The sequence below is a fragment of the Bos taurus genome, chromosome 10 (assembly GCF_002263795.3).
Source record: "Bos taurus isolate L1 Dominette 01449 registration number 42190680 breed Hereford chromosome 10, ARS-UCD2.0, whole genome shotgun sequence".
Taxonomy (NCBI): domain Eukaryota; kingdom Metazoa; phylum Chordata; class Mammalia; order Artiodactyla; family Bovidae; genus Bos; species Bos taurus.
The window spans coordinates 56554410-57131125 of NC_037337.1; the positions used below are offsets into that span (position 1 = coordinate 56554410).

Below are 576716 nucleotides of genomic sequence, written 5' to 3' on the forward strand. Positions count from 1 at the left end.
TCCTGACCTAACTCTTGACTCCCTCCAGTCCTGGAAGAACACCTCGACGCCCGAGGACCGGCCTGTTCCAGCCACCACCGCTCGTGAGATGGAGGGAGTGGCTGGACCACACAGCGCCTGTGGCTAGAGGTAGCCAGAGTTCCGGCTGGAGTCGGGGGAGGGGAGAGGGACGAGGGGCAGGAGGAGAGGGCGTGGTTTCGGGGGAGGGCGTGGTTTCGGGTGGGGAGAGGTGTCAGGTTTGAGGGTGTGGCTGCTCCTGAAAGACCGCCCCTGTGTCCTGCTACCCCTCTGTCAAGCTGCGGGACCGCTGCAGCTTCGCGGCACCCAGTCTAGGTTAAAGCAGCCGCCCCGGGCTCGGCTCGGGCTCCTCTGTCCCAGGCTGTGGCCCCGGACGGCCCCGGACTCGTGCTGCCCTTGGCTTCCCGCTCTCAAGTCGAGGGTTTGGATACCGAGGGGCGAGGAAGGAAGGTGAGCGCGTGTGGCAGTAGTTATAATCTCTTTTTCTGCTCCAAGTTCTTGCACGTGGAAAACTCCCTTTTCTACTCTCTCGTCTTGATGTCGCATCCGTAGTGACCGAAGACAGGCACCTGTCAAATCGGTCCTTTCGAGTTGTGGTAGCGGGGGCTGGATGGCTTGGTGTAGGTGAGGTCTTGAGAGAGTCTCTTGGGACTCGGAAATCGGACGTCTCCGGGACTGGAGTTCTTGAATTCATTAAGCTGAGTCGAGTAGCTGGGGAAAAGATCCGGTGGACGCCGGCAGGAGAGGGTGTGACATCTTGGGACCTGTCGGGGCAGGGAATCTGGTGAAAACTTTCCTTGATGTGCACCCGCGGCTGCGCCAGCAATAAAGGTTGCGGACACAACACTATTATAATTTGTAAAGTTGAACGAGGGACAGGAAAATCCAGGGAGTGATGTCTGCATTGACGAAAAATCTGGCCAAGGTGAAGTACTAGCAGTACTGCCTTGCGGACAGGTGCTTCCCTAACCCCCTCCTCATCCATTAGAACGTTTTTGTGTTCATTTCGAAAACTGTTAGGAAGACGCAATCAGAAGGTTGCTGTGACACAACGTTAACTTTCTGTTCCTCCCCCTTGTAGTTTTATGCTAAAGGAGTTCAAGGTCATCTTTGAAAACTAGGTCACTTGTTTTGAATAGTTTTATCTGAAGAAAGGATTTGGAAACGTTGTCTCTTCCATCCCCTTTCCTACCCTCACCCCCACTTCTCCCGCCCCCCAGCAAACAGTGGGTTTAGTTTTCTCTCTCCTGAATTCTCAGCTTTTAAAGATCAGGGAAGAAGAAAACAGCTTCTTTTGGCATGCAATTATTTGTGGTTAATCCGGTCTTGTGACTTTTGTTCCTTACCTCTCCTTTAGCTCCTTCAATATTACTGTGTACCCATAGTGTTTTCTGTAAAGAATGCAAAGGGTAAGAGGAGAAAGGGAAACTTTGTCCATGAAAAGCTCTAGTAAACATGATTATTATTTTTTAAACCACAAAAATTGGGGCTATATTGAGTTCTAATATCCTCACCACTTTGGGGGAAGATATTTGTAAATTATAATTATTTTATCAATAAAATATCAACAAAGTATAAGCCTCTCTCTGTGTGTGATATCTTGCATTAACAGGTCTATCCAATAAAGTGAATGCTTTAGAAATCTAAGGTTCTAGTTTATAGAGGCCAACTGGAATAGAAGTATATATAAGTTATTAAATAACTGTGCAATCTTGAGAATAGTGGTATTAGGAATATTTCAAAGTTTAAAGATTGCTTCATTCAAATATATCTGTGACTTGACAATTATTTTTTCTGTTATTTAATAGTGGTACAATATGCAGCATCTCTTACTAAGAATTCTGTCAGACATTTCTCTGGAAGCTCTGCTCTGAATGTATAGTTATTTTTCCCCTAGTCTAACAGTTTTAGATTAAATTATGTTCTGAGTTAGAGGCAAGGCAATGAGGTAGGGATAAAGACTGAAAGAATATGTGTAAGTTCTCTTACCAGACCGTCTCTGAACACCTGGCAAGTCCCCCAGCTTTACTCTGGGGTACCAACAAGTCCTTTGCTGCTGCTGCTGCTGCTGCTGCTGCTGCTGCTGCTAAGTCGCTTCAGTCGTGTCCGACTCTGTGCGACCCCATAGATGGCAGCCCATGAGGCTCCCCCGTCCCTGGGATTCTCCAGGCAAGAACACTGGAGTGGGTTGCCATTGCCTTCTCCAATGCAGGAAAGTGAAAAGTGAAAGTGAAGTCACTGAGTCTTGTCCGACTCTTAGTGACCCCATGGACTGCGGCCCACCAGTCTCCTCCATCCATGGTATTTTCCAGGCAAGAGTACTGGAGTGGGGTGCCATTGCCTTCTCCGAACAAGCCCTTTAACTTACTTTAGTTCATTTTTGTCTTCAAAGTAAGGAAACTGTATTGATCATAAAGGACATTTGGATCTTTTTGAATTATTCTATAAAAGGCACTGTCTCATTTCTAGAGCTTCTAGAGCTAGATATTGCTGTTCTAGACCAACATCTCATCTAGAGTTTGCTCTCATTTCCAAAGGGCTTCCTAACATGTTGGGCAGTGCCCCTGCCCCACCTAAGCAATGCAGTGCAGTGGCTAAGGGTGTGAGTTTTAGAGACTCCTGAATCTATCTTGGTTTTCTAGCCCTTCCTTTTTTTTGCTTTTAACAAAATGAAATTTCATCTGGAAAAAGTAAAATCCTATGTATGAGTGTATAAAAACTAAGCAAGTACAGGATGAGGGAATTGTCATTAATTGAATCATTCAATCTCTTGGTGAATTGACTGTGTTTCCTCCTAGTGAAGGGTGAGTTCAGGGCCCAGAAAGCTGATAAGATTTTAGGTTGCTTAAATAGTAATTACAGACAAGTTCATAGCCAAAGATATCTTTCTACATCTCCCTTTCTCTCCTTGTGCAGACCTCAGAGTTAACATTCAAGCTGACTTGTCTGGGGGAAGAAAAAGAGGTGGCTTTTAAAGCTATACCACATTCACTCATAATGAATACATTAATGTTTTGACATCCCCCTCAACATTTTTTTTACTTTTTGTTATATATAAAACTACCTGCAAGCAAAATGCAAAGGAAAAAGAGCAGTTTGCTGCCCTTCAAACATTCATGGTAGGGTTCAGGTAACTGAGAGAGGAAGAATTAGAGCAGAGCAATCAGAGCTCCCTAAAAGTAGAAAAGGAAGTGCTGGGAGTTGAGGAGTGCAATGTATCACCCAGTAGAGGCTCAAAGGAGTTACAATTTAGTTGCAGTTTTGAAGGCTCCATTTTTATAGGAGTTTGCCAGGAGGAAATGCTGAGGAAGAGCATTCCAGGCCAAAGGAAACTTTTGTGTGAGGGTCTCATAGGGTGAGAAAACATGACAAATACAAATCTTCACACATATTGTTTCATCCTTTACTGGCTACAGGATGTTGGCAAATTATTTTGCTTCTATGAGCTTTGGTTTCCTCAGATGTAAAATGAGTGTTGTATATTATTTTACATTGTTGTTCTTTAGTCACTAAGTCATGTCTGACTATTTTGTAACCCCCATGGACTGAAGCCCACCAGGGTCCTCTGTCGATGGGATTTCCCAGGCAAGAATATTAGAGTGGGTTGCCATTTCCTTTTCCAGGGTACCTTCCCAACCCAGGGATCAAACCCATGTCCCCTGCATTAGCAGGCAGATTCTTTACCACTGAGCCAAAAGGGAAGTCCATTATTTTACATTATTAGGTCCTTATTTGATTTTCAAGTCTCTTCCATAAGAGTGTGTACATCACAACTTTGTTGGAAGACTTAGTTGCCTAGAAAACACAAGACTATATGATGCACAGGTGACAATCAACTAATTTGGTTCCCTTCACTCATCTTAGTCTCTTGATGAGAGAAAAATACAACAGAAATCCAGCCTTGAGTATCGATGGGATTTCATGTTTTCAAGTATATCATAAAAAGCAGACCAGTCTTATTGTTCGGAATGACGTATGAAGTTTTTTATAGTTTCACCTCTATTATCCCTATTTCCCAACCACTAAATGTTTACTTTGAACATCCACCTGTTTTAAGACCTGGCTCTGTTAGAGGAGTTCCACCACACCAAGAATTCTTTGATGGACAAAGGTTAGCATTCCTGTGTTTACATGATAGGATCTCAGACTATTTTAGGCCCTGCTTCCTGCTCCAGTTCTTGTTTTCATTCTGAGCAGTTGAAGTGAGTCTTAGAAAAACATTTTTAGGGGATGGGATCTGGATAATGTGTTAGTTCTTTTGGAATACCAAAATGCAACTTGAACATTTTAGGAGGAATTTGTTAAAGGACTGTACCCTCTTATGATTTTTCTCTGGTAGCATTAGCTCTTAAAATTCTTGGAAATGTGGAAGACTTTGCCTCAAAATTCTAACTTAATCATCTTGAATTATTCCTTCTTGCAAACAATGTATGTATTTTCTCAATGATTGAATACTTAGAGTTTTCCTGTTAAGGCCCTTTCCCCACATGGATTTCCAAGGAAAGACCTCAGGTAGTTTTTTTTACAAAGTCCTACAGAACAGGGAATATTTCTTTCTCTGTGTCATTTAGATGGCAGTAGATAGAAAAAGACTTTTAACTACTTTAAACTATAGTCACTGCAGAGAAAAATAGTAGGTTAGGGACCAGATGAGGACTTTTGGCTGTGGAAGGCCCAAATTAGGCCGGCTAGGTCTTGATGTTCTCAGGTGGTCATGCAGATCAGGCCCCAAACAAGAATTTTTGAGGGATTTATTCTTTTTGGTCTTTTATTCAGTGAATATTTTTTAATTTTATTAATAATTTGTATATTCCATTAATTGTGTGGTACAGGGGCAATGATGAGATTGATTTAAGTTCCTTTGCCTCAAATGTGCTTAAGAATATCTTTGGAGAACTGGTTAAAATTTAGATTTCCAGCCTCAAGTTCAGATTCTCTCAGCCTCAAGTGGTGACCAGAGTCAGGCACATACTAGGTACTTTGATAAATGTTTTTGTTAAGTGAATTAACTGCCACTTTAAAAATCATTGTTAAAAGAGAATTCATTTCCTCTAATACATTTACATAATTTTCTCCTTTTTTTAAATGTGAAAAACTCCATACTTGTCCTATGTTTCCGTGTTAGAAAGAAAATGTATTCAATTGCAACCATTATTTAGGAATTGAAAATAAAAAGAATTTTCAATAACATTATAACTGTTTTTAATTAAGAGAAACAGTGACTGTGATTCTTAATATCCCATAATGCTGCGTGGGCACAGACATTTATTTCGCTCTTCCTGAGGCACTAGCAGGTGAGAATTAGAAGCATTTTCTTCATGTGTATTTTTATTTCCTATTGAGCAAACTATACAAACAGGAAGAGCTTATTTTTTATTATTATTATTATTATTATTTCAGTGATAACACAGAGATAAACTAAGTCAGAGCAACTCTCTTGAATAGCTAATGTCTGCCGCCCGGAGAAAGAGAAAATTATTTTCTGCCCTCCATGTTGATGCGTATAGAACATGTGTTCTGAGTAGCTGCTATTTTCACTGACTCTTTTTCCAGTTGAAGTGCAACATAAACTATTTTAATTAATATTGTGTCACCAAAAGGGATTGAAATAGCCAATTGAATTCTACCAAGATAGAGTCTTTTGATGAAAACATATCTTTATTGATTGTGGGTGAAGAAAATCATTCTTAAAATGAAATCCAGAGAAAAATCATATCCCTCAGAGAAAATTTCTGAGTGGCAGGCCAAGATTAACATCATAAAATTGAATTTGTGCTGCAAGCCTTTGATGTAATCAGCAGCTGGGAGATGGTGTTGCCCTTGCTGTGCTCCCTCTGATTGTGGTGAATTATTGTGTGGAATGAAATAAGTGTTTCTTGTGTCCCTCCTCCAAGAAATACAAACAAGGTATTACTAGGTAGTTTCTTGCTAGTTAAAATGGGTTGGATCGATTCCAGGCCTCTCAGGCGTTCATATTCCTGTGAACTATGGGTGTTGGGCATTTATTTATGCCCAAGGGACAGAATTTCTTGATATCACCTGACAGTCTTTGGTCAGTAGAAACCCAACAGAGAAATGACAAGAGGGATCCTCCTTGCCAGGGACATATTTTTTTTAAATAAGCAGAAGCCAGGATATGTTAGAAAGTGCTATATTTGCCTGGTTTCTATTGACCTGTAGTCAGCCAACCCCTTCCCCGTCTCCCTCAGCCACCTCTTGTGACATCCACTGCCCTGAAATCATTGCAGTGTAGAAATCTCACTTTGTACTAGCAATTTTGTTCCATGACACCAGTGTTACACTAGACTTTTCGCTGTCATTTTTGTATTGAGTCCTGATGCCTAGAAAACACTCTTGTCCATGCATGCCCCTTTCACACATGTAATGGATAGCTTTTGTAGATTAAGTAGAGACAATCTATTTGCACATTTACCCTCAGATTAAAGAGTGACGTGGCACCTTAATCACCCCTGTGGTTGGACCTAAGTTGTTTTTGATCTGTTTAGTGTTTAAGTGGTGGGCTGACTTACCTGTAAACAAGGCAGTGGTGTCATCATTGGGTACGCTTACTCTCAAGTATTTTGAGAAGTGGGATTGTGCTGAGGACTTTCCCGTGCACTGTCTCATTTAATCTACACACTCACCATCAGTCGGTAAATAAGTCTAACTCCCTTGGCTAGGATTATATCCCTAGATCTGTCTGACTTCAAGGATCATCCCACTTTTCAAATGCTTGAGAGTAAGAGTTCCCGATGATGACACCACTACCTTGTTTGCAGATGAGTCAGTCCTAGAAAGGGTAATTAAGGCAAGAGGTGGGAGTGTGATCTGGCTGGAGGAGCCAGGACAGGGGAAAATGGTGAAAAGAGGTGAGGTAGGAGAATATAAAAAGAGAGGTAGGATTTGTCTGCTTCTGACAGAAAATCCACAAAGGTGAGAAGAATAGTTTCAAATGACTCACTTTTGTGTCTTGAATTAATGCTGAAATGAGCTGGAAGTCCCAGAAAATATCTTTTTAAAGAACCGACTACTCCAGTAATGCTAAGATTCCTTTGGATTATGACCCTCAAGTGCTGACCCTCCTCTACCACTCTCTATAAACCACTATGGTGTTCTCTCTCTATAAGCCTCTGGATATATCTGTTTTGGCTACGCTTCTGCTAGGATTCTGGAATGTCAGAAAAGTGAAAGTTGCTCAGTCCTGTAGACTCTTTGTGACCCCATGGACTGTAGCCTGCCAGGTTTCGGTATCCATGGAATTCTCCAGGCAAGAATACTGGAGTGGGTATTCTTGGGCTTCCCTTGTGGCTCAGCTGGTAAAGAATCTGCCTGCAATGTGGGAGACCTGGGTTTGATCCCTGGGTTGGGAAGGTCCCCTGGAGGAGGGAAAGGCCACTCACTCCAGTATTCTGGCCTAGAGAATCCCATGGACTGTATAGGCCATGGGGTTGCAAAGAGTCGGACACAACTGAGAGACTTTCACTTTTATAGATACCTGTTGAATTAATAAATGAATATATTCTTTCTTCAAGGAACCTGTAATGTGCGTAGAAAGGAGATGTATTACACAAAAGAAGTAGAGAACAGAATTTGGTATATGACCAATTGTGTGATTCAGACTAAAATTTAAGTATATATCTCCAGAATCGATCTACACATTATTAAGATTTATGTTCTTACTAGAAAGAAACCAAATGTGTCAGATAGTATATCAGTTTGCTAGGGCTGCTGCAACAAGCAGTACAAACTAAGTACCTTAAGTGGCAGAACTGCATCATCTTACAGTTCCAGAGGTTCGGAGTCTGAAACCGAGGTGTCAGCAGGGTTGTTCCTTCTGTGGACTGTGAGCGAGAATCTGCGCCATGCCTCTCTTCTAGCTTCTGGTGGTTTGCTGACAATCTTTGGCATTCCTTCTCTTATAGGAATGTCACCCCATCTCTGATTTCATCTTCACGTGTCTCTCTCCTGGGTGCATCTTTCTCCAAATTTCCCTGTTTTATAAGGATGCCAGTCATATTGGATTTGGGATCCAACCTAATCCAGTATGACCTCATCATCACTTAATTAATCATATCTGCAATGATCCTATTCCAAGTAATGTCACATTCTGAGGTTTGGGGTGAGTTTGGCTTAATTCCTAATACATGGAAAGAGGGTAGATTTTCTTCTACTTTGCCGGTTTGGTACCATTAAAGTTTTATTTTAGTCTCCTCTGCTTAATTCACTTAATAGATGAGATCTATTGTAAATTATGAATAATAAAATGAAGGATTATAAATGAGTTATTTGTTTTGCTGTTTACTTAACAGGATTTATACACAGATATTGAGATTTAAAAAGCCTTCTGATAAGAGTGGCTAACATTTATTGAATGTTCACTATCTAATGATTTTCATGGATTTTCCCACTTAACTTTCACATCTATTAGATAGATATTACTAGATAGATACTAGATATTATTATTTATAGATTAGATATTAGATAGATATTATTATTTATTAGATAGATATTATTATTTATCTACATTTTATTGATGGGACTCCAATACACAGTTGTAAAGTAACCCCCCCAGGCCATGTAGTAGTAGAGTTGGCATTGGAATCCAAGCTCACTGAACTCTGGGGCCTCACCACTGAGTACATGCTGTCTCCTTAATCTTATTACAGCCAGGTAAGGTAGACAACATTATCATTTTATGGTTGAGGAAAATAAAGCTTAAAATAACTAGAGACTTCCCTGGGTCACAAAACCAGCATGTGTATAATATTGATAAGTATATAATATTTGGGATTTGAGTTTAGATATTAACCTCCATGGGGAAATCCTTTCTACCTTAGATTTCAAGTTCCACTTGTGTTTCCTCTGCAAACATTCTTGCATTTACCTTACAAGGCACTCATGACATGGTTGGTGACACAGGACGTCCTTGTCTCCTCAGATACTTGTGACTCCTTGAGGTTTGTAGATTCTTGTCTACATTCCTAGAATCTTGCATAGTCTCTAACACACAATAGACAATAAGTATTTTTAAACCAAATGCATGTAAGTACGGAGAAGGCAATGGCAACCCACTCCGGTACTCTTGCCCAGCAAATCCCATGGATGGAGGAGCCTGGTAGGCTGCAGTCCATGGGGTCGCTAAGAGTCAGGCACAACTGAGCGACTTCACTTTTACTTTTCACTTTCATGCATTGGAGAAGGAAATGGCAGCCCACTCCAGTGTTCTTGCCTGGAGAATCCCAGGGACAGAGGAGCCTAGTGGGCTGCCGTCTATGGGGTCGCACAGAGTCAAACACGACTGAAGTGACTTAGCAGCAGCATATAAGTAAAGGCAAAGGAGCCAAAGAAAAGGGAGACCACCTGAAAATAAGAAATAAGGGTTAATAGAAGGAGTAACTGAAGTGACAGAAGATGAAATTTGGGGTAATGATAAAGATGTGATCATAGGAGATTACTACGACTATCTTAGAGAAATAAGCTAAACATGAGGAAAAGATATGGTTTGTTGAAGTGATGAGAGGAAGCTCTTTTCTTATTGGAAGGTGGGATCATCAACTAAGAGTATTGGCGTGTAACGAGTTACCTGGGTTGCAATGAGATTTATGAGTGGGCAGAGGAAGAGATTTCACTTGGGACTCGATTAGAGACATGTTTCTCAGTGTAAGTTTACGTAGTACACAGTAAACATTGATGTTAATAGACAAGTATTTATTTTAATGTACATTTCAAAAAAAAATCTAAGCAGCATGTCAAATCCCATCATGTTATATAGTTATTAATGATTAAGATAATTTTAAAGGAGATAGTTATATAACAATTTATCCTTAAGTAAGTTAATTTAGTACTTAAAAATAAGTGAATTAAAGAAATAGGTAATTTTAGATTACACTTGGATATGGGAAAGAAAAATATGGCTCAAGATTGGAAAGAGGTTTTCAGAGTTTATACACATACTTAGTTAAAGCTAATCATAAAATGTGTACTTGGATGTGCTCAGTCATGTCCGACTCTTTGCAACTTCATAGACTATATAGCCTGCCAGGTTCCTTTGTCCATGGGATTTTCCAGGCAAGAATACTGGAGTGTATTGTCATTTCCTTCTCTGGGAGATCTTTCTGACCCAGGGATCTAAACCTGCGTTTCCTGCATTGGCAGGCAGGTTCTTTACCACTGAGCCACCTGGGAAGCCCTAATCATAAAATGACGCGGTTGTAAATACTTCAAGGTTAGGGATTGTGTTTTTCTGTTTTTTGGTTTTTTTTTTTTTTTTTGTATTCTCTACAGATCAATCCACCACCTTAAATACATTTGCTTCTCATACATTTGGTTCTCATTAAATATTTTTTTGAATTTATTAAAGAGTAGACTAGAACAGTGATCGGAGAAGGCAATGGCACCCAACTCCAGTACTTTTGCCTGGAAAATCCCTTGGACGGAGGAGCCTGGTGGGCTGCAGTTCATGGGGTCGTGAAGAGTCAGACACGACTGAGTGACTTCACTTTCACTTTTCACTTTCATGCATTGGAGAAGGAAATGGCAACCCACTCCAGTGTTCTTGCCTGGAGAATCCCAGGGACGGGAAGCCTGGTTGGCTGCCATCTATGGGGTCGCACAGAGTCGCACACAACTGCAGCGACGCAGCAGCAGCAGAACAGTGATACTTTCTGCTCATGTTAGATACCTCTTTGTTGCTGTTCAGTCACCAAGTTGTGTCTGACTCTTGGCGTCCCCACTGACTGTAGCACACCAGTCTCCTCTATCCTCTGAAATCTCCTGGAGTATGCTCATATTCATGCCCATTGAGTTGGTGATGATATTTAACCATCTCATCCTCTGCTGCTCCCTTTTCCTCATGCTCTCAATCTTTTGGCGCTTCAGCTTTAGCATCAGTCCTTCCAATGAATATTCAGGGTTGATTTCCTTTAGGGTTGACTAGTTTAATCTCCTTGTTGTCCAAGGGATTCTCAAGAGTCTTATCCAGCACCACAATTCAAAAGCATAGAAATCTCTAGGTTAAAACAAAACAATAATTTGGACTGTAAATATTCAGAGTTAAATGTGGCATAAATTAAAAAGAAAAAAAAAATCCACTTTAAGTCTAAAGATAAGGTTTTGCACAAGCGGATTTGAGTTTCATGAAGTTCTTCACTGACTGAATATAAATAAAAGTAAAGGAGCTCTATTTCCTTATGGAGAGAAAATCATAATTCTAAAAGATACATACATCCCAATGTTCATAGCAGCATTATTTACAGTAACCAGGACTGTGCTAAATCGCTTTAGTCACGTCCAACTCTTTGAGACCCAATGACTGTAGCTCACCAGGCTGCTTTGTCCATGGGGATTCTCCAGGCAAGAATACTAGAGTGGGTTGCCATACCAAGGGGATCTTCCCCACCCAGGGATCAAACCTGCATCTCTTATGTCTCCTGCATTGGCAGGTGGGTTCTTTACCACTAGTGACACCACATGGAGACAATTTAAATGCCCATCGACAGGTGAATGGATAAAGAAGGTGTGGTACATTCACACAATGGACTATTATTCAGCCATTAGAAAGAATGAAATAAACATAGATGGGGACCTAGAGATTATCATACTAAGTGATAATATCAGACAGAAAAGGACAAATATATGATATCAGTTACACGTGGAATCTAATACAGATGGACTTATTTACAAAACAGAAACAGACTCACAGACATAGATATCAAATTCATGGTTATCAAATGGGAAAGATGGGGGTAAATTAGGCATTTGGGAATAACGCATGCATACTACTATATATAAAATAAATAATCAACAAGGACCTACTGTATAGCACAGGAAAGTATTAATATACTCAATATTTTGTAATAACCTATACAGGAAAATAATCTGAAAAGCATATATACATATATTCTTTTATATATGTATATAGGTGTGTGTATATATATATAAAATCAGATTGCATGGTGCATATGCTCAGTTGTGTGCATATGCTCTTTGCACCCCCATGGACTGTAGCCTGCCAGGCTCCTTTGTTCATGGAATTTTTCAGGCAAGAATACTGGAATATTGGAGTGGGTTGCCATTTCCTGTTCTAGGGGATCTTTCTGACGCAGGGCTAGAACCCACATCTCTTGCATCTCCTGCATTGGAAGGTTGATTCTTTATCATTGTACCACCTGGGGAGTCCCATACTCAGATTATATATATATACGTATATATATATATATATATATATATATATATGTAAATTCAGTTATACACACATACACACACAAATGAATCACTTGCTGTTGCTGTACATCTGAAACTAACACAACATTGTAATTCAACTATACTTCAATAAAAAAATAAATTAGAAAAGAAGTGAAGGAACCACCTTGAAATAAATGAGTTATCTTTCTCCTATTTCTGTTTTTCTGGCCAAACACATCTCTTGGACACTGACTGCAAATGGACATGCTGGCATTTAATTGGGCTGTTTTGAATCTGTTGCTCTGTAGTTTAATAAGCAAGGAGGTGAAGTTTGAAGATAATACTTTGTAATCTTTGACTCACAAGATTGGCAGAATTGCAAGCTGTGATGAAAACCTCATCCGTTTAGTGGTAGGGATGTGATTTCTTGGCTGTTTGGTTTTATGTTTGTTCCGAATCATGGGTATGTGAAGTGCAGAGATTATTTTGCATGTCTGTCTAACTCATTCCTTGATCTCTGGGTTATTTTACCATTGAGTTTATCTATTAAGTTATTCTCTACCTAAAACACATTACTTTCTAGAGTTTCTTAAGTAGCAGTTAATCAGTCAATAATAACATTTGGTGGCAGGGGGCTGGGAGGGCTTGGCTTTGATGATTGGTTAGGGGTTAATTCTGAAATTGTTGTGCTCCACTGGTAAACCAGGTGGATTTTTATGTGTTATTCAAATACACCTTGGGCAGCTTTTGACTTTGAAGAAACATTTTTTTTTTGCCTTTTCTAAGGAATGACCTGATTACAATCTGTTGATAAAATAAGATCTTTTGTTTTGGGAGCATCTGCAAACAGAAATGTTTGGGGGCATAGGCTTCTGCTGAGACCACCTGTGCATGAACCTTAGTCCTGAGGTACTTTGCTTCATTTCCCAGGGTTAAAATAGTTCTAATGCTGGCCTCACGGTATTGCTGAAGCCTGGCTTGGAGAATTTTGAGCCTTACTTTACTAGCGTGTGAAATGAGTGCAAGTTTCTACCGCACAATTGCACTCATCTCACACGCTAGTAAAGTAAGTCTCAAAATTCTCCAAGCCAGGCTTCAGCAATACGTGAACTGTGAACTTCCTGATGTACAAGCTGGTTTTAGAAAAGGCAGAGGAACCAGAGATCAACCTGCCAGCATCCACTGGATCATGGAAAAAGCAAGAGAGTTCCAGAAAAACATCTATTTCTGCTTTATTGACTATGTCAAAGCCTTTGACTATGTGGATCACAATAAACTGTGGAAAATTCTGAAAGAGATGGGAATACCAGACCACCTGACCTGCCTCTTGAGAAATCTGTATGCAGGTCAGGAAGCAACAGTTAGAACTGGACATGGAACAACAGACTGGTTCCAAATAAGAAAAGGAGTATGTCAAGGCTGTACATTGTCACCCTGTTTATTTAACTTATATGCAGAGTACATCATGAGAAACGCTGGACTGGAAGAAACACAAGCTGGAATCAAGATTGCTGGGAGAAATATCAATAACCTCAGATATGCAGATGACACCACCATTATGGCAGAAAGTGAAGAGGAACTCAAAAGCCTCTTGATGAAAGTGAAAGTGGAGAGTGAAAAAGTTGGCTTAAAACTCAACATTCAGAAAACGAAGATCATGGCATCCAGTCCCATCACTTCATGGCAAATAGATGGGGAAACAGTGGAAACAGCGTCAGACTTTATTTTTCTGGGCTCCAAAATCACTGCAGATGGTGATTGCAGCCATGAAATTAAAAGACGCTTACTCCTTGGAAGGAAAGTTATGACCAACCTAGATAGCATATTCAAAAGCAGAGACATTACTTTGCCAACAAAGGTTCATCTAGTCAAGGCTATGGTTTTTCCTGTGGTCATGTATGGATGTGAGAGTTGGACTGTGAAGAAGGCTGAGCGCCGAAGAATTGATGTTTTTGAAGTGTGGTGTTGGAGAAGACTCTTGAGAGTCCCTTGGACTGCAAGGAGATCCAACCAGTCCATTCTGAAGGAGATGAGCCCTGGGATTTCTTTGGAAGGAATGATGCTAAAGCTGAAACTCCAGTATTTTGGCCACCTCATGCGAAGAGTTGACTCATTGGAAAAGACTCTGATGCTGGGCGGGATTGGGGGCAAGAGGAGAAGGGGACGACAGAGGATGAGATGGCTGGATGGCATCACTGACTCGATGGACGTGAGTCTGAGTGAACTCCGGGAGTTGGTGATGGACAGGGAGGCCTGGCGTGCTGCAATTATTCTGGGGTCACAAAGAGTCGGACACGAGTGAATGACTGAACTGAACCGAACTGAATGCTGGCCTCCCCATACCCTGGGTACTTTTCTGTTTAGCTTACATCTATTCCTTGTTGCTTCATAAAGCCCCACTCTATCTTCTCTTAGTTTATTGCCACTGACTCCCTATCTGTAAGACATCCACCAAGCTATTTTATTATCTCCAGTCTGTTTTTTTTCAACTTCATTAAGGTATGGTTTATATACAATAAGCTATACTCATTTAAAGTACCACCTGATGAATTTTAACACCCCAAGCTTTTCTAACTTAGACTGAAAACTTGGTAACGAAACTTCGTCTGGGCTCAAGATGACCAAGTTATCTTCTTTGAAGGAAAGCAACATGGGGTAATTTATCTGTGGCCCTCAGAGTACCTGAGTATAGTTTTGAAGAAAGTTAAGTAGAGTTCTTTTTTGCTTAAGAGATGGGATTCAGGGACTTTCCTGGTGATCCAGTGGTAAAAATTTGCCTTCCGATGCAGGGGGTGAGGGCTGGATGCCTGGTCAGGCAGCTAAGATCCCACATGCCTCTTTGCCAAAAAACCCAACACATAAAACAGAAGCAATATTGTGACAAATTCAAATAAAGACTTTAAAAATGGTCCACATCAAAAAAAATCTTAAAAAAAAAAAGAAATGAGATGGATTCAGAGGCCACATAATTGTAAGAGGCAGAGTAAGATGCAGACCCAGATCTGTTCTATCCCAAACTCGTGTTATTAACTGCTACACTCTTCTTACTTTCCTCCTAGTCAAGGAGTTTGAGGTTCGTCTTTATCTGTGAGGCTGGCGAGACAGAGACTCAGTGTCAGGGTGTGTCCCCGAAGAGCGCTATTTATGATGAGGTAAACAGTTCTAGTGTCCAGTAGACACCAGCCACAAAACCACATTTGCATCATATTTATTATTCTGCTTGCCTCAGATCAGACATGTCAGAGAGATAAAAGCAACTTGTTACAAGGAAGAAGGCGAAGGTGAGGAGAGGATGGGGGCTGTAATGGCATGTTGTCTTCTCTTGTGCTTGCCTGGTATCATAATCATGGAGAAAGGACTAAGGAGCATGTTTTTTTTTTTTTTTCCCTTCTTTTAACATGTATTTATTTGGCTGCACCAGGACTTAGTTGTGGCATGTGGGATCTTCGACCTAAGGCCAGATTTCAAAAACAATTGAGGCCACGTTGGCGCCTGAATGCATAAGAGGTTTCATTGTCATTATTTTACTTGACTTATTGCTTTCATTTTTTTTTAAAGAACTACAAACATAAATCATTTTGCTTAGCTGGTCACTAAGACACTTTGGTGGGGAAGGTTGGGTTGTTTTCATCATGGTGTGCAGGAGGAGAATTCTAGAAGGAGTGTTAAGAGACCAGGTTATAGGTCTCGCTCAGTTACTTTCTGGTTGGGTTACTTTGACCAAAAAAACAAGTTCTCCAAACCTTCATTCTCTTGTCTGTAGGACAAGAGAGGGGGATGATAGCTATCTTCAAGGCTCCCTTTTGGCTGTAACTTAGGGTTGCCAGTGGCCTAAAATGCCTACAGGATACCCAGTTCAATTTGGATTTTGGATAAATAGTAATTTTTATAAGCATGTCCTGTACAATAACCAACTTTTTTATTACGAGCATATCTCAAAAGTTATGTAGTATAGGACATACCTACACTAAAAAAGTTATTTGTTATTTATCTGAAATTCAAATTTAACTGGACATCTTGTATGTTTATTTGCTAAACCAGAGAACCCTAATCTTACCTGAAGTTGTTGATTAAAGTATCATCACAGATTTTAGAGGTAATGATAGCCAACTGTACATTTTCATGGCCAAAGGCTCTGGTATATATTCATATGAGTTTTGAAAAAAGAAATTGTAGTTACAGTATTGTAGAAGAAAGAAAGGCATCACTAGAAAGTGGTGGTCACATTCTTTGCCCACAGTATAAAATCACAGTGATTCTTTTCTCATTCATTCATTCAGTAAATATTCACTGAGTCTAATTTTGGACAAATAATTATAAACATTTTCTGTATAGAATCTCCTCTTTTCACATCAATTATCCAAGGTAATTATTTTTTCCATTGTGTAGTTGAGAAAACTGAGCTCAAAGAATATTTGCTAGCTGTTAATGGAGGAAAAAAGATTTTTATAACTCCTATTATATTTCTTGCCTCTTTCACAGTAAAGTACATTTTTAATTTAATGGAGATGGTGGTGTGCTGGATAGACCCTAATTATCAATCTAGAATCGGAAACCCTATATATTCCCATACATTTGAGTGGAACACAAATAGGGAAACTGGAGGAATTACTTTCCCCAGAACAAAAGTACTCCAGGAACAAGAAGACTCTCGTTCTAGGAAAATCACATCACATTTCCTTCAATTCCTCATCAGCAATATAGGAGTTTAATGCCTCATTCTTAAAGTTTCTTCTAGGTTCCAGTGAACTCCTCTTCCTCCCTTTTCAAGGTTGACTACAGTCACATAAGAAATGTTTATTAAATGTTACCTAATGTGGCATGCATGTGCTAGGGACTAGGGTTCAAACAATGAAAAGACACCCATCCTTTACCAGCTATAATTAACAGCTTTGTAGATGTTGTCTCACTTGTTAAGAGGGGCAGATATTAAGAGTCTCTCTGGCGTTGGCAGGTGATCAGGAAGTTGTTAGAACAGGTAGCCCTTTGCTATTTCTACTTCAGTTCAGTTCAGTTCAGTCGCTCAGTCGTGTCCGACTCTTTGTGACCCCATGAATCACAGCACGCCAGGTCTCCCTGTCTATCACCAACTCCCGGAATTTACCCAAACTCATGTCTATCGAGTCGGTGATGCCATCCAACTATCTCATCCTCTGTCATCCCCTTCTCCTCCTGCCCCCAATCCCTCACAGCATTAGGGTCTTTTCCAATGAGTCAACTCTTCGCAAGAGGTGGCCAAAGTATTGGAGTTTCAGCTTCAGCATCAGTCCTTCCAATGAACACCCAGGACCGATCTCCTTTAGGATGGACTGGTTGGATCTCCTTGCAGTCCAAAGGACTCTCAAGGGTCTTCTCCAACAATACACTTCAAAAGCATCAATTCTTCGGCGCTCAGCTTTCTTCACAGTCCAACTCTCACATCCATACATGACCACTGGAAAAACCATAGCCTTGACTAGACGGACTTTTGTTGGCAAAGTAATGTCTCTGCTTTTTAATATGCTTTCTAGGTTGGTCATAACCTTCCTTCCAAGGAGTGTCTTTTCATTTCATGGCTGCAATCACCATCTGCAGTGATTTTGGAGCCCCAAAAATAAAGTCTGACACTGTTTCCACTGTTTCCCCATCTATTTGTCATGAAGTGATGGGACCAGATGCCATGATCTTATATATCATTTAGAAAAATTTCCTTTTAAAATGGGACAATTTGGGAGCTCCCATGTGCCCATGATGAGCGTTTGTGCAACAGTTAGTGACTGTCAGCATGACTGCATCATCAGAAGATTCATTTCTTAGCTTTCAGTATGGGTTGCCTAATTCTGTAATGGTTTGGACCTTCTACAGCTTTATTTACATTCCTAGACAAGTTTCACTTAATTCAATGTTTGCCATGCCTTTCACGTCAAAGCATAGAAAATGATCATCTTTGTACACACACTGGCTTGAGAGTTTCAATTTCTCTCACCCTTTGTGTCAAGTTATTCACAGCCTAAATGTGTGCCAAGGCATACAGTTGGAAAACTCCTGTTTATTTACCGAATATGGGGCTTTCTTGATGGCTCAGTGGTAAAGAATCTGCCTACAATGCAACAGACGCAAAAGACTAGTTCAATCCCTGGATCAGGAAGATCCCCTGGAGGAGAAAATGGCAACCCACCCCAGTATCCTTGCCTGAAAAAAAAAAAAAATGCATGGACAGAGGAGCCTGGAGGGCTACAATCCAAAGGGTCACAAAGAGATGGACTCTACTGAGTGACTAAGCTCACATAGTTAACAATTGGGTGTGTATAGGAAGCACGGATCTCTGTTGAAATTCTGTGTCAGTGAAAATGACAACAGAAAGTATTCTGCCTATTCACTATAAGAAGCTGTTCCTTCAATCTGTAAAGGGCATTTATTTGATAAAGATTCCTTTATGGAAAATTAAGCTATCACTTAGAACTTTAAAGTTCATTATTAAAAATGAGAAATCATAATCATTTTATCCAATATAGCTTTTTCTAGAAAGGAAAAATATTCACAAATTTCATGGAATTTGAATGACTAAAAACCATTTGGAAGTAACAGCCAGAAACCTCTCTTATTTAGAAAAACAAAATGTGGAAATTATCTTAAAAAAATGAACATTTGATTTTATTAACCATAAGAAGAAAGTGTTAGTTGTTTAGTTTTATCTGACTCTTTGCAACCCCATGGACTATAGCCCACAAGGGTCCTCTGTCCATGGGATTTCCCAGGCAAGAATACTGGAGTGGGTTGTCATTCCCTTCTCCAGGGGAACTTCCTGACCCAGGGATCAAACCAGGGTCTCTTGAACTGCAGGCAGATTCCTTACCGTCTGAGCCACCAGGGGAGACCAATAAAAGGTAAAAAATCCAAGCAGTATGTCACAAATGCAATTTTGGTCTTGTTTGATATGTACCTAAATTTCAGTGCATAATATTGAAATAATGTCTAAATTTAATACTATGTTTTTCATTCTTAGGTATAAATTGAGTTTGTATATATATATAATCAAATTGTATCAAAGCCAGCTTTATAATACTTTAATAATTACTAGATCTAAACTAATTTTTTCCTTAAAATTATTTTTCATTATATTATTAAAAATAATAAAATAATATATATGTATATGAAAGGCATTTTTAGATACTATTATTGTAGAAAGGGATAAAAATCAAAAGGATGGGAAAGCTGATGAAATACCAGCTGTTCTTTGTAGGTTATAGCTCACTCTTATTTACATAGCACTAACACATGGTATTCTTTTTTTTTTTTTATTTAACACATGGTATTCTTGCCTGGAAAATCCCAGGGACAGAGGAGCCTGGTGGGCTGCCATCTGTGGGGTCGCACAGAGTCAGACATGACTGATGTGACTTAGCAGCAGCAGCAGCAACACATGTCCAGAGCATTGTTGATATGACATGATATGATATTACCTAGTAGTAAAGCCACTCTGGGAAACTTGGTGGGATATATAAAAGAAAGCAAAAATGTTAGTCTCTCAGTCATGTCCAATTCTTTGCAACCCCATGGACTGTAGCCCGCCTGGCTCCTCTGTCCATAGAATTCTCCAGGTAAGAATACTGGAGTGGGTTACCATTCCTTTCTCCAGGGGATGTTCCCCACCCAGGGACTGAACCTGGGTCTCCTGCAATGCAGACAGATTCTTTACTGTCTGAGCCACCAAGGAAAATCATATATATATGTATAAAGAATGTTCAGACTACTGCACAATTACACTCATCTCACATGCTAGCAAAGTAATGCTCAAAATTCTCCAAGCAAGGCTTCAACAGTACCTGAACCGAGAACTTCCAGATGTTCAAGCTGGATTTAGAAAAGGCAGAGAAAACAGAGATCAAATGCCAACATCTGTTGGACCATAAAAAAAGCAAGAGAGTTCCAGAAAAACATCTACTTCTGCTTTATTGACTATGCCAAGGCCTTTGACTGTGTGGATCACAACAAACCATGAAAAAATTTTCAAGACATGGGAATATCAGATCACCTGACCTCCTTCCTGAGAAATTTGTATGCAGGTCAAGAAGCAACAGTTAAAACCTGACATGGAACAACAGACTGGTTCCAAATAGGAAAAGAGGTACGTCAAGGCTGTATTTTGACACCCTGCTTATTTAACTTATAATGCAGAGTACATCATGCAAAATGCTGGACTGGATGAAACACAAGCTGGAATCAAGATTGCAGGGAGAAAATATCAATAACTTCAGATACGCAGATGACACCACCCTTAGGACAGAAAGTGAAGAGGAACTAAAGACCTCTTGATGAAAGTGAAAAAGTTGGCTTAAAACTCAACAATCAAAAAGCGAAGATCATGGCATCCGGTCACAGCACTTCATCGCGAATACATGGGGTAAACAATGGAATCAGTGACAGACTTTATTTTCTTGGGCTCCAAAATCACTGTAGATGATGACTGCAGCCATGAAATTAAAAGATGCTTGCTTCTTGGAAGAAAAGCTATGACCAACCTAGACAACATAGTAAAAAGCAGAGACATTTCTTTGCCAACACAGGTCTATCTAGTCAAAGCTATGGTTTTTCCAGTAGTCACGTATGGATGATAGAGTTGGACCATAAATAAAGGTGAGCGCCGAAGAATGGCTGCTTTTGAACTGTAGTGTTGGAAGACTCTTGAGAGTCCCTTGGACTGCAAGGAGATCAAAGCAGTCAATCCTAAAGGAAATCAGTCCTGAATATTCATTGGAAGGACTGATGTTGAAGCTGAAGCTCCAATACTCTGGCCACCTGATGTGAAGAACTGACTCATTAGAAAGGACCCTGATATTGGGAAAGACTGAAGGCAGGAGGAGAAGGGGATGACAGAGGATGAGATGGTTGGATGGCATCACTGACTTGATGGACATGATTTTGAGCAAGGTCCAGGTGTTGGTGATGGAAAGGGAAGTGTGGAATGCTGCAGTCCATGGAGTCCCAAAGACTCGGACACAACTGAGTGATGGAACTGAACAGATATATACATATATATATATATATATATATATATATATATATATAATATATGTATATTACTATATTAGATCAGATCAGATCAGTCGCTCAGTAGTGTCCGACTCTTTGCGACCCCATGAATCACAGCACACCAGGCCTCCCTGTCCATCACCAACTCCTGGAGTTCACTCAGACTCACGTCCATCGAGTCAGTGATGCCATCCAGTCATCTCATCCTCTGTCGTCCCCTTCTCCTCTTGCCCCCAATCCCTCCCAGCATTAGAGTCTTTTCCAATGAGTCAACTCTTCACATGAGGTGCCCAAAGTACTGGAGTTTCAGCTTTAGCATCATTCCTTCCAAAGAAATCCCAGGGCTCATCTCCTTCAGAATGGACTGGTTGGATCTCCTTGCAGTCCAGGGAACTCTCAGGAGTCTTCTCCAACACCACAATTCAAAAGCATCAATTCTTCGGCGCTCAGCCTTCTTCACAGTCCAACTCTCACATCCATACATGACCACAGGAAAAACCATAGCCTTGACTAGATGAACCTTTGTTGACAAAGTAATGTCTCTGCTTTTCAATATGCTATCTAGGTTGGTCGTAACTTTCCTTCCAAGGAGTAAGCGTCTTTTAATTTCATGGCTGCAATCACCATCGGCAGTGATTTTGGAGCCCAGAAAAATAAAGTCTGACACTGTTTCCACTGTTTCTCCATCTATTTCCCATGAAGTGATGGGACTGGATGCCATGATCTTCGTTTTCTGAATGTTGAGCTTTAAGCCAACTTTTTCACTCTCCACTTTCACTTTCATCAAGAGGCTTTTGAGTTCCTCTTCACTTTCTGCCATAAGGGTAGTGTCATCTGCATATCTGAAGTTATTGATATTTCTCCCGGCAATCTTGATTCCAGCTTGTGTTTCTTCCAGTCCAGCGTTTCTCATGATGGACTCTGCATATAAGTTAAATAAACAGGGTGACAATATACAGCCTTGACGTACTCCTTTTCCTATTTGGAACCAGTCTGTTGTTCCATGTCCAGTTCTAACTGTTGCTTCCTGACCTGCATACAGATTTCTCAAGAGGCAGGTCAGGTGGTCTGGTATTCCCATGTCTTTCAGAATTTTCCACAGTTTCTTGTGATCCACACGGTCAAAGGCTTTGGCATAGTCAATAAAGCAGAAATAGATGTTTTTCTGGAACTCTCTTGCTTGAGTAATTTATTTTACAAGAGTTTTCTACCTGTGGTCTGTGAGCTTCTTGAAGACCAGTTATCTCATTCTGAGACGTGATTGTGGTATTTTGGTAGGCTGCAGTCAAAAATTTGTGTGGAAATTATCTGAAAGTTGTTTAAGTGTAAAGTTTATATGTATGCATGTGTTTATATGATAATTTTGATAGCTATACTTATATAATAAAGTATTAATTGTATTCCTCATATAAGTAACAAAATACACTATCATAATCTAAAACATTGTTCTATTACCATGACTAGATCCAAATGAGGGAAATTTATTTAAACTTTTATAATATAATCTGTAATTTTATCCCAGTCTGTATAAATGTTTGTTTTTTTAAAATCCCAGCCAGTGGAAGTGTCTATTTTAAACTGTTTTTAATTAAACCACATTTAGAGATCATTCAAGGGCCTGTAAACATCTATCCACAGTCTTGTTTCAGAGATTCCAAAATATCATTCAGTCATTCAAATTTGGGATACAATAATTATACATTGAGGGCTGTGATAGAGCTTTGTAATCCCTTTCCAAAGATTTTACAACTTGTCTAGACATATAATTATTTGAAACAGGACAGTATACTTCAGTCAAGGGCATGACTTTCTTCTCCACATCACAGACTTTTCCTCTAACTTTGAGATTCTACAATGGGCTATTTTTTTTTTTCTTCCTTTGAAGCTTATTTTTGATCAGAGATTTCTAGAGAATTGTACAGGGTCTCAGAAAACATAAATTTACTCTCTTTCCTATTGATAGCAAGGCACCAAGTTTCTGGGGCTATTTTTATAATTTTGCCACAAAAGAAAAAGAGGGAAAAGTATAAAAAAAAGTGACTTCTGAGATTTGCAACCTTTTAATCTGTTACTTATTCTCACTGTACAATTTGCTTAGTGTCTTGGAATCTCAGAATTAGAACTGATTCTGAGTTATCTAAATCACAGTTCTCATTGTTAGTTTTCTTATAAGTGAGTGCTATCCGATTAATGATCCCCAAAACTACTTCTTTTCTGAAATTCTAGATTATAGGAGTTTATAATATGAGTATTATATACAAGGTATAATGGTAGCATGTGTGCAATGGCACCCCACTCCAGTACTCTTGCCTGGCAAATTCCATGGACGGAGGAGCCTGGTAGGCTGCAGTCCATGGGGTCGCTAAGAGTCAGGCACGACTAAGCGACTTCACTTTCACTTTTCACGTTCATGCATTGGAGGAGGAAATGGCAACCCACTCCAGAATTCTTGCCTGGAGAATCCCAGGGACGGGGGAGCCTGGTGGGCTGCCGTCTATGGGGTCACACAGAGTCGGACACGACTGAAGCGACTTAGCAGCAGCAGCAGCAGTGCTCAGTTCTACTCTTTGTGACCCTATGGACAGTAGCCTGCCAGGCTCCTTGGTCCATGGAATTTTCTAGGCAAGAATACTGGAGCAGATTGTCATTTCCTCCTCCAGGGGGTCTTCCTGTCCTAGAGACTGAATCCCCAGTCTCTTGTGCCTCCTGCATTGGCAGGTGGAGTCTTTACCACTGCACCACCAAGGAAGCTCCATAATGATAGCATAGTGTGTGTATTTATACCTGTATAGTTTTATTTGCAGCCCTGGATTTATTCCTCATAAGAATACTGAGATGTAGGCAATGTAGGTGATACTATCCTCATTTTACTACATGTAACCTTTATAATCTGGAAATAAAGGTAATAAATACGAGGTCTGTTTTCACTACATTTAGCAATCTAGATGGTTCAGGATGAACTATGGTTGAGATCTGATTTCTCGTGGCTTTAGCCTTTGTGGTTTTTGTTTTCTAATTTGGATGTATTAAGAATCTTATGACTTATTAAGGATTTTAATACATGAAATGCTTTGACTTATTTGATTTTCTAAACTCCAGGTGCCTTGTATTTTGTTAGGTGCTTACATTTGTAAAGATTTTGCTTTACTAGATGTGAGTTTTAGACTCTAATGTATACTTCCATTCACTTCTTCATTTAGTCTGGAATAATTACTCTGCCTGTCTTAAACCATTTTCTGGACACTGAGAATACAGCAATGGACAAATAAACAGAAGTCTCTGCCTTGGAAGGATTTAAAATCTAGTGAATTTTAAAGGAATTTTATTGGAATAAGAATAAAACACAAGTATGATGGTGGAACAATTTAAAATATGGGTAACCATTGTCTAGAAGTACAGGAGCTAAAGGAAATAAAAATAATAGTAACTTACTGAATACCACACTGTGCTCTACATTATAAGCCTGCTGTCATTTCACCCTCACAGTACCCTGATCTAGGTATCATTATTATTCTCAGATTACAGATGAGAAAACTGCAGCTCAGAGGGATTAAGTGACTCACATTTAATTCTAACCTAACTTGAATTTCATACCCTTAAGCAGTTCTCTCCCCTTTGGAATACAGAATTCATAAATAAAGAAAATAATTTATTCAACTGGTATTTACTATTTTCCTATAATCAAGGCCCTGTGCTTCAGACCTGTAGGGAATATGATAATGATTAAGAAATGATTCCTATCTTTCATAAAGAATCAAAGCACCAAAATCAGTGTGGTTAAAAAATATCTGTCAAGAACCTACTATGGGCCAGGCGCCACACTTAGCAAAGACTGGGTCTCGGACCTTGGGGGATTTGTATCACTTCATTAGGGAGACATCAATGCAAAGCAGATAATTTTAAGAGAGATTTAAAAAAAAAATAGGGTAATATAAAGTGGCCAATTATTGGGTAGAGAGTGTCACAGTGATTCAAGTCAGAGAAGATCATTTTCCAGAGTAATAGGGATATAAATAACTCACCAAAGAAATTATTTATCTTCAGTAGAATTTTAGCTAATCATTACAAATATATTAATTCCCTGGCAGATGTTCTCCAAACTTGTTTCTGCTACATTTCTTCTTAAGCCATCTAGACAAATTTCCTTGACTACAGGGTCCTAGGTAAAGTTCAAAGTGTGAAAGACAAGTCCTTGTGCAGGAAGCAAGTGCACACTACTTGTAAACAAAAATGCCCAGTTTCCTCTGGAGCAGTGTGACCACGAGCACTCCCTTTCTACTACTTCTTGCTTCTGAGAAGCACACATTAATCAAGCCAAAAATGGAGTTCAAATGCAAATGGTTTTTGAATGGTGATTTTTGTTGTAATGTTGTTGTTGTTGAGTCAGTCATGTCTGACTCTCTGCAACCCCATAGACTGCAGCATGCCAGGCTTCCCTGTCTTTCACCATCTCCTGGAGCATTTGAGTCAGTGATGCCATCCAACCGTCTTGTCCTCTGTTACCCCCCTCTCCTCCTGCCTTCAATCTTTCCTAGCATTAAGGTCTTTTCTAATGAGTCAGCTCTTTTCAACAGGTGGCCAAAATATCGGAGCTTCAGTTTCAGCATCAGCCCTTCCAACGACTATTCAGGACTGATTTCCTTTGGGATTTACTGCTTTGATCTCCTTGCAGTCCAAGGGACTCTTAAGAGTCTTCTCCAACACGCAAGTTCAAAAGCATCAATGCTTAAAAAAAAAAAGTTATAATACTAGAAGGACTAATACAAAGTTAGGAGTAGTGTTTATAGCAGCAGAATGTTAAAATCCATGTGGGCCCTTCTCATTACCATCTTTATCATCTTCACCTGTATCACATTTATCCGGTATCTCTGGAAATGAGATATTCCCCAAAATTGAATTTTCCTGATAAATGAAACTTACTATTTAACTGTATCCTTAGAACTTGGTAAAACTGCTACTACTTTCTGCTTCTGACTTCTTAAGCAGAGTGCGTTTGACATCTCATCATCTTTTATTTACCCATAATAAGCAGTGATTGTTCTGGGCTGGAATACCTTGGAGCCATCAGGAGTGATGGAGATTGGGGGCCGACTTAATTTTACACTAAGTTCCCTAAGACTGCCAGGTTTTGCAGCTCTCATAGCAGAGTGTTGTGGGAGGTTGGGGGTTTTCTTTTTCTTTGCTCTGATTCCCTATTTTCCTTGGAAATTATTATCTTCTTACTTTCTTAGCCTCTAACTCCCTTCCTCTTCATCTGTGAAGCCATTTGGTCCTCTACTTTTGTTTGTTGGAAGATATTTTATTACTAATTCAAATTCATTACTGGTTATTAATCTGTTCCTTTTGTCTTTTTCTTTCAGATTCAGTCTGGGGAGATTATTCATTTCTAGGAATTTATCCTATCCTTCTAGGTTGTCCTTTTTATTGTCATATAACTGTTTGCAGTGGTCTCTTAGGATCCTCTGTATTTCTTCAGGGTAACATCTCCCTTTTCATTGCTGATTATATTTATCTGGGCCCTCTCTTTTCTTGATGAGTCTGACTATATGTTTATCAATTTTGCCTTTTCAAAGAACTAGCTCTTAATTTGACTGATCTTTTCTATGGTTTTTAAGTCTCTGTTTCATTTATTTCTGCTCTGATCTGTATGATTTCTTTCCTTAACTAACTTTGGATTATTTGTTCTTTTCCTAGTTCCTTGAGGTGTAAGATTAGATTGAGATTTTTCTTATTTCCTGAAGTAGACTTGTCTTGCTATAAACTTATCTCTTAGAACTGCTTTTGCTGTGTTCCATAGGTTTGGAAAGTTGTGTTTGAAAGGTATTTTTTTATAATTGTACTTTAACCCTGTAACTAACACATGGAGATAGTGATTTAATTAAAATTGTCATTTAGGAAAATATCAAATACAGAAACCGTTCAAGTAAAAATTACTATTAAAAGTTGTGTAGGTGGAACATGAATATTACAGCAATTTTAACAGCCATACAAGAAGCTTTGAAGAATAGGATACGGTGTTCTTACAGAAAATATTTGCTTTTTAATAGTGAAGTTTAGATATTTGTTACTTAGATGAGGTGACATTTCTGGGGAGAGAGGGTCTGCAAAGTTGTCTTCAAATTCCAATGTCTAGACAACTCTATTCTTCTTGAGAGGCCTAGAGGGGCTCTGGAGCAGTCCAGGTCACCCACAGTCAGAGCTGGGGTGGATAGGCTAATTTCAATGTCTGATTACATTCTTCTCTATTTGATGGGAAAGCACCCTTCTTCATAGCTCTGAGAGAATGCATTGTTCAAGTCTATGTTATCAAACACATTTGTGAGATGACTTCCCCAATGGTTCAGCTGTAAAAGAATCCACCTATAATGCAGGAGACACAGGTGCAATGAAGGTGACACGGGCTTGATCCCTGAGTTGGGAAGTCTTCTGGAGAAGGAAATGTTAACCCATTCCAGTATTCTTGCCACAGAAATCCCATGGATAAAGGAACTTCATGGACTACAGCCCATGGGGTTGCAAGTGAGTCAGACATGACTGAGTGAAACAACACAACAACACATTTTCCAAAATTAATGAATGATAACTGTGCACACTTTTTACCATTTCTGTGTGTCCAGGATTCCTTCACCATGAGGTCCTCCCTGCAGGCTGTGGCACTCTGGGGAAAGAAGGCCCCTCCACACAGCATCACTGCCATCATGATCACCGATGACCAGCAAATGATTGTCACGGGAAGTCAAGAGGGTCAACTCTGTCTCTGGAATCTCTCATCTGAACTAAAGGTTAGTGAAACCAATTAATATTGAGGCAGATAGATTTATAAGATAAACATAGCTTGCTGCTTATACCAGCAATGACAGTGGAAGTTTTGCATGATTGTTAAAAAGGTACTTACCAAAGTAATACATGGGTTTTACTTCTGAATTTGGAAAAATGAAGTATTATATGGTGGGTCGAGATCATATTGGAAATTATATTATGAATATTGCTAATCCTAGCTACCAGTTAAGTGTTATCATCCTTTAAGCTATGCTGAGTTTTACTATTTTATATCCTGAATTATATGTTTAAGTAACTGAACTACAGACATGTAAGTATAATTCTACAAATTATGGCTCATTAATCCAAACAAACGGCACCCTTGAAAATTACTATTAACTAAATGAGTAATATCTTAATTATCTGGGTGTTTCTGTCAGTTTGGCCTTTTTGCTATTCTTTTAGTCTCTGCTTGCTGGTGTTTTTACAGGTCACATTGGAAAGCTCTAAATCCAATTTACTATTGTTGTCGTCCTATTTCAGAACCTGACCTCACCTAGGATTTGGCCCATTGATTAGCAATTAATTGTCCCTGTCCCAACTCATAAACATTTAACATATTGGAATAGATATTTGCTTAGCTCTAGTAGCCTCTAGACCCAATTTGCACACTTAAACTAATGATGTACTTAAAGTATACTGCCCTCATTAAGAGGCCTTTTAAAGATCAAAGACTATTTTTAGCCTTTAAAGTTTGTCACTTTAAAACCTAAATTAACAATTAATTGTAATTCTATTTTATAGTGTAATTAATTAACATCTCCCATCACTGAGCAGTTACACTATAGGACTGCCAAGAACTGCAAGCAGACCAGCTCAGCTCAATGTTTATGAACATTCCTGAAAGAAGGACTGGGCATTATTACAGCAGCTGGACTTTGAAATTGGCCCTTGCATTTATTATCTCTTACAACTTAAACTCACAATCCTAAATGACTTACACTATTCTTGCTACTCTTATTAATGTTGAAGTGTAGGGTTTCCTGGCTGAAGTAGTAGTTTTTATAATATGTTGGTTGCTATAAGTTTAAGAGATTTGGAATCCTAGCATCTGTATCTTTTGACATATGTTTCTGGAATTTACTCACCGTGCATTTACTGGGTGTCTATTGTAACTTAGGCAGTATGATAGGTACCTAAGTTTAAACATGAATGAAAATGCCTGGTGGTGGCTGCCTATCAGGTTGCAGTGTCATAGGGCAAGGGCATAGCTAGTAACTGCCACTGCAGTTATGTTATAATACAGGGTGCTCTTTGTGGGGATCAGTCTATACTTCATCTTCAGTGGGAATAATTATTTCATGCTCTTCTTAGGAGCAAGTCTTCTGCCTGGGTTAGAGCAATAGGAAGGGAGATGCTATTGGCATCTAGTGGGCAGGGGCCAGGGTGCTGTAAGCGTTCCATTGTGTAATAACAGCCCCTTCACAACAAAGATATTATTCCACTCAAAATGCTAATAGTTGCTCATTTTGAGACATTCATGGTTAGAAATATGGGGTGGGAATGGAAATCAAATTGGTAGGGGTGGAAGAAACAAGGAGAATCACTGAGCAAACAAGAAGAAAATTGGATCAGCTTTATGTTTTGGAAATTCACTGTGAGGATATTGTGAAAATTTAGTTACATGAATAAGATATTGATTAGTATGACTGTGAGATTTTCCACATGAGAGCTTTCCTTAAAATTTTCTATGGCTAATCATAGGACCAGAAGGAAAGAGCATCTTCTCTTACTTTTCCCTTGAATCTTGCCCCTACAGGACAAAGGGTAACTTGTTCAGTCACTCAGTCGTGTCCAACTCTTTGCGACCCCATGAACTGCAGCACGCCAGCCTCCCTGTCCATCACCAACTCCCAGAGTCCACCCAAACCCATGTGCATCGAGTCAGTGATGCCATCCAGCCATCTCATCCTCTGTCGTCCCCTTCTCCTCCTGCCCCCAATCCCTCACAGCATCAGGGTCAATGAGTCAATTCTTTGCATGAGGTGGCCAAAGTACTGGAGTTTCAGCTTCAGCATCAGTCCTTCCAAAGAACACCCAGGACTGATCTCTTTTAGAATGGACTGGTTGGACCTCCTTGCAGTCCAAAGAACTCTCAAGAGTCTTCTCCAACACCACACTTCAAAAGCATCAATTCTTTGGTGCTCAGCTTTCTTCACAGTCCAACTTTCACATCCATATATGACCACAGGAAAAACCATAGCCTTGACTAGACAGACCTTTGTTGGCAAAGTAATATCTCTGCTTTTGAATATGCTATCTAGGTTGGTCATAACTTTCCTTCCAAGGAGTAAGTGTCTTTTATTTCATGGCTGCAATCACCATCTGCAGTGATTTTAGAGCCACAAAAAATAAAGTCTGACACTGTTTCCACTGTTTCTCCATCTATTTCCCATGAAGTGATGGGACCAGATGCCATGATCTTAATTTTCTGAATGTTGAGCTTTAAGCCAACTTTTTCACTCTCTACTTTCACTTTCATCAAGAGGCTTTTTAGTTTCCCTTCACTTTCTGCCATAATGGTGGTGTCATCTGCATATCTGAGGTTATTGATATTTCTTCCGGCAATCTTGATTCCAGCTTATGCTTCCTCCAGCCTAGCATTTCTCATGATGTACTCTGCATATAAGTTAAATAAGCAGGGTGACAATATACAGCCTTGACGTACTCCTTTTCCTATTTGGAACCAGTCTATTGTTCCATGTCCAGTTCTAAATGTTGCTTCCTGACTTGGATACAGGTTTCTCAAGAGGCAGGTCAGGTGGTCTGGTATTCCCATCTCTTTCAGAATTTTCCACAGTTTATTGTGATCCACACAGTCAAAGGCTTTGGCATAGTCAATAAAGCAGAAATAGATGTTTTTCTGGAACTCTCTTGCTTTTTCGATGATCCAGCGGATGTTGGCAATTTGATCTGTGGTTCCTCTGCCTTTTCTAAAACCAGCTTGAACATCTGGAAGTTCACAGTTCACATATTGCTGAAGCCTGGCTTGGAGAATTTTGAGCTTTACTTTACTAGCATGTGAGATGAGTGCAACCGTGCAGTGGTTTGAGCATTCTTTGGCATTGCCTTACTTTGGGATTGGAATGAAAACTGACCTTTTCCAGTCCTGTGGCCACTGCTGAGTTTTCTAAATTTGCTGGCATATTGAGTGCAGCACTTTCACAGCACCATCTTTCAGGATTTAAAATAGCTCAACTGGAATTCCATCACCTCCACTAGCTTTGTTCGTAGTGAGGCTTTCTAAGGCACACTCGACTTCACATTCCAGGATGTCTGGCTCTAAGTGAGTGATCACACCATCGTGATTATCTGGGTGGTGAAGATCTTTTTTGTACAGTTCTTCCGTGTATTCTTGCCACCTCTTCTTAATATCTTCTGCTTATGTTAGGTCCTTTATCGAGCCCATCTTTGCATGAAACGTTCCCTTGGTATCTCTAATTTTTTTGAAGAGATCTCTTGTCTTTCCCATTCTTTTGTTTTCCTCTATTTCTTTGTATTGATCGCTGAGGAAGGCTCTCTTTTCTCTCCTTGCTGTTCTTCGGAACTCTGCATTCAAACGGGTATATCTTTCCTTTTCTCCTTTGCTTTTGTCTTCTCTTCTTTTCACAGCTATTTGTAAGCCCTCCTCAGACAGCCATTTTGCCTTTTTGCATTTTTTTTCCATGGAGATGGTCTTGATCCCTATCTCCTGTACAGTGTCACGAACCTCCATCCATAGTTCATCAGGCACTCTGTCTCTCAGATCTAGTCCCTTAAATCTATTTCTCACTGCCACTGTATAATCATAAGGGATTTGATTTAGGTCATACCTGAATGGTCTAGTGGTTTTCCCTATTCCTTCAATTCAAGTCTGAATTTGCCAATAAGGGGTTCATGATCTGAGTCACAGTCAGGTCCTGGTCTTGTTTTTCTGACTGTATAGAGCTTCTCCATCTTTGGCTGCAAAGAATATAATCAATCTGACTTTGGTGTTGACCATCTGGTGATGTCCATGTGTAGAGTCTTTTCTTGTGCTGTTGGAAGAGGGTGTTTTCTATGACCAGTGCGTTCTCTTGGTAAAACTCTATTAGCCTTTGCCCTGCTTCATTCTGTACTCCAAGGCCAAATTTGCCTGTTACTCCAGGTGTTTCTTGACTTCCTACTTTGGCATTCCAGTCCTGTATAATGAAAAGGACATCTTTTTTGGGTGTTAGTTCTAGGTCTTGTAGGTCTTCATAGAACTGTCCAACTTCAGCTTCTTCAGCATAACTGGTTGGGGCATAGGCTTGGATCACCGTGATATTGAATGGTTTGCCTTGGAAACGAACAGAGATCATTCTATTGTTTTTGAGATTGCATCCAAGTACTGCATTTCAAACTCTTGTTGACCATGATGGCTACTCCATTTCTTCTAAGGGATTCCTGCCCACAGTAGTAGATATAATGGTCATCTGAGTTAAATTCACCCATTCCAGTCCATTTTAGTTCGCTGATTCCCAGAATGTCGACGTTCACTCTTGCCATCTCCTGTTTGACCACTTCCAATTTGCCTTGATTCATGGACCTAACATTCCAGATTCCTATGCAATATTGCTCTTTACAGCACCGGACCTTGCTTCTGTCACCAGTCACATCCACAACTGCGTGTTGCTTTGCTTTGGCTCCATCCCTTCATTCTTTCTGGAGTTATTTCTCCACTGATCTCCTGTAGCATTATGGGCACCTACTGACCTGGGGAGTTCCTCTTTCAGTATCCTATCATTTTGCCTTTTCATACTGTTCATGGGGTTCTCAAGGCAAGAATACTGAAGTGGTTTGCCATTCCCTTCTCCAGTGGACCACATTCTGTCATACTTCTCCACCATGACCCAACTGTTTTGGGTGACCCCACACGGCATTGCTTAGTTTCATTGAGTTAGACAAGTCCATGTGATCAGACTGGCTAGTTTTCTGTGATTATGGTTTCAGTGTGTCTGCCCTCTCACAACACCTACCATCTTACTCGGGTTTCTCGTCCCTTGGACGTGGGGTATCTCTTCACGACTGGTCTAGCAAAGCACAGCCGCTGCTCCTTACCTTGGACGATGTCGCCCCTCCTGACCTTGAACTTGGAGTAGCTCCTCTCGGCCCTCCTGCGCCCACAGCCACCACTCCTTGGATGTGGGGGTACTGGTCTGGCCATCATCTAGGCTTCATGATGGATACAAAACCAAAAAACAAATGAAAAATGTGTATAACATAGTTCCTTTATCTAGAAGTTTATTATCCTGGGGATTTTGATATGCCATATATCAGTTTTCCTGAAACTTATATAAAGGAAAAACAAAGAGCATTTCCTAATTAAAATTATGAATAATTTTATAATGTCATATTATATTCCTCAACTAAAAAGTTTACAGGTATTTAAAAGTTTACTCTCATCAGAAGGAAACACAACGATGACAAAATGAATAGCAATGTTGAGTAGAGACAAAGAATGAATATCTTGGTCAAATCCTAGGTCTGGTATTTACCAACTCTGTGGTGTTGGGCAACTGACTTTTTCTACTCTTTGAGCCTTAATTTCTTCAACTGTGAGATCGGGATTAAACCCTGTTGATGGCTGCACAAGTGCCTGGAATATGGTATATGCTCATCATGTTGTGTATTCTTTTCCCTTTCTTATTTGTGCCATTAGAAGTACCTGAGTTGGGAGTGAGGGAGACCAACACTTCGAAGAATGGGAGCGCAAGAATAGAAGTAAAGGTCCCTAGATTTCATCATGACAATTGACTCTGTGTGACTGTAAAATTATATTTTTGTTATTCTTCACACAGCATGTGTGATAAAATGAGTAGGTTATAGTGAATTGTCACAGTGTATTCAACTACACATGAAGATTTAGTAGCAGAATGAGGACTTCTTATAAAGGGCAGTGGTGTTGTGTCCTGATATTTTGTCCATAGTGGTTTTTCTCTTGAGGAGGAGTATCCTTGATTTGCCCTGAATCTTGCTTATTTTGGCCTGTAATGTAGAGGAAAGGGGTTAAATTCATAGAGGTGTGCATTCCCAAATGTGATGATGGGGAAACACAGCATGCTGTTTTCTGAGATGCAACCAGTATTCCCAGGAAGAAGATCGAGAACTTGGATTGGAAGCGATTATAACCAACTACAAAATGCTCTCTATAGCACTAGAAATTTATTCTGATAACAGATCTTTTAAAGAAGTATTTCTGATTAGTATAGAAATAAGATGAAAGCAGAGAATTATGTTATGAAATAATTTGTTCTTCTGATATGTTGTGTTACGGGGGATAGACTTCTTTCACATATGAGATAATGGAAGAATTAGTCTTTGGTGTCATTTTAAAAATTCACATATAGGAGGAAAAAAATGGCATTTTAAATAATAGCTTAGTTAAAATTTTATTTCTAAAGTCGAAAGTTCATTTTCATTATTTCTGAGGCAGGACTTCAAGTAAAGCATTGTAATGGTTACAGGAAAGGTAATATTTTCTCTGCATTATTTTGTAAACCCATTCCTGAATTCTGAAATCTGTGCATAAATCTGCTACTATCCGTTGAGGTACATTTTGTGCATAATAAACATCAACACTGATTTATTTGTATTCAAAACCTAGATCTTGTAAAACAGGTCTGGCCATCATCTAGGCTTCATGATGGATACAAAACCAAAAAAACAAATGAAAAGTGTATATAACATAGTTCCTTTATCTAGAAGTTTATTATCCTGGGGATTTTGATATTTTTCCTGAAACTTATGTAAAACAGAAACAAAGACCATTTCCTAATTAGAATTATGAGTAATTTTATAATGTCATATTATATTCTTCAACTAAAAAGTTTACCACTATTTAAAAGTTTACTGTCATCATTTTCAGATTTCTGCCAAAGAACTTCTTTTTGGTCACTCAGCTTCAGTGATGTGTTTGGCAAGAGCGAGAGACTTCTCTAAACAGCCCTTTGTAGTTAGTGCTGCTGAAAACGGGTAAGTAAGATATGTGAGACTGTGTACCCCTCTCCATTCTGTGTCCATTACAAAAGCACTCTAATGGGATACAGAAATCTAGAGCTGAAGGAAACTTTAGTGATTAACATGTTCCTTTTACATATAAGAAAAGTCAGATCTTGAATGGTTGATTAAGACTTGTGTGACAGTCCCCAGGAAAGTAATCAATATTATAACTCCCAATCGTTGAACATCCCAACGTGCTTATCAGACCTTGTGGCAGCTTCACTATGTAAAGGATGCTGGAAAATGCTGCTTAGTATAGAATTCAAAATGGAAAAGTCTGAGCACTTGTCTTTTTTTTCATGCAGTAACTCCCTTTGAGCTATTAAGCAAACCCATGCAAGCTTTCATAGTTTTGTAAAATAATTCAGCAGTTACAATCTTTATGTTGTACACTTGCTTGATATTATTTTAAAACAAACAGAGGAGAGGACTCACTTGTTAGTGGGGGTGTGGAAGTGAGAAGGAGAAGGAACATAGTGATTGGGTGCAGTTTCATGGAGGGAGGTTTATTCAAATGAAATAAGACTTAGCTGTAGGAAAAAGCCCTACTTATGGAAGAGCTACTATGAACTTCTGTGCCGAAGAGATATTTGGCAAAGTATACTCCAGAATGCAGAATCCATTCAGCATGAGTTAGTGAACGAGGGATTAGGTTGCTGGTTGAAAGAAGAGAATTCCCTCCTTTTAAAATTTTAACCCAAGGAGAAATTCTATGGCTTTGAATTCTGAGGCACAAAAGAACAGTGAGGAATCAAGTGTTTAATTTTAGAAATGGAATAGTTTAACAAAAAGGCTAGTGGTACAGACAGCAAAGAGATACCTGTGTTCTCATAGATTATAGCAAAGCCATAACTGTTATTCTTAGAGAGACGGGACTTTGAATAAGGCTCAAATGAAATGCCTTAGTACATTCTTTTTAAACAATCACCTTCCTTTTGTACACTAGGGCTGCCACACAAGCTGAGATATTTATTCCCGATCTAGAGAATTTGGGGATGGTGAATTTTTCTGACACTACTTGCAGAACTGAGAAAGTTAATAGCTGAGTGAGAAACATCTGAAAACTACCTGTGTTCCACCTTGAAGTTTTTGTCCATGGTAGCCTAGCTTCAGGAAAGAAACTAGGGGTTAATGGACGTATTCTTGATAATAGATGAATTCAGCTGTGTAAGTCCTGTAACCATGATTGCTAAAGAACTAGAGAATCTGGTTGGTCTTCATTTTCTAAGATGATTTGAATTTTCTAGAACTCTGTTTCTTTGGGGTCTGACACCCTACATCTACGAGATTCTTCTAAAGCAATTTATACTTTAGCCATTGCATATTTAGCAAATCCTAATTCAGTTTACTTAAACTTATTAAAATTGCTAGGCTGGACCAATCATTCTCCAAATAACAATGTTTTTTGTTTTGTTTTTTTTTTAGCTTTTAAAAGTTCCAGGAAGTGACTGTGGGCTTAGCATTTCTGCCTCCAAAATGATCAGATTCATGCTGATCATGACTACTTCCCGACTTAGTTTGTTTGTTTTTTTTCACTTAGTATTATTTCATCTGTAGACATAAATCCTAATATTCAGGAATCCCATTGAATTTTATGATAAATAAATTCTAAGATATAGGAAGTAAATACCTGGACCCTGATGTTGAAATGGTGGAATGCCAAAGAAAAAGAGATCCTGAAGTACACAGTGAGAAAAAGCAGATTACTTATAAAGGAATGTTAATTAAACGGAGAGCTAACTTCTTAACAATAAAATGAGAACTAGATAGCAGTGAAATATCTTCAAAAAGTGGAGAGGAAATATGTATCAACTTGAAATTATATCTCTAGCAAAAACACCTTCAAAAAATTAGGGCAAAATAGTAACACTTAAGACAAATACTGAGAGTGTTCACTGCCAACAGACCCTCTATAAGTAATGAAAATCTAAATTATATTTTTCAGTAAGAACAATGATTTCAGAAGGAAGCTCTGATGGAACAAAGAATACTGAACAAAACTCAGCAAAGTTTTAGAAAATTTAAATAAACACAGATTACATTACAATAATGTTCATATGTACCTCCCATCCATCTCCCCCATATATACACAAAATCCTAATCAACAACTGTATATAATAAATATAATGATCAGACTCCATATGCTCTGGTGTTACAAAGGTGGGTAAAGATATTGATTAACCTTAGACTTTAAACTAGATATACATGCTGACATTTCCAGGGTAGCTGCTAAAAGAACAAACAAAAAAAAATAAAAATGAAAAAAGATAGAATATATAACTTCCAATTTAAAAAAAGAAAAAAATGTTCTTTAATCCTAAGACAACAACAATAAATGAGACAAAGAGCACAGCATAAGATAATTGAAATAAATCTGAATAAACCAGTAACTCAATTAAGTAAAGGGACGAAGCCCATCAGTAAAATTGTAAAACAATTTAAAAGACAAAAACAGCATATGGATATATAAAAGTTAAAAAGAAATGGATTGAAAGAGATTTATCAGGGAAATACTGCTGAAAATGTTAATATAGCTATATCAGCATATTATATTTGTAAATATATTTAGTTAATAAAACCTTAAGACAAAAAGGCTTTACATTGATAGAGTTATTACTTATTAATAAAACTTCCAACCATCAGCAAGAGATGATACTAGAGAGACAGGCATGCAGACAGTCTTCTAAGATAGTGTTCATCAAATCTGAGCCTTTCTCAGGACCACTTATGGATTTCTGAGCCCCATTCTCAGAGGTACAGATTCAGTAGATCTGGACTGAGGTTCAAGAACTTGCATCTCTAATATGTTCCTGGACGGTGCTAATGCTGCTATTTCAGAGGAATATATTTGGAATGGTGGGTACCCCATATCTGGGGCTGTGAGAGAAAGTGTGAGGTCAAGAATGACTTGGAAAACTCACTGGTGATGATATTCATTAAGAATGAAAACACAGGAGGGAAGATAGTAGGCCTCATTCTAAAAACAAGGGGTGTGAAGTCCTGCAAGTCATCCAGGTAGAAACATGCAATTGCTAGTTGCCTGTGGAAATCTAGAGTCCAGTGAAGAGACCTTGGCTTCCAATGTCATGTTGATGGTACTTGAAACCATGGGAATAGATAACTTATCTAGAGAGAGTATGAAATATGAGAATATAAGAAAGCCTAAGACACAAATCAAAGGAAAACCAACATTGAAGAAGTGGGCATAAGAAAATAGGAGCCTGAGAATGCCAAAGAAAACCCAAAAGTATTATTGAAAACAAAAGTGAATTTGAAGAATATAATGGATTTTTAATTCAAGATTGCAAACCAAGCATTCATATTTATCTCCTTTCCCTCTAGATGCTTCATTAAAATGTGAGCAACGATAACAGCGTTGTAAGCACACAAATATGAACATAGGAATAGAGCCAAGAGAAACCAGTGTATTTTTGAGACACAGAAAGTGAATGAAAGAGTAGTGACTGATTTATGTATTCATTGAGTGAATTTTTTTTCACTTTCATGCATTGGAGAAGGAAACGGCAACCCACTCCAGTGTTCTTGCCTGGAGAATCCCAGGGACGGGAGAGCCTGATGGGCTGGCGTATGGGGTCGCACAGAGTTGGACACAACTGACGTGACTTAGCAGCAGCAGCAGCAGCAGCAGGTGGGGATGTGGAGTTGAATAAGAAAAAAAGGCCCTTTGCAAAGGAATTTTTAGTGGGAATTTAATAATATTCTAATTATGTGTGTTATAGATTTTTTTCCAGTGTGTTTTTCGTTTCACTGAAATTTAAAAATTTTTGTAAATTGTTAAACTACATTTTTACAGTCGAAGGTGATTTAATCTATGTATAAAGTTTGGGAGCAGTATTTGAAAACAAAAAGAATGTCCATTCTAATAGTTAATTTTCATGTCTTATTAGATATGTAACTGAGCAGTTCCAGCTCAGTGCCAATGCTACTTTCGATGTACAATAAATTGGCTTTTCTTTCTTTAATAGAATTGATTGGCAAAGGGTTAATTTTTACTATAAGATGTTTTTGTATTTTTTTTCCAATTTAAGGTAGACTATAACATGATAAGCAAACAAACAGGGAAAGCATTAGAATCCAAGAGAGTTTAGAAACATTAGTATCACTGAGAGAGCTTTTATTGATATCCAGGCTTCAACCTTGGAAACTGTGATTTTATTAGCCTGGATTGATGTCTGTGTTGGGTCTCAGACATCAGTATTTTTAAAAAGCTCCCTGATAATTCCAATGTAGAGTCAGAATTTAGAGCCACTGGTTTACAGTTAGAGTTATCTAGAAACAAGTTAACTGACCAAAAACTTTGCAAAACCCTGCATGCCAGGACTCCAACACAGAGCCACGAGATTACAATCTCTGAGGAAACTTTAAAAAAATATTCACAGGTGATGCTTGATGAATAGCTAGAGTTGAGAACCACACTGATGAACTTAAATTATTTTGTAGAGCTAAAATTTTATATTGATGGCTGCTTAAGGTTCCATTTCTTTATATATATATATATATATATATATATATATGTAAAACTTTTGAGATATGATTTCAGTTTCTACCTTTTCCCCAGTCTTATTTTTCACACACACACATATACTCACTTTCCCCCTGTTTTATTGAGGTGCATGCCTTTCCAGGTTACCTCAAATTATTTCTGGCCTACAGTTTGATATAAACAAAGAGAAATAAAACCACTACATATATCTAGTTCTATATCTAGGATATGACTTTTCACCTTCAACGCTAATGACATTTTGGGCCACTGAAGAATTCTTTGTCGTGTCTGAGCATTGTAGCACATTTCGCAGCATCCCTAGCCTTCCCCACTAGATGCCAGTATCGTGTTCCTAGTTGTGACAACCAAAAATGTCTCTAAACATTGTCAAATGTCCTTTGTGGGGCAGAATCAGCTCAGGTTGAGAACCATTGATTTCAAGATTGATTCTCAGTGTTTGGCCAGAAAAAAACTCAAAGTCTGCAAACACCAAATGCATACAGCACTTACTGTTTTTGGTCCATATCATTTGCTTCTTAATAGCAGCTCTCCATTTAAGCCAATAAAGCTTTCACCTTTCTTCCATGGAAAATTTTGCTTATGTGTTGAAAGTGTTGAAACTGAAGAATATTACCAAACAACTCTGAAATAGCCGTTCTGGTTTTTGTGAACTGAAATCATACAGATTTAAACTGCTTTACACTGGATGTATTTGTAACTGGATTTCAAAACCGTATCTGTATCTTCATAACATATATGTAATCAAGGCAGAGTTTTCGAAAAAATGAGAATTTTCTTACTATTTAGTGACAAGGGTGATTTCAGGATTTCAGAAGAGAAGGAATTAAGCGTATCAATGACAGACCAAATGTGGCCTCTTGGTGGCACTGTTTATTTTTACAAAAATATACCTGAGCTCCAGAGATGCAACACGATGTATTATGCTTTTCAGAATATGTAGTTTTAAGCTCAGTAAAATAAAGCATTTTCAATACTTTGCAGTTTCCATAGAAAGACTGCCGTCCTGTCACTCTCCCAGGCTGGTTAGCGGCATCCCCACAATTGGTTGGAGGTCAGGTTGGCACTCAAATATGGCTTGTAGGCTGGTGGCAGGGTGTAATTACCAAACAAAAAGACACAGATACAGTATGTCATCCCTGCTAATGACCACAACATTTTCTTGCCTAGTAATCTGTAGCGAAAAGCCACATAAACGATCAGGCTGCATTTAAGTGCAGCACTAAAGAAAAACTTGGTGGCACAAAAATTATTCCAGCCAATTGAGTGGAAATGACAGAGAATAATGCAAAGTTATCTCTGCTAGGGAGATGTGTGTTTGGAATGTCACCAATGGACAGTGCGTGGAGAAGGCCATACTTCCTTACAGACACACTGCAATCTGTGTAAGTATGATCATTTCCTTCAGAATATCTCCAGATTCTACAATGCCTTCAGATCATTTGCTTAGCACGCGTTTAAAGACTTTAGAGGGATTCTTTTCTTGAATTTTTATTTTGTCATTAGAAGTGTCAGTTATCTTCTGTTATTTTGGCATTTTTCTTTCCCCAGAGTAACTACTTAACCATTTTTTCTTAATATTTCTTATATTTCTGTATCTTTCTAACATAGACACATTTGAAAGACAATTTCCTTATTTTTCCTTAGTTACATTTACAAAACATATACTCACAATGACACACACAAAAATTGTTTCCATTTTATCAACAGGCAGTTTTATAAAGCAAAGTTTTTTCCCTTGTTTCCAATTTAAGCCTCTTTTGGGTGCATAGGTTCTGAATTTCTTATTTATGAAATAATAATCACTTTATAATCACTTCCCAGTATTGAAAAGAGGTTTGGACTTTTGGTAGATGGACCCCAAACATATACTTAAAGTAGCTGCATGATTCCAATGGTACTGACACTGTTTTTTACATTGTACACATTGCTTTTAGCATTGATGACTTGCAGTGGATCACTTATGAACTCCTTTCTGGGATCAAAATTTTTGCATTGTGATTGTCAAGGGTAGATTATAAATTTTGATATAAGCCATTCTTAAAATTTATTTGGCACAAGAATTCCTCAAAAGTTCTTCATTTTTATTTCTTCTTAACACATAACAGTATTGCTAGGATGGGAAACCTGTTTTTGTTGTTTAGTTCCACACAGCATTCCAGAATTAATATAATTATGAGCTTTCCATGATTTGGACTAAACTTGCTTCTTCTTAAAAGACCCCTCCTCCTTCTCCAGAAAAAATGATGAAATATAAGCAAGATAAAGTGCAAAATTAACCCTTCAGAAGTATACAATCATTGAACTAAAATAAATTTTGGTTGCTATTCAGCCTAATACCTTAATTGATAGATGATAAAATTAAAATTAACAGAAGTCTTCACCACATCCAAAATTCTGTTAATTGCAGGTGATAATTAAACTTTTGTTTTGAATTCCATTTGCATAGTATTACCACTGCTCAGCCCGGATGACAGAAGGCTGGCTTCTGTGTTGTGGAGAATATCAAGATGTTCTTATAATTGATGCCAAAAGCTTGGTTATTATTCACACCTTCGTGTCATCTCAGTCTCCTGATTGGATCAACTGCATATGCATTGTTCACTCCATGACAATTCAAGGTAATAGTTAGGTATTCTCTAACACTAGGGACAGCGTTTGAAAATATCACCTTCGAATTATTTGTTAAATTATTGGGCAAGAGTTCAGAATGTGTGTTTGTGTTTATCTAAGCCAGATCAAGAGAAACTGAGAACACCCATCCCAGTGGTTCAAATCACTGGAAAGTCAGCAAGAGGTCAAGATGAAGTGGGGAGAGGAGACACAGTGTTGCCATGCCCCAGTTCTGCTTGATACATTCTAAGAGTGACAAGCAGAGGTTTGTTGTGGATTAACCGGACTCTTGGACTTGCTGTGCTGAATTCCTCTAGATAAGAAGAGAATTCAGTTCCTGTAAGGAGGGAAGGCTAGCTCCTTACTTATTTCCAAAACAGGAAGGTGTAATCCGTATTGCCGCCGTGGTGGTTTGCAACATGGATCGGCTTTCAGTGGTGCTCTCCTTTTACATGGAATGACTTTGAAATTTTAAGACAAATTTAGAATGTGACCTAAAATGGTTATTCTTTTATTTTTTAAAAAAAATTTAGTATTTTCTACATATGTAGCCTTGGATAATCCTTAAATGACTATGAAATGATCTTCAGGGCAACCGGTTATAACAGTGATCAGTTTACATGTGGTGTTTGTTGTTTTTACAGAAGATTCTCTCTTGGCCGTATCAGTAGCTGGTGAGCTCAAAGTATGGGATCTTTCTTCATCTATCAACAGCATTCAGGTTGGCTTGTGAATTTATCCTTTATTCTTCCAATTCAAGCATATGTATTGAAATTTTTAAAATTAGAAGTACTTCTGTGTACTTTTCCCTATCTCTTTTCCAAGCTGTGGGCATTGGTAACAATTGGATGGTATCTCTCCTAACCTTTTTTCCATATGTATACACACGTTTTTATCTACACACACATGCACGCATGCACACACACATACACATACACACACGTTGATTTTAATTGAAAAAATCCATCATAGAGGAATATTTCTCTGTCCCTTGCAACAGAAGACTCCCTTTCTTCTGGCTGTGTGTGAGCAGTGGCAGTGGCAGGGCGGTTACTACGAATGACTGAGGGTAACATAGACTGCGAGTCCAGTCTGTTCACCTGCTCTCTGGCATCAGGCTACAAGTTGAGGTGATGAACGAAACAGCAGTCACAGTATTTGTGCTCCTGACAGAATTCTTTCAGCTGCCTCATGCTCTGGGCTATCCTTCAGAATTTCTTAGCTGGGAAATTCCATAGCATGGGAATTGTGTTGGTATCCTGAGACCAACACATACCCAGCAGTATCAGAAACATTAAGAACATAGTATTCTAAGTATTCTGTGCTGATCACCTTTTGTCTTTTCAAAATATTTTGTTCTTCTACTTTAGCAATTAAGATACTTCAAAAGTTTTTAACAAATTGTTTTTACTTTTCATGGTTTTATCTTTCTGCTACATCTAAAAGTCAATGTTATTCATATCTTTACATTTTCAGTATCCTACAGTATATTCCCCAAAAGCATGTTTATTGAATTATTGTATATAATGAATGCTTGAATTCAACTGGGTTTCCTCTTTACGGTTTCCTTTGCAAAGTAGCTTCTTAGTTCAGAAAACTCAAAAGAAAAATTGGCTGCTTTTTTATAATAATAGTGTGATCTACTTCAGGTGTACAGGGGAGGAGCCTTTTCATGCAGTTTGATATAAATTACCTACAACTAGTACTAATGTAATTTTATTCCTTTTGAAGGAAAAGCAAGATGTTTATGAAAAGGAATCCAAATTTCTTGATTCCCTGAACTGCCGAGCAATACGATTTTGCACATATACAGAGAGACTTCTACTGGTGGTATTTTCTAAATGTTGGAAGGTATTATTAAATAACATAATAAACACAAATGCAATTTGATTTTTATCTTGTTTAGTGGAAAAATTAGAAGAATATATTTTAAATATGATACAAACATTTTACAATATTGTTATGACAGCAGTGAATTACTTGTCTTTTATGACCAACTTTTATCAGTTTTCCTTCCCCAAATTGGGTCATTTTGCTTTCCGGGATATTGTATATATAAAGTACATCTTAATTTTATGAATAACAAAATATTATAATAATGAGCATTTATCTCAGATTAAAGAATGATGCCTACACTTTAGTATTAAAAAGAAAGCTAATATTTTCTGTACATACATTGGTCTGACTTTTAGATCTTTTTTCTTTTCCTGCTTTGTCATTAAATTTGTTTTTAGGGATTCCTTTCTTGTGACTATATTCACCAACATCTCCAAGAGGAAATGAAAGCTAAGTTACTATCATTTGACAGCATCCTCTTTTTCTCTGATATTTCATATACTTGGCTCAGTTAACAAAACTACATTGTCTTACTTAAAGGCCTATAATATATTTCTGAAGTAAAATGTAAAGTACATGGCCTAACATGTACTTTAGGATTTCTACTGTATTAACTTTTTTGTGTGTAATAAATTTTTCAAATGTTCATGTTTGACTATCCATATGGAAAAAATGAAATTATATAGGAAATTTGGGATGTTTTGGTCTCTGTGCTTAATGATTTTGGTCTCTGTACTTATGAAGCACTTTCTGGAAGGTTTCTGTCAGATAGATAGTTTATCCACTGAAACCTACCTAGGGTAAATGTGAAAAAATAAGCACTAATGAAGTATTATCTTGGTCTATGAATGCATTGTGGCCTGTTACTAATATTTAATTGGTTGTTGTTTTAACACTGTCATCTAAATAGTCTTGATAAGCATACTTTATCTTTCTCCTTGGTAGATTAGATTAGAAGCTTTTGTTAACAAGCATCATTCATTCTGTATTTTAGGTTTATGATTATTGTGATTTTTCCCTTCTTTGGACTGAAGTTAGTGGGAGTGGGCAGTTCTTTGCTGGTGGAGAAGTGCTTGCTGCTCACAGAATCATCATCTGGACAGAAGATGGTCACAGTTATATCTATCAGCTGCTGAACAGGTGGGCTCAGATGGAAACGGCATACAAAACATTCAGGTAGAAAATGAACTTTGGGAGGTTTATTATGGAAAAATCCCCGCATGCTGCCCATGATCAAAAACCAGAACAAAACAACTTTGGCACTAGAAGATTTACTCTGGGCTTGGTAGGCTTTAGCCTTTGTATAAAACAGCAGGGGATGAAGGAATGAGATTAACCATGTATAACTTGTACAGCTGGTGCTGGGTTTTCAAAAAGTCACTTGTAATTATTAACCCAACAATTTCTAACTAGAGTTTAGAAAACTGAATGGTACCATCCGGCTTTTGAAAGTGGGAGGGGAAAATACTGAATAAAGAACCCCAAAGTTCTAAACTTTGCTTTTTATATTTTGCTATGCAGTGGGCTTTCAAAAAGCATATACCCTGCTGATGGAACACTGCTTAAAGAGACCATTTATCCTCATTTACTGTGCTCTACTTCTGTGCAGGAAAATAAGGTAATGCAAGAAGAGAGTGACTGCATCAAAGCTGTTTCAGATAAGTGTTACTTTGTCTGTAACAGAGTCTGGCTTGAAAAAATTGAATTGAAGCATCACATTAAGTTGTTAATGAGAAAATTAAATCTAACTGTTAATGGTTACTGAAATCTTTGCCTTTAAGAAATCTATTTTTAAGTCTGATTAACTAAACAATACATACTTATTATAGAAAAATGATAAATGTTAAAAAAGGGAGAAATTAAAAGTTCTAATTTTATCACTATAAATATTCACTATAAGTTTTTTATTTTATGTATTTACTTATTTTAATTGGAAAATGTTCAAATATTTGAAAGGCTATAAGAATAGTACATAATCACATACCCTTTACCTAGATTCAATAGTCATCAACATTTGCCATATTTATTTCTTCTCTCTCTCATTCTCTTTCTTTCTCTTGCTGTCTGCATATATACACACACACACACGCGCGCGCACACGCACACACACACACGTTTTCCACTAACCCTTTTGATAGATATTTTGATACAAAGTTATTAACATTTTGAAGCATCTACTTTAATTTTTAAATTTTATCAAATGGCTCATATCCTGATTTTTTTTTTTTACTTAACTGTATATTGAGATCATTCTTACATGCATTTAGCTATTCTTCTGTATAAAGTTTCTTGTTAAATAAAATTATGGTTCTTGGCAAAGAGTTGAGGATGTAATTGTGAGCTTTTACTCGACTAAATTATATCTTTGACACTCTATGAAGCCTGAAAATTTAAGCAGCTATTTTACTTTAGTAGTGTCAATGAAAGTTGTTTTTTTTTAACCTACTGGATTTCAGTTCAGTTCAGTCACACAGTCGTGTCTCACTCTTTGCGACCCCATGGACTGTAGCATGCCAGGCCTCCCTGTCCATCACCAACTCCTGGAGTATACTCAAATTCATGTCCATTGAGTTGGTGATGCCATCCAACTATCTCATCCTCTGTCGTCCCCTTCTCCTCCTGCCCTCTATCTTTCCCAGCATCAGGGTCTTTTCAAATGAGTCAGCTCCTTGCATCAAATGGCCAAACTATTGGAGTTTCAGCTTCAGCATCAGGTCTTCCAATGAATATTCAGGACTAATTTCCTTTAAGATGGACTGGTTGGATCTCTTTGCAGTCCAAGGGACTCTCAAGAGTCTTCTCCAACACCACAGTTCAAAAGCATCAATTCTTTGGCACTCAGCCTTCTTTATGGTCCAACTCTCACATCCATACATGACTACTGGAAAAACCATAGCCTTGACTAGATGGACCTTTGTTGGTAAAGTGATATCTCTGCTTTTTAATATGCTGTCTAGGTTTGTCATAACTTTTCTTCCAAGGACCAAGTGTCTTTTAATTTCATGGCTGCAGTCACCATCTGCAGTGATTTTGGAGCCCCCAAAAATATTCCTACTGGATTTAGTCATCAGTTAATTCTCCAAAAGGTATTTCATGGAGAATGGAGGAGTTCTGAATTATTGATGTGTCAGCCAAGGAAGTATGTTACTTTTTACAGTGTCGGTTTGCTTAAGCAGGCAGCATAGTTGTTGCAAATCCTATAGTTCAGTATTATCTCTTTAACATACCTGTGAGGTTTTATTGCAAAAACTTAATTAAGTAGTGTCAACTGAAAATTAAAACTCCAAGTGCCATTAGGGCACAGGCAAACTTTAGAGTTATGGTGTGGAGCCCTGTTTCTAAAGGAATTTGTGGGTTGCAGTAGAGCTTTGTTTTGCTGTTGATCACAAAAGCAGTATTATGGCTTGCTTAAAAAGGCATTTTAAGTTATTTTTTAAAAAGGGCTTTCCCATTCTTCCTTTTTAGTTCCTGAATGCATTTTTACATAGCACTAGGCTATGCTAAGTCACTTCAGTCGTATCCGACTCTGTGTGACCCCATAGACAGCAGCCCACCAGGCTCCCCTGTCCCTGAGATTCTCTAGGCAAGAACACTGGAGTGGGTTGCCATTTCCTTCTTCAGTGCATGAAAGTGAAAAGTGAAAGTGAAGTTGCTCAGTTGTGTCCGACTCTTAGCGACCCCATGGACTGCAGCCTACCAGGCTCCTCCATCCATGGGATTTTCCAGGCAAGAGTACTGGAGTGATGTGCCATTGCCTTCTCCGTTACATAGCACACTTTGCCCTAAAAGCTAGATATGAGAAATGTCCTTTAAGAGCTTCTGCTCTACTGCAGGTATCAATGCTATGCATAACTATGAAGAAAAATAAAAACAATTACAAATTAACTTTAAAAAATACTAATTTTAGAGGAAGCTGCCTTTCTTTATGTCTCAAAAGGTGAAGACACAGATTTGTGAGTCTTCTATTGATATATAATTTTTATTTAGACAACCACAGCTATTTCAATATCTTACAAGTACTTGTTTCAGTATCTTACAAGTACCTGAAAGCTAATGAAAATGAATAGAATAATCTGAAACTAAAAGAAGCTGGTCTACTTAGACTGTTAATTGCCCTTTATCTAGCCACGAAACTAAATTCAGTTTCTCCCTATTCAAAACATCACCAATATTCACTAAATATAAGACTTCTTAGTGCCTCCTACAATTACAAGGTAATAAGGCATTTTTGTGGTGTAGGGAGCTGAGGTTAATGGATACAATGGAATTATGCTCTATAAACATGTTTTTTGGAGTGATGCCATAGAATTGAATCTGCTTGTTTGACAATAGCATGTTCTCATGGGACACCAGGGGCTTATCTGCTGATGGAGTTGTAGTAGCAAGAATAAGGACTCATCTTTTATTCCAACAGCTTTATGAGAGCCTCCCTAGCTTCAAATCATAGCTGATGATCATAGAAGACTATAGCAGGGATCCTGACTGCTGAGATGAGGAACTGGGCTTTCCAAGGTCTTAGCTGTGGAGTAAGACTGCAGTGTTGAGGTGGAAGTAGATAGGATAGAAACAGCCTGAAGATTGCAGATAAGGAATTTGGGAGCATGAACTAAGAGTAATGACAATGACAATGATGATAGGTAACTTTTTTTTTTTTTTTTTTTGAGTCTTTATTATTGTTAAACACACATGGTCTTATGTACATGCATTTCCACCATGACCCCATTTTGAAACTGATGCTCAGAGAGGTTAATTCACAAGATTTGAACCTAGGCAATTTGGTTCCAGAGTCTGGGAATGGACTTTGGAGTGAATTTCTCATTTATTCTGAGAATGGATATTAAGAATAAAAGGTTTCTATTTATTGTGCATGTGTTCTAAGTCGCTTCAATTGTGTCCAACTCTTTGCGATGCTATGGACTGTAGCCCACTAGGCTCCTCTGTCTGTGGGATTCTCCAGGCAAGAATTCTGGAGTAGGTTGCCATACCCTCCTCCATGGGAACTTCCTGACCCAGGGATCAAACCTGTGTCTCTTCTGACTCCTGCATTGGCAGAAGGGTTCTTTACCACTAGCACCACCATTCTAAGTACTTACTGTTATCAACTCATTAATCCTGACAGTATTCTATGTAGTAGGTGCTTTTATTTATTAGCCTTCTTTCACAGTTAGGGGAAAAAGAGATACAGGAAGGTTAAGTAAATTGTCTAAATGAAGTAATTGGCTCTTGTAATAGAGTTTGCTGCTGCTGCTGCTAAGTCACTTCAGTCGTGTCCGACTCTGTGTGACCCCACAGACGGCAGCCCACCAGGCTCCCCCGTCCCTGGGATTCTCCAGGCAAGAACACTGGAGTGGGTTGCCATTTCCTTCTCCAATGCGTGAAAGCGAAAAGTGAAAGTAAGTGGCTCAGTCGTGTTGGACTCTGTGTGACCCCATAGACGGCAGCCCACCAGGCTCCCCCGTCCCTGGGATTCTCCAGGCAAAAACCCTGGAGTGGGTTGCCATTTCCTTCTCCAGTGCATGAAAGTGAAAAGTGAAAGTGAAGTCGCTCAGTCGTGTCCAACCCTCAGGGATCCCATGGACTGCAGCCCACCAGGCTCCTCCATCCATGGGATTTTCCAGGCAGGAGTACTGGATTGGGGTGCCATTGCCTTCTCCGGTAATAGAGTTTAGTATGAGCTAAAACCAGGATTTGAATCCAGGTATTTATCCCAAGAGAATTCACTGTTAATGACTATTTTATTACCTCTTGGAGGATAGGCACTTCTTGTGATGAGAATCACATGGTAAGCGGCTCTGAGGGAGTTTTCAGCTGAACTCAAGAGGTAACTACTAGAAAGGAGGAGATTTGAGGCATCAAGGAGTGGGTATGAGCAAGTGAGCAGCAGCAGTACAGAAGTGAGGGTATCGGGGATAAGAGCGGTCTGGGGAGAATGGGCTAGTGGGGCAGCACATTTTGCTTTGAGGGGATATGCCACCACCAATTTGAGTAACTGCTCAGCCTCTCTGCAGCTTCATTTTCATATCAAAATCATGAGAAAATTGAGCTAGTCAATTTTAAGGTTCCCAAAGGTTGAGAGAGTTTGAGAGGCCAATAATCAAACTGTACCAACACCATTTCTAACACAAAATTGATGGCCTTGAGAAGTATAAGACTCCAAAGTGCCTTCTGAATCTTAAAAAAAAAAAGATTTAGGGAACTTACTTCATTGAAACTGTTTTTCTTCAATGCTCTTATTTCTTGAGACTTTAGAGGATTACATATCTTGGTCTTGAATTACTTTTTTTATTCTCTTCCCATCTTAGTTTCTTTATCTCTATAAGAGAAATAATAATGTTTATTTACTCTGTAGCTTTGCTGTAAGGATTAAATGTAGTGATATTTTGGCCCTTAATATTCTCTAGAAATACATTATAGAATTTTTTCACTGAAATATCTGAGCCTTCAAACATGTGTTTTCTGACAAGAAACTATCACTTTCTTAGACTTTTTTATTTCTAGCACCAGCACTTGGCTTTCTTTTCAGGGTGCCTTTTATTTGTACATGAAAAGAGGGTTTTGTTTTCATTTTTCTAATCACTTAATCATTTTGACCCGTTGTGCATAATCTCTACATACATGTCTGCTCAAGGAACATCTACACTGCAGTGAGGTACTGGGAAGATTCGAGGCCCATTCACTAGTGAAAGCATATTTGATGCCCAATATTCATTCTGTGTCTCAACAAAATTATCTTCATACACATAAATATATAATATATATATTTATGTAAATTATAGCATGTATTTATACTAATATCATAGTATATATTATATATATGTATATACATACATACATATATATATATATATATATATATAAGTTATGGATTCATTTTCTTTGGGGCCAGTTGGGGCCTAATTTGAAATCAAATATGTTATATATGAAAAATAGTCAACAAAAATTAGAAAGCACATTAATACCACAAAATTACCATACAAATATTAGTTGTTGCTATTTTAAGTGACAGTTGGAACTGAAGGAGCAGAAAGAAATCAACCTCCTCAGTGCACAGTAGACCACTGTCATTATCACATGGGCTTTTGAGTCGTAATTACTAGACTGAAAAGCCCACTGCTATCGATACCACCTTAGATAAATTAACCTCTTCCGTCTTTGATTATTCATCTGTAAAATGAGGATAGTAATAGTACCAACTTCACAGGATTATTTAACTTGAATACATGCAAAGCCCCTAACAGTATGTGTAATATTCACACAGAACATGTTCAATAAATGTTAGCTATTCTTATTAATGCTCTGAAATCTAGCTGATGACTTTGCTTCTTATTTTATAAAAATGTTTTTTGTTTTGTCTTGAGTAAGAGACTATTTTCCTAAATTTACTTGAAACTTTGAAACAGTGGGAATAAATGGAAATAATTTAGTTCATCCATGAAGCCTTATTCTTTCATTTAAAAGCAGTGGCTGCCATTATATAGACCTTTTTTTGAAAGATTTTTTTTTTTACATAACTGTTCACTTTTTTAGTTGGACCAGAGCCTTCCTTTTGTTATGGGCTACATAAATGAAAGGAAAGAACCTTTTTATAAGATACTTTTCTCTGGAGAAGTCTCTGGAAGAATTACTTTGTGGCACATCCCTGATGTTCCTGTGTCCAAGTTTGATGGTTCTCCTAGAGGTAAGACAAATTCTATTTCTAATCACCTGTCTTTTAAGAAATACTTTACAATTAATCTGGTGCTTTTTTTTTCAAGTTAAGTAATAGGAGGCTACAAACAAGAAGACGTTCTCATGCACCACTATGCATTAGATACTAACATAAATATAGGCATAAACATGATGCTTAGAGATCTTATTCAGTAGTGTGGCCACTGTAATTCAAATTAACACCAGCTTACTGTGAGTGATGTTTTATTGAATTGAAATGAATGTTGACAATATGAATACAGGGTAGACTGATAGATCACATTCGTATTTTTGAATTTGTCATTTCCATATCCTGTATTCCTTTTCAACTAATTTCTTTATTCGAAAGAGTTTCTCAGTTCTTTTTCAGTTACTTAAGTCTAAAAATGAATCCACTAATACACATCTATTCTTCTGAGGCTCCTTAAGGGAGAGAGAACCAATAAAAAAGCATTTGGAGCGAAAACAATGCATAGCAGGAGAACTTTCTGCCTATAGCACACTATTAGGATGGCAAAAGAGCCTCTGTGTGCCCCAAGGTATGGTGCCTTGATAATATTTTCTATATCTGTGATGAATTTATAAACCAAATTTTTTCCTTTTGTGTGTTTTCTTCTTAGAGATACCAATAACTACCACTTGGACCCTTCAAGATAATTTTGATAAGCATTCTACCACATCACAAACTATTAGTGACTACTTCTCTGGGTTTAAAGATGAGAATGAAACTGTGGTTGTCACTTCATCAGAGTATGTTCCAAGTCTTGATAAACTAATATGTGGCTGTGAAGATGGGACAATTTTCATTACACAGGCTTTGAATGCTGCCAAAGCAGGACTTCTAGAAGGCGGTTCTTTACTAAAAGGTCTTGAATTTTATTTGACCCTATTTATTTAATTTACCTAAGCTTCAACTAATAAGCTGTACTAAGAAGATTGCTGAAGCTTAAAAAATTGTAGGCATTTGCTAGTAAATTTGTGCATGTTTTAATTCTAAAGTAAAACACATAAAGGTTTTTTAAAAAGTCAAATAGAAGACTATATGATGAGAAATAAATTTCTCTCCTTATTTGATCTTCCAGGAAGATCACCAAAGACAAGTGCTAATAAGTTTCTTTATACCCTTTCTAAAATTTCCTATGCATATATAGGCATATTACAAGATAGCGGTATACATTCTTTTAGTTGTATTATAAAAATGAAACCACAGTCTACATATTTTACTAAAATATTCTTAAATCTTAATAAAATATTTTGGAGCACATTCTTTATGACTTCATTTTAAATGATTAATAATAATTGAATTTTAATTTGAAAAATCTTCTATGATGTGTGTTTAAGATTTTTTCTAGCCTTTGGCTACTATAGACAATGCAAAATTAACTCTCTTTGCACATATATGTGGGTATATATGTAGAATTATTTTCCAGTAGAATTACTAGATCAACCTTTTTGTATATTTTTAAATTTTTAAATATTTGATATGTATTTTTATGCATTTTATGTATATTTTTAAATATTTGAAAATATATCTTAAAATGTTTTCCAAACATTTTATGTTGGAAACATATAATATACACATGTGATATACACATCAATATACATGTGTATCCACTAACACATATATATATATAAAAATGCCTTTTTCCTCAAACCTTAGCCAAACTTCTATTCAACTTTTTAACATTTGCCAGTCAGGAAAAAGTGGTATCTTCCTATTTTCATTTTTCATTTTTGTGTCAATGAAATATAAATATGTTTTTATATACCTTTGTGCATTACAACAGCAGAAATCTATTAAGTAAAGACCATTATTCAGAAAGTTGTCTTATGTAAAAGAATGAAATATAGAGGTGACTGAGATTTGGCGTTGTGTAGATAAATTTGTTTGAGGAGGGCATGGCAACCCACTCCAATATTCTTGCCTGGAGTATCCCCGAGGACAGAGAAGCCTGGCGGGCTTCCATGGGGTCACAAAAGAGTCAGATAGAACTTAGCGACTAAACAACAATGACAACAGTGTTCTTATTGCTCTGTGTCTCAATGGCTGATGCTAAAAGTTAGTAAAAAAGCTTAAGACCTTAGCATATTTTATCTCGGCTGATTTATCTTATCCAGAAAAAAAGCAGACGCCTACATTAGACTGGTAGCATTTGAATTAATATTCATCTCGGTTTGTTAGTGGATATAGAATACAGAGGTGTCTGATGGAATAGAAGAAGTAATAATGATTCTTTGGGACCCAGTGTAAATAAAAAGAGATTGTGGTCTGTGGTCCTCTCTAATTTTTTTGAGTTTAGCCAATAATGAAGGAAGAAGAAGGGTGGAAACTATCAGGAAGTTTGTGTTCTACTATAGCTATGGTATGAAATACCCAGGTTTTCATACCCAGGTTTTCCTACCAAGTGCCAATGCTAAGAAATTATGTACATTATTTTATTTCACATAGTTGTCTTGTGTGAAGTAAGGGCTATTTTGTCGTACTGTTTCAGATGCAGTACCTGTGGCTTAGAGGGAAAAAGCAAGTTGTCCATGGTGACATATCTAGTAACCGACAGACCCAGAAAAATAAAACCAGATTTGTTTAATAGCAAAGCTATGCTCTTAAACATTATGCTGTGTTTCTTCACACTCGCATTCAAGTCACTTAACCCTTCTGAGCCTCAGATGCCTTATCAGTAAAATGAAGTGGTAGAACTAGGTAATCTGTAATATCTTCTGAAGCAAAAATACTTCTGTGAAACTTTGGTTTTCTTTTATACTAGATGTGATTGTGTTGTTTTAAAGGACAGCAGAAATGTTCTGAGATTACTTTTGTAGACACAGAAGGTATGAACTGTCACTCTTTTATGACAGAGTTTGCTATTTCTTGGCACTGGAACTGGTAACTTGCTCACATCCTTGAAGAACTAGTAGACTTTGAACACCCAGCTTCAGTACTCTATCAAAAGCATGACCTAGCTTGTAGTGAGGCACTTGCCTTTTGAAATAATCCAAGGGTTGTTCTCGTCAGGTGGCCGAAGTATTGGAGCTTCCGCTTCAGCATCAGTCCTTCCAATGAATATTCAGGTTTGATTTCCTTTAGGATTAACTGGTTGATCTCCTAGCTATCCAAAGGACTCTCAAAAGTCTTCTCCAGGACCACAGTTCAAAAACATCAATTCTTCAGCCTTCTTTATGGTCCAATGGAAAAGACCCTGATGCTGGGAAGGATTGAGGGCAGGCGGAGAAGGAAGCGACGAAGGATGAGATGGTTAGATAGCATCATGACTCAATGGATGTGAGTTTGGGCAAACTCTGGGAAATGGTGAAGAACAGGGAAGCCTCGTGTGCTGCAGTCCATGGGGCTGCAAAGAGTAGGACACAACTTAGCAATTAAACAACAACAAAGGGTTGTTTATTAATTTTCTTAGTCAACTGCCTACTTCTAATTATGTGCAGTTTTCTTACACTAAAAATTTATAAAAGAAAATCTCAGGACTATTTCTTGAACAAAAGTAACTTTCTTTTATTATTTGGTGTTTGGTTGTTTTCCAGGTTCCCTTCCTCAGAAAGTTCTCAAAGGTCATCACCACAGTGTTACTTCCCTGCTTTACCCACATGGTCTCTCTTCAAAATTAGACCAAAGTTGGCTGGTATCTGGGGACCAAGACTCATGGGTCATCTTGTGGAATATCTTTACTGAAGAAATTTTGCATAAATTCTTTTTGCAAGCTGGCCTGGTAACAAGTCTTTTGATGTCCCCAGAGAATTTCAAAGTAAGTTAAGATGAAGAGTGAAACGTAACACATAAACTTAAGTTATATAACATTGCAGAACATTTAAAAGCTCTAAGGAAAAATATCTCGTAGTTCCACGGAAAAGAAAAAATACCCATAATACAACTGGGTGATTTTTATGAATTTCTTTTCTTATTTGTTATGAATTCTATTATTTTTACAGCTTATACAGATAATGCGGCTATAAAGCAAAAGTCTCGTCAATTCTTGCCTTTACAAAAGTCAGTTAACTCTCTTTAACTTACACTTACTTACCCTTTTTCCCCTAGTTCTACATCTTAATTTTTAATGAAATTATCTTTTCTTTTTAAATAAAAAGTAATGGACACTGAGGGCTTCCCAGATGGTGCTAGTGGTAAAGAACCCACCACCCAGTGCAGGAATATGAGAGACTCAGGTTCCATCTATGAGTTGGGAACATTCCCAGGAGGAAGGCATGGCAACCCTCTCCAGTATTTTTGCCTGAAGGATCCCATGGACAGAGGAACCTGGTGTGTTACAGTCTATAGGGTCACAAAGAGTCAGACACAACTGAAGCGACTTAGCATGCATGCACTCAATGGACAATCAATGGAAAAATAAATATATAGGAATTGTAAATTAAAATTAACTTTTGCCTTTAACAATTTAATAATAAAAATGATCATTACATTTTCTTTTTCTTAAATAGATTTTTATTTGCTCTTTTGTTTATTTAACAAATATTTTCAACATTTATCTTTGTCAAATTTATGAGCGTCTACCTTATGCTGAGGAAAGGAAATATTTTCAGATATAATCTTCTTATGCAATGTCAGCTTAAATTCAGCCTTCATAAAGCTGATATCTTTGATAAAATATGAACAAACATGTTTTGAGTTCTTTGAGTTTATGTTAATTGACTGACTTGCAAAAATTATTTCTCCACAATAATATTATGAAAAATCAGCTCCAAAGTAAAACCAGAGATAACTCGCACTATATTTTTGTAGTAAGAAAAAAATAAAGCAGTATTTCAGGAACAGAAATGATTAAACAAAATAGTAAAACAAAGTTAAGTAAGCCCTACAACCCCTTCCCCCCCCCCCCCAAAAAAAAAACAACTGTCTGGTGGTTTGAGATACCTTGATATGTCTTTTATTCCTGAAGTTCTTCCTTTTTTAAAAAAATATATATTTTCCTTTAGACTCCAGGATAGTAGTCCAAATCAGTTTCAAGAGCTCCAAAGATCAGGACACATTCAAAGCCAAATAAAAGGGGAGTTTATTGAAAGGACATAAAAGGCAATCCTTAGGCATCCAAGACAAAATACTACAGAACCAACAAGGACCTCCTGTAAAGCGTATGGAACTCTGCTCAATGTTATGTGGCAGTCTGGATGGGAGGGGAGTTTGGGGGAGAAACCGCTCCTCCTCCTGGGCGCATGCTCAGTCGTGTCCGACTCTTTATGACCTCATGGACTGTAGCTCGCTAGGCTTCTCCGTCCATGGGGATTCTCCAGGCAAGAATACTGGAGTGCGTTGCCATGTCCTCCTCCATAATCGGCTATACTCCAATACAGAATAAAAAGTTTAAAAACAAAAACACTACAGCAGAATCTGCAGTGGAACTTGAACTCAAATTCAGAAACAAAGGTTACTCTTAGAATCCCCTGCCCCAGTATGGTCTGCTTTTCTGTGATTACTCCTTTATCTTGCCGCTTCCTATGACTTCTTTTAGCTTTACAACTTCAAATGACTAGAAAAGAGAATTCACTTGGCCTAGTAGGGGTCTACTGTTTACTCGAGCCATAGAATCTGTGTTCACATGTTATTTTCTTGTGTTATATGTGTGTGTGAATTTCCTGAAGTACATTGGGCTGTCTGTTCTAGAAGCTGTGGGTTGGGCAGGTTCTCCACGAGGTAATAGTTGGGCAACAGTGCCATCTGCCCCATTCTACAAGTCCAGCCTCCCCGTATATCACCTGTCATTTTTGATTTCCCCCCTCCTCAGAATTTCTGCAGGCTCCTTTAAAAAGGAGAGGAGAAATTTATTATTAGGAAAAATAACACATCCCCCAGTGCTCCACTGAGAGAGGTCAGTGATTTGTACTGGCAGATTCTCAAAGGGATGTCAACTGATGCTTTTAACATAGCAGCCAGAAGTCTGGCCAGGTGCCTTAGGGAAAGTAGGAGCATCCGTATCGCAAAATGGTTAGAAAAGATAAAAAGAGAGCGCAGACAAAATGCCCACTCCTCCTCCTTCGCACACTCCAGCCATCCCCACTGTGGGCTGATCAGTGCATGGCCCTCGTGGTGAGGCACAGAGCTGCCCTGTAAACTTCTGGGTGAGCCTCGGCAGCACCCAGCAAGAATGGTGTTTGTCCTAAACTATGCTCAAGGTAACCACATGCTGATGTTTTTAAAAGTATCTTAAGAATTTTTGTCCTGTGACACTATTTTTGGTCCTCGTGAAGCTGTACGTTCAGCTGGAACTATCTAATGCTTACCTCTTTTAGATTGTGTCTACACTGAGTTTCCTGTTTGGATTAGAATTTGTATAGTTCTGGGAACAGCACCAAATCACATTTTGAGCCTGTAAGTGGAAAATACCAGCTCATGATACCCTTGGGCCTAAGCTTGTGTCTACAAATAGCTTCTTTTTGTGGCAACAAATTAGTTCTGGGGTTTATTTTATTCTGCATTATTTCCGACGTCTGCCTCACTGCCTGAATCTGCTGAGTGATGGTCAAGTCCTTCATTTATCTTATGAGTAGATCTGGCCTGGAATTCTCCTCTTGCCGTGTGTCTTTTGACCTTCCTGATATGTCTTTGGATTTAAAATCTACTTGGTGTGCAAAGCCCCTCTGTGCAGTGTTATGTGGAGAGGTGCTATAGAAAGCAGATCCGTCATTTGGTAAATGGGGTTTTAACAGAAACTCATGTTACTAAGGGGGAAATCAGGTTTAATTTTAAAGAAAGCATTTGACTATTTACTTACAAAGAATCCTGGATTTTCTTTTTTCCACAGCTACGAAGTTATCAGGTAATCTGCTGTGTGTGCAGTGACCACTCTGTGGCTCTTCTTCACCTGGAGGGGCGGAGGTGCCTCCTGAGTGCCCGCAAGCACCTTTTCCCTGTGAGGATGATAAAGTGGCATCCCGTTGAGAATTTTCTGGTTGTTGGATGTGCAGATGACTCTGTTTACATCTGGGAAATTGAAACAGGTATATTGAAATTACACCTTTTTTTATCCTTTACGTATGTATGCATCAAAGCATTTGGCTGGGTGGAAAGTTCCAGAAAATATATGCGAATCCCTCACTTCCTTTTACCTTTGGTTGAGCTACACTTAAAGGCTTCGTTTGCAGGCATGTATGGAAAATAAACACCATGGCCCGAGTCAGACCCTGACCCACTGGTGATTAGCTGACGGAGCAGTGCACAGGACTGAGCCGGATATTTCTGGAAGCTATAAATAAATACATAAGTTATCTACTTTAATTATTAACAAGAGGGAAATTTAGTGTCCTACTATTAGTCTCAAATTATCATTGAATTCTGCCTTCTTCAGCATACTCACCATCTCAGCAACATTTTGAGCTAATTGATGATCAGTAATAATGGAATATAATTAATTACAAAACTCCAAAAAGTTGAGTCAGGGAAACTGAAAACTGAGTGGTTCAATTGAACTTTTGATGTCATAGCATAGAGAATATATAGTTTTAAGTTTTAAGTTTTTTTTTTAAAAAGTTTTACTCTATAACTCTTAAGTTGAGAGCAACACATTTCAGGCAAATGCTGGGAACAAATCAAATACGGTGAAGTAATTAATGAATGTGAGTCAAGGGAGTGCACTGGAGAGTACATTTCACTGAAACCATTGCATGATTCGTATTGATTAATCCGTGGTGGTTTTATGTTGGGTGTTATTAACAGACTGGATAGTTTATAATGTTATGGTTTAGAGCCATACTTCACCAAAATAATTGCTATTTTCTTTATATTTGACGTTCATGTGTTAATGATGATGACACACAGAGGATGCTACATAATATCACCTTACATTTGTCCTGCTTTGCAGCTTTGATGGGCTTTCATGCTCGTTTCCCATTAGACTATCACAATTTCTAGGGTAGATAGAAGAGGTATTTTTCCTCACTGTATCCATGAGGAATCTATAGGTCTGATTTGTAAATGTGTGAGATTACACACTAGCAAGTGGTGAGCCAGTATGAGGCTCCCCATTGTTCTTTGCACATATTCACAGAACTAGAAGAGCTTTAGAATTCTTAGGTAATCTATCAACTAAGTGGTGTTTGAGTATAATGGATAAAATGGGTTCTAATGCCTGGGCTTGCCTCCAGGACCTGCTAATGAAGAACTTATTACCTTGGACAAATAACTGGGCTTCACTGCATGTCAATTTCCTCATCTATGAAATGGGAGTAATAGTACTTATCTTCCCTTACATTAACGAATACCTAAAATGCTTGTAAACAGTGCCAAGTCTTAAGTAAGAGTTAACTATTTTAAATATTATCAAAAAAATGTTGCAAAATCTTGACTTTTGCTTGTGAAATCTGAATCTGTAAAACATATACCCTGACAAACATGTGCAACTACATTGTTTTTTAATGGTTACAATAGTATTTATTTAATTTTTTTATATTGGAGTATAGTTGATATAATAATGTGTTAGTTTCAGGTGTATAACAAAGTGGTTAAGTTGTATATATACATGCATCCATTCTTTTTCAAATTCTTTTCCCAATTAGGTTGTTACAGAATAATGAGCAGAGTTTCCTGTCCTATACAGTAGGTCCCTGTTGGTTATCCATTTTTTAAAAAGTACAACTGCATTGTTTTTAATTTTGAAATTTTAAATACTTGCTAATCAAACATATTTTCTCTTAGAAAACAGAGTCTAGGAAGAATTTTTAAAAATCTGCGTATTCATAAGTGTTTATGGTTCCATTGCCCCACCAGGATACCTTTCAAGCTATGCAACTTTTTATTTATTTCTTTTTGATGGGACAGGCAGTAACGAAGGGAATAAAACCCACTAGTAGTTCTTGAAACCATATTTATTCCAACATTGTATTTTAATATTTCTTTTTATGCTCCCCAAATATATAATCAAATGTAGAACAGTTGAAGAATAGAGAGAAACATAAAAAATGGAATCCTATCCCACTCCCTAAAGATAGCTGCTCCTAATATTTTGATCTACTTTCTATCAGACATCTTTCTATGTCAATAAACAGATGTCTGTATTGTATTTCAGTCATGGCCCTGGCCAGAAACTGAATTCAACCCAGGTGGGTAAAATGAAGAGACTGTAATGAAAGGACTCTGTAGAGGGATGTGGATAGGGATTAGGGAACAGACAAGGAATGGACATTGAGGCCGTTACCTGGACACTCGCAGTATCAGGAAGCTCTTACCATCTCTAGGGCTGAAGTGAATGATGAGAAAATAGTAGTACTGGAACTCAATTCAAGCTGAAGCCAAAGAGGCGTGATTACTCCCTGGGGTCATAGAGCTGCCTGGGTTTTGCTGGTGGCACTGGTGGTAAAGAACTGCCAGACAGTGCAGGAGATGTAAGAGATGCAGGTTCGATCTTTGGATTGGGAAGATTCCCTGCAGAAGGGGATGCCAACCCCCTCCAGTGTTCTTCCCTGGAGAAACCCATGGACAGAGGAGCCTGGCAGGCTACAGTCCATAGGGTTGCAAAGAGTCAGACATGACTGAAGTGACCTAGCTCGCATGCATAGCACTCCCACCAGAAATTCAGTACTGAAACAAAGAGAGCTGGAGGAAATTCTCTTCTCTTTCCTTTTGCAGTCACCTGCATTAGTTTAATCCAACTGAAAGTCAGACAGGAAGGGCAGTTTTAGAAATCGGCCAAGGGCACAGAGCAAGACACAGAAGGGTATCGGAAGGATGGAGTGGGTTGACAAATGAACAATAATTGACATAGTGCCCATTATGGATATGCCATACTTTAACTCAGGAATCTCCTACAGTTGGTTATTTATATTTTTTTTCCTATAAAAAAGCTTGTTTTAAAATGGCCATATAAACTGATATGTGCACATTTAGTGCTCGATTAACTTATAGGATATTTGTTCCAAATGAAATTATGAGGCTATTTATCTCTTGCTAATCTGCAGTAATAGTTTATGAACTACCATAACTCATCTTAAGCTTATAACTCGTGAAAATTTGTCACCTATAATTATATCAGTGCCTTTATATTTGTGATGTGACTTTTTACTTTTTCAAAGCCTCCTCGGGTTGATAATCTTATTTGAGCCCCACAACACTCTGGAGACAGCTGACAGCTGAATTCCTTACCACACTCATTCCTTATGAATAAGTCTATGCTGTTCCTTTTAGTGTGTGTCTGGTATTGGCTTTGTTTTGAGCTGCCTCTAACCTCAGCAATTCCAATTTTGTTGAGAATTTAATGAACTACTTTTTCTTTCTCACACTGCATTTCATCTAGCTAATATACTTCCAATATGTTTATTCTACTTGATACTTATATTATCCTTTTCCTGTAAAGGTAGGAAAATCCAGGATCAGGAAGACTTTCCATTTACAGTTTCATAAAGTTAGGGGAGAAAAGTACCAGCTAGGACCAAAACAGTTAGGCTGAAAAATGGTCTATGAGGGTCTAGAATATGCTTGTTCACTGACAGGCCTAGCACATGAATGAATGGATGAACCAACCTAAGTGTTCTTGGACTTCAATAGATTGAGTACAAATGAGTTCATCTTACCATTGGCCAGTTGTGGTGGCTCTTAGATCCTGGCTGCCCAACTGTAGATAGATCCTTAGCTTTCTCCTCCAAGTCTTCCCTAGGGGTTTTGAAATTCACAGCACATGCCTCACTTCCTTTTGTAGAAGTCTGTATATTTTCTACACCAGCCAACTTTTCTTATTTTTATCCTTTTAGTTGTGCAAAAACTTCATTCTATGTGTGAACAGACCTATTCTCTGCTCCATTTCTCAAGCACTCTGCCTCCTCTGAATACATGGAGAAGGAATAAATTGACACTCAGGCATTTATCAGATCTTTCAGCACTAGAGCAACTCCAGAGAGCCCTAGAAAGAAAAATAGGAGGTGTCAGTGGGATACGGATTTGGGGGAAAGATACCTAGAAATAAAAGGCAAAGGAAAGGGAGTAAAACCAAAAGTAATTAATTCTCAACTGCACCACAAGCCCAGGGGTGGGGTATAGATTAGGCCCTGTGTCACCTTACTCCAGTTGTGGAGGACAGGATATGAGACTAGTTCTTCACAGATACTTTATAACAATCTATTCTCACTTTATTCATGAGATGTATTTATTCACTGATTTATTCTCTCTGGTAGAATGCACAGGCATATTCTAGAGCCATGTACCACCCATGCCTATCTTATCTTGAAATCGTCAGAGGTATATCTTTTCAGTGACAGGTGGCATAGTCAGATATGTAACAGGGAAAAGTGTGGGATCATAGGTGGGCATGCTTGTCTCATGGGAGAAGCAAACAATCAGAGCAGAGTATTTATGCAGCAGTGGGGGCCCTTGTCTTCTGGATAAAAGTACAGCGCTGCCAGGTTGGGAGTGATGAGGGCATCCAGTTTTGCTTATTGATCTGCCGGATGTCCCATGATGTTTAGGCCTGATTAGGAAGGGAAAAAATTGGAGATGTCATTTTGATTAATATTTGAGCTCTCACATTGTGTTTGGCACTGACAACTCTGGGCAGTTTTGTCACTCTCATTGCTATGAGATACAATAGGGATAATGTAATACTGATTTTTTTTCTCCCTAAAATACACACCAGAAATAAATCTCAGCTGCAAGTTCATTTTTCTTTTAAGAATTGAATTTACATTAATTCTGAGGACTTTTCTGTTTATAGCAATGGATTTACATAATAGAAAACTTGTGTAATGAATTTGTGTTATTAAATGTAAATATTATGATTATTATCGAAGGTCTTCTGTTAAGCTTATGGCCTGTGTTAAGAAATATGCTATATTAAACAACTGAATGTTTTTGTGTGTGGGAAAGATAAAGTCATATTTGCTTGAAAGTAAAACATTTATTGATAAGATAGGTCAAGAAAACTTTATCTGTAAAGGGTTGGGCAGTTAATATTCTAAGCTTTCTGATTCATATGGTCTCTGTTGCAGCTACTGAGCTCTGCTGTCATATGTAGCACAGAGGCCATTGATAATACATAAAGAAGTGGGGGGGACTGTGTTCCAATAAACCTTTATTTACAAAAGTAGATGACAGGCTGAATTTGCCTTACAGTGGCAGTTTGGAGAAATGTCTGTTTATGTCCTTTGCCACTTGGTGGGATTTTGTTTGCTTTCTTTCTGTTTTTCCATATTTCTGATTTATTTGTAATGACAAGGGTTGCTTGTGTAATAATGAATGAAAGAATCAGGATAAAGGCTGGATGTGGCTGCACAGAGGCCTCTTTGGAACCCTTTGAAGGCAAAGCCACTAGTTCTTTTAAAGATCATTATTTTCACAACTCATTCTGAAGCAGTTTATAATTTTAATTCATCATATTTCACCAACTCTGTATGGTTAAACCCATTTTGCTAAGGAGGAAATGGAACACAGAGAACTTTTGAGTCTGAAGCTCCCCAGGCTGAGTGTTGGGCACTTGAGCTGTGGTGTGTTTGTCTTTTGTTCTCGTGTGTTCTTCACTGTACTGTACAGCAGAAGCACCTTCTGCAGATGGAGGTCAGCTTTCTGAGGCTGTCAAGCAGAGGATTAGATAAGAAAAACTCAGAAGAAAAGAAGTGGCTACCAGGAAACCCACCAATGATCTCCTGAAGGAGAGGAATTCTGGCTATCTTTCAGTGCCTGGCTCTCAATTTACACACGGTTCTAACAGCCCTGGTCATCTGATTTCTCAGATGACAGATTAGAAATAGCAAATTGCAAGTGGGGAGACTGTTAGTGGCAGGAACTCTGATAGCAGAAGCGATAGCTGACAGGAGGGCAGGAGAAGCACACGTAGGAGTCACTGCTCAGGGCAGTCTTTCTTGTGCTGCTGGGAAGACGGTCATCCAAAAAAAAAAAAATATATATGCTGAAATCATTTCCCTTGTTCAGGAAGCTCTTAGATATGCTTGCACAGTTTATGGGCAACTGCCAGTCCCCTCCTGTGACTCCTGCTGGGAGCTAGGCTTTCTCTTTCCCAGGCACTGGCTTCAGGAAGAATATCTAAAGGTATTATATCCAAGGTGGATTCCAAACCTGAGGACATCTCAAGAACAGTTTGGGGCCTGGGGTTCAAGACCAGTGAGTGGGTAGAGCTGAGAGTCCCTGTGAATCTGTTTTTGTTAGTTTCTTCTTATGTCTTCTCAGTAATGTGAGCTGTGTGACCTTGAGCAGGAAGCTTTACTCTGGCAGCATGGCCTGAGGATCCAGCCTCTAGTTATGACTTGGTTTCTGTGGGAAAACACACTTTGAGTTTTAAAACCGTCTTATAAACAGACAATGGGAACAAAGCCTATGAATATGAAATTAAGGAAGTAAGGAAGAAGACAATGCATTTCAGAGTTATTTTTACCACAGGTGTTAAATTTCCTCTCTCTTAATTTCTTAGTGAAATTAGTAGCAGCTAGCTATAAAAGTATCCATCTACTATGATGCCATATAAATGATACATTTGTTCTTCCGTGGTTTCAAAGTACAAGAAGAAAAGAAAATTTTTAAACTAAAACTCTTAAGAAAGATAAGATGAGGTTTGTCAAGTAATAGTTAATAGGACATATTTTTAGAAAACAACCAATGTTTAATCTACTATAGATCTGAGTTTGCTTTAGTTGTTTTGGATGAGGCTAGATAGATATATGTAAAACACAGTTTCCCAGATATAGGTAGTCATATTTTCCCTAACACAATAGAATCATGTGTCTAAATTCCTACTTTGCCACTCCAGAATATCACACAAGGTCACTACCTGGAGAAATAATTTTCCAGTCCAAAAGTTTTAGTTGGTTTTCTTCTTTTGTAGTATATAGTATATTTAGTTGACGTTAGCTGCTAAGTCGTGTCCAAATCTTTTGCTACCCCATGGACTATAGCCCACCAGCCTCTTCTGTCCATGGAGTTTCCCAGGCAAGAAATACTGAAGTGGGTTGCCATTTCTGTCTCCAGGGGATCTTCCCAACCCAAGGATCAAACCTGTGTCTCCAGTACTGGCAGGTGGATTCTTTACCACTGAGCTACCAGGGGAACCCTACTATATTTAGTATATAGTATATAAAATAAAGCTTTCCTTGTGGCTCGGCTGGTAAAGAATCTGCCTGCAATGTGGGAGACCTGGGTTTGATCCTAAAAATTTACAATTTCACTAGTTACCAACTATAGCATTCTGAGGGGCAGTGTTGCTTGGTTTTCTCATCAAGGTCACCCCTTTGTAGATAAGAGGTAAAGTTATGTTGTGCCAACTGCCTTGTCAGCACAACCAGGGTATGACTTTCATTATTTGCATTTTAAGGGTAGGTTTTGGGTATGCAGCATCTGGCAGGCAGTAGTCTCTCCGATATGTCATTTTCTCAGAGCCACATTATTTTGTTGTGCTATATTACAGATGGAACCCTCTTGGGATGATTGTTTTTGGAAAAGAAAAATAGGATACGTTAAAGTACAGGGTGGGCTTTTTTCCTATATCACCTTTTCCAAGCCCTTTTCTTCTTTATTACAACAATTACTGATGTTATTACTCAACATGTATTTTTAGTTTCCTGCCTATTTTGGGGGGAATCTTTATTTCTTCCTTCTTGGTTCTATTTACCACAGCTACACTATAATTTGAGATTTTGATTCAGGTAGTATTGTGTGCAAGAGTGTGCAATTTCTTATGTACATGCTTGTGCATATGGACTTTGTCAGGACTTTAGCTACTAAATAGTTGCACATTTGTCAAAATTCAACATCTTGAGTAGAAATTAGTGTCTATGAGGCCTGAGATTCGTACTGCTTAGTTTGAATCTTGTTCTACTCTTTCCAATTCTTATTATCCCAATCAACTTTTAACTCCTCAAAAACTTACCATCTCTTAATGGTAGTTAACACTGAATAAACATTAAGTATTACTTATGATAAATCCTTCATGTATTACTGTACTATTTTATACAGAAAGTTTCTCTGTTTCTCCCTCTTTATCTTACTATCACCACTCTAGTTTAGCTCAACAGTTATATCTTATTCTGATGACGGGCATACCACTCTGAAGGGATACTAGAATTTTCACACATGGTCTTCCAATAAAATCATGAAAAGTTCATCCCTTTGAAACAATTTGAAAAAATACAGGACAACATACAGGCACATAGTTTATGGATTACACTAAAGGCTTGAAAGTGCTACAAGTATTCTAAGCTGTTAACTGAAGGCAGGGTAAAGGCAAGTTAGTGTAGAGGAGAGTTTTGCTATTTGTTCTCATAGCAAATATAATTTTGTATCTAAAATTTAAGGGTTAACATATGCCCTCTTCAATAGCCTAAAACACCCAAAAGGACAAGAACTGTGTCTGTCAGTGTTCACTGTTCTGTTCTAGGAACAGCATAGCACTTGACACATGGGACAAAATTAGCAAATATCTGTCGAGTTTTATTAAAATGTTTAAAAATATTTTGCTTCTGTATACAATATGCTGTGGGCTTCCTAAGTGGCTCAGTACTAAAGAATCTGCCTGCCAAGCAGGAGATCTGAGTTTGATCCCTGGGTCAGGAAGGTTCTCTGGAGAAAGAAATGGCAACCCACTCCAATATTTCTTTCCTGGCAAATCCCATGGACAGAGGAGCCTGGCAGACTATAGTCCATGGGGTCGCAAAGAGCTGGACACAACTTAGAGACTAAACAACAGCAGCATCAACATGCTGCTAAACAGCCAATGGATCCCTGAATAAAAAGTGCCTGAAGGTATTATAAGCACTTTTATTTTCAGAGAGAAAGTTAAAAAGATACCTAGAGATAAATGAAAATGAAAACATGATGATCCAGAAACCTATGGGATGCAGCAAAAGCAGCTGTAAGAGGGAAGTACAGCCTTACAAGTTTACCTCAGCAAAGAAAAAACCTCACATGAATAACCTAAACTCACACCAGGATGAGGTAGAGACAGAGGAGCAACAGCTCAGAGTTAGTAGAAGGCAAGAAATCGTAAAGATCAGAGAAAATATAAAATAGGGACTAAAAAAAATAGAAAAGATAAGTGAAACTAAAAGCTGGTTCTTTGAAATGATAAACCACCAATATTCATAGCAGCATTATTTACAACTGCCAAGCAACCTAAGTGTCCATTAACAGATAAATGGAGAAATAAGAGGTGGTATATATATACAAAATGGAATACTACTTGGCCATAAAAAGAATGGAATTTTGCCATTTGCAACAACATTGATAGAATTAGGGGCTTCCCTAATGGCTCAGTGATAAAGACTCCACCTGCCAATGCAGGAGACACAGATTTGATCTCTAGTTTGGGAAGATCCCATGGAGAAGGAAATGGCAACCCACCCCAGTATCCTTGCCTGAAAAATCCCATGGACAGGGGAGCCTGGTGGGCTGCAGTCCATGTGGTTGCAAAGAGCTGGACACAACTTAGTGACTGAGCAGGTAGGCATGGATCAACTTAGAGGATATTGTACCAAGTGAAATAATTTAGAGAAAGAGAAATATTGTATGGTTATTCCACACATGTGGAATCTAAAAGAAACAGACTCATAGCTATACTGAACAAACTAGTAGTTACCAGTGGGGAGAGAGAAGGATGGAGGGGCAACATAGGGATTGAGAATTATGAGATACAAACTATTATGTATAAAATAAGCTAATGGATTTATTGCTCAACACAGGGCCTATAGCCAATATTTTATAATAACGATATAAATGAAGTATAATCTTTAAATATTGTGAGTTACTATACTGTACACCTGTAACTTATATATTGATAATATTGTATATCAACTATACCTCAGTAAAAAGGCAAAAAAAAAATCTATGGCTAGTAAAAAAGAATTCTGAAGAAATTTGGATAAGATAGATTTTAAAACTCTTATGGGAAAAATTTTAAAGTGTAGCTTCTTTAAGCATTATTTTTCCATATGACTCATTATTCACTCCTAATGTATCAAACTAACGTTACTGCCTTATATTTAGAGACAGAAAATTCTGCCACTTTTAGTTTGTGCACTTTCTGGCAAATCACAAATTGATCAGTCTTAGTTTCCTCATGGTAATGATGATAATACAATGTTGTAGAAGAGATGGGATAAGTTAATGTATGTAAGAATACTGGCTTTATTTTTATTAATTAACCACTCATGTATGTGCATATTGCACATACATATATTTGTATATTACATATATATCTATATATCTATTCCTGTCACTTTATCTACACACACCACACACACACATATATACACACATACCACATGGTTGCATTAATAAAAAAGTAACTGGAGCAACAAAAGAAAAGTAAATTGGAACTCATAAAAATTAAAAACTTTTGTCCGTCTAAGGACATTATGAAGTATGTGAAAAGATAGCCTACAGAATGGTAAAACTTATTTGCAAATCATATATCTCATAAATGTTTAATATCCAGAATGTATAAAGAATTTTTACAATACAACAAAAAGATAAAAGATCAAGTTTTAAAAGGACAAAGACTTGAATAGGTATTCCTTCAAATAAGATATGCAAATTGTGAAAAAGCACATGGAAAGATTACCAATATGTTAGCCATCAGGGAAATGGAAATCAAAATCACAATGAAATATCACACTACATTCACATTTATAATCAAAAAATGAAAAATAACAAATCTGCCAAGGGTACAGAGACATAGGAAACTTCATTGCCTTTATTGTTTCCCTTATTACTTGCTATCTTTCAAGGTTTTAAGTAAAGAAAACACTTGCAATAATCAATTTTAGCTTATTCCTGCAGTCTGATTACATTTTGGATCAAGTGCAGGCTGGATATGTTAGTTCCAAATCTGCATTTAATGTTCTCAGGGGCTATTCTATAGCAAGAGAGAGGAACACATCAGGAATGTTGCTCTGTGGCTCTTCCTTAACTTGGCCCCTTTGGCAAGCATTTTATATGAATGCTTGGAACATTAGTGGGTTTCACAGCTGCCAAGTTTGGTGAAATAAACCCAAAGGAGCCATCTGCCCCTCCCCATGCTGCCTTCTTTCAATTCCCTAACAACTTCTCAGTAGCCAGCTGCCACGGAAACGATTGGAAAAACAAGACTCAGTGGACTGTAATGATTGTTATTCTCTGGGAAAGTAGGTTCTCTGATTTGGCTGAGAGATAAAGGATATTGAATGCACTTGATTCATCTGGGGCATCAATAATATCCAACTTCTACCATTAACTTACTTGTTAGGATTTGATAGGAAAGGTCTTTTGTGTTTCCAGGGTTGAATCTGGTGAAAACAAATCTAAAGGTCAAGTCCTTGTCTTCGGTGGTGGGCAGGAAATTTGACTATGGGAATGCTGTCAGATTTTATCTTGTGTGATATAAAAAATGTTGGCTGCTAATCTCAGCCTTTTCAAAAGTATTGGACTTTTGGTCTATCATTTTTTCCCTTTCACATTCAACTGCAGGTAGATTCCATCCACTCTAGGCCAAAGAGTCAGAGAAATAGGAACGCCACTGAGGAACCCAGGGTGTCATCTTACGGTTTGTCCTTTGAGGGGATAGCAAACTGTTTCACTAACTTCAGTTAAAGGAATTGTACTGTATGCTGATAGATCAACATTGAGAACCAGGAAAAGAACTGGAGTAAGAAGGCTTGACAAGACAATTTACTTTTCATTCATGATTTGCACTGAATTTGGTTATCATACTTTCCTTACTTCCAGAAGTGTCAACTGTAAGTCTAGTTAGGATTAACACATTGTACATGTTTCTTATTTTATGTCATTTATCTTTAAAACACAGTCTACGTTTGGTCTGTTAATGAGACTATCCCTCATCAATGATTTTACAAAGCAAGTTGTGCTTTTCTTAATACTGAGTTTAAAAGAATCTTTAATACATCATAATCTAATAATATATAAATAAACAGCAAAACTGGGAGTTTGGAATCAGATGACTTAGTTTATCTGCACAGATACAAGGAAAGGTCAAATGTATGATCCAATATCCAATACTATAGAAAACTGAGCACCCTACCAACTTATATGAGAAAATATCTTTTTCACTAGTTCTGGCCTCCTGTGTGTGGGTTCAGTAGCTCAGTCCTATTCAACTCTTTGCAGCCCTTTAGACTGTAGCCTGCCAGGCTCTTTTGTCGAATCTTATTTTACATTTCCAGAATACTGGAGCGGATTGCCCATTTCCTACTCCAGGGGATCTTCCTGACCTAGGGATCAAGCCCTTATCACTTGTGTCTCCTGCAGTACCACCTGGGAAGTCCCTCTGGCCTACTTGCTATCAATTATTTTGAATAGAGGTCTCCATTCTTCTAGTCACAATTTAAAATCTAAAAGCTCTGAAAACAAAATTTTTATTTTTTTAATTAGTTTGTGGTAAGGCAACAAAATCAAACCTTAATTAACAAGTTATTTATTTCACAAAGTGCAAGTATTCTTTTTTTTTTGTAGATACATGGCATGTTTTATTACTGTCTGCTCTTCCATACTCTGCTATAGCTGTTATACAATATACATTTGTTCATTAGCTTCTCTCTGCAAAATCTGAAAAATTCTGAGTTCTAAAACACTATGGTCTAAACATTTTGAATAAGGAATTGTATTATCTCTTTCTGTCATTCTCCCCAAAGCAATTGATGCATGCTTGCATGCAAAGTCGCTTCAGTTGTGTCCGACTCTTTGCAACACTATGGACTGTAGCCTGCCAGGATCCTCTGTCCATGTGATTCTCTAGGCAAGAATACTGGAGTGGGTTGCCATGCTCTCCTCCGGGAGATTTTCCTAACCCAGGGATCGAACCCACATTTCTTACATCTGTCAGCATAGGCAGGCAGGTTCTTTACCACGAGCGCCACAAAGTAATTGATGTTTTCCACAAAATGCCATGTGTTTTGTTGCCTCCCATTTATTTAACACATTTTAATCTGGCTCTGCCTCCACTATTTTAATGTAACTTTTCTTGACGTTACCTCGATGATGGCAGGTACTTGTCTGCAGTCACTGCCATTTGAGTCCTTCTCTTTTCTCTCTCCATCCTCAGCCTCACATTAATCTGCCTTCTCTTGATGGCCAAGAGCCCCTTTTTCCCAGCTATTTCTGTATGCTCTCTCTCTCTATTGTTTCCTGGACCTGTTCTCAGTGTCCTTCTCTTTTTGTTTGCATTTTCCTTGGGCAATCTCACCAATGCAGATGCTTTTTTGTGTATGGTGAGATATACATAACATAAATTTTACCATTTGAATTATTCTGAAGTACATTTACATTGTTGTACAGCCATCATCGCCATCTTGGGAACATTTTCATCTTCCCCAAATGAAACCCATAAAAAATAAGTCCTCATTCTCCCCTCCCCGCAGCCCTTGGCAAACACCTTTGTACTTTCTGTCACTATGAATTTGAATTTGACTACTTTAGGTACCTTATATACGTGGATTCGGCACAGTATTCGTCCTTTTATGACTGGCTTACTTCACTTAGCATAATGCCCCCAAGATTCATCCGTGTTGTAGCATGTATCAGAATATCCTCTTTTTAAGGCTGAATAATGCTTCCTTAATGTTTTCTAATTCAGAACTGGGTAGGACAAAGGTTGATGCCAGAAAGCTTATCTATATTCTGTGAGATTCCTTCCACTGTATAAGGTGTATCCAACTACATACAAATCACCTAGAGGAAGTGGCAGCAGATTATAAATTATAGAAACAGTGATGCTGGTGAGAAGAATAGGATAAAATGCTCTGGCTAAAGAATAAGGAAAAGGAAATGGTTCTATAGAGTTAAGAACCCACCGAAAAACACTATTAACTTATCTCAGTAATTCCAAAGGGCATTACTGCTTCTTAACCTCAAGACTGTCAACAGTGTCTAGTGATGAACTTGGATCATCTGAAAGATAAGCTACATTCTGCATTTATTTTGTAAGTCTCCAGTAAATCATGGAATTATGTAGTATACTTCAGAAGTAGAAAAATATTTAAAAACAAGATACTTTAAGGCCAGATGGATTGGAATCTTCATCATCTCTTACATGACCTGTTGAAGACTTTCCTGACTACCTCACCAGTCAAACACTTTCTTCAATTGTCTTCTCCTTATTTAGTTTAAACTTAGCCCCGAAGATGCCATTCCTCATGGTCTGTGGTGGAAATGTAACACCACTCCTCGGCATTCTTCTTGCCTTTCCTAGCTTTTAGTCAAAATACCTTCCCTAACCACTTCCTCAACCACAGGACACACAAATACCCTGAAACTTATCCTTTTTCAACCTCAGTTTTGTGTACCTTCCTGCATTAAGAATTAAATAAGATGTGTATTAAGTGCTAAGCAAAGCTGAAAATATACTCAATTAATGATAGCTAATGGCAATTTTAATGAAGATGATAAGGAGAAAAAATATATTTTATGTATAGTTCCTTCTGAAATAATTGAGAGCTTTAAAAGGCATTGTTTTAAAAGATTTTTTAAAAATATGAACCATTTAAAAAGTCTTATTGAATTTGTTACAATATTGCTTCTGTTTTATGTTTTGGTTTTTGGGCCATGAGGCATATGGGATCCCAGCTCCCTGACCAAGGTTCAAACCCTCACACCCTGCCCTGGATGGCAAAGCCCCAAACACTGAACCGTCAGGAAAGTCCCAGGCAATTTTTGAGGTGTATATTAAAGCTCAATCTCAGCTATTTAGTGAATCTCTTCATGGTTCCTAATACTCAGAGAATGAGGGTAGAAGGGAGTTATTAAAAAGTATGAAATGTCTAGCCAGGCTTCATGGTTGTTTTTATGACTTTACACAATTATGTATTTAGTTATTTATTTTGCTTAAGAAGCAGACTTCCACTTGTAAGATAGTGGAAACAACAACAACAAAATCTGAAATCTAAATCTGTCTGAAGTAAAAGTACGGCCACAAGTACTACTTGCATTAGTTCCCTGCTGCCGCGTAAGAGGTCACCGTGGATTCAGCAACTTGAAACAACACCCATTCATTAACTCACAGTTCTGTAAGTCCAGGTTCAACCAGGTTCTCTGCTTAGGCTTGAGGTTGCATTAGTTCCCTGCTGCCGTGTAAGAGATCACCGTAGATTTAGCAACTTGAAACAACACCCATTCACTAACTCTCAGTTCTCTAAGTCCAGGTGAGCTCAACCAGGTTCTCTGCTTAGACTTGAATTCAAGGTTCAGCCAACTGGACTGTGAACTGGAGGCTTTTAGGAAGAATTCCATTCTATGCTCATTCAGTCCTGGGCAAATTTTAGTTCTTTGTGGTTACAGGTCTGAGGTTGTTTGCTAGCTGTAGGTGCTGTTACTCCTCCAGGCCACTCCCTGATTCTTCTTCCTGGTTTCCTCTATCTTCAAAGTCATCACTGGATGCTTGGGGCTGGTGCACTGGGACGACCCAGAGGGATGGTATGAGGAGGGAGGAGGGAGGAGGGTTCAGGATGGGGAACACATGTATACCTGTGGTGGATTCATTTTGATATTTGGCAAAACTAATACAATTTGTAAAGTTTAAAAATAAAATTAAATTAAAAAAAAAAACAACACTAGCAGGTCATAGATATACTTCAAAGCCTTTAGATATAAATTTGACTAATTAGAATAATATTCTAGCTAGAAGAAAAATTCTAAAGAATTCTAAAGTTTGAAAGTTGCATCTACCGTATTTTCTTAAACTATGCCTCAGATTCAGTGTACAACCAGTTGTTTTTTATATGTTTTGTATTTGCTACAGCAAAATTGCTGCAATAAATGTCTTTAATATACACTCTTAGAGAAAAAAAAAATCTTGTAATGACTTATAATGGAAAAGAATCTTAAAAAAAAAAAAAATCACTTTGCTGTACACCTGAAACTAAAACACTGTAAATCAATTGTATTCCAAAAACATTTTTTAAAATAAACAGAAAAGTTATCTAAAAAATAAAGTCAGATGGTTCTAGTAAATGAGAATTAATATAACCTCTAGCCCAAATTTTCCCTAAATCTCCTACATACCTATAGGCTTCTCAGACATCCTATGGTACAGACACCATACAGAGAACTAAAGCCAGAGGGAATGGAAACTCATTTCTTGCAAATGTGTTTGGCCAAAGAGAACATGACAAAAAAAAATTACTCTAAGTTGTGCAACTGCCATCCTACAAATATTTTGTTTGTGTGTTTTTGCTGAGCATTGAAGATGGCTTCTTGTTTATTGGTCTTCTCAGGCACACCACATGGGGCCAGCCTTAAAGTTTTAATGGCATAATTTTGAAATATAGAGATGGAGGATCATGCTCCTAGTAAAATAAGAGCAAAACTTTAAAAAAAAAATGACACTTTGCTTCCTTCTTATGCTTTTAAATCTCTCTGATGTACCCCTCTCCTATCAGCTGGAGAAAAATTGCTATTCGGCCTGGCCCACTTGAATAATCTCCCTATTTTAAGGTCTGCAAATTAGAAACTTTAATTATATATGCAGTGTTACTTTTTGCCATGTAACAACATAATCACTGAAGTGCTGTAATTGTATTCACAAGGGAAAGATTCACTTAAGGATGAGGTTATTGGGGATTATTCGTAGAATTCTACCTGTCATATTGGTGTTCAGTTAGGATAGTGTTTGGAATGGAAGAACGAAGAGATAGGAGAAGCTTTTTGTGTAGCTGGGTACAAAAACATGATATGAAATTGTATAAGTGGAGGCACGGTGTGCCGGAACTATAGTGAAGGTACACTGAGAATTGGTGCTGACATGCCTGTTGGAGGTTTGGTCACCCAGTCTTTGCCTGAAGGAAACCATTGCCATATACCAGGGAGAAATTGATTGCAATTAAAAAGTTTCTGTCCTCCCATGACCATCATGTCCCTCAAACAAAAAAGTGACTTTCCCTGTGACTCCACCCTCACCCAACCAACATCTTATTCAAGAGACTATTTCCTGATTTTTCCTTATCCAATACTCTATTTTTCCCTGCAAAATTCCAGATCAACTCAGTAAGATATTTACCTAACTAAATTAATTGACAACAGAAGTGAATAAATGATAGAGTCAAATCTCTAGGAATATTGTATCCTCTAAGTAAAATAATCTTCAACCAAGAAAATGAGGGAAAAAAGACTATTTTTGAAATATTTTAAAAGTAAAAAAATAAGCATACCTTGTATAAAAGAATAAAAAATACAGGTTGAATGACATTTTGCAATACTTATAAGCAGTACAATTTTAATGTTTTGTATATAACAGGTAATTTTAAACGTAAATATATTCTTTGTATCATTATATAGAAATACTTTTCCATAAATATTCACTTCTTAAATTGGTTTTAAAATTATATGAAGTCTTAGAATGAGGTTAAAAATTAAAATTTAGTCATAGTAGTTTCCATGATGTTAGCACATGTTTAAAAAGGAGGAATATTTGATAAGTAAATACATTTTCCAAAAAACTCTACCTTCAAATTTGTTTAAAATTAGTGTATTGTTTGTAATCCTTATATATGTCAGCAACTTCAAACCTCAATGTATTTTTATTCTTTTTTTCTTTCACCCTACCCCCACTGTCACCCCTTTATTCTGTTTTTCTAGAGGTCAACGGTCAGAATTAGATGTGAGGGTTGAGGTGACCCAGCTGATAAATCCCAGTGTTGCTCTGAATGTGCTAGAGGCAGTGGCAGAGCTGGGGTTAAGGTCGTGGTGGTCAGAGACTTTGTGAAAATGTATTCTATATACCCTTAAGGTATAGAAGGTTGATGTGAAGCCAATCATGAGTTTATCATATTAAGACTTCTGTATAGAATAAAATGAGTCACATCCTTGGCAATCTATTTTACAGCTGAATTTATTCATATACATCTAGGAGTGGAGGTGCATGCCTTTATGCCTAATTTAATGTTTTCAGATCCATTTCCTATCCTCACCCTTCCCTTATTTTCTAGTTAGCTAAGTTTGATACCTCCTGGGTCCCCTATCTCTGGTCAGAACCCCCATCAGTTATACATTTTCTGGAGTAAGATGCAGTAACTGTGAAATGGTTTTGTTAGGAAGAGGGCACCAGGTCGATCTCCATGCACTTCTGTGAACAAAGCAATGAACTTCACGTGTAACTGAAGATAAATGGTAAATCTCACAACAGACCCAGTGGTCAAATGCCTTGATACGTGGAATTTGATTATAGCTGTCAATAAGCTGTTTTGTTGAAACCTGATTTTATTAATTTGACTACTAAATGTGGTAGTGAGGCCATTATTCCAGCCTGTTCTCTTCTGGAGACAGTCAATTTGAAGTATAACTGCCCTCTTAATTACTGCCTGATATTGTGATGTAGTCAGTTAGAAAATGCCTACCTGATGTAGAAAAAGGACCTAAGTCTATAATGTGTCCACTCACATGTTCTCACTATTAAGCTTTAGTCATATAAGTATAATTTATATCAATTGCTAATCACAAGATAGGAATTATTTACCAAATTCTGATTTTTCACAATTCCACAATAAGCACAATATTTAATTGATAAAATTTTTGATTAAACAAATTGTTTAAAATTTGTTGGTTTACAATATATGTGATATTAGTGTGCTGGGAAGATTTTATGTTTCTGTAATAATGCTATTTTTATACTGTTCTTCTGAGGCAAAACACCATAAGTTATAATAAATTATCTACTATCTCAATTTTATTTACAAAATTTTGAGTAAGCAAAATATTTACGTAAAATGTGGTTAAAAACTAACCCATCTGAGTATTGTTTTTGAATCTTAATTTACTCACTGTTTGCAAATGTATTCATCACGTAACTATGTTTTGTTTTGTAACCATTTCTGACGGTTTTGAGATTATAGGTATTGGTTTTCTTATAGACTTAGCTGACCTAGTTGTTAAATTGTAGAACAAAGTTTATCTGGCTTGGGTTTTTAAATATGTAATTTAAAGCTATTCATTAATTGGTAGCAGGCTATGATAATTTTGTTGATTTTAGAAAACACATATTAGTGGGAGTTGAAAAATGTTTAAATAGAAGATAACAAATATTTAAAATATGGGAAGATTATAAGAGAAATAAAATCAAGGGAGCAATCTCTGCTTCTTTGGAAGGGAATCAAAGTGTAGAATATTACTTCTCCTTCCTTTTCTTTATGTAGATATTCAACTCTATGATATATAAGGGATATTTTATCATCTGAATGTATTCTCTTTATCCTCTGCCATGTTCTGTCACTATTGAAGGCAGCATCCTTCCTGGTACACGTCTTGATTTAAAATAGATTGATACTTCAGAATCAGATTTCATTACAGGCATATTATAAAGGTATTATTTGCCCTATTTAAAAACAGAACTAAACAAAAAAACTATAATGCCCTATAAATATTGACAATCCCAATGCGCTTAAAATATGACTGTATTCTTACAACATACTGATTTACAACAATTTCTGAATTTTCTTTCTTTCCTTTCCTCTTTGTGTGTAGAAAACTGCTAAAGGTTTTATACTGGTCTCTTGACAAATCTTATTCCATACTCTCTTGAAGATGAAAATGACATTATTTCATTGGGATTTAATCCTCACTCATCTGCTGATAATGCTTAAGCCTTTGTCTCTCTGCTCTGATCACTATCTGGAACTGCATATGTTAACTCTGCATGTCTGCTTGAATGGAAGCAGAAACAACTCTGCTGCATTATCCAGGCCATTTAGGCAGCAAGCAATGGGCTACTCCACAGGTCAAGTTAAAATATGCCATTCAGAGACTCACTTGTGTTTCCAGTTGCAGATTCTTGGAATCAGGAAAGACTTGGCCACATTGCTGAGACCTGGTTCAGGCAGCAGGCATGTAAATGCTGCTTTTCCCAGTGTTAGTTCCTCCTGGACTCCAGGGTTGATGTTTACAAAGGGGTATAATTTGGTGTTTTTTTTCTGTCACACTGAGACCATGGCATGCTCTGATGCTTTCATAGCCACCTCCTTCCACTGCTACAAAAAAAAACAGTAAAATTTGGTTTATTCATTCACTGAGCAAGCACATGTTGAACTCTGCTTTCCAAAAAGAATTTAGCACTTGGTAGGGAGAAAACCCTGAATTTAACTAGCAAATAAAATATACCAATTACAAATGTGTTAAGATCTACAAAATAAAGAAGCTGAGATAGAAAAAACAATGCATCAGAGGAGAATTTACTTTAGAAGAGCCTCTCTGAAGAAGTGAGGCTTTAAGCTACTACTTAAGGAGAAAGATGGAGCTAGCTGGAAAGAATTTATTTTCAAAGATCTCCCACCCCACATTGGCAATCATAAATTCATTCTCTTGTCTTTGAGTCTGTTGGGGGGAGGGATAGTTAGCAGTTTGGGATAGACCCATACACACTGCTATATTTAAAGTGGATAACCAGCAAGATCCTCTTTTATCTTATAGCACATGGAACTCTAGTCAATGCTATGTGGCAGCCTGGATGGGAGGGGAGTTTGGAGAATGGATGCATGTACATGTATGGCTGAGTCCTTTTGCTGTTCACCTGAAACTATCACAATGTTTTTAATTGGCTATACCACAATACAAAATAAAAAGTTTAAAAACAAAGAACTGTTTTTTAAACAAACAAAAAAAAGATCTAATTTGTAAACAAGGAGAGGATGACATGGGAGGAAGCTGGGGCAAGAATATGACTTGTGGGTCAAGGAGTTTGGATTTAATCCCAAGTGTAGCCACCGTGAAAAATCATTAGCCACATTACTGATGTCATATAATCCACTAAGAAGTATTTATCCAGCCTTTAATTTAGGCCAGACTCCAGCCTGGTTTACTGAGGAGGATTAAAAAGTAAGGCAAATGTATAATCCTACTCTGATTTTGATTATAATCTACCCTGAGAGGCAAGGAGGAGTTTTGAGTTTCAGGTAGGAGGCAGAGGAGACCACACTGCTCTTATGCCTAGTGAGCTCAGGCCTGGAGTCAGGCAGATCCTAGAGCCACAGAGCTGAATAGGTTTGTTAAATTACTCGCAAGGGGCTGGGTAAGAACCCGCGGACATCAGAGGAAGACTGTCAGATAGCGCAGCACCCACTGTGTGCCAGAACCCACCCTAAGACGTTCTACATATCTACTCAATCTAATTCCCTGTGAGGTAAGAATGATTAAGATCCCCATTGCACAGATGAGGAAAGTGAGGCACGGAAATGTAAAATGACTCGCCCAAGACCACACAACACGAAAGGGTAAAACCAGGATTCAAGTGAATGGCAGGCTGGTGCTGAGTCTGCTCTTATTGATCATGCAGTGATGTCTCAGGACTGTAAGCTTTGGCAGATAGAGAGGACATCAGCTAGACACACAGTTTCAAAAGGGGCCACAGAGAAAGTTTTGGTGTAAAATGTAATTAGTGATGTTTCACATTTAGTGAAACTGTAATTAAAGATGTTGTGCAGTGTTTTCATTAAGTGATGAAAGCAGGCTATACATGTGGAAATATTGTCAATATGGACCTAGGCTCTGCAAAGAGGCTCGGCTGTTTCTTATGTTTCTGTGCACTGGCTTCTTCTTTTTTTTTCAAAATTTTATTTTATTTTTTAACTTTACAATATTGTATTGGTTTTGCCATATATCAACAAAAATCCGCCTCAGGTATACACATGTTCCCCATCCTGAACCCTCCTTCCTCCTCCCTCCCCATACCATCCCTCTGGGTCGTCCCAGTGCACCAGCCCCAAGCATCCAGTATCATGCATCGAACCTGGACTGGTGACTCATTTCATATATGATATTATACGTTTCAATGCCATTCTCCCAAATCATCCCACCTTCTCCCTCTCGCACAGAGTCCAAAAAACTGTTCTATACATCATTGTCTCTTTTGCTGTCTCGTATACAGGGTTATTGTTACCATCTTTCTAAATTCCATATATATGCGTTAGTATACTGTATTGGTGTTTTTCTTTCTGGCTTACTTCACTCTGTATAATAGGCTCCAGTTTCATCTACCTCATTAGAACTGATTCAAATGTATTCTTTTTAATGGCTGAGTAATACTCCATTGTGTATATGTACCACAGCTTTCTTATCCATTCATCTGCTGATGGACATCTAGGTTGCTTCCATGTCCTGGCTATTATAAACAATGCTGCGATGAACATTGGGGTACACGTGTCTCTTTCCCTTCTGGTTTCCTCAGTGTGTATGCCCAGCAGTGGGGTTGCTGGGTCATAAGGCAGTTCTATTTCCAGTTTTTTAAGGAATCTCCACACTGTTCTCCATAGTGGCTGTACTAGTTTGCACCCACCAACAGTGTAAGAGGGCTCCCTTTTCTCCACACCCTCTCCAGCATTTATAGCTTGTAGACTTTTGGATCGCAGCCATTCTGACTGGCGTGAAATGGTACCTCATAGTGGTTTTGATTTGCATTTCTCTGATAATGAGTGATGTTGAGCATCTTTTCATGTGTTTGTTAGCCATCTGTATGTCTTCTTTGGAGAAATGTCTATTTAGTTCTTTGGCCCATTTTTTGATAGGGTCATTTATTTTTCTGGAATTGAGCTGTAGGAGTTGCTTGTATATTTTTGAGATTAGTTGTTTGCCAGTTGCTTCATTTGCTATTATTTTCTCCCATTCTGAAGGCTGTCTTTTCACCTTGCTTATAGTTTCCTTTGTTGGTGCACTGGCTTCTTGATGAATACGTAATTTTGGATCAGTGATAACTGCCTGGAATACTGGCCAGGACCATCTTTTCTTCATTTTTTGTTAGCATGTTAATTGTTCTAAGCTCTCTTGTGATTGTTTCCATTCTCTAATGTACTGTTGTATAGTTAGGGTTAAAACAAATTGTATAAAAACTCATTAAAAACTAAGCAATAGGGAAAAAACGTAAGATATTTATGAAAGGTATTCTATACAATGAATATTTTATCAGGGGTAGATTTTATGGTATTTTTTACACATCTACTTTGAAGGAAGAAATGGTATTGTGACTTTCAATAATATTTAACTCACATGTGTTCCTACATCATATTCAGATGGACCCAAATGAAGAGTCAGTTCAGTTCAGTTCAGTTCAGTCGCTCAGTTGTGTCTGACTCTTTGTGACCCCATGAATCGCAGCACGCCAGGCCTCCCTGTCCATCACCAACTCCTGGAGTTCACTCAGACTCACGTCCATTGAGTCAGTGATGCCATCCAGCCATCTCATCCTCTGTCGTCCCCTTCTCCTCCTGCCCCCAATCCCTCCCAGCATCAGAGTCTTTTCCAATAAGTCAGCTCTTCGCATGAGGTGGCCAAAGTACTGGAGTTTCAGCTTTAGCATCGTTCCTTCCAATGAAATCCCAGGGCTGATCTCCTTCAGAATGGACTGGTTGGATCTCCTTGCAGGCCAATGGACTCTCAAGAGTCTTCTCCAACACCACAGTTCAAAAGCATCAATTCTTTGGTGCTCAGCCTTCTTCACAGTCCAATTCTCACATCCATACATGACCACTGGAAAAACCATAACCTTGACTAGACGGATCTTCATTGGCAAAGTAATGTCTCTGCTTTTGAATATGCTATCTAGGTTGGTCATAACTTTTCTTCCAAGGAGTAAGTGTTTTTTAATTCCATGGCTACAGTCACCATCTGCAGTGATTTTGGAGCCCCCAAAAATAAAGTCTGACACTCTTTCCCCATCTATTTCCCATGAAGTGATGGGACCAGATGCCATGATTAGGTGTGAGTTAAATCATATTCTTGAGGTAGTACAGTGCAAAAGGAAAAAGTCCTAATTATCATTGAGTTCACTTTGGAGAAGGCAATGGCTACCCACTCTAGTAGTCTTGCCTAGAGAATTTCATGGACAGAGGAGCCTGATGGGTCAAAGAGTTGGACACAACTCAGAAACTAACCCTTTCACTTTTTTTTTTTTCACTTTGAAAAAGAAAGGTTCCTCTGAAATTGGAAGTTGAATTAAGCAGTTTCATAAGCCTTCAGTTTCTGATACTTCAGGCAGTAGTGACTATTCTGTTCTTGCCAGAGGCAGCTTATTAGAGTTGAACAGCCATCCTGTGTTCATAGGAGGGAGCCATGCCCTCCCTCCTATACTTTAACAATTTAAGTGTATCCCTGAAGTTATGTAAATCCCATAATTTCAGGAATAAATTGAAAGGAACATTCTGCATCAGAAGTGATTTATCCATGATATACTGCTGTTATTGTTCAGTCACTAAGTCGTGTCCGACTCTTTGAGATCTGACTGTACCGGGTCAGACTTCCCTGTCCTCCATTATCCTCTGGAGTTTGCTCATATTCATGTCTATTGAGTTGGTGATGCTATCTAACCATCTCATTCTCTGTTGCCCTCTTCTCCTTTTGCCTTCAGTCTTTTCCAGAATCAGGGTCTTTTCCAATGAATCAACTCTTGGCCTCAGGTGCCCAAAGTATCGGAGCTTCAGCTTCAGCATCAGTCCTTCCAATGAATATTCAGGCTTGATTTCCTTTAAGATTGCTGGTTTGATCTCCTTGAAGTCCAAGGGACTCTCAAGAGTCTTCTCCAACACCACAGTTCAAAAGCATCAATTCTTCAGTGCTCAGATTTCTTTATGATCCAGCTCTCACATCTGTATATGACTGCTGTAAAAATCATAGCTTTGACTTTGACTATACACACCTTTTTGGGAAAAAATGATGTCTCTGTTTTGTAATACACTGTCTAGGTTTGTCATAGCTTTCCTTCCAAGGAGCAAGCATCTTTTTATTTCATGGCTGCAGTCAGCATCCACAGTGATTTTGGAGCCCAAGAAAATAAAATCTGTCACTGCTTCCACTTTTTCCCCTTCTATCTGCCATGAAGTGATGAGGCCAGATGCCCTGATCTTAGTTTTTAAAGCTGAGTTTCAAGCCAGCTTTTTTCACTCTCCTCTTTCGCCATCATGATACATTAATCAAGATGTAATCAGGAGAGAGAAATGACATAGTAATTTGAACAGAGAACATGTAACATAAAACATTAGTAACCACCATAAAGAATTTCAGTGGGAGGAACAGGTTAATAAGAACTAAAGAAAACTCTAAAGAATATACGAAAAGTAGATTTAAGGAGCCGTCATTACTCTGCAGATGAGACAGCTGCCCAAGGAAACACTTGCCCCATCCCCAAGGCTATGATCCTGACTTTGCTGGAGGAGGTCACAGCTGAGGTCACTGGATGGTAGAGGAGCTGCCGTGGTGTGGTGTAACTTGCCAGAAATATGCCCACTTTTAGACTAGGGAAAGCAGTTCACAGGCAGATGCCTCGCTGGAGGCACTCTGTTATAAAACCAGGCAGAGACTGTGCCAAGTGAAGCTGCTATCTACTGGCTCACATGCACTGCAGGAGCCTGGTTCTGGGGAAGAAGCCACCCAGGCTGCCCCCAATCAGAGAAGAAAAACCCTTTCTTCTACTAGGTCCTTACAGCACCCTTTTATCTACAAAGGTTAACACTGCACCAGCTATTAAAGGAAAAATATTTTAAAAACCCATATCCATTTTCAGAGCAGACAATAAAGTATGAATTTAGAACGAAGAGTCAAATTGGTAACTGGAATACATGGGAATCCTTGTCTTTCCACTGTCAGGATTTTGATGAAAGTTATTGTTCTGAACTTATTAGAAAATCAGCTTATAATTTTCAGAATGCAGTTTATGGGTTCTGATATATTAAGGTCTTTAATCCATTTTGAGTTTATTTTTGTGTATGGTGTTAAGTAGTATTCTAATTTCATTCTTTAATGTGTAGCTGTCCAGTTTTCCCAGCACTGCTTACTGAAGAGACTCTTTTTCCCGTTCCTTTGTCATAGATTAATTGACTATACGTGCATGGGTATACTTCGGATTCTCTATTATGCTCCACTGATCTATGTTTCTGTTTTTTGTGCCAGGAACATACAGTTTTGGTTACTGTAGTTTTATACTATAGCCTGAATTTAGGGGGGCATGATTCCTCCTGCTCTGTTCTTCTTTCTCAAGATTGTTTTGACTATGTTTATATTCTTCTGTATTTCCATGCAAATTTTAAGATTATTTGTTCTAGTTCTGTGAAAAATGTCATTCATATTTTGATAGGGATTACATTGAATCTGTAGATTGCCTTGAGGAGTATAGTCATTTTAACAATATTCTTTCAATCCAAGAAAAAGGTATATGTTTCTATTTAGATCATCTTCAATTATTTTTTATCAGTGTCTTACAGTTTTATAAATATAGATCTTTTACCTCTTGAGGTAGGTTTATTCCTAAGTATCTTATTCTTTTTGATATGATGATAAATGAGATTGTTTCCTTTATTTCTCTTTCTGGCAGTTCATTGTTACTGTATAGAAATGCAACAGATTTCTGTATATTAATTTTGTATCCTGCAAGTTTATTGAATTCATTGATGAGCTCTTGTAGTTTTCTGGCAGCATTTTTAGAATTTTTTATGTATACTATCTCATCATTTGTAAACAGTGACAGTTTCTTTCTTTCTTTCCTTAGGATTTCTATTTTTTTCCTCTTATGCTATGCCTAGGACTCTGACATAAATCATAGCAATACTGATTTTGGATCTGTCTCCTAAAGCAAGGAAAATAAAAGCAAAAATAAACAAATGCAACCTAATTAAACTTAACATCTTTTACAGCAAAGGAGACCATAAACAGACAAAAAGACAACTTACTGAATGGGAGAAAATATTTGCAAATAATATGACTGAAAAGGGGTTAACAGCCAACATATATAAACAGCTCATAAAGTCAACATTAAAAAATAGGTTAAAAAAATAGTCAAAGAACAGAGTAGACATTTTCCCAAAGACATGTAGATGGCCATACACATGAAAAGATTTTTCAACACTGCTAATCATCAGGGAAATGCAAATCAAAACCACAGTGAGATATAGCCTCACACTTGTCAGAATGCCTGTCATCAAAAAAGACCACAAGTAACAAATGTTGGCAAGGATCTGGAGAAAAGGGAACATTTATGAACTGATGCTGGAAATGTAAATTGATGCAGTGACTGTAGAAAATGGTGTGAAGTTTCTTAAAAAGCTAAATATAGAACTACCATGCATGAGTGCTCAGTCACTTCAGTCATGTCTGCCTCTTTGCAACCCCATGGCCTGCAGCCTGCCAGGCTCCTCTGTCCATGGGTTTCTCCAGGCAAGAACACTGGAATGGGTAGCCATTTCCTTCTCCAATGCATGAAAGTGAAAGTGAAGTCGCTCAGTCATGTCCGATTCTTCGCAACCCCATGGACTGCAGCCTACCAGGCTCCTCTGTCCATGGGATTTTCCAGGCAAGAGTCCTGGAGTGGGGTGCCATTGCCTTCTCCACAGAACTACCATATGACCCAACAATTCCACTCCTGGGCATATATCTGAGAAAAACAAAATCACTAATTTGAAAAGATACATGCTCCTCGATGTCTATAACAGCTTTATTAACTGTCAGTATACGGAAGCAACCTAAATGTCCATCAACAGATGAAAGGATAAAGAAAATGTGGCATATACATACAATAGAATACTACTCCAGCCATAAAAAAGAGTGAAATTTTACCATTTGCAACAACATGGATGGACTTGGAGGGTACTATGCTAGGTGAAATAAGTCAGACAGAGAAAAACAAATACTGCATGATATCACTTAGGTAGAATCTAAAAAACACAACGAACTAGTAAATATAATAAAAAAGAAGCAAACTCACAGATACAGAGAACAAACTAGTGGTTACCACTGGGGACAGGTTAGGAGAAAGAGGCAATATAGGTGTAGGGGATTAAGAGGTACAAACTATTAGGTATAAAATAAGTTACAAGTATATATTGTACAACCCAGGGAACATATCAATATTTTATAATAACTATAAATTGAGTATAATCTTGAAAAAATGGTGAATCACTATATTGTACACCTGTAACTTATAAAATATCATATACCAACTGTACTTCAATTAAAAAGGAAAAAGAGAGAGTAGATATGCCTTAAAGAATGTCATTATAATTAAGCAAATACATTTTTTACAGCCATTTGAGAATTAAAAGACAATTTGTCTCTGGTAACTTTCGAAGAAATCAACTCACTCTAACCACTCTCCTGACCACATTTGTGCTTCTGACTACATCTTTGAAACAAAATAATCTAATCGTCCTGCATGCTAAGTCCCTTCAGTCATGTCCGACTCTGTGTGACCCTATGAACTGTAACCTGCCATGCTCCTCTGTCCGTGGGATTCTCCTGGCAGGAATACTGGAGTGGGTTGGCAGACCCTTCTCCAGGTGATCTTCCCCACCCAGGGATCAAACCTGCGTCTCTTACATTACATCTCCTGCATTGGCAGGTGGGTTCTTTACCACTAGCGCCACCTGGGAAGCTCCTAATCATCTTGTATATTTAATAATTAGTCCAAGTGGGAACTACTGCTCACAAAATTAATTGCTCCATATTTGTTAGAGTGGAAGGTTTTTAGTTTGGAGTGGAAAGAACTTATGTGTTACTTTACATATTATAACAAGTTAATTTTCAGTTGTTCCTTGCCTCCGCACTACCATTAGATTCTCCGTAACTCCAGGGGGAGTAGGCTTGAGTCACTCTTTTTTACTCCGTATTATAGTTTGAGTAGTCACAGAAAACTTAGGAGAAAAAAATATCCATGGTGACATCATATTCATGGAGACTCCTCCACAAAGATAGTGCATTTTAGATGTTTCAGCTACAAGTTCTGGAATGCAGTTATTTTTAGAAAGTAATAATAGCTGTAGTAATAACTGTTATCTTTGGTTTGAGAAACTCTTCTTATTGTCATCCTTAACAGAAAAGATTTTCTTGGTGTTGCTGCCTGCTTTACTTGAAGGTGTATCTATCTTGATGGAAAAGGAAAGTTTAGAGAAATAACATTTGTAAGATTTATATGTTAAAGACATTAATTTATTAATGAAGAAATGTTGTAATGAAAAGATATCACGGTTAAAAGACCAGAGACTAAATTTCTGCCTAATATTTTAACATAATAGCTATTAATGATTCAGAATCCAAAGCACTAACTCAAGGTAGTTTATTGCTAAAAGGAAAGATATCGGAAGAGAGAAAGAGAAATGAGTAAGGTGTGAATAGTCATAATCTTCAACTCCACCTATGTATTCTAAAGACATAGGGGTATAGAAGCATTATTTCTATTTTCTTATTTTAATTACTTTAAATTTATTTTTTCTTAATACTATCAGTAAGAATGATCTTTTTCCTTCTTACCAAATATTATTGTATGACTGCTTCTTTCTTCATTGGTAGGAAAGGAATAATAATTAAAATTTTGTGTTTAGAGTCTATGTAAAGTTAATTTTCCTTCACCAGTTTACTTAATAGGATATAGAGTACATATTTAATATAGTATGAGTAATAAAATGAACTCATAACTGATATGAGACAGTCGTCATGATTAATTGATATTTATCGAGATTTCACTGAGTGTTATGACAATGTATTTTATAAAAAACACTGTGAATTCTTTTCTGACACTTTTGTTCACTTTATACTTGTTTCTTTTAACTTTAAACTCCACTTGTCAATACCTTGAAATTCTGAAACTATAAGAATGGCAGAGAAAAGGGCAAAATAATTTTTTTTCTATCCTAATAGAATAAGAAATAAAAGCCAAAATGTATAACAGCAACAGTATCAGCAATACCACCACTGGCCAGAAAACCCTAGCGAGGCCTGAACTGCTGAAGATGAAGGCATCAGGCATCTGCGTTCTTATTCCCCCTATTCACTTAAATGCTGTATTACCAAAAGAAATATTTTAAGGTTGGGAACCCAAGAAAAGCATTGTGAATTCTCTGTTGTTTGTGAGTTGGAACGCTAGGGGACAGCACTAAAATATTCCATGGTTGTTTGGTATTGATCACTTGCATACTGTATAATAAGTAGGAGATTTTACTGTTAATGACTATTGAATGCTCTGTTGATTTCAGTGGACGAAAGAGCACAAAGAGGAATATGAGTATCTCAAGTCTATAATTTTAGCCTTTATAAAACGATGGTTTGATAATTTAGAGGAAGCTCCAGGCTGTCCTTTGGTTGCAAGGAGATAGTAAGGCATGATAACTGAAAGAATTGTGATTTTTCTGTTAAGAGTGGTTTCGTCTTTTCACTCTTTGGGGGTAAATATTTTGCATAAATTTTTATTTCTAATCTTGTTTTTCAGGCACTTTGGAAAGACATGAAACGGGAGAAAGAGCGAAGATTATTCTTAACTGTTGTGATGATTCACAGCTTCCAAAGCCTGAATCTATACTTCCAGTGGCCTCAGAGACACATAAGCACAAAAGTGTAGAACAAAGGTCCTCCAGCTTGTCCCAGTTTGGGCCAATACCTTGCCCTGGTCTGCAGGTGGAGTCTTCATGTAAGGTAAGTTCAAATCAAGCTGCTGCTCACAGTAAACATTACCAACCCCAAGTAAGAAGTAATGTGCTTTCATCAGCACATTAAAAATCAGCACAAAGATAACAACTCAGAGATGATTGTATCTACCAGACATGCCTTCCAAGCAGTCTTGGGTAGATTGGGATAAGTTTTTGAGTGATTATTATTTTTAAATGAGTATAGGTGATGGAAGGGGGGCCTGGCATGCTGCGACTCATGGGGTCACAAAGAGTCAGACACGACTGAGCGACTGATCTTATTTGATCTGATAGCATTCTTTTTTTGATGAAAACATGTTCTGGCTTATCAATATTGAGCCAATTTTATATGAATTCTTGAATTCTAGATGGTTTTTAATGAAAGAGGGGCAGAAACCTATATTTTGTGGTCTGGTTCCTTTTTTTTTCCCACACAACTCCATCATTGTTTGTGGAGTTTGAGTTTCACACAAACTCCATCATTGTGTAATAAATAAGGCTTAGAATTCTGACATGCTAATGATCCTAGAGATGCTAAGTGTATCAAAAGAAATCAAACAATGATCTAATTTTTCTGATGCCTTTTTGTTTTTATTTGTGATAAGCAAATTAAGAAGAGGTCAAATACCTAAGTGGAAAAAAATATAAATATAAATATATATATATATATATATATATATGTAGTGAGAGGATGTGTCCTCTTTAACAAACACGGCTGCTAAACTGTGCCTCAAAGCTGCAGGGGTGGGGGTGGAGGCACCAGCATCTGAGCATCACCTTTTTAGGTTTGAAGACTAGGTTTAGATTTTATCAGTGAGGTCAGTGTTTGTCAGTCTTTTGAGAACTGAATCACACTAACCAAACACCCAAGAAGTGAATACGTAAACTAGAATGACAGTTATTTAATTTACAATGATAAATATGATTGCAGTTCATTGCTCAGCACAGTCTCACTGTAGCAAAGCTACATAGCGTAGGGGAGAAAGGGGAAGTGGAATTTTAACAGAGGATTCCTTGATGGGCTTCAAGTCAGAGCCCTGAGCTCTGAAAAGCTAATGCAATGGTTGCTGTCACCCCATCACGGTACTTTCTCTATTGGTCAAGGCTGGTATACATTGAAAATTTTCTAAATTTTGATTTCCCTCTTTAAGACTCCACTCCATTTAGGCCACCTACTTCTATGCTTTCTCCTGCAGGTGTTAAAACCAGCGATTTGGGCTGCAGCTTTTTTTTTTTTTTTTCATTTCTTTTTTCTTGAGTATAATTGTTTTCAGATTTTCCAAATCTGTTTTTCATGTTCTTATTTAAAGAAATCATGGGGTTTTTGTTTGCTTTGTGGCCCTGTGTAGAAAGTGGGACCTTATTTCCCTGACCAGAGATCCAGCCTGTGCCCCCTGCAGTGGAAGCTCAGAGCCTTAACCACTAGACTCCCAAGGAATTCCCAAGGAGTCATGTTTTATATGGACAATTATATCAATATACTAATATTTTTAACATTCATAATAACTGAAATTGAAAGTGATAGGGTCTTAGTCTCTCCTAAGTGGGAGATTGAACCACACTTCTATTACGTATTTTAAGACGGAGGTAATCAAAGCCCAGTGAGTAAGACCATCAGACTGCCATGTATTCCATCTTAATGTGACTTGTTGCTTTTTGTTCACAATAGAATCTGTATCTTATAGTGGAAATTATATGCCAGAACAGTAGATGGGAACTTGGATATGTCTCTTGACTCATGCATGCCAGGTGCCTAGGATCTGCAGGAGCACATCTCATTTATCAAGTGCCTATTTTACTAATTCAATTCCCAGAAGGTAAACTGATTGCTATTTCATTCAGTTTCTTGGAGGACTTCAGAGCTACCTTTTAGGTGGTGATAACAGTATATATTTCTTTATGTAATTTTGTTTCTGTCTTTTGACTCCAAAAAGTAATAAAATCCTAGGGTCTTGTTTTCCTACTCTTAGGTTGACTCCAACTTTATTTCCTAGCTGCTACCCTTTACCTGGATGACTAAAATCCCCAATTTTTACTCTGAACAGAGCTGGAGAATTGAATTAGACAGGACTATCACCTCCTTTGTTCTATATGCTATACTTTTATTATTGAGCTTACTGTTAAATAGAGCTATTTTTATTTGTGCTTCTTATAAGTTATAGCTTCTCCAATTATGTACTTCATATCTTCATCTCATCCTCTTAGATTTAAGCCTTTAAGACTGTTTTATCTTAATTTTTTTTGGGGGGGGCGCTGCATCAGTCTTAGTTGCGGCATGCAGGATCTTCAGTTATAGCATGCGAACTCTCAGTTGCAGCAAATGGGATCTAGTTCCCTGACCAGAGATCGAATTCCCCTACTTTGAGAGTGTGGAGTCTTAGCCACAGGGCCACAAGGGAAGTCTCTATCTTAATCTTTTATTGATAAATTTGATAAGCATAAAATTTCAAGAATGCTTATAAATTCCCCATCCTCCTTTTTGTTAATATAATAAAATGTTTTATTAGTTTTCAAAAGAAAAAAAGTCAGATTTAAAGATAGGAATTAAATCACACTCATTTCAGAGCTGGGGAAAAAGACAATAAGTCTGAAATTTAGAAATACGTAGGGTAACTCTGTGTTTCAGAATTTTTTGATATAGACTTCAGTGAGAAACAACTGAAATATTTTCAAATGGTACCATGAATTGTTTAAATGGAAGAACAACATGTAATATTTGACATTTATTAGGATTCTGTATTCGCTTTTCCTTCTTGCATTTGAAGAGTGCATATAGATTTAGGGAAAGGTTTTAAAGAGAACAACAAATACAATAAAACATTTTAAAAATGGGTCCAATTTGACATGCTAGAGGAGTCGATTATGTGCAGCTAGATAAAGAAAAATCTTTGCGGGTAGGAGAGGGCCAGAGTCTTAAAGGATTTAAAGGAATACAATATCATATTAGTGATGGGGAACTGCTTTTCTCAGATTCAGCTGAGGATAAAATAAGATAGAAACTGTTTAAATTGCAGTAGGAGGAATTTAGCTTTAAGGTAGAAAATAAACAACCTTACTAAAATCATCTCTACATGGCAGAACTCTTTGTTACCTCATCAGATTTTAATGAGGGAAGTCCTTTTTTGTCTATTAGTTGGTTGGTTGGTTTAAAATTTTTTTTTTCTGTACTTCTTGTCTGTAAAATGAGTGAAAAAATAATCAGGATTTTTGAACTGCCACAATTTAGACTGATTGTAATGTCCTGGAAATGTCTTTAAAAAAAAACCAAAAAACTGATTTTCTGTAGAACGGGTCCCCAAAAGCTCCAACTCGTTGCTTACTTAAAGTTACAAGGTTTACTATGGCAGTCATTAACCATATATAGCTATTGAGCATTTGAAATTTGGCTAGCACCATTTGTTAAAATGATATTTTGGATATGTAGGCTTAAATAAAATATGTTAATTAAAATCAATTTCACCTGTTTCCTTTTTTTTTTTTCAATATGGCTACTAGGCATTTTAAAATTACACATGTAGTTTGCATTTTATTTATGTTGAAATATTTAGGGACAAATGTTGAACTAGACCAGGAATAAGCAAACTTGTTTGTAAAGGACCAGATGGTAAATATTTTAGGCCTTATAGGCCATATTTTTGCTATTTGAATGATTTAACTCAGTTCTTGCAGCAGAGAAGCCACCATAGACAATTCTTAAACAAATCAATGTGGCTGTGTTTAGATAAAACTTTATTTACAAAAACAGGCAGTGGACCGGATTTGATACTCACTCTCCATTATTTGCCAATTTCTGATCTAGTCAGCCCTCTCTAGACTTGGAAATCATGAGGTACTTGGAGGAGTACTGGCAAAACAGCAATACCTACCATCTCCTTAGATATCTAAATTTTTAATGAAGCAACTTATCCCAGCTTCTTCTCCACTATGAGAAATATAATCCAAAAGACCTTGTATCACTCTGTTCCCTGATGGCATTAATGGAATTCATATGTTTGAAAATCTGCCCTTTGTAGAAAACAAATGTGTGCATTATACTTTCTAATCCAAGTGAGATTTTTTAAAATAAAATTTTCTTTAAATAATGCATTTCAATATGCATCATTATCTAAATATATAAAATTGGTTATAAATAATCCATTTATAAATATTCCAATTAAGCTTTTGAGAAATATGTTTGGATTTTTTTAATCTTTAGTTGACTTTAGAGTGATGCCTGTTTGGTGACATTTGCTGAAAAATCTTATTAGAGCTTTATCTTGCTACCTCCTGTAAAACACAGATGGTGTACTGGTAGGCCCCCAGTAGAGAACTGGATCCCAGTACTACTTATTATTTTAATAGAATGGAACATTTGTTCTTCTACATTTTATGACACAGAAACATAATCAAAATGGAACTGGAGTTGTTTCTTGATGGTGGAATTTGAAATTTTCTCCTGAAAATTTATGTGTATCAATATGAAATAATAATTCATTGTGGCAATATTACATGTTGCAGGTTAATTCTGTTTTCACTAAACTATCTATAATATACTATCAAAATTGTTATTATAAAAAAGAAAAAAATATTTATTTGAAAATAAGTGTGTTATATAAGTATAAATCCTCAGTATAGAATGATAATCTTCTCATTTTGATTAGTAATTTTTAGTATATTCTTTTTAATATAATAAGCAGCATATGGCTATTTTTTTCTAATGTAGATAATATTTTGCATCAATTTTATATAATTTTAAAAGGAAACAGATTTTTATTACTGTACATATAAGCCCTGCATGAAAACATAGGAATTTATCTATAAACATTGAATTAAGATTTTTGTTTTGAAGAGTTTGGTTTAGTGAATCCCAACTTAAAACTTAATGCCTAAATGATATCACCATTCCTGGTGAGATAGAATAAAGAAAAACAATAGAGGAGAAATATAGGCCATTTGCTTTTTGAACACATGTGAGGTGATGCAAGTCTTTAACAGAGTATAGCCATTTCTCATAAGCATTTTATATAATAATTTTAACTATCAAGTCAAAAAATGTCTGTAACGTGATTTTTTGTAGTTGTTTTATGAAGGATATCTCCTTTCTCACTTTGTGGCATGAGTTTAAGCACTTTTGATAGAAAGTTCCCTCAATATTGAGGAAAACTCTGAAAAGCATATCACAGCTTTGTTCCAAAACTAATTCAGGAGGTCTCAGAGTCTCTATGAAAAGTCGGAGCGGCACTATTAAAACGAGTCCAGCTGTCTGCCTCGCATGCAGAAGCAGCCCTGGATTTCCTCACAGGACTTCAAAGCCTTGCTTGTATCTAAACATTTGTTGGCCATGTAAATCAAGGCACAAAAGGAAAATGCTGCTGTTTCACGGTGCGCGGCTGGTCTGAGTCCGGCATTGTGCTGCACGTGCCGGTGCGGAGTGCCAGGAACAGAAGGGCACTGTTCTGACTGTGTGACAAATGTAGTTAACACCAGATCCATATTAATGTTGTCAAGTTCCCTTGATGTATTTAAACAGATTTTAATTATTTTCAGCGTCCAAAGGCCTGAAATATATAGCCTAATAGTTCTTCAAAGAAAGCTTACTTAATGTGTGAATGTAAAACCTCTCATAAAAATGAAACTTTTATATTAGCCATAGTCATTGACATAGGTTATTCATCAAGTCAGCAATTTGTGTGGCAAAGTGCCATTTGAATAGTGTATTGTTAGGCTACTTATGGTCCACTTGACAAGGGCTCTTGCTGTAAATAGTGCAATTTGACTCCAGCTGTTAAAGAGTGGCTTTGACAGCAGCCAAATAGAATGGAGATGCCTTACTGCACTGCCGAAAAATCAATATTGGGTTCTTGTTCATGGTAACCTGTTCTTTTCTCTTCTGTAGATTTATAAACGACTATCAAGGGTTTATAAGTGGAAGTTTAAATATTATTTTAAATGCAATTCTCTTTGAGTTTCAAATTAAGGTGTGATAAATGGTTACAAGTACAGAGTTTTAGGATATTATTTCCACCCTCTGGTTCATGTTTAGTCACAATTACAGTTAAGTTGAATTTGGATTCTCCAGCTACAGTAGAAAAGAATTAGTGTAAAACATGGGCTCAAAATTGTGTGCCTATTGTATATTGCCAGTGCAATTATTTCTTCTTTTTTATTTTCTTATCAATTTATCTTTGGTATCCTCCCATCTTCTCTGTGTGTGTACCTTTTTGTATAGATGGCAGGGTTCTTTGTGGCTGTGCCCATAGCAACACCCACAGATGTTGACAGCAGTAATGTCCCCTGTGTTGTTGAAGATTTCCCTAAAGCAGAGTCTTGCTGGTTTTGAAGATTTTTCTAGCGGTTTTCAGCAATACAGGGTTGCTATGATACCTGACTGGCAGTAATAGATATTGAATCTGTTAATTACAGTAACCACACACAAGGACTTTTTTCATTCGGTTTTTCTGCTGTTGCTAGCTGTTATATTTAAGATACAGAAGAGGAAGTGAAATTATATACTCAAGATGAGAATAAATTTCAAGAGTTTACTTTGAATCCTGATATTTAGTTTTAAAAATGTCCTGGTATAAAAACCCTTCAGCTGACTGATGCAGATATAGTTTACTTAAATTGAAAATATAATTTATTTAGATAATTACTAGTTTTGACTGAATTTGATTTTGAACTTTTATTGTTTACTTGAGATGTCATTAAGTTTTCATCGAAGGTGTGCTAAGCAGGATTTGAAAAAGCTATCATTTTTAACATGAAAAAAGCTGGTATAATGAATACTTTTTCAATTGCCTCTTTCAGTGAAAGCTGTTAAAATAGTTGTCTTCCTATTACTAACCAGCTCTGCATTTATTCAATTTGTGACTGAGATAGCAACTGAAAATTCATAAAGCTGATAATATAATTGTGTACTAAGACCTTTAAGGCTGATTCAAGGTCAATGTTACTGTTTTTGTAATTGCTGATAGGCAGTTCTCATTTCTTCCAGAGGAAGGGTTGGTTCTGCTTTGATTTTACAAATTGTTATCTCTTCTGTTAATTCTAAAGTAAACCTTTTCACTAAATAAATGTTTATGTTATTCTTTAGTACTAGATTTAGCCTAGATATACCTCAGTAGCTTTTCCCACACCTCATAATATTAATCAACCCTGTTAGAAACATGGAAATCTAGGATTATAACTTTCTTCTTGAATTAAATATTCCAATTTTAGTCATCATTTAACTTGTGGGTGAGGATTCTAGCTTAGAAACTTGAATAAAAGTTAAACATAGCAGGCATTTTTATTTTGCATTTGGATTAATCTAGGGACAGAGTAGCATAATTTAGTAAAGCATGTCTTTAAATTTGTCTCCATTATCATCAGTAGTTTTATGGACATATTTTAGGAAGTATGAATTATGTAATAATATACATACCATATTACATACCCATAACCATTTAGAGACCTTTTGTTTCTCTCTCATTTCTTCTGTTCTTTCCTACTTTTCTTTCTTCAGTTGCAATTGAAAAACAAAACCCTGTGGCTTTCCAAAGTTGTTAAGGCCAGCTTCTTGTAGGATCTAAAGATAGACCTAGTCAACTTACTGCAAGAGGCCTGAATCTCCTGGGATGAAAAGTCACTTTAATGGATTTGGATGTTCTGTTATTGAGCATATTTGCTGGTTAAAATGTGATGGTAAATGTTACCCCTTTACAGAAGCTTGGTAACCAAGTCACTGTCTGACATCAGGAATATTCTCTGTTTATATTCCATTTTTGATGATACCTTGAAGGGTTAAAAAAATGAAGTTTGTAGAAATTCAGATTTTGAGTTAACTAAAAGGGTTAATGGCTTATAACAAGAAAGAAAACAAAGATAATAAAAACTTTCTTTTTGAAAGTTGTGATCATATCGCTTACTGACTGAGAGTACCAACTGGACCCATTTAAAGGAATCCCAACAGGGGCACTACTTCTGTACCAATGACTTATATCGAAACTGGCCCTTAAGAGAGCAACAAATGCAAAAATGTAACATGAAGCAATTTTCATAAAATTTTCATAAAATAAAAGCATCTATTCTCACAGAATATTTCCCCTAAGTTGCTAAAAAAAATGTATTAAGACTAGCTTTATTCATTTGACCTTAAAGCCTGAAATTATTAAAAAATATATCCAGCTAATATTCTCATCCATTTTTCTGAACTGGGTTTTGATAGTGACATCCTGAACGTACAACTAGTTCTCTGTATCTTCATATGGTATTCATGGCAATAAATACAAATAATGACATAAATTATGTTATTTGTAATTTTTTACATATTATGAAGTTCATAATACTCTGGAAATAGTCGTTTTATCATAAGTCGAAATATCCTGCCCAAGCTTTCAGTCCATGTACGATTATCCCTACCAGATATTTTTTAAAGGGTCATAAGAGGCTGCTTGGTAACAAGGCCTTTCTTATACACATGTTTAACTTCATGCACATCCAAATAAAACTAAAATTTTATTACTATTTTTTTGTTTTCACCTAATATCTGGGACATGATAGTTTTTATTTTATTTTTTATAACAATTGTTTCAGTTCAGTTCAGTCACTCAGTCATGTCCGACTCTCTGCGATCCCATGAGTCGCAGCACGTCAGGCCTCCCTGTCCATCACCAACTCCCAGAGTCCACCCAAACCCATGTCCATTGAGTCGGTGATGCCATCCAACCATCTCATCCTCTGTCGTCCCCTTCTCCTCCTGCCCTCAATCTTTCCCGGCATCAGGGTCTTTTCAAATGAGTCAGCTCTTCGCATCAGGTGGCCAAAGTATTGGAGTTTCAGCTTCAACGTCAGTCCTTCCAATGAACATCCAGGACTGATCTCCTTTAGAATGGACTGGTTGGATCTCCCTGCAGTTTAAGGGACTCTCAAGAGTCTTCTCCAACACCACAGTTCAAAAGCATCAATTCTTTGGCGCTCAGCTTTCTTTATAGTCCAACTCTCACATCCATACATGACCACTGGAAAAACCATAGCCTTGACTAGACGGACCTTTGTTGACAAAGTAATGTCTCTGCTTTTGAATATGCTATCTAGGTTGGTCATAACTTTCCTTCCAAGGAGTAAGCATCTTTTTTAATTTCATGGCTTCAATCACCATTGGCAGTGATTTTGGAGCCCAGAAAAATAAAGTCAGCCACTGTTTCCACTGTTTCCCCATCTATTTCCCATGAAGTGATGGGACCCGATGCCATGATCTTAGTTTTGTTTATTGGAATATAATTGCTTTACAGTGTTACATGTTTATGCCAGAAATCTGTGTGACATTGGCTTCTTTGTTCAGGGTCTTACATGACTAAAATTCAGATGTAATTACTACAATTACAAGATGCAATTACTACATCATCTGAGGCTGAGGTCCTCTTGCAAGCTTATTCAGGTTATTGTCAGAAATTAGTTCTTTGTGGTTATAGGACCGGGGTCCCTGTTTTCTTATTGGCTGTCAACCTGGGAGGGGGCACACATTCCTTGCCATATAGTCCTTTTCATCTTCAGGACAGCAATGGAAAACTTTTTATGAATGGAATTCATTTAGTACTCTTAAGTCTCTGATTTCTCCCTCAGCCACCATCTATAAAAATGTCTCTGCTTTCAAAAACTCAGTGTGATTAACTACGATAACTAAGACAATTTTCTTATCTTAAGGTCAGCTGATTTGGAACCTTAGTTATATCAGCACAGTTCCTTCATGGCAGTACCTCGATTACCATTTGGTTGAGTAAATGGAAGAAGATATGCTTCAGTATGGTCTAAGAATATTGAGGGCAATCTTACAATTTTACCTATAGATGGAATCATTCTAACTCAGAGTGACTGCTGAATCACTTCTCTCTTCTTCTAGTTCTAGAACATTCCACATCTGATTAAGTTGCTAGCGGTCCTGATTAGCTGTACTGGTACTAATCATTTCTGAAATTTGAATCAAACTCTTGTTTCTCTTTTGGACCTCTTCACCCTGTCTGTTCCTTCAGGGAGTTTCACATGCTGGACACCTGGATGAGCAATCAACACTGGAAAATATCTCCTTGAAAATTTCAGGATGTTCATAAAATTAAAATTGCTAATTATTACTATTCTTTTTTTTGTTTGTTCATTAAATAGTTGTGTTTAATGAAGTAAAATCCAAACTCAGTAACAAGAACACATAATCAAGGAAATGAAGATCCTAATGCTGGCAAAGGGGACACAGCAACAAAAGTCTAGGAAAAGAAACCAGAACAGAAAAAATACCTTTTTTGTTCAATATAAAAATATTTTGATTCAAGTTAAAAATATTTTGATTCAATTTAAAAATTTCCCACTTTTCATATACAATTTTTTTATTTGTGAGTATGTAGATGTGTATTTTAAATTCTAAACTATTGGCAACTTTCTAGCTATGTTGTATTGATGTTGAACTTAATTCCATTACAGTCAGAGAACATACGATTTTGATTGCATTCTTGGAAACTTACTGATATTTGCTCTTTTCTTAGCAAATGTCAGTTTTCTTCTTAAGTTTCTTGAAAAGATTTTGTAATGGGTAGTCTTTGGGTATAAGACTCAATATATTCAGTTAATCAAAATTTTGTTTAAAATACAGATTTATATTCTTGTCGACTTTTTTGGGTCTGTTTGTTCTTTCAGTGAGAAAAGTGAAAAATTCCCATATTGGTTTTTTTTTTTAAATTTTATTTTATTTTTAAACTTTACAATATTGTATTGGTTTTGCCAAATATCGAAATGAATCTGCCACAGGTATACACGTGTTCCTAGCTCCTAAATTGGAGACAATATCTACTCTTAATATACTTTCTAAGTTTTAAATTTGACTTTGATACTTATCTTGGGCTGGAGATTGCACATATTCTTCAGCTGAATGATTTCCCAATCTGTCAGATACACAATACAGTTTATGAACTGATCTTTGGTCATTCCACCAGCATGACCTTAGATGGGAAGAAAATGGCCTCAGAAGTGGACTTTCCATTATTATTCATCTGACTTGCAATCATCCTTGGAATAAAACCCAAAATTGTAAAGAAAAAGATATTGAAAAACATCAACTATAGATCTAGGACCATAACCTAGATATTTAATCTCTAGCTACTTGGTTTCATTAAAGTAACTCATATTCCCCTACTACTTATCATCTGGCAGAATATTTTCCCTCTGATTCTTTACCTTTAAGTCTAAGCTTCAATGTCACTTTCTCATAAAATAAGTAGCATCCCACTTCCCGTTATTCTCTGTCTCAACATCCTTTTTATTTCATTTTTTATCTTCCTCACTTTCCCAACAGTATAATCTCAAAGGGGACAGTGATCCACCCCTTCTTCACCCTGCATATTTACTTTGTCAGTCGATTGCTTGAAGTCCAAATTGGGTTTTTACCTGTGACTTGATCTTACAGAGGGAAGTGACCTAGTTAAAAAAAGAAAAAAATAGTGATATCAAAGAGGTTGTTGAAATACAACTTCTACCCCACCATTATTTAGACACAAGTTTTCGATCAATTCAGAAGTTTGAAAGGCATACTGGTATTGAGACCAGTCCAAATCAATTCAAAACTTTATAAGAAAAAATGTGTTAAAACTGGTGATGAAATTTAGGATATTTAGCATACTAGGGAGGAACGGTCCACTGTAAGTAAGATAGGTAAACTGATATAGACTCAGAAAAGGAAGATTAAAAGGCATTGTGGTTTCTTGCACTAGAAAAGTTTCTATTATTGCCTTAAATTCAGACTCCTTTTTCTTGTAACAAAGTTATCTAAAATAAGCACTCAAAAATAGCCTGAGGATTGTACTGTATATCATGAGCCCTCTGCTTCCCTCAAATAATTACTAAGCCCTCCCCTTGATACAAAACCCCCGAAGCCAGCAACAATCTAATCAACAGATTTGTAATAACTTTTAGAAATGTAAGTGTAATAAATATGAAGAGGCCTGATTTATGTTTCATTTCCCAGATGCAAAGTCTCTGGCACAATCCTCCATCCCTCAAGTGGCAAATATCACTTCCTACTTTCATAGATCATTTGAAATGTGCTGAACCTCTCATCAGAGGTTGGTGAAGAGAGGGCTGATTCTACCCATGATGTGTATGACAGTAAATGCTTTGAGTAACTCCTTACTGTGGGAATGTAGGGTAGCATGCTGTGTTAAAGCTCCTGGAGATGCCAACCCTCATGGAATTTGCTCTTCTTTCTTGTAAGATTTTTTCTTCCTCCAGGGAGAAGATGTCTTGGTAATGGCAGGAAGGCCAGTGCCCCTCCACGTGGCTGTCCTGCTAATTCCACTCTGCATGTATCTCTCCCTGCCTAATCCCACTTACAGAGATGCTCTTCTCTCCACCTTGTTAAATCCTACCCATACTACAATATATGCATGCTATTAAACATGCATTGGCTAATTAAACACTTGTAAGTTAATTATGGATCGCCTAGCTATTTTACAAGCATACATAGAACTCATCTTCTCAACTAGATCTTGTGCACGTGTGCTAAGTCACTTCATCATGTCTGATTCTTTGTGAACCAATGGACTATAGCTCCCCAGGCTCCTCTGTCCATGGGGTTCTCCGGGAAAGAACACTGGAGTGGGTTGCCATACTTTCCTCCAGGGGATCTTTCTGACCTGGGGTTTGAACCTGCGTCTCCTGCGGCTCTTGCATTGCAAGTGGATTCTTTACTGCTGAGCTACCAGGGAATATCCAACTAGATCTTAAGCTACTTGAAAGAAAAGCCATGTCTGTATGGTATGTAAGTTTTATAGTGTGAAATGCAGAACAGAGTCCTTTTTGTTCATTCAGCAAATATACAATGAACACCTACTATGTGCCAGACACTCTTCTTTTTAAATTTTTTTTAATTTTATAGTTCTGTGGGTTTGGACAAATTTATCTGTCATCACAGTCACAATATAGACCCCTTCCATCACACTCAGAATTTCCCCCATGGCTCTTCAGAGTCCACTCCTTCTCCTTGTCAGACATTCTTCTTGATACTAGAGATTTCAACTTTGTTGAAATACTAGACATATTTCTAGTAGGAGTTAGACTATAATTTTTAAAAGAAGAACAAGGATGTTAGATAGTGATGAAGGCTTTGTGGAGAATTAACATCAGACAGTGTGATAGACAGTGCTTGGGGATTTATTCCAGGCTGAGTGATTAGGGAAGGTCACAGGAGGAAGTAGCATTTATATTGCATTTATATTGTCTGAATGGCAAGATGGGGCCAGCCATGTGGCTAGCAGAGGGGACAGTTTTCTAGGCAAAGCAAACAGCTATTGCAAAAGATCTAATTAGGAATGAGCTTGATGTCGGAAATGAAGTCAAGAAAACAAGTGTGACTGGAGAGGTGGATCAGAGAATTAGAAGTTAGTGTTAGAGAGTAAGGTAGGGGCAGACGCTGTTGGATGCTCTAATCCAAAGTACAGAGTTTGAGTTTCTGCTGGATGTGGTAATCCCAAGTACAGAGTTTGAGTTCTACTTTAGTAAGTGGGGGGGGGGGGAGCGGTTTCATGGCTTATCTTCAAAGGAATGATGTAGTCGGATTTATGTTTTGAAAAGATCACTTTGGTTGCTATGTGGATAAATGGATTAGAGGAAAGGGAGTGTCAGAAAGAAGATGCTACTGCATAGCTGCTACAAGAAAACTGTTAGTTGGTGCTGAGTTTTTTAACATCAAATTAATAAAAGCTGTGATGCAATACACATGCTTTAACAGACCTACATCCCAAAGTACTACTAGAACCCTATAATGGTGAGACCCATACTGTTCACAGAACGAACATAGAAAGTCATGCTGGTTCTAAATCTTGATGCATGAGTCAGATTTTACTGGGGGAAACAGTAAGTCCAAAGGCTCAGAATACAAAGATGAATGGTGAGTAGGGGAATGATGGGAAGTTGATATACTTGGAGACTGAGTATATAGGGGAACAGTAGAAGTTGAGTGTCTTATAGCCTTTTGGGGAAATAAGAAGGCTTTGTACCTGACGCTGGACTTCTGAGAGCAACTTATATTTGTAGTGGAAAATCACAGAGGTGGCATAAGAACATCCAATGCAATCTTAATAAAGGGTCCTTTCTTAGAATATAACTTACCTGAATCAAAGAGACTTAACACCTTAAATTTGGAAAGACCCTGATGCTGGGAGGGATTGGGGGCAGGAAGAGAAGGGGATGACAGAGGATGAGATGGCTGGACGGCGTCCCCAACTTGATGGACATGATTTGAGAGAACTCCGGGAGTTGGTGATGGACAGGGAGGCCTGGCGTGCTGTGATTCATGGGGTCGCAAAGAGTCAGAGGCATGACTGAGAGACTGAACTGAACTGAACTGAACACCTTAAATTGCCTGTTTTATCTTTATATTGTGGTTTTGTCTAAAAAAAATTTTGTATACACTTAAAATTCTTGTTCATTTAGAATAGGCCAGGAATTGTCAGACATTTTCTGTCAAGGTTCAGATATAAGTATTTTTAGCTTTATGAGCCATATAGTCTCTATTACAACTACTCAACTTTGTCTTTGTAATACCAAAACGTCCACTGGCAATACATAAAAAAGTGGGCATTTGTATGGTTTAGTGATATTTTATTCATAAAAATGGCAATATTTGGTCTTCTGGCCATTGTTTTCTAACCTCTGCAGTAGGGAATGGAGAAGGCAATGACACCCCACTCCAGTACTCTTGCCTGGAAAATCCCATGGACGGAGGAGCTGGTAGGCTGCAGTCCATGGGGTTGCGAGGAGTCAGACACGACTGAGCGACTTCACTTTCACGCATTGGAAAAGGAAACGGCAACCCACTCCAGTGTTCTTGCCTGGAGAATCCCAGGGATGGCGGAGCCTGGTAGGCTGCCGTCTATGGGGTCGCACAGAGTCGGACACGACTGAAGCAAATTAGCAGCAGCAGCAGCAGTAGGGAATACTGTGATTAGATTCTATTATTCAGTTCAGTTCAGTTCAGTCGCTTATTCTATTATAATCGAGTGTAATAAGCCACAAGAAGTGGAAGCTTTCCACTGGAAAGTATTGTTTTTGGTAATCATTAACAGATAATCTTGTAATCTCTTCTCTTCACTAAAATTTATAACTGTTTGCACTCAATTTTGGAGCTCTGATTTGTGAAGTCTATTTTGGCTTTTTGGACATTTTTGTCTTATTTCTCCAACTTCTTACTTCTTGAAGGTAGTCTCCAAACTTGATTTGTCAATTATCAGCTATATGGTAATTTATTGTGTGTAGTTAATTGAAATAATGCATGTCCTTGCTTAGGCATTTCATTAACTTTACATTTTACACTATGTGAGGGTATTCTGTACGTATTGGTTTCAATTTAATAGGTATGCCTTAAAATGAATTGACTTAAATATTTGGTGGCCATACAGAGACATATATCCAAAATACTTGTTTGGCTGATTATTCTTTATATAAATATATATAAGAATCATTCCAGAGAAAAGAACATTTTTTCCCCCTTTTATCTATTTAGTGGTAAACCCATTCTAAGTTATTTTCAGCTGACATCCTTTCTGACCTTTGGGGCAATTATAAGCTTATTAATATGATGCTTGGAAAGCATCAGTATGATACCACTGATTTAAAAGTCATAGGTGGGAACCAAAAGTGTTTGGAGTAAGTCAAATTAGTATATCTACAGCCTATCTCTTTAGTTAGTTTTCATCTCTTAGGCGTATGACTGAAGAGTAATTTAGCAACATATGCTTGTTATCTTAGTTGATAATTATATATAGAAAGAGATTTAAAGATTGAAGGAAACAGTTACTATTCAAAGAGAGCGTAAGAGACTTTATCTTCTGTGCTATGTATAAAATAGCTTTTAAATGAAATTACTTTGAGTTTGATGTTACTACTTTTCTTCTATTAGTTTCATTGAATTGTTTATAGGATGTTGAGTAGACTACATATGAAAAGCAAAAGCAATATAGTAAATTCTGCTTTTATAAAGGTAAGGATGGTTTTCAAATGTCTCGTGTTTTTCTTACTCATTAAAAAAAATCTCAAAATGTATATCAATATCTTTAGTTTCATCTGTAATTCAGAATTTGGGGTCTGAGTTAACATTTCATATTCTGCATTATTATGATTTTTACAATAGTGAAACATTTCTTTTCCTGAGATCTAGCCAAATTTATCCGCATTCTGATGGCATCCTTACCATTGCCTTGTACCAAGATAAGATACTCTTTTCTATAGATTCTCTAATATTTATGAAACCCTACATTTAAGAGGAATATTTTGGCTTCAGTAGAAACTCAGATAAGTTTATCAGCAAAATCTCTTAATTATTCCTACATTTAAAAATGTATATACTTAGCTTGGGCTCTTCTAGAAAAATATCATAGATGCTGTGGCTTGTAAACAACAGGAATTTATTTCCCATTGTTTTAGAGGCTGGTGAGATTAAGGTACTCCCAAACTGGACTGGTAAAGGCCCTCTTCCTGGTTGCATATGGCTGTCTTTTCATTGAACTCTCATATGGCAGAGATGGCAATGGCACCCCACTCCAGTACTCTTGCCTGGAAAATCCCATGGATGGAGGAGCCTGGTAGGCTGCAGTCCATGGGGTCACTAGGAGTCGGACATGACTGAGCGACTTCACTTTCACTTTTCACTTTCATGCATTGGAGAAGGAAATGGCAACCCACTCCAGTGTTCTTGCCTGGAGAATCCCAGGGACAGCGGAGCCTGGTGGGCTGCGGTCTCTGGGGTCGCACAGAGTCAGACATGACTGAAGCAACTTAGCAGCAGCAGTAGCAGCATGGTGGAAAGAAAGCAAGCTAGATCTTTGAACTCTTCTTATAATCTCATAACCTCATCATCTCCCAAACCTCATCGTGTCCCATAGTCCCCATTTACATCTCCAAAGTCCCAAAGTCCTCATCTCCAAATACCATCATATGGAGATTACAATTTCAACCTATGGGTTGGGGTTGGGGGTGGGGTCCTGACACACTTTCAGTCCACAGCATTTGGTTATATGAATTATTTTCCACAATTCCTATTTGTCCACCCTTCAACTTGCCATTTTTTCCTTAACTCTCTCGGAGCTTTTGCCCCTAGTTGATTTCTGTCACATGGGTATTTCATTGCCTAGAAAGAAGATTGTATTGTACATTGGTTCTCAGAATTATTTATAAAACCCTAAATCTTTAAAGCTGCTATTGATTTTGTCTCTTTTTAGAAACTGAGACACATCTCTGGTTGTGGTTCTTTTTTGTTGCTACTGCTGCTGCTGCTAAGTCGCTTCAGTCGTGTCTGACTCTGTGCGACCCCATAGACGGCAGCCCACCATGCTTCCCCGTCCCTCTCTGGGATTCTCTAGGCAAGAACACTGAAGTGGGTTGCCATTTCCTTCTCCAATGCATGAAAGTGAAAAGTGAAAGTGAAGTCACTCAGTCGTGTCCAACTCTCAGCGACCCCATGGACCGCAGCCCACCAGGATCCTCCATCCATGGGATTTTCCAGGCAAAAGTACTGGAGTGGGAGAAGGATGCATTTGCCCCTAAACTTTGTTTCTAGTATCTTAGCCAATTCCCAGTCCTAGATGCCCTGGAATATTCCTTCTAACCCGTTGGTAATTTTGTTTACTTTCTTCTTTCCTTTTCTCTATCTCTCCTCTCACTAAACTACTTAATTCTCCAAAAGTGGTGTGTGGTTTATTTAACTCTAACTCATTTATGTCTCTTGTTTTGCTCTTGCCCACAAGCAAATCTGTTTGCCTTACAGAAATTAAGTGGATTGCTGAGAGACTATTTTGGATACACCATATAAGATTCTAGTAGCATAAATCTTATAAGAACAAAATATAGAAATAAAAAGTTTTGAAAAATTGAGTAGTATTCTTATAATTGAGACTTTGGTTAGTTTTTCTTTGTTTACTACAAATCAGAACTTTTCAAGAATCAGAACTAAATAAATTGAACCTGCAGGTTTAAAAAAAAGGTATCTTTTTTAAAGTCATTTAAAAAATAGACAGTTATAATTGTGATTTGTAGAACAACAGTCATATTTCAAGAGTAATAAGAAATATAGATTAAAAAAAAATAAAAAGCATACTTGTTGTCATATTCCTTAGAGACCAGGTGACTTTACAGCCAGGATCACTGTGACAATCCTGGTATATGCCTATTGTTCCAATGTAATAATTAACAGTGCACTATTTCACTCTCAAAAGTTGCCTGGTTTGAACAATAAATTATATGGTCACTTTACTTAAAGGAGACTAGCCTTTAGTTCACGGGAATAAAAAATACATCTTCTTTAGGTTAAAATTTTCAAAATATTCAAATAACCATGATGATATACTAACATAAACAAGTTAATAAAATATAAAACTGATGCTTAATCATTTTCCTTTTAAATCCAGATATGTAAAACTATGTAAAAATATTATACTCTGCTAGTAGGTGAATAATATAGTTTAAGAGAAAATTTAAGTCTAAGAGCAATTAAAATCTTTACTTTTACTTTATTCAACACTTAAAATCTTATTTTTTAGTATATGTTATAACTTTCTTTTGCATCATTAATTTTTTTAAAAAAAGCAATATTATTAATGAACAGTAATGAAAAGTAAACCCTGCATTTTTAAATGGTCTGTTATAGTAATCATGTAACCAAGTAAGCCTCAGCCATGCTTTACAAAATTCTATTCCTCATGCTAAAAAACAAAACCTACAATTAAAAAAGAAGCAAGCATGTCAATTAGCCAGAGTTAGAGTATGTTCTTTAAAACTGGAGATTTTGTTGGATATACTAACAATATTTTACACTCATAAACCAGTCTGAAGCCTGAAACACAATTTCATTTATCTTTATATTCTGAGCTTTATAGTGTCACAGAAAGTGTCCATCTGTTCAGCTCAGATTGCTTCAAATAGTGAGTGGTCAGAAAGACTTAGATGATAAAGGTCAAAGGAGCCTCTTGACCCTGTGATACTTGCCAAAGCAATTGGAGCATCGGGACTGATATACCGTTAGATACAGTTTGCTAAAGTAGGCTCTTCTTTAATTGGTAATGATAGCAAGAATACACAGTAAAGTCATTGCTGAAAGAAAACAAAAAGTATCCAATATAGTAATTTATTACCAGTCAGTGGGTTTCCTGCACCAGGTTGTTTTACCCCTGCAGTGGTGAGAGAAAGCAAAAAGGTACTCTAACACTTAGCTGAAAATGGATGCCCTGCTGATACCCAGGATGTGTGGTGGCCCCATGATTGCCCGTGCCATTAGCTTGGTAATGTCATCTCTATTGTAAACTCAGCTCCCCATGTTCTTACTGTGCCTCAGCTGCAGATTGAAGCTTTCTCCTTTGTTTTCTATTTGTGCTGCCAATCATGCTGCTCTCTACCGACCCTTTGGAGGGAGACTGTTTTTACTACTAACTATCTCCAGCAACCTAGAGCTCAATGGATCTGAAAATGAATGGCTGGCACTTTCGTTTACACATTGTTTGATTTATGCGTTATTGTGCTATTTGTTCATTCCTATTGTTCCACCAATGGTTTTCCTATCTTTGTAAGATATATATTTTTTGTAACTAGTATATCCCTACCTGTTTGTAGTTTTCTATGAAATTAAGTCATTTGTTAAAAATGTTGAAATGTGTTTGGTACAATATGAGCAAAGTCTTTGTAGATCTTTTTCATTTAGTCAATCAATAAAAAAATCCTTTTAAAAATAGTTATTGGTTTCTGTCAATGAAGGAAAAATTCCCATGGAGAAGTATAAATGAGCTCTTTTCAACATCAGGGTTTTTATCCGGAAAAATATCTTAAGATCAACATTAGAGCACTGAAAAAGGATAGATTAAAGAACAGATTTTGCTTATTGCAAGCACAGAGATGGTAAAATTAGTTTTCCTTCATATTTCTAATTGTATATGGGAGATGCAGATTGCATTTTTTAAAATTTTTGCCTGTGTTTGCTTTAAAATAGCACAAACTTTATAGACTGAGTAAAAATCAGTAAGCATATGGATTCTCTTACCTTCCTCAAATACTGGAGTTTCTTCAAGGTATGCTTCATTTTGTAACTGACAGATACCCCATTTTCCTCAAATCATAATAGAAATTCATTCCTGAAATAATTATACAGAAAGCAGTATTAGCATTTACAATTAAACACAAAACACAAACCTGATTTTATTTTTATAACTAAGGATCTGGGTAGTGTATTAATATTAAAAGCCTGTTACTGGGTGTGGTTTTAATGGATAAAGTAGTCCTTCATACATTTGGTTTTATAGATAAAATTAAATGACATGTTATTATAATTGTCTGTGGAAATGTTTTTTTTTTTTAATTAAAATCTAAACATTTTAGGTTCAGTTATGGAAATTGGTAAATTGTTGAAAAGGGTAAATTTTTCTTTTTCTGCACACGGACACATGTTTCAGCTTTTAATTTTATAAACATTATCAAGGATTATTCTAGACCAAAACTAGATATGTGAGGAGCTAGAAAGCTCCAGAGCAGATACAGCCTCTACTCCACCAGTGCTTTTATTTTGACCAGGTTTTCAGCCCTATATTTGATTACTGCAAAGGCAGTTTGGTTGGAAGCACGTCCCAAGCCAGCTCCCATCTATTTTAGAAACCACAGCACTCTGTGCTTCAAAACATCTATGGAGTTTATTATGCTTTCAAGGACAAATAGAGAAAGGCATTTCAGAAAGAGAAAAAATGTTCCTAGTAACGCATTTCTGCACTGCAAGGGATTGTTTGACTTGCAGAGTAAAAGCCTTCTACTCAATAAATTTGAGTTATTATTACAATTAATTAATTGGTTAATTAATCTGTTTCTGGTATAGAGACCAGGCAACTCATTATACCCCGTGTCATAAATATGCATAAACCAAAGAATCCGTAAGTCAATAAATATCTGCCTTGGCTCTTAGTCTATTTTTTAGACTGAATAATTCTAAAGTGAAAATTATGTGAAAGTGTTTTAGCACTGAATAAATGCTAATTTACTGTTACATTTATTAGCTATTCTTTCACTTTTTTCTCTAACTGTATTTTCTTAGAAACATCCAAAGGGCAAGGTGGCAGGCAGAAGAGGAGCTCACTCATCAGGCATGTGTGTCTTGTTAGGAAAATGACTGGTGTCTTAGGAAAGAGTGAACCAATGTGGGACTCCCCATCGACTAATGGAAACCTATAGTTTAAGAAAGGTAGCACAGTTCCCAGAATAAGCTGACTTTCAATGGTAAGCAGCCTTCAGAGACAAGAATGTAGATAGGTAAAATAGCATTTAAGTTGTGCTTTCCATGAAATTTTTATGTGGTTATGTGTATTAAATCAGTTAAAGGAGATGGCATGCCTTGATGTATTTGAGGGGGAAAATGTAAAAGCATTTTCTTTTCCTGGATATCATGTCAGTAATATATACAGTAACTTGACTTTTCAGGTATGGTGTATGTTGTAATTTAAGGCTTTTCAAAATACAATGTAGCAGTATTGGTTTTCACGTATCACTAATGGATCCAGGGTGAATTTTAGGAAATGAGTGCTTGACAGTACAGAGAGGACCCTGACATTTATGAATAGTAAAGAAACTTCTCTCATTCTTCAAACCACAGCCCTGTGTTAGCATCTATTATAATGATACTTTTCATGTATTTCTTTCTAGACTTAAAATAAAGACATGTAAGCTTGTATGAATGTGTATAAATTTCTTTGTCACACAGAAATGAGATAATTTTCTAGATTCTCATTCCACAAGTTGTTTTTGTTAAGTCAAAACTATTTGGTGGACATTCTTCTGTATCAGTATATACACATCTACCCTGATTAGATTTTTTAAAGTTTCCAATAAATACTATTTTAGTTTTCTCTTTCAGAAAACCTTCATGGGGAAAACTCTTTGGGACTATATGTTAATATGCAATCATTACTGGGTTCACTATTATTTTGTGTACTTGAAATTAATGTATAGATCAAATTTAAATGACAAGGATCATTTAAAAGAGAGGTGATTATTCACATAAGTTGACTTAGGAAAATCATTCTAATTTATCCAATATTTAAAAATCTATGGATCAAATTATTTTTAAATAAAAAAGCAATAATAATGCTAATTTAATTTTCAATAATCTACCATCCCTACTATTATTCAGCTTTTTTTCCTGGCAGTTTTAGCAAATGCCAAATCATAAAAAGAAATTTAAATGGATTAGAATAGAAAAAATTACTTTTATTCAAATATAGTAATAGTGAATATGCTATATTTGAAAAAATGAATAGAACAGAAACCTAATAAAACACAAAATAAAATTAAGCATAGCAGTGCCCAAAATAAAACTTATATTCTAACACAAAAAACACTAGTTGGAAAATAAAATGAATATAAAAATTTTCATTCACAATAGCAATAAACAATAGAAAATAAATAGGGATAAATTTAATAATAAATATGCAAGACCCATATGAAAACACATTCCAAAAATTACTAAAAGACATGAAAAATATCTTTATTTAGTAACATAATATAATCCCAGATGGAAAGCACCGTATTTTAAAGATTTCAGTAGTTGCAAATCTGTACGTTTAATAAAAATAACTCGCAAAATCTCGCTGGTGGGTTTTTGGGAACTTCGTGATTTAATTACAAAATTCATCTGGAAAAATAAACATATAAAATGAGCTAAAGAAAGTTAAAAAAAATAAAGAAGACTCTTTTTTCTCAAATAGTAAACAGTATCATCTATCTATACATCTATCTGTAGTTTAACATTAGAGTAGTTCAAGAACAGACAAACAGGTAAATGGAAAAGAAAAAAGGGTTCGGGAATGAGGATTATATAAATCATAATTTACTCTTTGTAAAATATGGCACTTTAAAATCATAGAGGAAATTTAATAAGTTTTTTTTGTATAATTGAGAGTAATTTCTGGGAAAAATATAAAATTATATCCTACTCTCTACCTTTAACAAAAATAAACTTCAAATGAATAAAAGTTTTAAACATAGGAAGCTAGGTTACTAGAAGGAAATATATTTTTAGTAATTGTGAAGGGTCTAAGAGTGGGAAAATTCCCAAAAGATATGTGAAATAATTACAGTTTTACTATTTAAATATTAAAAACCATATTTCAAAAACTCCAAAGAGCTATACATTTAAAGTCTAATGATACTTGAAAAAAATGTGTAATATATTCAACAGAGGATTAATATCATTACATACAAAGGAGCTCATACCAGTTGATAAGGAAAAGATAAAGAGTAAAATAGGAAATGGGGCAAATATTGACACTTAAATCACAGAAAAATGTACAAATAGCCATTAAACTTTTCTCACTAAAGACATAAATGTATATTTTTATATTCAGATTAGCAATTTCTACAAAAAGTGATGAACTCTTTAATTATGACAAAATAATTTATACATACTCATTTTCTGTTGAAGTATGTTTTGAAACAACCTTGCTGGAGCACTGTCTGACAATTTAATCAACATTTTAAAGGCATATATTTTTTCACCTTGAAATACTATTTCAAAGAATTTTTATAAGAAGAACCTAAAAAGTGTTCCATGATTTTAGACACAGTTATATTCAGAGAAGGCATAAAAAACGGTGATTTTCATTTGTAACCTATGGAGAAATGACTTAGGGAACAATTTGTCCTTTTTCAAAGACCCCGAATTCTGCATCAGTAAGATTTTTTGGAGTCAGAGTTCAAAGTCAGGGCAATGACATCCAAGTACGCCAGGACCCAAGAGTGGGGGCACCCTAACTGAACTCTGGGTGGACAGGAACCCACACACTGGAAGCAACCTGTTAGGAAGCAGGTTGACTCTTGACTGACCCTGTAATTAGGTGCTTAAATGGGAGAATGTTGTGAGGCACTTATTTTTCACTTAGGCGACAGTTTCTTAAATGAATTCTTCGGGTCACAAAGAGGTTAGAGATGGGCTTTCGGAAATGTGCAGGACTAACACCTGAGAGCTGAATCCCAAGTTACCAGAAACAAAGGCATACCTAATTATTTTTTTAAATGTGCTGGTTTTTATTTTGTTAATTTTCAAAAAGACCTGGAATAACATATTAATCATTATGTTTTGGTTACTAGAGGGAAAATATCTTGAAATAAGTATATACATGACTCAACTGACCTGGCCCAGTGAAGTCTTCTGTAAAAGATCTCATGTTTTATGAGCACTTAAAATTTTTTTTAACTTTTTATTTTGTATTGGGATATAGCTGATTAACAATGTTGTAACAGTTTCAGGTGAATAGTGTAGGGACTTAGCCATACATATACATGTATCCATTCTCCCTCCAAACTCCCCTCCCATCCTGACTGCCACATAACATGGAGCAGAGTTCCATGTGCTATAAGTAGGCCTTTGTTGTAGGTCTTTGTTGGTTATCCATTTTAAATATAGCAATGTGTACATGTCCATTCCAAACTCCCTAACTATCCCTTCCCCACCATGAACTCTTAACAGAACAAATTCCTGGTGGTATCATGCACCGAGGTGAGGGACACTTAGTCTTTTAGAGATTGGAGTGGGTAAAAATAATGGTACTTATACATATGATGATGACAAAAGGTAAATGCTGAAAAAGAAATAAAAATGTAATAAAAGAAATCCAAAAAAAGGCAAGATTACAACTGGAAGAATTAGAAAAGATTTATGTAGGAAAATCTCTTGGAAAAATGAGATTTCAAAAGCAATAGAATTTCTGTAGATGAGTGTTAGGACATTCTCAGCATGAGATGAGACACAAAAGCAGAGGGAAAATATAAATAAAAGGGGAAGGCTATTTACTTACAGCAGAAGAATCAGGCAGCCAAGCACAGCCTGGATGCATGAGACTGCGAGGTACATGATTCAAGGACCACAGGTCTTGCTCACCACTGAGTCTTCCACATATGGCACAGCACCTGGCATGGAGTAGTTGCTTAGTAAACATCTGATAGTTGAATAAATGAACGAATCATTAATAAAATGTGAAAAGGGAACATGGTATAAAAAACATTAAAGAGAGGACTTCAGAAGGAAAGCATAATAACCAGATTCAAGCCTGGTTTATTGGGAGAATGTTGGTCCCAGAATTGTCAAGAAATGGAGTCCTTAGTGAGGAGGCCAGGACTGCAGCAGCCATGGTTTCATATGCCTGTTTTAGAGCACAAATCAGACCTTGCTGTTACTTGAAAGCTAAAAATAATTCTGACTTTTCAGTATGTTTCACTATAACTTGGTGAAACATGTGTACCAAAGAAAAAATGTGATTCAGTTCAGTTCAGTTCAGTCGCTCAGTCTTGTCTGACTCTTTGCGACCCCATGAATCGCAGCACGCCAGGCCTCCCTGTCCATCACGAACTCCCGAAGTTCACTCAGACTCACGTCCATTGAGTCAGTGATGCCATCCAGCCATCTCATCCTTTGGCGTCCCCTTCTCTTCCTGCCCCCAATCCCTCCCAACATCAGAGTCTTTTCCAATGAGTCAACTCTTCGCATGAGGTGGCCAAAGGACTGGAGTTTCAGCTTTAGCATCATTCCTTCCAAAGAAATCCCAGGGCTCATCTCCTTCAGAATGGACTGGTTGGATCTCCTTGCAGTCCAAGGGACTCTCAAGAGTCTTCTCCAACACCACAGTTTAAAAGCATCAATTCTTTGGTGCTCAGCCTTCTTCACAGTCCAACTCTCACATCCATACATGACCACTGGAAAAACCATAGCCTTGACTAGACGAAACTTGGTTGGTAAAGTAATGTCTCTGCTTTTGAATTTGCTATCTAGGTTGGTCATAACTTTCCTTCCAAGGAGAAAGCGTCTTTTAATTTCATGGCTGCAGTCACCATCTGCAGTGATTTTGGAGCCCCCTAAAATAAAGTCTGATGCTGTTTCCACTGTTTGCCCATCTATTTCCCATGAAGTGATGGGACCGGATGCCATGATCTTCGTTTTCTGAATGTTGAGCTTTAAACCAACTTTTTCACTCTCCACTTTCACTTTCATCAAGAGGCTTTTGAGTTCCTCTTCACTTTCTGCCATAAGGGTGGTGTCATCTGCATATCTGAGGTTACTGATATTTCTCCCGGATATCCTGATTCCAGCTTGTGTTTCTTTTAGACCAGCGTTTCTCATGATGTACTCTGCATATAAGTTAAATAAGCAGGGTGACAATATACAGCCTTGACGTACTCCTTTTCCTATTTGGAACCAGTCTGTTGTTCCATGTCCAGTTCTAACTGTTGCTTCCTGACCTGCATACAGATTTCTCAAGAGGCAGGTCAGGTGGTCTGGTAGTCCCATCTCTTTCAGAATTTTCCACAGTTTATTGTGATCCACACGGTCAAAGGCTTTGGCATAGTCAATAAAGCAGAAATAGATGCTTTTCTGGAACTCTCTTGCTTTTTCCATGATCCAGCAGATGTTGGCAATTTGATCTCTGGTTCCTCTCCCTTTTCTAAAACCAGCTTGAACATCAGGAAGTTCACGGTTCATGTATTGCTGAAGCCTGGCTTGGAGAATTTTGAGCATTACTTTACTAGCATGTGAGATGAGTGCAATTGTGTGGTAGTTGAGCATTCCTTGGCATTGCCTTTCTTGGGGATTGGAATGAAAACTGACCTTTTCCAGTCTTGTGGCCTCTGCTGAGTTTTCCAAATTGGCTGACATTTTGAGTGCAGCACTTTCACAGCATTATCTTTCAGGATTTGGACTAGCTCCACTGGAATTCCATCACCTCCACTAGCTTTGTTCATAGTGATGCTTTCTAGGGCCCACTTGACTTCACATTCCAGGATGTCTGGCTCTATCTAGGTCAGTGATCATACCATCATGATTATCTGGGTCGTGAAGAATTTTTTGTACAGTTCTTCTGTGTATTCTTGCCACCTCTTCTTAATATCTTCTGCTTCTGTTAGGTCCATATCATTTCTTTTTTTTTTGTTTTGTTAGGTCCATATCATTTCTGTCCTTTATCGAGCCCATCTTTGCATGAAATGTTCCCTTGGTATCTCTAATTTTGAAGAGATCTCTAGTCTTTCCCATTCTGTTGTTTTCCTCTATTTCTTTGCATTGATCGCTGAGGAAGGCTTTCTTATCTCTCCTTGCTATTCTTTGGAAGTCTGCATTCAGATGCTTATATCTTTCCTTTTCTCCTTTGCTTTCTGCTTCTCTTCTTTTCACAGCTATTTGTAAGCCCTCCTCAGACAGCCATTTTACTTTTTTGCATTTCTTTTCCATGGGGATGGTCTTGATCCCTGTCTCTTGTACAATGTCATGAACCTCCATCCATAGTTCATCAGGCACTCTATCTATCAGATCTAGGCCCTTAAATTTATTTCTCACTTCCACTGTATAATCATAAGGGATTTGATTTAGGTCATAGCTGAATGGTCTAGTGACTTTCCCTACTTTCTTCAATTTAATTCTGAGTTTGGTAATAAGGAGTTCATGATCTGAGCCACAGTCAGCTCCCGGTCTTGTTTTTGTTGACTGTATAGAGCTTCTCCATCTTCAGCTGCAAAGAATATGATCAATCTGATTTTGGTGTTGACCATCTGGTGATGTCCATGTATAGAGTCTTCTCTTGTGTTGTTGGAAGAGGGTGTTTGTTATGACTAGTGCATTTTCTTGGCAAAACTCTATTAGTCTTTGCCCTGCTTCATTCCATATTCCAAGGCCAAATTTGCCTGTTACTCCAGGTGTTTCTTGACTTCCTACTTTTGCATTTCAGTCCCCTATAATGAAAAGGACGTCTTTTTTGGGTGTTAGTTCTAAAAGGTCTTGTAGGTCTTTATAGGACTGTTCAACTTCAGCTTCTTCAGCGTTACTGGTTGGGGCATAGACTTGGATTACTGTGATATTGAATGGTTTGCCTTGGAAACGAACAGAGATCATCCTGACATTTTTGAGATTGCACCCAATTACTGCATTTCGGACACTTTTATTGACCATGATGGCTACTCCATTTCTTCTGAGGGATTCCTACCCACAGTAATAGTTATAATGGTCATCTGAGTTAAATTCACCCATTCCAGTCCATTTTAGTTTGCTGATTCCTAGAATGTCGACATTCATTCTTGCCATCTCTTGTTAGGAAGAAGTATAAAATCCTTGGGTTTCCCTGGTGGCTCAGCAGTAAAGAATCTGCCTGCCAATGTAGAAGACCTGGGTTTGATCCATGAGTCAGGAACATCTCCTGGAGAGGGGAATGGCAACCCAGTCCAGTATTCTTGCCTGAGAATTCCATGGATAGAGGAGCCTGGCAGGCTACAGTCCATGGGGTCATAAAATAGTTGGACAAGACTTAGCAACAACATAAAATCCTTGTTACAAACCTAGACGGATATTTTATCTATTTAAGTTGTTGTTCAGTTGCTAAGTTGTGTCCAACTCTTTGTGACCTTATGGACTGCAGGCTCCCCTGTCCTTCTCTATCTCCCAGAGTTTGCTCAGATTTATATCCATTGAGTCAGTGATGCTATCTAATCATCACATCCTCTGCCATCCACTCCTCCTATTGCCTTCACTCTTTCCCTAGCATCAAGGTCTTTTCCAATGAGCTGGTCTTCAGATCAGGTGGCCAAAGTATTGAAACTTCAGTTTCACCATCAGTACTTCCAGTAAATATTCAGGGTTGATTTCCTTTAGGATTAACTGATCTGGTCTTATTGCAGTCCAAGGGACTCGCAAGAGTCTTCTCCAGCACCACAGTTCGAAAGCATCTTCGGTGCTTAACTTTCTTTATGATCCAACTCTCACATCCAAGAGGTTGGGGCTTCCCTGATAGCTCAGTTGGTAAAGAATCCACCCGCAATGCAGGAGATCCCGGTTTGATTCCTGGGTTAGGAAGATCCACTGGAGAAGAGTTAGGCTACCCACTCCAGTGTTCTTGGGCTTTCCTTGTGGCTCAGCTGGTAAAGAATCTGCCTGCAATGCAGAAGACCTGGGTTTGATCCCTGGAATGGGATGATCCCTCGGAGAAGGGAAAGGCTACCCACTCCAGTATTCTGGCCTGGAGAATTCCATGGACTGTGTAGTCCATGGGGTCACAGAGTCAGGCACCACAGAGTGAGTTTCATTTTCACTCACATCTGAACATGACTACCATTGCTTTGACTATATGGACTTTTGTCGGCAAAGCGATGTCTCTGCTTTTAATATGCTGTCTAGCTTTGCCGTAGCTTTCCTTTCAAGGAGCAAGCGTTTTTTAATTTCATGGCTGCAGTCACCATCTGCAGTGATTTTGGAGCCCAAGGAAGTAAAATCTGTCACTGCTTCCACTTTTCCCCCTTCTATTTGCCTTAAAGTGATGAGACCAGATGCCGTAATCTTAGTTCTTTGAATGTGGAGTTTTAAACTAGCATTTTCACCCTGGTCAAGAGGCTCTTTAGTTCCTCTTCACTTTCTGCTATTATGTAGAAGAATCGCAGAAAGCAGAACAAAAGAGGAGGATTAGTCAAGTTACAAAAGAAAGGGAGAAAAAGGCTTGACTGGGAGTCTCTGCATGCCAACCTAGTGGAGTTGGACTTAATTGTACCAGCGTATTGGAACTTGTGAGAATTACTTTTTTTATAGTAATATGTTCAAAGCACAATTTTTTCTAAACCTAGATTATTCTGATAGTGCTGTGCAGGATGAGTTTGAGTTAGGCAACTAGTAAAGATGTTCTATGAAAGGCAATATGAAAATAAAGGTCCCTAGACTCAAATGGTGAATAGGTGGAAGGAAAGAAATGTTATGTAGATCCATCTCAGATGTACATGTTACATCTGAGATTTTAATTTCTCTTCAACTACAAGATCATTTATCCCGTATAAAGCCAATATGGATGCAGCAAAATAAAAGAATGTAATATTGATACATACTACAACATGAGTGAATCTCAAGAGCATCAAGCTCAAGTGAAAGAAGCCAGATGCAAAAGTCCACATACTGAATGATTTCATTTCTATAAAATATCTAGAAAAGGAAACTGTTGTTGACAGAAAGTGTATTAATGGTCGCCTGGGAGAGTGGATAGGAATGGGAGTGGCAGCAAATGGTCACAAAGGAGGTGATGAAAATGATTTAAAACTGAGTTGTATTGATGACTGCACAACTCTAAATTTACTAAAACCTCTGAATTGAACACTTATGGCAGATGAATTTTATGGTATTGCATACAAATGGCACTTCAATAAAGGTATTAAGAAAAAAAATCAAAAGTGATTGTTAAAGCATGAGCTTGAAGTTAAAATCATTTGGGTCTGAGTCTTGGCTCTACCAGTTGTTACCTGTATTCATTTTGGACGAAAACACAAATCCACTTCTCAATAGCTTCATCTGTCAGAGGTTACAAAAACCTGTGCCATTACTGTCTTTTAAGGGTTTATGACTAAGTTTATCTTAAATTTAGTCCTGGGCATAATAAGCTCACATGGTAGACTCTAAATTTATAATTATCAAATGAAGAATATTATACTGTTCACTTAAAATTATTTGATCTCAAAGATGCATTTTTTATAAAATGTATAATCTTATTGATAATGTTTGTGATTTGTAAGTTATAGAAAATGTGGTAACAGATCCAATTATGAGAATCTATTCCTTCAGTTTTAATTTTATGTTTTAAAGTTTCAGTGTAGTTAGTTTGGACATTCAGTTTAAATGTATATCTTTTAATTAAAGATGATCTTGCATTTGCTATTATAATCACTTACATTGTAACTAATTGTGTTTTGGTATGGTAGATCAGGTTATGATTGAATTTTACAAACATTTTCAACTTAATTTCTATAACTCCATGTGGATGGTGAAATGATTTAATTGAGATGTTGACATAGAAAATTTTCACCTTTATTGACAACAAGTGTGATTAGAAGTTGAATGATATACCACTTTGCTCAAGGCTTTAATAAGTTTTATACAGACTAAGTAATAGTAGAGTATAACTTAAAGCCAGGCCACATCAGTGGATGCATTGAAGCACTACAAGAAAAACAAGCAAGCAGCCCAAATATAAGGATGAATTACATTCCCAAAGTTTATAAATTGGTTTGCTCAAAGATTTGATTGCATTTTCCTGGAGAAACATTGAAAACAAGGACTTTAAAGCTACTTGGTTTCCAGGCCAGCTCTCTAAAGCTCCTTTAGCTCATGGTGTTAAAGATGTATATTATTAATAGTAGCATTTCAAGTTCTACCAAGTTGAGCTTTTTAGTGATTTTGTAAGACAATGTATTTCAAATTCTTACCCAAAGAAAACTGGAATTCCAATGCTTTCCTATATGCATGAATGTAGGGTTATAGACGGTTAGGTAAAATGGTTCCTCAGTTCAATTCAGTCGCCCAGTTGTGTCCAACTCTTTGCGACCCCATGAATCGCAGCACACCAGGCCTCCCTGTCCATCACCAACTCCTGGAGTTCACTGAGACTCACGTCCATCGAGTCAGTGATGCCATCCAACCATCTCATCCTCTGTCGTCCCCTTCTCCTCCTGCCCCCAATCCCTCCAAGCATCAGCGTCTTTTCCAATGAGTCAGCTCTTTGCATGAGGTGGCCAAAGTACTGGAGTTTCAGCTTTAGCATCATTCCTTCCAAAGAAATCCCAGGGCTGATCTCCTTCAGAATGGACTGGTTGGATCTCCTTGCAGTCCAAGGGACTCTCAGGAGTCTTCTCCAACACCACAGTTCAAAACCATCAATTCTTCGATGCTCAGCTTTCTGGGCACTATTAAATTATCGTTTTCATAAATGAGGGGTCTACCTAGGTTTGCTGTGTAAGGTGAATTTCTCTGAGTTGAAATACACTCTTATGATTTATTTCACAGGCTGTTCCCATACTTATTCATGATAGTTTTCTAATATGTCTCTCCTGTATTTTAAATACAATTATTGCATTTTCTTAATATTTCTAACAAATTCTTTCTCATTTATTCATTTTATTTTACTTCCTTCCTTTCATATTTCTTTGTTCATTTTTGTGAATACTATTCTCTGATTTTTTTTTCAGTCCATTCTAAAGTATTGATTTCATCTGGAGTAAATATATGCATTGGTGCTTATTTTTTAGCTGTCTTTCTATTAGATTTCCAGTGTTTTAGAATTTTGGTTTATAGCCTCATTTCTAGAGGACTTTTATTCTCTTGTTTTTTTTTTTTTTTTTTAGTGTATTTTATTTTCCTCTCTCTCTCTCTCTGTATATATATGGAGCTAATATTCCCTATTAGTTTTACTGTTGTCTCTATCTACCTTTTGCAAGGTTCTCAGTCCAGAATGAAGTCTGAACTATTCTGATCAGATCAGATCAGATCAGTCGCTCAGTCGTGTCCGACTTTTTGTGACCCCATAGAAAGCAAGCTTGTGCCTTGGCTTATTTACAAGTTAAAATTGTTCTAGGCTAGGTATCTTCCATTGATGTTAAACTCAGGGGCTGAACTCTGAAGCCCTGCAATCTGCTTAAAGATCTGTTGCTTAAAAGGCCTGTAACTTTACCTCCACTGAGCACTTTGTCTTTCTGTCCCATTTTGATCCTCAAAGATGTTTATTTTGTTTTTGAGCTTGTCTAAACCTTTTAGAATTTCTTTTATAAAAATATGTCATTATTGATATCTATTTGGAAGAAATAACTCTGTCCAAAGTCTAAACTTTGCCATCTTGACTAGGTGTCAACTTATCCAAAACCTCTAGGATTTGTTAGTTTGTCACAAAACGAAAGTAGCTATCTGAAATTTTTAGTAGCAAAGAGGTAGGCAACTAGTAGCTTCTTTTGTATCCATTCATCATATTCTCTGCTTTTGTGGCATGAGTTTTAGGTCATAAATTCATCTACATTTTAGATTTATTTCTCAGAAAATTTGCTATTTCAAGAAATTATGTTACCTTTACTGTAAAATTTATCACATTGGTTAATCATGTAATTTCTCAGTGATAGTGTTCAATGCACAGATACCACATTTTCCCCCATCATCTGTACCATCCTTATTTGAAAAAACTTCCATTATCACAAATCTTTTGATGTGGACATTTTCCCTTGAGTATAGATACATTTTCTAGAATTCTTAATATATTTCATCCCAGAATTAACTAGAAATGCATCAACTGGGATTTCTCTCTTTTGTTTATTTAAATAGGAAAAATTCAGAAACTTACAGAGTAACCAGAGTGTAGAATCCTTGTATATTTTTATGAGTTTTTTTTTTTTTCCCTGATCTGCTACATGCCTTCATCCATACCTAGTTATCCAGGAGTTGTTAGAGTGACTCATCATTATAGGGTCTTTCAGATGTCATGGAGGAAGAAAACTTTCCCTTACCCTTCTAGATTCTTCTGGCTGGCCTATGAATTAAATTGACATGAGCCAGATTAATGGGAGAAAGTAAAAATTAATTTTGTAATTACAGGAATCCCAGACATGAGAGGGTCAGAGACAGGAAAGGAAAATGAGGTACATATGCCATCCTGAGTTAAGGAGGAGGATAGGAGTCTGGAGCTTTCAAGGACAAGAAGGTCATTCACAGGATGATAAGAAGAGCACATGAGTGGTAATTAGATGTTTGCCCTGCCATAGAGATGGGGCCCACTTAGATAAAATCTATCTCTGGTAATAACTTTTTTTCTGGGAAAATCCCCAATTTAAATTCTTCTAGTTAAGAGAGAGAAAAAGGTTTCTCTTGAACCCTCAGGGTCTGGATAACCTTTACCTCAAAATAATCCTCCCACAAAAGTGATACATTTTGCAGATGCTCATTCTGAACCCTTATGCTGTGCTGTGTTTAGTCGCTCAGTCCTGTCCCACTCTTTGGGACCCCATGGACCATAGCCAGCCAGGCTCCTCTGTCCATGGGATTCTCCAGGCAAGAATATTGTAGTGAGCTGCCATACCCTCCTCCAGGGGATCTCCCTGACTCAGGGATCAAACCCAGGTTTCATGCATTGCTGCTGCTGCTGCTGCTGCTGCTGAGTCACTTCAGTCGTGTCCGACTCTGTGTGACCCCATAGACGGCAGCCCACCAGGCACCCCCGTCTTTGGGATTCTCCAGGCAAGAACACTGGAGTAGGTTGCCATTTACTTCTCCAATGCATGAAAGTGAAAAATGAAAGTGAAGTTGCTTAATTGTGTCCGACTCAGAGACCCCATGGACTGCAGCCTACCAGGCTCCTCCATCCATGGGATTTTCCAGGCAAGAGGCGGATTCTTTATTTCTGAGCCACCAGGGAAGCCCAACAATACAAATTACTAAAGTTTCTTTTCTTATGGAATCTATTTTACATGCACAGTTCCTCATTTTTTACAAAACTTATAAAATTGTGAAATGAAAATGATAAGCCTAGGAAAGAATTGAAGAAAAAAAAAGGATAAGCAAATACCATAGTTCCTGTGATTGGAATGCATAAAGTAGAATGTAGCTTACCAGTGATCAGGCAGACTGTAGAGCATGGGTTGATCTGCTGAGTTAGCTGTTAACAGGAGTAAAAACAGAGTTTTAACTAAAAAAAAAGTAAAATTATTAAAATGTGATTTATATTATATTTAATATGTTTAGATTATAATTGTATTCTATACCAATTCTTTAAATTTATGTTATGATTACAATTATATACTAATTATTTAACTAATTATATAACTAATTATTTAAAATTTGTTTTGTGTATTTTTAAATAAATTGCATGTTAAATAATATGTTACCTTTTACTTCATGTTTGAATTTCACATTGAATAATAGTTATTTTAAAAAGTGTTTAAAAGATAATCAGGTGATTATCTTTTACTATCAGTAGATAGCAAGACTATCTACTATGTGATTTTGAGACTTTTTTCTAATAAGAATGTATATTAAGACTTCGGTCTCACTATTCAACTCAAAACAAATGAAAATCATAAGAATTTTAGACAGAAAATAAAATACAATGGTTATGCTAAGGCAAAAAAAAAAAAAAAAAGATAATCAGGTGTTTGACAGGCCTATCTTAGTTACAAGATTTGTCATTTGAAGCATCTAAATTAGTTTTGTCTTCTTCAGTTCTTAACTGGTCTTTGCTAGATTTTTATTAGTTAATGACACTGGGTCTGACTCAGTTCTGATATCCCTGTCTGGATTTAGTATAATACTCCATTTTAAATAATATTTGCTATTTACTTTACAATCGGATTGTATTATTTGATAATCAGTCAGAGCCTGACTAAAGGATATTAGAAATGGAGAAGTGTTTGGGTTCTAATTTTCTAAGTGATCAGCTCATCGGTAAATATTTTCATATAATGATGATTTCCTTATACATTTCAATGAATATGGTGTTTCATAAAAGGAATGTTTAGCTAATCTGGACCCTTTGTATATCTTAGAAATAATAAATAAGACTATTTCATTTTTTAAAAAATTAAGTTGATAATATCATCTGAAGAAAAAAACAGAAAAAAAAGACAAGAATCCTGACTTGGCTATTTACCAAACAGGTAACTTTGAACAAGTCACTTTACTTCTCTGTCCCTCATTTTCCTTTGTTTAAGGGGAAGGGGTCAGATTAGATCATTTCTAAATTCTTCTTGCTCTAATGAAACTAAGTATTTAAAATATGTTTTCTCACTTAGTATTTAAATATTTGTATTCAGTATTATTGTGCAAAAGCATAAGAGTGAGCATTTGAACATGATTTTAAGCATCAGTTTTACCAAATATATTTCTAGTTGTTATAGGTTGGGCAGGTCAGATTCTTTTATAACAAACTCAGTGGGGGATCCAATATGTTTTCAGGAAAAAGTTTTATCAGAACATGTTGTTAGTGCATTTCTACCTTCAAAGACAGGGTGTAAAAACAACCTTCTTTAACAGTTTTGTCTTTCTGACTCAGACAGAAAAGGAAAAGGCACAAGCTGAACACAGTAGGATGAAGAAAAAAATAAATGGACTTTTATTAATAAAGATGTTAGATTTATACCTTCACAACTATTACATTTCTTTTCCTTCCAAACTTTTGGGTTTCTTCTTTTTCTTTCTTTTTATTTTTGTTTTCTTTTTTCTATGTACACTGGGTTGTTAAGGGTTTGAATTTTGTGCTGTTGACTTCAGTTTTACTTGTCATTTATTCTGAGTTCTTACTGCTTGTAGAAGAATAATTTTTGCCCACTGGCCATCTGGGATTCTACTTGCAGACTTTCTGACTCAGTAGCTTTTCCCCAAATCTGTGTACTTCAGACAAAGAGCTCAGCTCTCTATGCCTCTTTCTTCTCCCCACCTGCTGTTCAGAGCATTCACATGTAGATGTACCACCACCATTCCACTCCCCTGCTTCACAAAGTTCAGAGGTTGGAATGGACCATTGTCCTCGAGTGCCACCCTCTTGCTGTCCTGATTGCAAACCACACCTCCTGTCTTGCCTCAACCTGAACTTCAGAGAGTAAGACTAAATGTGGTGTGATCTTGGGGAAAATACCAGCACCTTCTTATGCTTGCAAAGCCTGGACAGCACAGTTTGAGAAATTACTGCCAAGCAATCAGAGAGCATTCTATAAATAACATGTGAACTAATAACTTAAAATTTGTATTTAGCCCTCACCTTGCAGTGACTTAGACTGAATGAAATACTTCTGTATTTGATTACTTGTTCTAGACTTTTTATTATAACAAGATGGGTAAATGTTTCTAAACACTCCTGTTGTAATGATGTTTACATATGCTTTATCATTCTAAATATTTATATTTTTATACAACATCATTCAGTCATGATTTACTGTTACTGTAGGTTACTGTTAATAGAATTCTTGTCTGAGGAATATATTTTATATAGGTAACATATAAATATAAAGAAGTTTAAGAAATACCGTTACCTTTACTACACATTACTAAATATTGTATATGCCCAATTTATGATATATTAAAGCTCAGGAATTACTGTTATAGGTATTCATTGTCATTCTATGTTACTCATGCCCCCCAAATTGGTAAATATTATTTTTTAAGTCCTTTGGTGACATGACTTTAAAAATATACTATTTCTTTGAAGATTTTAAAATGTTAAAACAATGATGACAAGCTAGAATTATAATATTTAATCATTTTAGTACATTCAGATATAGCAATGGTTTATATATCGTCCAATGGACTTATTTTCAAATGGAAATCAACTTTTTTGTATGCTAAATAAATTTGGAGCATTTATGATTTAAAAATACTATAAAGTATCCAGTTGCTCTTGAGACTTAAGGTGATCATATTTAGGGACAGACATTTAGGATTTTTGTTTACAGCGGGCCTGGTGTGGCAGCATGGATCACAAAATATTGCCAGAAACATTGCTATGATTTTGACTGTCGCAGTAACTGAGGAAGTCTAGATGTTGTGATCAGAGAAGATTATAGCTTTGGGGAAGTAGAAGTGTACACAAGGACAGAACCCTGTCTTCAACCTACTTCATTACCCCTAATTCAAAAGAAACCATGGCTATAGTTTGTGAATAGGTGACTTCCTTGCTTTATACCCATTCAGGGGTCATAAGTGTTCTTTGAATAAATTTGAAACTCAACAGAGCTTGCAGGGCTTCAGTGTAATCTGGCTCCTGTCCTGTTGGGCTCATTCTACATTCCCATATTCTACTCTGGAGCCAAACTAAAACCTTCACAGGGCATACTCCCTGCACACCTCATTCCTCTTTCAGCCATTGCTCTAGGGGGTTTCTCATTCTCTTCCTTTGGCCTGAAATACCTGGCCTCCCACTTTCCTTCAGATCATTTCTCCTTAACCTTTCATGTCTCAGTTTGGTGTCGCTTCTGCTGAGACTCCTACTGGTATTCTTCAGGCTGAGGTGTCTTTTTCAGCCCTTTATAGTTTCCTATATTTTTTCCTTATTCTTCCCTTATCCAAGCCACGTGGTTATTGCTTGGCACGTGTCTCTCTCCCCTCTGCGGGTAAAGAATGTGAGCTGCATCCGTGGAGATGCTAGGTCTCGCTCTGTATTCGGTAGATAATGCCTCACACCAAGTTCTATAGAGTAGGCATTCAGCAAGGACCTCTTGAGTTACTGCTGAATGAAAGAAAACCAGGGATAAGCCCAAAAGATGGAATCTGGAGTGGTACCCTTCAGGAACATGAAGTAGCATCTCAATTAGGGGAGATGATACTGAATAGTTTTAAGATTCTTGATACATATTACCACAATGTTTTTGAAAAAGGTTAAAGACATCTAGATCTTATCAAAGTTCAGCTTGAAATGAGCACTCAACAGTTTGGGGTACTCTACTTTCTGTTTGTTACAAATTTGTGAAAACTTTAATTGAAGGGATTGAAACCAGTATAGTGTATGAAATTTGACACTTACTTGCTTTTTATTGAGACAAGTTGTTTAAAAAGTATTTCCCTCTGTGATATTTTTATCTTCTTTTATCATTTTTTCTCCTGAGATGAATATTTTATTAATTAATTTTTGTGAGTTTTGTATATATCTATAATATTAACCTTGATTGTTTATGTTGAGTTGGTTTTCTTAGCTTTAAAGTTTAATTCGATTAATGTACTTTTGGGGGGGAAGCATATATTAAAAACCTTTAGAATGCCATATTTATTATTAACATTTTCTTTGGCAATCTATATTGCTTTTTTAAAAGAGCTCTTGTTTACTATAGTAAAATATACATTTTTGTAGGAGTTTTTAAAACAGGAGACATAAGAAATCTCTGCAATTTTTTAAATCAAATTGTACTTTTCAGATATAGATATTTTCTGTCAACAATATATGTGAATTTCTTGCTGTGACATTTTACATTTTACAACAAACTTTTTAATATCTATGTAATGTTTTAATGTGTGCATATACCATCATGTTTTAGCCAAATCTCTATTATGGGATGTTTAAGTTATTTTCAGCTTATTGATATAGAAAATTCTACAATGAACATTTTTTTATATAATTTTGTACATCTTTATGCTTTTCCCCTTAGGATAAATTATTTGTGAAAGAAATTCTGTGTATAATAGTTTAAGGTTGTTGATAGATTTTGCTGTCTTCCATGAAAGAGATACCAGTTTACATACATCATATAGTGTGTGACAGTCCCCTTTTTTTGTTCCATTTTTGAAGCTGAATATTTTAACTTTTAGTACTCTTTACAAACCCCTTTTCTATTTGTGGGCAAATAGCCTGCACATCAGTACTGATTAATTCTCTAAAAATAGTGGATAAAATATTTTACAATTAATCCTTAAAAATAATACATAGCTCAGTTAAAATGAAATTTAAGGAAACTTTTCAAGGTAAAAAAACAAGGTGAAATCACAAATCTAGACAGATAGAGGGAAAGCTGAAAGACATCTGCTAATTTCTGGGGTCTCTCAGCTTGGATTTTAACCACTCTATAGGTAATTAAGAGCTTCTCTGGTGGCTCAGACAGTAAAGCATCTGCCTACAATGTGGGAGACCCGGGTTCAATCCCTGGGTTGGGAAGATCTCCTGGAGAAGGAAATGGCAACCCACTCCAGTATTCTTGCCTGGAAAATCCCATGGATGGAGGAACCTGGTAGGCTACAGTCCATGGGGTCGCAAAGAGTCGGACACGACTGAGTGACTTGAACTCACACATAGGTAATTAAAGGGAGTGTCCAGGTCCAGTATATTGATAGGAATTTGGGTTAGAGACCTTTGCACAAGTTCATTTTTCTCTTAGAGGTGTATGTGCAGTAAAAAAAATATATATATATTCCACAAAAGAAGACAATATATTTCTTTGTTGGGTTTAGCCAAGATGGATGGGGGAAAGCAGTTTTGCCTGAGAATTGCTAACCATAACCTGAACTTCACACAGGTTCAGGGTTAGGATTCACATTGCAAGGAGTGAAAAAAGTCTTAAGCTGACATTTTTATTTAAATAGGGGCCTGCTGGCGGTACCTCTGAGTATCTGGCAGTCAAAAACACAACTCCTCTCTAGAAGAATGCATCTTTTACCCATGTCTCAAAGGATTATCACTGATAATGTTTCAAACATACACATACTTAGAAACATACACATACTTACAAAACACATAAGGAAATAGGAAAGCATGAACAAAATAAGAGTCATATTCAACAAAGATCTTAAAAATTGTAATTACAGATACAGCATGCAAAGAAAATAAGTATGTTTTAAAAAATAAAGAGTTTAGAAACATAAGGAAGAACTAACAAACTATAAAATGATGAATTTGTCAAATAGAACTTGTAGAAATGAAAAAGGTAAAAATCAAAATTAGAAACTCAATGGGTAAATTAAATGGCACAGTAGAGACAGGTGAGAAGAAAACTAGCTTATCAGAAGGGAAGTTCTTAAGTCACTGCCAGCATGTGGCAGAGAGACAAAGAGACAAAAAACATGAAAGGGGATTGAGTGACAAATATTAATAACTAATCAGAGTTTCATAAGGGACAGAGAGAGAAAATATTCAAAAAGACAAATCTGAGAACTTCACAAGATTAACGAAAGATAGGAATATTCAGATACAGTGTAAGACTGGGGCAAAATATCCACACCAGAAGAATCTCAGTGATTCTGTGTTTCCACACAGAATATTAAAGACAATAAGATCTGAAAAGCAGAGAGAGAAAGGCCAGATGGAGCGACAGACTACATCAGTTGCCTATGTGACATCTCAACAGCATCAAAGCAAGCCAGAAGACTGCGGAGTAACGCCTTAAAATGCTATGAGAAAATAAGTTTAAATAGTATACTCCGTGAAACTATCTCCTGAGAAAAACATTATTTCACCGAGAGCATCAACAAATTCAAAGTTGATTCCCTGAAAAGAAAAATTAAAATGGACAAACTTTTAGCAAGAAAGAAACAAAAGCAAAAAAAAAGTAACATCAGAAATTAAAAGGGACCCATAGTTATAGGTGTTTTGGAACGTTTAAAAATTGTAAGTGAAAAATATAAACATCATTTTGAACAGTTATAAAACTGTCAAAGGAAATTAAGCACTGTCTGAATAAGTGGGAGATATAATTTGGAGTTTGAAAGAATAGAAGACCATAGGAAGAACAGGATAGAAGAAACTACCCAATCAGCTCTTAAAGTCTTTTTGTAAAGCTATTATACAGTGGAGTATTGTGCAGTCATGGATAAATTGCTTAATGTCCCAGGAAATAGAGATCAGTGGGAAAAAGACACATTCATAAATAACATTGAAATAATTGGATGTCAAAATTTTAAAAAACATGAAAATCATTTCCAATTGCAAATCAAACACAAATATGAAAGAAGAAAGTATTAAAGAATTTAAAAGTTCTGTGCAACTTTAAATTTGGGGAAAAATAGGTAAATAATTTTATATTCTCTGGATAGGGAAAGTTTTCATTTTTCTTTTTAAAGAATACCCCCAAATATAATTTTTAAATAAATATTTCACAAATTTGATAGTATTAAAATAAGAATTCAGTATTCATCTGAAAACATTATTAAAAGTAATGAAATGATAAGCCACAAATAGAGAAAAGGGGCTATGGTTTTTCCAGTGGTCATGTATGGATGTGAGAGTTGGACTATGAAGAAAGCTGAGCACCAAAGAATTGATGCTTTTGAACTATGGTGTTGGAGAAGACTCTTGAGTCCCTTGGACTGCAAGGAGATCCAACCAGTCCATCCTAAAGGAGATCAGTCCCGGATGTTCATTGGAAGGATAGATGTTGAGGCTGAAGCTCCAATACTTTGGCCACCAGATGCAAAGAGCTGACTCACTTGAAAAGACCCTGATGCTGGGAAACATTGAGGGCAAGAGGAAAAGGGGACGACAGAGGATGAGATGGTTGGATGGCATCACCGACTCAATGGTCATGGGTTTGGGTGGACTCCAGGAGTTGGTGATGGACAGGGAGGCCTGGTGTGCTGTGGTTCATGGGGTCACAAAGAGTGGGACATGACTGAACAGACTGACTGACTGATTTGGACCAAATAACCAACAGATTACTACCAGAATGAATATATAAACCTGAAAGTCAATAAAAGACAAAAGAACGTTTATAGAAGTCATAGGTAGACACTTTGTAGAACAAATGTGAAAGGCCAATGAAATATTGTAATGATAGTTAATGGTAATAATTAAAAAATAAAAATTAAAACTAGAAGAAATAACAACTTATATCCCCATATTGACAAAAATGAGATCCTGTGTTAGTAAGGATGTAGAACATGGAAGAACAACCCACTCCAGTACTCTTGCCTGGAAAATCCCATGGATGGAGGAGCCTGGTGGGCTGCAGTCCATGGGGTCATTGAGGGTCGGACATGACTGAGCAACTTCACTTTCACTTTTCCCTTTCATGTATTGGAGAAGGAAATGGCAACCCACTCCAGTGTTCTTGCCAGTGGTGGGCTGCCGTCTATGGGGTCGCACAGAGTCGGACACGACTGAAGCGAAGCAGCAGCAGCAGTACAGTTGAATGAAAGTATAACAGTTATTTAGTTTTAAGTCCTTACTGTTTAAAATAATGTATAAGGAAGAATTTGCAAGGTAAAAAGGACTTAGTGACTATTTCAACTAATAATAAGTTGATAGTGTATTGTCATGAATGACAAGTCACTGACTCTGTATGACCCCATATACTGTATCCCGCCAGGCTCCTCTATCCATGGGATTCTCCAGGCAAGAATACTGGAGTGGGTTGCCATTTCCTTCTCCAGGGGATCCTGCTGACCCAGGATCAAATCCAAGCCTCCTGTCTTCTGCATTGCAGGCAGATTCTTTACCCACTGAGCCATCAGGGAAGGTTGCTTCTAGTTTGGGGCAATTATGAATAATGATGCTGATTAGGTTTGTCCATGTTTGTTGGTATAAGACATTAATAATCTTAAAAAACTAAATGCATGGTTTATACATTATTTGTATGTATTAAACATTACAAAATAAAATAATGTAAGACAGACTTTTTGCTAAATTAATAGGTAGTGAATGATATTTTAATTCTAATTTTACTTTTTGATTACCATTGGTGGTAAGCATTTTTTATATTTTAATTTGAATGTTATTATTTGTCAATTGATATTGATGTTATGTGCCCATTTTTCAATCTGTATACTATTCTTTTGCATTTGCAAAGAAAAAAAGTGCTATTTAAGTTTGTCCCCATTTTGGTTTTTTAAAAAGTTTTAATGGTTTTTAAAATATCATTTTTTTATATTTTTAAATTAAATATATAGTCACAAAAAAATTTCAAAAAACTAAACCAGAAAAACAAACAAAACCCCTAAAGTATAAATAAACATCATTTTAACCCCCTTTTCCCAATTAACTGTTGTCAACATTTTGGTAACTATCCCTGTTCCTTGTGACTGTATACACATATATGTTTATATTAATATATACATATATTTATATATTTATGTATTATAGCAATCTTTAAAACTATCTATATAGCTGTACACACATGGTTTAACAAAAAGGATTTTTTTATGCCTAACAGAATACATTTTCCCCAATAAATTTATTTGTACACTATCATTTAAAAATATTTGATTTCTTTGTTCATGGTTTATTCAACAAACATTTATCAAGCCCTTAATAATTGTGTATAGTGGCATTATTTTATTGGCATTGAGAACAAAGGGATGCACAAAGCTCCTGCAGGGGTGGAAACTGAATGATATTTGGGAAAATATACAGTAAACAAGTATTTCATATAAGGCAATAATTAGTACTATGAAGGAAAAAATGCAAGAAGAGGATAGAGAAACGGGGTACTCAAGGAAGACCTCTTAAATAAGCTGGAACAAAACTGAATTGTGGGAGCCCACTGTGCTAGTATTTAGGGCAAAATCATCTCAGAGAAAATACAAGTGCAAGTCCACAAAGCAAATCTTTAAAATTAAAAAAAAAAAATTGATACTAGTTAACATTTTAGATTACTTATAATTATTAAATATTATAAACAAATTTGGAGAAGCCATTTTTCTTAAAAGACTTCCTCAGTTCTTGCAAGTGTCCTAACTTTTCTGCTCCTTAATTTTCATACCCACTTTTCCCCTCTTGTATGTTTTCATGGTTATAGTGATAAGAAGATACATAAATGTATCTGAAAGGAAGTTAATCTGATGCCATCTAACTCTTTAGGCTTAATTCATATTTCTTCAGGGGAAAAAATAAGTTTCAGAGAAACAAAAGTTTGCAAAATAATTAGAATATAGAATGTTAATTTGGAGAGGAATATTTATAGCTAAGACAAAAACTGTAATGACTTGCCTTTAATTGTACTGCTACTTAATAATTTCTTTTTATGCCATTTTAATATCATGGAAACTTTAATAAAATCACTTAAAAAATAAGAACTTTGACATACATTTTAAAAATCTCCCTCAGGTTGCTGATGCCAAGTCTTTCTCGGGACCTTTTAATGTCTTGCTTGTGAAGACAAAATGGAGTAACATTGGCTTTCATATACTTCTTTTTGATCTGGAAAGCCTTCTTGAACTTTTGCTGCCGACTCCAATCCGTGATGTTGACCCTTCCAATTCATTCTACTGCAGTGAGATTCTGAGAAGAGCCAAAAGTACAGTAGAGAAGACAACACTGACACTGAAAAGAAATAAAACTGTCTGTGGTCCTCTCTCTACGGAGGTACATGCCAAGCCTGTTGGTGAAAGCCCAGCCCAAGGAGATAACACCATCAAATTATCAGAAGAAAATGATGGCGTTAAAAAGCAGAAGAAAATAAAGAGCTTCAAAAAGATGCACCCTAAGCAATCAAGAAAAGTCGATGCCAACCTCACAATAGACACAGCTAAATTGCTCCTATCTTGCCTTCTGCCATGGGGAGTGGATAAAGAATTAGATAATCTCTGCATTAAGCATCTCAATATTTTAAAGCTTCAGGGTCCTGTTTCTTTAGGACTTGCTGCAAATGAAGATCACTTTTCATTGATGCTGCCAGGTTGGGATTTATATAATACTGAAATGAAAAAAGACTATTCAAAAGTGAATTTATTTTCTAGAAAAGTTTTGGACTTGTCAGATAAATACACTTCCACTTTTCCAAATCACTCTGGGATGCCAAAAGGACTGGAAAATAATTCTGATTCTTTGCAAGAGTCAAACACTATAGTTTATTTATTGAGCAAACTATTTTTAGTTAACAAGTTAGTTAACATGCCCTTAGAACTGGCATATGGAATGGACAGGTAAGACATACCTAGAGATTTTGACTTTTCTTATTTAGGATATTAAAAAATTATTATTATTTGTTAAATTTAGCTCTCTAGCCTCCCTTGTTTCTCCTTTTCTTTCTTCCTTCTTTCCTATAAGGAAGGAAGGAAAGAAGGAAAGAAAGAGTAAATAAGCAACATCTTCTTTAGCTCAAAACACATTTAAGAAAATCTTCCATTTAATTCTTTGAGATTGGAAAAATATTTGGACAATAAATCTGTATATTTTAAAATTGATTCATCCAGCAAATATCCACTGGTCTCATAATATGTTCCAGAAAATTCACAGTACTGGATGCTGAATGGTTCAACAGATAGGTAGATAGATAAACAGATTCACACACATTTGAAATCCATTATACTTGCTGTGAATTAACTATGAACAAAAAGCATTAAAGTAAATGCCTCTGATGATATATTTTATATATCATTAGGAAAGGAAAAATTTGAAAAATTCATACCTCAAATCCCACCATTTAATTTGTACTCTGGCATATTAATATAGAAGGGGTTACCATCAATTCATTTATAGAAAGTATGGTTTAGTAACAATAGCTATTATTTTGGGGGTGTTTAATATCTACTAGTCACCATGTAAGCCACATGATTTCACCGGCCACATGATTTCATTCCATGTGCACAGCAAAGCTAGGGTATAGGTGAAAGTACTTTGCTTAATGTATAGATCGGATATTGAGACTTATGAAGAGAAAGTACCAACCCCAAGATTAATTCAGAGCCTTGCAAGCTGATTTGAGGCCGGGTGTCAGTCTAATTCCAGAGCCTGATTGCTAACCTTGACCCTGTATTTACCTTCTCCCATGCTAAAATTCAATATAGTTTTTCATAGTCTGATGTTAGAAGATTTTATTTGATTCACCAAGTGCTTAATGAATATGTCCTTAGCACTAGCTTACAGAGGAAACATAAATAAATTTTTTATTTGGGTAGGAACTCTTTCAAATGATGAAATAATGCATATGAAGTAAGTAGAAAACACTTAAAAGAACAAGGAGAAACATTTGTAGTATAGGTAAGTATTGTAGATGATCAGAGGAAAGAGAATAATTAGTGTGAGATGAAACCATCTGAAAGCCTTTGGAGAAGATGTACTGTTTGAACTGCTCATTACATGGTAGTAAACGGTCCTTGACATTTCTCTTCTTTGGTAAGAGCTCAGTTCAACAAATCTGTGCCAGGTACTATATAATAGACTTCCTACCTTCAGTGAACCTACAGTCTGGTAGCAAGTCCATATGGATTACATAGATTCAGTGTTAAGCTTCCTTCCATTTCAATGCTTCTATGCTATAGGGTTTTTCCATTTTCTGTTTGGTGGCCATAATAATGAGAAAGCAGAGACTGGTAAATTTCCATGATTCCTATACTTAAATTTCCTCTATTTTTTTCTTTTGTTCATTATAATATATTTATACATAATATATAACTTCATGTTTATAACATATATATATATAATATGTGTATTTTAATTTCAGTTAGGCTTCCTTCACTTTTATTTCTATTAATAAGAAAATTAAATAACACCTAATGTATGATAAAAAAATTATAGTCAGCCGATTCTAAAGACCTGAGAACAAATCCCAGTTTTGTGGTTAAAGTAGTGTGGCTTTGGACTGGTCACTTAGCCCCTTTGGGCTTTGCTTTCCTCATTTACAAAATGAAGTGAATAGAATAGGTGATGGTTAAGATTTCTTCCGGAGAAGGCAATGGCACCCCACTCCAGTACTCTTGCCTGGAAAATCCCATGGATGGAGGAGCCTGGTAGGCTGCAGTCCATGGGGTCGCTAGGAGTCGGACACGACTGAGTAACTTCACTTTCACTTTCACTTTCATGCATTGGAGAAGGAAATGGCAACCCACTCTGGTGTTCTTACCTGGAGAATCCCAGGGACCAGGGAGCCTGGTGGGCTGCCGTCTCTGGGGTCACACAGAGTTGGACACGACTGAAGCGACTTAGCAGCAGCAACAGCAAGATTTCTTCAATTCTAAAAACAAATTCTATTTGTTAGCCTAATCATGACCAGACAGAGCAGATGAGGGACTTAGTTACTATCACCAGAGGTTTTCATTCTGAGCTTGTTCCTGATGCTAAATACAGGATGTGGAGGATGTGTCTGGAGCCCTTCAGGGGAGATTAAGGGCTTTCAGCATGCTATCCATTAAAAGGCCTTAAAATCATTGCCACATGTTAGTTAATTCTTTACAAAATTCTTCATTAAAATAAATTATTGAATGAAGGTGTCAGGATTAGAGACTGCTTCCCTAAATAAGCCACATCAGATTTGATCTGCTTTTGGGAACTATGTGTCATATTTAAGGAAATCAAAATACTGTGTATTGAATTTTTCACAGTAAATCTTTCCAATAAATGTGGCCATTTTGCTCACATTTCACTGTGGTCAGGAAGGTGAAGAAATCTTTGCATGCTTAACAACTGAGTGCATGATTTAACTAAATTTTAAGCAAAGAGCTATTTGCCTTTAAGAATATCCATGGATAGTATCTGAAATTGTCCCCCATTGAATCACTGGACTAGGATAAAGACTGCCTTCATCAAGTCCTGATGGTATCTGGGGATAATTCTTTGGCAGATATGAACATATTAGGATTCAAAAATTTATTGCATTAGCCAAAATCACATGACTTAAAGTAGCAATGGCCTTCCAGTAAAAGTGGATCACAAAATAATTCTGAATAAACCAAGATTCACAATTCAATTGAGATTAGGCTTTTAGGTAAGTCAAAGTGGGGAAATAAGATTCACCAAAGAGAATAATGTCAAATACATTGCTAAAAATAATGTGTTCAATTCCCAAATTTGTTAAAGTGGTCATGCAGTCAGTCATATCTTCAATTTGTTTCTCAAAATATGTTTATACATATTTAACAATATCTTTTAAATTTTTCCTCAACAGTGCTTTCAAAATCGAGTCTGTGCATAATAAGATGAAAAGTCCTGGAAATGATATTCTGAATATTTCAAGCTTCTACAGTTACTTACGAAATGGTAAAGTAGTTACAGATATAGTCGAATTTTTTTTCTATGAAATAAAAGTGCCATAACTGGATAGTATCCTACAGTTTAGAATGAGAAGGGTGCATGTTTACTACTTGATTTAGTCTATGTTTCACATGGTTATAGTTTTATATTCTGTCTATATATATGAAATTTCATTATTAGAACAAGTATCTTATAAGATGTAATGGATTTTTCAAATGATCTGTGAAATGCCTAAAATTCTGAAGCTTTTCAGCAAGAAAACACTTAATATTAAATAAAGGTCCCATATGATTTATAAGAAAGCTTCCTATATCAATATCCTTATTACCATATAAGTATTATATTAAGTAGTTTTACAGCTTTACAGTTTTACAGCTATTTCAGAAGTTTGTCTTTGAATTTTCCTGGGTAACAATCTTGGTGTTAAGATTTTATTTTGATGCCAAATGGCTAATTTATCTCCCAAACCTCCTCATCCAATTTTTTGACATCTCAAGTGAAGTGGCTCAGTTGTGTCCGACTCTTTGCGACCCCATGGACTGTAGCCTGCCAGGCTCCTCTGTCCATGGAATTTTCCAAGCAAGAATATTGGAGTGGGTTGCCATTTCCTTCTCCAGGGGATCTTCCCAACCCAGGGATCAAACCCAGGTCTCCCGCATTGTAGGCAGATGCTTTTACCGTCTGAGCTACCAGGGAAGTCTCCTTTGACATCTCAGTTCAGTTCAGTTCAGTTAAGCTGCTCAGTTGTGTCCGACTCTTTGCGACCCCATGAGTTGCAGCACGCCAGGCCTCCCTGTCCATCACCAACTCCCGGAGTTCACCCAGACTCACGTCCATCGAGTCAGTGATGCCATCCAGTCATCTCATCCTCTGTCGTCCCCTTCTCCTCTTGCCCCCAATCCCTCCCAGCATCAGAGTCTTTTCCAATGAGTCAACTCTTCGCATGAGGTAGCCAAAGTACTGGAGTTTCAGCTTTAGCATCATTCATTCCAAAGAAATCCCAGGGCTGATCTCCTTTAGAATGGACTGGTTGGATCTCCTTGCAGTCCAAGGGACTCTCAAGAGTCTTCTCTAGCACCACAGTTCAAAAGCATCAATTCTATCTTTCCAGTTATTCAGGCCAAGAACTTTAATGCCATTTTGACTTTCTCCTTTTCCTCATACTCCACATCCAAACTTTTAGTAATCATTTTGTTTCTATCTTCAGAACATATCCCAGATTCTGACTGCTTCTCTCTATTATTCTGCCAAATGCCTGGTGTGAGACTTCATCCCCTCTTGCCTGAATACAGAAGGCTCCTAACTACCCTCTGCTGTTCTTGACTCCTGCACTCTATTCCCAACCAAATATCCAGAATGGTCTATTTGAAACTAAGTCAGAACCTCATGTGTGTTAGTTGCTCAGTCATGTCTGACTCTTTGTGACCCCATGGACTGAGCCTGCCAGGCTCCTCTGTCCATTGGATTCTCCAGGCAAGAATACTGGAATGGGTAGTCATTCCTTTTTCCAGGAGATCTTCCAGAACCAGGAATCAAACCCAGGTCTATCTGCACTGCAGGTGGATTCTTCACTGTCTGAGCCACTAGGGAAGCCCTCATGCTACTACTTAACACTTTTCAGCGGCTTCTGTTTCACTCTGAATAAAAGCTACAGTCCTTACGCTAGCTCATGAGGCCCTGTATAACCTGGCTGCTCTACCTGTCTTCACACACGCCTCCATCTGACCTCATCTCTTTGTATTCATCCCTAGCTTCACTACTTCCAGCAAGGCTGCCTTTTTAACTCTTTCCAGAACATGTCAGGCAGGGTTTAAGGTCTTTGCACTGAGTGTCCCCTCTGCCTGGAAGGTCCTTTCTCCAGATTCCGTATAAGTCAACCTGCTGTTCCCCACCTCTATTCTCTATCCTTCAATTCATCCTCAAATGCCATCTTATCAATGCAGGCACCCTCCAGTCTCCCTAGCATACTCTACCCCTTTCCCTGTTTGACCATAATCCTTTTCAACATCTGACATGCTGTATATCATTTTTTCATTTGCCACCTACCTCCTGCCACTCAAATGTAGGCTCCAGGGAGGTTATTAAATAATTTTTTTTTTGATCAGCTTTATTCACTGCTGTGCTGCCAGTTCCCAGAACAATGCTTGGAAGGAATTAAGCAAATACTTTTGGATTGAGGATGAATAAAAAATAGAACAATGGTTTTGGAGATAAACCACTGAGGTTCTAGATCCAGTTCTGCCACTTACTACTTATGTAGCTTTAAGTGTATCTTCTACTCCTTTAAAAGCCATAGTTACTGAATTTGGAAAGTAAGAATAAGATTCCAGATTTGATGTGCTTTTTACTTCTAAAGTTGTGTAGCATATGATTAATACATTGGGATGGCCTGAATAACAGTTGCACAGTGGCCCTCTCAGGGCTTTTGAATAGAATATGCATTCAGAATATTTTAAAATGAGAGTTTATTAATAGTCTCCAATTATTAAGTCGCTAGTATGTCCAAGGAGAAGGCAATGGCACCCCACTTCAGTACTCTTGCCTGGAAAATCCCATGGATGGAGGAGCCTGGTGGGCTGCAGTCCAGTGGCGTCGCTGAGAGTTGGACACGACTGAGCGACTTCACTTTGACTTTTCACTTTCATGCATTGGAGAAGGAAATGGCAACCCACTCCAATGTTCTTGCCTGGAGAATCCAGGCAAGAGAATCCAGGATGGGGGAGCCTGGTGGGCTGCCGTCTATGGGGTCGCACAGAGTCGGACACTACTGCAGTGACTTAGCAGCAGTATGTCCAAAGAATTAAGTCCACAAACTTTACATGTATTATGTCAACTAATATAGAAATAACACTGCACAATAGGAAGATCTATCTCTGTTTAATCCTTAGGGAAATTGGGGATCAGAGAAGTTAGATGACTCATGCATAGTCAACCAGCTAACAAGCTGAAGGACTAGGATTCCAGTCCATCTCCATCTAATTCCAACTTCCTTGCTCTTTCTATGTCAGGCCATTTCTCACATTTATGATTATAAGTTATGTTTCCTCTATAGGACCTAGTCTGGATTGCCTGCCTTTGCCTGAAGTAGTAGTCATTATTAGGGTTATTTACTCTAATTTTTATTTTTTATAACGCTGGGAAAGAGATTATAATTTAAGGTATAATATAAGTGGTTTCTGGGCTTCCTTGGTGGCTCAGTGGTAAACAACTCATCTGCCAATGCAAGAGATGTGGGTTCAATCCCTGGGTTGGGAAGATCCTCTGGAGAAGGAAATGGCAACCCACTCCAGTATTCTTTCCTGGAGAATCCCATGGACATGTGAGGCTACAGTCCATAGGGTCACAAAAGAATCAGACATGGCTTAGCAACAAAATAAAAACACTAAGTGGCTTCTGCTGAGACCCAGGTATTTGCTAACCAGAACCAAGGAGGCCTCAGCTTTTCCTATGATTGTCCCAACCAAAGCAGCCTGAGCAACTAGGGTTATTAGCAAACAATCTCCCTGATGTTGAGAGGTGGCATTTATAGCATTTAAAATTAAGTTAGGTACAGAGGAAACATGGTTTTATGTTTTAATAATTGGCAGATGGAAGGTTAAAGAAAGGAGAGATTCACTTCATGCTATTAATTCTATAAAGTCCAAGCCTAGGGAATAAAATAGTACTCTGAGGTGCTCATTCTGAAGGACTGAGCCACTTCCATCATCAGAAATGATGGCTAAGTAATATTGGTAAGCCTGAGATGTTTTCTTTTTATCTTTCCCCTGAAGTTATAATTAATTCTTTAACTCATTGACATTGCCAAGAAAAGTTGGCTCTCATTTCCATCTCATACTAAAGTTTTAACATCACATTAAAGTGCACTATGAAGTACCCTATGATGCCAGTAAGTAGTTACAGTTGAGACCAATACTCAGCTTTGATGGTGTAATCACAAGGTCAACCAAATGAAAGAGGGAGAAAGGAAATAGATAAAAAGAAAATGCTCCTTTACCTGCTCTGCTCATGAAGAAATGGAAGATAACAACTTCAAACTCATAGTGCTCTGTCATGCTCACATGTTTTATATACTGTTCTTGGCCATTTCCAATTTATATCATAGGTTCCATAGGAAAAAATGATATTAATAATGAGTCAGAAGTTTCTTATCTATTTCTTTTATGTCCCCAGTTTATATCAATACCTTCTATTAATCTCCCTTGCCCACTAATGTGAGATATGCACACACACACATACATGTCTATTAATATATAAAATGGTAATTCAATGAAAAGCATCTTAGACTAAAACTAATTTAGTTGATCCAGGGTTTCAAACATACATTAATACATTAATTTAAATAGACAATTATAGCAATTTTCCCTCCAGTGCAGGATTGCATCACTCTTCCTTATCTCACTCCTGGATCTGGCACCTAGATAATATACTTTAGCCATCAGAAAGCCTTAATTCATTGATTTTTTCATTTGGATGATAATATGTCCATTTTCAATTAATGAAAAGGCACTTATTAAGTGCTTTTTTGTGTAGGGAACTGTTGGACACTCTGTGGATCAATTTAAATAAACTAAGCCATAGCTCACCCTTAAAATTTCACGCTGAACATTAGGGCAAATAGATAGAAAGGACATTCAAGAGGGCAAATTTAAAAGAAACGATACATAACAAAACGAGTCAAATTAAAACATAAGTGCTATACCTATTGATCAGAGTAGTATAGCTGGGTAAGGACAAATCAAAGGAAGTTTTTTATAGGGTTTTCTGTGTGATAGATACTGATTCATGGCAAGCTGGAATTTCAGGAACTACTTGTGTGAGGAAGGAGTTGTGAAATTCAGTAATCTGTTTTGAGGAAAATGTTAGTCATTGCATTTTGGTGGCAAAAAGGTACAGAAAATGGGTTTAAGGTATAAAGATGAGTTTGATTTGATGTGAATGTGTATTAGGATAATTATTAGAAATACATATATGTTAATTAATGTTTCTTGACTCTGGCTGTATATGAAAATCATCTAAGGTACTTTTAAAAAGTATTAATATCTACCCCATTCTCACCCTAGGACCTATTAGACCAAAATCACTGGAAGATTGATTTTTGTGGGGGGAAAAAGGCTCCCAAGTGATTTCAGTGTGCAGTCAGGGTTGAAGATCATTGGGCTGCTTCCATGTTTAATACTCTCAAGATACAAATGTGTTCTATATATTTCTAGGTAAGAGTGAATCTCATCTACCTGAGGCTGACGTTTCACTTTTGAAGCTTATTTCCTGTTGGAGAGACCAGTCTGTTCAGGTATGATAACAGTTCATTTCGTGAAGTTATTGGAAGAGTTCCTTGCTGCTACATTTCCTTCATATTCCCCTCTACCTGAGAATATACATAAGTAGGTACTCTTGTGTTTTCTTCCAGGGTATTTCATTTAATAGGACTGATACAGAGATTAACAATGAGGGAAAAGTGGAAAAGAACATGCAGGGATGCACCGAGTTAGGGGCATGAACAGAGGGGGCTGATGAAGAGGTGTTTACTTTAGTGCCCACTGAGGCAAGCGTTTATTATTTGATTTCAATATTAGATGGAAAGGTCCCTAGGCTTGTGAATCTGATAGGTATGATTAGAGATCATTTTTCTATCCTTTTCATTTGTGAGCTGATTTAGAGACCTCGTTTACTCAATGTCCAATTTAAGTCTTTTCCTTATTTCAAGGATTGTTTGTGTATGTGTGGATAGCTTTGTACATAATACAATAAATATCTGTGCATTGATTAGATGAATATTAACTGGAACTTTATTCTTCATGGGCTAAATAAATGTCACATTTGCAAGACAAGCATAGCAATAATGCCAATTACAAATGGTTATTTTTGGTTACAAGAAAACAAAGAAAGTCGATTCAGAACAGACTGTGGGGGTTGATACCATGAAACCAAATAACACAGTTGGGATGGTCATTAAAGCCATGGCCTACATGATTTGCCCCCAGCCTGACCTCTTTCCTCATCATTCTCCCCCGTCCTCACTAGCCACACTGATCTGCTTATTATATCTAGAACTCACGAAGCTCATTTCCACCTCAGGACCTTACTGTTCTCTCGGACTAGAATTCTCATTTTTTCCCATTCATCATTTGGATCTTTGCGTAAAAGCCAATTTCTCAGGGAAGTCTTCCCTGATCATTCCATCTAATATTGTCACTGTACCCTGTCTCTCCCCACTGCTCCAGTCACTGTCACAGTATCCATTTTTATTTTCTTTGTTAGGCTTGCTTTTAATGGAGATTTTACCATTTGTTTTTTGCTTGCTTATTTTCTGTCTTTTCACTGTTAACAGAAGCTTGCTGAGAGCAGGGACTTTGCCTGTCTCACTCACTGCTTTCACTAATGCACAGAAAAGCAGAAGTGACAGCAGCCAGTTAATAAATATTTAGTGAATGTCTGAATAGCTATGAAAAAGCCTCTGTGTTAATCAAATAAACATCAGTATATGTTGACTTTACCAGCAGATTTGCTAGCACCGTGAAAGAGTCTCTATTAAAGACGGAATTTTTTTTTCCCCAGTAGCCAAAGAATTTCTCAGTGGAGAAAACAATTCTTAGGGAAAAAAGAATTAAGCAGAACATTTATTCTGAATTGCTCCAATTAAAGATCTTTTGTAGTTGTCCGTTTGACCATCAAATAAATTTTAATGTAGTTTGGACATATTTGGACTAATGGACCTTAAGGTTCTATGATTCTATGACCTTGTTAAAATGCTGGCAGCAGGACAAATATTACCAGAGCATTTATTACTCACTCTGTATGAAGTTTAAGCTTCAAAGTTCTCTCATTTCTGCCACTAACCTGATAAATGATTCTGGAAGATAGGTTTAACTTGTTGATTATTTATTTTCCTCATGTGTAAAGTAAAAATGAGGCTTCCCAGGTGACGCTAGAGGTAAAGCATCCACCTGTCAATGTAGGAAATGTAAGAGATTCAGGTTCGATCTCTGGGTTGGGAAGATCCCCTGAGAAGAAAATGGTGACCCACTCCAGTATTCTTGCCTGGGAAATCCTATGGACAGAGGGTCCTGGCAGGCTACAGTCCATGAGGTCGCAAAGAGTTGGACATGACTGAGCATCTGAGCACAGGACAGATACTATAGAAATGAGAATTCCTGGGTCCTTCAGGAAAAACAGAGGCTGTTGCAAATATACATATAAATGCTTCAATAACCAATCCTCAAATTCCTTATAAAGGTGTTCATTTAAGCAGTTAAACATGTTAATTTGAATCTGCTTTTTAATGTATTTTAAGAATACTGGCAATGGTAATGATTTTGTAAAACAGAGCGAAATCCTACTTCAGAAATTGAAGGGGGTATTTTTAAGCAAATAAGTAAGGACAAGTTAATTTTGCAGATGAAAGAGTTTGCAGATTGTCTCTTTTGTTTCTTACACATAAAGTATGCCCGACATAGAAATAAATGCTGGAGAAGCAACAGCGAGTTTTGGGGTTGCTAACTTGCACATTTCTGAAGCAACACTAAAGTTCTTTGAATTTTATACTCTAACACTGGTAGGAGAAACCATGAAATCCAGGCCACCAGAGAGAAGTATTGTTTTTTCAAGGAAATGATGAAAAGACATGAAAGGCTAGTGTGAGTCTGACTGTTGGGAAAATGCTTTTATACCAGAAAGTCTGGACATTGAAACCATATGCAGGCCACAGGGGCTCTTATGAGTCTTCATAATGCTCTGTACTATTTTACAATACTTTGCTGTTTCAAGTTGTTAGCAGAAAACCATTAAAAAAATTTAGCTTGCTATGGCACCCCACTCCAGTACTCTTGCCTGGAAAATCTCATGGACTGAGGAGCCTGGTAGGCTGCAGTCCATGGGGTCGCTAAGAGTCGGACACGACTGAGCGACTTCACTTTCACTTTTCACTTTCATGCATTGGAGAAGGAAATGGCAAGCCACTCCAGTGTTCTTGCCTGGAGAATCCCAGGGATGGGGGAGCCTGGTGGGCTGCGGTCTATGGGGTCGCACATAGTCGGACACGACTGAAGCGACAGCAGTAGCAGCAGTAGTAGTATGGCACAGTAATACTTCCAGCTAATAAGTATGGTCCAGATGTGGCTCTCTTTTCTCAGTCAATGGATTTTCAAACTTCATTTTAAATCTGCACCTTCTTTTATAAATTGTAATGCTTCATGTATCTATCTTTCAGGAAAAACTATATATGCATTTGGGAGACAGCTTTATTGCATTGTGCTTTCAATTCCGGTTCATTATTATCATTACAAAGTTATATAATATCTATAGATTTTATATTTGTTGGGAAAAATTCTATTTATACTACCTATCTACAAAAATTATCTACTGTATTTACATGCTAGAGAGACATAAGTATCGATAGTCAGAAACTATCATTAAATTTTACCTTCTATCATGTATAGTTTTAAAGTACACAAAATCTATTTCAACTCTATTTGCATGATTTTAGTGTTCAGTATTAGTTTGCAGAAGGAAATGGCAACCCACTCCAATGTTCTTGCCTGGAGAATCCCAGAGATGGGGGAGCCTGGTGGGAGGCCATCTGTGGGGTCGCACAGAATCGGACACGACTGAAGCGATTTAGCAGCAGTAACAGCAGCAGTGTTCAGTGTATAACAGATACCACAGCATTATTATATGCTTATATAAATTGTACCATGTCTCTGAGTATTGATCTCACACTGAGCACAAAATGCATATTTTGAGTTTGCTTCCAACTGGGTACGTGCCATTCTGTATTCACTTTTTAAGGTCTGTGGCTCCGATTGTCCTGCTCATTGCAGTAAATATGTTTTATCCTGCTGTTTCTACTTCATCTTGTTTTTTAATGATACTCATATTAATTATTCCTGCAGTACATATTTATAGTGACATAGATGTTAAAAAATTACAAAATTTAACAATTATAAAATATGGTCAATCTAATAATTAGACATATTAAATGAAGTTCCATAAATCTCTGTATATTTTTAAGAAAGAATATTGATCCAGGTTGTTATAGAATATTATATCTGGTAGATAGAGGACATGCTAAATCACAGTCATGAGAGGGCATCCATAATCCTATGGGAGCGTATGGCCAATCTGCCCATTCCGAGGGACAGACCATAGTCTGGATGTACTACAGGTCCAAGGATATCCTCCAATATCTTCCTGATTTTTATATGTAGAAACAGAAGCAAGTTCCATACAGCTTACTGTGGTTGAAAGCTCTCATCTTAGCCTCTCTCAGCATCACATATTGTTGTCTGGGGGTTTTGTTTTTTTTTTAATTGAAGGCTTTACAGAATTTTGTTGTTTTCTGTCAAATAGCAACATGAGTCAGCCATAGGTATACATGTGTCCCCTAAAGTCCCAGAGAAGTACATAACTTGTCAAAAGTTGCATTTGTAATAACTGTCATAGTCAGATCAGAAACTTGGACCTTCTCATTTCAGATTGAGATCTCTTTCTCTTTATACCACACCACTCATATCTTGGAGGCAGTGCTATCAAATAAATGTGTGATAAAATTAAAATGACATAAATTCAATGGTGTAAAATTATCCATGAATAATTAATACAGGTTTTCCCCTCATAATATCTATATGATAAGTGTGGTTTACTTATTGTGATCTAAAATAGTATGTTAGTAGATATCAAAGCTAATAGTTAATATATGCTTCAGCATATGGTAGATATTAATAAGCATGAGTCATCAGTACCATAATGTGTAGAATTTTATGTTGTATTCATGGTATGCAACAGCATTCACAGTGTTGAATATCTCATCACATAATATGCATGAGTAAGGATTATGTACCTTCACTGTAACAGGCAGTACTACAATGTTAATAGATCCGGTGTGCAGTAGTAAAATCACATCATTCATGAGCCTTTTTGCCACAACCCAACCAAGCATCTGAATGGCCAAGAATAGGGGGATGATCAGTGATCAGGAAATTACTCTGATACTTTCTGGATGTTCCCTATATTTAAAACTCTAGAATAGAGTTTAGAATAGAGTTTCTTCTGCCCCTGCTGTTTACTGAGCATCTGCCATCAGCATAAACTCTCTGAGTGTCCCTAGAGCCTAAAAGTCTCACAAGATTGCTGTTTTTGTTTAGTTGCTAAGTCATGTCTGACTCTCTGTGACACTGTGGACTGTACCACGCCAGGCTTCCCTGTCTTTCACTATTTCCCAGACCTTGCTCAAATTCATGTCCATTGAGTCAGTGATGTTATCCAACCATCCTCTGTCTCCCCCTTCTCCTCCCACCTTCAATCTTTCCCAGCATCAGGGTCTTTTCCAGTGAGTCAGCTCTTCACATCAGGTGGCCAAAGTATTAGAGTTTCCGGTTCAGTGTCACTCCTTCCAATGAATATTCAGGGTTGATTTCCTTTAAGATTGATATCCTTGCTGTCCAAGGGACTCTTAAAGAGTCTTCTCCAGCACCACAATTTGAAAGCATTAGTTCTTCAGCATTCAGCCTTCTTTATGGTCCAACTGTCACATCTGTATACAACTACTGGAAACACCATAGCTTTGACTCTACAGACTTTGTCGTCAGAGTGATGTGTCTGCTTTTTAACATGCTGTCTAGTTTTGTCATAGCTTTCCTTCCCCAGAGCAAGTGTCTTTTAATTTCATGACTGCGGTTACTGTCTGCTGTAATTCTGGAGCCCAAGAAGATAAAATCTGTCACTTTTGCCGCTTTGTTCCCATCTATTTGTCATGAGTGATGAGACCGAATGGCATGATCTTAGTTTTTTTGAATGTTAAGTTTTAAGCCCACTTTTTCACTCTTCTCTTTGACCCTCATTAAGACGTTCTTTAGTTCCTCTTTGCTTTCTGCCATTGGAGTGGTATCATCTGCGTATCTGAGATTGTTTATATTTCTTGATTCTAGCTTATGATTCATCCAGCCTGGCATTTCACATGATGTACTCTGCATGTAAGTTAAATAAGCAGGGTGACAATATACAACGTTGGCATATATATGTTCCTTTTCCAATTTTGAACCAGTTTGTTGTTCCATGCCCGGTTCTAACTGTTGCTTCTTGACCTGCACACTGGGTTCTCAGGAGACAGGTACAATACCAATCCACTTTACCACCACTGGATACCTCATGATAAACATCCCCCTTCCCTCTCCCCTCAACTGTGGTTCTTGACTGTCTATGTACAATAACTGGAAGGCAGGCTTTGCAGCGTTTTAAGCCATGTGAAACTATTTACACATATACACGGTTTAGTGAGATTTATTATTAAAGTTTTGTCTTTAATTTTCTGTATTTTTTAAATCAAGTGTGTTTAGTTAAATTGTACTAGGCATTCAGAAACTAAACTTGTCTTTAAGAACAATGTGATATATTCAAATTTTGTTTCCTGGTGAAAATGAAAATATTTTATGAGAAAGAATGGAGAATTTCTTTAAATTTTCCTTTTTTAATCTCTTGAGTTTTTTTTTAAAAGAACAGTATGATGACTTGGATGCTAGTTTCCAGTAGCTGCACTTCAGTTGTTTCTGATAGTAATTCTGGTGGAATGGAGCATTACAATTTATGTGAGGCGTTCAAATCAAAATTCCAGGCTTGGGGGTTTATATAAGACCCCGAGCATTTGTGAACCCTAAAAATAATTCAATTTAAAAAATAAATTTTACAGGTAACTGAAGCAATACAAGCTGTTCTTTTGGCAGAAGTTCAGAAGCACATGAAGACTTTAAGAAAGACACCAGTCAACAGTGAACCAGAGTCTGTGGCAAAGAATGGTGACTATGAGATGATGCAGATGCTGCCGAAGATTGAATGGGCCAAGGAACCTGAGTTACAGTGTACTACAGACACTTTTCCTCCGCAAAGTAAGTGCAAAATTTATTGGCAATCTCTTTCATCAGAACTTTTTCTACTCCTCAGAGCATATTGAGAATATGAGTTCACAATAAATCATTTCTGCAAAAGCCAAGCTAAGTGCCCTGTTTCTGACCTATTCTGCTATCAATTTCCTCATAATTGTCAAGTTTCTAATTCTAAATTATAATTAATAAATATTTTACAAAACAAAATTTATGTTCTTTGTTTAAGTGTTTTAAAGTTAAGACAGTAAAAATGAAAACAGAAGTAACAATAATAGCTTAATGGGACGTATATTATAAGAATACTCTGATAATAATGGGTCCTAAATTTGTGTTCATTTGATAACATGATAATAGCCATGTGCTGTTTTTCGGGGTGGGGCGGATAAGAAATGAAATAGAAACTAAAAGTAAACTGTTTTATAGTTGGACCACTTGATTCATTCTGTAATAGATTTTATCACTGTAACTTTATAATCACAGTGTTTATGCTTTTGACTAGAAAGTGAATCTAAATTTCTGCTGAATAATGTTATCTGACTTTTTAGCCTGTTATCTGTGACTTAAAAGTGAAAATTAAAAAATAGTAAAATCAAGCAAAACTTTGATTTTCAACTTTGTTAGTAAGCTTTTGATGAAAAAATAAACATATAAGATTATTATATATATTTCTCAGGAAAACATGTTACAAGTTTACATGTTTCAGATTATTAAAAAATTTTAGATACTTCTTTTAGCTCTTTAAAAGAGATTTTATTTGGGACTCAGAAATGTTGCTATATTTAAAATGTTAAATCTTAAAACAGGTATTATTCTTTAAAATGTATTATATTTATTTCTTCTTATTATTTTTATAAGATTACTGATTAGAGAGCACTATGCAGTGAAAGAGGATATGTAGCAGAAAAAGGCTTTTTCAAAGAAGGCCAAAGATCAAAATAGATGGACTATTTCCTAGTACCAAGAAAGTCACTGAGGCTGGTAAATTCAGATAGTAATTTGTTAAAACTCAGTGGTGATTTCAAGTCACTTGTTTTTTTGTTGTAAAGAAATTAGCTTTAATTATCTGGCAAATTTACTCGCTTTAAGGCCTTCCTGTTTGTTCATGTCACATAATTGTATTTGTATTACACCTTTCAAACAAGAAGTAGAAAAATTCCTTTTTAAATTAATTGCACTGACTACGTTTGTGTTCTTGATTCATTTGGAGAGACACCTGTAGTGTCTCTCCAAAGGCAGCTAGTGTCATTCATCACGTGTTAATTCTCACTTGGTGGTATTTCTGTTACTTATCCCTAGTGTCTAATTTATCCATTGGCCCATAAGCCTCATTTCTGGTTGAGATATTCTTGGCAGGCTATCAAGGTGAAATTTTTATGAGTTTTGCCATCACATGGCTTACTCATTATTTGAAGTTTCATCAGATTGGGCTCTCTGGTGAACCATCATAATTGAGAATTATTGAGAATTATTAATTCTATGGAACTGAATCTTACTGTGACTAAAGAATCTGGATCTTAGTAAATATTATCTATCTTTATCATTATTGAGTGATCCTTTAGAAAATTTAGGATTAGCTTGTGATAAGAATTGGAACACAAAAATATTAAAACTACTTGATATATGTTGGTGGATTAAATTTAGAATATTTTATTTAAAATAAGTATAATATTTTCACAAATAAGTGTATATTCTCCTGGGAAACAGTCCTTATATGAAAATATTAACTCCAATTGCAAGTATATAGGAAGCAAATAACAAGCATTGAAGAGGAAAATTTGCAAGCAATATTATATTGGATACTAACATTGCCATTTTTCCTCTTTTGGAAAAAATAAACAAAACTAATTTTAAAACTATTCAGAGGAGCTAATAATTACAGGAAAAGCTTTAGATCTTTACTAGTGGTATACACTGCACTACTTGATGGAATTTTAAAAAATAAATAACTAAAAAGCTATTTTATTTATCTCAGATATCCTGATTCAAAGGTTAAGAGGATGATGTAGGTGGTATTCACCAAATATGATTATACCTCAAATTTTTTAGGCAGATTTACTTAGCTTTAGTGTGACTGCAACATATCATTTTATCAAATGTTCTTATGATAAATGGTTTATATTGTTTAATTTTATCAGGTCCTTGCTCATTTTTCCTCTATGAGTTTCCCATTCTCCCTACTTGTTTTTGTTTGTTTTTCTATTTTCATTTATTCTTTCTTGGTTCCTTGATTTCTTGCACTTTATTTGTAAATCATTTCAAAAGTAACAGATGAATTTTTTGTATAGATACTCATAAACTTCTTTTATGTTGGGTATAGTATGTTTGGCTTATTAGTGCTGTGGTAATATGACAATAATATTAATATATCATAAGGAAAAAGAATATTAACAGCAACAGTTATTGTACTCTTACTATGTTCTAACAGCTGAAAAGAACTACTATCTGAGGAAGAGAGATTTCCATGGTGCTACCTAGGCTTTTCCTGACATAAGCCTCTATAAATATTTAGGTTAACATACTAATTATGTATCTTTCTCATGCACATAGAAATAAATAGTACTTGGAAAAAAGTTCATTACCATACTGGGTATCTTGAATGTCTCTAGTAGTGTATCTCTTGCACTTTGAGACATGCTTCCTATTATTATTTCATTTTTTAAATGAATAAAGTGGACTTAAAGAAGGTATATGACTTGTCTAAAGTCACCAAATTACTAAAAACAAGGAAACAGTTCCAGATATTCTCTTAAACACTCATTTTATCCAATAAGCTGCATTTTCCACACTTGCAGCATGAAGGAAATTTGCTCTAAATCAGCTTGATCTGAAAATTGAATAATTTATTGAGTGGTTTTCTTAGATTTTTATTCCTCTCTCATAAATCATACTTTCTATTAACAAAGAAAATGCAGAATGTTCAATCGTTGTCATCACAGCCCTCATAAAGAAAATCACCAGGTTTCTTGAAAGGTTTGTACATGAGATGGAAATCAGCAAAGTGAGAACTGAAGCACAATGTGTGTTTGCACCTTATAATTTTGTATCTTATTTTTCAGTGTTTTCACTTGTTACATTTCACAGCTTGTATTTTATTTGAGGTCTTAATATTTGTGAATCAGTATTTTATAGGAGATCTGTGAATTTTATCTGAGTTTACAGTTTTATAACGATCACACTGCGATCTACTTGAATCTCTTTAATAAGAAATTGTATAATTAGCACTCACATTTGAGGTTAAGATTTACTACTTTAAAAAACAACAATAGTTTCTATTATTAAAATGCTTTAGAAAGCTATTTCCCTTCAGTTTTTTAAAAATGTTATTTGGATCAGTTTAAGCAAGTACTCTGAATTGTTTCATTAAATAAATTGGTTGAAATAGAAATGGAGGCTTTGTAGATAAAACTGTCACCATAGAATTACTGGCTGAATTTAAATTCATGTTAAACTGTGTGGTTGTGAAGATGATACATCAAATAAGGGTATTGCAAATAATCTTCATTATGTGCATCATTTTCAAAGTCTTATCTGCAAAGTTAAATAATGAAAATGTGCTCTTTAAATAAAACCATTATTTTGTAGTAAATCAAGGTATATTTAACAGAAAAGTTTTGTGATCCTGGTGGCCATCAGTAGAAAAACCGGCACAGGACAGTTTTCATCTGCTTGTTGAATGTCTCAGAAGGAAATCTGTGTAGTTGTAGAAAGGCTTTGAAATATAGTATCTGACTACCTCATAGGGAAATTCTTTCCTGATATTGTTAGTTATGGTAAATACATCTTCCTTTTCCTTTGAGGCCTTCAGGCTGAGAAGGCCAATGCATTCTTAAAGGCACAGAAGTAATTTAGAAAAAATCTGTGTAAGGCAAGTGAGCAAGGAGCAGAGAAGTAATGGGGATCATCATAGAATGCCTTTTGTGTATCAGACTGAGGTCTTAAGCTTTCTCTCTGAAATGGGAGAACAGACAATGGGCACATATTTTAATGGGATCTCACTGCCTAAAGTTCAGGGCCATGAGCAGAAGCTGGGAGACCAGTTGGAAGGCCTTATAATGCTAATCCAAATGATGGCAGCTTGGAACAAATATGGTGGCTTGGTTGGAGAAGGTGAGAAGTGGTCAGATTTTGAATGTATATAAAGGTGCTGTGCTCAATTGCTCAGTCATGTCTGACTCTTTGCAACCTCATAGACTGTAGCCCGCCAGGCCTCCAGGCTCCTCTGTCCATGGGATTTTCCAGGCAAGAATACTGAAGTGGGTTGCCAAAGTATTTGCTGATGAAATGGATATGGAGGAGTGAGATAATCAAAATCTATACTTGCATTTTTTCCAACAAAAGTATCCTTGATCCATAGATTGACCTTGGTAAGCTGATTTGATTCCTATGTTGGGTAGTGCAGTATCCCACAGGATATTCTGGGTAGAGAATGGAAGATTCACTTCCCAGAAGGCTGCCTCTCCTATGTTCAGTTTCAAGTGTCCCTGCTCAGATGACCTACAGATTTTATTTTCTAGCATTAACTAAAGTAACTCTCAGAAAATGAGCAAAAGTTTCTAGCCAAGAAACTAAGATTGAAGATAATTCTAATAATGCAATCTTAAGCAAAAAAGCACCGTTTGTGTGTATGTGTGTGTTAATGTTCTCCTTTTGAAATTCTTATTTTCGTGTATATTTTAGAATGGACTTAATGTTGATATACTAATAGGATGTATATTATTTATAAAAAACATACATATACTGGTGATGCATGCATCAGAGTTCTTTGTATTTTCTGCAAGAAAGTATCCCAACCGTAGCCTTTGGGTGGACTCAGAAGGCAGATATGATAAGCTTTTGGTTATGAAGGGATGGTAACTTGATATTCTGTACTGCATACTGTGCTAGCTCCAAAACTTTGAATACATCTTTATGCATCACTCCTCTATGCCTCTGTGTACTGATCCATGAATTGGTGGTACACAGAGAACAAATTGGAAATCCCCAGTCGAAGACCATAGTGTATCAGATGCTATGGGTGAGTTTGCAGGAACACATCACAGCAGTACCTAACCCAGATTTGAGGTCAAGAAGACTTCTTTGAAGAAGAGATGCCTAATGCAAGACTTGAAAGATCAACATAATTTAGCCAAGCAAAAAAAGCTGGAGTAGGAGAAGGCAGCTGTTTCAAAGACCACTGAAGACACTTACGCCCTTTTCTTTCTCCCCAGAATTATCTGATCCATACATGCATAAATGTGGAACCTGAACATTAGAGAGAAACCCATACATCCTTAATTTCTTCTCTGGAGAGCATGTGCCCTTTTTGAATCTCATTGTGCCAATGCCTTCCTCTCCTAATTAAAGTGAAAGTGAAGTCACTCAGTCATGTCCGACTCTTTGCGGTTCCATGGACTATAGCCTACTAGGCTCCTTCATCCATGGGATTTTCCAGGCAAGAATACTGGAGTGGGTTGCCATTTCCTTCCCCAGAAGATCTTCCTGACCCAGGGATTGAACCTGGGTCTCCTGCATTTTAGGCAGACGCTTTACCATCTGAGCCACCAGGGAATTCTCAGTCGTCTAGAATAGCAATGATAGTGATAGTGATGATAATACTAACATCTAACACTGATATGGCTTAGTATGTTCTAAGTGCCTCATGTACCTTAAATCATTTGATTCAGGCAACAGTCTATGGGGATAGGTAGTATTGTTATTACCATTTTATTGATGAGAAAATAGATACAGAGAAGTAACTTTCCCAGTCTTTTCCGAACAAGCAACAGAACCAAGAGTTAAACCCAGGCATCAGAATCTGGGTTCTTCATTATTCTCCGGCATTGCTTTCCAATTAAACACTATTTTCCTTTACTATTTCTTAATTCATCAATATTTACCATGTGTCTCCTATATGACAGTTACAGAGATAGGTATTGCCCAGGTCAAGGATCACAAGGCTGCAGAACCACAAACATTTGGTATAACAACAGAGGAAATGCTCTCTTGAATCAATTAATGAGCAAATATCAAATCACTAATTTCTAATAACATTTGGATGAGACACTATAAGCTATTTCACAAAAGATGCACTTAACATTAAATAGCTTTGTTTGGAATATACATTTACATAAGTTTTAGTGGTTACAAATTAGAAGGTTTTATGGTTGGGAACTGGAAATGCCAACTGGTAAATAGTAGATATGAAAAAGATTTGGCATATACATATTAGTCAAAAGGTTGGCAGTATGGGGAAAGAGGAAATATAAATTTTCATTTTTATAGATTAATTCAAATTATATAACAGACAATCATATTTAAATATCAAGATATTCATGTTGAATGATGAGGAATTTGCATATGATAAGCAAATAATTTAGTACCTGGGGTACATTGCATACCTTTCAAAAAACACTGTTGCCATTTGGGCTTAACATATGTTCTGTCTTATATTTTGCTTCTTGCAAAATAGATGGAGAATTTTTATCATTTCCCTTTCTCCCTATATAAATCCTGAACTTCTCCACCGCTTCTTCCCTCTCTGAATCATCTTTAAGATTGCATCGCCTCAGAAAGACTGATAGAGTTCACTGCTCTTTTTACCAAAGTAGTTTCATCTTTCACAGAGATTGAGATTGATGATTTTCATCTTGGCATATGAAGAACTAGAGTGTTGCATCATCCTTTTTCCTCATGAGCAATCAGAATGCCAACCTGGCCCAGCTGCGTAGAGACAGTAGCATCAAGAAATTGGGTTAAATATTTCCTTGGTGACAATTGTGTGGGCACCAATTTATCGATTGCTGTCTGCATGCCCATTTAAATTTATTGACAAAGGAAAAGTGATCTAGATTCTGTCCCTGAAATCAATGTATTTCACACTATTGTTCTCCAAACTGAGACTGGCTCCCAACACTGACCTCTCAAGGATGGGGTCGGGTCTATTTATCTTTTTTCCTCCCATCACCTGGGAGGGTCCTTCACCTAGTAGCTGGTAATAAGTGATTATTGAGAGGATGGATGAATGGATGGACCACAGGGTAGCTCGTACTAAAGATTCAGCCAATTTCTAATTAGTAATAGAAAAAGAAGACAAGAAAACTCAGCTGATTGCTTTCCTGTAGCAGCCAGATATAGCCTGAATACACACATGAACACAGAAAGCTCACAAAAAAATTAAAAATAGACACATGAATGAATCTCACTTGTAACCATTCCAAAGCTTCTTTCCTAATGGTTGATTATTTAGCTCTTCATTACTCATTTTGTCATGACCTGGTTTCAATCTGATGTTTTTAGAGAGCCTGGTGACTTGCTTGAAACTCGTCTTCTTATTCTTCATTCAGCTACAGCTTCTCTGTGGAAGTATTTAAGGAGCTGCTGTGTCAAACACTATTTCTTCAGTGTTTGGATTCATGTCCTGGGTTCTGACTTATCTGTCTCTTCTTGAATTTCTGGTTCATTTATGATCTCTTGTAGCCAACAGCTCCAATACTACTAAGCTAGAGTTCTGCTTACAACCTGACTCATTTGGGTCAGCCTCCTCCCTGTTGACTCCATTTCTACTTCTGAGCCTGGCACCTTGTGTGATATTAGTTTCTACCTTAAATGCAATGACATTAGTCAATATGCATATGCATTCCTAGTTCTGGAAACAATTTTGATACAACTAAATTCCTTGAGAGAAAAAGCAGGGATTTAGTCAGTTTTGTATTCTCAGCAGAGAGTACAGTGTCTAGCACACGGCAAGGCAACTGTTAGAGAAATGGTGGTTGAAGGAAAAATTATCCGTATGTTCTTATGTCATTCAGTTCAGTTGTTCAGTTGTGTCCAGCTCTTTGAGACCCCATGGACTGCAGCACGCCAGACTTCCTTGTCCATCACCAACTCCCAGAGCTTGCTTTCCATCAAGTCGGTTATGCCATCCAACCATCTAATCCTCTGTTGTCCCCTTCTCCTCCTGTATTCAATCTTTCCCAGCATTAGGGTCTTTGCCGATGAGTCAGTTATTCGCTTTCTTTATAGGCCAACTCTCACATCCATACATGACTACTAGAAAAACCATATCCTTGATTACACGGACCTTTGTTGGCAAAGGATTGTCTCTGCTTTTTAATATGCTGTCTAGGTTGGTCATAGCTTTTCTTCCAAAGAGCAAGCGTCTTTTAATTTCATTGCTGCAGTCACCATCTGCAGTGATTTCGGAGCGCAAGAAAATAAAGTCTGTCTCATGTTGTTGGAATATCCCATTCCATCAGAATGTCATTCATCTTGGTGGCAGCGTCCTTATTTTACTATTTTAACTTGTCAATATATGTGTCCAATTTTCAGCCTTAGAACAATTTTAATAACTTGTAAACATCTCTTATTAACCGTTTATTATGTCTAAGGTTCAGTGTAAGGTACTACAAATCTTTTATTAGGTCATCTCATACATTGCTTGTATATCTTTCTAAATAGTCTATATCATCTGGCACCCTAATTTCTTGTTTATTCCCCTTTCTTTCCCACCTCTCTGAACTCCTTGAGGGCAAAAGTTGGAATTTATTAGTCTTGTGCTTCTAGCAGGTAATGTCCTATGTGGCTCATGACGGGTGTTCCTTAAAGTGTGCTGCCTACATAAGTGGAGGAATGATAAATGACAGCACCAGACATGTATCAAAGAACTGTGCTGTAAGAATGGAAGAAATGCTAGATAATATGCTAATTGTCATAGGTAGGAAGGGAATAGGAAAGGTCATTATAGGGACAGTGATGGTTTTCTTCTAAAATGTTAATCCGGAGGCATTTTTTTTAAATTTATTTTTCTTAGTTCAGGGGCAAACTAAATATCTGTCTAGAGAGCTACAAGGAAAAATTAATGCCAACAGATGTTTGAAGGCAAAAAACAAGGCAACCCAGGAGAATAAGCCACAAGAAATGAAGACAGCTAATTCAAAGAAGAGTTGTTACTTTTTTTTTCCTTTTACCTGATATAGATGATCATGGGCCCTTTATTCATATCTATGCAGGAATGCCTGTCATCGAGCCAAGCAGCCCTGCTAATCTGGGGCAATATAAAAGTTCCCCTTAGTAACTGAATATACATAAGAATACGGTAACTGTGAACAATCTTCCAGCCTTTAGTCAGAATGAAGTTGGTCTTAAATTTTAGAAACTTTTAGTGTGGTGTTTCTCAACTCTTTTCAGTTCTAGAATGGACTGAAATATTGTTAACAATTTCTAATACTCCCTTTCTAATTCTAAAATAAAGTTCATAAGTAATAAAACCTACCTCACAAATAATTTATATACAATTTAAAGGGTTCATAATAAAAATATGTCAATAGGTAAAAGCTTGGGCATGACCATACTAAAAGATATAATAAAATGCTGATTGGGAGATATTTCATTGCTGAAATGACAGCTGCAAATGCAGGCCTGCACAGGCATGGTGGTGCTGTTGGTGACATAGGTGTCCAAATGGATTTGGGTTAGTATCCTTCCTAGAAAACTGAAGGTACAGTCAAAGCCTTGAAAGATCCCTATGTGTAAAAGAAAGTTAGTTACTGGACTCAAGAAATTATAAGCAGGGCTTTCCTTTCCGTGAACGTACAGTGGAAAACTTGAAAGCCATGTGAAACATCAGGATAATTTTTTCATTGTGAAGGACCATCCTGAGCACTGCAAGACATCTGCCTTTTCTTATTCCTGCCCACTAAATGCCAGTAAGTATTTTCACCTTTCCAAAATCATTGGGGAAAGCAAAGGTCCCTTGCCTCAGCAGTTTCCAAAGTCTTCCTCCAGGGGGCAGTACCAACCCTGCTGACAACCAAAGCCTTCAGAAAGGGATTCTATACATTCTGATGCCTTTCTTTGTTTCTGTCCTTTCCTCTTTTGAAAATGCAAAGGGAGATAATGGAATTAAGAACCTCCAGCTAACTTAAGAAGTTCTTTCCTTAGCTCCTCTGTGTGTGTTCCTTTCTTTGCACTCCACCCATGTTGTTTCTTCATTGGTCATAGTTCTTCCAAGGACATGTAACAAATCATCAGACTGCAGTTCCGTCTCCTTCATTAGATACAGAATTTCTTACTCTATCCTTTCACTTCTGTCTTTGTGTCCTCAAAGCCTGGCAGTGGATCTGGCATAGAATCAATGTTGTTGGCTGATTAAATGAAGAAGGCATGCTACTGAGTACTAAGCATTCTCCAAGGAAGTCATTTTTAAAAAGTCCAAAATTTATAATTGAAATTAAATGATTATTTTACAGTACAGAATAAACATAGCACATCTTAAAATTAAAAATTAGGTAACCTATCTCCTAATAGGTCAATTGAACAAAACTGGAAATGAGAATGATGGATGGAAAGTGATACACAGGTTCATTTAAATGCTGGGAACATAATTCCAAAAGTTTGGCTTCAGATCAGATCAATTGCTCAGTCGTGTCCGACTCTTTGCAACCCCATGAATAGCAGCACGCCAGGCCTCCCTGTCCATCACCAACTCCCGGAGTTCACTCAGACTCACATCCATCGAGTCAGTGATGCCATCCAACCATCTCATCCTCTGTCGTCCCCTTCTCCTCCTGCCCCCAATCCCTCCCAGCATCACAGTCTTTTCCAATGAGTCAACTCTTCACATGAGGTGGCCAAAGTACTGGAGTTTCAGCTTTAGCATCATTCCTTCCAAAGAAATCCCAGGGCTGATCTCCTTCAGAATGGACTGGTTGGATCTCCTTGCAGTCCAAGGGACTCTCAAGAGTCTTCTCCAACACCACAGTTCAAAAGCATCAATTCTTTGGCGCTCAGCCTTCTTCACAGTCCAACTCTCACATCATACATGACCACAGGAAAAACCATAGCCTTGACTAGACGAATCTTTGTTGGCAAAGTAATGTCTCTGCTTTTGAATATGCTATCTAGGTTGGTCATAACTTTCCTTCCAAGGAGTAAGCGTCTTTTAATTTCATGGCTGCAGTCACCATCTGCAGTGATTTTGGAGCCCCAAAAAATACAGTCTGACACTGTTTCCACTGTTTCCCCATCTATTTGCCATGAAGTGATGGGACCGGATGCCATGATCTTTGTTTTCTGAATGTTGAGCTTTAAGCCAAATTTTTCACTCTCCACTTTCACTTTCATCAAGAGGCTTTTGAGTTCCTCTTCACTTTCTGCCATAAGGGTGGTGTCATCTGCATATCTGAGGTTATTGATATTTCTCCTGGCAATCTTGATTCCAGCCTGTGTTTCTTCCAGTCCAGCGTTTCTCATGATGTACTCTGCCTATAAGTTAAATAAACAGGGTGACAATATACAGCCTTGACGTACTCCTTTTCCTATTTGGAACCAGTCTGTTGTTCCATGTCCAGTTCTAACTGTTACTTCCTGACCTGCATACAAATTTCTCAAGAGGCAGATCAGGTGGTCTGGTATTCCCATCTCTTTCAGAATTTTCCACATATCTTATCTTTTTTATATTAATTTTTATTGGAGTATAGCTGTTTTATGATGTTGTGTTAGTTTCTGCTGTATAGCAGAGTGAATCAAAGTGAATCAGCTGTATGTATACATATATCCCCTCTTTTTTGGATTTCCTTCCCATTTATTTAGGTCACAACAGAGCAATGAGTAGAGTTTTCTGGGCTATACAGTAGGTTCTCACTAGTTCTCTATTTTATACATAGTAGTGTATATATGTCAATCCCAATATCCCCATTCATCCTACCCTACATTCCCCCAATATCCATACATCCATTCTCTACACCTGTGTCTCCATTTCTCCTTTGCAAATAAGTACATCTGTATCTTTTTTTTTTTTAGATTCCACATATAAGTGATATTGATACATCTTATCTTTAAAATCCAATATCCCATTGGTACTTAAAGTATATTATAGTATTTTCTGAGAAATTTATAACACCATGAAAATAGACAAAGTGTATCCCTTGGCATCTGAAAATAGACAAAGTGTATCCCTTGGCATCTGCACAAGAATAGGGAATAACCAGTCTGATCAGTCATCCATCTGGTAGGTCCATACATCCATCTATTCACTCTACCTCTTTGAATATGTTATAGGTTAGATACTCTGTTTCCCAAGCTATCTACCAGGAATCTGAGAAGAATATGATGTGATTTCTATTTCCAAAAGGCCGAGTCCTATGAACATACAAGGCCACAGTGTGGTGTAAGATAGAAAGCTCACACTGTTGTGGAAGCATGGAGAGCCACCATTTGCCTTGGGGTGATTTTTAGAGGCTTCACACAGAAGTAAATATTCATGTTTGCTTTGGAGGATAATGGTGTGGCAGCCATGGAAAGATGCACTTTTTAGATCACTCTACATGAGAGGACGATTTGCCCAGATGTGAGGAGTATGGCCAACTGCCCGCTGTTGGTGCATCCAGGATTCATCCCTGAATTGGAGCAAAGATCATAGTCTTTCTGGGACAACGACTGAGGACAATGGTGGTACAAGGGCCTAGCTATTTCCCATTCAGACAGACCTCCTCTAGTGACCAGTTATGTCCTGGAGTTTCCACTGGGTTGATAAAGATTGAAGCATTTGTGTAGTAACCAGAGAGCTCCGTACCCAACTCTGTTTTTGCCCTTTTTCTTTCACGCATGTTACTCTCTAGTAAGCCTTTTGCGTTTCTAACTCCATCCTTATATGTGCTTTTGGGAGGACCCAACTGCCTCCAGTGGGAAAGAGTTTGGTGTAAGAAGGGTAGTTCAGGCAAAAGGAGTAACATGAGGACAGACACAGAGGTATACAGTGTGGCCTGGTCAGTGAATAGGGATAAATTTGATGTGGGTAGGGAGTAGGAAATGAGGATGCTTCAGTCTAGATCCAGAAGGTAGACACCCAGAATGTAAAGGATCTGGCAATGGACTTTTTCTTGAAAGAAAAGGAGAGCCATTATAAACTATTTTAAGAGAAGCGAGGCATTTCCAGTACAAAGTAGACAGTGAATAGAGCAGGAGATGCAAAGAATCCTTGTGTCCAAATTTTGTCTGTCTCTCTGTTTAGTATTTATTTGCAAAGCAATACTTCTTTTTCTTACATTTTCAAATCACTTCTTCATAAAACTAGATTATTTAGATGGAACATAGTGCTTCATGTCTCACATAAAGAAAGAAAGTATGCCTGCATTATATAGAGGAGAGAAATTTTATAAATAACAGTGAATGTCCTTCAGGATCATCAGAATCCAGGTCATATTAGTGACACCTTCAACGTTGGTGTTGTTCTTGGGGCTAATTTGAAGTTGTTTCTCTTCCTTTATATTTGCTCACTATCTGAATCCCCCACCCTTTCTGAGTCAGTTCTTAAATGTTTTCCAACTTGTATTTGTAAAATACTTGGTCAATTTCTCATCTTTTTTGGGCTGCATTTGGATCATTTACCATTTATAGACAAGTTTGGATTTCACCATTGATTTTTTTTCCCTTTTTCTGTGTATAGATTTATGTAGACATTATTGACTTCGTTTACCAACATTCTTAACTGAAACATTATGACCAGGCTTATTAAGTGTTTGCTATTAGATACTTTCTAGGAATGGGATATATTATTTCTCTTTACCACATTAAAAAAATTGATTTAAAGAATAGAATTTAGCAAAGCAAGGTAACTTTGAAATGTGCTTTTTTGTGTATTTATATTAATATCCAGTGAATAATTTCAAAGGTTAAACTTGATGATCCATCTCTTCAAGCTATCTACTTAAGTCTAGAGTCATTACATCACCTGCTTCCTTTATGCCATTGATTTATGTTTCTTTCAAACTGCTGAGATTGGGCAGTATCATTTATTTTTATATGACATACTCTGCACTATGAAACAGAGTTTCAGAAGGTAATGGTAGAAATACCTGTAACGCAATATAGAATTGCCTACTCACCTGAGTGATTCAGTAACATATCCATTAACGTTTGTCTGGAGTTCTCATAATACTGAAAGAGAATGAAAGGTTTTAATCAGTCTTTTTTTGTAGCAAATAAGTCAGGGCAATTTCCATGTAAGAATAGTATTCAGATACCATAATGTGTTTGTGTTTAATGTTGAGAAACACAAAAGAGTTTTTAGAATTTTCTTAAGCCTCTCCTATTTTAAATTCTCCAGATTAGCTAAAGTCTATTCATAATGTACTGTGAAGAAATATTTGTTTCAGGAATGCCAAAATATGTATTTGACCCCTATTTTCAGAAACTAAAAGAAAAAAAAGTGGATTATTTTCAAATAAAGTGAGCTTTTGCCCAGTTCAATGGAAGGAAAATTCGGGCATGAAAGACTTAAATATTTTGCTATGTTTATATGACTTGTTAGAAAATGGTCTTAGACTAAATTGCATATCCTGTTTGTTAATCTCAGATTCTTTTCTGTAAGTCACACTGATGGGGCATCGTGTACAGGAAGGAATTTACAAAAGAGTAAGCTCATTTATTTATGCAAATTGATGTGTTTCCCTCTAGCTATATCCCTAGGAGGATATTGCCATTTTTATGTTTCCAGTGGCTCATTTTAAAGGAAAATACTTTACATATTTTTAAAAATGAGTTAAATTTTTCTACTGTTAATGGAAATCCACTGTTATGGTATTCATATTATAAAAACCAACTCAGTCAAAAATACAGTTTGATGAATGTAGCATCTTTATAAATTGAAGATAGTGATTTCATTTCTTCCCTAGTAAATTTGCTTTAAATATTGGTTTATTATATATATTCACTTGTATTACAAATATTTCCAGTAAGCAAACACAAATCATTTTTATATTTAGCATTTAAAATGTATCTTAACTCAAACATTAAATCATCTATTAAATATTCAATTAAAGTGGGTTTTGATCCATTTTTAAAAATTAGTGGTCAGGTATTCGGGGAAACAAGCTTGCAAGATATTTCTAAAACACAATTCACTTCATTTCTTGTTCTGTATATTTTGTCAGAGAATGCCTTAATGTAACAGAAATCAGATTTGGTGTATATTTTTACACCAAATCAAATTGTACAGGCGCCACCCTCAGCTTTTTCCAAAACATTATAAAGGATAAGATTCCACCATGATATAGCTTAAGAAACAAGTACAGCCCTGGAAGAAGCCCATACATGGAAAGTAAAGCTACAGGAGGATATGTTTTACCGGAAAAACCTCATGTCTTACAACAAACACCATTACAGAACTGGATTTAAAAAATAAGTTTACTTAGCTGAATTCTATCTTTTTCTGGAATCTGTATGTAAGGCATATATGCTGTTTTTAGTTATTTCTACAAATATAAATCATACATATAAAAGGTACTGAAAAATGTAAGAATGAAACTGCAATATAGTAGTGACTAATGATATAAAGCACTTAGATGCTTCAGTTATAACAACTACATGAAGAGGGTGAAGGCATCATAAGTCATTTTATTTATCACAATTGGCAGGTTTCCCTCCTTAGTTGTATTGAATATAGTCTCATATTCCCTGTCTGCTCCCTGCCCAATCCTCAATTTCCCAAATTCACACACACACACAGAAGTCGCTCAGTCGTGTCCGACTCTTTGCGACCCCATGGATTGTAGCCCACCAGGCTTCTCGGTCCATGGGATTTTCCAGGCTGAATACTGGAGTGGGTTGCCGTTTCCGTCTCCAGGGGATCGTCCTGACCCAGGGATCGAACCCGGGTCTCCCGCATTGTAGGCAGACGCTTTACCGTCTGAGCTACCAGGGAAGTCCATCAAAAACACAGGAGAGTAGTAGTAAGTTTCAAAAGGATGTCAGTTGAGATCTTTTATAGATGAAATCTACTTCCTAGAAGTCAACTCGCCAATTATATGGACAGCTGGAGGCAAGAGGCTGCAAAAAAAGGTCCAACTGGAAAATATCTCGGGTACCCAATTAGATCCAGTTATTCTGCGTCTGTAGATTTAAAATGATCATCATCCACGGTGGAATAGATATGTCCCTCGTTGCTTAGAAAATCCACAGCTAGCTTGATTGAGGCTATGGACATGTGTTGGAGTTGGTTCTTGAGATCCTGAAAGTTCAATCCTTCAGGTCTTGGGCAAGCCTTGATCAAATTCAGCACCTGGTTCTGGGCCACAGTGAGGCCATTTGCTGGTATGAAGTTATTCCCACCGAAGTTCCCAGTTTCACCCATTCCTGGATTGCTGATAGGTGCTCTACCTGCTGAAGGCTGGCTGTTCGACTTGCTCAGTATCATGTGTGCATTGACTACTTCCAGAATATGTGTGGTGAACTCATTCATATCCTCCAGGGGCATGATCTTAAAGGCTACCAGGCTTATCTATTCTTTTAATGGGTATCAGTAATCCAAAATTATTCATTCCTTTTATCAAATCAGAAATGAAAAGTCAAGTAAACCTTCATAGGCTTTTTTAGAACACAGGTTCTGAAATTTTCCATTTCTGATTGCTAGAAGAAAGAGCTGTGATTTGCTACTGTATACATAGTTGCTTAAATATCAGACCGTTACTATAAGATGCTTTCTATGCCATAAAGTGAGCTAGATTATTTTCTCTGTCATATGGGATCTTCTGTGTGTGTGCTCAGTAGCTTCAGTCCTGTCTGACTCTTGGCAACCCCATGGATTGTAGCCCGCCAGGCTCCTTTGTTCATGGGATTCTCTAGGCAAGAATACTGGAGTGGGTTGCCATGCCATCCTCTAGGAGATCTCCCTGACCCAGGGATAGAACCCACAACTCCTGCATCTCCTGCATTGCAGGCAGATTCTTTACCCACTGAGCCACGTGGGAAGCCCATGGGATCTTCTATATAGTCATAATTGAGAATTTACAAAATATTAGAAAAACAAAGCCAAGTTTCACCAATAACTTCCATCTCATGTATAAAGCATAAACATCTCTAAAGATTTTTACCAATGACTAGCTTCTTTTTGTTAACAAATGATCTAAACTGGTGTTTTAAAAGTTTCATAAGTATCTGAATCTTTTGTAAAACTGAAACAACCTGTCAAATCCTATGAATTATGAGATATGAAATTAATACATATGGGTGACAGTCATATAAACCTTTGGTCTCATACTTTAGTATATCAGTTTGGATATACTGTAGTGAAAAAATTATGATTCATGTTAGTAAGCAGAATAGCACTTCAACAGCACTTGTTTGTATAATTTTACATGAGTGAAACTGCTACTAACAGTAAAACATATACATGCAACCTCTTTGATCAATGATACATTCATAAATTTAAATATAAATCAGAAATTAATCTTAGATCTGCACAGAAATAGCTATTTGGCAGCATAAATCAATGTTTATTGTTTCCAAGTTTATTAAAAATTAGTACAAAATTTTGCCTTTTAAAATGACAGTTCTTTACCAATAACTATGATGTATATTTTAAAGAGAAAAATTGAACCAGACAGTTATGAATTCCTTCTGAAAAAAGGCTGAAGTTCCATGGAAGGCAAAGTAGAAACCACTGGACTGGGTCATGTGGAGAAGAGCTGTATCATTCTTCCTGTCCATCCCTGTGCCTACTAAAAAAACTGGAGTACTATAACAAATATCCTAATTACCCCAGTTTCATTTTTTTCAATGGACTTTTTAGTTGTATGCTTTATTTTTTAAAAACAGACCAATCTTATAATTTGAATAAGATGAGCTATTGTCTGGCTGACTCCTTTATAAAACTGAAGCTATAAAATTGTATACCATGTCACCAAGAATGCAGCTTATACTTCCCAGTGCCTCAGTTTAGTGCCAGCTTGTGCCAAACAAGCTGCTGACTTGCACAGAGAGGAATTCCAGGAAGTCGTCGGAGCGGGCCATTTTCCAATAATGCTCCCTGGCATGGACTCAGTTCAGAGCTTTTTTACAAATGGCTATTACACTGAGATCATGATGAGATTTCCTAGAAGTACACGCAATGCTTTTCACTGAAGTTTACTAATTCAAAACTTTTTGTGAAAACAAAGATTTCCCCCTGAATTCTTAATGTCATATAACCATATGTCAGTACATTTGAGTGTGCCTTTAAGATATGAAAGTGCTTAGATCTCTTAGAGACAGGTTTTTTAAAAATTAAATTATTATTTTCTCTTCACATCATTTTACTTTAGATATTTGGCTTAAGTTACATTGAATTTCTATGTCTTTTTTTCAAGATATTGAATAGCACAGGAGTACTAAAGTATTGATGATCTCTATTAATTCTGTCAATCATCAACAGTCACTAAGAGCTTGTGGTTGGCAAATGTTGCAGTAAGTACTCTAGACATGTGGGCAGCTGTCTTGAGCAATCTCAGATTAGATGGACCTATCAGAGTCTGCCATAGGACCTGCCACTAGAAGAATCGAAAGCACATAATAAATTTCTTCAGTGATACATGTGATCACCGTGTTAACAGGGTGAAATTTGGATGAAGAGAAATCACGGAGTTCTCAGTTCTCCCTTGAATATAGACTGACTCTAGCTATTGGCTCCCATTCCTTGATCTTTCTGCTATAGGCATATCCTGATTTTTGAATATCCTTATCAAGGATAATGCTGCTTCCTTCATAGCTCAGTTGATAAAGAGTCTGCCTGCAATGCAGGAGACCTGGGTTCGATTCCTGGGTTGGAAAGATCTTCTGGAGTAGGAAATGGCAGCCCACTCCAGAATTCTTGCCTGGAGAATCTCATGGACAGAAGAGCCTGGCAGGCTACACTCTATGGGGTCCCGACACAACTGAGCAAGTAAGCACAACAACAACAATGGGTGATAAAGACAGAGATGTTAGAGATCAGTATTTGTTGTTAAGTTGTTCAGTCATGTCCAACTCTTTGCGACCCCTTGGACTACAGCACGCCAGGCCTTCCTGTCCTTCACCATCTCCCAGAGTCTGCTCAAACTCATGTCTATATTGAGTCAGTGATTCCATCCAACCATCTCATCCTCTGTCATCCCCTTCTCCTCCTGCCTTCAATCTTTCCCATCATCAGGGCCTTTTCTAATGAGTCAGCTCTTGGCATCAGGTGGCCAAAGTATTAGAGTTTCAGTATCAGCATCAGTTCTTCCAAAGAATATTCAGGATTGATTTCCTTTAGTATTGACTAGTTTGATCTTCTTGCAGTCCAAGGGACTCTCAAGAGTCTTCTCCAACACCACAGTTCAAAAGCATCAGTTCTTCAGCACTTAGCCTTCTTTATGGTCCAACTCTCACATCCATACATGATCACTGGAAAAACCATAGCTTGACTATATGGACGTTTGTCGGCAAAGTAATGTCTCTGCTTTCTAATATGCTGTCTAGGTTTGAAATAGCTTTCCTTCTAAAGTGAAGTCGCTCAGTCATGTCTGACTCTTTGCACCCCATGGACTGTAGCCTATCAGGGTCCTCTGTCCATGGGATTCTCCAGGCAAGAATACTGGAGTGGGTTGCCATTTCTTTCTCCAGGGGTTCTTCCCAACCCAGGGATCTAACCTGGGTCTCCTGCATTGTAGGCGGGCGCTTTATCGTCTGAGCCACCAGGGAAGCCCAGGTTTGAAATAGCTTTCCTTCTAAAGGAGCAGGTATCTCTTAGTTCCATGTTTATAGTCACAATCTGCAGTGATTTTGGAGCCCAAGAAAATCAAGTCTGTCATTGTTTCTATTGTTTCCCCATCTATTTGCCATGAAGTGATGGGCTGGATGCCATGATCTTAGTTTTTTGAATGTTGAGTTTTAAGCCAGCTTTTTCACTCTTCTCTTTCACCTTCATCAAGAGGCTCTTTAGTTCCTCCTCACTTTCTGCCATAAGGGTGTTGTCATCTGCATATCTGAGGTTATTGATATTTCTCCCAGCAATCTTGATTCCAGCTTGTGCTTCCTCCATAGTACTTGGCTTATAAGTGATACAGATAGTAGGACTCATAGGACCTTTGAGTCAAGATCATTTTGAGATCATTGAGTCTAAGCCCTTTGTTTTTCTGCCTAAGAACCTGAAGCTCAGAGAAGCTCAGATATAATAGCTAGTTAAGGATTGAGACTGTATTCAAATTTCTTTTCAATATTTGCTGATTTTTTTTAATTGCCTGATGGTCCCCATTTAGGAAGGATCTCTCTCTTTTTCTCTGGTTGTTCTTACTTGCCAGTAAGCTTAATGCTTTCTCCTGTGACAGATCAACCATGTACAAAAAGATATGGAAATCAGTTTGCATACCTATAAGTCCCACTTGATGTGATTAGAGCCTCTAGGTCTTGATGAAACTTAAAAGCAAGGTGCTTTTCTTCATTTTCCCCCTTGTAGGCTTCCATCATATTCTAGCAAGACTACTAACTAACTCAGTTCAATATATTATTAGAGCAATCATTCCTAGAGGTAGTTGCCTTTCACAGCTAAAGTGATTTATAAAAACAGATTTGTTCAAATCAACTCTCCCATTAAGACCTTTCAGAAGTGCAATATTCTCTAGTTTTTTGTTTTGTTTTGTTTTGTTTTTTTGGATCAACTAAACAATTAGAATCATAAGATAATCATGCACCTTACCTGGCACCTCTTGACTCAGAAGGACAGAGATCGTGAACGACAACTTGCTTGCTTACTGACAGCAGCAGTCCAGTAGCTCAGTTCTGAACAGCCTTGTATGTCCTATAGCAAGTCCATAGGCACTGGTTTGCCAGGTCCAATCACAAGGACACCCAAAGCTATGACAATGAGTTTTTTTATAGTTCATTTATAATTTTTCCTAGTCCATATATGATTTACCAATGAGAAGTCATTTTTACTATCAGTAATGTCACCTTGAGATATAGTTGACATTCTGCTTTTATCAAGTTACCAAGAATCCAGCTAAAGTTAGCCAAAAATCAGATTCTTATGGAGAAAAGGTTTTTTTGGTTTGTTTTTGCTTATTTGTTTTCTTTAAGCACACATGACTTCCCTTTTCTCTTAGGATAAAGTACATATTATTTGAATGACTCACAAGAATCATTTTCAGCTGGCCACTAGATTCCTCTCTAGTCTCATCTTGACCCCTGCTACCCACCTTTAACCCTATAATTCAGTCAAGTCAGACTCTTTCAGTTCCTTTAAAGGATCTATTACTACTTGGCTCTCAAACCTCACGCATGCTATTTTATCACCCATTTATTTATTTAAAAATTTTTAGTGCCTTCAGTGAGCCAAGCAGTGGGCAAATCCCCTGAGGATACAACAAGGAAAAGGCATTCTTGTAGAATCTCCAGCCCCTGCCTGAAAACCCTTCCCCATTCCCACCACTGCTTAATGTTCATGTCCCAAACTGAATGTTACATCTTCGAGGATTTCCTCTCTGCTCCCCACAAACAGGTTAGGTGTCCTACTCTATACTTCTTCTGTTACAATACTGATCACCCTGTATTGTCATTGCCTGGTTTCTTGTCTACTCCCCCATGAGACTGTGAGCTCCATGATGGGAAAGGAATACGTCTAACTTGCTCACAGTTACATCTTCAGTGCTTAGGTCACTGCCAGGTACCCTGAGGATTCTCAATAAATATTTGATAGACAGATAGTTCTAGGAATTCCAAGAAGTTTAGAACTACAATATCCTTAAAACCACAGATAATTTGTTTCTAAAGTGAAAATTTCAGGCCCTGTTATAGGTAATAAAGAAGATATTTGGAAGTATATATCCACCAGAATCTATGATATAAATGGAATTGTTTATTTTTTAATTATACTAATAAATAAAAGAGCAAAGCAATAATATACAACTGGAGTGAATGAATTTTAACATATTGATGACCAAGAATCAAATCACTTGAATAAAAACAAACGGTTATAACTGGGATATTCCCAGTTACCTGAAACCTAAAGCCAATGCTGACATTAATGAATAAATAAAAGGAGTAGGGAGAAGAGTCAGTAAGGACTCAGAAACAAATCTAGGATTCTTATTCTCACTTAATGTAGCTTTTGAAGTTTGGCCTGGAACTAAAGCAAAGAAATCAGTTCCCATTAAGATATCATATACAGATGCATCTGTGAGGCTAAATATCCTTTCCTGGAACCATTTTTCCTGGGATTTATCACATGAGTGCCAATATAAAGCAGTGCTAAGTCACACAGTAGAATATACCTCCAACCAGTGTTTCAAAAGGTGCAAAAAAATGCTCTTAAATATGACACTTTTTAGTATCAGCCATCTATAAAATCAAAGAACATGACATTGAGCCATCTCAGAAGCCATGTCTTTGATTGACTGAGATAATGTGGTCTAAGACATTATTTTCTCATGGTCTGAGAGCACAGGGATAGAATTTGGAATAGTGTAGGTAAATGGATAATTAACATACCCATTTAGGCTTTTTCTCTCAAATATCAAATATCTTAAATGAGCTTTGGAAAGGTTCTGGATCACATTCAATTTGCAATCAAATTCCCTTAATAAGATTTTACAGTGCAGAAATTCTTTCTTGCTGATTAAAATGAGAGTCATAATTTTGAGTCAGGTACTGACCAAACTTCTTACATAAGGAGAGACAGCACGCTGGAACCGAGTCATGAACAGCCTGGGTGCTTACAAGTAGCATGCGAGTGTATTTGAAGGAGCAAGAGATCTTTTCAAGCTCAGATGCATAGTAGTTACATCTAGAGGCAGTCCAGTTTTAAAGTTTTACAGCAAAGGTTCATACTGGTCCCCTGTGGGTGCTTTCTGTTTGATTTGCACAGTAGTTCATGGGGAAAAAACTTAATTGCCACCATTTATAATCCAGAAGCTTTCATAAAATATTCTGAATTTCTGGCTTCTCATGAAAAGTAGAAAGAGATGTCACACTGAGTTGTCATTTTAGTGCAACAAGAGTAGCAGTGGTTATATCAGACCACCTTTTCAGAGTGAGTATTTACTCTCCAGGTCATTGAAGTGCCCACCAAACTTGCTCTATTTAATTTTCATTAGGTTCTTACAGGAACCAAGGTTTTAACTTGCTCAACACCGTGACAAGGTAACTTTAGCTTGAAAAATTCTCTGTGTGTTTATTTGTAAGGCTGAGAGAGGAAGGAAAGATTTACCTTCAAACATTTACCTAATAAGGTATATAGATATCAAACATTTACCTAATAAGTAATAAGCACTGCACATGTTATACACGAAAAGGAGTACCTTATGGTGAGTCCTTTGCTTAGGGCCATGGTAGTGGCAGCTTTGAACCCACCTGCTTATGGAGAGCTAAGAGAAGCTAAGGAACTGGAGGCACTATACTTCTCTTTTCTGAACATTCTTAAAATTTAATTTCAAAATGTTCATCTTACTATCAACTCCAGGGATCTGTGAAGAGAAAAAATTCTGCTAACAATGGGGATTCCTTTCAAGTGTGTTTATCTTGGGATATGTGGGGAGGCAGGCACTGACTGATTTGCCCCCACTCAAAATGTCTCCCCACATGTACCAAGGTATTCTTATTCAGGGTCTTCTCTGGTAACTCAGATGGTAAAGAATCTGCCTGCAATGCAGGAGACCCAGGTTCAACTCCTGGGTGAGAAAGATCCCCTGGTGAAGGAAATGGCCACTCATTCAAGTATTCTTGCCTGGGAAATCCTATGGACAGGGGAGCCTGGTGAGCTCCAGTCCACAGGTTTGCAAAGAGTTGGACCCAGCTGAGTGACTAACACTTTCACTTATAGAACCCTTATTCTTTGAGGTATAGTCCTTGCTACACAGTCTAGAGAAGGTTAGACCTCTGGTGAGCTGGAAATAGAGCAATGTCTTAAGGAGTTTGATTGTAGTACAATCTCATGGGTAAGTGGAACAGGTTCAAAGTCGGAGTGAGACCAGTTTGTGAATTGTGCTAGATGCTAGGAAGTTTTTAGGTTTATAATTTAGATATTTCTTACTATCGTAGATGGTTTAAAGATTGAAGGGGCTAAAGCTGTGAGACCAGTTGTCTCAATCGGCTTCAGAGACATTTTCTTAACAATTTTGCAGAAGTTGTTGGCTGTCAGTTCTTCCCTCTGAGATAGCTGAATGAGTTAAGTGATTGCATAGGCTTAACATCAGCATTTAAATAAATATCTGTGTATATGAATATTGACAGCAGTTATTGAAATGTACAGGTTAATAGTAATCCACTTACAGGCACTAATATTCAAGTTCAGATTTTTAATATTTTGCCATTTTAATAGCAGCCTCCAAATTCTGTGTGGTTTGCACATATGTCTAATTTAATTTTGGCAAGAATTTTGTGAGCTAGGAATTATTTATCTTCATGTTACAGGGGAGAAAACTGAGTTCAGACTCTCTCCCAAGATATATGACCTGTTTGCACTGAAAAACAACACACAAGTTCAGATTGTTCCTTTCAAATATCAACGTTTTAAGACTTTTAAAACCTAGGTTGATTTTTATACCTGGTAATAAAGTTGTGTTAGGGGATATACAGGGTTACTACATTTCAAAATGAGGATGTTTATTTTAGTAATTAAAACTTTATTTGCAAAACAATCATGGTTTTATTTCAGTGACAGAGCACACAGCAAATAGTATTGATTATAGACTAATACATAAAGTGTCAGTACCCAGATATAAAGCATCTCCTTGGCATATTGTGGAAACTGGCCATGAATCACTTCCCATGAATATCAAAGATTAAGTACACATTTACACATAAAAGTACATGCTCACTTGGCAGTTTTCAAATACAATTAGCAATGATTCTCCTGTTGAATTTGGAACGTATGATATGTTAGCACTCACTTGAAAAAATCCACTACTAATTTTCCTATATTGCTTTTTGAAATATGTATCAAAGCATAACATATAAATTATATATGCACATATAAATTATTTTAAAAATGTATGTGTGTGTATATATTGTATCTGACTTTGAAGTGAGGGATTGATGTGTGAATTATTTTAATTCTACCATCTCTACCATTATGAATACCTATACACCCTTTCCCTTTCCTATACCCCACTCCTTTCTATGTCTGAGCACAGAGGAAATGAATGGAATGCATCCCTTGGAAATTCTGTGTTCATGTTTTATAGAAGAAATAATAGGAAGAAAAGAAAGTCTGGGTTTTACATCATTTCTTATATAAAACCAATATTTTACAGTAGAAATTACATCAATATAATAAAAGAAACATCTTTTCAAGGAAAATATATGAATACTAATGCATTCTGTTTGATAGAAATTTAAATAAAATTAAATGCATTAAAAACAGTCATTTAGAATATCTAAAAGACTTTAAAAGTATATCATTTTTTCTCTCCTGAGCTATGTATCTTACATAATTCTCTATATTATTTCTGAAATGTGGTACCTCTTATAGTTGAAGAACATAAGCTTAATGAGAGTAAAGATTTTTTCTGTATTATTAACCCTGTTTCCTTAGTACCTAAGTTAATGCTTGCCAGTATGAGACTGTAAGTATTTATTGAACAGATGTGAATCTAAGTTAAAGACAGTTATCAGTTGTACAAATAATGAGTGTCATTGCTTATGCATGAACTTAGCCAGGTGTAGAAGGCATTCCTTCTTTCAATTCTCACCTTCATTGAATTATTTGCAGTAGCAGCATTACTTGCAGCTACATATTACATGTTTTATAGAAGAAATATCTCTAGCTGAATCTATAGCTAAATATCACAGTGAATCCAAACTGATTGGATTTTAACTGTGACTTAATATATCTTCAGAATCATTGCACTGTGATATGGAACTGAAACAAAGTACTGCCTTAGATGCAGAAGACTGCGTGTCACATCAACTGATATATGGATATATGACTAAGACAGAATAAATGCATAATCTTTCATAAGAGATCATTATATTTTCAATCGGGATATTCTCACAACTGAGTCATGGATTATAAAGGACTAAGAGATTTCCAGCTGAGGTGTAAGAGGATCTACTAACTATCCTGGGATACGTCATTCAATTAAATAAATAGAAAATAACAAAACTAAGATATTAATGGACAGAAAATACAAATGAACAGCTAATGTCAAAATTAATAAAGGAGTTAAAATTACAAAAAAAAGAATAATGAAAAGTAGTTCATCAAATGACATTGTTCAGAAAGGCAGTGACCAAAGTAATCAGAAAAATTCTAGCCTTTGAATACACATGGTATTAGACGCCAACATCATTAGGATATTGAAAAAGAAAGGGTTATATATGGTATGAGTAGGTGTATACAATTGTGAATTGATACAAAATGTGGAATATTAATGTGGAATTAATTTGGTCTAAAAACTTACAAAATGTATAACACATTTAAAATTGGTGATGTCTTGGAATCAATAAAATACAAACACACATACACACATATATACATACACATTTTGGAGAATGTCTTGGACCAAATGATGTACTCAGCAAAACAGGCAAAGGAACCAGAGATGAAATTGCCAATATCCATTGGATCATAGAAAAATTAAAGAATTCCAGAAAAACATCTACGTCTGCTTTATTGACTATGCCAAAGCCTTTGATTGTGTGGATCACAGCAAACTATGGAAAATTCTTCAGGAGATGAGAATAACAGACCACCTGACCTGCCTCCTGAGAAATTTGTATGCTGGTCAAGAAGCAACAGTTAGAACTTGACATGGAGCAATAGACTGGCTCCAAATTGGGAAAGGGGTGTGTCAAGGCTGTATATTGTCACCCTGCTTATTTAACTTATATGCAGAGTACATCATGCAAAATTCCGGGCTGGATGAAACACAAGCTGGAATCAAGATTGCTGGGAGAAATATCAGTAACCTCAGATATGCAGATGATGCCACCCTTATGGCAGAAAGTGAAGAGGAACTGAAGAGCCTCTTGATGAAAGTGAAAGATGAGAGTGAAAAAGTTGCCTTAAAACTCAACATTCAAAAAACTAAGAGCAGGGCATCTGGTCCCATCACTTCATGGCAAATAGATGGGGAACCAATGGAAATAGTGACAGACTTTATTTTCCTAGGCTCCAAAGTCACTGCAGATGGTGACTGCAGCCATGAAATTAAAAGACGCTTGCTCCTTGGGAAAACAACTATGACCAACTTAGACAGCATATTAAAAAACAGAGATATTACTTTGCTGACAAAGGTCCATCCAGTCAGAACTATGGTTTTTCCAGTAGTCGTGTATGGATGTGAGACTTGAACTATAAAGAAAGCTGAGCACCAAAGAATGGATGCTTTTGAACTATGGTGTTGGAGAAGACTTTTGAGAGTCCCTTGGACTGCGAGTAGATCAAACTAGTCAATCTTATAGGAAATCAGTCCTGAATATTTATTGGAAGGACTGATGCTGAAGCTGAAACTCCAATGCTATGGCCACCTGATGCGAAGAGCTGGCTCATTGGAAATGACCCTGATCCTGGGAAAGGATTAAGGCAGGAGGAGAAGGGACGACAGAGGATGAGATGGTTGGATGGCATCACCAACTCGATGGACATGAGTTAGAGCAAGCTCTGGGAGTTGGTGATGGACAGGGAAGCCTGGCATGCTGCAGTCCATGGGGATGCAAGGAGTCAGACATGACTCCGTTACTAAACTGACTGATTGACTGAACTGAGCAGAAAAGGGATGAAGTTAAGTCAATTGATGTTTGAATGTCACCGGAAAATGATACAGTTTCTTAGACGATACTGGCTGTCAGAATTGGTTGGCACTGATTGAAATCTATGACCATCAGAGCATCTCTCCAATGTGAGAGAAAATGTATCACCTCCATCTCCTCTAAACCTTAACTTTAAAGGCACTGGTACTCAATATAGCATCATAAAGTACTTTCCTTTATTTGGATTTCCCTGGTAGCTCGTATGGTAAAGAATCTGCCTCCAATGCAGTAGACCCGGGTCTACTGCAAAACATTTAATTTTGAGGAAGTTCAGTGTATCGATATTTTTTCTTTTATGGATTGTGCTTTTGGAGTCAAATCTAACAATTCTTTACCTAGATATATCCTGGAAATTCTCTCCTATTTTCAAAGTAATAAGTTTTTTTCTAACTCTTAAGCTCTCTGTGTGAGTGTACAAGATCGTAAGAAGAAAGAAAAAAGAGGGTATGTACCTCCAAAAGCATATTGTTCTGGGTGAAAAACCAGCTCACTTCTACTGAGTTTTTAAGCATGAATCACCTTTATATACCTTTCATTGAAGACCACAAAGACATGTACTTTAAATGTTATTGTTTTTACAATCATTTTTTCACCACTAATGCAAAGATAACAGAAATAAAAATCAAAAAACATACAACACAATGCAAATTATATCCCTTCACTCACATAGACACCCTGGGTGGGCATGATGAATGAGGTCATTGTTCTTGTGACAGCAAATCTGGGTACTGTGAAAGGAGAGGCTTAATTAAGGCTACAGCAACCATAACTATTTAAAGAAGGAGGTTCATATCTTGTGGTACTCACATTCTATATTTGATCATGTGGATGCAAATAAATGCCTCATAGCCTAATGGAATTTCTGACATATGGAATTCTCATGACTCGAAGGGGTGATTTAGAGTGTAACTATTATGATGATATTTAATATGCATTTTAGCCAATAGACACACTCTTCAATAGTATTACAGTAGACATCTCTCAGAGTGCCTGTTTAGTCGATGCTTCCTCTCACAGCCTCACCCATGTGCTTTCAGAGAACCTGTACATACAGTGCAGATGCATGAGCAACTGGTCATGTAACTCTGTGACCCTGGTCATCTCTACCCGACCAATGCGTAGAGACCTTGGACAAAATAAGATTTCTATCCCAGAAACTGGAAACTGGGAATGTTGTGGCCCAATGCAGTTTCTGTTTGATGTCAATCAGAATGATCTTATGAAGACAGAGATGAGCTGGCTACAGTAATTCAAAGAATAGAAAGCCTGTATTCAGAGAGAGACAAAGAAGGATGATCACATATGCAGAAAGGAATAGACCGTAAGTCCTGAAAAGAGGAAAGAAAGCTTTGGCCTTATATGTTTCAATAAACTACTTACTTTGATTAAATAACTACGAATTCTTCCAATTTTCTTAATTACCCTAAGATACATTGGTAAGTTAAATATTATTTTACAATTTAAGTATATCATAATTAAAATTTCCCCTATACATTTTTCTAATAAACTCTGAAAGACATTGGATATTTGCATGTGCCAGTAATATATTTTGAGTTATATATGCTTATAATAAAGATTGTACTGATGGAAGCTAGGTGCCCAACTCCTGGGAAATAATAACCCTCATGTGGAATTTTGTGATATTTGAGTGAGATGATGTACAGTCCCTGCTAGAGAAGTTTAGTAGTGCTTTTGAGCAGGAACTGATGAAGGACTTTAAAAACATGAGGTGGAAGAATGACTAAAGAAATTCTTTGCCTCAAAAAATAAAATATTAGCATCAATTCAGTTCAGTTGCTCAGTTGTGTCCGACTTCTTGCAACCCCATGGACTGCAGCATGCCAGGCTTCGCTGTCCATCAGCAACTCATCACTTGCTCTAACTCATGTCCATCGAGTCAGTGATGCCATCCAACCATCTCATCCTCTGTCATCCCCTTCTTCTCCTGCCTTCATCCTTTCCCAGGATCAGGGTCTTTTCCAATGAGCCAGCTCTTCACATCAGGTGGCCAAAATATTGGAGTTTCAGCTTCAGCATCAGTCCTTCCAATAAATATTCAGGACTGATTTCCTTTAGGATTGACTGGTTTGATCTCCTCGCAGTACAAGGGACTCTGAAGAGTCTTCTACAACAGCACAATTCAAAAGCATCCATTCTTTGGCACTCAGCTTTCTTTAAAGTTCAAGTCTCACATCCATACATGACTACTGGAAAAACCATAGCTCTGACTGGATGGACATTTGTCAGCAAAGTAATGTCTCTGTTTTTTAATATGCTGTCTAGGTTGGTCATAGCTTTTTTTTTTCCAAGGAGCAAGCATCTTTTAAATTCATGGCTGCAGTCACCATCTGCAGTGACTTTGGAGCCTAGGAAAATAAAGTCTGTCACTGTTACCATTGGTTCCCCATCTATTTGCCATGAAGTGATGGGACCAGATGCCCTGATCTTAGTTTTTAGAATGTTGAGTTTTAAGGCAACTTTTTCACTCTCATCTTTCACTTTCATCAAGAGGCTCTTCAGTTCCTCTTCATTTTCTGCCATAAGGGTGGCATCATCTGCATATCTGAGGTTACTGATATTTCTCCCAGCAATCTTGATTCCAGCTTGTGTTTCATCCAGCCTGGAATGTTGCATGATGTACTCTGCATATAAGTTAAATAAGCAGGGTGACAATATACAGCCTTGACATACCCCTTTCCCAATTTGGAACCAGTCTGTTTTTCCATGTCAAGTTCTAACTGTTGCTTCTTGACCAGCATACAAATTTCTCAGGAGGCAGGTCAGGTGGTCTGTTATTCCCATCTCCTGAAGAATCTTCCATAGTTTGCTGTGATCCACACAGTCAAAGGCTTTGGCATAGTCAATAAAGCAGACGTAGATGTTTTTTGGAATTCTTTTTCTTTTTCTATGATCCAATGGATATTGGCAATTTCATCTCTGGTTCCTCTGCCTTTTCTAAATCCAGCTTGAACATCTGGAAGTTCACGGTTCACATACTGCTGAAGCCTGGCTTGGAGAATTTTGAGCATTACTTTGCTAGCATCTGCTGCTAAGCTAAGTCGCTTCAGTCGTGTCTGACCCTGTGTGACTCCATAGATGGCAGCCCACCAGGCTCCTCGTCCCTGGGATTCTCCAGGCAAGAACACTGGAGTGGGCTGCCATTTCCTTCTCCAATGCATGAAAGTGAAAAGTGAAAGTGAAGTCGCTCAGTCGTGTCTGACTCTTAGCGACCCTGTGGACTGCAGCCCACCAGGCTCCTCCGTCCATGGGATTTTCCAGGCAAGAGTACTGGAGTGGGGTTCCATTGCCTTCTCTGTGCTAGCATGTGAGATGAGTGCACTTGTGTGGTAGTTTGAACATTCTTTGGCATTGCCCTTATGGGAGCTATGATTAGTGACTACCTTAGTGAAAAGGGGGAAGACTATTGGGATTTTTCCAGAAGCCAGAGCAAAGGCTATTGCTAGACATATAAAGAGATTTGTGTACAGCATTTAAGAAAAAATATTCAAATTCTTAAATCTGTTGAATGATATAATAAGCTGCCTCATCAGGTAGTGAGTTCCTTGTAATTTTTGCTATTGTTTAAATAGTGGTGATCAAGTCAGAGTCACTGTTTTGGGTATGAAATTGGTTAGAAAAGTTCTATTTTCCATTTCACAAAAACTGATTTCACTATTTGAACATCTTAAGGATCTGTACAAAAAAACAAAAAGCTATAATGCTTATGAGCTGCTCTTTTAAGATGCTATTCTTTGTTCTAGGGTTTCAGCACCAAAATGAATGAATGAATGAATGTGTAAATGAATAATAAATAAGCTGAGATTTCCACATGCATACACATAGGTGTGATTCACATATCAAATGATAATGAATTATTTTGCATTTGTTATAAATAACCCACCTAGTTAAAAAAATTAGGTATCAGTTGACTAATATTTAGAAATTAAGTAGAGTTTATTGAAAGAAAATAAACAGGAGAAAAAAATGCCTAAAACTAAAGCTTGATTTCAAACATCTTAACTGATCAATAATTTTCTTTTTTTATTTAAGGTGACTGAGTTTGTTATGTTCAGGATAGTGAGCAATTGATGTTGAAGATAAAACTTGATATAATGGAGGAATACTGAATTTACAGTTTTTCCAATAAAGCTCATAAATAATTATTTCAGTGTTTTTTCCATTAATAAAGTATAAAATCTGGCCTAATATCTTAAAATATTTATTAAAAATTTAGCTATAGTTTGACTTAAGTATTAATAGTATGCATTAAATATAGAATTGTTTTTTGCAGAATATTTTAATAATATTACAATTTTGTTTACATAATTTTCGGGGGTTCTCTTCCTGTAAAGATCAGCCTAAACACCTACAAATGTGTTTAATTTCTATATTTCAGTCCAATCATAAATTTTCAGCTTTGGTATATTCAGAAGTAAAATGTGATTTGCTAATATAGAAGATAGTGTTTGTAATTTACAAAATGGGTTTTATAACCTGTTAACCAAGAAAGCTGAGTGCCAAAGAATTGATGCTTTTGAACTGTGGTGTTGGAGAAGACTCTTGAGAGTCCCTTGGACTGCAAGGAGATCCAACCAGTCCATTCTGAAGGAGATCAGTCCTGGGTGTTCTTTGGAAGGACTGATGCTAAAGCTGAAACTCCAATACTTTGGCCACCTCATGCGAAGAGTTGACTCATTGGAAAAGACCCTGAGGCTGGGAGGGATTGGGGGCAGGAGGAGAAGGGGACGACAGAGGATGAGATGGCTGGATGGCATCACCAGCTCGATGGAGGTGAGTTTGAGTGAACTCCGGGAGTTTGTGATGGACAGGGAGGCCTGGCATGCTGCAATTCATGGGGTTACAAAGAGTCAGACACGACTGAGTGACTGAACTGAACTGAACTGAAACAAGAAAATCAGTTCTATCTCTCCAGTTCATGCCACCCACTAGATATGCTACATAGATTGTTCAGCTACTTTCAGAGAATATACCCCTTTTGAAAAGAGCTCTGTTTTTTTTACTTAGGAGAGAGTTAGGGAGAGCAGGCAGGTTGGAACTTCTTGAGACTAAATCCATCAATTGAGTGACAGTGCCTACATATTCTTCCCTTCAAACATATCGTATGAACTGCATATTACACAATCCAGGCAGTCTCAGAAAATCTATACTCATTTCTCGATTCCAAATGTGAAGGTCCCCCTTAAACCTAGAGGACTCCTGGAAGGATTTACAGGGGAAATATAACGAGACTGATTTTCTAACACGTGTTGGACACATAGCACACATAAACCTTCGGGTAGTCCTCTGCAGATTTATACGAGGTGGTACAGGAGAATTCTCCCAGCCATTGAGTGTGACTCTCCTGCTTCTGAGTTATGTCAGGTACATAGGAATCACTCCCAGACACTCTCCCAGGACTACAGCCTTTGGCTTTAAATCCTCAATTTGACACTTTTCTGCATGGTTATTAGAGCTTTAAAGAAATGTATCTGGACTCTCAGCCAGCTTAGAGAAAGCAATTTTCCTTTGGACTATCACCTCCATAAGATGGTACTGGTGGGGTGTGTTAGTAACCTATTCTTCCCCTGTATTTAGGAAATATTTCATGAACATTATTTTCTTAATATGTGAGACAGTTTAGAAATAAAGGGGAAACGAGTATCAATAATTTATTTGTTAAATAATTCCAAGTGGTTTTATTTAGTGTTTGGTTTTTTTGTTTGTTTGTTTGTTTTTTTGACTTGGGGCTAATATTTTCTTTTGATTTTTTTTTTCTTTCCCTTCTTCTTATCTCTTGGTTCATTCTTAGTCTCTTTCAAGTTGTCCTTATCTTTGGCCTGTTTGTTAATCTTGCTCCTGGGGTGAGCTCATCCTTTCTGGTGACTTCCAAGCACAGTGACTATATTCTGACAATGTCCCCATCTGCATCTCCAGACCAGACCAAGTTCCTGCTTCTGAGATAGTAGAGACATCCTTGACCTGACCTCCCACTGGCACCTCAAAGTAAAAATCAAATTTACTCCCTACCCTATCCCTTGCTTTCCAAGTCTTTGCAAACAGTGCTGATCTGTTATTTTCCTTTATGTTCTGCATACACTTGCCAAATTTTGTCAGTTCTACCTCTTTTATAAATCCCAAATGCATCCAATATTCTCCATTCCAAACAGAATATTATCATTGTTAAAAGTACTTGCTTTGAACTAACACTTGCCTGGATTTTCGTTTTGTACTACTTGCAGAAACACAGACTTATGAGCCTCAGCTTTGTTTTGTTTTTCATCTGAAATCCAAAATAACAATACCTATCCAACGGTGTTGTCATAAGTAATAAATTAGATAATGCAGTTTACATGCTCAGCACAGAGTCTGGCATATAATTAATGCTCAATAAACGTCTTTATCTTTCCACATGATAGATACTGGGTTATCTGTTCTAGGCTAACTGCTGCAAAGCTTTCTATACCCTTCTTGCTTCAGGTCTTACCCATTTTAATATGTTCATCTTCCACATTGCAGTGGTGGTGTATTCTTGAAGATATAAGTTGAATCAAGTCATTTCTCCTCTTAAGCCCCTTGATTTACTTCATAGAATTTTTAAAATAACAGTCAAAATTCTTCTTGAAGAGAAGGAAAACAGTCCTCTCTTACTTTGCAAATGAGACTGCACATTAGTACAGCCCCATGGAGAACTATTTGGCACAATCTGCCAACATGTTAATGCAAATGCCCCTTGATTCCAGAATTCTGTCTTCTCGGAATTTAGCATAGATAAATATATTAGAAATTACTTAGGTACAAGTTTATTCTTTACAGCATTATTTATAAGAGTAGAAGGTTAGAAACAAGCTAATTGTTAATCAGCAGGTGAATGGTCAAATAAATCGTGGTGTAGCTATAAATTGGAATAGTATGTGCAGTGTTTACAACTGATAAGATGTGGCCAAATCTCCAAATTATGTTATGTCAAAAAGCAAGGTTCAAAACTATGCATAATACACCTTATTCTTTAATTTTATTGGCACAGAGTGTTAGGAATATATATTGATACCAATACAATATTGTATATGTATTCAGTATCTATGGAAAGACACACAAGAAACCATTCATAAAATTTTCTTTCCAGAAAGAGAAATGAGTAGTTTCTCCAGTAGAGAAACGAGTAGAAATGAGTAGTAGGGAAAAAGACAGAAGGAAAACTTTTCATTGTATATCCTCGAACACATTTTGTTCTGTGTACATGTATTCAAAAAAATGAATGATTAAAACTAGAAACATGCATCCTTCATGATAGGTTCCTTCCAACTTCTTCAAAAGCTGCCTAAGCTCCCCACGTGCTCTCTTTCTCATGCAGTTTCCTTTCTGGGAACATCTTCCCCTCTCGTCCCTCCATTGTGCCTAATTATGCCAATTAAGTTTTGATTTCTCCACCTCATTTCCCAAAACCTTTTCTGGGCTGTTAAGATTGACTTAAATGTTTTTCCTACATACCTCAAAGCACTCAGCAGTTACTTCTAACACTTGGAAAATTCTGTAAGACTGTTGGCTATCCGAGTACATGTTAAAAAGGTGTGTTTTGAGCCCAGCGCTAGATCTGTTGGTTCAGAATCTAGACTTGTGGACCCCTGGAATTTTCATTTTTCATAAGTGCCTTCTTTGTTTTTCAGGGCAGTAAGTTTTCTATTGTACTTAACCTGCTCTCTAGTCTGTCTCCTTCCACTAGGTTGTCAGCAGGACTTGTATCTTCATGATTTTGTGCACCTAGCAGAGAGGTTTGAAAACAGGGGTGTTCAGTAAATATTGAAAGAATGCCATCCTCCTGAGTAGGTCTTTGTCTAGACCAGCAAATATCATTCTTATAATACCAAATATAGATACGGATGGTAAACTTATCTTAAGTATACAATCTCAGACACAGAACCTGGAGTCAAAACCAGGCCTATTTCCTTTGTCAATCTTTTGGGCTGTGTAGTTGAGCTGGGAATAATTTTTTTAAGTTAAATTTTAAATTCTAGTTATTTTAATTTTAGTAAAGAATGCATAAGAAATACATAATATACAGCATGTCTACCAGGTAATTTGCAAGATATCTTTAGACAATTCTAGATATGAGAGCATAGTATACAGCTAAGAAATTTAGATAAACATTTTCACAAATTTAATTTTTTAATGTAAAAATTTAAATTATGAAGAAGTTGACATTTCAGGTTTATTTTCATAATAATATATAACTACTCCCCGTATGAATTTTACTCCCCCCAAAATAATTATTGTATTAGACAATCGTAGCCATGCCACAATGATAGCCATTAGACACCTGGTTTATTAAACTCTATTGCAGATAAAGGTGCCAGAAATAAATTAATGACTGTTATAACAGCTGGGCTTTCTTGCTTACAAGAAAAATACCTTGACATATTTTTTGACTCTGTGATTGGTCTACATATCAAGGATATAAATTAATCTTCAGAAGATCCTAAAGAATATCTTCCCTGGACACTTCACTTATACATCAAGTTGGCCATGTTAGCAATCTAATCACAAACCTGTAATTCAGTGGACAACAATTTCTTATTGTGAACAGCATAGCAGCTTTTACTATCATTTAGGTCAGCCCAAGATTGCTGATGCACCGTATGTTTCAGGCCAGGGATGATGGATGGCTAGCTCTGATGCCCATCCCTAAGTGATTGGAAAGATTGAAGACACACAGCTCACTTCGGCTTGCTTACTATTACATCAAGTAATCAGTGTGATAGGCAAGCCTGTGCTCTCTATGTCATGCAGCCAACTTTATGCAGGGACATTATTTCACATTAAAAAAAAAAAACTTAAGAATTGTATCCAGATGACATTCCCATTACTAGATCAAATAGCTCCACCTCACACCTGAGTGTTAATGAATATTTTATCAATACTTTGTTATAAGAGGTAGATCTTGCTTTTCTTTATTTTAATAGCTCAAATAACATTTATGTGTCACTGAAGTTATAAGTGAAAGATACCAATTTGTTTCCTTTAAACTTTACTCAGGTCAGAAAAAAAGAGGCTGTTAAGATAATTTCATATTTTTTATGCCGAATTTCCAATTTAATAAATTAGACTGCTTGTTAACTTTAAATTTTAAAGTTCTAAAGATTTGTCTTTGCTGGAATGAATCTATGTAAATAGAGTTTTCTGAAACCCCTTTTGTGTGGAAAATGTTTTTTGAAAGTGATGAAGAAAAACCAAATGTATATTTTAAATTGTCAATTTTGCACTAAGGGCATAAATCACTGAGATAAATTTAACAATAATCCCTTGCTTTTTATTGTTTCAGACACTATAATTTATAACTTCAAGCAAAACATCTCATGGATTAATTAAATGTATCTTGCTATGATTTAAGTAAGTTAGAGAACACAAAGCATAGAAGACCTTAAAATTGTTCATAATTGCTCATTTACTTTCTAAGCAATGTCATGATGTAAGTTTCTTTCACTTTTAGAATGCTTGCATTGCCTGCCATCACAGACCAAGTCTAATTTCAGCTTTGTAGAGAAAAGAATGCTGAGGTCCATTTATCTCTTGGGAAGGGCTCGCAGTAGGGGTTAGGAAATCACTTCTTGCTTGATGTTTTATTTTATTATCAATTCTAATTAACATAGTTTATATATCATTACCCTCTGTCCTTTCTTACCTATTTTTATTTATACGTACCCGTTTCTATTTACATAAATGATTTGAGGAAGCTCATAATGAAGACAAGTAACATAATAAGATCCATTACAATTAATGCAGCCTAGTGATCCTTAAAGCATTGTCCAGCAGCATCAGCATCACTTGGGACTTCCCTAGAAATATAAAGTATTGGTGGCCCCAAACAAAGCTTACTGAATCAGCAGCCTGTGTTCTAACAGTCTCACCAAATGATTCTAACTCATGCTAAAATCTGAGGCCCACTTATCTTCTAGGGTCTGTTAAAGGTAAGAATCAAAAATTGCAGGGTGTGTGTGTGTGTGTGTGTCTCTCAGGAAGAGAGGTGACAATTAAGAGAAAACTATTTTATAGGTTGAGAAAAGCTGCAAGAGTTAAATACACAAAGAGGTTTACGAACGTAAGCTTTGTAGTCAGAGACAGGTATTTGGATTCCTGAGTGTTCTGCTACTAATGAGCTATCTGACCTTGACCCATTTGTTCAACTCCTCCTACTCTTCGTTTCCTTACACGTAAAATAGGCAAATAGCGTTGCTTTCAGAGCTAAGTAAAAACGATGTATAAGAAAAGTTTACTGCAGTGAGATATATGAGATATTATGAGATATATGAGATATATGAGAGTAATATACATGAGATATATGTATATTACTTTTTAATTTACTGTTTGTTGCCCTTAAAAATGATAATAAATACTATAATATACACCATTTGCAACAGCATGGGTGGACCTTGAGGGTATTATGCCAAGTGAAATAAGACAGAGGAAGACAAATACTGTTTAATATTGATTATAATCGGATTCTTAAAAGAAAGTCAGACTCAGAGTAGAAAAGTGGTTGCCAGGGCCTGGGGCATGTTGAGGGAACAGGGAGCACTTGGTAGAAGGTAAAAGCTTTCAGTTATAAGATGCTGCTAAGTCGCTTCAGTCATGTCCAACTCTGTGAAACCCCATAGACGGCAGCCCACCAGGCTCCCCCGTCCCTGGGATTCTCCAGGCAAGAACACTGGAGTGGGTTGCCATTTCCTTCTCCAATGCATAAAAGTGAAAAGTCAAAGTGAAGTCGCTCAGTCGTGTCTGACTCTTAGCAACCCCATGGACTGCAGCCAACCAGGCCCCTCCATCCATGGGATTTTCCAGGCAAGAGTACTGGAGTGGGATGCCATTGTCTTCTCCGAGTTATAAGATGAGTAACGTCTGAATAGAGCATGGTGACTATAGTGATAACACTGCATTGTATAATTGAAATTTGCTAAGGCAGTAGAAGTCTTAATGAGACTTAATGAGAACTTAAATGTTCTCACTAAAAAAAATATAAAAACAAAAAGATAAATATGTGAGGTGATGGATGAGTTAATTAACCAGATGGTGGAAATCTTTTCACAGTGGATAGGAATATCAAATCACCACAATGTACACTTTAAATATCCTTCATTTTTGTCAATTATACCTCAATAAGGCTGAAATGAAAAGAAAACATAATTTACCTGAGAAGATTCATGTGACTACTTGAGCTTCCTGGTAGCCACTGTAAAACAATGAACACAACAGGATATATAGCTTTTGACTGGAATGGTGGAGCTTTGAAAAAAATACCAGTGCTTCGACCTTCCTGTCAGAAATGCTGATTAATAATTGGTCTATAGTGGAACTCTGGCATCTCTGTTGTTTTAGATATCCTCAGGTAAACCTAAAATGCAGACAGGATTGAGAACTACCGTATTAAAGCAGCACTTTTTCAAGAATGATTGTGCATTCAAATCACCCAAGGAACTTGTTAAAATGCATAGTTCTTACTTTTGTGGGTTAAGGGCCAAGATAGTCTAAGAATTCAGCAGGTACTCTGATTAATAAGGAATTTAGGTATTGGGAAATATGCAGATACCTAGGTAGAACCAACCATTTTTTCCCATTCAGCTTTAAGAGAAAACACTAGAGCCAGAATGCAGCCAAACATGTACTTATGTGGAGAAATACTCACATTGCTGATAGCCTTACACAAAGTAAAGCCACTTTATACTTTGATTATGTTTTATACTTACTTTGATTTATATTTTTATATTTAGGATATGAATTTGGTTCTGGAAAGAGTAATAGCTTTCAGTATCTTCAGGAAAGCTTCTCAGGAAATTTAAAGATAGGGTGCATCTTTATTTTTTTTTACAATTTTTACAAAATTCCTAATTTTCTGGAAAGGAAGAGATCTAATATTAGGTTTTGGTTACACACTTAAGTTTTAGAAATAATATATCCTTATCAGAATTAATTTCGGATGAAGTCTTTTTTGTTTAATGTGCTATATCATTTTATGCATTTGTTAAAGAAAGAAGTTCAGGTGCTCTGAACAGTGCCATTTATGATACTCAAAATCAAATAATATAACTCTAAAATGTCAATAAAGGGATAGAAGATTTATAATGTTTTAATCTCACATAAAAGAATATGGTAATAATATCTTTAGAGAGGGAACTCTTATTTGAGAATGATGTTTAAAGAAATAGTGCAGAAGAATATTACCTTTTAAAATGATTCTAGAGCAAGTCTCTCCTCACTCATTCAATCTCTCTCTCTCTCCGTCCCTCCCTCTCTTTTTCTCTGTCTCTCTCTGGAGGACATATAAATAAGAATAATTCTAAAAGAATGTAGAATGACTATTTTGACATTAAGAAGTTTAGCTGACAAGAGATGAAGAAAGCTAGAGATAAAGAAAGCACAGGTGAAAATAATAAATACAACATCTTGATTCTTTGGGGAAACTATCATCTTGTAAATTAGGGTCGTGGTACTGAACATCCTTGACTGCAACTCTGGAGTTATAGCATGTGTATGAAGAAGGCAGTGGGTCAGCATGGGGAGCCTACCTTAACATTCTTTGTCTATTAACTTTGGCTAAAAGAGTTGCTGGTAAGGACAGGTAAAGTATTGGAGCTTTTAATCAGTGCGGTCTTTTGTACTTTATAGTAAGCCTTTTTAAAAACGTAAAAATGGCAGACTGTATGTTAAATGCGATGGCTGGTTGGCCAAGTCAACCGTGTGCATCAGAAAGTGGCAGAATATGGAGCAAGGTGCAACCTCAATCTGAGCCATAATAAAGTAGCTGTTCATCTGTGGTCGGAGAGCACCATGAAAGACCTTGAGTTCCTTCACTTTATTTTGCAGAAAGCCATCGGACAGCTTTGCATCATCTAGCTCTATCAATCAAGGACCTCAACCGCTGCTTGCTGCTGAAAGCTTTCCTGTTTGGCTCTGTTTTTTCACAGACAGCTCAATAACTTGTCTGTGGAGCTGTGATAAATGTGCCATGTGCTTCTAAACTGTCTCTTTAACACTGGACTGCATTTCAACTTATAATGCTTGTGACTAATTGCTTGTATCAAAGCCTTTTTATTTATTTGTAATGATTATCCAATGGGCTTATCATTTATGTTTCTCACTTCTCTTTATGAAGTGGTTTTATTTTAAAGTTGCACACAGCCAGCTGTCAGCTAACTTCTAAAGTAGCAGCTCTTGCTCAATGAATAAGCTGTCAAGTTAAGAGAACATAATTGGCAAACCCTAGTATATAACCTGGAGAAGGCAATGGCACCCCACTCCAGTACTCTTGCCTGGAAAATCCCATGGACGGAGGAGCCTGGTTGGCTGCAGTCCAAGAGGTCGCTAAGAGTCAGACACGACTGAGCAACTTCACTTTGACTTTTCACTTTTATGCATTGGAGAAGGAAATGGCAACCCATTCCAGTGTTCTTGCCTGGAGAATCCCTGGGACGGGGGAGCCTGGTGGGCTGCCGTCTATGGGGTCGCACAGAGTCAGACACGACTGAAGGGACTTAGCAGCACCAACAGCAGCAGCAGCAGCATGTAACCAGAACAAGTACAAACTCCTAATGATTTTTCTTCTCTTTTTGTGATTGCTGTATATCAGCTATAGTTTTAAACACCAACTTTATGGCTGCCTACTGTGGCTGTCGGAACAAAAATTTCCTGGTAGTTTTGTTCTCTTGTCTAAGAACAGTAGTCAGGATCACAAAACCTTCTTATTTGGGCACAATTGCCAGTTTCTGCTAAGGAGGCCCAGAATAGAGCTATTATGGTAAATGAATAACTTCTCACTTTGAAAGAAGGTGGTTTTCTCAGATCAGGTTGGAGGTCAGTGACAGGGCAAGGAAAGGAAGCTCATATTGCAGCTGTCTGCAAATGAGGTTTTCCTACAGATACTGTAAGGAAAAATAAGAGCCTATTGGGGAGGCTGATCTTTACCTAATCTCTAAAAGCATATTTTAAAAAGAAAGGAAAACCTGTGTGTTTCTTCTTAAATTTTCACTGTAGTTTAAAAAATGCATGCATTTGTCATCATTAAAGGTCATTCATATTGGGAGTGAAAAGTATTTCTTTTTCTAGTCCTTGGCTAAAAGAAAAAGGAAATAGCATGACATAGTCCACGTCCTTCAATCCTTAAAATGTGCTAACATTCAAGAAGAAAAAATATACTAAATTATAAGTAAATATCTATTTAAGGTTGCTATAGCTTTTTGGCTATATTTCTGTTGGCTAAATGTTTGATTTTATTCAGACATTGATAAATGGAGGTGATAACTGCTTATCTGCATGCCTGCAGAGAGAGTCTAACTCTCCAAGAAAGTGGATTTAATAAAAATTATACATGTTTTAAGTATACAAATACAGTAATGTAAAAAAAGTAGAATGCCCAATTTTTAAAAGGCAAGAAAAAAGTCTCATTAAGAGACTTTTATTCTGAAGTCATTTTCTTGCCTCACATTAAAAAAAAAAAATCCTATCATAGAAATGAAATCAAAAGGCATGTGACATTTACTACAGTGAATCAGAATATGCTAGCTTTATACATTGGCTCAGTTGGAGGAAGAAGCTGCACATAAAATCAAGAAGCCATCTACATAAGGTTTTGGAATGCATTATAAGATCCTCTCTTATACAGGAACATAGCGGGTAGACTTTAACTTTTCTGAATTTATAAATTAGGAAATCAATTCAACATTGCATTAAACATACTTTAATGGAATCTTGAGTTGCTAAATCATCATTTTGAGAAGTAATCAAATAATCCTGTTCTTCCTTCACTTCACCCTAAGTCATTTCCCTAAGGATCAAAGATAGACAGTAGTATCTATGGAATAATACTTACTGAGGTTTCAGTTGTCTAATGAAATTTGATACATAGAATTTGCTTATAGCCATTCTTTTTCAGAATTTGGTTTTGCTTTTTAAAAAAAAAATTCAGGAATATCTTTTTCTATTCTTCTAACTTGGTTTGGCTTGAATAGTTGGTGTATGCTGGAGCAATTACAAAAAATTGCTAGGTGATAGGAAGAGAGAATCTGGAGTTAAATATGTCATGGATAATGTTCAAAATATGGATAATTAAGGATATAACATTATAGGGTAATTGTTTGCTATTAATAGTTGGTAAAACATTAAAATTAAAATTGATGTCTATGATAAATTGCTAATATAGACTGAGGGGTAGATTTCAGAACACATCTATGGTAGAAGTGGAGCAGTGTCAATCAGTATCTCTGGAAAGATAATGGATTGGGCTCTTGGCCTGAGCTCTGCCCACTTCTTCATAGTTTTACCATTGCTACTATTTCATCATCATTAAGGGAAGATGTCAGTTTTACTCACGATTCTATATAATCCAGATACAATAGGGAAGATTCTGGAAGCATTTTCTTTCTTCAGGTTTATATACCAGGGATGTCTATTTTGTTTAAGTCAGTCTCAACAAAGACCTTGAAGTTCATGCAAAATAAATTTACATATAGTGCTTCCTACTTGAGACACTCTTACTAAAGGCATCAGTCAACTTGCTTCTCCAAGATTATCTGATAGGTCAGAAAAACTCAGTGAACGATGAAACAATGTGGCTTCATCCATGGAACCATGGAAAACAGGGAAGAACTCGCTAATGTTAGAAAACTAAGTAGACTACACTGTAAGTGTTCATCTTGCCCTGACTCGTGTGTGGCAGTCCCTCGTGGCATCTAAGCTCTCTGGATAGCCTGATAATCTAAAAGTTAATGAAGTAAATTACCTTTTAAACTGTAGTTTCTTATTCTGGCTGAGGCAACCTTGGCATTATCCATTGGTTAATTGTTGAAGTTAGATTTCTACTGTTAATAAATTTTTTGTTCCTGTTTTCTTTTTGACCTGTTGAGAGTGAAACTTCTTTTCCTTGTTGCTCTAATAACCTCAATTTCTTCAGGTTGTTACGTGGGTTTAGTATACATGTATGTTTTTATTGTATATATTGTATTGGCATATATTATATGACATTAGTCAGTAACTTCTCTACATGTGCTTAGTATATTTTACACCAATAACTTGTTTTTTCCAAAGGCCTGATTTATGTATGTTTTGAACCAATCTATCTTTTTTGTCTTATTTTAGATGGCTTGTTTGGCCTGCTATTGTGAATCACATCCAGTCAAGATATTGCATTTTGAATCATCAGAAAATATTCTCTATGATTTCCCAAAGCAATTATACTTATTCTTTGAACTTTTATCTGGATAGACAGTTTACTGGGCTGGGTTCATCAGATAATTGCCCGCTAGGTGCCGAGGCTTCTTCACATGGGTAATTTGGGTGATGTAGGTGACAGTTGATAAGTCAGTTCCATCCATCCATGTACAGGAACACTGCTGAATGTCACCCTTGCTGATTTCCAGACCCTAATGCTTCTAGAAACACATGTGAACTCTATGAAGCAACGGATTAGGAAAAAAAGTGACTTCTTTGTATAAAAATAATAAATAACAAAAAACGAAATGGGAGTCTGAATCCTTAGTTCTAAAGCAGTTTTCTATCTTATGGTTTTTTCCTATGCTGAAAAGTTTAAATGGTTTTATCATCTTAACCCATATTCTCATACAAATGTTAATTTAGTCACCGTTATTAATTAACTACTAGTAAAATGTTTTCTTCAAGAGATGGATATTGTATAAGCCTCACTTATACACTGCCTCTTGATTATGCCTTTGTGAAACATCTAACTGGCAAGTAAAGGAGAGCATTATTATTTGTTTTCTCCATAGAGAAATGCTAGAATATATTCTGATCCATTTGTCTTTAAAAAGTATTTAAAAATGTAGTGTACATTTTGATTCTGAAATAGTGTATTACATGAAAGATATCAGAGTAACAATAGAGAAACAGAGATTGAAGCTTCAGTTCATTTCTCTATTTGTTAAAGGTAATTACCTCATTCATTTTGTCTTCCTTTTTTTGTAAGATTAAAATAATAGCCCTTTTTTGAAGGAGTACTGTAAGACTTTTAGGTAATGGGTGTAAAACCCTTTGTGTTTTTTGCAAAGTAATACTATCACAAAGGGATGGAAAACAGTTTTTTAAATTGCAAACTATGGATCCAGAAAAATTATCAAATAAGCGGTCTGAATGTAAAACAAATAAACTAAGCCTCGCTTTAACTTATTTGCTTTGTGGGTGATAGGGTGGGAGTGTGGGAAGGTTGAGAAGAATATGAAATATTAGATGGTTTTTAGTTACATTAACATGGATTAGAAAACTACACAGAATACCACAAATGAGAAATGTATTTAGTGAACTGTGAATTAGAGAGAGAATAAAAGCGGAAAGTAGTGAATGAGCCAAAAATGGAAAAGCAAATACACATCCAAAAAGACCGTGATTAAAATGTAATAGAATCACAGCCTCTACTTGCGATATTTTAATGTATTAGAGCTAAAACCTCCAACTATATCTTGCCTTTTATTAATTACAGGAATAAATCAGGATATTATCTTTAATCTGCTTTATTGCCCTGATAGGAATCCCTGGTGGCTCAGTGGTAAAGAATACATCTGCAGTGCTGGAGACGTGGGTTTGGAAGGGAAGGGAAGTCAGGGAAGATCCCCTGGGTAGGGAAGATTCCCTGGAGAAGGAAATGGCAACCCACTTCAGTATTCTTGCCTGGGAAATCCCATGGACAGAGGAGCCTGGCAGGCTATAGTCCATGGGTTTGCAAGAGTCGGACATGACTTAGTGACTAAACCACGACCATTGCCCACGTAAAATTAAGTCTACGGCCAGAGGTTTCTTACCCCTGCTCTTGATGTTTAATGCGGAATTCTTTTCACTTTCACCAGTGAAAAGAAACTACCAAGCTCTCTTTAGTAGTTCAAAATCTACCGACGAAGCCATTTTGGACCAGATTTGTTTTACAGTTTTGCCAGATGAAAACAAATTTAATTATCATCTTGTTAACCTGGCTTTACTTTGCTTTGTTTTTGAGTAGGTGGATTGGACCATTTGCTTCCTTCCTGCCCTGCACCCCCACCCCTAATGGTTCCTTTGGTGTATAACCTCAGATCCCTATTTTTCTGTTTCTGCCCCGCCACAACCAACCTTTCCCATCTTTCCCCAGCTCTCTCTACTGTTCTTTCCTCTGTGTCTCTATCTTTCTCTCACACATTGCTTTCCCCTCTGTCTGTGTCTGCACTCAAATCTCTGTGTCAATATGCAGTTTCCTTACTTTTCTGGCATTTTTCTTTTCTGTCATAATTGGCGTCACAGTATGGAAAAAGGAGAAAACCTCAGGACTTGGTAGTAAAAGTCATCTAGTATTAACCCTGCTATTCTTTATGACTTCATCTCAAGTCAGTCCCTTAGTATCTTCACATCAGTTTTCTAAACTCCCAAACAAAAATCTAATATCTGCCCTATATCTAGTGGTATGATGGAAAGAGCTACCACCAGGTCATGAGAGTCAACTGTGTACATCACTTCTTGATTCCATGATTAGTGACATCACTTGGTACCTTGAAATTGGTTATGGTGGGAGTATCACACCATGAAAATGAGCAAATGGTTCAAGTTAGTGTTTTGTTTGTTTGTTTTCAACAGCAGATTGTTAACCATTTATCAGCACACAACTGCAAATATTTCACATGAGGGTGTAGTGAGGCTAAAATGAAAAGAAATGTGAAGTGACTTAATGAGACAAAGAGGTGCCTCCCAATACTCACCAGGTGTCATTTTATTCTTCTCAAGCCTGTCAACTCATTTCCTTTCCTTCCTGTATAACAATCCAGCTGGTATATGCCTATATAGAAGCATTGTTTCATATTATTAATTAGAATATATCCTCACCATAAATCTAGATCATGTGCTTTTACTTTAGAAAATGTGCAGCTTTGCGAAAAGTTCAATATGCACGAGAAAATATTTTCACATAACAAGGATGCCTGTGAAGACCTTGCATACCGAAAGTGTTCAATATGTATTTATTCAGTTGAATCAAGTTGAATAAGCTTGATATCAATTGAATAATAACTAGCTTTGGCTACCATTTGCCTTTTAATTTTCAGCACATATTGGGAATTGTGATGAATTTATATAAGGTCTTCTTCAAATCCTCCAATAATAATTTATTTCTCCCTAATTTATAGTAAATAACAAAAAATGGCTTAAACACTTCCTACTCACCGGTGTTGTGTTACTGTGAGGGGAGATAATGTTATTTTACTAAGTGGCCCTTCTGCAATTCACAAATTGGCAAGAGTTTAATATGAAGAGTGAAGAAGAATATCATTTTCAGTTGAAAGCTGAAAGGGGAGCTAGTAAGAAAAATGTAATTAGCTAAACTGGAACCTGACCAGACCCCTGACATTTTTTTGTTTAAAAGAATATGAAGTGAACACAAATTAAATGCACTATGAATGTTCTTAAAGAGGTCAAAACAAGGACATATTAAAGGATATTTACTAGAATAATGCAAGCATTTACCAAGCTGACTATAAGAACTGATTTTTCCCAAAAGCAGTGCTGAAACAATTTAAACATTAAAGTCATAGGACAGATAGCTTAGTTTAAAGCCATATTTCTGTTTTTATTTGTGTTGAAACTTTAAAATTTCTAGATTAGATCACTATGTCATTCGAGTAAGCTTAAACATTTTAACTAATTACTATATCAATAATATCTATATAGCTTAATACTGTGTACATCTCAATCCTTTATCCAAAAATGAGGACTCTTTGCAGTAAAATGAAGGACAAAAGTCACATCTTTAGAGATGAGTAGGCTCACTCCTATATTCAGAAACTTCTTTTGAAATCACCTTACTGTAATACAAATAAATAGAGCAAAAGCAACTTTTTTTTCCTAGTACTAAAATAACAAATAAAATCAGAATTAGGAGAAAAAAATTAGCCATTGCTTAGGTTTCTACTAAATTTTACACCTACATAGAAGCCATAAAAACCAAGAAAGACAATAGAAATATTTCTATAAATATCTCTTTCCATAACACAGCAGCTTTAGAAACCTTTTCTCCCTCTCATGCTACATAACATGAAAATACTGTAGCACCTACAGCCTGCGCTGAGGCAGCTCATTAGCTGAGCTGTCTGTGTGTGTCTGTCTGCCATCAGCATCTGGTGAAAGGGGAAACACTGACCCTGCCAGATCTGGGTCATGAGGTCAACAGGTCTCATTTATTATTCAAAATTGCTTTCTGACCTTTTATCTACTAGGTCAAAGGATGTTGTATTCTAGTTGGTTGAATTTTTTAATGATGAAGCCACTATCCTGCCAGATAATAAAATTATTTCTCCCTTCTATGGGATTATGATATTCTCTTCACCTATCTGAAAATGTAATATTCTGAATCGTTGGCTGTGGAAATATCCTCAAAAGGAAGTCATTAGTTTCTATTTTTCCTTTTTTTATAAGATATCTAGAGATTTAAATGATATTGACTGTTGACAGTGGTTGTAGTCATTTTTGTGGCTGTGATTCGAACCTCTCATTCTGCACTTGGAATTCTACCACTTCCTGTGGCGCTCCTGTACTCCACAGACAGTAACATGCACCATGCTGACCCTCCCTGAGTTTGAGGAATCATACTATATATTTCCAAAACAAAAGAGGGTGAAATCAAATGTCATTAGATTTTTACTGGTTAACATTTGTTTCGGGAAGAGAAATAAGTGGCAGACAGATGTGCAGCTTGTCTTCCAACTCAGAGGATGTTTGGGAGCATTTTATATTGCACTGGTTCTTTATCATTCAACAAGAAGAGTTTTCTAAACCAGTTCATTACTTTCTGTGTCTCATAATGCACAGGAAAAAGAAGCAGCTTAAAACCCACTCAGAGAATAGATTTGAAAATATTTGAACATCTAGTTCTATACTATAAAATTAAATATAAACATTTAGCAAGCAATTTTGCAGAAAACTGAGACTCCTTTAATAGATTGTTTAGTTGTGCAGATAGACAATGTTCCTAAAGAGTGATTTTATCTTTTGTAAAACAAAAAGTCAAAGGTCACATTGGTGCTGCCCTTGGAGCAGACATATGAGATCTGACCATGTGCTTTGTGACACAGTGTATGATGGATAACGCTGACAAGCTAGTAAACAAGTATTGGAGAATACGTGGCATTCATGAGCCCAGTGAAGGCTCATGTAATATACTATACGGATAAAGTTACAACTCTAACTTTGGCATCATTATGAAATTACTTGCTATGACTCTGTGTATTTACACATAATACTGTGCATACACACAAACATAGAGATAGATGTAGAACAATTCATTTGGGGATAGTCTAAAAATGTCAGGTGACACTTATGGGGCATTCCAAGCAACCACACTCTGTCCTTTCTCTCAATATACTCAGCAGCAGATGGTCAAGAGGTTACTTCACTTCCTCCCTTCCCCACCCTGACCTCAAGGACTGTGACATTAAATGGAGAGCAACTGACAGGTCAGAAGCTTCCTGCCCAGCAGATTGTATGTGTGTGTATGTCTGTGTGTGTGTTTCTAGTCTATCTTCTTCCATATCTGAATTAACACCCTATATTTATTTTTTTACCACTCCATTCACTGGTACCTTTCATTAGCAGAATCCTCTTCAAGGGAGTTGCCACCTCTGGTTTCCTTTCTTTGACCAGATATCTACGGTTTGAATCCTAAAGTAATGGTTTTATATGATAACTCTATGATTCATAAATGGGGTTCTGATTTTTTAGTTTGATGTGTATATAGCATCATAATTGTGCATTTGTACAGGGAAACAAAGTTTATGGTAAATTTATGTCCAGTTATACCCTTGGAAGGGAGATAGGACTTTCTGCCTATACTTGTCTCTGTACTTTGTACATAGTTGCTTAAAGGCACTTACTTTCCCCAGAGAAGATGCTGGAAAGAGGAAGAGGGAGAGTGGTTTTGATCTGGTCTCCCTTCTAAGCTATTTTTCTAACACAGCAGTCAGAATGATCTTTCAAAAAGGTAAATCTAATCCTACTACTCCCTGCATAAATTATTTTGATGTCTTCTCATTGCATTTAGAATATGACACAAAATCCTTAATGAGTTCTATTAGGCTTATGGTTTGATCCCTCTGTCTCTCCAGTTTCAGTCCTTGCCAGTTACTTTCCCATTTTCTGTGTTTCAAGCATGCTGGACTTCTGCCAGTCCCCAGACTGGGCCGAGCTGCTTCCTGCCTCAGGAATTTCAAAAACTTTTGTAAGGTGCTCATTCAACTGTTTTCCATACACTGTTTTCTATCACCCACTCTTCACCTAAATTCTACACTTATTCAGATCTTACTTTATAGTTTGCCTCCTTAAACAGTTTTTCTCTGGCCTCCAACCTTCTTTATGTTTACTTCATTTCCATTCTCATAGCAACCTGTGATTTTCTTTCAGATCACTTATTTTCATGTGTAATTAGTAATTACTTTCACATGTAATTAGTAATTATCCTTTTTATGTTTATATAGCTACTGTATGTCTGCTAGTAAGATTCTCAGTTTTACACATCACCAGGAATGTGCTCTTGTCAAAAATGACCTCTCCTTTCTTTTTCAGTCTGTGTCCTCCATATTTTTAAAAATCTCTTCAAATAAGAAGGAAATGGCAACCCACTTCAGTATTCTTGCCGGGGAAATTCCATGGACAGAGGAGCCTGGCAGGCTACAGTCCATAGGGTTGCAAAGAGTTGGACACAGCAACTAAACAACGGCTATATATATATATATGGCAAAAGCAAACCTTCTGAGAATTGACTTAATAATTTTTGACATCTTAATTTTTCAGCAGAATCTACCCACTGCATTCTAGTTCAATCAAGAAACAAAATGGTCTTGCCATTCCCCTTGCCACATTTTCCAAAAGCATTCTGTAGTCATCCAACATGATGTTTATCACATGCAGTGGTAATTCCTTGTTCACTCTCTTCCCTGTTAAACTGTAGATCTATGAGGACTTGGTTTACTGTTTTCTCCTCCCAGAACCTTGAATAGTATCTGATTTACTAAGGTTCCACAAATGTATAAACTGTTCAATTAATAATATACTGAGTAAATAAAATGTTAAGTGAAATAAAATTCCTAAAAATAATATTGCCCATACCTAACTTCCACATAACCTGCTTGTACCTAGATGTGTGTGTTCTGTATACTCAAGGCACAGCTGTTGGTTCTCTTTCTCCCCTAAGTTTCCCCAGATTGTTTTTAGAGCTTCTTGCCTGTCATTCTGAACCTTCCCTGTGTTGGTAGTAAGAAGATGAACACACGAATGTAAGCACTATTTGCACTGCTCTCCATATGCTAATCTCTCTGTGTTGATTTTGAATTCTAAAAATGTCTTCGGTAATTACCTATGACTTACAAATCCCTTCTACCAAATGGCTCTTCCATTTTTAAGTACCCAGAACTGACTTTTTTAAAAAAATCTTATAACCAGTTATAAACTACTGAACAATATGTAACTTTTTACAATCAAGCTATACATTTCCCCCCCAAAAAGCACAGTGGGTGACATGATCGTAAAATGATTAGCATTCAGTACAGACAGTTCCCTCGGTGTGTACTTTTTTACCTCACCCCAATTCCCATTGCCTTTATAAATTAGTAAATGGAGCTTATCAAAGATTAATGTCTTGCTTTCTCTTTTTGGTGACTCTCTCTCCTCAAAATCACTTCCTTTGAAGTCAGCTGAAATTCTGCACATGGTCCAGATGCACATCAGGGATTCTAAGCCTGGTGTGTGATGGAAGCAAAGCACACTGCCCGGTAGAGCTCAAGTCCTCACATAAGGCCTTCTCTGCTTATCCATGGCAAGAAGGTGGCACTGGCCATTTCTCTTCTAAGTCGTGTCCCACTCTTGCAACTGAACCACCATCATATTCCTGAGCTTTCTTCCAAATGTCCTTTGGTGAGGTATTTCTCTTATGTTAGGCTTCCCAAATAGAGAAATGGCCAAAACCACCTTCTTGCCACGGGGTAAGCAGAGAAGGCCGTACGTGAGGACTTGCGCTCTACAGTGCTGTGTGCTTAGTTTCCATCACACACCAGGCTTAGAATTCCTGATGTGCATCTGGACCATGTGCAGAATTTCAGCTGACTTCAAGGAAAGTGATTTTGAGGAGAGAGAGTTAGTCACCAAAAAGAGAAAGAAAGACAGTAATGAATGAGTTGATGAATACCTTGTGATCAACTTTATACTTGCCAGTTTTCACTGGGTAAGGTGGCCTCAGATTAAGTATAGATTCATATAGCAGACAAATCCAAACGGTCAATTACAAAAAAAGTCATACAGTTTACCATATCAGCCTCGTGAAATCGGTGACATTGTCTTTTTTTGCAGCCCAACATTCATTGCTGCCATGAAAGGACCCCATTTCTTTTGTGCATTTCTGCAAAGACAATAAATTCAATTGTCCTCCCATTTCAGATGCCATAGGCATGCTTGGAGCGCCTACCACTAGATCAATTCCTCTATCATTCCCACAGAGTGGCCAAGAGGTGGGCAAGTGCCATTAACTCAACCAATCAATTAATCTTCTGAGTCTCAGAACTATAAGCTGAGTGGGACACAGGCAGAAGAAGTGGGTTAAATCCATTCATTCCAGGAGCAGAATTCAACAGAGACCAATGAAGTTCTTGCTGCAAAGAAATTTTGGACATTCTTTGTTCTGTCTGCTCTGGATCTGGGTTTCCAGCCTGCCCCTTTACCCTATGGTTAGTATCCTAGGAAATGATCAATGTTTAGTGCTTAGACCACTGAAACCTGAGTAGAGATTACCACTGAAATACAGAGACTGATCACCACTATGTACCCAACACCTCATACAGGACTTGGCACTCAGTTAGCACTCATTCTATATGGAATGAATAGTATGATAATAGTAATGCTTCAATTATTCTGCAATATTAGAGCATGAACTATTCCTGTAACTCCATTCTAGCAGAAATCAATTGTAGACATTTTAATGAAAATACCCACTCTGTTTCAATTTTATGTTTAAAAGCTGTATATATATATATATACAATTGTTTAGTTCCTCATATGATGAATATTATAATCCTCAAGAGGCTGAAGCTATACTGAATATTAACTCCTAAGTTCAGATCTAAGGCCATGTTCTCCCTCTAAAAAAGCATCTCTATGACTTAATATCCATAATTGTTTTAAAAAATATTATTATATGATAGGACTAGATTTGGAGAATTAAATAATTCTATTATTTAAACTTTTTCCTTATAAGAATAAAATACATCTTGCTGTTTGTCCAAAGCTGCCTTTGTATCTTTTAAGAGTGCTTTAGAGTTTTCCCCCATATAAATTTTGAAGATTTCTTTTAAAAAAAATTATTGTAAATAAAACTTTCTTTTAAATTATATCTTCTAACTGGTTTTTATTTGTATATTTTAAAACAATTTGTATATGCATCTGTAGCTCAGCTGGTAAAGAATCCACCTGCAATGTGGGAGACCTGCGTTCAATCCCTGAGTTGGGAAGATCCCCTGGAGAAGATCCCCCTACCCCCTCCAGTATTGGCCTGGACAGTTCCAAGGACTGTATAGTCCATGGGGTCACAAAGAGTCGGACACAACTGAGCAACTTTCATACTACTTTACTAAATTCTCTTGTGATTAAGATGGATAGGTGCATGCTCTTTTTAATGGTTTAACCTAATTTTCAAGGGAAAGAGTTGTTTTATTTTTATTATTTGATATGATATTTTATGGTGCTATCCATCCTAGAAACGAGAGAAAAGAGGAGGCTCAGTAGCAAGTAAGTCACTGTTTCAGTGTTTTAGTTTTGTACTCCATCAAGTGACCATCCTCCGGTAATGTTTTTGCCTTAGATGGAACTAAGCTAGATTAGACTTTTAATTTCAATACTGGCATTTTCTCAAAACATATATAAATGGGAACCAGTAAGAAACCTGGCAATCAAGGATTATGGATAAGTAATACTGAAAGATCTGTGAATGGTTTCCCTGAGTTATGAGTATGAGAAACCAGTTTTACTTCTTTCCTTAGAATCACAGATGACTTTGTGTGGAGTTTTATTTGGTTATAGATAACATCAAATGGATACCAAACCCATGTGTTCCCTTAAACTATAGTTTTAGATGGGCCACTAATATTATCTTCTAGAGTTCTGAAATTTTAAGTGAAGTGCAAGATTATATAGCTATTTAAAATATTTCTTTGATTAGATCTGAGAAATCTTAGGTATTACTAGATATGTATGTGTGTTAGTCTCTCAGTCGTGTCCAACTCTTTGCAACCCCATGGACTGTAGCCTGACAGGCTCCTTTGTCCATGGGATTCTCCAGGTAAGAATACTGGAGTGGGTAGCCATTCCCTTCTCCAGGGGATCTCCCTATCCAGGGATCAAATCTGGTTCTCCTGCACTGCAGGTAGATTCTTTACAATCTGAGCCACCAGGGAAGCCCATATAGATAGTAAAATAAAGTACCTTGAATTGAAGGCTAAGCATCTTATTGCCATTTATACACAGTTCTAGGCAAGGACATATATAATAATAGTAATAATACTGGATTTATTTACCTTTTGCTTTCTAGCCATTAGTCTATAATCTACACTGCAAGATTTAGCTCATTTAATTGTAACAACAATCCCATGCATTTGGTAGAATTATCACTATTAATCATTATTACTATTATTACTATTTTGTAGATGAGGGAACTGAGACAGAAAGATTAAGTAACTTGACTACAGTTATCCAGTTTGTGGATGAGCCAGAATTTTATTTAAATTGTCTACTTTAAGAGCATATGGATAAATTCCTATAATAATAAACTACTTGTATTTCAGTTGTGAAAGCTTTTTCTTTTTTAAAGCAAAGTCCTAAAACTAAATAGTGATCTTAAAGGTTGAAAAAAACACTGATAAGAAACTAGTCAATTACAAAAGAAAAGCAATGTATGTAATCTAATCATACTATATTTTTCAATTAAATCATCACTCTTAGAAGTAGAATCCCTGTATTGCCAAGTACAATCCTTGCCAAATATCCAGACACAATCATGGGCTTTAAGGATTACAAGTCACATAATAAAGGATAATGACCTAAAATTAAGCACAGCAATATAGAAAGCTTGGACTGCCATGCTCCGTATAAGTCAGCAATCTGTTAGTTTAATGTGAGATTAAGGAGCTGTGTAAACCACAATTATGCTGCTTTTCATTAAGAAAAAATGTGATAATGGTGTTCTATAAAATTCTTCCTTCTATTTACTTCTGTTTAATTGGATTGGGGGCTGCTTAAACATCTTTGAATTGGAGCTTATAAGAAGATGATCCCAGCTGTTTTTCAAAGCTTAAGGCAGCAGGCGGACAACATGATCATGTCAAGGCTCATGCAAAAGCCTTAATCCTACTTTTTTTTCATCAACTAGCTACTGCAGCCCAGTGTTTAACCTTCTAAGTACTAAATATGCTTTGTCACTGCTTTGGTAGATTTGTCGCTGAATTGTTGTTGTTTAATGCTGTTAGCTTGCCTGCCATTAAAAGATCTTCTCATTTCCCTCTGCCTTTGGACATTGACCATGTTATCATTAGAATTCTCAGTATGCAGTTGATGTAAATGCTGCTGATGTAAAACAAACATAAAAACCTTGAATTATATTGAATTATATATATAAACATATATTTATATATATGCTTTTAAAAAACCTTTGTTTTGATTCATTAAAAGAAAAATGGCAGAGTGTGAATTCTGAGATAACCCATACCGTTAGTCACTTTACATTCTGCATGTAAAAAAAAATACACACAAATACATATAATAGAGAATATTGACTTGTTCATTCGTACATTTATCCAGTCATTTATTGATTTGACAAATATCAAGCCCTTTCACATCTTTCCGCAAGTTCTATAGTAGATATGGGAGAGCAAGGATCAAGATGGTAACTAACTAGTTTCACAATCATAACATCTCAGCCAGATCTTTGGATCATTGTTGGAAGTAACTAAAATAATTTAGAGACTCTTTTTTACTTTTTTTTCTCTAGCTGAATTTTGCCTACTCCAAATATCCAGCATCTTTAACCTTAGAACTATCAGTTGTAGTTTTACCTAGATCAGCAATATCACAGTAGTTAAAGAGTAAAGGTTAAATTGTCAAATTAGCTTTCCCTACAGCTACACAGGCTACTTGGATGGTGATGCACTTTCTTTTCTCTTTTCCTTTGGAGGATGAGTTGTAAAGGAAAGAGGGAGTGGCTCTCTGATGTGTCCCAGTGGCAGTGAGCAGCCAGCAGAAAAGCAGATACAGTTAATGCTCAGCTGCTCAGACCAGTCAAGCAAACTACCAAGTCCCAGCTGTGCCTCTTGATGTTTTCTGATTGCACCTACTCCTCAATCTGTGAACTGTTTTCTGGACTCAGATTCATCAAGCGCTGCTGCTTTAAAAACGCATGCAGGCAGGCATCCTAGGATATGCCATTATAAGCTGCTGCCAGGGGATCTTCCAAGAGATAAATGGAATCTGTGTGAAGTAAATTAGTGTGAACCAGTCAATCTGAGTGTCAGCCTTGAGCCACTTCCATGGATAACTAGCTGGCTGACTGCAGTCCAGGGTCTTTTGCCATAAGTAGGTTGGGATCCCTAAGACTCTGTTCCACAGGATGTGGGGACATTGGGGGACTGCTTATTCTTGGAAGAAAGTCAGTTTGATCAGTGTTTTATATTTGTCAATGAAAAGGACTTGTAAAGTATTTTTGTTCAGCTCCCTACTCTGGCTGTATTGAATATCTCCAAGTTGGACAACTCCTTCCCTGTAGGAAATATGAGAGAAATGCCCTGGAAAGAACCGCTTCCTCCTTGCTTAAGCTGCCATTCTCACCCAACCATTATGGTTGGTCTGAGCCTCCTAAAATCTTTAGGGTTTTAAAACAAAGTAATAACCATCATTTGGCAATGTGTTTAATACAAATCTCCTCTCCCTTTTTGTTTTTTGAAGAATAAATCTGTGTGATCTTTAATTCATGAAGGAAGGGGAAATTCTATGCAAAGCCTGACGACTGTGGTTCCCTGTAGATACCCAGTGTGGAAAATCAAATTTTGGCCATTAGGGGAGGTAGGAGAAGCCCCTCAATAGCAATAGAATGAGAAAGCCATTTAAAATACTTAAACATTCCATGAAAATAATTCAGAGATGAAAAAGCATGTGAACCAATAGAACAGTAAGAATTATGTAATATGATTAAATGGTAAGTGTAAATGGTTCTATTATGTAAAAATCATGTTTCCATAATTCAGTATTTCTTTAGAGATCATAGTCTGTTCTTACATTAAGATCATAAGAATTCATTTTATCTAGTTAAATTATGACAAATCATCTTTATTTCTTTTTCCTTTATTACATTAATAAAAATTTTTATCACCTCCCTCTCTGTAGAATGAAATATCAATGAGATGGTTACACACAGAATAAAAATGTGTAAAATAGAATGAGAATAATTTTAGGTCTCATATTTGGGGGAAATGGTTAAGAGTATTTCTACCCACATCTCCAGGAAAGCAGTTTGTAAAAAGAAAATAAAAAAGTCTATCTTGGAATAGGAACTCGGGCAAAATAATAATTGTTTAACTATTCAATAATAAGTATTTTCTATTTCTGATCACCTTTTCTGAACTTATGCGCTTGAAAGGCAGTTTTTGCGTATTTTATGTGAAGGTACCACTATTATGGTGTCCGTGGAGACACATTTTATATATAAGAAACATTTCAGTATATAGAGTGTGTCTGTGGATGTTAGATGGCATGAATCATAGTAAAGATCAAACCAAATGCTTTAAAAATTGAGTGACCCTTTCCTTGAACTAATGAAACAAAAATGGGATGTCCTGTGAGAACAAAATTTGTTTTATGCCTGTACATTGAGTTCAGAGGAAGGAAGTCCCTAGGGGAAATTTAACTTTATGATTTATGAGGGTAAGGAAAAGAAAGTGGAAATCAGTGCATTTTCTGTTGTCGGGCAGGCATAGTATTTTGCAATGTATGATTCTTATTTTATGAAGTTCCTTGAAGGGAATGAAAGTGAGTGTTGTATAAATGATGCTATGGCCTAGAGATCTTGCTTAACATGGCCCACCATTGTCTACATAACCTCATCACTGCTGAGAAAGCAGACTTCTTAGCCATTGCTGTCCATAAGTAAGCTGTCCGATGATCATCATGTTTGTGAAGCAAGCGTGTGCCTGTGTGCTAAGTTGCTTCAGTCATGTCCAATTCTTTGCGACTCAATGGATTGTAACCCCCCAGGCTCCTCTGTCCATGTGATTCTCCAAGCAAGAATGCCTGGAGTGTGTTGCCATTCCCTTTTCCAGGGGATCTTCCCAACCTAGGGATCGAACTTACATCTCGTTATGCCTCCTGCACTGGCAGGTGGGTTCTTTACCACTAGAGCCACCTGGGAAGCATACTAATTATAAATTTCCAACAGCCAGAGATAAGCTAAGAATTACAGACGTGGACACACTAGGTCAGCCCTATGGTTCTTCTAGCCCAGTCTTCTGATTGCAGCACCAGAGGTTCTGTTCTGGAGAAGCAAAGTTGCCTTGATGGCATCAGCCTCAAAATAGCAGGATGTGTCTGAAATAGCTGGCTTCCCTATTAATGTAGACCAGTGAGGTAGTCAGACGAGAGAACCAAAGAATGGGATAAGAAGAATAACACAGGCCAATAAAATGCTAGGAAACACAGAAGAGGGGAGAAAAACTGATGTTAATTTTAGGTTGTTGAAGACTAAATGAGAGACAGAATTTGAGCTGAGTTTTTAATAAGGGGGAGTTTTGGGCAAGCAGAGAACTAGAGCTTGGTGTGAGAGAGGATATCTCAAGGTGGGAACCTAAACAAAGCACCAATGTAGAAAATAAATGGCACATCCAGGAGACAGTGAGCCCTGTCCAGCTGTAGGGTATAATATCAAAGTCTAAGGTGGGGGCAGAATCTAGTGAGAAGCCTCTAAACATGAGTTGAGACTGTGTCCTAAAAGTCCTTGCCAATCCATGGCTCCAGAATTTCCCATTGCTGACTGAATAGAGGCGATTACAGAGTTTTTACATAGAAGCTACATGACCAGACCATGGCCTTAGGGACTTGACTTGTTTCAGTTTAAAGAATTACTGCAGGGAGAGACACTTCTTATCAGGCTACAAAAATACAGGTGTGATGGAGAGTAGGGTGGGAGTATAAGCTTCTTGAAGAGTTGGAGGAACTGGAGGTGAGTAACAGTGGTGGTAGATATAGAGAGTTTCTTGGCAATTTTACAAATATTGGTCACTTTCTTCTTCAGATTTACTTCCTTTCTGGAGTCCTTGTTGTTGTTGTTCAGTTGCTAAGTCATGTCTGATTTTTTTTGACCCCCATGGACTGCAGCATGCCAGGCTTCCCTATCCTTCACTATCTCCTGGAGTTTGCTCAGACTCATGTTCCTTGAGTTGGTGATGCCATCGAACCATCTCATCCTCTGTCACTCCCTTCTCCTCCTGGAGTCTCAGTCTTCCTAATTTCTTCTTGAGATATTTTGATAGTACGTAAATTCTCCTGCCCTCAACTTGCTCCCGGACCTTTGGTTGGCCTCTTAAATTCCACTATGTCCTAGACTGGCTGTAGTCACTGGAGATACACGAAGGGTTCCAGGTGCAGAAGCCCCCTGGGTTTGTTAGTTGGTTTTCTTGTGGTTAGTTTATCATGTTGATCATTCCCTTCCTAAAATGTCAGGCTTATATTAGCTATTTGTTCACATTTGTAGTTTGACCTAATGTCCTTAGGGGTTTCCCTGGTGGCTCAGTGGCAAAGAGTCCACCTGGCAATGCAGAAGACACAGGTTTGATCCCTGGGTCGGGAAGATCCCCTGGAGGAGGAAATGGCAACGCACTCCAGTATTCTTGCCTGGGAAATCCCATGGACAGAGGAGCCTGGCTGGATACAGTCCATAGGGTCCCAAAGAGTTGGACATGAGCAACTGAAGCGACCAAATAACAGCAACAATGTCCTTAGTCATAACATATGATAGCTCAGTCATGTTCTTGTTACATATATTTTGGGTCATGTTTTTATTTTGAATGTTTTCCAGAATTTTGTACTGAAATGTGTATGTACATGTATTACCAATGATTCAACCTTACCATTGTTATCTATAATTAATCTAATCAACCTAACATTTTACAATTCAGGAACCTTTAGCTTCGCCTGTAGTTCTGAAGGTTTTTACCACATATTCTTCAAAATAATTTGTAACAACTTATTAAGAGAAATGTTTTACACTAATCGGGACATTCATTTATACTTTCTTATCTAGAAATATCTGCTTGTCTCTAAGCTTTTGTTTCCTGTTTCTTAGTTCTGTAATTTTAGCATCTCTTTTATATCGAACCTAGTTTTCCAAAAGTCTCATTAGATTATATTTGCTGATTTCCTTTTACCCACTGCATGTTTGCTATTTAAAACTTTGCTTCTTTAGGTGTGTTTCCTTTATCCTTTATTTATAGATGGAAATAGCTTGTCTGGTATCAAAATGAGACTCTCTACTACTTGCTGCTGCTGCTGCTAAGTCGCTTCAGTCATGCCCGACTCTTAGCGACCCCATGGAGGGGTCGACCCTACCAGGCTCCTCCATCCATGGGATTTTCCAGGCAAGAGTACTGGAGTGGGTTGCCATTGCCTTCTCCAAACTCTACTACTTACCAAAGTTATATTTGTATTCTATTGTATTATAACCATCTTTTGGAGATACTAGTACAAATACTGAGTGTTTTTGCAGTGACACAGCCTGAGGATTTGAAAAGGCAACTTTCCATTATTTATCCCCCAGCAAAATTAATATTTTTAAATGCATGGCTCCACTTTATATGCCTGACATAAGAGGCAGTCAGTGCCAATGGACAGCTTATATTTTCTATGTCTGGTGTGAGTAGATGTGGGAGAAGAGTAATGGTTGCTACTAACTATATTATAATACAGTGGTAAAGCACATTATTATCATCCATACATGACTTCAATTCAATTTCAATAAGTTCTCTAGTACATACACTAACATGCCATTTTGATGTCATTCAAATAAAAATAAATCACATTCAGAGTACCAAGCCTAATGATACAAAATATGGTAACTCAGACCTTTTCTTCCTTGCATCCTTCTTAATGTTGACAAAGAATCAGAAAATGAAGGCATAGTCTAGATAATTTGATTTCCTTATTTTCCATTTCCTACCTAGGAGATGAAAGAGCTCTGACACTTGACTAACCATCTGAGACAAGCATTTTCCCTTGAGACAGAGACAGCTATCAGCTGGGAATTTGAGACTGCCTGCCAATCGTTTTCTCCATGCTGATGGTGTCTTTTTAGGTTCAGCCTATGGAAAGGTTGCTGCTCTTACAAATTCCAGTGGTAGTGCCATTTGACAGTTTCTTCTCCCACTGATTCTAGAGAAAAATATTTTGGTATTTTTCCTTATGGATAACTGTAGACTTTGTTCTGGTTTAAATTGCCCTATGCTGTGAATCCTTAAGTTCATATATAAATCATGTTTATCTCTAGTCTCAAATGCTAGCATGAGGCTCTTTTGATTGAAGGGTCTCTTTTGTTTTCCTGACCTTCTTCTAAATTTTCAAATGCAAGCTGGGAAGTGTACTACAAATTCCTCTTAGAATTCTCCCTTTACTGACTGTTCTTCAATTTATCAATATATGGGAGGGAATCCATTTGTTTTCTTCTTTGAAATTTATTCCTGCTTTCAATTTCTTGAATTTCTGAACAGTAAAAATGCACAGGGTTTTGTCCTTATAAGAAAAGTCAAATGACTTTTACAAAATCTAAACTGCATGAATAGTGTAAGAGTTAATTTCTAGACTTTCTTAGAGCTATTCCATCACCTGTACATCCTTTCAGTGATGAAGGGGTCCTTTCAAATAAAATGTTGCTGAGTCCCTTTGTCTTAAATAATTATCTCTATGGTTTACTGTATAAAGCTGAAATTGAGCTTGCTGATTTGACCAGTTTATTTCCTGCATTAAGAAATTACCTTTACCAAATTTTAGATAAATATAAAAATAATAATATGTAATATTTCCCTAGATTATTTCCACTCTGAATTTACTCAGTATTGACCAGGGACCAAAGCTGTAGAAATTATTTTTGATTTGATGATAAAAAAGAAAAAAGTGCTTACTCATCCACTCACCACTTTTCTCCCTGGAACACTCCTTGCCAAGGAAAAGGTACTCTAAAGGACACATAAAGAACTCCAGACAAACTTCTCATAGGCAACTCTAGGAACTGCCTTAGAGGGTGAGGAAATGCAACAGAAATAGGAGAGAAGTTTGCATTGTTCCTGGTTCTTTCCTTTTCTATTTCCCAAACTACACATTTCCTTCTTCATACTTTCCCCATCCTGCATCCAAATGTCTCTACAGTCTGTTTCAGCTGAGAGTTTAAATAATTTGATTAGAGTTGGTTTTCATGCTAGGCTTGACTAAGACAAATCACTTCATGGGCTTCAGTTTTACATAAAAAAAGAATTTAAAAAAAATTGGGTTCTCTTGATTCTCCCCTTAGAGATTTGACAGGAGGAGAAGACTATTCCACAGGAGCACCACATCTCTATAACCATATCCATTCAAACAACTATTGAGAACCTCTTCATGTTTGGAGTCCTGAAGCCAAGTCTTCAGAGGAGGCTCATGCCATTTCAGCCTAACCCAGTCCAGACCTAACTTCCAGACCAGGGTTTTTTCCACTGCAGTTTTGCTTCTTGCAATTATTTCATGGATCCAATTAATTTAGTTTAGGATGATTCATCTTGTACTGAAGTTCATATTTGCCAGATTGTTTGAGAGATATAACTTATTTTTTTAAAGTTTGGTTTTAAAGATTTGTTTTACACCATTGGCAAACATCTGATAGATGCTTCTATGCCAAGGTGTCACTGTGTTTGTTCTCAGGAATAGCCATACTGCAGCCTCAGTTCTTGAAGAAGGAAATGGCAACCCACTTCAGTATTCTTGCCTGGAGAATCCCATGGATGGAGGAACCTGGCAGGGTACAGTCCATGGGGTTGCAAGAGTTGGACACGACTTAGCGACTAAACCACTACCACCATCAGGCTCAGTTCTGGCTTCGTCATCTTTCAATAGGGCCCCCTCACCCTGGCATTACAGTCATCCAAGCATCTCTCTGAAGTTGCCCTGATTTCCTCTGTCCCTCAGTCAGATGAAATCACTTATAGGAAAATAGCAATTTTAACTCAGAAAGGGCCTCAAAAGCCTTCATTATTTCTAAGATTACTCTAGTAGTCACTTATACTCTTTGTATCCTGTTCAGTGATATACTCAGTGGTCAGTTGGTCTTGGATTCTTAACTGGCAAAATATTCAGGTCTCAGGACAGGAAGATGTCAAGGAAGTTGTCCAGTCCAATTCTCTCACTTTATTAGTGAAAGCACCAGAGTCCAGGTAAGTGAAAGGACAAGATCAAGGTCATACTATTAGGAACAGAAGTGGAATGAAAAATATATTTTCTGGGTCCTATTAATTAAGCTTTTTGCCAGTACAACATGCCCCCCACCCCCACCCTGGGGAACTAAGAAGTTCATCTCTGTAAGGAAGTCGTTGGTATTCATCTTTGCTTCAATTAAAACATATATTTTGGTTCAGTTAAGTGGCTCAGTCACGTCCAGATCTTTGTGACCCCATGGACTGCAGTGCACCAGGCTTCCCTGTCCATCACCAATTTCTTATATTTGGGTAATAAAGAAATGAGGAATTTTATTTTACCCAATGCCTGACCTTAAGAGTTTTCCCTTCAACTACAGGTGAAATTAGTTATTGCTTTTTTAATTCTTAGAAATTCCTGTTAGCAGTTTTACTCAGTAATTTCATAAATGGTTCAAGTATCTGTCCTGTATCTTGCATTAGGCTAGATGTACTTTCTTATTTATCAGCCTTACCAAAGCAGCCTATTGCTCAAACTTACTGGATAACAGGAAAACTTTTATATCTTAGAGCAATAAACATTATTTTAAAAGATGAAGTAACCAACTAATACTACTTTCTCATCCCCATTTATCTTCCGTCAAATTAGACACCTAGTTATACACCTCACTGTAGAGACTGGCTATAGACAACAGTTTTTTCCCTTGGATAGTAAATAATTTGATCTTCTGTGTTTATGTATTATATGTATCCCAAAATATCTCATGCTTAAAGCAATTCACACTAGAAATTATCACCAAGAAAATAATATTCTGTGTCAGATTATACTTGCAGAAAGATAATAAAACACATAAATCTAATCTTAACTCATTTTGCTGAACTTGTCCATAAAACAGTTATTTCTTAGTTATAAAGCAGCACTAGATATTTTATTTATTTCTAGGCATTAGTATATGTTTGTTTGTTTTTTTCCCAGTCTCCAGTCTACACTGAACACAAAGTAAGCCTAAGGTCTGATGCAGGATGTAGCTGTTGCTATTTAAATATAATCAGGAGGTCCTATCACTTGTTTATCTCAGTAGATACTCTTTAAGTAGGGGTAATATGTACATAGCTCTTTAGCTACATATGTTTTTCTGATAAGACATCTGTCCAGAGAGAATCACTCTGTGAACTGAATCTGTGGTCTGTTCAAATGATATCTTCTTTGTTTCCAACCTTAGTGTTATCACTTACAGTCTTTTCACTGATTATCCCTCCTTCTAATTTAAAACCTATTGCAGTTTTCTTGTGATCAGTCAGGGTTGCACTAGTGAGTGTTTAATTCTACTTGAACTTATTGTAGTTTTTCTTTCTTAACCTACAGAAAGATTTTTAAAATTTATTCACAGTGATTTCTTATTATTGAGAAGACATCTAAATTATCAGCAATGAAGTGATCAATTCTTGGCCACCACATTGAGCTGGTAGATTGTAACTCAGGTCTTTGACTTCTTTTCCACTACTCATTCCTAATTGAGCAGAGTTTTAGTCTTTCATGACCTCTGCAACCTGCGCATTATTTTTATGCCTTTGAATAAGATGCAAATAAGATTTTTGTCTGAGTTTTATCTGCTACTATAATGGTTTATTCTACTCCATTGACCAGCATTTCAAACTGTTATATTTTTGTTAATGATTTTCATATCACTATCTCCAGTACTTCCCCAAACTCCATACATATACCAGATGGGATTTATTTTTCAATCACTTATAAGTCATCATATTGAAAACATTATTTGCATTACAAATTTTATTCACACTGTGATTGATATGGATTTTTAACAAAGGCTCTGTATATACTACAGTCCTGGCCCAGCATGCAAGAATCAACTACTGTTTGTGGAGATGATGGAGATTCTTCCCAGTGGTCATTCTCTCACTATGAATGGGGAGGATGTTTCTTGAAGTTGTTTGTTGCCTTGACCTAGCCATCTTCAAATTTTAATGAATATTTGCATTTCTGCAAATGATGAGAAAAGGCAGGAAGGAATTTTTACACATTAACTGAAACCAAAATAGAGAACAGAGAGAGGTAAAGGAGCATACCATAGTGGCTAAGACAGTGAAGAATTTGCCTGCAATGCAAGAGAACTGGGTTCGATCTCTGGGTTCGATCCCTGGGTTGGGAAGATACCCTGGAGAAGAAAATGGCGACCCACTCCAGTGTTCTTGCCTGGAGAATCCATGGACAGTGGAGTTACAGTCTATGGAGTCAAAAAGAGTTGTATATGACTGAATGACTAACACTTTGATTTTTCAAAAGAGCATAACCACTGCTGACCCTGTCGCCATATTTGTTTCGGTAAATTCTTCTATAGAGTCCTTGTCATAAAATTTTCCTTGCTTTTCCATTATATGTTCTTAAGCGTAATTTAAAACCTACTTATTTTGTATTGTCTACAGTTGAACCATTTATTTCTTTAGGAATTTCTTTAACACTAATAATTAAGCACACCATAGTCAAAGGCATCTTTACCAAGTACATGGACTTTCTCCTCTATCTAGCTTCCAAAGGTACTACAAAGATATTTAGAACACCAGCCTTGTAGTTGTCAATATTTTGAGATGTGTGATGAGTAAATGGAACACCTTACATCTTTCAGTGGTAGAACTGTCAAAGAATGTTTATCTTTCTTGCCTCTCACCCCCCAAATGTAGACTATTTCAGAATGCATTACAGAGGAAATAAACAGTTGATTTTAAGTTAAGGATGAGCCTAGCAACCATTTGCACTATATTGATGTCAAAAGTACCTCTCTGCCAAGCTCTAAAATGCATCTTCAAAAACTACTGAAAATATCCAAGAACTTTAGTGATGAGCTACAAATGGACTTTAGTATTGATAAACAAAAGTCAATATGTATAGTGAAAGGACAACTTACTGTGATAAATGGGCCCACCATCGTAAAGATCAAATTATCGACTATCTACGGCAAGGAGAAACCTGTCTATAGCTAACTTCTACAGGTGAGAGGAATTCGCCACAACAGCAATTCAGGGAAAGCTCAAAGCAACGTGTAAGGGGAATTCATTAAAAATACATACAAAAGTAGGCAGCAATACTCTGTTAAATATATCTGTGACACCAGGCTACTGTATTTCTTTGGCCAGGCTTGAGTTCACATCTTTTCCTTTTGCAGAGAACAAGCTCCTTTTGGGCTACTCATATTACTTCTCAATGAGATTTAATTCAAATTTCACTTCCTAACACAGCCTATTGCAGGAGAATCACCTCTGCATTCCTTAAAAACCATGTTACTCTTGGAATATTCTCTCTAATGCTCCTATTAGTTAGTTTCTATTGTAACTCAACTATATCACAAGTTGTATGTGGGCACCTTAGAAATGCCTCACTTTTTCATCCCCTCACATGATCTAGCACAGAGCTCTACCCTGTGCCTGATAATCACCAGATCAATATTTTTTTTATTTCATCATTTTTTAAATTATTCACTAGAGAAGCCTAGGCCACACATCATGTCAGAGTTAAATGACGAAACGTCACACATCACAAGAAACACCCAAAAGAATAATTGCAAACACTGGCCTATCAAAAAAAAAGGTGGAATGGCAGTAATTAACCTCTTCAATGTCTATTGTTCCTAATTGATAGAATGTAAGAATTTCTTCCACAGTGAATTTAACCGGATACTCTATAAGCTACCCAATAAAAACTAAAGGGCAAATCTTGTACCATCTCTCCAATTTGGAAGCAAAAATGCAATTAAGCCAAACATCTAATGAACAACCCTTTCTACTCTATTACTCTATTCTACTACTCTACTCTACTCCCCCCGCCACAAACAACACCCTCCAAAATCTTTCTGGAGACAAAAATACCTGCAAAGGTACCTTATAGTGTGAGTTAAATAAAGTTCATGCAGCTAAAACTATTGATACATCTAACTTTCCTGTTTTATTGAAAGATCTGGAATGTCAGTTCATCCTGGGACTACTTTATTGCCACTAAATCTGGTGGTAGGCATGGACTTTGTTGTTCTAATACCATGCTCTCTTCAGCTCTTTGAGGCCCCTGTATCTAGAAGAGCGTTTTGGAGGAATGATTAGATAAATGAATAGATGCAAGTTTTAGATGAAAGAATAATGTGTGGGATGACAAGTATGATATGTTTACCCAAGTAAACACAGATGCTGCTTCATTTTCTGTCAGTTTTATGGTTAATTCCCCATTATAAATACCAACAGAAGTATCTCAGAAAATTAACAAGATATATAAATATAAAAAAAATCAAGAAAGTAAACCAGAAAATTTTGCCCAATGTAATAGTATTCTGCAACTTTGATGCATTTAATTATTCCACTTAAACATTTCAAAAAAATCTATGGATTCAGAAGTAAACTGAAGTATGATCCAAATTGAGGAAAACTAAAAGCAGTGACAGCAAAATAACTACACGGGCCATACACGCTACTTAGCTCTCCTTCCAAGTCATGGACTAACCCAACACCACCATACACACTACTTAGCTCTCCTTCCAAGTCATGGACTAACCCAGCACCACCATACACACTACTTAGCTCTCCTTCCAAGTCATGGACTAACCCAACACCACCATACACACTACTTAGCTCTCCTTCCAAGTCATGGACTAACCCAACACCACCATACACACTACTTAGCTCTCCTTCCAAGTCATGGACTAACCCAACACCACCATACACACTACTTAGCTCTCCTTCCAAGTCATGGACTAACCCAACACCACCATACACACTACTTAGCTCTCCTTCCAAGTCATGGACTAGCCCAACACCACCACTTTGTACATATACATCTTTCATCTCAAGTGGGCCTAAACAAGAAGCTGAACAGGTCAAGCTGAAGATACAGCATATATACTCTTAAATCAGAAGGACATCCAGTATGGTACCTCTGCTTCATTCATTTGTTTATCTATTTACTCATCACACAAATCCTTAAGAATACTTTCCATAGCCTAGGGCATACACAGGTGAACAAAACAGACGTGGTACCTACTTCCATGTTTGTTTTCAGAGAACTCAAAATGAAAAGTTGTGCATATTTATTCAAAATCAGATATAGTTTTTCTCATATTTTATTCCCAAATAAAAAGTGAATTCTAATTCTGTGCTTGCCCTTCCACACAACAAAGCGGCATTATTGGTATTCTGAGAGGGTGGGTGAAACTGGAGAGGATATTTAGAACAGAAACATGTCACTGGTCTCCTTTAAATGTGTGTTTATGGGTTTCAGGTTATGGGCACCACTGCTATGCACAGTCCATGAAAACAAGACAGGAGTCTGGGAAGTGTGAGCTCTCCTAAGGCTACTTTGGCCCTCAGGCAGCCCTCTGCATCACTTATTGAATGTGTGAAGTAACACAAGCTCTAGCCTCTGCATTTGCTCCCTAATCTCCTAAGGGAGGCTTACAAACAGCAGCCAGCCCACTGCCCTGGGCCAACAGATTATTTCTTGTTAAATATCTATGCTAAAGATATATATAAACATATTATGACATAAATATATATTTCCTCTATTGCATTTATGGCTTATAAATAATATGTTGTGTGTGTTATCAGGACCTGAGGAGACAGTGGTAATTTTCACCAAAGAAATCTGTGACAGACAAAAGTCCTACTGCTTGGCTTTAGATGAGTATGACATAATTTATATTATTTAAGGCTTGCTTTGTTTTGTTATTCAGAGTGTCTTCATGAAGACCACATCTGCTTTTCCTGATTAAGTGATTCCTTGAAGAAATATAATAGGGAAATGTGTTACTTGTAGAAAAATGTGGAAACTTAAGCCTGTGCTTCTCTAACAGAGCTAGTAGTTGTAATGTGTTTATAGGAAATTTTATATTCCTATTTTCGCTTTTGTTTCTGTGCATAATTCCTACTCAGAAAATATCTCATTGTAGTTGTGTGAAGACCTGCCATTCAAAAGACCACCTCTTCTTATTATCATTTGCAATGTATTTATCCTATCTTTTAAAATTTATTTTTATAGGGATTTTTTTATTTGTGTTTGGAACCATCATTTTTAATTTGATGAAAGAAAACCAAAATGCATGAAAAGTGTTCATCCACTGTGATTTGTGTGACAAAAAGAACCACTGCACCAGGACAGAGCTGGTCCTGTTGCTGTTAATTGACTATACTCTTTTAGATTTATGCATTAAAAATATGCTTTCTGTTTCGAAGAGATCACTTTGTTACTTTGTAGCTTTTAAGCTGATGCTACGAACTTATTTTTCTTCTAAGATAAAGTCTCATCTATAGATTTTCAACTAATTACACGTCTGCCAATACGTACTTAGAGGATACATTTTATTTCAATTTATTATTTGTGTTTATGTAGTGTGTCCCTGGAAATATCTGTGGAAATGAAAGGAAATGTTTAATGGTGTTTATTACTACTTTCTCATTGCCCTTTTTCTCTTTCTTTGCTCTCTCTCTTTTTTAATAGCTCCAGTCAGTTCGGTCAAGCATGACAGCAACTCAAACTCGGCAAACTTCCAAGACACCGAGGACATGCCTGACAGATGTGTCTTGGAAGAGTCTGAGAGTCCAGGTGAAAGCCATTTAAAAATAGTCAAGTATAAATGATAAATTTGACACAGCTTTGGGGTCCTTGGAAGGGGGTGGGGGGAGAGGACATTGTAATGCTGTTTTCTTTTAGCAGCTGCACTGTCAAATTAATGGTCACCTCCAGGGGTCACAGTGTGGAGCTGTTATCTTTTCCTCTTTCATCAAGAATTCAGTTGGAGGAAGTACAAAGCCTTTATGACTGAGAAGGGAAGCTGACACTATTAGTTCATTATCATCAATTTTAGGCTAAACTGGTTAATAGAGGCAGAGGTTGGAAACTTGAGAAATAGCAACATTTTAAAATATTTCAAATGATGGGATCAAGAGGAAGTGGAGAATTAGGGAGAAAAGAGAAAGCATTCAATAAAATTTACCCTCTGTCCAGGTTACTGATGTTTGTATTTTCTTTATAGAAAGAATAGACAGAAATGTACTGGAAGGATATGTCCAAGAAAACTTAAGCATGAGTTTTTCTTTCTGTTTTGTTTTGAAGCCTGCCTAGTCTTAACAACGAATTAATTAAAAGGGGAAACAAAAAACTTAAGAGAGTTGAAAGACAATTCCTGGCTCACTACACAACCATTAAATGCTAGAAGATGCCTTATTACCATGAGCGATTTAACTATCTTCCCTCCCTGAACATTTTTCTTTGCTGTTTTCTCTGGCTGCTGTGTACCCTCTACCCTCTTGCATCTTTGTGTGCTGATCCATGTATCAGATTTTTGATTCATCCTCACTGTGGTCTGTCAGCTTAGTTAAGAGATTTCCAAATCTTGTAGCCTTCGCTGACAGGGGGCAGCTGCAAACAGTCCCCTGATCCTTCCCCGAGGAGAGCTACTGAGATTTAATTTTCAGTGAAAGGTGCAGCCTGCAATCTATGTCAGGTCCCCTAAGTCATCTTGGAACCCCAGTTGGCCCAGTGGCAATGGCTTGTATTTCCGTCCCCTCCACTACACCAAGATTCCTCAAAAGACGGACTGCTGCTGTGTGTCTGTTCTCAGCCACACTTCTGCCTCAGCATCCATGGACTGAGAAATGGCGTCTTTAGCAATGACAGAAATTTTTCATCAGCACAACAGCCCCACCCACTGCCTTATAGATGTGTCCCACGTGAAAAGGGAGAGAGTAGTGGTAGCATTTTAAAATTACTTTTAGTTCTGACTACAATTGTCTGATTTTGACTAGGTTTTTAAACTGTGTTAATCAACAGTTTTCTATCAATCACCTTATCAGGCAGTTAAATCCATGAGTGAAGTTTTTACTGAAGTGTTCATTGGGTTTTTTTTGCAAGAATAGATCAGCTTTATGCTGTTTTAAAAGTAGAATAAATTTCGATTGTCCCTCAGTATGAGTGTAATTGTGGTGATATTCAAATATAGCACAGTCTATCTGATTGGCATAAACAAAAGGATATATCAAAAAAGAAAGATCAATTAGAAAACAGAAGTGTTGATAAAGAATCTTAACTTAAAAAGTGAGTACCATTCTATACATTGGACATCATTAAACTGGTAATAAAGAATGAATTACTCTGGCTTTTTCTTCTGTCCATTCCTGCATTTTAAGACATCTAGCCTTATAGGCCTAGAAACCTCTGGAGAGTTCACTACTGGTCTCACTGCCTTCCACTGAGAATTTGTGGCTTGGTTGTCATGGAGACATCGTATTTCTCCAAGAATTGCTCATATTGATCCGTGGCCGGGCGTAAATGGCCAAGCGAGTGTGAGGAATAAAGGGGGCTGGGCAGTCCTATGAAATGACCAGGGCTTGTGGGGTGGAAATAAGCTCATAGCAAACACTTAGGTAAAAAGAAAGAAGCAGTTTTATTTTGTTTCAAGGTTTCTTTCTGCACTTTGGGCCATTGTCTTCCTTCTCTATGAACTGAAAGAAACTTGTTAGTCACTTGTCATGTCAGATCCTTGGTGCTTGTCCTGACACAGCTGTCAGCCTCGCAGCTCTGTGCAGTTCAGGGACACACAACAAAGAGGCAGAGGCATGAATTATTTATTGCTCCTCGTGTGGATAAAATTCTGTGATAAGAAATTAAGACACTTCTGACAGAGATGCTTGTTTAGTAAGAAAGATTTTGATGATCGAGTGCATTTCCTTGAAGTATGAGCATTTGAGAAACAAAATTCTTAAAACTGAACATGAAGGGAGATTTGTGAAATTGGTGGCATGGTGGGACTTCCCTTGAACCATGAAAATATGACTGGCCACTTCTCAACGTCCAAAAATCAACTTCAAAATATCAAGTCATTCAAATGTAGAGCTCCAAAAGCATAAACGTTACTTTGGTGGTCTAGTGACCTCTATTTACCATGTACAGGTGGTGTTGCTCTGGAAAGCATGTTAAACCACCTTTGTTAGAAGAAAAAAATAAAATTTGGGATCTTTAAGTGGTAAGGTTTGAGAAGATGTCCTCGAAACAGTAGAAGTGCTTTGGTAGCTAAGCTTATAACTGCATTATGATATTCATTATTTCTTGTATGGAAAGAAGCATATTTAAATCTGAATGAGCTAATCTTACCATTTTCACCTGGAATATTTCACTTAAAATTATTTTTAGCACTTTCATATGTATGCAAATCCCCTAGTTACAAAGGTGGATGTGATCAGTCTTTTGCCTTTAATGGATATTGACCTTACATGGCTTTATTTATGCAATTCTAAATAACTAATAAATTTATTACATCATTTTTAATGAATATGCCAGTTGTTCAAACAGCATCCAGAAAGTGAAAACAAAATCATTTTTATACTCAAGCACAGTTCAAGAGTATCGCATCATATATTGTTCTCTCCAAGTAAAGTCTTTTCTTGGCAAATCCTCTAAAACATTATTTTACTGAAACTTACATAGCTTTATATTGCTCCTATCAACTAGTTTGCATCTGCAAGGAATAAGAAACTTACAGTGCAGAGAAACTAATTTTTTTTTAATGAAGTTGAAATTTTTAAACTGTTGATGGAGCATTTAAAAATGCCAGTAATAAAATCAAATTTTTAGAATTTATATAAAACAGTAAGATTGACTTTGTGAATTATCTTTGAACAAAATGGATTTTAATTCAGTATGTAGATTATTTTTTCGTTGACATCACTGCTTCACCAGCTGGGATGACCCATTTGTAAATGGGCTGGAGCTTGCATATAGGTCACAATTTAGATGCCTGGTGGAGTGGTCATTCACCTCCTCTAGAGGGCTCTACCTTATTCATCATGCCATTGTGATCTCTTTATTGGTTCAAGTTGAATACCCAGGTGAGTGCCTGCAGTCCATTAAGGTTGGGCAAAGCAGCTTTAGACCACAGCATTCTTGTTACTCTGACCCTGCCAGTGAACCTGGAGGTCTTGTCTGATAGGTTAAAGTCTCCCTCAGCAGTGTCTTTTCTTTGGAATAATTCATTAGCAAAGACTTTTGACTCACAGGTGAATCCCAGATTGAAGTTTCTGGCTTAGACTCTGTGAAGTCTACTGGCTTCTTCACCAGCATATATACATTCCTGGAACCTGTGGGAATAACTTTGATGTCTAGTAATAGAAGCACTGAGACAACATGTGAACTTACAGCTCCCTTTTTTGTGTTTTTAGGGCCATTAGGCTTTCTTTCTTTGGTTCTTTAAGCCCTGGTCACTTCTGAATCTGAAAGATGTTATCACAAAAATAGTTCAGTTTAGTATTTTGTTGGCTAACTTCTTATTAACTGTTTAATGCACAGTGATTGTATATAGTCCAATCCCTGATCTCCAGAATATTAAAAAAAACATGTTCTTGGCCCCTTATCTTAAAAAATATGGTGTGAGGTTCACAAATTTTATACAAGTGTTAATGAGAAACCTTGAGCTTTTATCAGCTTATTGGCTTGGAAAACTAAGCATTTTACTTACTAGTGCACCAGGGATAGTGCACTTAAATGTGGCTTCAGCTGAAAATAATAGTGACAAAGAAGGGTTTGGAAGTACAAAAAAAATGCATTTTCAGATAAGCATTTTTATGTCATTCTGAAGTAGTTTATAATCAGTATGCATTCTGCCATTAACAGAACATTTTAGTGGTTTTTATATAGCACGTTATGTGTGTATATCTACATACATCATTGTTAATCAATATTATATTTGCATGAATCTGATGAATAAAACTAGGTTTCTTACTGTTTCGTAGAGGATACTACATTGTGAAAAGCGAAGCTTTTTTTTTTTTTTTTATACTATTCTGGCTCATGAATCACCAGCAAAAATCAGGTAACAGAAAGTAGGACAGATTCAGGAGTGGAGTGTTGGAGATAGCTGATGATGATGCATGAAGCAGAAAAAATGTAGAATGTGTGAGCAGCCCATCAGTCATAGCCTTCAAGAACACACTTCTCATGACTAGTGCTAAAAAAAAATGTTGTAGAAGAAGTAAGAACAATTTCAGTGGTAAAAACATGTAAGCTCTATCTTCCAGTTGTGTGTAACAACATCAATATTTTAAATAATTTACCAAAAGGGAAAAAGCATTAATCTAATAATTTTTAAAGGATATAAAATTCTGGGCATATATATGTAATACATATATAATACAATATTGAATATTGGTTTAGCTAAAGTAAATAATCAGCTTTTTGAGTTTTTGCCAATAGGAATGGGAGTTACTATGATTGGTCACATTATTAATATAAATGTGTTTAGAAGTAGTTAACTGAGGCACAATGCTCTAGTCAAATTAATTTAATCAAGTGATTTTTTTTTTTTAGCCTGCACTCTGAGAAATACATTCTCTTTAAGAATGCTATAGCTCAAACCATATTTCAACTGATATTTATACCATTTTGTCCTAAAACTGCCATGGTGAGCTTCTCCAAGAACAATTCAACTGCTTGAAATTTATGGAAATTTATTAATTTCAAACTCAATTTATCTTGTTGACAACTGCTGATCTTCCTCAGTGATTAAAAAAATATTAATAAGATGTGCAATTAAAATAGTTACCTGAGGCTTGGCTTATAAGAATTTCTTTATTATATTAATATTTTATTTATATAGAGAAATAAATGTAGAAATTATGAGTAATTGCTTTCTTCTTTCCTTCTTCCCTTTCTTGCTTTATATTTTTCTTCATATTCTCCCTCCTTTCATCCTCCTTTCTCTTCCACCCTTCCTCTTACCCTTCTTTTCTCCTTCCCTTTCTGCATTTCACCATATAACCCAAGATAATCTGTTTTCTTTCCAGGTAAACGAAAGCATCATTTATGGATAGAAAAGGTGTGCTCCTGCAAGCTGTGCTAATTGTAACCTCATCGGTAGGAACTGGATTTGGACAAATTAAGAAAACCCAAACATGCCATTTGTTTATCATTGTATATATAAGCTATGTTATTATTAGTCTAGTTATTAATTTGTGGTAGATTTGCCAGTACTTTGTTCAGAGTCATTACTGATCAAAAATATTCAAATTCCTCTAGTTTTAAGAAATCATTGTCATTTTGTGATTCCAACAAGTAGAGCAGCCCACAGACACAAATTTAATACCACTTTAGATTTTTCTTCCAGTTTACAGTTCCTGAATTATATAATCCCATTTGCTTTTAAACAATATAACAAACAATGCTTTTAAATTTAATGTTGCTTAAATGTACTTACTGTAAAACTTTACCAAATTTGTTTGATTTGTTAGGTGAGGGCATTTATGTTTTAGTAGATGCTTTAATTTGAATCAATCATCCTATAGTAAATCTCATCTTTAAGCATGAAATGTTGTCAACAAAGTAGCCAATTCCATTTAGTCATCAATTAGCCCAAATAAGTGATACACAGTATAACAGAGACCAATCTTGTGCAGTCAAGTTAATTTAGACTTCTAATGACATAGAGGCTAATGTCTTTAGCTAAAGGTTGATTTTGTTGGCCATATAGATGTGAGCTAGGGAAGGGGAAACTACTGATAACACATCACGATTGATCCTTATTAAGTATAAACTCTGGTAGTTCTATTCCCAGAAAGAAGCTTGACTTTCTATTCCCAGAAAGAAGCAGGAATTCTCAAACTAAAATATGTGAAGCAATATAAACAGGAACAGACATAAAGTGCTGATCTATTAAGGCCTTCAGTGATCTGATTTATTTGCTGTGATTTATATTGTATAATTCCTGAATTTATAGAAAATCACAAAGAAGATTATTAGTGTGCACACGAGTACAAATATTGACTAATCCATAGAAAAATGGAATTAATATGTTAAATATATGATACATATCTTTATATATCTATCTAATAGGGAAATTCTAGTCACTTCAACAAACATTTTTTGGGGCACCAGCATCAGATTCTGTGCAAGGGAGGATGCAAAGAGCAAGGTATAGGGGGAGATTAAAGAATAGAACTATAAAATTGAAATAGTGTGGTCTCTGCCCTTAAGGACCTTACAATTAATTACTGACTTAAGTGAATATACCAGAACTAGACATCAGGTGACTGTGACTTTTTAAAAATAGATAAAAATATGTGTTGTTGTTGTTGTTGTTGTTTTTGCCCTAAAAGATGATATTACTTGGAATTACTTTTGAGTTTTATTTCAGTAACATATTGTTAAATGAATAATGATGGAAAACTATCATCCTTTGAAAAAATTATATATATGTATGTACTTTCCTCAACCTCTGAGAATTGTCAAAAGCCACTTAGAACAAATTTCAAAATAAAAGGAAGGTAGTAAGCTAAGCAATAGAACAGTTTCTTGCATGCTGTGTACTGGTTCTGAAAGCCATTACAAGGAGTACTCCCTAAAATATTTTTAATGATAGTAATATCAAATAAAGATATATCTTCTCAAAAGGGCAATTTTAGTAGTTGTAACCATTAAATATGCTTATTAAAAATAAACTTCTTTGTTTTTATAGCAATGTTCTATTATTCTTTTTTCAAAGAAGAATAAAAATAAGTTTAAATAGTTGCCATATTAAGCATTTTTTCAGGTCCAAGGAAATAAATATTGAACCCTTGATAAATGTTTTATTATGTCACTAGCTATAGGAAATTAGAAGTAGCATAACTCTGGCATCACTAAAAGAGATTTTAAAGATTTTGTTGGTATCACATTTTATAGTTGCTAAAATTTAAAAATTCCTATCAAATGACTCCTTAAAATTTCCTTCTATTAATATGAATTCTGGAAACAACACCATTAAATATAAAAACTTTTAATTCCTAAAAATGAGAATTTTAGAGATAGACACTTAAATAACATTCCCTAATATCCATGTGCAAGTGTATCTATGATACAGATCCATTAGTCTGTTTAAAAATAATGATATTGACTTATGTTCAATATGTTTCAGGAATTTCTGTTGCAAAGAGAATTTGAAATAGTAAATTGCCACACAATTAAATAGAACACTCATAGGGTACCACAGCTAGAAACTCAAAACTGATTACCTCTTATCTAAGTGTTTATCCTTTTGTACATCCAGTCTTAGGTAACAATGCAGTAATTATATTAGCAAAAGAAACTGTTTGTATTTAGAGTCTTCCTTGTTACTGTAATTAATAAATCATTTGAAAATTACACTGAGTTTCTTTTCTGGTAATAATCTTGATGACGCTTATAATTATATATTTTCTTCCATGGAATTCATATTTTCAAATTTGCAAGCCGGGATCTGTTATGCATTGTGGAGTCACACACTGGCTATACTGCATAAGGGAAGAATCTAGGTTTACATGTCAAGATTTCACTGCCATGTGTCCAGGCAGTGTGTCCCTGCTCTGCTTCTCAGAGCCTCGCTTCCCCGTTCATGTGGAGAACTCCCTCACAGGGCTCGTCCAGAGGCCCTCCATGAGGTGGTTTATGGAAAGCAATCTGAACACTGTAAAACAGCTCAAATATATGGTAAAATTTACAGCATTATAAACATAGAATGGTGGCCTCAGGCCTGAAATATTCTGTTGCTATTTTAGAAACTAAGTCAAGACTACGTCGAACATCTCACTATTAGAAAAATGCTGCTGCTGCTCCTGCTAAGTCGCTTCAGTCGTGTCCGACTCTGTGCGACCCCATAGACGGCAGCCCACCAGGCTTCCCCATCCCTGGGGTTCTCCAGGCAAGAACACTGGAGTGGGCTGCCATTTCCTTCTCCAATGCATGAAAGTGAAAAATGCTAGGGAATATTTTACTAAGTATTAACATTCTATCTCAAGGTAGTATTTGAGTTATTTTTTACTTCCTTCCTTGTACATTTTCTTCTAGTGAGATGTATTTAAAAGCCTTTTATAATTATTCATATGAACTTTTTAGAAAAGATATACTTTCTCTTCAATCTTTGGAGGGCGCATTATAATAATTGAACTTTTAAAATTTAAGTTTTATACCAGATGTTTTAAATGAAGGCTCAGAATGTATTAATTCCAATTGACTTTAAAGTCTTATTTTCATAGACTGGACTCATTCATGTAGTTTTAAAATTTCTATATTGCATACATTTTTATTACACAGTTACTTAAATGTAGTACTATATATCCTTTGGTTCTCCACAAAATGCCCTTTTACATGTAAAATGCTCAGTTGCGTCTAATCTCATATGGAAGTCATTGCTTTGTAAACATGTACCTAGTTAGCAATGTAAAATACTTTCAAAATTGTGAAAATTAATTCAAAATTAATTTGAATTAATTTTAAAAAGTTGCCAAGTTAAAACTTTGTTAAGTAGATATCTTTCTGATGAAATTACATGGCTTCATGTTCAGTGGTCCCCAGACCACTTCACACTGATTTCATCAACAAAGACCCTACAGATAGCATGTATGGTAAAACTGTAAACTGGAAATTAACAGATATTCCAGTAAGAGCATGCCACGGGAAACTCTTATTCAACTGTGACCCTTGAAGACAGCATGTGAAATTTCATGTCACTGGCAGGGCAGGGACTATAGTGAGCTCTGTCCTGGCACCCCTCTTTCACTTCTCTCACCCTCATCAGACCTTTGCAGATCCCAACTTTATTGAAGATTTCAGTGTCAAGCTTTTTGCATTATTTTGATTTTTATAAATATTCCATTGAAATACATTTATCTTGATTACTGGGATTTCTTTGGAAGGAATGATGCTGAAGCTGAAACTCCAGTACTTTGGCCACCTCATGTGAAGAGTTGACTCATTGGAAAAGACTCTGATGCTGGGAGGGATTGGGGGCAAGAGGAGAAGGAGACGACAGAGGGTGAGATGGCTGGATGGCATCACTGACTCGATGGATGTGAGTCTGAGTGAACTCTGGGAGTTGGTGATGGACACGGAGGCCTGGCGTGCTGCGATTCATGCGGTTGCAGAGTCGGACACGACTGAGTGATTGAACTGAACTGAACTGAATTTTTTGTTGTTTTCTAGTCTTAGACTCTATTCATTAAGTCTAGGATAAATAACTTTTATCCCAGAAAGTATATTGCAGGTAAATAGATTGTGACAACTCCATCATCATGCACATGACTATAAGCATGCAAATAGTAAGATATACTTTTTTAATACTATATGAAAACCAAAGTCACAGACCATTGAAAATGCTTTAAATGGCTTATTTCTATCAGTATACAGGGGGAAATGTTGAGCACAAATGGTGCTTCCTTTTGACATTGCTTCCCCAAACGCCTTTTTCAATTCCACAAACCATGTTTTCTCATTATCTTTTTAGGGAACCTTTCTGTCTTCAACATGGTACTAACTGTAAACGTAGCAGTGATCTTTTAATTCAAGGATACAATGTTTTTAACACTGAAGATAATTAGTACGTGTTTAGTAAACACTATGCCTAAATCTGGAAAGTGCCAAGTGCCAGCAAAACGCCAATATTTATAACATGATGTAATAGCAATAATTGCTTGGTACTTGGTTACAAAACCTATCATTTATTCACTTAGCAATTATTTTAATTGCAATTATCTGTAAAGTCATCAATCGGCTTTTCAATCTTACATGTGTATTTTCCAGGGAGAAGGTGTTTTCACATAGCCTCGGTCACTGAGCATCATAGTCTCAGATGATGCCATCCAAGATAAAAAGAAGATCTATGACATGTTCTTCATATCACAAATTTCCTTTAGACTTTTAAAGAGATAGTTCTGCAGTGACAACTGCATTTCCTATCAGAAATAACCTTTCCTATCTATATTTAAAGATTTCTTACATTTATGTTATCTCCATTTGCATCAATTTATAGTTATAGTGGGCTTCCCTGGTGGCTTAGATGGTAAATAAACTGCCTGCAATGCAGGAGACCCAGGTTCAGTCCCTGGGTTGGGAAGTTCCCTGGAAAAGGAAATTGCAGCCTACTCCAGTATTCTCCCTTGGAAAATCCCATGGACAGAGGAGCCTGGTAGTCTACAGTCCATGGGGTTGCAAATAGTTGGACACAACAGAGCAACTAACACTTTCACTTCCATAGTTATAACGGGTCTTCTGAGGTGGCTCAGTGGTAAAGAATCTCCCTGTCAATGCAGGAGACCCAGGTTAGGTCCCTGGGTTAGGAAGATCCCTTGGAGAAGGAAATGGCAACCTACTCCAGTCTTCTTGCCTGGAAAATCCCATGGACAGAGGAGCCTGGCAGTATATAGTCCATAGGATCGCAGAGTCAGACACAACTGAGCATGCACCATGAACATGGTAGCTACAATCAACTGAGGAGACATTTTACTTACTTCTTCCTTTTGTATTTTAGAACTTGTGTGATTAGGGAGAGAAAACTATCAGACAGTAAGATTGGGAGCCTTCATCCTCTACCTAAGACAGTCATAGTCACAGGGCTCAAGTTGCGCTTTGGATTGTTTTGATATTAAGGAAGATTTCATTGGATCAGCCTTTATTCCATACAACTGGTGTATTCCCACCAATCTAAACCAAGCGATTTGCTCCAATTTCTGCAAGAATTTGAGATACAAAGTGAGATCAAAATAGTATATACTATCACTTCAGTTGTGATTGGGATAGTCAAATAAAGAAACAAATTTGGGGATTTCTAAAGTATGTTTTCATAGCAAGTATACTACGGCTGATGCATGTCTGGAAATGGGTTAGGTTTTGTTTGTAGTCTTCCTGCCATGTAGGTGGCAGCAACACTCAAGGCTAGAAATTTTCTTTCACATTCTCTGAGCTCTAGACCAAAGCATATATTTACTAAAAATCTTTGTGGAAGAGAAAAGGTTTAAAGTGTACAGGCAAATTTCTCTATGTCTTCACATATCTCTAACATACTATTTTAAGGTTGTGCTAAAGCTGTTCACATCGTGTGAAAACATTCATCATTTCCCTTAATACAGAAGTCATAGTCTACTCTCGTACATGCTGGTAGTGTTAGGTTTCTGTTTCTTTATTTACTAGGATCTTCCTTCTTTACCTTCTCTCAGGCTAAAGCCTTTCTTTGAAGAAAAAGGAAGAAAACACTGCTTTATTCCACTACTACCTAAGCTTTATTGGGAAATGGTGAAAGTCTGTCCCTTTATTCTTTGCAATATCTAAGGAGTCAAAGTATTTAGTAAATATGGAGAGATTTTCCTTCCATTATCCAAATGAAGCCATTTTCTCTGACTGTCCTAACTAGAGGTGACTGCATTCCAGTTAGTTCTATGTGCAAATCAAATGAAGGCTCTGAGCAGAGAGGCCCAGAGCACCTAGACTGAGGCCAGAAGACAAAAAGAAAGTGTTGAGCCATTGCATAGATGGGGGGCAGGGTCACTCCCTTGCAAAAGCAGGTGGCTCCTGCACCCAGGCATAAGTGAAACCAGGAGGACCACCTTTATGTAAATAAGTGGGCCCTCCTTTAGTATCAGAAACTGAAGAGAAGTGAGCTTTTCTTTAATTCCTGGCATTTTGCTAGAACTAGGACATGTGATAGTAAGCACAGGTAGCTTTTGTGAGGGATTCTTCAGAGTGTTCTTTTTGTACGTGGTTGGTCAACGTGCCCAATAGCAAGCAAATATACACCATTCCAGGCACAGGTGAAGCAAAAGGTGAGGAGTGGTTTCTACATTTGGTATCTTTTAACCTGGTTTTCACTATTCCTTGTTTCTTTTGTTCTTCATGTTCTTGATCACTTTCCTCAAATATCTATGTAGTTAATACAGGTATTTTGCATTGCAGCAGGCATTGCACATAGATGCTTTAGTACTAGCATTGCATCTCACTCCATCACTTTCTTACTATCTGGCATGACAAAAGTAGTTTCATATACCTTGAACCTCAATTTTCTCATCTATATATTGGGAGTAATAATTCTAGTCTCTCAGCTACCATATGTATATACAGTATTACTTAATATAATAGTATAAATAATTGAAATTACTACACATACCAAAAAATGCCTGCTTTTAAATCTCAACTACAGCCAAGCATCATGGCACTCCAGTGCTTGAGTAAGTGCTTTAACTCAGATTGGGGAGAACATTTTGGCATAAACAAGCTAAATAGTTTGTTTTCATAAAAGTCTTTTCTTTTAAAATGTTTCATGTTAACTGAGTACTCCCAGGATAAAGGACTAGTTTCAAAGTTTTCAACAGTTTTTTTAAAGGTCAAGACTGTCCCCAGGTTCATGGGTGATACTTGTTGTTCAGTCGCTCAGTTGTGTCCTACTCTTTGAGTCCCCATGGACTACAGCATACTAGGCCTCCCTGTCCTTCACCATTTCCTGGAGTCTGCTCAAATTCAAGTCCATTGAGTCAGTGATGCCATCCAATCATCTCATCCTTTTTAAAATATTCCCCCAAAGTAAAAGATAAAAGCTCTCAAACACATTCATTATGAGCCCAGCATTACTCTGGTAGCCAGGACCTGAAAACAATAATGTTCAATTTGTTGGGTAATAATAGTAAATAGTTTTTCTTCTGGCTTCTGAAAGACAATCCTCTGGGAATGTTTTATGTCAGAATAGGACAGGCCATGGTCCATCTAAGCCTATACAAAATGATAGCTAGCTTCCCTCCTGACTTCTATCAGTCTTCATATTATCAGATGACTCTAACAGGCATGATTCTATAGCTTTATATGAGTGTGATGAATGAGACCAAACCAAAACACATATGTACTTTTAAAGCAGTATCCTAAAACTTAAAAAGCAGATAAATTTCCGAAAGATTTTGTAAAACAAAACAGTGTATATTGAATTTTGCCTTCCCATTGAGGATGGTGTATAATAGAAAAGTTTTCCTTTTAGGAACAATATGAAAATAGATGAGCTGAGCAGTAAATCTGAGTCAACGAAGGGCTAAAGTGGGAAGTTGACCATGACATCAGGAATATTAAACAACAACATAATTGGGAAGACATGCTCATCCTTGTTTTTCCTTTGAGAAAGCTTGGTGGAATTTCTCATGAGAGTTCTCGCTTCTGTCCCTTTCTTTCCCTTAAATGGAAAAAAAGGGTATGGATTACTAACAGTAATGATTGGCAATAAAAATAACAACTATAATAAGATGATTATATCTACTACTGCAGGCAGGAATCCCTCAGAAGAAATGGCGTGACCATCATGGTCAACAAAAGAGTCCAAAATGCAGTACTTGGATGCAATCTCAAAAACGACAGAATGATCTCTGTTCGTTTCCAAGGCAAACCATTCAATATCACAGTAATCCAAGTCTATGCCCCAACCAGTAATGCTGAAGAAGCTGAAGTTGAACGGTTCTATGAAGACCTACAAGACCTCATAGAACTAACACCCAAAAAAGATGTCTTTTTCATTATAGGGGACTGGAATGCAAAAGTAGGAAGTCAAGAAACACCTGGAGTAACAGGCAAATTTGGCCTTGGAATACAGAATGAAGCAGGGCAAAGACTAATAGAGTTTTGCCAAGAAAATGCACTGGTCATAACAAACACCTTCTTCCAACAACACAAGAGAAGACTCTATACATAGACATCACCAGATGGTCAACACCGAAATCAGATTGATTATATTCTTTGCAGCCAAAGATGGAGAAGCTCTATACAGTCAGCAAAAACAAGACCAGGAGCTGACTGTGGCTCAGACCATGAACTCCTTATTGCCAAATTCAGACTTAAGTTGAAGAAAGTAGGGAAAACCACTAGACCATTCAGGTATGACCTAAATCAAACCCCTTATGATTATACAGTGGAAGTGAGAAATAGATTTAAGGGCCTAAATTTGACAGATAGAGTGCCTGACGAACTATGGAATGAGGTTCATGACATTGCACAGGAGACAGGGATCAAGACCATCCCCATGGAAAAGAAATGCAAAAAAGCAAAATGGCTGTCTGGGGAGGCCTTACAAATAGCTGTGAAAAGAAGAGAAGAGAAAAGCAAAGGAGAAAAGGAAAGATATAAACATCTGAATGCAGAGTTCCAAAGAATAGCAAGAAGAGATGAGAAAGCCTTCTTCAGCGATCAATGCAAAGAAATAGAGGAAAACAACAGAATGGGAAAGACTAGGGATCTCTTCAAGGAAATCAGAGATACCAAAGGAACATTTCATGCAAAGATGAGCTCAATAAAGGACAGAAATGGTATGGACCTAACAGAAGCAGAAGATATTAAGAAGAGATGGCAAGAATACACAGAAGAACTGTACAAAAAAGATCTTCATGACCCAGATAATCATGATGGTGTGATCACTGACCTCGAGCCAGACATCCTGGAATGTGAAGTCAAGTGGGCCTTAGAAAGCATCACTACGAACAAAGCTAGTGGAGGTGATGAAATTCCAGTTGAGCTATTCCAAATCCTGAAAGATAATGCTTTGAAAGTGCTGCACTCAATATGCCAGCAAATTTGGAAAACTCAGCAGTGGCCACAGGACTGGAAAAGGTTTTCATTCCAATCCCAAAGAAAGGCAATGCCAAAGAATTCTCAAACTACCACACAATTGCACTCACCTCACACGCTAGTAAAGTAATGCTCAAAATTCTCCAAGCCAGGCTTCAGCAATATGTGAACCGTGAACTTCCTGATGTTCAAGCTGGTTTTAGAAAAGGCAGAGGAACCAGAGATCAAATTGCCAACATCCACTGGATCATGGAAAAAGCAAGAGAGTTCCAGAAAAACATCTACTTCTGCTTTATTGACTATGCCAAAGCTTTTGACTGTGTGGATCACAAGAAACTGTGGAAAATTCTGAAAGAGATGGGAATACCAGACCACCTGATCTGCCTCTTGAGAAATTTGTATGCAGGTCAGGAAGCAACAGTTAGAACTGGACATGGAACAACAGACTGGTTCCAAAGAGGAAAAGGAGTTCATCAAGGCTGTATATTGTCACCCTGTTTATTTAACTTATAGGCAGAGTACATCATGAGAAATGCTGGACTGGAAGAAACACAAGCTGGAATCAAGATTGCCGGGAGAAATATCAATAACCTCAGATATGCAGATGACACCACCCTTATGGCAGACAGTGAAGAGGAACTCAAAAGCCTCTTGATGAAAGTGAAAATGGAGAGTGAAAAAGTTGGCTTAAAGCTCAACATTCAGAAAACGAATATCATGACATCCGGTCCCACCACTTCATGGGAAATAGAGGGGAAACAGTGGAAACAGTGTCAGACTTTATTTTCTAGGCTCCAAAATCACTGCAGATGGTGACTGCAGCCATGAAATTAAAAGACACTTACTCCTTGGAAGGAACGTTATGACCAACCTAGATAGCATATTCAAAAGCAGAGACATTACTTTGCCAACAAAGGTCCGTCTAGTCAAGGCGGACTGTGGTCATGTATGGATGTGAGAGTTGGACCGTGAAGAAGGCTGAGCGCCGAAGAATTGATGCTTTTGAACTGTGGTGTTGGAGAAGACTCTTGAGAATCCCTTGGACTGCAAGGAGATCCAACCAGTCCATTCTGAAGGAGCTCAGCCCTGGGATTCCTTTGGAAGGAATGATGCTAAAGCTGAAACTCCAGTACTTTGGCCACCTCATGCGAAGAGTTGACTCATTGGAAAAGACTCTGATGCTGGGAGGGATTGGGGATAGGAGGAGAAGGGGATGACAGAGGATGAGATGGCTGGATGGCATCACTGACTCGATGGACATGAGTCTGAGTGAACTCCGGGAGTTGGTGATGGACACGGAGGCCAGGCGTGCTGCGATTCATGGGGTCGCAAAGAGTCGGACAGGACTGAGCGACTGATCTGATCTGATCTGAGAGGGAGTTTTGATTAAAGTGGCAAACTTAAGACACACGTTTACCTCCACCCTCTCCTGAAGCCCCACTGAAATAATGTGATAAAAGACATAATTTCAGAGGAAAATGAGAGACTGTGAAAAGGAGTAACCAAAATAAAGTAAAAATTTTTAAATTGAAAAGTAAAAAATGCTACAGGGGATGATGACAAAAAGTGCGTTGACTGGTGTTGCAGAGTTCCTTAAAGTCTCAGAAATTAGAGTCAACTGTTACCTCTAAAAGTGAAAGTACAGGCATGGCTGAAAGCGGAAAACCAAAGAAATAGTTAATATCTTTAATTCCCATCCTGCTTCTCTCCCTGCCCATGCTTGGAGGTTCCCTCCCTGAACAGGGTGATCAAGAGGGATTCTAGACTCAGAACACTAAACCTAACTGATAGCAGGAACAACATCTTGGAAAGGAGGGATGGATAAAACTCTGCACACTTATGGCCACATCCCAACTGCAACTCCTTTCTTCTCTGTTCCCAAAAGGTGGATAACCATGTTTATTAACCCTGGACAAGAGACTGATGAATTTGTTTCTGATAAAGTAACAAGCCTAAGGCCAATAAGCATATAAAAAGATATATGGGAAATCATTAGGGAAAATGAGATACCACTGGACACACATTATGGATGGCTACTATATAAAAAAAAAAAAAAAGCCAGGTAGTGACAAGTGCTGGTGAGCACGTCCAGAAACTGCAACTTTTATGCACTGTTGGTGGGAATGTAACATGGTGCAACTGCTGTAGGAAGCAATACAGTGGTGCTGCCCAAAATGCAGAATAGAGTCATCATATAATCCAACAATTCCACTTCTGGGTTTATAGCCAAAAGAATATCTGAAAGCAGGATCACAAAGAGATGTTTGTACAATTGTGTTCATAGCAGTATTATTCACAACAGAAAAGGGTGGAAGGAATCCAAGTTATTTTATCCATTGATAGATGAATGAAAGAATGAAATGTGAGTTATATATAAATCAGCCTTAAAAATTCTGACACATGCTACAGCCTTAAAAATTCTGCTACAGTAAAACCTTGAAGACATTAAGTAAAATAAGCCAGATACAAAATGACAAATACTATATGATTTCACTTATGTGAGGAACCCAAAGTAGTCAAATTCATAGAGACAGAAATGATGGTTACCTGGAGGAGGAAGGAAAGTATAAAGGGAAAAATGAATTATTGTTTAATAGGTATAAAGTTTCAGTTTTGCAAGATGAAAGAGTTCTGGAAACTGGTTGCACAGCAATGTATATGTATCTAACACTACTGATCTTTACTGTACTGTACAATTAAAAACAGTTAAAACGGTAAATTTTATGTTATATATGCTTTACCACAATTAAAAATTTGAAAAACAACCTGAGAAAAAAAAGATTTACAGATGTGGCCCATTCAGGCTGCTCCAGTGAAACATCAAGAGCCAGATAACGCAGGGTGAAGCTGGGCACTCTAGCCTGCCCAGGAACACAAAATACTTTTGTAACTCACTAGTTGGAAAGCTAAACATCACCAGCCATATGAAGAAAGCTTTCAATATGAAAGACAGAGACCAAAACAAACAAATATAAAAAAGACAGCAAAAGCAGGCTATATAGGGTATTACAGGAGAATCCTCAAACATCTACAATTAATATAATCAAAAAGATAAGTATCTTTAAGAAACAAAAGTAGGAGGCTAGGAAAAGGAACATTCAGGAAGTTAACAATATGTGATGACATTCATATATTCATTTCAACATTTAAAAAAAAATTACTATGTGCAAGGCACTGTTACAGCCATTGAGAATACAGCAGTCAGCAAAACATACAAACACACATTGAATCATTAGCAATGTTTTTCCCCCCTTAAAAAGCCTGGAAGATGTAATTAATGAAATCTCCCAGAAAATAGAAAATAAGAGAGATAATAAGAAACGTAAAGATTGGTTCAATGAAAGGAGGTCAAATATTAATAATAATAATGAGAGTTCTGAAAAGAGTAAACAGAGAAATCAGAGGGAAGCAAATTATCTAAAATGAAATCAAGCAAATTTTCCAGATATGATGAAAACAAATTCCAGATTAAAAGAATCCACAGTGTGCTCTACAAAATTTATGAAAAAGCTCCACACAAACATTCTAGTGAAAATTCACAGCACTAAACACAGAGGTGATCCTTAAAACTTTTAAAAAGAGAACTTTTGTCCTGTGCTTACAATATGGGAGCAGAATAGCATTAGACTTCTCAACTGGACTTCAGGATGCTAGATAAAAATGAAGCAAAGACTTAAATATCACAGTGAGAACCATTTCCATTCTGGAATTCTTTACTTAGCCAATATATTGTTTCCATGTACCTTTCCTCATAAAATTACTGGGGATGTGATCCACCTTCAAGAGGACGTAAGTTGAGAAAGAGCCGTGTATACAACATAGGAAAGAAGGAAATTCCCCAGGAGACCATGAAGGTAGACTTCGTGTCTACTGCTGTCTGCAAGCCTGGAAAACAGCTGGGTCTGTTGTAGCAGAAAGTAAAGGGTTCTAGTAGGGAGAACAACAAAACTGGTAGATTACTGATAGGTCTGACTATACTGAGAAAGATCTCAGGGTTCTGTCAAGGGGCTTGGTAATGGATTAGTGACAGGTATTGCGTAGGACAGAAAACTAAGCAAATGAAAAGAGAGAGAGAGAAATGTAATCATAGTGGATAATGTAGTTCAAATGTGAACATTCGAGTAATAATTATTACATAGTAATCATTACTGTAACAAAAAAAGATAATATAACTATCAGGAGGATGAAGGGATTGTATGAAGGAAGTGGGAAGTGGAGGAAAGGTAAATGATAAGCAGTCACTAAAATTGATAAATACAAATAATCTGAAATAATGGATATACTACCACGTTACACATTTTGTTAAAGCAAGTGTTGGTATATTGAATTAATTTACAATTAAATTACAATTTTTCAAATTAATTTACAAATACAGTTATCTGGAATCTTTGAATGTCCCTCAGCTGCTAGCCCTGCATGTGTCCTAACTTTGTATCTCTCTGGTTATTTAGGACCATAGCTCAAAGAATTACCCAGGTTGTATGGTTCCTCTGGACTCCACAGTGATGTCACGTTTGATGCTGTCCTACCACACCCAGCTGTAACCAGCGTGCAGAGTGATCCAGCAGGAGTGACCTTCAGGCAGGGGATTTTCCTAAACATCTGGCCACAGATGTTAATGATCCTCCTTTGTAGCATGGTTAATGAGTGTAATGCTTGATTAATGAGTATGGGATAGTGAAACCAAATAGCTGAAAAAGATATTGAGAATGTAGTTATTCACAAGATTTTTTTTGAAATCTAAGTGTATTGGTCAAAAATATTTTATGCCTACATAGGTATCCAGTGGACTAGAAGGTTACCTATATGCATGCTTCTCAAAAGTTTATCAAAGTACTCTCAGAAAAAAAAGAAAAATATTACACAAAATATCCTCAAAGAAGCACACTATAAACGTGAAATTTCTCTGGCATCTTGAAATTTATCTTTAAAAAGCCATTTAAATTTGGCATCCATGTATATTTACATTTGTTAAATATGTAAAATTTTACTTTTAAGTAAAATTGATTTTTGTTGAGGTACAATTATGCAATATTATATTAATTTCTGGTGTACAAATGGTGATTCAATATTTGTATACACTGTAAAATGCTGCTGCTACTGCTGCTGCTAAGTCGCTTCAGTCGTGTCCGACTCTGTGCAACCCAATAGACGGCAGCCCACTAGGCTTCTCTGTCCCTAGGATTCTCCAGGCAAGAATACTGGAGTGGGTTGCCATTTCCTTCTCCAAAGCACTAAAGTGAAAAGTGAAAGTGAAGTCACTCAGTCATGCCTGACTCTTCTCGACCCCGTGGACTGCAGCCTACTAGGCTCCTCCATCCATGGGATTTTCCAGGCAAGAGTGCTAGAGTGGGGTGCCATTTCCTTCTCTGACACTGTAAAATCATTACCATATTAAGTCTAGTTATGGTCACCTTACAAATTTAATACAATATTCTTGACCATATTTCCCATGTTGTACATTATATTCCCATGACTTATTTTGTAACTGGAAATTTATATTTCTTAATCCCGTTTACCCATTTTCATCTCCCCTCAAATGCCCTCCCTGTTATGGCAACCACCAACCTGTTCTCTGTATCTGAGTCTGGGGTTTTGTTTTGTTTTGATTGTTTTCTTTTCTTTATATTCCACATATAAGTAAAATGATGAAGTATTTGTCTTTCTGGCTTTCTTTTTTTTTTTTACTTAGCATAACATCCTCAAGATCCGTCCACATTGTTGCAAATGGCAAAATTTCATTCCTTTTTTATGACTGAGCTGTATTTCATCATGTATATATACCATGCCTTCTTTATCCAATTACTTGTTTATGTACACTTGTATTGTTTCTAAGTCTTGGCTATTGTAAACGTGCAGGAAAGCCAGGCATGCATATTTATTTTCAAATGAGTGTTTTCCTTTTCTCGTTGGATCATATGGCAGCTCTATTTTTAATGTTTTGAGGACTCTCCATACTGTTTTCCATAGTGGTTGCAGCAGTTTACATTTCCGCCAACAGTGCTGGGGGATTCCCTTTTCTCCACATTCTTACCAACACTTGTTATTTCTTATCTTTTAGATAAAAGTCAGTCTGACAGACATAAGGTGATACCTCACTGTGATTTTGATGTGCATTTCCCTAATGACTGGTGATACTGAGCATCTTTTCTTGTATCTGTTGTCCATCAGTATGCCTTCCTTGGAAAAATGCCTATTCAAATCCTCAGGGAAAAAATCCTTTGAAAAATTTGAATTGGTGGTTTTTGTTAGAGTTGTATAAATTTCTTATATATTTAGGATATTAACCTTATATCAAATATGTGATTTGCAAATATCTTCTCCCATTATGTAAGTTGTCTTTTCATGGCAGAGTGTCATGGAGTGTCCCAACTGCCCAAGTGCACAGACTTTAACTAGGGAGCAGTACAACGCTGCCACTGTTTCTGTTCACACACTCCTGCCAGGGAGCACGAAAGTGCTTCAGCTACCTGCCCTGTCTAACCACTGGGATAAAATAATGCCTGACCTGATGATTCTCCTACATCCATTTTAGAATGGTCAGGGAATGGTGCTTTGGGTGGGTGGAGGCGGGGCACATCCAAGCTTGTAGCCTATACCATCAGGTTGGGTTGAAGGTGCAATGATGAAATTTGCCAGAGCCTCTATCACCAGGGAGAATTCTGACAATACCCACCTTTCTAGCCAATGCTTTTAGGTAAGCAAATGAATCTGCTTCCATATAGTCTAGGTTCCTTTCAAACAAGTGGTTTTCCCACTGGGTCTCAGGCTAAGTGAGACCTCATGCAAGCCTTTGAAGACTGGAATCTCAGTTTTCTTCAGCATTCAGGTCCCTCAGATCAGCCCTGTTGCTTTTCTAAGCCAGATGTTTTGGGGGCTTGTCTCTTCACTGCAGATCCTGGGGTTGGGGTGCCTGATGTGGAATATTAACGCTTCTCTCCAGGGGAAATACCTGTCTGGTGAGATCCCTCCCCATGTTTTGAGATGCCAGGGGTGAGTCTTGATGTGATCCTTTATCCCTTTTTGAAGAGAGCAGTTCATCTAGTTCTCAGATTCTTTTCAGAGGAAAATAATCCATATATAGCTGTAGATCTGCTGTGTCTCTGGGGGGAAATGACCTCAGGATGAGTTCCTATGCTGTCATGTTAGACTCCTCATAAAATTTTAATAACTCACATTTACTGAACATTTTTGGGTGTGCTATGCTTAGTACTTTCGGAGAAGGCAATGGCACTCCACTCCAGTACTCTTGCCTGGAAAATCCCATGGACGGAGGAGCCTGATAGGCTGCAGTCTATGGGGTCACGAAGAGTCGGACACGACTGAAGCGACTTAGCAGCAGCAGCAGCAGCAGCATGCTTACAAATAATTTCTTTTCTTTGCATAGTATACATCAAAGATAAACTCATATATCAATTCTATACAATGGGGAAAGAAAAAGAAAGCATTAATTTGTAGACAAAAATTTTATAGTTGAACAGAATCTGTAAGATAATTGGATCTACTAATTGAAACTAATTGCTGGAGTTTCTATTTTTTATTTTATTCAATTTAGTTAAACTAAAACAAAAAATAGTTCACCCATTAACCATTTCTTACTTAATCTTAACAGCCATTTAAAGAGATAGTTTCTATCCTCATTTTATAGATAAGAAAAGCATGAATCTGTTTTATCTACTTCCATTCATTATGGCAGAAACAAATAAAATCAACAGCAAGAATGTCACCACTTTTAAAAAATAATGATAAGCAAATAACTGACCTGATTTAAAAAAAGAAACAAGTAGTATCATTATCCCAGCATTAATACTGTAAATATCTCTGTGCCCTTAATAGAGGATCACCTTGGAAGCAGTGGTTTGGGCTCCACTGGTAACACGTTTTACTAGCTAGGCTCCCAAAGCACACATAGATGGGATTTATTGAGTCTGCTGTGTGCCAATCACTTGGCTAGCTCTGCGTGTGATAGTTTACTCTCAAACACAGCTCTCTGAAGCAGCTATTATTTTCATCCCTATTTTACAGATTACAAAATACAGCACTTGAGAGGGTAAGTAATTTGCTTAAAACTACCCAACTAACCTCAGATATGCAGATGACACCACCCTTATGGCAGAAAGTGAAGAGGAACTCAAAAGCCTCTTGATGAAAGTGAAAGAGGAGAGTGAAAAAGTTGGCTTAAAGTTGAATATTCAGAAAACAAAGATCATGGCATCTGGTCCCATCACTTCATGGGAAATAGATGGGGAAACAGTGGAAACAGTGTCAGACTTTATTTTGGGGGCTCCAAAATCACTGCAGATGGTGACTGCAGCCATGAAATTAAAAGACACTTACTCCTTGGAAGGAAAGTTATGACCAACCTAGATAGCATATTCAAAAGCAGAGACATTACTTTGCCAACAAAGGTCTGTCTAGTCAAGGCTATGGTTTTTCCTGTGGTCATGTATGGATGTGAGAGTTGGACTGTGAAGAAAGCTGAGCACCGAAGAATTGATGCTTTTGAACTGTGGTGTTGGAGAAGACTCTTGAGAGTCCCTTGGACTACAAGGAGATCCAACCAGTACATTGTGAAGGAGATCAGCCCTGGGATTTCTTTGGAAGGAATGATGCTAAAGCTGAAACTCCAGTACTTTGGCCACCTCATGCGAAGTGTTGACTCATTGGAAAAGACTGATGCTGGGATGGATTGGGGGCAGGAGAAAAAGGGGACAACAGTGGATGAGATGGCTGGATGGCATCACTGACTCGATGGACATGAGTCTGAGTGAACTCCGGGAGTTGGTGATGGACAGGGAGGCCTGGCATGCTGCGATTCATGGGGTCGCAAAGAGCTGGACACGACTGAGCAACTGAACTGAACTGAACTGAACTGAATTCTTTACTTGGTGGGGGCTGTCCTGTGAATTGTAAGATTTATTTAGTAGCATCTCTAGACTCAGATGCTGGTAAAGTTATGACATCCAAAAATGTCTCCAGACATTGCTTAATGTTTCCTGGGGGGAGACAAAATTGCCCCCAGTCAAGAAACATTCATCTAAGGTAAAATTCTTCCTACATAAATACCTAAACAAAAGTTTATAATGTGTTACGTTGTTTTATTTATTTCAGAATAACACCTCTAATCTGACTTTAACATAAAGCTTACTCAGATTAAATTTACATCTACTAAGAGAGTAAGAGAAAGTAAACACACTATATTTTTCTTCTTTTTTTCAACACTTAACTACTTTCTCTAAATTTTATATCCCCAGCCTCTAAGTTGTATTTCCCTCATAGACATCAAGTACCAAATGCAAAAATTCACTTGCAAAACCATCATCTCCTTCTAAACATCTTACAGGAACCTCAAAAAAAAGTGTCCCACCCTGAACTCATTCTCTGTTTCCACAAATCTCCTCTTTGTTCCTCACTCCAAGGATAAAATTGGTTTCCAAATATTTTTTATTTGATTTCTTGAATGGCTCTCAAATCTGACCTTTGGCCTCCCCATTGTCCCTTCCTCGGTTCATAGGCATTTCCCATTAAAATTGTCACAGGAGCTCCTGACTGGTCCTTCTGCCTCCAGGCCATTGTCCACACTATTGCCCCAGTTAACTCTCTAAAACACAAATCGCATTCTTTCACGCCTTTGAAATTATTCCAAACACCTTAGCTAGTCTTTCAAAGACCTTCATAAAGTAACACTTGCTTTCTTCCTTTTTATAATAATACATTAGTGAGGATTACATTTGCTCCTAGAATAACAGCACCAAAAGAACCTGAGCTAGAAATTAAATAAAACATATTATGTAGTCTACCGTATTCAAGTAATGGTTTGTGCACAGTGTAATGCTTGATGTTTACGTGCCTTTATTAGGAAAGTTATGAACTTCTGTACACACTCTTAGGTATGCCCAAAACTCAACTATTTTCTCTATGGTAAGTTTCTTCATTTGTGTCCGACTCTTTGAAACCCTACAGGCTATAGCCCACCAAGCTTCTCTGTCCATGGGGATTCTCCAGGCAAGAATACTGGACTTGGTTGCCATGCCTTGCTCCAGGAGATCTTCCCGACCCAGGGATCGAACCCACATCTCATGTCTCCTGCATCGGCAGGTGGATTCTTTAATACTAGCACCAACTGGGAAGCCCTATTTTCTCCATAAATGAATCTAATTTCTATTTTAGACTTTTCCCTTTATTTTTCCACTTTTTCTTACATATTGCTTCTAAATTTTGAGGGCTTAAGTAGGTCACATAGTTTTTAGGGCAAAGTATGACATTTTCTTGACCCAGATAACGACAATGGTGTGATCACACACCCAGAGCAGACATCCTGGAAGGCGAAGTCAAGTGGGCCTTAGGAAGCACCACTACGAACAAAGCTAGTGAAGGTGATGGAATTCCAGCTGAGCTATTTCTAATCCTCAAAGATGATGCTGTGAAAATGCTGCACTCAATATGCTAGCAAATTTGGAAAACTCAGCAGCAGCCACAGGACTGTAAAAGGTCAGTTTTCATTCCAATCCCAAAGAAGGCAATGCCAAAGAATGTTCAAACTACCGCACAATTGCACTCATCTCACATGCTATCAAAGTAATGCTCAAAATTCTCCAAGCAAGGCTTCAACAGTACATGAACCATGAACCGTGAACTTCCAGATATTCAAGCTGGATTTACAAAAGCCAGAGGAACCAGAGATCAAATTGCTAACAACTGTTGGATAATAGAAAAAGCAAGAGAATTCCAGCAAAACATTTACTTCTGCTTTATTGATTATGCCAAAGCTTTTGATTGTGTAGATCACAACAAACTGTGGAAAATTATTCAAGAGATGAAAATACCAGATCACCTGACCTGCCTCCTAAGAAATATGTATGCAGGTTAAGAAGCAACAGTTAGAACCAGGCATGGAACTACAGACTGGTCCCAAATTGGGAAAAGAGTACGTCAAGGCTGTATATTGTTACCCTGCTTATTTAACTTAATTACAGAGTGCATCATGTGAAATACCAGGCTGGATGAAGCACGAGCTGAAATCAAGATTGCCAGGAGAAATATCAATAACCTCAGATCCACAGATGACACCTCCCTTATGGCAGAAAGTGAAGAAGAACTAAAGAGCCTCTTGATGAAGGTGAAAGAGGAGAGTGAAAAAGCTGGCTTAAAACTCAACATTCAGAATACTAAGGTCATGGCATCCGACCCATCTCTTCATGGCAAATAGATGAGGAAACAATGGAAACAATGACAGACTTTATTTTCTTGGGCTCCAAAATCCCTGCAGATTGTGACTGTAGCCATGAAATTAAGAGACACTTGCTCCTATATAAGGTAAGTTATTTCAAACCTAGGCAGCAAATTAAAAAGTGGAGACATTACTTTGCCAACAAAGTCCAGTCTAGTCAAATGTATGGTTTTTCCAGTAGTCATGTAATGAATATCAGAGTTGGACTATAAAGAAAGCTGAACACTGAAGAATTGATGCTTTTGAACTGTGGTGTTGGAGAAGACTTTTGAGAGTCACTTGGATTGCCAGGAGATCAAACCAGTCAATCCTAAAGGAAATCAATCCTGAATATTCATTGGAAGGACTGATGCTGAAGCTGAAACCCAATACTTGGGCCACCTGATGAGAAGTGACTCATTGGAAAAGACCCTGATGCTGAGAAAGATTGAAGGCAAGAGGAGAAGGGGATGACAAAGGATGCGATGTTTGGATGGCATCACTGACTTGATGGACATGAGTTTGAGCAAGCTCTGGGAGTTGGTGATGGACAGGGAAGCCTGGTGTGCTGCAGTCCATGGAATCACAAAGAGTCGGACATGACTGGGCAACTGAATTGAACTGAAGACATTTTTGAGGATCAAAGGAATTGCTATTTAACAGTTATGCATGAGGCAGCCAGTATAAATGAGGAATATTCCAGGTAAATGGAGATATATGATCACTTTTGACTTAAGTAATATTAGTCTAGTAATAGAGGGGTGTGAGTGTTTAGAATGTTCAGTCATCATCTCTCCATGCTGGCTGTTTAGATTTTATATCCAGATACACAGTGTTCAGGAGGAAAAAAAATGTTCTGCCTCACTCTATCTGGTTTTTGGGCATCTGTCCATTTATATCTCAGCTGCTTTTGCTCTCTTTTTTTTAACAATAGACATCTCTGATCTGGCTTATTTTCAGGTCCCCTCTAAGCCCTACTGAAAGTGAAAGTCGCTCAGTCGTATCCAACTCTTTGCGACCCCATGGACTATACAGTCCGTGGATTTCTCCAGGCCAGAATAGCGGAGTGGGTAGTCCTTCCTTTCTCCAGGGGATCTTCCCAACCCAGGGATCGAACCCAGGTCTCCCACACTGCAGGCGGATTCTTTACCACCTGAGCCACAAAGGAAACCCTGCTGAGGTGGACAGAAAAGATTCAGATGTATTGCTCTTCACTGGAACATGATTATGGGTATCTCTGACATTTCTACTCAACCATGTCTATGTCATGCTACATTCTGTGGTATTCTGTGAACATGCAGTCCTCCTGACTTCCACCCAGAAAACAGCTCTCCACAGTTCTTGAATGCTAAATTCTCTCAAGTTTTTATTCCCTGACTGACCCCTAACTAGGATGCAGATTATGCATGAGACATAGGATTGCTTTTTAGGAATCCATCTGTGTCTGCATTATTTGCTGTCTGCTCTTTTCCCTTCCCATGTAATCTTCATCTCTTCCACAATGAGAGAGCCTGATGTATCTATTTTCTTAGATTTGTTATTTGTGACATAAATATTTTACCCTGGTATTATAGGGCTAAGGATTTTTAAATGCAAAAGCTTATTGAAACTTAAAAGTATTTTCTTTGCTCAGGTGTCTTGTCATCTTTCCCCTAAGACAATGAATGCTGCTAACAATAGAGTGAAAAGCAAAAGTTATTGGAAATTCTAAAAAGCAATACAACTCAAATCTTTGACAAGTATAAAAGCATACTCAATTTTTTCATCTACTAAAGGCAAATTAATTCTAGATTAGAAGAAAAGAATATGGGAACTGTGATGGCTAATTTTTTATGTCAACTCAGCTAGGCAATGGTGGCAGTTATTTGGTCAAATATCAGTCTAGGTCTTGCTGTGAAGGTATTTTTTGTTGTTGTTCAGTAGCTCAGTTACATCTGACTCTTTGTGACCCCACTGATTGCAGCACACCAGGCTTCCCTGTCCTTCACTATCTCCTGGAGTTTGCTCAAATTCATGTTCATTGAGTTGGTGATGGTATCTAACCATAATCACTGGAGGAGGGAATGGCAAACCACTCCAGTATTCTTGCCATGAGAATCCCATGAACAGTATGACAAGGTATTTTTTAGATATGATCAATTTTGGAAGGCTCTAAGTAAAGCTGATTAATGTGGGTGAGTGCCATTTAATCATTAACGGCTTTAAGAAAAAAGTCAGGTTTCCCAAAGTAGAAGGAATTCTCCTTAAAACTGCAAAATAGAAACACTGGGTACCAGCCTGCTACCCTACCATACAAACTTCAGACTTTTCAGAATCAACTCCCACAATTTCATGAGCCAATTTCTTTTCTTTCTTTTTTTTTTTTTTAGGCAGTGCCCCATCTACACCTCGCACGGGCGGCGGGCTCTTCGGCGTCTGAGCGACTGTGCTGACCCTCTCCTGGCCGCGGGTATAGCCACGGCCACCACCGCCGCCCCCATCCTCAGGCGTCAGCCCATGAGCCAATTTCTTAAATCTCTCTGTCTCCATCTCTATATATCTTATTGGTTCTGTTCTGCTGCTGCTGCTGCTAAGTCGCTTCAGTCCTGTCCGACTCTGTGCGACCCCATAGACAGTAGCCCACCAGGCTTCCCCGTCACCCGGATTCTCCAGGCAAGAACACTGGAGTGGGTCGCCATTTCCTTTTCCAATGCATGAACGTGAAAAGTGAAGTGAAGTCACTCAGTTGTGTCTGACTCTTAGCGACCCCTAACTAGTACCAGAGTAAAAATGAAGTTTTATTGAATTCTATACATCAGTATACCTGAATTTTTATAATAGCGCATGGTGATCAGCAAACTTTTCAATGCTGATAAAGAGAGTTAATGAAGTCTGTAGAAATCTGTCTTGGTAGGACTTAAAGAGTGCAGGGTGATTCATAGTGTCAAAAATCTGCTAAAAGATAAAGGAGAAAAAAACTTTTCAAGAAAGCTTCTGTGGGCAGTCACTGCAAGTAGACTGGCTAGGTCTAATTAAAAATTAAATGCTAAAAATAGGCAAAATGAGGGGAGATATCACTAATTCTAAGACTTGAGCACACAAGGAGAAGAGAAGAGCCCAAGTTAGAAAGAGCTGCCAAGTTTCAATTTCTCAATTATTTGGCTTGAGAATGGGGCTATCAATCTGAAAATCATTGCTTTTCCCCCTGCCAAGAAGGAGGGCCTGAGACACTGATGGTAAAAGGGCTAGATTTTTCTTTGCAGTAACAGTGAGAATTCCATAGGGTACCACTATTTGTTTGGTTGAACAATAGCTGATGAAGAAGAGTTCAGTGATATGAGTTTAAAGTTATGGTCACATCACTCTAGTGGCTTCTTACAGAAACTTGAAAGACAGAGCTAATGGACATAAGCTAATGGACACAGCTGGGTACCACAATTGGCCGAGCCAAGGAATTCAGGGTCCAGATGATTGTCCTAAAGGTAGACTTCAAAATTAAATGAAAACCTGAAGATGTGCCATTACACGGTATCTTCTACCAATAAAATATTCATGTTTCCAATGATAATGGCTGCACTGTCAGAAGATGACAGCATTTACATTACAGGTTTTAAAAGAAAAATATTACACTCTAGTAATTTTTTTAACTTCTTGTGGTCTAACTTTACTTACGGTTCCCCCATAGAAATTCTTTCCTTGCTGTTTGTTGACCTTGACTATAATGAGAAAAATAGTCATCTTTCTACTTTAAAACCTTGTCAGCAAATATTTTCCTGTCTTGTTCTAGGCCAGCAAAATATGAACAAAGTATATCAATAACAAGGCCATTTACACTGCTATTCTGACTATTATAAACAATAGCTATCATTTCTAAGCTGCTCAACAGTGAGTCTACACCAATAAGTGGAAACATTTTTTGTAAGTGCTGTATAATAATATTTGACACGTATATAGCACCTTTTATCTGTAAGAATCCTGAAGTGCTCTGTGGAGTATCCTGGGATCACTTCATCTACTAAAGACACACAACAATCTCAGGAGTACTAAGTGCCAACCCTTCCCTCCATGTAACATTCCACAGTACTGTTATTCTTGCGGAGAGGGCAAAAGGAAACACGCTTTACTCTTCTATTGAGCCTCTCCTGAAATCATCTGGCTTCCACTTTAGTTTCATGTATACAGTCATGGCCCCAGAAGGTAAACTCTTCTATTTCTTCCTTTTCTGCTTCCATGGGAAGGCTGATTCTTGATCATACTGTGCCTTTTATTTATAACTAAACTGCACCCTTTATAAATAAACTGTGCCCTTTATTTATAAAAGAATTTGTGGAAATTAATTAAAACCCAATATTAGTAGAAATGTCTCTGAACTTGAACCACTTTTAAAAATTAAAGTTCAGTTGATTTACAAATGCTGTGTTATTTTCTGGTGTACAGCAAAGTGATTCAGTTATACATCTATATATATTCTTTTTCAGATTCTTTTCCATTATAAGTTATTACAAGATAATTAATACAGTTCCCTGTGCTATACAGTAAGACATCGGTGCTTATCTATATGGTAGTGTCTATCTTTTCATCCCAAATTCCTAGTTTATCCCTTCCACTCTCTTCTCCTTTGGTAACTAAGTTTGCTTTCTATGCCTGAGTCTGTTTCTGTTTTGTAAATAAGTTAATTTGTATCACTGCTTTAGATTCCAAATACAAGTGATATATGGTATTTGTCTTTCTCTGTCTGATTTACTTCACTTAGTATGATAATCTCTAGGTCCATGTCACTGCAAATGGCATTATTTCATTCTTTTCATTGAATTGTATACCTATTCATCTGCCATTGGACACTTAGGTTGCTTCCAAGTCTTAGCTATTGTAAACATTGGGGTGCATGTATCTTCTCAGATTAGGGCTTTCATCTTTTCTGTATAAAAGAGAGGGATTGATGGATCATATAGTAACTCTATTTTTAGTTATCTAAGGAACCGTCATTCTGTTCTCCATAGTGACTGCACCAATTTACATTCCCACAGGCAGTGTAGGAGAGTTCCCTTTCCTCCACATCCTCTGCAGAATTTATTATTTGTAGACTTTTTGATGATGGCCATTCTGGCTAGTGTGAGGTGAAACCTCATTGCAGTTTTGATTTTCATTTCTAATAATTAGCAATGTGCAGAATCTTGTACCTTTTGATCATCCATATGTCTTCATTGGAGAAGGCAATGGCACCCCACTCCAGTACTCTTGCCTTGAAAATCCCATGGGCGGAGCAGCCTGGTAGGCTGCAGTCCATGGGGTCGCTAAGAGTCGGACACGACTGAGCGACTTCACTTTCACTTTTCACTTTTATGCATTGGAGAAGGAAATGGCAACCCACTCCAGTGTTCTTGCCTGGAGAATCCCAGGGACGGGGGAGCCTGGAGGGCTGCCCTCTATGGGGTCCCACAGAGTCGGATACGACTGAAGTGACTTAGCAGCAGCAGCAGCAGCAGCAAGTCTTCTAAACAGAGAAACATCTACTTAAATCTGTCCATTTTTGTTTGGGTTGCTTGTCTATTTGTTTGATACTGAGTTGTATGAGTTGTTGGTATATTTTGGAAATCAATCCTTTGTTGGCCACCTCACTTGCAAACATATTGTTCCATGCCATAGGTTATCTTTCTTATGTCACGGTTTCCTTTTGTGTGTGTGTAAAAGCTTCTACGTTTGATTAGGTCCTATTTATTTATTTTTGCTTTCATTTCTATAGGCTTTGGAGATTGAACTAAAAGAATATCACTATGATTTATGTCAGAAAATGTTTTGCTTATGTTGAAGCATTTTTGATACCCCTTTTGCTACTTTCTAGCTGTAGATTTGGGGCAGGTTTCTTAATTTCTTTCAGATTCATTTTTGAAAATGGAGATGCTACTATCTAGTCCAAAACGAGCTTATTAATTTACAATGTCTAGTAGAGTAGTCAGGACAGTGTAGGCACAAAATGAAAGTGTTTTTCTTCATTTATACAATATATGTCTTTAGGAAACAGTAAGTCTGTTGATTAAATCAAGGTTCGGGAGTTATGGAGTAAGGGCTCTAATAGACAAGTTAACTTTAGTAATGGAGTCATGCATTTGATTTAATTATTTTTGGGTGTGTCAAGTCACTTGATGCCTCCAATTAGCCCTGTCTACTAAAAGGAAAAAAATAATAACCCCTACTCTTCTTACTAAAGATGTAGGATAAATTGAATAGTGTTTGTAGTACAGCTCTGCTTCCATAGAAAATGGTGCTGTGTAAAGATAATACAACATTACTATGGTTGTAATATTGACCAAACCCAAGTTAGAAGTTAATGAGTGTAAGGAAAAGATTTATCGAGTATATATTAAAGTAAACATATGAAAATCAGTACAAATGCTATCTTAAAATGACCCCTTGTCATTCCCCACTCTTCCCTGTAAAGTTCAGAGAAATATAGAAAACCAATAGAGGGTGAGCCACCTGGTTTTTCTCGACTATATAAGATATTCATTTAGCAAATATTTATTAACTCATTCTTCAAAGTATGGCAATATTCCATTTTCAGATCAAACAAAAAGATATTCAGTTTTACTAGTATTCCTCAGTATCTACAATGGGTAAAGTGCTATGCTTAGTCTCAGTACTAACAAGCTAGAAAGATGGAAAAAAACTTCATCCTCCAAGAAGGTATCCATAGCTATTTCATACAAGGTATGACATAATTGCAGCTCTGGAATTGGCAAATTGTTTAGAAAACAGTTCCACCAATTACTCTGAATTCTCTGTTTCCTCATACGTAATGCATAGAGACATTTTAAGCATGCAGTTAAGTGTACGTGAGAAAGTGCTTTCCACAGGACCTGTTGTGTGGTATTTGCCCAGTATATATCAACTTTAAATATGGTAAAATTGTTATTATTATTTACTAGTAATAGGGAGTATAGTGAATTTAGAACTGTGACAACTTGGAGTGAGTTTGCCCTCCGAGAACATTTTGTCACTGTTGTTCAGTCACTAAGTCCTGTCTGACTCTTTGCGACCTTTGGTGATATCTTAAGATACTTTGGTTGTCAAACTTGGTAGGATGGAATAGGGGAGGAGGGAAAGTATCTGATGGGTAGAGAGAGGTCAGGGGTGCTGTTAAACATTCTTCTCTAAATGGAGCAGCCCCTCACAACAAAGAATAATCCAGCCTAAAATGTTACCAGCTCCAATGTACAGAAACCCTGATTTATTAGAGGAAAGTATCATATCTATCTATTATCTATCATCTACCAACGTTTCTGTTCATCCATCAATAAAATTGGTTTTGATCAACTGAATTAATTTAGTTGCTATTAGTTTGATTGAAAAAAATCAAAAGCTACATTTCTAAGGTGAACTTCAGAGTAGGTGTGAATCATAGAGGGTGAGAACAGAACATAGGTTCCAGAAAAAAATATTGGTACTGTTGGTGAGCAAAAGCTGAAGTCCATTACTATTAAAACACTAAACATAGGGACTCTCTGGTGGTCCCGGGGCTAAGGCTCCATGCTCCCATGGAGCCCAAGGGGGCCCGGGTTATCCCTGGTCAGGGCACTAAATCCCATATGCCACAACTAAAGATCCAGCATGCTGCAATGAAGATCAGTGATACTGTGGGCTGGAACTAAGACCTGGCACAGCCTAAATAAATAGATAAATATTTTTTTAAAAGAACTAAACATAGAAACCATGGTATCGCTGTTGAAAATGTTAAAAATATTAGTGATACTTGCTACTCTGTCAATGAAGGGAGAATAGGGAAAAAGAAAAGAAAAGGAAAAAAAACAGTCAAAACAGAGGCTACTAAGGCCAATGAAGTGCACATGAGAGTGACATGTTTCAAACCCAGCCTCCAGAACCTGCTGCTTAACTAAAGGGAAAATGAGACAATCTGAAGTACCATAGAAATAATTTCTGGTCAGTCTCCTGGGGGAACCAGCCTTCTATTCAAGTAAATAACTCTTTTATGATACAGAGAGTGAGAAGGATGTAACAGTACAATCAGTCCACGGGGCAGATAGTAGGTAGAGAGGCTAAGACAACTGGTAGCTGAATGTCTGGTCTTGGGAGGGCAGGAAAGAGAAGCAGCCAGAAGCCAAAGGGAGCACAGCAGTGTCTAACCTGGAAAGCAGTGAATGCACAGGGAGGGCAGGATCCCTGGATTGTGTTTTATGTAACTGCAGTGAAGAAAGTTGCAGAAAAGAAAAGGAATTGTACTAGGGTAAGGAGTGTTGAGCAAAAGGGGAAACAACCTATCTGAGAAAGATTTGTAGCCAGAGCCCAGAGCTCTAGTAATATCAAACACTGACACTGAATTAATATAGAGAAACTTCCTAAGTGCAGTTAGAATACAGAGAATAGGAAGCATCATCCCAACCGTCTGAGACAGCAGGACAGAGACTTTGAAATATTCTAACTTGTCTATGGGGTCGCACAGAGTCGGACACGACTGAAGTGACTTAGCAGCAGCAGCTCAGAGACAACCCATTCACTGTGCTTTTGGCAGAGTTGATAGTAAAGCTTAGCAGGTTTGATTATAAATAGTTTTCATATTCACATTTCACAAGATTATTCAATGTAGCAAATATGAGCCTCCACTATAACCTTAGATACAGGTCCCAGTATTTACTTTAGAGTCAGGGTCTAGTGAAATGGGGTACAGTATTGGTGGTGGCATAGAGGAGGGCTAGGGAGACAGGCATAAGTAATTTATTAAACTTCAAGGGAAATGAAGCAAATATTTTCTAAAGAAAGAAAAATTAAATTCTACTGGGGGAAGTGTGAAAAGTATTACAAAGGAGGTGACATTTGAACTAAACTTTTATTCTCCCATGTGATGAAGACAATCTAAAGCAAATCTGGTTTTGATTACAGCTTAGTCTTAGCACTTTAACAAGTTAGTAAGTACAATGTGAATGGAGCCTAAATTCACAATCTGGGACTTAGAAAAAAATTCAGAAGAGAGAGAAATTGTTAGTATAACATAAAGGTACCCAAATCTGGACAAATCTGGCAATTATCCTGATTGATTCTATATTAAGAGAAGAAAATGTCAGGCTAAGGAGTTATTACAGAAATGGGTATAGATGGGCAAGCATGGACTTTCTTCATCAGGGTGTAGCTCGCCACTTAGATCCCTATTAGAAGACAGCAGAGAAGCTATTGGCAGGGCCTCTAGTAGCAACTAGGGTAAGGGAAAAGATAAAAAAATCTGTACAAAGGATCTGCAATTTTGTAACTTGAGGCCACTTAATTTAGAGGCAAATAAAACTTTTATGCCTAAAAATCTTATTCCATTTTATAAGTTATTAATTAATGCTCACAAGTAAAGACTCTGAGTCATAGCAGAAGGTTTAAATATTGGGCAGTAATTCCTATTTAAATGCTAAGGTAATATATATTTTAGACATATAGGTAAAAGATTTTTTTTTTCCAGTTCCACCTGTAAGGCGCTTGAAAGTTGCTAGTCCATCCTAACAACAAGTAAAAAACCAAACAGACTGAAAAATCAACAACTTTTCTTGTATCCATAAGAGAGGGAAGAAATCAGGGCAAACCTCTGAGATTGAAGAAATAGACAGGCAAATGCAGGGAGTCACAGCTGACCAGAGCAAAAATTCAGGAGTGTTTCGGGCAGGAAACTTGTACCGGGCAGGAAAACTTGAACTATAATTGACAAATTGCTGGAGGCTCAGTATGGATGATTCTGAGAGTTAAAAACTCTAGGAGGGACCCAGTCATGGTGTATGGCCCACAATATTGTCAGATTTACTTCTAGGAGATTGCCCAGATTCCCACAGTGTATCAGAGAGATTCCCTCATGGCTCTGGCAGGAAGAGGGGAAAAAGGAATCATATTTAAATACACTAGAGCATTCTATTCTCTAAGAAGCCCTGCTCCTAGGAGAAAGAAATTTACCAGAGCCTAGTCTGCTGGATCATTATGAGAGCCTAACTGACCTGGGGGAAAAAATTCCACAACTCCAGCCCACTTTAGCCATCCTGTCCCATTTAAGGTGGGAAAATAAAAAACAAACAAAACTGAGACCTACCTGTGAAGTTCACAGTCCAGAGACAGAGGCTCATTTAAAGACTCATACCTAATCATAAGACTAAAGAATGCCTTCCTATCACCACAACTCACCATCACATTAATAAAGGCCTATTTACAGGGATTCCTTTGACCTGGTACATCATGTTCAGTTATCAAAACAATTACAAGTCATATCAAAACGAAAAAAGCACAGTTTGAAGATACAGAGCAAGCATCAGAATCAGGCATGGCAGAAATATCAAAATTATCAGAACAGGAATTTAAAACAACTGTGATTAATATGCTAAGGGCTCTAATAAAGTAGATAGCGTGCAAGAACAGATGGGTAATATAAGCAGAGAGATGGAAATTCTAACAAAGAACCAAAGTTGGGGGGGGGAAAGCTAGAGATAAAAAATAAAACCACTGTAACAGAACTGAACAATGCTTTTGATGGGCTTATTAGTAGACTGGACATGACTGAAAACAAGAATATCTGAGCTAGGGAATATATCAATAGAATCGTTGAAAACTGAAAAGCAAAGAAAACAAATAGTGGGGGGAAAAAAAAAACAGAACAGAATATCCAAGGGCTACAGAATAACTAAAGGTAAAACATATGTGTAATGAAAATACCAGGAGAAGAAGAAAGATTGAAAGGTCCCCATATGGCATATGAGACTCTCAGGTTTGCTCTTCCATAGATCATTGTCTATGTACTTTCTTTTTTTTTTTTTTTTTTTCTGTTTGGCAAATCCCTACTCATTTTTAACATTTTGCTCTGGACAGGTTCTCTCCCATTCCTCTTCTCTTCTCTAGTCACTTCAGTCCTGTCCGATTCTTTGCAGCCCTATGGACAACAGCCCACCAGGTTCCTCTGTCCATGGGAGTCTCCAGGCAAGAATGCTGAAGACTTCTTCAGGGGATCCCCTTCTTCAGGGGATCTCCCCAACCAAGGGATCTAAGCTGGGTCTCTTATATATCTCCTGCATTGGCAGGCGGGTTCTTTATCACTAGCGCCACCTGGGAAGCCCCCTCTCCTCCCTATACTGGTCTATATTTCTCAGTCACCAACTATATCACACTGTGTGTGTGTGTGTGTGTGTGTGTGTGTGTTTTCCTTCCCCTTGCCTGCCTTCTTGGAGGGAAACAGTGCATCTTAGCTGCCAATGTTTGGCACAGGGTAGGTAGTCACTGTTTATTGAGCCAGTGGATGGGTGCAGTAGAAAATATGCTATGGTCTCTCGGCTCCACACCTACCCTATTTTACTTTGCTTTGCCTCTGCCTAAAGCAGACGATCGGCGAAGGCAATGGCACCCCACTCCAGTACTCTTGCTTGGAAAATCCCATGGACGGAGGAGCCTGTTAGGCTGCAATCCATGGGGTCGCTAAGAGTCGGACACGACTGAGCGACTTCACTTTGACTTTTCACTTTCATGCATTGGAGAAGGAAATGGCAACCCACTCCAGTGTTCTTGCCTGGAGAATCCCAGAGACGGGGGAGCCTGGTGGGCTGCCGTCTATGGGGTCGCACAGAGTCGGACTCGACTGAAGTGACTTAGCATAGCAAAGCAGACGATGCAAGCTATCTTCCAGAGGCTCATTGTTAGGTGTGTCCCATAGGGGGCACCAGAGAGAAACTGCAAGGCTTCTGCGGGGAATGGGGGCTTGTTCCACACTTTCTGTGGGTCTCTTGTTCCTGACTGCAGCATTCCAGGAAATGTTTGCATGTTCTGTAGCAGCAGCAGCTGTATCTTGGCAGTTTTCCCCTCTCTTTGAAATACCAGAAGCACAACATCCCTCAAAACCCACAGCACCAGCCCAGCAGTTTTCCCTCTTCAGAGACCTGACTTTCAGCTCAAGAGTCTCTTCCACCAGTCCTCCAAGTTGGAACAATTGTAACCTCTTCCCTTGGTGCCTTCAACCCAAGGCTTGAAGCTGAAGTTGCTACTTCCTAACACCTCAAGAGTTCCCTTTTGCCTTTTCAGTTTTCAAAACCTAATTACAAGTCTTTATATCAAATTCTTTCTGCTAAGACAGCTAATGTGGCTCTGCCTCTTGCCTGGAGCCAAGTGAAGCTGCAGTGTGCCCACCCTCAGCAAATCCATACCTGTTCCTGGTGTGACCCTGGACTGGATTTCTGCTCATTGTCGGCTGCACAGATGCATCCTGGGACAGTCTCTCAGGTTCTATACCAAAATCTTCCATGTATTAAATAAGCTAGCAGGGTCTCTACATGGGTCTCAGTGGAAAGGAAGGACCAGCTTTCAGCAGTTCTAGGCATGGCTTTTTTCCCCGCCTTCTGCTATTTTGCTCCACTCTCCATCTCAAAGGACCCACACTCATTTTGTTTTCATTCAAGAGCCCAAAGTACCCTCTGTCCTCACCCAGTCTAACCAAGAGCCTTTCAGGTACCCTATAATCACAAAATCTTTACATTTTTTGAGAAATTTCTCTCATACGTATCAAGCATTATGGAGGGACACTGATAATATTCAGATCAGATCAGATCAGATCAGTCTCTCAGTCGTGTCCGACTGATAATATTACCTAGCATTTAGTAAGTATTTATCATAAAACTCAAAGATTCTCTTTTCATCCTCAAAACAATCATATTTTATAGAAGAGGAAACTAAGACCTAGACAGGTACAAGGATTTGCTCTGAGTCATGAACAAAACCAAGGCTTCCAGGTGGCAGACAGGTAAAGAATCCTGCCATTGCAGAAGATGTGGGCAACGTGTGTTCGATCCCTGGGTCAGGAAGATCCCCGGAGGAGGAAATGGCAACTGGCTCCAGTATTCTTGCCGGGAGAATTCCATGGACAGAGGGGCCTGGCAGGCTACAGTCTGTGAGGTTACAAAGAATTGGAAAAGACTGAGCGACGAGCACTCACACACACATGAACAAAACCAAGATTTGGCCCCAGGATGATTGACCTTTTGCTTCCTTAATGACCATTAGAACATTAACTGGGGAATATTTCAGCTGTTTTTCAAATGATGATGGGGCTGAGGTCTTAACTAGGATTATGTTTGGTGTATGTATGTGTGATAGTGTATATTAGCTCTAGATATTAAAGGGCATAAATATTTAGAATTTGGGGAAGAAAATCAACTGTGAGGCTTTTCTGTAGCACACTGTAAAACCTCAGGTCAAAAATGGGGGAAGGGAGGCATGTCATAGAAAAAATATATATAACTGCCCATTTCTCTTGGCAGTACTTGGATGATTGCTGGCTTCTTGGCATTAATCATCTGTCAGAAATTACCTTCTCCACACCTGACACCCCTACCTTGACAATTTTTGCCTCCTTGCTCATGAGTGATGGGATGATGGTTAGGCCCTATCCATCACACATTTTGATCAGACTGTCATCCCTGGTGACTCAAATCTCCTGCCTGGGACTAGGCCCCAAAGATGTCAGCCCCAAAGTGAAATCTTGTGATGGTTGGGTAGATGGTTCTGGGAGCCAGATTGATGGCGATCAGGGTTTGCTGTATGTCAGCTCCAAGTTGCCTGCTGTGACACATGAGTTGTGTGCTCATATAAAAGTACAGCCAGAGACCAAGATGGCTCAGGCCTACCTCTTTAGCATAAGAATGAGTCTAATTGGATAGGTGCTCAGCTGTGCTACATCTGGGTCTAGGCTGGGTCAGGGAAGGACAGAATTCTAAACTAGTAAGAAGGCAGAGTTTCTATGTTATCTTAACAAATGACTCAGACACCTATGGATGCCAACTTGGAAATGAGAGAATAAGAAATGTAAGAGAAGATTTCTAGGGGTCTGAAGAACAAAGAACCCTGAAGCAAAAAGATTGGGAAAGTAAAATCACGAAGATTTAAAAGTGAACTCAGATTTTAGGAGAAATAATAGTTTATAGTTAACATTATATACTCTGGATAATTAGTTATTCAAGGTCAGTAAAATCTTTCTCTAATGGGGATGCTCAAAGGTCTTTTTAAAAAAACATTTATAAGTGCCCCGATCTTTTATCAGCATTAGATACTACTGATAACCCTCCTTCTTGAAATGTTCCTCTCCTCTTCATCATCTACTACTTAATGAACTAGACCCACCTTACCTTTTCCTGTCCTAAATCCTTATCAGGTCATTCTTACTTAAATTTATTTTGTACCTTTGTTTTATATTGTATCACTCATGTACTATATTCTCATACTATACTTTACTGAGTATGTTTTATTAGAACAGCAGATTGTATAAATCTGTTATCTGCATGTAAAGTTAGTTGTGTTTGTGTCATCTTTCTCCCAGTTGATAAGGAGGCCTTTGAGATTAGGGTTATATCGTAGCCATTTGGGATACCCTGCTGCTGCTGCTGCTGCTAAGTTGCTTCAGTCGTGTCCGACTCTGCGACCCCATAGACGGCAGCCCACCAGGCTCCCCCATCCCTGGGATTCTCCAGGCAAGAACACTGGAGTGGGTTGCCATTTCCTTCTCTAATGCATGAAAGTGAAAAGTGAAAGTGAAGTCGCTCAGTCGTGTCCGACTCCTAGCGACCCCATGGACTGCAGCGCACCAGGCTCCTCCATCCATGGGATTTTCCAGGCAAGAGTACTGGAGTGGGGTGCCATTGCCTTCTCCATGGGATACCCTAGTACTTAGCAATAGTGTATGCTCTGGGAATGTTTATTGTTGTTGTTCACTTAGTCATGTCCAACTCTTTGTGACCCCAATGACTGAAGCACGCCAGGCTTCCCTGTCCATCACCAACTCCTGGAGCTTGTTCAAACTCACGTCCATCAAGTCGGTGATGCCATCCAACCATCTCATCCTCTATTGTCCCATTCTCCTTCTGCCTTTTATCTTTTCCCACATCAGCCTCAGGGTCTTTCCCAGTAAGTCAGCTGTTTGCATCAGATGGCCAAATTATTGGAGTTTCAGCTTCATAATCAGTCCTTCCAATGAATATTCAGGGTTGATTTCCTTTTGGATTGACTGGTTTGATCTCCTTCCAGACCAACGGACTCTCAAGGGAATGTTTATTGATTGGAGATAGTTATGTGCCAAGGACAAAGTCCTCTGATAAAACCTAGCACGGAGCTAGGTACCTAGATTTTAAGTAAGAGGTTATGGACAGATTCAGGTAGAGATTGATGTCTTGTATAGGACTGTGATAGCAAGCTTCTGCAGGACACATTCTCCACCTCTGTCTAGATACACAGATGCCATTGCTATGCTCGAGGCCACAGAATGCAGCAAACTGAAAACATTTCTTGGGTCTCTCTCAATGAATTCTGCAGTTGAAATGGTATTGGTTGCAAATGCCATTTATAAGAGCCAATAATAATACAAGAGCTTGATCTTGACAGCAGAAAAGTGTGTGAACTTTCCAAGTGTGCTGTGTTCACTGTAATTTTGAGTAAATTCCACTCTTTTTTCTTTACTCTTTCTACTTCAAACTGTCTCGTTTAGAGAATAATTTCTTTGAATATTGCCCAGATTCTTGTTTTAGTTCCTAGAGCTGTCCTTAACCTAAGTGCATCTTTTTTTTTTTTTTTTTTTACTTTTCCAGTGCTTACCAACAATCTCTTGTTGATTCATTCTGTTCACTCCCTCACTCATGCATTCATTCAATGTTTATTAAACACTGGCTCTTGCCTCTGACTCTCCTAGTTTTATTCTTTACTAGCTATGTGACTATGGCCTTCTCTGTGACTCAATTTGTTTCTCTATAAAACAGGGATAATAACAGTGCCTGCATTATATGGTTATTATGTAGATTAAGTAGTCGTGTACATGTGTGTTTTGTGTATGTTATGTAACACTTAGAGTCATACTCCACAGTCTAAGGATTCATTATTTTTATCTTCAGAGAGCTGCACCAAACACACTGGGAAGAAAATTCTAAGTCTCCAGAGCATCTTTTTCCCTCCTTTGAATCAAAAATGTATGTGAACAACATATTAATATTCCTCAAATGCAATTTGTATCACAAGGCTTTCCTCACAAAGCTTCTCCAGCAGCAAAGGGAGGAAAACCTTAAGGTGGAGAGCTGCCTACTGTGAAAATCCAGAGAGCTCAGCACAAACGCGGTTTCCATGGAACATTTGCTCATTTATTGATCTGGCAAACTGTCCGTGTCAGATAATTCGCAAGTTCCTCTGTCTGTAATTGTGATTCCTTGCCAGGTTATAGGAATAGAAAACCTGAGGTGCAGAAGGCTGCAAAGAGACAAAATGAAACATCCAAAAAATGAGCAGATGTTGAAGCCAGCATTCCCCAAACTCAGTCCTGATGTATCCTTAGAGTATTATGTAAGGAAAGAGGATCCCGTGGGCAAAATATTTGGGAAACCTTAAATTTAGCACATTAGCATTCCCAATACTACTGCCTTCTATTCCAGGTTTTGAATCATCTCTTGTGGTGCTATAAGCTCTCCTTGGACGCTCTGCCTCTCACTTTCCTTCCCCTTCTATTCCAAACTTTGTACTCTTGCCAGAAGAATCTTTCTAAGATACAGACCTGACCACACCACTCTGTTGGTAGTTCTGTTGGTACTGTTGGTAGTTCCCCATTACCTATTGCATATAGCATGACTCACAAAGCTCTACAGGATATGGGTCTCAAACTATATTTCCAAGCTCCCTCTCCAAACAGACCCTGCTGTCTCTGCTTGGAATGACATTTTCATGTTCATATGTGCAAGCTCATTTAATCTTCATGGCAGTACTATGACATATATACTATATGACCCCATTTAACAGTTGAGAAAGCTGAGGTGAAGAACTGTTAAATAATTTTCAGAGGTTACACATGTTATAAAGCCATTTATTTTAAATACAGACAGACTAGCTCTGAACCAGTGCCTTTAAGTCGCAGGCTTCCTTGCATCTGGGAAGTTGACAGAGATCTATTCCTATTGATCTAGCTCAAGTTAAGCTTCTTTCTAATCAAATAGACTCTATTCCTCTTCCCAGAAGAATGAATAAATGACCCTATTATATTTTCTTCCACCAAGTATATATTTTTGCATACACATTATAATTTCTTAGCATCTTCAACTGCAATCCTTATTTAGCTATGCACCTCACAGTACTGTGAGTTCCTTATGAATAGATACTTTTTACAAATATCCTGACATCCATCCTTTATCCCTAATGGCCAGGCACAACACCTGGTGTGTGTTAGGCACTTAAATCTTTATGACGGTGAATTAAAATGAATCTGCTTGAAGGAAATGGGAAGCCATGCTGATGGCCTGGTTATGGTTTCTGTCCAACAGTTCCCATGCACACAACTGATAAATGCAAACCCCTTGTCAAAAATGACAGTGTCTGCTAAGCTATGTGTTGCAAGCAAGTGTTTCTGAACTATAATTGTCACAGCAGGGTTTAGAAATGGAACTCAAAAGTCCTTTTTTTTTTTTTTGGCTGCATGTGGGATCTTAGTTCCCTGACCAGGAGTTGACCCATGCCCCCTGCATTGGAAGCATGGGGTCTTAACCCCCGGACCACCAGGGAAGTCCTCAAAGTACTTTTGAGAGAGAGTCCACCTAAGTCAAGAACTCATCCCCCTGAAATGGCCTTGGAAAAATCAATTTGGCTTCCTGTCTGTGATTTCTTGGTCGCTTTTAACAGATGTAGGCATACTTGGTATGGACAGTAGCTCTTCCATAGTCCTTTCAATATTAGAATCCATCCTAAGCCCCTTGATCTGGCTCCCACTCAGTGTTTCATGTCACAGGAAGAGCTCTCCAACAGTCCAGAGTGTACAATTCATCCACACATTTGATATCTATTGAGTACCTCTTATGCAGTGGGCTTTGCATTCAGGCCAAGGGCACAGAAGTGGACAAGACACAGCTATTGTCCTAAAATAAGCTCACAGTTTTATAGAAGGTCGGCGAAGAAGTCAATATTCTGGTATGTCACATTATGGAGCCATGTAACAGGCTGTTTTGAGAACAGGAAGGGGCCTCTTACTCTGTGGGGATTGACAGGCTGTCAACGTAGCTTTGCAGGAGAGGTGACATTTGGATTGGGATTTGGAAGTGCTAGGAGTTAATCAGAAAAGAGGGAGACTCAACTTCACTGTTAACTCTACCCCCCACATATCTCTTGAGTGCATCCACTATCATTCCTTTTCTGGTCTTCCAGAATAGCCTCCTAAGTCACTATTGCAACTACTTTCTGTCTTGTCTTTCTCTAATTCATTCATCACACAGATGCCAGATCAATCTGTTAAAACCATAAACTGAGCCATATCACAACTTTGCTTGAATACAACCAGTAACCTCTAATTACACTTGGAATAAAACTCCTTACTGTGGGCTATCGGCTCTGCTTCATCTGAAATCTAGCTACTTCCTCATCCTCATGTCAAGCTGTGTGTCTCCCACCCTATCTTCAGCTACACTGGACTTTATTCAGTTCAGCAAACCTGAGAAAGTCGTTCATCCTTTAGAACTTCGTATATTGTTTCTTCTGTCTCAAAGTCTTTACCCTGGGTCTTTACCTGGCACATTCTAAATGTCACCACCTCATCCTTTCATCCCCTTTCCCTTTTTAACTTCTATATCAACACTCTGGGGTTTATCCCCATTCTTACCACCTATCACAACCTATAATATTTTATTTATGTTTATTTGCTTATTTTTGGTGGGGGAGAGAGTGCTATTTTTTAAGAGCGTAAATTTTATGAGGTCTTGGATCCTATTACTTTGCTTATTGTTTATTCTTCAGTTCAGTTCAGTCGCTCAGTCGTGTCTGACTCTGCAACCCCATGAATCGCAGCATGCCAGGCCTCCCTGTCCATCACCAACTCCCGGAGTTTACCCAAACTCATGTTTACTCTTAGCCCTTGGCATAGTGTCTGCCACGCAGTATATAACCCCAAATTTTACTGAATGAGTAAAGAAAAGCATGGAGGCTTGCAGACACAGAGTACTTAGGATCTATGCTAATTAATTATACTATATCTGTGGTGATGGATGGAGGCGTGAGTGTCAGGACGTGAGACTGAAAGAGGCAGCAAAGATTAGATTGCAGAGTATCTTGTGTGCCATTTGGAGTGATGGGAACGTCATCCTAGAATGATGGGAAACTGCTGAAGAATGGTAAATGCCAGTGTCTTGGCACATAATGAAGTTTTAGTGCTTTGTTCAAGGTCATCTATGTAAGAAAATATGACCTTGGGAACAAAGAATGCTCAGTAGTTGCCGGGTCTCTGCCCTGTATATATCTGCAGGATGTTGAAAAGAAATTCTACTTTCTACCACTGGCCTAAATACAGCAATTATTTTCTATTTCTTATTAATTGTTATAGATATTATTGCTTTTTCCTTCTTTCTATGCAGGTCAACTTTGGGAAAGGAAGTAAATAGGGCTATTTCTGATCTTATTTTTTAAATGTGCAAAAATTTAAGGGAAAGTGTGACCACTGTACACCATTCTTTGCCTCCATTCCCATTTGAACCATAAGAAAAATGTATATATAATTTATCATTTTCACACACTTACAAACCCTTTCCATATTTTTATTATCAAAACACTCTAAAGTGTACAAAATGCACATGATATAATAAAGGTTTTGTGTTGCTTTCTAAACCAATTCTATTGCAAAAGAACCAAACAGGCCATGTCCCAAGATACATCTGAGTACGTGGATTGGGATAATATGCAATATATTCTGGATTCTCCCTCTGCCAACCCACAGTTATTTGACCAATGGCAGTTTTTCATTATTTGAACTTAAAATATCCTTTTGATTAATTTATACAAACTTCAATTTTATTTAGGAAAGGTATTTGCTTTGAGTATTTTCTAGGAAAAGCAATATATTGAATCTGATAAAACATATTTTTGCTGGACACTATTTATCAAATGTAAATTATAAGAATCATACATTAATGACCTGATATAAGTTCCGTTATATTACTGAAATGTAACTGCTATAGAGTAATTGAATTATGCAATCTAAAACCCAAATTTTCTATCATACATTTATCTAATTCCTGACAATGAATTATATATTTTTTCCTTTTGCCTTTTATCCCATTTTTAAAGAATTATCATAGCTTCATTTTCTATCAGTTCTAACAGAATTGAATTCCAAAGTATTAAATAAGATTTGATTTTTAGTTTTCCTTAGCTACAGTTTTTATACCTGAAACATCTCTAATACAGTTGCATTTCCATCAGAATCTAAACAGTCCCAGAGAGCATCTATAAACATTCATCCACCTTCTCCCAACCTGGTCCTTAATTCGAGAACTTATGGTGATTGTCTGGGACAATTTATTTTCAGGAGACTATCTAGATGTGTTTTCTGGAGCAGCACAACATAGCTTTGCCCTTGATTGTCTTATCAGCTTTCCAGCTGAATACATGACAAAGTAAAACCTCTTATATGAAAAACTGGAAAAATTCAGGATCAAAATATATGACTCCATCTATTTGCATATATTTTGAGTCCAAATATATGTTAGACTTTGTGTGTGTGTTAGTCGCTCAGGCGTGTCCAACTCTTTGCAACCCCATGGACTGTAGCCCTCCAGGCTCATCTGTCCACGGAATTCTCCAGGCATGAATATAGGAGTGGGTTGCCATTTCCTTATCCAGGGGATCTTCCCAACCCAGGAATCAATTCTGGGTCTCCTGCTTTGCAGGGGGATGCTTTACTGCCTGAGCTACTAGGGAGGCCCATGTTAGACTTCCTAGGAGGTTTAATATATGAATCTGCCAGGCTTGGGATTCTTTTGCTTTTAGTGTTACAAATTTCTGAGTGAAATTTGGACATTTCTGCTACAGTGAATATTTGGACTGAGCGACTGAACTGAACTGAACTGAAAGAGGCTTCCACAAGGTAACTTCCTGCGTTCTCATTGAAAATGCATATGCTCTTCACTCTGGAAGAGGCTGAAAGTCTACAACTGGGCAAGTGGGAGAGGGCAGACTTCACTTTCCACTAGCATTTTTAAAAAACAAACATGTTATTATCAAGTAACTCTGATATTCCACTTTCAGATAAAACTGAAATTGAGCTCTAAAAACCTCTATTGAAAAATACCAAATTTTAGAAAAGAATTTATGTTTAAATAAGGTGGCACAGTGAATGATAAAGGACCTACCTGCAATGCAGGAGCCTCAGGAGCCGTGAGTTGGGAAGATCTTCTGGAGAAGGAAATGGCAACCCACTCTAGTATTCTTGCCTGGAAAACCCCATGGACAAAAGAGCCAGGCAGGCTACAGTGCACAGGGTCGCAAAGAGTCGGAACCTGTGTGACTTAGTGACTAAACAACAACCAGACTTTCTAGTTTTCCACTAATTCCTCCTAGGTGAGGAGGGTAAAGTGTGTGCACAGAATTTGAGTGAAATATCTAGCCCATCTCCCTCTCCAGTCATAACTACAATTCATTTCCCCAACACCATTGTATTTCATATCCCATAAACAGAGTATGCACTCTCCTACTGGCAACTTGTTACAGGCTCCACAACACGTATTAATAATGAAAATATATTTCTTACATTTAATACATCTTAAAAAATTGAATATTTCGATTATTTTAAAAAGATGATGCAATGTTTCATTGAATATGAATATTTATAATAAAATTGAAAAATACATACTTCACATCAAAGACAGTACCATATGGCTTTGGGAAAAAGAGACATTAAGAAGTTTGGCTGCCTTGAGAAAAGGAGTCAATCAATTCTGATAAAGCATTTTGGGAAGCAGGAGGTTTTATAAATTTCCTATTATAAATAAAACTTTCTTGCTATTTGCTATTTAGTCACTAAGTCTTGTCTGATTCTTTTCAACCCCATGGACTGTAGCCTGCCAGGTTCCTCTGTCCATGAGATTTCCCAAGCAAGAATACTTGAATGGGTTGCCATTTCCTTCTCCAGGAGATCTTCCTAACCCAGAGATCAAGCCTGTCTCTCCTGCTTGGCAGGCCAGTTCTTTACTACTGAGCCACCTGGGAAGCCATAAAACTCTCTTAAATGGACCCAAATACTTAGTTACCACTGAAAAAAATATTGTTGATTTTTTTTTTAGTTTTCATAATCAGTATATAGAATTTTTCTTTTAAAATAATGATTGCTTTTAATTCTATTTTAGAGCCACTTGCAAGTCTTGGTCAATTAAATAAGCTCTGCTAGGAGCTGTAGAAGGCAATAGCACTCCACTGCAGTACTCTTGCCTGGAAAATCCCATGGACGGAGGAGCCTGGCAGGCTGCAGTCCATGGGGTTGCTAAGAGTCGGAAATGACTGAGCAACTTCACTTTCGTGAATTGGAGAAGGAAATGGCAATCCACTCCAGTCTTCTTGCCTGGAGAATCCCAGGGACAGGGGAGCCTGATGTGCTGCCGTCTATGGGGTCGCACAGAGTCGGACACGACTGAAGCGACTTAGCAGCAGCAGCAGGAGCTGTATTCCTGCAAGGGTAGCGTGTGGCAAATGGCCACCTAGATGAATGCCATGAGAGAGGCCAATGCTGGGCCTTTTCTGCTGGCCTCTCCATGTTCACTCTGTAGCCTTCTTTACTATCTTGTATACTGTGAGACTGACCCATGTGGGCAGAATCAATAGACGTCTTCACCTACTGGCTTCCAGCTGGCTCTGTCAATGAGAGGAACTACTAATAGGTGACGGAAAGAAGGAGAAAATGAGGATGAGGGAGGTTTTCCTCAGCTCCATCTTTGCTAGGCCATAGTGGGTTGACTAGTCTCTCTACCAGGGGCCTAGCTCCAAGTAGTCATTCTTTTCTTACATGCCCCTCAGTGGGTTTTTGAAACTGTTCTTTCCTCTTGCTTCTTCAGGATAACTGCACCAACTAGTATTAGACTCCAGGTTTTGTACAGTTTATTTTCCTAAAGTCTGTTCATATCTTTGAAAACATTTACTATATCATACTCAACTCAATTACGAGCTTAGAGTGTGCTATTTATTTCTTGCTGATAAAAAGACTAGAAGTGCTCATAAAATAGCATCGGAATCCCTTTCAGAGAAATGTGGCAGACTTAAGGTCCTTTTGCAAAAAATGTCTTATGTATATATATGTATGTGTGTGTGTATATATATATATATATACACACATAGCATCTCCCATTATCCACATCCCCCACCAGAGTGATACTGTGTTTTCTATAAAAACTGTGATAGATATATGCCATTATACATTTACCCAAACCCACAGAATGTATGACACTGAGAGTGAACTCTAATCTAGACTATGGACTATGGGTGATAATGATGTGTCAGTGCAGGCTTGTCAGCTGTGACAAATGTGCCCCTCTAGTAGGAGATAATGGGAGAGGCTCTGCATGTATGGCAGGGAGGATATAAGGGACATTTCTGTACCTTCTTAATTTTGCTGTGAACCTAAAATTGCCCAACAAATGTAAAGTCTTTAAAAATAAAAACTGACAAACTTCAATTTCAGGAGTTTATAAAAAATTTAAGGATGCCTGTATCTTCACTGTGGAATAAGTTCTTTCTGTCTAAATAAGGAAGAACTGAGAATATACCCAAAGGAATATCCAGAACCAATTAAGTTCTCTTTGGCAGAGGTCAAGAAAGCTAGTTTAGGTGGTCTGAAAACAAGAGAGAAGCTCTGCAATGGATTCTTTGCCCCAGTTCCTAGCAGAAGAGAGAATCTGCAGGAAAAATTGTCTGAAACGTTATTTTCTTAAATCCCCTTCTAACGCTTTAACACCTGCCGTGATAGCTCTGCCAAAGCATAGCTCAGCCTTAGAGTGCACATTTCTGGTACCCTGGAACTCCCTACCTCCTGAGGCAACTCACTCCAATGTGAACTGAGCTAATAACTCAGAATGTTCTTCCTTCCATGGGTCCTCAATCTGCCTCTCTGTGGCTTCCCCCCACTGACCCAGTTCAGCCCTGTTGGGCAGCACAGAGCCTAATCTGTCTTTCCCCCTGACAGCCTTCACAAATATAAAGATAGAAATCATGTTCTCCCTACATTTTTTCATCCTCAGGCCCAAATCCCTAGTTCCTAGTGGTAAAGATGCAATCGTCTGAATGCATATGATATTTGTTTTACCAAAGTTCTGAAAGAAAGTGGTATATGATCAGTATCTGACCAGCATAGAATGGTGCTACCTCTTGTACAGTCCAAATACTGTATTTCTATCAAAGAAGCTTCAGAGTATATTCTTTTTAAGCCAGCCCTGTAACACTGTTAAATGCCAAGGGTGGGAAGGCATGGTTTTCAATAAGATGGGTTAACCAATTTCGGAAGAAGTTTTATAATATACTTATTGTAAAAATTGTAGGTATTGTAACACTGTAGGCATACCTACAATATACCTAGACATGCAGAGTGAGCTTCCCTGGTGGCTCAGATGGTAAAGAATCTACCTGCAATGCAGACCTGGGCTCTATCCCTGGGTTATGAAGATCCCCTGGAAGAGGGAAAGGCTACCCACTCCAGTATCCTGGCCTGGAGAATTCCCTGGAATTCTTCCCTGGAGAAGTCCATGGGGTAACAAAGAGTCAGACACGACTGAGTGACTTTTACATTCATAAGATGCAGATTCTGTCCTCAAGAAGTTTATTACGTCCTCAGATTTTAAGACTAAACTTACATAAAATATACAGAAAACAAACCAGTGTCATACCATGTTGTATTAACCATAATTTTAAAAGAAGCTGAGAAAACAGAGAAAAATCTGTGTGCTGAAGTGATTGGTAAAGGATTCTTGTATCCCCTAGGGGCAAAGCAATATACTGAAGGGTAAATATAATTTATATGGGGGGAAGAAAAGTAAGGGCATCATGAATGAAAGGTGGTACCAAGAGGAAGACTGTGTTCATGGCCCAGTGAGCAGTTTCACCTATCAAGCTGGAAAGTAAAACATAGAAAATTAGTAAGTAAGGTAAGGACTAAAAGAAAATATGGTGGAACTTTTGTAGATCCCAGAACAATGGAGTGACAGGTGTTTGCACTTAGAAAGTACATGGAATTCAAGACTGTTCATAGTCTGGCCCAATCTTCATCACTTCTTTGTTCCCATCCAAATATTTAAGATACAAATATTACTTGACATTACAAATATTCCATGAATTTTGATGATTCTCTGTTTTTACTTCTCTACTTTCCTCCTGACTTCCTATTCATTCTTCAAGGCTCCTCTTGAAATTCTACTATCTGTGTCTTTATTAGCAGCTATTTATTGAGCATACACTATAATGCATTAGGTATGTGGCACTAGGATTTTTTTAAAGGATGTGGATATAGATGGATATAGATGTAGGTATAAATCAGAGAGAGAGAGAGAGAGATAAAGAGAGGGAAAGAGAGAGAGAGAGACAGAATAAAGTCCTAGGCTTGGAATTGACACAACATGACTTCCAATGTATTCTTTTGGTCAAAGCAAGTCACAAGTCCCCATCAGGGGAAACAGGCTCCACCTTTTGATGGGAGGCATAATGTAAGTGTTCTGGATTAGGAAGAATTCTTGGTGGCCATCTTTGTAGAAAACCTCTGAACACCACTGATAGATCAAGGTAACCTAATATAGAATTGACAATCAGATTTAGCCACACAGAGGTCAGAGGAGATCCTGTCTAAAATACTTCAGTTAAGTAGTTGGGGCAAAAGCTTGAGTGGGATGGGTACAAGAAATAAAGGGAAGAAAGGGATCAAAAACATCAAGGAAACGAGAGCAGAGAAGTTATGCAATAGATGGAAAAGACATATGGCAAAAGACCAAGAAAGTGTCAGGCTTTTTTTAAGACGAGAAAAATAAAAACATATTTATTTGCTGATGGAAATAATCAAGTAAGTTGGAAAATTTTGACCATAAAGAAGATTAAAAGGGTAATTGTAGTCAACTCTTTGACAAGACAGGAAAGGATGAAGCATCATGCACAAGTGGATGATTTTGACTTAGCCAGGGGCAAGGACAGTTCAAATGGAGTAACAGGAAGGAATATGGGGAATAGGGATTCAAATGCAAATAGGTGGATACATGAGAAGCAGAAATTCTATGCTGATTGCTTTCAGTTCAGTTCAGTTCAGTTGCTCATTCGTGTCCGATTCTTTTCGACCCCATGAATCGCAGCACGCCAGGCCTCCTTGTCCATCACCAACTCCCAGAGTTCACTCAGACTCACGTCCATCGAGTCAGTGATGCCATCCAGCCATCTCATCCTCTGTCATCCCCTTCTCCTCCTGCCCCCAATCCCTCCCAGTATCAGAGTCTTTTCCAATGAGTCAACTCTTCGCATCAGGTGGCCAAAGTACTGGAGTTTCAGCTTTAGCATCATTCCTTCCAAAGAAATCCCAAGACTGATCTCCTTCAGAATGGACTGGTTGGATCTCCTTGCAGTCCAAGGGACTCTCAAGAGTCTTCTCCAACACCACAGTTCAAAAGCAGCAAATCTTCGGCGCTCAGCCTTCTTCACAGTCCAACTCTCACATCCATACATGACCACAGGAAAAACCATAGCCTTGACTAGACAAACCTTTGTTGGCAAAGTAATGTCTCTGCTTTTGAATATGCTATCTAGGTTGGTCATAACTTTCCTTCCAAGGAGTAAGCATCTTTTAATTTCATGGCTGCAGTCACCGTCTACAGTGATTTTGGAGCCCCCCAAAATAAAGTCTGACACTGTTTCCGCTGTTTCCCCATCTATCTCCCATGAAGTGATGGGACCGGATGCCATGATCTTCGTTTTCTGAATGTTGAGCTTTAAGCCAACTTTTTCACTCTCCATTTTCACTTTCATCAAGAGGCTTTTAAGTTCCTCTTCACTTTCTGCCATAAGGGTGGTGTCATCTGCATATCTGAGGTTATTGATATTTCTCCCAGCAATCTTGATTCCAGCTTGTGTTTCTTCCAGCCCAGCGTTTCTCATGATGTACTCTGCATATAAGTTAAATAAGCAGGATGACAATATACAGCCTTGACGTACTCCTTTTCCTATTTGGAACCAGTCTGTTGTTCCATGTCCAGTTCTAACTGTTGCTTCCTGACCTGCATACAGATTTCTCAAGAGGCAGATCAGGTGGTCTGGTATTCCCATCTCTTTCAGAATTTTCCCAGTTTATTGTGATTGCTTTACCTCCTCGATAAAACAGGATGCGAGTTAACATTAGTAGTGTCAGGAGTGGAAAGGTTTTTGAGGCTTTTAGGAAAGAGGAGGAGGCATGAAGCAGTCACAAAGGAGGGAAGTAATGTACTAAGAATGCATAGAAGTATTGCTAAAGGTCTATATCAACTTAAAGAACAAATTTAAAGTGAAATCAGACAGTCTGAATTTGTGTTTCCCAAAAGTTTCCATTTTATGCATGTAACCACAGAGTAAGAGGAGGATTGGATTTAACCAGAGCTAGGGATTTGTAGTGGAGAAGGCAATGGCACCCCACTCCAGTACTCTTGCCTGGAAAATCCCATGGATGGAGGAGCCTGGTAGGCTTCAGTCCATGGGGTCGCTAAGAGTCGGACATGACTGAGCGACTTCACTTTCACTTTTCACTTTCATGCATTGCAGAAGGAAATGGCAACCCGCTCCAGTGTTCTTGCCTGGAGAATCCCAGGGATGGTGGAGCCTGATGGGCTGCTGTCTATGGGGTCACACAGAGTTGGACACGACTGAAGCGACTTAGCAGCAGCAGCAGCAGCAGGGATTTGTAGAGGAGTGGGATAAAGGAAGAGTTAGACAAAAGAAACTGGAATGTTATTTTTTTCACTGGACTGTGAGTTCCAGGCTGGGAAAGACTGTAACACTTCTGTGGCTTTAGCCATTGAACACAATGCCTGGCACATAATGGCCACTTTAAAAAAGAGAAAAAATTATAAAAATATGAATTGTATCAGATAGAGTTCAGAAACATCTAAGAATCTAACCAAGGTGTATTCCTCTTTCCAGATGGTGCTTATAAAGTAGCTCAAAAATACAAATTTATGTGTGCATACACATTTGGTTTTGACCTCCATTCTTCAGATTTTCAGTCTGCACTGGAACTTCAAGCCACCTGACTACTGATTTCAATTTTACTGGTTGGTACAACTTGGAAAAGGAAAACTCTAAATGCTTTAGACCAATTCCCTAAAATATTGCTTTCCTTGAAGCATCTGTTACCTGCTGTCCTTTTTGTGGGCATTCCTTCTTGTGGCAGTTTTTCAGGTAATTGATGTTGCCATTTCAGATGAAGATGAAATTTGGGGTGGCAGCTCTGGACTGCTTCACCGGCTGTGATCAGTTGGCTCTCAGTTTACCAATTTGTGTTCCACTGAGTTGAACAGTAAAAATCTTTGGTAGTTTACCTGAAAGGCTATGAAGATGACTTATGGGACACAGCACACAATATTTCTTTTCTGTACTTTATCTAGACAAATAAGTGCTTATAACTCTGGATTCAGGGAAGACCGTTTATTCTTCAGAACTGACATCCCATTAAAAATAAAGTAAGCATCAGGATTCGTCCCCTAAGATTCCATCAAGTCTTTTGCTATGAATGTCTGCGTGTTTTTCCGTCAGCTGCTGACACACAAAATGCATTTTTCATGGGAGATAATATCACGTTACTCTCTTCTTTCCCTCTCTGTATGTGCCACTATTTCCCTACCACTTCCTTTAAAAAAAAATCAAGCCATGGATTTAAAAAATAATAATAAAGGAATAAGAAACAAAAGCTCTTGTGGAGTACCAGTGGTGGCAGAGACAAGCTGAGCAATGTCACAGCCACGTTAGGGCCCAAGAAGTGAGAGGTGAGGGGAGGAGCAAAACACTACAGGCTAAGTGCACTTTACTGGAATGGGCAGATTTTTACTCATTTCTTACTGATCAGATCAACCTTTTAGCCATCACTTATGCCAAGTGAAATCAGACAAAAAAGAATGTATTTAGCCAAGTAATTATAATGCAGTGTGACAAAGCCCTGGATTGCAGGAGAAAAAGAGAATTTGGAAGCCAATGACTTGTCCCAGCCAAAACCTGGGAGACAGAATGGCTGTTACAGATCTGGATTTCATCTGAAGTCACCTGAAATCTATCCTCTTATTTCTTTCAGGTATTTTAGCAGTAAATAGAAGGTTCCATTATCCATAAGTCAGAATGCAGGGCTGTTGTGATTTCAACAAAAGAAGCCCTTCAGAATTTTGTATTTTGGTGGAAAATTGGTGCCTATTTCCATCATCCTTCAGAGTCCACACTGTCAGACTCCAAAGCCAATGAGGTAATATTCAGTTCAGTTCAGTCGCTCAGTTGTGTCAGACTCTTTGCGACCCCATGAGTCACAGCATGCCAGGTCTCCCTGTCCATCACCAACTCCCGGAGTTCACTCAGACTCACGTCCATCAAGTCGGTGACACCATCCAGCCATCTCATCCTCTGTTGTCCCCTTCTCCTCCTGTCCCCAATCCCCCCCCAGCATCAGAGTCTTTTCCAATGAGTCAACTCTTCGCATGAGGTGGCCAAATGTTACTGTGATACATAATTCTATATGTCACTTTGATTGGGCTAAGGGATGCCTATATAGCTGGTAAAGAAAGCATTATTTCTGGGTACATCTGAGAATGTTTCCAGAAGAAGTTAGCTTTTATTTTATTTTACTTTATTTTAAGAAGTTAGCTTTTAAATTCATGAACTGAGTAAAGCAGATGGCCTTATCCAATGCTGGCAGGCATGATCCAATCCACTGAACACTCGAATAGAACAAAAAGGTAGAGAGATGGCGAATTTACTTTCTTTTTGAGGTAGGATGTCACTGTCCTTCTGTTTCCTGGTTTTAAGGACTTGGGACTTAGACTGAATACATCACTGGCTTTCCTGATTTTCCAATTTGTAAACAGCAGATGGTGGGATTTCCCAGCCTCCATAATCATGTAAGTCAATTCCTATATATATGCATACTTACTTATTTACTATAAATTCTTCTATAAATATATGTTTATATACATATTGGAAGAAGGCAATGGCACCCCACTCCAGTACTCTTGCCTGGAAAATCCCATGGATGGAGGAGCCTGGTAGGCTGCAGTCCATGGGGTCGCTGAGAGTTGGACACAACTGAGCGACTTCCCTTTCACCTTTCACTTTCATGCATTGGAGAAGGAAATGGCAACCCACTCCAGTGTTCTTGCCTGGAGAATCCCAGGGATGGGGGAGCCTGGTGGGCTGCCGTCTATGGGGTCGCACAGAGTCGGACACGACTGAAGCGACTTAGCAGCATATATATATATGTGTATATAATATAGGGGCTTCCCTGATGGCTCAACAGGTGAAGAATCTGCCTGCAATGCATGAGATGCAGGAGGTACAGGTTTGACCCTGGGTTTGGAAGATCTTCTGGAGAAGGAAATGGCAACCCACTCCAGTATTCTTGCCTGAAAAATCTCATGAACAGAGGAGCCTGGTGGGTTACAGTCCAAAGGGTCACAAAGAGTCAGACATGAGTGAGTGACTAAGCACACACATACATATTTCTGTTTCTCTGCAGATCCCTGACTAATATAATTGTTTATTATCCAGAAGTGATTGGCAACTGAGAAGCAATTGGTATTGAGTTCAGAAGGCAACCAACAATGGGTGTAATATCATAAACAACACTAAGTTCATACTGTGTAGCAGATACTTCACTGAGCCCTGGAGATATGATGAATATAATTAGGCACAGACCTCAATGACCGTACAGGAGGTAAAACTGGCATGCATCATTTCTTTCTCTGAGCTTCAGTTTCCTCATTTGTTAACATGGAAATAACCACATCTTAGTAGGTCAGTGTTAAGATTAAATTATTTAACATATGTGAATGCTCCAAGTGCAGAGAAACTACTCAATTAAATGCAGGATCTGAGCATGTCCGTGGCTTTCCTGGGGGTTCAGTTGGTAAAGAATACACCTGCAATGTGGGAGACCTGGTCTTGATCCCAGGGTTGGGAAGATCCCCTAGAGGAAGGCATGGCAACCCACTCCTGTATTCTTGCCTGGAGAAGAGGAGGACAGAGGAGCCTGGTGGGCTACAGTCCATGGACAGAGGAGCCTGGTGGGCTACAGTCCATGGGGTCGCAGAGTCAGACACGACTGAGCGACTAAGCACACACTCATGCACAAGCATGTTTGAAATCAAAGATGAGCTATTAGAGTTTTGGGAGACAAATATGAGCTCACTAATAACAGAAATCTAGTATCAAACTCATGTTCCTATATTCCTTATTATGAGTTTAAGAGAAAAAACATTGTTCAAATATACGCTTGAATTTAGCTCCCACTTTGATTTACCTTTCCCACAGAGCTGTTGGTACACAAGATCCAAGTGATAGAATGCCCTTAATGCTCATTTTTTGTCACCTGAGGGTATAGTCAGTTTCTAAGCATCCCAACCCTGCATGGTTCTACCTAGAAAACCAGATGGATGGCATGGGAAGATGAAAGAGCCATTCAATCAATGCATTCTCATAAGTTTAGCCACAGTCTCCTCATCATGACACTTTCCAGAAACTCGTCACAGCAATTTCAAACATATTTTCCTCAGCCCTTACACAAAGCCAAGCTCACAGCAGGCTATGAAGAAATTAACAATAGGACAAAGACATTTTAAAAAGAAAGTCTGTGAAAGGTGGCTAAGAGAAAAGGAGGTTCAGGTTTCCTTGTATAGACAAAATATTTTAATTTCCCCAAACTGCTAAGTAATTCTATTATGGGAAATTGTCTATCATTTCCCTCCTTTAGGTTTCTTTAAAACAAACAAATAACAACAACAAAATAAAAACACTTCCTTAAACTGAATTAGAGACATTCTCCATAAAACCTTGCTTCTGTGCATCTTTTCTCCAGACTGGGTTCCCCAGGTAGAGTTGTTTCCCAACACCCAGGAAGCTGTGACAGGCCTCAGCCTGCCATGGGACCTCAGGGCACAGGAGGAGACTCCTGTGTGGGCTGGGTCCCCTGGAGAAGTCCTGGAGCCTTCAGGACTTGGCCAGGCACTAAGGCTGAGGTATGGGCTGCAGTTGGGCAGTATGGCATAGTATACAACAAAAGTGGACCGGGCTTTTAAGTCAGGGGCCACCAACAAATGTAGGAGAGGTTAGAAAATTTCTTTAAATTCTTGAAACTTCATCTTACACAACCCATAGAATAGGGAGAATATTGCCTACCTCCTATAGAGCAGAACAAGAAAACACATACAAGTAGCAAGCATGAACAATTACTGGGAAAATAGACAAATCTTAATGTTAGACTGATTAATCTCCACTCCCAAATTCATACACTGAAGCCCTAACCCTCAATGTGACTACATTTGGAGATACGGCTTTTAGGAGTAATTAAGTTTAAACAAGGGAGAAGGCAATGGCACCCCACTCCAGTACTGTTGCCCAGAAAATCCCATGGATGGAGGAACCTGGTAGGCTGCAGTCCATGAGGTCGCTAAGAGTCAGACACGACTGAGCGACTTCATTTTCACTTTCCACTTTCATGCATTGGAGAAGGAAATGGCAACCCACTCCAGTGTTCTTGCCTGGGGAATCCCATGGATGGAGAAGCCTGGAAGGCTGCAGTCCATGGGGTCGCACAGAGTTGGACACGACTGAAGCGACTTAGCAGCAGCAGCAGCAGCAGCAAGGTTAAACAAAATCATAAAGGTAATGTCCTAATCCAATAAAATTGGTTGCTTTATAAGAAGAGGAAAAAACACTTGCCATAAGATTTATTGTCTTAGCAAAGTGTTAAGTACAAAATACAATATTGTAAGCTACAGGCAGTAGACTGACAGTAGATCTCTAGGACTTATCTTGCATAACTAAAACCTGTACCCTTTGACTGATACTTCCCTCTTTCTTCCTCCTCCCAGTCCCTGGCAACCACCATTCCACTCTCTGCTCCTAGGAGTTTGACTATTTTAGTTGTGTTGTTATTAAATAATAATAATAATAAATAAAGAGGACAGAAGGAAACTTTTGAAGGTGATGAGTATATTTATGACACAGATTAAGGTGATGGCTTCATAGATACATAATTCTCTCCAAACTAAAGTTGTATATGTTACACATGCTTATGCATAGCTTTTTGTATGTCAGCCATATACAATAAAATGGTTTCAGAAAAAGAAGAGGGGCTTCCCTGGTGGTTCAGTGGTAAAGAATCTGCCTACCAACACAAGAGACACAGGTTCAATCCCTGATGTGGGAAGATTCCACATGCTGTGGAGCAGCTAAGCCCATGCTCCACAAATAATGAGCCTGTGCTCCAGAGCTCAGAAGCTGCAGCTACTGAGTCCACATGCCTTAGAGCCATGCTCTCCAATAAGAGAAGCCACCTCAATGAGAAACCCAAGCACCAAAACTAGAGAGTAGCCCCTGCTCACTGCACCTAGAGAAAAACCTGTACAGCAACAAAATCCAGCACAGGCAAAAATAAAGTTAAAAGAAAAAGAGAGATATCTCTTCTTATTACTGCACGTGCACTAAGAAAAGAGTATACGAGGATATCTGTAAGTCAGAAAGAGGGCCATCAATAGAATGTGACATACTGGCACCCTGACCTCAGGCTTCCAGTCTCCAGGACTATGAGAAATAAATATCTGTCATTTAAGTCACCTAGTTCATGGTAATATTATAGAGCTATAATCTTACAATTGCTGACTCCTCACTGCCACTCTCCCCAAAAACATCATCCTGAAATTCTGCTTCTTCAGTTCTTGCAGCTAGTGTAATGCAGTAGTTAAGAGCATGTACTAGTTGTGTGACCTTGGGCAATATGTTTAACTCCCCACGCCTCAGTTATCCTATCTGTGAAAGTGGGTTAATCATAATACCAACCTCAAGGGGTTGTTATAAGGATGAAATCAGTTCATGAATATTAAGAGTCAATGGCAGACAATAATAGTTGGTTGTCACTACTGAATATAAATCCCTTAAGAGCAGGAATGTTCATCTATTTTGTTTCCTGATGTACCTCAAGCACCTGGAACTGTGTCTAGCATATAGTCACAATAAGTATTTCTGGAATGATTGACTAAATGGCCCTCTCCTGTTTCTAGCTGGATTTCCAAACCCTCTATCATGGTGATACTCAAGCTTTCTAATTTTCCTTTTACTCTATAACCAGTCATGCTGACCAAATAAAATTTTTTGGTCTAAGTTCTGCATTTTCACATTTCATTTTCTTCCTCCAGCTGTTTCTCCTACCTGAAAAGTTCCTGTCTTTAAGACTATCTCAAACTGCATCCATGTCAGTGAATGCTTATTGAATTTAATAGACCACCAAACTTCCAGAAGGTGCCCCACCTTCCCTGCATTCCACCTCTTATAAAGGAGCATATGCAACCTCCTCCCTGTCACACACTCACACATACACACAGTCTCAAACACACAATCCTAAAGGCTCTTTGGGAAACAGGAAGTGGGATTCTCAGACCCTAAGAGCCCTCTCTGTCTTCAAATTGAAACTTCCTATAAGCCTGATTTGGATTCCTTGAGCATCTCCTCAAAATATTCCCCAGGGAGAACTACCTTATCAGGAAATAACAGAGATATCTAGACAGGTTATCATACATTGTAATTCACTGTCCCTTCATTTGGGGAGAACTTTTCCAATACCATTTGAAATAACCATAGGAGAGACATAAAGTGTTGTAAAATTAGGACTGATCAATCCTCAGAGCACTAGAGGCAGTGCTCACAGATGAAGGGGGTGCTCCCAACACCTTCCTTCTTTCTTCTTCCTCCTCTGCACAGATAAGCTCATGACTGCCTGTCCCATCTTCAGAATATGAGTAGCACTCTTTCTACTCCCAAAGTCATCAGTTCAGTTCAGTTCAGTTCAGTTGCTCAGTGGTGTCCAACTCTTTGTGACCCCATGAACCGCAGCATGCCAGGCCCCTCTGTCCATCACCAACTCCCAGAGCTTACCCAAACTCATGTCCATTGAGTCAGTGATGCCATCCAACCATCTCATCCTCTGTTGTCCCCTTTTCCTGCCCTCAATCTTTCCCAGCATCAGGGTCTTTTCAAATGAGTCATTTCTTCACATCAGGTGGCCAAAGTATTGGAGTTGCTGCTTCAACATCAGTCCTTCCAATGAACACCCAGGACTGATTGCCTTTAGGATGGACTGGTTGGATCTCCTTGCAGTCCAAGGGACTCTCAAGAGTCTTCTCCAGCACCACAGTTCAAAAGCATCAATTCTTCAGTGCTCAGCTTTATAGTCCAACTCTCACATCCATGCATGACTACTGGAAAAACCATAGCCTTGACTAGATGGACCTTTGTTGGCAACATAATGTCTCTGCTTTTTACTATGCTGTCTAGGTTGGTCATAACTTTCCTTCCAAGGAGTAAGCATTTTTTAATTTCATGGGTGCAATCACCATCTGCAGTGATTTTGGAGCCCAAAAAAGTAAAGTCAGCTACTGTTTCCACTGTTTCCCCATCTATTTGCCATGAAGTGATGGGACCAGATGCCATGATCTTAGTTTTCTGAATGTTGAGCTTTAAGCCAACTTTTTCTCTCTCCTCTTTCACTTTCATCAAGAGGCTCTTTAGTTCTTCTTCACTTTCTGCCATAAGGGTGGTGTCATCTGCATGTCTGAGGTTATTAACATTTCTCCTGGCAATCTTGATTCCAGCTTGAGCTTCTTCCAGCCTAGCGTTTCTCATGATGTACTCTGCATATAGGTTAAATAAGCAGGGTGACAATATAAGTCATAAGAAACTATGTTAAAGTTTCATGAAGAAAGAACAAGAAAACAGAGACCAGATATATGTGAGAGGCTTTGTTTCCTATAGCAGCTTAGTCTTTCACAGAATTTGGATGGAAAGCCTTTTTATGAGTCTGATATACTTTCATCTTCCTCTCTCTCCTGGCTCTTCCGCTTCCTACCACCATCCCTCATGATCCATTTCCTGGTACATCAGTTTTGTTTGGTCAAATCATGAACCTGCTTACACAAACAGAAGTTGGAGGATAAGCAGGACTTTGTTCTTCTGGGGAGCTTAGAGGCTCTCCTTGTCAGTGACCCCCGAGGAAGAATGATGTCATCCTTTGGTTCTTAGAGACTTTTTAGCTCGTCACAGTTGTGAAAGGGTGCATTCTGAGGACATGAGTTCCACCTGCTGGTGTTATCCACACCTTTTCACCTTGGTAAATGGATTGGAGTACAGCTTAATCACATCCAAAGACCTGAGGCTATGACTATGAAGTCATCCCAGTTCCTTCTCTAGCCCTATCTCTGTTTTGTCTTTTTTATCTCTGCATTAATTATTGCCTTGACTAGGAATTTAATGAGTATCCTAATTAAACCATCTGAAAATTTTTTTTTTCCTGGACAAAATATTCAGACCAACACTCAGAGATGAACATCATGCATACTTAGGAGCATTACAACAAGGCGAACCTACATTGATCTCATATATTCTAGTATACAAGGCACTTTCTTACCTATTATTTCAGATTATACTCTTAATAGCTAACCTCATGAGAAAAGCCTGTGGACTATAATTAGCTCTTTTACAAATAAAGAGTCTGAGACAGGTTTTTAAGTGATTTTGGCTTATAAATGGCATAAACAAATGCTCTGTTGAATAAATGGAGGGAAGGGGCTATTAGAAGAGGAGAAAGGAGAAGTAAATGACATCCCTAGAAGAAGTGCATGGTACATCAGACCAAAGTCAGGGTCTGATTTACCTTATAAGGATCAGACTGATTTAATTAACATGTTAAGACTTTTGAATGAAATAACCTCTACAGTCAGCTTTCTGATATCTCTCAGTCTTTTGATAGTGTGTTCCTATCACACCAACACACTGCAGCTGGAAAAATCTAATCTGATCATATTATATCACAGCATTTCATCTCATCTCATATGTCATATCATGTCATCTCATCATCTCATCTCATCTCATACGTCATGTCATCATATCCTATCACATCATTTCTCCTGTGTAAAATCTTTCAATGGCTTTTCATTGCTCTTAGGATAAACTCCAATGATCTTTAATGAGGGCTTGAATGATCCTGTCCCGTAAGGTCTGTTTCTGCTTTATCTTACCTCCCCATCCATCTTCACTCTCTCCAATTCAGTCACAACTTCATTTCCTCAAGTACTATTTTCTCCTCCTTTACAGCCAAGCTCAACTGCCACTTCATCAGGTAAGTATTCCTGGAACTCCTGACTAGAGCAAACAACTTTACTATAGGTTTATATAGACCCATGTACCTCTCCTTGAAGACCTTAATAATTTTATATTTAGTTGTGTGATTAGTTGATTAATGTCTCATTTATCATCTACATGGAGAGATAGAGGTGGCTGGTAAAGCTCTCTGTTGTGTCCTAGGTACCTGCCACCACACCTGGCAGGTAAATTAATCCTCATTAAAATTTAGTTTAATAGAAAGCTATGATGAGATGGATGAGATGGATGGCATCACCAACTCAATGGACATGAGTCTTAGCAAACTCTGGGAGATAGTGATGAACAGGGAAATCTGTGTGCTGCAGCCCATGGGGTCACAAAGAGTCGGACATGACTTACCAACTGAAGAACAATAAATATACCAAAGATAAAATGGACAGTGAGTAAACACAACCCATTTCTGGGTTTGTTGAAAATTCTGGGAATAATTTCAGTCTGAAAGAACAACTGAGAAATTCTTATGTAAATACTTCCTCCTTTTCATTTTCATTGGGAATGATCATTTCCCTCTCCCTACCCCTTTTCCCATCAAGTAATAGCATTATCTTTTTAAAACAAAAATTAAAGAGTAGTGGAAAATAATTCTGTAGCAGGAAGTTCTTGATGGTCAGAAACGCTGATCAAGTGGCTACCGGTGAGTGGGGCTAGAGTCAGTCATTTTAATACAGGACAGTGGAGACCTCAAAAGGGGATGGGATGTGAGCCTCTGTCTGAGGAAATGACCACCTTCCCCTATCACTTTCCCAGCTCTTTGTTAAGAGCCTTACTTGAACTTGAAATGTAAGTTAGTCCCTCAGTTTTTTTTTGACTCTTTGCAACGCTATGGACTGTAGCCCATCAGGCTCTTCTGTTCATGGAATTCTCAAGGCAAGAATATTGGAGTGGGTAGCCATTCTCTTCTCCAGGGGATCTTCCCAACCCAGGGATTGAAACCGGGTCTCCAGCATTACTGGCAGATTCTTTACCTGTCTGAGCCACTGGCAGATTCTTTACCTGTCTGAGCCGCTGGCAGATTCTTTACCTGTCTTTTCCACTTATTTACATGGAAAAAAGGTTTGCAACTGATGCACCCCACTTCCCCAACATTCTCAGCATGAGCTATGGGGTTTCCTGATGAAAGAGTTTGTTCATACAGACCTCAGTGTGTCTGATTTTCAAATAAATCACTGAAAGGAACATTTTTTAAAAACCAGCTCTGACCAAAAGAAAAGTACTGAGAGAAAAGAGTAAAAAGGTAAAAAAGTCAAAGCAAATAAGAGGTAATCATCAAGAAACCATAGGTCCGTCTAGTCAAGGCTATGGTTTTTCCAGTGGTCATGTATGCATGTGAGAGTTGGACTGTGAAGAAAGCTGAGTGCCAAAGAATTGATGCTTTTGAATTGTGGTATTGGAGAAGACACTTGAGAGTCCCTTGGACTGCAAGGAGATCCAACCAGTCCATTCTGAAGGAGATCAGCCCTGGGATTTCTTTGGAAGGAATGATGCTAAAGCTGAAACTCCAGTACTTTGGCCATGTCATGCGAAGAGTTGACTCATTGGAAAAGACTCTGATGCTGGGAGGGATTGGGGGCAGGAGGAGAAGGGGACGACAGAGGATGAGATGGCTGGAAGGCATCAACGACTCGATGGACATGAGTTTGAGTGAACTCCAGGAGTTGGTGATGGACAGGGAGGCCTGGTGTGCTGTGATTCATGGGGTCGCAAAGAGTCGGACACAACTGGGTGACTGAACTGAACTGAACTGATCAAGAAACCATGTTAAACAGAGTGGTATTTCCTGAAGCAAATGGAACCCACTCCAGTAGTATTGCCTGGAAAACCCCAAGGCCAGAGAACAGTCAGAAAGGACTTTGCAATTGAACAACAACAAAACCTCTTAAAGCAGAAATGAATGTATATTTTCCTTCTGTTAGACTGCTTCAGAGACAGAAATATAGCTTAGCAGATTAAGCCAGCATTTATGCAATGATCTTTATGTCATTTACTCTTGGTGGGGGGACAGGCAGATGGAAAAGACTTGAAATTGGCTAGTTTGGGGCTTTTGTTGGTTAATACCAACACATTTGTGTTAGGAATCAGGAAAGGATTTAGCTCTCCACTTGATCTGTGCATGTGCCTGAGGGGCAGTGAAGTTTTGAAGGAAACAAACCAATGGAGGATTTGTGTTTCGCTCCATCAGTTTGGACCTAAGAATCTAAGAAGACGCTTGTAGCACTGTCTTCCCTCTTAGCAGATTTTTTGCTCTGAATCATCTCAACATGTAAAGCCCTGACACCTAGGATATCCTGAGGGGGAATGCAAGAAAGAAGGATGTAATTGTGCCAATTCATCTGGCCAGGAGACTGAGGGCACAATGTCCTTTGGGCAGAATAAATTGTTATTTTGGGACCTTGTGTTGATCATTTTGGCAGTAGTATCCTGGAGGGACAAATCCCGAGTTGCAGAAAGATGTCTGGGTGCCTGGGGCAGGAAGGCAATTAGTTATAAGGCTCTCCTTTTTACCTAGCCATATTCACAGAGTGAATACCCATTAAAGGCCCAATTTAATGAAGGGTAGCTGATATACATCTTACAGCCTAATTTTAAAAACATATGATGTTATTTCATTAATTTGTCATGTGCATAAATAAAAATAATTGCATTTTACAACTTGCAGTATTTAACACATAGCAAAATGCTGAAAAGAAAAATGCACATATACTTTCTGCAGAAGCTAAATGTCTGATGACATTGAAATTCTGGTTCTCTCTGCCCCTCTATTCCTTTACTAATACTGGATTAAAAAAAACCCACAACAACAACTTAGTATGTTCTAAGGAGAAACATTTTCTTTGGTTCTATTTTTATAAGGCAATCTGGGCTTTATTTTCAATTACCCTTGGAATGCACCCTTGAATTTCTGGTTGCCATCCACCATCACTGTAGAATTAAGTGCAGTTTTCAGATTTAAAGAGCTAAGAAATTTGCAAGGTAAACTCTTTCAACTCTGAAACAATGAAACAAATATACCACCAACAAAATATACTTGAAGAGATTTTCTGTTCTGAAAGCTCTAATTCATTGTTATAAATCTTTCACAATCGTGTGATCTATACAAAAAATGTATATGTGTGTGAACTATACAAAAAAAGATCTTCACGACCCAGATAATCACGATGGTGTGATCACTCACCTAGAGACAGACATCCTGGAACGTGAAGTCAAGTAGGCCTTAGGAAGTATCACTATGAACAAAGCTAGTGGAGGTGATGGAATGCCAGTTGAGCTATTTCAGATCCTAAAAGATGATGCTGTGAAAGTGCTGAACTCAATATGCCAGCAAATTTGGAAAACAGCACTGGCCACAGGACTGGAAAAGGTCAGTTTTCATTCCAATCCCAAAGAAAGGTAATTTCAAAGAATGCTCAAACTACCACACAATTACATTCATCTCATACTCCAGTAAACTAATGCTCAAAATTCTCCAAGCCAGGCTTCAGCAATATGTGAACCATGAACTTTCAGATGTTCAAGCCGGATTTAGAAAAGGCAGAGGGACCAGAGATCAAATTGCCAACATCCGTTGGATCATAGAAAAAACAAGAGAGTTCCAGAAAAACATCTATTTCTGCTTTATTGACTATGCCAAAGCCTTTGACTGTGTGCATCACAATAAACTGGAAAATTCTGAAAGAGATGGGAATACCAGACCACCTGACCTGCCACTTGAGAACCTGTATGCAGGTCAGGAAGCAACAGTTAGAACCGGACATGGAACAACAGACGGGTTCCAAATAGGAGAAGGAGTATGTCAAGGCTGTATATTATCACCCTACTTATTTAACTTATATGCAGAGTACATTATGAGAAACGCTGGGCTGGAAGAACACAAGCTGGAATCAAGATTGCCAGGAGAAATGTCAATAACCTCAGACATGCAGATGACACTGCCCTTATGGCAGAAAGTGAAGAAGAACTAAAGAGCCTCTTGATGAAAGTGAAAGAAGAGATTGATTGGCTTAAAGCTCAACATTCAGAAAACAAAGATCATGGCATCTGGTCCCATCACTTCATGGCAAATAGATGGGGAAACGTGGAAACAGTGCTGACTTGACTTTTTTGGGCTCCAAAATCACTGCAGATGGTGACTGCAGCCATGAAATTAAAAGACGCTCACTCCTTGGAAGGAAAGTTATGACCAACCTAGACAGCATATTAAAAAGCAGAAACATTACTTTGTCAACAAAGGTCCTTTAGTCAAGGCTATGGTTTTTCCAGTAGTCATGCATGGATGTGAGAGTTGGACTATAAAGAAAGCTGAGTGATGAAGAATTGATGCTTTTGAACTGTGGTGTTGGAGAAGACTCTTGAGAGTCCCTCGGACTGCAAGAAGATCTAACCAGTCCATTCTAAAGGAGATCAGTCCTGGGTGTTCATTGGAAGGACTGATGTTGAAGCTGCAACTCCAATACTTTGGCCACCTGATGTGAAGAGCTGACTCATTTGAAAAGACCCTGATGTTGGGAAAGATTGAAGGCAGGAGGAGAAGGGGATGACAGAAGATGAGATTGTTAGATGGCATCACCGATTCAATGGACATGAGTTTGGGTAAACTCTGGGAGTTGGTGATGGACAGGGAGGCCTGGCGTGCTGCTGTTCACGGGGTCACAAAGACTCGGACACGACTGAGAGACTGAACTGAACTGAACTGAAATCTTTCAGACAACTCCAATTACCCCTTATTCTCCAGAAGAAACTCACTGCAGTTCTGCTTAAGTTCTGGTCATCAAACCTGGCCTAGAGGTGAAAGACTGTGGAGACAGCAGCAGTTCAAAGGACTTGCGTTAGGGCTGAATGGCAGTGTTTGGGCCATCAGATTCACTAAAAGGAAGTGTGCAGACTGGGCCATTAGGACTTTGCAACTTTCCTTTGCCAGGCAATGACATTTTCTCTTCTTGAAGACTGTTGCCTCCCAGCTTATGTTTCTCTCCTCTTTTCCTTTACCTCCTCTACCTCTTTCCTCCCACCTCCCCCTCCTCCTCCTCTCACCTTCCTCCAATTAAGAGAATAGAGGATCCACTATGAGAGAGGTGGCTATAGGGGCTCTGGACCGGATGGGCTTTATACAAACGCAAAGCACCCAGGTGACTAGGGAAGGAAAAAGATGAAAGAAGTTTCTGCCCTCATAGAACCTGGAGAAATGCTACCACAAAAAGAATGAAAGTGACTACAGGACGATGAGAGATTTATTTTTTGTGTGTTTTTGTACATACTTTTCATGTGTAGTCAACTAAAGTAAATAATATTTGTCTCACATTTTCCATTATATAATAGCTATCTTTTTCTATTTTCATTTAGAAAATGTGTGTCCTTCCTGGTTGGCATAAGCTGCTTAATGCAATCTCTTTCATCTGTGTTGATATTGACCTTTCACCTGAGATACCTTCCTCCTTGTGTGACCCATTCCATGTGTCATTAGAGCATCTCAGTAGTTAAATTTTTACATGATGGAGAATGCATCATTGAAGAGCAAACATTTTTGAGATTTTTTTGGATCTGTTTTAAAACAGCAGCTTGGATATTATCAGATTCATATGTTTACACTGTGCTGTGTCCCATGCAACTTGTAAATATTTGATAAATGTTACCTTTAATTTCTGATAACATTATGAAAGTGTTAAGAAATGTTATGGCCGATAACCTCTTTCTGAGCCTAAGATTCACATTTACCAAGGAGAGTTATTGATTGACTAAAGCAAAATGATTTTGTTTTTAGGGAAACAAAGTCTCTCAGAGACCACATTCAAACTTTCCCTTCATTTAATTGTACCTTTTCCAAGGACAGAGATAAGATTTTTCTTTCCTCTGGTTCTCAAGCAGGTCAACCTGGGTCTACCAAGACCAAATATTTATGGACATATGTGAGTATGCAGTTTCCTAATGACAAATGTGTGATAATATGTCAGAATGAAAGATTTTTGAGACAGTAATGTTGACTGTCTGAGTGGGGCATTTACTTAAGCTGTGTTGCTGGGAAGCAAGTACCTGGCCTTCAGTCAAAAAGCATTTTCTAATGAATGAGTTCACATTTTGAAGTATAAACTCCAAGATCAGGACATCCACGTACAAAGGCATTGTCCTGTGCAGAAAGAATTGGTGATTTTCACAAAAGCCTGAGAAAACGTTCTTTCAAGTCTGTGTTTCACAGTGGATAAAACTTAGCTAATTTAAATTAATAAATAATCATCAAATAATAAACTAAATTTTGAAAGGAAAATGTTTTTAAAAAAAACAATTTGCTGTCCCATGCCTTGCTAAGTGACTTCGGTCATGTCCAACTCTTTGTGACCCTATGTACTGTAGCCTGCCAGGCTCCTTTGTCCATAGGATTCTCCAGGCAAGAATATTGGAGTGGATGTCATGCCCTCCTCCAAGGGATTTTCCCAACCCATGGCTCTCTCTCTCTTTTTCAAAAGATTTATTTATTTACTTATTTGGCAGTATCAAGCCTTAGGTGGAGCATTTGAATGCTTAGTTTTGCATGTGGGACTGAGTTCCCCAATTAGGGATCAAATCCAGCCCCGCCCCCGCATTGGGAGCACTGAGTCTTAGACCCTGGACCACCAGAGAAGTCCCAAACCCATGTCTCACGTCTCCTGCATTGGCAGTTAGGTTCTTTACCACTAGAGCCACCTGGGAAGCCCTAAAAGTCCACATACCACACTATACGATTCTATTAATATAAAGTACAAAGACATAAAAATGTATTTTATGCTATTAGAATACAAGATATTTGCTTCCCTGGGGGAAGTGACTAGAAGGAACCTGATGCGGAGATTTTATGGTGCTGGTAAGATTCTGTTTCCTAATCTGTATATTGTTTACATAAATGTGTCCAGTTTGTGAAAACTCACTGAGCTTTACAGTTATGTATACATGTGCATGACAAAATTTTTCACTTTAAATTTTCATATATATTTAATAAAAAACATACACACATACTGAAGTCTGCATATGTCTTGGTAGCTTTTAGTTCTGTTTTTCTTTAAGGAAAAATATATTTTCTTTTAAGTTCAAATGGGTCTTCTAAGTAAACATACTTGCATTCTTACTGAAGTTGGAATGTGCACATTTTACACACATATTTTGAAGGAATCTCTTATTATATCCAACATAGTTTGTGTGTAACTTTTCATAAAAGTGAAAACTTAACTCTCACTGCATCACTAAGCTCTGAGCTGCCCGATGCAGGGGGCATGTCCTGTTTATACCCTCGAAGCTTGGTGTATGGTAGGTAATCAATAATTATTGAATCAAATAGATCAGGCAGAACAGGATCCCTAATATTCCTTCACCCTGACCCCCAGTCCCTTCAGTCTCTCTCCAATTCACACTTCACAGAGAGTTAAAGCATAACCACTTCTGCTGTGACCAGTAACATGAGTGGCAGGAATCTAGCCTCAAATCAGGAGATATTGCACAAGAGCCAGGAAGTACTCAAGGACAAGAACTGAGTAACTTCATCAGCAGTAGGTAAACATCAGTGAGCACAATGGCCATGCTAAACAGAACAAGCTCAAAGTGCAGTGTCATGGCCAGCTGTCTCCTTTCACTGGAATGTTCACAGGTGCTCCTTAGGGACCTACCTTGCAGGAATGATTGAAATGATTTTATTTTCTGGATGATTTTGTGATTGCAAAGGGGGGTTAAAGATGCATTGTCCCTGCTTTCTTTCCAAGGATAATTAATGTTGATTAAGGTCCTGTGCTATATGTATCTTATTTTATCCCTCACAATAACACTGGAAAGACGGACTATCATTATCTCTATTGAATAATGACCTGATTGAGGAGTTGCAAAGTTAAAGATCTTGCTCAGGGCCACTTAGCCAATGAGTAGCACTTTGGGCTTGGGAACTAAGTCTCCCCCCTGCATGGCTTGTTGTTGTTTAGTTGCTAAGTTATGTCTGACTCTTTGCTATACCCCAGGTACTGTAGCCGCAAGGCTCTTCTATCCATGGGATTTCCCACGCAAGAATATTGCAGTGGGTTGCCATGTCTGTCTCCAGGGGATCTTCCTGACCCAGAGATTGAACCCACATCTCCTTTTTGGCAGGAGGGTTCTTTACCACTGAGCCACTGGGGCTGGTGATGCCAAATAGGTTTCCTCTCTAGAGCTAAGCCTGGTCAATGAGCAGTGGCTACCTGGGGTTAGTTCTGTGCTGAAGTGAAGTCACTGCAGAGCTCAACAGGGAAAAAGGTTGATACAGATTAGCCACGCTGCTTCTTTGCTATCCCTATGCTCTACTCTTCCCACAACCCACTGCTTTTATGTTCCTGGGGATCCACAAGTAGATAATCATCATAAGCCTTGTTATTAAGTCTCCTTATTGCAAAATTCAGACTTAAATTGAAGAAAGTAGGGAAAAACATTAGGCCATTCAGGTATGACCTAAATAAAATTCCTTACGATTATACAGTGAAGTGAAGTGAAAGTCACTCAACCATGTCCAACTCTTTGCAACCCCATGGACTACACAGTCCATGGAATTCTCCAGGCCAGAATATTGGAGTGGGTAGCCTTTCCGATCTCCAGGGGATCTTCCCATCCCAAGGATCTAATACAGGTCTCCCTCACTGCAGGCAGATTCTTTACCAGCTGAACCACAAGGGAAGCCCAAGAATACTGGAGTGGGTAGCCTATCCCTTCTCCAGCAGATCTTCCTGACCGAGGAATTGAACTGGGGTCTCCTGCATTGCCAGCAGATTCTTTATGAACTGAGCTATCAGGGAAGCCCATGATTATAAGTGGAAGTAACAAGTAGATTCAAAGGATTAGATCTGATAGAATACCTGAAGAACTACGGACAGAGGTTTGTAACATTGTACTGGAGGCAGTGATCAAAACCATCCCTAAGAAAAATAAATGCAAAAAGGCAAAATGGTTGTCTGAGGAGACCTTACAAATAGCTGAGAAAAGAAGAGAAGTGAAAGGCAAAGGAGTAAAGGAAAGATACACCCATCTGAATGCAGAATTCCAAAGAATAGCAAGGAGAGATAAGAAAGCCTTCCTCAGTGATCAGTGCAAAGAAATAGAGGAAAACAATACAATAGGAAAGACTAGAGATCTCTTCAAGAAAATCAGAGATACAAGGGAACATTTCATGCAAAGATGGGCTTGATAAAGGACAGAAATGGTATGGACCTAACAGAAGCAGAAGATATTAAGAAGAGGTGGCAAGAATATACAGAAGAACTATACAAAAAAGATCTTCATGACCCAGATAACCATGATGGTGTAATCACTCACCTAGAGCCAGACATCCTGGAATGTGAAGTCAAGTGGCCTGAGGAAGCATCACTATGCACAAAGGTAGTGGTGGTGATGGAATTCCAGTTGAGCTATTTCAAATCCTAAAAGATGATGCTGTGAAAGTGCTGCACTCAGTATGCCAGCAAATTTGGAAAACTCAGCAGTGGCCACAAGACTGGAAAAGGTCAGTTTTCATTCCAATCCCAAAGAAAGGCAATGCCAAAGAATGCTGAAACTACTGCCTAATTGTACTCATCTCACATGCTAGCAAAGTAATGTTCAAAATTTTCCAAGCTAGGCTTGGAACTATGAACGTGAACTGAGAACTTCCTGATGTTCAAGCTGGATTTAGAAAAGGCAGAGGAACCAGAGATCAAATTGTCAACATCCACTGGATCATAGAAAAAGCAAGAGAATTCCTAAAGAATATCTACTTCTGCTTCATTGAATATGCTAAAGACTTTGAGTATGTGGATTACAACAAACTGGGAAAATTCTTAAAGAGATAGGAATTCTAGATCAATTTACCTTACCTGCCTCCTGAGAAACCTGCATGCAGGTCAAGAAGCAATAGTTAGAACTGGACATGGAACAACGGACTGGTTCCAATTAGGAAAGGAGTATGTCAAGGCTGTATATTGTCACCCTGCTTATTTAACTTTTATGCAGAGTATATCACACGAAATGCCAGGCTGGATGAAGCACAAGCTGGAATCAAAATTGCTGGGAGAAATATCAATAACCTCAGATACGCAGGTGGCACTACCATTATGGCAGAAAGTGAAGAAGAACTAAAGAGCCTTTTGATGAAGGTGAAAGAAGAGAGTGAAAAAGCTGGCTTAAAACTCAACATTCAAAATACGAAGTATCCAGTCCCATCACTTCTTGGCAAATAGATGGGGAAACGATGGAAACAGTGACAGACTTTATTTATTGGGGCTCCAAAATCACTGCAAATTGTGACTGCAGCCATGAAATTAAAAGACACTTGCTCCTTGGAAGAAAAGCTATCACCAACCTAGACAGCATACCAAAAAGCAGAGCCATTACTTTGCCAAAAAAGGTCCATCTAGTCACAGCTATGGTTTTTCCAGTAGTCACGTACAGATGTGAAAGTTGGGCCATAAGGAAGGATGAGCTCCAAAGAATTAATACTTTTGAACTGTGGTGTTACAGAAGACTCTTGGGAGTCCCTTGGACTGCAAGGAGATCCAACCAGTCCATCCTAAAGGAATTCAATCCTGAATATTCATTGGAAGGACTGATGCTGAAGCTAAAGCTTCAATACTTTGGCCACCTGATGTGAAGAGCTGACACATTAGTAAACACTCTGATGCTGGGAAAGATTGAAGGCAGGAAGAGAAGGGGATGACAGAGGATGAGATGGTTGGATGGCCAACTCAATGGACATGAGTTTGAGCAAGCTCTGGGAGATGGTGAAGGACAAGGAAGCTTACCATGCTGCAGTCCACGCGGTCACAAAGAGTCGGACACAACTGAGCTACTGAACAACAACAAAGCCTTGTTATGCTTTTCACTCTGCAAGGCACAGACATGATGAACCACAACCAAATAAGTCAGCTTTACATTTTGCATGCTCCAAAGAAACTGCATCCGTTCCACAACCAAGTAGGAGATATAAAGGTTCATAATGTTTCTCAGTTCAGTTCAGTTCAGTCACTCAGTTGTGTCTGACTCTTTGAAACCCCATGGACTGCAGCACGCCAGGCCTCCCTGTCTATCACCAACTCCCGAAGTTTACTCAAACTCATGTCCATTGAGTCGGTGATGCCATCCAAGCATCTCATCCTCCATGGTCCCCATGGTGTTTCTACTTAAGTCTTAATTTCACATAAGGAGACTTTAAAATCACTAAAGTAAACATAGACTGAAATTATTCTTAATATCAATTCACTTAAACTAAAAAGAAATTATGTACCTACACTATTTTGTAAAATTTTGAAGCAGACTAAGACAATGAAAAGGGAACCAGATTGGAGTCAGAACTATCAGGTTCAGGTTTCAACTTGACCCCTTGCTGGTTCTGCAACCCTAGGCTAATCACTCCAATGTTTGTATTTTGGAGTCATACCTGGGTTTTAATCCTGGCCATGACATTCACAAGTACTATGACATTATGCAGTTTGCCATTTTCCCCAAAGCTTCATTTTCTCATTTTTCAAAGGTGGACATCAATAGCTACCTCATTTGGTTGTTACAAAATTCACAGAAGTGTTGCATGTTAACTGCTTGGCATAGTCTTTGCAACACTGATGTCCTTAACAAATGCCAGCTGTCATCATCATTGCTTAACACCCAGTTTCCTCATCTATAAACTTGGCTGTGAAATGAATGTCTCTATTTCTCACAAAGTCCAATGGAAAGTTCAGGCTCTATAAAAACATACCATTTTATTTATTATTACGTTATTCACACTTCAAAGAGCATCTAATATATTAATGAAATAGGACCAAAGAAGAGAATAACAAATAATAATGTATAAAAGACATGTGCAAAACAAGTGAGAAATAATAGATGGGTATGGGAAAAATCTTGAAAGAATTAAAACAGTTCCAACTGAAAAGCTTAACATATAGATTTTGAAGGAAGAGAAAGGCATGCCTGGTCATAGAGCACAGAAAAGGAACTTAAGTCTCATTCTCTTGGAAAGAATATCCTGTTCCAATTCAGAAGCATTGATATCAAGTTCTAACTCTGACATTTCTTAACCTTAACTTTTCTGAAACTCAGATTTTCTCACCCTTTCAGAATGGGGAAAATGAGAGCATTGGCCTTTCTAAGGACTGAGAATAAAATTAGATCATGCATGTGAACTGGCTTTGAAGAACTGAAAAACAGTAAAGACACACAAAATTGTTTTTAGTTGACGGCACAAGACGAAGCCAAAACAAGATTATGGTAAGTGAACTTCCTAGGGTGTAATGTTTGAGGATGTACTCAGCATGACTCTGAGAGCATGCCTCTTTAGATTTTAAACCCCAGTTTCCTCATTTGCTTCACCCTCATTTCAGGTTTGGGGCAAGCCAAACAGACAGCAAGCAGGTCTCTCGAAACGGAGTAAAGACATGAAGATAAATAAAGAGATATGAGGGCATAGTAGTAAATCCAACTAATAATATGCTTATAAAGTACCAAATGATTAGTCTGGACCCAGTGAGACAGTAGAGCAACCTCAGATTTTGGAGAAGGGATGTAGATTGTGTTAGGTTGTGTTTTCATGGCTTGAGAGTGTATGTAGCAGTTCAGTCAGTATCTGAAATGTATGACAGATCTATAGTAGGGGTCAGTATTACTTTTTTTTTATTATGGGTTTTGGAAGATAATAGAATTATATATAACATTGTATGTCAACTATTGGAGAAGGCAATGGCACCCCACTCCAGTACTCTTGCCTGGAAAATCCCAGGGATGGGGGAGCCTGGTAGGCTGCAGTCCATGGGGTCTCGAAGAGTTGGACACGACTGAACGACTTCACTTTCACTTTTCACTTTCATGCATTGGAGAAGGAAATGGCAACCCACTCCAGTGTTCTTGCCTGGAGAATCCCAGGGATGGGGGAGCCTGGTGGGCTGCAGTCTATGGGGTCGCACAGAGTCGGACACGACTGAAGCGACTTAGCAGCAGCAGCAGCAAGTCAACTATTAAAATTATGAATTGATGACTATCACCCTGCATTTAGAAGAATTAATGCATGCCCTTGTACTTTACTCTGTTAAGAGAAGTATGGTGGGGATTTCTAGGTAATATGTCAGACTGACACTTGCCATCAGTTCAGATTGACTGCTAAAAAAGGGAAACAGCCTTTGGATAAGCTGGCATTTTCAGCACAACTATTCTTGAAACATAGAACCACTTGTATATAATTTTTGAAGCAAAGTTCATCTGAAGCTTATAGGATGTCAATATTTAGACTTGTGTGTCTAGATATCTAATGGCAGAAGTCTTAATTTTGTTCTGTTGTGGGTTGAGAAAGACCTTATAGAGTCATGGAAGATCAGAGACCTAGGGCTTTATTTTGACCTATAATGGGAAAGTTTTTTACATTATATCTAAACTTAGTCAATTAATAATGACTGCCAGGAGCAGTATCAAATGAAGGATTCCAAGGCCTCAGCTAGGATCAGCAGGAAAAAGTCACAGTTGATTAGCAATGTCTGTTACAAGTTTTGCATAGATGAGGGTGGTGTATGTGCTATATAGAGTCTCCTGATCTAGTTCAACCCTTTTGTTTTACAGTTAATAAAACGAAGAGGAAAACTGAATCAGTCACACGCATGATCCGTGAATAAATCAAGACTCAAACTTAGGTTATCCAATTAAATTCCCTTCTTTCCCCATCTCCTTCTTAAATAAGTCACAGAACATTTTTGTTTGCTTATAGTTATCTGTGCTTTACATTTTGGTGCATAAGAGAAGATTCAGCATCTCAGGGTAATCCTTTCCTTCAGGATATTTCCCTCCAGCTTAAAACACATCTTTTCTAGGCTACTCAATCAGAAATACAGCATAATGGGAGCCTTTGCTGAATATGAAGCAGATTCCTAGAAAACAAGTGGGCATTGATTTATTTTTATTGATGTGCTTTTACTAACTGACAGGAAGTGTTCTTTGAACACCTCTCTCCCAACCATTCCACTCCAATAACCCACTGAGTTTGATCATTTCCAACACATGGTCCATCCTGCTGTCTGGAGAGCTGAGAGTTTTACCAGCCACAGTGCTAAGTGCGCCAACAGGCACCTAAGTCTAGCCCATTAGAAGCTGTGTTTTCCTGATGCAGGACTTGCATACTGACCCCAAGATAACCCACTCATTGTGGGACGTGCGAATGGGAAATGGATTGAGATATGGATACATTGGCTGACTCTTGGCCTTTGGAAAAAAAAAAGGTTTAGCTAGAAACAAACTTGCAGATGAACTATTCACATAACCCCTGTATAAACGCAGTTTTGGGGAATAAGATACAAAATAAGTAGGAAAAAAATATCAGCTATTTTTTATTTTTTTCCCTTAGAGTACAGATGTTATCTACTTACAAATCATTGAACACCAGGCATTGCCTATAATCTCCACATTCTATGTCACTTTCTCTGCAAAAATCAGTAGCATAGAGGCTTACAATATTTGGAAGACTGAGCTGGGAAGCATGGGGAGTATTGCTGTTAGGAGAAGAGTGAAATGACCTCTGGGCTAGAAACAGCCCATTCAGTCCTTTTATTCCCATTTTCCATTTAAACACTGGACAAATGTAGTATTAACAAATTCTAATAATTCTGAAAAAAGTATCTTTTTTAAAAATAATGTTCCTGCCCACCAGACAGAGTTTCTCAGAGTTTATTTCTGCTTAGTTTGCTTTGTATTTTACTGATATAATATCCAAATCACTATCAATTAGAAAAGAAGGGAAAACATATTTCACCCATAACGTCACCATCCAGCAAACTAAAGTACTTTTTTGGTACATTCTCCTGAGCATGTATGTCTGCATAGCTATACCTTCTTCATGTTGTTATTTTTTACTTAAATCCATAAGTTTTTTCACATTTCTTTGTCTTATTTTTTTTCCAGAGCCAGTATTTTTAACAGCTCCAAAATATTTTACCAAGTGTATATGCCATAGTTTATCCTTTTAAAATCCTTTATTGCTAGAAATACAGGTTATTTTCAATTCTAAATAATACTTCTATGAATGTCTTTATGTAGACACATGGCTACAATATCTCTGAGATCCCCTTAACTTGTATTTTATTGCTTTTTCCTCTCATTCTCATTTCTCTCTCTCATTTTCATTCCAAACCAAGCACTTGGATTTTGGTGGTTTTGTTGGTTTACAAATGGTTAAATTACTTAAAATATTTAAAGTTTTGTAAAAATCTTGTCTGTCATTTTCTTGGTTATGGTCTTGGCCTGAGTTAAGGTGGTTTTAGCTTTCCATATTCACATGAGGAGCCAAATTTCCTATAAAGAGAGAGTGTTTTGATCCTCTAAGAAGGGCCTCAGTGACATTCTAGGTACACAACACTTCTTTGTGCTGGTGGCCACAGCAGGGACATCACTTGCGAAGCCTGCCTAAAATAAAAATGGCACTTTTATGGTTGTAGATGTGTTTGTCCAAAGAACATTTAATCACTCTGAAGGTTTTTTCCCCTTACAGCGAGCAGCATTTTGTAACTGTAGAGTTCTGCTAATGCATACTTCTGCCGGGAAGCTTCCCAGGGTGGGGCACAAAAGATGCTAAGTGGCAGGGGGCGATGGGAAGAAAGCCATTAACACTCCAGCAGCGAGGTCAGATTTGATGTTTCCTTTTGTTTGCAGGATCCAAATTAAGAAGCCGCTTCTGTACTTTCCCTGTTGCCTCCCACCTAAACATACTCTTGGGTCATCTCACTCTGGTCACATCTTTTGACAATTAGCCACCCATTAACAGGATGATTGAAAAGAAGCCAGAGTGGTTTACACATAAAGTGCTTACTCTTTTCCAGGAAGAACACATATCTCTACAGTTTCATTAATGCTTCGGCCGATTAGTACACAAAATAAAATACTTAGACTCTACAAAGCACAGCAAAGGAAAGAAAACGGGTTGGGAAGGAAGAAAATTAAAAAACAAAAATACCCTTAGAGATTTTTCTTATTCTTTTTTTTTGTTTTTCTTTTTGCAAACCTGCTTTAAAAAGGGGGGGAGGGATGTTATCTTGCTTCTATCTTTTTCTGCCTTTAAAGTCAGTATTACCAACCATTTTACTTGTACTTTACTATTATTATCTGAGTGATGGCTGTGACATGTTGATCATATACGGCAGTGAGAAAATTGATTTCCCTCAACAGAAATGCTTCCAATTTTCCCAGGGCCATAATTTTATGTGCACAACAAAATAAAAGGGTCATTTTCCTTAAGATGAGGGGAATTGAAATCTTTGATAAAAGCTATGGTAAATGTTGTACTTTTGATTGCGGAAACTGCAGTTTTCACAAATATCTGGCCTGTCTGATTTGAGGGTGTGGGTTGGGGGCAGGGGAGAGGGATTTGAAGGCAAAGAATTGTTGTTATTTTTTTTTAAGAGCTGAATTTATTTAAGAAAGCCCCGTAAGTCCACAGCTTCACTCTAAGTGCTCATATTCCCATTAAAGGGAAGTTACAGGGTTGCTGCTTTGAGCTACGTGCCAACAAGCAAGGGGGCCAAAAGAAGCCAGTCGCACAGATGGGACCTTCTCAAAGAATGAACACCTGTGTGGCCCGCGGTTCAGAGTGAGCCTGTCACAAGATGTATTCATAAACTCATCAATGTTATTTTGCAAGCCAAAGACATTTCATACCTAGGAAGGCAAAGGGTGGGAGGATTCAGGGACAAATTGATGTAGCATAAGCATAGGAAGAATAAAAACAGAGGCTGTTTCCTAACTATGTCCTAATGCCGCTTTGTTTGGTTAGCAGGCTTTACTCAATCTGATGGAAACTGATTTCCAAGTAGCTGATGGAGCAACACTTACCAACAAATATTTAGAATTAGAGACCTTTGCTTCACTCTGAATCTACATGTAGGGTTAAACTGTAAGCTTTCCAGCCAAATAGCCAAGTATTTTTATTTGACATTTGATTTGCCAACAAGATTTTTATATAATGACTATCAACAGATGAGAGAAGATTTCAAAAATATCTTGGTTTTAAACAGCAATCTTCTTGAACTAGAAGAATTCTATCCTCTTTTACATTTTCTATGTAGACTAAAATAAACAAATAGAGCTTTTAAAATCAGAAGTATTTTCATCATGGGGTTTTTTATGACTATGAATAATATTCATTTGTTAGAAAGCAAAATTCACAATTCATTATAAATCTGGGAGCACATCCTTCTGGAAAAAATTAAGAGTAGCAAAAGTATAAGAAAAATCTCAGCAATCTTTCTCAAAGAGTATATTGTAAGGAAAATAGTCTTGATGTCTCTTGATTTTTTTCTTCCAGACATTCTTCTAACTCTATGAAAGTAAAATCTGAAATTTCTGGGATTTACATCCTGAAATATTTATTCTGCATGTGCTTTCATAAATCTTTTCATCAAATCAAGTGAGATGAGTTCATGTTGATAAAAAATTTGAAGTTTCAGCAAAAAGGTTGTATGTTTTCTTTTCAAAGTTATGGGTTAAAGCTTGAGTCAATAAGCAATAGGCTAGGGGCCAAATGTTGTTGTCACCTATTTTAGTATAGCCCCACCTGCAAAGAATGGTTTTTACATTTTTTTATTATTGAAAAAGTCTTTAAAAATAATACTTTGTGACATAAAAATCATATCAAATTCAGATTTCAGTGTTGACCATAAATTAAAATTTATCAGAATGCACATTTATTTATACACAGTCTCTGGCTGCTTTCATACTACAATGGGGAAGCTTAAAAGTTGCAACAGACCATATATATGACCTCCAAAGCCTAAGGTATTAATATTTACTATCTGAATCTCCAACTTAGGCACTCCTTTACCTACTGGGGAAACTTATTAGATGATTATTCCAAAGCACTGTGCATGAGTTACTGTATAAACACACCAAAAAATAGTCCTTTTGTATAGGCATAAACTACTTTTTGATAAAGTTTGATAGGTGTGAAGCCATTACAAAATTGTCCCTTCCCAACTCACAATTTGGACAGAAATCTATTGATCTTACTTATATCTGCAGTATCAATGTTTTGGTGTTACTGAGGGATCAATCTTGAAAAGTTAAGTGAGACATTTTTAGGAGATCCTTCAGAAAGTAGAAACTTTTAGAGTACTTAGGAAACTTAGCACCTGGAAAAAAACCTAAGTTCTTATACTTTGCTGGCGAACAGCATTTATGCACCTCTATTTAGAGGTATGGGCTTCCCTGGTGGCTCAGTGGTAAAGAATATGCCTGCCAATGCTGCAAAAGTGGGTTCAGTTCCTGGGTTGGGAAGATTCCCTGAAGAAGGAAATGGCAACCCATTCCAGTATTTTTGCCTGGGAAATCCAACAGACAGAAGGAGCCTGGCAGACTATAGTCCATGGGATCACATGGAGTCAGACAAGATTAACAACTGAACAACAATATTCAGAGGTACAGGTAATGAAGAAAGAAAACTCATTTCATTTCCTCAGAGCTGTGCTCTTTGAGTGTCCCATTCTTTTTGGTGAGATTTAGACGGCAATTATAAGTGGGTCTGAAGACACTGGCCCAGGCAGGATGAGTGACAAGCCATAAATAAATAATGCTTATTTGAATCTGTGGTCCCACCTCTTAAATGTGAAAAGATCTCTGCATTGAGAATAGTAACAATGAATTAGAGTAACTTGCCTGCTCATTAACATGTGGTCTGATCTAGGTAAATCAATTTGGAGGATGTCAATGTATTTAATCCTTCCCAAGGGTGAGTTGTGGCTTTTTCCAATTTGTTGACCTTACAATGCCCAGAAGAGTTTTCTCACCTCCTCTCCAGCCTGCCTCAGATATTAAGTGTATCTGTGCTGAACCAGGAATGTGACAGATTCTTTGCATTTATTCTGGCAAAAGCAGTGGATTAGTGCATGCTGGAATGCCAAGGAAGATTCAGGTGTTTGTACAGAAAATATATCACTCCCACTGAAAACACCCATTCTTAGAATAGTGGTGCTTTCCCTCGCTTATATGGAATCAGCCTCCTTACTCAAATTGCACTCCTTAAAGGGTCAGCATCTGAGAAATTACAGAGCATGTTTCTTTAGGATGGAAAGATTAAAAACTACACTGTAATCTGGGAGGCCACATGGTTTTTTAGGATCTGTACAGTGCCCTGAATTTGGTTCAGTGAGTATGTGATTTGCATGCATGGTCACATCTCTGGATCAAAACCTTTTAGACAGTCATGCACATCTACTCAGCCTTGGCCCCCACCTCAGGATGAGAACATAATGGCTGCAATAACTAGTGGGCTTGGCATTCCTGGGCCTTTCTTCCCTTGCCTGGCTGTGCCTTGCCCACCAGTAAAGTGTTTACAAACCGAATTTCCTCAAATCAGTGCTCCAAGATATGTTAATAGGTGCTCCATGGGGAAAAAAAACTACCTCATGGAAAAATAAGTTTGGGAAGTTCTGGGTTAAATAATGTAAAAAACCCCAACAAAACCTATACTGTTTCTCAGAGCCTTTGATTTGGCTATATATATGAAGTATGTAAAAGAATAATATTATGTGCATTTCCCCAAATTATTTGTCCTGAAATTCAATCAACAATTAGACTTCAGTGGTACAAAATTTGGGAAATGCTGAATTAAAGAAAGTGAGAATGTCTTCTCTAACTAGTGAGCAGAAATTACTGCAACTAATAGAAGCAGACAATGTAAGTGGTAGAATGGATCTTACTTATTTTCTAACAACAACAACAAAAAAACCAACAACTCTCAAACTATAGGCAATTCTAAAGCCTGAGAGACTTAATAGTTATTGTATATTCATGTGCTCACACATCTTACACATGTATATACTAAACTATTTCAAAAACATGTAAATTGTAAACTGTATTTTACAGTTCTAGTAAATTCATAAGAGCTTTTTTGTCATCTACCAACCATCAGCACACCTATCACGTGCAAGTCTTGGGATATTTTGCAGAGAAAACGGGGTTCCTCTACATGGAAAGGCTTAGAGTCTCTTCATTCAATATACAAGGAGACTGACATTAGTCTTATATTATATAATAAGACTTATTCCCTTCAAGTTTCTTAGTTGTCTTTATTCTCCTTGTGATTGGACAAAGTCTTTGAATTAGTGTTTTTTATAACAGCTGGGAACATAGTGGTCTATAGAGGTGATTAACAGCCACTCTGCAGGCAGATTGTGTGTCAGTCTGATCAAGGAACAAATTAAGTTGGTTTCTGGCTTCTCTGATGGCAAATAGGGTTGTTGATAGAGGTGGAGTTGGTGTATTTCAAGAATCACACAGACATCTGTGTCGAGATGCTTGAGGCAGAGCAAGATGCATAGAAAATTCTTGGGTGGTTTCCATCACTTCATGGGAAATAGATGGAGAAACAGTGGAAACAGTGTCAGACTTTATTTTTCTGGGATCCAAAATCACTGCAGATGGTGATTGCAGCCATGAAATTAAAAGACGCTTACTCCTTGGAAGGAAAGTTATGACCAACCTAGACAGCATATTCAAAAGCAGAGACATTACTTTGCCAACAAAGGTCTGCCTAGTCAAGGCTATGGTTTTTCCTGTGGTCATGTATGGATGTGAGAGTTGGCCTGTGAAGAAGGCTGAGCCCCAAAGAATTGATGCTTTTGAACTGTGGTGTTGGAGAAGACTCTTGAGAGTCCATTGGACTGCAAGGAGATCCAACCAGTCCATTCTGAAAGAGATCAGCCCTGGGATTGCTTTAGAAGGAATGATGCTAAAGGTGAAACTCCAGTACTTTGGCCACCTCGTGTGAAGAGTTGACTCATTGGAAAAGACTCTGATGCTGGGAAGGATTGGGGGCAAGAGGAGAAGGGGACGACAGAGGATGAGATGGCTGGATGGCATCACCAACTCGATGAACATGAGTCTGAGTGAACTCCGGGAGTTGGTGATGGACAAGGAGACCTGGTGTGCTGCGATTCATGGGGTCACGAAAAGCCGGACACGACTTAGTGACTGAACTGAACTGAACTGGGATGACTTAAGACATGACCAATGATGAATGGACAGATGAAGGGAATTTTCCATTATACACCACATTCATGAACAAGTGTGTGTCAAATAGAGGTCATGAAAAGAAGCATATTTACTAATGTGAATAAACAAAATGAACCATCTAGCAAATATGCATAAAGATGCTACTTAATCTAGATGTGAAAGTTTAGCTCCATTTAGGAGAGATATAAGCCTCAAATTAATAAAGATAATAAAAGGGAGAAAGAATATTTAGGAACACGAATCTATATTTAGTTAATTTGTCACTTCCGTAAAAATTACTGATTGTCTGTGTCATGCACTGAAGCTTCTAGACTGAAAAAGGACAGCAGCCAGTTCCTTAAGTTTATGAACTGGTCAGAGAGATAACTCAAGAAACATTTGCAGTAGAGTGTGACAAGCACTAGAACAGATATAAGTACAGGTTGCTCCATTGAAAAAGAGTCTTTCTCAATGATGAGATGAGGGGGAAGGATGGGAAATAAAGCAAGGCTTTTCAGAAAAAGTAATAGGCTTGCTAAGATCTGAAGGATGTGTGGTGTCATCAGATAAGTAAAGGAGTGAAACAGAGTTATTGCTAGAAAGAACAGCAGGTAGAAAAGCTTAGAGGTGACACTGACAGCCAAATTAGTTTGGAAAACTGAAAGCAGTTCAGGACAACCTTTTAGGTTGAGTGTGTATAGGATGGTAGCAGAAGAGAGATGGCACGTGGCAGGGACACCAGGTGAAGCCACCTGGATAAACAGCAGTCAACCATTAAGAATATGCTAAAATAAACTGTATTACAAAGGCAATGGGAAATTCTTGAAGAATTTTAAGTAGAGGAGCAACTTGATCAAAAATATATTTAAGAACAACCAACCTAACCTGACAAGAATTGAATTTAGTAGGTATAAGAAAATCTGTGGAGAGAAACTATTCAAGATTAGCAGTATATCCAGAGGGATATTCATTTAAGGTAGTGATGGTGGGGCTGGAGCGAAAAGGACAGATTTCAGAGATAGCGGTGAACTCAACAGGAGTTTATAGTGATTTACTAGATGCATAAATGGGGTTGCAGAGGTAGAATTAAAGATGGGACCCAGGTATCTTCTTGGCCTCATGTGCTGATGGCACTGCCATGTCCTGAGCGAGACATCATGAGAGCGAGACATCATGAGAGCAAGAACATGTGTCTCCTTCAGGGTGGGGTATGGTGGGGCTACACAATACATTCTGGCATTTTTATCTTTAATTTTTAACTCAATTGTTTAAAGTATATTTTAACACAGGATTTCAGAGGAGAAATTCCAAGTGATGAGAAGTCCCAGGGTGCACACTCGGGAACGAATGGCTGAAGTGGAGGTGAAGGTTACTGGAATAGAAGTGATCAAGGAATGGATTGGCTAGAACAGATTGTTCTTAACAATTCTCAAATCCCCCAAGATAACAACAGAGCTTGCTTTAGAGATCCAAATAATCAATCCAAGTTTAAAGTCTTCAATAAATGAGGGGGAAGTTACCATGCTACTACAAGAAGTCAAGAGTGATATGGCCAAATATTATGAGTAGCCTGTAAGGATGAGGGATTTTTACACAAAGGTAGAGGCATAATGTTTGGCCAGCCAGATGTTTTGGAGAGTGAGATACTTGAGATGTAAGAAAAATAAAGGCACCTTCTTGATGAAATTTCAAGGATGTTGGTATCCTCAGGAAAGAGCATATCAATTAAAGCCAGCAGTTTAGGGATGTATTTGTAGAAAGCCTGAGACCATAGAGGGTTTGTGTGCAACATAACAGGAAATCCTGAGAACACAGTGGAAGATTTGAAAAGAGGATCAATGGATGTTTAGGTCCACAGAGGAAGCATAGAGCTATCTGGGGATGAGAGTCTGGGGAAAATGGATGAACAAAAGGAGGAGTCTAAGGCAAGGACCAGGATAATGGAATGGTGATGAATAATTGGTTTAGGGCATTAGTAGATTCTTAAAGCTGCTATAACAAATTACCAGAAATGTAACAGCTTAGAACAATACAAATGCATTATCTTACAGTTCTGGGGATCAGAAATCCAAAAATAGGATTGATAGGGTAAAAATTTATGTGTCAGCAGGGCTGCATTTCTTCTAGAAGCTCCAGGGGAGAATCCATCCCTTGCTTTTTCCAGATTCTAGAGGCTTGCCCTCATTCCCTGGCTTGTGGTTCCCTTCCAGGAATATTGTTCCACCATCTGCTTCCACCATCACATATCCTCCTCTGATTCTTCTGCCTTTCTCTTTCCCATATAAAAATATTTGTGCTTATAGGTGCACCCAGTTAATCTAGGATACTTTCCATCTCAAATTCTTTTTCTTTTTTTTAAATTATTTACTTATTTATTTATGGCTGCACTGGGTCTTCCTTGCTGCATGCAGGCTTTCTTTAGTTGCAGTGAGCAGGGGCTACTCTTCGTTGTAGTGTGCAGGCTTCTCATTGTGGTGACTTCTCTTGTCATGGAGCACAAGTTTAGGCACATGGGCTTTAGTGACCTGCTGCCTATGGAATCTTCCTGGACCAGGAATTGAACCCGTGTGCCCTGCATTGGCAGATGGATATTTCTTCACTGTACCACTAGGGAAGCCCTCAAATTCTTAATTATGTTTGCAAAATTCTTTTGCCATGTGACCAACACATTCACAGGTTATCAGAATGAGGACGTGGACATCTTTGAGGAGCTGTGATTCTGCCAACCACAGGGGCCACAAAGTGTGCTGGCGAGGGGATGAATAAAGTTGGAAACAGCGGAACAGGCTCAGGGCTCTCATCGGGGATTGACCGAGTTAGGAATGACTGATTTTGAAAGAATTCTGATATAGATCAGGTTGTTGATGAAAGAATCATGTGGATCTCAGAATCCCACCACAACCTGAAAACAACAGTGGACTCCGAAACTTATCAGCAGAGAACTGAACTGAGAGGATGAGCATTCGGAGCTTCTGGCAACCACGGGACGATCACATCAATTTCCTTAGACGAGGTTGAAAATGAGGTATGTTCATTGCATTTATTTATCAAATATTTAGTTAGCCTATATGTAGCTACAGATACAGGATAAAAATAATAAAGTAGTTTTTATGAGACTGATGTACTGCTAAGGAGGCAGATGAAAGAATAGTTTTTAAAAAGAGCTTTGCTAGCTAGGGAAGGAGGTAAGGCATGAACAAAGAAGAGAGTCAGAGTGATGTAGAGACTGTTGCCAGGATACCAAGGAAATGCTTCAACTAATAAGCTTCTTTTTCTTTGAATCATTCTTTACATCTTGCTGCTGCTGCTGCTAAGTCGCTTCGGTCATGTCCGACTCTGTGCGACCCCATGGACGGCAGCCCACCAGGGATCTTACCAGTCACTAAATCCCATGTTTGTTCCTTACAAAATTCTTGCAAATACATTATTTTTGTCTCAATTTGCCTTCTACCACATCAATCCACATTGCCCTAAACTTCACATTTTAATTTTTCTAAGAAATGGAAAAATTAGAACAAAACTATTCATGGGGGAGAAATGATGGGTTAGATTTGGTATATGCTCGTCTTAAGAAAAATGCAGGATAAGAGATATAGGACAAGTTTGGTGAGTCAGATTTGAAAGTCATCTACATGACAATAGTACTGAAATCCAAGACTGAATAAATACTTTCAGGGTGAGATTTGGGAGAAATAAGGGCTGATAATCAAGAACTGAGGTCCATACATGAGGAGAGAAAAATCAGAGAGGTGGGAGAGAGCCACGAGAGAAACATAAGGGCACCATTTGTTACAGAAACTTTTGTCACAGGGGTCAAATGGAGTGTCACTAGTGTTTAAAAGCTGAAAAGAGAAGAGATAAGCCAAGGACATGCCTTGGATTTAGCAAGAAGGAGAGCATTATAACCTTGAAAAAAAATTATGGCAAATAATTGAGGATCTCAGGTAAGAGAAAAGTTTAGTTTCTTTGAAAGTGGTGGTATTATATAAACAAATCTTGATTTAGTCCAGGAAACTTTAATATAATACCACAGGCAGAGTAACTTATAAACAAGAGAAAATTTATCTCTCTTATCACAGTTCAAGAGGCTGTACGTTCAAGATTAAGTACCACCATAGTTAGGTGAGAACCCTCTTCTGGGTTGCAGACTTCTCATAGTGTCCTCACACGGTCAAAGGGGTGAGTGATTTCTGTAGGGTCTCTTTTATAAGAACACTAATCCCATTCATGAATGTACTACGCTTTCAAAGGCCCCACCTCTTGGGGGGATTAAAATTCAACATATGACTTTTGGGGGATACAAACAGACAATCAGATCGGATCAGTCACTCATCGTGTCCGACTCTTTGCGACCCCATGAATCGCAGCATGCCAGGCCTCCCTGTCCATCACCAATTACCGGAGTTCACTCAGACTCACATCCATCGAGTCAATGATGCCATCCAGCCATCTCATCCTCTGTCATCCCCTTCTCCTCTTGCCCCCAATCCCTCCCAGCATCAGAGTCTTTTCCAATGAGTCAACTCTTCGCATGAGGTGGCCAAAGTACTGGAGTTTCAGCTTTAGCATCATTCCTTCCAAAGAAATCCCAGGGCTCATCTCCTTCAGAATGGACTGGTTGGATCTCCTTGCAGTCCAAGGGACTCTCAAGAGTCTTCTCCAACACCACAGTTCAAAAGCATCAATTCTTCAGCACTCAGCCTTCTTCACAGTCCAACTCTCACATCCATACATGACCACAGGAAAAACCATAGCCTTGACTAGACAGACCTTTGTTGGCAAAGTAATGTCTCTGCTTTTGAATATGCTATCTAGGTTGGTCATAACTTTCCTTCCAAGGAGTAAGCATCTTTTAATTTCATGGCTGCAGTCACCATCTGCAGTGATTTTGGAGCCCAGAAAAATAAAGTCTGACACTGTTTCCACTGTTTCCCCATCTATTTCCCATTAAGTGATGGGACCAGATGCCATGATCTTCGTTTTCTGAATGTTGAGCTTTAAGCCAACTTTTTCACTCTCCACTTTCACTTTCATCAAGAGGCTCTTTAGTTCCTCTTCACTTTCTGCCATAAGGGTGGTGTCATCTGCATATCTGAGGTTATTGATATTTCTCCTGGCAATCTTGATTCCAGCTTGTGTTTCTTCCAGTCCAGCATTTCTCATGATGTACTCTGCATATAAGTTAAATAAACAAGGTGACAATATACAGCCTTGATGAACTCCTTTTCCTATTTGGAACCAGTCTGTTGTTCCACGTCCAGTTCTAACTGTTGCTTCCTGACCTGCATACAAATTTCTCAAGAGGCAGATCAGGTGGTCTGGTATTCCCATATCTTTCACAATTTTCCACAGTTTATTGTGATCCACACAGTCAAAGGCTTTGGCATAGTCAATAAGCAGAAATAGATGCCTTTCTGGAACTCTTGCTTTTTCCATGATCCAGCGGATGTTGGCAATTTGATCTCTGGTTCTTCTGCCTTTTCTAAAACCAGCTTGAACATCAGGAAGTTCACGGTTCACATATTGCTGAAGCCTGGCTTGGAGAATTTTGAGCATTACTTGACTAGCGTGTGAGATGAGTGCAATTGTGTGGTAGTTTGAGCATTCTTTGGCATTGCCTTTCTTAGGGATTGGAATGAAAACTGACCTTTTCCAGTCCTGTGGCCACTGCTGAGTTTTCCAAATTTGCTGGCATATTGACAATAGCAACCTCAACATGGTCCACACTGATAAATAAACTTATTTGTGTGATATGATTACACATGCTATGAAGTGACAAGTGATTGGAAGCCATGGATCTTCCTACTTAGGTAAGAAGCAGATTAAAGGGAATTTTCAACCTATTTTTTCCCCCATTAGACAGAAAGAGCACTTGAAGAAGGGATGTATTTTAATAACAGAATAAGAAGGAAAAAAAAATGGAAGTATCTGAATCCAGGTCCTAGTTATAGGTTTAGAGATCAAAAGTGGAAGGATATTTTGGCCATGGTTTTTTTTCTGTATGAACCAGCCACAATGGTGATCCCATCATATTGTTGAGTCTCTTGCTTAGGAAATTAGTCATCATGTGATGGGAAGTTGAGTAGGGTACAGCATCATCATAGGGGAACTCAGGAACCTGGCCTTGCTTGGCCTGACTTGATACTTGGATACAAAGATCTTACAGGTATATTGATATTTCAGGGTCAGACAGAGTTAAGTTTCTGGATTCATTTAATATTTCCCTAGATTTTAGCTTATTGAAGAATATCAGGATGAAGGAGCTCTTAAGGAAACTTTCTTAATCTAAATCCCCCATCACTGCCTTTAGCATCAGTGAGAGTGGCTGATGTGCTGCCTGCAGTGGAGGCCCTAAAGAACAAGCCTGAGGCAGAGGAGAAGGATAACATTAAACAAGAAGCCTAATTTCTAGAGACAACATGTTGAATAAGAAAAGTGTGGCTCACTGAGTTGAAAGATGCACAGAAAGCATTCTGATTACATTAGTAATGATAACCAGGCAACTGGAAATTGCGGTTTACGCGGGCTGGCTTGTCCAAAGTAGATGATATCCTTGAATGGACAGATGCTTAGGTGTTACCAGGATACAGATAGAGAACAGGCCTGAGTGAATGGGGCATGAAAATGGCCTATTCCATCTTATAAAATATAAATCCATTCCAGAGAACATTCCTTCCGACTTGAACATCAACTGGTCTGTGACAGAGTAATTGAAGGGGAGGAAGGAAGCTGTAACTTTGCAGGAGCAATGGTTTTATTCATATAAAACTAGTCTTAATTTTAGAATTTTAAATATTATTTTAGAAAAAAATTTGTGCCCATACAAATCCATGTCTTTCACCTTCTCTCTTTCCTACCATCTACATTTTTATCTATGTTATCTTGTACAAGAAATTATACAGCATTGTGTGTGGTTAAACACTTTCACATAGTATCAAAACCCATCTCTTTTACATGCTAGCTTCAGAACTTTGTCACAAGTTACCCAAACTCTCTAAGCCTGAGTTAATTCATCTGTAAAATGACACTAATAATAGTGTCTCCTTTAAGAGTTGTTATGATTACAATGACATAATGTGAATGAAGTGCTTAGCACAGGGCCTGGGACACAATAAGAATTCAATAAATAGTTGTTATTATTATTTTATTAGCTAACATCACAGTACACTAGGGGGAAAAAATGAACCAAAATTACAGCCCTAGGCTCTAATTCTCAATGAGTCACTTCTAGCTCTTTGATTCCCATCTTTTAAATGGGAATGATATCTATGTCAAGAGATGATCTAGGCTTGTTCTTTGAATTAACAGAATCATGAATATCTGTATATTGTATATCTGTATATTGTAAAAGGTTTTTAAGTGTAAGGTAAGGAAAAGAAATAAAATTTTAGCACAATAGCTCTGCCTTTACTTCCAGAACTAGCATACGGGCAAATAAATACAAAGTTGGGACCTTATATAGCTGCCATCACTTACCCAATATAAACATAAAGGCTGTTATTCTACCAGATTTTCAAACTAGTTGAATGGGTCTGTTTTAGGTCAGTCTTAGATTTAAAAAAAAAAAAAGTTGAAATTTCATTTTATTTGTCTATTGATAATATGATAAAGTTCCATGGATATTTTAAAATACCTACTATGTACTATGCATAATATAGTAGTAAAAGTTAGATACAGAGAGTTAGGAGCCTTGAATTGGACTTGTAATAAATTGCAGTGACATTGACCTTATAATGTACATGTTTCCATCAAGTCACCTATTAAAAGACTGTTACAATACTTATCTACTATGCAAAGGAACTATAAATTGGTATGAATGTTAAGCCTCTCTCAGAAAAAACACTATCTAAGCAAAAGCCTCACCATCATGTCATCCCTGGATTTGATGCCCCTGGTTAATAGATGCAAAGTATAAACCACTGAATTATTCATTTGCCCTTACAGTTCTGCCCCAGAACAAAGTATGCTGGAAGCCAGCCCAGTGAAGGGCAACAGAAAAAGTGCCTGGTTTTGAAAAACTGATGAAAAGAGGATGTGATAAGAGACGACAAACCGACCCAGAGTAATATATTCTAATGCTGTGTCCGCTGACACAGCCCCTGCCATTGGTTAGGAGCCAATCCAATGTTTTAACAAAAACTGATTGATTGAGAATGATAAAGAAAGGACCCCACAGGAAGCACAAAGACAAACCACTTCATGGAAAGATGACCTGACCAAAGGTAAGCAATCCATTTCAAATCCTAAAAGATGATGCTTTTAAAGTGCTGCACTCAATATGCCAGCAAATTTGGAAAACTCAGCAGTGGCCACAGGACTGAAAAAGGTCAGTTTTCATTCCAATCCCTAAGAAAGTCAATGCCAAAGAATGCTCAAACTACCGCACAACTGCACTCATCTCACATGCTAGTAAAGTAATGCTCAAAATTCTCCAAGCCAGGTTTCAACAGTACATGAACCATGAAATTCCAGATATTCAAGCTGGATTTAGAAAAGGCAGAGGAACCACAGATCAAATTGCCGACATCCATTAGATCATCAAAAAAGCAAGAGAGTTCCAGAAAAACATCTACTTCTGCTTTATTGAATATGCTAAAGCCTTTGATTGTGTGGATCACAACAAACTGTGGAAAATTCTGAAAGAGATGGGAATACCAGACCACCTAATCTGCTTCCTGAGAAATCTATATGCAGGTCAAGAAGCAACACTTAGAACTGGACATGGACCAACAGACTGGTTTCAAATAGGGAAAGAAGCATGTCAAGGCTGTATATTGCCACCGGCTTATATAACATATGCAGAGTACATCATGTGAAATGCCAGGCTGGATAAAGCACAAGCTGGAATCAAGATTGCCTGGAGAAATATCAACAACCTCAGATATGCAGATGACACCACCCTTATGGCAGAAAGTGAAGAAGAACTAAAGAGCCTCCTGATGAAAGTGAAAGAGGAGAGTGAAAAAGTTGGCTTAAAACTCAACATTCAGAAAACTAAGATCATGGCATCTTGTCCCATCACTTCATGGTAAACAGATAGAGAAACAATGGAAACAGTGACAGACTTTATCTTTTGGGGCTCCAAAATCCCTGAAGATGCTGACTGCAGCCATGAAATTAAAAGACACTCGCACCTTGGAAGAAAAGCTATGACCAAACTAGACAGAATATTAGAAAGTAGAGATATTACTTTGCCAACAAAGGTCCATCTTGTCAAAGCTATGGTTTTTCCAGTAGTCATGTATGGATGTGAGAGTTGGACTATAAAGAAAGCTGAGCACTGAAGAATTGATGCTTTTGAAGTATGGTGTTGGAGAAGACTCTTGAGAGTCACTTGGACTGCAAGGAGATCCAACCAGTCAATCCTAAGGAAATAAGTCCTGGATATTCATTGGAAGGACTGATGCTGAAGTTGAAACTCCAATACTGTGGCCACCTGGTATGAAGAGTTTACTCATTGGAAAAGACCCAGATGCTGGGAAAGATTGAAGGCAGGAAGAGAAGGGGATGACAGAATGAGATGGTTAGATGGCATCACCAAGTCGATGGACATGAGTTTGAGCAAGCTCCAGGAGTTGGTGATGGACAGGGAAGCCTGGCGTGATGCACTCTGTGGGGTCGCAAAAAGTCGGACACAACTGAGCGGCTAACCTGAACTGAAGTGATCTATGTGTGGGATAGAGTTCAAGAGAGGATTCAGCTTTGTTTACAAAAGTCTCTGCTGTGTGAAAGAAAGTTCTAAACACAATAAACAACACTGATACATCACCTTACATTTTATAAAGCCTTTTCACGCACACAATCACATTTAACTCTTACTGATCCAAAGACTCACAGCTTTTTGCATGTGCCTGCCTTCTGGATCAGCACAAGGTATACTCCTTTTATCTGTGTGCTCTCGGGTTCATTCTGATTAGTCCTTCCTCACCAACCTGGACAGTATGCCTGTGCACTCTGGCTGAGGTCATGGCCTTTTGTTCTTGTTAGTAGACGTGGTCCTAATATTTGGACATAGGCTGTCCTAGTTGGCCCCTGCTGTTTATCAATACATGCATTTCTCCTGTCCCTTTCCTTATGTCATAGGGTTATACAATTCCATTTTCTGAAATCTTTACATCATGTGGGTTCGATTGACTTTTTCATATTGTCATACAATCTGAGTGCTAGTCATTCGGTCTCAGTGTGAATGGCCCCAGTGAAAGGAAGTCCCCTGATTTGCAAGGCAGTCCATTCCAGTAAATTGCATTTCCCTAAATCACCACAAGGATGCCTTCCATCCTACTTGCTCTGCTTACAGGGAGATTTTGAGGCTTCTCTCAGAGACTGAAGCCTACGGTTTCTCCACTCAAATCTGGACAGAGTTTGGGACTGCTCCAACCAATAGAGTGCAGCAGAGTGACACTGTGACTTATGAGGCCATCTCTCAAAAGATGACAGCTTCTAGCTAGCCCACTCTGGAATGTTTCTTCTAAGAAAGTCAGCCAACATGCTATGTGGAAGCCCAAGCTCACCATAGAAAGAGACTGCACAGAAAGCCCCATCTAAAGAGCAACTGAGGACTTCCTATCAAATATCCACCAAATATCACCTGTGAGTGAGTGACACTTTGGATGATTCCAGTCCCCAGCCTTAGAGCCACCTTATTTGATGCAAAGTGGAGCAGAAATGAGCTATCTGTCCATGCAGACTTATGTCTCTTCATAACTGCATGAGGCTTAATATCAAGAGGATCAGTGCTCTAGGAGCACTGGAAAAGCCTCTTCCTCATTAGGGCTTGATTTAGACAAAGAGATCCTGGACTTCAAGCTGAGGCTTTAATAGGTTGACAGGGAGATGTATATTTCACTTGTGTGAGGATATGAATTGTTGTGGCCAGAAGGCAGATTGTGACAAGTGTCACAATCTACCAGCAACGCTACCCATTCCATTTATATGATGGAATGTTACAATATGATGTTGAGGCTTCTCCCACTGAGACGTGAGGACTACATTCTCTCCTCTTGAATTTGGGCAGGGGCTTCTGTCTGCTTCAACCAATAGCAAAAGGTAGAGGGGATGCTACATGGCTTCCAAGGCTAGATCTTTGGGGGATGCCCACGCATTCCACTCTGATAAGACCTGCTGTCATCCTGTGAGAAAGCCCAAATTAGCCCAGGTGGAGAGGATGCCTGGAGAGGAACTGAGGTCCCAGCCAACATCCAGTTCAAGTGAAAGGAATTCCAGATGATCCAAGATGCACAATGATACAACATGTGAAACAGTAGAGCTATATAACACTAAACAGTGTTCGAATTATAGTTCAGTTCAGTTGCTCGGTTGAGTCTGACTCTTTGCAACCCCATGGACTGCAGCATGCCAGGCCTCCCTGTCTATCACCAACTCCCCAAGCTTGCTCAAACTTATGTCCATCGAGTAAGTGATGCCATCCAACCATCTCATCCTCTGTCATCCCCTTCTCCTCCTGCCTTCAATCTTTCCCAGCATCAGAGTCTTTTCAAATGAGTTACTTTGAACCAGGTGGCCACAGTATTGGAGTTTCAGCTTCATCATCAGTCCTTCCAATGAATATTCATGGTAGATTTCCTTTAGGATTGACTGTTTGATCTCCTTGCTGTCCAAGGAACTCTCAAGAGTCTTCTCCAACACCATACTTTAAAAGCATCAATTATTCAGTGCTCAGATTTCTTTATAGTTCAACTCTGATATCCATACATGACTACTGGAAAAACCATAGCTTTAACTAGATGGACCTTTGTCAGCAAAATAATGTCTGCTTTTTAATATGCTGTCTAAGTTGTTCATAGTTTTTCTTCCAAGGAGCAAGCATCTTTTAATTTCATGGCTGCAGTCACCATCTGCAGTGATTTTGGAGCCCAATAAAACAAAGTCTGTCACTGTTTCCATTGTTTCTCCATCTGTTTGCCATGAAGTGATGGGACTGGATAACATGATCTTAGTTTTCTGAATGTTGAGTTTTAAGCCAGCTTTTGCACTCTCTTCTTTCACTTTCATCAAGAGACTCTTTAGTTCCTCTTGGCTTTCTGCCATAAGGGGGGTGTCATCCACATACCTGAGGTTGTTGATATTTCTCCCAGCAATCTTGATTGTGCTTCATCCAGTTCAGCATTTTTCAATATGTACTCTGAATATAAGAAATAGATGGGGAAACAGTGGAAACAGTGTCAGACTTTATTTTTTTGGGCTCCAAAATCACTGTAGATGGTGACTGCAGCCATGAAATTAAAAGACACTTACTCCTTGGAAGGAAAGTTATGACCAACCTAGATAGCATATTCAAAAGCAGAGACATTACTTTGCCAACAAAGGTCCATCTAGTCAAGGCTATGGTTTTTCCTGTGGTCATGTATGGATGTGAGAGTTGGACTGTGAAGAAGGCTGAGTGCTGAAGAATTGATGCTTTTGAACTGTGGTGTTGGAAAAGACTCTTGAGAGTCCCTTGGACTGCAAGGAGATCCAACCAGTCCATTCTGAAGGAGATGAGCCCTGGGATTTCTTTGGAAGGAATGATGCTGAAGCTGAAACTCCAGTACTTTGGCCACCTCATGTGAAGAGCTGACTCATTGGAAAAGACTCTGATGCTGGGAGGGATTGGGGGCAGGAGGAGAAGGGGACGCCAAAGGATGAGATGGCTGGATGGCATCACTGACTCGATGGACTTGAGTCTGAATGAACTCCAGGAGTTGGTGATGGACAGGGAGGCCTGGCGTGCTGCGGTTCATGGGGTCGCAAAGAGTCGGACACGACTGAGCAACTGAACTGAACTGACAATATACAGCCTTGACATATTCCCTTCCCAATTTTGAACCAGTCCATTGTTCCATGTCTGGTTCTATCTGTTGCTTCTTGAGCTTATAGAGATTTCTCAGGAGGCAGGCATGGTGCTCTGGTATTCCCATTTCTTTAAGAATTTTCCACAGTCTGTTGTGATCCACACAGTCAAAGGCTTTGGCACAGTCAATAAAGCAGAAGTAGATGTTCTTCAGCAGTTCTGTTGCTTTTTCTATGATCCAATGGATGTTTGCAATTTGATCTCTTGTTCCTCTGCCTTTTCTAAATCCAGCTTGAACATCTGGAAGTTCATGGTTCATGTACTGTTGAAGCCTGACTTGGAGAATTTTGAGCTTTACTCTGTTCGCATGTGAGATGAGTGCAATTGTGCAGTAGTTTGAACATTCTTTGGCATTGCCCTTCTTTGGGATTGGAATGAAAACTGACCTTTTCCAGTCCTGTGGCCACTGCTGAGTTTTCTAAAATTGCTGGCATATTGAGTCCAGCACTTTAACAGCATCATCTTCTAGGATTTGAAATAGCTCAGCTGGAATTCCATCACCTCCACTAGCTTTGTTCACAGTGATGCTTCCTAAGGCCCACTTGGCTTCACACTCCAGGATTTCTGGCTCTAGGTGAGTGATCACACCATCATCGTTTTCTAGGTCATAAAAATTTTTTTTGTATAGTTCTTCTGTGTATTTTAGCCACCTCTTCTTAATATCTTCTGCTTTTGTTAGGTCCATATCATTTCTGTTCTTTATTGTGCCCATCTTTGCATGAAATGTTACCTTGGTATCTCTAATTTTCTTGAAGAGAGTTCTAGTCTTCCCCAGTCTGTTGTTTTCCTCTATTTCTTCGCATTGATCACTTAGAAAGGCTTTCTTATCTCTCTTTGCTATTCTTTGAAACTCTGCATTCAGATGGGTATATCTTTCCTTTTCTCCTTTGCCTTTCACTTCTATTCTTTTCTCAGCTATTTGTAAGGGCTCCTCAGGCAATCATTTTGCCTTTTTGTATTTCTTTTTCTTGGGGATGGTTTTGATCACTGTTTCCTGTACAATGTTATGAACCTCTGTCCATAGTTCTTCAGGCACTCTATCTATTAGAGCTAATCTCTTGAATCTATTTGTCACTTCCACTGTATAATTGTAAGGGATTTGATTTAGGTCATACCTGAATGGTCAAGTGATTTTCCTTACTTTCTACAACTTAAGTCTGAATTTTGCAGTAAGGAGTTCATGATCTTAGCCACAGTCAGCTCCTTCTTGTTTTTTGCTGCCTGTATAGAGCTTCTTCATCTTTAGTTGCAAAGAATATGATCAATCTGATTTCAGTATTGACCATCTGGTGATGTCCATGTGTAGAGTCATTGCTTGTGTTGTTGGAACTGTGCTGTTGGAAGTGGGTATTTGCTATGACCAGTGAGTTTTCTTGGCAAAACTCTGTTAGCCTTTACCCTGCTTCATTTTGTTCTAAGCCCAAATTTGCCTGTTACACCAGGTATCTCTTGACTTCCTACTTTTGCATTCTTGTCCACTATGATGAAAAGGACATCTTTTTTTGGTGTTAGTTCTAGAAGATCTTATAAGTCTTCATAGAACTGTTCAACTTCAGCTTTTTTGGCATTAGTGGTAGGGGCATAGACTTGGATTACTGTGCTGTTGAATGGTTTGCCTTGGAAATGAACAGAGATCATTCTGTTGTTTTTGAGACTCTCCCAAGTACTGCATTTCGGACACTCTTTTTGACCATGAGGGCTACTCCATTCCTTCTAAGGGATACTCGCCCACAGTAGTAGATATAACAGTCATCTGAGTTAAATTCACCCATTTCAGTCCATTTTAGTTTGCTGATTCCTAGAATGTCGACGTTCACTCTTGCCATCTCCTGCTTGACCACTTCCAATTTACCTGGATTCATGGACCTAACATTCCAGGTTCCTATGCAATATTGTTCTTTAAAGCATTGGACTTTACTTCCATCACGAGTCACATTCACAACTGGGCTTTGTTTTTGCTTTGGCTCAGGCTCTTCATTCTGGTGGGCTGCCGTCTATGGGGTTGCCCAGAGTCAGACCGACTGAAGCGACGCAGCAGCAGCAGCTTCATTCTTTCTGGAGCTGTTTCTCCACTCTTCTCAAGTAGCATATTGGGCACCTCCTGACCTGGGAAGTTCATCTTTCAGTCTCATATCTTTTTGCCTTTTCATTCTGTTCATGGGGTTCTCAAGGCAAAAATAATGAATTGGCTTGCCATTCCCTTCACCAGTGGACCACGTTTTGTCAGAACTCTCCACCATGACCCGTCCATCTTGGGTGGCCCTACACAGCATGGCTCATAGTTTCAAATTGTAGACTCATGAACAAATAAATTCTTTTTATGTTTTGAGCCACTGATTTTAGAGCTAAGAGCATTTAATTGCCAGAACAGAGGTAACTCCCTCTATGGGAGGGCAGAATCCTACTTTAGGAATGCTGCTGCTGCTGCTGCTAAGTTGCTTCAGTTGTGTCCGACTCTGTGCGACCCCATAGATGGCAGCCCACTAGGCTCCCCCGTCCCTGGGATTCTCCAGGCAAGAACACTGGAGTGGGTTGCCATTTCCTTCTCCAATGCATGAAAGTGAAAAGTGAAAGTGAATTCGCTCAGTCGTGTCTGACTCTTCGCAACCCCATGGACTGCAGCCTACCAGCCTCCTCTGTCCATGGGATTTTCCAGGCAAGAGTACTGGGGTGGCTCCGACTTTAGGAATAGAGCCCTGTATTAGGATAGAACACTTTATTGTAGTAGAATTTTTAACATGGAGAAGGCAATGGCACCCCACTCCAGTATTCTTGCCTGGAGAATCCCAGGGACAGAGGAGCCTAGTGGGCTGCCGTCTATGGGGTCGCACAGAGTCGGACACAACTGAAGGACTTAGCAGCAGCAGCAGCAGCAGCCGGGGGTAAAATCTTGTAGATCTCTAAAATGGGACACAGCCTTATGTGAAGGTTAAGCCTTACATTGAGAGGCAGAAATGCAAAATTCCTGTACCCCTTACTGGAAGACCTTGGGCCTGACATCTAAATATCTCAAGATCTTAGGTGCTTCATCTGAAAAACTGACATAGTAAACTTCTTCACCTAAGAGAGGATACTTTTGAGGTTATTTTGGATCCTGCTATAGATTTTATGACTTTCCATTGCCACTTATTCAACCAAAATATTCTTTGTGACCTGCCATTGTGATCAAAATTGAGATATACTATCATACTTTCAAACTGAAAACCTCCACTTAGATATGGAGTTAGAAAACATAGCAGCAGAGTATTAAAAAAAAAAAAAGGAAACCTCATCCCTTTCCTTTTTATGTCTTCTAAACCACTATTTCACCCATCCTCACCCAATCCCTGTTCATATATATTGATAGATCTTTAATTGAGGCTGTTCATATAAGAGCAAATGTGATTCTTTTAGCACTTCCATAGAAAATAAAGTATATGTGTGTATTTCCCTTTTAAAATTTAAGACCTAGCAAAATGCAGGATTCACTCTTCTGTTTTGCATTTAGTCCCTGTGCTATAAAGAAAACATCCTAATTTTCTAGAGTTCTTGCAAATAATATCCTTTGGCAGCAAGGACATACATTCTCAAGTACAAGGCAATATCTCAATAAACTAATTTTCCATCCGAAGAGTTAAACTGTGATGTTGTTTTGTCTAAGATCTCTGATATAATTGAAAGACAGGAAATTGACTAAGTGGTTTGTCAAATATGAACAAAAGGATACCTCTTCTGAATACAACCCTGTTCCTAAATTCTGAAACAAAACTACCAAACATTATAGAATTACTGGGCTGGACTGAAAGTGCTTCTGCTGTTGTTCCTGAATAAGGGGTTGAGATAAGGATGTGCCTTATCATATACTGAGTTTACTCTCTAAATAAAAGAGACCCCGATTCTCTGGGCTATGCAGCTTCATATTTACAAAATGAAAGTGGCACCCACATTCCAGACGAAAAGGGACTCTAGCGGCTGTCTCTCCCTCCTTCTGACCCAACCTCCCTTCTTCTCACATTTTTTTTATACCCTTAACTGTCTCCTCCAAAGACAGATCTTTAAGATGTTTTTTCCCCTAAATTGATCATTTTGATGTCAGGTCATTTTGGAACCAGTGATTAGTAAATATGATAAATTACCAGTAGCAGGTTTGCTTTTGTAGGTTTGAAGTTTTGATGCATTAGTTATTCCCACCCAGGAAAATTATAACACTGAACAACATAAACTTCTAAATCTCCAGATAGAAAGCGAGTTTGTTAGGAATATTGCTTTGTATTTGAAAATGGAGGTCCTCTATACCAACAAGATCTAAATTTGTAATATTATTGGCATCTGCTATCTTTTAAAATATTTTCAAGTGTTTTTTCCTCAGTCTATTTCACTGAGCCCAGAGACATTCCTGAAAGTTTAAATCAAGTTGATTTTTACCATTTTGTGTTCCATAAAAATTTCAATGCATAGGCACTAAAGATTGTGTCCTTCTATTTGAGGTAGGTGCATGATAAACGATAATTTCTTAGAGGTTTGCTCCAGAATTGGAAGGTTTGTTCTCTCTTTGTCCTCATCTATTTGGGCTCCCTCTGAAAGGGTCTTCAGACAATGAAGTTAACAAACAGCACATAAAGCAAATGCCCAGATATTTATATTCCTAGGCTGTTGTTTACACAAAATTTCCAGTGTTTGTGATTATGGGTGTCCCTCCCTAGGATGTGAAAGATTGGGGTAGGCTTGTTTACATGAATTTCTCTCTGGGAATACACATGGCTTCACATTAGAAGCAGCAGGAGGATTTTCAAGGGAGAGAATTTCAGGATAGTGTACAGAATCAGAGCCGGGGGTCGTGACCTTGCCTATTGATCCAGCCTCTCTAATTTCCACAGCTTGCTGAGGCTTGTTCTTCCAGCCTGCTGGTGTACATTAGAGCAGAAATCCATAACATGGCCATGTTCATCCAAGCACAGGAAGAAACTAAATTAAATGTTAAAAAACAATCTGAGGCTAGAGTTGGAGACAATTCATCATGATCCTAGACGCCAGGCAGGTGGGATGACCAAGGATTCCTCAGCCAATAGACCCCCAAACAGAATATGGAAAGGCCTTGGTGCCTCATTTGTCAGGGACACAGCAGGAAGTCTGAAAACGCACGAAGGTCAGCTCTTTTGGCTGCAACATATTTTTCCTCAAAATGAGATATTACACATCTGAAAAGTGTAACTGATGTAAATTAGCAGAAGGAATTGGGAGAAATGAATAGGGTTCCTTATGAAACGTATATTTGGGCAGTGTTTGGGAAATTCTCAAAGCTAAGATGCTCCTGTTCTGGCCTCAAATTTTCATCCCTGTGTATTCCCCAGGCTGGCTAGTTAGATTTATATTGTATGAACAAGAATGTCTCATCGGAGTCACAACCTTTCTTCTGGGTGACGGAGATTCAAAACAATAGCACCTCTGGCACCTCAAAATAAAGTCAGTGTGTTAAGGTAAAGGACGCGAGACACCCTGAGTTCCAAAACATCTGGATGATGCACTGCATTGTTCACTTTTCATCTGGATGTTTCACCTCAAGTAGACAGAGCTGAAGGCAGCGCTGCTTGAGGCGTATTGGACAATGCTGAAACTGCCCTTTTCTGCTTCTTCCCCTGATCTCATTTATATTGGACATGGGGCTCATGCCATTTATTTGCCATTTACTTATTGATTAATCTAAAATGTTTAACCTGAAGGAGGCATCACAAATGGCAGGTTGTTCTGCTGGGAGCTGCCTCAAATGCTGGGATGCATTCCTCAAAAGGCATTATCCAGGTACAATCCCATTCTAATGAACAGGATATAGCCCAGAAGGGCCTTGTTTAGGGAAAGGCCCATTTGGGTGGTGGCAAGAATGCAAAAGGATGACTTAAAGGTTGACAGAATTGTGTTAAATAATAGCAACACTCCAGTAGAACACACCCAGGCAAGCCTAATGTATGCAGCACCCCACAAGCCTACAAAGGAAAAAATATTCTGCAGTTGTACTTTAAGGCTAAAGTTCTATGTGTATGCTGATATCTCATTGGGCTATAACTAGAGGGTTTTTTTTTGAGAAGAGGTGACCCTCTCAAAATGACAACGGAGGAAGTATAGAGATACCTGAATCTGTTAGCAAATCAAGATGGAGCTAAAAGGGGCGGTGAGGAAATGGAGGTTCCAGGGCAGGAAATGACCCCACTCCAAAACGTGCACACACACACTGGGATTCATGACACAGTGAGTACATCATTTTCTGCAGTGCCATGGCCAGAGTCTGCACCCTGTATGCAAAAGTCTGCAGTCTCTCACCTGTCTCTATCTGTCTGGACCTTGGACATATGAAATTAGCTCTCTGTACTGTGGTTTTCTCATCAATAAACTGGTGATAATAATAGCATTCGATTAGTTTCATGACAATTAAATGAGATAATGTATCCACAAATGTTTCATCAGTAAGGCACACAGTAAACACTCAACAGATACAGTTATTTTTCTCAGCTCTCTTTCCCTCTTAGGCGTCTACCCCTGCTTAGCTTTTATTTACGGATTCATTGTAAGTGAACACATCCATACAGGAAAGCACTCAAATCTTAAGTCTAGAGTATGATGAATCTTCATAAAGCAAACACGTACCCCTACCCAGATAAAGAAATAGAACTTTCCCAGGACTCCAGGAACCTCTCCACTCATAACTCCTCCAACAAACATAACTAATTTCTCTAATTTTGCCTGTTTTCAGCTTTATATAAAAAGAATCATGCCACGTTTATTCTTTTCTACCTGGTTTCTCCTCCTCAGTACTGTTTGTTAGCTCCGCTACTTACTGTAACAGAAATTTGTTAACCTCATTACTGAGATACTGCACTGTATTGCTGTTTTATAAAATCACCAAACACTAATGTTTGGTTTCTAAACAGTTGGCAGGAATGTGAAAACTTATTTGTTAAATAATATAGAGTACCAAAGTTGGACATTGGTTACTTTAATTTTTTGTTTAAATTAGAGATCATTCTCAGTTATACATAAAGGAACTTCATTCTTAATCATCTGCACAGTGAAATGGAGGGGAAAAAAGGTTGCCGCAGCTGGCATCATGCTTTATCCACAGCGAACAAAGCACTGATTCACCATCAAGAGAAACTGACAAATTGTTGTACTACCCTGAGCTGTGTTACATCTGGACACACCAAGGTGAGTACTTGGATGAACAGCATCCAGTAAGATGTCATCAAAATGAATGATTGTGAACCACTGAGCAAGTCGAATCTTTGTTTTCCAAATGGAAAAACTAAGTCCCAGAGGAAATAAAATTTTCCCCCCAGGATCATACTGCCTGTGAATAAAAAAGTTATGGCTGAAAGGAAAGAAAGAACAAGAATAGAGAAGCTGGGATGTTGGTTGGAGCATAAGCATAGCTACTGGAACAAGTCCATCTTGAATCAAGCCTCTGAGCTCAGTTTGTTCTGCATGAGAACCACTCAGCTTGCAGCTCATGTATTCTTCTAACAGCACAAACTGTTCCAGAGCCTATTGTTTTTTGCAATTTCAGAGCATAGTGGAGTCCTTCTTATAGTTAAAAGAAAAATATTCTATACTCTGAAGACTATAAATATCAGTTGCTCCATAATACACTTTGAATTTTCAAAAGAAAATTTGATATCTGGTCAAACAAAGCAGTTTTCTACCTATGAGAATGTTACGTGATGACAGCACCAATGTTTGTCACCTCCATGGTAAATAAGATGTTATCATTTCTTCAAGCATATAAAGTTGATTTTGATGGTCAAGTTTAACTCAGCAGGTGCATTAAAAAGTGGACAGTCAAGAGAAATGCACAGAGCCCACCGGGAATCAGAAAAGGTAGTTCTGAGCCTGCATTTATTAGGAACATGTCCTCTATCAGGAAAGACTAAGCACAAACTACAAATGGGAGAGTTTGGCTCCTTTGCGTCTGTTTCTTCACCCTCCAAAATCTGATTAAACTTCCCTGGAACCAAAAGGCCAAATTGGAAAAGCATATTTTGTCAAAATACACACACACACACACACACACATACACACACACATGTATATATGACCAATATAATATGTTTAGCTTTTGTTTTCCATGTAGAAAAATAATTTATGTATTTGCACATCAATGCTTTTAAATGTTTTTACTTTGTATGTTTCTGTTTTCATGCTTTCTGTACTTATTCTGCACGCAGTTTACAAAGATTTCCTTTTCTCACACAAAACGGCTTTTCGGATACTTTCTCCTATATATTTCTATAAATTCAATGTTTCAATGTAATCTCAGGGTTTGAATTTTTTTTTTTCTTCAGTTCACTTCAGTTCAGTTGCTCAGTCATGTCTGACTCTTTGCGACCCCATGAACCGCAGCACGCCAGACCTCCCTGTTCATCACCCAAACCCATGTCCATTGAGTCGGTGATGCTATTCAACCATCTCATCCTCTGTCGTCCCTTTCTTCTCCTGCCCTCAATCTTTCCCAGCATCAGGGTCTTTTCAAATGAGTCAGCTCTTCGCATCAGGTGGCCAAAGTATTGGAGTTACAGCTTCAACATCAGTCCTTCCAATGAACACCCAGGACTGATTGCCTTTAGGATGGACTGGTTGGATCTCCTTGCAGTCCAAGGGACTCTCAAGAGTTTTCTCCAACGCCACACCTCAAAAGCATCAATTCTTCTGTACTCAGCAGTCCAACTCTCACATCCATACATGACCACTGGAAAAACCATAGCCTTGACTAGACGGACCTTTGTTGGCAAAGTAATGTCTCTGCTTTTTAATATGCTGTCTAGGTTGGTCATAACTTTCCTTCCAAGGAGTGAGCGTCTTTTAATTTCATGGCTGCAATCACCATTGGCAGTGATTTTGGAGCCCAGAAAAATAAAGTCTGACACTGTTTCCACTGTTTCCCCATCTATTCCCCATGAAGTGATGGGACCGGATGCCATGATCTTCGTTTTCTGAATGTTGAGCTTTAAGCCAACTTTTTCACTCTCCTCTTTCACTTTCATCAAGAGGCTCTTTAGTTCTTCTTCACTTTCTGCCATAAGGGTGGTGTCATCTGCATATCTGAGGTTATTGATATTTCTCCCGGCAATCTTGATTCCAGCCTGTACTTCCTCCAGCCCAGCGTTTCTCATATAAGTTAAATAATCAGGGTGACAATATACAGCCTTGACGTACTCCTTTTCCTATTTGGAACCAGTCTGTTGTTCCACGTCTAGTTTTAACTGTTGCTTTCTGACCTGCATACAGGTTTCACAAGAGGCAGGTCAGGTGGGTCAAAATGTATAATTTATTTCTGCCTGTTTTGAACAATGATATGAAGTATATTTTGGAATTCTGACTGTAAAATATTTTCTTTTCCTAACTGAGTAAATGGACCAAACTTGCCCATTTCTGTTCAAACAAGAAACAAAAGAACATAAATCAGATAAATGCAAACAATATATATATACATGCTTACTTCCATTTGAAGCAAAATAGGGGGAAAAGGCAGATTGTGGGCAATCACTTTTCATTGACTCAACTCTTATGTGGTTGATTAATATAGTTGTTAAAATTATGGATTGTTTCAGCTACCCTAAGTTCCTGGTAGTTATGGAAATTAGAAATAGTAAAAGTCCCTTTGGCTATGATCACTGATCAAAGGAAGAACCTCACATGTGCTCACTGAGAAAAAGATTGTTTGTCCTAAAGTGGCTGACACCCTCCATCTCCCCACTCTTTCTCACACAATGCATTTCCTTATTACAGTCACAATCAGGAAAGCTTATCTTTTGGAATTAAGGAAGGGAAACATCCCCTGGGACCCATCTGGGCCATATCTACACATCTGCCATGATTATGACTCTATTGAAAATTTCCCAATTAAATAGGTTTTTTGGGCATCATAAGAGCTGATTGTCATTAATGGCAAAGCAATCAATGGGATGATGTTATTTCAGGCACCTTAGCAACTGAATTGGATCAACCATGCATGAGTCCATAGACGGCTCATTGACTGGCTGTTATTGTGGCTGATAAAACCAAGCCAACTGGAAAAGAGCTCTTTCCGTCTGGCCTTGTAGACAAACTTTAAGTCTTTACTGTGGAATCATCCAAGATGATTGGCCCTTTGAAGCAGCAACTGACATAAGCCTAGAGGGATTAGGACCACAACAAGAGATTCAAGTCAAAGAGAGCTCTAGCTTTTGCAAATATGCAGTTTCAAGCATTCAATGATTGAGTTATGAGGGTAGAACTAATTAAATCCATGGATATTTTAATAGTCTTCCAGTGACATGGTAGTCAGAGAAAGAAAAATGCAGGGATGAAAGATAGATCAATGAAGCAGTGAACAGCCCAAGTTAGTGGAAGAAATCTTGCTAAATACCCAGGTTCAAGTCTTATCCTACTGCAGAAGCAATGGTAGGACCAGCTGTAGGGAGTGAGCTAGTTAAGCTGGAATAGCTGGGGACACACTACAGACCATCCCCAGAATACTACCGAACTGCTCAGGAGGAGGAAGAATTTGAACATATTGAACACAATAGTGCAGTTCCTCTTGGAGTCTTCTACATAAGTTGACTTAAATATCATAATTATCCAGAGAGATAGGCTGTACTTTTTATGGAAATGCATCTCTGTGTCTGGCAAAGCTGTATTTCTTTGGGTTATGTCAAGGATAACGACATCAAACCTGAAAAGATCAGGAATGTAAGCAGACCCAAAGGTCTTAAAACTAAAGTCCTAGTAAGACTGAGTCAAATGGTTGATTATAGAGCAGTTTTGACTTACACTTGTCCCTGCATGAGCTTCATTATTTCTAGACAGTATGCTTGATAATACAACATAACATGTAACATTGTTAAGTACTGCTGTCCTCGTAAAATTGTAAAGCAAAGGTGACATCATAGAGGAGAAAAAATGAAAAGAGGATGGGACATAGAAGTTGGCCAAAAAAGTTTTTATATGCTTGACTTGGCTCAGTGTGTTTTAAGACAGTTCAGGGAATCTGAAAATATTCTCAGTTATTGTAGTATGTCAGGTACTCTTTCCTATGTACATTTATAAGGTCTTTAATCTTTAGCCATGTTAAACAAGAGAATAAATCAATTAAGGTTCTAATCTAATAATGCAAGCAGAGTCCTGCAGCCTCATACATACAGGTGCATGCACACACGTGCACACACATACACATGCACACATAGACACACATACCTGCTAGGGTTGCCAAATGAAATGCAGGAGCCCAGCTAAGTTTGAATTCAGATAAACAATGAAGTTTTATATAAGTACATCCTAAGAATTCATGAGATATTCTCATTCTAAAAAGTAATTTGTGTGTATATGGAATTTAAATATGACTGTGCATCTGGTATTTTTGATAAATATTGCAACTCTTAGCACCTGCCATTTCTTCTCAGATCACAAGCACCATGACACCCAGACTAATAAATACTCGCATGCACATACAGAGATTTACACAATACATAAATGGGAAGAGTATGAATTTTTTCCACGTAATTCAGATGGAAAAAATAATTTCAAATAAGCTTTATACATTCTAAATGAAATATGGCTCTGAGCCTTTGTTCATAAAGTTGTGATGTTTTTATCTGTCATATTAGGGTTCACCTTCATCTCCCTAGGGTTTATGCAAGAGTATGGGGTAGTTATGTTGTTGTAGGAATATGGGCCCTGGTCCTGGATCACATCACCAGGACATGTTGGCAGCTCCATTCAGGTAGCACAATAGTGGACCAGGGACTATTTCACCAAGGCTCCCACCTACAGCGTGGTGGCCACGTAGCCAGCAAGGCACCATTCCCCATCCAGCCTCCTCTAGGTGAGAATGAGACAGCCCCTGTGTATCCCTTTGCAGACACATGACATCCCTTGTCTGAGGGACACTGTTTATCTGTCCTGAAAAATTTACCTTTATTTCCCCTATAAGTCTACAAAGCAAGCCTGTATTTATTCTCCCTGGGCCAAGAGAAGACCCTAACCACCAGCATACAGAAATTTGAAGCTCATTTGTTTTGGTAGGCAGGAGGTAGAAATGACTGCAGAGAATAAGAGGGCAATGTAAATTTATAATTATATATAATAAGAGAAGTGCTACATACATAAAGCCCAGGCTTTTAAAAATGGTTTACATGTCATTCACAATGATATTTCTATTATTCCCAGTTTACTGATAAACTGAGGAAGAGAGGGAGTGACTAAGTCACTTGATCAGACCATTTAGCAAGTTGCTATATGTAAGGTAGCGTGTACGATAGATCTCAGAAAGACAGGGGTGGGGAGATTAGGGAACACTGCAGAAGACTTCTGGAAAGAAGCTTGAACTGAGAGTCTTTGGAAGAATGAGGAAGAAAGGAATTCTACACTGAGGAAACCAGAATAGTGTCACACAGAGGCATGAACCTATGTGCTCTTTGGGGAACTAAAAGTCATTGTGACTAGAGGTAGGACAGAAGAAGGGGCTAAACGGAGATGGAGAAGTTTGAGCTTCATCCTAGAAGCTAAAGGGAGTCATTGAAGTGTTTTCATCAAAAAAGTGACAGTGTCAGATTTGTGGTTTATTTGGAAAGATGACTGTGCAGCTATGAGAGGAGGAATCAGAGAGCAATGAAACTGGAGGCAGGAAGCCCAATTACCCAGGCAAGAAGCCCTAAGTCTTAAGTGAAGGTAGAGATTATGGAAGTCAAGAGTAGTACTCAGAGACATCAAGGGGGTAAAATCTACCAGACATGGTGACTGATTGGATTGAGGGTACAAAAGAGAGGAAAGGGTTGATGCTACTGACTATAAAATTTCTGAGTATGCCTCTGTTGAATCAAATAAATTTTGAAAAGTACAGCCAAGCTTTCATTCCTTAATTTGAAACATGGCATAAAAACTGACATCAGTGATAGATAATCATAGGTATAATCATAGGTAAAAGTAGATATTATTATTTTGTATTATTTCATTCATTCATTTATTTACTCTTTCATCAGATAATTACTGAGCACTTACAGTGAACCAAGCATAATGCTGGACAAGGGGCTACATTATGAATGAGTAACAATAATTTGGTCTCTGCTCTCACCATGAGGTTGCAGGTCAGAGCCACTTGATGTGACAGGGATAGAGACATAAATAAAATAGGAACATGCAATTTTCTAATGATTCCCTATGGTAAATATTGTCTAAAACCTTATTTCCTATGCCACAAGTTCAACAAATAAGTATTGAGGTTCCATGATATGCTAGGGTTTGTGGCAGGGATGAAGCAAACATGAATAAATAAAATACTTTTAAGGTGAAATTGTACTAAGCAGACATCAAAACAGTAAAGCAGTGGCAGGGCAGGAATTAGGGGATATCCTAGTTTGGGTGGTAATTAGCACAGGCTCTTTAAGGAAGCGATAAAAAGCAGAGACCTGAACAACGAGGAATCAGCCAAGCACTACCAGGAGCAGAACATTATCAGAATAACGTCCAATAAGTGCAGAAGCCCTGAGGTGAGAAATGAGCGTGTGCGCCTAAGACACTAAAGGTCAGTGTGATCAGATAGCAAGAGTCCATAGTTCACATTGGGTTCATTCTTGGTGTTGGGCATTTTATAAGTTTGGACAAATGCTTAATGACAGGTATCCACCATTACAGTATCATTCAGAATAATTTCTGGAGTAGGAAATGGCAACCACTCTAGTATTCTTGCCTGGAAAATTCCATGGACAGAGGAGCCTGGCGGGCTACAGTCCATGGGGTTGCAAAGAGTTGGGACACAACTAAGCAAGCACGCAGAGAATTTTTTTACCACCCTAAAAATCCCATGCTCCACATATTAATCCATCTGTTTGCCCTCATCCCCTTGAACTCTTGGTACCCACTGGTCTTTTTACTGTTTCCATGGCTTTTTCTTTTCCAGAATGTCATAAAGTTGGAATCATAGTATGTAGCCTTTTCAAATTGGCTTCTTTTACCTAGTAATTTTGCATTTAAGTTTCCTCCATGTCTTTTCATGGTTTGATAGCTCATTTCTTTTTAGGGCTGATTAATATGTAATTGTCTTGATGTTCAACACTGTATTTATCCATTCACCTACTGAAGAACACCTTGGTTGCTTCCAAGTGTTTGCAGTTATGAATAAAGATGCTGTAAGTATTCACATGCAGGTTTTCATGTGGACATAAGCTTTCAACTCCTTTGAGTAAATATCAAGGAGCTTGACTGCCAGATTATATGGTGAAAGTATATTTAGTTTCGCAAGAAACTGCCAAATTGTCTTCCAAAGTGGTTGTGCTATTTTGTATTTCAACTAAAAAGGAATAAGAGTTTCTGTTGCCTCACACCCTTGTCAGCATTTGGTGATGTCAGTGTTTCAGTTGGACAATTTTAAGTGTAAAATTATCTGATTTGTAGTTTTAAATTATTCTTTCATCCACTGTATAAAGACAGGACTGTCAGGGAACGAAAGAGTGGGAACCAGAGAGATCAGTGTCCAAGGGTTATTTCTGTTATCCAAATGTGAGATGGTGGTTCCTTGAACACATGTAGCTATAGTGAAAATGAAGAAACTGGGGCAGACATGAGATATGTTTAGCAGATGGAATCAATAGGACTTGTAGATAAATGAGATGTAATGAGTGAAGACAAAAGCTGTATTAAAGTTTAGACCTGAGGAGGTGAGTATATTTATGGTGGTACCATTTATGGGGATAAGAAAATTCAGAGAAGAATAGGTTTGGAAAGAAAATTTAAAATTTTATTTGGCCATTTTAAAAAAAATTTGAAATGTATATTGCATATCCAAGTGGAGAAATCAATTAGGTTGTTGTATATATAAGTCTAGAGCTTAGTGGAAGTAGTCTCTCTTCATTTCTGAGTATGCATCTTAAAACCTTCACCACCACCATTAGCCCCTGCAGTCTCTGAGAGTCTATGAGACAGGAAGTCTCAGGTTGAGCCATGTCAATGAGCCCCTGTGAGCTCCTACGGCTAAAGGCAGCAGAACCAGGGTAGGAACAACATGTGCAGCACAAGCCTCAGCACAATGCTCCCAGAGTACACTTGTGAAAAGCTGGTGGGAACCTGCAGAGAACTGTGTTTGCAGCAGTGGCTGGTGCAAGAGACAGGCAAGGCTACAAGGACTTGAAGTGCATAAGAGGGCTTCAGAACAGTCACTCATCCCAGGATCAACATGCTGCCTATTAAGTGTTAACACTTGACCTTCTTTCTCTGCTTAGTAGAAGGGCATCTCATGTTCAAGAAACTGTTATACACTACAGCAGAAACTAGGATCAGAAGGAGAAGTCCAGGATATAAGGAAGAAGTCTACATCTATCTCAGGGCCCTCCAACTGTATGTGGACTTATGCTGTCCTGAGCTTCTGTTATCTCCTCATCGGGTTTCTGATAAGTCCTACCCAACTGGGACACTTGCATGTTGCATCTATCCCTTTACCCTTTGATAACATCTTCTCAGATTTGTAGTGCTCGCTTTTGTATTTGAATAACAAAGAGCAAAGGCTCTTCTCTCTGTGACACAATCTATGGAGTTTGAAAAATAGCTACAATAGCTCTTGACAATGAAGAAGCTTCAGCTTAGAACTGATTTTAGTAATAATTCCCTTTGGAATTTCAAAATAATCAAGTACATTAAAAAAAATAGAGTTTACCTATAACCCATTGACCTCCAGAAAGAAGCAACCAAGGCCCAGAAAAAGTCCATGATTGGACCATACTGGCATTTGTCTCAGGGCAGAAAATGCCCAGCAGCAAACCTGAATGGGCAGACTAACCCAACTTAATCAGCAGCATAATAAATGTATATTCTAGCTTATTACTTTTTTTATTCCTATAATACACTCCTATTAAAGGAGGTGGGGATGGTTGTCTTTAATATCAGAATTCTTTAAGCCAGCAAAATTGACCCATATCATCTGGATTAATAAAGAATTTATGAATCAGGGAATGTTTTGCCATTACCCCACCCCAACTTTGCCATAGGCAGGTTCCGTAAAACCCATTGTTCTATGAGCAACATAGAAATGTGCTTTCCTTAGTCTCCATGTCTCACTGTAAGTATGACCTATCTGCAGCCACCTACCTGCCATGGCTTATCCATCTACACCTTAGGCCTACTGGTAGAAACCTTGGCACAGGGTGTTTCAAATGTACTTGCTCCTTCTACTCATCAATAAATGTCTCTGTCCTATGAATTCATCAGACAATAAGCTCTTTAAAGGCTGAACCTCTTCCTCAGTTGTCTTTGCATCCCATTGTCAAACACAATTACTGACTCTTAGTAGATACTCAGTAAATCTGCCGGATGGGAATGTCTTGGGTGAGCACAATCCTGAAGACCCCCTATGTACCCATGGTTAATTCTTGGGTCCCTCTCCCTACGCCTCCTCCCAGATGGAGCCTCTGAATGAGGGAATAGAGCAAAATAAGACAGAGGAGCAGACTGATGCAAGGCCACCTCAAAGGCTTCACAGAGCTTCTCGCAGAGGCAAAGGCTGAGAAGAAAGTCAGTTTGCAACATGCTTATAATAAAATTACAGTTTATACTATTTCTTGGCCTAGGACCTCGCTCTCCTGTCTCATTGCTATTTCAGAACATCTTATCAAGAGATAGCTTGGGTTTCCATATCCAGTGCATTTCCTGACTCAAAAAAGAAAAGGAAGAGGTAAAGAAAAGAAAAGACAGAACAATGAGACACAAAGCAACAAGGTTTGGATAACCACCCATCTATATAAGCTCCCCCGATAGTGGCTCTACAGATCTAATAAAAGTTTATAAAAGGAAAGTCACTAAAAACATGAAGATCTTCCTTCTGAGAGGACAAATTCTTTGTTTTACACTGAAAACAGAAAGATGTGGCCTCTGAGTAAGTGTCAGAATCTCTGGGTTCAAGCATTAGTTCCATCATATCTGTCATGGGATCTCTGACCATTCAGTCTCACCAGTACACAGATCCCTGGATTATAAGAGAACACAGACTGCCTGCCCTGCCTTCTTACATGTTCCCTGAACACATTACACAATCCCACAATATAAACCTCTTTGAGAAAACAGGCCACACCAGATCCTAAGTGTTCATGCCTTTGCCAGTCTGTCTGGTTGGATTCTGAGAAGTGGAGGACAGGCTTGCAATTCAAGTTAGCTCTGAGCTCCAAGTGCCTGGCATACTAGGTGTTCAGTAATTATTTCTAAACAGAAGCTGAGAAATAATGGCCAAATTATTTAAAAGCAGGGCATGTGTGCAACTTTAATGATATATATCAGCCTCTTGCCACACACATGCTAAAAACAGAGCTTGCTGAAAGAACTTTGCATAGACCATGTAGTGGATTGAATGATGGTTCCCAAGTCCCCATGAATGTGCTATTATTTGGGAAAAGGATCTTTCCAGACATAAGAATCTTGAGATGAGATCATCCTGGATTACCTGGTAGCCTTTAAATCCAGTGATAAGAGCCCTTAGGAGAGACAGAAGAGAAGAGGAGAAAGCCATTTGAAGACAGAGACAGAGATTGTTGTGATTCAGTCACAGCCAAGGAACACCTGGTGCCACCAGAAGCTGCTGCTGCTGCTAAGTCGCGTCAGTCGTGTCCGACTCTGCGACCCCAGAGACGGCAGCCCACCAGGCTCCCCTGTCCCTGGGATTCTCCAGGCAAGAACACTGGAGTGGGTTGCCATTTCCTTCTCCAATGCATGAAAGTGGAAAGTGAAAGTGAAGTCGCTCAGTCGTGTCCGACTCCTAGCGACCGCATGGACTGCAACCTACCAGGCTCCTCCATCCATGGGATTTTCCAGGCAAGAGTACTGGAGTGGGATGCCATTGCCTTCTCCGACCAGAAGCAGGAAGAGACAAGAAAGGCTTCTCCAATAAAGCCTCCAGAGGGAGCATAGCTCTGTAGACATCTTGCTCTTGGACTTCAAGGAGAAAATAAATTTCCAGAACTGTGTAAGAAGAAATTTCTAGTGTTTTAAGCCACTAAGTTTGCGGTAATCTGTTATGGCAGTCACAATAAAATAATACAGCCTCACACCTTCAAGGTTTGTTTCTGCCTGATCCATATCCACACAGAAGTCCCAAGGAGCCAGGGCTTCCAGAAGCCATGGGCCTTGTCACCAGCAACCAGAAGTCCTTGAAAGCCCAGTTTTCCCAAACACAGGAGACCAAAATTTGATTTGTTGTTTTCGACCACCAACCTTGAAGAGAGTTAGAAAGAGACAGAGAATTCAGAATAATGTAATTTGTCATCCAGGGAAGTGAATAGATGAGAAGTCACCAATTATTGGTTTGCTCAGCAGAGGGAAATGAAAAATAATTGTTGAAAATAACACAAAAGCTCCCAGAAACAGAAGGGTTCTCATTTGAGAGACAGTAGCCTCTGAGAAAGAGTCTGGTATTAAATTGCTTCACTGAATATTTTTACTAAACCCTGTGTGCTTTATAATTTAAATCTGGCAAAGGAAAATTATGTTATGTGGATTTCATGTGACCATCCCTTTGGTTTATATTCAACATTATCTAAATAGTTCATGAGTGGGTAGTCGACTCCCAGTAAGCCTCAGCTTCTCCATCTATAAAATGGAGACAAACAATAGTTCCCATTTAAGAAGTGCTTTGTAGAAATAAGATAATTTTTATAAACAATTCACATAGCCATAATTGCACAGTATTCAAGAAATGTAGCCATTTTTGTTAATTATGACTATTGTTGTTATCTAAATCAAAAGACAGTGAAGCAAAAGAGCAAAGTGGTTAAAAGCATCACTCAAGCCCATGACTAGCAGGCTGTGTGGTCTAAAAATGCCACACATGTTTCAAGATGTATTATGATTATCTTTGTTCAATCTTATTCTCCTATCTCTAAAATATCACTTTAAGAAAAGGTCAGAAATCTACATTTGAAGGACTTAGCCACATGGTCTCCTCCCATAGGCCCTCCATCCCTGTTTCTGGCCCTCTGAGGGGCCTCAGTTTAAGGGAATCTAAGCCCTAAGAGTTGCATTAAGAGATAGAGTTGCCTAAATAACCTGTGACTCTGAAGAATCTGTGACTCTGCAGAATCTGTGACTCTGCAGCTAGGATGTGGCCAGCCTTTCACATAATGTTAAATCACAGCACATGCTCACTAAATGTTTGATGAGTGCATGAGTAACTATTCACAAATGACTGGATGTTAGCACACTTCTTTCCTGTATGAAAGAACCGTTTTATGGGACACGATTGACTTCCTTGCAGCGAAGAAAAAAACAGAAAACAAAATGAAATTCAGAAACTATAAAAAGTTTGAATGGCCCATATATGGCTTTAAATAAAATCAGTTTTTCCAACACTTTTTTTCAATCCCTTTGCAGCAGTAGTTTGAGGTAGAGAATGTGGGGGACTTAATGCACCAAGACACAACTACAGAATTCCATTTAATGTCTACTTCCAAGAGCACTGCCATCCTAGAACCCCAACCCTAAATCTTTCACCTTACAGACAGATGGTAGCTTTGGAAGAATATAATATTACAAGAGATATGTTCTCATTTTTATTGTTTGGGAGAGGAAATGAAAAACTCCAATGTTTAAGCTTTTAAGAATATTTTATCTCTGCTCTAAATTCATTTATGAAAATTGTATCCTTATTAAGTTCCTGTGTGATCTTGAGCAAGTCAGTTAACCTCTCTGGGACTTTTAATAAAGTCTAAATTATATTGAATTTATTTCATGAGACTGTTGTGAGACTTCCATGAGAATAGCATTTAGTAAATGCATGATAAATTACAAGGGCAGATCCAAATTTTCTAGGGACTGAAGCTAATACAATTTGGAGAGCTCTCTTTAAGAAAAGAAGTTTAAAATTTATTGTGTACAAGATTTTAAAAGGTGTCTGTGCAAGTGAGAGTCAGTAAATCTTAAGCTTCATGACAATCTTACCTTGAGAAATGGGATAATCAGATGATAATTGTTATAAGAATAATTAGCACAAACTCTTTTGGTCTTCAAAAAAGGGTATAGACTAGAAGGGAGAATTTCTGATCATGCTGCAGTTACTCAGAGAAAGGAAAGGATGTGTTTCCTGTGAGGATCCAGGTGACCTCTGCTGCCTGAAGATCCTTTTTAACTCATGCCGGCCTTAGACTTCAAGTTCTCTCCTATGTGGACAAGTCCAGACTGTATGCCTCAGTGTGTGACTTAATCTGATTCAAATCAGTGCATGTCTCTGGCATATACTCCAAGAAAACATTATGTTTTTCACTGTGAGACTAATGTAGGAGAGAAAGATCCAGAAGGAACATGGGGCAGTGCTCATGCACTCAAAGACCTGCAGTCTGGCTGAGGAGACAACCTGGACACACATTAAATAAGTCTAGAAAATGCTATAACACCATGAAAAACTTCAAAGTTGTTTATCAAATTCTCACCCTCTTTTTGGACAAGCTTACATCACTTTTATAAAGTGTGTCCTGAACACACCAACCAAAGACAGTCTACCTCCACCCAATTCATATGACATTTAAGGTTGAGAACACTGATTTGATGTTTTGTGTATCCTGTCATTTCTGTCTCACTATTAAAGTGACTATGAGTATGAGTGTGAGTGTGTTTGTGCCTGTGTGTGTGTTATTGGGAATGATAATGGTGTCTCCTCAATAAGATGATCAGTGTTTTGAGGACAAGAACCAGGTTGTTTGCTTCCATATGATCCCACAGCCTCTATATTCTGTCCCCTGAAGGAATGATTCTATCAAACAGAACATTCAGACTTAGCTCATAATGTGCCATGTGTGTTAGAAAGAGAAAGCAGAGATGCTGGTCAGAGGAATTAGGGAGGCTATTGAAACAGAAGGGAAAGGGAAAGGGAAAGGGCACAACCTTTAAAAGAGTGACATGGCCATTGGACATGACAGAAACTGGTTAGAACTAACTATATCCAAGATAGTGGAAGATTCAACTTCCAGCAGACTGTGAGCCTCATTATACACTCATTATAATACATTAGCCTGTTAAGTGACATACCCACCAGCACCATGACAGTTCTGAAGCTAATGTTAAAAGGCTGAAAGGTGGGCAGTGTCCCAATTCCTGGAAATCCTCCTCCTTTTCTGAACTAATTGGAATACTCCTACTCATTAGCCTACGAAATTACACAGCTCATAAAAACTAAATGCACCATATTTCAAAGCACTCTCTCTCTCCCTCTCTCTCTTTCTCTCGCCTCCTGAGATGGCCCACACTCTGTGGAGTGTGCTTCTCTCTAAGTAAATCTACTTCTTACTTGTCACTTTATCTCTGGATTCTTTCGCAAAAAACCAAGAATCTTAAATTCACTGGCAACACTGTTAGGAAGGAGATGGAGTGCAATCTGCACAAATGCCATTTCTCAGAGTTAGAGCATTTCCTCCTAGCTACATAGCTCATCATTCCCACTTTTCAGTTTCATGTCCAGTTAGAATTCCTACAGAGAATTTGAGAGAGAAGGCAGCAGGGTGGTTTGTTGACCTCAAAAGAGAGGTTGTTCAAATCAGAGAGTAACTATAAGAAAGTGGCAGAGTTAGAAATTGGAAGAGGATATGTTGAAATTCTGTTTTGAGTTTCTTGGGAGAAATGGGAATAAGCCAGCGATACAGGAGTCAGGAGACAGGAGAAAATCTAGAGTAGACCATTGTGGAGCCAATAACTGGGTCATTAAGGGCACACAACTTCCAGGAATCACCAAGCACTGAACAAGAATAAAAGAGAAAACTGTGAGGCAGCCATGTGAAGGATTAGTTGTAGGAAAGCAGAGTTCCACTCAAAATAGCCAACAGCCACAGTATTCACTCAGTGAAGGCTGTAGACAGGGAGTGCAAACACTGGGGCGGCTGACCCAGCAATCATTCCCACTCACCACCAGGAGGACCCCACCCCTCCAGGCAGAGTAGGATCCTGCTTATCCATGGACCCAGCTGTGTGCTTTTGTACAGCCTGAAGTCAGTACCAGGAATGCAGATCCTCATTTCTCTCACCATCCCGGGCATTCTTTCACCTCCTGAGACACCCCTACTCAGCCCCTTCTCAATAGCCAGCTCATCTCAGTCCCTGATTCCTGTACCATCAGAGTTCTAGCAGGGAAGCACAACAATTATAGCCTCTAAGAATGACTTTTTTCTCTCTCATAGAATAGTGACCTCTTTGGACAAAGGAGAAATGAAAGGAAGAAAGGGCTATCATGCTGGCCAGTTAGATCAGCTGAATAATCAACTCTAGCAAGCATGGCATGACTAACAACTACAAGATGAACCTCTTTCCTATACCAGCCCAAGACTGTCTAGATCACTCATATTTACATTATACTACCCTTCTTAGCAGGGCTTCCCAGGTGGCTCAGTGGTAAAGAATCTGCCTGCCAAGGAGAAGATGTGGATTCAATCCCTGGGTTGGAAGATCCCCTGCAGGAGGAAATGGCAACCTACTCCAGTATTCTTGCCTGGAAAATCCCATGGACAGAGGAGCCTGGTGGTCTACCATCCATGGGGTCACAAAGAGTCAGACATGACTGAGCACACACCCACCCTTCTTGGTATTGTTTTCTAAATACTTTGAGGTTTAGGCACATAGTAAGTACTCACTAAATCCTCACTCAATCAACTGGGCTCCATTAGCTTTCTTTTAAACCATAAAACCATGGAGTTAGGACACAGGATGGGAACATTTCCTGCTGTGAAAAGGACCCCATTTCTCAGCAGACTGATTTCTAACTACCATGTCATAGACTCTACCCATACAAGAGCAAAGCTGGTGGTTTAAGGAAACCTTATTTGCACTAGGTAGCCCTGGACTTTCCCTGTGCAGTATCTTCCCATTCCGATTGTCTCTTCCAGAGGGACTGCTGAAGACTGCAAGAGAAGACTGTCGACAACTGATAAATGCAGTCTTCAAAGCCACTCATCCATTCTTAATGGACAGCCTGTTAATTTGAGGTCTAGGTCATGAATTTGAATGCTATGCACTGAACACCTCTTCAGCAAGAAAACCTGGTTTTGCCTCAGGGTAAATGGTGATTCATTAATTGTAATTAAATTAGGCTGGTGGCTTAAACTGGATGTGACAAAATGAAAATCCCCATATAAAACCTGAGATGCATATCACAGGCCTTCTGTCAATAACATCTAGTTTTTGTCTAAGTGGATGTAAAGGGAACAAGATGCCTCTTCTTTAAGGGGGAAAAAAAAACCTACCTCAGTTAAATAGGGAAATAAATAACTTCTGAATGTTTCTGTATTTCTTATTCATTCAACTCCTGGTTCAGAAACCTGGAAGGACTGATAATAAGGGTTTTATGTTTCCTCTGCACAGCCTGGAGGGAACCAGCAGCTTCCTAGGTTCAGCCTTCCAGGTTGGTCATGTAGCTGATCTACCCACATCTGTTTGGTCTTGGGGTATTGTACAAGCAAGATAATTGCCTATTGAGACAGAGAGTCTATAGGCTTAATCCTTGGATGGAAGTCTGGAGTCCTGAGATCTTATTGCACTTCATTGAGTACCTGTTAAAACGCCTTAGGACTCATTAACCCTGAATTTTCTCATCTGTAAAATGAAAAGGGGAGATGAGTTCCCCACTTTACAGCAAAAGTTAAGCAGAAACAAATAACTTGAGGCCTCTCTTGTTGAATGGAGTGGAGATCACAGACTCATCTCTGAATCAAGGGAGTATCAGAGAAGTGTGGGTGATGGTGGAGCCAAGTTTGATACCTGGGTCGGAATACTGGTTCAACTGGATATTGTCTCAAGTCTCTTTCAACTCTAAAGTTTGTAAAAAGCATACTTCCTATCATGTTATTGATGGGAATGAATAAGATTGAGTAATGCAAATGCTATGCTATATATACTGAGGGTAAAATAATAAGTGTAATACAGAATAAATAAGTATATTCAGGAATCAGTGAAACCTTTGTTACATGCCATTCAGACATCCAGAAAACACTGTTTGGTCTGGGTCAGGCAATCATGAAGGCTTTATGCGCCCAGTGGGTAGAAATCAGACCAGACCTTTTAAGAATGCCTCCAGTCTAAGAGTCACAAACCCAAATGCTTTGGGGGACCAGGCATGAAATATAGATGAGTGAAGATGGCCAGCTGGGGCCTGTGGCAAGCTGGACAGTGCATGCATCATCCCAGGGAGCAGCCGCTCAGTTTCAGCTAATTGTGGCCACAGGAAGTCTGGGATCAGCATAATAAAATTTTCTGTCATGAAAAGCCATATATCCAGATGATCACGTTTTAAATAAAAAGCAAAATCCTATTGCATCAGTCAGAGCTTGATCACAGAAGCAGAACCACTCTGAGTGGTAAGAATACATGGTTTTTAACAGGGACTAGTCCTTACACAACTGTGAGAGGTGGTGAAGAAGTCTCTGTACGGCTATTGCAGCTGGTGTTGGACAAAACTTACAACAGGTTGGCTGTAAGAGCAGGTGGGGGAAAAGAAAAACAAAACAGGACATGAACTAAGAGTCAGCAAGGGCAGACTGGAAGTTGTGAATGTCTCTCAGTTACTCTAGTTTTGATGAAGTAGGTAACCTGCAGGAGCTGGCACCTTCCTTCATGAGGCTAAACTTGCATTTGCCCGAGAAGGTGAGAGAAGAGAGCTGATGGGAGCTGGAGGAGCTGCAGGCCTGAGTGCTGCCCCATGCTGACAAGGAGAGTCAGTAGATCAGCAACAAGATGCATGGGCTGTCACAGTGCTCGACAGCCACCTTTGAGGCCTGAAAAAGGTTGTCTCTTAACTTTACCTCCAACATCTTATGTCAGTATCTCTTGTGGCCAACTCTAATCCAAAATCATACAAGAAAGAGAACTCTGGGACACACAGTTCCAATTCAGCAAAGCTGACAAAATGTAAAGCCACTACTGTCCACCTCTTGCCCACACAGCTTCCAAACACATATCTTTACCTGTACATAATATCCAGATAAAGACAACAGCAAAATCTTGCTTATAGTTGACACGATATAACTATTTTTTATCTAAACAAAAAATACTAACCCTCTTCACAAAAAAAGATGTAAAGTCTTTCTACTCATACTGGGATAATGTTCATTCTTCTTCTGAGTAATACTTGCTTTTTGATAGCCTGTAATTTATATACTGGGCTATAAGGTTAATTACTATTTACATACCTTTTTCTTCCAGTTTTATTGAGATAATTGGCATATAATATTATATAGTTTTAAGTGTAACTTGATGTATGTATATATTTGCAAAACAATCACCAGAGTAAGTTTAGTGAAAGTGAAGTTGCTCAGTCATGTCCGACTCTTTATGACCTCATGGACTGTAGCCTACCAGGCTTCTCTGTCCCTGGGATTTTCCAGGCACAAGTACTGGAGTGGGTTGTCATTTCCTTCTCCAGAGGATCTTCCCAACCCAGGGATCGAACCCGGGTCTCCCACATTGAGAGTAAGTTTAATCAACATCTATCACCTCCTGTATTCACATTGTTTTTTCCTTGTGATGAGATTAACATTCTATGTTAAAGGACTGGGAAAGGGGAAGATAAATATGTATGCAAATATATTTAGATTAAAATATGGTAGAAATGCTCATAACAATTACAGTTTTTGTTTCTACAACTTGTCACAGGGTTACACTTAGTATTTATAAGTATTTATACCTTCTCCTATTGCCCATTCCATATTTCCTTGCTCTTTGACAAGCATCTTGGCTAGAGTTGTTCCTTGGCTAGAGTTGTTCCTGGGCTAAAGGTGTTCGCTGTCTGGTGGGGTGACCTAAATCTTCATTCTTGAAGATACTGGGCCATTGGCAGTCCTGCCTCTAGCAGGCTGTTATAGTTTTCCATTGACTTATACCACTAAAAGTCTAAAGGGGGAACTTACAGTATATATTTTTGGCAGCGTAGCAAGCTCCTTCCTCTAGGGGACCCAAACTTCACTCCATTCCAGGGACTTTGGTCTGTACTCTGGCTCAATTATGGGGCTTAATAGAGCTGAAACTTTCTACGGCAGTGATTCAATCTGAATTCTGGTGGCCAGACCCAGAGCGTTTCCTCTTACACAAAGTAGGCTGCTCATTTCATTCAATGCTAGAGACACCATGACCAATTAGCCAAAGATACCCTGTGCTCTGCATTTATGAAATGAACTGTTGAAAATCCTCATGTATGCATCTTTACACACTTGCACACTTATGCAAGCATAGCAATCATTTTTTGACAGGAAGGCAGAGAATGCTTTCTTTTATGGCCTTCTGATTGCTGGTTATTTGCTTCAGATCAGATCAGATAAGTCACTCAGTCGTGTCCAACTCTTTGCGACTCCATGAATCACAGCACGCCAGGAATCCCTGTCCCTCACCAACTCCCGGAGTTCACTCAGACTCACATCCATCAAGTCAGTGATGCCATCCAGCCATCTCATCCTCTGTTGTCCCCTTCTCCTCTTGCCCCCAATCCCTCCCAGCATCAGAGTCTTTTCCAATGAGTCAACTCTTCGCATCAGGTGGCCAAAGTACTGGAGTTTCAGCTTTAGCATCATTCCTTCCAAAGAAATCCCAGGGCTGATCTCCTTCAGAATGGACTGGTTGGATCTCCTTGCAGTCCAAGGGACTCTCAAGAGTCTTCTCCAACATCACAGGTCAAAAGCATCAATTCTTCAGCACTCAGCCTTCTTCACAGTCCAACTCTCCATACATCCATACATGACCACAGGAAAAACCATAGCCTTGACTAGGCAGACCTTTGTTGGCAAAGTAGTGTCTCTGCTTTTGAATATGCTATCTAGGTTGGTCATAACTTTCCTTCCAAGGAGTAAGCACCTTTTAATTTCATGGCTGCAGTCACCATCTGCAGTGATTTTGGAGCCCAAAAAAATAAAGTCTGACACTGTTTCCCCATCTATTCCCATGAAGTGATGGGACCGGATGCCATGATCTTTGTTTTCTGAATGTTGAGCTTTAAGCCAACTTTTTCACTCTCCACTTTCACTTTCATGCTTAGTGAAGTGAAATGAAAGTTGCTCAGTCATGTCCAACTCTTTGCAACCCCATGGATGATAGCCCACCAGGCTCCTCTGTCCATGGAATTCTCCCGGCAAGAATACTGGGTTGCCACTTCCTCCTCCAGAGAATCTTCCCCACCCAGGGAACCTAGGTCTCCTGCGTTGCAGGCAGATTCTATAACATCTGAGCCCCCAGGGTAGGTTATTTGCTTATCCTGTTGTCTATTCAGTTATCTCAAAAATTATTCTTCTAAGTCTATGGTGATAATTACTATTATAATAGCAATCACTATAAATTTTAGTACTTACTATTTGCTAAACTCTTTCCCTAAAATATCTCATCAATTCCTTAAGATAGCCAAGTGTTATTATTCCCAGTTTACAGATAAGGAAATGCTCACAATTCCAGGAAGATGTAGAAAAAGCAGAGACATTACTTTGTCAACAAAGGTCCATCTAGTCAAGGCTATGGTTTTTCTAGTAGTCATGTATGGATGTGAGAGTTGGACTATAAGGAAAGCTGAGCGCCGAAGAATTGATGCTTTTGAACTGTGGTGTTGGAGAAGGCTCTTGAGAGTCCCTTGGGCTGCAAGGAGATCCAACTAGTCCATCCTAAAGGCAACCAGTCCTGGGTGTTCATTGGAAGGACTGATGTTGAAGCCGAAACTCCAATACTTTGGCCACCTGATACGAAGAGCTGATTCATTTGAAAAGACCCTTATGCTGGGAGAGATTGAGGGCTGGAGGAGAAGGGGACAACAGAGGATGAGATGGTTGCATGGCATCACCAACTCAATGGTCATGGGTTTGGGTAGACTCTGGAAGTTGGTGATGGACAGGGAGGCCTGGCGTGCTGTGGTTCATGGGGTTGCAAGGAGTTGGACACGATGAGCAACTGAACTGAACTGAACTGACAGGTGTAGGACTTGTGGTATAAAGAATGCAAGAAACTTGAACTATATATTGTAGCTAATGATTGACAAAGCCAGAGTTCAAAATTTCCTCTTTTCCAAAACCCGTTTTCCTAAATATTGTGACCCAGAGAAAAGATAAACTCACACATCTATTTTACTAATTTTTAAAATTAATTTTAGGAATTGAAAAACAATTTGATTTAAAAAAATGGATGGAAGAACTAAACAGACATTTTTCCAAAGAAGAAATGCAGATTGTCAACAGGAACATGAAAAGGTGCTCAATATTGCTAATCATCAGGGAAACGTATATCAAAACCTGGATAAGATATCACCTCTTATCTGCCAGGATGGCTATCAAAGAAAAGCATGACTGACAGGTGTTCACAAGGATGTGGAGAAAAAAGAACCCTCCTACTGTTGGTAACAATGTAAATTGGTGCAGCCACTGTGGAAAAAAGTACAGAGATTTCTCAGAAAACTAAAACTAGACCTACCATATGGCTCATAAACATCTAAAAAAGCAAACCACCAATTTGAAAAGATATACACACTCCAACGCTCATAGCAGCACTATTTACTATTGCCAAGGTATGAAAGCAACCCAAGTGTCCATCAGCAGATGAATGGATAAAGAAGATGTGGTATATAATTACAATGGAATACTACTCAGTCATAAAAAAGAATAAAATTTTGTGATTTGCAGCAATATGGATGTACTTGGAGGGCATTACATCAAGTGAAATAAGTTAGAGAAAGACAAATACTGTATGATACCACTTATATATGGAATCTAAAAAAATACAACAAACTAGCGAATAAAACAAAAAGAAGCAGACTAACAGATATAGAGAGCAAATTAGTGATAATCAGTAAGGAGAAGAAAGTGGGCCAATTCAGGGGTAGAAGATTTAAAAGTGGGTTATTATGGGATTATAAGAAATCATGTATGTGATACTTTTGATAATTGTAAAGTACTGTAGAATTTAAAGAATGCTTTTTGATTAAAAAAAATATGGCTTGTCATAAGCACAAACCTAGTCAGAGAATAAATAAGCAACATGAACCTTATAAGCATGTGGATCAGACAGTTGCCCAAAGTTGTTTAAGATGTTCAGAAACTGGGAGTTGTCTGGGGATAAGGGGCTCTGCAACCTGGTAGAATAAGAAAAAAAAATGTGTTGTTTACCATTGGTATAATTTTAGTGCATCAATAAACTTTCATTGCCTCATTTGTAAAATGGGAAAATAATAAAATCTACTTTATAAAGATATTGAAAGGAGTAAAAAAATTTGAATAAATGCATACTAAATGTCAGAATTCTTGCCATAGTGCTGCAGCAGGCTAAGCAGTCCACCTGAAATAAGCAGCAATTAGGATTATCACACATGTACACTCTGATTTGTCCAGGGCATTCCTTGTTTCTCTTTCTTGACATAGTGTCTCATTTTGTTTAACACATTTGAACTCTCAAATGTAGCCTGATTGGTTTGAACCATAAGTTATATGGAGACCAAAGGATACGTATGGGAGGAAGCCAGACATTCAGCAAGTGCAAAAGTATCCTGCAAGCATAGTTTCTATTCCTTATTACTCTTCTTTCTTTGGAGGACACTAAACCTAAGTGAACCAACCAAGGATCTGGATTTCAGGAAGCATGTAAGGCTGAGGATAGTCTAACTCACTTCCCACCACTAGTTGGCATATCAAATCAGATCAGACCAGATCAGTCACTCAGTCCTGTCTGCCTCTTTGCGACCCCATGAATCGAAGCACGCCAGGAATCCCTGTCCATCACCAACTCCCGGAGTTCACTCAGACTCACGTCCATCGAGTCAGCGATGCCATCCAGCCATCTCATCCTCTGTCGTCCCCTTCTCCTCTTGCCCCCAATCCCGCCCAGCATCAGAGTCTTTTCCAATGAGCCAACTCTTCGCATGAGGTGGCCAAAGTACTGGAGTTTCAGCCTTAGCATCATTCCTTCCAAAGAAATCCCAGGACTGATCTCCTTCAGAATGGACTGGTTGGATCTCCTTGCAGTCCAAGGGACTCTCAAGAGTCTTCTCCAACATCACAGGTCAAAAGCATCAATTCTTCAGTGCTCAGCCTCCTTCACAGTCCAACTCTCACATCCATACATGACCACAGGAAAAACCATAGCCTTGACTAGGCAGACCTTTGTTGGCAAAGTAATGTCTCTGCTTTTGAATATACTGTCTAGGTTGGTCATATTTTCCTTCCAAGGAGTAAGCACCTTTTAATTTCATGACTGCAGTCACCATCTGCTGTGATTTTGGAGCCCCCCAAAATAAAGTCTGCACTGTTTCCACTGTTTCCCCATCTATTTTCCATGAAGTGATGGGACTGGATGCCATGATCTTTGTTTTCTGAATGTTGAGCTTTTTTTTTTTTGAATGTTGAGCTTTAAGCCAACTTTTTCACTCTCCACTTTCACTTTCATCAAGAGGCTTTTGAGTTCCTCTTCACTTTCTGCCATAAGGGTGGTGTCATCTGCATATCTGAGGTTATTGATATTTCTCCTGGCAATCTTGATTCCAGTTTGTGTTTCTCCCAGTCCAGCGTTTCTCATGATGTACTCTGCATATAAGTTAAATAAGCAGGGTGACAATATACAGCCTTGACGTACTCCTTTTTCTATTTGGAACCAGTCTGTTGTTCCATGTCCAGTTCTAACTTTTGCTTCCTGACCTGCATACAAATTTCTCAAGAGGCAGATCAGGTGGTCTGGTATTCCCATCTCTTGAAGAATTTTCCACAGTTTATTGGGATCCACACAGTCAAAGGCTTTGGCATAGTCAATAAAGCAGAAATAGATGCCTTTCTGGAACTCTCTTGCTTTTTCCATGATCCAGCGGATGTTGGCAATTTGATCTGGTTCCTCTGCCTTTTCTAAAACCAGCTTGAACGTCAGGAAGTTCACGGTTCACATATTGCTGAAGCCTGGCTTGGAGAATTTTAAGCATTACTTTAGTAGCGTGTGAGATGAGTGCAATTGTGCAGTAGTTTGAGCATTCTTTGGCACTGCCTTTCTTTGGGATTGGAATGAAAACTGACCTTTTCCAGTCCTGTGGCCACTGCTGAGTTTTCCAAATGTGCTGGCATATTGAGTGTAGCACTTTCACAGCATCATCTTTCAGGATTAGGAATAGCTCAACTGGAATTTCATCACCTCCACTAGCTTTGTTCGTGGTGATGCTTTCTAAGGCTCACTTGACTTCACATTCCAGGATGTCTGGCTCTAGGTCAGTGATCACACCATTGTGATTATCTGGGTCATAAAGATTTTTGTACAGTTCTTCTGTGTATTCTTGCCATCTTTTCTTAATATCTTCTGCTTCTATTAGGTCCATACCATTTCTGTCCTTTATCGAGCCCATCTTTGCATGAAATGTTCCTTTGGTATCTCTGATTTTCTTGAAGAGATCCTTAGTCTTTCCCATTCTGTTGTTTTCCTCTATTTCTTTGCATTGATCGCTGAAGAAGGCTTTCTTATCGCTTCTTGCTATTCTTTGGAATTCTGCATTCAGATGTTTATATCTTTCCTTTTCTCCTTTGCTTTTCACTTCTGTTCTTTTCACAGCTATTTGTAAGGCCTCCTCAGACAGCCATTTTGCTTTTTTGCATTTCTTTTCCATGGGGATGGTCTTGATCCCTGTCTCCTGTACAATGTCACAAACCTCATTCCATAGTTCATCAGGCACTCAATCTATCAGATCTAGGCCCTTAAATTTGTTTCTCACTTCCACTGTATAATCATAAGGGATTTGATTTAGGTCATACCTGAACGGTCTAGTGGTTTTCCCTACTTTCTTCAATTTAAGTCTGAATTTGGCAATAAGGAGTTCATGGTAATATGCACATTAAAATAGCAGATATTTATGTTGCACTAATTATGTGCCAGACATGATTAAAAGTGCTTTTTATTACTGACACAGTCTTCACAACAGCCCTATTATGTGGGTTATCATTCCCATTTTACAGATGAGAAATTGAGGAAGAAAGAGTTATGCATTTTCGCCAAGATCACATCAAAGACCACTGCATGGCAGAGACCAGATTTTGAACACATCAGTTGGCCTGAGATTTCATCTTCTGCATAGTCAGTTAGGCTGTCTCTCACTCACTTGAATCTAAAACAACAACAACAACAACAAAAATCACCAAGAAACATGTTAGGAGCAGTAACTCTTCCTACCCCCCGGAGGGAGAGCATATAGTGAAAAGTCAACTACTCAATGAAGTTAAGTGAAAATCATTCAGTTGTGTCTGACTCTTTGCAACCTCATGGAATATAGCCCCCCAGGCTCCTCTGTCCATGGAATTCTCCAGGCCAGAATACTGGAGTGGGTAGCTGTTCCCTTCTCCAGGGGATCTTCCCAACCCAGGGATTGAACCCAGGTCTCCTGTACTGCAGGTGGATTCTTTATCATCTGAGCCACCAGGGAAGCCCAAGAATACCAGAGTGGGTAGCATATCCCTTCTCCAGCGGATCTTCCCGACCCAGAAATCAGACTGGGGTCTCCTGCATTGCAGGCAGATCCCTTACTACCTGAGCTACAGAGTGGTAATTCTTTTCCATTAATGCACATGTTACTCTCAGCATGTGCTGAGTGTCCCTATCCCTAATAAGATGCTGAGGAGTCTTGACTTGTTTGGAGATAGGGATGGTGAGTATGATGATTTGTGAAAATTCTTTCTGTTTCTATAATGACAAAAGTGTGCTAATCTAAGCTGAGGGTATTTCCAATTACATTGGTTTGAAGAAAACTTTTGAGACCTATTGCTGTCAAGGGATTATAAGGAAGAGATGGGATAAGTGACAGGTGAATCACCCACTGCTTAGTGTCCAAAGGTTTTTTTGGATGAAATGAATTTTGAAAGAATGATAAAGGTAGCCTACTGCTGCTGCTACTGCTAAGTCACTTCAGTCCTGTCTGACTCTGTGTGACCCCATAGACGGCAGCCCACCAGGCTCCCCTGTCCCTGGGATTCTCCAGGCAAGAACACTGGAATGGGTTGCCACTTCCTTCTCCCCTAGTCCAGTTAAATCTGAATCCCAAGAGTCAGAGCATTTGGAGCATCTGGGAACATTTGGGACATCTGGAACATCTGGGTGTGACATCAGATGGCCTGTGTCTTTCAAGCTTTCTGTGTACTTCCTGGTTTACAGGAGTTTTCTGTGCGACAAGGAGAGACTAGATTCCAAAAACTTGGAAATAATTTTTAAATGCTCTAGAAATGTAAAGATCCTGGATAATACCTTGGAGAAGAAAAAAGCATACAAGATAGATTTATCAGAAGAGTTGCGTTAAAATGGATCAGAAGAAATTGGGAACTAGGCTGACACAATTGAAATTTGGATTGTTACAGAGTTTTCTTTTTAAATATTCACCTAATCATGCATTCTTGGCGTAAAGAAACTCTCGTAGTCTCTTTCAGGGTAATGACTTTGACCAGAACTCTTCTCACCAGGCCATCTCAGACTGCCTCCCAGCTGACAGTCCATATCTCAGGTTGTCAAGATGCAGGAGACCATTAACTCTTCCCTGTCACTTCCACAGCCCCAAGCAGATCTGGCCCTACTGCAGGCACTGTTGACTTCTGTTGAAGCACCCAGGCTGGACTCCTACTCTGCCACCACAGCTCCGCATCTGCCTTTAGCTTTGAATGAAGTATTTGCAGAAATGCTACCTGAGGGAACTCTAAGAAGATAGGGATAGTGGCAGAGCAAAATGAAGCAGCGTCTCAGGGACAATCATCCTGGATTTGAGCCACAACATTAGCAGGCAGTTCTTGGAGGGTCTGAAGGGGCTGTAAGTGTGCCCACAACCAGCTGACCACCCCAGACCTGTGCTTCCTCCTCATAATGTCAGCTTGTTGCTGTGAAGTGGCTGCCCAGCCAGGATTGATGCTACAATTACCTGCCATCTAGGTGTGACTGTGCAATTAATATTCATGAATGGAATGTGGTTAGAAGTGACGTGTATCCTTTTTGGTTCTGAGTGGATAAGAAGCAGATGTGTCTTCCCCTTGCTCTGTTCCCTGCCTGTCAATGACTGGAAAAGACTCCGAAGAAGCAGGGGTCACAAGGTGGAAGAAGACTGGGTCCCTGAATGACCATGGAGAGTAAAGCTACCTGTCACACAGGTACATCTGCATTGAACTTTTGCATATATGAGAAAAAAATTATAATGTTTTAGACCTCTGAGACTTGAGAATTCGTTTGTTATAGGGGACTGGGCTAACACAGTCACTAACATAATTAGGAACCAAAAGCTGGTAGGCCCCAGTGGAATTCTCATTTTTTACTTTGAAACAAATGAGTTCTTAAAAACTCACATTTATATAGGACTACCTAGTCAAATAGAAATGACAGTTGCTTGTTTTAAAAATCCATTTCCTTTGGCCAACACAGTGCTCCTGCTCTCAGGCCTCTGTTAGAATCTTTTAACTATGTCACATAGTATAAAGGGCAGAGGAGGACGGGGAATCCTCACACAAGAGTGATCCAAAAGGAACCTGAACCTTCCTGATCACCAGGGTCCAAATGGGTTTGACAGTGTATGCTCCTGGGCAGCCTGAATTAATAGCTTGTCCTTCCTTGAGAGAAGCCTGGGTAAAAGTCATCTTATTAAAACTCTCCCCATTCTCACTAGATAAGTAATTTGGGGCCCCATCTTTGGGCTTATTGATGCTTTTGAACTGTGGTGTTGGAGAAGACTCTTGAGAGTCCCTTGGACTGCAAGGAGATCCAACCAGTCCATCCTAAAGGAGATCAGTCCTGGGTGTTCTTTGGAAGGACTGATGCTAAAGCTGAAACTCCAATACTTTGGCCACCTTATGCGAAGAGTTGACTCATTGGAAAAGACCCTGATGCTGGGAGGGATTGAGGGCAGAAGGAGAAGGGGACGACAGAGGATGAGATGGCTGGATGGCATCACCAACTCGATGGACGTGAGTCTGAGTGAACTCTGGGAGTTGGTGATGGACAGGGAGGCCTGGCATGCTGCGATTCATGGGGTCGCAGAGAGTCGGACACGACTGAGTGACTGAACTGAACTGAATAGAAAATGGAAAAGACAACCATCAGTTGTGTCATTTGATTTGGGTAAAAATTGAACATGGATGGATGAATGTCAAGGGGAGGAGGGAATATAATGTTATTCCTGAATTAATCTTGATTCTGAAAACATCCCTGCCATGGAAAATACCTAAGTATCACATTACTGGTTTCACTTTCAGCTCTTGCAAGGAGTCCAGAAGTGATTAGTTTCCTTCCAGCTCCTTCCTGGCATGGGCTGCTGCAGTGCATCTTAGAATCCTGGGCACTGGCCCATGAGGCCTGCAGGGCCAGCACAGGCTGAATATGCCCAGGTGTAGGGGAGCCCCTCTCATTGCAGTTGCCCATAACACCCGGGGGAGAGCAGCTGCCTGCCTTTTTTTTTGCTAATTTCTCTTTCATGCTGAGCTACATGGGGGAGAATAATTGTCTTCACTCTGAGCTCTGACATTCCCACATTCAAGCACCTGCTCTCCCACTGTTCTCCAATAAGAAGACAATTTCTGCCACACTTGGGTTTCCCTCACAGCAAATCTGCCGATTAGAGAGACACACTTTAGAAGAGACAGTTGGGGCCTGTGAATGAGTCAGAAACTAAGTAGCATTTTGGAAGTGTGTTGGTCAATCTGCACCCCCACCCCACCATAAAATATGAATTGTGGTGAGGATTCCCCAGAGTTTTCAGGGCAAAAGGTAGAATTCTCTAGAGCTGCTCAGCAACGTTTAGCTGCTCCTAAAAGGTCCCAGGCCTGTCAGCAGAAACAGGTCAGGAGATCCTAAATGCAGTGAAGAGGAAAAGCAAGTCATGGTCATTCAATGGTACCATATTAAATTTGTTAAAAGTTTTCCCCAAGATTCTCGGAGTTATTCTATTGCTACTAGAGGGGTGGGATAAGTTAATTTCTCTTACACTGTACATTTTCATTCTAGATTATAAAGTGCAACACTGTAGCAGTTATTAATCTTGGAGGGATCAGGAAGCCAGTGTAGAGGTTATAGCATGGTAGAGGGCCAAGCCAATCTAGAGTCTAAGACCTCCCTGTCTAGAAGTAAACCAGCATTCTAAGGAAACCATAGATAAGGAGAGGGTCAGCTTTTATCACCTAATTTTGTCACTCCTAAAAGAGCCAGCCACTAGGTCTTAATTATGATTACCAATGTGCCTTATTTTTTCTATTTTTATAAATGTTTATATTTCTTAATCATGCAAGTCAAAGACTTTCAGTATAGAAACATTTGAGCAGGAATTGACAGACTATGATCTGTAGATCAAATCTGGCCTTCCACCTGTTTTTGCAAATAAAGTTTGATTAGAACACAGTCACACTCATTTTAGTATTATCTATGGCTGCTTTCATATCACTAATTGAGTATTGAGTAGGGTTGAACTATATGGCCTGGACAACCTTAAATATTTACTATTTGAAACTTTACTGAAAAGCAAAAAAGGAAAATAAGTAAAAAAATAAATAAATAAATAAAATAATTATCTCATAATCTCATCACTTAGAAATAGCTAATGTGAATATTATCTATTCCCTATTATATTCCTCTGGAATCCACTCTTTAGAAACAGGATGGAGCCTCATCTATTTGGAACAGACATTGAAACTGATGATGCCATGCACACATCATGAGAGTATAAAAGGCTTATTACTTTTTGTGCCAGAAATGGTGAAGCAAGAGGACCTCTCCAGAAGGACTGAGAAGGTGAGTCCAGACCAGTGGCAGAGATGAGGGAAGGAGTCTGGTATAGACATAAGCTGTGAGTCTCAGAGAGACTCTTCTGGGCCACTGTTGTGCTCTTTGAGACTTACCACATATCCCTAGCCACAATGAAAACATCCAACCTTCACATGGAACCATGAATGGTACTCTTTATGCCATGTCTCCCTATTTCAAGCCTCCTTGTTAAGTGGGGATAGCCTTTTTTTATCAGATGGAAAGATACATTATATGTGCCTTACTATAAAATCCCAGAGTGAATGGCCTTTCTCTGCTTCCTGAGTATATATGTAAGTGATGTTTCCTCACCAGCATAATTTTATTTTTTTGTCAACAGATTGAATGTTGCTCAGCCATTTCAGAAGGGGCCTGCATTTGCCGTTTCCTGCCTTGTTTATTATTGAGTGCTTCCAAATAAGGAACATGAGTCTATAGGAAAAGGAAATGAGCCTTTGAATCTGCAGGAGGATGCTAGAGGACATCTTCAGCAATTTTAATAATAGCTTTGGAACAGATGCCTGTAGGTTCTTGAAATGATGACAAGTAAAACCCTAAGGAGCTTTACTGTCTCAGGAAAGAAGTAGTCAAATTGGGAAGGATGGACATTACATACAATAAGAAGCTAAAAAGCCTATTTTGTGTTGCTTTATTAATTCACTAAATAAATTAAACATTAAATAAGCACATAAATGTACTTTTTACTCCAAGATATTGATTTTTACTCCAAGATATCTTACATATATTTTGTGCAAAATATGTAACTACTATTTTGAAAAAATTGATCATATTTTTAATATTTGCCCTAAATATGTTGAAACGTTTAATACATACATGAAAAACTACACGGTGGCTCAGACGGTAACGTGTCTGCCTACACTGCGGGAGACCCAGGTTCGATCCCTGGTTGGGGAAGATCCTCTGGAAAAGGAAATGGCAACCCACTCCAGTACTCTTGCCTGAAAACTCCCATGGACAGAGGAGCCTGGTAGGCTACAGTCCATGGGGTCACAAAGAGTTGGACACAACTGAGCGACTTCACCTCACCTTCACCTCAAACATTCTTTTGCAGCACTTTATAAATTCTGGATGAAATTGTGTGAGATGTGACTCCTTGGTCCACATTAAAAAAAAAAAAAAAAATCTCTCAGGTCCAGTTCATTAAAGACATCAAAAAATCCTATTAGTTATCTGCTGCCAGCAGAATTTGAAAATTTTCAGTACGTCTCAAGTCATTTTCTATTTGGAAAACTCACATACAAATCAAGTTAAGTTTGGGAATGTGCATTTTGGAGGAAAGTCTGAGTATCATTTCTAGAAAGTGAGACTGACCTCCATTGCCATATCCCAGGGAATAAGTAAAGTCAAGTCACTCAGTCGTGTCTGACTCTTTGCAACCCCGTGGACTGTAGCATACCAGGCTCCTCTGTCCATGGGATTTTCCAGGCAAGAGTACTGGAGTGGGTTGCCATTTCCTTCTCCAGGGGATCTTCCCAACCCAGGGATTGAACCTGGGTCTCTAGCATTGCAGACACATGTTTTACCATCTGAGCCACCAGGGAAGCCATCCCAGGGAATGATAGTTGTATAAATGAAGACAAGTGTCCCTTTAGTGACAGGACTTTGGGTCTGAGATGGATGAGACACACGCAGAAGAAAAAAAATACAGTAGTAGTAGAAGCAAAGGAGGATGATTTCAGCTCCAAAATTTTCTTCCTTTATGGTTTTGACAGAACAGAAACTTGCAAGCTTCCAGGCATGGTTTATTGCTCCTCTCCTCACTCAGGTTAGAGAGCAGGAATATGGATAAAGGATAATGCTTTTTATGGCAAGATTTTGATGTTGCTGGAATATGTAGGGACTGCTATGTCCTTCAAGAGGCCCTTTATATAGAAGGATGACAGGTTGAGCAAACCGATATGAGCCAAAATGACACACAGGAGACAACTTAGCATCATGCTTATAGGTTTTCTGGTGGGACTGAGAGATTTGAACAATCTATACCAGACACAGAGCCACATGGGACCAGCACAAATGAGTTTCACTGCTACTGCTCCCAAACTGGCAAAATGCTGCACTTAGGAAGAGACTTGAGTCTTTTCTGCTCCGTCAGTTGGTAGGTATATCTAGAAACACATAAACCCTCCGGCAGGTCTGGAAGTTTGAGGAATAAGATAACCCAGTGGCTTCACTACAGCATCCCTGAAGCCACGATATCCCATTTACATGATCTGTTCTTTAATCTCACTTCAGGTAGTACTGGTGTCATCTCCCTGCTGTTTCACTGTTGCTATGACCTTGGCATCAAGACTTGAAAAGACGATATTGTGCTAAACATAAAAGGCTGAACTGAAGTAGATTTGAAGTTAAAATTCAATAATTCTAGGAAATACACTGCTACTATCAAATGACTAATGTAATGCTGTATAACTGAACAAATGTATGTTTGTACATTTTATTTCTTCTGGAAATAAAGACCACTGTGTTTCTAGGCCTTCTATACTGAATTTTTAAAATATGGGCCAGTGTGGGAAAACTGTAGTTTTCATAATTAACATTAAAAAATATTGCTCTACTAAAGTAGAAAAATGACCAAAGGATAAAGACAAACAATATTCACACACACAAATACAAATAGCTAAGTTGTATAAATGATATCTAACCTTAATAGAAATTAAAAAATGTGAATCAAGATGAGACTGTTTCCTTCTTTAGTCTGTATATCTTTGAATTCTTTTCTTATTAATTCGCCATGACATTTTGTCCCAGAAAAATTATTCAGATTAGAAAAAGAGGTTGCAGCAAGATAGAAAGGCAGAAGAGTATCTCATTATGTGTGTGTGTGTGTATATACACATATAAATAGAATAGATATATGTATAATTTCAGCTATTAATAAAAATGTTCTCATGTACAGAGAGACAAATGTCAAAGGCAATTTGGATCTTTAAGCATGACAATGAAATTTAGGATATAGAGGATAAAAAAATATACATTCAGCAATTATCTTCCACCTGTCTTCAACAAATGAAGTGGGTGAAGGTCCTAATGAGAGATTCAATTGCTGAGTAGCAGATGAGAAATTAGCACATATGTAGATTAATATCAGAAATGGTCATGATAAGCTTAAAGTATTAATAATGATCACAGCCTAATTCCTTTTTTAAGTAGATAAGCATGAATGCAGTTCTGAAATTGCATAATAAAACCATATAAGGATAGCTTCATGAGAAGTTTATTGCTTAAACATTAGCTTGCTGCCAAAATTAAAAACAATAAACCAATACTTTATTGGATCCCACAGCCACAGAATTAAACAAGTGGTTACGATTTGCAACAATCACAAGTCCCCTTAGTAAACTTGAGTGGATATGGCATATACCCAAATTCCCTGTAGCTTTGTTTTCAAGTACTATGTCACTGCTACCTGATTTGAGTTTCATTTCCTGAAAAACTGCTTTTTCATCAGTAAAATCTGTGCATTAACATTTGCCTCCAAACAAGTTTTAAGAAATGATTTGTGAGTCCGAGAGGATTCTTACTGAATTCTTTGAGTTTCCCTATATTAAAAAATATTTAAGTAGCACATGTGATGAGTTCCTCCACTGATTTTTGACAGGGGAAATAAGCTTCAGTGAAGAAGACACTAAATCTTTTCCTTCAGTCTCAGAAAATCACATAAATATTTATGCATACATTATCTTATTTAACCTTCTCCACTCAGTAAGAAAAGCTACTATTTTTATCACAATTTTATAAATACAGTTGAGACTCTAAGACATTATATAACTTGTTCAAGGACACACAGCCTTGTGATCTTGACTTGTAGCAGAGTCAGAACTCAAACCTAGATTTCATGGACTCTACCCTATGCTTTTTGCCCTAAGAAAAGTTTTTCCTCTGTCTAGAATCCACTCTTTGGGCAGTGTCATCTCCTCATATTCTTGTCCACAAATTTAAGTCAGGTGCCTCTGTTGATAGGATATTTGAGACTTCAGTTAGTTTTTTCAGTTATTAGCACAATTCACAGCCTGTCTCAGCACGTAACCATTTTACCAGGTATTTTTCTAATTGCTTGTGTTTGAATATCTTGTGTCTCCTATTAGAGTAAAAGAGGCACAAAGTCAGACAGCAAAACTAAACTTCGGTGTGCACTGATCCAGAGAAGCAAGCCAGTACCATTGAATGGCACAATGTCTCCAATCTTGAAAGGTTAGCTCTGACTTGATCACAACATTAACTGCATTTAGTTCTGGTTTTTGAGGTTTCAAGGGACAGAAGTTCATTTAAATCAGCTCCAAACAAAAGAGAAGAGATACATTGTCAGAGAGGTTTCATGAGAATCTGAGCAAAACTGAACAATTGTGCCTCCAAAAGGGCCTGTGATAGGGCTGCTCCCAGGGTCAGCTTTTTCCTCTCCCTTTCTCTCAGAATATCTCCTGCCTGGTTCCTGCATTCTCTTCTCTTTCTCAGGGTTAAGCTGTCTCATTTTGCACACAGAGAGTAGTGACGGCCCCAGTCATATTATGAAAACTTTACCTCTAGCACACACCTTACTGACAACTTCTTCAGTCTCTCAGTTTAGATTTTAGTGTAAGAGTCTGATTTACCCAGCTCATCTTTTTAAGCCAGGACAAAATAGACTAGTTCATGAATGGGGCACCTCTAGATAAGAGGTCTACTCTTAGACCAATCAGCTGCAGGAGGAGCAGGTAAAAGTCTCCCGGTTCACTACCCACTCTCTTTCTGAAAAGGAGCTATGCAGATGAGCAGATATCATGAGCTCTGTCTAATGCAGATATGTTCAAATTCAGAGCTCCTTCTTCACTCGAAGGTGTGCTTTTCCATCTCTTTCCCAAAAGATGCAGATATTTAGATCCTTAACCTCAGGATGACTTCTAGTTGTATTTCAGCCATTCTCAGTAGGGATGTTTCTGGAGGAAATGGGGTTGCTTCACAAAATAAATAGTAAAGTCATAGAACCTAAATATTAAGGTTTCAAATTAGAGATTTAGTGAGCAAATGACTGATATATGACATCAATTTTCAGTCTTATTTTGCAAAAGGAATATTAGGCTATATCTATATGGAACCACTCAACTGAAGATTTGGATGGCCATCTGGAGTTTTTAGATTAGCACAAGCTCAGGTTTGGAAATGGACTGATCTCCCATAGGTTGAATGTAGTGAGGAAAATTTGATGTAGTGAGGAAATTTGATAAACAATGTGTTCATCTGCTAATATCTGGGAATTTGTTTCAGTTCTGTTCAGTTCAGTCGCTCAACGTGTCCGAATCTGTGACCCCATGGACTGCAGCACACAAGGCCCCCCTGTCTATTGCCAGCTCCCGGAGTTTACTCAAACTCATGTCCATCGCCTTGGTGATGCAATCCAACCATCTCATCCTCTGTTGTCCCCTTCTCGCACCTTCAATCCTTTCCAGCATCAGGGTATTTTCCAATGAGTCGATTCTTCGCATCAGATGACCAAAGTATTGGAGCCTCAACTTCAGCATCAGTCCTTCCAATGAATGAATATTCAGGACCGATTTCCTGAATAATTAGTGGTTGGATCTCCTTGCAGTCCAAGGGACTTGTTTAAAGATTTAAATTGGTCTCACAAACTTCAATTATTAATACTTTATCAATACAACAGTGGATTGAAGGGAACTTAAATACATTTTTATAACCCCAAATGTACATGTCTCACATCCTTTTCAATATTCACTTTGCAATTCTATTACTGATTATCTCAACAGCAGGTGTAGTACAACTTTATGGTCAGTCTTTTCATTTTATGAAGCCCTTCATCTGAAATATTAGAAGGTTGGGATTACCGATTTCATAGACACAAGTTCTATCATTCATAAATCTTTTATCTTAAAATTGAAAGCATCATCTTTAAAAATCTTCTAAAAATCTTTCTTGGGAATAGGAGGTCATTTACAAACTATATGCAAGGCAACTGGAAGAAGTATACTTTATAAAGGTTTTGGACCATTAACTCTAGATTTTGATTTTTCTGTACTAAAAAAAAAGAAAGTATGATACCTTTGAATGTTTTGAGAGTGTGATGGGAAAATCAGCCTCGATGAATTTTCTGTTCGTGGTCACTGAGGTAGGTCACCAAGGTGATTGAAGTCTCCCAGCAGACTTTTAAATATTTGAAGCTAAAAATATTTAAGAGTGTACCAAATGAGCAGTGCTTTAACTTTTATTTATATTCTATTTTTGGTGTGGTTGTGATTATAGCCTCCCCAAGACGGCTGATCAGTAATGAATGTGTCCTGTTGGCAGATCCCTCCAGGGCTCTGATTCAATCTTTTGAGTTATGGGATGAGGACAAAATGAACTATTTTTCAAGCTTGTAAATATGTGACAAATGACAGTGCAAGAACTATTGATTCCAATCACAGTGATACAATGTTTCATAGTCAAGACTGACTCTGGCTTTACAAATTACTTGCAAGTTGAACAGTAAACCCTTGTGCAACATGCTTCAACCTGGATCAATCTTCAAGAATATGTGTGTCAGTATTCACCTCCAATTTGAATAAATAACCTAACTGAAATGGACTTGTCTTCTATTTTTTTACATTCAAAAGGTGCTGCTGGATTCCCCAATCTTGAAAGAAGGAAGAGAGAAGCAGAACCCTTATAGAACCCTGAGAGACTATGCACACATACCTGCTTTTATCTTTATTAGTTAGTCATAACCAATGGAGAATCCCAGGGATGGGGGAGCCTGGTGGGCTGCTGTTTATGGGGTCACACAGAGTCGGACACGACTGAAGTGACTTAGCAGCAGCAACAGCAGCATAACCAAATATATTTGAGAAATGCCTCTCGAGAATATAAATCTTAACTAAAAACTCACAGGCACTGTCTAGCTCAGAACTCAAATCTTATTCAAACATATCTAGAGTTTTTTTACTTATTTTTTATTTTTTTATTTTATTTAAAAACAAAACAAAACAAAACACGGAGCTGATTCAATAAGTTAGAACCTGAGACACTGCAGTAGCCATTGTGTTTCTTAGAGGCATTAGATCTGATTATTAAAACAAAAAAAAAAACACCCTACCATGGCAAGTATTTATAGATGAAGACAGACCCTCTTAAAACCCTCCTCATTTGGAACATGAGCACTCCTGTGTATAAAGAAAACTTTGCCTAAAAGACCACTAAACAAACCCAGGAAGATATATCTTTGCAGCGGGGAGGAAGGGGGCAGAAGTCAGTTTCGCAGCCTGTGTGAGAAGGCAGCATATGCACCGCCCTCACTGTCGTCCCCGCAACCTTGTTGTGGAGCACCATTTAAAACTTGCCCTCAGGTTGTCACGGTGTATTTTATGCAGGACTGACCTTAGTGGAGGCTGTGCATGCTGATGTATTATTGACCTTCTTCCCCACTGCTTACACAAACAGGCCATCTGGGTACCAGGACAGTACAGGGAATATGTCCAACTTTTCGGAACAAGATAAAAATTAAAAAGTGTGTTGGGGGAGTGGGGGAAGAAAGGCTTTTGGCTTGTACCATGGATTTGTTTATTCAGACATAATTGGCGTGGATCTAGCCAAGGCACAAATTCATTCTTTGTCTAACCTACTGGCCTCTGAGCCCCTCCCCCCATTGTTCATCTCCATCAATGTGCGATGAGCCACTAAGCAAGAAAAGAGGGCAGAGACGCGGCAAGGCCACCACCAGCCCCTTATTATAGAGTCACGCTTCTGGGAAGCTGGAATTAGCCAGGGCGTGAGGATGGTCACTGAGTCCCAGCAGACCCCATCTCTGCCCAGTCTACTCCAGTGAGGCCTGCTCCTTCCTTCTGCCCTTCATTCTGCCTCAAGAGGGTGATGGGGATCTGGAGCCTGGTGAGATGTGTTATTGCTAGGGGTTTGTCTGGCCAGCAGCCTTCAGCTCCTAGCCAGTTGAATCACAAAGAACCCAGCCTGGCCATTACAGGCCAGGCACATTTACAGCTTCCCCAGTGAATTTTTCCCAGGCTGGAATCCATTTTTAGTAGCTTCACTTCATTGATCAATGGCTTCCTTTCAATGATGATATTGACTTACGAAACTAGCTCAGAATGTCAGATTCAGTTCATACAGAACTGCTCTCCAGGACCCAGAGATAATCCTGAGTTGTCTACAGCCCAGAGCACTACCAGCGGCAAGCAGGGTTCTGCTTAATCATTAAAAAGCTCCAAGTACTCTCTTTTCCTAGTGGTTATTGCTATTTGTTTGCAATTTAGTTGAGGGGGATGAATGTATTTTTTGAATTTATGCATTTTAAATATTCTTTTAAAATAATTTTCTTGGACAAAGTATTAGCACAGTTTGCTTTGCATACTATAGAAATGCAGTAGATGTTAGCCAAGGATAAATCACCTCCTCCCTGAAGCCTCCTCTTTCCCCTGCTCCCATCCATTCCCTCTCTCATCCTCTGTTCTTCCACTTAGTAGAGATCACTATAATTTTCTCCATAATAGAATATGTTGCTTGTCTGTTTCTACCCCTTGGCAAGTATGAACAGCTAGAGTAAAGCTTTAATCTTATCTGTGAAAGTCAGTCCTGTGCCTGGTATACAAGATGAACTCAATAAATGTTTGCAGAACAAGTGACTAATCATAACTAGACTCTATTTAGAATTTAACAATATATCAGGCACTTAGTTAATCATCACAACCTGAAGAGGTAAGTATTACTCTAAGTCTCACTGTACAGATTAAAAAACTGAGGCTTTGGGAGATGAAGTAGTAGTTAACAAGGTGTGAGTTCAGGATTTGCACTCAGACAGTCTGATTATAGTATGACATGATAATGAATGAATGCTGATCCCTTCTTTTGTACATTACTTTGCCAACAAAGGTCTGTCTAGTCAAGGCTATGGTTTTTCCAGTGGTCATGTATGCATGTGAGAGTTGGACTGTGAAGAAAGCTGAGTGCTGAAGAATTGATGCTTTTGAACTGTGGTGTTGGAGAAGACTTTTGAGAGTCCCTTGGTCTGCAAGGAGATCCAACCAGGCCCATTCTAAAGGAAATCAGTCCTGGGTGTTCATTGGAAGGACTGATGCTAAAGCTGAAACTCCAGTACTTTGGCCACCTCACGCGAAGAGTTGACTCATTGGAAAAGACTCTGATGCTGGGAAGGATTGGGGGCAGGAGGAGAAGGGGACGACAGAGGATGAGATGGCTGGATGGCATCACCGACTCAATGGATATGAGTTTGAGTGAACTCCAGGAATTGGTGATAGACAGGGAGGCCTGGCGTGCTGCGATTCATGGGGTCGCAAAGAGCCGGACATGACTGAGCGACTAAACTGAACTGAACTGAAAAAGCTTATGGTTCCATTTTTGGTTAAGTAGGGACAGTTCTGTCTTATCACTGGGCATACTGGTTTGTGACAGTTATTTAGAGTAACCAGGGAGGCTGAAAACAAATTATAAAGTAGTCAGTCTCTATTTGCTTTATCTGTTCAGACTTTTTTTTTTTCTCAATAGTGGTAGAACCTAAGAGACATAAACATGGATTTATGACGTGCATTAATTTTGTCTTCAGCAAAGTGAGTAATCTGTGGTATTCAGACCCATGTGACTTTGAACAAACTATGTAACCTCTCTGACCCTAATTTTGCTTATCTATAAAGTGAGACCTATGAAGAGTACTTTCCTCAGATGATTACTGCAAGGAAGAAATGAGACAAGACATATGAAACGTTCAACATGTTAACTGGCACATGTTTTGGAAATTAGGCAAAGGTGAGTATCTACACAACATCAAACATCTGAGTATCTTTAAATACCTATTTAAAGTAAATAAAAATTATCAAGACTTATATAGCAAGATAATGCACAAAAAATAAAAGAAAAAAAATCTGTCCAATACCACTGAATTGTACACTTAAAAATGATTAGGACAGTATATTGTAAGTTATGTACATTTTGTCACAATAAAAAATCTGTCCATTATTCTAATATGTCATAAGGCAAAAACAAAAAAACATAAAAAAAATTAAAACAAAAACAAATTGCTACTGCTGTGGATGTTTCTAAACTATACAGAGCACTATGTGTTATTTATTTTTATTAATCTTAAAATTGAATGGTATTAAATTTTTAATTAAAATATTTTTGGGTCAAGTAATGATAATATCCATCTAAATTCTTATTGATATTGCTAGGACTCTTTCAAATTTTCTTTGCATTCTCAAGAACTAAACTGCTATCAAAAGGGTTTTTGCAATTAAATTTTTGCTATTTTTTTAGCATGTTAATTTTTTCAAAGCATACTTTGGATCATATTTTCTTGGTGACCCATCTAGGTTTATATTTCCCACAACCTGGAACAGAAGTTGAATTTGGGCTGGTACTTTACTGAGAGTCTATCTATGCCTGTCTAGGAAAGCCAGGCTTTGACTCAGGAAGAAAAGGGCAGAATGAGATCATGGTACAGTCAAAGGGCTTCCTGGCCCCTAAACATGGCTGTGGAGTCTGCATATCACTACCCTGCCTGCTTCCCCTCTGACATACTGACTGTCTCACAAAAAGTGGCTTTTGTCACCCTGACATTTCTGAGAGTTGCCCTTAAGCCTGACTTCAGGCCATGTGAGTAATATTTAGAAGATCCAAGAGAACTTTCAATATCTGAAAGGTTAAGGCTAAGGGGTAGAGGAGGGAAAGTTTGGTAAGAGGGGTTTAAGGTGACCTCATGGCATGTTGGAAGCCCTATCAAGAAGAGCATTTCCAGCCTGACATCAGAAAAGGTATTATCAGGGTGCTTTCCTAACGAACATTCAAAAGTATCAAGAGCCTTCTTTGGCAGGGTGGCCTCTGAAGGGTCCCTCCTGAAGGGTCCCTCATCTTTCCCTTTGCCTCCTCTCTCTTTTGCTCTTCTAGCATCAAGCAGACCTGAGTAGTAGTGGCTGTCTCCTTTCCAGTGGGCAGTGTCTTCAGGAAGCTCGTGACCATCATGAAGTTAAAGGAAGGACAATAATGCCATGGTTGTTGGTCAGTCTTAGGAAACTTGACTCATTGCCACTGAGTGCCTCATCAACTAAAGCGAGAGTGTATGCGGCAGGCGCAGGAGTAGAAGGTGATCACCACCACCTAGATACGTGATATCTCCAACCTGGCTGGAGAGCAAAACTTCCCAGGGTGCTTCTTAAACTCCCAGAGCCAATCAATCAGATTCTCCTGGGATGTACCCTAAGAATCTGTGACTTAACAAATAGCAAACAAGAAGTTTTGGTGATTAGCCAGAACAGCTGGAATAGAATCTAGATCCATTCAGTAAAATTGTCAGAATAGGAGTAAATGTGCTCAAAGTGATGCTAGGATATTTGATGGCACTTCTTGCACATACTCATTCACTCACTAGCATCATGGAATATATATTTTTGTTAAACACCCACCATGTGCTAGCAATGGCAGTGATGAAACTACAGCTCTTAGAGCACTTATGACAGACTACACGTAACACCACATATTCTAGGGCTCTTGAAGGCAATCTTCTTTTGTGTGAAGACATATGAACACAGAATACCCATCCAATTTAGAAAAAGAAAACAATCAAACCAATTGTTTAACAAAATGTACATCAAAGAGCTCTTATATCAATTATATTTCAAATACTAAATTGTAGCTTTGCTCAGTAATATGAGAAATTCAAAGAGAGAATTAAAATACTATATCCTCTAAATATGACTTAAAAACCACAATTTATTGAACACCTGCTCTAGCCAGGTGTGGTTAGACATTTTAACATCTGATCTCCAGAATAATGTGGGGACCCCTGACTTCAAAACTCCATGTTGTGCTGTGCTTCCTCTAGCCACATCATGTGGTCTTCAGTCTTATACATCCATCCTGACTCCAGATCCAACACTTAATTGTCTGGCAATTTTGGACAAGTTACCTAATTATTCTGAACCAGTTTTCTCACCTATAAAAATCACAATTATATAACTGACTTTGCAGAGTCATTGCAAAATGAAATAATGTTTCTAAGATATCAAAATAGCAGTTGATGCATCACAGGTGCGCAAAGCTAGTTCTTTCCTGTCCTTAACTCCTCTCTCCAGTCTTTTGGTACCCACTGTGTGAGCTTCAGTCATCCCAAATGGGAACTGAGACTGAAATTGTCAAAGTCAGCAAAAGCCTATATAAATTCACACAGTCTACATGTTTCTGTATAGGAGAGACGTGCTGTAGGAACAGGGCTTCTGTTTAGGCAGCTATTGCTGTTGCTGCTTAGTTGCTCAGTCATGTCCGACTCTTTGCAACCCCATAGACTGTAGTCTTCCAGGCTCCTCTGTCCCTGGGATTTCCCAGGCAAGAATATTGGAGTGGGTAGCCATTTCCTACTCCAAGGGATCTTCTGGACCCAGGGACCGAACCTGCATCTCCTGCATTGGCAGGCAGATTCTTTACCACTAGCAGCACTTGGGAAGCCTCTAGGTGGCAGGTGGAAGATACCAAATAAGTGGCCACGAGATTAGAACTGGGTTTGGGGAAGAACGAAGCCACTATGGACTTGGTAGCATAAAAAATGAAAAATAATAGTGAGGTTTGAAGGAGAGACGGATTTCAGACACATAAAGAAAAGGGAGGAAGTACACTGCAGGTAAGGAAAGCATGTGATTCAAGGTAGACATGAAGGTGAAAAAGTTCATGTATATTCAGAGGTCAATGAGATGTCAGGATGCAGGAATATAGGATTTGTGAAAAGGTTAAAGGGAACTATAGGACATGAAAGTTCAGGTGACCAGATTACAGTGATCTAGAACGCTGGTTCAAAAAGATAAGTGATGGGGAACCACAGTGTCCTGAGCTCTCTAATAACAGGATAAAATCTCTGTGCTGGGGAATATTTATCTGGAAGTCATACAGCAGATAGAATTAGGTGGGGAAGTAGAGGCCAACTTTACATAGTGAACATGCCCACATTTCAAAAATCTGCAGCTGGACTCTTTTAGTTCTCACTTTACAACACTTCCAAGTCGCTATTTGGGTTCTGCCTCCATCAACTCTCCATCCTTTATTCAAGCCTTTGCCCTTCAGACTCAAGATTTCAGGATCATCTTCTACTCTTTCCTCTCCCACGGTATCCACATCCATCCAATTGCCATTCACAGTGACAACCTCACTTATTCACTTAATGTTAATAGTGTGCTTGGCACCACACTGCAAGCATCTGTCATCTGCGTGCTGTCATCTCCATCCATGCTGCCAAACCCCTCATCCAGACCTGAGCCATTTCTCATCTGGTTGACTTCCGCCTCTTCTCTTTGGGCATCTATTTATCAAACATCACTAGCGTTCCAGCTCATGAACAAAGCACCCAGAATTAGAGTATTAGTGCCAGACAGGTCCTTAAAAGTCATTTAGTCTGACGCTCTCAATTTATTAAAAAGGAAACCGAGGCTCTGAGAAATAAAGCCATGCTGGAAGGTAGATGAACTTTAAACCCAGACCACCTGATTCCTGTGGCTGCTCTCACACTGCGCTATATTGTCACCTATATGATTATGGAGTATGATAGTTCCACTAGCCAACAAAGCACAAAATCAGAACCCACAGAGCTGGAAATAACATCTAAACTTGCTGCTTAATAAAAATAAAAAATAAAATAATTTACAATATGCATACATACATAGGAAGATAGTCATTGACTTCCTTCCTTTAGAGTTTAGAACAACAATCCAGAGAATCTCCTGGACAGAATAGAGCAGACGATGGGAAATGATACCACCCACGGACCAAACCAGTTAGCTGCCTATTTTGTAAATAAAGCCTTATTAAAACATAGTGATGCCCATTCCCTTACATATTATCTATGGCTGCCCATGAGCTACAACCACAGAGTTAAAGAACTGTGATAGAGGCCATACGACTTGCAAAACCTAAAATATTTACTATGTGGCCTTTTATAGGAGATGTGTACTGAACTCTAAATTCAAGCATTTTGTTGTTTAGTTGTTCCAATGTGCCTGACTCCCTATGACCCCATGGACTACAGCACATCATGCTTCCCTATCCTTCACTATCTTGCAGAGTTTGCTCAATCTCATGTCCATTAAGTCGGTGATGTCATCCAATCATCTCATCCCTTTGTCACCCTCTTTTTCCCCTGCCCTCAATCTTTCCCAGAATCAGGTTTTTCTCCAATGAGTCCATTCTTTACATCAGGTGGCCAAAGTACTGGAGCATCAGCTTCAGCATCAGTCCTTCCAATGAATATTCAGGGTTGATTTCCTTTAGGATTGACTGGTTTGATCTCTATTGTTTAAGAGTTCGAGCATTTTAGTTTTAGGCAAAGTTAAAGTGAATTCCACCTCCTTGAGGAGGGTTTTCTAGGAGAGCCATCCAAGGGAGTGGCTGGCCTAGAGTATGCAGCCACAGTTACTGTGGTTTTCCACCTCTTATATCCTAACTTTGATGCTAGTCAGCCTAGGTCATTGTTAGCTCTGCAGACAGAAGCCTATAGATACAATTCCACCTGTCAGCACCCGAACACTACCCACTGGACTCCCAACAGGCCTCACTGCCTCCAGTCTAAAGCTCCAAGCTGCATTCCACGCAGCTGCCAGTGTCCCTCACTATGAGCTCACTCTTTAGGACACACACCAGTCAGGCCACCCTTCCTGTGTAAAATACTCTGGTGGCTTCCACCTGGGGTAGGTCTGTTCCATCATAGTCATGCATCAGGTGCCCAATACATATATAAACCTAGGAAGATCTCATCTCAGAAGTGCTAAATATGAAAAGTAAATGTCACCTCTGTGGAGAGGCCTTCCCTCCCTCACATATTTGAAGGACACTGGCCCCAGGGTTTTGTCCTATTAAACTCTATTACCCTGTTTTATTTTCCTAATAGCACTTATCAGGATTTGACAGATTGAAGTTATTTACTTCTTTATCATCTCTTTCCATCAAATAATATGAGCTTCTCGAGAGTGTGGGCAGTATCCCAAGCACCAAGAACAGTGTCTAACCCACAGTAGGGGCTCCAAAGACATCTGTCAGATCTGCTTGGGCAGCTTTCCTTCATCTGGCACTATTGTCCTCTCTGGCTACCTAGCTGGCTTTAACCCTTCCTGCCCCAACAACCCGGTTCCTCTATACTGCCCACTTAAGCAGTTCAAGCACACTATGCCACCTTGGTACTTCCAAGTACCACGCCCACACCCTTAGTGCATCCTCTGCTGGAATGACCACACTGGCCTGGTGAGCTCATGATTGCTCTTTTCCAAGCCACTTCTCAGTTGCCTGCACTTTCCTCATCCAGGTAAGCAGAGGTGATCTCCTTCACCATTGAGCTCTCTTACAGACCATACCATTTTGGGGGTTATTTAATAAATGAAGACTTCCTATCACCAAATTGGGGACTCCCCAAGGGGATTCATTTGGTATTCCCAGAGCCTAATGTTGTACTTGTAATACCAGACCCTAGATAAATGTTCTTTGAATAGATAGGTTGGTAGGGAAAGAAGGAAAGGAAGCAAGCAAAGAAGGGAGGCAAAGAAGAGAGAAGGGAAGGAGGTGAGGAGAGAAAGACAGAGAAGAGAAAGTGAGAAACCAACGCTTCCCATGGAGTTGGCTGCCCTGCGCTCACATTTCAATGTTACATTGCTGAATCAGCCAGCCCTGTATTGCGAAGCTAAGAGAATAGCGCCAGAAATACGATGTGTTCAGTGATTTCTTCTGAAGACACTACTCTTGGCTTCTTCATCTTTTAGAAGATGCTTCCAGAGGGAGAAGGGATGACCCTTCCTGGCCAGATTTGGGGTACTGTTTTGAAAGCCCTTCACTTGGGTTCTTCCTGAGCACAGACTTAGTAATGTGAAGGAGAGAAGCATAAAAACTGCCTCAAGAATAACTGGCTTCAGATGTTTTTACAAATCTTCAGCTCTTCTCCAAGGCATACTCAAAGCTGCTATTTGTGGCATTGAATGTTTTAAATAAAAAGTTTCATACTGTCTTTAAATATACCTTAGGGGAGTGGCTAATGCAGAAAATATTTTCCTCGGCTGGGGAAGCAATGGAAATTGGTTTTTTTCCACAATAAAACATTGCCTCTTCCAGTCAAACAAAAATTTCACTTGGGTCTGGGATGTACACAAGAGACAAGAGAACTGCTACTGAAAAGCTTGCACGTGCTCTGAAAGGCATTGTGCATATGGTTATTTCCAATGATATACCTTTAAAAATATAGCTCTCTTATGGATGTGTTTCATTAGTCAAAAGGGTGACATTTCTCTGTTTTAATGAAATAGAGTTAAGTTCCAATCAGATGAACCTGACATAAATATCCAATTCTAACTGAGAGCAGTTTTACACTTTCATTGATGATAAAAAACGGCTTCCTGATTAAATGAGGAATTCTAGCTACTTCTTAGGAGAATAGCTGGGAGGAAAGGGAACATAAAATAAAGATGTATTGGAGAGTATAGCAAAGCTATGCAAGTTTCACATTTTTCTTAAATGCATATGACAGGGCTTCAGTGGAAAGTCTTATGGGGAAATAATTTACAGTGGGTGAAACTAAGGCTCGAATCAGTTAATTGATCCTGCCCTGAGTCACTCTGCAAATTTGTGGCAGGAATGGGATTTGAACCCATAGCCACTGAGTGACAGAACTGTTGTTCATCTTGGGACCATTCAGGTTATTCAGTGGCATCAGGAACATTATCAGAACTTAACACTAGAAAACCTGGCTGCTAAGGTTGAATTCCATCCCAGTTCTCCTGAGTCACATCCCACAGCACCCCAAGGGGCTACTAGGTTGACTTGCTAACTACTCAGTAGTCATTCTCCTTACAGAATGTGCAATAAGGCCATAACCATTTATTTTTACTTTTAACTTAGTTTACGTTTAGTTTATTGTTTTAATGCTATGGAGTTGTTTCTTTTTAATTTAAAGGGAAAAAATTTCCCATATCAAGGATAGCTTTTTTTTTTTTTTAATTTAGGCCCCAATAAATTCAGGATTTGTGGTAATTCCACCCAAACTGAAGCTAAATCTTGTGCTGTTTTTGAAGGTGAACCAAGAAAATTAGTAGCCTAATAAAGGACCTATTTAAATTACTTAAGTATAGTCACTTATTTTTAAGGATGTTGGCAGGGCATGGTTTCCAGTGAATATGATAAATGATGATAACAACTACTATATACCCAGAGTCTTTTGCCAGACTAAGAACAAAGAGAACACAATGTGTTGTCTACTTTGGTCTCTACAACAAGTTGATGAGATGGTCTCTTTTACAGATAAAATTAAGAAAGAAATTACTTGTCCAAGGTATCAAGGCAAGAAAGAGGATTTAAACCCAGACCTGTCTGGCTTCAAAGCTCATGTTCCCATTCTCATGCTTTACTTCAATAATTCCAAGTCTTTGTCAGGGTCGGGGCAGAGTAAGTGGTCCTGAGCCTATCTTATGAAAAGTGAGAATCAAAATGGTGCATATGATTTCAAAGAAAATTTTGGACTCCAGAATGCCTATCCTACTGCCTATTTATAAATCTCTTCTGTTCATAAAAGCAGGTCATCCACTAAGCTATTTTGTTAGAGTATTATTATTATTTTTTTTTTTTAGGTAACTGTATTCAAAAGCAAAACAACACTTATTTACAAACACACTAGTCCTGACTTTTCACTGATTCCTCCTTAGTTGATGTTAATGAAATTTTGTTGAATAAAGATGGAGTTGAGTAGCTCCTTAACTAACTGATAGTTTATTCTATTTTATTTTGGGCAATATTTTGGTTGTTCCAAGAACTGGTCCAGTTGAGAAGCTGACAACTGCCTAGTGGTTTGGTGGCAGTGAAATTTAGAGGCCAGACACTGGACTCAAGGCAGTGTCATAGAGATATGTCAGAATATGAGACAAAAAAAAAAAAATCAGTAATGTAGATTCTATGTTAAGAGCTTGATATATTCTAAATTATGATATTTTGCTTTAAATTTGATTTTTGAAATACTGTATTAATGCACTATTTATTTTGGTTCTTTTAAATGTTGGGGTGCTCCCTTAAATTTTGCATCTGAGATGAATACCCCACTTAACTCACCCTAGTCCCAGCCCTGGATGAAGGGCTGGGTGTGGCCAGCAGACTGTTCTTTTAAATGGGATATTTCCCATGAAAATCAGTATTTCTAGCATCCTTTGTTAAAACTGGCAACACTAGACTTGCATTTCCTTATGACAAAAAGTGGCTTTATCTGAGTGACAGCTGCCTCCAGTGGGGAGCACATGTTCTGTAGCCCTCACCACTTCCTGGCTAGCTCATTACTGCCTGGCCCTACAGGATTTGAGTTGAGCATTCTGGGGCTAGACCAAATGTACAAATGTTATTCTTGAGTCCGCTTGTTCTGCCATAGTCTGTAACATTCCTTCAGAATTACTGATGTGCCACCTTTGACATTAAATCACAAGATAAGATCACTGCCAGCAAGACCCTGGGAAAAATTCCATTGACTAGCACTGAAGCATCATAGATCACAGTGCTGGAGTGTGCACTTCTCATGTTTTCCATGCAGGGAAAACTTCTTCCACATCCAGACTTAACTCACAAATACTTTTTATCCATGCTAAGACTTTTTGAGCTATAGTGTGGCTCACTCTGTGCTGAGACTTGTACATATATGACCTTATTTAGTCATTACAAGAATCATATACGATGTATAAATATCTCCATTTTACGGATATGGAAACTGAGTTACTAAAAGGCTGAGAAAATTGCCCAAGAACACATAGGTGGTAAAGGGAGGAATCTGGACTCAAACCAGATGGATGACACCAAAACTGATAGTCTTTACCACTATTCACCCTGCTTCTCTGTGCTCTGCTGTCATTTCTTAACAATAGACACCTAACTTGCTAAATTTTGCTAATTGCTCTTTGCTATCAAGGGCACTAACATTTCACAAGCATATGGAATTTGATCAAAGAGCATACAACAGCTGTCTATTGTATTAAATTCATGTTAAGAGCCTATCCTCCTTGTTTTTGTGCCTTTTTTCATTTCAGATTAATTTTTCAAAGGTTAATCACATGACACTTATTTTAATTATGCCTCTCTAGTCACGACAAATGACAGTGCTTGACTTCTTGTTGCCTTCCTTTGTATTGTGTGACCAATGAGATTATTAATAAATGCCTTTTTATTATGTAGTCATGCTGTAGGTGCCCACAGGGCACAGGCTGGCCTCATGTATTTTATTCTGGGTGCAGTGTCAGCAGGGCCTTGTGGATTTGCTAATGAGCTAAATCCGGTTAGTGCCACATGCCCTGGACTGCCACAGATCTTTTAAATACATCATTGCTCTCAGAGACTCAGCTGGGTTCAGTTGGAGAGAGATTAACTTCTCATTCCAATTAGTGGAGAGTCATACTGTTGGAGAGAGAGCTGCTTATGTAGCCCCAAACCCAGGACCCTCTGATCGATGAACCAGTGACCAGCCAACAACAAACTTAGAAAAGAATGGCTTCAAGGAAGGATTTTGTTGTTGTTGTTGTTTGCTTTGTGTGTGGCTTAGAGATCACCATCTCCTAAAGAGAAGGAGAGGCTGTTTTGTTTCCCATGTCAAAAATACATTGCCTTCTATCTAGAATGATGGAAGCTTAAAAACCAAGGGAGTGGAACATTTAAAATAAACGTAAAATTCTGTATTTTAACCCTAGACCAGATTTGTTCACTCTGAAACACAGTATGTAAAGGCTATTTTGTTACATGTTTTATTTTTTTCAGATAATAATAACACTAACTAACCATTATTGAGTGCTTACAGGGTAGGGCACTCTTACAATTGCTTTATGTGTATTAATTTAATTCTCACAACAACCCTTAGACAGAGATACAATTATCCTAAATTGTACTGCTCCAAGTTCCTCTTTGTCTCTTTTATCTCTTCTTACGTCTTATTCTTCTTGAGTAAACATTTTAAGCTATGTGTATTACTCGTATTACTTTTCCATGCTTTCGTTGATAGGATAAAGGAACAGCTACTTTAAAGTGGAATGCTTTTTGAAATGAAAGCCAAGCCCAAATCAGGCCTCTACAAAGATACTGCAGATATACAGAAAAAATAGGAAAGTTTCAAAACACAGAGAAGCAAGAAAAAAAATGCACTTTTTCTCTAATTTCTGATGAGAAAAAGGTGTGCAAAATAAAACATTCAGCCCGGGAATCAAGAGTAGTAGAAATGCACATCTTTCTTTCATTTAAGATTAAAAATAGTTGACAAAAATAAAATATAAAATATGCTCAATAGTAAAGAAAAATATCATATTCAGATTAAAATCATCTCATTATTGTACTGTAGTAAGACACACAGACTGATCCATCTAAAAGAGAACTCCAGAGGTATTCCTGAATCAAAATCAATTGTGCACACCATAACCACAAGCCCATCTGAAAATCAATGAGGTCTTTTCTAAAAAAAATACCAAAAACAAAAAAACATGTTTTATAGGAGAATGTATTCTCTGCAAACTATGAAAACCAAAAGCATTTTATTTGGGTGTTTCGTAAACCATTTTTCAAAAGTGATGTCCCATATAAAATCAAGTATCATGATCCTTATTTGCTTTAATGGAAGGCAAAGGTAAGAACAGACTCTAAATGTGTAAATGCTTTTTGAAGCTACAACTGTACACGCGCACTCATGCACATACATACTTAATGGCTTTAAAATGCCCTCTGTATCTAGAGGCAGCCAAAGGCAAGCCTTGCAAGGGGAAAAGGTTTGAATGGACATGTAAAGTGTCCATAAATGTGCTTTTTCAAGAGTATAATTGCTTTCTTACCCTTAATGTCTGCCAGGGAGTCAGTGACTGATGCTGTAACATATAGCAGAGCAAACAAAGGATTCACTTGAAAAAATTATAGAAGATTTGAAGAGTGTGTGTTTGCATGTATCTGTGAATGGGGACGGAGGGTTTGCTTTGTGTGATGCTTAAATGGGGTGCAGGGGGGGATACAGGCATTGACCAACCAACCAAAATCCTGAGGACCACAGAGCCTCAGTTTTTTTTTTACTCCATTGTAACAATAGCTAAATTTTAAGAAGGAAGCCTGCTTGTTCCTTATATTTCTGAAATGGAATTTGCTCATCACTTGAATCCTAAGAGACTCTTCCCTTTTTTTTTTTTTCATTTTTAAAAAGCAGCCTCAGAAGGATTCACTACGTGAAGGGTAAAAATGTCTCTTCACTAAGGGTTGGCTTACCCTCCTTCCCCACTTGGCTCTCTCCTGGCCTGGACTACAGGTCGCCCTTCATGCTGTCTGGGACCACACAGGCGTTGATAACCACCTCTGGTCCTCTCCATGTTGCCTTAGGCTCAGTGGCCTGTGAGCCTCAGGAGGGCCCGGGCTGGATTCTGCTCATCCACGTGTTCCCTGAATGTAGGACACAGATGCTGCGTGGCCAGTAAAGCTCTGCTAAAGGAAGAAAGATTCCAGTTATCTCCTAAAAATGTGTTTACTGAATCTGGTAAAGAGGAAAGCAGAAATGTTTATGATACTACCCATTCAGTTCAGTTCAGTTGCTCAGTCGTGTCCTACTCTTCGTGACCGCATGAACCACAGCATATCAGGCTTCCCTGTCCATCACCAACTCCTGGAGTCCACCCAAACCCCTGTCCATTGAGGTGGTGATGCCATCCAACCATCTCATCTTATGTCGTCCCCTTCTCCTCCTGCCCTCAATCTTCCCCAGCATCAGGGTCTTTTCAAATGAGTCAGCTCTTTGCATCAGGTGGCCAAAGTATTGGAGTTTCAGCTTCAACATCAGTCCTCCCAATGAACACCCAGGACTGATCTCCTTTAGGATGGACTGGTTGGATCTCCTACCCCTTAGACAGTATAATTTTATTTAGCTTTTTGATCAGGATCATTTTTTTCCACTCAGAGATCAAAAAATGTTACAAAACAACACTTTCCAAGAATTAATAAAAATCTAAGAGATAAATAATTTGCCTAAAATAAGTGTTTAGCAAACAAACAAAAGCTAGTGCCAAGAGAGGTGTCTTTGATGTCTTAAAAAAGGAGAGTATGGTGCAGTTGATGAAAATAGACAAGCTTTCAGGTTTTCACCCTGAGTCCTTGAGCCATGAGATTCATCCTGGAAACCTTGTTTGCAGTGATGGCGGCCCCAGGGCCAGCCTTGAAGATCTATAACTTCAGGTTCGGACTATCATGGGAATAACTGAGCTTTGGAACTAGTGATTTGCCAATCCTCGAACTCACATAATGGTGATTTGTGTCTGAAATTTAATGTACTAGTCTACAGTATCACATCTCTTAAGCATTCAATATGTGCCGAACTTTTTGCTACCAACTGGCCAAGACAAGATCTCTATCTTTTGCAGGGCTTGCAGTCTAGTAAGAGATGACTGTATAAATAATTACCTTAGTTAGGTTCTCAACATGTAGTTCCCAGACCAGCAGCATTAACATTACCTGCTTGCCTGTTGAAATGCAAGCATAGCTCTTACCCTATCCTGCTCAGTCAGAAATTCTGGGGTAGGGCAATTTTTAGTTTAACAACCCCTCCAAGTGATTCTGATGCACATTAAAATTTGAGAACCTCTATTCTCAAATTAAAAATTGAGATTACAAACAGTGGTTTACAATGCTGCCTGAAACCATATTAGAATCACTCCATGCATACCTCCCCCTACCAACTGAACAGAATCTCTATTCATTATCCTTGTTTAGTTGCTAAGTTGTGTACAACTCTTTTACAACCCCATGGACTATAGCCTGCCATGGGATTTCCCAGGCAAGAATACTGGAGTGGGTTGCCATTCCCTTCTCTCAGAGGTTTTCCTGACTCAAGAATAGAACTCCTGTCTCAGGCATTGCAGGCAGATTCTTTACCACTGCGTTATCAGGAGGGCTTCTATTCCTTGAAAGTGAAAGTTGCTCAGTCATGTCCAACTCTTTGCAACAACAGGACTATACAGTCCATGGAATTCTCCAGGCCAGAATACTGGAGTGGGTAGCCTTTCCCTTCTCCAGGGGATCTTCTCAACCCAGGGATTGAATCCAGGTCTCCTGCATTGCAGGCAGATTCTTTAGCAGCTGAGCCACAAGGGAAGCCCAAGAATACTGGAGGGGGAAGCCCATCTCTTCTCTAGCGAACCTTTCTGACCTAGGAATCGAACCAGGGTCTTCTGCATTGCAAGCAGATTCTTTACCAACTGAGCTATCAGGGAAGCCCATTGCTACTGCTGCTAAGTCACTTCAGTCGTGTCCGACTTTGTGCGACCCCATAGACGTCAGCCCACCAGGCTCCCCTGCCCCTGGGATTCTCCAGGCAAGAACACTGGAGTGGGTTGCCATTTCCTTCTTCAATGCATGAAAGTGAAAAGTGAAAGTGAAGTTGTTCAGTCGTATTCGACTTTTAGCGACCCCATGGACCGCAGCCTACCAGACTCCTCCATCCATGGGATTTTCCAGGCAAGAGTACTGGAGTGGGTTGCCATTGCCTTCTCCGAGGGAAGCTCATTAGCACCCTCTTTAATCACTTTTATGTTACCTGGTTTTTGTCTTAACTATAACTGTGCCTGAGATACCACTGATAACATTATAATGTCCATTGATCTTCCTGAAACTTGTTCTATTAATTTTTTCTTAAATGAGCTTTTATTTCTAGCTCACAGTCTACTTGAAGGTCTGGCTTTATAAGAATTATTTCATGTGCCCAAAAAGTTCCAAATATCCTTAGAGATCTTTCCTGAGCAACTACCTGTTTTTCTCCTTTGAGTTTTATCTCTGTAGCTTGAAGCTACCCCCACCCCCATTCAGATAGACTCCTTCAAGAGAGAAAAAAAAAGAAAATAACCAGTATTTGCAACTTATAAGTAAAGATTCCAACATAACAGAACTAAAGGGAAAATATTAATAAGGTTACAAAGGCTAACTACAATTTAAGGTTTTGACTTTTTTTTTTTTTGCTTTTTGCTTTTGGCTGTATTGATATCAAGTCAGTTTGGTAAGCCTGGTTATCGTATACTGATAAAATCTGACTGGAAAACAGCTCTGCTCACCACAATACCACCAATGCCACTTATTATGAGGGAAATGTAAATTAAAATCACAAACAGCTATCATCTCACACCTGTCAGGATACCTATTATCAAAGTAATAATAATAACAAAAGACAAGCACTGATGAGGCTGTGGAGAAATTAGAACCAATGCACACTGTTGGTGGGAATGCAAAATGGTAGAGCCACTTTGCAAAACAGTATGAAGTTACCTCAAAGAATTAAAACTAGAAGTACCATGTGATCCAATAATCCCATTTCTGGAAATTTATCCAAAAGAATTAACATCAGGATCTTGAAAAAATATTAGCACTTATTCACAACAACCAAGATGTAGAAACAACCTACATGTTCATTGACAGATGAGCAGAAAAGGAAAATACGGTATGTGCAGACAATGGAATACTCTTCAGTCTTTTTTTTTTTTTTCTCTTCAGTTTTAAAAAGACGGAAATTCTACAATAAGAGAAAATAAGGATGAATCTTGAGGACATTATGCTAAGTGAAATAAGCCAGTCACAGAAAGACAAATACTGCAAGATTCCGCTTAAATAAGGGTCTAGAAGAGCCAAATTCATAGACTCAAAGAGTTGAATGGTGGTGATGCTGAGCAGAAAGTGAAGAAGAACTAAAGGGCTTCTTGATGAAGGTGAAAGAGGAGAGTGAAAAAGTTGGCTTAAAGCTCAATATTCAGAAAACGAAGATCATGGCATCCAGTCCCAACACTTCATGGCAAATAGATGGGAAAACAGTGGAAACAGTGGCTGACTTTATTTTTCTGAGCTCCAAAATCACTGCAGATGGTGATTGTAGCCATGAAATTAAAAGACGCTCACTCCTTGGAAGAAAAATTATGACCAACCTAGACAGCATATTAAAAAGCAGAGACATCACTTTCTCAACAAAGGTCTGTCTAGTCAAGGCTGTGGTTTTTCCAGTGGTCATGTATGGATGTGAGAGGTGGACTTTAAAGAAAGCTGAGCACTGAAGAATTGATGCTTTTGAACTGTGGTGTTGGAGAATACTCTGGAGAGTCCCTTGGACTGCAAGGAGATCCAACCAGTCCATTTTAAAGGACATCAGTCCTGGGTGTGCATTGGAAGGACTGATGTTGAAGCTGTAACTCCAATACTTTGGCCATCTAATGCGAAGAGCTGACTCATTTGAAAAGACCCTGAAGCTGGGAAAGATTGAGGGCAGGGAGAAGGGGAAGACAGAGGAAGAGATGGTTGGAGGGCATCACTGACACAATGGACATGGGTTTGGGTGGACTCTTGGAGTTGGTTCATGGGGTCGCAAAGAGTAGGACACGACTGAGCATCTGAACTGATACTGAGCAGGCCCCTGTGGGGCTTCTGGGCATAAAGCCTTCCTGTGTCCCCCATTTCTCTGATTATAGGAAACAGCCTTCATTCAGCCTTCATGATCTTCCCTGAGTTTCAACAGGTGTATTTAAGCAGTTGCTAATTAGGGAAGGGAAGGGATGCAAGACAAGGGTGAAACAGTCGAGAAAAACAATAGTGCAGCCTTGGGGCAATGTTCTGTTTCACCATCAAAAAATATACACGACAATATCTTTAAGCTATTTTACAGATACTGAAACCCACTCCAGGTGGGAGAAGTTAAAATTAACATGGTATGCTGCCCAAAAGCATGCAGATTCCAGGAAAAACTGGAACTTGAAGGTTAATGCTTTTGACTCATACTTACCATACCAGGGACTCATCAGAAGAATGCAAGCCCATCAGTGCCTTGATCCTTATCACCTACTTACATATAAGACCTCTCCCTATTCCCCGCTGGGGTGGGGGTGGGGGCATAGTTCTTGAGGTGCTAGCCTACTGTGTTTCCTCTTTGCCTGGCAAAGAAATAAAGCCACTCTTTTTTCTCCTCCATAATCTTCTCTCTGTATTTCTGTTCAGCATCAGTGCATAGAGCCAAGATTTTGGCAATAGTAGTTGTAAGCAAGATTGAGATAGAAATTGCTAGGCAGTCAGTGTAGGACTCTGAGATCTCAGTCTTGTTTTCAATAAACATCTACTCCATTCAGTATTCTTGCCTTGAGAACCCCATGAACAGTTTGAAAAGGCAAAATGCTAGAATACTGAGAGAGGAACTCCCCAGGTCAGTAGGTGCCCAATATGCTACTAGAGATCAGTGGAGAAATAACTCCAGAAAGAATGAAGGGATGGAGCCAAAGCAAAAACAATACCCAGTTGTGGATGTGACTGGTGATAGAAGCAAGGTCCGATGCTGTAAAGAGCAATATTGCATAGGAACCTGGAATGTTAGGTCCATGAATCAAGGCAAATTGGAAGTGGTCAAACAGGAGATGGCAAGGGTGAATGTCGACATTCTAGGAATCAGCGAACTGAAATGGACTGGAATGGGTGAATTTAACTCAGATGACCATTATATCTACTTCTGCGGGCAGGAATCCCTCAGAAGAAATGGAGTAGCCATTATGGTCAACAAAAGAGTCCGAATGCAGTACTTGGATGAAATCTCAAAAACGACAGAATGACCTCTGTTCGTTTCCAAGGCAAACCATTCAATATCACAGTAATCCAAGCCTATGCCCCAACCAGTAATGCTGAAGAAGCTGAAGTTGAATGGTTCTATGAAGACCTACAAGATCTTTTAGAACTAACAACCAAAAAAGATGTCCTTTTCATTATAGGAGACTGGAATGCAAAAGTAGGAAGTCAAGAAACACCTGGAGTAACAGGCAAATTTGGCCTTGGAATATGGAATGAAACAGGGCAAAGGCTAATAGAGTTTTACCAAGAGAATGCACTGGTCAAAGCAAACACCTTCTTCCAACAACACAAGAGAAGACTCTATACATGGACATCACCAGATGGTCAACACCGAAATCAGATTGATTATATTCTTTGCAGCCAAAGATGGAGAAGCTCTATACAGTCAGCAAAAATAAGACCGGGAGCTAACTGTGGCTCAGATCATGAGCTCCTTATTGCCAAATTCAGACTGAAATTGAAGAAAGTAGGGAAAACCACTAGACCATTCAGGTATGACCTAAATCAAATCCCTTATGATTATACAGTGGAAGTGAGAAATAGATTTATGGCACTAGATCTGATGGATAGAGTGCCTGATGAGCTATGGACTGAGGTTCATGACATTGTACAGGAGACAGGGATCAAGACCATCCCCATGGAAAAGAAATGCAAAAAAGCAAAATGGCTGTCTGGGGAGGGCTTACAAATAGCTGTGAAAAGAAGAGAAGTGAAAAGCAAAGGAGAAAAGGAAAGATAAAAGCATCTGAATGCAGAGTTCCAACGAATAGCAAGAAGAGATAAGAAAGCGTTCCTCAGCAATCAATGCAGAGGAAATAGAGGAAAACAACAGGATGGGAAAGACTAGAGATGTCTTCAAGAAAATAGAGATACCAAGGGAACATTTCATGCAAAGATGGGCTTGATAAAGGACAGAAATGGTATGGACCTAACAGAAGCATAAGATATTAAGAAGAGGTGGCAAGAATACACAGAAGAACTGCACAAAAAACATCTTCACCACCCAGATAATCACGATGGTGTGATCACTCACCTAGAGCCAGATATCCTGGAATGTGAAGTCAAGTGGGCCTTAGAAAGCATCACTATGAACAAAGCTAGTGGAAGTGATGGAATTCCAGTTGAGCTATTTCAAATCCTGAAAGATGATGCTGTGAAAGTGCTACACTCAATATGCCAGCACATTTGGAAAACTCAGCAGTGGCCACAGGACTGGAAAAGGTCAGTTTTCATCCCAATCCCAAAGAAAGGCAATGCCAAAGAATGCTCAAACTACCATACAATTGTACTCATCTCACATGCTAGTAAAGTAATGCTCAAAATTCTCCAAGCCAGGCTTCAGCAATATGTGAACCATGAACTTCCATATGTTCAAGATGGTTTTAGAAAAGGCAAAGGAACCACAGATCAAATTGCCAACATCCGCTGGATCATGGAAAAAGCAAGAGAGTTCCAGAAAAACATCTATTTCTGCTTATGACTATGCCAAAGCCTTTGACTGTGTGGATCACAATAAACTGTGGAAAATTCTTCAAGAGATGGGAATACCAGACCACCTGATCTGCCTCTTGAGAAATTTGTATGCAGGTCAGGAAGCAACAGTTAGAACTGGACATGGAACAACATGTCCAGTTGTTTTTTTTTTTTTTTTTTTTCACATTGACATTTTTATTAACGCCAACTGTTTTTTAATTATTATTTTTTTAAAACAATAGCACAAAAATGTTTCAAGGAAGCAGTCTCACAATCTGATGATCTTCTGAAATACAGTTAAGCCACACCAAATATGAATTCCTGTTAATAACACACAAAAATATTTTTTTTTTTAAAGAAAAAGAAAAGAAAAAAAGTAGGGAAAGAGGAAAGGAATGAGATTTAGAGTTAAAACTCACTGGATTATGTTGGTGAGGCTTGTTAGTAGGATACACTGTGGAAGCAGAGTGGCACACACAGGCTTACAGTCTTTTTTTTAAATCAGTTACCACTAATACATGGGCCCTGCATCAGCAACCACTGACTTCTTACAGGCCGAACTGAACCAGAAGCCAGTGCTGATACTGTCAGAAAGAGGGTCAACAGTTGGCCTGTCATTTTTAGCAGAATAACTCCTTCAGAAAGCCCTGGCTGAAAACTTTTCATTAGGTTCCAAATAGGAAAAGGAGTACGTCAAGGCTGTATATTGTCACCCTGCTTATTTAACTTCTATGCAGAGTACCTCATGAGAAACGCTGGGCTGGAAGAAACACAAGCTGGAATCAAGATTGCCGGGAGAAATATCAATAACCTCAGATATGCAGATGACATGACCCTTATGGCAGAAAGTGAGAGGAACTAAAAAGCCTCTTGATGAGAGTGAAAGTGGAGAGTGAAAAAGTTGGCTTAAAGCTCAACATTCAGAAAATGAAGACTATGGCATCTGGTCCCATCACTTCATGGCAAATAGATGGGGAAACAGTGGAAACAGTGTCAGACTTTATTTTTTTGGGCTCCAAAATCACTGCAGATAGTGACTGCAGCCACGAAATTAAAAGATACTCTTTGGAAGAAAAGTTATGACCAACCTGCTGCTGCTGCTGCTAAGTCGCTTCAGTCCTGTCCGACTCTATGCGACCCCATAGATGGCAGCCCATCAGGCTCCTCCGTCCCTGAGATTCTCCAGGCAAGAACACTGGAGTGGGTTGCCATTTCCTTCTCCAATGCAGGAAAGTGAAAAGTGAAAGTGAGGTCGCTCAGTCGTGTCCGACTCTTATCGACCCCATGGACTGCAGCCTACCAGACTCCTCCATCCATGGTATTTTCCAGGCCAGAGTATTGGAGTGGGGTGCCATTGCCTTCTCCAACCTAGATAGCATATTGAAAAGCAGAGACATTACTTTGCCAACAAAGGTCCGTCTAGTCAAGGTTATGGCTTTTCCAGTGGTCATGTATGGATGTGAGAGTTGGACTGTGAAGAAAGCTGAGCATTGAAGAATTGATGCTTTTGAACTGTGGTGTTGGAGAAGACTCTTGAGAGTCACTTGGCTGCAAGGAGATCCAACCAGTCCGTTCTAAAGGAGATCAGTCCTGGGTGTTCTTTGGAAGGAATGATGCTAAAGCTGAAACTCCAGTACTTTGGCCACCTCATGCGAAGAGTTGACTCATTGGAAAAGACCCTGATGCTGGGAGGGATTGGGGGCAAGAGGAGAAGGGGACGACAGAGGATGAGATGGCCGGATGGCATCACTGACTCGATGGACACGAGTTTGAGTGAATTCCGGGAGATGGTGATGGACAGGGAGGCCTGGCATGCTGTGATTCATGGGGTCGCAGAGAGTTGGACACGACTGAGTGACTGAACTGATACCCTTTGTCCCAAATTCCTGCAACATGGCTTTGGTCTGATAAATAATCAACACTCATATCCAGGGAAGGGCAGTAATTAACTTCTGTTCCATATGCCTGAGAAAAAAAACAACTGGTGATCATTAATCTTTAGCCCACACATCTCGTCCATTGTAAAATGGTCAGAGGGCATGAAAAAGGGTGGCAACTTAACCTGAGGTTCAAGAGAAGCCACCTTTAAACTGATTATGAAATCAGTTTAGAAATCAGTTAGAAATGATGTGTTTTAAGGACAGGAGTCAACCAAAAAATGTACATATTAATACTGGTAAGGATATAAACTTCTATAAGTCCTGCCTTTGGGGGACTCTTTACCCTCTCTCAGCATCTATGCTGAGACCTTTGTACTTTCCTTCTCTTTAGAACTCGGATTCCCATTTCAAGATGAACAAGCTCTAGAAATCTGTTGTACAACATTATATCTGTAGTCAACAGCACTGCATTGTCCACTTAAAATTTTGTTATGGAGTAGAAGTGTTCTAACTACAGTACATTTATATTGTATTGTTGTTTTTCGGTCACTCAGTCATGTCTGACTCTTTGTGACCACTTGGACGACAGCATGCCAGGCTTCCCTGTCCTTTACCCAATGGAGCTTGCTCAAACTCATGTCCATTGAGTCAGTGATACCATCCAACCATCTTATCCTCTGTCGTCCCCTTCTCCTCTTGTCTTCAATCTTTCCCAACGTCAGAGTCTTTTCTAATAAGTCAGCTCTTTGCATCAGGTGGCCCAAATATTGGAACTTCAGCTTCAGCATCAGTCCTTCCAATGAATATTCAAGATTGACTTCCTTTAGGATGGACTGGTTTGATCTCCTTGCAGTCCAAGGGACTCTCAAGAGTCTTCTCCAATACCACAGTTCAAAAGCATCAATTCTTTGGTGCTCAGCCTTCTTTATGGTCCAACTCTCACATCCATACATGACTACTGGAGAAACCATATCTTTGACTAGATGAACCTTATTTGGCAAAGTGATATCTATGCTTTTTAATATGCTGTCTAAGTTTGTCATAGTTTTTCTTCCAAGGAGCAAGCATCTTTTAATTTCATGGTTGCAGTAACTATCTGCCATGATTTTCGAGCCCAAGAAAATAAAGTCTCTCACTGTTTCTATTGTTTCCCCATCTATTTGCCATGAAGTGATGGGACCAGATACCATGATCTTCATTTCTTGACTGTTGAGTTTTATATTGTATAGGTTTTAAACATTGTAAAATGTTGAGTTTTATATTTCTATTGAGTTTTTTAGAATGTTGAGTTTTATATATTTATATTGTACATTTGTATATATATTTGATGAATAAATAAATATGAAAGAAATTATTAATAAAATTTTATAGATAAAATTTTTTCAAAACATAGCATCAGTGGAGAGGAAAGTGGTAAACAGCATCCTTGGCAGTTAAAAAAGTTTACAAAACACACTTTGGAGTTATCTGTCAAATGGAGCTGACAGGAAATGGTGTTTCTGAAGGCAGCATGTGTGTCTGAGGGAAGGAAGAAAGGGCTGATTGCATCCCAAACCAGAGAGAAGGAAAGGATTCTTTTAGGCTGCCCATCTTACCCTAATAGCCAGAGACTAAGGCTTAGATGGATCTACCAAAGCGGATTTGATGGTCAGCAACCTACTGACTGAAGTTTTTGGTGGAGGTTCTAGGTTGTAGTTACTTGGAGCAGGATCCTATGGGAGTGCAAGATCAGAACCAGGAGGACAGTATAAGATCAGGTCACAAGTATACATAGAGCTGAACAAAGAGAGTTAGAGAACCAAGAAATAAAGCCAAGCAAGGCAGATAACAAAACAATTTTAGGGTAATCCTTGATATAGTAGAATTAACAACTCTTCTAAGGAAAAAATTACAAGAACACCCTAGATCTATTAAAAAAAAATTCCAGTTTCCTTTATGCATTAACCTTGAACGGCCAAGTTAAAAATCTTAACTCAGAAGAGCCCTCCTCAACCAGGGAAAGATGACCTACAGAGCCTTAGACCTCATTTGAGTGGCTATGGACAAACCTAGTAAGATGTGATGGAGAAGGCAATGGCACCCCACTCCAGTACTCCTGCCTGGAAAAGCCCATGGACGGAGGAGCCTGGAAGGCTGCAGTCCATGGGGTCGCTGAGGGTCAGACACGACTGAGCGACTTCACTTTCACTTTTCACTTTCCTGCATTGGAGAAGGAAATGGCAACCCACTCCAGTGTTCTTGCCTGGAGAATCCCAGGGACGGGGGAGCCTGGTGGGCTGAAGTCTATGGGGTTGCACAGAGTCGGACACGACTGAAGTGACTTAGCAGCAGTAAGTGTGAATCTTGCCTCTAAATGGACACTATTGCTCATTAGGGATTTTGCTGAAATGACAAGATTTGTTTTGCTTGGGTTTGCAATGGCAGTAATGACATTAAAAATACCACCCATAAAACAGCTATCATCATCTGATTCATTTCTTGACATGAGCTTGTATTTTGTGATAATTTGAAAAAACAACAGTGAAGTTAATGCCTCATTACTTAAAACCTCCAAGGTTAGACACTCAAACTTAAATTCAATCACAAAAATACATGCACAGCTAATTCACATTTTACAACAACTATCATCAATCATCATTTGTGCACTAAGAGATTTGCACACACCTCGTATACTGTACAACAACCCCCCCACCCCCACCCCCAGTCATCCAATTTTCAGCAAATCTATTACAGCTGCAAAGCCAAAGTACAGGAAATGCAGCTTGAAACTCCAAGGGAAAAGGAAGAACTTAAACTGGAGATGTTCCTTCAACAATACATGAGGGCCAGAATGAGGCAGAGTTTTCAAATCCAAAGGGCCAAAGTATACAAGTTAATTTCTCTGCATGTCAATTCTTTTCATTTGTTAAATGACAGAAAGATTACTTCTGCATATACCTCACAGGCTTGTTTGTTCTATTAATTTTTTCTTAAATGAACTTTTATCTCTAGCTCACAGTCTAATTAAAGGCTTGTTAAAGGTTCAGTTCAGTTCAGTCGCTCAGTCGTGTCCAACTCTCTGCGACCCCATGAATCGCAGCACACCAGGCCTCTCTGTCCATCACCAACTCCCGGAGTTCACTCAAACTCATGTCCATCAAGTCGGTGATGCCATCCGGCCATCTCATCCTCTGTCGTCCCCTTTTCCTCCTGCCCCCAATCCCTCCCAGCATCAGAGTCTTTTCCAATGAGTCAACTCTTCACGTGAGGTGGCCAAAGTACTGGAGTTTCAGCTTTAGCTTCATTCCTTCCAAAGAACACCCAGGACTGATCTCCTTTAGAATGGACTAGTTGGGTCTTCTTACAGTCCCTGGGACTCTCAAGAGTCTTCTCCAACACCACACTTAAAAAGCATCAATTCTTCAGTGCTCAGCTTTCTTCACAGCCAACTCTCACATCCATACATGACCACAGGAAAAACCATAGCCTTGACTAGACGGACCTTTATTGGCAAAGTAATGTCTCTGCTTTTGAATATGCTATCTAGGTTGGTCATAACTTTCCTTCCAAGGAGTAAGTGTCTTTTAATTTCATGGCTGCAGTCACCATCTGCAGTGATTTTAGTAACAACTATCATGGCCCTGCAAAATGGTGGACGATATATCTTCAGTGTGGAATCCATGAACAAAGGTCATTAGCTCTTTTCCATCACCATGTTGGGTGAAAGAGTGCTGATCATATTTGAGTAGACCCAGTGACCAGCCCATGTAGACATAGACTCTCAGATGAAGGAGACTGAAAGTCTGGTATATTTCAGGATGTACTAAAAGGCTTCCCAAGTAGCTCAGAGGAAAAGAATCCACCAGAAATGCAGAATTGGTTTGATCCCTGAATCAGGAAGACCCTTGGAGAAGGAAATGGTAACCCACTCCAGTACTCTTGCCTGAGAAATTCTGTGATGGGAGGAGCCTGGTGGGCTCAGGCTATGGAATCGCAAAAGAGTCCTACAGGACTCCAGGACTAAACAACAACAACTGAAAGGAAACATGGCCTCCTGTAGAAATCAAAAAAATTTCTCACCTAAAGTCTGGGAAAATGCAAAACTGATATCTGAGAAATAATGCGTCATGGACAAGATTGTATATAACCAGAACTAACTGTATGGGTCTTATTATGGGTAACATTAATTACAGGAGAAGCCTTTATTCAGTGTTTACAATGTGATGTTCATTCAATTCAGTCTAGGAGATAAATATGGGTATGTCCATTTTAAAGATCAGGAAAGTGAGACTCAGAGAGGTGAAGTGACTTATGGCCACACATAAATGAAAAGGATAAATGTCAGCACTGAGGTTTGACATCAGATATTTCTGACTTTGGAGCCAATGTTCTTAATTGTTATGGAATTGATCTGCAGAGTAATAAAGTCAGCTATTTTCAACAAATTATCTTCTTAAGTTCAGAAAACCTCAAGCTAAAGGATTCTTTCACAGATAGTTATATATGACCACCTAAACTGGAAAGACTATGCCAAAGACTGAATATTTGTGCCTCCTCAAAATCCATATGTTGAAACTTAATCCCCAATGTGATGATGTTTGAAAGTGAGTCCTTTGTCAGGTGACTAGGTCATGTGGGTGGATCTTTCATGAATGGGATTAGTATCTTTTAAATAAAAGCACAAGAGAACTCCTTCACCACTTCTGTCACATGAATACACAATAATATCACTACATATAAGCCAGGAAGTGAGTCCCCACTAGACACTGAATCTGCCAGTGCTCTGATTTTGGACTTTAGCTTCCAGAACTGTGAGCAATAAATTTCTGTTGTTGTGTCTATAGTATCTTGTCATAGCAACATAAATGAACTAAGACACTCTACCTAATTATTATAGTCAGAGTTCAGGGATACAGAAATTCTAAAAAAAAAAAAAAAGGATTGGTTTAGAAGATGCATATATATAAGTGTAATATTACTTAGCCAAAAAAAGAATGAAATGTTATCATTTTCAGCAACATGAATGGACCTAGAGATTGTCATACTAAGTGAAGTGAATCAGACACAAACAGCCAAATATTATACAATTTCACTTATATGTGAAATCTAAAAAATAACACAAATTAATCTAGATAGAAAACAGAAACAGACATATAAAACAAATTTATGGTTACCAACAGGGATAACAGAGTGAGGAGGAGGGATAAATTAAGAGTATGGGATTAACAGGTATAAACTACTATACATAAAAAAGCAACAGGATTTACTGTATAGCACAGGGAACTATATTCAATATTTTTAATAACCTATAATAGAAAACAATCTGAAATATATATGTGTATACATATATATATATACACACATATATATCTGACTCATTTTTGTACACCTGAAGCTAAGACAATATTATAAAACAATTATCTTTTGATTAAAAAATGTAAAAATATTTCCTCCTCTTCCTCTAGAAATCTTATACAAAAGTAATAATGGAAAAAATAAAACCTTAACAACTAAAGAAACGGAAGTTCCAGCAGTGGGAAGAATTTTTCTACAAGTACAGCAGATGAAGGAGTGGTATCCGATGGTGCAAGAGGAGAAAGTCATCGTTCAGAAGAAGCACAGAGTTACAGCTAAGGAGGGCACCAGTCCAAGAAAACTATGGAAACATCAGAATAACAAAAGGCTAAAGTTAGAGCTAAGTGTGAAACTAAAAACACTGTGTGTGCATGCTCACTTGTTCAATCACGTCCAACTGTTTGCAACCCCATGGACTCTAGCCCACCAGGTTCCTTTGTCCATGGTATTTCCCAGGCAAGAATACTGGAGTGGGTTGCCATTCCCTCCTCCAGGGGATCTTCCTAACCCAAGGATGGAACCCGAGTCTCTGGTGTCTCCTGCATTGGCGGGTGGATTCTTTACCACTGAGCCACTTGGAAATTACTTGAAAATAGGTCAATAAAACAGTGAATCACCATCTCCAATTCCTCCTTTTCTCTTGTGTCTAGCACCTTCAAGGCAGTTAGGCATCCATCCTATAGGCAAAGCTATCAGCAGTTTTCTCTCTTAAGAAACTCTCAAGAGAAGACATGTAGGTTTTAGGGAGTTTTGCTCTTTTATGGGTCCCCCTGCGGCTGTGAGTTACCCACTTTGTCATCCAAGGGTTAAATAGCTCTGCTAGCATAACACAAATTCTCAATCAGATTTTTAGTTATCTCACTTTGAAATATGGGCAAACAAGCTAAGATCATCAGATATTTGAGCAAACTGCCTAGAATGTTAAAAAGATACAAAAATAAATAGTAAGAAACATGGCCTTTGGGAGGAAAGACAAAATAATTTTGGAGACAGAGGGAAAAAAACAAACCAAAGAATCCCCACAACTCTAATCAATACCCTCAGAGAGATTTGAGAAGGCAATGAAACCACAGTTGATATAAAAATAAAACAATACAGCTTTAGCTTCTTGAAGTCATGTTAGACTGAATAATTTGAAAAACCTTCCTTCGGCAAATCCCCTAGATGAGGTATAAATGACAACACATATACTTATGCATTATTGAGCTCCCTAAAAAGTGTGGGGGAGATCCATAAAAGGGAAATGAAAACAGAATTTTAAGGGAATAGATCCAGAAACCAGTATGTTGTTGAGAAGAGGTCACCCTGATAGCGAGTACTGTTAAGCAGAACCTAGAACTTGAGGGTTAGTGGTAATAATATGGAATGGATGACTGTACCTTAGACCAGTGAAAAGTTAGAGATGAAACTGAAAACTCCACCAAAAGTCAGTACACGTGAAGGTGCTGCAGACTCAATGATGGTTAGAAATTTGTTTGATGTGAAGTAAGAAAATGAGGAATCTTGTCTTCACTACATTTCTAGGTGGAATATAAAATAATGAAGATACTAGTATCTACTGAGAATTTTTAACCATCAACCAGCTCTTGAATGGGTTTGAGACTCAAATTCTACAATGTGTTCAGTCATGGAAACAGTATACCAAGAAATTAAGCAACTGGTCCTAGCTTAATAATGTCCCTAACACTTTAACTAACACATATTTTTCTTTGAAGAATGCATTATCAACCCAGGGCTTTTGAGGTATCAATTAAGTTCAAGCAAATATAAGCTCACAATAAAAAATAACATCATAAACATAAGAAGGTGAGCTGCCATGGTTAAGAGTCAGCAGAACCAACCAACCTGGCTTCCCAGGTGGCCTTAGTGGTAAAGAACTACTTGCTAAGGCAGGAGATGTAAGAGATGTGGGTTCGATTCCTGGTCAGGAAGATACCCTGGAAGAGAACATGGCAACCCACTCTAGTATTCTTGCCTGGAGAATCCCATGGACAGAGAAGTCTGGCAGGCTATAGTCCATAGGACTGCAAAGAGTCAGATGCAACTTAAGCAACTTAGCATGCATGCACAGAACTAACCAACCACAAAAGTTTGGCACTGATATACTTCAAATACTGGAGTGATCAGACATAGACCAAAATGACTGTCATAAAAATGTCTAAGTTGGTATGAACAAGATATGAACAAGGAAAAAAGATTATAAGAAAATTATTGACATGCAAATAAACCAAGCTAGCTTCTAACAATGAAAAACACTCTTTGAAATTTAAAACTCATTGAATAGCTTAAAAATCAGATTGGCATGGTGGTGAAACAACTGGATATCCACATGCAAAAAGAAATAAATCTAGACACAAACATTCAACACTTCACAAAAATTAACGCAAAATCAATCATAGACTTAAACATAAAAGTATAAAATTCCTAGAAGATAAGACAGAAGAAAGTCTAGATAACACTGGGATTGGTGATGATAATTGTTTAAATGTACTAACAAAGGCATGATCCATGAAAGAAATAATTGATAAGATAGACATCATTAAAATTTCAAACTTCTGCTCTATCTCCCTCTGGAGATTTCTGTTAAATCACTGTCAATAAATAAGACAAACCACAAACTGGGAGAAAATATTGCAAAAGATACATCTGGATAAAGGATTATTATCCAAAATATACAAAGAACTCTTAAAACTCATCAATAATAAAACAAATAGCATGATTTTAAAATGGCCAAAAAATACAAACACATCACCAAAGATGATATACAGATGGCAAATCAGCTTTTGAAAAAAATGTTCATCGTGTATCCCTGGGTGGTACTCAGTTGCTAAGTCATATCTGACTCTTTGTGATCCCATGGACTGTAGTCCATGGAGAAGGCAATGGCACCCCACTCTAGTACTCTTGCCTGGAAAATCCCATGGATGGAGGAGCCTGGTGGGCTGCAGTCCATGGGGTCACTAAGAGTTGGACACAACTGAGCGAATTCACTTTCACTTTTCACTTTCATGCATTGAAGAAGGAAATGGCAACCCACTCCAGTGTTCTTGCCTGGAGAATCCCAGGGACGTGGGGGGCCTGGTGGGCTGCCGTCTATGGGGTCACACAGAGTCGGACACGACTGAAGCGACTTAGCAGCAGCAGCAGCAGCAGGACTGTAGTCCATAAGGCTCCTCTGTCCATGGACTTTTCCAGGCAAGAATACTGGAGTGGGTTGTCATTTCTTTCTCCAGAGCATCTTCCCAATTCAGGGATCGAACCCATCTCCTGAGCATCCTGCATTGGCAGGTGGATTCTTTACTGCTGAGCCACCTGACCAACCAGCAATTGGGTTCCACGGTATTCAACCAAATAAGTCGAAAACTAATCTCCACATAAAAATCTGAACACAGATGTATATAGAAGATTTATTCATAATTGCTGAAACTTGGAAACAAGCAAGATGTCTAGTAAGGCAAATGGATAAATAAATGATGGTGCCTCCAGACAATGAACTATCAGTGCAGAGCCATCAAACCATGAAAAAACATGGGGAAATCTTAAATGAACATCACTAAGTGAAAAGAGCCAATCTGAAAAGCCCACACAGTGTATGATTCCAACTATAGGATATTCTGAAAAAAGGCAAAACTATGGATACAATGAGAAAAACAAAGTTTGTCAAGGGTTGGGGAGAAGGAGAAATAAATAGGAAAAGCACAGTAGATTTTTAGGGCAAAAAAACTGTTCTATATGATACTATAACGGGGTGTGTGTGTGTTGTGTGTGTGAGTGTGTGTGTGTGCACGCACACTTAGTTGCTCAGTTGTGTCCAAATCTTTGCGACCTCAGGGACTGTAGCCCATCAGACCTCTCTGCCTATGATTTTTCTGGCTAGAATACTAGAGTGTACTTCCTTCTTCAGGGGATCTTCCCAATCCATGGATCAAACTCACATCTCCTGTGTCTCCTGAATTGGCAGGTGGACTCTTTACCACTGAGCCACCTGGAAAGGTCATAATGTTGGATGCATGTCTTTATACATTTGTCAAAACCCACAGAATGCATACCATCAAGAATAAACCCAAGGTAAACTGTGGACTATGGGTGCTAATGATGTAGACTCATTAACTCTAACAAATGTACCACTTTGGTGGGGATGCTGATAATGAAGGTTTAACTTTAGAAAAATCTATTAATGTAATTAGCTATATTAAGAGATGAATAAGAAAATAGGAATTATTTGAGTAGATCTATAAAACTTATTTTATAATATTCATAATAAGACTAATTTTAGTAAATTAGAAATAGAACCTAATTAACCTTATAAGAGTTATCTCACAAACAATAACTACAAATTTCATATATAAAGATTCTCTTAAACATTAGAAACAAGGCACTGAAGTCTAGTTCCTGCTTCTGTTCAGTACTGTATTAAATATTACAGCAAACACAATAAAACAATAGAAAGAAACAGGCCATAAGAAAAAACTAACTTTTGCACAAAAATATGATTGCCAAATAGAAACTCCAAAAAACTATTATTATGAATTAGAGAATTTGGCTAGTTGGTTAAATATAAGTACATAAAAAGTTATACATCTATCTACTGGCAACAATATGTTAGAAATAATACATTAAAATATCACTTCTAATAGCAAAAACATATAAGCTACTTAGGAATAAACATTAAAAAGGATGTCCAAATCCTTTATTAGAACAATAGTATTTTATTAAAATATGTTAGCGTTTTACTTATACGCTTCTCTGCTGTTAGTGGTTACTACTGAGAACATAACATGTAGGCTTGACTTAATAGGGATGAATGTAAGTCTCTATGTCTGTGAAAATACAAGGAACTGAAACACATTAACCCTTGAACTTTCTGTTCTATATTTGACATATATTTGAATTTTACTTATATTTCAAACTCTGGAAGACATTACAATTATTGTCTTATACAATTAATATTCATTTAGATTTACCCACAGATTCATCCTTTCTAGTATTCTCTATTTATTCCATATTTCCACGTTTTCTTCTGGGATAATTTTATTTCTGCTTAAATAATTCCATTTAGTATTTATTTTTATTTTTAAATTAGCTTCCTTTCAGTGTGTAATTTGCCTACAATGAGTTTTACCAACTTTAAGTGTATTTTTTTCAGAATGATAAATGTTCTTTTATTTTGCAAAAAATATCTTTATTTCACATTTATATTTGAAGATATTTTCACTGGATATAGACTTTTAGGGTGGTAGTTGCTTTCAAAACTACAAACAGTTCTCTTGCTTTCATGATTTTCTTTTGAGATATCCACTATAAATTGTATTAATGGTAGTGGTATAGTCGCTAAGTCGTGTCCAACTCTTGCGACCCCAGGAACTGTAGCCTGCCAGGTTCCTTTGTCCATGGGATTTCCTAGGCAAGAATACTGGAGTGGGTTTCCATTTCCTTTTCCAGGGGATCTTCCTGACTCAGAGATTGAACTTGAGTCTCCTGCATTGCAGGCAGATACTTTACTGCTGAGCCATTCAGGTAAGCCCCATAAATTATATTACCTGTTCTTTATATTTTTTTTTAACTTTACAATATTGTATTGGTTTTGCCATATATCAACATGAATCCGCCACAGGTATACACATGTTCCACATCCTGAACCCTCCTCCCTCCTCCCTCCCCATACCATCCCTCTGGGTTGTCCCAGTGCACCAGCCCCAAGCATCCAGTATGGTACATTGAACCTGGACTGGTGACTCGTTTCATATATGATATTATACATGTTTCAATGCCACTCTCCCAAATCATCCCACCGTCTCCCTCTCCCACAGAGGCCAAAAGACTGTTCTATACATCATTGTCTCTTTTGCTGTCTCGTATACAGGGTTATCATTACCATCTTTCTAAATTCCATATATATGCGTTAGAATACTGTATTGGTGTTTTTCTTTCTGGCTTACTTCACTCTGTATAATAGGCTCCAGTTTCATCTACATCATAAGAACTGCTTCAAATGTATTCTCTTTAATGGCTGAGTAATACTCCATTGTATATATGTACCACAGCTTTCTTATCCATTCATCTGCTGATGGACATCTAGGTTGCTTCCACGTCCTGGCTATTATAAACAGTGTTGCGATGAACATTGGGGTACACGTGTCTCTTTCAATTCTGATTTCCTCAGTGTGTATGCCCAGCAGTGGGATTGCTGGGTCATAAGGTAGTTCTATTTCCAGTTTTTTAAAGAATCTCCACACTGTTCTCCATAGTGGCTGTACTAGTTTGCATTTCCACCAACAGTGTAAGAGGATTCCCTTTTCTCCACACCCTTTCCAGCATTTATTGCTTGTAGACTTTTAGATTGTAGCCATTCTGACTGGCATGAAATGGTACCTCGTTGTGGTTTTGATTTGCATTTCTCTAATAATGAGTGATGTTGAGCATCTTTTCATGTGTTTGTTAGCCATCTGTATGACTTCTTTGGAGAAATGTCTATTTAGTTCTTTGGCCCATTTTTTGATTGGGTCATTTATTTTTCTGGAATTGAGCTGTAGGAGTTGCTTGTATATTTTTGAGATTAGTTGTTTGTCAGTTGCTTCATTTGTTATTATTTTCTCCCATTCTGAAGGCTGTCTTTTCACCCTGCTTATAGTTTCCTTTGTTGTGCAGAAGCTTTTAAGTTTAATTAGGTCGCATTTGTTTATTTTTGCTTTATTTCCAATATTCTGGGAGGTGGGTTATAGAGGATCCTGATGTGATGTATGCTGGAGAGTGTTTTGCCTATGTTCTCCTCTAGGAGTTTTATTACCCGTTCTTTAAAAGGAATGTCTTTTTTTTTTTCCTGATAGCTGTAATGTGTTTTTCTCTTTGCTTTGCTTTTTAGCATTTTATCAATCAGATGTCTTGGTATGTTTTTCTCATATTTATGCTATTTTGAGTTTATATAACTCCTTGAGTCTGGGAATTGATGTCATTTAGGTTTGGAAAAATTTATGGCTAGCATCTCCACCAATATTGTTTTTGTCCCACCCTACTTTCCACTTACTCTGAGACATGACTCTGAGAATACATTTTTAGACAAAGACACTGTGTCATATGTCTTTTATATTCTTTTCCATATCTCTATGTTTTTCTCTTTGTACTTGAGTCTGTATATTTTCTATTGCTCTGCTTTCTGATTTCAATCTTCTTCTATGTCTAATCTTTACTAAATCCATCTACTGGATCCTTAATTTCAACTATTATGTATTTTAGAACTAGGATTTTCATTTCAGTTCTCTTTATGACTCAAGTTCTCTGGAGAATTTCTCTATTTTGTCATTTATTTTCTTGATTTATTAATCACAATTATTTTAAAGTCATATCTGATGTCTCTAATGTCTCTATCACATATAATTCTACTATACGGTTTTTTCTCTTCAGTTCAGTTCAGTTCAGTCGCTCAGTCGTGTCTGACTCTTTGCCACAGGAATTGCAGCACGCCAGGCCTCCCTGTCCATCACCAACTCCCAGAGTCCACCCAAACCCATGTCCATTGAGTCGGTGATGCCATCCAACCATCTCATCCTCTGTCATCCCTATCTCTTCCTGCCCTCAATCTTTCCCAGCATCAGGGTCCTTTCAAATGAGTCAGCTTTCCGCATCAGGTGGCCAAAGTATTGGAGTTTCAGCTTCAACATCAGTCCCTCCAATGAACACCCAGGACTGATCTCCTTTAGGATGGACTAGTTGGATCTCCTTGCAGTCCAAGGGACTCTCAAGAGTCTTCTCCAACACCACAGTTCAAAAGCATCAATTCTTCAGCGCTCAGGTTTCTTCAGTCCAACTCTCACACCCATGCATGACTACTGAAAAAACCATAGCTTTGACTAGATGGACCTTTGTTGGCAAAGTAATGTCTCTGCTTTTGAATATGCTGTCTAGGTTGGTCATAACTTTTCTTTCAAAGAGCAAGCGTCTTTTAATTTCATGGCTGCAATCACCATCTGCAGTGATTTTGGAGCCCAGAAAAATAAAGTCAGCACTGTTTCCACTGTTTCCCCATCTGTTTGTCATGAAGTGATGGGACCAGATGCCATGAATTCGTTTTCTGAATGTTGAGCTTTAAGCCAGTTTTTCACTCTCCTCTTTCACTTTCATCAAGGCTTATTCTCTTAGTTTTGGTCATTTGATCCTGTATTCTTCTTTGCCGATTAATTTTTCATTGAATGCCAGACATTGTTTGTAAAAATAACAGAGATAATTAGAGACTCTTTTTTGGTATTATACTTCTCCAGAGAAGATTTTTGCTTTCCTCTTGTTGAAGTGGTAAAATAAGAATAGATCACCTTAGTACATGATTTGGAGTGAGTTTCTTTTGAAATTTGGTTGTACCCTTTTACGTGTGCTTAAGAGTAAGTGCACGCTTACTCCCAGGAGTAGTTCTCTAAATAGAAACCTGAAATTATTGAGAGCATTCCTCCCGCTTGGTCCACCCAAGGACTCTAATTTGTGTTTGTTTCTTCCAGACCACAATGCTGAAAAAACTGCATCTCAGCTTCCCAACCACTGAGCTACTACTTTTTTGCTCTAATTTATTCTCAGTCCCAACCCCACTACAAATCAGCAAATTTCTCAAAGGGAATAACACTGTAGGATATCTTATTTTGCGGGTTTTTCTACTATCTGAAATATTTTCCCTTTAAACCCTGGTGGCTTCGGGAAGTCTCTGATATTTTCAGATTTATGTTCTTAGTATTTTCTCCAACTTTTTTATAATTGACATGAAGATTGGTTTATGAAGAAAGACTCCATCGTTAGTGGAAGTAATTTAAAAATCTGTAACTTCTTGAAGCTGAAAACATAAACTCATACTAATACTTCCAATTCAAATTCAGGAGCACAATATTTTTACTTAACTTCATTGATCTTATATCTGTATCTCCTTTATTCCCATAACAAAAATCAAAGTTCTTAATGACACCAAGATAATTACTCATTTGGTCTATCTCTTACACATACACACACACACACATATATATATACATATATATAATAAAAGCATGGGTAATAAAAGCTCCAACACTATCTGTAAACACTCAATTATTAAAAACGTTTTAAAAGGGATTTCTTTTAACTTAATTATATTTTATAATTATGCAAATTATTAATTATTTTCATGATTATAAAATCAAATCCCTAAAGAAAGACATATTCCAAAAAGTCTACCTTCTATTCCTGTCTATTGTACCTTGTTCTGTCCTTTCCCAATTTTAATGGTTTGTCTCTACATTGTATTATGTGTGTGTTAGTTGCTCGGTCATGTCTGACTCTTTGCGATCCCATGGACTGGAGCCCACCAGGCTCCTCTGTCCATGGAATTCTCCAGGCAAGAATACTGGAGTGGGTAGCCATTCCCTTCTCTAGGGGATCTTCCCAACCCAGGGATCAAACCTGAGTCTCCTGCATTGCAGGCAGATTCTTTACCATTTGAACCAATAGGGAAGCCCACATTGTATTATAAAACATAATAAAATACACGTATATCTTTATAAACCCCTTTTTCATAAATAAATGATAGCATCATAAATATTTTTTCACCTTGATCTATTTCAACTACTAATTTATCCTGAAGATGACTTCACTGTCATTTGTAATGACCGTCCTCATTCATTACAGCTGCATAGTTCTCATTTGTTAATTTTCTCAGTTGGTTATCTGATTCCAATTTCATTGCTATTTATTTAAATATTTATTGTTTATTATTACTTTATTTAAACACTTATGGTTTATTTTTTATTTTCTTTCTTTTACTTACCTTGTTCTACTAAACAAGTAAAGACTTTATTTGATTGGCATAAGGTGAAAAAGCTGTAAGTCTGGTAAAAAGGAAGTCTAACTAAAAATACCACAATAGAAGAATCGTGAATTTCCAGGACTGGGGCACTTCACAAAATGCAAAGTCCCTTAAATGAAAGGGAGGCTTGATCCCCTAGAGAAAGGACCCTATTAAACCACAACAATTTATACTGTGCATCTTCACCTTCAGTCTTCTCCAAAGGGACGGTGGCCATTTACCAGAGTGACTGTGCATTGAGCAAGGAGATTACTGGACAATAGCTCTGAATTGACACTAATTTCTGAAGACTCAAAATGCCAGTTATAGGACTCCAATCAAAGTAGGGACTTATGGAGGTCAGATGATCAATGAAGTTTGGGCTCAGGTTCATATTATTGTGAATATAGAGTGATCTACAGAGATCCTCAGTGATTCACATGCTTCCCACAGCCAAAATCACATATGTGTGTGCGTGTGTGAGTGTATAAGCTAGTATGTGTTGTCAGCTGGTGAATACATCCATATGTAGAGTGAATTTTCCTAAAAAAATTTTCAAGTATGAACTAAACCATGAAACACGTGGTTAATAGGTAACATTGCATTTAGTCAAGCATTCATGATTTGTAATGAATTTTGTACTAGGAAAACCTTTTATGTGTGATGCCCTGCATTTTTCACCTCCCACCAAACATACTGATTAATAAGAGCTTTTCTTCAGGGTGCAAAGGGAAAGCCCCAGAAATCACAGTTTCAGAATTTTGCCCATATTTCATGTTAGCAAAGATACTAAAATATGCTAAGGGTAGGAAATGAGATTCTAACTCTTCAGTGATCTATAATGTGAGAGGTGAAACCTGCTCCCTCTTCTTCCATGACCGTACAGAAATACTATGCCTAACAGCAGTCATGATGCCCAAATGGTGATTCCCAAAGCTATTGCTTAAGGCACAGTTGGAAATTTTACTTTATTTCCTCAAAATTTTCTCTTTATATTATAATAGTTATGATGACTATATATCCTACATGTCTATGTCCTGATATCTCATCCGAATTGAGCACTCAACACTCTTGATAAAGACTCACTTTCTCATGGGTAAACAATTACCATGTATAACTAGGGGGCTCTTTATCCATGTGATGATTCATGATCTTTTTGGAAAAAAGGAAAATAAGAAACATAGAGCCTTTGCTGTAAGATTGATAAAAGATCAACTATCTTTCACTCAAGTAAGATAAGGTGAAAGACCTTCTCTTATCTTTTTGTTTTTGAGTCCATAAAATGTGACAAAGGATGCAACTCTCACCCCAGTTGTCCATAAGAGTGATTTCTTATTGCAAGACATGGATTTCAACCTCATGGCAAATTAGAAAAAACAAATGCTAAAGTCTGTTTTTCCTCTCACTTTTAAACCAGTTTGGCAATAAATTAATCCAAAGCTTGGCCTTTTGGTAAGTTATCTCCAAGACAGAAGAGTAAGGGCTCTTAAAGTGCTGCAGAGGTGCCTGGGGTCCACATTCAAAGGTCTCCTTTTCACTAATCTGTTGCAGGTCTTGAGTGGCATTACAGAGCACCCATTACTGCTCATGTCACAAACTCTCATATATCAACATCTGAAGCAGAAGCTGTGAGTTCGAATGTTTCTGGTGAGAAGGCAGCTACCACGTCCAGACTAGACCACTTGTCAATATGAGCAAGTTACTACATGAGATGGAGACTTTCAAACTGAGAGCAGCTGAAAGGTAGTCCTGTCAAACTTGGCATTGTTTCCTACTAAGCAATGTGTCTTTCTCCCTGTCCATTTCCTCACCTATGTCGGTACAATCCCTTCACATCCTTCAAGGCGTGGAGAGATTGCTACCCATTCAGGAAGCTTTCCCCCATTTTCTCAGTTATGCCCCTGTAATATTTTATGCTTCCCTCCTAGATATTACCCTCTCTTCCTTAAATGATACTGAGCCTGGCACATACCTTATTCCCATGACCAACAAATGTAAGCATCTTGAGAATAGGAGCATGTCCTGTTCATCTTTGAATTACCTTAGGTCCTACAACACTGCCTACTGTAACAGTAAATAGTTAATTTGACTGAATGATGTTTACCATCAACACTCTTCCTTTTATTAATTTTTCCTTCATTGTAAGCGAAACCAGTGTGTTCACAATCTGGGAGTAGGTGCCAGCCTGATGTTGAACCCTTTGGAAAGATTCTCTCAGGTACCTAGTTGAGTCCTCAAGTTAAAGATGTGTCTTAATGTGTAGAGCAGCTATTCCTTGATCTTCCTTACAATGTCTTATGGTCTTCTAAATATGATCCACAAGGCATTGAAGAAGTAGAGTCATTAAAAGGCAACATCTAGTGCATTTAAAACATTGCTGTTAAGACATTTATGTAATAACTGATTTAGAAAGCATAACACATGGTAAGTAAAAATGAACAGACTTTGCTGCATTCACTGCCTAGGGCAAACTACTTTTTGCCTTTTTCTACAACTGGAAATAAAAGAGAGAATGTACTATCTATAAGTGTGTAATCTGATGAACTTTCATGCATGATACCCATGGGGGCTTCCCTGGTGGCTCACACAGTAAGGAATCTGTCTACAATGCAGGAGACCCAGGTTCAGTCCCTGAGTTGGGAAGATCTCCTGGAGAAGGGAATGGCAACCCACTCCAGGAGTCTTGACTGGAGAATTCCATGGACAGAGGAGCCTGGCAGCCTACAGTCCATGGAGTTGCAAAGTGTAGGACACAACTGAGTGACTAACACATACACCCATGTAACTATGACCCTAATCAAGATGGAGAATATTTCCAAGATTGTAGAAAGCCCTCATGTATTTCTTTATAGTCAATAACTATCCTTCCCCAATAAATATAAATACTATTTTGATTCAGGGCTTCCCAATTGGTTCAGAGGGTAAAGAATCCGCCTACAATGCAAAAAATGCAGGTTCAATCCCTGGATCAGGAAGATCCCCTTGAGGAGGAAATAGCAGCCCACTCTGGTTATGCTATGTCTGTTCATTCATTCATGTTGTTGCAAGTAGCTATAGTTAATTCTCATATATAAATGTAAGTAGCTTAAAGCTCAATGTTCAGAAAACTAAGATCATGGCATCTGGTCCCATCATTTCATGGGAAATAGATGGGGAAACAGTGGAAACAGTGTCAGACTTTATTTTCCTGGGCTCCAAAATCACTGCAGATGGTGATTGCAGCCATGAAATTAAAAGACGTTTACTCCTTGGAAGGAAAGTTATGACCAACCTAGATAGCATATTCAAAAGCAGAGACATTACTTTACCAACAAAGGTCCGTCTAGTCAAGGCTATGGTTTTTCCAGTGGTCGTGTATGGATGTGAGAGTTGGACTGTGAAGAAAGCTGAGCACTGAAGAATTGATGCTTGTGAACTGTGGTGTTGGAGAAGACTCTTGAGAGTCCCTTGGACTGCAAGGAGATCCCACTAGTCCATTCTAAAGGAGATCAGCCCTGGGTGTTCTTTGGAAGGAATGATGCTAAAGCTGAAACTCCAGTACTTTGGCCACCTCATGCAAAGAGTTGACTCACTGGAAAAGACTCTGATGCTGGGAGGGATTGGGGGCAGGAGGAGAAGGGGATAACAGAGGATGAGATGGCTGGATGGCATCACCGACTCGATAGACATGAGTTTGAGTAAACTCCAGGAGTTGGTGATGGACAGGGAGGCCTGGCGTGCTGCGATTCATGGGGTCACAAAGAGTCGGACATAACTGAGTGACTGAACTGAACTGAACTGAACTGAGATACTACCAAGCAGTTTTTTCAAAGTAATTTATCACTTCATGCTTCTTCTAGCAGAATCTGCCTACAATGTGGGAGACCTGGATTCAGTCCCTGGGTTGGGAAGGTTCCCTGGAAAAGAGAAAGGCTACCCACTCCAGTATTCTGGCCTGGAGAATGCCATGGACTGTATAGTCCATGGGGTCGCAAAAAGTTGGACACGACTGAGTGCCTTTCACTTTCACTTTTTCACTTTTAGCAGAATATGGGATACGAGTTCCCTTGTTCTCTATCAACTTGATAACACTTGTTATTGTCATTCTTTTTATTTTAGCCATTCTAATGCGTCATACAGCTATCTCATTATGGTTTTAGTTTCTATTTCCCTTATAAATAATAAAGTTGATCCATCGGCCTTTGTAAATTGACCATATAGATAACTATTTTTGTGAAGTGCTTGTTCAAGAAATGTTGAGGTTTAGAGGACTTGAGGAAGAATGGGGAAGAGGGAAAAGGAATCATGAAGTAGACAACTGTGAGTGCTAATCACTCACCCCCCTATACAACCAAACAGAAACAAATATTTGACTATTTAATTTAACCTGACTTTTGTAGGGGACCCTCATGCACTGGGCATGTAAATTGGTAGAGGTACTATGGAAAATAGTAAGGAGGTTCCTCAAAAAAGTAAAAATAAAGTTACAATATGACCCAGCAATTCTCCTTCTGGTTTTTATCCAAAGAAATTTGGATAAATTTGAAAATATTTGAACATTAATTTGAAATATATATGCACCATTATGTCCATAGCAGCAGTATTTACAATTGCCAAAATAAGGAACAACCTAAGTGTCCACTGATGAATTAATGGCTAAAAAATATGTGGTATATATGCACAATGGAATACTATTCAGCTGTTAAAAAATAAATTAAATCTTGTCATCTGTAAAAACATGGATGGACCCTGAAGGAATTATGCTAAGCAAAGTAAGTCACACAAGGAAAGACAAATACTGTATGACTTACTTTATTTACATGTCAAATGTAAAAAACAAACAAACAAACAAAAAATCATAGTTACAGGGGAAAAAAAGTGGTTACCAAAGGAAGAGGGATTGGGGAGTGGACCAAATGAGTAAATGGGGTTAAAATATACAAACTTACAGTTACCAAATAAGTCATGTGGATATAAATGTATAGCATGATGACTATAATCAACTTTTGTAGAACATAATTAAAAGTTGCCTACAGAGTAATTCCTGAAAGCTAACTTTGTATGAGGATGAATGGTAACTAGACATATTGTAGTGAAAACATGGCAATAAGTACAAATATCAAATCATTATACTGTATACCTGAAACTAATGTAATGTTGTATGTCAATTACCCCTCAATATTTTTTTAACTCAACTTTTTCAAAGACAAACATACATGACCACTTGTACATAAAACTACTGAAAAAAAATGGTGTTATAACTGTCATTTCTATTTTCAAAAAAAAAAAAAAGAAAGAAAGAAATGTTCCTGGATCTGAGCAGGTAGAGAAAGGAGAAGAAATTTTCAAGGGAACTACTGTGGATAAACTTTATAAAATAGTTGGGGAAGAGAGACTGGAACAAATATGATACATGGGAGTTTGATGAGAGCAAATGAAAAAGATTCTATGGTGAACTTTACACCCAAGGAAATAAGTATGATAAGTATGGGTGGATATGGAATGTTACTGTGTAGTTCTTTTCCTGAACATCTCTCTAACCTAACACTGGGTGTCTGCTAATTAGAAACACACTGGGTGTGATTTCTTACCATTCACAAATTCCATTTAAAAAATCCAGGCTGTAAGTGGGGTATAGTAAAGAAATAAGCAGTATAGACTAGAAAACTTCTTTCTTAATTATTGAAAGAGAGAAAAAATATCTGTTCTGGGAGAACAATAGGTTTGATTTTCAAGCTTGAGCTACACAAAAAGGAGCCTGCCTGAAATCTTGCTCTGTGTGTGTGTGTGTGTGTGTGTGTGTGTGGCTTGTACAGATCTGTTGCCTTCTTGGCCCTGACTTGCTCACAAGCTGCCTGAGCTGCCTCTTCTGATTAGATCTTCTCCCCAGAGTTCTGTTGCTTGTCTGAAGGCAATGATGATTCCCTAGAGTCCAGCTGCCTATCTTCTGAGATGGTCACTTCTTCAGGCTCTTACCCTCTCTGGGGTTAGTTATTTGGTTTCCTAGTTTCACTCATGAAAAGAGGTTTATGTTTGAGAGAATGCTTGGTTGTAATCATTATCTGCTTCTATAAGATTGCTCATTTCCCACAAAAATGTAGAATGTCATAGCCTATAGAATCTGATTGCTTCCTTTAGGAAATGGAGATAATGAGTGCTGAGAGGTGAAGCAAACTGCTCGGTGTTAATGACAGAGGTAGGATGGAACCCATTTTTCCAGGTCCCCGGACCTCTGTATTTGCCTCGCACATTGTGGTTACATTTATTCTTCTCTTAAATCTCTCCCATCCTTCACAAACCTTGCCTCAACAACTTGTTTGCAGAAAGAAATATACACTGAAATAATCATTTTCTGGTTTGGAGTCTTTTAGGCAAGTAGGAGAAAAATACAATCCATGCTGGCAAATCTGGAAATATCTCTGAAAATTTTTTTCCTGTCTAGTTTCTTTGTGTGATTGCATAAGTAAACATACTTTAAAACATATATGCACAAAATATAAGGAGTATTTTGCTAAGTTATCCTTTGACTTTGCCTTGAATTTCTAGGTAGGACAGTACTGCCTTTGAATTCTGAATTGAACAGTTAATAAAATTGGTAGGTCTGAAGTACATCAGGATCATGTCTATTGGTGGGAAACTCAGTTTTTCTTTGAGATTTGATGCACACCAGCCAAGTGCACAGACATAGTTGCCACCATTTTTGTTTACTTATTGTTTATTTACTCTGGTATTGAAGCTATTTGGAGGGGGTTGGATATAGCTTAGGGAATAGTTATTTTAACAGCTAAACTGGTTTTCAGATGCCTTAGCAAAATAACATGTTTGCACAATTTGAACACAAAGACTGGTACCGTAGTGAAGGTAAGAGCTGAAGTGAGCAAGAAGAGAGAGAGAGAGAGAAGTTCATGAAACTGAAATAAAACACAGCTAATCTCATGACCAAACTTCAGTGTTACATGAGGTTTAGGTTTATATCTACAAATACTCCTGCCTCTCAATATTTTCTATAATATGACAAATAACCTCAGTTTGAAGGAGGCAATATAATATAAGACGACCCCACTGGGAAAAGATCTGCTGGCCTGTGCATAAGTAATTAGAAGGATAACCACCCTCTTCCAGACAAAGACAAGAGAACACACAGTTCTGTAAGCCCAGGGATACTTGGCCCACAGAGTAACTATTAGCTTCCTTCTTTGGCCAGATTTTATTTCCCACAGATGGCTCTGCATCTGGATGTTCCCCAATAGTTCAGCACAGATATTAAATTAAGGCTGTTGGCAGCTATTTCTTGAAATCCTTTAAAGAGCTGTTCCCTAGTGAACAGGGCAAATGTCACCTATAGCAGATCAGGCTATAGGTTACTCTTTCCCCTTCAATTAAGTACAGACAATCTTCCCATTCCAGCTTCATAACGCACCTCGGGTAGTGGAAGAGTTCAGGGCCTCAAATAAAGGGACAAATAAATACCACTCTTGCTTCTGGACTAAACTTTGAGTGCATTCATTGGATTTCTTTACCTCTATAAAAAATGTGATGTGTTAGCCAGTTACAAGTATTGTTTCTATTTTCAAGATTATTGATTGCAACTTCAAAAAATAAAGCAACTTTTCTCTCAAACAAATGAACAAATGAGACAGACCTTGTTGATTTTTTTTTTTTATAACACTCAAAGAAAATGAGAAAAAATGCTAAGAAGCAAAGATGGCCTCTGTTGTTTTTTTCTACATATTGTTGTGACAGGCATAACTGATGTTCTGGTTTTCCCATGTCTGAAACTGCATTCCTAGTGCTGCATTAACACACCCATCACATTTATCTGAATGGCCAATCAGTCAGAGAAAGGCTTCTCTATTCCATTCATTTCAGTGGACATGTGGGCAGCTTTGTGCAGGACAGATTCTGATTGCTTCTACGGTTTTCTCCATTTAAGAACTGAGTCACTGGCATTTTAAATGTAAAACACAACTTTTGTTGTGGTATAGCTCGGAGCACAGGAAAGAGCATTGGATTGGTAAATAGAAAAGTTTAAATCCCTGATCTCCTTACTGCTCTATTAACATCAAATGTGATTCAAGGTCCCTGAGCCTTGATTCCCTCATTTGCAAAATATGGATAAGAACATCTTTGAAGATTAAATATGTATATGACAATGCATTCTAAAGCCTAATAGTCTAAAAAAGGGAGAGTTAACATTACTTTATTACCATTAGTTATTATTTTAAGTACAATGGATGTTCCTAGTGATTATGATTTTCAAGTTCTCACTCTGATAAGAGGAAACAATGAAGTCCCAAGGTCAGAGTTGTTTGAAGAGTTGATAAATAACACTCAAGAAGAAGTCCCCTGATCTTAATCTATAGTTTTTCAAAGGCCAAGCGAGAAAAGTTCAAGGGAAGGAAACCAATCGGAAGGCTATTGGGGGTGTTCCAGAAAGTAAGTGACAGAAGTCTAAACTAGGAGAATAGCAGTAAAGACAGTAGATGGAGTAAGAGAATGAAATGCAGAATTGACAGAAATTGCTGGTCAATTGGACATGACTGCCAAGTAAAAGCAAAAGAATGGAATATACTATGCCCTTCACTGAGATAGGGAGGAGAAGATGAGATGAGTTCAACTTTTGATGAGTTTGAAATGCCAGTGATACATTCAAATGGAGATTCCAGTAGGTGGCTACATATAAGGGTTTGAATCTCAGGAGAGACATCCATGTTGGAATTTTAGAGAGACAAGAATACCTTTAGTAGTTGAAGCCAGGAGACTGGATGATTTTGTCCAAATGAATGGAAAAGAGAAGTGGTCATGATAGACCACTGAGGAACTCCAATATCTAACGAACAGATGAAGGAAGAGAATCCTGCAAAGAGACTTAAAATGAATCACCAGAGAGCTAGGAAAAGAACCAGAAAAATGTGGCATCATAGAAGACAAGGGAAGAGAGAATTTCAGGAAGAAGGAATAATCAGCATCCTCAGATGCTACATAGGGTGTAAATTAGAATAGTGTCCACTGCATTTAACAAAAAGTAGTGCATTTGTGATTTTTTGAATCAGCTTGATTTTTAAGTGCACAATTTGGTGTTTCACAGATGTATACAGTCATGTAACCACTGCCACAATCATGACAAGACAGCTGGATAACCCAGTTTCTTCCTGTCCCTTTGTGGTCAGTTACCTCCCCTCACAACTCACCGCAGTTTTCTGATCTGCCTTCTGTCACTGAAGTTTTTGCCCTTTCTCAAATTTCATGTAAGTGAATTGATAGTTGTATTTTGTGTCTGGCTTCCTTGTTTAATATAACACATTTGAGATTCAATCGTCTTGTGTGAATCAATAATTTATTCATTTTATTTCTGAGGAATATTCAACCATATGGATGCACAATGTGTTTATGCATTCACTGCTTTTTGGATATTGTGAATTAAAGCCACTATACACATTCACATACACATCTTGATGTGCACATACATCTTCATTCTTTTGAATACGATGACTAGGATCATTGGCTATATTGTAAGTCATATGACATGGTTAAAATTTTAAGAAACTGTCAACTATTTTCTCAAGTGACTATACCATTTTGTATGCTCATCTGCAATGTATGAACCTTCCAATCAATCCACATCTTCATCAACAACTTGTTATTATCAGTCTTTTTAACATTGGCTCTTCTAGTGGGTATGTGATGGTATTGGCTTTGGTTTTCATTTACATTTTCCTAATGGGTAATAATATTAAGCATCTTCTCATATGCTTATTTATCAAATATACAGCACCTTTGAAAACGTGTCTATTCAGATCTTTGCCCATCTTTTTTTTAGGTTGCTTGTCTTCTTATTGAAGACTTTAAAAAGCCTTTTATATGTTTTGGATCAAGTCCTTTATCAGATATCAGTTCAGTTGCTCAGTCATGTCTGACTCTTTGTGACCCCATGAACTGCAGCATGCTAGGCCTCCCTGTCCATCACCAACTCCTGGAGTCCACCCAATCCATGTCCATTGAGTCGGTGATGCCATCCAACCATCTCATCCTCTGTGGTCCCCTTCTCCTCCTGCCCTCAATCTTTCCCAGCATCAGGGTCTTTTCAAATGAGTCAGCCCTTCGCATCAGATGGCCAAAGTATTGGAGTTTCAGCTTCAGCATCAGTCCTTCCAATGAATATTCAGGACTGATTTCCTTTAGGATGGACTAGTTGGATCTCCTTGCAGTCCAAGGGACTCTCAAGAGTCTTCTCCAACACCACAGTTCAAAGCATCAATTCTTCGGCACTCAGCTTTCTTTATTATAGACCAACTCTCACATCCATACATGACCACTGGAAAAACCATAGCCCTGACTAGACAGACTTTGTTGGCAAAGTAATGTCTCTGCTTTTGAATATGCTGTCTAGGTTGGTCATAACTTTCCTTCCAAGGAGTAAGCGTCTTTTAATTTCATGGCTGTAGTCACCATCTGCAGTGATTTTGGAGCCCAGAAAAATAAAATCTGACACTGTTTCCACTGTTTCCCCATCTATTTCCCATGAAGTGATGGGACTGGATGCCATGATCTTAGTGTTCTGAATGTTGAGCTTTAAGCCAACTTTTTCACTCCCCTCTTTCACTTTCAAGAGGCTCTTTAGTTCTTCTTCACTTTCTGCCATAAGGGTGGTGTCATCTGCATATCTGAGGTGATTGATATTTCTCCTGGCAATCTTGATTCCAGCCTGTGCTTCCTCCAGTTCAGCGTTTCTCATGATGTACTCTGCATATAAGTTAAATAAGTAGGGTGACAATATACAGCCTTGACGTACTCCTTTTCCTATTTGGAACCAGTCTGTTATCAGATATAGGTTTTGCAGATATTTTCCCTAAGTTAGTGGCTTGCCTCTTTATTTTATTAACAGTGTCCTTTGAAGAGCAAAAGTTTTTAATTCTTAGGAAGTATAATTTATTAATTTTTCCTTTTACAGTCTGTATCTTTTGTGTCTTACCTAGAAATATTGCCTAGGTCACAAAGAGTTCTTCAATGTTTTCCTTTAGATGTTGCCTGGTATTAGTTCTTACATTTAGGCATATAGCTCACTTACAGTTAGTTTTTGTAAAGAATCCTCCTGCCAATGCAAGAGATACATTTAATTGATGGGTCAGGAAGATCCCCTGGAGAAGGAAATGGCAACCCACTCCAGTATTCTTGCCTGGGAAATCCCATGGACAGAGAAGCCTGGCAGGCTATAGTCCTTGGGGTTGCAAAAGAGTCAGACATGACTTAGCGACTAAGCACACACACACACAAACCTTTTTATATGTGACTATTCAATTGTGATGCTTTCTAAGGCCCACTTGACTTCACATTCCAGGATGTCTGGCTCTAGGTCAGTGATCACACCATTGTGATTATCTGGGTAGTGAAGATCTTGTTTGTACAGTTCTTCTGTGTATTCTTGCCATCTCTTCTTAATATCTTCTGCTTCTGTTAGGTCCATACCATTTCTGTCCTTTATCGAGCTCATCTTTGCATGAAATGTTCCTTTGGTATCTCTGATTTTCTTGAAGAGATCCCTAGTCTTTCCCATTCTGTTGTTTTCCTCTATTTCTTTGCATTGATCGCTGAAGAAGGCTTTCTTATCTCTTCTTGCTATTCTTTGGAACTCTGCATTCAGATGTTTATATCTTTCCTTTTCTCCTTTGCTTTTTGCTTCTCTTCTTTTCACAGCTATTTGTAAGGCCTCCCCAGACAGCCATTTTGCTTTTTTGCACTTCTTTTCCATGGGGATGGTCTTGATCCCCTGTCATGAACCTCATTCCATAGTTCATCAGGCACTCTATCTATCAGATCTAGGCCCTTAAATCTATTTCTCACTTCCACTGTATAATCATAAGGGATTTGATTTAGGTCATACCTGAATGGTCTAGTGGTTTTCCCTACTTTCTTCAATTTAAGTCTGAATTTGGCAATAAGGAGTTCATGGTCTGAGCCACAGTCAGTTCCTGGTCATGTTTTTCCTGACTGTATAGAGCTTCTCCATCTTTGGCTACAAAGAATATAATCAATCTGATTTCGGTGTTGACCATCTGGTGATGTCCATGTATAGAGTCTTCTCTTGTGTTGTTGGAAGAGGGTGTTTGTTATGACCCGTGCATTTCCTTGGCAAAACTCTATTAGTCTTTGCCCTGCTTCATTCCGTATTCCAAGGCCAAATTTGCCTGTTACTCCAGGTGTTCCTTGACTTCCTACTTTTGCTTTCCAGTCCCCTATAATGAAAAGGACATCTTTTTTGGGTGTTAGTTCTAAAAGATCTTGTAGGTCTTCATAGAACCCTTCAACTTCAGCTTCTTCAGCATTACTGGTTGGGGCATAGGCTTGGATTACTGTGATATTGAATGGTTTGCCTTGGAAACGAACAGAGATCATTCTGTCGTTTTTGAGACTGCATCCAAGTACTGCATTTTGGACTCTTTTGTTGACCATGATGGCCACTCCATTTCTTCTGAGGGATTCCTGCCTGCAGTAGTAGATATAATGGTCATCTGAGTTAAATTCACCCATTCCAGTCCATTTCAGTTCACTGATTCCTAGAATGTCAACGTTCACTCTTGCCATCTCTTGTTTGACCACTTCCAATTTGCCTTGATTCATGGACCTGACATTTCAGGTTCCTATGCAATATTGCTCTTTACAGCATCGGACCTTGCTTCTATCACCAGTCACATCCACAACTGGGTATTGTTTTTGCTTTGGCTCCATCCCTTCATTCTTTCTGGAGTTATTTCTCCACTGATCTCCAGTAGCATATTGGGCACCTACCAACCTGGGGAGTTTCTCTTTCAGTATCCTATCATTTTGCCTTTTCATACTGTTCATGGGGTTCTCAAGGCAAGAATACTGAAGTGGTTTGCCATTCCCTTCTCCAGTGGACCACATTCTGTCAGATCTCTCCACCATGACCAACCCATCTTGGGTTGCCCCACAGGCATGGCTTAGTTTCATTGAGTTAGACAAGGCTCTGGTCTTAGTGTGATTAGATTGACTAGTTTTCTGTGAGTATGGTTTCAGTGTGTGTGCCCTCCAATGCCCTCTTGCAACACCCACCATCTTACTTGGGTTTCTCTTACCTTGGACGTGGGTATCTCTTCACGGCTGCTCCAGCAAAGCGCAGCCATTGCTCCTTACCTTGGATGAGGGGTATCTCCTCACCACCGCCCCTCCTGACCTTCAGTGTGGGATAGCTCCTCTAGACCCTCCTGCGCCTTGATGCTTTTGAACTGTGGTGTTGGAGAAGACTCTTGGAGTCCCTTGGACTGCAAGGAGATCCAACCAGTCCATTCTGAAGGAGATCAGCCCTGGGATTTCTTTGGAAGGAATGATGCTAAAGCTGAAACTCCAGTACTTTGGCCACCTCATGCGAAGAGTTGACTCATTGGAAAAGACTCTGATGATGGGAGGCATTGGGGGCAGGAGGAGAAGGGGACGACAGAGGATGAGATGGCTGGATGGCATCACTGACTCGATAGACATGAGTCTGAGTGAACTCCGGGAGTTGGTGATGGACAGGGAGGCCTGGCGTGCTGCGATTCATGGGGTCGCAAAGAGTCGGACATGACTGAGCGACTGATCTGATCTGATCTGATTCAATTGTACCAGCATCAGTTGTTATGATAATCTTTTCCTCCCATTTAATTGCCTTTGCACCACTGTCAAAATCAATTAACTATATATGTGTGGGTCTACTTCGGGATTGTTTGGTTCCATTGAACTATATATAATATGTAACATCATGTCAATATCACATTGTTTTGATTGTTAAAGATTTTTAGTAAGTCTTCAAATCAGGAAATGTAAATATTTCAGATGTTTCCTTCTTTTTCAGAATTGTTTTTGCTATTCTAGGTACTTTGCACTTCCATATGCATTTTCGAATCAGCTTGTTAATTTCTTCAAGAAGCCTGCTTGGATTTTGATCCGTATAACATTGATTCTGCTGGTCAATTTGGGGAGAACTGAGATTTAAACAATAATTAGCTTTCTAATCCATGAACAGAATGTATATTGCCATTTATTTAGGTTTTCCTTAATTTCTCTCAGCAATTCTGAAGTTTTCAGTGTACAGGTCTTATATATTTGTTTTAATTATAACTATTTCATATTTTTATGCTGTTTTAAATGTATTATGTATTATTTCAATTTCTAATTTCTATTACTAGTATACAGACATATATTTGATTATTGTGTATTATCCTTATATCCTGTGATCTTGTGTTATGTCTTGAATTGTGTGCCCCCAAAACTTATACTGAAATTTTCTCTGTCTGTATTTCATTTTGGATAGTTTTATGGTTGTTTTAAAGTTTATAAAACTTCCCTTTTCTCATGTTCTCTTTAATTTCCTCCAATGCATTTTTTTAAATCAGTCATTGGGGATTTTATCTTTTAACATTCTATATGGATCTTTTTTTATATCTTTCATGTCTCTACTTAACATGTTTCATCTTTTTTCTAGTTACTTGATCATACAAAAGTTACAGTAATTTGTATATTTTCACATCCTTGAATACAATGTTATCATCTAAGTTATTTCTAGAACTATTTTTATTGATCTCTTTCCTCATATTTTCCTTTTCCTCTGCACACCTGTTAATGTTTGATCAGAATGTAAATATGAATTTTACATTTTTAGTGCTAGATATTTGCATATTACTATAAATATATTTGAAATTTGTGCTGGTATACAGTGCGGTTTCCTGTAAACAGTGTGATTCTTTGGGATTTTGCTTTTAAACTTTGTTAGGTAGAACCAGAATAGAGTTTATTCTAGAACTAATTTTTCCTTCTGAGCCCTCTCACTAATGCCCCATGTGCTGTGAAATTTTCTGTTCTGGTTCATGCGAATAGAATCAGGAACCATTGCTGCCACATATGCACTCTGAAGATTGTTTTCTCTAGTCTTTTCAGTTGGTTGTTTTGCAAGCTTTAGGTAGTTGGCCATATGCACATAATAATTAGTACTTAGCTAAAAATTTGATGGGGGGCCCCCTTTAAATCTCCAGAACTCTTTCTAAATAAAATTCTCTCCTTTTTGGTATTCTGTCACATGACCTCTAATTACCTTGGCCTACTTGGATTCTTAGCTCTATCTTCTCAACTCAGAGAGACTTCTGGGCTCCATCTAGGTTCCCTGTCCCTGAATCACAGCCTGGAAGCATTCTCCAGGCAGTTGGCAGGGAAAATCATATACCTAAGCTCATTTGTTTTCCATCTTTTATGGATCCCTGTCCTTTGCTGCCTATGGGCTAATGTGTTGAAAAGCACTGTTTTTAATTTTTTCATATGTAAGAGTAAATCTAGTCTCTACTATTTCATTCTATCCAGTCAGAATATTAGGCAGCAAATGTGTTGAGCACAACATCAATATCAAATTAAAGTCACCCAGTAAAACATTAGGAAAGGGAGGTGAGAAGTAGCCTCTAAGTTAAGTGCTCCTATTTTCAGTAAAAAGGAGTAAGTAATTGGAATATTGGTAGATAACAGCAATGGGGAGAGATAGAGTGAGGTTAAGTTGGTAATATACATACCAATGAGCAGGAGTTTTATGAAGAGAATGCTGTCCCTACCTCCTGATTCTGAGGCTTTTGGAGTGGGGGAAAATGCAGCTTCTCCTTGAGAAGCTGATGGGAGCAAAATCCTCAATGAGATGAAAGGGAAAGGAGGTGAAAGAAACGTTCAGTGAAGATGACAAAGGAGCTTCCTAATAAAAGAACAAAGTCCCTAAAATCACAACAGAAAAATTGAGACGGAAGAAGACTGGATACAGATGAAACATGGAAGGTGCTAGAAAAGATAGGTAGCCAGAAGACCTGTGCTCAGGGAAGCTTCCTGTTATTCAGGAGTGTGGAACATGATGGGTGCAACCAGCTCAGGGACTCCAACAGACTGAGTATAGTTATCATATCTCTGGTGGACTGTGGGTATCCAGGCCAGAAGTCATATGCAGCTTGCAAAGACTGTACTCTAAGAGGGTCTCAGGATCAGAGAGATCAAGTGACTTCCGTCTTTCTTCTAGGACCTGACTGAGTCCCAGCAAGAAAGCTGCAGCCTCACCCAGAGGAATGACATCTAGTTAGTAGCAAGTAGCCCAATATAAGGGTAGAGAGTAAAGAGATGAGTGCTCATAGCAGTTCAGGAGCAGAGGAAGAGTACAGTCCAGCTAGTTGCTAAAATCTGGCAAGAAACTTGACTCTAAGCTACCAGGGAGCCAAAGAGTGAAACATCAATTACAAATTTACCTATATAAAGACCAAAAAAAAATTATTTAGGACAAATATATGCATGTGTGCTAAGTTGCTTCAGTCCTGTCCAACTCTGTGACCTTATGGACTATAGCCTTCCAGGCTCCTCTGTCCATGGGATTCTCCAGGCAAAAATATTGGAGTGGGTTGCAAGCCTTCCTCCAGGGGATCTTCCCAACCCAGGGATTGAACTCACATCTCCTGCATCTTCTGCATTGGCAGGCAGATTCTTTACCACTGCACCACCTAAGAAGCCATATTTGAAGGGTTCTTTCTAATAATAATAAATGAAGAGGGCTCCATTATGAGACAGTAGGTCCCTATCATAAAAAGTTCATGTCAGTCTATAGGGTTTAGCACACAAAGTGAGCTCTTCTATGTATTGTATATACATACACATATAAAATACATATAAACATAAATTATATTATCATATATAAACATACAGATGTTATTGATGATATTGATATTTATAGACCATTCCTCGCCTAAAATGTTAGGAGGAAAAAACTTTAGCTAAAATCATAAAAGCCATTTCAATTAATCTTTGGAACAAGCAGAAAATATTATGAAAAAGTGGAGAAATATATTAAATATAACTCATTTGACAATAAATTAGAATGAAAATGATATTGCTCAAGTTAAAGGGCAAAATAGAATTTATCATAGTTCATCAACTTAAAAATGTATATTTTTTTCAAACTTTATTATCTCTGAAATCAGACTGCCTCTTAAAATCAATGAAATCTTACCACAGCTGTCAGCATGGGAGTGGTTTGGCTGAGATTACTTACACCAGCGGTTCTAAAATTGTGTCCCACCTGCAGCAGCAGCCTGGCCTGGGAATATGTTAGAAATGCAAACTTATAGGCCCCACCCCAGACTTAACTGCAGCGGAAAATCTGATTCAGGAATCTGTTTTTTCTTTTTTTTTTTTAAACTTTACAAAATTGTATTAGTTTTGCCAAACATCAAAATGAATCTGCCACAGGTATACATGTGTTCCCCATCCTGAACCCTCCTCCCTCCTCCCTCCCCATACCCTCCCTCTGGGTCGTCCCAGTGCACTAGCCCCAAGCATCCAGTATCATGCATTGAACCTGGACTGGCAACTCGTTTCATACATGATATTTTACATGTTTCAATGCCATTCTCTCAAATCTTCCCACCCTCTCCCTCTCCCACAGAGTCCATAAGACTGTTCTATACATCAGTGTCTCTTTTGCTGTCTCGTACACAGGGTTATTGTTACCATCTTTCTAAATTCCATATATATGCGTTAGTATACTGTATTGGTGTTTTTCTTTCTGGCTTACTTCACTCTGTATAATAGGCTCCAGTTTCATCCACCTCATTAGAACTGCTTCAAATGTATTCTTTTTAATGGCTGAGTAATACTCCATTGTGTATATGTACCATAGCTTTCTTATCCATTCATCTGCTGATGGACCCAATCAATCAAAAAATGGGCCAAAGAACTAAATAGACATTTCTCCAAAGAAGACATACAGATGGCTAACAAACACATGAAAAGATGCTCAACATCACTCATTATCAGAGAAATGCAAATCAAAACCACTATGAGGTACCATTTCACACCAGTCAGAATGGCTGCGATCCAAAAGTCTACAAATAATAAATGCTGGAGAGGGTGTGGAGAAAAGGGAACCCTCTTACACTGTTGGTGGGAATGCAAACTAGTACAGCCACTGTGGAGAACAGTGTGGAGATTCCTTAAAAAACTGGAAATAGAACTGCCTTATGATCCAGCAATCCCACTGCTGGGCATACACACTGAGGAAACCAGAAGGGAAAGAGACACGTGTACCCCAATGTTCATTGCAGCACTGTTTATAATAGCCAGGACATGGAAGCAACCTAGATGTCCATCAGCAGATGAATGGATAAGGAATCTGTTTTAACAAGCCCTGCAGGTGAGTCCAATGTGCACTCAGGTTTTAGAACCACTTTCTTTCATGGTTGAAAGGACATAAAAGCACTAATACCAAACCTATAGAACAGTTATCAGAGCTTGGAAGAAAATCTAGGGGACAATAATGAAGCACCCTAAAACCCAAATGATTGTGTGGTGGGAAAAAGGATACATTAGACATGTTTAGGAGTATTCCCAAAGCTAAGCAGGGTCTACATAATTGTAAAGCCAGCCCAGGAGCCCTAAGCAAATGGCTTTTAGTTTATTTATGGATTTCTTTTAGAAATGCTACATCGTCATTGCACTCGATGGTACAGAGTGCACGTATGGAAAAACATAGTAATAGCTGACTCACTAAAAAACAAATTTAGAAGAGTAAGACTCTTAATTGTAAGGGAGCTTGAGACATACTGACATTTTACATTATTTTTCATTTCATATATACATATGAATGATAAGCTATAAAATAATGTTTAAGAGAGTTTAAATAATCTTTTTCAATAAGTTTAAAGTTAAAATTCTAAGATATAAGAAAACATAGTATTAACTTAGTTGACAACCTTTTCTCTTTCCTAGTGTGTATGAAATAATTGTACATTACACAACTGATGCTTCTTAGTTTGATGAAATGTCATAATTCACATAAGTATTAGCCCCTACTTGTCAGGTACTTGTCTTTGCTGAGGACACTGTTTTTAGAAAAGGTTCACGTTTTATAAAATGATAGCCTCCTGCTTGGTTGGTCAAGGAAAAATGAAAATTCTTTCATTGGCTGAAAGAATATGCTTTAATTTCTAATTGACCTCAGTTCAAATCCTGGCTCTATCATTAATTAGCTATGGGCTTTGGACAAATCACTGGACCTCTCTGAAACTCAATTTCCTCTCCTATAAAACAGGGATAATATTCATGGCTTTGGGGTGATAATAACTGAGGTAGATAATTCATAGGAAGTGCTTACAGAACACCTGGAGCATAATAAATACTCAGGGATTGAGAGCTAATATAATAATTGCCTGCAATCTGCAAAATAACCCCACTGTAGGCTGTTTTCAGGGCAGCTGCCCAAAGGGCTTCTGCCCAAAAGAACAACAAAAGGAAGTCATTGGTGACTAGCTTAACTGCTTGAACCTGCACAGGAAGGGTCAACACAGCTTTTATTCTGATGAATGAAATTCTCCTCTCTGAGAAAAATTTCAGAACCATCAAAACCTCCAGAAAGTAAGTCAATTAAAGAGTCTTTCTAATCACGTTACATTATCAAAATGAAAATACTTTTTCATTAGGGAAAAGCATTTCAGAGGTTATAATTCTTATTGATGGTGAGGATCTTTGAAGAAAATGACTAGTAGTCAGAGACAGATATATTTCAAAGCGACTCGTCCATCCCCAATAGAATCAACAAGGAAATTATTTTTCTTTCCTGAGCCAGTGTCCAGATCATCACACACACACACACACAAAAACTTGCATTGAATCCTCAGAGAGCCTTTCCCTTGATAAATAATGTAGGCACAGAAAGATAAAGAGAGCATCTGGAAAGAGTGATGTCACACAGGTTTAGAATTTATTCTTTTCCTCTGTAGCATGTTGAACACTGTCATGAGGTTGGGAACTCAGCGTTGTGGGCTCTGATCTGAAAGACAGGAAGCATACCACCATTTATTCAAATGATACTGCCTCTTGAATCTTTTGCTTTAATTATTGATCTAATAGACTCTCTGAACTATAATTTGAAGTTGATGAAGTCTAAAAGAAACCTGCTTAAATAAAGTACACTCATGCACAATAGATGATAGATAGATGCAAGTACCCACTGTCCCTCTTAATCAATGTTACTAGGTTTGTAGATTTTCTGGAATGAATTTTTATTTCAATCCAATTTCCCCTTTTATACCATTTCCTATTTTGTTTCCCCATTCTCTCTGATTAATAGTGAAATAGCAGTTATTATGGAAAAATAATTTCAATATAAATTTAAACCATCATGAAAAGTATACTCCCTGGAATGTTATCATATTTCAAAGTCAAATACAGACATATTTGAGAGATACAGTGTTTTGGGATAATGACACCACTGAAGATGAAGCTGATAATGCTGGGAAATGAACTGCTGGTTGCTCAGTCATGTCCAACTCTTTGCGACCCCATGGACTGTAGCTCACCAGTTTCCTCTGTCCATGGAATTCTCCAGGCAAGAATACTGAAGTGGGTAGCCATTTCCTTCTCCAGGGGATCTTCCAGACCCAGGGATGGAACCCAAACCAGGTCTGCTGCATTGCAGGCAGACTCTTCACCACCTGAGTCACCAGGGATTATGCTATACTACAGTGATATTACAGAATGGAGTTATTTTCCTAGTCTAAGTAAGGTGAGCTTTGGATGTGCCTGTATTTTTCATGGAGTCAACCAAGGTCTCACCTAAGGTTGTCAAGTTCAAAAACTTGTTTTAATTGTTCCATTAAGAATGACCATATGCTCAGTGTCTGACTCATGTTAACCAAACTCATAAGTGGTTGGTACAATGAGCACATCTTTCCAATGTGAGGAACTGGTACGGTGGCCCTATTTTCTGTGTTAAAAGTACTTTACTGACAGAACAATTAACAGGAACATTGTTTCTACATTATGGAATCAGGGCAAGGATAATTGGATGGCACAGAGGTATTTTACATCCCCACAGTGCCTGGTCCAATGTGAATAAATGTCTATTAAATTAAAGCTGTTGTATTTTATCCAAAGTATAGTCTACCCAGGAACTATCTATTGACCAGGACAAAAATTTCTTTGTCCCATACCCAGTTTCTTTGCAAGTTTTAGGGCAGCGTTTGGATACAGGTTGGCTTCTGGTTCGATTAAGTTCATATTTACAAACTATCTTCCAGTGAAATTCATCTCCATTGATGCCTGATACATCTATGTGCTATATATTTTACTACTTTCAAAATATTACCTTTTCCCAACTTTGCTTCAAAATTTGATTCAGATGTATTATATCATGGATAAGGGCATTGCAACCCACTCCAGTATTCTTGTCTAGAGAATCCCATGGACAGAGGAGCTTGGCAGGCTACAGTCCATGGGGTTGCAAAGAGTTGGACATGACTGAGGCAGCTGAGCACATACCATATCATGTCCTGACTATACACAGAATCTTAGAATCAGGTCTGCTCTTATACGAAGAGACCTATTTTAAGGCCCACTGGATCTGACTTCTCACCTTATGCTTGAATCCTGTGTCATTCTGGCCTATTAGGTCATTTGAATATTATTTGTGTATACTAACCAAAAGTCATCATTATGATCTGATATTTCAACTGGACATAAAACCTAACAAACTTGCAAACTCTCTTTAAAATTAATTTTTTTCAAATGACATCATCATGAAGTTTCTCTTCGGTTAAACGAGAGAAAAACAAAAGAGTTTCTTTTCAGCTACCTGTCTTAATATGGTTTCCTGGTTTCAGCAGCTGTGCTAAAATGAAAAGTGTCCTGCTGCCAATATTTTCTCCCTGAAACTAACTGCTTTTGATGAGGATGTGAGCACTGATGTTTGAACCCGCACTGACCCCCATAAGTCAGGCAGGCTGGTCAACTTATTAGGTCCTGAGGGAAGTTTGGATTAGGGATAAGCAATACAGATAAACCAGAATACAAGTCTGTGTCCAGAGAGGAGCTAAAGTGATCATTTGCCAGCAGCCCTGTCCTAGAGCTCCCTGCCTGAAGGGTCACCTAAGAGACCTTAGAAATGGAACACATCAGTTCAAGGAAGAAGTACTTAGATGTTGGACATATGGATTATTTAGAACCACTTTGATTTCTTAGATTGACGTGCTGTTACAGAAGACAGACGTGAATGCAGATGAAAAGGCAGATGAAAGTGTCAAAATCAGAAACCCATTGCTCAGTGGGAGAGAAGAAAAAGACAGGGGGTGTTAGGATGCAGAAATATTGCTCACTCTCTTGCTCTCTATTTTCTCTCCAGTCCCAATGAAAGAAAGTACTTTGAAGAATCAAAAAGGGGATGATGCAACCATATTTAACATGTATCTGACTCTTTGGAATACTAACAAGGGAAGCTATAAATTACACAAAGTAGTTACTACATCAACTAACATTGAACAGTGTGTTTTAACATAATATATACATATTGGGCAGTTTTTATTAACTTGAGCAGTGCTGAGTACTGGGGTATAAAAATAAATACAGCCTGTTTCCTCTCTTGAAGGAGATAATGGTCTAGGGAGGGAAGAAACAGATGATTACACCATGGTGGGATACAGGAGAGAGTGGAACGTTTCCCAGGTGGCACGGTGGAGTCGGACACAACTTAGTGACTGAACAGCAGCAGCAGGATTAAGATACAGTGTTCTGCAAATCCAGAAGCTGACTTAGCTTGGATGGGATCTGAGAAGGGGGTTTATGGAAAATGTGATGTAAGGCTTCTTCCTCCAACTTAAAAAAAAACAAAAACTGTATTCTTTAAAACAATTTTAGATTCACAGGAAAAATGCAAGCATAGTACAGAGTTCTCACACCTCTTGTACCCAATATCCATGATTACTGACATCTTTCATTGTACGATGTGTGTGTGTGTGTGTGTGTGTGTGTGTGTGTGTGTGTGAGTATGTGTATCTAACCACTAAGTCATGTCTGAATCTTTGCAACTCCATGGACTGTAGCCCATCAGGCTCCTCTGTCCATGGGATTTCCCAGGCAAGAATACTGGAGTGGGTAGTCATTCCCATCTCCAGGGGATCTTCTCCACCCATGTATCCTGCAATACAGGCAGACTTTTTAACCACTGAGCCACTAGGGAAGCCCAAAATCTTACACTGGCATGGTGCGTTTGTTAAAATCAATGATCTAACACTGATGTATTATTATTAAGTAAAGTCCATAATTTATTAAGATTTTCATAGTTTTTCCAAACATCCTTTTGCTGTTCCAGGATCCCATCTAGAATATGAAACTGCATTTAGTTGTCATGTATCATTAAGCTACTCTTTTTTTTTCTTTTGAAAAACATTTGAGTTAATTTTTTATTATATTTTGAGAAATTTTATGTTTGTTTAAGCCAATTAAATAGAGTTTTCTTACCAATTAAATCCGTGAATATCATCTGAAGGTAGAGAACAGCATATCTATAATGTACATATAGAGACATATAGACAGACATAACTAAAGATCTCATAAAATTCATTTTAAAACTTCAGTCACAGATAGGGTACAATACAAAATTCACTAGTTTATAAATAACAGTTAGAATAAAATAAGTTTATTCACTCAGATGGCTAAAGTCTTTTATTATTTGTAAAGAACTGTTTTAAGATCTGTATTTGTCCTTTGCAAGCAATTTTAAAGGAGGCTGCAATTTAGATTTGGATAAGAGAGTTCTCCTAACAGTTTGTGTTTAGAAAGCTTTCTATTCCTCTTTTTTAAATTTCAGATTCTAGTGATTGAGTTAATCAAGACTCAGTCTCAGGGACTGCAGGCTCTATTTACATTTCAAAGACATGATAAGATTCATAACTTTAAGGGACAGAGGAAAAAAAATGTCCTAGGAGTTTTGGAGTACATTTATATATTATCATAAGTCTTAGGGTAATTATTATTTAAGCTTTTTTCTCTTAAGTATGGTACACTTTTGCACCAATATCCTGATTTTTATAATATCTACAAGCATTTGGGAGGAATAGGTGACATTTGGGGACTGGCAAAGATAAATGCTGTTGCTGCTAAGTCGCTTCAGTCTGACTTCAGTGTCCGATGCTTCAGTGTCCAACTCTATGCGACCCCATAGACGGCAGCCCACCAGGCTCCCCTGTCCCTGGGGTTCTCCAGGCAAGAACACTGGAGTGGGTTGCCATTTCCTTCTCTAATGCATGAAAGTGAAAAGTGAAAGTGAAGTCGCTCAGTAGTGTCCAACTCCTAGCGACCCCATGGACTGCAGCGCACCAGGCTCCTCCGTCCATGGGATTTTCCAGGCAAGAGTACTGGAGTAGGGTGCCATTGCCTTTATTGACTTATTTCATTGTATTTTTGGTTCTGTTCCTTAGGCTACTCTTACCTCTGAGTTTCTCAGACTTCTCATTTTTGATGACCTTGAAATTTTCTAGATTTATCGGTCACTTATAAAATGCCCCTCTATTGTGATTTGTTTAATGTTTTTTCTTATTATTAGACTGGTATTATAGATTTTTGAGAGAAGGACAAGAATTAAAATGTCATTTTTATCACATCATGTCAAAAGTCTTACAGTCAACATAATGTATCACTGTTAATGTTGACTTTGATCACCAGATCACCTGGCTAAGGTACTTTTTGTCTGGTTTCTCCCCTGTGAAGTGCACCCCCATAAAGTATACCCCAACCCTCAGTCCATTTCCATTATGTGCTCTTTGAAAGGAAGTTACTTTTCACAGCCTATGCTTAAGTGACATGAAATTATGTTCCCTTTCTTGATACAGTATCTATATCAATTATTTAAAATTTTTCTGCACAGGCAATTTATTTCTTCCATTTATTTAGCTATTCAATCATTTATTTATATCATGAATATTTTTGTGTACTTTGGGTTTTACTCTATTTTCTTTATTTTGTTCCTCAAATTTAATTGTTCCAGTCTTGGTCACTGGACACTGTTTCAGTTGGCTCCTATGTCACTTTAACATAATCTCATCATTGTGGAATATGTTCTTTTTTGAGTACTTTCTTATTTTCTAAAACTCCAAGATGCTCCAAGGCTCATTTGGTATATTTTCTGGCCACTCTTTTATCTTTCAAAAGATAAGTATAGTCAGTTCTTCTATAAAGCTTATTTTGACAATATGAATTTGTTTCAGCATGATTAATATATTGGGGAATAATTTGAGCATGACACCAATTGAGTACTTGCTTATTCATGAGAACCATTGAGGAAACATATAAATGTGCAGTCTACTAAAATGAGCTTCATAAAAATAACAAAATGAACAGGTACAAATACTTCAAACATCCAGTGAACTGAGGGTGTTAAAAGCCACATGTGGTGTCACAACTTTCCTTCTGATTTCACATAACCCTCCTTCTACCACTTCCCAATAATTCATAGGCTGCAGTTCTTTTGCTGCACTTCAACAAGCAAGTTTCAGGTCTTTTTCAAGATGAAGTGCCATATTTATTACAGCATTTGTATTTCTCTTACCCATTCAAGGTGTATAAAACTGTTTTTCTTAGGGTTCTATCTTATTTTTACATGTGTCACTAACAAGTTTTTGAGTGGCGTGCTCCTAACCTTATTTTGGTGGAGGTGAAATTTGGTGTTATTGTGCGCTTTTGGTCAGCATACTGATATCAGGAACATACATGTCATGGAATAGCAGAACAGACTATAGGAGTTATTGAATGAAAAGAGGAGAAGAAGTTTGGGGGCAGAGAAGGCATGCAGCTATGGAAAAAAAAATCTATATGGGTGGTACACTTTACCTCATTTTAAGTTGTTGGAGCATAAAAGGAGATGGTGAGTTGAGACCAGAAGAATAAATAGGAACAAAAACAAGTGAAATCATTTGTTATGATAAATTTGGACACTAATACTGTATCTGTTAGGATGTCCTCAAAAACTCATGAGCATTGCAGTGACATATACAAATTTGCATTTTATGTAGATTTCCCTGTTCAGGCCACTAGGAAGAGGATGGACTGGAAATGGGCAAGGATCTAGGTTAGTAGACCAGGAGGCTTTTGTCATATGATTAAGGCCCAGAATATGGCAGTAGTATCTGGAATGAACTGAAATAGAAAGACTAGTGGAATATTTGGGAGATACAGTAAGAGAGATGGGTAATTTTTGAACATAGTGGATGTGAGTGAAAGGCAGTTAGGGGTGGTAAGGAACAATAGAAATGTCCTAGATTTCATCACTGAACACAATGATGGATGGTCATAACACTAACTGCAATTGAGAACATAACAAGAGGGAAAATCTCACAGGGGTCTGGAGAAGAAGATGGGATTGGTGGATTGGAGTTAGTAAGTCTGGTATGCGACAACTTCAGACAAAAAACACTGTGTGACATGCACCTATGTAAGTTCATAGGTGCTTTTACTTATTATAAATTCTGAATATAGCCAGTATATTCCTAGGTTTGGAAAAGAATATTTAAGAAATAAGTGTGATGTCTTTGTTTTCCGTTTTGCTTTCTTTTCTCCTTCTCATCTTTTAAAAGTTAGCTAAAATTCACCTCTTCAGAGAGAGCTTCTTTGACTAAGTCCTCAGAAGCTGACACTAGGCCAAGGATATGCAAGCGATTATTTAGAAAATTATTTATAAAGGGAGTGAGAGAGTTGGAGCAGAGATGGACAGAAACCAGGCAAAGCTGTCATCTCAGGAAAAAGGTCCTAAGGAAGGTTGCTTCCCCCAGGGGAACTCAGGAGTGTAAATTGTATAATATCTCAGATTGTTTCATCCCAAGGCAAGAAGGCTGGCCTTTCATAATCCCCAACTTGACAGTTATTGGTTAACCATTCCCCTGGGATGAAAATTTGCAGACATTTTTGGCTGTAAACTGTGCTCAGGGCAAAGCAGTTCCAGAGCCAAGGACAGACCTCTAAACTGAGCTGCTGGTATGCTATTCACACACTGAAGGAGACCAAAGCCAGAAATAGAAAAGTAAAAATTGCATTGAAGGTGATCTGGGTAGAGCATAGACTCAGGGCTCAGCAAACTGGACTCTCAAACAAAACCCAGCTTGGTGCCTGTTGTTAACGTCATTGTGGTATAATTTATATGCTATAAGATTTGGTTGTTTAAACTGTACAATTTTTAGCAAATTTACAGAGTTGTGCAGCCATCACCATAATCTAATTTTAGAGCATTTTCATTACACCAGAAAGAGAGCTTGCGCCATTAGCTGTCACTCCTCATTGCCTCCTCATCTGCCCCCAGTCCAAGGCAACCACTAATTTATTTTGTGTCTCTATGGATTTGCTTATTCTGAACATTTTATATAAATTAGCTGGCATATTATGTGGTCTTTCATCCATGTTGCAGCATGTATAAGTATTCTATTCCTTTTTATGGCTGAATAATATTCCTTTGCATGAATATATCATATTTTGTTTATCTACTGCTGCTAAGTCACTTCAGTCATGTCCGACTCTGTATGACCCCATAGATGGCAGCCCACCAGGCTCCCCCATCCCTGGGATTCTCCAGGCAAGAACACTGGAGTGGGTTGCCATTTCCTTCTCCAATGCATGAAAGTGAAAAGTGAAAGTGAAGTTGCTCAGCTATTCACCAGTTAATGGGCATTTAGGTTATTTCCATTTTTTTTGGATGGAAATAATGATGTTATGAACAGTTGTGCTCAAATTTTTACATGGACATATGTGTTCTTTCTATTTTTATATAGTTGATATATATAATATATATATATTTGATATATATATTGATGTATAATTATGTATATATATGTATATATATATGTATATAATTTGAGATATAATTGATGTATAAGAGTGGATAAGTTTAAGATGTATAAAATGTTGATTGGATACACAAATATATTACAACATTATTATCACAATAGTTAGCCAACTTCCATCATATTACATAATTACCATTTCTTTACGTAGTAAGAATATTCAAGATTTACTCTCTTAGCAAATTTTAAGTATATAATACAGCATTATTAACATCATGCTGTAAATTGGATCCCCAGAACTTATTTGCTTTATAACGGACATTATAATCCAACTCCACATTTTCCCTACACCCAGTATTTGATAACTGCCATTCTGCTTGTTAGTTCTACAAGTTTGGCTTTTTAAAATTATGCATGTAAGTGATATCATACAGTTTTTCTCTTTCTCTGCCACATTTATTTCACTTAACATCATGCCCTCAGGGGTTTCCCTGATAGCTCAAACAGTAAAGAATCTGCCTGCAATGAAGGAGACCCAGGTTTGAGCCCTGGGTCGGGAAGATGCCCTGGAGAAGGAAATGGCAACCCACTCCAGTAATCTTGCCTGGAGATTTCCATGGACAGAGGAGCCTGGTGAGCTATAGTCCATGGGGTCATAAAGAGTCGGACACCACTGAGTGACTCACACAAAAACCTGCCCTCAGATGGCAGGATCTTCTTTTTGTTGTGGCTGAATAATATTCCATTGTATACATACACCACAACTTCTTTATCCATTCATCTATTGAAGGACATTTCATTTGTTGTTTTCATATCTTGGGTATTGTTAATAATGCTGCAGTGAATATGGGAGTACAGATATTTCTTTGAGATTTTGTTTTCACTTCCCTTGGATATATATCCAGAACTGGACTGCTAGATCATATAGCAGTTTTATTTAAAATGTTTGAGGAACCTCCATACTGTTTTCTATAGAAGTTGTGTGAATTTCATGGACAAATGCTTTTTATTTTTTTTTACCTTGGGTAGATACCTTGGAGTACTATTAATAATTCTATGTTCTACATTTTGAGGAACGCCAGACTAATTTTCATATTGGCTTCACAATTTTACATTCCCATCAGTAAGACATGAAGTTTCCAACTTCTCCATATCCTTGTCAGCACTTGTTATTGTCTGTCTTTTTAATTACAGCCATTCTAGTGAGTGTAAAGTGACATCTCATTGTGGTTTTGGTTTTTCTTTCCCTAATGACTAATGATGTGGAGCATCAGTTCATGTGCTTATTTGCCATTTGTATGTCTTCTTTGGAGAAATGTCTATCTAAATCCTTTGCCTACTTTTTAATTGGGTTATCTGCTTCATGTTTTTAAATAAAATTTTATTGTAACACAGCTGCACTCATTTGTATATTTCGCGTCTATGGCTGTTTCAGTACTACAATGGCAGAGCTGAATAGTTGCAGCAGGACCATACGGCCCGCGAAACTAAAATATTTGCTATCTGGCCCTTTATGGAAATAAGTCCCATCTCCCCTGTCCCCATCCCAGGAATGTGTGTGACAGTGCATAGAAGGTAAGGAGGGAGCTGCCCTTTTACCTCTTGCCCAGTGAAGGAGGTTTAATGGGACTACTTGGAACTGCTTTCCCAGAATTCACTAGGCCATGGGGTATGAGAGTGCTTCCTGATGTGCAAATGTGGGGTGAACTAATTCTCACTCAAGAAAGTCACCTACATGGGGTAGGTTGACTTCAACAGGAAGAGGGTAGAAAATAGCACCAGATTCCCAGAGGCTGAGGAAGGAGTCACCATCCTGGAACAGAGCTGCAACTACTAGGGTCAGAAACTGGGAGAGAGTAAATAGGGCACCCCCAATAGTCAGTCATCACTCTTTCCAAAGAGAATCAACTTCAGTCACCTCCCTAGCCCAGAAGGTGAGAAATCACTTACCTAGCCTTGTACAAACTCTCCCACCCAGTTCTTCTCCTCACCCATCCCCTCCATCCACACAGATAGGATGCAAATTACCACCAACTAGAGATGGTAAAATCAGTTGGTAAAGAATCCGCCTGCAATTCAGGAGACCCTGGTTCGATCCCTGGGTTGGAAAGATCCCCTGAAGAAGAGAAAGGCTACCCACTCCAGTATTCTTGCCTAGAGAATTCCATGGACTGTATAGTACATTGGGTTGCAAAAAGTTGGACACAACTGAGCAACTTTCACTTTCAGAGACAGTAAAGAATCCACCTGCAGTGCAGGATATCCAGGTTTGATCCCTGGGTCAGAAAGATCCCCTGGAGAAGGGAATGGCAACCCATTCCAGCATTCTTGTCTGGAGAATTCCATGGACAGAGGAGCCTGGCAGGCTAGACTCCACCAGGGGATGCAAAGAGACACCACTGAGAGACTAACACAAGCACCAGAGCTGGGAACAAAGTGAGTAGAGTGGGAAGCCCACCCTCCCCTCACCCACTTCATGTATTCAGGCAGCAGCCGGCCCCAGTGCAGAGACCATTATTTGCATTTGGAGATATTACTACATGATTCTGGACAAATTTTCTGAACTGAGGTAGTATTTGTGACTTGAAGGGATTCCAGGTTTCTCTATTACCTTAGTGAAAGGTGAAAGTCACTCAGTTGTGTCCGACTCTTTGCGACCCCATGGACTGTCCCTGGAATTCTCCAGGCCAGAATACTGGAGTGGGTAGCCTTTCCCTTCTCCAGGGGATCTTCCAAACCCAGGGATCGAACCCAGGTCTCCCACATTGCAGGTGGCTTCTTTACTAGCTGAGACACAGGGGAAGCCCAAGAACATTGGAGTGGGTAGCCTATCCCTTCTCCAGGGATCTTCCCGACCCAGGAATTGAACCAGGGTCTCCCTCATTACCTTAGACTGAACCTCAAAATCTAGAACTTGCCTGAGTTTCTTTTAGGGGCAGGGACTGACTACTCACATTGAGTAACGACTAAGTAATGCAGTGGGAAAAGAAAGCAGTAAAGTTATCTTTTGACTATATCAGAAGTTATGTTTGTTCAACATACTTGTCACACACATATGTGAGACTTTCACTTGAGACGACATACAAATGTTTGCCAAATAGGCTAAAGACCGCTTGGTACTTAACTTTTGTTTCATGTACGAAGTCCATGGCTCAGTTGGTATTCTAATTGTATATAACCTCTCTCCATATTTTGATGATCATGCAATAGGACACATACTGTTTTGTTAGATCAGATGCCACCACTTTCAGGAAGTCTTCCTTGAGCACCTCTCAACCCTTACCCTGTTTCGTGTCAGGTCAGTTTCTCCTCATATTATTGAAGTACCCAGGATCTCCTCTTATCAGAGTTCCCACATTTTGCAATGTAGTCTATTTTCTTGTCTGTCTTTGCTGCCAGTCACAGGATCTCCCGAGGGAAGACAGCACATCTTCTTTACTGATAAATCAGAGCATAGTGCTGACAAAGAGTAAATGCATTCAATCAATGTTGTTTAAAACAAATATTGCCTAACAAGGGCTTTCCTGGTTGCTCAGACAGTAAAGAATTTGCCCACAATGAGGAAAATCTGGGTTCAATCCCTGGATCAGGAAGATCCCCTGGAGAAGAGAATAGCAACCCACTCCAGGATTCTTGCCTGGAGAATAACATGGACAGAGGAGCCTGGCAAGCTACAGTCCATGGGGTCATAAAGAGTTAGACATGATTGAGTGACTAACATACACGCACACATTGTTTAATAAATTCATTTATGTCAAATGGGGTGTGATTAGCTACAGCCACTGGCTTATCCCCACAAATGTCCCTTAACCATAATGCAGCCCAAGGAGGAAAGAGCGAGGAAATGGGGACCAAGTAGCAAAAATCCACTCCTTATTCTAGTAAGTCTAGTAAGAAAGCAGCTCATTAGAATCCTCTTCATAGTGAATCGACAGATAATGGATCAGCATACTTCAAATTCCACTGAAAGTCACACAAAAGCCTTTTCCCCCTTTAGCTGTTTCTATATTTCTGATGTTAAGTTGGATAAAGCAACTTCTCTCTGTGCCTCTGAGCAGCTTTAATTGATGTGGATCACTGACCAATTGATGTGGATGCAGCAATCAGTATCAACTGGAAGGCAGCTGAAGTAAGAGGATCAGCCATCCTGCAGTCTGGTTTGCCAACCCCATATAGCTAGAGCCTGGACAATTGATCTTTGCTGCTTTAAATGATCAAACTGCAACCTATTCAAGATGCATATGGTTTCAAAGGCTCCCAAATGCTGATGTTGGACACTGCTAAAAGGGGAATAATGAGTCTAGCACCATTAAAGTTGGAGTCAATTAGCAGAGTCAGGAGACTGACAATATGTGTTTCTAAGTATAATTTGCATCCTTTGTATCTATAATAAAACCTTAGTGATTTTCCTGTAGCTTGATCATTCCCTGAGGAGTCACATTTGCGGTTCGGTGGAGTAGTGGGGGTGACATGAGCAATACCATGAAGTTACTGCCCCTACAGGTTTAATGCCATCCCTAAACTTTTACCATTCAAGCTTCCAAGCTAAGGACTGCTTTTTCTGAGCCAGTTTTCCCAGGGTGTATTACAGGCATATTATTTCTACAGGAAGTAGATATATTATTTGAGCACAAAAAGTTCACATGGCCAAATAAATGTGAGAAACCCTCTACTAGATAAGGAAGCCTCTTGGCTTCAGGACTTTTCCAAGTCAATATGTATTGCATACGTTTATGCTAAATCACTTTGGTCGTGTCTGACTATGTGAGACACTACAGACTGTAGCCTGCCAGGCTCCTCTGTCCATGGGATTCTCCAGGCAAGAATAATGGAATGGGTTTCCATGCCCTCCTCAGGGGGATTTTGCTGACCCAGGGATCGAACCAGCATCTCTTATAGCTCCTGCATTGGCATGGAGGTTCTTTACCACTAGCACCACTTGGAGAGACCTATGTGTATTATGTACTATTAATTGTTTGTGTGTGTGTATATATGCACAAAATTCATGGTACACAATATATACATTAATGTATCATGTTATATATTAATATAAGTGCTGTAGTTCATGGGGTCGCAGAGTTGGATACAACTTAGCAAGTGAAAAACAATTATATATAATAATATGTAATATATATACTAAGAATTTCCAAGGGAGGAATGGTAACCAAATATTTCACCAATAACCTTTGGACATAAAGCTACTAATGGATTATATTCTGAGAACCTCCTTTGGAAAATGCTGTCTTGGGGGCACTCCAGGGACAGTTTCACAGTGTGTCCCCAAATTCTTACAGGAAGGAGTTTGCAAGGTGCTTTGACTCCCATATTTTTCAACTTTCAGTTTTCTTAAATGAACTTTTCGTTTTAGAATGGTTTTAGATTGTCAGTAAATTACAAAGGTATTATAGAGATCTCCTAGAGCCCACAACCAGTTTCTCCTATTGGTAACATCATACATGAACTATGATACATTTGTCACCACGAAGAAACCACATGGTTTTATTACTATTAACTCCACAGATTTTTTTTTTTATTTCATTAGTTTTTCTCTAATGTCCTTTTTCTACATCCTATCTAGGATGCCATTTAGTCTTTATGTCTCTTTCGTCTGTCTGTGACAATTTCTTAGATTGTCCTTCTTTTTGATGACCTTGATAGTTTGGAGGAAGGTGCTTTTAAATAGCAAGAGAGCACAAGGAAGTATAATGAAACCAAAAATTTTCTGGAGAGAAAGGAGTTGAAAAAAGTTTGAAAGGGCAGAAAAATGCAAGAAAATAAAAAGGAGACAGTTTATTGACCATTCACTTTTATAAGATAAACCTTGACTATATACTAATTTTATGGAATATATATATGGAAAAGAATGCAAATCACAGTTTTAAAATTTATATCATTCAAATATATCAAATTGTATCATTTTCTCCTAAACTACTGCCTGGTGTAGTTCAAAAGGAAAAAAGGCAAATATCAAGCCAAAAGATAAAACTAAATAAAATTTAGGAGTAAGAAAGACAAAAGTGACTGAGATGATCAGCAGGAAGGAGTTTGAAGGTTACAAGTGCTAAAAGATTGTTCATCAGTATAACAGCCCTTTGACTTGAGTTGGTATCTGTTGAAACACTATCTTTTGTTCTCTTCCTCTTTCTTCTCATAAAGGATAGTTTTGAAGGTAGGAAACATGATGTCTCTTAGAAGGCTTCTCTCTCTGTATCCTGCACTTGTGGCTCTTAGTGACAATTTTTTTCCTTCCCTAAATCAAGAAATTACATTTTCCCTTAAATCGCCAGACTGAAGGAAACCCATATGTAAGATTAGAGGGGTGGTAATCTGTTGGGTCCAGCATAATCAATGGTCACAGAAGCCATGGTGAGCAGCATGAACAAAGAGACCATGACATGACCTGGCCACTGGGCCAGGGTAGAATTTCTTACGGCATGCAGTGGAATGAGATCTGGTGTGGATCATGGTTTTTTTTTTTTTTTGTTTAATTGTTTGTTTGTTTGTTTGTTTAATGAGCAAGGCTTGAAAGACATACACATCATTTCTACACAAATGTGACCAGCCTGAACTTAGTCAAATGGCCACATCTAGCTGAAAGAGAAGTTGGAAAATGTAGTCTCTAGTTGGGTGGCCGTATGCTCAATTAATATTGTATTACCATGTCAGAAAGCAAAAACAGATACTGTGAAACAGCTTTGTACATAGCAAAACAGTTTGTCCATTATGCTTTCCCCCTTTGTAGTTAACAGAAGCCCAAAATTGTTTAAGGGTGCAATGTGACTAGCTGATGCTTGCTTTGCAGCCTCCATTGCAGTTAGGAGATGCCATATAGCACAGTTTCGGCCAATGAGAACAGAAACAGAAGTTATCTGAAAGTTTTAAGTAGAGCTTTTACTTCATTGATAAAGGAGGGTAGGCACAGCTTGTGCTGCCTTTCCTAATTCTTGCCTGGAATAAAGATATGATAGTTGGAACTGCTGCTATTATGCGCGAAGGAAAGGACAAAATAATGGCAGAATAATATACCCTGACATTAAAGGCCTGATAGACCCATACTGACAATTACTACCTTTGGACTTGTGGCATGTAAGAGAATGTCCCCACTCCCTTTTTAAACTTTAGCTAGTTAGAATTTCTGTTTCTTGTAGCTTATTACATTATAATACTGAGGACAAGTGGCCAGAACCAGGGAAATCCTGAAAGCAAATAAGCAGACAACTCGGCTGATAAAGGATCAGGTAAGAAGATTTCCCTGATACAGAGTGATATCATGCACAGAGAGGGTAAATTCAAAGAACAAAAAAAAAGAAAAAAAAATAGGCTAACATATCCATTAGCAGATGTAAATACCCTATCCGAGAATGTATAGATAGTGTAGTAAAGACCCTAAATATGATTATGAGGTGTTAATAAAATGCAGACAGAATGTGTAAATTCCTCAGAACGGTGAGAGTAAAGAATAGAAGTAAACAGAAATCTTCTATATGAAGGGACAGAAACAGAGCCACACATATGACCAGAAAACTATTAATATAACTCCTAAATGAGAAGCTGATGAAAAATGAATATAATTGCAAAAATCATGAACCACAAAATGAAACTTCCATTAAATACCTGCAGTTAACTGAAATGCTTATTATAATAATCTAGGAAAATCAGTTTAATATTTATCCTTGGTATTCTGAGTTTTGTTTTTTTTTTTTTCCTAAATAACATCTTTGCTTCTAAACTCACATTTTAAAACACCAGATTCAGGTAACATCTGTCATAGGTCTGAACTGTAGTTTAGTGGTTATAAACCTGGATTTAGGCATTAGAATTTCTGAGTTTGACTCCTGGCCTGATCATCTACTCTTTGTAGTTAGTGAGTAAACTACTACCCTTTCTGTGCTTCAACGTAATTATCTGAAGAATTATGATGATAGTAGTAATCAACCTCAGGCTTCCCTGGTGACTCAGGGGTAAAGAATCCACTTGCAATGCAGGAGACACAGGAGACGCAGGTTTGATCCCTGGGTTGAGAAGATCCCCTGGAGAAGGGCATGACAACCCACTCCAATATTCTTGCCTAGAGAATACAATGGACAGAGTAGCCTGGTGGGCTATAGTCCATAACGTTGCGAAGAGTCAGACACAACTAAAGCGACTGAGCATGCACACATTATTAGCTGTGTGATCTTGGATAAGTTATTTCTCTTCTTTGAATCTTATTTATGATCTATAACATGAGAACAAAAATAATATGTACATACTTCACAGGACTATTCAATCATTAAAAGAAGTATCATTCTGTTGAAATGTTCTATCTGGTCGGGAAGACTGTCAAAAACGTATACCATAAATTCAAAAAGAATTATTGCAGCTGTGTCATATGAATAGCAGAATGCCTCAGTAGTCATGGCCCTGAGAAGGCTCCCTCAGCAACTCAGCAGTCCTTCAGAAGCCACAGCAGAGTTGCAGAGGACACAGCCAAACTCTCTTGGAGACCACAAACTGCCCTCCTTCTCTGAAATGCAGGCTCAGCCATGATCTTCCTTCCCTCCAGGGGTGAAATTCTGAGGGAAGCAAACATATCTGCAAGTGGGCTTTCTAGCATTTGATTTAAAAATCTCTTGTTATATTTTCATTACACATTATACATAGAGTCAAGCAGAGAAACAACTCATCCACTTCATCTAATCTTCCTCTGCCAATCTCCTTTTTCCTCATCTTAACTTCCTTTGCTGTCCCTAACCCATGTCTCCTCCTCCCAGTAACCCTGGTCTGATAGACCTGTAAAAGCATCAGATTAGTATGTAGAATTTCTGGGTTCTGGACTCGGCATTGCTATGTCCAACCAACATGTATCTGAACAAGTCATTGCACTGCTTGGAATTTTAGTTTTCTCACCTTCCAAGTTGTGATATTTGGTCTTTGTGCCTGTTCCTGGCACAGAGTTCTAAACCTCTGCAACTTCTTCAGTGCTAAGAGTGAGAAAAGCATCTTTGATACTCATCATGAGTCCCTTTCACTATACCCGAGTTTATGTTAATTAAGTGACATTTGGAGGGTGGAGACTGGTTGCTAGAGAAACCAATCACTGAAAAGAGTTAAAACTTTCAGTCCTACCACCAGACCTTTGGGGAGGAGAGAAGCTGAAACTGACATTGTTCACCAGTGGCCATCAACCACATCTGGGTAATAAAGCCTCCATTAAAACCCTTAAATGATAGGATTTCAAGAGTTTTCAGGTTGGTGAATGCATCAGGATGTTGTAGAAGACAGTATGCTTGAAGAAGGCTTAGAAGTTCTAAGAACCTTCCCACATACCTTGCTGTACGCATTTCTTCCATTTGGTTGTTTCCAAGTTGTATCCTTTATCATAAACCAGAAATAATAACTAAAGAGCTTTCCTAAGTTGCATCATTTTAGCAAGTTATTAAGGAAAGGGTCATGGAAATCCCTGATTTAAAGCTGGTATATCAGAAGCACAGAGGATAGCCTGGGACATGAAATTGGCATCTAGAACGGGGCAGTCTTCTGGGACTGAGACCTTAAACTGTAGGATTTGCACTAACTCCATGTAGCTAGTGTCAGAATTGCTTACCTATACATTTGGTGTCAGAAGTGTTGAGAGTAGAACAAATAGGAATTTACCTTGAAAAATGAAGATACTGATACCAAATTCATTGGCTAAAATGCAAGTAGATATTTGCAAATTCTGTAAATTAAAGGACTTTATACATTTAATCCATTTACTTGATCACTTCTTAATTCATTCATTCACCTTTAATGCTTTTAAACACCAGTTATAGGAAGGGCTAGTTATTATTAATATTCTTACTGGTCTCTACCTACTTTGGCTAGTAAAAAAGGTAAACTCTTTTCTAAAGTGATCCACACATCATAAAAGAAAAAAAATCCAGAGCACAGGAGGTGAGAACTAAGAAGTTCTTGGTGAAGGGATATGTTCCCATGGGTCTGTGGTCTTTCTGCACCGTGTGGTTTTCAAAACTCTCCTGGGCTCCATCCCATCATGCCATTTTGACAATGGCACTACAGAAGCCCAAATCTCTCTGCCAGAGCTACCACTAATCAATCTCCCACAGCCTTGTTATCAAGGCTTCAGGGGCCTGGGCTCTCGTGAATTACATGTCAGAGTAATTAATCTTCTCTGTCCTGAAGCCCTTATATGTGGCCAACTGCCACCAAAGCCAAGAGCGATGGTGCAGATTAGTTGTTTAAGTGCAGCCTGGAAGCTGCCTTCTGAGTGAAGTGGTGCTAATCAAACCCTGAACCCTCACCATAATGGGTCTCTCACAGAAGCAAGTGGCTAATTATGGTCTGGCACTATTTTGGAATTTGGTGATTAACTCCCTCAGGTTGATTAGTTCTTAACATAGAAACATCTGTTTATTTGGGGGAAGCCCATTTATTAAGAATTCTCTCTTGATCCTGGGTCTTTTTATATTAATTGAGTCATAAGAAGATTATGTGAAGTTAAATAAAGAATCCCCAACCATTAAGCAAATTGACATTTTTCAACAGCAATTGTTATTTTTATCATTACTGATGAAAACTCAGATATGGGGAATAATATTTTATATTACAAACAGAAGCATATTTCTACTAACAAAGTTTCAGATATTAATTTTATCCTTTTAAAATTAGAATATAAATGAAATGGTTTTACTTAAATATGATTTTTTCCTATTTTAACACATTTCATATAATTTAAATACCTCTGTGGCTGATAACATCTATGGTAAATGTACTAATTATGTAGAACCACTTCATTATGACCTGAACAGGGGCCAAGACTTTAGGTGGGCTCATCATTTCAATTCTTGTGAAAGTTCCATTAACATTTTTTCCTATACCAAATTTACTACTCTTAAATTTCAAAATCAAAAGAAATGAAGAAACAAGGGGCATGAGATAAGAAAAAATAATATGCCTGGCAAGCAAACATTTTAACAGCTATCATCATGTGTCCACTGGTCAGTTTTTAATATATTTATTTACTTGGGGCAAGTTTATTGACCAAATTCAGCAGAATCATTGTTATTGAATGCTCTAAAGTAGGGGTGCATCTCTTTCTCTGTGTGTACATGTATGCATGAGAAGAGTTTTGTTTTCTAAGCTCTGCCCTAATTATCCGTTATTCAGTAACAGGTTTACTCTAAAAAATGTTGGAAATACAAAGAACTCCCCAGAAAAGGCAAGGTAAAACACATCACTGCAGTCTGATCAAAGTCCAGCTTCATAAGATTTAAGCTGCTGAAACTGAAGGGAAAAGTTAAGTGTAACAGGAACCCAGCTCTTAGATCTAGATCAGGAAAGAAAAATCTTGAAACAATCCGATAGAAAATTCCTAAAAATGGTCATTTCAAGCAACTTACAATAAAAAATGATAGTTTATATTAAGTGGTGTTTTCTAAGTTTCAGGAACTTTATGGATATTTATTTCGTCTTCCTGAGCAGCCTATAACAGAAACTTTTACTCTCACCATTTTAGAGCTGAGAGTACTAAGGTCTACAGATGTTAAAGCAACTTGTCCACAACCATTTCTAGAAAATGGGAAAAGCAGGATACAAATCCATCACTGTAATTAAAGAGACTGTATTATTAGCTACCACATTGCTTGCCTATTTCCTAGTTTTAGAGATTCAAAGGTCACTGAAAATTAATGCAAAATTCCATGCAAAAATTATGAAGTAGAATCTATCTCTATGGGTTTATACTGCTCTTAGTTGCAGTAATGTTTGAAAACTTTTTCCAGGTAAACTCTCAGGCTTGCATTTTAAATATAAAAAGGCAAAATAAAGACATATATCCTTTGTGCCTAATTAAAGATGACTTAGAATGACCTTGAAGTGTTTTATTCAATTGATGGGGAGATGAAGATGTTGAAGTAAAATCATAAGACACTGGTTTCACTGGTCATGTTATTATTGTTACACTTGAAAACACAGTCTTCATTCATGTGAGATGAATAATTTTACCAGAATGTTACCAGTCAAATAGGATATATATTATTTCCTCAATTCCAAGATGTGTTTTTTTCTCAATTTAACACTGCTGATTTGGCAGTTTGTTTTATAATTACCGTGCTTAGTCACTTCGGTTGTGTCCAACTCTTTGGCAACCCCATCGACTGCAGCCTGCCAGGCTCCTCTGTCCATGGGGTTCTCCAGGCAAGAATACTGGAGTGGGTTGCCATGCCCTCCTCCAGGAGATTTTTCCAACCCAGGGATCGAACCTGCATCTCTTATGTCTTCTGCATTGGCAGGGACATTCTTTACGAGTAGTGTTCTTTACAACTAGGTGCGTTCTTTACGACTAGTTCTTTACGTTCTTTACATTCTTCACCGATGCCTAGTGTTAATTTAGGTTTTTCTCCAAAAGCTGTTAAAAACCTACTGGCAAGTTTGCAATCCAGGAAATATTGTTTTTAGCTCCTGCTCTCAGAATGTCATCCTCAACATTAACTCATACAAAAATTAGCCAGTGTAGATGTATTATTTAGTGTCAGATAGTCATGAAATATAATCTGTGAATCTGAATAAAATAAACATATTAACCACCAATCTGAGGGCAGGAGAAAACCTCTCAGGAAATAACAGAAAAAAATATCTTTACAACCATTTTACAAGTTAAGACATAAAAGCTACTGCAACAAACCATATATCTAAGTCACATTACAGAACTGACTACAAATACTCAGAATTGCCTACTTCACTATAAACTTTGATTATCTGAGCTGTACTTGGACAGCTATTTGTTTGTAAGATGGGTATATAATATTATAGACGATAACCTGCAAATTACATATAAGTGCAATATAACACTGTATAATCCACTAACATTCCTAAGATTCCAAAGTATTTGCACTGATTGTAGTCTATTCTACAAAGCAAACACATTTCTTACATGATCACAGGTACTGCCAAGTACGGTAGATTTAAAACTGAAATGGCTTACTAGTGTCTAAATAATCTCCTAGGAAACTGTTTAGTCTAGACCATTATCTTGATAGTTCATAATTAGGTTCAATAATAAAGCTTGTTTTGCTGACCTAGGTCAGATCGGCATGTCCACAGCATCTGGGCTCAGTGACCTTGCTTTGAGAGGGTATTGTTAGAAAATCCATTATTATCATCACATACACTTCAGAGAAGTGGCTGTTTTGTGAATTGATGGTGTGATGTTGCCACTTTAGATAAAAGAGTCCATGAATTATTGACTTAATGAGTTAATGTTGCTTGATTTCACAACAAAGTCTTTATAGTCTCCATGCTATTTACTGAACATACAATCACAGCATATGAAGGAAAGCACAGGTAAAAGGCTGTGCTATGCACTTATGAGCCACAAGAAATCTGAAAAAGGCATAACTTCCCAGAAGTGTCACTGGCGAAGGCATGGCACCTTGGTCAATAGTCTCGGGCCAATTCATAGAGAGTCACTTGAGATGACTTGCTTCCCATTATTTTTGCCCTATGGACACAGAGCAGTTAATTGCGTTTCCTCTTCCCCAGAGTTTGTTCTGGGTCTTGGGTGAAGCCTTGGGATCAGTGCTATGTAATCACCCATTGTGTGGAATGGTTGTTGCTGGGTGGAAGTTCAAGGAGAGCCCACAGAGAAAGCCCACTGCAGGGAACATGCAATGCCCTGATGCTCACCATGAAAAAACAGAAGCATCATCTTCTGATGCGATGGCAGTTTTTCTTCAGAGTATGCCAAACGTGGGGGGAGATTGTAAAAACCCAGGCACATAGCAGTTAACAAGTTTTCCAGAGAAACTGATGAGTACTCAGACACATCAATTCAGCAGACTGTTCCTAAGTTTGGTTTTGATATCATTCATCAATTCATCAATAAATTCATCATTTATTTTTGGCTGCCCTAGATCTGTTCTGTTTCGCCTGGGCTCTCTCTATCTAGTTGTGGCGAGAGGAGGCTACTCTCTAGTTGCAGTGTGCGGGCTTCTCACTGAGGTGGCTGCTCTTGCTGTAGCACACAGGCTCAGGAACTGTGGCTCACGAGCTCCGGAGCGCGGACTCAGTAGTTGCAGCACAAGGGCTCAGTTGCTCCTCAGCATGGGAATACTCCTGGACTGCAGGTCAAACCCGTGTCCTGTGAATTAGCAGAGGACACTCCTTTCCACTGTACCAGGGGAGGCCCATCTATGCTTATTTTATTACAAGAGATGTATACATGGTATTTCACTCAATCATCCCAACAAGCTTACAAAGTAAGTGTAATCTTTTTTTTCCATTTTACAGATGTAAAAACTGAAAGCCTGAGAGAGGAAATAGCAGCTACAGAACTAGCTGGAGAGGTCAAGATTCAGAGCAGGGTCTAGCTGACCCCCAGGTCTGTTGAAATTCTCACTCGACTCTAAGGTACTGTGGCCTCCTGACTGTCCCTCTTTCTGTGCTTTTCATCTATATGCTGTTTATCAGCTTATAAATCTCTTAGCTGTGGGGTCTCATTTGTAAATACCTCCTGCTATCTTCTGAGTCAAGTTAAAAGCCCACAACATGCAAGATTTTAGTTCCATCCTGATTTTTCATCCTCACTGCTCTCCATCCCTATTCAAATATCTTTAATCTCAGCCTCCTGGCACACCCTTTGCTCTTTAATTATCAAGACCTTGACTTAGACCTTTCCTTCCTATCTCTGTTGAAATCTGATATATTTTTCAAAACATTTTTTTATGGTTTTACTTACATAAAGACTTTTCAGATCCCCCACCTCCATTAAAAATATTTCTTCTTCCCTTTTTCAAATTCCATAACACTTTGCTTATTCCTGTGTCTTTCAGGGTATTTAATTGCAGCCTGATTTGTGATAATTATGTGCAGGTCTGACTAGCTTCCTCTTGTGAGAACAGAGAGCCCTTTGAAGGCAGGAACCATGTCATAATCCTCACTGTATTTCCAGCATTTAGCATCATTTTTAGAATGTGGAATACTCAATGTTTATCAGATGAATAATTAGGTAAATAAATTGTCCTAAAAAACAGCCAGGTGAAATAAATTAAGTCATGGTTCAAAGGTACTTCATGGAATTTCTTGGTGAAGACTACTATGAAAAAGGAGAGAAAGTTCTTGCCCATTTGTCTCTTATCCCAGCTAACCATTTTGTTTGCATGTTATCATTCAGTTATAGGATGGGATAAAATTGACTGATATGCAACAGATCCTCTGTCCCATGTCACTCACCCAGTGTCCTCCACCTGCAAGGAACTTTAGACAAACTGGGGAAAATCCCTGCTCCATCTTTGGCAAGTTACTTCAGCACCATAGCTCAGTTTCCTCATCTGTATAATGGGAGTATAATATTATCTATTATTGTTTACCACATTTATAAACATATTTTATGTCTCTATTTGTGATTTTCATTCACACCTTCATATATAATGCACTACTTGTCAGCAAGCTCATCTCATGTTTAGCTACAATCTGCCCACTCTCAATGTCATCCATTAGTCCAAGGTCTATCTGTTGAAAAGTTCAGAACAAGTCGAATCCCTCTTCTACATAACACTTCTGCAGTGACAATAATTCCCATTGGAGATACACATATATAGTTTGTCTCAGGCATAGGAATGCCAATAGACACTTGGAACCACAGCAGGAAACCATTTTGGGAACTTAAGGATGAAGAAGCCCAAGTCATGTCTCCATTCCTGACTAGATATCTTCTGTTGTGAGAATGAATGTGATATTACAGAAGAAAGATAGACTTTTAAGTCAGATGTTACTGGACTCTGTTCCTGACCCTACTGCTGCATGTGGAGCAAGTCACTTAACTTTCCTGAGCCTCATACTAACCCTACCTTCGAGGGCTGTTTGAAGATTGACAAATATTAATAGAGGCAAAGAACCCAACACATAGAAGATATTCTAAGTGTAGTCATTCCTGTTATCCATCAGTTTCCTATAATCTCTTTTCCTTTAAAAAAAAAAAAAAGTGACCAGGGCTCCAATTGAAAGAAAGCTGTAACAATAACTGTTCTGGTCTAGACTCCAATACTGTTCTCCTTTCTGCTTCTCTGCACCACAAAACCACTTGGGGAGGGTGTCAGACTTGCTTTTCCACTCCTTCCTCCCACCTTGCCCCACATCTCTTTGCATTCTACCTACCCAGGTGTGTCTCTTACCCCTGTTGGGGGTACTTATAGCCCTAAAGGCACATCACAACCTCAAAATCTCTACACCTGCCGAGGTGTTCTGTGCTAAATTTAGTGCTCAGCTTCAGTATTAACCTCACCCTAGTGTCTCATTCTGGTCAGCTTTTCAGTTGTCTTCTTAAAATACCTATTTCAGTTGTGCTGTTTGAAGTGTGTTCTAATCTTAAGTTTCTTAAAATGCCTTTGGAAAGAGAACAAGGAAGAAATCCTAGGTATGAAGGTCACCAAGACCTATGGCTTTTTCTTAGCTCTTACCTCAGTTCTTCTCTGATTTTTGAGGCTGTTAGTCCTGTCACTAGAAACATCTTCCTTGGCCCTGTCTCCCTCACCTCTCTGTCTGTCTATACGTCCTTTGTAGCCTCCTTTTCTTGCCCCAAAACAGACACATTTTTTAGCACTTGTTCTGTCCTTTCTTCCCTCTTCTCTCTCCCTTGGAGGACCCAATCACTGCTGTGGCTTCATCTTAGACTACAGAGTCAATAATCCCAAATCTGGGTGTTAGTCTAGACCCAAGCCACAGACCAGAATTGCCAGTAGCTTTATCAACAGTTCTTCTTGGAAATGCTGTGGGTATCCCAGGCTCGAGAAATCTAAAACTAACTTGCTTTTACTGCTTTCCTCCGTTCTCATTTTTCTTAATGACATCATTAGATCCCTATTCCCATATACTTGGAACTCAGAGCTTTCTTATGTTCCTTGCTGTCCTCTACCACACAATCCATCAATAGCCAAACCCTGCCACATCGGTCTCCTTAGTGTCCCACATTTATCCCCTGTTTCTATCCCTACTGCCACTGTCCTAGCACAGGTCCTTGTTAGTCCTTTCCTGGACCATCGCCACATCTCCCAGTTGGCCAGTCCAGTATAGTTTTCACACTGTGCCAGACTCATCTCCTTGAAATACCTCTATGATCCTGTCACTCCCTCTTCTGATACCTCTGATATCTCCTCAGTGCCCACAGAACAATGGTTAGATGTCTTGGCATGCCAGTCAAGACCCTCTAAGATTTGAGCCCAGCACCCATCTTTTTTACTCCTCTTCATCACCTTTGCCTTCCAGTCCCACAGTCGTCCTTGTCTTTTCTCTTTCTCGTGCATTCCCTTCCCACCTCTTTGTCAAAGACTAACCTAGCTTTCAAAGGCTTCCCACTTAAGAAGTCTTTCCCAGTCTTTCTGGCCAGAACTCACCTTCCTCTGTATTTTGCTAACACAGGTTATTATTTGATATAGATCATAGAAGGAACTTATTTATTTAAATATCCTTATATGCTGAACTAAGTGTTTGTCCTTTTAAACTTTCACAGTAGTTCTATAAAATGGGTTTTTACGGATGGAAAAACTGAGGATCATACAGATGAACTAATGTAGCCAAGGTCATGTAGGCAGTGAGAAACAGTTTCTTCCTTACAGCTCATGCCTGGTACTCTTTCCACTATAGCAAATCATTTCATCTTTCTGAGGACAAAGAGCCACAGAAATCTAAGGGAACCGATATGACCATTTAACAGTGACAAAGCAGCTCTGACTTTGGTCTGTCCTAGTCCTAGTTTTTTACTTGGCTTTTCTCCTTTCAGACCCTCTTCTGATATTTGGTTACCATTGCCTTTTAAAAGTTTCATTATTATGCATAATGTATTCATTGAAGGGCAGCATTTCCTGTAATTTATGTCTCTTCGTTTTACTACTCAGCAATTCCTCAGTATTTAACCTCATAAATTTCAGTTATTGTCCTATATTTACACATCGCATCTGCCGGAGAAGTCTGTGCAATTTAATACTGTGTGGAATCTGAAGAGATATTTAGTAAGAGGGCGAGCCCATAGCTTATGCCTCTCCTAACAAAGTCAGATTGCTCATGAGCAAAAGCAAATAATCACGCCTTTTCTCCCTCTCTTGTATTTGCCTTATGATTCCCTTGATTTTCTGAAATCATCCCCAGCCCGTTCCGGGCAGCATGGACTGCTGGCCTCCAAGTTCCTTTGTGGCTGCAGTGCATTTTGCATGCTGCACCTCTTCATCAGTCTGCTGGAACGCCTGTTCCTCCCCCTCTGAAAATGCCAAACAGTACTAAAACCCCACCTCATCTGGCTCTCGGCTCCCTTTGTTCCTCTTAGATTGTTCTGCCATTGCCCTAAGGCCAAGAGATCTTTGGGGCAGTGGCCCTGTTTGGTGTTTGGCACAGTTTCATTTACTGAACATCTCTATGTACATTTATGATGCCATATAACTAATAATAAAAACAGGACAGCCCAGGGCATCGTTTTTTATTGTCAGCACCACAGCAGCGGTGGGGGATGGGAAGGTGAAGGACAGAGAGTGCAATAAGGCTCAGGACTTGTCAATAGAGGCTGGCCCTTGCTGAGCTCAGTCTGCTCAGCCATATTCCCTTCCAAAGGGGTGCAGTAATGATCTGAGCCTTGTCCAGACCCTCTCACAGAGCCACAGTAGAACAGACTAGGACAGAGGATTCTGTGTGCTGTTGGGGAGCTGCCTGGGTTGTGTACCCCACTATTTTTCAAGTAGCAGGTTTGCCCATCTCTAGGCATGTGCAAGATGGACGATGGCAGAGCTCACACTGTTCATCACTGCCTGTTGCTAAATTGATGCGGCTCTCCTTGGACGCCATCAGCTGTGCAGTAATCCATATTGATGGCCGGGCTTTACAGCAGCCAGTTTGTATGCTCTGCATCCCTCTGTGACTGTCTGCTCATTGTGGACGTGGCCTGGGTGGTATATGCCCCCAAATCCTCTGATTCAGACTTTAGAAAGGTTGGAAAAGGTTTTTAGAGGCAAAAAATTTCTCCCAGGAAGGCATTCACAGGAGGCAGCATAAAATAATGGAAAAAGCCCTGACTCTGAAATTAAGCGGCCTGACTTCATGTTTCAGGGGTCTGCCCTTTTCTATCTGTGGGGCCTTGGATAAATCACTCAGCCTTTCTGGGCCTCAGTTTTCCTTTCTGCAAGCAGGGAAAAAAAGATAAATTTCTACTTCAAGATTATTTTTAAAATTCTATATAATTTATGTGCTGAAAAGTCCTATATAAGAGGTCATTAGTACTGGTACTATAGTCAAATATTTTATAAAGGAAAGAAAGGTACAGAAGGGAATCTCTATGCTATATATGTTAGTATAAAGGTATAGAAATGCAAATATAAATGTCAAAACCTGTACTAAATAGTAAGGGAGAAATAAACTGTTAATTTCCATTCTAGATAATTCCTGCTATTGCAGATGCCTGGATGACCTGGAATACTTGGCACAGTTCTGTCACAAGTGTAATTATTGGCAGTATACACTTCAGAAAGAACAAGTGAACCCTCTCTAAGCAGAAAATAAAAATCAATGATGATTTTTACAACTATCAGAGTGTGTGGTGTGTAAACAGTTAAAGAAGCTTCTTCTGTGGGGATCCATGGATTAAAACCTGGAGAGCACATGAGTGGGAAGTAGAAGAAAAACAGGTTCTGTCCATCTTACTGGTACTGACCATGGTAACACGGGGTTAGCTGGAAGCAGCCTCTGAATCTGCCAGATCCAAAAAGAACTAGATCTAGTTTACAAAACATGTGTCAGTTCAAAACAGATTTATTTTGGTGGGATATTTTGTCAAGGTGCCCAAGCAAAGACAAACTCAATACGCAAAGGAAAGTGGACTGTCTGGGATGAGGGCCAGCTTGCATCCTCTTCTGAAATTTCTTTAATGATCTCAGCTGTTTACATCCCACATGCGGTTTGTGAAGGGACTGATTCCCATCATCCTTTAAAAGGATCTCTTTGCTCTATGTAAGCCCTCATCAGCACACTGTGCATGCTATTTTAGGGGTTATTACAGATGAGTTAACCTTTATCTCTGAGCTGCACATGCTAAATGCTGCATAGGGCCCTGCAGAGGAAAGAGGTCAATTCCCCTTGCATGTTCTAAGGACCTACCGGACATTTTCAGAAACAGAAGGTTAATAAAGAAGATTGAGATGGAGATGGTCTGTCTGTTCGAGGGGAATATTTTCTTTTATTCAACAAGGAATATGTCCTATAGTACTCTTTTGACTTGCCAATCTGCTAATTTTAACAAAATAGTTGGGCGAGGAATGTGTAACAGCTGTCCACTGTTCTCTGTAACTGAGAAATCCATGTAGCCTATAAAAATGATAAGACCGTAAGGAGGTGTTTCCATAACTGCAGGCAAAAGGAGGGGAGGCAGTGGCTTCAGATTAGCTTTTGCCTCTCCTCTGTTGATTCTGACTCATTTTTGTGCATCGGAAAGTGTGTCTACCCACTGACCCCCAAACCCAGTATTTCAGGTTTTCTTCCCTCATTAGCAGGAAAGAAGGGGATCCAGGCAGACACTTACAGCCATTTATTTTGTTCTTCAAGTGCCGCCTTCTTTGTAAATGAAAGAGGCCAATCAATAGGGCAGTAAGGAAGGAGGACAAGTAGCTGGGAGGGCCCCTCTGTGTGGTAAGGTCTGGTTAAAGCCCTGGTACACAATATTCCAGAGGTGTGACTCATTAACACTCTGGAGAGGAAACCCAGCAATTTTTTTTTTTTTAATTAGCTCTCTATTAAACAGAACAGTGAGTATTTTCAGGCTAGCATCTGTAGATTAAAATGAACATATCCGTTTAACATCTGGAATTATTGAAATCAGAACTGGTATGCAGCAGCCCTCTCCTAGGAGGCAGGGCCGTGGAGGGGGAAGTCACAGACTAGGAGTCAGGCAGGTCGAAGTTTCAATCCAGCCTTTGCCTCGTCAGCTCTGCCTAACTGTACAGTCACTTTGCTTCTCTGTCCTTCAGTTTCCTCATCTCCACATTGGGATAACAGACTCATAGGGCGTGTTAAGAGAACGACAAAGAACTGTTCATGTTAAAAATACAGACACAAATAGCAAGTGCTCAAAAATGTGAGCTCTTGTTACTGTTATTTTATGGAAACTGACCCATTAGAAGTTAGCAGAGAGGAAACAGACCACTCTAGAAAACCGATAAGGCCTCTTGAGGCTGCTCTGTCATACAGCGTATCTCTACTTTCTTTGAGGAAGCATAGTTTCCTAAATTGTGAGGCTTCCCTCCTCATGAAGACTGAAGTATATCAGGAGTTGGATGGAAATGACATGCCAGTATGTGAAGAACTAAATATTACCATGGTGAATCTCCAAAGTTTTGCTCACATAGTTTTTTTTTTTTTTTTTAATTGACTTTAGTTTTTAGAACAGTTTTATATTTTCAGAAAAAAAAAATGGAGAAGATAGAGATAGGACAGAGAGTTCCTGTATATTTAGTACCCAATTTCTCTTATTATCAACATCTTACTTCCATATGGTTCATTTGTCACAATTAATGAATGGATATTGAAAAATTATTAACTAAAGTCCATAGTTTATTCAGATTTCCTTAGTTTTTCTTTAATGTCCTTTATCTAATCCAGAATTCTATCTTGTATACTATATTACATTGTTTCCTTAGCTGTTGTTATTCAGACTTATCTTGTTTTTGATGCTATGCTATGCTATGCTATGCTATGCTAAGTCACTTCAGTCGTGTCCGACTCTGTGAGACCCCATAGACGGCAGCCCACCAGGCTCCCCCGTCCCTGAGATTCTCCAGGCAAGAACACTGGAGTGGGTTGCCATTTCCTTCTCCAATGCATGAAAGTGAAAAGTGAAAGTGAAGTCGCTCAGTCATGTCCGACTCTCAGCGACCCCATGGACTGCAGCCTACCAGGCTCCTCAGTCCATGGGATTTTCCAGGCAAGAGTACTGGAGTGGGATGCCATTGCTTTCTCCGTTGTTTTTGATGATTTTGATCAAAACTAGTCTGATGTATTGCAGGATGTCCCTGTACTGGAAATTTTCTTATTTTTTTTCTCATGATTACACTGAAGTTATGGCTTTTGGAGAGAAATATCATAGAGGTAAATTGCCATTTTCATCACAGAATATCAAGAGTGCATTCTACCAACATGACATATGACTGATGAAGTTGACCTTGATCACCTGGCTGAGCAAGGTTTCTTTACTAAACTGCCACCTTCCCCCCACAATTCCATACTGTAATCTTTGTAAGGAATTCATTTTGCCCAGTGCTAGTGCTTAGTCACTCAGTCATGCCTAACTCTTTGCAACCCGTGGACTGTAACCCGCCAGGCTCCTCTGTTTTGGGGGTTCTCCAGGAAAGAATACTGGAATGGGTTGCCATTCCTCTCTCCAGGGGATCTTTCTCACCCAAGGATCGAACCCAAGTCTCTTACATTACAGGCAGATTCTTTACTATCTGAGCCACCAGGGAAACTCCAGACCTTTCTCAGCGTTTTCATAAAATGCATTTTATGGAGAATCCCAAGAACAGAGGAGCCTGGTGGATTACAGTTCTTGGGGTCGCAAAGAACTGGACGTGACTGAGTGACTAAGCACTAGCACTAAGAGAGGTTAAGTGACTTTCCCAAAGTGACATGCTGAGTTAGTAGACTGAGTCCTTTTTCTCTTTCACTCTATTTATGTAATTTTCCAGAACTCTTTATAAGCAAGTATATAAATATTAAGAAGGAATTAAATGGTCTTTCAAGCAACTACAGGAATATTTAAATATCTTTTTTTTAGAAAAAAAGTACAGTATATAGTCTGTGGTTCTTTATTTAAGAGATATGGCAAGAACCTGCTAGAATTCTCCCCTAATACTCAAGCTTGTATTCCATACTCAGGTCTCTACATTTTATCCTTTGGCCAGGCTGCACCCTCAGAATTCCCTGGCTTTCTCCATGGTGATCTCTATTGCCTTTACAGTCCATGAAATGGCTTTGGGTTTTAATGAAAGTGACACATTCTGCCACATATCCTAGGATGCCTATGCATAAGAGCCCTATAGGTCACCCATAGAAACCCTGGTAGACTTTCAGTACTGGATTTCATTTCTCAGAAGAATATCCACACAACAGTGATTATTCTGGAAGAAAAAAAAAATCTTCAGCCAGCAATATCCAGGTAGGAGCTGTGTACCTGAAGGAGGGCTGCCGCTTATAGCCCTACCCTTGGTAGTGACGAAATCGCACAATCACCTCCTGTGCCCCTTCATTGCTTGTAGCCTCTAAAAGCTGTAGGTTCTTTTGGGGGCCTCAGCCCAGGGTTCTCTCTATAACATAATGTTATACATGAAAACTGCAGTGGAAACACAAGCTATACACCTTGAATCTATTTTATCAGAATTACTATTTATAACATCATTTGTAAGACAAATGGTTCCAGAAATATATGATACAACTTCCAATGTGGTATGGAGGCAGTATAAGGTACTGTAATAAAAAACACTATGGGCTTGGGGACCTAAGAGATAAGGATTCAAACGGCTTCTGCCACTTACCAACTGAGTCCCCAAGCAAATGATTTAACATCACCAAGTTTAAGTTCCTTGATACTTACTTTACATTCTTATGTGAGTTTTAGAGGTTTATCTGTTACATACTAAATCTAAATTGGATGTTAAATAAATGCCAGTGATAATTTAAGTCAAGCCTTTCTATTGGGATAAAATTCTAATGAAAAATATCTATTCTTGATATTTTTGATTACCAAAATAACTGGCAATATGGAAATACTTTGGATAATCCATTTCAGACTAAGGAAATGAGGTACCAGCTCCAAGTTTTTTATTTATGTATTAACTGGTTAAAGACATAAAAAGGGGTTCCTAACAGCTAGATATTCAAATACAATAAATCTGACTTGCCCATCTTCCTTGGATTCTAAAATGTAAATGATAGATTTTGTTTTATTACTATTATTTCACTAGAAATTACACGGGTCAAATTATTGCAAACTTTAACTCTGTATATTACGATATGCTCTATAATTTCATTTGCATATGGCTCCCAATTATAGCTGCAAGTACACAAAAAGAAATACCGTTTTCCTTCCAACCTTGTGTCCAGCAATAGCACACCTTTGTTCTTCCTAAGTCCCTTTCCTCCCTGTCAGTACCAGATCCCAGAGACCAGGCCCTGACCACTGAAGACTGTGGAATTGACTCTACACACCGAGACTTGGCTACAGGACCCTTGTGCAGATGAAGATGTCAAAAGGCAATCTGCAGCGAGAATGACAGTGTGATTAACCAGAATGAGGCCTAAGTCAGAAGTAGCACGGACCACTGGGAAATTAAGGCACCAATTTTCACCGTCAAGATCAGCTGTGATAGGGCGGTATATCCTAGCAACAGCAGAAGTCTTAACCTTGCCATCACAGCAAAAACTAATTTTGTAGTGTTATCCGTTTATATCTTTTAATCCAAAAAGTCTTTAAACAGAAAGTAAATACACATTCCTTTTCCTAGATCTGCCTTTTGCCTCTAATTGAGAAATCCTTAATTCAAGTGAATTAAAAGGTTACTGAGTCTTAACACAAATTTCATTAGCTTTCATTCTTGGTGCAACTGTGGGAAACCTCATCGGAGAGACGGAGAGGGTTGGTAATAGTTAACGTTAACAGTATTTATGAAGAAAATGATACTTAAAATCACCCTAGTGTATCTTAATCCAAACATACCATATTTTATTACCCATCTGAATAGTGTTATAGCATGCCCCTTTATTATGTTGATTCAGATTTATCATAAGGCTATATACCATCTCTTAAAATATAACTTCACATAAAGGAGTAACCAATAAGGATGGAGGTTTTTTTGTCTCTTGATACTAGTGCTTTAAAGCGACTTGACTGATACATTTATATTTATAAAACTAAGCAGCATAGGCCATTCACTGCCAGATCTGTTTTCAAGATAAGATAAATCAGTGATTTTTGATACAGTGTATCAAACTGTCAGTTTCTCTTTTGAAAAAAAAAAAAAAAGCAAAAATAAAATTGCTCTTCAGTGAGCTTGATTCCCCAATTAAAGGTAAAATCCTGCTAGAGGCCAAAATTATTCTCAATGCCCCTCTATTTCTGGTTAGGAGACCCCTATTCCAATTCTTCAGACACTAAGAAATCCCTCCCTGAAGCAATCTGATTTGCTTTCAAAGCAGGGCCCAGTGCTCACCTGAGAGGTAAGCCTTGAGTAGTAAGGAGAAAGGCAAGGGAAAAGACAGCACCCACCGCTAAGGATGAAAGAGAAAAACCTGGACCAAGTGGAATCACGAACTCCAAGGAAGAAGATAGTTTTAAGAAAGAGCTGGTGGGGAACTGTGTTGAGTACAGCCTAGGTCTTCTAAGGCAAATGGACTAGGAAGGGAGATGGAGGTCATGACTGATCTTGGGAGATCTCTTTTTGTGGCTGGATAAAGGCAAAGTGCATGGATTAAGGAATGAAAGACTGGTGGCAAAAGAAAAGAACCACCCTAGTTCATCCAAGTATTTAACACTTCTTATAAGAAAGAACAGGGATCCTTCCGTGGTGTTCTTACAGGATGCTAGAAAGCTAACCAACTGTCTATCCAGTGGACCTAGCAGAATCCCTAATTCAGGAGGAGAGTAAGGCCTTATATTAAGGGATGAACAATCCTTCCTATCCCAGAAATTCATTCTTGGGATAGAATGATAGTTAGTCTAAACTCCTATGCCAGTTCCCTAGGATGGGAGAAAAGACTGGCAGGAAAATCCCAAAGCAACCACAGAATAAAGGATTCATTTACATGTTTCTCTCAAATTCAGGTAAAGGATTAGATTCAGTTAAAGCATGGGCATTGAGTACAGGAGAAGGCTTCACCCAGTGTGTGGGTATCTGAGGCAAGTATTTTATTGGCAAGAGGTGACATGGATTTTGCACACTAGTAGCTTTTATCCTCTCTGGACTTTGGGGCGCACATTCCCCTTGGTGAGGACTAAGGGGCTTGTTCTGATCTCTCTAGAATGCCTTGGGATTATATACAGGAATGTCAGTGCAAGATTGCTGGTGTCTCCCACTCAGTGATACTGCTGTGGTCATTGCTATTATGTGTGTGAAGCTGTGTCTTGAAAATCTGAAACTGGACCAGAGGTCCTCAGAGGTCCTCTTGCTTTCAGACACCCATGATGTCAGCCTGTCACTCTACCAACTGTGCATAGATCTCATGTCTGAGGATCAACTTTAGCATTTCTCAGGCTGTCTATGCTGCTTCTGAGCTGCTCTTGCTAAAAATAAGCTGTACTTCTTCAGTCTGCTGCCTGCCAAATTGGACTGGCAGCTGCCCTGGTCTCCCCTTCCACAGCTTCCTGCCAGTGTTCAGAGCTTCATATCACCATACATTAGGCACAAAATACTTTTTTTCTCTTTGTCCCACTCAGAACCCGTCAATCACCTGCCTTACTTTTACCTTTCCTCCTCTCTCACAGAGGCAGTTTGGGTATTGTGTTTAACTTCAAACAAGTCACTTAATCTCTCTTGTTCAGACCAGTCTTTAAGAACAACTTCCTACATGACTGTTTTAATCAAACTTTTGGTGTCTGAATTGTTGCAAACCAAATTAAAAAAAAAAAGAAACTTTCTACAGAACAATCTCTTTATAAGACTTAATTCTCTCTGACTGTGCTACCCATAATGGCTTTTACCACTGTTTTTTGTTTATTTACCAGTCTTTCTGATGAGTTCCTTCATCAACCTACTATTGTTTGTTTGCTTGTTTTATAATTTATGTTTTTGTAGCATATCAGCATTATACTATTTGCCAAGAGTGCTTTCACAGAGTATTTCATTAGAACCTCATCAATCCTGTGAGGTGACAATAATTATAGGCATTATTATCCGTATTTTCCTAATGATCAACTCAGTTCAGAGTGAATCCTCTTTCCCCAAGGCCAAATGCACAGCAAGTGGCATTTGGCCGTCTACACATTGCAATGGTTGTCACATTAAAAGAAAAACAAAGATTTCACTCCCACTTACAACTTGAAATGTCTGTGGCTCTTACTAATCCTCTCAATGATTTTGCAATCAAGTTTGGTTGTATTTTGACTCATACCTTGGGAAGTTTCCGACAAGGAAGGGAAACATCAGCCCATATCAAAAGAATGGCCATTTTGATGCAAAGTGATGTGTGAGCACCAAGAAGATGCTGTTAATTGATTCGTCAGTGCCCCTACGTGTGAACAGGTGTGACGAAGTGTAAAGAAGTATGTGATGTGGAGGTGACAGAACTGTCACACTGAGAGGACTTTGACTATTAGAGGAAATGACTCCTCAACTACTCTCCATCTTCCTGTCCAAACACCTGTCCCAAAACATCCCATCTGGGCAACTTCAGGGACCTTAGGACATGTACAAACAGGCGTGTCCCATCTTAAGGCACACCTGAGTAAGGGGGTGATATGTGACTACACTGAGACTTGGAGGTGTTTTTTCCTAGAGGAAAGGCATTATTTCTTACCTGTAGTTAGGAAAGGACAAAGATCATTTTTAGGAGTAGGACTTTTTTAACTGAAAAAGTACATCCAAACCAAAATCCATTTTTAAATTAAGAAACCTGCACCTAGAAAGCCCTTTAGTCAGTTATAAAACATTATCACTAAAATGTAACCACAAATGAACAAGCATTTGTTCAGGGGATAATAAGAACATGTCCTCAAAGGAAAGGAGGAATAGTTGTGTAAATGTTTGAGCAAGTTGCCCATCACCCCTTACACTTTTCCAGATGTGTCTGGTTACTCACAGGCTAACCTCCTCCTCTCTCCTAACCGATAAAAGCTAAGCAAGTCAGAATATCATCAGCCTGGTCCTGTGTACTATGACTTTTGCAACTGGAAAAATATCTGTGTCTGAGAGTGGAAATGTCAGATCCTCTACCCCAATGCCTCCCACACATGGACCAGTTTGTGACTGGGGCTTTGATTGGCTGGGGTTCTTCTGCATTTCTGCAAGGCAATGATGCTCTATAGGAGTGGGAGTTGGTGGGGGATCTCCAGGTGCAAAGGCTAAGAATTTGACTTGCAAGGTGCTTTTCAGAAATCAACACCTATGGATACAGAAAGTAGGGGAAGAAGTAGATTGGACAGATGGAAAAACAGAACTGTGATATAGGTCAGAGGTCAGGCAAAGCCTTGGCCAACCCAGTAGGGAATTGTGGAGTGGATATGGCCCATCAGTATTGTTACAGGGTGACCAATTTGTCCTGACCTGCACAAGACTTTCCTTTTTTTTAGTGTTATAAAAGTCCACATTCAGGGAGCCCATAACTGCTCATCAGTTATGTGGCCTTGGGCAAGTGAACCTCTAAAACCTCTTTCCTATCTTGTGAAGTTCTTTAAAGATTCAATGAGATGGTATGTTTGTATTAGTGGCACAGAGTAGGTTCTTGGTAGGGATGAGTCAACATTATCTTTGGTGGAAAGCCTCCCAGATTAGTAAATGCAAGAGAAAACTGCCTCAAGCAGCCCCTACTCTGGTTAGCCTCCTGCCTCCTCACGCTGGCCCTTAATCCCCTTTTTAAAGATGCCCTCTCACCTTTACCTGCTTCCTGGATTGTTTCCATGTTTGTGCAATAAGATGAAAGCAACAACCCTTGACAACCAAGAATCCTGAAATACCCAGTGGGCAGCTAGAAGAAAATGGCTTTTACTCAGGGGCTGTCTGCTCTTGCGAAAATCTGAGAGTCAAAGAGGGCCTGCAAGGCACTGACAGTCTGTGTTCACAGAGGTCCCTGCAATTCTGAACTGTGAGCAAGGAAAGGGTAGTGCTGACTGTGCTCGAAAAAGTGCAGTGGAAGGCAAACAAATAAATGATTCAAGGTTTTGGAAGAAAGACTTTTGAAGAAAGCTTGACCTTAACCTCTGGAGCTTAGAGCAAAGCTCTACTGAGTAAAGGTGGGTTGCAGTAGTAAATTGGTCTGGACAAAACACATAGAGAGTCATTAAGAGAAGAGGAAACCTTCCTCATCTTGGGGCAGGGACTGCTGATAAGACACGTCTTTAAAGGGCAGCCTGCTGGGAGGAATTGGGCTAAATTCAAGGACAAAAGCAATCCTCATTAGGGCCAAAAAGCCAGGGGCTATGATATGGAGGCCAGCTTACCAGCCTGCTTCACATGCTTCTTGCCTATGGCTGGTTGTTACCATTGGATATAGTAGGGTGTTAATGAGGCCAAGGGCAGGATTCCTGCACAGAGCAGCCAGCTTTATGCTTCTCTACTGCTGTGGCTTCCACCCTAAGCTAGACCATGCAGCTCACACACATGAGTTTACTTGCCACCCGTGTCACCTCAAGTTTGCTCTCTGGAGATTTCACTGAATCCTTACAAAATTTGGAGTTATACTTTTTTTTCTTTTTCTTTTAAGTCTCAAACTGTGGTCTAGCCTAGTAGTAAGACATTAATTCATTCACACCTTTATTCATTCTGTCAGTCAACAAACATCTGAATGCTTCCTCTCTGAAGGTTTTGGGATAGGTGCCCTGGATAGAGTGGTCAAAAGGGGAAAGGAACATCTATCACTGAAGAAACCAGAAACTCAACACAAGAGAGAAACAGAGTGGGTACCAGGCTGATGTGAATGCAGGTCCCAAGATAACAACTGACAGTTGTGCAGTGGTCCCAGAAAAAAAAAATGATCACTGATTCAGAAAAAAAGACAGAAATCTGTAGAAAAAGACCTGCAAGAAAAATAAAATTAAAATAAGCTACTACATGTTTGAGAAACAAACTGTCCATTGATAGATGAATAACAAAGTATTCAGTTCAGTTCAGTTCAGTTGCTCAGTCGTGTCCAACTCTTTGCGACCCCATGAATCACAGCACGCCAGGCCTCCCTGTCCATCACCATCTCCCAGAGTTCATTCAAACTCATGTCCATCGAGTTGGTGATGCCATCCAGCCATCTCATCCTCTGTCGTCCCCGTCTCCTCCTGCCCCCAATCCGTCCCAGCATCAGAGTCTTTTCCAATGAGTCAACTCTTCGCATGAGGTGGCCAAAGTACTGGAGTTTCAGCTTTAGCATCATTCCTTCCAAAGAACACCCAGGGCTGATCTCCTTTAGAATGGACTGGTTGGATCTCCTTGCAGTCCAAAGGACTCTCAAGAGTCTTCTCCAACACCACACTTAAAAAGCATCAATTATTCAGCGCTCAGCTTTCTTCACAGTCCAACTCTCGCATCCATACATGACCACTGGAAAAACCATAGCCTTGACTAGACAGACCTTTGTTGGCAAAGGTGGATAGGTTTGACAGAATGTGGTCCACTGGAGATCAGATCAGATCAGATCAGTCGCTCAGTCTTGTCTGACTCTTTGCGACCCCATGAATCGCAGCACACCAGGCCTCCCTGTCCATCACCAACTCCCGGAGTTCACTGGAGAAGGGAATGGCAAACCACTTCAGTATTCTTGCTTTGAGAACCCCATGAACAGTATGAAAAAGCAAAATGATAGGATACTGAAAGAGGAATTCCACAGTTCAGTAGGTGCCCAATATGCTACTGGAGATCAGTGGAGAAGTAACTCCAGAAAGAATGAAGGAATGGAGCCAAAGCAAAAACAAAGTATTATTTATTAAAAAATAATATACTGTTGAGATGTCCAAAACTTTGAAAGTACAGAAGATTTTCAATTCTATTCTTAAATTTGGCGGGCAGGGGCGGGGGGGGTGTGGGCTGTGGCGGGGGATAGTGATATATACATGGAAAATTGAGAAAATGAAAAAACAAGATATTAATTACAGAGAAAATAATACATTGTATGAGAAAAGAAATGAGATCACAGTACAAGTAAAGGAGTTGAAAGAAGTTGCATATGGGGAATTGAAATTGGGAATGTAGAGTGAGAGGGGCAAGAGACTGCTCTTTTGTTATAAATATCACAGTGCTATTTGGTATTTTAAACTGTACACTTATGACACAAAATATATTTAACTTTTGAAAATACTGTAAGTCTGAAAGCAACTGTTAGAGGTATTTAAAAATCTAAAAAATATGTAGATAGATATAAGGCTTCATTAAGTAACAGTCTGTGACAGTGAAAACTGTTAAGTACAAAAATATTCATCAAAGAGGGTTGGTTAAATAAATATCAGTAAATCCATAAAATAAAGGGAGCGTATCACAGCCTTTGAAAATAGAGTAGGTTCATGTGTATTGACATATAAAGATTTCTGCATATATTTTTAAGTGAAAAGGTCAAGTTGCACTAACTATATACCAAAGTACATAGTATAAAGCATGTATACATACACATATATGTGCATGTGTTTGTACATATATAGGAAAATGTATGGAAGGAAACAAAATAAACTATTAACTGTGGCTGCTGCTGCTGCTGCTGCTAAGTCACTTCAGTCGTGTCCGACTCTGTGCGACCTCAGAGACAGCAGCCCACCAGGCTCCACCGACCCTGGGATTCTCCAGGCAAGAACACTAGAGTGGGTTGCCATTTCCTTCTCCAATGCATGAAAGTGAAAAGTGAAAGTGAAGTCGCTCAGTCGTGTCCGACTCTCAGCGACCCCATGGACGGCAGCCTGCCAGGCTCCTCCATCCATGGGATTTTCCAGGCAAGAGTGCTGGAGTAGGGTGCCATTGCCTTCTCCGATTAACTGTGGCTACTTCTAGGGAATGATTAGAATTGAGTCATAAGGACTTTCACTCTTTCTCTAAATACGTGTCTGTATTTTACAATGAGCAAGCACAATCTCTATTATTAAAGATAAAATAGACAAAGAAAATATTTTTAACTAAAATACAAAGAATGAGCTGACCCAATTGTATCTGATTTTAGGAAGCTCATAAACAGGTAGGGAGCTTCCCACGTGGCTCTGTGGTAAAGAATCCACCTAACAACGCAGGAGACGCAGGATATGTGAGTTCAATCCCTGGGTCAGGAAGATCCCCTGAAGTAGGAAGTGGCAACCCACTATAGTATAGTATAGTATATATATATACTATATAGTATATAGTATAGTATAGTATAGTATACTTGCCTGGGAAACTCCAAGGACAGAGCCTGGCAGTCTACAGTTCATGTGGTCACACATCGCATACAACTGAACGAGTGAGCACACATTCAATTCAGTTCAGTTCTGTCAGCCTCTCAGTCGTGTCCAACTCTATGCCACCCATGGACTGCAGTACTCCAGGCTTCCGTGTCCATCACCAACTCCTGGAGCTTGCTCAAACTCATGTCCATCGAGTCAGTGATGCCATCCAACCATCATCCTCTGTGGTCCCCTTCTCCTCCTACCTTCAATCTTTCCCAGCATCCAGAGTCTTTTCCAATAAGTCAGTTCTTCAGATCAGGTGGCCAAAGTATTGGAGTTTCAGCTTCAGCATCAGTCCTTCCAATGAATATTCATGACTGATTTCCTTTAGGATGAACTGATTTGATTTCCTTGCAGTCCAAGTGACTCTCAAGAGTCTTCTCCAACACCACAGTTCAAAAGCATCAATACTTCAGCACTCAGCTTTCTTTATAGTCCAACTCTCACATCCGTACATGACTACTGGAAAAGCCATAGCTTTGACTAGATGGACCACTGTTGGCCAAGTAATATCTCTGCGTTATAATATGCTGTCTAGGTAGGTCATGGCTTTTCTTCCAAGGAGCAAGTGTCTTTTAATTTCATGGCTGCAGTCACCATCTGCAGTGGTTTTGGAGCCCAAGAAAATAAAGTCTGTCACGGTTTCCATTGTTTCCCCATCTATTTGCCATGAAGTGACAGGACCAGTTGCCATGATCTTAGTTTTTTGAATGTTGAGTTTTAAGGCAGCTTTTTCACTCTCCTCTTTCACCTTCATCAAGAGGCTTTTTAGTTCCTCTTCATTTTCTGCCATAAGGGTGGTATCATCTGTGTATCAGAGGTTATTGATATTTCTCTCAGCAATCTTGATTGCAGCTTGTGCTTCATCTAGCCTGGCATTTTGCATGATGTATTCTGCATATAAGTTAAATATGCAGGGTGACAATATAGAGCTTTGATGTACTCCTTTCCCAATTTCGAGCCATTCTTTTGTTCCATGTCTGGTTCTAACTGTTGCTTCTTGACCTGCATACAGATTTCTCAGGAGGCAGGCAAGGTCTGGTATTCCCATCTCTTGAAGAATTTTCTGCAGTTTGTTGTGATCTACACAGTCAAAGGCTTTGGCGTAACCAATAAAGCAGAAAGTGAAAGTGCAATTCGCTCATGTCCGACTCTTTGTGCCCCATGGACTATTCGTCCATGGAATTCTCCAGGCCAGAATACTGGCATGGGTAGTCTTTCCCTTCTACAGCAGATCTTCCCAACCCAGGGATCAAACCCAGGTCCCGCATTGCAGGCAGGTTCTTTGCCAGCTGAGCCACAAGGGAAGCCCCAATAATGCAGAAGTAGATGTTTTTCTGGAACTCTCTTGCTTTATCTATGATCCAATGGATGTTGGCAATTTGCTATCTGGTTTCTCTTCCTTTTCTAAATCCAGCTTAAACATCTGGAAATTCACAGTACACATACTGTTGAAACCTGGCTTGGAGAATTTTGAGCATACTTTGCTAGCATGTGAGATGAGTGCAGTTGTGCAGTAGCTTGAACATTCTTTGGCATTGCCCTTCTTTGAAATGGCAACCCACTCCAGAATTCTTGCCTGGAAAATCCCATGGACATAGGAGCCTGGTAGGCTACAATCCATGGGGTCGCAAAGAGTTGGACACAACTGAGCGACTTCACGTTCACTTTCTTTCCTTTTCTTTCTTTGGGACTGGAATGAAAGCTGACCTCTTCCAGTCCTGTGGGCACTGCTGAGTTTTCCAAATTTGCTAGTACATTGAGTGCAGCACTTTAACAGCATCATCTTTGAGGATTTGAAATAGCTCAACTGGAATTCCATCATTACCACTAGCTTTGTTTGTAGTGATGCTTCCTAAGGCCCACTTGACTTTCCACTCCAGGATGTCTGGCTCTAGGTGAGTAATCACACCATCATGGTTACCTGGGTCATTAAGATCTTTTTTTGTATAGTTCTTCTGTGCATTCTTGCACAGAATTCTTTGTGCATATTAACCTCTTCTTAATGTCTCCTGCTTCTGTTAGGTCCATACCATTTCTGTCCTTTATTGTGCCCATCTTTGCCTGAAATGTTCCCTTGGTATCTCTAATTTTCTTGATGAGATACTTAGTCTTCCCCATTCTATTGTTTTCCTCTATTTTTTCTTTTTCTTTTTTTTTAAATTGACCCATTTTAATTTTTCAGAACAAAAATACAACACAACATCTTTTTTTTTATTTTTTTGCCATCTACAATTCAATTATTTCCAAATATTCTAAGACAAAACAGAATCCCCTGCCCAGAGCAGGAATTAAAATGAGATGCTGAAGTCACACAAAGGTGAATGCTGAAGATCGACATTCCAGCTGTAGGCCATAAGTCTTCCATTCAAACACACTCTAATTCTTTTCCTTTCACAGTTTGTTAAAGTGTGTAGGAAGTTCTTTAAGATAATTTCATCTCAAACACCAGGTTTCTTCAATGATACACAGCTTCATGACATCTGTTTTTCCATCTTTGACAGGAATGACAGGATTGACAGGAATGACAGGATTGACAGGAATGAAAAGTAATTTTGGGGGGTTTTTTTTTTGGTAGTAGAATTCCAGTTGAGCTATTTCAAATCCTGAAAGATGATGCTGTGAAAGTGCTGCACTCAATATGCCAGCAAATTTGGAAAACTCAGCAGTGGCCACAGGACTGGAAAAGATCACTTTTCATTCCAATCCTAAAGAAAGGCAATGCCAAAGAATGCTCAAACTACCGCACAATTGCACTCATCTCACACGCTAGTAAAGTAATGCTCAAAATTCTCCAAGCCAGGCTTAAGCAATATGTGAACCGTGAACTTCCAAATGTTCAAGCTGGTTTTTGAAAAGGCAGAGGAACCAGAGATCAAATTGCCAACATCCACTGGATCATGGAAAAAGCAAGAGAGTTCCAGAAAAACATCTATTTCTGTTTTATTGACTATGCCAAAGCCTTTGACTGTGTGGATCACAATAAACTGTGGAAAATTCTTCAAGAGATGGGAATACCAGACCACCTGATCTGCCTCTTGAGAAATCTGTACGCAGGTCAGGAAGCAACAGTTAGAACTGGACATGGAACAACAGACTGGTTCCAAATAGGAAAAGGAGTTCGTCAAGGCTGTATATTGTCACCCTGCTTATTTAACTTATATGCAGAGTACATCATGAGAAACACTGGGCTGGATGAAGCACAAGCTGGAATCAAGACTGCCGGGAGAAATATCAATCACCTCAGATATGCAGATGACACCACCCTTATGGCAGAAAGTGAAGAGGAACTAAAAAGCCTCTTGATGAAAGTGAAAGAGGAGAGTGAAAAAGTTGGCTTAAAGCTCAACATTCAGAAAACTAAGATCATGGCATCCGGTTCCACCACTTCATGGGAAATAGACGGGGCAACAGTGGAAACAGTGTCAGACTTTATGTTTTGGCCTCCAAAATCACTGCAGATGGTGACTACAGCCATGAAATTAAAAGACGCTTACTCTTTGGAAGCAAAGTTATGACCAACCTAGATAGCATATTCAAAAGCAGAGACATTACTTTGCCAACAAAGGTTCGTCTAGTCAAGGCTATGGTTTTTCCTGTGGTCATGTATGGATATGAGAGTTGGACTGTGAAGAAGGCTGAGCGCTGAAGAATTGATGCTTTTGAACTGTGGTGTTGGAGAAGACTCTTGAGAGTCCCTTGGACTGCAAGGGGATCCAACCAGTCCATTCTGAAGGAGATCAGCCCTGGGATTTCTTTGGAAGGAACGATGCTAAAGCTGAAACTCAGTACTTTGGCCACCTCATGCGAAGAGTTGACTCATTGGAAAAGACACTGATGCTGGGAGGGATTGGCAGCAAAAGGAGAAGGGGACGACAGAGGATGAGATGGCTGGATGGCATCACTGACTCGATGGACGTGAGTCTGGGTGAATTCCAGGAGTTGGTGATGGACAGGGAGGCCTGGCATGCTGCGATTCATTGGGTCACAAAGAGTCGGACACGACTGAGCGACTGAACTGAACTGAAAGAAGTAAAACTATCAGCCAGATTCCTTTAGTAACAAATGAGGAAAGGAGAGATATCTAACGTGCTGGGTGCTGTTTCTACTTGTCCTTCAAGAATGTGATTTTAGAAGCATTAAATCACCCTCATGCCACTACAATGATTAGTACCAGTAATCTTTTTTTTTAGAGGATTAGAAGGAAAACATTCAATGGACATAAAAATGGTCAAAAATTGTTTGCTTGTTTTTCTTACTGCAGGTTAGTTCCCACCCTCCCCACCCCCCAAAAGAAGATACAAAATGAACTTGTAATTCGGAAGGTAACTTGGTTGAACACTCCAATTCACCCAGTTGCTTGTTCCCCACATAGGTGAGGGGAAAAGGCATTAAGTTTTATTAGTGATGTTATAGCAGTAACCAGATGTGCTAATAGCAGCTTATTTCAGGTCCATCAATCCTTGGAGAACACATAGAGGAAATCAAGGCTGTCGTTCTCCAATTGCCTACATCTGAATACATTCCACTACCATGGAAACTACAAAGGAAGGAAAAACATATTTATTCTGGGATTCATTTACTAGGATATTTAAGCACCTTCTCTTCCATAGAGCCCCAGAGCAGTGATAAGTGCTAGGGGCTGCTGTGTTTCCTGGTATGAGCTCCCATCCTCTAAGGATCCTAAGAAAGATAGTGGATTGGTCCTGGAGCCCTCATGAAAGGAGGGGATGGTCCCATGGAGTGGAACATGTGTGGCCCAAAACCTGGGGGTTGGGGGGGCAATAACAGGTGGGAGTGGCAGGGCAATCGTTCACCACAGCTGGAGGACCACTAGGGGGTAGGTTGAAGTAGTTAGAGGCTTCTTCTGCAGCAGCAGCAGGAGGAAGAGCTCCTGGGAGCCCTGAAACAGGCTCAAGCTTGATTCCAGTATCTGTGGTTCCGTCCTTCTCCTTTTCTTTTCCTCTGGCTGCTGGGACCTTCCCCATTTCACTTTGAGCCTACAGCTATTAACAACCGGTTTATTAAAGGATTTCTTGGCAGCCACTTCTGCAGCCTGACTTGTGGCAAACTGGATGAAAGCACGCTGCTGTCTCTGCACAGTAGTGATGGTCCGGATCTCTCCAAACTGGTAGAAGTGATTCTTTAGATCAGTCTCGGTAATGGTATCACCCAGACCACCAGCATACAGTGTTGTAATAGTCTTGTCCTCTGGTGGGTCCAGATGTGGCATTGTTAAAGCCCGCTTTAAGAGTTTATCTGCCACAGGGTCGTTGATTCCATAAGGTCTTTAATGTTCTGATCAGCAAGGGGGTCATCCGGATCTGTTGGTTTTTCATGTCTGTATGGACATTCCTCTCCTCTCTTACATTCTCCTTTCACCTAGAAGGAGCAAAGGTGTGGTTGATTCCTTTTGTAGTAGGGGTGGTCTGGGCCAGTTTGAGCAGCATGTCACTGGTGGATGTGGCTTTCCCCAACATGCCACCTGACTGCTTTCCATCAGAGTTGGAAATCTCTCTCTCCATATTTTGCGTGTAGTACTCTTTGTTGACGTCAGATTTTGGCATATCATCCTTAAAATATAATCCTACATTACAAACCTGGATGGGCAGGCCATACTCTAGGTCTAAGAGGCAAGTCTGATAGACATTCTTCGATTTACTGCAGGTCTGGCACACTTCAGTCTTCTTGAAACGCATGAGGACCCTGGGGCACCAATGAAACACTGTGAAAGGCCTGGCACAAATTTTGCATTCCTTCCCATATTTATTTGGTCGTTTGGATATATGGGTGTTCTCCAAAACACGTCTGGCACAGAATAGGGAAGTCCTCAACCTTCCAATTCTGCCTGTTGTAGGTGTTGGAACCTAGAGAGGTCACCATCTTGAAAGTATCTGGAGGCAGCCACAGCTTCCAAGTTGGGAGAGGACTGCCACCTCCTCTATTTCTTTGCATTGATCACTTAGAAAGGCTTTCTTATCTTTCCTTGCTATTCTGTGGAACTCTGCATTGAAATGGCTATATCTTTCCTTTTCTCCTTTGCCTTTCGCTTCTCTTCTTTTCACAGCTATTTGTAAGGCCCCCTCAGACAGCCATTTTGCCTTTGTGCGTTTCTTTTTCTCGGGAATGGTCTTGATCCCTGTCTCCTGCACAATGTAACAAACCTCCCCCTATAGTTGTTCAGGCACTCTGTCTATCATATCTAATCCCTTGAGTCTATTTGTCACTTCCACTGTATAATCGTAAGGGATTTGATTTAGGTCATACCTGAATGGTCTAGTGGTTTTCCCTACTTTCTTCAATTTAAGTCTGAATTTGGCTATAAGGAGTTCATGATCACACAGTCTGCTCCCAGTCTTGTTTTTGCTGACTGTATAGAGCTTCTCCATCTTTGGCTGCAAAGAATATAATCAGTCTGATTTCAGTGTTGACCATCTGGTGATGTCCATGTGTAGAGTCTTCTCTTGTGTTGTTGGAAGGGAGTGTTTGCTATGACACATGCATTCTCTTAGCAAAACTCTAATAGCCTTTGCCCTGCTTCATTCTGTACTCCAAGGCCATATTTGCCTGTTACTCTAGGTGTTTGTTGACTTCCTACTTTTGCATTCCAATCCCCTATAATGAAAAGGACATATTTTGGGGTTGTTAGTTCTAGAAGGTCTTGTAGGTCTTCATAGAACTGTTCAACTTCAGCTTCTTCAGCATTACTTGTTGGGACACAGACTTGGATTACTGTGAAATTGAATGGTTTACCTTGGAAACGAACAGAGAGCATTCTGTCATTTTTGAGATTGCACCCAAATACTGCATTTTGGACTCTTTTGTTGACTATAGTCAGGAAGCATTTAACAGGAGGCTTCCTGTGTGCTGTTTTGGATCTGTCAGGAATTCTCTGTTCCTTATTAATTCCTGAATTAATTAAGAGGCAAGCTTCTCCCCGGGGGCTGAGGAATCTAGGCTTTTCCTTCATTAGTTTTTCTATATGGTGATAAGTACCCTCTTCCTTTTTATGAACCAAATGGTAAAAGTTATTATTTACAACCCTCTCTCTCTTTAATATGGATCACTTATGTTTTGTAAGTCTGGAATTTTAATCTTTATCTTTGCTGAGAATAACTACAGTATATATGCCCACACCATGTTGATTAAAACACCTTTGCTCCATCAGAGCTATGGTCCCCATGTCTTGCTTTCTCTCTCTCTCTCTTTTTCAGGCTGATCCCCTGGAGTGCAGAGGTCCTCTGTGTTCATTTTCCTGCCCGGGCTTCTAAGACCCTCTCGAGAAGGCGCTCTGCACCTTCACCCCATTGAGAGGGCGCCTGAGGCCTTCGTGAACAGAGCAAGCCCCGTGCAGGGGTTTTATTGGCTTTCTGAGAAAACCAAGGAATATCAGCCTCTTTCTCTCTCCTTTACTTTCTTATCGCTCAACTCTGGACTACCAGGTTCCGGTCCATTAAAGGACCTCAACAGACTATGAGGGCTACTCTATTTCTTCTGAGGCATTCTTGCCCACAGTCGTAGTTATAATGGTTATCTGAATTAAATTCACCCATTCCAGTCCATTTTAGTTCGCTGATTCCTCAAATGTAGATGTTCACTCTTGCCATCTTCTGTTTGACCACTTTTAATTTACCTTGATTCATGGACCTAACATTCCAGGTTCCTATGCAATATTGTTCTTTACAGCATCAGACTTGACTGCTATCACCAGTCACATCCACAACTGGGCTTTGTTTTTGCTTTGGCTCTGTCTCTTCAGTCTTTCTGGAGCTATTTCTCCACTCTTCTCCAGTAGTATATTCAGCACCTACCGACCTGGGGAGTTCATCTTTCAATGCAATATCTTTTTGCCTTTTCATACTGTTCATAGGGTTCTCAAGGCAAGAATACTGAAGTGGTTTTCCATTCTTTTCCAGTGGACCATGTTTGTCAGAACTCTCCATCATGACCTGTCCATCTTGGATGGCCCTATATGGCATGGCTCATAGTTTCACTGAGTTAGACAAGGCTGTGGTCCATGCAATCAGTTTGATTAGTTTTCTGTGATTGTGGTTTTCATTCTGTTCACCCTGGGACAGATAAGGATGAGAGGCTTATGCAGCTTCCTAATGGGAGAGATTGACTGTGGGTGAAAACTGTGTTTGTTCTGATGGGCACACATACACATGCATAAACAGGCAGAATAGAGGAAGAGCAGAAGGCATGTGGACCTTGGGAGACAGCACAGTCCTGGAAAGGGATATGAGGACCTGAAATTAGACATCAATGAGGAGAATGGAAAAAGAGGAATATTTCTGAGTTAGACATGGTATGGCATAGGCTTTGTGTCAATTTCCTAGTAATAAAGAGGGATTTGCTTTGATAGTTCATGTTTTGTGGTAGAAAGAAATGAAGAGATGGCCAGAATCCAGAACTCCCCAAACTATGAACACCCTGTTTAAATCCCTATGGTTTCTATGCCCAGATAATAAGGAGAATGAAGTATTAGTTGCTCAGTCAGATCTGACTCCTTGCGACCCCGTGGACTATAGCCCGCCAGGCTCGTCTGACCATGGAATTCTCCAGGAAAAAATACTGGAATGGGTAGCTATTCTCTTCTCCAGGGGATCTTCGCGACCCAGGGATCAAACCCAGCTCTCCTATATTTCAGGCAGATTCTTTACCATCTGAGCCTCCAGGGAAGCCCTAACAGTAAGTCCAGCCAAACTGACCAAAGTTTAGCATCAAGCTGGCTCTGTTGCCCCTACTCCAGCGGGAAGTCTTTGTGCAGCAACCATATAGTAGCCCTGGTGGTCCACAGTCTTTACTAGAGCCGGGCTCCTTGGCCCCATTTTCTCTTGATCAGCACCATCAAGGCTTCCATATCTATGGTAAGAAGAAGCAAAGAAAAACTATTTAAAAAATGCAAAGCAAGTGCACAGGAGGGTAGGTATTAACTCAAATTGGCTATACCTGTTTTTTTTCTGTTTTGTATTCTGCCTAGTTATGGATGGGGCTGTCCCAACCCAGGGATCTAACCCAGGTCTCCTGCATTGCAGGAGCATTCTATACTGTCTGAGACACTAGGGAAGCCAGAAGAGAGTATAGGGGTGAGATGACACAAGCCATGTTTATATGGAATGTCAGCTCTCTTTCCAATGCAAAGATAGGTGGGGGAGGAGAAGTAGATGTCCAGAGAATTTGTCTAGCAGAGCTGTTAACAATCTTTGGTTATACAAAGGGAGGCCCACTACTGGGTTGGAAGGAGCGTCAGAGTAAAGAAAAAGATGAGCCAGTTTATGAAGGACTAAAGCCTGAATCAGTAGAAAGAACAAAGAACAATAACTTGTATAAGAATATCTGTTATTGGGGCTTCTCTGGTGGCTCAGTGGTAAAGAATCTGCCTACCAGTGCAGGAGACATGGGTTTGATTCCTGATCGGAGAAGATCCCACATACCACAAAGCAACTAAACCCATGCTCTGCAACTATTAAGTTTGTGCTATAGAGCCTGGGAGCTTCAGCTACTGAAGCCCATGCTCCACAACAAGATAAGTCACCGCAACGAGAAGCCTGCACATCACAACTAGAGAGTAGCCTCTGCTCGCCACAATGATCTCTCACCAGAGGGGGAAAAAAATGGCCACACGGTAACAAAGACCCGGCATGGCTAAAAATAAAAAATAAACTTAGAAAAAAGAGTATCTGCTATTTAATTCTAAATTGTGACATAAACGGCTTCCTTCTTCTTTTAATGTTTAAGAAAGTCTGTTACATTCACCAAGACTTTATGACGGTGGCTTTGGGAGTGGGCATAGATAAATGGAATGGATAACTTCCACATCTAGGAGAAAAAAATATGAAATAATGAAGGACCATTCAAAACATCAAGACAGACAATCCATTTAGCTGGGAATTAGGCTAATTTTATTATTAAATTTTAAAAGATGGGACAACTCACTCTAGTTTGTAGGGTAAATGATAACAAAATTGTTAAGGAATCTGGAATGTGCAGTTCATGGGACTCAATCCTCTGGAGCATGGAGCAGAGGAGACAAAGGTAGGGAAAATATCTAATGCGCAAACAGAGAATTCCAAGCGCACACTGGCACCGCATCTTCAAGGAGGAGCAAAGAAATGCAATTCTCTTGTATGCCCTGAAGGGTAGAAATGGAAATATTTGGTGGATAGCAAAAGTGACAACTATCATGGGTTGACTGACTGAGAAAATTTCTTGGACTATTGAGAAATCAGTGCGGAAATAGTAGGGGTTATGTGAGTTGGGGGATACTACTACAAAATCCTCCTTAACCAATCACTGTACATTTTTCAGCCTATTATTCACTCCTCCAAAATGCCCTGTGAGGTAGGATTCCTGTTCCTTCATGGCCTTGTACCCTGACTGCCATAGAAACAAGATAAATCACCTATCTAGGTATCTTTGAGATGTAGTGATAAAAAAGGAGCTTTCTTATATCCTTCAGATATATATAAAATGCTTTGAAGTTTAATAAGCTTATTTATAAGTATTGTCTCATTTTATACTTGAAATGATCCCATGAAATGTGATTACTATCTTTTACATAAAGGAAATGTCTCTGACAGAGGTGAAAGTTCCATAGAGAGTTAACAACTTACATGAGTTTTTGCTGTTGTGTGTGTGTGTGTGTGTGTGCTCCATCGAGTCCAGCTCTTTATGATTCCATGGACTGTAACCCACCAGGCTCCTCTAGCCATGGGATTTTCCAGGCAAGAATACTAGAGTGGGTTGCATTTCCTACTCCAGGGATCCTTCCAACCCAGGAATCGAACCCACATCTCTTGTGCCTCCTGCACTGGCAGGAGGGTTCTTTGCCATGGGGCCACCTGGAAGCCCCGGCTTTCACTGTTAGCCAGATCCCATGCCAGGTTGCAATGGCACAGCTCGAAAAACGTCAGATTCTCTGCCATATGACCTTCCCTCTTTTGTGGTCATAGGGACCATTTTGGGGAGGGGAGAGTGAGAAAATCTGACGTAACTTGCATAGCCTCAAGCAGTGCCAAAGCTGATGGGTTTCTGGAACAGCCACTACCTGGGTACTTGTGGATTCTCCACACTAGGGTCTAATGAGGAGGGTCTTGGTACCTGAAAGCACGAGTCCAATAAGTCTTGTCTGGGCTTGTTTTCACTTGGCTCTCCAGGTGGGAGGACTCCTGGGAGCAACTGATTCTAGAATACAAGGGAACAACTATTTCCAGAATACAAGCATAGTGGTTGCTCTGAGAAAATACCCTACCAGATTGACTAACCAAATCTCTAATCTGAAAATCTGTATAGGAAATGATTGCAAAGTTCATCAGGTCACATGTGGCTCACTGAGATCTAGAAGCAAACAGAGGAAAATTTTTTCTCTTTTCTTTTTTTGCAAATCTTGTCTAGGTCCTAAACGGAGAACTAGTTTTCTATCTTCGGGGCTTTATCCAAAGATATTCACAGATAAAAGAGGGCCAGGAGAAGAAAAAACATCAACCAAAGAAAAATTGCTTGGGTAGAAGAATCTCTCTTTTCACGTTTATCACGTTTATCTGTGCTCCCCCATTTCCCAGGGAGAGTCATAGAGGAGGACCACCAAGACAGAATTCACTCCTCTTGTACAGGTGAGGGGTTTCCCAGGAGGTGCTAGTGGTAAAGAACCCACCTACCAAAGAAGGAGACATGAGCCGTGGGTTCGATCCTTGGGTTGAGAAGATCCCCTAGAGAAGGGCATGGCAACCCACTCCAGTATTTTTCCCTGGAGAAGCCCATGGACAGAGGAGCCTGGGGGGCTACATACAGTCCATAGGGTCACACAGAGTTGAACATGACTGAAGCAACTTAGCACGCATGCAGGTACAGGTGAGACTCCAAATGAGGCTCAGGAGCTTCAGGGGCCCATACTGACTGGCCAATCGTCTGCAGAGCTGGGTTTCTACCCTGAGAGCCTTACTCAGGGGACTTGCTGAAAGTATGCCATTTGGATAGTCTGGTTGTAGATCCTGGATCTGCCTCTAGCATTCATGTGACCTTGGCAAATTTCTCATCTTTTCACTGATTCAATTCAAGGTGGGAAACAAAATAGGGACAATAATAATAGAACTTACATGCCAGGTAATACATAGTAATCTATCAGTAAATGTTAACTACTTCTCTTATTGCTGTTGCTGCTATTGTTATTTTATTGCACAGACAGCATCCCAGCCCCAAGTTTCCAAAATAAAATCATTCTAATTTCTGAAAGATGTTCCACTTCCAGAGAAACCATAGAGAGCCACAAGAAGTTAACTGCCATCTGTTTTCCCTGTATGGTAGAAAACAGACCATTTCAGGACACAACTGTCCTACAGGAGAAGCAACCTAGAGGAAGAACTTGGGCTTTTGTGCCCAAGCTCTAAATCTAGGCTCTACCCCTCACCATCTTTGTGAGCTTGGCAGGCTTTCAACCTCTCCAAGCCTGATTTCCTCATCTATAGGCCAGGGACAATATATAAACCCAAATAGTTTACGTAGATGAGAAATAATATATGCAAAAAGCCTTGTATGGTGCCTGGTTCATGGTAGGCTCTCAATAAATTATAACTAGTATTTCAGTTCTTACTATTCCATCTGATCAATGGCTAATCCATGTGACTCATGACATAGAAGCTCACATGCATGCACACACACTTATACATTCCCCTCTTGGACCTAGGATGGCCATGTTTGGGGTGTGATCTTCTCTTGGCAGGATTAGTCCAGATATTTATTTTAAAAGCAACAAAAGATAGATGAAGGAATTGACACAGAAGAGCAAAACAGAAGAATAACCGTATTGCACTCTACCGTTTACAAAACATAAAATTCACCAAAATTGCCTCAAGTCACATTTTAAACAGTGATTTAAATCAACACCTCAAATAAGACTATATTTCAAGCCAGAATCTCACTGTAGAAGATAAGCAATTTCACAAATGTTCTGTCTTTGTCCCTTGATTAATTGTATCCCTAGATAATTGGGCAAGGATTACAGTTTGTACCGCTGGACTTCCATCCATGTACCAGTCTTTCCCAGTAAATCCTAAACTAAACCACAAACTCAAAGCCTCTTAAGTAAATAGACAGTGACTAATTACCCAGCTATAATCCACTGGTATTTTACCTTACTTTAAACTTTGTTATAGAACTGATCTCAGATACTAAATACATGAGACATTAAAAAAAATAAAACTTGTAAAAATTTATTCCTAATCATTATATTATCTCCTGGACTATTGTTTTTCTTTTAAAGTAAATTCAGATTAACACTAATATACATTGATTTTTTTAAGTCTAAATTGCATGTTCCTCTAACTACATTCAAAACACGGGACCAAGTTTTATATGATTATTTAAGCCTGTTGGAGAGCTTAAGTGAACAGCATTTATGGGTGACCCCAATCTGCACTGAAAAGGTCTTATTACTTTTAGTGCTTTATATTATTTTATGTGGTGCCCCAGGAACTAAATGGTCCACTTTACATAGGTATTACTTGAGACCATGCCTTCCTTCATCTCCTATACCAGACCAAAACAAAATTTCTGGGGGAATTTTACCTGTTTGGGCAAGACTAAGGATGAGATATTGTTCATGGGCAAGTTCTGATTATGATCATGGTGCCTAGAACAGAGTTCAGCACAAAATAATAGACACAATAAATACTGATTCGTAATATTTATATACACTAATGGAGGGAATTGGGACACAGTTAACCAAAGTTTATGAGTATCTGACATTGCCACACATTAGATGTTTCTATCCTATCTCCAAGGTCTTCCCCAATGGCTCACTGGGAAAAGAATTTACCTGCAATGCAGGAGAGGCAGGAGACATGGATTCCCTCCCTGGGTTGGGAACATCCCTTACAGGAGGAAATGGCAACCCACTCTAGCATTCTTGCCAGAAAACTCCCATGTTCAGAGGATCCTGGAGGGCTACAATCCAAAGTGTCACAAAAGAGTTGGACGTGACTGAGCACATATCCTTTCTCCAAGCAACTTTCTTTAGCATTTGGGGAATTCTCTATGTGCTCCAAGGAAAGGTGGCCCATTATCTCCATCTGCAGAGACAGATTCTGATTAGTCTAGACTAGGAGCTGGCAGACTTTCTTATGGGACTAGATAGTAAATAATTTAGACTTTGTATACCAAGACACAAAATCAAAGGTTTTACTGAAATTTTTAAATAACCACTTACAAAGGCAAAAGTCATCCTTATCTCCTAGGCCACATAGAAGGTGGCTAGATGGATTTGGCTTGTGGGGCAAAGTTTGCAGATTTTAAGCCATCATGGCTTAGACCATTGTGACAATCACATGCTCTTTACTGGTCAGAAGTCTTGGCTTCAGCCCATAGAACACAGCATTTTCCTGAGAATAGTTATTGGTCTGAAGATGGGCCCTTGAGTTAAGTTGACCCAATAAGACCAAAGAGAAGAACCTGATTCTACGGTTCGGAGAATAACTCTTTCTCTCTTTTGCTTTCTCTCATTCTCTTTCTCTTTCTCCCTTTCTTTCTACTTCCCTATCTCTTACTGAAGATGAACAAGTAAGAATATTGTAACATTTGTTGCTGAGAGTCAATCTGTGATGATTAGAAATAGCACAAGGAGATCAACTTGGTGCTCTGTGGTGACCTAGATGAATGGGATGGGGGTTGGAGGTGGAAGGGAGGTCCAAGAGGGAGGGCTTCCCTCTTGTCATAAAGCAATATTGTTGCTTTACAGGATCACTTAAAAATATATACAGTGATCTTTAAAGAAAAGAAAAGCCAAACTAAGAAAAAGCATCTACATGGAGAAGGACAGAACTGAGAGAATCACAGAGAAGAGACCTAGCCCTGATCATAGATGACCTGGAGTCCATCCTACTTTACCATTTTCTTACATAAAATAATATATGCACACATTGTTTCGGCAAATTTAATTCAGGTTGATTGTTTCCAGAAAAAACCTACTTCTGCTTTATTGACTACATCAAAGCCTTTGACTCTGTGGATCACAAAAAACTGTGGAAAATTCTTCAAGAGATGGGAATATCAGACCACGGGACCTGCCTCCTCAGAAATCTGTATGCAGGTCAGGAAGCAACAGTTGGAACTGGGCATGGAACAAAAGACTGGTTCCAAATTGGGAAAGGAGTACGTCAAGGCTGTATTTTGTCACCCTGCTTATTTAACTTATATGTAGAGTACATCATGTGAAATGCGGGGCTGGATGAAGCACAAGCTGGAATCAAGATTGCTGGGAGAAATATCAATAACCTCTGATATGAAGATGGCACCACCCTTATGGCAGAAAGTGAAGAACTAAAGAGCTGCTTGATGAAAGTGAAAGAGGAGAGTGAAAAAGTTGGCTTAAAACTCAGCATTCAGAAAACTGAGATCATGGCATCTGGTCCCATCACTTCATGGTAAATAGATGGGGAAACAATGGAAACAGTGACAGACTTTATGTTTTGGGCTCCAAAATCACTGCAGATGATGACTGCAGCCATGAAATTAAAAGATGCTTGCTCCTTGGAAGAAAAGTTATGACCAACCTAGATAGCATATTCAAAAGCAGAGACATTACTTTGCCAACAAAGGTCCATCCAGTCAAAGCTATGGTTTTTCCAGTAGTCATGTATGGATGTGAGAGTTGGACTATAAAGAAAGCTAAGCACCGAAGAATGGATGCTTTTAAACTGTGGTGTTGGAGAAGACTCTTGAGAGTTCCTTGGACAGCAAGGAAATCCAACCAGTCCATTCTAAAGGAGATCAGTCCTGGGTGTTCATTGGAGGGACTGATGTTGAAGCTGAAACTCGAATACTTTGGCCACCTGATGCGAAGAGTTGACTAATTTGAAAAGACCCTGATGCTGGGAAAGATTGAGGAGAAGGAGAAAACAGTGGATGAGATGGTTGGATGGTATCACCAACTCAGTGGACATGAGTTTGAGTAGGCTCTGGGAGTTGGTGATGGGCAAGGAAGCCTGGCATGCTGTGATCCTTGGGGTCACAAAGAGTTGGAGACGACTGAGTGACTGAACTGAACTGAACTGAACTAACTATCCCCTGAGCCAAAGCATTCTGATACAAAGTGATAATCAGGTGACATTAAGAAATATCAATATTGCCAGTTTTGTACTTAATAGCCTTGGGCTGCTTCCCTGGTGGCTCAGATGGTAAAGAATCTGACTGCATTGTGGGAGACACAGATTCGACCCCTGGTTTGGGAAGATCCCTTGGAGAAGGGAAAAGCTACCCACTCCAGTATTCCTGCCTGGAGAATCCCCAAAACAGAGGAGCTTGGTTGGCTAGAGTCCATGAGGTCTATGGGGTCAGAAAAACTAAGACACAACTGAGCAACTGACACTTTCAATTTTCAAGAAATGTTAATACTATAAATTTTGTAGCTAATAGCTGCAGGCTGCTTATATAGGAACAAACTGTTCTCCCTGTATTCTTAATCACCCCCTGTTTATTTCTGAGAGTCTCCAAGAGAATCTCACCTGTGCTGAAACCACATAGGCTCATTTTTTCTTTTCAGTCTCTTTGTTGATGTCTGCTGCCAGCAAGCCCTGATGTCTGGAGATCCTGCCATTACTGGTTGAAGATACCTGCCAATGACTTTTGTGAAGAAGCTACTTTCCCATCTCGAGTGTCACCTGTAAAACTCTCCCCTGCCCTATCACCATATGACAGAGCTACATTGTGCTCTGAGCAGAAGTGTGGAAAATACTTGCTCCCTGTTTTAGAGTAGACTAAGCCTAGAGCCAGATCCTGGAATGTGAAGTCAAGTGGGCCTAAGAAAGCATCACTATGAACAAGGCTGGTGGAGGTGATGGAATTCCAGTTGAGCTATTTTAAATCCTGAATGATGATGCTGTGAAAGTGCTGCACTCAATATGCCAGCAAATTTGGAAAACTCAGCAGTAGCCACAGGACTGGAAACAGTCAGTTTTCATTCTAATCCCAAAGAAAGGCAATGCCAAAGAATGCTCAAACTACCATACAATTTCATTCATCTCACATGCTAGTAAAGTAATGCTCAAAATTCTCCAAGCCAGGTTTCAGCAATATATGAACCGTGAACTTCCAGATGTTCAAGCTGGTTTTCGAAAAGGCAGAGGAACCAGAGATCAAATTGTCAACATCCACTGGATCATTGAAAAAGCAAGAGAGTTCCAGAAAAACATCTATTTCTGCTTTATTGACTGTGCCAAAGCCTTTGACTGTGTGGATCACAATAAACTGTGGAAAATTCTTCAACAGATGGGAATACCAGACCACCTGACCTGCCTCTTGAGAAACCTGTATGCAGGTCAGGAAACAACAGTTAGAACTGGACATGGAACAACAGACTGGTTCCAAATAGGAAAGGGAGTATGTCAAGGCTATATGCTGTTACCCTGCTTATTTAACTTATATGCAGAGTACATCATGAGAAATGCCGGGCTGGAAGAAGCACAAGCTGGAATCAGGATTGCCAGGAGAAATATCAATAACCTCAGATATGCAGATGACATCACCCTTATGGCAGAAAGTGAAGAGGAACTACAAAGCCTCTTGATGAAAGTGAAACAGAAGAGTGAAAAAGTTGGCTTAAAGCTCAACATTCAGAAAACAAAGATCATGGCATCTGGTCCCATCACTTCATGGGAAATAGATGGGGAAACAGTGGAAACAGGGGCTGACTTTATTTTCTGGGCTCCAAAATCACTGCAGATGGTGACTGCAGCCATGAAATTAAAAGACGCTTACTCTTTGGAAGGAAAGTTATGACCAACCTAGATAGCATATTCAAAAGCAGAGACATTACTTTGTCAACAAAGGTCCATCTAGTCAAGGCTGTGGTTTTTCCAGTGGTCATATATGGATGTGAGAGTTGGACTGTGAAGAAAGCTGAGTGCTGAAGAATTGATGCTTTTGAACTGTGGTGTTGGAGAAGACTCCTGAGAGTCCCTTGGACTGCAAGGAGATCCAACCAGTCCATTCTAAAGGAGATCAGTCCTGGGTGTTCTTTGGGAAGAATGATGCTAAAGCTGAAACTCCAGTACTTTGGCCACCTCACACGAAGAGTTGACTCATTGGAAAAGACTCTGATGCAGGAGGGATTGCGGGCAAGAGGAGAAGGGGACGACAGAGGATGAGATGACTGGATGGCATCACCGACTTGATGGGCGTGAGTTTGAATGAACTCCGGGAGTTGATGATGGACACGGAGGCCTGGCGTGCTGTGATTCACGTGGTTGAAAAGAGTCGGACATAACTGAGTGACTGATCTTAACTGAACTCAAGTCTAGTCAAGGCTATGGTTTTTCCAGTGGTCATGTATGGATGTGAGAGTTGGACTATGAAGAAAGCTGAGCGCCGAAGAATTGATGCTTTTGAACTGTGGTGTTGGAGAAGACTCTTGAGAGCCCCTTGGACTGCAAGGAGATCCAACCAGTCCATTCTAAAGGAAATCAGTCCTGGGTGTTCTTTGGAAGGACTGATGATAAAGCTGAAAGTCCAATACTTTGGCCACCTCATGCGAAGCGTTGACTCATTGGAATAGACTCTGATGCTGGGAGGGATTGGGGGCAGGAGGAGAAGGGGACTACAGAGGATGAGATGGTGGATGGCATTACCAACTTGATGGACATGGGTTTGGGTGAACTCCGGGAGTTAGTGATGGACCCAGAGGCCTGGCGTGCTGCAATTCATGGGGTCCCAAAGAGTCGGACACGACTGAGCGAATGAACTGAACTGAACTGAACTGATGCCACTGCACCAAAGAGACTCCCAGCATTCAGGGACTTAAAAGAATAAAGAAGTTTATTTCTCTCATACATAATAGTCAGAATGAATGTTTAGTTCAGTGTGAAAGATTTGAGAGTAGGAGGTTCAGTTCTCCACAATCTTTCTGCCATCTTCAGTGAGTAGTTTCTAGACTACTCTGTTGATCTCCTCTTCAGGGAGAAGGGAAGAACACAGAAGAATGAATGAGATAGCGTTCATGGGACAACTTGAAAGTGGTACACACCACTTCTGCTCACATTCCTCTGGAGGGAATGTACTCTGCTCACATGTCCACGCCCAGGAAGAGAGGTTGGAGATGGAGTGTCTCTGGGTAGTCATATGCCAAATTATAATTCAAAAGCTATGAGAGCAAGGAGGAATGGAATTGGTGGGTAAACAGCAATCTCTGCCACCTGTGTTGTCTTCCACGTGTTGTCACCCACATCCCCAAGCCACACCACTTGTGTACCAAGAATCACAATCCCCAGTGAGCAGTCCCTTTAGCTTCCTCTCTAGTCTCAGAGCTTATCTCCCCACATTGATTTTGAAGCTTGCTTTTAACTATTGTTCTGTTTGATTCTTAAACCCTGATGAGAAAGATTGGACAAATGTAATTGACTCAGTTTTACAGATAATATATAAGACTTTGAGAGATTAAATGACTTGCCTAAGTTTACCCAAGTTTTTGGCAGAGCTGAGACCTGACAAAGACACTTTTATTGAGTAAGCTCTAGATAGGGCTCCTATGAGTCTGACTAGACCTCATTCTTGGGCATATCCTAAAGAGTACAGTTTTAGCAAACAGTGTAACCAGAATCCCCTGCCCTCAATATCCAACCTAATTCCTCATCCTCCACCACCACCCTGAGTGATGTCTTATCATTCTGACCTGCCTTCAGCAAGAATCCTGTTAGGTCAGTTTAGACAGAATTCTCTCATACACCTGAGGTTGCCTCTTAGTAATTATCCATCCATCAACCTTCTCACCCAGCTCCTTGGCTATTAATGTCCACTGTTTCTTGTATTCAAAAGTGAGTTCACTCTCCCCCATCTAATGCAAAATCCTATTGCAGTAGTCCTGAATTAAATCTGCCTTAACATTTTAATAAAATGTTGTGAATAATTTTTTCTTTAACAGTCCAGAATCCAGGTACCTTGGTTCAAATCAGGGACTTTTTTCATTACAACCCATAGACTAGGCAAAAACAATACATACTTGCCCTCACTCACACACTCACCCACAAAACAATAGAAGATCATATGTCAAAGGCACTAGAAAAACATCCAGTCAGAGAGACATCAGAGCAAAAACCCCAGAGGAAGAGGGTACTTTTGTCTATTCTCCAGGAAAACTCTCATCTATTCTCTGGTGCCTCACTGCTCTGCCTCTATGGAGGTATTTCTTGGACTCCCTTGCTAGCTCATTTCCAATAGGATTCAACCTGTGGGAAACACCACAAGCAATCAGAGAGCAGGAATGGCAGGAGATAGTCTCTTCCCTGTTCTGTCCCTGGAAGCTGCATCTCTCCACAACTGCCCATCTCTCCAGAGCCCTCCTCCTTGGCCTTAGCTCTCTCCAGTCACACTCTTTCCTCCCCTTGACTCTTTAGTCCTAGTGGTGATAAAGAGTTTCCATCATTTCTAGTGTCTGAAACATTCCCTGACGCGGTTCTTTTAACTTTACTTTAACCTTGCTTCCTCCATACATTAATGTTTCTTCACTTGAACTATCTGGGGTAAATTATTTCCTTTTAGAACCAATAACCATCCTGAGTACGTATAGGTCATCAGATTTCTAGCTAAAGCAAATGTGGCTGAGCATTATCCTCACCTCTCCAATGAGCATGTTTCTGTCCCCAGAGAAGCATGTATACTCCCCACAGAAGTACCCTTTTCACCGTAAGCTTTCCGTTCCACTACTTCATCCTGTAGACATCATCAGGAAACCTAGCCCAGCCCTAGGGTTGCAAAGTTGAGAGGTTTTGTTTTGTTTTTTAATTCTCTCTCTCTCTCTCTCTCTTTTTTTTTTTTTGCAGATGTAGATTTTGGTCAGTGCTTTGTGGTTTGTGTTCCCCTGCTGGGGACGCTGTCAGGAGCTGTAAGGAGGTTAATCAATCCCTGTGAAGGCACAGAGAACACCGGGATGCTATTTTGTGTTGATTAGAACTTCTTTCCGGTGCTTTGTTGTTGTTCAGTTGCTAAGTCGTGTCTGCTCTTCTGCTCTTCATGACCCCATGGACTGCCTCACGTCAGGCTTTCCTGTCCTTCCTTATGCCCCCAAAATTCTCACAATGCAACATGAGGGACTACTATTCATAATAAAGGATTAATATTGTGAACTTCTACCCTAAGAAGCTTTTGGTAATATTAGTGACAACAATATAATAACTAACATTCATTGAGGATCTATTTTGTGCCAAGCCATGTTCACAGGACTTTACATGTATTTACTAATCCAATCTTCATAAAGGAGGAAAGGTTTATACCTTGGGAAAAAGAGATAAAACTTTTTATTCTGACTTTAGAATCAGAGAACATTTGGAGTAGAGGGAAACTCACAGTTTATTGAATTTACCTTTCTTCCTACAGGTAAGTACGATGGGACTCAAAGATATGGCACAGCTTCTCCATATCCATTTGGCTAATTGGCAGCAGAAACAAGATGCCAACCCAGAGTTGTCTTAATTCTCCTTCAAACATAATACATTTAAAACTTAAGTTATCACCTCAGCAATTAATCAGTCATGTGGACACATATAAAGGGTGAAGAGTTGCAGTAAAAAGGTAACTCCATATGCTGATTCATTGTATTTTAGCAGCATCAGAGAGTGCGAAGAAAATCGACATGATAGGTAAGCCTTGCAGTTCATTAAATTCAGAGGCACTTCTGAGGTCAGATGGTCCTCTATCCCCAAGACAAAGGACACCCTCCCCAGAACACACTAAGGCTTCTGAGGATGAACTTGCCACCATGCCCATTCTGGTCTCATGGAGGGGTTAAAATAAACTATCTAGACAAGGCAAACTCTTTTGATAACAGGCCAGATAGTAAATACTTTAGACTTCCCAGGCCATATGGTCTCTGTTACTATTCAGTTTTAATGTCCCTCCAAGCTCCAGTTTGTTATGTTTTTATTTAATTTAACATTTATTAGTCACAGTTTGGATGTCATTGTTTTAAATGCTGAGAATTATGTCTTATAAATAAGACATGTCTTATAATGTCTTAAATGCTGAGAAAAATGTCTTATAAATAAGACAATATCTAACTTCTATTACTGGCAATACTGAAACCTAAATTAAGAGCATTCCCAACTAATACAGCACATTTAAAAATATTGAGTAAAATATTTTTAAGTAAAATATGGCTGTGCTGGTGGAAAAGTAAGAGAATTTCTTGTAGATACGAAAGGAAAATATGAAAAGTGCTAATCCACTGGGGTGAGTGTTGGAGCCAGCATTTGCCCTAGAGAAAAATGTTCATTCTGGCATTCTATAATCTGAGTTTTAACAGACTGCTACAGGGAACAGGAAACAAGCTTAGGGGCTGAATAAAGAAGTTGGATTGAAGCCCCAACTGAAGCCAGGATCTTCAAGGAGTAAATACGCTCAGTGAGGAAAACAGAAAAAAAAATCACCTCAGAAAGCAATATGGTTGGGATATATGATTGTCTTAGTCTTGACTTTTGGTAACTGGGGAAAAGGGAAATTTCCCCTGTAAGCTGCAGGTCTAGACTGAAAGGCATACTAACCATTTGGGCCAAAAAATATAAAATTTTACTTTAAATTAACTCCGGGTTGGTGGTATCAGTAAAACCCGGGAAAAGTCCAAGTCTTTTATGGAGGAACACACTTTAATACAAGGTTGCAAGCAGTTTCCACAGATAAAGTCTGTAGTAAGCTGCACAGTTAGGCCTCGAAACGTCCATATTCTAATGCCTGGGACCTGTGAATGCAACCTAATATAGCAAAAGAGACTTGCAGATATAATTAAAAGAGTCTTGATATAGGGAAATTATCCTAAATTAGCTGAATGGGGCCCTAAATAGAACCACAAGCATCCTTAAAAGAGAAAGAGAAAGGGAGATTTGATACAGAGGAGAACATGATGTTAAGAGATTGCAGAGAGACATTTGAAGACGCTTCACTGCAAGATGAAGATGGAGGAAGGGGTTATGAATCAAGAAATGCTAGCAAAGTAGCTCTAGAAACCGGAAAAAGCAAAGAAATTTATTATCTTCCAGAACCTCTGGAAGGAGCACCGCATTGCCAACTTCTTAGTTTATGCCTGATGAAATCCTTTTGGTTTCTGAACTCAAAAATTGTAAGAGAATACATTTGTGTTGTTTTAAGTCACCAAGTTTATGGTAATTCATTACAGTAACAATAGGAAAGTCCAAGAAATACAAAGTCTAAGGGATATGAGTCTAAGCTCACAATTTTTAAAAAGTCACTAACCATACAATGAAATAAACTATAAACAAGAAGAATCTTCAAAAATAATACTACAGAATTATATCTGCAAAAGAGCAGGTATTGAGCTTAGAAAAAAAAAAAAAGTGAAAGTGTTAATCGTTCAGCCATGTGTGACTCTTTGTTATCCCGTGGACTGTAGCCCACTTGAAAGATGTAGAATATTAAATAAGATTAATTAATATATTTCAAGAAACAGAAGAGAGAATTAAAAGTGCAATAAAGGAATGATTAAATATATCAGGCAGATCTGAAAAAGAACAAGATAGAATTTCTAATGTAAAAACTATAATAACTGAATTTAGAAACTTAATATATGTGCTAAACAGATTAGGCACAGTTAAAGAAAATTATTAGTATCCTGGAAGAGACACATGAAGAAACTACCCAGAACTAATATAGCACAGTGCAACAGACATGGAAAACATGAGAGAGAAGTTGACACATGGGGGATAAAGTAAGATAGATGGTCCAATGAATGTTTAAAAAAGACCTAGAATAAGTCAATAGGGAGAATAAAAAGGTAGTAAAATATTCATTGAGACAATAACTGAAAATTGCCCAGATATGATGAAAGTCACCAAGTGCTCAAATTTAGGAATCTTACTATAGCCAAAGCAGAGTAAATAAAAAATAATCCATATCTAAACATAGGGTATGGTAAAACTACAGAATATCAAGGATAAAAATCAGCTTCAGTTTGGGGCAAAAGGGATGGGGCCAGATTATCTACAAAGAAAGATAGATTAAAAATTGACTTAGTGAAATAGAAATCCAAATTTGGTAATACCATATATTTAAAGAGATTAGAGAAAATTGCTTTCAACTTATAATACTTTAACCAGCAAAATTATTTAAAATGAAGGGGATGCAAAATTTTTGAAAAAATTAAAAAACAAAAATAGAAGTTTTACCAAACCCAAAATGTAAATATTATACATTCTAAAAGCAAAAGTCAGATGATTTAAAAGTTTGAGAAAAAGAAGTAATCAAATGAATAAATTGGTAAATATGTGGAAATTCGTGTGGCTAAAAAGGACAATATCAGATAGCAAGTGAAGAGTGGGCAAACTTGTTCACATTCCTTACATATTTGGATGACACCCTTACGGCAGAAAGTGAAGAGGAACTAAAAAGCCTCTTGATGAAAGTGAAAAAGGAGATTGAAAAAGTTGGCTTAAAGCTCAACATTCAGAAAATGAAGATCATGGCATCTGGTCCCATCACTTCATGGGAAATAGATGGAGAAATAGTGGAAACAGGTTCAGACTTTATTTTGGGGGGCTCCAAAATCACTGCAGATAGTAACTGCAGCCATGAAATTAAAAGACGCTTACTCCTTGGAAGGAAAGTTATGATCAACCTAGATAGCATATTCAAAAGTAGAGATATTACTTTGCCAACAAAGGTTCGTCTAGTCAAGGCTATGGTTTTTCCAGTGGTCATGTATGGATGTGAGAGTTGGACTGTGAAGAAAGCTGAGTGCCGAAGAATTGATGCTTTTGAACTGTGGTGTTGGAGAAGACTCCTGAGAGTCCCTTGGACTGCAAGGAGATCCAACCAGTCCATTCTAAAGGAGATCAGTCTTGGGTGTTCTTTGGAAGGAATGATGTTAAAGCTGAAACTCCAGTACTTTGGCCACCTCATACGAAGAGTTGACTCATTGGAAAAGACTCTGATGCTGGGAGGGACTGGGGGCAGGAGGAAAAAGGGATGGCAGAGAATGAGATGGCTGGATGGCATCACCGACTTGATGGATATGGGTTTGGGTGAACTCCAGGAGTTGGTGATGGACTGGAAGGCCTAGCATGCTGCGATTCACGGGGTTGCAAAGAGTCAGACACAACTGAGTGACTGAACTGAACTGAACTGAACTGAAAAAGGACAATATCAGATAGTAAGTGAAGAGTGAGTAAGCTTGTTCACATTCCTTACATATTTGGAAGGAAGGTAAAGACTTTGACACATGTTAGATTTTAAATATGAATATTAAACTTTCTTGTAGATGACTAAAATAATACAGATAGAATTAAGGCTTTCAAATTAGTAGAGAAAAAAATGTAGTAAGAGAAAACATCTCAATCTGAAAACTTAAAAAAAAAGAGGAATAAAAATCTAGAAATGTCAGGGCAAAGATAAAGTGCAAAATATGTTAGAAATGAATAAAATATATCAGTAATTATAAACATAAAATAATGAAATTCTTCAGGTAAAAGATAAAGAGTCACAGAACAAATTTTATTTAAATATACAAAATCCTGCATTATGTTATCTTAAAAAGATGCAATTAAAGCATATGTCACAGCAAAGTTGAAAATAAAGGAATGGAAAAGGACAGCAGTAACATTCTAACCCAACACACACCTTGGTTATATCAACATCAGAGAAAATTTATTATTATGCAAAAAGAAGCCTTACTAGAGATAAAATAATTTCATATTGATTAAAGGTCTAGTTCATCAGGAAGATATAACAGTTCTAAATTTTATGTACTTAATAATATTGATTCAAAATTTATAAAGTTAAATGGCAGAACTATCTCTACTATAGTAGCAGGAAACTTTAACATATCTCTGAAAATAACTGATAAATCAATCAAGGAATAGAAGAAATAGTAGGGATATAGATTTGAATCACACAGTTAACAAACCTGCATTCAACTCCTTCAAATCACACTATGTTTCCAAGCATTAATGGAACGTTTATAAAAATTGTGTGTTAGTCACTCACTCAGTCATGTCTAACTCTTTGTGACCCCATGGACAGTAGCTCGCCAGGCTCCTTTCTGTCCAGGGAATTCTCTAGGCAAGAATACTGGAGTGGCTTGCCATTACCTTCTCCAAAAATTGGTCATGTGCCAAGCCATAAGGGCTCCCCAGGTGGTGCTAGTGGTAAAGAACTCACCTGTCAGCGCAGGAGACATAAGAGATGTGGGTTCAATTCCTGGGTTGGGATCCTCTAGAGGAGGTCATGGCAACCCACTCCAGTATTTTTGCCTGTTAATTCCATAGACAGAGGAGCCTGGTGGGCTGCAGTCCATAGGCTCACAGAGAGTCAGACATGACCGAAGCAACTTAGCACACACGCACGCACACCCGAACACATGCACCAAGCCATGAAGGAAGTCTCAGTAAAGTTCAAAGAATCAATAGAGAAACCACATTCTCTAACCACAATGAGACTAAGTTAGATTCAGTTATAAAATGGTAACTATGACAATATTCCTGTCCCCGAGAAGTCTATACTCTAAAAGAAGACATAGAAGAAGTAACTAACTAGGATAAAAGGCAGGATAAGTTCTAATAGAAAAGCAGAAAACAATTCTGAGGGGATACAAAGTAAGTTCAATTGACTGTGACTAGTAGCATCAGGATCAATTGAATAGATGTGGTAACATCCAGGACTGCACCTTGAAAGATGAGGATGGAACACAGGAGTAACAGCCTTCCAGGCAAAGGCACAGGATTAAAATGGAATGCCCAACTGTTTAGGGATGATCATGAAGGTCAGTTTTTCTAAAGATTGCTAACATGTCTTTTGCTAAAGGCCTCTTTGGCACTCTGGTGATTCCAATGGACAACCTTGCCAAACTTGGTTTTAATGCACAAAATGAATTTAGAATTACAAAGGAAAACAAGTGTAGTGAAATATAGTTATAAACATATTCAGAAATATAATTTAAATTGTGCTGTAAAAATAGATATGTGAGTCTAATAACAATCACAATTTTAAAGTTACAATGAGATGTAAACGATACATGTCAAGAGACTGCAACAACTGCAATACAATATGAAAATACCTGTAATTTCTATTAGTAACAAAGTCATAGCACTGCTAATGCTATGTGATTAGTTTCCTGCATTCATTATCAAAAGAAGTGTTAAACATCACTTAAAATTTAGTGAAAATAAGGTTGCAATTTTCTTGCAAAATGTGGTCTATAAAAGATGTTATAGGAAAGAGAATATAAGCCTGATCATGAAGTACTTTAGACTGAAAGAAATTTGAACTTTTGTGAGGGCAATGGGTATCATTCAGGTTTTGACTCAATATTTAAAGTCTGTGTTATTTGTTGTGTTTTTCTCCTAAATTAATAAAATGTTAAGTGAGACTGATACTTTCTCTCTACTCTATTTTGAAAAATTCCCTTTAAAAAGGCTACTAATAGAAAGCACACACTTTAAATGTATGCTGCTTCTGCTAAGTCACATCGGTTGTGTTCAACTCTGTGCGACCCCATAGACGGCAGCCCACCAGGCTCCCCCGTCCCTGGGATTCTCCAGGCAAGAACACTGGAGTGGGTTGCCATTTCCTTCTCCAATGCACGAAAGTGAAAAGTGAAAGTGAAGTCACTCAGTCGTGTCCGACTCCCAGCGACCCCATGGACTGCAGTGCACCAGGCTCCTCTGTCCATGTGGGGTGCCATTGCCTTCTCCCTTTGAATGTATACTTGTCAAAAATACACACTCAGAATAAAAATGACAAAGATGGCCTTTAGCTGGGAGTTGTAAATACGGAACTTTTTAAATTTCAAAGCTTTGACAGTTTCTAAAATTCTAGGTGTTTCTGTCACCCCCTACTTCCTATTATGGAGGCTGAACGGTTACCATTTCCAGAATATCACACCCAAGTCTTCCTCTACTCCTCTCATGTTTGCATAGCAAATCTGATTTAGCTGCCTGAAGTACACATGCCTCATTTTGGTAATCTACTTTAGTCTATTTCTGTGTACTGAGACAGTCCAATTCAGTATTCCACACTTCAATATTAATTTGTCTTTTCAGCTATTTCAACAGAGAATGTGTGTCCTCTGCTACAACCTGGCTCAAATCCATCAGTCATTTTATTGACCTACTGGAAACAATGTCCAATGCTTTCCAGCTTGCAGGCAGAGTTTGCTTTAGACACACATGAAACCAGGATACTGTTAAGTGTCTGTTTTTAAAAAGAACATTCACAATGACAGAGATTTTCCACATGAGAATGAATATACACCTAAAAACTAGCATATGGAACAACAAATAGGAGATTTTAAAATTTTAAAGTTAGGCAGATCACTCAAAATAATAGTCATAAGTGGATGATGCATGCATTTACTGTTGACCCAAAAACATTCTCATGCATTTCCTTTAAATACTGATTTATTTAAAGAGTATTTTCTCCAATAGCTTTAGAGAAGCCCTGAGTAACTCTGGTAGATCATTTTAAAATAGAATATCTGTTTGCTATAAAGGGAAAAAAAAAAAAAAAACCAGACTACTTTAGGGAGAGAGAAGTAAATTATTTCCCAATACAAAATTTTCCTTCAGTAAACACATTTATAAGACCAAGAGATGAGGATGAAAGTTTTTTTTTTTTTTTTAGTTTCCTTAAGGGCATGTGGACCTTAATAAAACTGTACAGAGATAAATCCAATGTAAGTATAATTTTAACCTTCCTTATCTGTGGTGCAGTTCACTGCATTATAAGAGAGGGTTGCTATTATTTATTTTGTGATTTACATGGCCCCAAACAAATAGGAAACTGGCAAACAGTCATTCCATAAATGTGAAGTGGGCAGGGACTAAAGGGATTTTTCTTAAATCCCTAACCAGGAGGAATGCAGTGCTTTATTTATTGGGTGAAGGGGGACTCCACTGACAGGACAAACAGAAAAGCTCCACTGGAATTAAGCTCTGTTCTTCATATTCTGCTTGCAAATGCCTCTATCTCTAGGCAAAAGCAAATCATTCAACATGATTCCCAGGGTTGGTGTGCCTACAAAAGCTATGTAACACCTTCTCTGTTACCTTGAGCTGTTACTTTATTTAAAATAGCATTACTTGGCCAGATTCAAAAACCAGAAACAATTCTTAAAGTGAATCTCTTTCAAAGAATTTTAAGAATAAAAGATTTGCAACCTCTTCCCTCAAATATTAATATGCACTTTGGAAAAATGGTCCTTTTGAAGATCCATACTTCAGACTGCCATATAGATTTTCAATCACATCAATTTCAAGCAATTCCTACCTTTGCCAAGAATATTGGTCCTAAAAATAGATTCATTTTTTCCTGTTAATTCAAATGTGTATGTATATATATGTGTGTGAAACTTATAATCACAGAACATTTGGAACACTGGTTTTAAAAACTGAAATTTAGATAATTGGGAAGAATATGGGTAGAATTTAAGAGAAACAAATCAAACTTTTGACAACAATTATCTCTAGAAAGGACTAGATTTCCAAATTTTTATTATTGGCTATTATTCACTTCTATAAAATTAAGATTTCTTTTCATGCACAAATTAACCAGCAAATTTTTCCTGTCATATAGATTGCCAATCCAGGTTCAAGTCTTAGCTCTTCCACTTTCTAGCTGCCTGACCTTGTAAATCACAGTCACTCAGAAACAGTAAAATGAGGATAAAATTATCTTCCTCTTAGCTTTTGAGGATTAAATCAAATAATGAATGAGAGTATGCTTTGTACGCTATAAAGTGTTATTGAAAGATTAAGTATCACCAGTGCTTTTTAAAGTACAAACTGAGATATCATTACTCATATTTGATATATTGTAAAATGTCTCTCTCAACACTTTCATCTCCTTGAACCCCTCTTCCCTCTCTGAATTGGCATGAAAACTTATTGTTTCTGCCAAATGAGTCTGGATGTGAACAGCCATTTATTTGAAGACCCATGTCAACGTAACTTGCAAAAAGAGAAGTGCCAGTACATGGCATTACAAAAATCATTCATTTCAGTTCAGTCACTCAGTCGTGTCCGACTCTTTGTAACCTCATGAATTGCAGCACGCCAGGCCTCCCTGTCCATCACCAAATCCCGGAGTTCACTCAGACTCATGTCCATTGAGTCAGTGATGCCATCCAGCCATCTCATCCTCTGTCGTCCCCTTCTCCTCCTGCCCCCAATCCCTCCCAGCATCAGAGTCTTTTCCAATGAGTCAACTCTTCGCATGAGGTGGCCAAAGTACTGGAGTTTCAGCTTTAGCATCATTCCTTCCAAAGAACACCCAGGACTGAAAGCCATTAGAATGGACTGGTTGGATCTCCTTGCAGTCCAAGGGACTCTCTCAAGAGTCTTCTCCATCACCACAGTTCAAAAGCATCACTTCTTTGGTGCTCAGCTTTCTTCATAGTCCAACTCTCACATCCATACATGACCACTGGAAAAACCATAGCCTTGACTAGATGGACCTTTGTTGGCAAAGTAATATCTCTGCTTTTGAATATGCTATCTAGGTTGGTCATAACTTTCCTTCCAAGGAGTAAGCGTCTTTTAATTTCATGGCTGAAATCACCATCTGCAGTGATTTTGGAGGCCAAAAAAATAAAGTCAGCCACAGTTTCCACTGTTTCCCCATTTATTTGCCATGAAGTGATGGGACCAGATGCCATGATCTTCGTTTTCTTAATGTTGAGCTTTAAGCCAACTTTTTCACTCTCCTCTTTCACTTTCATCAAGAGGCTTTTTAGTTCCTCTTCACTTTCTGCCATAAGGGTGGTGTCATCTGCAAAAATCATTTGGCATTGTTATTACTTCAATATTTGATATAGAAAGTAAGTGAAATTGTGAAAATTCCATTTATTTTTTGGAGATCATAAAAGCCACAATTTCAGTAATTTCATCCTTTCTACCTATTATCTACTGAAATAAGAATGAAAAGAGATGTTAACTGTACAGGACATATTTAAATGAAATAAAGGATTACTAACTGTTTTGAACACACATACAACAAAAAACAAAAATGAAGGATCTTCATAGACTAAAACTTCAACCAGTAATATTTCCCCTCATTCAGTTGCTATGTCTTATAGCCTAAGCTAGAATCTTTCTGATAATGAAATTACCTAACAAGTCACACTGTTACTGAAAGAGTCCTCCTTAATAACATTGCATTGATTTATTATAAACCTTTTAAGTTTTAGATAGCTTACTTTTCTGTTTATAAAAATAATAAATGCTTATTGTAAAGAATTTGAATGTAAAAATAGGAAGAATGAAAAAAGAACTTAACCTCTGTTTCATCATCCAGTGACAGCTAATATAAACTTCTCTCTACCCTTATATTTGGCATAGTTGAAATGAAGTCATACATAAAATGTTGTACTCTGCCTTTTTACACTTGGAAACTGTATCATAAGTAGGATAAGATGTGAATTCACTCTTGGTAAATGTGAATTTATAGAGAAAGTAATTTTTTATTACACAAGTGTGTCATATTTTACTGAATCAACCCACATTTGTTAGACATACTGTTCAGTCGTTAAGTTGTATCCAACTTTTTGTGACCCCATGAATTGTAGCATGCCAGGCTTCCATCTTTCACCATCTCCTGGCGTTTGCTCAAACTCAAGTCCATTGAGTCAGTGATGTCATCCAATCATCTCATACTCTGTCACCTCCTTCCCCTCCTGCCTTCAGTATTTCCCAGCACCAGGATCTTTTCCAGTGAGTCAGCTCTTCCCAGCAAGTGGCCAAAGTATTAGAGCTTCAGCTTCAGTCCTTCAGATGAATATTCAGGATTGACTACCTTTAGGGTTGACTGGTTTGATCTCCTTGCTATCCAAGGGACTCTCAAGAGTCTTCTCCAACACCACAATTAAAAAGTGTCAATTCTTCAGCACCCAGTCTTCTTTATGGTCCAATTCTCACATCTGTACATGACTACTGGGAAAATCAGAGCTTCAACTATATGGACCTTTGTCAGCAAAGTGATATCTTTATTTTTAAATACGCTGTCTAGGTTTGTCATAGCTTTTCTTCCAAGGAGTTTTGTGGCTGCAGTCACTGTCTGCAGTGACTGGGAGAAAAATCTGTCACAGTTTCTACTTTTTCTCCATCTATTTGGGAGTGATGGGACCAGATGCCATGATCTTAGTTTTTTGAATGCTGAGTTTTTAGCCAGCTTTTTCACTTTCCTCTTTCACCCTCATCAAGAGGTTCTTAGTTCCTCTTTGCTTTCCATCATTGGAGTGGTATTATCTGCATATCTGAGGTTGTTGATATTTTTCCTGGCAATCTTGATTCCAGTTTCTGAATCATCCAGCCCAGTATTTCAGAAAATATACTCTGCATATAAGTTAAATGAGCAGGATGACAATATACAGTCTTGACGTACTCCTTTCCCAATTTTGAACCAGTCCATTGTTCCATGTCTTGTTCTAACTGTTGTTTCTTGGCCTGCATACAGAGTTCTCCGGAGACATATAGAGTTGTATATCCAACACTTCAATGAACATCATTATACATACTATTCTCCCCATTTCATATTTTTCCTTATGATGAGGTTTCAGAAATAGAATTATTGCATATAAAAAGGATTATTTTCAATGTTCTTGATATATATTAATAAAGTGCTTTCCCAAATTTGCACTCTCACCAATAATGATTGAAAATACCTATTCAATATGAAGTATTATCACCTCAAAGTTCTATTAAACATTTCAGTTCTCACTTGTCAGTGTTCTCCTGCAACTATATTTGTACTATAAATTGTATTAATAAATATGCATTATGATTAGTTTAGTTACACAATAGAAAGCTTTTTCTTCCCTGAAAAAACTGGTTTTATTTTAATATTATTTGTGTAAATTTGACAGGTAAAATAAATTTAGACTCCGTCACTATAGTACCAATTAATGGCAAACATGTTTTCAGTTATCCATGTAGTTATTTACTTTATTCAACAGTTACTAAGCACCTAACCAGAGACTTGGTACCAGATACTTGAACTTGGACACACAACAGTGAAAATGAAAGATAGTAAACAAGTAAACAAATGCAAAAAGTAACTTCAGATAGAGATTGCTAAGAAGGAAATAAGCTTATAGAGAAGAATGGTAGGGATGCAATATTAGACAGGATAATCAGGTCAGACTTCTTTGATGAACTGGCATTTGAGCTGGGACATACATAAAAAGGAGTCTCCAGTCTTTTGAAGTTCAGTAAGAATGAAGTCCCTGAGGTTGGAATAAGTGGACAAAATGAAGAGGAAAAGATGGCAGATTGCTTAAATTCTTCTAAGAACAAAGACCACAGCTTAGAGTTCAACAGAGTAGAAGTTTGAGCCAAGATTGAACTGCAAAGGACATATTCCTAGTTTCATTGGGTATGGTGGGGTTTTTTCATCTTCAGTTCAGTTCAGTCGCTCAGTCTTGTCTGACTGTCTGCGACCCCATGAATCGCAGCACGCCAGGCCTCCGTGTCCATCACCAACTCCCGGAGTTCACTCAAACCCATGTCCATCAAGTTGGTGATGCCATCCAGCCATCTCATCCTCTGTCGTCCCCTTTTCCTCCTGCCCCCAATCCCTCCCAGCATCAGAGTCTTTTCCAATGAGTCAACTCTTCGCATGAGGTGGCCAAAGTACTGGAGTTTCAGCTTTAGCATCATTCCTTCCAAAGAAATCCCAGGGCTGATCTCCTTCAGAATGGACTGGTTGGATCTCTTTGCAGTCCAGATTCACATGCAAATGAAGTAAACTGAAATTGCATTAAGTAGCTATAGTTTGGGAAGGAGTTCAGGTGGTATTGGTGCAATATACAAAGAATGAAATGTCAATGAGATGGTCTTCAGTTCTAAATGAATGAGATATTCTGAACCTTGGAGACAGAGAACTTATTCATTCTTCTGCTAACATTAAGGTCAATGTAATGAAACTGGATGTTTTCTAGAAGCAACACTGGCTCGTGGGTGGATTGTGGCCTAGAGGACTTTGCCAGGGAGAAACCTTCAGAAGCAAGAAATTCTTAAGCTCATCTCTCTGATAGTTTTGGTGAATGTGTGTGTGGATTTCTGGCAAAGATGCCATCATGTTATTCAGAATTATGGATCTATTTATTATTGCCACTAAGAATACTCAAATCCAGCCAAAGATTTTCAACAGATAGATGGAGAAGTCAAAATGAATTATAAATGTTTGATGACTATTGTCTGACCACAGAAAAAGGGGGTTGAATTATATTATCTCTATAGCTTTTTCAAATTTCAAATATATAATATATATAAATATGTTATATATATATATCAGTCAGTTCAGTTCAGTCGCTCAGTCATGTCCGACTCTTTGCAACCCCATGAACTGCAGCATGCCGGGTCTCCCTGTCACCAACTCCCAGAGTTCACTCAAACCCATGTCCATCGAGTTGGTGATGTCATCCAACCACTCATCCTCTGTTGTTCCCTTCTCCTCCTGCCCTCAGTCTTTTCCAACATCAGGGTCTTTTCAAATGAGTCAGCTCTTCGCATCAGGTGGCCAAAGTATTGGAGTTTCAGCTTCAACATCAGTCCTTCCAATGGACACCCAGGACTGATCTCCTTTAGGATGGACTGGTTTAGGATGGATCTCCTTGCAGTCCAAGGGACTCTCAAGAGTCTTCTCCAACACCACAGTTCAAAAGCATCACTTCTTCAGTGCTCAGCTTTCTTCACAGTCCAACTGTCACATCCATACATGACTACTGGAAAAACCATAGCCTTGACTAGACAGACCTTTGTTGACAAAGTAATGTCTCTGCTCATGATTTTCTGGATGAGGAATTTAGGAAGGACTCAACTGTATGGTTTATTTCCGATCCAGTGGCATCAGCTGGGACACTTGCTGGAAAACTCACTTTGAAAATGGTTTTATTACTTACATGTCTGGTGCCTTTGTACGTTTTGGCCTCTTTATCTCTTAGTCTCTCTACACATAGTATCTCTTCTGGGATCTTTCCACATGATGTGGACTTCTTATAGCATGGCCTCTCAGTCTGATCAGACTTCTAACATGACAGTTTACTTACCTCAGAGTGAGCATCACCATGAGAAACTACAAGGCTCCTTATGACCTAGCTTCAGTAGTCCCAGACTGTTGCCTTCATCTCACTCTACTGGCTAAGCAAATCACTCTGACTGGCCCAAGAGGAGTTTCAGGATGGAGGGCAGAATAGATTCTATCTCTCAGAGGGGAAATGACATGGACAGACATGGGAGGGAAGGAATTGGTGGTGACCATCTTAGAGACAAATCATGAGCAAAATTTAAAATTCGTTGTTTTCACCTACTACATTTAGAGATAGTTTATTACCCAACTAAAGGGAACAAGGCCATCTAAGTTGTGAAGTAGATATTGAAACACAGAAACTCTTAAGTAGGTAAGATATGTTTCTAAAAGCAAATTAAATCTAAAAATAATGTTTAGCCATGTCACATACACCTCCCAAGCAATTTTGTTAGATAACTGTATAAATGTATTGGGGGTCTTTTCATTCAACAAACATAGGTGCCTAATATTAACAGTTGACTGAGAGCATGTCCTTTCGTAAGGGAACTGTGGGAAAGTTCCCTGTGGAACTTACTGTGGGAAACAGTCATTCAATAACAGAGGTGGACACCTTGGGGAATTTAGAAAAAGTTCACAAAATATGTCATATGACATTATGATCTTGGAGGATTTATTTTAAAGAAAAGATTTTATTTTGTGAAAAAATAAATTATTTTCTGGATCACTTAATAAACTCATTCTCCCTATTAAATTAATAAGAATCCAAAAAGGTAGTATATTTTGCTTAAATATTAATAATAATCCTTAAAATACTGCCTTCCTGGGACAGGAGTGATTTATTTCAAAGAAATATCACCTTTCAATTTTTTTCTCCTGAGACATTTCCAAAGTGCAAAAAAAAAAAAAAAAAAAAAAGAACAGAGAATACTGAACAATATAAAGACGATATAGTATTAAATGTCCAGCTAATACTCAATCATATGATTCAGTACAAAGAGAAGGCTCCACTAAGTCTGTAATAAAAAAGTAATGAGGTTTTATAACAAAACTGAAAAGCCCTCTCTGAAATGCAGATAAAATCTTTTCAGCACAAAGACAAGAAGGATTTGTAATAGAACACTGGCAATGCTCACAAGTATGAAAACCATGACTGATGAACTTCAAATATGCAACAATATTTTGTTAAATACATTAGTCAAAAAGCACAGTAGTGTAATAACTTCATCTCATCATTTTACTTCTTCACATTTGCAGTATGGAACAAGGGCAGAGAGAGGAAAAGAAAGTGCAGCCCAGAGGAAATACACACACTTCCAGACTTTTCAAGCTACAAAGGACCCAAAAGAACAGAATTCACCTTCCTCATTTTACAGTTGAGGAGGCAAGATGCTCAACAGGGTTTAATTACCAAAGACAAAGCAAGTATCAGAAACAAAATAAGAATCCAGATATTTTGAATCCAGACTAACAACCAGGCTTTTTCCCCTATGATTAATTAATTCCCCAAATGACTTATTTGCATGATTATTTTTGTGTTTCTAATAATGTGTATGCAAATAATAATGTATTATAAATAAATCCAAATAAATTAATTAATCAAAACACAATTGGCTACCCACTAGAAGGAAGAGAAGGAAGGCCAAGACAGAGTTTTTGTTAGGAATAATGATGGGGCATTGTATGTTATAAAATACCAGAAGCTTCACTTGTTTTCAACATTTTTGGCTTCTGCCTAAAAACAAATCAAATTCTATTGCACTCCTGCTTTTTGTGAGGCTCTGTGTTAGGTATTAAAGGGAGTTACAAAAAAATGAATAAAATATAATCCCTCAAGGAGCACAAAGTCTCATCTATAATTTTTCTGTAGATATAAAATTATTCCGAAATGAAATGTTTAAAATAAAACAAAGAGGAGAATCTCTGATTTGATCAATCGTCTCATTTGACCTACTCAAAAACAGACAGCAGTTATCTATTGGCTGAAAAAAAGAAAAATCTTTCTTTTTTCACCCTAGGTATAAAGCCACAGGTGTGGTTTGTCATAAACCTACACAGCAACAGTTTAATGTAGCTTAAATCAAATATAAAATCCATCTTTTAGTGGAACCAGCTCTTGCAGAATATGTAATTATTTTTTCATAGTAAGGCATCACATCACTCCAAAAGCCTCTTTTCTTCCCATGCTAGTGCAGCCTGCCATCCCAGTGTGGATGAGTTTTGGGTTACAAAGTCCTTTGGATTTAAAGGTCAATTAGTTTGGTTCCACTTTAATTAGAAGCCATCATAATAGTGCTGTGTGAGTAATTTATAGAGGCATAAATATTGACATCAATTTTTGTCAGATATTCTGATATCATAAACATCATGTAAATCTAGGCACCAGCAATCAATCTGCACATAATAGACTAATTTTATTAGAACAGTATGACTGCACTATTTGGTTTTTAGAGTCCCTCTCCTCTTGCTACATTAAATCATCGTTTTAAATCATGTCATAGTGTTCCTCACAGCAAGCAATCAAAAACAGAAAATTTAAGTTTATTGGATCTTTGCCTAATTTAATGATTTTTCTTCAGAGTGGTGCTCTCTCTGAGCCCCTCAATGAAGTTTTGGCCCTGTGCCTAGAAACACCTCCATGTTTCAGAACAGGGTGAGGACAAACCAAACTAATAGCAAGGAAAATCCCTTGCTGCTTCTAGAGTCTTGGTGAGACTTCTATAAAAGCCATGTCTTTTTGTTTAGACTGCTTGGTGAGGAAGCTCTCTGCTTGCTGGATCTGAAATGGGTAACCATGCATCACTGAACCACAGACATCAAGGGCTTCTCCAGTCAGGTACTTCAGTCAGGTACTTTTCAAAGGACAGTCTATGGATATATCTGCAAGGATCCTCGAATTCCCTATTAAAATGATTTTAATGTTTTATTCAATGTTAATTTTCTTATTTATCATCTCTATTTTATAATCGGTTTCCTTCTCCTAGTCTGTTAGCTCAGTGAGGGCAATGATCTTGTCTGTCATGCTCTTAAATATACTCCAAATGCCTAGAAGAGTTCCAGCACAAAGTACTTGTGGAATAAAGTACAATGGAATAATATTTAGACAAGTAAATTCTGAGTCAACTGGATAATCACCAAATAATGGATAGCAGTCTCAGTGTTTGAACACCAGTATTTGGGCTTTTATGTATAATCACACTGTGCCAAGAAACTGAGTTTAATTTTAAAGCAACATTCCTTAAACTGGGGTCCATGGAAATGTACACAGAGGTCTATAAATTCTCAAGATAAAGAAACACTGCTGCTGCTGCTGCTGCTGATGCTAAGTCACTTCAGTCGTGTCCAACTCTGTGCGACCCCATAGATGGTAGCCCACCAGGCTCCCCCGTCCCTGGGATTCTCCAGGCAAGAAACACTAGTCAAGCCAATTTTCTCACTTTAGACCTGAGGAAACTGCGGTTCAAAGAAAGGACATGGATTTCTCAAGTGGACATGGCCACTCAGTGGTAGGCTTCCCAGGTAGTTACTAGTAGTTAAGAACCCACCTGCCAATGCAGGAGACATAAGAGACATGGATTCAGGCCCTGGGTCAGGAAGATCCCCTGGAGGAGGGCATGGAAACACACTCCAGTATTCTTGCCTGGAGAATACCCTGGACAAAGGAGCCTGGTGGGCTACAGTCCACAGGGTCACAAAGAGTCCAACATGACTGAGCGCACTCAGTTAGTGGCAAAGCTGGACTTAGCACCTGAGTCTCTTATTTCCTGGCCCTGGGCTTCTCCCATTCTATGCCTTAATACCTCTTTTGAACTTCTTGATCTTCTATTAGGAAGTTCTAACAATGGAAACCAAAGCTAGAACCAATCATTTGAATAAGGAAACGAAGCATTTCATTGTCAGTGGTGGTTCTTTTTCTCGCTTTGTAGTATGTTATCATTCTACGATGTTGACATTAAGCATATTTAAGCTCTGAAGAAAGGCAATGCCAAAGAATGTTCAAACTACCGCACAATTGCAGTCATCTCACACGCTAGCAAAGTAATACTCAAAATTCTCCAAGCCAGGCTTCAGCAATATGTAAACCGTGAACTTCCAGATGTTCAACCTGGTTTTAGAAAAGGCAGAGGAACCAGAGATCAAATTGCCAACATCCGCTGGATCATCGAAAAAGCAAGAGAGTTCCAGAAAAACATCTATTTCTGCTTTATTGACTATGCCAAAGCCTTTGACTGTGTGCATCACAATAAACTGTGGAAAATTCTTAAAGAGGTGGGAATACCAGACCACCTGACCTGCCTCTTGAAAAACCTGTATACAGGTCAGGAAACAGCAGTTAGAACTGGACATGGAACAACAGACTAGTTCCAAATAGGAAAAGGAGTACGTCAAGGCTGTATATTGTCCCCCTGCTTATTTAACTTATTGCAGAGTATATCATGAGAAAAATGCCAGGCTGGATGAAGCACAAGCTGGAATCAAGATTGCTGGGAGAAATATCAATAACCTCAGATATGCAGATGACACCACCCTTATGGCAGAAAGTGAAGAGGAACTAAAGAGCCTCTTGATGAAAGTGAAAGAGGAGAGTGAAAAAGTTGGCTTAAAGCTCAACATTTAGAAAGCAAAGATCATGGCATCCGGTCCCATCACTTCATGGGGAATAAATGGGGAAACAGTGGAAACTGTGGCTGACTTTATTTTTCTGGGCTCCAGAATCACTATGGATGATGATTGCAGCCATGAAATTAAAAGATGCTTGCTCCTTGGAAGGAAAGTTATGACCAACTTAGATAGCATATTCAAAAGCAGAGACATTACTTTGCCAACAAAGGTCCGTTTAGTGAAGGCTATGGTTTTTTCCTGTGGTCATGTATGGATGTGAGATTTGGACTATAAAGAAAGCTGAGCGCCAAAGAATTGATGCTTTTGAAGTATGGTGTTGGAGAAGACTCAAGAATCCCTTGGATGGCAAGGAGATCCAACCAGTCCATCCTAAAGGAAATCAGTCCTAGGTGTTCATTGGAGGGACTGATGCTGAAGCTGAAACTCCAATACTTTGGCCACCTGATGTGGAGAGCCCACTCATTTGAAAAGACCCTGCTGGGAAAGATTGAGGGCCGGAGGAGAAGGGGATGACAGAGTATGAGATGGTTGGATGGCATCACTGACACAATGGACATGGATTTGGGTGGACTCTGGGAGTTGGTGATGGACAGGGAGGCCTGGTGTGCTGCGGTTCATGGGGTCGCAAAGAGTCGGACACGACTGAGCAACTGAACTGACTGAAGCTCTGAAGTATCTGTACTCTTGTGACTCAGAGGGTAAAGAATCTGCCTGCAATGCAAGAGATCTGGGTTTGATCCCTGGATCAGGAAGATCCCGTGGAGGATGAAATGTCAACCCACTCCAGTATTCTTGCATGGAGAATTCCATAGACAGAGGAGTCTGGTGAGCTACAGTTGATGGGCTTGCAAAGAGTTGGACACAACTGAGTGACTAACACACACACACACACACACACCCACACACAAATCTTGAAGTATCTATAATTTGGACATATTTACTGTATCTTGGTTGTTTCTTAGTCTTATTTTATCTAGACTATGCATGATCAGAGAACTTGAATCATATTTTTAGCAGGTTATTTACCAGCACCCAACTTCTAATGAGTTTTAACATAGAATAAAAAAAAATGTACAAGAAATACTTTCTTGATATCAAGAACATCAAACAACTTGAACTAATATTTTCTTTCCAAACTGGGAGGAATTTTCAGAAGTTAAGGACCACCCCTCCCAATCACATCCCTCTATAAATAATGATTTTTCTGCCTTTCTTTTAAACCTTCATTTGACTCAGCAAACTGCCTCTTTTCCACATGTAAGACTCGTTCTGGGATATATGTCTCATACCACTTTCCTAAAGAGAAACATAACCCAGTGTGGTACAACTAGGTTGAACAAAATGCTGTCTCAGAATGTTAGTAGCTATCCTCTTTAGTCACTTTTTTTGTTTATTCATGTTAATAAAATTTGCGGACATCACACATTCAAAATTATAAAATATAAGGAAATCATTGGAATGATTTTTATTTTAGATTTTGTAAATTATCCAACCAGAGACAGTGTTCTATTGGAGATCTGTAGACTACTTTTCACAGCATCGTAGAATCATTGAAAAACGTTAGGGTCATCTGATCTAGCCCAGGCAACAAAGAAACTGAGGCCCATCAAAAGAAAATCATTTGTACAAGGACATCCAGTTAGTCAGTGTGGGAATGGGATGTGACAAAGGCTTCCAAACTCCTATTTTAATAATTCTCTGGCTTTGATAAAACACAAATAATTTATATTCAACAAATAACTCTACGGTGCTTATGGGAAATCATTTATATGGAATCTGTTTCAGAAGGAGTTGAAAATTCAGTCATGTTAGGTCAGAGGTTTTCTGCAGAGCACATATAACTTTATCCACACTTTCTCTGATGATATGACAATCAGTACTCTTCCTAAAGATATTAACCATCCCTTTATTGTGTTGGAAATATCTTATTTTATATTTTGTTACACCATTATTGTATTCTGGAAAAAGATAATGTATTTACTAAAAGCATGCTTTGGAGGCACAAGATTTCACCACTTCTGGTAGATTTTCCACTGCAAGAATAAACCAGCCTTCTCTCTGCTGGTGTATTGACCTACTCCCGGATGACTCAGCACTGTACCAGTCAGTCTGTTGGCATCATCATAGCTCTTAGGTTACATGTTCTGGTCTTCATGATGAGAATGAGGTAGTGGGGAAGGCAGTGAGTATTTTATCTATGATAAGTAAAACTTCAAAAATGTAGTAATGAAAATTTGAGCCATCATAAATATGTTCTACAACTTATATAAAACAATGAGACTAACGGAAAGATGACTATGACAAAGATCACGACTTCCTAGAATTTACAGTCTAGGCATATACATAAATATGGTAGAAATAACAAGAGTTTTAGGAGATCAAGGGAGAAGATATAATGGGGGTGGGAGGGTAGGTTGTTATGTGTGCATGCTGTCACTTCAGCCGTGTCAGCTCTTTGCGATCCTATGGACTGTAGCCCTCCAGGCTCCTCCATCCATGAGATTCTCCAGGCAAGAATACAGGAGTGGGTTGCCATGCCCTCCTCCAGGAGATCTTCCTGACCCAGGGATCGCATTTGTGTCTCTTAGGTCTCCTGCATTGGTAGGTGGGTTCTTTATTCACTAGGGCCATCTGGGAAACCTGGTAGGGTGTTAATCAGGGATATATTTGGAGTCCAAGGCCACATCTAAACAGTATAAAACACTGAGTTGGTTTGGGTGTGTTTTTCAGTTTTTTTCTGCCTCCACCTTGTCAGTTGCTGAACATTTAGGGTGTATGAGCAGCAAGCCTGAAGAATTAAAATAATCATTTGGTGCTTGAATCCTTGCTTCATGATCAATGTGGAATTGGTGGCTCCAGGCAATATTATAGACTCAGCCTCAAAGTTTAAGTTATAAACAAACATTTCAAAAATCTTTTGGAAAGTAGGCCTCCAAAATAAGGGATAGTCTTTGTAAGCTCTTGCTTTTAAAGGACAGGTCACACATTCGTCTTTCTGATCACACTAACGATTAGTGCAAATAGTATCAATTTCTAGAAGATGGTCAAAGACTAACAAATATGAAAACAGTAGAGTATATTTGTACCTCCAGGAGTGATACTCTTTACCTTACACGTGCAGTTACTAAGTCCTGTCCAGTGTACTCCCAAGTCTTTCTTTGTCTATGCTTCAATAGCTACTCTAACTTCATCATAATTCTAATCATGCCTTACATTGTAGTCGTACAGAAATTCTCAATGCAAAGAGCTGAACTTTTAATTCTCTTGCTTAAGGATCATCTGGCTTTATTTAACATCCTACAGTGGATCCTCATTGCCATCAAATGAGTTCCAAATTCCTGAACCTGGCATTCAAAACACATTTTTCCCTTAAATTCAATTCTCTTCCCCTTACATATACCCAAACTCTACTTACGGTTTCCTTAATATCTCATGGTGGTTCTGTTTCCTATGCTTAGAATTCCCTTCCCTTATGTCTACCCAGAGAATTTCTAATCATAATTCAAGACTCAATTATCACAGCCTCCATGAAGCTATTTGCCACAAAGATCTATTCCTCTATTCTTGATTACCTTTAATTATTTCACATACCTGGGCCAGTAGGCATCTCTTTTCATTGTAATAACTTCTTTGCATGACCTCACTGAGTGCAGGGACTCTCTTTTTTATCTGTGTGTCCAATAGTAAGTAAGTAAGTAAGTAGGTATTAGTTGCTCAGTCATGCCCAACTCTTTGCAACCCCATGGACTGCAGCCCACCAGGTTCCTCTGTCCGTGGGATTTTCCAGGCAAGAATGCTGGAGTGGGTTGCCATTTCCTTCTTCGTGTGTCCAATACCACTTATCAATTTGCAGAATGAATAAAAGTCAAGGATTTTTACATTAGTGAAGACTTTATGCTTTGACTACAAATTTGATTTTTAAAAAAAGGTTGGCTTAGCTGGAACACCTGGATATTAAATTCAAAGATGCTAGTGAGAAATCAGATCATTTTTATATGTGGATGATTGTTAACAGCCTTAAGCAGAGTAGAACATTTTATATTAAAACAAGTGATTGATCCTGATTACAGCAAGGCAAGTCAAAGGACAAAGTCTCTTGCTAGTTTCTTGAATGTGTGTGTGTGTGTGTGTGTGTGTGTGTGCATGCATGCTCAGTTGTGTCTGACTTTTTGCGACCCATGGACTTTAACCCACCAGGCTCCTCTGTCCATGGAATTTTCCAGGCAAGAATACTGGAGCTAGTTGGTACTTCCTACTCCAGTGGATCTCCCCCACCCAAGGATCAAACCCACATCTCCTGTGTCTTCTTTACCACTGAGCCACCAACAGGGACTATTTTCTAGTTCTTTCTTAACACATGCAGCAACTGTAAAGTACAAGACACACAGCAAGCCCGCAGGAAATTCTGTGGAGAGAATGAACAGTGTTATAAACATATGGATGAAACTCTATATTATAAATTGGTTACTCATTGTCCCTTGCCACAGACTGTGACTTAGGCTAGCTAATATAAAAAGTATTCAGCAATGTTGATGAATCTCAACACCAGCTACTTTGATTACTTATTGAGAAGTTTCTCATTATCTTAATATCATAAATCTTACATGTTTAATATCTATCTATATTAAATATCTGGGATGGTTTAACCTATTCTTCTCCATATAATTTTAGATCCCAGTCAATTCTTCTCATGATCATTTGGAGGTCAAGATGCCAGCATGAGCACTTCTGCATATACTTTTATCATACTTGGCACATGGAGGTCCTCAACAAATATTTCCTGAAATGAAAAAGCTAACCTGCATTACTGAGGTACAGAATGTACAATGTTCACATATAGATACACACAAACACATAGCATTCTGAAAAATAGAGAAAGAATATTTCCCTAAAATAGGAATCATGTAAGCTAAGCACAAGAAATAAAGATATGCACTTTAAAGGTTTGGGCAGCCAAGTAGAATAGTGGAAGAATCATGAGTTGAGGAATCAGGCAGATCAGAATTTGATTTCTATCTCTATAACTTACTTGCTCGGTGAACTTGGTTAAAGATTTGTGCTTTGATTTCCCCCTTGGCAACACTGGATTAATATCATCTTTTTAACAGACTGTGGGGTCATAATTAAATATCCTGATACATCTGACAGCACCATCATGGCTGGCACAGACTAACCTCTCCATGATATTTTGTCGTGGTTGCTCTTTATTGGCCTTGATGGCTACCCAAGTCTTTCTTCACTCTTTCTAGGATGGTTGTTGTTATTAATGATGTGCTGCTAGAGAACCATGACCCTTTTTTAGCAGTGTTTCTCAAACTTTAGCATATAACAGAACACTCTTGTTAAAACACAGATTTCTGGGATCCACCACCAGAGCTTCTGATTCATTAGGTCTGGTGTGGGACCAAGAATCTGAATTTCCAACAAGTTCACAGATGCTGCTGCTGCTGCTGCACCCCCAACAACACTTAGAGAACCACTGATTTTTGAGTAATTAATTCTGCTATAATAAGAATTGAGGACGGAACAAAAAAAGATATTTATGGGTTTTTGAGTGTGGATATCTCTGAGGGCTTCCTGGGGCTTGGATACATAGGAACGAAGAACTCTCACGTGACATCCCTTCATGGGGAAAGAATAAAATCATTTCAGATTTGCCAGTAGTCGCCAATGGAGAAATCCTGAGCAACTACCAGATGGGGCTGAGAGGCAGTGATAAGGTAGAAGGCAAAAGATGTGTGTGTGTGTATATGTTAGTCACTCAGTCATGTCTGACTCTTTTCGATCCCATTGACTGTAGACTGCCAGGCTCCTCTGTCCATGAAATTCTACAGGCAAGAATACTTGAGTGGGTAGCCATTCCCTTTTCCAGGGGATCTTCCTGACCCAAGGATTGAACCCAGGTCTGCACTGCAGGCAGATTCTTTACTATCTGAGCCACTAGAGAAGCCCCAGAGGCAAAAGATAGGAGTTCTCAAGACTCCCAACCACCTGAATTCTGCAATTATCACAAGTTCTCTTTTGCTTATTCTATTTGGGAAAGAATGAACCACCTTGGAAATTGCATGTACTGAATGTGGACTCATCCCCAATATTGTGCAACTATATAAATGACATATATGCTGGGCTTGAATCAAAGAGAAGTAAGTGCAATTTCTTTTTTGTTGTTGTTTGTTTTTGCTTTTGTTTTTGTTTTAGTCACTAAGTTGTGTCTGACTCTTTTGCAATACCATGGACTATAACCTGCCAGGCTCCTTTGTCCATGGCATTTCCCAGGCAAGAATACTAGAGTGTGTTGCCGTTTCCTTCTTTGGGGGATCTTCCCAACCCAAGGATGGAACCCATGTCTCCTGCATTGCAGGCAGATTCTTTACCACTAAGCCACCTGGAAGCCCAATTTCTTTCCTAGAAAAGTGAAAATGAAAGTGAAGTCGCTCAGTTATGTCCAACTCTTTGTGACCCCATGGACTGTAGGCCATGGAATTTTCCAGGCAAGAGTACTGGAGTGGATTGCCATTTCTTTCCTGGAGGTGCAAAATTAGAGATATTGGCATGAATGTTAAGAAAATAAGTGACCTGATATTAGTGCTACAATAGGAAACAGGTATAGAAACACATTAACAGAAAGATTACTGATAAATAGCCAATACATTTGTAGTGCTTACTGTAAGAGAGGCACTGTTCCATTAGCTCATTTAATCCTCACAACACTCTGTGAGGGAAGTAGTATGGCTAGTCTCACTTAATATATGAGGAAATTGACCTCATATGGTTAAATGAGTTGCTCAAGGTTACATAGCTAAAATGTGGCAGAGTCAGGATTTGAACCCAGGGAACCCTGCTCAACACCTTTGCTACACTGTTGGGAGCATTGCAGAGGAAGACAAAATTAAGGAACATGGTTGGAGATAAAATATGATTTAGGAGAATGGTTCAAATTATCAACTGGAAACCTACATATCTTAATCTTTGTACCCTTCCCTGACCTCATCTTGGTACTGGATTCTTTTTGCTCCAGAAGGTTAACAAGTAGAATTATTACTTCATTGATATATCCTAAATAGGATCATACAAAGAGCTGCATTGATTATGTGCACTGACTTCAGTTATGTTGCACTACTTCCCTAAATATCCCATAGTAGAGAGAGAGTCTCACAATAAATTACCTCTCAGCCCTGTGCATTAGTGCTGGCTGCTCTCCCACAAACAATGTCAAAATTGTAAGCAGTTGGCACGGAGTCGTTGTGACAATATGTAAATTACTTATAAAGTGAACTTGATCTTGTATAATAAATGATATTTGAATCTTAATTTGTTAACAATATTTTAATGCAGTAATTGAGGTCATGGAAGACGTGGACTAAAGATGAAACCATCTATAACTGTCGATTTTAAGCAGGACTACATTGCCTAAGTTTATAAAATACTCCAAGGAATTAAAAGGCAAATGCAATGCTTGTATTTTCTATGAATAAGCACTGAAACATAACTGTAGAAAGAGACATAATGTGCTGTAGGCCTAGAAAAGGGGTTTGAAAGAGATGTTCAAAGGTGTTTTTTTTTCCTGCTGCTAAAACTTCTTGGCTCTAGGATCAGTGTCCCCTGACCTACTCAGGTCTTTCCTTAATGAAATAAAAGAACATCTAAATAAATTACATGGCCCCAGTTTAATTCTTAGTAATCTGGGGCACCCCCTCAACTCCATGCTTTCATAATTAATCACCAAGCTTCCTTTGTCTTCTCAAAGGAAGCCTTCCACCAATTGCCTGCTCAATCTTCTTTCTCTTTCCATTCCAGTTATCAGACGAAAATCAGGTCCAGCATCTGTGAAATTGACCCTCAAGTGTGAAATCAGTTTTTAATGATACGTGCCAATAGTGTTCTGCAAGTATAAGGTAGTAACTGAGTGTTATAATTATTATTATAGAGCTACTTCCCATAGTGATGACCTTTGTTCTCCACCACCTTTCCTTCTTTTGCTCTATTTCATAGTCTGAAATTTTTGAGGGTTCAAGGCCTCAAGGTTTCAGAAAAAAAATCCTGAAACTCTGATATTCTTTCTTCCACCTAGTTCTGACCTCTGTAAACTTGGCTAAACTTCCTCCAAACCCAGCGTACACTGTAGAGAAAGCCAGGCTTGGTTCTGAGTGGAAACAGCAATCACCATTCCTCCTCTCAAATGAATCAAGCAAAATGCATGTTGTTTGACTCCACTTACTCCTTACTTGGTTTAGCCAACTTCCAAGGCAGAAAGATCTCCCGAAGGAAGCCACTCATCAACAAAGCCTGAAAACAGACCTCCTTTATGTTATGCTCTTTGCTTGCAAACCTAAAATGCTGTCCTCTATCACATCAAGTCACAGGTCCTAATTCAAGGCCTGTGGTCTTATTGAATGTAATCCATCCCATCACTACTTGCTATGTCTGGTTTCTTTCCATTGAGGCATGTGTCAACGATCCCATTCTATCCCACTCCTCTTTCTGCTCTCCCAAAGGAGGACTACCCGGTCAGCTTTCCAGGCCAAGTTCAGATCTTTCCTTTACAATTTAATGTACCACTTCATTGGTCCTATATATTTCTTCTCTTCTTGATTCAAACTCTTACTCAAAAGTTATCACTTCTAGAATTAGTTCCTCCCTCTTCTGGGATTCCAAGCACCTGCATTTAATTTTGTAAAAACATCACATTGCACCACAAGTATTGTTTATATGGCTGTATTCTGTACTTGGGGGCTTTCCAGGTGGCGCTAGTGGTAAAGAACCTGCCTGCCAATGCAGGAGACATAAGAGACATGGTTCAATTCCTGGGTCAAGACGATCCCCTGGAAGAGAGCATGGCAACCCACTCTAGTATTCTTACCTGGAGAATTCCATGGACAGAGGAGCCTGGGCAGGCTACAGTCCATGGGATTGCAAAAGAGTCGAACACAACTTAGTGACTAAAACAGCCCATGGAGTTTGCAAAAAGTCAGACATGACTGAAGAGACTTAGCACAGCACATTCTGTATTTATTATAGCAGAATCTGTATTTTGTTCATTTTTATAACTTAAAAAGACTTAACAAAATCTGATTTGTAGGAGATGCTTAAGAAACAAATGTTGAATAAAATAATAAATGATTCCCCAAAACTCTGAACTCTGTGCTTGTGTATATATCATATATATATAATATTTATGTATTATGTACTACATACCATATATATAATATGTATGTAATTTTAAATATAATTTGTGTACATGATTCCTATTATGCAAGTACAAGAATTTATCTTGAGAATATACCTAAAAGTGAAAATTCTGGGTCATACTATATATATATACACACACACACACAGATCAGCTTCAGGAGATAATGCCAAACTGCTTTCCAAAACGGTCATCCCATATTTTACTTCCAACAGCACTGTATGAACATTCCTATGAATCCATTTTCTTTTCAGCACCTGGTATTTTTAGGCATGTTAATATTTTGCAAACTAAATGAGTATACTATGGCATCTAATTATGGATTTAATATTCATTTCCTTGATGATATACAATGTTGAACGTGTCTTCACTTGTTAATTTATACCTTTGTCAATTTTTCTATTATTCATTTCGCTTATTCATTTGTAAATTACTTTACATGTTCTTTACAAAAGTTACTTAATTTCTTTGGTCCCCAAATTCTATTTTTATAAACAGGGAATATTATGATACCTATATCTAGACTTGTCATGAGGACTAAGTGTGAACATGTATTTTATACATAAAATATTGTTGCTGTTTAGTTGCTAAGTTGTGTCTGACTCTTTTTGCGACCCCATGAACCCGCCAGGCTCCTCTAACCAAGGGATTTCCCAGGCAAGAATACTAGAATGGGCTACCATTTCATTCTCTAGGGGATCTTCCTGACTCATGGATCAAACCTGTTCCTTCTGCCTGGCAGGCAGATTCTTTACCACTGAGCCGCCTAGTTAGCCTATGTAAAGTGTGAAATGTAGGCTAATTGTAATACTGGTTAGGATTAATTTTTGTGCAACTGGGATGGCCTAGAATTTCCAAAATGGAAAGAACACCAGAACAGGATTCAGAAAACCAGAGTTCCGGACACATTTCTGCCATGACCTTTCTGAATATCCTCAGAAAGGACGTTCTGAAAGATATATAATATCTTTTATCAGCCTCAGTTTACCATCTGTAACATGGCTACAATGTCTGTTTTGCTGTAATGCTGTGAGCACAAGGTGATGTTTAGTAAACAGGGCTAGTACTAGGCTAAGGTGAGTGAGGGGACACCAAAAATCTTACAATCAAGATAATATTTTAAAAAATCAAAATCAGGGCAAGATTCTAAGATGAACCAGATATCCAATTTTTAAATATAGTATTTTATCTTTAGGAGGGATATTTGTTTTCCACATTTGAGAAATTATTAGACATACACTTATCTATTATAGATAAAATGGCCAGAGGTAAAACCAGAAACAGGAGGTTGACAAGGACAGTTATCATTTGCAGCTTTTTAAAGAACACTTGCAAGCGTTTGATCTTTGTTCTCTCCAGCAACAAAAGATTGTGAATGGTCACTGCTCAGCTGGCAAATGATGGTGTTTTGAAATCTTTGGAAGCCTATTTCCAGCTGATTGGCTCTTTTCACTATTGGTGAGTTACTCTGTCTTTATCACAGCTGACTGATCTCAGCTGGCTGCATTCTTTGGACCTGTATCTCTTTCCTCACAAAGCGGATGCTAATAGCAAAGGTGTCACTTTCCTTGTGACTGCTGATGCCTCCCTCTGCCTACAGAACAGCAAGGCCAGTTAAGGTGTTTCTCATAAAAACAGAGCACTTCCAGTACATGCTAAATAATAAACTGAAACTCAGCCAGTGGTGACAGGATTGGACGGTGACACAACTGGTGACAGGGGTGGTTTAGAGGTGGGTAAGTGTTTTAGAACTTTGTAAACACTGAACGTCTTCCAACTCTACATACTTGGAATGCCCCAATAAGTAATGATCTGGATGTGATTTCTTGCTTTGGAAGCACCCCATCATGAGATTTATCAAAGGAGCAGAAGGGACTCCCAGATCTTTAATGCACAATCAGGGGTATGATAGAGGAGGATGGATAAATGTACTATATATAATAGTCGAACATACCCTCTGTTTTTACTGTTGTGAATATTGATTTCCAAATGGATTTAATCAAAATCAATAACAAAATGTACAGTAATGAAGTAATGTAAAATGCAGTAATGTATAGGCCAAGAGGTTGACTATGGAATATATTAACAGAGAAGCAGTTTTACAAGAATAATTCATTTCTCTTTTAGAATCTTTCTTCAACCTACTATAAGACAATAAGAAGGAGAAGCAAAGCTCTAGAGGTGGGCCACAAAACAAAGTACTTTACAGAACTTTTAAAAATTATCTTCTTAGCAAATTTAGTGATACAGGATTGGTCTATAGATAGAAAGACACAATAAAGAAATCTATTTACAAGATCAGAAAGCTGACCTACAGGTGGATGGTCCAAACATTGTCCTTTCAGGTTGGCTTATAAAGGGAAATAAAATGGCTGATTTTCAACAATGTCATAGTGATTTTCTAAAAGTCAAATAAATTCTAAAGTGTTTTATATATACCGTTGGAGCACACAAATGCATCCTAAAGTTAAATGGCAAAGGGCACAATTGTCCAAAATTGTCTACTTATTAAATTTATATCCTAAGTGGTAAAAGAGGGAAATGTATTACCTAGAATTGGCCAGACAGGCCCAAGGTGATTTTTGAGTAATCAATATTTTTCAATATATGCTACAGCTTTAAAACAGAGAAAAATAACTGATCCTGGCATTCACTAGAAACCTGTTTGTTTGTTTGTTAAGGAAGCTAATAATTTGCTGGTTAAAGACTGACTATAATACAAAGATTTCAAAGAGTATTTTACCAAGAAGGAATAGCGTTCCCATTTTGTATAGAATCAAACTGAAATCTCAGGATATTAAGAGGTCTTACATAAATCACTGGATGAACTCTTTCACTCATTTATCATTTCTATTTCTTTCTTTACAACTTTAATTTACTTTTCCCTTCGTATTTGGCTGATGCTCCTCTCAATTAACCTTTGTGTTACCATCTGCAGTCCCTCATTTCCTTCCTCGTGTTTCCCCATTTTTTCTTCATCTGACTATCCTTATACTCTCTATAAAAGCTTTAAAAGAGAAAAGAATAAAGACAAAAAGAGGGAAAATAACCTACCTTTAATCATAGGTGAAATAGCTGATTTAAAGTAAAAGATACCATTTTTAATACTTCCTCTTAAATGAAAAGATAGAAAAAGGAAGGAAGGAAGGAAGAAAAGTAGGAAGGTAGGGAAGAACGGGAGGCAGGTGGGGGGAAGAAATTAAAGGAGAAGAGAATAAATGAATTTCCAACGTTTGCTAGCACAGTCCTACAATGATTAATGGGAACTTCCACATGCCATTTCTGTGTAATTCCTGAGCATTATTGAAGACAAGCACTGACATACACAAACATTATTAGAATCCAAACAGCAATAGCCTCTGTAAGGGTGGAATGGCTCAGAATTCAGAAATTAGACCATCTAGGGTCTAGTGACATTTCCTACTCATCCTCAGGGGACTCCACCACGACTGAAGTAATAGAAGTCAAAACTTCAATCAGGCCCTTATTAGTTACTTTGCACACACAATACAAGGTACCATGTTTGGTGGCAAAACTAGAGCTACTGCAGCTTAGAATTGACAAAGCGCTTTCTAAAATCTATCTTTGACTGCTCAATATAAGGTTAGGAGTAGGTCATGTACCAAGTTTTTTTTACCAAATTAATGCTATCAGGGGAATTACACTTAAATGGAATTCTTTCTCTCTAAACAATTCCATCTAGTTTCATCACTGCTATTTCTCTCCATCCCTCCCCTATATAAAATGAATCAGACGAGTAGACATCTGGAATAATATATAAAGAATCAAGTTATCAAACAAGCCAAGATTTACCACCAGGCTTTATCCTCTCTTCTCTAAGTCATCCAGGAAATGAAAGTTTCAAATAGCCAGTAATTTTTTTTTTTATAGCTTTCAAATAATCTTTGACATCTGCTTCTTGGTGCATAATCTTCATTCAAATGGCCAAAAATAATTTAAAGAGACTTTTTCATTTGGGAATCATTTTCTTCATCTATTTTTACTTAAACATCACATTGGTGTGATTAAGAGAAGGCTTCCTAACTCAGCCATCAAATACATATAGGAGTCAAAATCTAAATCTAATCACCAAGCTTATTCTTCCTTACTTAAAGGTAAAAGTTCTTTTTTATGGCATGTATTTTTTTTCAATTCTAACCACTATTTTTCTATAACAAGGTATCATGTTGTCATCACTTGCCAGTCCAATGAGAGAAAATTTCATTACACCTATGTCTCCACGTATATGTTAAACTGGAAAACTGAAGATGTTTATTTTCAGTAACTGAGTGAATTAATGATAATCCTTTAACCCTGATGTGCCCACATATAATGAGTGTGTTTGAGATGGGGCATTGGAGGTGAACAAGAGTTCATAAAAGTAGACTTTAAAGTGACTCTAACAAGCATAGTGAAAAGTGACTGGGTTGATAGAAGCGACATTGAGTTGATAGAAAGCCCTGAATTCTAGAATAAGGAATATTTGGATTTTATCCACAAAGTGACATTGAGTTATTGTAGATTCTTAAACTGAGAAGTGATGAGATAAAAGCTATAATTCAGGAAAATCTGTCTATGGTAGGTGCTTGGCAGTGGGGTAAAGGGAAAAATAAAGGAGCAGGAGTTAAATGAAAGAGAGAAGGAGGAAGATTATGTTTAGGATGCTAACAACAGCAATAATCCATAATAAGGAAAAAAGGGCCTGCTATAGACTGAATGTTTGCACCCCGCCCCAAAAATTCATATGTTGAAACAATTCCCAGTATGATGATATTAGGAGTAGGAGCTTTGGGGAGTGGTTACGTGATGAGGGTGGTTCCCTTATTAATGGGATTAGTGCCCTTATAAAAGCAACCTTAAAGAGCTCCTTTACCCTTCTACCATGAGAGAACACAGCAAAAAGACAGTCATCCGTGAATCAGGAAACAAGCCTTCATCAGACAGCGAATCTGCTGGCATCTTGATCTTGGCTTCCTCAGCCTCCAGAACCATGAGAAGTAAATTTCTGTTGTTTAAAAGCCAACCAATCCGTGGTATTCTCTTATGGCAGCTCCAATGGACTAAGATATGACCTAAACCACAAGGTGGAGAGAAAGGATAAGAAAGGCAGATCAGAGGGAAAATGTGATTATGCGAAGATTGGCAGGGATAGATAAACCAACAACTATAGAAGATTAATCCTAAATCATGATAACAGAGAACAAGGAGAAGGAGTTTACCACCACGAGGAAAGTGGAATCATTTAATGACAGTGATTTGGAAATGTGGAGGGTTGGGGGAAAGGGCAGGGAAATTAAGTCTGCTGCTGCTGCTGCTAAGTCGCTTCAGTCATGTCCAACTCTGTGCGGCCCCACAGACGGCGGCCCACCAGGTCCCCCCTTCCCTGGGATTCTCCAGGCAAGAACACTGGAGTGAGTTGCCATTTCCTTCTCCAATGCGTGAAAGGGAAAAGTGAAAACGAAGTTGCTCAGTCGTGTCCGACTCTTCGCGACCCCATGGTCTGCAGCCTACCAGGCTCCTCCGTCCATGGGATTTTCCAGACCCTTGTTAAATTTGAGAGGCTTAAGTTACATCCAGGATATTTTAAGCAACCAGCATGAAGATGATAGCAGAGGTCTTAATGATTAAACTGACCAAGGGAGAAAAGGCAGAGAAACAGAAAGCCAAGGGCATGACCTTGGAGAAAATTTTATTTTGAAAGGTGGAATGTGAGACAAAAAAAAAGAGATCTTGGAAGGGAGGGAGTGAAAGGTCCCAGCACATGGAATAATTGCAGGAGTCCTTACTATAGAGAAAGACATGGGTTCTAGTTTTTGTCACTTACTAGTGATAACATTGATTGAATTCCATGATTGTTCTATGCTCCTATAAAATTAAGGATGTGGAAGAGTTCTGTTTCTGCTTCAGATATATAAAGCTAGGTGCTGCTAACTCTGACAACAAAGAAATGCCAAATAGACATAACATCATAAGTTTTTTTGAACCTCTGGGAGATCTGATGTCATAACATAAAACCAAGAGACAGATTCTTCATGGGACAAGCAGACTAGTTCAACATGGGAAGAAAATCTTCATACAAGCCAAGTCAGAAGAAGCCTAGCTAAAATTTTAGCAAGTGCTAAAGGCCAAGTGGGGTAGCGTGACAATGTAGAACTCTTGTGAGCCCCAGAGCACAAGAAGATCTATGCTCACTCATAGGCTCTTTTCTCCTCCACTAAGTGCTCACAAGTTTGGGGGCTGTGAGAGAAACCAAAGAGAGCACCCTCAGTGGTGTGAATGTGCAGGAAAGAATAAGCTGAAACTGCAAAAATGCATTAAGTTCTATCATCTTACTCAAAATGTTTTCTCTTACAGAGTAAAGCTATAATCCACTGGGAGAGAGGCCTGAATCTCATAGATGGTAAACAACTATTGTCAGAAGAGAAACTAATCCTCTTCTCTAACAACTGAAGTGTTAAAGAACCTACAGCATAACTCCTAACTCATCCACAAGTTTTTATCTTCAAAGTTTATTTTTAAAGCTAAGGATAATTGCCAGTGTACTTTTTGACTCTGAACTTGACTATTCTCAGTATCTTGTAGCAATCAGTTCAGTCTCCCAGTCGTGTCTGACTCTTTGCAACCCCATAGACTGCAGCATGCCAGGCCTCCCTATCCATCAACCCCCGGAGTTTACTCAAACTCATGTCCATTGAGTCAGTGATGCCATACAACCATCTCATCCTCTATCATCCCCTTCTCTTCCCACCTTCAATCTTTCCCAGCATCAGGGTCTTTTTATATGGGGTCAGTTATTCCCATCAGGTGGCCAAAGTACTGGAGTTTCAGCTTCAGCATCAGTCCTTCCAAAGAATATTCAGGACTGATTTCCTTTAGGATGGACGAGTTGGATCTCCTTGCAGTCCAAGGGACCCTTAAGAGTCTTCTACAACACCACAGTTCAAAAGAATCAATTCTTCAGATCTTGTATAAGTGGAATCAAACAGTATTTGTCTGCACCTAATGTATTTTGGAGTTTCAGCTTTAGCATCAGTCCTTTCAATGAACACCCAGGACTGATCTCCTTTAGGATGGACTGGTTGGATCTCCTTGCAGTCCAAGGGACTCTCAAGAATCTTGTCCAGCACCACAGTTCAAAAGCATCAATTCTTTGGCGCTCAGCCTTCTTCACAGTCCAAATCTCATATCCATACATGACCACTGGAAAAACCATAGCCTTGACTAGATGGACCTTTGTTGGCAAAGTAATGTCTCTGCTTTTTAATATGCTATCTAGGTTGATCATAACTTTCCTTCCAAGGAGTAAGCGTCTTTTAATTTCATGGGTGCAATCACCATCTGCAGTGATTTTGGAGCCCAAAACATAGAGTCTGACACTGTTTCCACTGTTTCCCCATCTATTTCCCATGAAGTGATGGGACCAGATGCCATGATCTTCGTTTTCTGAATGTTGAGCTTTAAACCAACTTTTTCACTCTCCTCTTTCACTCTCATCCAGAGGCTTTTTAGTTCCTCTTCACTTTCTGCCATAAGGGTGGTGTCATCTGCATATCTGAGGTTATTGATATTTCTCCCAGCAATCTTGATTCCAGCTTGTGCTTCCTCAGCCCAGCATTTCTCATGATGTACTCTGCATATAAGTTAAATAAGCAGGGGGACAATATACAGCCTTGACGTACTCCTTTTCCTATTTGGAACCAGTCTGTTGTTCCATGTCCAGTTCTAACTGTTGCTTCCTGACCTGCATATAGGTTCTCAAGAGGCAGGTCAGGTGGTCTGGTATTCCCATCTCTTTCAGAATTTTCCACAGTTTATTGTGATCCGCACAGTCAAAGGCTTTGGCACAGTCAATAAAGCAGAAATAGATGTTTTTCTGGAACTCTCTTGCTTTTTCCATGATCCAGTGGATGTTGGCAATTTGATCTCTGGTTCCTCTGCCTTTTCTAAAACCAGCTTGAACATCAGGAAGTTCACGGTTCACGTATTGCTGAAGCCTGGCTTGGAGAATTTTGAGCATTACTTTCCTAGCATGTGAGATGAGTGCAATTATGTGGTAGTTTGAGCATTCTTTGGCATTGCCTTTATTTGGGATTGGAATGAAAAGTGACCTTTTCCAGTCCTGTGGCTACTGCTGAGTTTTCCAAATTTGCTGGCATATTGAGTGCAGCACTTTCACAGCATCATCTTTCAGGATTTGAAATAACTCAACTGGAATTCCGTTACCTCCACTAGCTTTGTTCATAGTGATGCTTTCTAAGGCCCACTAGACTCTGATGCTGGGACGGATTGGGGGCAGGAGGAGAAGGGGACGACAGAGGATGAGATGGCTGGATGGCATCACCAACTTGATGGACATGAGTTTGAGTAAACTCCGGGAGTTGGTGATGGACAGGGAGGCCTGGCATGCTGAGATTCATGGGGTCGCAAAGAGTCGGACACAACTGAGCGACTGAACTGAACTGAACTGAACTGAATGTATTTTGGGTATATTGGGCTTCCCTGGTGGCTCAGATGGTAAAGAATCTGCTTGCCAATGCAAGAGACCCAGGTTCAGTCCCTGGTTTGGGAAGATCCCCTGGAGAAGGGAATGGCTACTCACTCCAGTATTCCACCTGGAGAATTCCATGGACAGAGGAGACTGGCAGTCTATAGTCTATGGGGTTGCAAAAAGTCAGACACAACTGAGCAACTTACACTAACTAATGTATATTGGAATGCATTTTTAAGGTTAACAATATATGTCCTACAAACAGACTACACCTTCTTTTTTCCCTCTTCTCTGGGGGGGATGGGAAGGTGGAATGGGGAGTTAGCATTTAATGGGGACAGAGTTTCAGTTTAGCAAGGTGAAAAATTTGGGAAATAGATGATAGTGAGAGTTGTACAACAGTATGAATGTACTTAATACCACTGAACTGTACACTAAGTTAAAATGGTAGGTTTTATATTATGTGACTTTTACCACAACAAAAACAAAACAAAACAAGGGTTAATTATCAGATAGTTAGATTAACAGATCAGGCCACAATACTAGAGAGGGGCATTGTTAGGGGTTGAATCGTGTCCTCCGCAAATTCATATGTTGAAATCTTAAACCAGTACCTAAAAATATGACATTACCTGGAAATACAGTTATTGCAAGTGTAATTAGTAAAGGTAAAATAAAGTCCTACTGGAGGAGGGTGGACTTGAACCTAATATGACTGATGTCCCTATAAAAAGGAGAGCTTTAGATACATGCACAGGAAGAATGCAATGTGAAGATGAAGGGAGAGGTCAGGGTGATGTTTCTACAAGCCAAGATGTGCTACAGATTGCCAGTAAACCACCAGAGAGCTTCCCAGGTGGTGCTAGTGGTAAAGAACCCCCTTGCCAATGCAAGAGACCTAAGAGACGTGAGTTTGATCCATGGATCAGGAAGATCCCCTGGAGGAGGATATGGCGACCCATTCCACTATTCTTGCCTAGAGAATCTCATGGACAGAGGAGCCTGGCAAGGCACTATGCCAGGCAACAGTCCATAGATTTACAAAGAGTCAGATATGACTGAAGCAAGTTAGCATACACACATGCAAATCACCAAAACCTAGGGAAGATGCACGGAACACATTTATCCTCCTAACCCAAAGAATGAACTAACCCTGATGACATCTTGATCTTGAACTTCTAGCCTTCAGAACTATGAAGTAATACATTTCTCTTTTTTAAGCCACTCAGTTTGTGGTACTTTGCTATGGCAGCACTAGCAAACTAATACAGGCTTTGAGGAAGTTATAGAGTTAGATTTATTAATTCATTTACTGAAAATATTTTTTCAGACTCTGCTATGTGAAATGAATAGTGTAATGAACAAAACAGATAAGGTCCCTGCCCCCAAAGGGCTATTTAGAAGGCAAACAATAAGGCAAATGAATACATTAAATGTGAAGTAGTGGCATGTGCTTTGAAGAAAACAAGTAGAGTAAGAGGTCTAGGAATATCAGGGGCATGGAGAAATGCTTCTCTGAGGAGGTGTCATGGAATAGAGACCTAATGAGGAGAGGCAAAAGTCAGGTGAATTCTTGATGGACCAGGGCTCTAGCAAACGTCTTGAGGCAGAAACTTCCTTGGCATATTTTGAGAAACAGAAAGACCAAAGCGTCTAGAGCAGAGTGAGATGAGAGAAGAGAGATAAGATCTGAGAGGCAAAGGCAAGGTCATGCAGGATTTATAAAGACTTCAAATTTTATTCCAAGTGAGATGGGAAACTATTGGAGGGTAATGAGAAATTATTTAAATTTTATAAGATGGCTGCCATGAGAAGGTTAAACTTTTAGAAAGGTTAATGTGAAATATGGAAGACACTTTGCAGTTGTTCATGCCAAGCTGGTGTTATCTTGAGCTAAAGTAGAAGCAGAAGTGGTCACACAGACCTGCTGATGGCCCATGATAGTTAAATGGGTGTTGGTCTGGAGGAGTCTCTACTTACTGAGAAAAATTTCCAGCCTGAATTAGAAGGTGTAACTTTAAGTAGATTTCAAAGCTCTGGGAAGTAACTATGGAGTATAACTAGGGACATAATGACTGTAAATATTTTAAAAACCTGCAAGACTTCGGCAAATATTTTCAAATGGTAGCATCTTAACAGAACGTGTATTTCAACAAAGAACACATTTGCACCTTTCCATCTTTCAAAAGGTTTTCTGCATTTCTACCCATGGTGCTCTCCCCAGGAAGAACCATTGGTGGAACAGTTTTGAAAGTACTTGCCTTTCATCACACATGTGCACATGTGAAGGTGCTGAAAATGGAGGAATCAAAGCATTATTGAGATCACAGAGGGATGTTTCTTGCCTAGGTTGTTCAGATTAAATACCTCACTGGAGCTAGTGTCTTGTCTTTTACCTAAAAGGGAGTAGATCTTGCTATTTTTATTTTCCTAGGAAACCACTAGCCCCTTTATTCAGATTCTGTTAAAATGTATTTCCGAAGAGTTACACTAAGCCAAATAAGGTAAATCTTCCTAATTCTGGATATTAAACTGCTATAAAAAACAACTCTCTTCTAAATGTCAACCCGGTACTTTCCTTGATTAGATTCATAGCTTTTTCCAAGTCCTTAATCAATGCAGTCTCAATCAAATAACCCTAATCAACTTTGCTTCCTAATTTGATGAATTATACTAATAAACTCTAATTTTCACATTTCAAGAAAATGTAGATTTGCAGTAATCCTGTAAATTCCTTTTCATTTCAGTGAGATACTTGCACCATTTTCAAAATTGTCTAATCTCATTTTCTATTTACAGAGGTTTTGACTAAGCTAGATTTGCTGCTGGACTATGCCCAAGATGCTAAACTTTTATTCCTTAATGAACGGTGTCTGATTTTTTTCATCAGTTAACATGAAAGCCTGCTAAGTCATACGCCTCTCCATTTTATCAATGTCTGATAGTGGAGGACGTTCACCATTTGGGGTTGTGTTCCATAGCAGGAATATTCTGGGACTTGATCCTGTCATCCTGTCATACTATCACATGGGTACATTTAGATACTCCACCCTGACACTCTAATCTCATATTTGGATATATAGTCTTTCCTTTAGTCAGACAATCTTACTAAGATTTGCATTTCTTTTTTAGTGGATTTTTTTTTTTTATGAGAAGATGAGAACAACCCACATGTTCAAGACATATTGCACCAGACAAATATACTTTCTTCCCTAAATTGATGAACAAACTCTACAGATGTTAACAGTCAGGACCCTTTCTTTTACTTCACCCGTCACTGCCCATGTTGTTGGTTTCCAATAAATATTGCCAAGTGATCAAATGCTTAATCTTGTCTCCTAAACTGATTTCAATTTAATTTGACCATTATTGTTATATCCCTACTATCAGCAACATTCTATGCTAAGTACTACTATTAGTCAGTATATTGATGAATAAAACAGCTCTTCGTTCATGGGCTCACAACTTGCATGAAACCCTAGACTAGTATTTATCTTGAATGATCCTAGATTGACATTAATCTTGAATAGATACAAAACTGTGGAGAATCTTATTTGTAAAAAATCAGGGAGCAAGGATCTTCAGAGTAAACTCATCACAGTGTCCCCATTCAGGGCATTTCCTTAATCACAGAATTCTTCAGTCTACTCCAAGGAAAATAAGTATGACACGTTGGAAAAGACTCTTGGTTCAGTGACTCCAGTATTCTAGTTCTCACCATCTTTAATGAAAAAGGCTATCTAAAAATAAATTCTATGTAAAATAACTATAGGATTGGGCAGGGTCTTAAAAATATCTTGGCTCAATCCTCTGATTTTATTTTATTTTATTTTTTTTTGTATTTAATGTATTTATTTTTTAATTTTTTAAAATATAAATTTATTTATTTTAATTGGAGGTTACTTACTTTACAATATTGTATTGGTTTTGCCATACATCAACATGAATCTGCCATGGGTGTACACGTGTTCCCCATCCTGAACCCCCCTCCCACCTCCCTCCCCATCCCATCCCTCTGGGTCGTCCCAGTGCACCAGCCCCAAGTAACCAGTATCACGCATCAAACTTGGACTGGCGATTCATTTCATATATGATATTATACATGTTTCAATGCCATTCTCCCAAATCATCCCACCCTTTCCCTCTCCCTCTCCCACAGAGTCCAAAAGACTGTTCTATATATCTGTGTCTCTTTTGCTGTCTCGCATACAGGGTTATCATTACCAACTTTCTAAATTCCATAGATATGCATTAGTATACTATATTGGTGTTTTTCTTTCTGGCTTACTTCACTCTTATAATAGGCTCCAGTTTCATCCACCTCATTAGAACTGATTCAAATGTATTCTTTTTAGTGGCTGAGTAATACTTCATTGTGTATATGTACCACAGCTTTCAAACACATGAAAAAATGCTCAACATCACTCATTATCAGAGAAATGCAAATCAAAACCACAATGAGGTACCATTTCACGCCAGTCAGAATGGCTGTGATCCAAAAGTCTACAAGCAATAAATGCTGGAGAGGATGTGGAGAAAAGGGAACCCTTTTACACTGTTGGTGGAAATGCAAACTAGTACAGCCACTATGGAGAACAGTGTGGAGATTCCTTAGAAAACTGGAAATAGAACTGCCTTATGACCCAGCAATCCCACTGCTGGACATACACACCAAGGAAACCAGAATTGAAAGAGACACATGTACCCCAATGTTCATCGCAGCACTGTTTATAATAGCCAGGACATGGAAGCAACCTAGATGTCCATCAGCAGATGAATGGATAAGCAAGCTGTGGTACATATACACAATGGAGTATTACTCAGCCATTAAAAAGAATACATTTGAATCAGTTCAATCCTCTTATTTTAAAGATGAGTGAACTAGGCTCAGAGATGAAAAGTGGCTTGTCTTGGGTCATCCACTTCTAAGTGGCAGATCAAGAAACAGAACTTAGTTCAGTGAGTCTTATTCTCAAACACTCAGCCTCCCTGCCTCTCTGGCTAATTGAATATCAAGAGGCTGAACACAATCCATATTTAAGCCCCAGGGGTAAAAAAGGGGTAAGAAAGAAATTATCCATCAAAGTGAGAGATGGGAAACCTGTGCTGAGTTCCACTCACTAATCTCCTTCCTCTTATGCCAGAAAATGGATGACTTATTCCTTCCAATCTCAGAGACTCAGATTAATGTAAATGTGGGAAAGAGAAAAAGATGAGTGGAAACTTTATCAACCTGGAGGAAAGACCAGGAGCACCAGCAACAGTTTACTAGAGAGGCACACTGACTATTCTTTAGCTGCACAGAGTCAAAACCTGGCTTTATCATCCACTGTGTTTACTTGAGTGAGTTACTTAAACTCACTGTTTTGATTCTTCATCTCTGAAATGGGATGACAGCTACCTTAAAATGGTGCTTTGAGGATTAAATAATTGATATTCATAGAGTGGTTAGATTTGCTTAGTAATATAGTGCTATGATATAAGGGAATAATCTAATATAAACCAGAATACTTAGAGATATGTCTTATCTAAAAATAATTTCTTTTGTGTTTTTCATATAGGAGGCAAATTTCAAAGAGAATATTCTTTTAAGGATTTGTAGTGCAAATATGCTATATTGTTCATTAAGATGTCAACTTCAAACAAAACTGGTATTATGACATTCAGATGGAAGACATCACACATGTTAAATTTTTAAAAATTAACAATCAGTTTAATTTCCTCATTGGGTTTTGTGAAACATCCATTTCTCTTGAATATACATATAAACATGAGTCAAAAGAACTGAAAGTCTTCCATAGTCTATAGCATTGGGAAGCACTGGGATAAACAAAATTTAGTGGGTTTCTTTACTGCAGGACTGTTAAAAGCCTATATTATGCTAATGTGAATTGTAAATTTTGTTTATTAAGGTAAGAAGTAAATCATCATTAAATACAAATTTAAAGGAATAGCAACTAAAATGCAACTATGTTTTAAAAACTTAATATTGATAGTCTTTCAAAAGTTCATTCCTGCAGGCAAAGATTCTGATAGAGGTTTAAAAACAGAAATCTGTATGATCATTCATAGCTGATAACCTCTCTAAGAGTTTATACAGCTAATTCTGCATCAATGGCCAATGCAAAGTCCACAAAAGTGAAAAACTTCTGCAGCTTTTCCACAAAATAAAAAAGAACAAATAGTAATATTCATGCATTGAAAGGAGTGTGCTAAGTCACTTCACTCGTGTCCCACTCTGTGTGACCTTATGGACTGCACACTGCCAGACTCCTCTGTCGATGAAATTCTCCAGCAAGAATATGGAATGGGTTGCCATTTTCTTCTCCAGGGAATCTTTCTGACCTAGTGATTGAACTCGGGTCTCTTGCATAGCAGGCAGATTCTTTACCATCTGACACACAGGTTCAGTCAGTTCAGCTGCTCAATCATGTCCGACTCTTTTTGATCCCACAGAGTGCAGCATGCCAGGCTTCCCTGTCCATCACCAACTCCTGGAGCTTGCTCAAACTCATGTCCATCGACTTGGTGATGCCATCTAACCATCTCATTCTGTTGTCCCCTTCTTTTCCTGCCTTCAATCTATCCCAGTATCAGAGTCTTATCAAATAAGTCAGCTCTTTGCAACAGGTGGACAAAGTATTGGAGTTTCAGCTTCAGCATCAGTCCTTCCAATGAATATTCAGGACTGATTTCCTTTAGGATTGACTGGTTGGATCTCTTTTCAGTCCAAGGGACTCTCAAGAGTATTCTCCAACACCACAGTTCAAAAGCATCAATTTTTCGGCGCTCAGCTTTCTTTATAGTCCAACTCTCATCACATCCATACATAACTACCGGAAAAACCATAGCTTTGACTAGATGGACCTTTGTTGGCAAAGTAATGTCCCTGCATTTTAATATGCTGTCTAGGTAGGTCATGGCTTTTCTTCCAAGGAGCAAGTGTCTTTTATTTCATGGCTGTAGTCACTGTCTGCAGTGATTTTGGAGCCCAAAAACATAAAGTCTGTAACTGATTCCATTGTTTTCCCATCTATTTGCCATGAAGTGATGGGACCAGATGCCATGGTTTTTGTTTTTTGAATGTTGAGTTTTAAGCCAGTGTTTTTCACTCTCCTCTTTCACTTTCATCAAGAGGCTCTTTAGTTCCTCTTCACTTTCTGCCATAAGGGTGGTATCATCTGCATATCTGAGGTTATTGATATTTCTCCTGACAATCTTGATTCCAGCTTGTGCTTCATCCAGCCCAGCACTTTGCATGATGTATTTTGCATGTAAGTTAAATAAACAGGTGACAATATACGGCCTTGATGTACTTCTTTACCAATTTGGAACCACTTCATTGTTCCATGTCTGGCTCTAGCTGTTGCTTCTTGACCTTCATACAAATTTCTCAGGAGGCAGGTAAGGTGGTCTAGTCCCATCTCTTGAAGAATTTTCCACAGTTTGTTGTCATCCATGCAGTCAAAGGCTTTGGCTCAGTCAATAAAGCAGAGATGTTTTTCTGGAACTCTCTTGTTTCTTTCAATGATCCAACAGATGTTGGCAATTTGATTTCTAGTTCCTCTGCCTTTTCTAAAACCAGCTTGAACATTGGGCAGTTCTTGGTTCACATACTGTTGAAGTTTTGCTAGAAGAATTTTGAGCATTGCTTTGCAAGTGTATGGGATGAGTGCAATTGTGTAGTAGTTTGAACATTCTTTGGCATTGCTTTTCTTTGGGATTAGGATGAAAACTGACCTTTTCCAGTCCTGTGGCCACTGCTGAGTTTTCCAAATTTGCTGGCATATTGAGTACAGAACTTTCACAGCATCATCTTTTAGGATTTGAAATAGCTCAACTGGAATTTCAACACCTCCACTAGCTTTGTTTGTAGTAATGCTTCCTAAGGCCCACTTGACTTCACATTCCAGGATGTCTGGGTCTAGGTGAGTGATCACACCATCGTGGTTATCTGGTCATGAAGATCTTTTTTGTACAGTTCTTCTGTGTATTCTTGCCACCTCTTAATATCTTCAGCTTCTGTTAGGTCCATACCCATTCTGTCCTTTATTGAGCCCATCTTTGCATGGAATGTCCTCTTGGTATCTCTAATTTTCTTGAAGAGATCTCTAGTCTTTCCCATTCTGTTGTTTTCCTCTATTTCTTTGCATTGATCACTGAGGAAGGCTTTCTTATCTCTCCTTGCTATTATTTGGAACTCTGCATTTGGATGGGTATATCTTTCCTTTTCTCCTTTGCCTTTCCCTTCTCTTATTTTCTCAGCTATTTGTAAGGCCTCTTCAGACAACCATTTTGCCTTTCTGCATTTATTTTTCGTGGGGTCTTATTTAAAGGAGAGCTAGCATGAAATCTTTATAGAATGTACAGCAAATTAATATGCCTCCTGTTAAGAGTGAGTGGAAGACTTATTTTTTCCTTAAAGAGGTAAAACACACCTTCAGATAAGCCAGAGTGCTTCGTTCCTGAAGATTTCATTTCTCTAAGTGTTTCAAAACATATCTGAGTCCAGTAGTCATATAAGATTTAAATTATCCTGTTAGGAAGAAGTCTTTCCCCTTAAAGACTCCACCAGAAAATTACTAGAACTAATCAATGACTATAGTAAAGTTGCAGGATATAAAATCAACACACAGAAATCCCTTGCATTCCTATACACTAATAATGAGAAAACAGAAAGAGAAATTAAGGAAACAATTCCATTCACCATTGCAACGGAAAGAATAAAATACTTAGGAATATATCTACCTAAAGAAACTAAAGACCTATATACAGAAAACTATAAAACACTGGTGAAAGAAATCAAATAGGACACTAATAGATGGAGAAATTTACCATGTTCATGGATTGGAAGAATCAATATAGTGAAAATGAGTATACTACCCAAAGCAATTTATAGATTCAATGCAATCCCTATCAAGCTACCAACAGTATTCTTCACAGAGCTAGAACAAATAATTTCACAATTTGGATGGAAATACAAAAAACCTCGAATAGCTAAAGCGATCTTGAGAAAGAAGAATGGAACTGGAGGAATCAACCTGCCTGACTTCAGGCTCTACTACAAAGCCACAGTTATCAAGACAGTATGGTACTGGCACAAAGACAGAAATATAGATCAATGGAACAAAATAGAAAGCCCAGAGATAAATCCATGCACATATGGACACCTTATCTTTGACAAAGGAGGCAAGAATATACAATGGATTAAAGACAATCTCTTTAACAAGTGGTACAGGGAAATCTGGTCAACCACTTGTAAAAGAATGAAACTAGAACACTTTCTAACACCATACACAAAAATAAACTCAAATGGATTAAAGATCTAAACGTAAGACCAGAAACTATAAAACTCCTAGAGGAGAACATAGGCAAAACACTCTCTGACATACATCACAGCAGGATCTTCTATGACCCACCTCCCAGAATATTGGAAATAAAAGCAAAAATAAACAAATGGGACCTAAATAACCTTAAAAGCTTCTGCACATCAAAGGAAACTATTAGCAAGGTGAAAAGACAGCCTTCAGAATGGGAGAAAATAATAGCAAATGAAGCAACTGACAAACAACTAATCTCAAAAATATACAAGCAACTTCTACAGCTCAACTCCAGAAAAATAAATGACCCAATCAAAAAATGGGCCAAAGAACTAAATAGACATTTCTCCAAAGAAGACATACAGATGGCTAACAAACACATGAAAAGATGCTCAACATCACTCATTATCAGAGAAATGCAAATCAAAACCACTATGAGGTACCATTTCACACCAGTCAGAATGGCTGCGATCCAAAAGTCTACAAATAACAAATGCTGGAAAGGGTGTGGAGAAAAGGGAACCCTCTTACACTGTTGGTGGGAATGCAAACTAGTACAGCCACTATGGAGAACAGCGTGGAGATTCCTTAAAAAACTGGAAATAGAACTGCCTTATGACCCAGCAATCCCACTGCTGGGCATACACACTGAGGAAACCAGAATTGAAAGAGACACGTGTACCCCAATGTTCATCGCAGCACTGTTTATAATAGCCAGGACATGGAAGCAACCTAGATGTCCATCAGCAGATGAATGGATAAGCAAGCTGTGGTACATATACACAATGGAGTATTACTCAGCCATTAAAAAGAATACATTTGAAGCAGTTCTAATGAGGTGGATGAAACTGGAGCCTATTATACAGAGTGAAGTAAGCCAGAAAGAAAAACACCAATACAGTATACTAACGCATATATATGGAATTTAGAAAGATGGTAACAATAACCCTGTGTATGAGACAGCAAAAGAGACACTGATGTATAGAACAGTCTTATGGACTCTGTGGGAGAGGGAGAGGGTGGGAAGATTTGGGAGAATGGCATTGAAACATGTAAAATATCATGTATGAAACGAGTTGCCAGTCCAGGTTCGATGCACGATACTGGATGCTTGGGGCTAGTGCACTGGGATGACCCAGAGGGAGGATATGGGGAGGGAGGAGGGAGGAGGGTTCAGGATGGGGAACACATGTATACCTGTGGCGGATTCATTTTGATATTTGGCAAAACTAATACAATTATGTAAAGTTTAAAAATAAAATAAAAAAAAAAGAAGTCTTTCCCCCTGAAGTACACTCAGCATGAAAGACTCATTTAATGAGTTCTAGTCATAAAGTTTTCTATTAAGAGAAGACTACATTCTGCAAAATATAATATATTTATATCAAGAGATGCAGAATGTGGAAAACAGGCCATCTGTGGACTAGTAGAGTTTTTACAACAACTTTGATGATTATGCCACAAGCAGCTAAGCCTGCTAATCTGCCTGATTTCATTAACTGATTCTAACAGCCCAGAGCATCTCAATCCATGTGCTGGAAATAATAGGATAGTTGTAATAGGACTGAAATATCATATGTTCTTGAGTATTATCATCTGTAGTATATTTATATACTTTGTAGTTGATCTAGCCAGATATTTTAGTAATTTATTATTTATTTAATATTATTTATATAATTTATTTATTTGATAAATTTTATCAAACCAAAATCCAGACTGTACAAAAGCCATAGTCAAGATGTCAGTGACTACTTCAAGACATGGCATCCAAGAGAGCCTGTTCTTATTTACAAGTGTGATTTTAAACACTAGCATTAACCTATATGTTTATGCCCATCAGTTTTCTGACAACTGATAGTCAGTGTTAGGATTGATTTGAAAGAAGGGAATTAGAGTTTGAAGAGAAAGTAGGAATATTTTCAGTTCAACCTTACAAAAATGAGAAGAAACACATTTGGACCTGTTGTGGATAAAGTTGCTGAGAAGTTGGTTAAAAAAAAAAATAGACTGAGAGATCCATGTGAGAAACCTTGAGGTGTTTTTGTTCTGTTCTAGAATTAAGTTTTCATTGGCAGGTAGAAAAGCATCCACTTGGTGTCTGAGGTATTCTCTCTGTTTAACCAGACTGAGGTATGTAAATGAATAAATGTTTGCAACATTTCTTTCCATGTTACTCTTTTTTCCCAGGAGTACATTGGAGCCACAAGGCATGAATTAATATATGAATTGGAGGAAGATGTTTGCTGAGCAGGAGGAATGTGGGAGACCATGTTGGCTCCAAACTATTAAGACTGACTATTAAGACTAAGCTATTAAGTCACATATTAGAAGAATCTCTTCTCTTCGCTCAGTCCTCATCTATACTCCTTTTCTTCCCCTACCGCAGCAAACATAATCTCTTCCCTATGCATAAACCTACTAATTCTAAACAAGATGCCCTCTGTCCCTGATTTCTGGAATTGTATAGCAGAAATCACATCTAGTTACTAAAATAATGGTGTTTTTAAAGAGTTAGACATTCTCTTTCAGGATTGTATCTCTTTCATTTATCAAGGAATGTTTGTCCTTGTAAGTTTTCAGTATTATTTTAAGACACATTAAATTTTATCACTAAAACAACTTGAAAAAATGTGAAATTGGTAGCAGAATTTCAGGCTATGATAGTATTCCCAAAGGATTCTGATGTCCTTTTAAAAGTTAAATACAATAGTGGAAGATAAACTGTGTAAAATGCCAGCACTTCTCTTCCTCCTCTCCTCTGTTTGTGTACTAAGCCAAGAGGTCCCACTGGCAATCATATTTAAGGAATAAACAGTATAGAGAGAGCTTTCAGTATCACTCATGAATTTGCTAGATGCTCTGTTTGTCTCACTTGATTTTGATTTTGGTGTTAATTCACTTAACATATGTACATACATAAAATATACACAGCTTGTCTCATTATAATTGCTATTGGTAATCTAGGAAATATTGAATATATTAAACCATAAAATTTTTAATTTCAATGAAATAGGGGAATGGTATGTTGGAAAAATAGGCATGATTCACTTTCCAGCTAAATCTGAACCAATGTGTCTACCTTATATTACCTTACTTTAAAAAAAATGACCAACAAATCTTACTTGATATGAATATTAACTTTTTGCTTCAAATGCATTTTAATGAACTCTCATTTTAATGTTCTAATATGACTATAGAGTGGCCGAGAGGTGCTATCCCATGTCCAAGGTCAGGGGCGGTGGCCAAGAGGAGCCACCCCATGTCCGAGGTCAAGGGCAGTGGCCAGGAGGAGCTACCCCACATCCAAGCAGCGGCGGCTGCCCCAGATGCAGGAGGGCTGAGAGGAGCTACTCCATGTTCAAGGTCAGGAGGGGTGACCTCATTCAAGGTAAGGAGCAGCAGCTGCGCTTTGCTGGAGCAGCCATGAAGAGACACCCCATGTCCAGGGTAAGAGAAATCCAAGTAAGACCGTAGGTGTTGTGAGAGGGCATCAGAGAGCAGACACACTGAAAACATAATCACAGAAAACTAACCAATCTGATCACATGGACCACAGCCTTGTCTAACTCAAAGAAACTAAGCCAAGCCATGTGGGGCCACCCAAGAGAGATGGGTCATGGTGGAGAGGTCTGACAGAATGTGGTCCACTGGAGAAGGGAATGGAAAACCACTTCAGTATTCTTGCCTTCAGAACCCCATGAACAGTATGAAAAGGCAAAATGATAGGATTCTAAAACAGGAACTCCCCAGGTCGGTAGGTGTCCAATATGCTACTGGAGATCAGTGGAGAAATAACTCCAGAAAGAATAAAGGGATGGAGCCAGAGCAAAAACAATACCCAGCTGTGGATGGGACTGGTGATACAAGCAAGGTCTGATGCTGTAAAGAGCAATATTGCATAGGAACCTGGAATGTTAGGTCCATGAATCAAGGCAAAAGGAAGTGGTCAAACAGGAGATGGCAAGAGTGAACGTCGACATTCTGGGAATCAGTGAACTAAAATGGACTGGAATGGGTGAATTTAACTCAGATGACCATTATATCTACTACTGTGGGCAGGAATCCCTTAGAAGAAATGGAGTAGCCATCATGGTCAACAAAAGAGTCCGAAATGCAGTACTTGGATGCAATCTCAAAAACAACAGAATGATCTCTCTTCGTTTCCAAGGCAAACCATTCAATATCACAGTAATCCAAGCCTATGCCCCAACCAGTAATGCTGAAGAAGCTGAAATTGAACGGTTCTATGAAGACTAACAAGACCTTTTAGAACTAACACCCAAAAAAGATGTCCTTTTCATTATAGGGGACTGGAATGCAAAAGTCGGAAGTCAAGAAACACCTGGAGTAACAGGCAAATTTGGCCTTGGAATACGGAATGAAGCAGGGCAAAGGCTAATAGAGTTTTGCCAAGAGAACACACTGCAAAGATGGAGAAGCTCTATACAGTTAACAAAACAAGACCAGGAGCTGACTGTGGCTCAGATCAGGAATTCTTTATTGCCAAATTCAGACTTAAATTGAAGAAAGTGGAGAAAACCATTAGACCATTCAGGTATGACCTAGATAAAATCCCTTATGATTATACAGTGGAGTAAGAAATAGATTTAAGGGACTAGATCTAATAGACAGAGTGCCTGATGATCTATGGATGGAGGTTCGTGATACTGTACAGGAGACAGGGATCAAAACTATCCCCATGGAAAAGAAATGCAAAAAAGCAAAATGGCTGTCTGGGGAGGCCTTACAAATAGCTGTGAAAAGAAGAGAAGTGAAAAGCAAAGCAGAAAAGGAAAGATAGCATCTGAATGCAGAGTTCCAAAGAATAGCAAGGAGAGATAAGAAAGCCTTCCTCAGTATTCAATGCAAAGAAATAGAGGAAAACAACAGAATGGGAAAGACTAGAGATCTCTTCAAGAAAATTAGAGATACCAAGGGAACATTTCATGCAAAGATGGGCTCGATAAAGGACAGAAATGGTATGGACCTAACAGAAGCAGAAGATGTTAAGAAGAGATGCAAGAATACACAGAAGAACTGTACAAAAAAACATCTTCACCACCCAGATAATCATGATGGTGTGATCACTGACCTAGAGCCAGACATCCTGGAATGTGAAGTCAAGTGGGCCTTAGGAAGCATTACTACAAACAAAGCTAGTGGAGGTGATGGAATTCCAGTTGAGCTATTTCAAATCCTGAAAGATGATGCTGTGAAAGTACTGCACTCAATATGCCAGCAAATTTGGAAAACTCAGCAGTGGCCACAGGACTGGAAAAGGTCACTTTTCATTCCAATCCCAAAGAAAGGCAATGCCAAAGAATGCTCAAACTACTGCACAATTGCAGTCATCTCATACGCTAGTAAAGTAATGCTCAAAATTCTCCAAGCCAGGCTTCAGCAATACATGAACCATGAACTTCCAGATGTTCAAGCTGGTTTTAGAAAAGGCAGAGGAACCAGAGATCAAATTGCCAACATCCGCTGGATCATGGAAAAAGCAAGAGAGTTCCAGAAAAACATCTATTTCTGCTTTATTGACTGTGCCAAAGCCTTTGACTGTGTGGATCACAATAAACTGTGGAAAATTCTGAAAGAGATGGGAATACCACACCACCTGACCTGCCTCTTGAGAACCTATATGCAGGTCAGGAAGCAACAGTTAGAACTGGACATGGAACAACAGACTGGTTCCAAATAGGAAAAGGAGTACATCAAGGCTGTATATTGTCCCCCTGCTTATTTAACTTATATGCAGAGTACATCATGAGAAACGCTGGGCTGGAGGAAGCACAAGCTGGAATCAAGATCGCCAGGAGAAATATCAATAACCTCAGATATGCAGATGACACCACCCTTATAGCAGAAAGTGAAGAGGAACTAAAAAGCCTCTGGATGAAAGTGAAAGAGGAGAGTGAAAAAGTTGGCTTAAAGCTCAACATTCAGAAAACAAAGATCATGGCATCCAGTCCCATCACTTCATAGCAAATAGATGGGGAAACAGTGAAAACAGTGGCTGACTATTTTTTGGGGCTCCAAAATCACTGCAGGTGGTGACTGTACCCATGAAATTAAAAGACGCTTACTCCTTGGAAGGAAAGTTATGATCAACCTAGACAGCATATTAAAAAGCAGAGACATTACTTTGCCAACAAAGGTCCATTTAGTCAAGGCTATGGTTTTTCCAGTGGTCATGAATGGATGTGAGAGTTGGACTGTGAAGAAAGCTGAGTGCCAAAGAATTGATGCTTTTGAACTGTGGTGTTGGAGAAGACTCTTGGAGTCCCTTGGACTGCAAGAAGATCCAACCAGTTCATTCTAAAGGAGATCAGTCCTGGGTCTTCTTTGGAAGGACTGATGCTGAAGCTGAAACTCCAATACTTTGGCCACCTCATGCGAAGAGTTGACTCATTGGAAAAGACCCTGATGCTGGGAGGGATTGGGGGCAGGAGGAGAAGGGGATGACAGAGGATGAGATGGCTGGATGGCATCACCAACTCGATGGACATGAGTCTGAGTGAACTCAGGGAGTTGCTGATGCACAGGGAGGCCTGGCGTGCTGCAATTCATGGGGTCGCAAAGAGTTGGACATGACTGAGCGACTGAACTGAACTGAACTGATGATCTTAGAGAATTTCAAGACTTTTTTTTTTTCAAAGGACTAAAACTCAAACCTTTCATTACCAGTTTCAAACAAACATTTAAGACTGGATTTAAAATGTCTAAACAAACAGCTTTAAAATGAAATATCCATTGGAATATTTCATCTACTGATAGCACAGCACAAAAGCGATTATTGCGATAATAAGAAAAGTATTTGTTTTCCAAGAAATACCAATATAATAACAACTTTCTCCCCTCAAAAAATGTTGGGAGAGGAAAATATAGAATAAAATACAAAAAGATAAAGAAACTCATTTCTCCATTACTGTAAACAAAATGATTTGTCTTTCATTATATGATATCAAATCAAAATGTGATTCATCAGTCACCTCTGTATTTGTGGTAATTCCTCCTAATATTCTCAATATTATTACAATGCCTTTGGCTAGTTTCTTTTAATTTTTTCCTTTACTTACAAAAAACAAACACAATTGCTAAAATGGAGGAGATATGTTCTTCCAGAAATCTGGCAAAGCACAAAGAAAACCTATTATTTTGTAGACACATGCACATTTCTTTTTTTTTTTTTTTTTTTTTTTTTTTTTTTTTAAATTTTATTTTATTTTTAAACTTTACATAATTGTATTAGTTTTGACAAATATCAAAATGAATCCACCACAGGTATACATGTGTTCCCCATCCTGAACCCTCCTCCCTCCTCCCTCCCCATACCATTTCAAAAATACCATAGGAGCATTTGTTTAGGACACTAGGCCCAGGAATTTATCCCTGACAGTCTCCTTGACAGCAACTTGATAGAATAAGGTTGCTTTTCACAGTATCAACTTCAAAGCTATGATTCCTGCTCTATGCATCAGATATTTCCATAAGAACTAGTCTTATTTCTAACCTCCATACTTATGTCCAATCATCTTAAAAACTACTTATTCATTTTGTCTATACATTATCCATAGATCCACAGAGTTACTGCCACCAAAGAGAGTAACACATCCTCTTATGTGCCCAACATATCCTCTGTAAGGTTTCACAAGCAACACTGATATTTCAGCATACAGTTCAAATGCTTCTTGACTTTATAAAGTTAGATTATATTTCTATAGACTGACAGCATGTTGATGTTGCTTCTGTCTTTAGTTCCTCCTCACCCAGACTTGCATTTTATAAAATTACCTCTCAGTCAGTTTACTTTCTAACATACATCCTCCCACAAACACTTGTACATGTACCTGTGAAAGCTACATCCTTCAGTGAAACAGAGGCAAAGCCAAGGGAAACAGCTAACACTTAACTCTTCTAGGTGCTAAGCATAATTCCAAGTCCTTTATTTACCCTGCCACTTTATCCTCATGACAGTACTGTGGAATAAGAGTCGGTATTATTCTTATTCATGTTCACAAGTCATGAAAAAATTTGAATGCTTTGCCCAAATCTCACAGCTATAGTAATGGAGCCAGGGTTTGTGCCGAGGCCTGTCAATCATCCAATCCCTTCACAGAACCACTAACTTTCAAGAATGAATAATGTAAAGACTCCCTCCCCAACCCCTTTTCCATTCTGCCTTCCCTTTCCTTCCTCTTCAGAGGCACTGGCTTATCTAAGTACTCTCTCAGTAACTTGTTATACAAAGTTTCTTTTTTTAATATCATCATTTCAGTTGTGTGATATCAATACTCTATTCTTTATTTAACAATGCCTCCCTTGACATCTTAACCTAATTTCACAATTATTCAGATGCTTTCAGTTGTTTAAATATAATCCAAGACAGTTTAAAACTGTGCCCTCAATTTAAAGCTCTAGTCTATACAGACTAGAAACTATGATTCCTGGAAGAAGGAAATGCATTTGTTATCAAGGCCCATCCTCTCTCCCTGAAGCTCCAGCTCTGCATTGGACCAGGAGAGAATTGGAGAGAGAAAATCTATGGTCTACTCTGATTAACAGGGTCAGGACTCAGGTGAGGCCAGGGAGATATCAACCTTGCATCCGCCCAACCTTGAGAGGGAAAGCCCCCTTAAACTCGTACCCTAGGCACCTTCCTTGCCTCACCTTACAATCCTCCCCAGCCTGTTTTCATCTGAAGCTATGGCCTCTGCTGTATGTTGGTCTCCTTTTATGAGAAGCACATGACTGTTTACTGGCAGAGTGTGGCTTTTCCTGGGACACACTCTTTCCTGAGGACCTCTGGAGGAACAGTAGTTCATTTGGATCCCCATATTTCAATTATAATCCCAGGCTATGTGGCCCCATCACCTGGGCAACCCTATGATTTCTGGTTCCAACTACATCTTTCCACATGTGGAGTCTCAGGAACCACTGAGTTCTCTTATGTTCCCACCTCAGGTTCTCCCACAGAGAACCTAATGTGGCATAGATCACCACTTTTTTCTTAACAAGCTCCCTAAAGCACAGTCCCTTTCTGACTTGCTGATGTGGAATCCTCAAGTAAGCCTCACACCTTCCCAATGCTCTGCAGTGAGTTCTAGGAGAAAACCAGCAAACTTCAGGGGGCATATCTCAGGCTCTCCCCCAAACTCTCTCTGCACTGTGTTCTGACAGAAGGTTGCTGATCTTAGGGATGTTTTGCCTATGCTTAATTAGTTTCCACAAGCAGATACAGTTTCAGAAGCCAAGAAACTTGCTTTTTATAAACCTAGAGTCAAGGTCTGAGCATTCACACCACTCCTATCACTAAAAGCCACCACTGAGCCTGCAAAACCTTCCTGATTCTACAGGCCTCCAGTCCTGCAGCAAGAAATGCTAGAAGCCCACATACTGACCTTGACCTATTTCCCTGGTCAGGACATTTTTTTTCCACCATTCTTGGAAGCACTAAGCTATTTCTGAACCTGGTTTCTTTGCTGACTGCTTACCAGGCAATAACTCTCCAGGTTCTCCATTTGCCCTAGAAACAGAAAGAATCACAGTTCACCAGAAAGTCAAGAGGCACAAGTGGTACCAAAGCACAGTAGCATCAGAGGCTTTCCAGAGCCATAGACAGTATCACGTGTGAGGGCTGGGATCTCAGCCATGCATTTCCACAACCCCAGTGTGACCCGTGTGTGTTGTCTTGAGCTCTGAGTCAATAGGAACCAGAATCAGAGGCCCTTGAGGTCTCCTGGTTCAGTCTTCTGCCAGACATGATAGATATCTGACCAGATATCTAACCTCAAGCGTTGGGATGAGTAAGGTGGCGGAGTGGAGTACTCAGCTTCTTAGGAAGTCTCTTTACAGAAGGCAAAGGTTTGCAAATTGTGCTCCTCACACCCCTGAGGGCTACTGACAGGAGTGGGAGGAGACAGGGAAGTAGCTTCTCTCTGATATGTTTTATATGTTGGATTTGGGTGACAGTTTAATATAGAGAAAGAGTTCCACAGCTTTAAAGATAAAAAGAAGATAGAGGTTTGTTCTCAGAAAAAAGGATTCCAAGTCCTAACTACGTCCTTCACTAGTCATTGATTTTGAACAAATATTTAATGCCTCCAGACTTGGTTCCTCATTTATAAAATATGGGAAACAATACTTGCTCAATAATCTCCAAAATGGTAATTAGCTTGAAATGTAGGAAAATGTTTATATTACTTGGAACTCAGAAAGAGGCTTTGCTTTACATTCCCTCCTTTAATCTTCATGACAACCCTGTAATGTAGGTGTTTGTGACCTTCACTTTGCATATTGAAGAAAAAATAATTCAGAGATGTTCAATAAGTTGCAAGCAGTCACACAGTGACTGATCCAAGATTTTCTCTCAATTCTGACTCTTGTTCCTTTCATGAACAGAAGACTTAGCAACATTTCAGGATTTGGGTTTTTTTAATCCCATAATTAAATGGTTGCTCCAACTGTAGAAGGTGTGACTCTCCCAAGCTCTCCACAACACTAGCCTTACTACTGTCTACAGAAATGCTAAGGACCATAACAGCTGCTCTTCTTCACTAAGTCCAAGGCACTGTGCTCACTGCTTGACATACATAATTTCATTTAATCATCCCAGCTTAGTTAATCCTTCCAACACTTCTATTAGGTAGGCACTATAATCATTTCTGTTTTACAGATGAGAAAAGTTATGCAGGAGTTTCCAATCCTGTTCCAAGAGCAGAATTCAGGTGAATTTCCATGGAAGCAAACATCTGGGATCCAGCTCATCCTCTCCTGCCAGAGAGGGGCCCTGTTCAACATGCTGCGTGCTAAGATGCCTTCTGTCTCAGTGTTCTACCCAGGATTCTCCTCTCCTCATACCTGCTCCCCCACTGCTTCTTACATCCTTCACCACAAGCCACACAGGAGAAAGATCTGGCAGATCTTGAACAGGTCAACTGAACTGTGTTTTGTCAGTTGTTCTGATAGGAGAGTTAATGGTAGAGAGGTTGAAATGATTTTGTTCCTAATTCAGAAATCTCATTAACTTGAAAAGAAATTCACCTGGCTATATTAGAAAAGCTTTTTATTTCTTTATTGGGGTATAGTTGCTTAAGGGGCTTCCCTCGTGGCTTAGCAGTAAAGAACCTGCCTGCAATGCTGAAGACATAGAGAGATGGCTTCGATTCCTGGGTCAGGAAGATTCCCTGGAGGAGGAAATGGCAAACTACTCCAGTAATCTTGCCCAGGAAATCCCATGGACAAAGGTGCCTGGTGGGCTACAGTCCATGAGGTCACAAGAGTCAGACATGACTGAGATACTAAACAACAAAAATAATTGCTTAAACTCCTGCCTAATTCTGGTTGTGCCCATTTCTTCTCAAGAAGCTCTCTCTATGCCCTGTATACATTTGGAACCATGTCTGACAACATCAGTAGTGAGGAAAGATTTTTGTCCTCTCAGAACACAAGAATATTTTACGTCGGCAGTAGTATTTTCAGTGTTTGGTGCATCGATGTGTGGGCTACGCAGAATATTTTAAAGGTATATTTGCCTACAAGCAATGACAGCTTTATAAACAGAATGGACATGGACAGATGAGTCAAATTCAGTTTATAACTAAAACTAAAGCAATTCCAACACTATTGTATAAAATATTGTTCAGAAAGAATGTTATACATAAAAAGTTGGATTAAGTTTCCCAGTGTCCCATGGCTAATCACATTGTGCCTGCCATTGCTGCTGCAGCTAGTCACCATCCCCTTGCTGCCACCACTAATTCAGCCACCATCACCATTTGGCACCATCACAACACTGCCATTTCTGCTGCTGCAGGACTGTCAACGCCTAAATTCATCTTCTGGCCTCCAGGAAAGCAAAATTGCTCTTTTCAGTGTTAACAGGACCTTCCTTCAAGCAACAATGGATGAGTCCTGGAGTATATTTGAGGAAGAATCCCCCAACCCTGAGCAGTGACTTGAGGTTAATTCCAAGCATCTCCACTCTTTCCTCATAGGAACTGCCTATCCACCTGGGGAAATGATTCAGTAGCTAGGAAACCCTTTGTTCCCCTTATGTTCCCTGAGAATTGTCATCATTATGAATATTTATTGAGTACTTCTGATGTCTTGGTTACCCTACTAAGTGGAAAAACGTGCGTCATCCTATTAATCTTTGCAACAGCTCTGTGAAATAGTTACAATAATTATTCTCAATCTGCAGATGAGGAAACTAGGCATAGAGAAGTTAATAACATACTCAAGTTTATCAATCTAACTAGGCTTCAAAGCCAAGTTTATCAGACATCGAGGTGAACACTTTTAGCCACCAAATGTGCCACAAAGGACAAGAGACACAGTGGTCCCCCAAAATCCATTTTATGGTCTTCTCAGGAACACAAGATCCCAAAATTCTGCCATGAAAGCTGAGTGATCCTCTAATGTATATAAACATCAAAATGTGAAAATTAGCTCACTTTGTGTGTATCTGTATAGATTTTTGCCATCTAAAGATGATAAGAGGATATGGAACACACTGGGTAAACTCTGCTGCAAGTAGACAGGAAAAGATCTTTCCCCAACTTGCGACCTTTTAATGTGGTTTTCTTTGTGCTTTACTTTCAGTCATTTCTTTCTCACATGAAAAATATTTAAAGCATGCACATTCTCTTTGAGTTTATTATATATTCACAAAACCACAAAAAGAATAGCCATGCTTTGTAATTATAATGGCAATAATAATATTAATAACCTATATTTCCATTTGGTTCTTTGATCAGTAATCAACATATTCATTGTACCTTGTATCAGGAATCAGGATACATACTGTGGAAATTATGGTGATAATTCAGGAGATGGTCCTGCTCTTTTAAGTATTTAATTCTGTGAGAAAGATGGAATTCAGAGGACTTTCAAATATTGTTGGTCTAGATAGCCATTCTCACTTCCTAAAACATCATGAATATCCTTTGTCAGGGTCTCTTTGAGACAGTTTTCTGCAATACCAAATGCATCAGGTAGGACTAGCTGCATAATTTTGAAGATCCAGTGCAAAATGAAACTGTGGGGCCCTTGTTCAGAAATCTGAGAATTCTAAGGCAACAACTCATTAAATCAGGCAAGGGGCCCTTACTGCTTGGGTCACACGCACATGAGGCCAGCCCTGGTATCAGGTACTTTCTGTGCTCTATACCAATGTTGGTTCTGCTTCTACATCAGATACTGTTTCTCCTGTCGCAACGCTTTAGTTAACTGTTTTCCATATTCCTTTCTCCTCTGCACAGTGAATTGAATAGGCTACGCTTGCTGGCTGTTTCAAGCAGTCAAAATAATCTGAATCCAGTAGTTGTTCCTGCTTCTACTTGCCGACCCCTTGCCCCTCTCTTCCCCTTACCCAGGAGAAGTAGGGCTTGGGGTTCAAGCGAAGACAGCAGAAAGAACACAGAGAAGTTAAATCTATTACTACTCTAGCAGCCACAACTAACTTTGGTACTGTTTTTACCACAGTATAAATTATTCTGCACGAGATTTCCTGATAATTGTCCAAGATGGTATGGATCCCACAAAGCAGCCCACCTCAGTTAAAGGCTTTCTCAGTTTTCTTTGGAAGTAGACAATGAAGGTGAATTCAAAACATATGTTAATCTTCCTGATAAGGGTGGTTCTGGCAGGCATGTTTCTCTTCAAGCTTCTCCGGAAGATGTAAAGCAGTACATCTTGCTCACCTGAAAAGCCCTTCTTTGTCATACAAGGCAGCAAGTGCTAGCAGCCAAATGAATGCTGCAAACAGTAAAAGCTACAAGAGTTCAGAGGAAGCCTGCACTGTAAGATTAAGAAATCTGAAAGTCTTCATGGAGAGGCTGAAGATTAACAGTCTTACTTTCACAAATTAAATAGAATAATAGCTCTTCCATCCAAGTCAGTAGCAGAGAGCCTGCAAATCTCAAAGATTATTAATCTATATGGAAAGATATCATTTTCCTTACTGCCTTCCAAAACCTAGATTTTATTATGTGATTTCTATTTTTATAGCCTCTTTCCAGATAATTTAAAAATTACTTCCACTGCGCCCAATATTTATAATTCTATATTTTTTTAACTCATTGCTGCTTTATTTTTCCTGCCTTTTAATTGGCCCCCTGGTTTCTTAAGGTAATTAATTCATTGCAAAATAGCAGGTATACACTTTGATCACAGGATGGTTTAGCTACAAAAATGAATCCCAGCTGGAAATCTTCTGCCAGGTTCTGACACACTTTGCTACTTTCTCTGTACTTTTGTTTGGCAATTAGTAATTTCCCCTTGTGTTATAGGGCTGTAATTAGTATCCCCATGTCTTCTTTCCCTTACTAGTCTCCACATTCTCCAAGGACAAGATTCTGATCTGGTTCATGTATGTGTCCTGCACACAGGCAGCTAAAGGGAGGTGGTTTGGTAAACTATCTGGTTGATTGATTAGCTGACTGAAAGAAAGGAAGGAAGGAGAGAAAGAAGGAAATTCTCTTCTACCTGAGTCTCAATTCTCTACTGGTCTTTCACGCTTTCATCAATTCTAAGGTATATTTGTAGATTTTAAGCTCCCTGAGCTCAACTTTATGCCTGCCTTAAATTTAAATTTAAAAAGTTTTACTACTAAGAAACTAAGAAGCCAACAAAAATCACTGGAGAAACAAAGCAATGATGAGTTAAAGAACTGTTAATGGGTCCAATTTAGTAATTACAGACAAAGTTCAATACTACTAAAATATAAGTCTTCACTGTGATTTTCCCTCTAATAACTCATGCCTCCCTACAATTTCTCTTCCACCAGGTGCTCCAATCAACTACAAACCTAGAAAATCATCCTACAATCTTAGTGTCAGGAGAAACTGTCCCTATTTCCTATTAATTCTTCAGTCAATGTTTAAATAACCAGCAATAAATAGGTCTTTGCTGAATAGTAACTGCTTCAGTTTGATCACATTCAATGATAAGGAACTTACTAAATTATTCAATAAACCTCATTCTATTTTTTTGGCATGTTTTTATTTTTTAAAGATTTTATATTAAAGAAAAAAGAGGGTAATTCAAAGGATCCCACCGTGTAAGTGTAAAACAAATGTTTATATTTATATGTTTGTATTTCATACTTCAAAAATTATAAATATGCATTTTTATGCATATGAATGTGTTAAAAAGAATTAAAATAGCACAGATCATATGGTTATGGGACACAGCATTTTTATTTGCTTCACATCATTTGCTAATGATGTACAAATTATTTTCTGTTCTAAATGTAAAATCCCTACCCCTAGGAATTTATGATTGCCCGTTTTGGTTGCATGCCCAGCTCTCACTGAATTGTGTTAAAAAATTGATTATGCCTCCCAAGACCTTCCTCTTTCCTAACTTCTTAACAGAAACAGATTCCCAGAAAATAACACCAACAAAATTCCACTGCCTTCAATATCTGAAAACCCATAAATATGACCAGTGAAATGTTGCTGCCTATTCATAAGAATAACCACAGCAGCAACCAACACATATTCTACAAAGGTATGTTAAAGTTGCTTTAAAGAAAAGTAGTTATACTCGGCTCAGTAAAACCAACCTTTTCTTGTTCAAATAGGAAATGATGAACTTGAACCTCTCACATTCGCAAAATTTTAATACTGAATTAACTCTGATCTTTATTTTCTTTGGAAATAAAGACAAGGTGAAATAAATATGGACCCAAACATATCTGAGATCCCGTTCTTTTATTTGTGCCTACACATTCCCCACCAGTGGTTCTTTCTACAGTATACATAAAGAACTGAAAGAGTGTCTCTCCTCTCCTAAGGCTGTGCCTTTAAATCACTGATTTATGACCGAGGCCCTGAAAGCAGCATTTTACATAGTGCAATTCTCTCCAGCAGTCCCAGAAGGTGAGTGTATCATTTGAAAGGATTTTAATGCAGCGGGGGAAGAAGCACTACCTCCCGGTAATCACATGATCAGGACACCTAAATGGACAGCCCCAGCCTGCATATTTAAACCTGCAGCCGGAGATGCAGCTCTGTTTGCACAATGCTGTCCCATGGCAGAATTACATAGCTCGCCATGGCTGCAGCCAGATAATTATTATTGATTCACTCTCAAACTGTCAATCCAGGGACAGCTCTGAGGCAGTCAGTGATGGACAGAAGGAGGATTGGACAGCCACCATCCAACGAGGAAACTTCATCTTGAAAATGAACTTAGATGAGATGGTGCCGGTGGATAAGGGTAATTGATGATTGTTTCAGAGTGGAGGAAGGGGAAGAAGGAAAGATTTAAAAAAAAAAGTCCTCCTTGGCATTCATCTTAGTGTCCTTAGTGGAATGCGCTAGGGGCTGTCCACAAACTTCATAAAGTTTTTGTGGTTTTTTTGCCCAAGAAATTTCATTTTTAATATCTACCATAATCAAAATGGACTCACTACTTTCAAAAAAAAAAAAGTATGTAAAATGTAGTCTTAATTACCTTGGAATTTAAAAGTTTTTGAGGATATAGTCATACTATTATTTTTTAAATGTGTTTAAATGTGTATTTGTATAGTCATTTTAACTTTTCAAAGCACTCTCTGTACCTGTTGGCCCTTTGACAAAATACACAGTAAGGTCCTAATATTTGCAAGGCAGTTTCATTTTCAAGCACAATAGGGAAACCATCAAACATCAGTTGACAATTTGATAGATGAGTAAATTGAAGTGCAGAATAGCTAAATCATTTGCCTAAACTCACAAAACTCATTAGAGGCTGAACCAGACATAGATCCCACATTTCCTGTCTCTTAGATCTTTACTTTTCCCCTAATTGTCACTCCTATTCTTTAAATGGCTATTCTGAGTCAAGGACTATACAAGACACTTTGCAAGGATCATCTCACTCAAAATGCACAACAGTGAGGAGGTGGTTTGCATGAACCCTTTCCTTTTCTTACAGTTGAAGAATTGAAACTCATGATAATTTGGGGAATATGTCTAAAATCACTCATGAGTCTCAGCCAGGATTTGAACTTCAGACTGCCTGGGGTGGCACTTAAAGCACAGGCAATTGTGCCCAAATATTAGGGACACTTTAGCAGCTACTTACAAAACAAAGCACTGGATTTGAACGATAACACAACAAACCACAGTCCTGTGTAAGGAGTGCCTTTTCTGCCAGGGAAGAGTAGCATCACTTTAGTAACATCCTGCTCCAACACCCAAGACCCAGAAACCACTGAAAAATTTTTGCTAAAAGGCAATATCCTGGTCCTGTGATGCTGGACCCTTTCATCTGTTCCTCTGGACACCCAGTAGATCAGCAGCCCTAGTCTGAGGACACCAGTGGTCAAGCAGATGCGGACAGGATTGAAAAGCAGCCTTGTGGCTGTGTTCCTCCTGACTCTCCCTTTGTCTCTCTTCATTTGAAGCATGACCTGGCATTTGCTGATTGCCAGTGACATTGTTTTACTACAGTCATTTCCAGGCCTGGGGTTGTGTCACACTGGGGCACCTTCAATTATCTCAAGGAATTATCTTGAAATGCTTTTTAAAAACAAAGAATAGTTAGCTTATCTTAATTAAAAAAAAAAAAATTCCAAGGAATATTTCAAAAGGAGTAAAATACATCTAAAAATCAAGCCAAGACAAGCAGAATTAGGGAATCATTGATAAATATGTCACACATTATTTGGGAAGGGAGAAGTTGACATTATCCATATTCCGAGAAGTTAATACCCTGAGTTTTAGCCTAGAGGGAAAGCAAACTGCAATCTATTCCCCATAGTTTAACTTCTCACATATTAGGTTTCTGATCATTCCCAGCATTCACATATTTAAACTTGGCTCTTCTTAAATTAGAAGTGAAAATTCTAATGGCTGTGGTATAGTAGATACAGAAAGCTCCCTCTCCAGCATATCCCTAAGCCTGAGTAAGCCTAGAAGCCTTTAATCGCAAGGATAATTTTCATTCATAATTACACACTGTGTCCAAGCCCAGCATTTGTGGTTGCTTTAGTTGTTGTCTGATGCTGCTATCAAGTGTCCAACTTTTAAAATCATCTTTCATTTCATTTAAGCCACAGAAAAACCTGAAAGGTAGGGCAGATATTATTACTGTTATTTTACAAGTGATCAAATTATGGACCCAAGAGATTAAATGACCCATCCCAGTGGTGCTCAGTTTGTGGGGAACAAAACTAGGCCTAGAACACTGATTTGTTTGATGTCTAGTTCCATGTTCCAGCACTATGTTTCACTGATCCCATGGTTATATACATGTTTTTAATGTACTTAATCCATTTTGTATGCATGTACACTAAATACAGGTCACTGGTAATAGTACAGAAACCACAAACTTGTATTAAGTTTTACAACAATCTTCCAGTATATGTCAATGAAATGTCTCATTTCTCCAATATCAGTTTTCTAGGATAATATGTTATAATCAACAGAAGCATAGTTTCTTAAGAAAGGTTATCTTTTAATAGTGCCCAAAGGTACCATATAACCTTGAATCCAAGATCACATGTCTTAAACTTAAGAAGAGGTGGTTAGAGATAGAAGGGAACAACAACAACCAAAAAAAAAAAAAATCGAAGAGGTATTTTCATGCATATCAAATATTGGAAGCACAGGACTCTGTAATTTTTCTTGCATCATGCATTGTTAGATGCAGGTACCAGGCACTATCTCCATGGAATGTCTCTTCAAAGTCCCTGGAGACCTGAGAAGACCCAACAGCCTGAACATCAAATGGAATTAGCCCTGCTTGAACTGAAGAAGACATCGTCTTCAGCAAGTATTGTTGGTATTGATGCACTGAGACAGTGATGAATGTGTAACACCCTCATAATGGCCACCTGTCAATCAAAGACCTGGAAAGAAGACATTACCACTCAGGCATGAGAACAGAAAATGGTGGATTCTAATGAGAATCGAGAAGACTGTATTTGCTGTTCTTCCTAAAGATGCCTAGAAATAACTTGTAGAAGAAGGGAAGGCAGACTCTAAAGGGGGAACCTGAATCAAGGTTTAGAGTAATAATATTTGTACTGTAATTATAGTTATAGCTGTATTATCCATCCCAAGGCTGATGTGGTCCAGAGAAAAGGGGGAGGGATCATATTAATATTTTACTTTTTTATTGAAAATACCTGTTTCATCTTTTTTTAAGGACACATGCATGGATTTGGGGTTTGACAGAATTGACTTTTAATGCTAGCCCCACTATTAGTTCAGGATACTTGAGCAAGTAATGAAAGAAGTGAAAGTGTTAGTCGCTCAGTCATACCCAACTCTTTATGACCCCACGGGCTGAAGCTCATCAGGCTCTTCTGTCCATGGGATTTTCCAGGCGAGGACACTGCAGTAGTTGCCATTTCCTTCTCCAGAGGAATCTTCCCTACCCAGGGATCGAACCCCGGTCTCCTGAACTGCAGGCAGATTCTTTACCAACTGAGCTACCAGGGGAAGATGCAAGTGACAAAACCTGCTTAAATCTGTTTTCTCAGTAAACTTGGGATGATGCTTACCTCAAGGGGTTGTTGGGATCTCTCTGTTCTTAAAGGGAATTGACTTTTTACAGAAGAGCAGCCCTCATCTGAAAAGGCAAAGACGAGATCTTTTACAGTCTTGAAAGCCCCAGGTCTGTCTTGGAAGTTACTACAGCCTTTGTAGGACAGAAAAAATATTCTGCCTTGTGCTCCATGGCATGGCAAGGTCACTCACCTAGCTGTTGCCTGGGGACATGTTCCTTCAGGGAATGCTGTGATCCAGGCCACAACAATAGTTTAAGTCCTATCATTCCCCCATCCTCAATCGGGATGATGATCCAAAGCCCTGCATGTGCCTTTTCTAAGATGTGTTCAGTCGTAGGCTTTGCCTCCTTACTTCCAGGGGAGGAAGGTTGGGGATCTCTGTCTCATCAACTCTGGACAGCTAAAGGTGCTTCCCCCCACTGGCAGCCAAATGACAGGAATCAAGCCTGTATCAAAGGCAACTGTGGCAAAGGAGAAGGTCTGCTTCAGGGAGGAAAGGGAGCCAAGCTGTGGAGAATGCCTAAGTAGAATTGGCAGCAGGAATCTTTGATGGCCCTAGCAACGAACACTTGAGTGGCAGGACTGTAGTGTTGATTTTTCTTTTCATCTCTCACCTTCCTGATAACATGGTTCTCTGCTAGAAAAGTCAGTCTTTACCCAGGAATACTGCTATGGCTGAAAATATGGAATAAGACCTCATTCCCTATGATTATGCACAAAAAATAAAGTGTCTGTATATGATATCTCTTTTTGTGGTGATGATGTTGCTTTCCATGCTATCTTTGTCAAGTGTTCTTAAAGGCTTCAGAGCCAACTTGACAAGCTGATTGATGAAGGCTGAATTAGAGATTGCTGACAAGAAAGGAAAGCTAGAGAACAGAAAGAACTTAGAACAAGAGAGAAGTCTTTAAGTATATTAGTTATTAGAGACTGGAATAGCATGCTGTTTAAAAAGCCAGAGGAACATAGACATGCAGTTTGTCATGAGAGAGAGTGTTAGAGAACCAAGAGTTTGTTATTAGACAAATTAAACATAAATTTGCCTCTACTTTTGACAAGGCTCTGCATGTACAGGGTGGGGAGAGCAGGTAGAGGGAGGAAGCAGCATGGAATATGGATGGAACCAAAGGGATCTAAAATGATCTTCTAGACTTTGTGCAATGAAAGATAAAAATCACTGCATAGTAAACACTGACATTGGAGAGCTAGATAACAACCTAAACAAAGGAGATTAAAAAGATCAAATTGAAATAACTTCATGTAACCCCCAAAAAGCTGTGTACTTTGTATTACTCTTACTGAGATGTCATAAAGAAATACCATTAACCACATGGCTAAAGCAACAGATATTTATTTACTCAAATTTCTGGAAATTAGAAGTTATATGATCTAAATGCTGGCAAATTCCATTTCTGGTAAAAACTAGCTTCCTGGTTTGTAGGTAGCTGCCTTCTCCATGTCCTTACAGGGTCTCTCCTTTTGTGTGCACACAGGGAGAGAGAAAGTAAGTTCTCTTTTATAAGGACATTAATCCTATCAGATCACGGCCTTATTCCTGTAACCTCTTTTTAACTTTAATTACTTCCTTAGAGACTTCCATCTCCAAATACAGCCACATAGAGGATAAGGGCTCTGACGTGTGAATTTGAGGGACACAAACACTCAGTCCATAACACACCTCATTTGCATTCTGTTTGTTGTCTTATTAAAAAGAAACACAAACCCAATATCACCCGCAAAACAGCAAAAAGGAATTTAAACCTTTAGTGACATCTCTCAAAGAGACACTTATACTTGTTGCAAACAGAGCAAAACACTCAGGCTCTTAGCCCATCATCCTGAAGTTCCTTTCAGTATGATAGTTGCTCTGCAGGGTTTCTCTTTCAGCACCTTCAGCACACCCTCCCCAGACTCTTGCAAAGGTTCTTGGCTCTCCTCCTTCTCTCACTACCCGTCTCCATCTCCCTTTTGGGTTGATCCCATTCTTGCATGAGTTTTTCTGGGGCAATGGCTTTAAAGCTTTGGTTAGCATCAGAGTCACCTGAGGAAGTGGGTTAAAAAACAAAATCCCAGACCCTATTCTATTTCAGTGATCCTAGACCTCTGTAATCTTATTAGCTCCTCTGGTGATTCTGATACTCACCCAGTACATTAGTCATACCTGAATGGCCTAGTGGTTTTACCTACTTTCTTCAATTTAAGTCTGAATTTGGCAAGTCAGTTCCTGGTCTTGTTTCTGCTGACTATATAGAGCTTCTCCATCTTTGGCTGCAAAGAATATAATCAATCTGATTTCAATATTGACCATCTGGTGATGTCCATATGTAGAGTTGCCTCTTCTGTTGTTGGAAAAGGGTGTTTGCTATGATCATTGCATTCTCTAGGCAGAAGTCTGTTAGCCTTTGCCCTGCTTCATTTTGTACTCCAAGGCCAAACTTGCCTGTTACTCCAGGGATCTCTTGACTCCCTACTTTTGCATTCCAGTCCCCTATAATGAAAAGGACATCTTATTTGGTGTTAGTTCTAGAAGGTGTTAATTTGATTACAGAACTTCCACAGGACTGGGGAAACAGAGACTCTTGGAGGGCACAAACAACCCCTTGTACACACCAGGACCCAGAAGAAAGGAGCAGTGACTCCAAAACAGACTGAGCCAGACTTGCCTGTGAGTGTCCAGGAGTCTCTGGCAGAGGTGTGGGTCAACAGTGGCCTGCCATGGGGTCAGGGGCACTGACTACAACAGTCCTGGGAGGTGTGGCGTGCTGGCCTTTTGAAAGAGGTAGCTATTACCACCATTATCCCTCCACAGTTTGGCCTGAGGCCAAACTACAGGGAGGGAACACAGCCCCACTCATCAACAGAAAAAGATCAGAGAGTAGATCAAAGAAATGGTTCAAACGAACTACTTACAGAAAGAGACTGAGAATGAACTTATGGTTGCCAGAAGGGGAAGGATGAGGGGAAGGGATAGTTGGGAATTTGGGATGGACATCTATACACTGCTATATTTAAAATGGATAAAAATTGGCCCTACTGTACAGCACATGGAACTCTGCTCAATGTTATGTGGCAGCCAGGATAAGAGGGGTGTTTGGGGGAGAATGGACACATGTATATGTATGACTGAGTCCCTTCACTGTTCACCTGAAACTATCGTGACATTGTTTGTTAACTGGTTATGCCCCAATAGAAAATAAAACGTTTAAGAAAACTATTAAGGACAGATCCCATGCAATCCAGCCCCTCCTCATTTCCCTCTTCTTTCTTCACCATACATCTCCTTTCCTGTCTATCATTTTACTGATTGAGTACTTGATTTTTTTTTACTAGCATATCCTGTATTCATGGACATGCCTGAATCCTTAAGCAGGCATTTGTTAGTTCAGTTCAGTTCAGTCGCTCAGTCGTGTCCAACTCTTTGCGACCCCATGGACTGCAGCACACCAGGCTTTCCTGTCCATCACCAACTCCCGGAGCTAACTCAAACTCACATCCATTGAGTTGGTGATGCCATCCAACCATCTCATCATCTGTCGTTCCTTTCTCCTCCCGCCTTCAGTCTTTCCCAGCATCCAGGGTCTTTTCAAATGAGTCAGTTCTTCGCATCAGGTGGCCAAAGTATTGGAGTTTCAGCTTCAGCATCAGTCCTTCCAATGAATATTCAGGACTGATTTCCTTTAGGATGGACTAGTTGGATCTCCTTGCAGTCCAAGGGACTCTCAAGAGTCTTCTCCAACACCACAGTTCAAAAGCATCAATTCTTCGGTGCTGAGCTTTCTTTATAGTCCAACTTTCACATCTATACATGACTACTGGAAAAACCATAGCTTTGACTAGATGGACCTTTGTTGGCAGAGTAATGTCTCTGCTTTTTAATATTCTGTCTAGGTTGGTCATAGCTTTTCTTCCAAGGAACAAGCATCTTTTAATTTCATGGCTGCAGTCACCATCTGCAGTGATTTTGGAGGGCCCCCCCCCACACACACACACAAAAAGTCTCTCATTGTTTCCATTGTTTCCCCATCTATTTGCCATGAAGTGATGGGACTGGATGACACGATCTTAGTTTTCTGAATGTTGAGTTTTAAGCCAACTTTTTCACTCTCCTCTTTCACTTTCATTAAGAGGCTCTTTAGTTCTTCTTCACTTTCTGCCATAAGGGTAGTGTCATCTACATATCTAAGGTTGATACTAAAATTGATATTTCTCCTGGCAATCTTGATTTCAGCTTGTGCTTCATCTAGCCTGGCATTTTGCATGATGTACTCTGCATATAAGTTAAATAAGCAGGTTATGAATATTAATCTCCATATACTGGTATATTCTATGGGCTATTTTTAGGTAATAGCTAACACGAGGTTAAAAACAAAAACTGGGATTGACCCAGGAAGTGTAAAAAGATTTGTTGTGCTAAGTCTAGGCAAATTTGGACTGTGATGGTAATTTGTGGCCAGCTCATCAACCCTAATGGTCTTGATGCGACTGGCCATCATATAAGCATAATCAACCAAGCTTCTTTTTCTACAGGAACCAAGGAAAAAAATACTTGCATTTGCTAAAATCCCTTCTAGATCTTCAACTGAAATGTGATACAAAAGAACAGAGTGCTATTATATTAATTTAATTATGAAGTTACATGCTAAGAGCAAGTTTTAGAGTATTTATGTTTGTTTAAAAGCCAAAAAGATAATCATCTGTACTACTGCAGACTTTGAGGCTCCTATCTCTGTTTTATTTACCAATTTCTAAATTTAGGTGGAGGATTCTGTTATGCACTTGAACAGCTGATCAATTCTGCATGAGCAGACAAAGTACCACAGAAAGGACAACTAGAATCATGGTTGAGAAACAGTAATACACAAAAGCTGTTTTATGTAACATAAAATATATGAAATGGCAAGAATAATATTTAAAAATAAATAGCATTATTTAGTTAGTTGGAACAGTATGAGTTTCCATTTATAGAAGCCTCTGCATTGAATGTATGGTAATTCCTTACCCAGAATGAAAAAGCACTTAAGTGCTTTAAGTGTTTTTATATTTCTTTCTCATTTCAACTTGCACAAGACTCCACAATCTTAAAGTTTTATAGCTGAAGGAACTGTGATCTAGTGAATAAAAAGAAGATTGGAGATTAGAATTCAGATGAGATTCAGAGGGGTAGGGCCAAGCTTTAGAAATTCAGTTCCCCTCAGATAGCATTTCCTTTTGCCAGAGGAAATCCTTTATGCCATAAGCACTAACCAGTTCGGTCATACAATTCACTTATCAGGAGTCTGTGTGTGAGGACTGCAACCATCCAGAACACAAGAATCAAGTGCCCAGTGGGGGAAGAGCTTTGAAGAATACAATTAGGTGACATCAAGTCATCCCACTGTGAGAGTTTCTAAAATCCTAGCCCTGCATGCCCGGGTTCTCAGCCCATCTACACATGTGAGAAAGCAGGCAAGTTGGGTGACCTTTCTGAGCCTTGGTGTTCTATCTATAACATATAAATGGTAATTTTTTTCCCTCATCAGATTGTAAACAGAATTAAATGAGATCATATATGCCCAGTGTTTAGAACACTGCTTGTTATATATCATAAATGATATTGTTGCTTTATCATTATTATTTATTACTCTAAATGCAACTTTGCAAGCATGATTATCAAGCTATCCATGCATAGCATATCAGAAGTCAAAAATTAGTCAAGTAGGAGAATGTTCTCTTAGAAGCATGGGCACTGACACCAGAGCAAAACTAGGGCCAAGAGATTGAAAGTGAGAGAAAAGAGAAGAAGGCAAGGAACTCAGTATGTAAGAATTCAAAAATATGTCACTCTGAGTCCCCTTTATTTCATGAAAACAGACATTTCAATATTTATTCAAAATAATAAACAGCTGCCAATCAAAGTAGTAAACTAAATACACAGGATTTAAATTACATTCAACTTATCTCTAGAAGAAACAACTTGTAGAGAAAACACTAGGAAAGGTTTTACTTTCTCTAGAGATGTGGTATAATTTTTTCCCCATTCTAGAAAATTAAAAATGAGGGACCTGATTTTTTTTCTCTGTCACTTTGACTACCAGGAAGTTTAGAAGCAAATATTCAGCCTTAGAGCCTTAAAGACCATTTCATTCTAGTATCTTTTCTTGAATCATAACTTTCTATTTTAGATTTACATTACTTTCATCCTGAATTTTACATTTCTGATTTATATTTTGATATTTTATTATATGCTATAAGCTGACTCATATGTTTCGGTAAAGAAGTACTAGTGTAAACAAATTAAACTGCCCAACAAACTGTTTTTGCAGTCTGATATATTTGCAATATGCTTTTAAAGACGTTTACTCCAAATGCTTTATATTATTTATTAAGTTAAATTCAGGAACTAAATGGATAAGCTATTTGGAATAATATTTGGCAATGATAAATATTCCTTCTATGGAATCGCTTATTCCATAACTGTCACAGAATAATAAAGCATTACTAAATGTTATTCTCTTCCTAAAAATGAAGCAGCAGTTTCATCCTAACTCTAGTTGCCTGCAAAGTAATGGTGGTGGTGGTTTAGTCGCTAAGTTGTGTCCAACTCTTGCAACTCCATGGACCATAGCCTGGTAGGCCTCTCTGTCCATGGGATTCTCCAGGCAAGAATACTGGAGTGGGTTTCCATCTCCTTCTCCAGGGGATCTTCCTGAGCTAGGAATCAAAGCCGGGCGTCCTGCACTACACACATATTCTTTACCGACTAAGCAATGAGCAAAGTAATAGTCTCCACCTTTCCCCAATGGGGAGAAAATGAGCAATGCTGAGCTTCAGAATAGTTTAGGTACCAATTAAGGGATGGAGCTTAGACTTTGTATCTCAGATCTCATTGGCATAAGCCCTGATACACATGCCCTCAGTTGGTTGACTAATGGAAGACAGGAGACTATACAGTCATAACTCTAATTTCATTCAGGACCCTAGTCAATAGCACCTTAGGAGAGTTCATTCCTGAAAACCTATGTAAACTAGTACTTCCACTTCCAGTCCACCTAGTTCTCTTATACCTCTTTATTGTCCTCCAGGGCACTTATCACCTTTTGAAATATATTTAGTCTTTTATTCTACTATCTGTTGATTGTCTGTCTCCTCTAATTAGTGTAAGTTTCATGAAGTAACTGACTTTACTCAGTTTGTTTGTTGTTTTTTCTCTACTTCCTAGAACAGTGTCTGGCAAATAGTGAACACACAGTAAATATTTGTTGAATGGAAAACTGAATATGCAAAAGCAAAAGTGGCTAGCCAAGAAGGATATTTCCTTTCATCCACTTTAGGAAAAAAATGTTGAGATATTTTAAAATCATAATGTAAGTCCTTTTAGGTCTTTGAATAAAAATCAATTTTTCAAAATTAAATATATTTTATCCATCAAATTGTGGTACCAATAGGGAAGTAGGAATGTTACTTGTCCTGCTAAAGATCTTGTGACTTGCCATAATACTCTTGTGAACAAGAGAAACAAAAAGTGTTGCTCACCACCCAATTCTACAAGGGTTAAGTCATAACCCATTGTAGTTGCCCACCAAAAGTGCAACTTGAGAGGAAAAACAGGATGAGAAATAGGATGAGGCACTCCATGCTTTGAATAATCAGGCTCTTAGAGGCATGTCTCAGAAGAATTCCAATGAACCCAGACTAGTGCACTTCCCATATGTAGAAGAGCACTAAAATCATCACCTTGGGTATTTGTTCTTTGTGATCAGCAGCAATCCTTTACCAAGATGTATGCTTTACTGCACATATTCTCTAGCCACAAATCTCACTGGGGAATATGTGCTAAATAAATACTGGTCTCTCCCTTACCTTTTCAGAGCAGTTTCCTCAGAGCTGAGTGTCTGACTCTTAGCTTTTAGGCCTCAGTAAGACTCTGAATAAACTCATAACTCTTATGCTGTATGTTTTTCTTTAAGTTACCACTCTATTCCACCTTCTGGGGCCACATAATCAGTCTAATCTCTCTTCTACTAAATCATCTCAAAATTTACATCCCTTACACTAGCCTCTTTCCTTATCATCAGTCTATATCTAAGGGACAGATCCACATGGATATCCTACTGTCTAAAACCAAACTCCGATTTATTCCCGCCAGGTCAATCCTTTGAAGATCCTACTAACACGAGATGGTGGTCCATAACCTCCTTTACTTTGGACATGGGTTGAATGTTTATGGTTTGGAACATGGATATGGGTTCTCAGCCAGCTCATGTTTAAATAGGATGGGGACAGTGAATGAAAAGGACAGTGAAGAAGAGATGGACATCAGATCGTCTTTTCTGTGGTTTGTTGGGCTAGACCAGCTCTGCAGTGGAGGCTCTAGACATCTAAAATGTGGGTATACTGAAGGATATTACAAGCAGGAAGGCAAAACTAAGGATACTTCTCAGTCTTGCCTGGAGTTGCTCACCAATGAATGAAGCAAGTCCCAGTCCCAGTTAAACAGGCTGAAGATCTCATAGGGTGATTTGTGATATCATAGGCTGGCAGCTGTTTTATGCAATTGCTGTTCGTTCTTATTTGGCCCTGGCTTTGTCTGACCTCTGGAAGTCAGGAAGTCAGAAGTTGTGGCTTAAAGTGCACAGTCACTCTGAGTATTTTGATTGGAAAAGGTTTCTATTAATATACACCGCAGCTTACCTGAAGAGCAGTTCCGTGCTTACCAAGATTTCTCCCTCTCTCCCTAGTAACAGAGTGATAAACCTGAGGCAGAGCAGGGCAGAAATTGCTAGTCAATCAGCTCCCTTCTCCAATCAGTCATTTTTGACTCAGTTTTTTTCTGTTACATGGTTGAGTTATGAAACCTGTCTTGATATCTGTTTATTTCCCTTTCCAATTCCCAATATTCATTTTTCTTAACATTTTTACTATGCTGAGGTAACTTGCAAAAAAAAAAAAGTAACACTAATGTCAGATTTTAGTGATTAAAAAGTACTTTCCCATCGCTCTCTCAATTAACAGTGACAATAGCCCCAAGATACTGAGAAGTGAGGGACCTAAGGCTCAGAGAATCCAAACAACTTGCCTAGTTTCACACCTGGGACCTGGAACACTTTCCAGCATATCAGACCCCCACCTTTGCAGCTCATCTAATTGCATAAATGAGTCACAAGCCAAAATCATCATCATTCATGCCACAGTATCTCACACAGCCCTGCCTTTTCCAGAGCCAAGAATAAATTTTTAAAAATCGTATTTCTTTTCACTTATTCACCCATGCTGCACTCACCTGCTTGTGCTGTGAACTCTTTTGTTCATCAGTCCCAAGTTAGCATTATTCATTTGTTCATTTTACCTGTATTTGTTGAGTGCCTACTGTGTGCAAGGCATCAATAGCACAGTGATTATGTTATAGGAACTATAATTATAGATGAGAGCATTATTTACATTTTAAAAATTCACTTCAATCATGCAGGATACAGTGATCTATACTGCATTCAAAGCAAAGTAAATCACAGGGCAGCTGGTTCCAATTTTTTTTTAAGTAGGCAGAGTATAAATAATAAATAAAATAAAAGCGTCACTGTGAAAATTTTATCAGAGTTCATAAATGTGAAGGAGTTAAGAGGCTGGGCTGCAGTCCAGACCCTGCCACCAGTGGCGTGTGACCTTGGGTGAGTCACCTCACCTAGATAAGCCTCTGTTTCCTCCTCTGTGAAGTACGTGAATTAAGTGGGGTGATTTTTAAAGTACCTTTTCTGATCAGCAGTCTCCTTGCACTGTAGCTAAAACATCACTCAGTGCATCTGACTGTCATCCCCAAAGGTCTCAGGGGCTGAGAGAAGCACAGGGACTTGGTTAGACACAGGATCTAAACGGTAAAACACTATCCAGAGCAATCCACTTGGAAGGCAATAAGCTCATGTATAAACATAACTGACTGAAAATTTATGAACATAATTTTTGAACACAATATGTTCAAACATATTTGAACATACGTTTGAACATAATGTTCAAAACATGAACATTTCAAACTATGAACATTTGAAAAATTATGTTCATAATATATGAACATTGAAGAAATTCCTAATATTGGAGCAGTGTCCTACAATAATAAATAATACTCAAAGGAAATTAAAAATCAATAGGTAATAATGTATCAATATCAGTTCCTTAGTTTTGATAAATGTTACATAATGTAAGATGTTAACAATAAGGGATCAGGCTGCAGTGGGTATGGGTACTCTCTGTACTATCTTTGCAACTTTTATGTACAAACTATTCTAAAATAAAAGTTTATTTAAAAAGCAAATCAATGGTAATCCTCTTCCACCTTAGTGAGAATGGGTTAGTGGCAAATTTAGAATTTCATTCTGCCCATAAAGCCATCTTCTTCATTTCTAAAAGTAATATTCTAATCCTTGTAATTTTGTGTGAGCATCCATATATTAGACAGTTTAAGTGACTGGTTGGATTATCATATATGAATATCAGTAGAGAGAAACTTGTTAGCTTTTCTAGGCAACTAGAAGCTCTCTATTCTTAGAATTAACTAATCATTGACATTTCCACATCCACCCAATCTCTTTAACTGCCTCTTTTGAAACTACAAGGCAATGACAATCACAGAAAGTTTATAAACACATCTCTAAGGGGTCTAAGGAGACTGGACTCTAGCTTCCCTGATGCTTGGTCACAATTTAGAAGTAAAGCAAACAAACCCAACACCAGATGCAGAAAGGAAAAGTCAGTAGTATTAATAAATCCAGTGTGTGTTAAAAGCCCTGCTAATAAAGGAAAATACTCTACTAGCTTTCTTCATTAACATTAGCACATTCTTCACTCTTATGTAACTCACAGCATTAAGGTATGGAAATCTGGCCTAATTTTATCTTTGAGGCCTAGACTTCTAAAATGTGCTCACTTTGGTCTACACATCACCTTTTGATATATTCTATTAGCTAGAAGCTCCAGCTTCCTTTATTATGATTCTAGCAGGCTTAGCTCTCAGCTCACAAATAATTGATGTTCCCTTTGCACCAGGCATAGTTTTCAACTGATAAGCAGCAGGGTAATTGGCACCTTCACAGGATATTAGGAAGAAGGAGGAGGAAAAAGATCACACTGTGTAGGCAGGAAGCAGACAGCAGAAGGTAACCAAATAATCATGCTCCTGCTAAGAAGGCTAAATTCTCCTGGACAGATTCTATACTTTGCATTTCCTATAGTAAATATTGTTTTATATTTATCAACACAAATTGTAAGAACAAAAATGTCAGGTTAAGATACTCCCTGGGTTTAAAGATGATGTGTTAAGCCTACTATTTATTATATGTATCATGAAAAAATATGATTTAACTTCTAATAATGCTTAGCATTAACGGCGTATATGTTTTCCATATTCATTGAGACATAATTAATGATGCTGTCATACTGAATACACAGACATGAATTATTACTAAATTAGAATAGAATTCCTATAGAATTATGTGCAATGTACTGTCACCACAAATACAATATTAATAAAGAATCTAGGTTAACCTGTGCTTTGTCTTTAAAGCTAACCCTTTATTTTAACAAGGCACATTAAAAAGCTCTGACTTTACCAGATCTGGAGGAAAGTCTATTGCATTTTTAAGACAAAAAGAAGTCAATGTGATTTTGACAGTGGCACTGAGCATACATCTTTACATTCTCTGCTTCAGAATAAATCAGATGTCTCTTTGGATAATAACAGAACAATAAGTGCATAGTGTGTGAGAGCAAGTCAGGAAGCTAGAACACAGATCAGCTCATTTTTGCTGAGACACTCTATCCAGTCCCATCCTGCCACCTCCCACCTCAACCAAATATGATTCCTGAGTAAACTTAGTCTCTAAAGTCAGATCAAATGTATAGTGAGAAGGGAAATACGAGGGGAAAAGTCCTAACTAACACTGCTCACTCTCTCCCACAATAGCACCACCACAACCTCTATATACCATCTCTCCACTCCCCATGGGATCCCACTGAGATTCTGTCATTGTAGGACCTTACCCAGGAACACATCAGTATCAGAGGAAGCTTCCATTTGACCCAGATAAAATCCAGATGTGCTGGTTCTAGCATTAGTTGGCCAAATTATTCTGGTTTTTCTGTGACACAAATTCCTTCCTTCCTTTCCAGTTGACTCCTTAAATCTGGCCACTTCTGCCACAGGGCCTGAGCTCTGCTGCTTTGTTAGCATTTGACATTTTGTTGTATCTGAAGGGTTTGTTTAGACTCTCAACCCAACTGTCAGCAAAAATCATCACCTTACACCCAGTCTCTTCCAGAGTAACTATGTTAGCAGCTAGACCAACCCAGATGCTCCTCTGAGCCAGGATGATAGGTTCTTGATAAAATAAATCCATTCATCTCAGAGATTTCATTCTCTTGAACCAATTAGCCTGACTACATTGGCTTCTGATCTGATTTCTGTTTATTCTACAACCATATATTTAGATCTTCTATTAACCAATAAATCAGACATAAGATTTGCTTCCTTATTCCTACCCTCTCCAGCTGTTTTCATTCTCCAATGGCACCTGTCAGTCCATCTAATTCAGCAACTCTCAAACTTCCTAGTCTCAGGACGTTTAACTCTCTTGAAAATCATTAAGGACCCAAAGGTCATTTGTTTAAATGGATTATATCTCTTGATATTAACTTATTAGAAAGGAAGAAAATGTAAAAATATTTATCAACTCATTTTAAATAACAATGGTGACTTTGTTACATATGAATATAAGTGGCATGTCTATAAAAATAAATATTTTCCAAAATAAAAAAATCAGCAAGGTATATGGCATTGTTTCACAATTTTGCAAACCTCTTTATTGTCTGGCTTAGTAGCAGACAGTTGGATTCTCACATCAGCTTCTGCATTCAGTCTGGGTGAGTCTGTTATTCTGGTTGAAGGATATAAAGAATAAATGCCTTCACATAGATATGAATGCAGTTGAAGAGTAGAATATATGAATAGCATTTTCAGATGATTTGGAACACTATTTTCTGATACTATACTGAACAAGTAACAGTGCAGTATGGGATCTGAAAACTTATCAATGAAGTTTTCATACTCAGTACATTAAAATCCATAAATTTAACTTGCATCTGGAGTAGATGTGTTACCTCTGCATGATTGGTTATTTGGAAAATATTGCTTAATTGAGATATACAAATCAAATGCTACACATATTATTTATGATATCAAAATCACAATTACCTCAAAAACATTATATTAAGTAAATGAAGTCAGACACAAAAGGCTATATATTGTATGATATTCTGGAAAAGACAAAACTATAGGGACAAAAATTAGATCAGGAGCTGGGGATTAAGGAGAGAATTGACTATAAAGGAATACCTGGAGACTTTTTGGATTTAGAATATTTTATATTCTACTTGTGGTAATAAAAAACATGATTTTATATTTCTCAAAATGCACATACAGAACTATATACCTAAATGGATAAATTTTGCTGTATGTATATTATGCCTCAGTAAGCTAGACTTTTAAATAAATCACATTTCTTAGTAGACTATAAGGACTGGGAAGTCCTCAAGCTCATGGTAACAGACCTAAACTTTTCAAAATTTTAACCTGTGCTTGAAATTTTGAATTTTATCTCATTGGTGACAAATACTATCGGCTTAACACATCTACATTTAAAACATTCAATTCCTTTACTTTCAAACTCTGAAAGGTGGGCCTCTAAATGACACCACACCTTGTACCATAATATCATTAAAAATGTTCTTTTGCACATGACATAACAAGGTAAATTATTAACATTGCCAAAGCAAAGTGAAGGATAACTTTTGTCATATCCTTCCTTGTGTGTGCCCCTTGTCACTTGTCACTCTTGTCATGTGACAAGTCCACTTCACTCATTTTAGAGAAAATGTCTGCCAAACGCTGAAGAATGAATCCTCATAGTTTGTCTACCTAGTCATTCTTTCAAGTAAAAACAATGTTCCATAAAAAGGTGCCTAGATGAGTTCCCAACTCAGATCTGCATATGAGTGCTTTCCCTTGAGGCAATGGTTATACTTGAGAACGAAGCCAAAGGGTTTTACGCATACTTCCAATTATACAGAGTACTATGAAGATATGCATTCAAGGGTTAAGATTAATAAAATTCATAACTGTACAACTTTGCCAAGGACAGTTTGAAGTGACTCTGGCTTTTTGAAAACTGCAAATGCATGTTAGGGATTACGATGACTAGCAGGACACTTGGGTGGTACTGCTTTCATGTGTGGAAAGACACCTGGCGTTTTACCCACCATTGCTTTGCACCATTAGTGTAAATGTCAACACAGTCAGCTGTTCCAAGATAAACCATGAGATTCAAAAAAAGTTACTCAATACTTGTGAATATTTCAGCACCACTTGTGTTTGTTACCAAGGTTTCACATAAAGGAAATTGTCTTTGATGTTTTGTTGTTACTGATGTCAAATGGATACAAACATACACAGGCTCACCATTTTATACAGCAAAAGCACAAATCTTCAGATATTAATTCAATACTCAAACACACATAGTTTGATTAGTCTCAGCTATTATGTGTACATCTCCAGCCAAAGCAACAAATAAATAAGATAATAAATAAATAATAAATAAAATAAGATGCTTCTGGGGCTTCCCTGGTGGCTCAGATGGTAAAGAATCCTCCTGCAATGCAGGAGACCTGGGTTTGATCCCTAGGTTGGGAAGATCCCTGGAAGAAGGGCATGGCAACCCACTCCAGTATTCTTGACTGGAGAATCCCCATGGACAGTGGAGCCTGGCGAATTAAAGTCTATGGGGTCACAAAGAGTCAGACACGACTGAGCAACTGAGCACAGCACAGAACAGCACAAAATGCTTTGGTAACTATTCCATTCTCAGTTTGAAAAACTGTAACAAAAATATTAATTTTAAAATATATCATATATACCGGAAGATATCCAAATCCTTTTTCTTTAAACTCTGCACATTCTTAAGGACCAAATCAAATATTGACCCCTTTATGAAGTCTTCTATGCCAAGACGGAGCCTATGCCTCCAGCACATAACACGTAGCTTAATAACCATTTTTGTCACACCAGACTGTCATTATTTGTTCACATAACTGTCTCTTCCGTTTTCCTGGGGACAAGACACATCACATCTTAGCCACATCTATAGCCCCCACTCTCACCTAGCTCCTGTCTGGGACACTGGTACATAGTAGTCACCTAATTCATACTTGGTAAAAGAATTGGATGCCCTGGAAAAGCATGGGGTGCCACCAGGTTACCTTGTGACTTAGTTGCTAAGATGAATTCTTCCATTTGGTTGCCTTTCTACTGGCTCACATGATACTTTGCTGCAATGTGGGAGCATACTCAGTCGCTAAGTCATGTCTAATTTGTTGTGACCCCATGGACTGTAGCCCACAAGGCTCCTTGTCCATGTGATTTCCCAGGCAAGAATACTGGAGTGGGTTGTCATTTCTTTCTCCAGGGATCTTCCTGACCCAGGGATTGAACCAGGTCTCCTGCATTGGCAGGTGGATTCTTTACCAGTGAGCCATCAGGGAAGTCCTTGCTGCAATACTGATGCATGATAAAAGACTGCAGGAACTCAAGATACAGCTTGTCAGTAAACAAGCTGCCCTGGTGGCAAGAACAAAGTCAGTGTTTTCCTCAACTCTGTGGGATCCTGACATCCTATACAGGTAGTTCTCAAACAAGTATGTGTTGATGATGCATGTGGCCAGCACTTGTCATGTAATATCTCAGCAGATATTGCAACAAGCCTATGAAGGAGGTCTTATGAGCCCCATTTCATTGACAAGGAAAAGTGCAAGGCAGAGAGCAACCTGGCCAAGACAAAGCTGACACTCAACTCAAGTACTTTCCAACATCAAAGCCCAACAATTCCACTCTGCTGCTTACAGAGAAGGCTAGTTCAACCTAAAACCTTGCCAAATAAGACTTTCCTAACTCCAAAAGGATTTTCTCCTTTCAGTAATGTCACATCACAGTTTAAGGAGGGTTTTGCTTAATAACACTAAGGAGGACAGTGTGGGAAGAATCTACTGTTGAAGATCAGTTTCACTCTGGGGTGGGAGGGGGACTCCGAATTCAGATCTCTAACGCTCTGCTTTTGTTGTTGTTTCTGGCTAGTTCATGATTGAAACAGACGAGCTCACAGTTATGGTAATGAGGTATTTCCCAGACCAGATGTTGTTTTTTCACTTAATTGTTGTTAAAATGTTCCTTAGAATCTTATGGAAAGGTAGTGTATGCATTTTAATTATGGTGATAGTGTTGCCAACATAGCATTGTATTTTGCTAGCTAAGAATGAGGAATGTCAATGGAAATAAAGTCTATAACATTATATAACACCCGATTCCCAAGACAAGCACTTGAGTCTGTCCTGATGAAGGTGTCACTGTATTTTTTTTTTCCAATTACTTCTTGAACAAACTCAATAGATCTTGACATGTAATGGGAGAAATCTACTTTCTGGCAATTATGGCTTATCTTTTGTTTAGAAGTGGTAAACATTTTCACTGTCCATTTTTATTCAGTCTGTAAAAGTACAACACAGAAATCTGAAGAGTCAAAAAATACTTTTCATGACTACAGAAGAGAAAATAGTCCTGGCTTCAAACTATTTCTGCAAGAGGAGATGGCTGCTCTGGAATCCAAGTAAAAAAAAAGCAGAACCGCAATGTCCAGACATTTTCTAGGGGAGTAAAATTTGCAGGAGATAATGTAATCACAAATCATCACTGGGCTGAGAAAACATTTTCTAGCAATAGGTAAGATAATTACTTTCAAGTGCCAAAGGAAAAGACTTATAGAAATTAGTGCTTATCTTTCCTTGGTTCGTATTTTCATATTTTCATGACCTACTTTAAGCTGTACTGTTATACAACTTAACACAGAACAATATGTTTGGCTTTATACTGAAGTGAAACTTTTTAAAAATGCCTTTCAAGTTTGATTTTCCACAATGGAATTTTCCTGTGAGTAATAGATGATGTTTGTGAGTGACAAACACCATGAATGGTGTTACAGAATCCAACAAGTATGCTAAGTGTTTGGACTATAAACCATGTGTCAAGTTCATATGCTAATTCTGAAAGATATTTTTTAAAAAATTAAATATTAGCAATGATACAACTATTTATGTCTATTGATATTGTTAAGAAATAAATGGGTCTTTTAAAAGAGATGCCTTGAAAATTCAGTCAAAACAGTATCTGTTCTAATATTATTTCATAGAAACTATTTTAAAGAGGTTTCAATATAAATGGAAATATCTATAAAATACCATTTGGAGTATAAGGGTATAAAGATTTATGTACCAGAAAGATTTCAGATGGTAAGCTAATATCACCACCAACTGGTTTTAACTCAGTAAGTTTTGTCATGTAACAAAAAAAATTCCAATTTATGTAATTGAGCATTTCAAGTCTCATCTGAAACTTTTTTAAAAGATAGGCTGGCCCATTGTTTTTATAGTATACTGCTGATGTTACTCTTCAACAAATGCAAGCTATCCTAAAATCTTTCTATCCATCTATGTAAACCATTACTACAACAGCCATGTGCTCTACAGTTTTAAATATTTTATATGCTGTTTTTGTTTTTCCTCTATAATATTTTTCAGCTTTTAGGTAATAACCCATAGACTTTTTTCTTGCTCATATTATTGGTCTTTTTGAAAAATTTAGGATGCATTTTTAATAAGACGTTTGAAAAACATTTTAAGAATTCTTTTTAAAATCAAAAGCTATCCAGTTTCACTTGTTAACCTCTGCCTTCATGTTCTAATTATTCAAGATGAATATATTCAAGCACTTGAATTAGCAACTAAAACTGCCTTAGCTTTTGGCTTTACTTCATGTAGGCAAATATAGTACACATACTTCATTGAGAATTAATATAATTCTTAGCCTCATTTAGCCAAGTATTTTTTCATAAAACTAAAGGATTGAGTTAAAAGTATATGCTCTGATATGGAATCTAAAAAGATGGTACTGACGAACCTATTTGCAGGACAGCAATGGAGATGCTGAAGAACTGACTCCCTGGAAAAGACTCTGATGCTGGGAGGGATTGGGGGCAGGAGGAGAAGGGGATGACAGAGGATGAGATGGCTGGATGGCATCACCGACTCGATGGACTGGAGTTTGAGCAAGCTCTGGGAGTTGATGATGGACAGGGAAGCCTGGTGTGCTGCAGTCCATAGGGTCGAAAAGAGTCAGACACAATTCAGCAACTGAACTGAACTGAATGGAGATGCAGACATAGGGAACAGAAGGAGGAGGGGTAGGAAGGAGAGAGTGGGACAAATGAAGAGAGTAGCATGGAGACATATACGCTAACATATGTAAAATAGATAGCCAATGAGAATTTGCTGTATGACTCAGAGAACTCAAACCGGGGCTCTCTGACAACCTACAGTGGTAAGATGGGGTGGGAGGTGGACAGGAGACTCAGGAGGGAGGGGACGTGTGTATAACTATTGCTGATCCATGTTGACATATGGTGGAAGCCAACACAATGTTATAATCACCCTTCAAGTAAAAATAAATACATTTGTTTAAAGTATGTGCTCTGGATGCAAACTATAGTCATTTACTAACTTGGCTAATTTTGCCGTATTTCAGTTTCTTCACTTGTAAAATGAGCCAAAGAGTAGTGTATGTGCTGCCAAAGTGAGCACAATGAATTAAAGAGTAGTACCAGCCTCAAAGTATTGCTATGAGAACTAAGTGAGATAAGGTATGTCACAAAGTTTGTGGTTCTTCCTGGCACACTTTAAACCTGCAATATTATTATAAACTAAGAAATTATCCTAGAGCACTATAGTCATCAGAAGTTTATACACATTTACATATATGTATATATAAATATAGGGCTTCCCTGGTGGCTCAGATGGTAAAGAATCTGTCTGCAATGCAGGAGACCCATATATACCTATACACATATAGGTATATTTATGCATATATTCTTGGATGAATGTGTCAAATTCCTTGATTTGTCTGAAAAAAATATGTGCTTGTTTTCCACTTCACTTTTCATAGGAAATACACACAAACACGTGTGTATATGTATATATAAACAAATACACTATACAAACATATATAAATATATATACACAAACACATTCGTGTACATATGCAATTACCCTCTTGCCTAACATCATTAAATGTCTATTTCTTTGTTGGACTGAAAAGAACATTGTTCTCAGCTGAGGTAGAAAAGCAGACAGATGAAAAATGAGCAATCTAGATCTAGGCAAAGGAAATCTGCATTTTAAAAATGCTTTGAAAGAAGTCTGAGCTCCCCTAGGACAGGAGACTCTCACTATTCACTCTGCTCAGTGAATATAGTACATCAGTATGTGATTTTCCTAGATTAATTACATACGTGTTCAATAATAATGACTCATTACTCTCCCAACTGCGTTCTTATACCAGAAAGCTTGGAAAATACCAACTTCATCAAATGCTACTTAAGGAAATAGCCTATATGCTGATAAATAAATTTACCACACACACCACAGGGCAAAAGCTTGGGTTCACAATGGATCTCATGACCAAATGCCCCAAGGGAGAGTGCCTGGCTCTCAGGCTAAAGACAAAGGGACTCTGTTAATTGGTTTAATCCAACCCTACATACCAGCAGAAATAATGTTTTCAATAAACTGCTCATCAAAGGCACCAGGATTGGTCTCTCCCTTACTCACTCATCTCAGCCTTTGTTCATGCTGTTCCTCCTTCCCTCCCTCATTTAACCCTACTCACTTTTAGAGCCCAGTACCAGCCTGACCACCTTCATGAGGGCTCTCCTGACACCTCTTGCCCCAGTTTTCCCTCTCAATGCTCTCATCAGTTACTACTGAACATCCTCTCCATTGTCTCTGGACCTCTATGTGCTTCTATAATGCAGTCTACTCAGCAAACAGTTGTCAAGAATGACTGGGTGACTAGCATCTATGCTTGACATCATGGAAGATATGAAGGAAGACTGTATTTAAACAACTATTATTTGCCAAGCACTTTCTATAACTCATCAATGCTTTGAGGGTAATATAATTACCAAAATACCAATGAAGAAACAAAAACCAAGCAATATTCATTTCTTATTCCAGATTAGATATATGGTCCAGAGACTAAGTAAACAAGCTTTGTTTAGTGGGCATGATGTTTTCTAGATAGGACATGAACTTTCCAGTTTTCCACAGGCTTCACCCTCTCTCTTGTCCTGTATTCACACACACTAGGACACTGGGTTGCTGAGGGTCGGACACGACTGAGCGACTTCACTTTCACTTTTCACTTGCATGCATTGGAGAAGAAAACGGCAACCCACTCCAGTGTTCTTGCCTGGAGAATCCCAGGAACGGGGGAGCCTGGTGGGCTGCCGTCTATGGGGTCGCACAGAGTCGGACACGACTGAAGCAACTTAGCAGCAGCAGCAGGACACTCCTTTAGGATATCTGCATGGCCTCCAATTACAGTTGAATTTGTTTCCGTGTTACTCCCTCCAATAGCTTATTTTGACTCATACTTACAATCTAGTAAGGAACAAATCATAATATAAAATGGAAAAGAGATGTACGGAGATTCTTAAAGGGAGGGGAAGTCTTCCTGGATATGGATGGCATCTTAAAGGCTAGGATTTTGGAAGGAGGATCTTGGGGAAGAATGTTCCACAGAGAAGGAATCGAAAAGGAAAGGTCCACTAGGTGAGATGGGAAAGCAGTCAGACTTAGTCAACAAGAGTTTGCTTTCACTTGAGAGGATGGGGAAGGGGTGGGATTCTGTTAAAGGGAAACATAAGAAAGCTGAAAAGGTTAGTGAGGGCTTCATCCTGGAAGACTTTCAATGCCATACTCAAGAATCCACACTTTATTAAGTCTGAATAAAGGTTTGTGAGGAGGCACACATCTGAAACCAAATTTCAGAGAACATCTGGCAGGGATAAGCAGCAATTATGTATAAGAAGGAACTGGTGGTGGAAAAACAGAAACAAAGAATGAAGACAGTTGTTTTTGTCTGGGATGAGATGCTACAGACAGAACCAGAGAGTAACAGGTAGAAAGGCACAGGGTTGGGGGCGACTGACAGGAAACTTCTATGAAAGTCCCATGGCCTGGCCTGCTCCTGCTTTGTGTTTAAAGTTTCTTTTTGCTCAATTTTTTTGCTTCACATTTTTGCTCAATGCCATTCCCTGATAGTTCATTTGGTAAAGAATCTGCCTGCAAGGCAGGAGAACCCGGTTCAATTCCTGGGTCAGAAAAATTCGCTGGAGAAGATCCTTTATTCTTGGGCTTCCCTTGTGGTTCAGCTGGTAAAGAATCTGCCTGCAATGTGGGAGACCTGGGTTTGATCCCTGGGTTGGGAAGATCCCCTGAAGAAGGGAAATGTTACCCATCCCAATATTCTTGCCGGGAGAATTCCATGGACAGTATTATCCATGGGGTCACAAAGAGTTGGACACCACTGAGCGACTTGCACTATCTTATCAAAGATGCCTTTCCTGATCACCCAGCCCTCAGTTCAATTCAGTCACTCAGTCGTGTCCGACTTTTTGCAACCCCATGGACTGCAGCATGCCAGACTTCCCTGTCCATCACTAACTCCCGGAGCTTACTCAAACTCATGTTCAATGAGTCAGTGATGCCATCCAACTATCTCATCCTCTGTCATCCCCTTCTCCTTCTGCCTTCAATCTTTTCCAGCATTAGGATCTTTTCCAATGAGTCAGTTCTTCGCATCAAGTAGCCAAAGTATTGGAGTTTCAGCTTCAGCATCAGTCCTTCCAATGAATATTCAGGACTGATTTCCTTTAGGATGGACTGGTTGGATCTCCTTGCAGTCCAAGGGACTCTCAAGAGTCATTTCCAACACCACATTTCAAAAGCATCAATTCTTCGGTGCTCAGCTTTCATTATTGTCCAACTCTCACATCCATACATGATCACTGGAAAAACCATAGCTTTGACTAGATGAACCATTGTTGGCAAAGTAATGTCTCTGCTTTTCAATATGCTGTCTAGGTTGGTCATAGCTTTTCTTCCAAGGAGCAAGTGTCTTTTAATTTCATGGCTGCAGTCACCATCTGCAGATTTTGGAGACCCCCAAAATTAAGTCTCTCACTGTTTCCCCATCTATTTGCCATGAAGTGATGGGACCAGATGCCATGATCTTAGTTTTCTGAATGTTGAGTTTTAAGCCAACTTTTTCACTCTCCTCTTTCATTTTCATCATGAGGCTCTTTAGTTGTTCTTCACTTTCTGCCATAAGGGTGGTGTCATCTGCATATCTAAAGTTATTGGTATTTCTCCTGGCAATCTTTATTCCAGCTTGTGCTTCATCCAGCCCAGCATTTCTCATGATGTACTCTGCATATAAGTTAAAAAAGTAGGGTGACAATATACAGCCTTGATGTACTCCTTTCTGATTTGGAACCAGCCTGTTGTTCCATGTCCAGTTCTAACTGTTGCTTCTTGACCTGCATACAGATTTCTCAGGAGGCAGGTCAGGGGGTCTGGTATTCCCATCTAGCCCTAGATAGATATAAACTAGCCCTCTCAATCCAATCTCCTTATCCCACTGATGCTGCCTTATCTTTCTCTGTAGACTTTATAGCCATTTGATGTACTATATACTTAATCTTTAGACAGACAAAAATTCTTCTCTGTTTTACTCTCTGTAGTGTCTCCAAAAGCACTGGGCACATAGAAGGAACTTCATAAATAGTTGTTAAATGAATAAATAAGTGAAGTCTTTCTGAGGGCATGGTGTCTTCTTTCTCCATGTAGATCACAAGCCCAGGAGTCACGTTTCATAGTCTTGCACACACAACAGTGCCGTACTCATCTAGACTTTAAATGCTACAGCCAGATGCCTACGTAGTACTCCAAATTGATGCCACATTCTTTCATCACCAACACTTTTTATACAAGTGACAAACTCTTTGATATGATGCTAGTCACACGGCAAGTAGCTGACTGGGGTACTTACTGAGATTGTTACTTCAGGGTTCATGTCATGAATCCCTAGCTAGACTGTAAGCTCAGGTTACTCTGTGATTTTCTGTATAATATTTATCACAATGTAATTGATTAGATATTAGTATAATTATTTGTTTGTGAAGCCTGTGGTTCTCAAACCTACAAGGTCCAAATCTCCGTTGTATGACAAATATTTTGTAGCACCATCCTTTCAGTTCAGTTCAGTCGCTCAGTCGTGTCTGACTCTTTGCGACCCCATGAATTGCAGCATGCCAGGCCTCCCTGTCCATCCTTTACTAGCCTGAAATGAAATTAATGGATAATATAACCTGTTACACACATATTTTTAAAAATCAATAAAATGTCCTAGAAGTTCTGGAGCAGTGGAGGACCTGACTTGTTTTCTGCTTTTGTTAGGGGTAAAGCAGAAGGTCACAACATCTGCAGGATTTCCAGATGATAAAATAATGTCATCAAATGGACAAAGATGTTGTACTTATATATAAGAGAATATCACTCAGCCATAAAAAAGAATAAAACAATGCTATTTGCAGGAATATAGATGGACTTAGAGTTATCATACTAAGCAAAGTAAGTCAGACAAATAGCATATGATATCACTTATATGTGAAATCTAAAACATGACAGTAATGAACTTATCTATCAAACAGAAACAGACTCACAGACGTAGAGGACAGATCTGTGGTTGCTGGAGGTGGGGAGCAGTGGAGGAAAGATGGGTGGGGAGTTTGGGGTTAGCAGATGCAAACTATTACGGATAGACTAGATAAACAACCAGGTCCTATTGTATAGTGCAGGGTATATATTCAATATCCTGTAATAAACCATGGAAAAGAATATGAAAAATACATATGTATAATTGAATCACTTTGCTATATACCTGAAATTAACACAACATTGTAAATCAACTATATATATAGTTCAATATTTTAAAAATGTCATTATTACCACAAGTAAAATAGGTAGCTAGTGGGAAGCTGCTGTATAATACAGGGAGCTCAACCTGGTACTATGTGACAACCTAGAGGGGTGGGATGGTGGAAGGTTGGAGAGAGATTCAAGAGGGAGGGAATATAAATATACTTATGGCCAATTCACATTGTTGTACAGGAGAAACCAACACAACATTGTAAAGCAATTATCCTATAATTAAAAATAGATTTTTTTAAAAAGTCTAAAAATCAATAAAATGTCCTCTTTAATATAAAAAGAAATAAAAGGAAAGTAATTTATAATAAAATAGTACATATTTTAATATATGAATGCTCTGGGATGACTGCACTAGGACACCTGATGTAGTCAGAGGCTTGTACCTGTAGGTAGAGTCACCGTGAATATGATGCTACCATGCAGGCAGATACTGACATTGTTTGAAAGATTCAGATACAACAAGGAGTTATCGTCATGTGATTTTCCAAAATGGTGATCACTTCTTATTAAAGTTCAAAGGTTATTAACCAATAAAGAGAGGAAACAAGAAAAATTAATACTGATAGATGCTTGAAAGCATAAAACCAAGGCAGATCCATCATTTTCATCCACTTGGATAAGTTACAGAAGCTGAAGACATTTAGGGAAAGAGTTTACTTGATGCAGGCATATACATGCCCCACTTTTAAAATTTTATTACTTTTTTATTGAAGTATATTTGACATATAACATTGTGTAAGTTTAAAGGGCACAACCCAATGATTTAATATATTCACATATTGCAATATGATTGCTACTGTAGCATTAGCTAGCACCTCTATTGCCAAATGCATGAAAACAGAACATAAAATGGTGGTTACAAAGGGCTGAAGCGTGCAGGAACAGATGATTTTTAAAAGTACAAATTTATAACCAATAGATAAGTCCTGGAGGTCTAATGCACAGTGTAGTTATTATAGACAACAATAAAGGATACATTTATATGTACGGCTGAGTCACTTTACTATTCATCTCAAAGTACCACAACATTGTTAACTGCCGTATTCTAATATAAAGTAAAAAGGAAATATAACCATCAGATTTGCTAAGGAAATAAATCTTAATTATTCCTACCATGCCCATGTTCTAGATGTATATAAAAACACCTGCCAGCTTCTAGCCAGTCTGACCTACAAAACTAGAACAGTTTTCAAGCTTCTGTTGATTTGTGTAATAAACATCATATCTTAAGTTTTCTCATTAGAATTGAGTTCACTTCAAAAGGTTAGAACATTTAAGCTATTCAAAATCAATAATTCCTTTTTAATATATTTTGTAGCTTCACTAACCTGAAAACAAATTCATATATATATATATATATATATGAATTTGTAGTATATATATAGTATGAAGTATATATATGGTAGTATATATATATATAGTTGTTGTTTGTCGTTAAGTAGTGTCTGACTCTTTGCAACCCCATAGACTGTAGCCCACCAGGCTCCTCTGTCCATAGCGTTTTTCAGGCAAGAATACTGGAGTGGGTTGCCATTACCTTCTCCAAGGGATCTTCCCGACCCAGGGATCAACCCGCATTTCCTGCTTGGCAGGCAAATTCTTTACCGCTGAGCCACCAGGAAAGCTCATTGATTCTATATATATCTACATATATTTCCAAAATCAATATAATAGAGTAAGCATCAGTTCAGTTCAGTTCAGTTGCTCAATCACGTCCAACTCTGTGACCCCATGAACCGCAGCATGCCAGGCCTCCCTTTCCATCATCAACTGCCAGAGTCTACCCAAACCAATGTCCACTGAGTCAGTGATGCCATCCAACCATCTCATCCTATGTTGTCCCCTTCTCTTCCTGCCCTCAATCTTTCCCACCATCAGGGTCTTTTCAAATGAGTCAGCTCTTCGCATCAGGTGGCCAAAGTATAGGAGTTTCAGCTTCAACATCAATCCTTCCAATGAACACCCAGGATTGATCTGCTTTAGGATGGACTGGTTGGATCTCCTTGCAGTCCAACGGACTCTCAAGAGTCTTCTCCAACACCACAGTTCAAAAGCATCAATTCTTCAGAAGTACACAAAGTCCTAACCACTGGAGTACCAGGGAATTCCTGACACATTTTTTTCTAAAATGATGAACAGCTCTTGGTAAAATTACAAACAAAGTGAAATGCGATCTGTTCTTGATATACAATTGTATTTTTGAAGGAAAAAAAAATCAGTATCAAACTAAAAATACAGTTACTATGTAATCCAGCATTTCACTTCTGGGTATAAATCCAAAATAACTGAGAGCAGGCTCTCAAAAAGATATTTGCACACCTATGTTCATAGCAGCACTATTAATAACCAAGGGGTGAAAGCAATGCAAGTGTCCATCAACAGATAAATGGATAAACAAAACATTGTGTATACACACAATGAAATATTATTCATTCTTAAAGAGGAAGCAAATTCTGACATATGCTACCACATGGATGGATGTATAACCATGACTCATAACCCCTGTGACCTTGAGGACATTATGCTAAGTGAATTAAAGTATCACAAAAAGACAAATATTGTATGATTCTACTTATATAAACTGTCTAGAGTAGTCAAATTCATAGAAATAGTAAAATGGTAGTTGCCAAGAGCCAGGGGAGAGGAAATGAGGAGTGGTTTTTAATGGGTATAGAGTTTCATTTTTGCAAGATAAAAAAGTTCTGAAAATCTGTTGCATAACCGTGTGAATATACTTAACATTACCAAATTGTAAGCTTAAAAGTGTGTAAGATGGTTAATTTTACGTTATGAATTTTTACCACAATAAAAATATATAATAAAATACTGCAAGACATTTAGCTTTTACGTAAAAAAAAATTGAGTTCTAGACTCAATGAAAAGAGCTTTTCTCATCTGTATCTACGTTGTCCTTCAAGATGCTTGAAAGTCATGTGAGGTAAAGGACCATTCATTGTGTGGGCCTGTGCTGCACATTGTGTAATGGGACACCTAACTTCTCTCACCCAATGCCAAGAGCATCCACCAGCATTTTGGTAACCTAAAACATCTCCACAAATTTTCATATGCTGTCTATGGGACAGCATTGTGCCTAGTGAGTTGAGAAAAATGATGCCACGTGGTAAGTTCCATGAGGACAGGGACCTTATGTCCCTGTGACTTGCTCACAGTTGTACTCCCAGAACCCAGAAAGGTTTAAGTACATACTACTATGTGTTCAATGAATAACCACTGCGTAAACAAATGAATGTGCTCCTGAGAATGGAGACTGTGTTTTGTTCATCCTTGGATGCCTTATGGTGTAGACACAGTGTCTACATATAGTAGATGCTCAAAAACATTTGTTTATTTACTTGACAAACAAATAACACTAAATTTTGGATAAAACAAGTCCCTAGCCTTGTGGAACTTATGGAGTAAGCAAAGGGACAGACAATAAGTAAATAAAGAATCTAACATCACCAGGACATTATTTTGGTCCCAAGTTAATAGTAATAGTTGTAAGGGAGTAATAATAGTTTCAGGTAGTAGTTGTAACACTTACAATATTTACTAATTCTACCATAAAGTAATTTCTCACATTAGTGATTATTTATAGAGTATCTACTAGACACTGATCATATAACTTGCAACAACTCTTCTCATTCTGACCCAACTCCTACAAGCTCTATACTATCAGAGCCCTTCTCACTGCCACAGCATCGTTTCTCCACACCTCTACTTTCCCACCATCCACTGTGCATTGCAGATAAGACTGGATTTCTTTCAGTCCCTCATATATTCCACAGTCTCCTGGTTCTGAATCACACATACACAGACCCACTTCCTAGAAGACCTAGTCCCCCCAGTGATCAAGTAGACATTATTTCCTTTGGGGAAACTTCCTCAATGGCTTCCAAGTTCCCCTTCTTTGTGCTACTATAGCACTTTAATCTTCCTCTATAACTTCACTCATTGCACTGTACTGCCTGTTTATTGTTCTGTATCTCCTGTGAAGAGCATAAAACCTACGAGGTCAGATACTTCTTTTTTTTTTTTTTTAAATCACCACTGTATCTTGCTTATAAGTACACTGGAATTCTCTTAACCATTTCTGGGTTTCCCTTCTCTGAATTCTGTATGCTTCTCTGAAATAGCATGCATCTGCAACCCTCCTTGGAAGACTAGTCATAAGCAAGTGGAGCCATCTTGCTGACACAGACCTGGAAGGGTCTGGAATTTACGATCACCCTTTATCCATGGGACAGTCCTTAGTCACTGACTGATTAGTGCTAGATGGCACCCCAATCCAGTACTCTTGCCTGGAAAATCCCATGGACGGAGGAGCCTGGGAGGCTGCAGTCCATGGGGTCGCTAAGAGTCGGACATGACTGAGCAACTTCACTTTCACTTTTCACTTTCATGTATTGGAACAGGAATGGCAACCCACTCCAGTGTTCTTGCCTGGAGAATCCCATGGACCGGGAAGCCTGGTGGGCTGCCATCTATGGGGTCACACAGAGTCGGACACGACTGAAGCGACTTAGCACCAGCACCAGCATGCTCTTTTAGCCATGAGTTGGAACAAATACTGGGATATGATTTAGGCTGTGGGTTACCCTATGGTTTCAAGCAGAAACTACTCTCTGAAATCACACCTTGTTTGGCTCCTTCCCCTTTGGCATTTTCACCACTTTATTATAGGTTTCTTCCAGAAGTATTCCTTTACAAATCACTTCCATGTAAATCTTGTCTCAGGGTCTGCTTCTGGTAAGGCCAATCTTACTATATGCTTGCTGAAAACTGGTAAAATGTGTAATGGGGAATAGAATTCAGTGAATGTTTGTAAACATCAATCACGAGTGACAGAATCCAACAACATAGGTATATTTAATCTCTGTTTCAGAGATGAGAAAACTAACACTAAGAGGAAGTATTTGCTCTCACAAGTCGGGCCCATCTTCAGCCCCATAAATTACTTTCTGGCAACACTGTTTCTCCCAGCCCTAGTTTAATGCTTTAGGAAACAGAAGGGGACACTCTGCCTCTTGGGTCTCTTCTGTTACCAAATTCCCTCTTTAGTAGTAGCTTCCCTAGAATCAACAGTCACTCAACAAAGAACCTTCACAGCCCTGGGAAGATATACTGTTCTACCTTGATGTATCAGATGACATTTCTGGAGTTCAATCTTGTTATCAACGATCAGGAAATATTCAAAGTGTCAAAGCCAAATAGAGATCTATTCCCTAACAGCACAAGGGGAGGAAATGTTGCAGAAGTATTCTGTGGTATCAGGCATTGGCAAGGAGAGGGAGATAAAAAGTAATAGCCTAATTTTCATTAAGTGATTGCTCTCATAAAGTAAAAGAGAACTTGTCCTTACCAGGACATTAACCCTGCATTGCTCAGACAATTAAGCAAAGTCATAAATTAATCCATAATCATAAGCTGAAAAGAAAATTTATCTTAGTACAGAGGAAAAGAAAAGGAGAAACTTATCTTGGAGAGGATGGTTTATCCATTTTATTTTACAGGACAATCCATAACCTTCATACCTTTATCCTTATGATCCTCTTCTCCTTATCTCCATTACCTCATTTCATCTTTCTTCCTCTTCTTCTCTCTCTACTCATCTTCAGCTTAATGGCCCCACAGCAAGTGCTCAGATCTCAAGACTTAAAAATGAAAACAGGGAAAAATTCTTCCAGCCGCTCTGAAAGACTACTGAATTCTTTAATATGAAAGTTCATTCAGATAATATAACTTTTTCACCAAAGACTACAGAGATCCTTCGGGGCTAGACAGAAATGAAACTTTGAAAATAATAAAATGATTATGAGATTATTGGATGATATAGTTGATTCTATTTTTATTTCCTTTATTATTGTTAATTATAATATTTGAGTGATGATACCTATTTAGAAAGAGAACAAAAGAGGCAAGAAATCAGAAGTGAGAAGGTATGGATCGCCTACACTGTGCTAGGCACTATAAATATATTTTATTGAACCCTAATTATAAATCCATCAGATAGGTATTGATATCCCCATTTGATAGATGTTGAAAGTGAGCATGAGATCTTATCTATCTTGCAGAGCCAGGATTTAATGTCAACTCTATTTATCCCCAAAGACTAAGTTTTTGACTTTGAGATGAGGAATGACCAAGAAGAGATGAACAATGGACATGAGAGGCCTAGAAAACATGTAAGTAAAGCTACTGCTGCTCCACAGCCCTCAAATAATAATTTTGAAAGTAAGATCATTTATGAATCTCCTTTGGCCAATGATGATTTTCTCACAGAGTTTGGAAGGAAAGCAAGTGAGGAGAATGGGACAGGAGAGTCAGGGAACTAGGGCATAAAGAAATGTTTAAGATTAACAGAAATATTGACAGATATGATTTTCCTTTATCCTTTTGCCCATCAGTCAGATAGTCTGAATACATTGCCTCAAGGAGGGGGATGTGACAGCATAAGGGTAAGGTAGATTTCTGGTATTTGAGATTTAAAATCTTAGGTCTTAGGAAACAATAAGAATTCAAAAATTTAAGAAAATATAAGGTAAGAGTTAAGCTTTTGTTCCTCCCCTGGACTAGCAGAAGGGGAGAGGACAGAGGACAAAATGAGTTTAAGAAGTTTTTGTGACCATGTAGATGGGAATGCGGGAGAAGGAAATGGCAACCCACGCCAGTATTCTTGCTTGGAGAATCCTGTGGATGGAGGAGCCTGGAGGACTGCTGTCCATAGGATCACACAGAGTTGGACATGACTGAAGTGACTTAGCATGCATGCATGCGTTGGAGAAGGAAATGGCAACCCACTCCAGTGTTCTTGCCTGGAGAATCCCAGGGACAGAGGAGCTTGGTGGGCTGCCATCTATGGGGTTGCACCGAGTCGGACACAACTAAAGCGACTTAGCAGCAGCAGCAACAGCAGTAGCAGATGGGAGTGCAGTCAGCATCCAGAGACTGCCATGTAGATGGGAGCATTGTCTTCCAACTTGCTCCCAGAGCCTCCAATACTCCCACTCCCAAGTCCTTCACTGGCAATCAGCATTTCCTGCTCCACAGAAAACATTACTCTTAATAGTGAACAAAACACTTCTCTTTCTCTTGGAGTTTGAGAAAGGACAAGACAGAAAACAGAGTTAGTGGCACGGCAGACAAACGGTGCTACTTGCCACCATTCCATCTGGTCCTCTCTGGATCCTTAGAAAACAGACAGATGCAGAGCACCAGCAACATTCTCAAACCAAGCCCTTGATACAAACACAGTTTTTCAAAACTAAACGGAATTCATGTTAAATTTGTTGTTTCTGCTGTTTTTGAACCAATCACTTACAAAGAAAGTAAGATGACTTTATAAGAGGGCAAGGTGACTTAAAAGTGTTTCCTGCTTTATGGCTCCTCATAAAGCTGCAGAAAATATAAAGCAAATTTTAGGGGAATTTTCAGTGGATGATTTGATACTACATTTCTTCACTGTCAAAGTTCCTTGAATTTTTCTTTAACAAAAATACTAATGCTTGGTTAACCTGAGTTCTTTATTATTCCTAAAGAGTGGCCATCACTTGTTTTTAAGCATATGAAGACCACTAAACGTCCCTTTGTTTTTTGACAAATATCAAGCCAACAGAAAAGTTGAAAGAAGAAAAGCAATGGATATACTTTACTTGTGCTTGTGTAGCCTAATAAAATAACATATACTATTTTAAGGGATCACATAAAGACCTTAGCATATTGCCTGGCACATTCTGACTGAAAATTACTTCTGCCTTTTAGGTATTCTCCTTGCCAACAGTATCTGGAGTTTATAAAAAACATGATGATACATATGAGTGGCATCTTGATGGAAACATATTGTTAACATGCCTCAAAAATTGACAATTTGCTTTAAGATCTACTTTTACAACAACATAAGCATGTTATTCATTATAGCATTATTAGAATGGTAAAATATTTTAGAATTAAATTGTATGTCTATCACTAGATTCTGGTTGAATAAATTCTGTTGCTTCTACACAGCCATCCAAAGGATAAGGAAGAGCTCTATGAACTTATATGGATATATTGGTAAATTTAAACATAAAGTCAGTTCAGTTCAGTCTCTCAGTCATGTTCGACTCTTTGAGACCCCATGAATCGCAGCACGCCAGGCCTCCCTGTCCATCACCAAATCCCAGAGTTCACCCAGACTCATGTCCATCGAGTAATTGATGCCATCCAGCCATCTCATCCTCTGTCGTCCCCTTCTCCTCTTGCCCCCAATCCCTCCCAGCATCAGGGTCTTTTCCAATGAGTCAACTCTTTGAATCAGGTGGCCAGAGTACTGGAGTTTCAGCGTTAGCATCATTCCTTCCAAAGAAATCCCAGGGCTGATCTCCTTCAGAACGGACTGGTTGGATCTCCTTGCAGTCCAAGGGACTCTCAAGAGTCTTCTCCAACACCACAGGTCAAAAGCATCAATTCTTCGGTGCTCAGCCTTCTTCACAGTCCAATTCTCACATCCATACATGACCACAGGAAAAACCATAGCCTTGACTAGACGAACCTTTGTTGGCAACGTAATGTCTCTGCTTTTGAATATGCTATCTAGGTTGGACATAACTTTCCTTCCAAGGAGTAAGCGTCTTTTAATTTCATGGCTGCAGTCACCATCTGCAGTGATTTTGGAGCCCAGAAAAATAAAGTCTGACACTGTTTCCCCATCTATTTCCCATGAAGTGATGGGACCGGATGCCATGATCTTCGTTTTCTGAATGTTGAGCTTTAAGCCAACTTTTTCACTCTCCACTTTCACTTTCATCAAGAGGCTTTTTAGTTCCTCTTCACTTTCTGCCATAAGGGTGGTGTCATCTGCATACCTGAGGTTATTGATATTTCTCTTGGAAAAAGTGCAAAAGAGTATATACGTAATATAATACCTTCTGTATATGAAATGAAACAGAAATATAAATTTATCTATCAATCATCTATATATATCTATTCTTTTTACTAAAAGAAACACCAGAAGAAAGCATCAAAAAATAATGAAAACAGTACCTATAGAGATAAGTGAGAATATAGTAAAAGGGGTAAGGATGAGAAGGGGAGCTCTCTGAGTCTATCAACTTACACAGGTTTGATTTTGGGGGGAAATATTCTAAAACAAAATGAGCCCTGACTCTTCAAAAATGCCAAGAAAGACAAAAAAGAAAAAAAGACAGGAATTTTTATAGATTAAAGGAAAATAAAGAGACATGATGACTAAATGCAATGCATGATTTTTTGTAGGACCCTGTGTCATATATATCTATGAATTTACATAAATCATATTTATGTATATATATAGCTCATCTATCAAACAAACAGCACAATGTGAACATTCAATATACACAGTTGTAACATTGCAAAACTCCTAAGTAATCATAGTTTAAAACTGCAATTGTTGTAAAGATTTAATTTAAAATTTTCTTTTTAAAAACAAGGTTGGACATGTTAAGAGCCATTTGTATTTCCTTTCCTATTCATATTATTTGCCTATATTTATCTGGGGCATTATTGGTCTTTACTGATTAATAGGAGAGTTTCATATATTAATATGGAGAAGGCAATGGCACCCCACTCCAGTACTCTTGCCTGGAAAATCCCATGGATGGAGGAACCTGGAAGGCTGCAGTCCATGGGGTCGCTGAGGGTCGGACACGACTGAGCGACTT

General features: G+C 38.5%; 2 protein-coding genes, 2 long non-coding RNA genes, 1 other non-coding gene and 1 pseudogene across 5 annotated transcripts; 1 reads left to right on the top strand and 5 right to left on the bottom strand.

Moving 5' to 3' along the window:
- Positions 1-385: 385 nt before the first annotated feature.
- On the top strand, positions 386-226130 carry WDR72 (WD repeat domain 72). Its single transcript, XM_002690898.6, has 20 exons — positions 386-468; positions 27831-27995; positions 34898-35004; positions 40860-40938; positions 42003-42174; positions 42811-42887; positions 43898-44017; positions 44997-45142; positions 45524-45620; positions 51530-51680; positions 52309-52554; positions 55226-55446; positions 58456-58651; positions 88789-88991; positions 133279-134096; positions 137057-137148; positions 142353-142432; positions 148823-149018; positions 218463-218567; positions 223799-226130. Exons 2-20 carry the CDS (start codon positions 27843-27845, stop codon positions 223852-223854), a joined length of 3315 nt encoding a protein of 1104 aa, XP_002690944.1. The 5' UTR covers positions 386-468; positions 27831-27842; the 3' UTR covers positions 223855-226130.
- LOC112448476 (uncharacterized) lies at positions 99117-109092 on the bottom strand. The gene is made up of 3 exons (XR_003036850.2): positions 109008-109092; positions 100376-100405; positions 99117-99997 (listed from the first exon to the last, which is right to left on the bottom strand). It is a non-coding gene; the product is annotated as an uncharacterized lncRNA (long non-coding RNA).
- Positions 154490-154562, bottom strand: TRNAF-AAA (transfer RNA phenylalanine (anticodon AAA)). Its single transcript has one exon. It is a non-coding gene; the product is annotated as a tRNA-Phe (tRNA).
- On the bottom strand, positions 154623-254679 carry LOC132346375 (uncharacterized). Its single transcript, XR_009496208.1, has 3 exons — positions 254588-254679; positions 162878-162929; positions 154623-160256 (listed from the first exon to the last, which is right to left on the bottom strand). It is a non-coding gene; the product is annotated as an uncharacterized lncRNA (long non-coding RNA).
- On the bottom strand, positions 164595-165268 carry LOC132346305 (replication protein A 32 kDa subunit-like). The gene has a single exon (XM_059890721.1). The coding sequence runs from the start codon at positions 165244-165246 to the stop codon at positions 164872-164874; it is 375 nt and encodes a 124-aa protein (XP_059746704.1). The 5' UTR covers positions 165247-165268; the 3' UTR covers positions 164595-164871.
- A 206914-nt stretch (positions 254680-461593) lies between the features above and the next one.
- LOC784672 (pre-mRNA-splicing factor RBM22-like) lies at positions 461594-463181 on the bottom strand (annotated as a pseudogene).
- Positions 463182-576716: the final 113535 nt, after the last annotated feature.

Excerpts from the sequence above, each read along its gene's own strand:
- WDR72 (XM_002690898.6), top strand. The coding sequence starts at position 27,843 with ATGAGGTCCTCCCTGCAGGCTGTGGCACTCTGGGGAAAGAAGGCCCCT. Across the intron at positions 45,143-45,523 it reads ATCTATCAGCTGCTGAACAG|TGGGCTTTCAAAAAGCATAT; the intron begins GTGGGCTCAGAT and ends TTTGCTATGCAG. Across the intron at positions 88,992-133,278 it reads AGGTGGAGTCTTCATGTAAG|GTTGCTGATGCCAAGTCTTT; the intron begins GTAAGTTCAAAT and ends AATCTCCCTCAG.
- LOC132346305 (XM_059890721.1), bottom strand. The coding sequence starts at position 165,246 with ATGCCCCTGGAGGATATGAATGAGTTCACCACACATATTCTGGAAGTA.